At 33.0% G+C, this 487,587-nt stretch overlaps 23 protein-coding genes, 4 long non-coding RNA genes, 1 other non-coding gene and 1 pseudogene across 58 annotated transcripts; 16 read left to right on the top strand and 13 right to left on the bottom strand.

The window, feature by feature from the left end:
* Positions 1 to 683: 683 nt before the first annotated feature.
* LOC111425463 (probable inactive tRNA-specific adenosine deaminase-like protein 3) lies at positions 684 to 7,131 on the top strand. Its single transcript, XM_071197320.1, has 2 exons — positions 684 to 771; positions 5,987 to 7,131. Exon 2 carries the CDS (start codon positions 6,046 to 6,048, stop codon positions 7,075 to 7,077), a length of 1,032 nt encoding a protein of 343 aa, XP_071053421.1. The 5' UTR covers positions 684 to 771; positions 5,987 to 6,045; the 3' UTR covers positions 7,078 to 7,131.
* Positions 7,132 to 13,225: 6,094 nt separating this feature from the next.
* On the top strand, positions 13,226 to 13,354 carry LOC139430394 (uncharacterized). The gene has a single exon (XM_071197330.1). The coding sequence runs from the start codon at positions 13,226 to 13,228 to the stop codon at positions 13,352 to 13,354; it is 129 nt and encodes a 42-aa protein (XP_071053431.1).
* A 114-nt stretch (positions 13,355 to 13,468) lies between these two features.
* Positions 13,469 to 38,009, top strand: LOC111425490 (transcription factor CP2 like gemini). The gene is made up of 10 exons (XM_023059557.2): positions 13,469 to 13,760; positions 20,722 to 20,824; positions 20,885 to 21,129; positions 21,190 to 21,419; positions 21,472 to 21,678; positions 21,744 to 22,007; positions 26,082 to 26,137; positions 36,652 to 36,799; positions 37,091 to 37,287; positions 37,344 to 38,009. The coding sequence occupies exons 1-10, from the start codon at positions 13,469 to 13,471 to the stop codon at positions 37,630 to 37,632; spliced, it is 2,031 nt and encodes a 676-aa protein (XP_022915325.1). The 3' UTR covers positions 37,633 to 38,009.
* A 350-nt stretch (positions 38,010 to 38,359) lies between these two features.
* On the bottom strand, positions 38,360 to 57,401 carry LOC111425362 (uncharacterized). The gene is made up of 13 exons (XM_023059343.2): positions 57,278 to 57,401; positions 53,143 to 53,278; positions 51,899 to 53,088; positions 46,213 to 46,351; positions 45,506 to 45,991; positions 41,684 to 41,741; positions 40,988 to 41,597; positions 40,615 to 40,923; positions 40,422 to 40,560; positions 40,153 to 40,361; positions 39,782 to 40,102; positions 39,533 to 39,725; positions 38,360 to 39,471 (listed from the first exon to the last, which is right to left on the bottom strand). Exons 1-13 carry the CDS (start codon positions 57,399 to 57,401, stop codon positions 38,526 to 38,528), a joined length of 4,860 nt encoding a protein of 1,619 aa, XP_022915111.2. The 3' UTR covers positions 38,360 to 38,525.
* A 521-nt stretch (positions 57,402 to 57,922) lies between these two features.
* Positions 57,923 to 233,202, bottom strand: LOC111425506 (Hormone receptor 3). 14 transcript variants are annotated; one of them, XM_071197324.1, is made up of 11 exons: positions 232,830 to 233,202; positions 231,240 to 231,559; positions 72,527 to 72,754; positions 67,778 to 67,943; positions 67,158 to 67,342; positions 66,344 to 66,655; positions 65,818 to 66,090; positions 65,537 to 65,761; positions 65,320 to 65,485; positions 65,104 to 65,261; positions 57,923 to 61,495 (listed from the first exon to the last, which is right to left on the bottom strand). In XM_071197324.1, exons 2-10 carry the CDS (start codon positions 231,256 to 231,258, stop codon positions 65,156 to 65,158), a joined length of 1,680 nt encoding a protein of 559 aa, XP_071053425.1. In that variant the 5' UTR covers positions 231,259 to 231,559; positions 232,830 to 233,202; the 3' UTR covers positions 57,923 to 61,495; positions 65,104 to 65,155. The 14 variants fall into 14 exon arrangements, with proteins under 14 accessions (XP_071053425.1, XP_022915381.1, XP_022915365.1 ...); XM_023059613.2 differs by lacking the exons at positions 231,240 to 231,559; positions 232,830 to 233,202 and adding exons at positions 114,378 to 114,897; positions 119,551 to 119,927; XM_023059597.2 differs by lacking the exons at positions 231,240 to 231,559; positions 232,830 to 233,202 and adding exons at positions 78,638 to 79,059; positions 80,266 to 80,603.
* LOC111419839 (uncharacterized) lies at positions 148,054 to 148,598 on the top strand. Of its 2 annotated transcripts, XR_002707020.2 has the most exons (3): positions 148,078 to 148,220; positions 148,278 to 148,361; positions 148,461 to 148,598. It is a non-coding gene; the product is annotated as an uncharacterized lncRNA (long non-coding RNA). The 2 variants fall into 2 exon arrangements; XR_002707019.2 differs by having other exon boundaries at positions 148,054 to 148,220; positions 148,278 to 148,598.
* A 2,828-nt stretch (positions 233,203 to 236,030) lies between the features above and the next one.
* Positions 236,031 to 236,680, top strand: LOC111413065 (small ribosomal subunit protein uS5-like; annotated as a pseudogene).
* Positions 236,681 to 245,756: 9,076 nt separating this feature from the next.
* On the top strand, positions 245,757 to 266,772 carry LOC111413071 (dilute class unconventional myosin). Its single transcript, XM_023043902.2, has 12 exons — positions 245,757 to 246,054; positions 251,339 to 251,666; positions 252,646 to 252,899; positions 253,482 to 253,701; positions 253,759 to 253,997; positions 254,057 to 254,545; positions 258,813 to 261,603; positions 261,662 to 261,866; positions 261,920 to 262,065; positions 262,122 to 262,507; positions 262,565 to 262,807; positions 265,799 to 266,772. Exons 1-12 carry the CDS (start codon positions 246,028 to 246,030, stop codon positions 265,919 to 265,921), a joined length of 5,451 nt encoding a protein of 1,816 aa, XP_022899670.2. The 5' UTR covers positions 245,757 to 246,027; the 3' UTR covers positions 265,922 to 266,772.
* A 4,593-nt stretch (positions 266,773 to 271,365) lies between these two features.
* On the bottom strand, positions 271,366 to 360,437 carry LOC111429584 (bromodomain adjacent to zinc finger domain 2B toutatis). Of its 10 annotated transcripts, none has more exons than XM_023065528.2 (23): positions 360,347 to 360,437; positions 313,425 to 313,490; positions 298,140 to 298,257; positions 293,644 to 293,928; positions 288,618 to 289,230; positions 288,527 to 288,547; positions 288,013 to 288,223; positions 287,523 to 287,787; positions 287,166 to 287,468; positions 286,810 to 287,121; positions 286,635 to 286,753; positions 286,427 to 286,578; positions 286,175 to 286,373; positions 285,855 to 285,920; positions 285,665 to 285,709; positions 281,057 to 281,110; positions 279,632 to 280,530; positions 279,378 to 279,576; positions 277,790 to 279,313; positions 277,545 to 277,720; positions 277,218 to 277,485; positions 272,841 to 273,553; positions 271,366 to 272,783 (listed from the first exon to the last, which is right to left on the bottom strand). In XM_023065528.2, the coding sequence occupies exons 3-23, from the start codon at positions 298,240 to 298,242 to the stop codon at positions 272,627 to 272,629; spliced, it is 6,684 nt and encodes a 2,227-aa protein (XP_022921296.2). In that variant the 5' UTR covers positions 298,243 to 298,257; positions 313,425 to 313,490; positions 360,347 to 360,437; the 3' UTR covers positions 271,366 to 272,626. The 10 variants fall into 10 exon arrangements, with proteins under 10 accessions (XP_022921296.2, XP_022921303.2, XP_022921306.2 ...); XM_023065535.2 differs by having other exon boundaries at positions 277,278 to 277,485; XM_023065538.2 differs by having other exon boundaries at positions 288,082 to 288,223.
* Positions 294,407 to 295,677, bottom strand: LOC111429587 (uncharacterized). Its single transcript, XR_002708202.2, has 2 exons — positions 294,717 to 295,677; positions 294,407 to 294,550 (listed from the first exon to the last, which is right to left on the bottom strand). It is a non-coding gene; the product is annotated as an uncharacterized lncRNA (long non-coding RNA).
* LOC111418137 (putative nuclease HARBI1) lies at positions 306,622 to 308,009 on the top strand. The gene is made up of 5 exons (XM_071197795.1): positions 306,622 to 306,836; positions 306,897 to 307,180; positions 307,246 to 307,465; positions 307,521 to 307,679; positions 307,739 to 308,009. The coding sequence occupies exons 1-5, from the start codon at positions 306,622 to 306,624 to the stop codon at positions 307,917 to 307,919; spliced, it is 1,059 nt and encodes a 352-aa protein (XP_071053896.1). The 3' UTR covers positions 307,920 to 308,009.
* On the bottom strand, positions 307,984 to 309,361 carry LOC139430621 (nuclear apoptosis-inducing factor 1-like). Of its 3 annotated transcripts, none has more exons than XM_071197798.1 (5): positions 309,257 to 309,361; positions 308,921 to 309,081; positions 308,633 to 308,828; positions 308,218 to 308,580; positions 307,984 to 308,163 (listed from the first exon to the last, which is right to left on the bottom strand). In XM_071197798.1, the coding sequence occupies exons 2-4, from the start codon at positions 309,059 to 309,061 to the stop codon at positions 308,396 to 308,398; spliced, it is 522 nt and encodes a 173-aa protein (XP_071053899.1). In that variant the 5' UTR covers positions 309,062 to 309,081; positions 309,257 to 309,361; the 3' UTR covers positions 307,984 to 308,163; positions 308,218 to 308,395. The 3 variants fall into 3 exon arrangements, with proteins under 3 accessions (XP_071053899.1, XP_071053897.1, XP_071053898.1); XM_071197796.1 differs by having other exon boundaries at positions 307,986 to 308,163; positions 308,921 to 309,196; XM_071197797.1 differs by having other exon boundaries at positions 307,986 to 308,163; positions 308,921 to 309,151.
* A 746-nt stretch (positions 360,438 to 361,183) lies between the features above and the next one.
* LOC111429586 (WD repeat, SAM and U-box domain-containing protein 1-like) lies at positions 361,184 to 391,880 on the top strand. 2 transcript variants are annotated; one of them, XM_023065542.2, is made up of 12 exons: positions 361,184 to 361,272; positions 376,990 to 377,105; positions 380,993 to 381,223; positions 381,304 to 381,390; positions 381,448 to 381,668; positions 381,726 to 382,058; positions 382,111 to 382,360; positions 382,416 to 382,590; positions 382,682 to 382,824; positions 382,882 to 383,161; positions 383,766 to 384,053; positions 384,111 to 391,880. In XM_023065542.2, exons 2-12 carry the CDS (start codon positions 376,996 to 376,998, stop codon positions 384,624 to 384,626), a joined length of 2,634 nt encoding a protein of 877 aa, XP_022921310.2. In that variant the 5' UTR covers positions 361,184 to 361,272; positions 376,990 to 376,995; the 3' UTR covers positions 384,627 to 391,880. The 2 variants fall into 2 exon arrangements, with proteins under 2 accessions (XP_022921310.2, XP_022921311.2); XM_023065543.2 differs by lacking the exon at positions 361,184 to 361,272 and adding an exon at positions 375,929 to 376,486.
* Positions 378,828 to 380,927, top strand: LOC139430421 (uncharacterized). The gene is made up of 2 exons (XR_011640914.1): positions 378,828 to 380,361; positions 380,411 to 380,927. It is a non-coding gene; the product is annotated as an uncharacterized lncRNA (long non-coding RNA).
* LOC111413072 (uncharacterized) lies at positions 391,878 to 393,413 on the bottom strand. The gene is made up of 2 exons (XM_023043903.2): positions 392,759 to 393,413; positions 391,878 to 392,696 (listed from the first exon to the last, which is right to left on the bottom strand). The coding sequence occupies exons 1-2, from the start codon at positions 393,275 to 393,277 to the stop codon at positions 392,043 to 392,045; spliced, it is 1,173 nt and encodes a 390-aa protein (XP_022899671.2). The 5' UTR covers positions 393,278 to 393,413; the 3' UTR covers positions 391,878 to 392,042.
* Positions 393,414 to 393,611: 198 nt separating this feature from the next.
* On the bottom strand, positions 393,612 to 401,678 carry LOC111413067 (Deoxyuridine triphosphatase). The gene is made up of 4 exons (XM_023043896.2): positions 401,595 to 401,678; positions 394,055 to 394,367; positions 393,852 to 394,003; positions 393,612 to 393,793 (listed from the first exon to the last, which is right to left on the bottom strand). The coding sequence occupies exons 1-4, from the start codon at positions 401,607 to 401,609 to the stop codon at positions 393,737 to 393,739; spliced, it is 537 nt and encodes a 178-aa protein (XP_022899664.2). The 5' UTR covers positions 401,610 to 401,678; the 3' UTR covers positions 393,612 to 393,736.
* LOC111413085 (juvenile hormone esterase-like) lies at positions 398,459 to 400,359 on the top strand. The gene is made up of 4 exons (XM_023043925.2): positions 398,459 to 398,806; positions 398,866 to 399,208; positions 399,273 to 399,460; positions 399,514 to 400,359. Exons 1-4 carry the CDS (start codon positions 398,474 to 398,476, stop codon positions 400,303 to 400,305), a joined length of 1,656 nt encoding a protein of 551 aa, XP_022899693.2. The 5' UTR covers positions 398,459 to 398,473; the 3' UTR covers positions 400,306 to 400,359.
* Positions 401,679 to 401,798: 120 nt separating the features above from the next.
* LOC111413087 (Smad on X) lies at positions 401,799 to 415,185 on the bottom strand. Its single transcript, XM_023043928.2, has 7 exons — positions 415,001 to 415,185; positions 414,503 to 414,705; positions 409,553 to 409,849; positions 409,324 to 409,498; positions 409,167 to 409,261; positions 408,993 to 409,103; positions 401,799 to 408,837 (listed from the first exon to the last, which is right to left on the bottom strand). The coding sequence occupies exons 1-7, from the start codon at positions 415,183 to 415,185 to the stop codon at positions 408,569 to 408,571; spliced, it is 1,335 nt and encodes a 444-aa protein (XP_022899696.1). The 3' UTR covers positions 401,799 to 408,568.
* A 67-nt stretch (positions 415,186 to 415,252) lies between these two features.
* LOC111413086 (angiotensin-converting enzyme-like) lies at positions 415,253 to 433,020 on the top strand. 2 transcript variants are annotated; one of them, XM_071198069.1, is made up of 5 exons: positions 415,253 to 415,322; positions 430,896 to 431,746; positions 431,799 to 431,951; positions 432,007 to 432,307; positions 432,371 to 433,020. In XM_071198069.1, exons 2-5 carry the CDS (start codon positions 430,962 to 430,964, stop codon positions 432,950 to 432,952), a joined length of 1,821 nt encoding a protein of 606 aa, XP_071054170.1. In that variant the 5' UTR covers positions 415,253 to 415,322; positions 430,896 to 430,961; the 3' UTR covers positions 432,953 to 433,020. The 2 variants fall into 2 exon arrangements, with proteins under 2 accessions (XP_071054170.1, XP_022899695.2); XM_023043927.2 differs by lacking the exon at positions 415,253 to 415,322 and adding an exon at positions 426,069 to 426,534.
* Positions 421,187 to 422,497, top strand: LOC111413089 (receptor-interacting serine/threonine-protein kinase 4-like). Its single transcript, XM_023043931.2, has 3 exons — positions 421,187 to 421,219; positions 421,281 to 421,408; positions 421,474 to 422,497. Exons 1-3 carry the CDS (start codon positions 421,187 to 421,189, stop codon positions 422,495 to 422,497), a joined length of 1,185 nt encoding a protein of 394 aa, XP_022899699.2.
* On the top strand, positions 424,164 to 426,002 carry LOC111413064 (ankyrin repeat domain-containing protein 7-like). Its single transcript, XM_023043892.2, has 3 exons — positions 424,164 to 424,613; positions 424,674 to 424,804; positions 424,855 to 426,002. Exons 1-3 carry the CDS (start codon positions 424,599 to 424,601, stop codon positions 425,972 to 425,974), a joined length of 1,266 nt encoding a protein of 421 aa, XP_022899660.2. The 5' UTR covers positions 424,164 to 424,598; the 3' UTR covers positions 425,975 to 426,002.
* A 1,846-nt stretch (positions 433,021 to 434,866) lies between the features above and the next one.
* Positions 434,867 to 442,731, bottom strand: LOC111413081 (uncharacterized). The gene is made up of 14 exons (XM_023043919.2): positions 442,500 to 442,731; positions 442,419 to 442,442; positions 442,184 to 442,344; positions 441,957 to 442,121; positions 437,884 to 438,747; positions 437,652 to 437,821; positions 437,464 to 437,599; positions 436,995 to 437,409; positions 436,820 to 436,937; positions 436,664 to 436,762; positions 436,524 to 436,611; positions 435,767 to 435,978; positions 435,438 to 435,709; positions 434,867 to 435,376 (listed from the first exon to the last, which is right to left on the bottom strand). The coding sequence occupies exons 2-14, from the start codon at positions 442,430 to 442,432 to the stop codon at positions 435,175 to 435,177; spliced, it is 2,916 nt and encodes a 971-aa protein (XP_022899687.2). The 5' UTR covers positions 442,433 to 442,442; positions 442,500 to 442,731; the 3' UTR covers positions 434,867 to 435,174.
* A 54-nt stretch (positions 442,732 to 442,785) lies between these two features.
* On the bottom strand, positions 442,786 to 445,416 carry LOC111413082 (uncharacterized). The gene is made up of 8 exons (XM_071197712.1): positions 445,274 to 445,416; positions 445,054 to 445,214; positions 444,836 to 445,000; positions 443,921 to 444,784; positions 443,688 to 443,857; positions 443,500 to 443,635; positions 443,060 to 443,447; positions 442,786 to 443,006 (listed from the first exon to the last, which is right to left on the bottom strand). Exons 1-8 carry the CDS (start codon positions 445,285 to 445,287, stop codon positions 442,925 to 442,927), a joined length of 1,980 nt encoding a protein of 659 aa, XP_071053813.1. The 5' UTR covers positions 445,288 to 445,416; the 3' UTR covers positions 442,786 to 442,924.
* Positions 445,417 to 448,089: 2,673 nt separating this feature from the next.
* Positions 448,090 to 462,090, bottom strand: LOC111429588 (uncharacterized). 2 transcript variants are annotated; one of them, XM_023065544.2, is made up of 8 exons: positions 461,799 to 462,090; positions 455,621 to 456,191; positions 454,455 to 454,624; positions 454,334 to 454,396; positions 453,950 to 454,275; positions 453,676 to 453,891; positions 449,901 to 450,053; positions 448,090 to 449,828 (listed from the first exon to the last, which is right to left on the bottom strand). In XM_023065544.2, the coding sequence occupies exons 2-8, from the start codon at positions 456,156 to 456,158 to the stop codon at positions 448,178 to 448,180; spliced, it is 3,117 nt and encodes a 1,038-aa protein (XP_022921312.1). In that variant the 5' UTR covers positions 456,159 to 456,191; positions 461,799 to 462,090; the 3' UTR covers positions 448,090 to 448,177. The 2 variants fall into 2 exon arrangements, with proteins under 2 accessions (XP_022921312.1, XP_022921313.1); XM_023065545.2 differs by lacking the exons at positions 455,621 to 456,191; positions 461,799 to 462,090 and adding an exon at positions 454,697 to 454,850.
* TRNAT-CGU (transfer RNA threonine (anticodon CGU)) lies at positions 456,653 to 456,724 on the top strand. Its single transcript has one exon. It is a non-coding gene; the product is annotated as a tRNA-Thr (tRNA).
* A 6,311-nt stretch (positions 462,091 to 468,401) lies between the features above and the next one.
* LOC111413079 (sanpodo) lies at positions 468,402 to 470,158 on the top strand. The gene is made up of 2 exons (XM_023043917.2): positions 468,402 to 469,652; positions 469,713 to 470,158. The coding sequence occupies exons 1-2, from the start codon at positions 468,491 to 468,493 to the stop codon at positions 469,943 to 469,945; spliced, it is 1,395 nt and encodes a 464-aa protein (XP_022899685.1). The 5' UTR covers positions 468,402 to 468,490; the 3' UTR covers positions 469,946 to 470,158.
* Positions 470,159 to 470,208: 50 nt separating this feature from the next.
* Positions 470,209 to 477,869, bottom strand: LOC139430517 (uncharacterized). Its single transcript, XR_011640941.1, has 3 exons — positions 477,691 to 477,869; positions 471,384 to 474,479; positions 470,209 to 471,258 (listed from the first exon to the last, which is right to left on the bottom strand). It is a non-coding gene; the product is annotated as an uncharacterized lncRNA (long non-coding RNA).
* Positions 472,201 to 477,555, top strand: LOC111413074 (uncharacterized). Of its 2 annotated transcripts, none has more exons than XM_023043906.2 (2): positions 472,201 to 472,294; positions 476,597 to 477,555. In XM_023043906.2, the coding sequence occupies exon 2, from the start codon at positions 476,626 to 476,628 to the stop codon at positions 477,463 to 477,465; it is 840 nt and encodes a 279-aa protein (XP_022899674.2). In that variant the 5' UTR covers positions 472,201 to 472,294; positions 476,597 to 476,625; the 3' UTR covers positions 477,466 to 477,555. The 2 variants fall into 2 exon arrangements, with proteins under 2 accessions (XP_022899674.2, XP_022899673.2); XM_023043905.2 differs by lacking the exon at positions 472,201 to 472,294 and adding an exon at positions 475,502 to 475,641 and having other exon boundaries at positions 476,597 to 477,554.
* Positions 477,870 to 483,278: 5,409 nt separating the features above from the next.
* On the bottom strand, positions 483,279 to 485,182 carry LOC111413066 (Cyclin-dependent kinase 4). 2 transcript variants are annotated; one of them, XM_023043895.2, is made up of 5 exons: positions 484,968 to 485,182; positions 484,538 to 484,605; positions 484,016 to 484,485; positions 483,660 to 483,959; positions 483,279 to 483,604 (listed from the first exon to the last, which is right to left on the bottom strand). In XM_023043895.2, the coding sequence occupies exons 2-5, from the start codon at positions 484,590 to 484,592 to the stop codon at positions 483,527 to 483,529; spliced, it is 903 nt and encodes a 300-aa protein (XP_022899663.1). In that variant the 5' UTR covers positions 484,593 to 484,605; positions 484,968 to 485,182; the 3' UTR covers positions 483,279 to 483,526. The 2 variants fall into 2 exon arrangements, with proteins under 2 accessions (XP_022899663.1, XP_022899662.1); XM_023043894.2 differs by having other exon boundaries at positions 484,538 to 484,633; positions 484,968 to 485,180.
* Between the last annotated feature and the right edge of the window lie 2,405 nt (positions 485,183 to 487,587).

Genomic DNA, 487,587 nt, shown 5'->3' with positions numbered 1-487,587 from the left:
GGTAAAATAGCATTTAGTAAGTATAAAACATATAGAACTTGAGACAGATGCAACGACAAGATACGTGGCAAATGTTATCATTGATAATAAGTCAGTCATAAAAAGTATTTTGAGACATTCAATAAAAGCATGATTTTACTCTTTGTATCAGTTGCTACTCCCTACATGGTAAAAGCAGACCATACCATGCACTGCTTTCAGGTACTTGTCTTGCACACGGAGTTCATGGTGGTTGTAAGCAAATTGGTATGTCCTAACTAACGTCTATTGCCAATGTGAAGAGAGTATTTTTAAAAGCATCATCAAGAGTTGCAATTGTTTTGCAAATGTTAAGGCAAAGAAACATAATACAAATATAAAAATGTATATTTATATAAAGCAAACCTACTGTTGGACACTGTTGTTAAATTTAAATAGTCATTCATGTGACCAATAGATGACGCCACTGTGATAAATGAAATTTCAATTTTGCATGGTGATTTTAAAGTTGCCTATACACAAGGGTGTTACTAAATTGTAAAAGATCGAAATTAGTAGGATAGTTAGTGTAAATTGTAGAGGTCAGCACAATCGTCGCTAGTATTTGACAACAGTTATCAATAAGATCACACTGTGATCTCGCGTACCAAAACCAAACTAAACACACTTGTTTATTCAACTTGAACTCTTGCCATGTGCCCTTCGAAATGATGACCTCGAGAGCGACGACATCGAAGGAGTGATAGTAAATCAACAAATCGCGCGCCCTAACCTATATTATCGCCATATTAGGTAAGAACTTATTTTTAAATCTCACTTTCGCCCTCCAAATCGATCATCAGATTTTTAGTATCGCTTTTGTTTTTCATTGTGTATGAAAGTTGTCTACATTGAATATAATAATGACTTAAGTAAGTAAAATTAGTAAAGTAATAATGAGAGTAATGTAAGAATATGTATACATTTTCGTTGAAAGTTCTTAACGGAGTGATTAATTAAAAAATGTATGAGCCAATTGGCAAGATCACGCCGAAACACTTAACCATTTGTTGTTTAACAACCAATAATTAAGGACGTAAAGATCTTATAGGGATTTGACTCTTTTGATGAGGTCAACAGTTTTGATTATGGTTCGAGGACGTTTCCATTAACATTTTTGCTTGCCCTGCACACACAACATACGCGCGAAATGAGACCGCGTGAATGTACTATATTTATATACCAGACAATTTTGCGGAGCTTAACTTCTTTTCTACGTCATGTAAGGTTAGTGACGTCTTTTTTGCGAATTTCTTGCCAAAAAGAAGGTACCAAGATACTACCACCAAAAAATAGATTTTCTCAGAAATAACATTTCCAGCAAAGAAACGAAAACAAAACAAATTTATTTTTCTTACTGGATTTACTTAATAGAGACGCAGCATGTTTTTTTTTTTTAGTTTTGCTTATACAAAAACTGGTTCTTGTGTGTTAAAAAGTTGTTTTATAATTATCTGGTTGTAGTCATAAACACTTTATGTATTGTACTATTTATTTTTTAATGTTATGTTATGTAATAAATATTTTACTCACTATATCTACTGTTTTCAACCATGTCATAGAGATACTCCACACCAAAATAGTTCTTAAGAGGTTACATACATGGGTTTCGAAAGTGAAAAGACATTTTCTCTATTTTTAGTATGGCTCGTGATTTAATGAAAGATTTAAAAAATTGAAGTATGAATTTACATGCAAAAAAAAATAGCTTCATTAAGTTGCAAGTGCTTTAGTTTTTGCAGATTCCAAACTTGCGCGCGGCAGAATTATGTCTCGCGACACAGAATTGTCAATTCCAGTTCTATAAAGCAAAGAAACTGATGCAACAGAAATGTCCTGAGCATCCTGTTTGTCTTGCCTGAGACGAATTTTTACTTCTCTAATTCCAGTCTCACCAGTCATCTCAGCTATGGACATCTTTTCGCGCATACTCGTGACTATTTGTTAAGTTTTGTATCCATTTCGTTCAAATTAATTAATTTAGTTGAAACCCTTCCATTGAAAGTACAAGCCTTCATTGTTAATGGTACTGTAAATGTGAAGCAAGTTTGGGTAATGATATTTGTATACGTTTAGATGTGTTTTATTTCAATGGCTAATTTTGGTTTCAATATGGTATTTTGCCTCATGTGCAACTGCATTACTGTGTGTGACGGACAACTAATTGGCCATTTACTATCGGCACAATGGCAGTTGCAGATTTTCAAACATTTCGAAACAATTTAAAATTTTCAACTTATTCAAGGATTCTTGAAATAACTATGCATATTTAAATCTTAACCAAGTGTCATCGGCCACAATTCTTTCTCTATTTCTCTTCAATAACTTGTTCTATGAAAAGAATAAGTTCAGACACCTCTCATCAAAATTGTTGTTGTGGTTACTTAAACGTTTAAATTATCATCTTTATACATGAAGATTCCTTTTATATATGTACAGTATGTTCAAAAAGTTGCATATCTACGCAAATTAATGAATAGAATATATTAATGTTCAAGCAGCCTGACCATACCGCATTGACCTTATAAATCCGTTGGAAATAATAATTCGTTTATGCACAACCTCAGTAATTACTGAGCACGATACCTGATCAATAATAGTACCTATATAAACAAACAGTCCATTTGCATACATTCCGTATATTAATTATGCCATTTGTTTACGAGCTTAAAATCGTCGCTGAAATAAAGAATAAGCTGTTTTAGAGAATAAACTTTCAAATATCCTTTGACTTTCGACAACTATATCTGCCCAAACACTATTAATTAATGAGGAAATTAATGATATCGTGGTTTGGAATTATCGCTTCATTGGTAAATAAAATAGTAGCAACCACGTTTGTATCTTCTGCTGCTATTATTGGGCACGTTCACTAACGCACCAATTCTTTCCCAGGTTGATTGACATTTCTCAAGTAAACTAACCTTATCTAACATTCTTTCTGGCGATGAGTGACATTTCAAAAGAAAACTGACCTTACCCAACATTCTCTCTGGAGTTGATTGACATTTCTAAGCAAAACTAATCTATATGTCCAGGGGTAACCAGTTCCAAAGGTAACCATAAGACCAGTAATAATACTAGTCCAGAATCATAATCACATGTTATACAACTGCATGTTCTCGTTGATAGTCTAATTTTCTTAAAAGTCCAATTCTGCTTCAGGAGTCGATACTGATTTAGATCGTCCGTCAACATTCCTACTTATACTAAATGAATCTTAAAAATATTATCTTAGATATTTATGCATTGCTAATAATTTGTCGAGCGGAAATCCATGATTCGGAAATTCTTCGGAATACAGACGAAGTGCGTCATAAACGTTGATATCGTCATTGCCATACTTGAAATGCATTTTGTTTGGTAAAAGTACAATTTATACATTTTCGTGTTATAAATCTTGAGGATGACACTTTAACATGAAGGGAAATAATTTGAAACAATTAGATAAGAAATGTGGCAACCAATGCCGTCTACAGCTAGGCCTAGAACATATTTGCAGCCATACGCTATTTATTTTGCAAATCGCAAATGTAGTCAGAAGGACTTTTATCTTGCTTATCTACTACTACTACTGCCTTGTCATCAATGGTATGATAGCGATCCTAGTGAATCATAGGCTGTTATAGAAATCGCTATACTATTGTTGGTTTCTTTTTCAGTTATTCTCCTCTATATCACTTTGGGTCTTCCACTTGTCCTGGTCCCAAGCAGGGTTTCATTCTAGGACTCTATAACCAGGCTCATTTATATCTCTCCTCAACGCGTGTCCAATCGATCCGTACTTTTGCCGTTTTATATCAACGTTTACACTAGATGCTCAGTCATTTCCTACAACTAGTGGCCACAATATTTGTAGTATGTACCACAGACGGTGATGAATACCTATAGGTTGATTTTTATGTATTCATAAACGACACGAGCCAGATTACGCATCCAGCTGTAGAGCTTTTTTGGATAGCTATATTTTCAGTAAACGAGCAAAAGGTCCTCTAAGTAGTGTAGCGCCACTATCAGCTGAAACGATACTTCCAAGATAGGTGAATTACAACACGCGCTCTGTGGATGTATGTACCGTAGATCAGTAAGTCAATATTGTTAAGGCGGAATTTGCGTAGCACTGCCGCACAAACATTGTTTAGTATGTCCAAACTTGTGCGCGGCAGAATTGTGTATTGCTATCGCCGCATGTTGTTGCAGCGCAATGTGTGGACACACCCTTAGAATAATTTAGGCGAATTTCGTTCGTTTTATCTGTATTTATTTTAAAATTCATAGTTGCAACCACTTTCTCGAGGTCGCGAACATTATTTTGCATGTCTTCGTTTTACATGAGATAGTAATGCATAATGCTTGCGGTCATTAGCGTAATCCAAATTTTCATGACGTAATCAAGGACCACTATAAATAGCAATGGCGATACTCCACAGTTACTTCATGTTACTAAGATACATTGTTAGGAATCCTATAGTGGTTAGGGTACGCTCAATTTCTAAGGAGGCCAAGGCTCGCTTCGGGCTGTAGAGCCATAGATAGATAAATAGATACTCCACAGTTAGTCTTTATTGGATGACATAACATGCCAGCATGCGAGAATGTACATTTAAATTGATAAGTTGTATAATTTTTTCTGGTACGCCATAGCTAGCCAGAATTTTGTGATCTATTTTATCGAAGGCTTTTTCATAATCAATAAACAGCACATATAACGGCGATTTAAACTCTGATCATTGTTCTATTTTGATTCGGAGTATGTTTATCTGATTTATTCTTGATTTCCAGAGTACGAAATTTGTCTGTTCTTTTCTTAATTGCTCATACAGAAGCTCCATCAATCTATTCAGAATCACCCTCGTGGATATCGTTGCCACATAAATTCTCACTTCTGAATGTAATTGTATGATTGTACCAAAACTTCACAAACATATCCAGAACTATGGTTGGTATGTTCCTACATGATAAATGTAACCTTATCACATGGATGGTTACCCTTAAAATCAACTACAATAGTCTGTAAATGGCTCTCTAAATGGTTTAGCAATACTAATCTCAAAGGTTGGCAGCGTTTACTACAAAATTCAGGGAGAAATAAGGTGTAAGTTCTCACTACAACAATATTAGATCATCATAATGGTTATGCCATCTCCAATGAGTAGTTTATTCTTGCACTGTCTTCGGTCCACCATCTACAACAATGTACAATATTACTTTTTAGGATATAACACCTAGACATATTTTAAACCATTTTCAATGTACTTAGTAAATTTAACCTAGTTTACGTTCGAACGAGTGTCTTGCATTCTTTAACATCCAACGTTGTGTGATTGTAAAATTTTGAGTCTAATAAATTGCTTTTATAAATCCTACAACCTCCAATGAATCCACAAAATCTTGTAATGCGATAAAAGGCGATTATGATGATTCAGCATAAGCCTACATAATATGTACTCTTTGATTAAGTGTTCTTTTATAGTTTCTTGTTTCATAGATATTACATTTCACTACAGTCAAGAAACATGTTTAGCATCTGGACATAAATGTGTTTATAACGAACTTGCATGTATTTATAAAGATTAAATTATTTTTTTTTATAAAATTCCTTTAATAAATCTGTCATTACGATAAATTTTATTATACACATTCTTCTCTAATCCACCTCTGATGTTAATTGTGGTTGACGTTGAGGTACTCGTTTTTAATAGACGCTAATCGTATAGGCCTTTGTTTAACCGAATACATTAAATGCGGCTCAACATTTATCGCCGGTCAAACGTCTAAAAATTTGTTTGTTTAACACTTAGATAAACGTCTATAATTACGATAATAAAGGAAAATTGTATCTACTTTATGTCGGCATGAAAAGGTCTTCGGAACTACGGTGTTAAATTTTGTTAACGAAAACTAAATACTAATTTTATTACGATTTTTTTGGAAGAAATTTGAATCTATATTCATGTCTTGAATTCAGGTACGTATGAAGAAAGAAATAAAGGTTGGGGGAAAATTGGAAAATTTAGGAGAGAAGAGATGATCGAATCTAAACGAAGAAAATTGGAGGAGAGTAAACATGGTTTCTATCCAATCCTTCCGGATGAACTTTGCGAAGAAACTCCGTTGGTGGAGGTGTACATCGATGAAATTGCAGATCCAAAAAACATTTCTCGGGTTATTGTAGAGTTAAATTCGATTTTACCGATTGAAGAATTGTCTCATTTAAAAAGGGTAAAATTTCCGTTCATTCTGTTATTTCCAAAAAACCTTTGTGATAAAGATGATGTACACAGCTATCTTAAAAACAAGAAATTTGATACAAATTATTTAAAAAACGATGTTAAAATTATAAATGTAGCTAAAATTCCGCCAAAAATTAGAAAACAATATGATGATGCGCAAAAACTCTGGCCTTGTAACTTTCATAGCAATAAATACCTTGAAAAATTAACACAAAACACATTATTTAACGACCAAGAAATAAACCAGTACAAAATTTTAATGAAAATGGCTATTGATATTGCTAATCAACAAGATCAAATCAACCCTATTGGAGTTGTGGTTTTTGACCCAAAAATACAATCAGTTGTTGCAATTGGTTACAAAACCGAATTAAGCCCTATGGCTCACCCTGTAATGACAGCAATTGATAACGTTGCAATTACTCAAAACGGTGGGGCGTGGAATCAAGAAAAATCAATAATTGATGAAAATGTATCAAATAGTCTTAATCAAAATGGTATTCCAGAAAATTATTTAAAAATTCTTAAAGATAAATATCCCCACGCAAAATTTGGGGCTACTAATTATAGAAATAAAGACGAATTAGATAATCCTGAAGATGGTCCATATCTCTGCACCGGATATTATGTATTTGTGACCCATGAACCTTGTATTATGTGCTCAATGGCATTGATTCATAGTAGGGCTAAAAGAGTATTTTTTGGAGTTAAATCTTCAAATGGCGGATTAGAAAGTTTATGTAAAGTACATACTGTTAAAGATTTGAATCATCATTACGAAGTTTGGGGAGGATTATTGGAAGAAGACTGTGGAAAATTAAAATAGATTTTGTCCATTTTATTTTTTTAATACTTATTTTAATAAAATGTTTATAATATATATTATTTGTTTATTTTACTTTCTATTTTACATAAAAATATTTATGTTTATAGTTTTAGAATCTTAATTTAAAATCTTGTTCTTCGATAAAGTATAAAAACGTGGGCAGAAACGTATATGTACGTGGAACGATTTTCGTTGGAGAAAATAAGAATGCGTTCACACTCAATAAGCTGTTGACCTTTCACGGTTCGATGATGAGTTTGTTTACGCCACGCTTGACAGATGTAAAAAGAAAATTACAAATTTTTATCAAAATGTAATTTTACTTATTCATTTCTTTATTGGTAAATAAATTAGAATAAAAACTTCAATGACGAAATTAATGAATATTCCCAATCAGAACACGTCACTCTGAATGCATAAAGTAAACAAACAGCTTTCGTTCATTTACATACTGGTTCTTTTAATGGTGCGACCGCTGAATATGCGCTGGTGCTTTCCAGGAAAACACAACCATTTATGCGGGGAAATTACTTAATAGGTTCTAATGAGCGTGGGTCTCCAGAATCAATTATGCGGACGGCAACTCTTGTTATTTACAAGCAACGCATTCTGGAATTGGAGGGAAACGTCCGAGTGATGGCGATGAGGACAAATTATGGAGCATAGACCCAATTGCTCTAAATTTGAATTGTCCCCGGTGAAATGGTCACAAGGTCCTTATTAAGATGGTGTCTGGCTAAATTTCTCATTGAGATCAACACAAAATTAATTAATCCTGAATAAAATGAAGAAAAAATTCCATGTCGTCAAGTGAAAAGCGTTTATTCTCTAAAATAACAAAATTTTAATATCCATAGAGACTTTAAATTAGCCTGTACAAACTTCCCATTCCGCACTAAATTTGCACCTCACATTGTTGCTCACTTGGTAATAAAACGACGGACGTCATCCACTCGTAATCCTAAATTACGATAAGATCCGCATCTCCTCAACAATCTCGTTATTATATTCCACAATCCCGGGAAAGAGTAGACGTTCCGGAATTGCAGTTTACGAAAGTATAATTTTCATGATAATTTATATAGTTTAATAGTTCGGCATCATGGCTATAATATGTTGTGTTCGTGTGAAGTATAAAATGAAATCAAGGTAATTTCGTTAATACTATTAGTTTTAAGTAAATAGCTAACCGTCATAATAATCGATGAGTAGTTAGCGTCACCAACCAAAAATCTTTAGTAAACATTCAGCGATAAACGACTGAAGTTTTGCAAACATTTTAAAATTTTCGTTAAGATAGGCGTTTATTACTGATTAAGTAGTTGTTTTGTGTTCTAACCTTTAACACTTTATCGTTTTATATTCTAACATGATGACTTACAAAGATATAAAAAGAAGTTAAAGAAAATAATCCAATCACAATAGTAGAAAAAACTTTAATTTATACAGGCTACGAACATTTTCAATTTTGAAGAGTTTTGTATTAAAAATCATATGAATTAAATGATGTTTAACAATTTTACTTACCCAACACACTTATTGAAGTGTATAAACAACTACAGGAGATCATCGAACTGCGAGTACTCTTGAATATATCAAGATTGAAAGGTTGTGGCGCTGAGCCAACAGCAAAATTTAACACACAAAATCTATATGGTGTAACAAAATAAACTACTGTTACCCAGATTCCTTTGATTCCACATTTCAACTGGTAATCTTTTGCCCACAAAATTTAACTTTTTGTAGAATCCATACAGTAATACAGGTTTACTTAAATATCATTCCAATTTTATTATTAATAGAAAATTGAGTAGATTTTAATTTCTTAGTCAGCAGAATAATTCTATGGGCACTATATTTTTATGGTACCTTAAAGATATATTAACGTTTTCTTTCTTTAAGATAATTAGCGATCAACGCTTTCGTCTAGTATTTTGGAGTTCGTGCCAGAACTCTTTATAGTCTCGAAACTTGTTTTACTGATCAACTTCTTATTACCTTCCTTATTTCTGCTGTTGTAGTCTGGGTGATTTCTCGTTCTATATTGTCAATACTATGGTTGTTCTTCGAAAGTAAATGTTCTGGTTCTCCTCAGCGGGATCTATGTTGTCATTCCAACTATTGCTCTTTAAGTCTGTGTTGATAGCGTCACTTTTATCGCAACCCGATTGTATTTGATTTTGTGGGTGGGATCGGTAATCCGGTTACTTATCTTCAAAGACAAGAAAGATTTTCAAATTTTTAAAGAACATCTCGTTAGTAGCATATCTAATTCTGTCTGTGATATCTATTGACATAATGGAACCCATTGTCCTGGCGAGATCTTCAGTGCAGGCATGTCATGAGACGATCTTCAGTGAACACATTTAGTGCAAGTAATGAGTCCCAAAGAAGAACCAAAATATATCATCACAATCATGATTTCAAAATTATTAGATTGGTACATATTTGTGAAAGACAACCCAAATAAGTCATACCATTCCTGGTATATACGCTTAGTATATACCAGGAACATTATACGCTTAGTACATAAACACCTGCTTGAGCTACATATATGAATACGAGGGTGCAGCAGTAGCAAGGTTAATTACGTTAAGAATCTTTATCAAATTCGGTTCTACTTCAACATCAAAAGCCACTAACAATAAAGCGCTGTCAGAATCTTTACAGAGGACTGCTATATAGCTAAGTCATTTGCTCAAAATAAAACTATCGGTATCAAACAAATCAATACGATCGAATCGCATGCTCACGATTCAGCATCTATTTATATTTACGACCTAATTATCGTGGAAATGATTAAGAACCGAGATTAACAAAGTGTTTGTAATATTAGCGGGGCAAAGTAGGACACACTATATAACTCATAAATTACAGAATTTGGCGAGAGGTATCAAAATATAAGAAGTGTTTGAGGTTTCGACTCAACCAACGTTAACTTCGCCGGAAAGCAACCAAATCCTTTGTACATTTACTACCCTGAGCGACATTGATACGGATATTGTGCGGTATACAAGAAATGGAAAATGGGATCTGCTATGGTTAATATGCTATAGGCACGATAAATAATTTCGCGGTGAGGATCGTGCTGCTATAAGAATACAAATTCGATTTGGAACATGTCCCATGAAATCTTAAAGAGTCCAGAATCAATCTCCAGAAAGGATGAAGCTACCGACACAAACGCCAACAAGCAAAGCTACTAAGTACCTAGCGGTCCCTAAAAAGGGGGAGGAACTCATGATTATTTTAATACTCATCCACGAGTTCCGAAATCATTCAAATTTATACTTGAGGTTTTGGAACTTAAGTTCTCCTAAAATAGTTTGTTATTTAAAAATTCGCGGCAATAGGTGGTGATCCATCTTATGTAATTGTTCAATTATGGCAAGTATTATAAACTACACTTGTTACAAGTCCTAGCATCATTTACTCATAAACTGAATTGGCTTTCTAAATTTATTGGAAGTTGGAGTGATATGAAAGGATGGAGTACAAACTATTTTTATGACTTCTGGAACTTATTATGTATGAATTATCTTTCAAGTATATACTTGAGTTATATAAAATTAATTTGGATCAGGATCGGTTTATTTCGGCGCGATGAAAGGACACTCTGCGCATGCAGTACGTGTATTCCGAACTCAGAGGCGATGTGAGAGTGATGGCTGGTATAGGTTTTGCTAAGTATTGTCGGCGGAAGTTTGTTGATTACAAACTTTTGACACTGCATTGCCTGTATATACTCACTTGCGTGATGCACGTTGGGAAAAATCTGCCTTCTTACTTAAAAAGTAATGACTGTCACAATTACAATACCCGTAATAAGAATGATCTTATTAGAAATTACAACCGAACGGCTAGGGCGAGAGATGGACTAAATTATTATGGTGTTACATTTTTAACTGCTTTACATTCAAACATTACCAACACTATCTTTTAGACGCACGGTTATAGAATTCTTGACGGCCGATGCCTTTTATAACTTAGACGAATTCTTTAATGCTGATTTTAGTTCTAATGGCCAGACTGTTACATAGACCATTATCGATCGTTCACCTACCAGCAAGTATTCTTGTCCAGTATTTTTCTTTTTTTTGTATTTTTTTTAGTACTTGTGTATACTTTTTTGTACAGAAATATTGTATCCTTTTATGACATGTGAAAATACTTAATGTTTGAAAACCAGGAATAAATTATTATTATTATTCAAAAACATGGAATTGATAAATCAATTGTATGTCAAGACAAAATATATACTACTACTATAATATACACCCCATATTAAGTTCTGATGCAGCTCTATTATTATCGCCTGTATTATAGTTTGTGAAATATTAAGTTGGTGAATGATTTGAAAATGTCAGAAGTGAAGTATTGGTCACACCAATACATTTTGCATTTTCTGCAATACATAGCATTGGCTGCTGTATGAACAACACCATGTAAAGTTATCATGATGAAAAGTGACCACATATAATAAATAAAGGGTAACCTCTTTATTACCTAGTCTTCAGGTAACATGTTTTCATACATATCCAATCCAAACTATTCACAACTTCTCTTGTAGAATCTTATGAATCATGATCGAATGATTTCCGTTTTGAATGTTGATGGCATCAAGTCGTAAATCTTTAGTATTAATGCGATACTATTAACGAACAGAAACGTGGGTGTACCAGCTTGGTAAGATTTATAGTCAACAACTCTGGAAGTACTTTCTTTCTTAAATATCCACATTGTACAGTTAGTATGATTCTTCTATTCAGTCCTTCAACTATCGCTAACGTTCCAAAATTAGTAAATTTGCAACACAATTAGTCCCTGAAAATCCCAGTCCTTTAAAATATCATAAAGTAAATTTTAAATAAATTTAAACAACTTCATGGTGAATTGCGAAGCAATAAAAAGCTATAACATTTTTTCACTAAATGTTACGAAAACCGTCGTATTTAAAACATTACTCATATTTTTCAAAGTAGTGTAAATGCTGGTTTGAGAAGTTTTGTAAAAATTACACCAGAGTTATTAATACTGAAATAATTATCAATCAATGTTTACTTAAATGATAATGATGCCGCAACCCTGATGGCACACATTTTTGAACAATTGCAAGACATGAAAAACAACTAATATGTAAATTATTCGACCACCACAAAGATATTTAAAACGGTTTTTGAATATACACCGAATGATAATTAAATGTCTCCATACACGTTGTCATGTTCATTATAAAACACTAATCAATTAATAATCGCAATAAAACAACTGATATTTTAAAATGTTGTTGCTAATTGTGTTTTTCCAAATTACATTATGATAAGTGATAACATATTGTTTATGAAAATATCCTTTAAAATTAACTTTTTAATTAAGAAAGTGTTAAGCAAATTTTATGACCTCTAAATAATTAAATTAGTAGATACATGTTTTGAATGATGATCTTATAGTAGCAATTGTTATTTTTTAGATTCTGATGCATCCGTTCCTGCGTACAACAGAAGAAAATTTGTGGTCGAACAAGGCGCACAGTTGGAAAGTAGACGGTTTGCCGCGAAGGTCCGGCTTCAGGATTCACAAACGCGAAAAGAAGAGGGGACGAAGTTGGGTGAACTAGCAGCAGTTAACGGAGGAGGCGACGCGACGAATCGCGGAAAACGCCTGTCGTGTGTGTTTGTGTCTCTCGCGGAGGCCTTAATTGAAGGGAATTATCGCCAGTGCAGCACCGACACGAACGTCCAATCGACTCAACAGTCAGGATTTCGGACCGAACGTGATAAGACGGCTTTCGAGATAAAGGCCGCGATTCGCTTATATCGCCAGTACGCGTTCCAAACCAGTATGTGTTTGTTGTTGGGCACAAAGATCTTCTCCGTGGACACTTGATATCCACCCATCTCTATTAACGGTTGGTCGGTTGGTAAACAAGATACAACCCCAAACAAAAGCAATAGAATAGGTAGAGTGGCGAATATAAAACAACGTAACGAGAAGATTTCGCCAAGACGGCACTGCAAAGAAACGACAAAATCAGAAGACATTGGTTGGGTGTGCAGAAGACGGCTTCCGAAAAGGGGTCTGGACGGTGGTGACCAACATCAACGACGAACAGAAGGAAAACGCGTTAACACCTTTATCACGCGATTAAATGGATAGCGAATGCCACAATTTGCACATCAAGATGATGCACGTCGATAATAACTTGCTACAAAATCATCGTCAACGGGAAACGACAGGGATCAAAAAACTCTACAATTCGTTTTTCGTGATGTTCTAATGAATGCGACCATAGTTTCGGTCCCACAGTAGATAGTCGCTTCTTCGGATTTTTTTTTTGTAGATCTTAGAACGGGCCGAGCCCAAGCGCGCCGGTTCGGTTTGTTGTGGTATTATGGATTTCCAAATTTACGAGAACGCCGAGATCATCGTAGAGGACGGCGTCGAGAAGAACAATTGGAATTTGGCCATAGACGTTAACATGGAAAACGAGGAATACTTTAACTGGACCAACGGGCTTAAGATCGACGAAAGTCAGTTCGGTGGCGGAAAAAACTCGCGCAAGCGCAAACCTGAACACACGGTACCGGAAACGACCAAGATCAAGGCCACAGCTGTTAAAGTTTTAAAAACTGCAGATTCCAACAATCATCAAAATTCCAGTAGGAAAGTGGATTCCCAAAGTGGTAAGTAAATGCGTGATTAATAAACATTTTATGAATTGTTTAACGAAATTTTGTTTTAATATCATCGTACACCCATTTTATTCAAAATGTACTAGTTTCGCCAAGAATGAAACACCAATAAAAGTATAGAGAGTAAACATCGACGACGACCCGTTGATACTTTACCCTTGCGCATGTCGGTTATCGTTTGTTTGCAAACGAGCAAATATTGGTCAAGTCAGATTATTACATACATATCGTCGTAATAATGAGTCGTATCAATACTCGAATAATGTCTTCTAGACTACACATTTGTGACATCACTTTCAAATGGATATTCATTTCAATATTTATTAGAATTTTTATTCTTAGAATTCCGATATTAATCAAACTCGAATGTAATTTAAAATTGTAATAATTTTCGAACGATTCTATGAAGAATAATAATATTTAGAAGAATCTAGATACGCACTATAGAAAACATAATTCGTTTTCAAAATATTTTCCATAATTCTAACTTAAACTTAATAATATTTATTTTAAAACTACTTTGTTCTGTTTCCTTATCTTTAATTAGCAATCTTTTGATGTGTACATACAATATTTTAGTGTTTAACAATGGCGTTAAATTTTGAGATATGAAAAAATTTCACCACGTCGAAAAGCTGTTTAGATTCTATCTATATATTTCTGTTTTATAATTAGATCTATTTATCTCTGGGGAATTTGATAAATCTATGCCAGTTCCCGTTTAACGGTAAATTATCTGGACGTAATAAATATATCAAGATGGTCTTCATTTTCGAGGCTTAATGAAAACGAATTAAATGGAATTTTCCGTTAGAAGGTTTTGTTAACCAATCACGTGCTCTTTTTTTTTAAGTACTTAAACCTATCGATACCACAAAAACGTTCGTAATAAAGTATTCAAATTACATTCACGTTGTAATATAAAAACGATTTTTATTACTATTAACGAGATTAATAACGTGAGGTTTATAAAATTCAGATTGGTAGTTGATGTGACATAGATAATCGATTAGATAAGCGCATTGCAACTTTAATATAACAACAAAAAGTTATTTAAAACATGTATGATCTACTTTATATCTTTCTACGTAACCAATTTATCATGATTATGATTGAAGATACGTCCCATTTGATATAAACGAACAATAAATCTCGATTTACAAAAAAAAAATTCCTGAAAGCCTCCGTGTTGTCTACGCACGTTCATTCTATTATTAAATTTTAATAACTGGATGCTTATCGACTCATTGGTTTTAAAAAGAAAACTGGAGTGGCTTCCATCAAAAATAACTCTCCGACTTTTTACGCAAGACCGTCGGTCCGCTTCTAGATATAGATCGCGATGTACATAAGGCCACATATCTTCCAGTTTTATACATATTTAAGCGAACTGATAGATCGTCGATAATCTCGTTTCATTTAACGAGCTCTCATTTGACGTCAGAACATTAGAGACATTTCGACGGGAATAGAACTTTCGAAACACCGTTTTTAAAAACATACTTATTTTGTTGTAAAACAGTTAGGAACCTTATCTTAAACTTGTTATCTCGACACTTTGCACACGATACTTGTTGTAAATAACTAAATTTTCGTTAAAAATGCAATAAAGCAACTCAGATTTTTTTACTTAAATTTTGTGTTCCGTAATAAGTAGTTTTTTTTTATAAAATTATTTCAAAAAAATTTTGTAAGCTATCTATTTTTAGTGAATAATTTTTATCAAAGTGTCTTTTACACTTTATTACTGTCCGTGCCAAAAGTCAAGGACCCCACTTTAGAGAACGATATCTTCGCAACCGCTAGATGAAAAATTATTGCGGTAAAGTTTGTTGTAATCACTAAACATTTCCAGGTAACATATCTAAATTTGAACATTTTCGGCACTGCGGTTTTCTTTTTATCGCGAGCTAAATGAAAAAGTACGGGGGGAGAGGGGTTCCGGCCAATCGGAAAAGATGGTGTGTTCTAGATAATACGTCGCGCCTTTATCTTACTTACATAAAGAAATAAAGGCGCGACGTTCTCTCTGGAACTCGCACCAGCACCATCTTTTCCGAAAACCGTAGAGCCGAAAAGGTTCAAATTCAGATATGGTGGAAATATTTAGTGATTACATCAAACTTTACCGCAATTTTTTTCGTCTAGCGGTTGTGAAGACATCGATCTCCTTAATTCGCCTTAACTTTTGGCATGGATAGTAGAAATCTGAAGTGGGCAAAATTTTATAACACGCAATTATGCACTTTTTTGCATTCCATAAAATGATGATTAGATAGTAACAAAATCACTTTAAATAATTGTGAATGTAAAATCGTGTAAGATCTCTGAAAATTATGTACAAAGGTTAATCACAAATTACTCAATCAGTCACAACAGATATCTCGACTATTGTTGGAGATATCACAAAATGTTATAGAAGGAAAGTTGCTCCATACTTAACATTCTATTATTTACCATATTCAAAAAAGCAAGTGCCCAATTTTGTTACGTATAATAAAACTATTAAAAAATAAAGCTATAATGACATATCACATTATTTATAATATGCTCAGAATCTCGAGCGTTTCTATTAACAACATGGAAATCTACGAATTCATCTAATTTTCATATTTTTCTCAATATTTATACATCTGAGAGCAAAAGTGAAGATTTCGAAGACGTCGTCTGCTTTAAATATTGTTCATGATACTTGGGGCCGAAATTATTTCTTCCATAAAGAAGTTTCTTTTAGAACATTCTTCTAAATTTTTAAAAGCTTTCTTTCACTTTTACTATCAGATGCATAAATATTCAGAAAAGTACGAAAATATGAAAATTAAATGAATGCGTTGTTTTCAATGCTCTTAATAGTAACGCTTTTGACTCGGAGCATGTTACAACTAATGTGGTATATCATTGTAACTAAATTATTGTATAGCTTCATAATTGGACACATTCCATGTAAAAATTTGAGTTTATCCGCTGTATCTAACACATTTCATGTTCACATTGCGTGGCATTCGATTGCACGACATGCTGCATGGTGCTTGGATGTGTTTACATGTCCATTTTTGCGCGTGGCAAAATTATGTCCTGCGAACGCCATGTGTTGCTGCCACGCAATGTGTGAACACACCATTAGAATATGGAAAATAATAGAATATTAAACGTGGGGGAACTTTCCTTCTATAACATTTTGTCATATCTCCAACAGTAACAAAGGCATCTGCTGTGACAGTTGGACAGTTTGATGATTGGACACGTTTCATTTAAAAATTTAAATTTATCTGCTGTATCTAACACATTTGATGCTCAATTGTTTCTTAGAATATGGCAGATAATAGAATATTAAACGTGGGGCAATTTTCCTTCTATAACATTTTGTCATATCTCCAACAATAATCAAGATTTCTGCTGTGACAGCTGAAATCAAACACACTGTATAAAAAATGATAATACTGTGATTTCCAAACTCTATGTCATAAGCAAACCATTTTTTTTGTTATCATAGTTGACATCGCCGGTAAACCAAAAACTTTAACATAAAGACACATATTACACTTACGACATTTAATGTAGTCTATCCAGTTAAACGAAATCTCTTGCTCCCTTTTAATTCAAATGTTGGAATATAGTCAACATTATCATAACCAGCATAATCTGAAGGGCGTTTACATTTAAATTATAGTATTTTCTTTCCTGGTCACGCGACTGCTAAGACAAGTCAAGAAAAATTGGCTTTTCATTGCCATTTAGTAGTCGTCGTAAAAAGTAGTCGTATTCTACATACATATAGGAGTTAAGTATTGCACACACACATATCTAGCAGATGAGCACTTAGTTCTAAGTGCTGTGTGCATAGTATATTTTCTCACTATCGCTTGACAAGGAATCGTACTATACAGGTCGATAGAGATAAAATCACAGATTTCATATTTATTCGTATCTTGTCCTTTTAAACATTGGATACAAACTTTTATTCAGTGCAACAACTTTTATCAAGTGATGACTACTTTGACGAACTACTTTTGAAAGTAGCTGATGTTCTGGGTTGGGTTAGTTGGGTTATTTTAATTTATTCCTCTAAAACGCTATTCAAAAATCAAGAACGTCCAAAAATATATTTGTATATTTCCGTTTATCTAAGAAAAATACTTAAAGCAACACAAGTCATGTTAAGTGTCGTTTATACCATAATAAGATTGTACTAATACGTTAAGTAATAGATTTGGGCAAGACTGGAATCCCGTTCCGTCCCCTTTTTAATTGTATTTGGCAACGTTGGTTTGTACTACTTTAGAAGCACATGTCGAGTAAAAGATATTGGAGAGGAAGTGATAAAGCTAACACTTTGGGAATGAATAGATATCAATCTTACATTTTTTTTACAGAACCCATAATCCTGTGCAGAAAGATTCTTAAAAAGATTATTCAAAATGAAGTGTTTTTCAACTTGGGCAACAAGTTTCAGTTTGAGTTCCCAGTGCCACTAAAAAGATATTGTGTGACCAAGTCTATTTGCAATTGATTGCAAGACTTTTGCAAGACTACCAAATATCCATTTTGAATTTTTATCTTTGTGGTTGAATATTTTAAAAGAAGTGTTAGCTGTTTTTGATATAGTAGTATGAGTGTCATTAAAATTTATGAAATGAGATTGTACTAATTTGCTAAAATCACATCATCCTACAGTACAACGTTTTTTGAGTGCTTAAATCAGGTTCTGATACCTTATCCGAACTGACTTAATCCAAAGTAATATTTTTTACAAATAAATGAAAAAAATTCCTAATTTTACCTGAAATTTCCCCACCTAACTATTATTAACTATCGAGAATTCTCTTTACAACAAATGTAACGTTCAGAACCAGATTTATTCTGTTAGGCATTTTTTTGTGCCTTTCAAGAGATGCAATGTGATTGTCGTAGCGTCTCGGTTCACAATCGACCTCGACTTCATTGTCTCGACTGGTGGGTAAAGAACATCGCGATCTTGTCATATAACAAACTGATGTAGATAAAGGCAGCGATAATATATTTGTGTTTGTCATGAAAGATCGTAGCCGATGTTGCTACATTTGAGATTTATAATGATGCAAAACAGTTCAAGTTATTTCTTGTATTAGCAAAGCATTACCGACCAGAAATATTGTTGAACGTATCATGTTCAAATTCTATAATGTCCCTTGAATCTTACTATGAAATTGCGATTGGTTTAGCAAAATTTTGTAGAATCCCTACGAAAATCTCTGCATCTATTCTTTTATCCACGTGGAGGTGGATATGCTTAACAGTAGCTTTCGTCTATAAGTAATCGATTTTCTCATCCGCAGCACGGCGTCGAACATACATTTTCTCCCCAGATCTTATCCTATTGAACTTCGGTTTGTCAAACACCATTTTCACTTAAATTGACCTGTATTAATAACTTATTTGTGAAAGTTAACTCAGCTCATTAATTCTACTTCTCTTCTCTAATGCAACAATTTATTTCGAGAAATTCTTCCCATGAGTCCTGTTTTATTTAATCTGCGTTGAATGGTCCTGACACTCATTGTGAAATTCAGATAGTGACTCATCGCGATGTTATTTTGACGGCAGTTTATCGTAGATTGGCTTCTAATTTTGCCATTGTTAATACTTATCAATTTGCATTTTTAGTTAAGTTCTTAATTGGCAAGCAGTCGTGTGTTGAGGAGTAATGATTGAAAATTAAAGTCTAAAAAACGATGTCTAAAATCAAAGTCACCAATCATTCTTATGTATTTTTCCTACTAATTTTAAAGAATTTACTCCGTTACTTTTGGAAGACCCTCTATGTTGGTAATGAGTCAATAGTTACGCTCAACATTATCTTTCATAGATTCGAGTACCAACCCTAATTTTATCCGATCGATTCGTTTTGATAATAACCGTTATGGAAACATTGTGCTGAATATCATAAGTGACTATAAAAAATTTTATATAAATACTGAATTTAGTAATTACCTTTTATTTCACTTAGTATAAAATAACACAACTGTTTTTTCAAAATGTATTTTCCAGGCACAACAAATCTAATGCAAAGATTCGTTTTACTTTATTGTTGAGTCATTGAATTTCCAAGAAATTTCTTGTCGAATTCGTTATATCAATAAGAGTTTCAAAGTTCAAAAACAATCTATTCATCGATTGAAATACCATAAGAAAAAAAAGGAGTATTTTTTTCTTCATTAACTACTAACAAGTTGTGTTTCTAAGAAACGTAATAAAAGTTCCTTTCATTAAAACCTAGAATAAATTACCACACGTTAATCTTTCACTAATCCGCGTACAAACACAATCACATTCAAGGATAAAATGCGCAGTATCGATATGACTAACAAAACATATCAATATTCTGAATATTTCTTCTATATAATTGCATGTGGGAATTGTTTACGGTCTGACAAAAAAATACAACAACAAAGATTTTAAAGCTTGTGTTATCACAAAAAATGAGAAACATCATCTGCTCGAGAAATACAAAGAGATGCGTTGAGTTGTATAATTTACAATCGGCCGATAAGTTAAACTGACATCGCATGACGTCAATTGCTAACGACATGACCTATTGTGTTAAATGGTTCTCTAGACAAAAAGATAGGCGACAATTGCGATTGTTGAAGGCTATATGTGATGTGTATGAGTTGAGTTTTGACTTCTCAAACAACTCAAAATATAATCATATTTACTGCAATGTTATTATTATCGCGTAATAAAAATATTAAAAAACAGAAATAATATTGTTGATTTGACAAGAGGCAAAAACCCCGATTATTTATCAACACGCTCTCAATATGCGGATGCAAGGTCAAATGTTGTAGTTCATTTTGATAATGTGTCACTAGAAATGTGAACCAATAATCACCAATAGTAACCATCTGGCCTCTAATCAGAATCATATTTCTCGTTAATATCTAATTTCGCTAATTTCTTTTCAATTTTTTAGGACCTTCAAGAATGCCTCAGTGGCAAGTAGACGATATTACGGATCTTAACGCCGATATTGAAGGCTTAGGTTCAGAATTATCCAATACTTCGTATAATATGAGGTAAAAGAAAATTGTTTCCCAACTGGTTAACTAAAGAAATTAAAGATGTATTTGTTTCAGCGATTCTATTTTGTCCATATCGGGATTAACAGTTTTCAAACAAGAAGCTCCGTCGCCACCAATTTCCAACGATGTCAATACAATTCATATTACCCGACAAAATAATACAGTTCCAGTCACGACTCAAGGAACAGTAATCACAAGTGGAAACTCAATAAGTGATAGCAATGCTATAATTAATACAACGTTGCACCAATTATTGGGTCAAGCCGGTTATAATACAGGACTTCAGACGTCCATCGAAAGTAAGCCTGGCTAAATCAACAAATTATTATAAGCTAAATAAAATAAATCTTGAATTATAGATAGTCTGATTCCCTCTTCACCTACTTTATCGCAAGACGGTTTTGGTGTTGTTTCAAGTGCTTCAACAATTGGAGAAGATTGCAGATTTCAATATGTTCTAGCAGCTGCTACAAGTATTGCAACAAAAGTTAATGAGGACACTTTAACTTATTTGAATCAAGGACAAAGCTACGAGATTAAATTGAAAAAACTTGGTGATTTATCAACATATCGCGGAAAATTGTTGAAGGTACAAAAAATATTAATTAACCTTGCTGAGCTAATTCTCGTTAATTTTGCAGTCTGTCATAAAAATATGTTTCCACGAACGCCGTTTGCAATACATGGAAAAAGAGCAAATGAAATTATGGCAAAATGCACGCCCAGGTGATAAAATCTTAGAAGTGGACATTCCTCTTTCATACGGATTATGCAATATCGTTCAAACCGGGTTAAACACTGTACATTTTAATTGGGATCCAACCAAAGAAGTTGGAGTTTACATAAAAGTAAAAAAATTAAAAAAAAAATAATCGCGACATAAAAAATTATATTTTCTCTTGTATTTCTTTAGGTTAATTGTATCAGTACTGAATTCACAGCTAAGAAACACGGCGGAGAAAAAGGAGTTCCATTTCGAATTCAAGTTGAAACTTATCAGGGAGCCGAGGGAAGCGAAACTCCAAAACGTCTTCATGCGGCCGTTTGTCAGATAAAAGTCTTCAAATTGAAGGGTGCTGATCGGAAACACAAACAAGATAGGGACAAAATAATGAAAAGACCAGCTGCAGAACAAGAAAAGTTTCAACCAAGCTATGAATGCACAGTTTTAACAGATGTAGGTAGAACTTAAAAAGATAATTCAATAATAAATTAGAAAAAGTTTTCATATAGGATAGAATTTAAATAAATGTAAATACAATAATTGTGTTAAAAGGAAGATGGTGAAGCAGCTCCATGTGGTATTATAATATTATATAACATTGTTATAACAATTAACACATTGTAATACCTTATGATTTAGATATCATTCTATTTTCGACCTAACATTAATATATAGATATAAGGATTTTATATATAGGATGATTTGCAGTGTGTTCAACAAATTCTAAGCGATGCAGGACTTCTAGAAATCAGTTATATAAGACTTTTTTTTATTTATAAACCATAACATGCAGTAGCGCTGTCCTGGTCCAAATTCAGATAGATAGTCTAATTAGATATAGCTAGTAACATATAGTCTACTCAACTATCCATGCCAAAAGTCATAAAGTATGCACCTGATTAAGAACACATCAAGCTAACACCTGTTCAAAATTCAAATTTTTTTGTTAGATAGTTTTTGCGAAAAAAAAAATCAAAACCTCATCAATTTTTTTCATATAACGGTTTTCGATATATCGACCTTTAAACTGACGGGAATTGACTTTTCAAGTTATACTGAGAAATACTTATCTCGAGATTATCTTGCGACTGTTGAACCAGCCCTTAATCAACTTTTACTTAATCATCAATGCGCCTGGTACATAACTCTTTATTAGCTGGATCACATATAATGATGTGATCCAGGTAATTAAGACTTATGCACGCTCTGTTTTGAACGCCATTTAAAAATTATATTTATCTTCATTGCAGAAGGCAATTCTGGGCGAGTGAAAAGTTTTTTTGTCATATCATTCAAAGAACAAATTTCAAATTATAATCAGTTTAGAACAAGTCATATAGTTGTGGCACACAACTACAACATCAAATATTTAGATTACTATACATTAAAATAAATGTTCTTTGTTTAATTTTGGCAAAAATGTCAATATTTGACAGTTTACGCCTGGTAATGTCAGTATGTACAATTTCTTAAGGGGTAAACCTTAACCTGCTTCAAGACAAGCGCCATCCATCCTGATGTGCAGTTCTGTCTTTCCAATTTCGTACCTCCGAAAATTTCTCCCCTGTCCATCCTTGTAGCGATGTCGAGGTCAATCTTGGTATCGTCTCCCTGTTATGTTAGAGTCGAAGCGTACAATGTTTTGTCTCTGTAGGATACCTTCAATCTTCGCGTTCCTTTGTATTCGCCATTCCCTTCGCTCATATATTGGTCCGAATATATATATACCTGATTAATTTTCTGTCAAAAACCAGCCTAATGATTAGAGTATTATATATCCTAATTTTGATTATTCTGGAGATGATTCTATTGGCATCAAGTATTCTCCTTTGTATATCGGAGTCAATGTCACGATGTCATGTCTATTTCGTCCTTGTTGTTTTGGTGACAGGTTTAAATATCTGTTTTTAACCCTCGCCCGGCGAAGGCAGGGTCATTGTGACCCGGGATTTCAGCGCAATCTTACCAGAAATTTTACGTGTGTCGGTTGAACGGTATCAGGTAAAAAATAATGAGCACGTCAGTTCATGCCAATTTAATTCCTTATGAAATGTGATCATTTATTTTTGCATTTTTTTCAATTTCATTGTTTCTGTAATGATTAAATAAAATCTTCGTCTACATTGTAAACTGATGACTTTTAGTGCCTTTTTTGTGAGTACACGTAGTAACTATTCAAACGACGAACGTGTTCACCAACGCTGCGGCGGCGTCGCGGCGTCTTTTTTTATCTGGCGCCGGGGGTTTTGCACATATGCATGGCGCGGAACTGGGTATCATGACTCATTACCTAATTCGAGTTTTATTTGTATATTTGAGTCAGAAAGCGAGTGAACCGATAGAGGTGTAGTGCATTTTACTTCAACTGCGTAAAAACATGGAAAACACTACGAATTTTAGTGATTTTGCCAGAGATGAAGAAGACGATGAGTTTTCAGAGGAAGAATCATGTAGCACAATGAGCGATGTGGAACCGGAAATGCAAGATAGTGAAGCGGATATATTTACTGCGTCGGAATCAGATGAAGAAGATAATGATAACCGAAGTGAAACGATTTGTAATCGTACATGGAAATATATTGCTCCGAAATCTGTTGAATGCCCACAGAGTGTTCATCAAAGTGGCTCTTTGACAAATAAAAGTCGAAATGTAAAATCTATAGAAGAATGTTTCAAATTATTCATGGACGATAGTATCATTGCAAACATTGTTACACACACCAATCAAAGAGCCAATGCACATTACGCTACTGACTTTCACTCTTGGAAAGAAGTAGATTCCATAGAAATATATGCAGTTCTAGGTCTTCTACTACTCATCGGAAGATTTAGAGAATCTCGTGAAAGCAGGAACGACTTATGGCGAAAAGACAATGTATTATCAAGGCAGATGTATACCGTGGTTATGGCACGTGACAGATTCAAAGATATTCTGAGGTTCATAAGATTTGACAATACGGAAACCCGGGAAGATAGAAAAAAAGTGGATAAATTAGCACCTATACGGGAAGTATCAGATATGTTTGCGGCAAATTGTCGGGAATCTTACGAGGCATCAAATACAGGTACAGTAGATGAACAACTAGTTACATACCGGGGACGGTGTCCCTTCAAAGTTTATATGCCGTCAAAACCAGGGAAATATGGTATAAAAATATGGACACTTTGCGATGCCAAAACATATTACTGTTGCAATTTCGACATTTATCTGGGTAAGATCGGACAAATTCCTGAAAAGGATCAAGGCCAACGCGTTGTCAAACAACTAACTGATTTTTGGAAGAATTCTAATCGTGTTATAACCACAGATAATTTTTTTACGAGCATAATATTAGCGGAATATTTATTAGATAATGGTTGCTTTCTTGTGGGCACAATTCGCAAAAATAGAAAAGATCTTCCAAAATCTATTGTTGGCACTTATCATAGAGAACAATATTCATCGCAATTTCTGTTCACAAATAAGTTGACTTTAGTCTCATATGTACCTAAGATACGAAAATGTGTTGTTTTACTTTCAAGTATACATCATGAATTCAGTATATCTAATTCCGAAAATAATTTCAAACCTGAAATTATAAAGTACTACAATTCGACAAAAAGTGGTGTAGACACACTAGATAAATTACTAAGAGAATACACATGTCGTCGATCCACAAGACGCTGGCCCATGTCTCTCTTTCAAAATTTTATAGATATTGCAGCTTATAATGCATTGGTTATTTGGATAACCAAAAACCCTGAATGGGAGTCAAAAAGTTCTATGAAAAATAAACGAAAAATATTTCTTGAGATTTTAGCAAAAGAGTTAGTTACAGAATATATTGAGCGACGGGCACAACGATTCGAAAACAACGCAACAGGGTTACATAAACACATAGCACAAGCATTTGAAGCGTACGGTAGACCAATAAGAAGAAAGAATCAGACTCCACAAACATCTTCAAAACGATCACGTTGTCATGTTTGTGTGGGAAACGACAATAAATATAGTAAAAAATGTGAACAATGTAATAATTTTATATGTCATAATCATACAGTACCTACTAAAATTCTATGTATAGATTGTTCTTCAACATAAATAAACTAGTTTATAATATTTTGTATTAGTACATTTTTTATTTTCCCTTCTTAACAAAATATTATTTTGATGTGGGTCTAATTGACCCGGTATTCGACTCGCGCGTCGCTATCAAGGCATCCGTCATCCGAGGGTTAAGTACTACATACTGGTCTCATCTCTATTTTCAAAAATGAATCCTTTAAATTTGTCGAATTACAATTAAACATTACTTATTAATTACATTTACTTATTTTTTGAGTATGCTCTATATACTCAAAAAATAGACATTATCTTGGAAAGCTGCTCAGATTGAAGGATTCATGCCTCTTGTGGCATTAGGTCTTTATCAGTTGAGAGACACGGGCTGGTTAACAACGTCCAGCTAAAGAAAGATTAAAAAAAATAGTGAATGTCACAAATGAGAATTGTCTAAATATTTAAAATATGATTATGAATTGTTTCAGATATCCTGTGAATCACTCAATTCGTTTTCACCAGTTACATCATACACAAACGAATGGTAAGTACAATATCACTTATATCAATCACATATTTCTCACGTATTTCTTATAAGACTAGAACAATGTTAAGCATATTTTCAAATATCTTTCCGCCACATCGCATTTTGATTACTACACTCTGCGGCATAAAAAGCGCATCACCTAAAATGATGACCAGTTTCAAACTGCAATAACTTTTGAACGTATTACTTGATTTGAATAAGATTTGTTTTTATTTGAAAGATCTACCCTTTGCCAATATTTCTGTAGGTGCCTTCCCTATTTTGGTGCTCTTCAATTTCAACAATGGTGAATAACGCTAATGCGAGTTTTCTTCCTACACTTTGAAGCGTGCTGTGAGGTGCACCGACAAAAGAAATTAATTTTAAAGATCAGGAGCTTGTAGTTTCATTTGTTTTGATCACTTTTGTTTTTTATTCAAGTTTCTATTGTTAACACCAAAGTTACAAGCTCTAAAAGATAACGCAGCTTGTTCGGCAACGCCATCAGAAATTAAAGCAAGTCAAGGATGTCGATGAAATTTAATTAAACTGTGAATCAAGTAAACAAATAAAATGTTAATAATAATGATAATGTTAATCTTTCGAGGTATACTTCAAAACAGGTTTTCTTGCTGCTCTTCTTCTAGCTCTATTCGGAGATCATCTAGCGTTTGTATAGCGGCACCACAGGCTCTATCTTGTCTCCCTAGCATATCGCACATGTGTTCTATGGGGTTTAAATCAGGGTTACGTGCAGGCCATTCCATTCTGCTGATATGCAAATCATCCAGGTATTGGGACACTATACAGACTGTATGGGAGCATGCATAACGCTCTCCTGCTCTTCTTCAAACTCTCACTCCACCATCTGGAGAGTACAAGCCGAACCTCGATTCGTCTGGGAACAGTACGTTTCGCCACTCTGCATTGTCTCGATGATCTTAACCTCGCTTCTTCAAATCTCCTTCTTACTGTGCGTTTACTCACGTTCACCCGACGCACTTGCTCCAGACGATTTCTTATCTCAACTGCTGTGGTATGTCGATTTCGTAACACGATCGTTACAATATATCGATCATTTTCTTGTCTAGCAACAGTCAATGATGTTAACGACACTAAACGTCACTGAAATATTTTGAAGCTGCGTTATGCTTTAGAGCTTGTACCTTTGGTGTTAACAACAATAAACTTGAACAAAAAACATAAGTGATTAGAACAGACGAAACTACAAGCTCTTTATGTTTAAAATTAATTTCTGTTGTCGAAGCATCCCACAGCAAACTTCAAATTGTAGGAAGAAAACATGCATTAGCGTTATTCATCATTGCTGAAATTGAAGAGCGCCAAAATGGGGAAGACACCTACAAAAATATTGACAAAGGATAGATCTTTCAAATAAAAACAAACCTTATTCAAATCGAACAATACGTTCAAAAGTTATTGCAGTTTGAAATTGGTCATTATTTTAGGTGATGCGTTTTTTATGCCGCTGAGTGTATTTTGTGAGCATCCGTTGTATATTCCAACTACAAGCTCTCAAGTAACATTGTCTGCTAATAAAGTTCAATTTGTTATAGCCAACAGAAATTCAAAAGAACTGATTGAATTCTTAACAAAGAATTTTTATGTTATTGAAAATAAATTATGTAATGGTATCATTTTGTACGTATAGACAGTGTAAACTTTGTAATTTTTATTTTTTATATTGTATTTAGGATACGGCTAAAAAGGCTATATGTACATTACAGTATAGTACAATAAGTTGCGTTTTTTAGCATTCCATAAATTTCGAGTTTCAAGTTTTAGCATTTTTTGCAGCTCGCAGAACTATTATTAAAAGAATTTTTCCAAAAATGTTGAGCCTCATATCCTTCACTTACAAATCAACAACTCGTTTAGATGCACCACAGAAAATCTCATCATACCAATATTAACGAAAAGTTGGTTGTTGACATCCGCGGACCTAGTGGCGATTTCTCCAATACAGAACTAAATCTTTACTTATTTGCAGTCTGATCTGTATCACTTACAACAACTTGTGCTTAAATATGAATAATATTATTTCATCAAGGTTCATAAATAAAACGAGTATGAGGATATACAATATGAAGCTCACAGCCATATTATACCCTAATTCCATTCAATTCTGATACATTGTTTAAACCATAGTTTTTTACTTTGAATTTTTGATTGATCACAAATTTTTTAAACAAAATTGTAATCTTCAATCCGCAAAAAAATCCCCTTAAATTTTCAAGAAGATATTTTGGGAAGGCTTGTCCTAAGTATTGGAAGTAATCACTTCTTGCAACCGCTTTAGTGAAATGTGATTTTTACAACTTGATTTTTATCCAGCCAAGTTCAATTCTATTTCCAATCTCTACAATTTGTTCAAGAATGGTTTTTATAGTTCATATTTTCCAGCAAAAGTTTGAGATTTTCATAAACTTCCTTAATATGTACTGGGACTACAGGTGTTTAGCCAAATAAATTTTCATTGTGTAGAAGCACTCCTTCGAATGTAATCTACGTTTTGATGAGCCTTCATAAACCCTACATTGATTTGGATCATAACTGACAACCTGCACCAAATCTCTCCCTCGTAATTTAATAATGATAGATGCAACTAAAGCCCGACAAGTTATGCTAGTAACTACTCTGGTCTTGAGTTGATGATTTCCAATGGCAGTTATAATTTATTTATTTTTTTTTTCTTAAGTCCACGCAAAAGATATAGCTTACTAGAAATTCACTTCTGAATTGATGGGCGTGATTTGCAAAAGAACTTGTACTAAAAATAAAAATGTAAAAATTATTTGGAACAGCAAAAATTACAAAAACATTAATACTCAATTTGCATGGAATAGTTATTGATTTGTGTTTATTTATGAAATGAAGGAAGTCATTAGATCTTTCAATTTATTTTAAGTAGTCGTTTAAACAAAGTCATTCACCCCAAAGAGTTTAGCACATTTTAAAAACTGCTATGAATGTGGGTTGCTGGTAAAATTGGCACTGCGGGCTGCAACATTCATTAGACTCATTTATTACAAACGCAATTGTCCTACATACTTTTAATGAAGATGTTGTAAAGAGCAGATTTTGAATCAACAACGCGTTATTAAAAGAAATATGCAACCAGATTTACAATACTGATTTTACAAACCACTTAACACGTCGCTTATATAACTTATTCAAATGAATCATCCCATATCTCTTTTAATCAAATCTTATATTATACAAACTATAGATAATACTTGTATTTATCAGCGTTATCTTTTCTTTTTATAAACATCCTTAGAGTCAATTCATACCCTTTACTAGAGTTATCTTTATGCATAGTAAAAAAATCAAAAAGTTGGCGAATTAAAAAAGAATTTATGAATACAAACTATCAACGCCTACTGGTTAATTGAACCGGTTCGAGCCGGTACATCCCTGCACATTGTCACGAATCATGGGCGGCCTTTAAGCCCATTTAAAATAAATAAAACGGTTTCTATTAATACACCAAACAGAGAAAAGAAACGAAAACGACCGTTTCGTCACGCGAACACGTAATAAAAAACACCGAAACGTTTAGCAAACATTAGAACCAGATTAACGGGTAATCTCCATCCTTCTATGGCTTTAAAGTTTCGTGTCCGAATGACGTTGTACACTTGGGCGGCTGCACCTGGACTATGCGGTTAAAACCGAATCTTGTCAGTTCGCGTTCGCATTTTATTATGTTGGAATTGATAGTTAATCCTGTTCATATGACCATTTCATTTCCTAAATTGGATTTAATACAGTAAACAATTTTTTGATTTGTGTTTTATTTGAACTAAAGATAAAAATTATAAAATTTCTGATTCATTTTTTTTGATGTTTATATAAAGCAATAACATAATGATGTAATTAAATTAGTTTCTATATGAATACTGATCGGTTGCATTTTTGTTATCGTCCCCCCCAGTCGTTCTCGTTATCGCTTTTAAAGTATTTTTCCACGATGTTGCATACAGAGTTAAAGAATATAAACGGAGTTAAATATAGTACATAAACTGGAATTGCGAGCAAAGTTTTTTTTTGGTCAATCGTTGAATCCGGACAAATCAAGTTAATACCTGCCAAAACGCAACACTGAACCGCGAATTATCGCATGTTATTGTTGAACGGTCACGGGACCCCGTGGTATTTTTCTACTGAACTTGAGAGCGTCACTTCGCATAAATATGTCTTCTGCAATCTGCAATGAAAGACTACTCGGAAAAGTTTTTTTAATTATCTCGATAACAATCTGCGATAACAGTTCCAGTTTACACTGCATTTAGTATTGAGTAATAAAAGTTTTTTTTTAAGAAATTATTTTGGGTTCGCAAATATTTAACGAAGTGTTAACGCAAAATTGTTACTAAATTCCTTTGTGAGTAAAGAATTTATTTAGAAACATAATTGACGCTAATTTGGTTGTTGCAAATAACTTTTTTTGTTAAAATTAACGTTAGTTTCCTTATCATTGCCGAAATCTATGAAATTACCAGATTATACTAGATATAAAACAACCACAAATTCAATACAAATTATGACATCGAAATCTAAAAATAAAAATTTAAACAATAAAATCTTTTTTAACCTGAATTAAAAAGGTTCTCTATCTGTATTCTATCTGGTATAGTCCAGACTATTGTGGGAGGTTCAAATGTCAAAAAAGCGAAATCGCTTTATTAATTTAGAATTAATTTGGTACAATTGGCAGTAACAATTACCGACGCATAGACACTATTACTACCGATTAATGTTTATTAGGTGGGCTAGATTTGGAAATTGTGTCTAATGAATCTTAATTAAGTGTTTTGGCGACGTTCTTTCATCAGTAGTAATAACTGCACAAACTCTAAACTGGTCGTTTGTATAATTTCTGGCACGAAATCTGCCTGGGTTAACTGGATAATAGCGGTTGAGATTGCGCGAAAATAGATGCGTTTCGAATGAATTACTATTCGTACTTTCTAGGAACGTTGACATACTTTCAAATCAACGTCAATATCAAATAAGCGAAAAATGATTGTTGAAAAAAAATTGATGAAAATGAATTGAATTGTTTAATGTAAAGTGGTGATTAATCTAATGGATCTGTGGAGTAATGTAATAAATATAAATTCAAGGTGATTGGTTATTTACGGATACTGTTGCGCAATTGAGACACAAGCAAAAAATAATTATTGTTAATAATAGATAATTGCCGTGTCCTCTAATCTTGGTATGAAATGCACTGCAATCCAAACCTGACCAGATCGGACCAAATCCGGAACAACGAACGTATCGAAACGAATCGAAACCAGTCCCCGCCGAACTTCTCACGATAACCAAACCACATGACTTTGCCAATTTGACAACAGCGTAAAGGGGACATAATAAACAAAAACTCAAGTTTGCTAAAAATAGATAGTGTTGCGCATCAAAATAGCGAGCGGAAAGGAAAGCGCAAATGTTTTGCTGCGAATACAAAGCGTGCCGAGTTCGCCGTCGCCGCTCCATACTCGATTCCCTCTACCGAATTGAACTGCCCGTTCCTGGCCGAACCGGTTTAATCCGGTCACGTTCCGTTCGTGTATCGCCGGAGCAGCCGCTACTTTTTAAAGTGTATTCCCCGCGCCATAGGTTGCAGTGCAGTGCGTTTTCGCCTTGCGCCAGGTTATGTTCTCGTCGGTGTGCCCCTGCGGCGTTTACTTTTGCGTGTATAAGCAACGGTTGAGGTGAAATGATTCGCGACTATTAAATTAAGACGTGCGATTGTGTGCGTAGTATATAAATCGCAAAACGTTTGTGTTTCGAAATAGTTTTTCTTTTTATTTGGAAGTTACCAGTCTGACTCATTGAATAAGTGGTTCTAGTTTTTCATATGGTGTTTTTTAAATTACCGCGCGGAAGCAAGGCTCGTCATCGTCAGGAATGGTGCACGGAAAAGTTCTGCAAGCCGCAGCCGACAGCAGCTCCCGTAAAATTGATGAGAAGGTCTCTAAGCACACCTTCTTGCCGGTCTTCGTACTACTTCTCCTCTACATCAGATGACAAAAGTGTAATAAGCGGTAGCGCGCAGGCAGTAAAGAGAAAATCCAGCTTGGAGAAAATCTACTTCTGTCACGGCAGGAACTGCATGGCCCTTATCTGAAACGTACACTGAAACTGGACCTCGAAGTTCAAGACACCCTCCTTACGGGATGTTCCTACTGATCCATACTATGACCATCACCGAGTGCGAGTATGTTCTGCAGGCGCAATTTATACATACGCTAAGCAGAAATCTCGCAAGGGTCGAGGATGCACAATTGGTCGGTCGAAGACTCAGCCTTCGTCTACACCCCAATCTTAGACAGAACCGGCAGAAGGCCAACTTGTGTAGGCTTCACGCTCCCACCGTGAAAGCAATTATGAAGAGGAACTCAGCTCACATCAAACATCACGTCAGAGCGATACATATGTATGTGTTATCAGGTGATTTAAGTTTTAAATGCCTTTGTATGAAAATGAATATGAAAGTGTAGAAGCTATTTAACATACTTGAAGTTTCCATGATTTACTATTCTGCAAAACGTGATAAATTTGCTTTATTAATGAAGTGGAAACAATTCTTATTTGTTTTAAATTTATGTTGATTCATTAACAAATTGGAGAATGTTTGAATAAAAACCATAAAAGTGCATCTAATTGTTCGAAAACCGACACCAACTGAAGAATTACTATATTATTACCTATACATATAGATTCAAATTATTTTATTTTGGTTAATAACCAACAAAGCTGGATTTTAATACTGGATATTAAACGTCTACTTAATTATTTGTTAAACTTTATTAATACAAAACAACAAATTCAAGATTTTTATTTCTTATATAATTTCTCCGGAATCATTTAAATTCAAATCGTGACTGCCCGTGTTTGTTTGACGCAATATTATAATTATGAACAACAAATCAATCAAGTCCAATCTAATATCGTGATTGACAAACAATGTGAGCATCTTCATACTCTTCATCTAAATTTGTAAACTTCTTTTATATTTCAACCATTAGAAAGAAAGCTAAAAATGTATACTCTTAAAATGTAACGTTTACGAATTTTTAGACATTTTCCTATCCGCTTCGATACATTGTCTTTAGTTCTTAATTCTTAGAATACTGTTTAAGTACATCGGGTGACCTGGCTCGTCGGAAATACCTTCGGAAAGAGGTCTAAAAGGTTCCGACATTTCTTCGCCTTTGTCAATTTGATAATAAAATAACGCATAAAAAACAAGAGTTCGTGGAACTGCTTATGTCGGCATTTTCAGAATATCGCTTTCAGAGACTTAATTGGTTGAATTGTTTTAAAATGTAACAGGTAACTAAATTTGCATAAAAACTGCTTGGCAATAAATTCTGATTAATTCCATCGTTTTACATTAAGGCAAAGTGTTTAAACTAAGTCATTAAATCATTAATACTCTAAGTGTGGCGGAAAAAGTCGAAATGATTTTTATTTATGGAGAAAGTGGCAGAAAAGTTGCTGATAGTATAGCTTTGTATCGAGAACGTTTTCCTGATCGAAATACACCTTCGAGAAGTACCTTTTACAGAGTTGTGATTGATTTCACTAACACTGGAAATATAGATAGTTTATAATCAGCAAGCATCAAAACTGACACTATTATCTAAGAAAAGTTTCTTACGTAGTAACTAGGAACAGGCTCTTAGTTGTTCTTCTTTTTTCAAATGCATCTGGATTCAATGATTCACAAAACTTGTATATATATTATACATATGCTATACATTTATCTTGCTCAGTAGTGTTGTTGTTGCCTTTTGTTATACTCTTATAGTTTCTTATACTCTTTTATCGCCTATCGTCTCAAATTAATATGAAATTACAATAAAAAAGACAATCACAATTTTGAAAACTACAAACGTTACCAATGCAACTCAAGTGTACCAACTGAATTTACGGTGAAGTGAAATATTTTTTCTATTTTGTAAATATAAAAATGGTGTACCATTTAATGGTTAAATCGACGGCTAAAAAAGATTTGTTTCTTAATGTCGATTCATAAATTAGTGCTTGTAGAGCCACTTGATAATAAATTAGGCACTTCGTGTCAAAATTGTTCAGTACTTATTATGAAAAAAAAAAACACTATGACAGGTATTTCTGGCACTGATTTTGAAAACGCACATTTTAAGCAAAATGTGTTTATGTTTAGAGTTTCGAGTGTATTTGACAATACTTTGATGGAATCATCGATTCCTTAACCATATATCTAACTGATTTTCTGTACATATTGACGCTTCCATCATTTTTTGCTTTATCAAGCTTAATCTTACTTTCCTTTGATGTCCTTGTCGCTGCGCGCTTTGCAAACCTAATGGTTTACATTTCCTCTGTTTCAATTTCCAATATTTGTATTCTTTGGAAAATACATGCACCGATATTTGCAGCAATTTTGACTAAAAGGCCAGGGTGCATTTCTTTTGGTACTATTTTCCAGATGATGTGATTAATAGTCAGAACTAGTGGTGGAACGGATATCCGGCTGGATACCGGATAGTTACCAAATATCCGGCTTGGCCGAATATTAAAAACATATTACTTACAACTAGTTCTCCACCATTCACAGGAATTAGTATCTCTTTTAGGTGTTGGACACGGCAGATAATAATCAAGTTCAACCCCAATAGCACTTTTTTTCATTGAATACAAATTTATTTATGTCAGGTTTGTCATTAGCAACCTCATTGTAACAATCCAAATACGATATATAAAATCTCTTGTTACAATTTCGTCTAGTTTTCTTCTCTTCGCTTATAATTCATCATCACATTCATTATTAACAGAACTGTCGCTGTTATCACTTTCGATTATTAATTGAAGTATCCTCTTTTTAATGCAACAAGCCGTTTTGAAAAATAACTTTTAGTTCTTGAGAAATAAATTTTTGAAATGATCGACAATTTTTTCTAATTTAGCAATTTTTGCCGATTAAGTCTTAAAAATTCGTATAAAATCCAGTTCTTGGAATATGAGCATGAAAATTTTCCAAAGTGTTAATAAGAGTGTCCTCTTTCCAATGAACCAACACGTTTTGAAAAATAACTTTTAGTTTTTGAGAAAACAATATTTGAAGTTTTGATAAAATTTTTGATGTTGCAAGTTTCATCGATAATTTTCAAAATTCGCTGTAAAATTAATTTCTTGAAGGATCCTTGTGGAAATATCACCAATTATTAGTTAAAGTATCCTCTTTTTAATGCAAAGAACCGTTTTGAAAAATCACTTTCAGTTCTTGAGAAATACATTTTTGAAATGATCGACAATTTTTTCGAATTTTGCAATTTTCGCCGATTCAGTTTTAAAAATTCGTATAAAATCAAGTTCTTGGAATATGAGTATGAAAATTTCCCAACGTGTTGATAAAAGGGTCTTCTTTCCAATGAACCAACCCGTTTTGAAAAATAGCTTTTAGTTTTTGAGAAAACAATATTTGAAGTTTTGATAAAATTTTCGATGTTGTAATTTTCATCGATAACTTTCAAAATTCGCTATAAAATTTATGTCTTGAAGGATCCTTGTGGAAATATCACCAATTATTAATTAAAGTATCCCCTTTTTAGAGTTACTTCGTGAGTTCAGTATCAAACAAGTTCATTTTGTATCTTGGATCCAAATAAATTGACATATCTTATCAGCTTTCTTATTAATTTCATTTTTATTCAAATATCGCAATAATGTGGCAATGTAGGGTATCACTTCAGAACTTATAATCATAATGGCCGGATAGATACGCCGGATAACCGGATATCCAGCCGAAGGGGATGCCGAATATCCGGTATTCGGCTTTTCGCAAAATCACTATCCGTTCAATTTCTTTTCGACACAAAGTCGTCAGTTACAAAACGTTATAACTTCCTCATTACTGCAAATTTAATTATGAAATGTTCAGGATAGATAACCAAATGATGGTACATTTGAATAGGATAGTACTTAACTGGTTCCGATCGATATGCTTAACGCTCACCAAACTTCTTAACCTCACTTCACCACCTCTTGCTAAATTTATCCCATAGATAAATCCAGTTCTTAGCCAATGGGAGAGCTTATTAAAAGCGTTGTAACTATAGTACTTAACTATCCCCTAGATAGTTTATTAGGAAATTGGTAAAAGTGGGCCTAAGAGAGTCAGAAATTAAAAAAAAATCATACTTTTTATTAGTTTAGAAATAACAAAACTTTAGATGAGCCACATGTTCGCGAGCCATTGTTTGATTATCGTTGCAACAGAAAACGCTATGAAGTATTTTAATTAATTCTAAAAATAACAAAACACGTAGTACCTATAGCAGGAAAAAAATAAACTTCATATATGTATGAATACAGCGCAGTTTTTATAAATACAAATCATTTTTTCTACATTCTTTTTTTATCTATTAACCGGAACTAACATTTAATTTGATTTTGTTTACGATCGTTTAATAATTATTCATAGCTTATTATTATTATCTTTTAAACAATTACAGTTCACCACCGGCAAAACCATATATTCTACCAATTGAGAATTCTCCCAAGAACGAAATAATCGCACCGCCATCGCCACCGTCTCCGAAAGTAACCAACAACGTCATAAACGATCCTTCGCCACCGCCTGTTCCTGTTGTTGACGACAGCGTAAGTTTCTCTTTTAATACATTTTTTTTACATAAAGAATTTACACGTGTCCCAAAGCAAAAATGAAAATAAACTTATAAATAATGAATGAACCTTCGTCGTTGGTACGAACCGGTCGATTTACCATTATACAATGTTACTACTTGATTGAAATTTATGTTTTATTTACGATTTCTAATAAAAAGATGGTTGTATAGGTTGTTAAAGTTTAAGTGTTTATTTTTTGATTTTTAATATAATTTGACTTTGTCTTCATTTAGAAAAGGTGATAAGATAAAATACTTTTTCTAGAAATCTTCTGATTTTCTACTCGACGTATCCACACCAGAACAAACATTACGTTGGTTAACAACAAATCGTTTCGATAAGTACATCAACATCTTCTCCAGTTTTTCCGGTGCTGATATGTTGCGTATGTCTCGTGAAGATCTAATTCAAATATGCGGACAAGCTGATGGAATCCGTTTGTACAACGCACTTCATGTCAAGTAAATAAAAGATGTATTAATTATGTTTGTTACTACAAATAAAATTATTTTTTTAGGGCTATAGCACCAAAATTAACTATTTACGTCTCTCTCGAACACACAAAAATATTCAATGCCGTTTTCTTATCAAACTATAGCAGTAACGAGCTTATTCAAAAACTTGCGGGGATGCTTGGAGTTGGTGCCGATAAGATACGTAACGTTTACGTACAAGGACCTCAGGCGATTCATATTTTATTGAGCAATGACGTTATTAGTCGCTTCAAAGAGGAATCGATGTTCAATTTGGACGTGTTACAAGAAAATGAAAGCTATGTGATTCTATTGAAACCAGCGAGTAAATAAAAATGTTAAACTTTGAACTTACAAAAGAATAATTAAGTTATTCTAAGGGTGCAACGTCGTGGCATTACATCAAAGATAAAAAGTACAAATCATCGATTTTTTTAGTTGTTAGTGTAATTTGAAGGGACCATTTTTGGGGATTGTTGTGTTTTGAACTATTTTTTAGACGAATATAGTGAAGTTTAATAATAAAAATAAGTGGCCTTGAGACATGCCTTGGAACAAAGACATTTTTTTTAGACTTCAAGGTTATAATATTTAAGATAAATTTAATTTTAGATTTAAAATGATTTATGTATCCATTTAAAGGTGCTACACATTAACAATTAATTAATTTTTGTATATGTATTAATATTCAATGAATTTAATCAAAACTATTTGTAATTTCTTTTATTAAGTATTCATAAATTTATAAATTTGTTGGGTCAATTATTTTTTAGAATATGAATTAATTTTTAACTAATATTTGAATTTTTTGTAGTTTTAAGAGCTAACACACTCCTAATTAACCGCTATCTAAGCTAACAAATGTTTTCGCAATCATATCTTGTATTAATAGTTATTTGTATTAAGATTTATATTTTGTTATATGTTTTTGTTGCAATTTAAGTGCCATGGCAAAAAAATCGATGGATTATTTCCGCATCATGTATTCACTCTTAGAAAAAATGATTACTTATCGTGTATGGTTTGTTGAATAGGTTTTAACGCAAATAAAGCATGTATAAAAGCTAAAAAACAAGCGTTTAATTAACGTATAAAATAATATTTGTAAGCATCAACATGATAAAATTTAATCTTCTTATAAATAGATTAGATGTAGAGGTAATTGAAACGTTCCTATCTTGGTAATACTGCTTATATTAGATGTTGTAATAATGTTATCTTAATGATTATCTAATAGAACCGAATTGATTATCTGGAAATTTCCATTTTCGTGCATCTGTTTTACTTGTTTTCATTATGTAACTTCTTCGATAAACCGGTAAATTCTCAGTTATTTTCCTATCATTCGATGTGCTATTTTTAGGTGACAATAACTTTTCATGGTTATCTCCAATTATTTCACCACCTTTGCTGTGTTCCAAAATATCAGTAAAATTCGAAGGTAATGGAATTTGAACGTGAAGAACATCGTCAACTTTATTTGAATCATTCGTAATTTGATATTTCACGTTTTCCAAATCATTCGTTTTGATCACATCAATCAAATTTTTGATCGCTTCGAATTTCGGTTCTAACTTACTTTCCCTAGCTTCTTTCATCCGTCCCAAAGAAAAATTATTATCAATCGAAATTGTAGCGTTAGGCGGTCCTTCTTTATGTAAATAAGAAACGGGCCAATGTCTGGCTTGTCCGAATCCTCCTGGTTTTGGTGGATCCAAAAATAAGTCGTTAAAATGATTTTCGTACTCGTTCAAACTTGGTTTGTGTTCTGGTTCTAGTGGTGTTGCGTTAGGACGATCTGGTCTAAATCCTACCCTATAAGGAGGTCTTAAATCTGATAGTAAAGGTTTTCCTGATGTTTGCCATGGTCTTGGTTCTCTATGCGATGGGGGCAAATACGATCTCTTTGGTTCTTCTAAGAAAAGTGTTGGGGTTGGGACATGCGGATCTATTATAGAAGTCGTTGGTGGTATGTGGTAAATTGTTGTTGAGATAGTTGGCGGTTTTGTATCGTGATCTAATAAAATTGGAGTTGATGGAAAATCTTTTGGTGGGAGATATGTTGTGGGGGGTTTTGATGGAAGAGGAGTTCGAACGTGTAAAGGTGGTAAATAAGGGTAATATTTATCATTACATTTTCTCCATTGCGTAAAAGAAGGTCCTACGTAACACCTAAAATTTTAAAAAATAATTTCAAATAATGTATAAAAATGAATGATATTAAATAAGCTACCATTGGTAAGCATATCCTTCTGAGTAACCACATTGATGACCTGGCCTACAACAATAATCCCAAGAACTTGGACTGCCACCTTCTAATTCGCAGAACCAAAATCCCAGTGCGCTTTCTTTGCATAAAGTTCCTCTTTTACATGGCCAACCACCAACGCTATAAATTCTCCAGGTGATTCCTCCTAATGATATCTCTAAAAATGGTAAAGATATAGTTAATTTATAAGAAATTGAAGTATCGTGTTTATACCATTTCGATCTTTACCACTTTGCTCATAATACTCCGAAAATTGACATTGAGGATTTGACGTATCCCAAGAAAACAACCAAAAATCTCTATCTTTCTCAAAATCAACGGTTTCTAAAAGATCTCTTTGAACTATATCGGATAAGAGACAATTCAGCCCATTTTGAAGTGCTGAACTATAACTAAAAGACATGCAACAAAACGAAGTTTCCATTCGAAATTTCGTGCATTCCGCTCGGCATTCTTCTTCGGTAGGTACTCGAAGTGCTTTTCGAACGGCAGAAGGAAGTAACTTTGCCGACCACCCATAACCAATATAACAAACTAAAATTTTATATACTTAATTTATTGTTTTTAAAATTTGATTTGATTACGTTTATCCGATTCAGAAACAACACTGGGTTGAGTAAACAAAGATTGATCATTAACGTGGTCCAGTTCACAACCATATCCATAACTCGCTCGTTCGTAAAGTACAAAACCGGGGTCTGAAATCAAATCTCTGTGAGGATTTAATTCTCTAAATGGAACATCTGATAATTGGCAGTTTTCGCTTATTCCACCTATAACAGCAGAACCATAACTAGAAAAAAAAATCATAACAACAATATTATTTATTATTAATTATAAGTCTGATACTAACCGATAACTAAAAGATCTACATAAAAACCTTTCTGATTTTAAACATTCCAATTGGCAATCTAAAAAGGATTTTACAAATAATGAATCTCTAACGCAGGTGTCGTCCAATCTTTGCCCACTTCGAACATGAAGAAAACATTCTAAAATTAAAATTGTTACATTTAAATATGTAGTTAAATTTAAACAAAAATTACCATTTGATATTTTATTAAGAGGTACTGATCCGGAGCATCTATCTTTATTATGCATGGTGTAAATATCGAAATTTCTATCTTGTTCTAAGTCGGTGTAATAATCTAACTCCTTATAATTACGATCGCTGAGGTAACAATTATTTGGTGGAATTCCAGAACCGACGATATATCGAAAAGCATACGATGTACAAATGAAGTCGGTTTCATGAAAACAAGCCTCCTCGCAATCATATATTGATGAAACGGTTAAAATTTTTTTAACAATTTTTTTGTAGAGGCGGTAACCTGTTGCCGATCTTAATGAGCATTCTATAACAATATTAAGAAATCAATGTTTAAAAATTGTTTATGAATACTGTTTTAGTCATGTTACCATTTGTATGGGATGGGTATTCATAATGTTTAACTGTTGGCAGAACCGGAGGTAAATAATCATTTGTTGGAGATTTAGGTGGAAGATAACCACTTCCAGAAACTCCGTTATTACCAAATCTTCCATTACTGAAACCACCACTTCCCAATGTTCCACTTCCATAACCACCACTTCTATAATTTCCCCCACCATATTCACTCCAATGTTTTTTATTTCCATCGAAAGGTATCGGTAAATAATTAGTGGGTACCGGATGTTGTTTATCATCGATACCGTAATGAACAACCGCGGGATGTGGTTTACCTCGACCATAACTATTATAATCGTAACCAGACTCGCCACGACCATCGTATTTATTGTGGTATTTATTAATATCTAACGTATTTGGTGGTGGAAGGTACGATTTATAATCATTATCAATGTGAGGGTGTGTGTATGTGTGGTGTTTATCTCCGTTTGGATATGGGTCTAAAATATTAATTAATATCTTTTTGATGATCAAATTAATTTCTTTATGTGTAATGAGATGAGATAATACTACGATTTTTAAAGATGATTTACTAGTCCAGTTAATATGTGCCAAAATATGTGTTTTATTGTATATGTTAGGCTATTAACACACAAAAAGTTTTGCAGATAAAAGATGTTTCAAATATCAATAAAGCTAAACTCTAGAAGGTATACTTACAAGCTCACGTAGATTAGGGAGCCTAAAGATAACTCTAAGCAATGAGGTAAATGAAAAATGCAATTACTGCAAAGGTAAGATTTAATGTTTAAACTAATACTTTAGAAAAAACTCTCATAGTGGAACGCAAAAAATTTCTAGACATTGGCGTCATTTAAACGTCCAAAACACATAGTTTACTGACTCTACAAAAAAGATGAAAAGAAAGAAAGCTCGACTGGTTGTAAGGAGAGTACTGCTACACAGTGAGTTGCCAGAAACGAATTCAAACAGCCCATAATAACGTGAACGTGAGTTACCTACTCAGAGGGAAGACAAATTAGATGGGGAAATGGCAAAAACATCACCAGGACAAAGAGTTGAAAGAAAACCACTATTTATGAAAAACTTAAGTCATTACTGTAATTGAAGAAAAAAAACTGAATCACTTTTGAAGGCGCTAGACATTTAATTTCATTCACATCTCAATGCAAACTGCATGCAGAAGTATGCAGGACACCATTGACCATAATGATAAAAACATAGAGGAAGTCACTGCAGAAGAAATCAAAGCGACAATTAAAACGATAAAAAATCACAAAGGACCAGGAAAAAATGGATGCTAAAAATCAATCCGAATATGTAATCGAAGAATTACTGCCATGACTAAAGCAGTTTATAAAACCGTGTATTAGCCGAAACGTTGGATAAATGCAGAAATCATGATAATTTTATTTACAATGCCTCAAGCTACATATTAACAAGCCTTTTACATTTATAAGCAAAAATACTTAACGAAACCATTGACATAAGTAGAAAGGAATCCCGGTCATTCAATATAGGAAATGTAGATATTCTTGGGGAATCGACCAAAGAAAGGGAAATTAAAACAACGTTGTTTATATTCTTATTCTTGTAACCAAACTTTCGGAATAACTTATTCCTTCCTAAGGGTAAAAAAATGGAAACGTAAAAAGCCAAGTACATAAAGGAACACAAAGCCAAATCTTTTATTAATCTTTACAGAAGATTAAAAGTTTCAATAAATTAAAGGAAATTGAGCTCTGAGCAGCAATTCAGATTCAGAAGTAAACACTTAACCACACAATAATTAATAAGAATCACAAGGTATAGCATCCTGGTCTGATGATACTTGATGAATGATACAATACTAAATGACTTGTAGGAACAGACACACTACTATATGAGAAGATGTAGCATAAAACTCAATGAATAAACACAGATGCAATACGACGAACTCTATAAAATTAAAATTTATTCTGAAACGAAACAGAATTGAAAGAAATCGTAAAATATTTTAGCTTTATACTAGACGAAAAACAAAGACTTCAAGAAATACTGAAATGAGACAAGGAAAAAAGGACACAGTTGTTGGAAACAGTCTATCCAATACCAACACCAACAAGAGAAGCAAAGTAAGTCCAAGGAACATAATAAAACTTAAACAGAGATCAGACAAAAATATTTATTGAAAAATTCTTAAATAAAATAACAAGGTTGGCCATAGAAGTCCAACACAAACGAACGACTAAAAAGAATATCTTAATCAAAATCTTAAACCGATTAATATCAAAAGTTATTAAAGAGATGTTTAAAAAAATTATCACCCCGAAAAACAAAGCAATAGAAAGAACCACAACAATAAACTCCCGAAAATGTGTTGAACCGATACAATAGTGACGTAAAGCGACAGCTTGAAGAAGCTTACAAAAAAGTGTGCAAAAGAAACAATATTAAAGATTCCATGCTCGAATCGCAAAAAATCAAATGATCACATCTTGGGACCAACCAATCAGAATTTAGTCGAAAGCCTATAACCATATTAACTCGTCCAACCATTCGAGTGTGCAATACGAACACATTGCATCAAAGTATAAAAGCAACTCGATGTTAAAAAGTCTTGATGCCTTGGTCATATGTAGTGGCTAATAACATATAGGCATGACTCATGTGACAAGAAGCTTGAAGAACCTTACAAGAAAGCATGAAAAAGATCTGGTGACCACCCAATCAGAATTCAGCTGAAATTTTTTAATCAAATTAAATCGCACAACTATTAAATTATATAAGGCTTACTTTATTATACACTGCATAAGAGTTCTAATAGAATGTTTGCCATGGTAACAACGTATAAAGCAACTCGATGTAAAGAAGTATTGATGTGGCTATGTGTAATAGCTAGTAAAAAAGCATAGCTCTTGTGACAAATATCAATGACGTTTGAAGAAGCAAAAAAAAACGGAAACAAAAACGCCAAACGATATGAAGGGTTTAATGACCTAAGATTCCTACATCGAAGTTTTATCAAAAAAAGATTTATCATGGTAGCAACAAATAAAGCAACTGGATAAAAATGTCTTGTCCACCTGGAGTAGCTAATAAGATGCATACAAGATTCTTAATTAGTGGCATAAACATTACAAATTAAAAATGTATGTTAGGCTACCCATCTGAGTACGAAATCTTTCACGGCCGGTGTTAATTAAACTAAAACTAGAATTGACACTAGCACTATCACTAGAACTAACACTAGAACTAGAAACTTTCGGGTTAAGCAGTGTGTCTTTTGACGTTTGAAAAAAAGAAAAAAAAATGTGTTTAACGTTTCGGATGCCATGTTGCAACTTTCTTCAGAAACAAGTTCGAAGTGACGAAATCGGTTAAAGTTTGACATCAAGTACATGAAAAGGTAATAAATAGTCAATTAACACTGCCTTTCTGCTCGCTGAAACAACGTCTGGATCACTGCCCTCTTCTGTTGTGGGTGGTGATGGGATGAAGAATGCAGGTACATGTTGCTATCTGCAAATGACACATGCAGACTTCATCTCTAAAGTGATGAGGGATATTCAGCGAGCGACTAAATCAAGCAAACAGAGGGAAGACTCGGTAAGTACTACACCAGCTGATTTTATCTGCCTTTCTTATGTTTCAGGTGTGAGGAAGCAGATTATGAGGTGCCTGAAGAAGAATGATATCGTGGTACGATACGGTACGGTCAGCAAAATATAGAATGCTCTTCCGACTGCTAAAGATAAACTAACCCCATTAAAGGGAGCGGGAGTCTATCGGCTATCATGCAGTTGCGGGAAGTATTACGTTTAGTTATTACATCGAGTGGTGCATCAAGGAACATGAGAAAGATGTCCGACGGAAAAAATCCAACAGTCGGCAGTCGGAGATCATTGTCACAATGGAGGACACACCATAGAGTTTGACAAAACCAAAGTGCTAGCAAGAACCGGACATTATTTTCAGAAAATGACAAGAAAGTTGATAAAGACTCATCCACATGGGAATATCATGAATACAGAAGATGGCTGGGAAGTCAGCAGATTATGGAAGACTTCTCCTATCGGTTTTGACAAAAACAACTTAGTTGACAATTAGAAATAATTAATTGGTGTTAATTGGTTGCAACATGGCATCCGAAACGTCAAACACTTTCTTAAAAAACGCACGGCTTAATTCGAATGTTTCTAGGTGTAGTGCTAGTGTTAGTTCTAGTTTAGGTTTAATTAGACTACCCATCACTTGAAAAAAAAATCTGGAGGAATAAATTAAATACTATAACATAGCATTTTGTCCGTATTAAATTTGTTTTGTTATAAATAATTTATAAATTGACTGGACTATATTGGTTTATGCATATTTTATTTTTATTGAAGCGTCTAATATGATTGATTAAATGAAAATGATGAATTAAAAGTAAGTGAACGTGTAAGGAACATAAATTAAATAATAAAGCAATAAAACCACCAGTGTATTAAAATCCACCTTTATTGTGCGACAAGTACAAAAATTAGCAAGAAGTACAATAACTAAAAAACTACTTTTTCTTGAGGAACGGAGGGCAATATCGGTACTCACCACTACGTCTATTATAAGGTGGAAAATCTCCTCCTTCTCCGCCCGATGGCAACCTGAATACAAAACCTGGTCTTGGAGGTTCTCGTGGATAACTATCGTATCGATGTGTTCCTTTATTTCCTCCACCATAAGATCCGTGGCCATAAGATCCTTGTCCATAAGATTGTTGACCATAAGATCCTTGTCCATAAGTTCCGTGTCCATAAGTTCCATGTCCATAAGATCCTTGATCAAATTGAATCCCACCAGATGGAGGTAGCTGAGGATAACTTTGTGGAGGTTTATATGGTTGTATATCACGATCTTTGCATCTCTGGTAACTATTTCTGTCTTTTTCATAATAATCATAATTCGGATTTGTTATTATGTCTTTGTGTGGGTCCAAAAGGACGAAAGGTAAGTCTATAAGCTCGCAGTCTCCTCTACCACGTCCGGAAGAATCCAACCTAAACGTACAATCAAAAATAAATAGATCAGCAACCATAGAAATAACTGCATTCGAAATAATAATAAACGACCTTAAAATCGTTATGGTAAAAATGGGGTTACCTTGGCACAATTATCTTGTGCAAGGTCTGTGACAAATGGTCTTGTGTGCATTTGGTGACTGTGGATGAATGTATATGTGAAAATAATTGGTTTGAATAGTATTTGATGGTGTTCTTACCTATAATTGAAACCTTCGCAAATAAATTTTTTCTCTTCTGTACATTCTTGGTGACAATCTTCTACTCTTTCACAGGATACTATTTTACGGACGAAAGCTCTGGATATTCTTTTGCCAGCTAGAGCTCTTTTAAAACACACTATAAGAAAATTTGGATATAAGAAATTTACAATGGAAATAAATTTATGTGATTTCAAAGTTATCATCATCAACAGACACTTCATTGTGATGTTGCATAAACATCCTTGTTACAGCTTAAATCTTGTTAATCAAAACAAACATTTCGTATTTATTTATTTCGTGTATTATGAAATAATATAATTTGAATATCCTTTAGGAAGGTTACGGCTTATCCTTTCTCATAACCAAACTCAAGACAAATAAAGTTCGCACTTAAAGTGTTTTATCAAGCATCTAAGGTCGTAAACTTGGCTTCGCTATTGTTTTCAAATGGTTGGGCAATTATAAATTAAATTTCAAGTGAGTAATGATAAAAATTGACGTAACCGGCTTAAAAAAGTTATGCAATTTCGATATTATTAATTAATATTAAGTTGTAATTAAATTAATACCTTTTGCATCTTCAACAATAATGACTCTGGTAGCAGAACACAACGGCAGTGGAAGAATGAACACCAAAAATATCACACAAACCCAACAAACGGTTTTCATAGTCGCAAAATAATCACGATTTTTTGTCATCGTTAAAATAATTTAACTAAATTAATTAATTAACTTAAAAAAGCATCGTCGTTCACTGAAACGTTTAAATCAAACGATCACGTATTCTGAGGCTGAAATACTGACGGATATTTCGTATTGAGATCCGATCCGGCTACTACTTTGACCGTGATAAACAAGAGGTAATTGCTAATTAACATACAAGAAGAGCCGTTGCGAAAGCTCGCAAAATTTCCTAACCCCCCGACGACGTCCTTGTCACGTAACAAACACCTCGCTCGCTTTATCAGATCGTTTTATACAAAAGAATAAGCTTTTCTGTACGTCACCAACCGAGTTCGAGCTACAACTAACATGGAAAAGAAGGATTGGGCGCGAATATATGCATTTTTTTGTCAAGGATAACGATGCGAATGATTCCTTTTCCCCTTCCTCATTTTAAATGAGAATCTAATCGGGGGAAAAACATAGATGGGATGAAGAATCTTTTTTACACACCCGAAATAACCCAGTTTTTAATTTGTGGGAATCAATTGAATACATGTTCCGATCGTGTCGAAATAGGGTCATCAATCATCAAATGATTCAATAGGTCCTAAATCCATTACAAAAAAAACTCGGTGCGTTCAATGCGTAACTATTATATTCAATTGTGAACTTGTTCCATTTGTTTTCAAGAGTTATTGTGGTCGAAACGCGTGTAATTTGTAATTCTGACGTTATATAACCACTTCGAGGAGGAAGGTAGATTATCTTTACCGAGAATCTATATTATCCTGTCTTCTATCATCACTTATAATAGCCGGAATTAAATTCAAGCGATGTTTAATGCAACCTTGTTTTCAAGTAGCCGATGATTTTTTAATTTTAATCAGTTTATGAAAAAGCAAAAAACTTCTTTGTATGAATGGGTGGTTAAACAGGAAATCGCAATTATTTGTGTTTACGAATCTCCGTTATGAATCGGTCATCTCAAAACCGATTTATGCCGCATTTTTCATAGAGTAATGATAGAAGATTGGCGGAAGCAAAAAAGTTGGTTCTTTTTGTGAAGGCGAGTCATACCGCCATAGTAATTGGTCAATTCTAGTCGTGTTAAAGACGACCTTCAAGGATTTTACCGCTTTTTAGTAAGTTCAGTGGGCGTAACTTTATTTAAACAATTATTACTAACTTATTTTTTTTCATGTTATACATAATACTTTATTAACTTCATTTATTGCATTTTTAATACATATCTTGGTTATTCTTTTAACATTATTGTTCGGTGCTGTGATATATTAGAAAATATGCTTAAAAATAAATTTGTCCATTATTGTATCTTATTACATTATTATTAAAACATTGTGTAAAAAAGCATGCCTATTATATCTCAATAGTATTTAAAGCATCTTTTTGACAGCTGTCAGTAATGTGTTTCAAAATGTACTGAATTATCGAATCATTTCTGTTTCATCAGACTTTGTGATTATCGTTCATCTTTAATTCGTTATTGAGTAACAATGGGTACTAGAAAGCAATAGAGAAAAAGATTTTAAAAAGAAAGAAAAGTTGTTATCAAATTTATCACACTTAAGTCTTTTGTAAAACACTCAAATATTTATACCGAACACTAGTGATGGAAGGGATAGTGATTTTGCGGAAAGCCCATATACCGAATATTCGGCATCCCCTTCGACCGGATATCCGATTATCCGGCATATCTATCCGGCCGTTATGGTTATAATTTTTGGTGGATTTCTGAAGTGATACTCTATATTGTCACATTATTGCGATATTTGAATAAAAATGAAATTAATAAGAAAGCTGATAAGATATGTTAACTTATTTGGATCCAAGGTACAAAATGAACTTTTTTGATGCTGATTTAACTACCAAAGCAACTCTAAAAAGAGGATACTTTAATAAATAATTGGCGATATTTCCACAAAGATCCTTCAAAAAATAAATTTTATAGCGAATTTTGAAAGTTATCGATGAAAATTGTAACATCGAAAATTTTATCAAAACTTCAAATATTGTTTTCTCAAAAACTAAAAGTTATTTTTCAAAACGGGTTGGTTCATTGGAAAGAAGACACTCTTATTAACACTTTCGGAAATTTTCATATTCATATTCCAAGAAATCGATTTTATACGAATTTTTAAACTTAATCAGCGAAAATTGCAAAATTAAAAAAAATTGTCGATCATTTCAAAAATTTATTTCTCAAAAACTAAAAGCGATTTTTCAAAACGGCTTGTTGTATTGAAAAGAAGATACTTTAATTAATAATTGGTGATATTTCCATAAGGATCCTTCAAGAAATTAATTTTACAGCGAATTTTGAAAGTTATCGATAAAAATTGTAACATCGAAAATTTTACCAACACTTCAAATATTGTTTTCTCAAAAACTAAAAGTTACTTTTCAAAACGTGTTGGTTCATTGGAAAGAGGACACTTTTATTAACATTTTAGGAAATTTTCATATTCATATTCTAAGAAATGGATTTTATACGAATTTTTAAAACTTAATCGGCGAAAATTGCAAAATTCGAAAAAATTGTCGATCATTTCAAAAATTTATTTCTCAAAAACTAAAACCGATTTTTCAAAACGGCTTGTTGCATTAAAAAGAGGATACTTTCATTAATAATTGGTGATATTTCCACAAGGATCCTTCAAGAAATTAAATTTATAGCGAATTTTGCAAGTTATCGATGAAAACTGCACCTTCGAAAATTTTATCAAAACTTCAAATATTGTTTTCTCAAAAACTAATAGTAACTTTTCAAAACGTGTTGGTTCATTGGAAAGAGGACACTTTTATTAACATTTTGGGACATTTTCATACTCATATTCCAAGAACTGGATTTTACACGAATTTTTAAAACTTAATCGGCGAAAATTGCAAAATTCGAAAAAATTGTCGATCATTTCAAAAATTTATTTCTCAAAAACTAAAACCGATTTTTCAAAACGGCTTGTTGCATTAAAAAGAGGATACTTTCATTAATAATTGGTGATATTTCCACAAGGATCCTTCAAGAAATGAATTTTATAGCGAATTTTGCAAGTTATCGATGAAAATTGCACCTTCGAAAATTTTATCAAAACGTCAAATATTGTTTTCTCAAAAACTAATAGTAACTTTTCAAAAGCTGTTGGTTCATTGGAAAGAGGACACTTTTATTAACATTTTGGGACATTTTCATATTCATATTCCAAGAACTGGATTTTATACGAATTTTTAAAACTTAATCGGCGAAAATTGCAAAATTCGAAAAAATTTTCGATCATTTCAAAAATGTATTTCTCAAGAACTGAAAAAGATTTTTCAAAATGGCTTTTTGCATTAAGCAGAGAATATTTTAATTAATAATCAAAAGTGATAACAGCGACAGTTCTGTTAGTAATGAATGTGATGATGAATTACAAGCGAAGAGAAGAAAACTAAACGAAACTACAACAAGAGATTTTATATTTATATCGTATTGGGATTGTTGCAATGAGGTTGCTAATGACAAACCTGATATAAATAAAGTTGTATTCAATGAAAAAAGTCCTATTTGGGTTGAACTTGATGATTATCTGCAGTGTCCAAAACCTAAAGGAGATACTTATTCCTGTGAATGGTCGAGTACTAAGTAATTGGTAAAATGCTGGATAGTTACCGAATACCATCATGATGTCATCTATTCGCAATTTTTGAAAGATTTGAATCAGAGAAGCGAAATAACATTGTTGTCCACGATCTCATTGCCATACTGAAGTCTATTAAATCAAATCTTATGCAATCTGTAAACATCCAAAGTGAAACGCTTTCCCACTGGAGATCTAAAGCTACCTTTTCTGACCTTCTTGAAGATCAGAGAGTAATTTGGGAAAGATGTGCTGGACACACAATCTGTCTTTGTTATAAAGGCCAACCTTACTACCTGCTTTACTTGTTTTTCTACCTACTTTACAAGCCGATATCTTCGCTGTCTTTACAGATAGCGGAATATTAAATACACCACAAGAAAGCCTGATGAACCACCGGTTATCCTATCAATATATATGATATATGATATCAACAGCGGATAAAAATCAAGAACATCGCCGTGTATCAAATACACCTCAAAATGATCAAATTTCAATGCCTGTAGAGCAGAAAATTTTCTATATTATTAATATTGCTTTAGTTTTTTGTTCCCACCAAATAAAAAAGTTTTATTAAAAGAGATCAATCTAACGATTCTCTGTTTAGGGTGCAGCTTTAATGCAAATTTTAGTTTTACACATTAAATTTTAAAATAATTCAACGAAGTATGGTGGTATTTCAAAACTTGAATTGGATTCAATCAGTTAACCTAATCCATTTGATCCAAACCCTTCTTCAATCTGAATCAATTATTTTTAACCTAAAATTAATTAAACTAGAATATCTAAATGAGTATTCATTTCAATTCAAACCCTTTTCTATAGCATTCATAGTAAAAATATTTTAACTGCGCCTTTTTGTTCCATTCTGCTGCGTAATGATGAAGCGAGACTTGGATAGGGTTGAATAATACTTCTTTATGTAATTAAAATCAAATAAAAATAAAGTTTTATATCTATTTCTTAAAGCTTTCAGATTTAATTATAAAACTTTAAGAAATGCTTTAAACTCTTAATAGCGAAAATTAAAATTAAGGAAATGTTGTTTTAAATGAGTAATACCTAATAAATCAATTTCAATAGAAGATTCCAATGGATGGTCATTGTTGTTACTGTGCACAGCCTTCAGTGACCTCAATTAAAACGATCAGATTCCGGTGAATTTGCATGCTGCGTGATGTAACCGAGTGAATAATTTACTAAAGCTACCGTTCATGCAGCGTTCGACCGCTAATTACACTTTGTATTGGCTATAAAAAGTGTGAGTTAACCTCGAGTAGTGATTCATCAAACATAAAAAGTCATCAATCATCATAAAAAAGTCTAAATATTTAGATAAGAATCCAACGAAATTCGTTTAAATAAAAATATTGAAATCTTACCGTCTCGAATTTCGGTTACATACGATGCGATAAGTTTTCCAAGTGGACGATATTCTTCATCCAGAGATGGCTTTTGATGCGGATATTTCGGACTGTAAACATATCCCAGTGAATTTCCTCCACTACCATACGGTTTGTATTCCCCGTTGTTTAATTCATATAAACCACCCAAAAACCCAAAGTTTGGTCGTTTTGGATTTGATTCATAATCCATTGCATGTTCCATTACTGGTCTAACACTGGAAAAGTATGGCCTTTCTTTATCACTATTGTGATAATTATTCTGATCGTTAAACATTTGTTGGGGTTTGCTAAATTCATATCCCGAATCTAAGTTTTGAAAGTGATTTTGAGATCCCGTCGGATAATTTGGATTGTCCGGATCGTGGAAATTTGACTCAAAATTTGAACCACTATTAAGATTCGGAAAATCGTTTATTGGGGAATTATCGTATCCATCGTTTTGAATAGGTTTTGGACGATTAAAATTATTGTAAGGTTTGTTTAATTGATTTGGCCTATATGGAAGTTTATTTTTATTGTAATCATAAGAATTCGGGGTGTAATCGTAAAGATTATCTAATCCAAATGGTTTAAGTGGTTTTGGTTTATTTTCGGGAGCGTTACTGTATCCATATCCCCTCGGAGGCCCATTCGATCCAATATAATCATAAGGAACTCTATTTTTTGCTTCTTCTTTCTTTTTGTTATCTAATACTTCCGGTTTATCGTATTGATTATAAGATACCGCTCCAATGTATCTATCGAAATTAGCTTCATCATCGTAATTACCAACATCATCTTGTTTTCTGTTACTTTTTCTATTTTCTAATATCCCTAATCTATGTTCTAATTCCCCATAATCATGTTGTTTTTTATACGATTCTGGTCGACGTTTTGGTTTATAATCGGCATTAAAAGGAAGTGGAACATTAGGTGACGATTTTAATGTTGAAGATGAAGGTAAATATGAATTTTCGGTGTTTTCGCCACTATGAAGTTTGACTGTTGTGTGATCCGGTTCAGTTTGAATGGCATCTACTTCCGGTTGGAAAACAAATTTACAATCAACTTTTCTAACGTATAAATCATAATCTGTTTCGATGGTTGTTCCTTCAAGATTTTTGGTGGGAGTTTGTTTTATTTCCGTAGAGCTAATCTCGCATGTTGAGTTACCTTTAACACCAACGCTAAAATAAAAGGACAAATATTAACAATTAAAAATAAGAAATACAGTAACTTACCCATAACTAAATGATTTACATTTCTCTCCATCGTTTGTGCATTCCATTTGGCATTCCATAAATGTTTTTGAATGAGCTTTTCTAGATACATTTTTTTCGTTAATTTTTTGTCCAATTGCGATTCTTTCATAACAATCTATAACAGTATAAACATTTTTTAAATGTTTTTGGAATGTTTTAATACTGACTTATTGTTATTCAATATGTATAAATGTACAATATAATAATGAATACAATGTAATGATTCTCTTATTTTAAATTTTGGGATAACAACAAACCACAATTATTTATAAAGCTTGAATCACAGATTGGCATGGTTTTTTTTAACTCTGTTTTATTGGCAAAGGATCAATGAAAATATGTCAACAATTTGCAAAACAATTGCTTATGGTTTATGCAATGCTCGCCCTTCTTTAGCAGAAAAAGTTTAAGAAGTCACACCAAGCAGAAGTCGTCCTTCACGTCATGAAGCCTCATCTGTGCATTAACTGTTTCAATAAAAAACATCGTTATGGTCAGGAGTTAAATCTTGCCTACCATCTTGCCTAGCATCAGAATTTCATTTACTATAGGAATATTTTTTGAACCAATACTTTATTGCAAGCTACATTATTTCAGAATTTCATTTACTATAGGAACATTTTTTGAACCAATACTTTATTACAAGCTACATTATTTTATTTATTTGTTATTGAAATTACGATAATAAACACTGATTTGTTTTTGTTTTCATTTACCATTTACTTGCTGTTAAATTTGTGCACAAGAAACTGGCGTTACGCAGCACTCCTACGAAGCCGGTTTATAACTCTACATGGTCAAAATTATTAGATACTGAATATCTGGCGTGTAAGATGCGAATAACTGATTCAGTCATATTGACTGAGATCGCAGTGAACTTGTTAATCAATACTACCAGCAGAATATATGGAAGAATACTGGGAAACAGAACTGAAGACGAGTAGCTGCAGGTCAGAGAGATCCACTGGCCATTGAAAGTCTATTTAGATCAACTGAAATCACACAAAAGAAAATAGCATATAACCAGGAAGTGCATTTTGTATTTGTGGATCTAAAAGATAAATATGGCAGTTTTCCTCTAATAAATTTCTAGGAAACTGTATACCATATTATGATAACTGCTGAAGCACTAAAAGCAATAGAATAGCTGGTTACAGTAACAAAAAGGTCTGAATCAAGATTGTTGTGAAGCACCAACAGTGTCTAAAATTTATTTAGAAACGACATTGCTAAGTTGGAAAAGAAAATGTTAAACAATGGGCATGCCATGGATAGTACACCAAAACCTTGGCATTTGCTGACGATCACATTGTGATTGCTCAGGATATTGATAATGTTGAAAATAAAGAAGAAGTTCGTTCTTCTTCAATGGCGCTACAACTCAAATCGGGGTCCTTGGCCTCCTCGATGCTTAGCCCCGACTGTTCCGGTGTCCCGCCACATTCTTCCAGCTTTTCATCCCGAGAATCTCCTAAGCGTTTCTGGTCACGTTGCTTCCTCGTCTTGCTCTTGGCCTAACAACAATACCTCTTCCTCCTGGTTTTCTCAGAAATTTCTCTCTTTCGGCACATGCGTTTTTCAGTGTAGCCGCATTAATTCTATGCGTAGTGTGAGGGGAAGCTCATGTATTACTCCAGTGTCACTTTTTGGGCCACAATTTTTTTTGAGAATCTGCCCTTCTTTCGGTTCGCTTACGTAGCATACCACTATACGGATAAGAGTTTCATGTATGCGGAGTTTGATGACTCTGTGGATGTTTCGGCATCTCATGATAGGTAACAGGAAGTAAAGAGTGTCTCAATAACAATACCCGATTTAATTTAACAATAAAACGCATAGTTTTTGAGCGAGTGGTGATATTTTTACTGCATTATAAAGCAGACATGTTCCGATTAAGTATGGAATAACATATCCGGCAAATGGCTCTCATGGCTCTGAACACAGACCCCTCTTTTCATGAAATTTTCGATGACGTTTCTACAGAGTTGTTCTACCTTACCGATGACGCGTTAAGTTGGATTGGTTTGGGAATTTTAAGGCTGCCACTTGCAAAGAAATGGGGCTAAATGTGCTAATTAATAATAATAATAATAAGTTTATTGCCACATAGTTAATACAAGAGAAAAATAATATATATGTATACATAAATGAATAAGTAATGCATGTTGACAAAAGGTCAGTTTATCGCCAAAGGCGATGTCTTCCAAAAGACCCAACCAGCAACGTATGTAAAAAAAAATCAATATGGCTATATAAATAATTCAACATTTAAGCAAAAAGAAGAAAAAGAGCAAAGAGGAAAAACAACACAACGAGTACAGTTAATTATTTCAAAGTTGTAGTCTTCAATCGTTATATTCTGCCCAATACGATATCTCCTTCTCTTACTTTGAATCAGAAGTTTAGTTTTTAGCCCAACCTCCCTCCCAGCGGTGTTGAGGCAGTGATCTACCAAGGATGTTAAGGTCATCTGCATATCTCACCATTTAGACGGACTAAGTCATCAAGGTTGCGTTTAGTTCGACTTTGACTCTTCTCATAACAGACTCGAGTGACATGTTGAAGAGTGTGGGTGCTACTCCATCTCATTATTTCAGTAATGAAGGTACTTTAATTTCACTTGAGAGTTCCATTTCTATTTTTACTCGGCATGTGCTGTGTAACATTGTGCATTTGCCTCACTAATTTGGATGGTATATCCAGATCGAGGTTTATAGTTTAGAGTTTGTTTTTGTGTACGCTGTTAGTGTCAAACTTGCAGAACTTTTCTTAGAGTTGACTATGAGAAAGTTTTTATCGGTTGTTGATCTACCTGGTCTGAAGCCAGCTTGATATTTGCCTATGATGTTTTGTCTCTGAAAATTGTCGTGAGTACTTTCCAAGCTGTTTCCGTTTTTATATGCCGGTACGCCATTCGTCAGAGATCTCTTCTGTTTTCCATATCTCTCCACTATCCATGTATGTAGAGTGGTTATAATTTGTTTTCCCCATATTTTTGGAGCCCCGACAGTATTTTGTCTATGTTTAGACAACTTTAGTTTTAAGATTTTTGTTGCTTTTAGCATGTTCTGAATGGATGGCGAGTTGTTACTTAGTTCATCTTCGTGTGCTTCTTGATTTAACTTATATTGAGCCTGCGGTGTATTCGTGGAAAGGAAATCTCCTGTTTTTCTATTAGCCGGTCTCCATCTTCAGATTCTAGAGATTCGTTCCACGAATAACGAAAATCGTACAACAAAATTCAGGGGAATTTTAAATAGATGTTGTGTTGCAACAGGATGGAGCATCGCCACATTATACGGCTATGGGAAGAAGGTATCTTAATACGCAAGTAAATGGAGGATGGATAGATCCCTAGATTTTGTTTTGGACATATTTAAAGTCTAAAGTCTACTTGAAACCGCTGGAGAACATCGAGGAATTGAACACAAAAATTATCGAGGTTTGCAGAAACATCGATTCCAAGGTTCTACCTCGTGTGAGGAAGGAACTATCAGTCTTTATGCTAAAATATTTTTGCATAAATATCTTGAGCCATTTCCCAATTAGATGGAGAGAGGGTTACTTTTGACACGGATTGTATATGGTATCATTAAACCTTTTTGGGACTAATAATAATAACCGAAAACACCTAAAAAAACTAAAACGCAATATAATAAAACCATATTAGACATGCTAAGACGATTTATTATGACGGTAAAAGAGTCTGATGAAGATGATTATGTTTAGCAAAAAAAATCTTTGGATATAAAAACGGATTAATAAAAGGTGAGATAAAAAAAGTAACTAAAACGGTTCTTAAATTGATCGACCTCATTTGAATTCGTTCTTAAATATTCGCCAGTCGTAAATTTTAACCTAGAAATACAAAATTTCGAGGTCAAGGATTCGGTTATTCAACTGACGAAAAAAATTTAATTCAATGGATTCTAAAAAAATTTAATACGGTACCCTTTTCTTAATAGTAATTTTTTGATAATCATTCTTGCTCAATATTCCCAAATAACAGAACTTTTTTTGTATCCCAAAGCCATAAGAAACTTAATTCTATTGTATTCTTGAGAAAATTAAAATTAAACTATGAAAGCTATAAACAATACTGACTAAAACTTACCACTTTTCACGATTGTAAGACGACTGTCGATGTTAATACATTCACCAACGTGCAAGAAGTATCCAAACACGACCATTAAACCCAAACCAACTTTATTCAACTTCTTCATCCTTTCGGTTCGCATGGAATAAATTAACCGGCGAATTGAGAAAGAAATTTTTTTCTTTTTGTTTGTTGAAGAAGATTCTTCGTTAGAGGAGACAATTGTTTCGTAAATATCCAAGTTTCGTTTCACTAAACGAGTTAAGTACGCGAATTAAAGAAATGATGGAATGGTTCTTTGGACCGCATCTCCTTAAAGTCTTTGTACTTTTGGCGACCTCAACGTGGAAATGATTATGTAGAGTTCAAAAACACTTAAAAAACACACCAAGAGGCAATTAAGACAATTTAATGGCGAAGCGCAAATGCTTTTATAATGGAAGTCTTGCGAAAAATATAAAATACACTGAGTGCTGCTGCTCGAGGAACTGGTACTTATACCGAAAGAGAGGTAGTGAACCGGTCTTCAACGGCTGCTTCATGGCCCGAGGACGTGGTTTTTCTCGGTCAAATTGACCGGAAGTTCTTTGTTGAAGAATGTACTAATTTTGTTTTGGGATTAGGGATTGTAAAAGTGAATAATAATAAATAAAAGGCGAAAAATAACTTGGAATATACTATGTATTTAGATTTTTATCAAATTACCAAAAACAATTTTTAATAGTACCTATCGTAATAATGTAGTAATAAAATCTAAGCTTACAAAATAGCTATGAATATATTTATAAATCGAGGTCTTTTCAAAAAACCATTTCTCGCGTGTGGTAGTCGCAAAGAGTTCGCAGAAGAAGTTGAAGGGGTTTTGTTGTAATTTTCTTTTTGTTTTATTTTTTTTTTTTGGGTGAATGAAAGAGTGAGAAGGATGCTTTTTTGATTAGGTGGATGAATGGATAGGGCCGAAATAAATAAAATAAATAAAATTACAAAAAAATATATAATTTCTACCGGTGCTGAAGACAGAATTATTATATTTGTTAATATTTTTATTTATCGCTAAAAAGAAGTCGCGAAGTGTTGCCGTCCACTTACAAATATAAGACCTTAACGAAGTTACAAGTACCCAAAAAAAAGTTACAGTTAAACGTTAACATTACATAATAACAGTAAAATTAATTAATTAATAATAGAGACGAGCACAGATCTCCGAGGACAAACAAAAATATTTACAAATATGTCGCGCACATGTTAAACCAACAAAAATAAAATATATAAACAATTAGTAGCAACATCTAAAAATCTATTCAATAAATTCACCAGTAGTAGTAGTACATGTAAAAGGGGAAACTCACGATTTCTAATAAATTAATTAATTAATTACGTAATAATGTACAGATTTGTTGTATGTAGTCTCTCCAAGGTACGTTTGTATTCATCAAAAAACAGCTTTATATGCCTTAATAATATTTTTTTCTTTTATATAATAATTAACAAATAGCTTTTTACCATTTACCCTTGCCTTACCCACATTTACATTGACGGCTATTTACAATATACTTTTATTTTGATAACTTATTGTTCACTTCTTCTTCCGCTTTTCTTACTCAATTTAAGTCTAGCTACAATTTTTCCTTTTTAATAATAATTAGAAATTAAAATTTCGAAGCAAATATAACTTTCGTTCGATTGAAATAACTTTTCAAATTTTTCAAGCGAACAAAATCGCTTCAAAAGAAATTTTAATATCAGCTTTTTCAAAAGAAATATTTCCTAATTCCTAATTTCCTAATGCAGTTAGAATTCGCTAATTTATTTAAAATTTTTCTATCAATATAATTTTATTTTGATTTATTTAGAAAATTGAAAAAAAATTGACTTTTTTAATTACCTAAACATGCTCTCAATCAACTGGAAATAATGTGACAAGACGAAAATTGTTACGAAAGCGTTTGAAAAAGTGTTCAAGCTTTTCAAAAAGTTACCATAACCCAGCGTGATAATCGTAATAAGTAAATCGTGTATATAACACAGCCACGTATGTATGCCATAAGTGTACATCGAAAAATATGTCCTTCTAACATGTCGTGTTAAATACAGATTAACATAGCCCTCGTTCAAAAACTATTAAAAAAAACACTGCAGAACGAACGAAAACCACCGAAATTGAACAACCCAAAAAAATAATTAATAAAAGAAAAATATATCGTCACACAATAATAATTATAATATACACGGTACTATACAACAAAAAAGAAAGTCATCAATATTTGTGATGTAACGATTTATAAATATTTATAATATATATTTATCTTTACAAATAAAAAACGGAAATCTATACATTTGCTCGTCGGTGGTTTTCGTACGTTAAGAAAACATAAACTAACTTAAAAGTAGTAAAACAATTTATTTTTTAGCACGATATCGAGAAAAATGTATCGAGGAAATATCTGATAATTTTATTTGAATAGAGACAAAGAAAAGGGCAAAATTGTGTTGTTGTTTGTTGTCACCGGCAGTTTTGTTGTTTCATTTTGAGTAGTACAACATCTCAAAAGCGCGGTTGTTCGTTCTAAAATCGTTTATTTAATTTCCATTCTTTTAAACTAACGGGATTCTCTAGATCAAAGGATTGGCGCGCTCACAAATGAACAATATATAAGAAATTACGAATATAATTGCACTTCACCACGAAAATACCACATTACACATAGAAAACACATTTTAATTCTAATAGGCACTTATACTTGGTTTATACTAATTTATTTGAGAATTTTCCAATGATTCATTCAAGTCTTATTATCATTTTTTTTCTTGTTTAGTGAATAGGTGAGGGCTACGCTACAATACACACTAAAAGTGAACCGCATCTTCTCGTTTAATCACGGTACTATTCAAAATAAAACAAACCTATTTATGCGTTTTCTTTCTTTTTTAATGAGATAATCTATTTCATAAATATTCTAATAACTCTATGTCAATATACTTTTATACATTATATTTTTTTTATCTCTTTATATTTATAATTATTTATAAAACCATGTGTCACCAAAAGGTAGGAGGAGAAAAGAGTAACTTAAAAGAAGAATTAAGGGATTTTTTTTTAATTCGACTGTTATAAAAATTAGTGCAGCACGTCTCGTCGTAAGTTTTTAAGCAAAAAACAGTCTTCTAAATCGTATTGTTTTATCATTTTTTCTTTCCCATATCAGCTATTCATAGAATCTAAGAACCTAAAAATTCTATCGATTACTATTTTAATGTTTCTCGCTTACGTATATTATTATATAATATAGTTTGTTATTCTAGAATTCTATTTTATTATATAATCGTCTAAATGCTTAATAAGTCACACTAGTTTTTATAACAGCTCGTTCGACAGCATACCCCATTTTATCACAGATAAACGTTTCATATAAATACCATTTTCGGCTTATTTCGCCATGAACTTGTTTATTATTTTACAGAATTGTTAAATACAAAAAATAGACAAAGAAAAAAAATTAAAGAATCATCTGTTGATCAACTGGGAGATGCTGCATAATAATCGTATGTATGTATATATTTTATGTATATATAATATAGTGTATAACTTCTTATAATCCTTACTTGTAAATAGCATGTTTCTTCATTTTTTACATTACGTCTGGCAGATTACGGTACATACGTAATAAATATCCATATACATTTATGCTTTCCGTTTTTTATTGTTTACACAAAAAACCGCAAACGCGGTACTTGCACGTACACATACGTTTCTCCGATTTATATTTTTTTTTTATAAAAGCACCACAAACAACGCATCCGTCCGCGGAAGCGCACCTCATATATATAGTAATATACATACTCTTCGCATAATATATATATTTCGATAAATAACAAACAACAAACAAGTAGTTGTACTTTGAAATCAGGGCCTGGCTCTATCGCGAACCCGCCTTTGCGGTTTTTCACCAAACAACAAATTTATAATGAATCAATAAAAAGAGATCTGCGGTTCTGTTCCAGTTCTTTTCCTTTCATTTTAGTCGTACCTATTTTGTCGAAATCGAAATCGATCGGTTATAATTTATTTCCCGTTTTATACAATTGTTTTATAGCGTTTTAAATAAATCGTTTTTTTTTGTTTAATATTTCTCTAATTCACAACAATATATCTTTCTTTTAACGGATTATTCTTTTTTTTTAATTTGTATATAATAATTTATGCAATTAAGGCCGATGCATTCAGTTTCAAGGAATCTAAAACAAAACAAATATTAATTTTGAAACTTTAACATTAAAAGTATTACCAAAAAAGACGTTAAAGAAATATCTAAAGCCCATATCTTGGTTCTTATTAACATAAACTTTAGAAAAATGTCGAGAATGTTAGATTTTGATATATATCTTGTTGTTGGTGATTTCGTGTTGCTATTATCTTGCTCAACATAATAAAAAATTCGAGAATGGAATAAGATTTTCATGTCTCAAATTTGAAGATTTGAAAAATCATCTTCAAAATATTAAATACTAAGTAAATTTGCCTTAAATTGCTTTTTATTTCATGATGATATCACAATTAGTTTTTGAGATACACTTTTTTAATCTGTTCTTAAAGTTTACAATAACCAAACATGCAACCAAGTTGGGTTAAAAAAATCATAATAACGATGTTTATGATAACATTATATCAAATTTGCTTTAAAATGGTCTTTATTTCATAACGATATCTCCATTCGTTCTTGAGATACGATTTTTTTAAATTTACATTTCATATCTACAACAAGCAAACATGCAGAGTTGGGTTTAAAAAATCATAACAACGATGATTATGGTAAATAAGAAATTATTTATGGCACATTAAATCTTCATCAAATTTGCTTTAAAATGTTCTTTATTTCATGATGATATCTCTATTCGTTCTTGAGATACGATTTCTTAAAGTTTCTATTTCAAATCAACAACAATCAAAAATGTATAGTTGGGTTTAAAAAATTATAATATCGATGATTATGGAAAATAAGAAATTGTTTATGGCACATTAAATCCGCATCAAATTTGCTTTAAAATGTTCTTTATTTCATAACAATATCTCAATTCGTTCTTGAGATACGATTTTTTAAAATTTATATTTCTTATTTGAACAATCAAAACTGCAGAGTTGGGTTTAAAAAAATCATAACAACGATGTTTATGCAAAATAAGCAATTATTTATGGCAAGTTGAATCTTCATCAAATTTGCTTTAAAATGTTCTTTATTTCATGACGATATCTTCATTCGTTCTTGAGATACAATTTTTATACATTTATATTTCATATCTATAACCATCAAACATGCAGACTTGGGTTTAAAAAAACATAACAACGATGATTATGGGAAATAAGAAATTATTTATGGCACACTGAATCTTCATCAAATTTGCTTTAAAATGTTCTTTAGTTCATGATGATATCTCCATTCGTTCTTGAGATACGCTTTTTTAAAATTTATATTTCTTATTTGAACAATTAAACATGCAGACTTGGGTTTAAAAAAACATAACAACGATGATTATGGGAAATAAGAAATTATTTATGGCACACTGAATCTTCATCAAATTTGCTTTAAAATGTTCTTTAGTTCATGATGATATCTCCATTCGTTCTTGAGATACGCTTTTTTAAAATTTATATTTCTTATTTGAACAATTAAACATGCAGAGTTGGGTTTAAAATACTATAACAACGATGATCATGGAAAATAAGAAATTATTTATGGCACGCTAAATCTGCATTAAATTTGCTTTAAAATGATCTCTATTTCATGATGATATCTCAATTCGTTCTTGAGATACGATTTTTTAAAGTATCTATTTCAAATCAACAACAATCAAAAATGCATAGTTAGATTTAAAAAATCATAACAACGATGATTATGGGAAATAAGAAATTATTTATGGCACATTGAATCTTCAGCGAATTTGCCTTAAAATGTTCTTTATTTCATGATGATATCTCCAGTTGTTCTTGAGATGCGATTTTTTAAAGTATCTATTTCAAATCAACAACAATCAAAAATGCATAGTTAGATTTAAAAAATCATAACAACGATAATTATAGGAAATAAGAAATTATTTATAGCACATTAAATCTTCATCAAATTTGCTTTAAATTGCTGCTTATTTCATGATGATATCTCTATTGGTTCTCAAGATACGATTTTTTTAAATTTATATTTTATAACAATCAAACATGCAGAGTTGCTTTTAAAAAATTACAACAACGATATTTATAAACAATAAGAAAATATTTATGGCATATTAAATAATTAAATGCCATATTATTTAAAAATGATTAAATGACTATGTTTTGGGTTGGAACACAAAAAAAATCGAAAAACAAAAAGAAGGTTGCTTTTAACGTTATAAAAATTCATATCTTTTTTAAAACTCGTGTTGAAAACACGAAATTTTAAGGAGCTATACTAAAAAGGGTGCACATTCCAATAAAAAATATGATACTGCTTCGAATAACTGACATGATAGTGTTCCGGGTGCGCAAAACGAAAAGCAGGGAAAAACAAAAAGGGAATTTTTGTTAATGTTATAAAATTCATATCTTTTTTAAAACTCGTGTTGGAAATACGAAATTTTTAGGAGCTATACTAAAAAGGGTGCACATTCCAATAAAAAAATACGGTACTGCCGAAAAAGGTGACATAAAAATGTTTTGGGTGGTCAAAAGGAAAAGTACTGAAAAACCACAAAAAAGTTGTCATTAACGTTTAAAAATTCATATCTTTTTTAAAACTCGTGTTGAAAACACCAAATTTTTAGGAGTTGTACTAAAAAGGGTGCACATTGCAATAAAAAATACGATACTACTTCAAAAGTTGAAATAAAAATGATTTGGGTGGTCAAAAAAAAAAAGAACCGAAAAACTAAAAGACAGTTGGCGTTAACAATAAAAAAATTCATATCTTTTTTAAAACTGGTGTTGAAAACACAAAATTTTTACGAGTTATACTAAAAACTGTATATGTTTTAGTAAAAATACGATACTGCTTCTAAAATGAAAAAGTTCTTAATGATCAAAACAAATTATCGAAAAACGAGAAAAATGGAATTGTTTGGAATCATGAAATTTTCAATTATTATATTAAAAAGAATGCAGATTTTAATAAACAATTTGGAATTGTTTCTAGAATCGAAATAAAAAAACTCGGAATGATTAAAATTTAAACTAAAACCAATTTGTATATTTGTTTTATTAAAGTACTACAAATACTTTAGAGTGTTTATTTAATTTAAAAATGTTGCGTATTAATAAACTTTTTTTATCTGAAATTTTGAATACCATTTGTTATTTGTGCAGAAATACTACAAGACAAATGTTTTAGTGAATAGTTCCAGTCATCATTTCGGGTTGTATTATTTCTTCCAACATTGATATAATCAGAGATTATCATCAAATGACTTCTGTTGGGTTTTTAGAATCTACATGAATATCTTTTTCTTTGCGAAATAAAACACAGATGTTTCATAGATTAATTAATGCTTAAGAATGAAGTGAAAATAACACATGATCAATAAATATTCCTGAAATAGAACATTTATAAATTTTTTTTGACCCTCATTATATTTCTTAGGTGATCCATAGAGGTAATACAAATTGCTGAAAAACGACTTGGTCTACAATAACAATAAAAATTAGAAAATAGAAATCGAAAAATTCTTCTAAATTTTATTATAACCCCAAACATAAGTTGTATACCAAAATCCAGCATTATCAGAATTTCTCCTAGTTTTTGCTATAATTTTAACTATTATTACAAAATTAAAAACATTTTTAAGATTAATTTTTCTTATTAAAAGAAATTCAAACTTACCGTGGCTACCCAAGGCTGCAATTTGTAAATTGATATCGCACTTGGTATTTCCTCAACTCTCCCCGCTAAAGAGTTCTTTGTGTAACGCCGGAAACTCCAAATGCGGCGCGGACCTCCTTAATTTCCCCAAAGCATCCATATGAAGCATATTTAGTTCTCTAAAAATATAAGAAAATAAAGTTACAATACAAAATTAAAAATGGTCAAAAAACATACCTTAAAGAGGGTATTTTTGATAAAAGAGCATCACACACAGTTACATCGCCCTTTAATGGAGAATGATTCCTATCGAGTTCATGTTTGAGAGCCCTCGTCACCGCCTGCCTCAGCTTCGTGATGCCATCGTCATCACATTTCAGACCCAGCCGATCTGAAAAGACGTCTATGACGGCGTCACATCGCATATGACGATTAAATATTCTTAACAACTTACCCGTCGACAACAGCACGTAAGCTGAATACAGCGCCAATTCGGACTCCGTTAACTTTAATTCAGCTATGCTCCTCGCCATTTCGAATACACAGCTTACCAGTTTCATTTCGGCCGTATCTGACGTGAAAAATGCTTCTTGTGGGAGCATGGTGTCTCCGTATAAAACACAATTTTGCGATAAATCTATACACCTTGCCATTCTTATTATCGCTAATTCAAAGCTACCTGTACACATAAAAATTGTTATTAAAAAGTTTTACGAAACGTATTCCAAAATTTACCCGTTTTAAGAAGGACAATTTGATCATCCTGCGGTAGTTTCATAAATCCAGGTATCATTTTGGCGAATTCGATGATTTGTTGAATAACGGCCGTAAGTTTTTGGGCGCAATCCAGCCATAGTTCTTCGTGGGCCATGTTTTTGTAATAAAGTAACCGTGTCAGATCTTGTGGTTTTCTGAACATCTCGTGGATCGTTTCGAGAGAATAAAGACACGTCCTCGTGTATGCATCGCCGACAGTCTTCGCCAAAAGTTCTGATATCTGATTAGGATCTGTTGTTAAAAAATAATAATAAATAAATAACCATCATTATTATTAAACGATTGTTTCGATTATTGTTGCAAATCAAATCAAATTAAAACCAAAAAATGCAAAGCGACATAAAATAGAGGAACAGATTGTAGATGAAAGCGTGAAAATAAAATTTAAAATTAGACAGATAATAAAGCGAAACAAAATTTGAGTGTAATTCAAGAAAAAAAGCGTTGTCGTTGCCTGCATCGGTCGAACATCTCTTGGACTTACTCGGCAACGATGTTTGCTCGCCTTCGTCGACGGTTCGCTGTTGTTGCGAACTCGTTGGCTGCCTTATGTTAGTCTGTTGTACGGTGGGTGAGTTAACAAAGGTAGTACTATCTACATAACTAGGTACTAAGGCGTCCACTGCACCTTCTTGTTTAACGGAAACCGTCGCGGCACCGCCACCGCTTAAGCTCGTATTGGATGAAATCTGAGCGACACGTTTGAAGCTGCGACTATCGGATATTGAAAGTGATTGTTTACCGCTTCCGCCGCCACCACCACCGGCGCCTCCACCAGTTGAACTAGTGGCACTCCCTATACCATAAAGCCACCCATTAGACTCTCATTTAAACACTCCACCAAAAATACTTCTTTTCTAAGATCACTACTTTGAGTCAAAAAAAATTATCCCATATATACAATTTTTAATTTTTAAAAAACACTACTAAGTAAAAATGATCATAGAAAAAATATATTTCTTACAACTCTGTTATGTTAACACAATATTTTCTTTAAACTTCTTATTCCATGTTCTTTTTATCATCCCTTACTTACCAATTCAAACCTTCAAATAATGTTTCTCCAATTAGCATCGTTGATAACATTGTGCTTTTCTCAACTAAAGTGCAAATTGTGTTACCCATTTACAATGGATTAAGTAGTATTCTAAATTTATGATCTAAATTAAGCGAAAGTTCGGACAAGAACACTCCTCAGCCCAAGTGTTATGGTGTGAATAGCTGACGCATTAGCAGATGTCCAAATATCCAAGAAAATAAGGGGCTCTAAAGAAACCCAAAATGAAAAATGATCTTACCAGTGGGTTCAACGTTGGCCAGCAGGTTACCACTATCGTTAAAAGCATCGAAGGCCGGCCTGGGGTCATAGTGTTGAGTGGTGCTATCTACGCAATTCGTCGATATTGCCGGGTAATCCATTGTGGTCTGAGGTACTTGGTTCCCAGGATAATAAGTGTACGTGCTTACGTCATCATAAGGATATCTAAAAAAAAAAATAAAATAAAATCAATATTTAATAAATTTTCAAAAATACTCTTTTTGCTATCATAATGAAGAAGTTGGAAACGATTAACTTCTTCTGTTTTCGATGGAAGACTGAACCCAAGTGCAGTGACCGTGCAATGACTTCCCCAAAACGGATTATTTTGGTCAGGTGTGACATGCGCCGCTCGATGCACTTTTAAGGCGAACGGTACGTGATCACCGAAAATATTTTTGGTCAGAGTCACACCAACGAATTTTTTATTTGGGTGTTGTCTTACGCGATTCATCCGATATTTAACATATTTTTTTTGAGTCTATACATAGAAATCAAAGGAGACTTCAACGATCGATTAAGCGACTAACTTTAATTTAAGTAAATTTATTGAAGAGATTATACCTATACGTTGTTAAGAAATGATTAGAAAAGACTAACCCGTTGTAACCTTGATGTAATTGATCGCTGCTGGTCGGTGTCGGTGGTTCGAAAACGGAACTGTCAGGTGCAGAGTCGTTTTGTGCCCTTAACTGAGCTCGATGGTATCTCACTTCATCTTCGACCTTCTCTCGCTGCTTCTTCGACATACGCCCGAATTTGACGGCTGAAAACATTATTTTAATTAAAATAAATAATTTATAAATATCAAATAAACCGTAATTATGAAAATTAAGATTGGTTGAAACTATTTAATTTTAAGGTCATTAAAGATTATCTTCGATCTGTCGAATCTCCGGTATTCCTTGATTAATAAACATAATTCTGTGGCATTTAGATTTGAAATTATAAGTTTTTCAAGTACTTTCTAGATGAGGATAGTATCTACATCAATACTAAATAGTCAATTAACACTAGATATCGTGACTGTATTACGAAATGTGTTAAAAGCCGTTGTTTCTTTAAAAGGTCATTAACTTTATCGCGCTAAAATTACTTATGTAGAAAACTTAATTTATATAATTATTGAGAATAAAAAATTTGTAAAAAGTTACAAGAAGTCTAAAAAACTTATTTACTAAAGTATATTGTTTTGACAACTTTGTGGGATAATTGAGAGACTAGTTTAAAAAAAATAAATATAGAAAATTTCTTTTAAAGCGTGTGTATACTTCAAAGAAAGTTTATGTTATATACGCTACGTTACTACATGTTTCAACACATTGTGGCATCTCAAAAAAACATATTAAAACGAAATTATGAAAACAAAAACATGTGAAAATTATATTATTAATTATCCTACGATAATTAAGGAATTTCAACATATTAATCTCATTTTATCAAGTTTTTATAATCTGACTTCTATAAAAAAATCATAATATGGTGAAATATCTAGAAAAATTCATCGAAAATCATAAAATGACTAATCAATTAACAAAGAACCAACAAATTTTTTCTGACTACTACGAAATTATGGTTTTCAGACTAAACTATACTTAACAACAAGACCCAGAAACTCAGAAGAGAAATTCAAGGGCGCAGCCCTTAAAGAAAGTCTGCTCGGTAGTCTTGCTAGATGTCAGAAGCCTTCGACAAATATTAACACGAAGGTTTATTATAAAACAAACTAAATGCATCTAAAGCAATACGTAGAGATATTAACATCATACATCTCGGACAACCTCTTCAGAGTTAATCAAGATGATGAATACGCGGACTTAAAAACCTACCATGCCTGTGGAGATCAGGAGTTATCCAGTGAAACTGCAAACAGCCAGCAATGGAATAGTCGACTAGACCAAAAAATAGAGGATAAAGTTAAACCAGCTGAAATTCGTTCATACTAATTGTACAACTAAACTGCAAAACAATCCACTGCCTCTAGATATAAATAGCACTATTGTGCCATATGGAATAATGCCAAGTACCTAGGCATGACTCTGGATACCAAACTTAGGTGGAAAGAGCATGTAAAGGAGAAAAGAGCGAATACAGACAGCTCTATTGGTTGATTGGAAGGAACTCCCAAACATTCAATCTTCAGCAAACTACTAATTTACAATCAGATCCTGAAACTAATATGTTACTAAGGTATTCAACTCTGGGGCTGGGCTAGTAACTCGAACATCAAGTGTATTTAAACATTCCAAAATAAACTATTACGAAATATAGTTAAGGAAGAATTCAAATAACACATATTTGGATGTAGGCAGCAAACATCACATAGCTTTGGAAGCATCATTGTAGAAGACAATAGGACTTTTAGCCTAGCTGGTTTATCTCATTCAATCTAATATATGCTGAATGTTCTTCTCATCGCATTTTCATATTATGTATTTCCTTGTTACTGATCATAATTAAATTCTTAACTACAAAAAATTCGCAAGAACTTCGTGAAAAATCATTACCTTGCTTCAAGTTAGTTCACTCTAAAATTCTCTCTAAAAAGCATATACGCCTAGTACAAGATACATTAGTCTTTTTGTAGGAATAAGGTAAAATGTTTTGGTGAAAGTAAAGCAAAAATTTTCAGGAAATACATGTTGGCAACTTCAAATAGAAGCACGGTAAAAGTCTCTGAAATCTTACTGCTTTGCTTCTACATAATTTAGGATAGCTCTGGAAAATTGTGATTCTTTTTGATTCCTGCTTCTCAGAATATGTACCTACTCATGATATATCAAACATCTGGTACCCAGCATCGAGAAAACTTTACGGTAATTTTGGTATGATGTTATACTAGTATCACCATACATTTTGGTACGTACACCAAGTATTTATCCTTCTTCTGATACAAATAATGTACAAACTTCTGGTAAAATAGAAACAATTAAAAACGTATCATAGAAAAATCGCTGAAACGGGTCTAAAGATTTAAATTTTTTGCAATTATTGGAATAGATTTTAAATTTTTCTGTCATTTTTAAACTAGTTATAACGTCATCACTATTTTTTTCAAATAGAATTTATTTTTCTAAATTTGGTAAAAAATTGCCTAAAATAGCCATTTCATGATTTTCCATTAATTTGAGGTAGAAAAATAGCAGTAGCCATGCGTAACCATGGCAACCAGTTATTATAGATATTTTATTAAGACAATGATTAATTTTTGATATCTGAAACAATTGGTTGCCATAGTTACGTATAGCTACTGCTATTTTTTTATCTCAATTGAATGGAAAATCATGAAACTTTAAGATAATTTTTCTCGAAAACTTAATTTAAATATTGAGTGTACTACATTCAGAAAAAAGTTCTCTTTCATATTCCGTAATAGAAATGGAGCATTGCTATTTGAAAAAAAATATCGATGACGTCATTACTCGTTTAAGAATGGCGGAAAATCTTAAAATCTATACCAAATAATTGTAAAAAATTTAAATAAAATTTAGACCAGTCTCAGCGATTTTTCCATAAACTGTTCTTAACTGTTTTAACGAATTTATGCGTTACTTTTGGGAAACCTGCATATAAGTAGCCTCTTGAAAATGCATGATAGACTTCCCATAAACACATACAAAAGTGTCTTATTATCACCTTGCTTTTAATCTACTTAAGATAGCTCTGGCATTGCAACTAAAATGTTGATAATATTATAAGAGCAACTTTGCAGCAACTTAGTAACTTCTAATAAGTTACTATTCTGAATCAATCAAGTTTAAGCTTTCACAATATTATCATAATCGGGTATCATTAATCCGGTACTCATTAATTAATCTCTTCTAATTCACTCGAATAAATATTTCGGATTGATTAGTTTCATAATACCATGCACATACTTTTATAATTACTGCCTCTAATTAGTCCCATACAACAGATTCGTAATCCACCATATGTATCTTTGCTTTCAATATATTCGACTTGTATGTAATATTTGATCACTTTATGTAGTCATAATTTAAAAATGTTAAACAAAGCACACTAAGTGATTTATCAGAAATTTATAAAACATTGGAATTGAGTGCTTGGATAAGCTTGGGACGCTTCTCATCCGAATCTTAAACATTGGTTCCATGTTGAATTCATATAAGTTGAAATTTTAAGTTACCTTCTAAGTTACAATGCAGTTAGAATGCCAATATCTCTGTATTCAAGTTTTAATTATTAAATAGTAGTTTTGAAACATATCTCAACTATCGATATGGATATCCTGTATCAGATTTGTGCCGTTTTAGAATCTGCAAAAGATTATCTATGGTTCTGAATAACGTTTTAGTCTAAATATTATTTCATTTTCTAAACAGTGTGCATCCAAATTACTATCTTTATCTGTTTGTATAATGTTTTCCAGTCTATTGATCTGAGCATTACGTAGATAATATTACAAATACAAAACAATGTGCACACTATTCAGATGTAATAAATGAACAAAGTATGTCTATCCATGTTGGTAATTTATTAACCAAAAAAAATATTTTCAAAATTTCAAAAAAATCTGATTTTTATGTATTAGTCCCCTCTAGAGAAGCACACATCTATTACAGTAAAATTATGTATTCATTCCATAGTTACTGAACTTGTTCCATAGTTACAATGTCATTTTCATAATAAAGAGGTCATTTTACTTTGTGGTCATAAAGAGCCATATTTGGACCCAAAGCAATACAATTAGGAAATGTTTCAGTTCATAACATTCGCATTTTAGACAATTTCATAAAATAATAATAATAAAATTGGAACTACATCAAATAAAAATTGTTTCCAAGAAAAATTACACATACTAAAACAATTTAACCAAATTTATGTTTCTTTCATTCTTATTTTAAGATTTTTTTCGAGAATACATCTACAAGAGTGCCAATATACATACATACAAGACATTTGCAAGTCATTTATGTTCCTTGAAAGCGTTGGTCCGTAAATAATGTACGTGTGGCAACGTCGCTTTCAGCGCCAACTTACTTCCGTCATGCAACACGCGGCAAAAACAGCTGAAACGATTGCGATTTGCACTCCGTGCGCAGTCTTGTGTTTGTGTTAGTGGGTGCGAACGTGTTTGCGCCGGTAGCCGAAGCCGCTACAAAGTTTGCAGGAAACGAGACAGGATCGTTTTGTCCTTGTCTTTCGAACTGTGCGCTCGGCCGGTCGCTGTGACGTAATCTTTATCAAACGGTTGAATAGCCTCGATTTAGTGCGATATTGTTTCTAGCGGCCGGCAGTTGTTCGTCCGCTCCAACAAACAATTGAAATTTTACGCATTCTTATAATATTTTAAATTCATTTCTTTTTTAGAAAAGGGTTTAAACTTACCATCTCTACTCATGCCGAGCCGTAAGCATTTTTGAAGACGGCAGTACTGACATCTGTTCCTGTTTACTCGGTCTACGACACAGTTCTTATTTCTAGGACACTGGTAGTTGACCACTGAACTTTGAGATCTTCTGAAGAACCCTTTGCATCCCTCACACGTAATTACACCGTAGTGGACCCCGCTGCTTTTGTCGCCGCATACCTTGCATGGTATTATCTCGATTTGTGCTAAAAACAAAAAATATCATTGAAATAAATTCAAACAGTCTTTACAACCTTGCATACAGTAAAACTTAATCATCAATAATTGACAAAGATAAATTATTTAGGCAAAAAGAGTAACAAAATTTAAATTACATATCTTGGAATCTTTAATAAAACATCTCTGTACATATATATCTTACGAAAACGATAAATATTAAACAGGCGATTCATAACGTCATCGATTACGCTTTAAATAATGTGTACAAAGATAAAAATCTCGCAAGATTAAAGTTTCGCGATAAATATATACGATTATAGCTTGGAAATTAGAAATTAAAACTAAAAAAAAATAAAATAAACATATTTGCCGCGAATTATATGTTAACTACTTTCCCTGACGGTCACAGCATTCAAATGACCAGGAAACTCGATTTCGTTATCGTTCATTGTATTGACACCTTCATTATTTACAAATTAGTCACTATCGTAACAAAGGAAACGCGCCGTGTTTTGTTTAATGAACCCGCCTTCCAAGACGTCGAGAATGATGATGTCAATTCGGTGCGTTTTCCAAAGAAAATGACGATGAGTTACCGTTATATCCGGTTTAAATCCGCATTTCAACAAATGAAGTCAATCAAAATCGTGAGAAAAAATACCTGTGCAAATAAAGTTTGTAACGTTCAAACAAGACGTAGTATTATTAAAAAAATGCGCGTTGGTTTATCAAAAGGAGTTATCTTGTTAGAAGAGTTGATACAACAACAAGTGCTTGAAAAACATGAAAAAAAAGGACAGAAAATGTGTTTACAAAAAAGGTATAACGCGTTTCATATCGTGGTAAAAAACAGTAGTGGATATTTTATTGGTTAAAATGTAGTATTAAATATTAAACATAAAGTTTTCCTTTATTTATCTTTAATGCTTCATGTTTTTCAGTTTTATTTTAATATCTCGGAAAGAAAATATAATATTTATTATGAAATTTATATCCTTATAATCCTTTAATGACAATATAGATTGCAACAAGCTGACTTATAACAATTTATAAACATGCTATGAAACAGAGTGCTATTTTTTGTATAATATTATATCATATACATAGGCCAGTCATACCATGAATACTATTTGATTAGATTCAAACATTTAAATACACTAAAAAGCATCAGGACCAATTATGAAATAGGGCATTATAGAGTATTGAAATGAAAGCAATCTAGAGAAATTGATAATATTTTGTATAATCTAACCCCGATTTATTAATTATATAAGCTGATTCGTTGTAATTTTAAAAATATAGAAAATCATTAATATAAACATTTAAGATTAAGTGTGATAAACAATTGGAACAACCTTTCGCTTAATCGGGACAGTCAACATCTGTTAAAACAAAGTTTTCGTCCCACAAAATGAGCTTAATGCTATTCTTACGTCCGTTCAATCTCAGTTAACTCTGGAACCCAAACCTACGTAAAATACAGAATACACTTAAGTTACACAATAAATCTGAATCAATAAACACGCTTTAAGTGTATTTGATTCCTCGACGAATACTTTAAAACTCCACTTAAAAGAAACTATTTTTTATTAGCGTAAAACATCATAAGCAAAAAAATAGTAAAAATATTTTGAACTCGTATTTTCTGTAACTCAACTGTCAGAGCTGACAAACGAATACAGGTAAATATAGGCACGGTAGCTTTATAAATCAATACAGTTTTCCAGCAATAACACATAAACAACTACTTTTTAGAGATTTTTGTGAAATTACAAAACATATTTTTATTGTAAGTTATTTGTTGTTTTTTCACTGTCAAATTAGTCACAGTACTATTAATGTTTTATCACTTACAAATTGGATTTTTCTTATCAGATTTGCAATTAAGAACTTATTGGGAAATTCGAAATACCTAATAACTTCTAACTGAGTACATATTTCAGTACTGAAATACTGAGTACTGAAATACTGAGTAATGAAATATTAAATTGATATTATACGGAAAATACGAAAATTATACAGAGTTTTCCTCTGAGTGTGTTATTTTCGATAAAATAGTTGTAGTTAGTAATGAACTTTATTGCCTTGAGCTTTTAGCTACTCCTTCGGCGAATATTCATTACAGGGTTTATATCTAGAGTGGCAAGTCTGTAATTAGACTGATGAAGAAGATGCTGATGATAATGATCATTCTAAAACTGAAAATCATCAAATTAGATAAAGTGTACGAAGCAGAAAGTGAATTGGAATATAACTCTGATTCAAGCGAAGAAAGTAATGAAAATTCTGGTGATCCTATGTTACAGGGTAATGTAACTAAAAGTAGAAAAAGAAAACAAGTTAGTTAAAATCTTTTCTAGACCAATAGGACAACCCCTTATACATATAGCAGTATATAAGATAACTAACACAAATATGACTATATAAACCATTACGCTTGGTATACCTGATTTAGTCGAAACAAGCTAATCATACAAATGTGAGGAAACTCTGGGTAAAAGATGGCGCGATGATACAGGTTTCAAGAGTAACAATGAGTTACAAACGATTTCTATTTTGTTAACATGCCTTCGATTAGATCATAGATCAACGAGAATGAACGAAAAACTACCGAAAAGCGGGTTGCAAATACATCGTACTTGATGGATTTTTGAAAAATTATAAGAGTAATTATAGGTGGAGTGAGTTTTGCTCTGCCATTTAACGTTTATTGGATACCTATAGGCAACGAAGTATAGGATGAAATTATTTGCCTTTTTGGATGTAAAAACGCTTTTTACTGAATATGCAGAAGATTACTGTGACGTAAGTAACTCGCCTTCACAGACTAGTTCATCACTAAAAATGGTCCAAGAGATCTCTATCAATAATTGGTATAATTATTACACCAATACATAAATACGACAATACAAACTTCCTGGAGACAATATAGTAGATGAGGCTTCCTTGAAGAAACGTGAAAAATGTGTAACATGTGGTCATGCAAAGAGCATAAGCACAATAATAAGACGTCTTGTAAGTGAAACCTCCAAAAACTATTTAGTATCAATTACCAAAGACCAGGACAAAACTTTTTACATTAATATTGAATTAACATTAACTGATTTTTTAACGAAATTATGTCGCAATTACCACCTTTACAGCAATTACAACAAATATATTCATAATATGAAATTATATTGGACTAAGTGATCAAGATCTGAGCAATTTGTGTCATAAATTAGAGAATAATGAATGAAAATATTTTGCAATTTAATGAAATTTTCTGTAAAACTGCGTTGTGATGTTTCAAAACGAGGATTTCCTATTTTGATCCTCCTTGTATAATGTATGGACTGTAAGTCTTTCAAGTATCCGAAGATCACTAGTTTCACTATATATAAGTAACCAGTTAATTGACCAACCCAATTCTCAGTCCATATTCTGTGACTATCACACTTTAATTAGACTTTATGCGTTGCTTTTCTGTGTCTGGCCTGTAACCCGGTAATTCCCCTTACATTTCCTGCTTATCTTTGCTATAACACGTCAATCCGCGATTAAAACTCATTTAAAGTTAAGGCTACTCATCTTAGTTAATTTTACAAGTAGTTTTATATTATCTATTGACATCAAAATTCGAGACAATTCTATTTAGATCTCCCTCAGTTCGCTTTCTGAAGAAGCACGACTTTCTGCTTCGCTTCTATTCCAATTTTTTTTTAATTGAGACCTGTAATTTTTCTTTGTTCATTAATCATAATTTTCATAATTTGTTCTTTGTTTTCATTAAGTAACAAATTCTCACTTCTTTAGAGTTGTGTCTCACATTTGGGTTATATAATAGTAAAGAAAACTAAAACCTCAGGTTGAGTAATCTATAAGAATAAATAGTACGGGCAGTGAAATAGAAGAATCATCGATCACGATAAGGTAACTAAACAATAAAAACATTATCTCATCTTACAGGTATCATTTTCACTATTGATGATGGATGCATTATCTCCTGGCACTTACGTTGTTATTGAGAAATTTAGTCATTCTGGCAGATGACAGCAAAAACTCAAGCTTGCGAATTTTCCTCAAGTTCTGCTTTTGCTAAACACCGATCGATCAGAGTAAGTAGAAGATTCTTCCTGAAATCACACGAGGTGACTATTCACAGATATTTTACTACCATTAAAAAAAATGAATAGGTCTTAGTAGCAATGAACACTTTAGTGGTACAGAAAGAAAACAATGTGGTGAATTTGCTAAAGCTCGTAACTGTAAAAAAATTTTTGGAAAAGAGTTAATGTAAAATAAAACGCGAAGCAAACCATTAACAAGCACTTAGCCATGAGTACGCAATTCGACTTTAAGGTTGGTTTTCAAGTATCGGTGAGGAAATTGCCTGATAAAAGAAAGGAACTACAAATATTGCAAAAAATTGAATAAATAAGCATTGTTCCAAAATTTTAGAAAACTTATTGGTATTTTTCAAACATTAATGTTTACTGAAAAAACTTTGAAGAAATATAATTATTAATCTACTTAGTAATTATTATAACAAATCATAGATTTCTTCCTACATCTTTCATATCTGCTACTATCTCGCCCACAAACATTATTCTTTAATTTTATATTTTTCTGCTTAACTTCTTTCTTAATATCCTCGTTTACAGCACAATGCTTTCAGAATTGTCTCCTTACCGGTTATTATACAAAATTGGATTGATTTCTTGATTATCTCTCATCTTATCATCAACCCAACAACACACCAAACAATCTGTCAATATGTTACATACTTATATTCTTCGTAGAGAAATAGGCACTAGAACATACATAACTACAGATAAATAAATAGAAAGTTACGCCCGTATCGGTTCAGGTAATAAATTTCATTCGGGAATCGTGCAGTTAATTCCCACTCCCAGTAGGTGCATCGATTTTATGACATCACGTCGACGTCCTCAGCCAACGTACAAGCGAATCGTGATTGAATTTTACGTTATCTATACAGAGATGTCCAACAACGCGATTGCCTCCGCAGACAAAATGACACCGCTACCCATCTGACGCCTTTCAGCGCACCCGCGTTCGTTGTTGCCGACGAATCGTTCTTTCGGCAGCATAAAGGTTCAGTTTGCTATTTCAATCGACCCGATATTATCTAAAATCGTAGAAACAATGAATCCTCCCGTGTTAATTCCGAATAGATTTCAATAAATTTCAATCTAAATAGAATTTGCTTTTGTACTATATAACTTAAATATACACCATTTTATTAGATGTAAAGTTAGTATTTAAAACATATAGGTAAGTACTGTTTATCCAAATGTCATAAAAAGATATCTTTACAGCTACAACTGCTCTTCGCATTAACCATTATCATCATGACATCATCATTTTGTGATGTGTTTAACGTTTTTGTTGTTTCTGAAAATATTTTACTTAGAAAAATGTGTAAGTAAGAATGACATCACATTTAATTACTTACTTTTATTACATTCTCTTTTAAATGACTTCATTCAAATTTAAATCAAAATTAATATTTCTTCAATGGTATAATGTAACCAAGTATTTGGTCTGCACGTGTAGGTCCTCCTACGGTTAAGTTTGAGGTTCTACGACCTTTCGCTATCTGTATAGATAGATAGGCTTAGGCGAGTGCGTGCGTAAAAAAAAGAAAAACCCGCGGCGACGACGCACAAAGAATTCGGTGTACGAATCGTCGCTAACGGAGCTACGGCCCACGGAATTTTAATCAGTCAAAATGTTGACAAGGTCGACGAACCCTCGTGTAATTAATTCTGGCACCCGTAAAGTGGTTTCCCATACAGCTCTTTGTCGAATATTATCAACAAATTCCTATCTCTTCTTGAATAAGTAAATCGATTTAAAAAAAAAATAAATTTAGGCATGGACAAATTTTTACACTTTACACAAACCTCGAATGGAATTAGCAGCTTTTTTATCGTCATCCGAGATGGTACCGGTTTGATGTTGTTGGTGCTGTTGTTGCGGTTGCTGTTGTTGTTGCTGCTGCTGCGAAGGTCCAGGTGTGTGAGAAGCGGACGAGGTCGAAGAGACCCTTGTCCCATGCACCAAAACCTCCCTGGCACCTTCTATATTCCAGTTTTCACTACCGGTATAGCACGGGTCCATTATACACACATGTTCTTTCAAAATCCGTGGTGCCAGCTAATCGTAGCATGGCAAAAAAAATAAAAAACTTTTCTTCTAAAGGTTTAATCAGGTTCACTCTACCCTTTCTTTTTTATTATTGTACCTTAAACGTGTTACACACGATTCACGCCACTATATTATAGCAAGTCTTTTTTAGTATTGATAGCAAGGACACTGAAATGACCTGAAACATCTGAAAAAACGATCGGCGGAAAGAAGGACAAAAATCGAACTTTTATTCTTCCGGACGCGCGTTGTATCCACGCGGCGATAAACGGCTGGTCGTACTGTTGCGAACGCGTTTGAGACCGTGGTCTCTGTGTATTTTTTGAAAGTTCAACGACCCTGCGCTCGCGTATGTCAATAAAAGGCATCGCCATTTGTGGACACGTATACAACCCATAAAATTTTGATTCAAATTATTACATTAAACAATTATTTGAGTTGTTTCTCCAATATCGAGTACTAATTAAAATTAGTACTCGACGTTGTTGCGTAATATTTAAGACTATAGTGTGTGTTATCAGCTGTGATGTTAATGATACCTATAAATAACTTTTATGATAATGTCTAAAGTGTTCATTCATTCAAATTTATCTAGTTTTTAAGAAAATTTTTGACTTGAAAATAAGAAGACTATCAACAAACATGCGTTTATTTGTCTTGTAATAGTGCTCTATGAGTAGGTTAAAAGTGAGAAAAAAGAAAAATTCCAACTCCGAGCTATTTATATGACATATCAGTACACGTGGAGCGGCACATAGCCGGCTTTTGTTTATAGGGATCGCAGTAATCCGCAAGCGTTTGGAGGAGCGGCTGAAGCCATTGAACCCGAGGTTGTTCACCGCCAAATATGGTTGAACCACAAGCGCTACTGCTGGCTCGTCGTTGTCGTACCAACAGTTAAACGCAGAACAGAACTCGGGATCGAATCATAATAATAATAATAATAATGATGACAATAATAAGTACTAATAAGAGGAGGGAAAAATGCGAGCAGAGGACGAGGTCGTCTCCCGTTCGTTTCGTTAATTATTAATATACGGCGGAAAAGTAACGCGCCAACGCGGTATTATTTTTAACCGGAGTGAATGACCGATTATGTATACGCGATAGCGGTGAACAATAATAAAGATTGTCGTTATCGGTTTTGGAGAGGACTTTCCACACAGATTTCGCACGAAAAAAAAAAATTTAAACCGAAATGATTTTATGTAAAAGAACGTTTTAGCAGCATTTAAATAGAAAATGAAATCACCGACAAAGAATGTCGCAATCGCAATCATCGCAATCACCGCAATAATCGCCGCCACCGCCACGCGAATACCTACACATCACATTATTTCAGTGTCCGGGTGACGCTCATTTCTAATTGGTAAAGAACTGTTACTTGCGCTTCCTTCAATGCATGCACTTTTCTAAACGTTTTATATAGATACTCAGTCCCGGCACTTCAACGCGGCCACCGTTTCACGACGATCGAGCGCAGACCGCGCGCCCGATCGTCCAACGAAATTAATTGGCAGAAAAAAAAAGGGGGAAAATGAGAAGAAACGACGTGCCGATCCCGGAAAAACTGATGAGCACCGTGCGCGCACTTCCACCGCGTTCGGCGTCCCGACCCTTTTTATTTCGGTTTTGTTTCTTTTATTACGAAAGCGAGCAAAGGAGAAGAAGAAGAACGGACGGAACGGTCGCGTAGCGCCGCGTCCGAGTCCGCGCCGACATCTTCCGTCCTCGTCGTCGTCGGAGGTGATGGCCCAGTGACGTACGTCCCCACTTCGATACTCGCGCGCGTTCAGCTTCGGGTTCAACGACCGTCCGCTGACGCTGATTCCGACGAGCTGATGAGCGCAGCTCGCACTCAACGGTCGCGATCCGACCGGATCAACACGAACTATTGCCAGCCTCTATACGAAAATTTATATACGATATTAACTATTAATTTAATTACCGTATTTTCTCGAATGTAATCCGCACCTTTTTTACAAATTTTATGTGCTCTAAAATCAAATGCGGATTATAATCGGGTGCGGATTAGATTCGCAGTCGTATAGTTGCAATTTGGAAAATAGTAAAATAAAATCACATTATAATAATAACACTTTGTTGGGTTGGGTTGGGTTGGGTTAGAACGATATTTACATTTTTATGTATCATGTTCTTCCCATATTACGTCATCTTCGGATCAATACAGATCAATTCGGATTGTACAAAACTTCTTAAATGATGTTATAATATTGTTTTCAGGGATCGTTTTCCATGTCGCCTACACTCACTGAACAAGTTCAGAAGCTCCTTTAATTGCTCCCGGTTTTGTTAATTCTCGAGTTTGTTAATATTCATATACATACACAAGTTGTAGTATGGATGTTATTCCACCAGGTATTATTATTATGACAAGAAGTCTAAACCAAGGGCAATCAGTCTATGATTAATTAATATCCTTATTTAATAATCCTCCTGGTCTAAGACTCCATACTTGTGTTAATCATTCCATCATCAGCTTTTCCATTATCCATCCTTTTTGTTGTGCCTTAACTAGGACATCGTTCAGGAAGTCTTTCAGATTTCACAATGATTTTTTTCTCAATATTAATAATGACAGCAATTTTTCCCTATCACTTGTTACTGCGCATCAATGTTATGCGCAATTTTTCGCAACCACTCGTTTATAAAGAAATTTCCCACACACCTCTTCTTTTCAGTGTGTAATTGGGTGGCAATCCAGATATACTACCATTTCGTTGACATTTACAGTTTGAGACAAATTGAAATTTTCTTAAAAATCATTAGGAGCTTTTGGGAAATTGTAGTTCTGCGCCTCAACGATAACACCATTCGGCGCATAAATCCCACAATCCAACCTTTGCTAGTATTAAAAGTTTTTTAGTCCCTCCTTTCGTTTTTCTTGAGAGAACTAGAAAACTGCCTGGTCAATTTCATGAAATCGTCTCTTCTTTGGCCCGGTAAATTTTTTGCACGATGCCTCACAGTCTGCAATAGCTACCTTGTCTTTCCGCAACAGCCGCAATGTTACTCTCATTAACAGCAAAAATTGTACCAGCTTTTCAATTTCTTTAACGCTAACTTAATAACATTTCTTTAAACTTTGCTGTATAGAAGAACCTTTTAGATTTTTGCTACTTTTTTTTTATAATTACGCTATTATATGTATAATTAAGCACACACCACATTCGAGCTACTACGAGGGCAGTATATGAACGGAATTCGTGCTAGGCATTACTATTTATTTTTAAAATTATATTTATTTTCCAATTTTTTCTGGCTTGATAAATTTAAAGCCTAGTCTAATAAAAACTCGTCGTAAGCAAGGTTTCTTTAGGTGCATCAGCGTCAGTCAACAGAAAAAATATATATTTATGGTTAACAACAAACATCGCATCGTTTTGGTGTTGTCGAATTGCTCAAAGAAAGATGCGGATTACATTCGCAAACTAAATTTTTTTACCACCATTTTTAAAATCGGGGTGCGGATTAGATTCGAGTGCGGATAAGATTCGAGAAAATACGGTATATGTTTTAGACACTAAACATATAGGGTGTTTTGCACTTTATGTCTAGAGCTTTACAATATTTTTCATTAATCAGAGTAACTAAATTATGATCCAGACTTATTTTATAGCATTTTATTATCTGCCCGGATTTTTTGAGCTACAACTACCATTTAATATCACATCTACTCATATAAAACACTTATACATAATGTTTCTGTTAAAACTTTTTTATTGTGTCGCAACGTTTCGTTTAAGACAAATACCTAATATGTGGAAGATTGCAGAGGTAATTATGATATCTAAGCCGAAAAAATCACCATATGATGTGGCTTCATACAGACCAATCTTGTTGCTTCCAGTAATCTCAAAACTCTTTAAAAAGCTTAAACCATTAATAGAACAAAACCAACTTATTCCTGAGTATCAATTCGGATTTAGAGAAACACAGTACAATTATCAAGTACACAGAATATCTGATCTGATAGAACAAATTCTCGAAGGCAAAAAAATTGCTCTGCTATGTTTGTTGATGTAGCCTAAGCATTCGAAAAAATATGGCATAAAGCTGGTGTTCGACAAGGTAATGTATTTGGGCCAATTCTGTACCTGGTATACATAATAATAATAATAATACTTTATTCCTCCATTTTACCAAAAAACTGTAGAGTGCGTCAATTTAACAATAATTACATTGTGATATAATACAAATTGAATTCAAACATTAAATTAGAAAAATTAAAATTAATTGTAGATTTTGATACTCTGGTACAGAGCCGTCTTCTAAAATCTTAATAAGGTGCGTTTTTGGTGACACCAAATAACAGTTCGCCTTCCTCCGAGTGTCTCGAGGATGTGATATCATGTCATATTTTTTGAAAAATTGAAAGTCATTCTTCCTAACTAATACGGGACGTTCCAGAATATAAATTCCATACAAGGTAGGTATTTTATAGTCTTTAAAGTAACTTCTAGTATTTTTTAGACCAAAGATTGCTCTTACACACCTCTTCTGTAGTATGAAAATTCTATCTATACCAACATCACGGCCCCAAAAGACAACTCCATATCTTAGTAAGGAATGAATATATGCATAATAGGCATTTAATGCTGCCTCAATTCCAGGTGATCTGGAAATAACCCGAATGGCATATGAGAAATGACTGATCTTGCCAGCAAGGGAATCAATATGATTGGTCCAAGACAGAAACGAAATCTTTTCAACACTGGCTATCTCAGTATCCCGATACCTCGCCTTGATCTGGTCAGAGCATAAGTGATAATTAACAATTTTCGTTTTTTTTATACTTAACTTTATGTCGTGCGCTTCAAACCAATACGCAAGTTTATTCAGAACATATAAACGATCTGCCATGATGGCTGTTGGTGATAATATTCAAGAGGCCACAAAACAAACTGCAAAATGGTGTCCATATGTTGTCCACATGGACGAGAAAATAGAAAATTAAAATTAATGAAGGCAAGTCCGTTCATGTTAACTTTACAAACAAAAAATTAGTTGATTTATCACCAATCACAGTTAATAATAACATCATTCCATATGCAGACTCAACAAAATATCTCGGTATACACCTAGATAAATAACTTATCCGGGGGATACATACATATAAAGAAAAAACTGAAGGAACTGTGCCAAAAAATGCCATATTGAAGTTCGGTAGTCTTCTAAAAACCAATAGGCGACCAGAAGTTTAGTCACTTTAGTTTTTAAGAATTTAATATAGATAAACCAATGGTTGGTCAATGATGACTCAATGATAATTTTAGAGTTATTCACAAAAAGATACAACCTCGTTTTAGAAATAGTGTCATTAATAGTAGGGACCCATGAAAACAAATCCTAAGTAAAGCAATTTGCCAAATTATTATTCAACGGATAGTAAAATCTGGATTTTCTTAAGTCTAATTATGTTAAGTCATCGGTAATCGGAATTTTTTCTAAAAACGCAGCATCAATAGTACATTAATTTGCCCACCATAGTACGGCAAAATTTTCGGGATCGACATCATTTTTACACTAATATTTGTGATTAAAATTATGCCACGATTTACAGAAACAACCTGTATATAGGGTGTCCCGTATCATCCGCATCAGAGCATTCATGGTTGAAGGATGCATTATTCTGAAGCGATTTTTCTAATAAAATTTTTTCGAAAATAAACATTTCGAAATAACCGCACGGGAACTGTTTAAAATTCTGCGCTTTTGTCCAATACTGACGATTTTGATTCACGAAAAAAGTTTATTTCTCTTTGCGTGTCGAATCTATTGGTAAGTACACGTGAGAAACGTGTTTTAAACGGCGCGGCAGTCAGGCCGAGGATTGGGCCGATTACCTGGATCTGATTTACGATTTGCCATTGGACGTCAAAAAAAAATTCCCGTGCGGTTATTATAAACATTTCGAAAAAAATTTATTAGAAAAATCGTATGTATAAAATTATACAATCGTATAATGCTCTGATGCGGAAGATACGGGACATGGTGTATGTACACAAAACATATTTCTACTTTTTTCGTTTTTAGACAAATTTATAGAGTTGCCACTGTAGACACAATATGTGTCTTCTTAATAGTAAACATTTATACATGATAAGGTTAAGTCGAGGTTTGTTTTAAATTTGTTTAGATATCACCTGCAAAAATGAATAGTGATAATTTCAGGAAACAATGTAGTACAGTTGCCCTACGCATCTTAAACAAAACAAACCCAACCCGTGGAATGAGATTTTTTAAAATATATATAATCTATTCCTTCTGCAACATGCTTGAAGTACAAACTTCGATTTCACTTCTGACTTCAAAAATCTTGGTATAAATCACTATGTGTAGAATAATGAATCAACTTGAAAACATAATATTATTCTGAATAGAAAATAAGTTTCCTTTCTGGTCAAATAAGATGATATAAATTGTAGAAAGCAGTTTCTTTTTGGCAATAAACACAACCCAACATTACCATTAACTCTGCTACCTTAGACACAATGCATGGGCATGCATATTATTATTATTGCTGCTGGGATGAGGGGAGCGGCCCTTCTCGTCACCGCGACCTATAACATCTATTGTAACTTAAGCCCTCCAAAGGTTTAGGGCAAATGTAAGTTCTTGATGAACCTTGACGAACTTTACCGAAAATTTTATGTAGACGGCCTCTGGCGACGCATTCACACAGTATTAGCACTTCAACTTTGAATCTGAAATTAGCTTTTTAACAACAAAAGATGGCCGTTTACAACAACCTTTAAAAGTCTCTATCAAACTGAGTATTATCTCACATCATACAATCTTGTGGCTCACTTCACGATTGGTTCTTCTTTTAAGTACATATTATAAATACGTGCAATACTGATGTATTGAGAATAATCTAAAATAAACTATGATACTATTTTCTGGACTTTAAATGTTGTATTAGCTTTGATAACTCCTCCCTTACACTTTCGACAGTCTATAACTGCAGTAAAGCAAGTAACTTTTCTTATAATTCAATATTTCAATATCCCTTATTATTCAATTTTGTTTGATTAGTAACGTAATGTCAAATGTAGAGTAACCGAACAGTTCGTTTATGTTTATAAGATGCAAAACTTTTGCGTTTATATACATCCTAAAGAAATGTGATCAGATCATTGAATCATCCTTGCTTCCCTATCTAAACCTATCTAATCTCGTCATATGCATATATTGCTGGAAAGCATTTTTATTCATTGTTATTTCAATGCAAACTAATAAGCAGTGAACCAAACAAGTTTAAGCTTATTTTTTATGTGATGGAATCATCACGTTGAGCATTACTCGCAAACAAGGAATCTTTTTATAGCTACCAATAAATTAATACCACTACAAGTTTTAAATTACTCCTTATCGGTATATTTTTTAATGTATTCAGTTTTTTACTTGTTTAATATAAAGTAATGTATTATGCACATTATTTAGATTAAATTTATATATTATATTCTATTGGTTATGTTATTGGAAATTCATCAATTCATTACTCTTCACTGCTTCCATCTCATGATTATTTCTTGCAGTAGCTTTTAGTTTGGTGAAATATCTTACGACTTATACTGCAAGGTACTTTATTACTTCAGATTGCCATCCCTCTTTATTATTAATAGGCATGCTTTGTAATTCTCGTGCTCTTAGTAGCGTAAACATGATTTTACCAGCGATATATGACATCAAAATCATTTTCTAATGGCGTAATTGCGTTATTGTTGCGAAGATATTGTTTTGGTTAATTATGGTAGTTTCAAACAAGGAGAGCACTTCAGAAATAATTGACATTGATACATATCTGCTTTAATACCTTTAATTCCCGAAACATTAATATTTAGTGCATCTTGGAATGTTCGATTTTCAAGAGACGGGAAGAACTCTAAGGAGTTTTCATTTTACTTTCAATTAGTTACATTAATTACTAATATTTATTAATTATTGCTTTATTATTGCTTAAAACTGTTTCTATTGTTAAGTGGTTTTTACCATGGGAGAGGCAGAAATTGTATAGTATGTTTCTTACTTTGAGCGTTTTGAAACACCCATTAAAAATGCATTCTGATATGACCACTTATAAAGTAAACACTGTAAGCATATAATTTGGTATAACGTAATCTCAAACGTTCTATTATAACCTGAAAAAGTTTCACGTTTTTAACTCTAACCATTTTGGATATGAAATTGACGATGAAACGCCATTTATAAAATAAGTCACTTAATTCGGCGATTTTTAAAATTTTATGTTAATAAATTGGTAACGCTCTAGCCTTATAATTTGGTGTAACTTAACCTCAAACGTTCCTTTCTATCCTCAAAAAATATCATTCCTTAATTCCTAACCGTTTTGGAGGAAACAATTTTTTAATTCAACCTTATTTTCAACAAAATTTAAACGAATTTTAAAAGTATAATATATATTAAATGAATCGATACCCATCGAAGCTTGAAATTTGGTGTAACCTAACCTCAAACGATCTTTTATAACCTCAAAAACTTTAATTTCTTAAATCGTAACCGTTTTGGAGAAAACAATTTTCATATTTAATCTCATTTTCAACAAAGATAAATTTTCAATTAAAAAATATGTTGTATTATTATTTTATAAAATGAACGTTGAACAAATGAAATAAAACAATACATTTATAAAAAATATTTCCAAATAAAATATATGTTTAATATAATTTAAAACTCTCGTACTAGACACGGGGATTTGGTTTAGCAACTATTGAGAGGACCAAAATGAAATAAAATATTTCTGCAATGCATGACATAATTGTTTCAAAGCGTTTAATTAGTTGCAAATTATTTAAAATTTTAGCAACGACATGAATCAATAACATAGGATCGAAAATATCGTTTTGTGGTGGTAATATATTTCAACAGATGGCGTTAGATGCGATGAAGTTAGGTAAATAATTAGTTCAATTTGAATAAAAGATTTTTGAGAAATTATTACGAAAGTTATACTTAACAAGTATGATTTCGAAATTGAATTATCCTATAACCCGGTCAAAAGAATCAATAACACAAACTTACAAAAGATTTTCTTTTCAATATAAATAGTAATTTTTTTTCAGAGAATTTATATTTTCACTCAAATATTATTACAAAACTTATTATTGGTCAATCAAAGTTAATAAAGCCCATAAATAATCCATTTTATTTCTTTTGTCGTAATAAATTAAAACAATGAACTATAAATAAACTAATTCATACATGTACTTAAGTAAAGGTAAACATAGATTGTAACAAGAAATTTTGTAGTATCCATTGCCAATTTATAGAATTATGGATGGATACCAATTCACGACAATATTTTTTCGCAGAATAAAGTTGGAACAAACTTCGACGAAAAATTGGGCCACTGAAATTGTGATGTGATTTGTATAAATTACCAATTTTGATCATGACACTTGGGTTGTTATGCACTGCTGTTCTTACATATTAAGACGCACTTTATGTACATTTTTATTTTATTGGGACATTGTTAGAAAAAAAATTAATGAAGCAAATTAATCGACCATAAACAATCCCGAATACCGCTGACATTTCGAGACCAACCAACACATCATCGTCTAATTGCCCATGTACGAACCGAACCGAATCGAAACGGAGTTAAACACGTAACCACCATTTAACGCATACAGAGCGTATACAACTATATATTAGATATATATAGTAGATAGGTATAGACCCTGCGCCGCCGTCGCTGTCGAGCTATTTCGATGCTATGGTATACAACCGGTTACGCAACCAGAAACACAATAAACAAGCAACCTCTCTATATTAATAAATGAAACACTGGCGTAGCAAACGACAGCTAGTCCGATCAATCGTGTTATCGATCACGCGGGCACGCGCTTTTTACGGGCTGTGTCGAGTCGCTCCGTGCTCCGTGTTGGCATCGTCGAGCGTCGCGACGCCAAGCGCCTAGCGTCCAGTCATCGGCCGACGCAGTCAATGACCGAACGCACAACTCGGTCTCAGTGACCCACTTACGCGAACATATGGGAGTTCGGTAACCTTCGAGCAGCCTCGTGCCACAGCACGAAGCGTCCCGACGCGACGCGTCGTCATCAAGAATATTGTTTACAAGAATCTGACTGAAATTTGTACATATGACTATTTTTAGATTGTTATTAACAAAATAATATCTATTAATTGGACCGCGTTATACAGGTTGTTCATTTCAAAACTTTCCACCTCAATTTCTGTAAATCCGGAAGTTTAAAAAGAAAATCGCTGAAATAGGTAAAGAATTTAAACCAAGGGGGACAACTTTTTATGCAAAAATTAACTCACTCACTTCAACCCTCCGCCGCCAGAAACCAACCCCTTAAAAATCTTAAATGGAAAGGGGTGTCAAGTGATACCTCATTGTAAAGGTCTTTTAAGGTACTACATGTTAGTATTTATTTTTTTTAAATTGATCGATTCGTTTTCGAAATCTTTGTTTTGTATTTCCCGCTTTAATTAATATTATAAACTTTAATCACCTTCTTAAAAGCAAGAATAAGTAATCTTTTATTATTAATTTATAAAATTAAATTACCATGTTCGTTTTTACAACGACCATTAAACCTTTACTATTTCGGAGCAATCCGAAATCTTTGATATTTAGGTTATTTTGACAATGATATACCTACGTTGGCTAGCTTGCCTGGCGTCTGTCAGAGATATTTAGAAAAAATGATTTCTGTTTCATTTTTCTTTTCTTTTAGGTTTATTTGGTTATTACTTAAACAACTTCTAACTGCTTGAAACGTTCTATTTTATTTTCAGTTATTTAATTATGTACAAAAACTTTTTGCAGAGAAATAATTGTTCAAAGTGTTGTCCGTTATTAGCTAAACAATGGTACAACCGTTGTTCAAAACTACGGCGCACATTTTCAAAAACTTCCCTTTGAATTCCACGGCAAGTTGCAGTAATTCTCTGACGAAGTTCTTCTAAATTTTGAGGTTGAGGGGTAAAATACAACAGACTTTAAATGACCCCATAAAAAAAAGTCTAATGGCGTCAAATCTGGTGATCTGGCTGGCCATTCTATAGGACCTCTTCGTCCTATCCATCTGTTTGGAAACGTATTATCTAACCACTGTCGTACTGGGAGAACATAGTGAGGAGGAGCTCCGTCTTGTTGAAAATGTAATTCATTCTCATCAAGTAAGGCATTTTGTTCTCTATCCAACTGATTCTCGAGAGCTTCCGTAATTAGTGGATTGATAGTATTTTCTAACATATCCAAGTACACTTCGCCGTTTAAATTTCCATCGATAAACACTGGACCAATCACTTGGTCTCCCAAAATGCCGGCCCATACATTAACTTTTTCAGGATATTGTGTATGCCCTTCTACAGTCAGATGAGGGTTTTCATTACTCCAATATCTGCAGTTATGTTTATTTACAAATCCATTTAAAGAAAAAGTGCATTCATCACTAAAGCAGATATTTTTCACAAAAACGTTGTTATTATTAATAATAGTGGTCACTTCTTCACAAAACTGTATTCTCCTGTCAAAATCGTCTTCAGTTAGCTCTTGATGTATTTTCAATTTATAAGGATGGAATTTGTGAAGTTTTACAACTTTATGAACAGAACCCAAGGATATACCAGTTGCACGAGATACCTGACGCAATGAAGTATTGGGGTTGATACCGAAATGACCCAACACTTCCAGTTGAGCGGTTTCATTCAAAACTCTCGACTCATTATGTTTTATGTTGGCAACGGACCCAGTCTGAGTGAATTTCTTCATGATCTGGATGCCTTTCATTAAAAACTGCGACAGTTCGTCGAGCACATTCATTTTGGGATCCATACATTAATACAATTTCAATCCTTTCCTGCAAACTGTAAACCATTATTGCTGTTTTATTTAAATAACTTTGTTAAGTGGATAACACAAAGTTGTTTAAGTAATAACCAAATAAACTTATGTTTAGAATTGCACTTTTATTTTATTCTTTTCTCGCACTGTGAGCCTGCCTATAACTCGCTTATAGAAAGAGAAAAATTTCGTCTCTTTTTTTCCTTTTTTTCGCCATTCGAGTCAAGAGTAATTTTCATACAGGTTTAATGTAAAATACTTTCAATAAAATTTTGTTTAATTCATAATTATACGTGTTTAATTTTCTTAAATATTTCCGATTGCTCCGAAATAATAAAGGTTCGTTGTAAAAACGAACATGGTAATTTAATTTTATAAATTAATAACAAAAGATTACTTATTCTTGCTTTAAAGAAGGTGATTAAAGTTTTTAATATTAATTAAAACGGGAAATACAAAACAAAGATTTTCGCAAAAATTTCGAAAACGAATCGATCTATTTAAAAAAAATAAATACTAGCATGTAGTACCTTAAAAGACCTTTAAAATGAGGTATCACTTGACACCCCTTTCCATTTAAGATTTTTAAGGGGTTGGTTTCTGGCGGCGGGGGGTTGAAGTGAGTGTGTCAATTTTTGCATAAGAAGTTGTCCCCCTTGGTTTTATTCTTTACCTATTTCAGCGATTTTCTTTTTAAACTTCCGGATTTACAGAAATTGAGGTGGAAAGTTTTGAAATGAACACCCTGTATATCACTTGACTAAGCGACATTTTATCGTTTTTAGAGATTTTCATGCTGTCTGATAGGTAAAGGTGTAATTTATTAGGAGGGCGCGTTTTTTTAAAAATTGTTTAAAATTGCTACAAATTTTAATAAACATAACAAATCAGGATAATTTTACGGCGGATTTCTAGGAAACGGTTAATATCAAAAACTACCCCTAACAGTAACTCATCACTACAAGTAGTGATGCATGTAAAAACTTTGTACAAAGCAGTAATGTGGGGAGTTGTCGTTACCGCAAAGAAGTGCTACATGCACATTGATGTCAAACAGCAAGCACATTTAATTATTGCAAACAGAAGTCTGCAGGGGTTTCCCATTTGTCGGAGTTTTCTGCAATATACCCACACTTCCACCAAGCGTATCGAAATATATTCTTAAATCTCGGAGATGAAAACTGCTTGTGTATTAAAGACTGTATTGTGAGGATGTTGTTCTGTAAATACAAATTTACATCACAATTATACAGCATAGCAATGACAAAAAATTGTGTTAAAAAATTCTTCCAAGGCCTAAAAGCATAAACGTCTGGCCGCTGAATAAATCCAGTGTTACAGCGGGAATCATAAAAATTTGGATGTTTTTATTGCCTTTATCAATATTGCTAAATTCTTTTTTCATTCAGTCCAAGAATCTAACAAAAGAACAGCTTTCCAAGGTGTTTGGTAAAAAAAACGTGTTTGAACCAATTAATGGCAAGATCGCATGTTAATTTGACTGATTTTGTTACAAATACGGCAATATTGCCTGCTTTATACAAAGTTTTTACATGCATCACTACTTGTAGTGATGAGTTACTGTTAGGGGTAGTTTTTGATATTAACCGTTTCCTAGAAATCCGCCATAAAATTATCCTGATTTGTTATATTTATAAAAATTTATCGCAATTTTAAACAATTTTAAAAAAATGCGGCCTTCATTTTGAATTCCCGAAATCGGATATCAGATTTGTCATCAATGACCCCAAAAACCCGTAATGACATGATTTCGTAACAACCATAAAAATAATTCATAAAATAATCGCACTTATCTTAAATCAGAAAGGGTGGTTTCTGCCCTTAAAACAGCGATCGGGCAGAAATGACAATATACTTGTCGAATATTTTTCCATACACTACTTGTACGCCAAGTTTGAAGAAAATTGCCGTATGACACTTCCCTACTGTTACTTGTAAGTCTCGTATCTAAGTCGGTTCTTAAACGTATGATGCAAAATGGACTTGAAATTGTATAACGCGATTGGCGCTTAGCTCTATCCTTTAAAACAAATAGTATTTTAGGTCTTTCGGTATTCTGCATATCAGATTTGTCATCAGTGACCCCAAAAACCCGTAATGACATGATTTCGCAACAACCGTAAAAATAATTCATAAAATAATCGCACTTATCTTAAATCAGAAAGGGTGGTTTCTGCCCTTAAAACAGCGATCGGGCAGAAATGACAATATACTTGTCGAATATTTTTCCATACACTACTTGTACGCCAAGTTTCAAGAAAATCGACGTATGACACTTCCCTACTGTTACTTGTAAGTCTCGTATCTAAGTCGGTTCTTAAACGTATGATGCAAAATGGACTTAAAACTGTATAACGCGATTGGCGCTTAGCTCTATCCTTTAAAACAAATAGTATTTTAGGTCTTTCGGTATTCTGCATTTTTTTAACAAGGGAAGTGTCGTAAGTGTCCCTCGCTGATTTTGTTGCAATTTGATACAGCAATAGTATGGCCAAAAATAAGGTTTACATATTTTTTTATACGTGCTAATAAAGCTCCTGGGGCGAGTTATAAGGGTTGGAAAATAAAAAGGGTTGGTAACTGTAAACTGATATTCATTTTCAAAGAGGTTTCCACTGATATATCATACATCTTGGGGTAAACTACCCTTAGTTTTTTGGAATATTTTAAAAATTACCGTGTCGATTTTGGCGATATTAAGTATCCTTACAGTACGTTTAAAAATATTAATTACGTGTTTTTTTCTTATTTGCCTCTGACCATTCCCTGCAATGTTATGGGGCATGATAGATAACCCCTTTCCTTGAGAATAATGTGATAAACTGTTACAGTTTTGAACTATGTTTTGAAGAAAACCATAAATTAGTTGCAAATTAAGATTTATGCAGAAAAATAAACCCTATACGACATGACATTTAGGGGTGGCTGGGGTTAACTACTCTAACCACCCCAAAAATTAATTTTTTTTATGAAAATTGTTTGTCGATTTTGATGTAATTTACCACGATGATCTTTTTATCGGTTGTATAATGTTCAAAGTAGATAACATATTCGTCTTGGCACCAGAGTCTTGTTAACTGACTTCTGCTCATATGAAAAATTGGCTACAAAATGCCTATTTCCCAAACACCCGACCCAAATCATTACTATTACTGGATTGTTGGAGTGGCCACTGCCTTGAAATTATTAGTGAAGTAACTCCATCGGATGTTAAGTTTAAACATTTGTCTATACCTGCAGGGACAACAGGTCAAATTCAACTCCTGGATGTATTTGTTTTTAAAATATGGAAAAATTTCATTAGAAGATTTTCGGATCAAGTTATTCTCTACCAATACGATGTCAATATGCATCAGCGAGATAATATTTTAAAATTGTAATCCCTAACGCATAACCAGTTGTCTTCCCCACGATTTATTAATGTTTTTAAATACGCGTGGTTTTACATCTGGATATATAGACGCGAGACCAGAATAGTTTGAAAATTCCGTGGCGGTTTGCTTTTCCAATGAAAAACCTACGTGGAGATATAGCTGTTATATGCATGGTGTAAACAATCGTTGTGTTTAAAAAATTTTTTTATGATTATCATTATTGCCAACAATACATTGAATAAGAAAAAGTAAAAAAAAAAGAAATTAAATTAATAATGTAGAATACAATTTGTGGCAGTCAACCATTCTTTTGTCAGTTACTTTTCAATTCGTTATTAATAAATATTTATATAATTACAACTAATTTATGGTTTTCTTCAAAATATTGTTCAAAAGTGTAACAGTTTATCACATTATTTTTAAGCAAAGGGGTTATCTGTCATACATCATAACATTTAAACGTACTATAAGGATACTTAATATCGCTAAAATCGACACGGTAGTTTTTAAAATATTCCAAAAAACTAGAGGTAGTTTACCCCCTGAAGCCCTCAGATATATGTGTGATATATCAGTGAAAAGCTCTTTGAAAATGAATTTTGTCTTCAGGCTATAACTAACACTATCCTTAGCGTCTCTTAAGACGGTTAAACCTGAATGTTCTTTTCTCGAATTTTTAATTGGTTTACGACGGCGGCGTGTTTGTATCCGTTTAATTTCATTGTCAATGGTTTGATACTTTTGTTGTCCTCGATTGTTTTCTCTATTAGATTTTCTGTGCTTTTCCTGATGCTTTCGTGTATGCCTCTTCGAATATTTTTAATTAATTCCCTATATTCTTTTGTTCCTCTTTTCTTGCTACTTTTTGCCTTTTCGTTAGGTTGACGATTTGCACATTTTTCCGGATTCTATCTTTTGTTATCTTGGTGTTTATTTGTTACAGGGTGTCACTTTCTCGTACTCTGTAGTACCATAGGTTCACTTCCAGTTCTTTTTGATATTAATTTATTCGTTGTTTAGGTTGGACGATGTCGCGCTTTCTTTAATTGTATTACCTTCCCCGGTTATTTTTGTATATTGATCCTTAGCTTTGCTTGTACCATTCTATAAGAAACTACAGTACCTGTGGTAAATTGGTTTATGACTGAGACATCCGTTACTATTTGCCTATGTATAGATATTACAAAAACTATCTGTTTTTCTCTCTGCCATTTGGAGCTCTTCACATCCATTGCGTTGCGAGATGCTTTAACATCGCATATAAAATTAGAACTCAATAATACAGGCAATAATTACAGCAGTCTTTAGCATTTGTTCAGAGTATCTAAAACAGCAATTTCAAATTTTCAACGACACAAAGTTTTCTATGTTCGATTAGCTCAGCGCTGTTTTCATTATAATAGTGGCGGTAGAGTAGAGTGGAAAGCTGTGGTGGGGGGGCGGCAAGTGGTATACCACTCTACTCTACTACAACCAACTGCTCTACTCTACCACTTACGTTTTCATTAGGCGAGTTCACAAGATAGGTAGTACTTACTGCCGTACGTCTTCAGACTCGAAACTTAACTCGAAACTTTCTAGTTCTAGGTCTAGTGTTAGTTCATTTTGATGACTCTTTTTTAATAACTACTTTTAATCGTGGCATTTTTATTTACAATGATGTTTGTTACCACGATATTGATTCATGAATGAAATTTGGACTCAGCATACAAAGAGGACCTCAAAAGTTTCAAAAACATCATATAAAAATTAGTACATTTTTTGTGACACTTTTTTGGGAATAATATGTTAATCTATGTTACCTTGACGTTTCAGTGACAACATAGGCTGCATGGCATGTTATCATAAAGATTCAAAAAGACATTTTGCGTGTTAGCCGTATGCAACCTTGGCTATGCTTGGAGTGGTGAATCTATGATTAAGCTGTGATCGCTTGGATGTATTAAAAGGTTTCGATGTCGGCTAAACTCAGAACCGTATACATATATAGGATTTTGCTTGATAAACCCGAGGTTGCTCGCAGTAGAGATCGATCCAAAACTGATTAGCACATACTAAAGAGATATACAGAAGATTGATGATGATAAATAATTTATATAGTATATGTTATTAACCAAGTTGGAATTGATATAGAGCGTCTCTTAAAACGGCTAAATCCGAACCTTTCTAGTGCTAGTGTTAGCTGTAGTTAGAAAATTTTTAATATTTCCGCGTTTTAATCGGTGTTTTACTGCAATTTAATAATTTTGATGGCTTTTTTTAATAATTATTTTTAATCGTGGCATTTTTATCTACAATGATATATGTGAGTACGGTATTGATTATTTTTATTTAAAAGCCGTACATTTACATATTCAGAGTTACTTCTTTCAAAAGCCTTCCCCATTGTTCTTCGTATCTGCGCAATTATTAAAAAAAGTTGAAGTCACCGAGATATTTTTTATATCTTGTTATGAGCGGGGACTTATCTCATAAATATGCATGCGATTTATTATGCCGAGTTAAAAAAATCTGTTTTAACTTGAAAAATCTGAACAAAATTTGGAATTTAGGACACCTTGGTTTTCTTTAGATAAAATCTAGAATAAATTGTTGTAACTTCAAAGGCACGTATTGCTGTTGTATTATGTATAAATTAAAAATAATGCAAAAGTGCGGCGTATTAGAAGTGTTCTTGGAAATGATCCGATTGATGCGCTATTACGTGCCTACAAACAAAAAGCTTCGTAGCACGCGTTCCATTTATAAACGCGGGCACACACACAATTACATACAAAAGCTGATCCCATAGAACCAGCCGAGGTTAAATGCGTTGTTGACGTAATACCAAGGTACAGGTACCCCCTTTGTTTTCGACCATTTGTAGCTCGCCGAATTTCGCAAGCACCTCCGCCGCACACATGCACGAAAACAAATTTTTAAAAGTTGCACGCTTTCAATTTGTCAACCGGTATGATATATGCGTTAGCGCGGGTCCAGGGACGATGGTTGCGCAACCAGAATTTACCTTTCGAATGTCGGAGTAAATTTGTGACGGAGGCGAATATATTTGAAAGTAACCAATAATAATTTTAGCCATTTTCGGAATACTTGTTGTTGTTATTGTACCAAATTGGTGCCGATTCAAATAGATTTTCTAGTTATATCCGGCAATTAATAGTGCCGCTTTCGTAACAAAACAACACCAAGAAATCTTTCAATACTTATTTGTTATCTCGGATAATTACGTTCATCGACACAACAATCTGCTTATTGTTCGTGAAGTACAAACAACCCGCCGATTCTAGAAAATCAGGTTGAAGAGGATGCGTGGTGATGATGGTTTAAGAATTATTTTGGATTCCCCGTAAGTAAAGTGACTCAGCGCTAAGTAGGTCAAAATATTGCCTCAGTTCCTGCGTTCGAATTAATTTCACATAATACGACGTAAATCTATTTATTCCTAGTATAAGCTATCTGGAACTCTGACTTGAAAAGTTATGGTCCATCATAAAACTGTTATAATAACTGACGCGAACTACTAATTGTTTTTTCTTCACATTAATTGCCTCCATGTTTGGTTCGATAGAAAGGTTTCTTTCAAACGTTGCACCGTTACCATTTCTTTACTGTTCTTCATTTTTTTAATCACTACGTTATTTAGAAATTGTTAATTAAGAAAAATATACCGCAATTAGTTTACTCATTATTAACAACACAAGACAATATGTTATATTTTGATTAATAGTATTACATTGTCAAACCGTGAAATATGTAAAATGAATCAGCTTGTTTTGAGTATTAATTAAACAAATTAATCAATAAATTTGATCCACAAATCTAAAAGTAAATATTAATCTTGTTTTTTTAATTAAATTTGAATAATACGATTCATGATAGTCTTTAACCTAAGTAATAATTTAACTCAAAATCTATACACAACTTGTTTATAACAAATCTATATAAGAAATATTATCACCTCAATAATTATTTAATGTTCCTCTATCACATTGGTTTTTCGGTAAACTTTGAACGTGCGTAATGAACGTTAACCGCATATTCAAGATAAGCGACTACAGAAGCTGCTTCTATCTAAGCCGACCACAACGTTTCAGGGAAACAAGTTGCTCTACTTTCAGGACCACACACAATTTTCGAAAAAAAAAACATGATAAAGCGATGGGGGCAATAAGTTTCACGTAGAAGAAGCGTGATCACTTATAATATTAATTTTAAATCAAAATGATATATTTTTTTTATTCAATACCTTTATTATAAGTCACGCACCTTTTTCAATGAGTATTCTTTGCAAAGTTATTACGAAAGACACGCAACGCAAAACGTTGTGCTTGGGTTTCGTATGGGCATTGACGAGAAAGTACGTAGCGGTGGAAATGGCAGGCTCAGGCAGCTGCTTATAAAATCCGCTTCGGGCGTGCAATATTTTGCAAACGAAAAACTACGTCATTATGATTCGTCGCGTTTAGTAGGTCAATTTGCCTTGACTACGGGACTAGAAATAAGAAGTAATATCGTGGTGCACGTGACGTAATTTATTATTTCACCTCTTTTCTCCACTTCTTTCACGTATAGCGGATTTGCCTCGTTTGTGTGAAAACTGCACAAAGATAATGGGTAGAATGCACCGCTATGAGCGCCATCTGAAACCCGTTATCAAAACGTCGCGGTGCGGTGTGTGACATAACACCATTGTAACGTCGAGGATGAGAAGTCGGTCAGTCCGTTTTGCCTACTGTACGCGAAGAAATGCGGGCAAACGAGCACGGAATTTACCTAATTAGGCGAAAGAATTAACTATCTGTAATTAAATTTGCGTAATTGCACCTTCTAACTGAACTTCAAGCCAATGTGTACGGAATGCGTGCTCAAAATCGTAATTATTGCTTTATCGTAACGAACCTACCACAAAACTATTCACGAAACTTTGATAGATTGTTACAATAAAATCTAATTTAGTCCTCCTTATAATTCCAACCGTCAAAAGCTGGATACCCCAAGTGTTACATAACTATGAAGGAAACGACTGTAATTAACGACGTTGAACCAAACGGTTGTTAGTTGGCAATTTTCTTCGTAGGAGGCTGTGTGCCGCCTAAGGCGAATTCACACATGAGCGAATGCGCGACGTTTAAAGAAAGTTTTTTCTTAAGCGATATTACTATTTAAATTGTTTAATTTAAAAAATAAACAAATTTACAACATTTTGAGGTGATTGATTAGATTTAGGAATAACTTTCAGTACCAAACAATGTCAAAATTTTGTAATAATTCAACTTAGTTGAATTGGGGTGATTTTTATATACGAAAACTTTTTTTAATTACTGTATTTAAGGAGTGTTTTATGTGCATGTTTAATATTCAAGATGTCCAAAATCATGGTTCATTTCTTTAAGTCTTCCTCCTGCTGCTGTTGAAATATTACACAATATGTTTTCATTGTTTTGAGAACAAATACCAGAACATTTAATGTTATAAATTCTACAATTCACTTTTCAGATTTATTTTTCGATTCAAAACCCTTCGATAAAACGACATTTTATACAACAAACTTCGCTTTACAACAAGATTCGAAGCTGTTTTGGTGGGAAGCGTTTTTAAGATGTTTTCGAAGAGGGCTTTATATAATAGTATAGGGAAAGATAAATCTAAGTGATTTTCCTTTATGTTTTGAAATTGTACCGTGTTGAAGAATGAAGAGTTGATTGAAAATAATTTAACGTTGCTGCATAAATAATTCAGATAAATCGAAGATGGAGCAGTTCACAATAAAGCAAAAGCTGGTCGGATTACACGCTTCCCCAATGAAGTAAAATAAGTAAACACCATGCGGGTTTACACTATACAAGTTATGTTACTATAGAAGCTGTATTAATCCCTTCCCCACTCAAATCCTATATAGGTCGATCTATTTATTGTTAGCACAAATACTTAAAATGAAGTTTGTCATCATTTTTAGTTTTACTCGATAATTGGCAACTTATCAGTTATTTTTTTATTGCACCTTTTATGAGCTTTAAAAGGTTTTATGAGCAAGGTGATGGGGTGGGTCAACGGTGTATAATAATACGTTAAAATCGATTTAGTTAGGTTTCCAACCACGCCAACTACTACCAAGCGCTTTGAAGGTTAGGTTTAAACTTAATGTGCTGCCTATTAATGGGCACAATCATTCAATCTTTAAGGACGGCATAGAAAACCCATGATACAGTGGAAGATTTATGGTAAAAGAGGCAGGTCAACGGTGAGATACATACACCAAGTTAAGGAACTAGGCTTTCTGACTATGTGCTCCTAAAACATCACCTCTTTCACATTGGACAAGCTGAGGATCAAACTTGTCGAGTTTGCAGACTGCTGAACATATACTGTGTGAATGCGCCGCTAGAGGAACAATATTTTCGGTAAAGTTCGCTTGACACCTTGGAGCAATAGTAAGGTTCATCAAGGACTTACATTTGCCCTCAGCCTTTGGAGGGCTTAAGTTACTAATCAATACGCCACTAAAGCTTGAATCCTGACTCAAAATAATACACTGACTCTTATCGCTCTTAGGCATTTGGAAAATATACAGGTAATTCATACCCTCAACAAGAGATCTCATCTAAATTAACACAATTCTCAAAAATCATCGGCATCCGCCGTGCGTAATTTATACGATAAAATCACCATATACAATTTTATTAACATATATTATTTATCAGGTTATTTTACTTCTGTGCATGATGATCTCTTTTGCAAATGACCACTATCATTTCTGTTCGAAGCGAAATATTAGTTTGAATCAAAATATAAGATCTGCCCAAAATACTTTGCTACACGTCTTATGATTTGCTTCATAACTCTTTCCCTACACTTACAACTTTTTGTTCTGAATTTCAATATGATTTTGTTTCCGCCCATCAAATATTCTTTCTGAATATATTTTGCTTCTGCGCATGATGGTCTCTTCTGCAAATGATTATGCTATCAATTTGGCTTCTTATATTTCGCTTATTTGTTTAATGAGTTGCTTCTGTCTCGGATAATTTGCTTCCGCCCATAATAGTTTCTTCTATACGTGCAAATAATATTATTACTATAAGTACGTAGGCTTTCACGGCCGATATTCATTAAACTAAAACTAGAACTAACACTAGCACTATCACAAGAACTAACACTAGACCTAGAACTAGAATCTTTCCTAACTAGAAGTTAGGACTTCGAACTTGTTTCTGAAGAAGGTTGCAACATGGCATCCGAAACGTCAAAAATTTTTTCAAAAAACGCACGGCTTAACCCGAAAGATTCTAGTTTTAGGTCTAGTGTTAGTTCTTGTGATAGTTCTATTGTTAGTTTTAGTTTTAGTTTAAACATTATTACTACCTAAAAAATGTCCTTCTGAGAACGTTATTTTAATTCTGCTTAAATATTTTGTTTCTACAAATGGCATTTTCTGTTGACATAGGATACTTTGCTATACGTTTGATGATTTGCGTCACATGATTTTATTTCCACCCATCAATCTTCCTTCTGAGCATGATATTTCGTTTCTGCACAAGTATTTTGATGTTGTTAATGAATTGTTTATTTATTTATTTATTTGTTAACCATGTCTGTAGCATAACAACTATAACAAACTTATCATTAGATTCTAAAATTGTGGTAACGCCACATATATCATCATTTTTGCCCCTAAGTATTTCATTTCTTTGTCGGATGATTTGGTTCTATCCAGGATGAATTGTTTCTCTTCATAAATGTGTGATTCTGATCATGAATTTTGAGTTCTGTCTAAAATATTTTGCTTCTACGAATAATATTTTATGTCTACTCTATATTTCCTTTCTCTATATTTTTTTAGGCACATAATAAGTTGATCAGCAACTACAAATGATATTGTTTCCGCACATTTTCCTTCTGAGGATGTGAGTCCTTCTACAAATAACCATAATATTGCTTCTGCTCCTTTAATTTATCTTCTTTTTCTGATGATTTGCTTCTGACCATAATACTTTGTTTCTGCTAACAAAAATTTCTTCTCTACCTTCATAATGTTATTATTCTAAGCATGACAATTTGTGCGTGTCTAAGAGAATTTGCAACTTTATGTACTTCGTATATGCCAAAAAGTAGAAATTGAACTGGCACCTATAAATACTTCTCTATGAAAGCATGTTTTTGAGGTTCACGTCAAAATTGAACATCTATGGAGCTAAATCTATGTATTCAGTGATTATAGGAGTCACTATAATGTAAAACTACGGATCTGTTATTTAATGAAGGTAATTTCTTCTTGTTGCCCTACAGTTCTTAATTCTAGTCTAAGATATTTTGGATTTATTCTATTTATATTTTTTATTTAAAAGCACAAAAGAAGGCGAACATATTCTTTGAATCCTAGTCTTTCCACAAAGGGTAGCAATGGTTCCGAAAAATTAAGTCTGCAAAAATCTGCAAGGCTTCTATGGCTCTATCAGTTAGGAAGAGACTCGCAAGTTAACTATGCTAACTGCAAGAATATATTTCTTCCTGTCGTAAAAGTAGCACGACTTCAAATCAACATGCATGCATCTTTTAAAAATATCCTCTCGTACTGCACCAAGCAAAAGCGCAGCACAACAACCTCAATAGACAAATTAAAATACTCGATTGAAGAGAATGATGGCTCCAAATACAAAGCGTTTTATACCAAAAAACATAATTAAACATAAAAGTAACCCTAAAATAAAAAAATATGCCAAATATTAACTATAAAGAAAAAAGATTAAACAAGATGTTGTTAATGAAATCTAAGTTATAGTATTAATGATAATGACTTAAAACATTGTAACGATCAAAAAGTGTATAAAATTACTGATGGTAATATGTGTAAATGAATAGGTAGGTACATATATAAATATTATTTTCTTAGAAAAACTTTTAAGAGTATGTCAAGCTTTATATTTAATTATAGTAATTTGTGGTAAAAGGGGAAGAATTATGTGTAGATTAAAATAAGTTAACAAACCATAACGATTACGCGAAATAAGACAAGTAATGAAACGGTGTATGTACTTACATAAAATTTCACATAAATTTATCTACATAGATTAATTGTTGACGTTAATACGACTTAACATTGCTTTTACTTCAACGACATGAACAAAAAGTGAAAAAAAAAACAAAGTGGAAATAATTTGACAGATTACAAAAGAATCTACAAAGATAAGCCATCTAAAAAGTAAGCTTGTAACAAAGTCACACGATACTATCAACATTGTTTTCGACATTAACAATCTAATGGTTAACGGTTAAGAGAGGAAAGCCATTTTTCCGAGGTCTAGAGACTTGAAACAAACCGAGCGAGAAGAAAAGAAATCGTTTATTTGACCTCACGGGTCTGTTCCTCTTACCTAACTTCCCATTTTAATGTTTTTATTATTTTTGTCGCAAAACTCGCTTTGACTAAACCAAAATAGAATTAATTATAATAATCAACAAACCAACAGCTGTGTTGTTTTTTATTTATTCATTTCTGTATCGCCGTTCGTGTTGAAACTAAATAACCATGCTTTTCCCAATGGATTTATTCTATATGGTACCTATTTCATTACAGCGGCATCGCTATCTGCAAATTGAATTCAAAACGGTTCGGTTCAATTTTGCGATTCGATTCGAATAGACAGAAGGTAATAGATTAGAGAGCGAATTACGTGGTAACGAATTTGTACCTGTCGTATAAATCAAGATATATCGGAAAATATTGTACGGTCGCGATCTTAAAACTTTGATGGAAACTCTTCAATTAAAGGGGCGAATGTAAACGGGATCTGATAAGGGCTGTCCCGAACGTGTACAGTGTGTTTTGATTGAGTCAAGCCCATTTATCAATTTGAGCGAGGTTACGTAATAAAAACCGGCGGCGGCGGCGGCTGCTGCTGCTGTCCGATGATTAGGTTGCTTTTGACGAAGGCAACTTTCACTTTTTTTAACGTTTAAATTCACGGCGTGAAACGCAACTCCCCACCCATTTTTTCCATTTCGAATTGTTCGGCGTCGACCCGCAATTATTTAATTTCGGATACCGGGAGTGGATAATTATCCATTTAAAAGCTACAATTACAACGATATATTACGTAATGTTTGGATTAAGTGATTTATTACCCTTAATACAATTAATTTTTTATAGTATTTTACTTTCTCTTTATATCATCTTATATGTTTCATGGTCTACGTGTAATAGATTTTAAATTACTATGGAAGTGCAAATTTGTATTTTTGATATGTAGGTATAAAATGCATTTATTTAGTATGTATCGAGTACAATGATTTATAACTTTAAGATTAATAAGACATTGAACGTTTTAAATGGGGATACATTGTCTCATTAAATTACACGTCTTGAGCGAGAGATGGCAGATAGATAAATCCACATCGAACGACGCAGAAAATTTACATAGAATTGTCGTCCGTTACCTAAAGGTCAATATAGGTAACAATACTATGGTCTTGTTCTGAATTACAATTAGACAGAGCCCGGGTAAGAAACTCGAAAGATTAACACCCCAGTTTATATAATAGTAGGTAATGTTTGCTTAAGATATATCTCCGGTGGCAATCCGACACAACCCATAACTATGTATCAGAACACCTCCGATAAGATTCCAAACAAACAATTAAGAGAACCATGTTTGTTTTCGACTTCAAATTAAAATAAATATAACCTACATTTTACCCCGTTTTGTGCGCGCGGACGGCGCCTTCCATTGTTTGCCTTGCAATTAGATAAGTTGTTGCGCAACCGGCGCATTGTTTGAGCACCTAGAAAGCTTTTCAAAAGCCAATTTCGACTCGACAGAATTATTTTCCATCGCTTCGATGAAATTGAAATTTATGATTAACACAGTCAGGAATTTTGATTGACTCATCTAAGTGTAGAAAATGTTTGATGGTAAATAATCCAATAATTATTTTTTCAGTTGAAATTATAAATTCTATATACTTACAGTAGTTATCTTAAATATCATTTATCTTTGTAGTAGCAATGAAAGTTGACACGTTTCTTTAGATATCAATTTATTTTAATGTCGTTTTCGATTACATTAATGTCAAATGTTACCAATGAATGCAACCATAAAATACGTTTCAAAAAATGTCAAGTTTTATAGATATAGGTTTGTACAACCAATTAATTAAAATTGTTTATGTTACGCAATTGGAAGTGTAGGTGTATGTAGAATTAAGCTATATAAAGTTAATATCTTCACTTTCTAACAAACAAAATGAAAGTTGATAAAATAAGAATAACTTGAAAAGAAAACTGGTTCTTTAGTGGTTTCGCCAAGTACTGATCATGAATAATAAGTTTCAAGAAACAAAAACATAGTCAAGTACAATCAAGCGAATTAAGCAGTGAAATGAACATCCAATAAATTAGACAGTGTTTTAAATCGACTTTATCACAGAAAATGACAGGAAGTTTAGACATGGCGAGAACATTTTGATGTACTTAAGCTCAGAAACATAGAGATAAGGAATTGGAAAAGCATTAAGCAGGTGAATCTTCGAAGAAGCACATCAACTTATTGAGACAGAACTTAGATTTATGACATCTATGTTGAGTGCTACAAATCAAAAAGTATGTAAGGACATGAGCAGAAGTATAACACATAATACAGCAAGATCAAAGATGCGTGCGGATACTAAATCATTTGCTATGGTCGAATAAAATGACTCTGAAAACAAAAATGACAATCTATAGGATAATCGTGGTACCTATATTGACATAAGGGGCAGAGTGTTGCCAGTTATCGAACAGAAATAAGAAGAGGAGTCAAAGAATAGTAATGGAACGCGGAGGTCAGAAGATGCATAAATAGAGTCTACACTAAAGCGGAGATAATAGAGATCAGAGAACTTGTATGGTATGGACACGTCATGTAAATGAGAGAAGGTAATGTTGAGAAGGTCATAAAAGCACGAAACTATATTTCAAAACAAAGAAGGAAACGAGGGACTGTTTCTGAATTGAATGAACGACAAAGCCATTTGATAGGAAGTATGACAAAAGAATAAAAGATGGCTATCGAAACACGGTATGCGAATATACTGCTGTGAGGAGACATTGTAAGAATATACTTGTACCTAACGTTAATATTAGGTCTTCTTCTCAGTCGGAATCTTGTATTCGAGAATCGTGTGTTCGTAAGTTGCTCCCCAGAGCGTTTCCCCATTCATCCCTATTGTCAGTCATCTTGATAAGGTCTGCGTATCTTGTAGGGACTCTTCCAAGCGACCTTTTGCCAACAACTATGCCCTCTAAGTCTTTCCAGGCCGTTTCTTCGCACATGTCCAAAAGTTTTTGCAAGTTTTCAGCTACTGCGTCTCGCAATCTACTTATTTGGGCGAAATACCCAAAAATACTATTTAGAAGTATCTTGAACAGTGCACGACGACTCTGTGGTAAAAGTGAAAAACTATCACATAAATGTTTCTGTATAATGACATTCAATATGTGACTGTGTTGCAAGATTTAAACGTTTAAGGTAATCAGGTATCTGAGACGTATAAAGTGAAATTAAGACGGGTACCAATATACTCAGTAACATAGCAGTCTTAATGGATAAAGTGGTAGAGTATTCGTTATCTATCATATACATTCTCCGTCCTAAATTTGGCTGAGGTCGTTTGATGCCGAGGCGCTGCCATTGTATGTCAACCAATTTTGGAATAATATAGTATGAATTGTAGCGCCTTGGTAGCCTTAACTTAATTAGACGAAATCATACAGTCTTATGATTTCTTATTAATGGTCTTATTAATGGTTTAGCAATGTGTTAATCAGAGACAATTCCAACAATTTAAGACTTTTTCTAATTAAGATCTACAAGGCTCTACAATTAATATCATATTAGTCCAAACCTGGAAAACATATTATAACACCTAGGCACAAGCAACCTAGGTTAAATTTAGGCCAGAGAATCTACAATTTTACTAATTATTGTGGAAATATATGTTACAACTAATTAATCCGAGGTCACTTGCGACCGAAGTCTACAATTAATACGATATCAACCTCAAACTGGTTACGGGTTACGGAAACTCGGCTAAATTTATAGCATAGAATTTATGACATCGTCTGATTAAGCCGCCGTTATTTGCGGCAGAAGTTCTACAATTAATATTATAGCAACCCCAAAACGATCAACACATTATAGTGTCTTGGCCACAAGCGACTTAAACTCAAGCTAAGATAAAGGGTCTATGACTTCGCTTAATTATTGTGGAAAAGTATGATTTGGCTCTACAATTAATTCATCAATCTTAAACTGGATAACACATTAAAGAGCATCGGTTACACGTGACCTTGGCTAAACTTAGGCCGGAGAATCTATGACTTTGCCTGATTAAGCTTTGGTCGCTGATTGTCAATGCCCTGTAATTAATCACATATGCACCCAAACGTGGTTAACACATAATGTAAATGATTGAGGTTGTTTGCGTATCTTGGAGGGGATCTTCCAAGCGACCTTTTGCCAGCTACTATGCCCTCTAAGTCTTTCCAGGCCGTTTCTTCGCACAACATGTACAAACATTTTTGCAATGTTTTCAGCCACTGCGTCTTGTAATCTATTTTTTTTGGGCGAAATACTCAAAAATAACAGTTTTAATGGATAAAGTGGTAGAGTATTCGTTATCTATCATATACATTCTCCGTCCTAAATTTGGCTGAGGTCGTTTGATGCCGAGGCGCTGCCAGTGTATGTCAACCAATTTTGGAATAATATAGTATGAATTGTAGCGCCTTGGTAGCAAATGACCTTAACTTAATTAGACAAAATCATACAGTCTTCGTTTAGCAATGGTCGCTTGGGACCGTGGTGTGCCAACATATATTACCCAATTCAATATCGGTGTGGTTTTAATTGCAACGACTTGGCCCCAGGTGATTTGGCTTATTCAGACAAAATTCCAAATTCTTTGTATGGAGGCGCAGCTGGATGTGTTAATCAGAAAATTAAGCTCTACAAGGCTCTACAATTAATATCATATTAGTCCAAACCTGGAAAACACATTATAGCACCTAGGCACAAACAATCTCGGCTAAATTTAGGCCAGATTTTAGGCTCTATAATTTTACTAATTATTGTAGAAATGTATGTTACAGCCAATTAATCCGAGTTCACTTGAGACCGAAGTCTACAATTAATACGATATCAAACTTAAAATTGGACAACACATTACAGATCATCAGCTAAAAGTGTCCTAAGTTAATCTTAGGACGAAGAGTCTCTGACTTTGTTTGATTATTGTGGAAATGTATGATTTCGTCTGATTAACTTGAGGTTGCTTGCGGGTATGTTGCTACAGGTTACGGCAACTCGGCTAAACTTATGGCATAGATATTTATGACATCGTCTGATTAAGCCGCCGTTATTTGCGGCTGAAGTTCTACAATTACCCAAACGTGGTTAACACATAATGTAAATGATTGAGGTTGTTTGAATATATTTTAGTAATTTAGTTAATAGATTTCAATCATGTTAATTCAATTTAGTAGGACAGTGTTTAGTATTCATTACAAAATATATAGGTCTTTGTCAAAATGTATAAAAATTGGCATATAATTGATCAGAAGAAATATTTTATTTTGATAAACTTTGGTTTATTATTGGTTTATAAACTTCTTGTACTAATATTGGTATTAATACATATTATATAATATATACATGCTACACAAATTTATAATTCTCCAAGATTTTGAAAGAACAGACAAGATATTGATGGAACACAAGTCGTTAAATCCTATCCACATGAGCAAATGTATTGGAGTATATCAAACCTTAGTTAATTTGTCCACGATGTACATAAGATGTTGATGAGTTTCTCCAATGTTTTGTAATAATTAAAATGAGATAGTTGCTACGTTCTTTTATACGTAGCTAAATCTTTATCATGCAAATCTACCATAAATATTAAAGTAACCGTAGTCATGGAGCAAATAACTTAGGAATAAAATGAGATTCAACAAGCACAAGAAATAATGCCGCAAGTAATCGACTTTATGACGGATATCATTAATGCAGAATATGTTTTGTAATGGCAAATGGTTACCGGCAAGAGAATTCGCATTAATTCTACTAAAGCTTCGACACATACGCAATCAGATTGTAATCCGATATGTCCACAAGAAAATTATTCTGCCCTGCACAGCTAACAATAACAATGTTGTATAATCATGTAATCAAGTTCAATTTCATCTAGAAGCATCATTAATTTATTGTGAAAATAATACTAAAATCCATGAAATTTATATCACCTACCTTCTAATGGAATATAAAAAATTCAAAATAACTTACATGATAGAACATTAATTAATAGACTGATAATCAGCTCCTAATTCGGAAATAACGTATTTGTGATTGCAAAATGAGGTAGAGTAAAAATAATACAAACATGATTTGCTTGTTAATTTTTCAAAACTAAAAAAATCATTGACATAAAAACGTCTACTTAAATAAACCACACTCTCGTGACCATATGTTATTTTTCGATCTTACATCTTTCTTTCTTAGTTTAAAAAAAATTTGGCAAGCAACAATTTCATGAATTATCTTTGGCAAAAATCACTTCGTAGCAAAATTCAATTTTATCATTAAAATACCAAAAAAATGCTATTTATTTATTTAGTTATTACATAAACAAATACCAAAAATAATTAATGTTTCATAGATTATACGATAATGGTCTGTCACATCATCATTATCATCGCCGGCGATCACTTTCGAAACGTGGCTTGGTCTTTTTAGAATCGAAGTTGCTACGAAAAACGCGTTGAACCGTATTGAAGGTGAACCCGTCGAGGCGCTTTACCGCAGCCACGAGCTCCGGCAGAATACCTGCAATTAAACACTCTGCAATTACGCTAAAATGTATCTCCGTATAGACCGCGGTGAATCGTACGTTTGCGGGACTCGGTGTCCTTGGTTTATGTCTTTCAACTTCTGGCCTAGTTTCAGCGAGCCTCGGCTCCGTAGCACGGTACACCGTCTACAGCGAACGGCACGTTTTTCCACTTGGACTTCGCATGCCGCTTCGTTCAAACGATGACGACGTCGCCCGTTAATACACTACGCTACACACTATTGTGACATAAGATCGCCGCGTATGCCGCTGAAAGAGGCTTTGACTTATACAATAAGCGACGTGCACCGCCTATTGGCTGTTTATGGCAAAAAAACGCAGCAAAGAAAAAAAAAACAAGAAGAAGAAGAGAGAAAAAACACAAGATGTACGTTCTCGTCTTTTTAAACAAAAGCCTGAAACGAAAGCGCGTTCAGATTTCCCAGAAATCCCCTGATGCCACACGAGGGGCGTTTTAATTCGCTGATGTTTTCGCTTTCTAAAAGTGACTGGGTTTTCCCTACGGGTGCTGAAACTGTTTCGTATTCTGTATGTGTTTTCTTTTATACATTAAACGAAGGACCGAGTTTATTTCTTGGAATTAAGTAGTGGTTTCTAAATTGGAATGAGGTTAATAAGGTCTTAAACTAATTATTAAATTGTCATCACGTCAAAATTAACGATTTTTAGTTGAATGAAATTTCGCGATAAATCATAATGATATAAACAAAATTAATTTTTTTAGTTTCTTTTTGCTGGATAACTTTCTAATTTACAAGCAAAAATTATATAACACATTTTTAAGCATTAAATATAAACATAAAATGATTGATGTTAATACAGTAAAATATCGATATAACGGATTTAAATATAAATCATAGATAGAATGCAACTCGGGTCTAGTGTTAGTTCCACTTAAGTTCAATGAAAATATGTAACAATATAACGCAGAATAACGATTAAAAATAGAACTAACATTAGACCTAGAACTCGAAAAATTCGCGAAACTTTCTAGTTCTAGGTCTAGTGTTAGTTCTAATTTTAGTTTAATGAAAGATATATAACAATCTAACGCTGAAGAACAACTAAAACTAGAACTAACACTATCATTAGAACTAACACTAGACCTAGAACTCGAAAAATTCTCGAAACTTTCTAGTTCTAGGTCTAGTGTTAGTTCTAGTTTTAGTTTAATGAAAGATATATAATAATCTAACGCTGAAGAACAACTAAAACTAGAACTAACACTATCATTAGAACTAAAGCTAGACCTAGAACTCGAAAAATTCTCGAAACTTTCTAGTTCTAGGTCTAGTGTTAGTTCTAGTTTTAGTTTAATGAAAGATATATAACAATCTAACGCTGAAGAACAACTAAAACTAGAACTAACACTATCATTAGAACTAACACTAGACCTAGAACTAGAAACATTCGGGTTTAGCCGTCTTAAGAGATGCACGGCTAACCCGAAACTTTCTAGTTCTAGGTCTAATGTTAGTTCTAGTTTTAGTTTAATGAAAAATATACAACAATCTAACGCTGAATAACAGCTAAAACCAGAATTAACACTAGCATTAGATCTAATATTAGACCTAAAACTAGAAACACTCGGGTTTAGCCGTCTTAAGAGACAAACGGCTAAACCCGACTGTTTCTAGTTCTAGGTCTAGTGTTAGTTTTAGTTTTAAATGCTATTCAGCGCTATATTGTTGTGAATTTTTATTGAACTAAGAGTAGAACTAACACTAAACCTAGAACTAGAAATATTCGAGTTTAGCCGTCTTGAGAGACGTACGGCTAAACCTGAATGTTTCTAGTTCTAGGTCTAGTGTCAGTTCTAGTGCTAGTATTAGTTCTGGTTTTAGTTGTTATCCAGAGTTAGGTTATTAAATATTTTTATTGAAGTAAAACTAGAACTAACACTAGATCTAGAACTAGAAACATTTGGGGTTAATCATCTTAAGAGACGCACGGCTAAACCCGAAACTTTCTAGGTCTAGTGTTAGTTCTAGTTTTGGTTTAATGAAAGATATATAAAAATCTAACGCTGAATAACAACTAAAACTAGAACTAACACTATCATTAGAACTAACACTAGACCTAGAAATAGAAACATTCGGTAAATAAAATTCTTGAATGACGATGAAAGTTTTTTTATTAAATTAGTTCGGTGCTACATGTTTCGACAATGAGTTGTCTTCATCGGACACGACGTCAGATTGGAAGAACATTTGGTTGAGTTGAAAGAAATGGTTGATGGTTTTTTCGTTTTGGCCGGACTTTTCTTTCAACTCAACCAAATATTCTTCCAATCTGACGTCGTGCCCGATGAAGACAACTCATTGTCGAAACATGTAGCACCGAACTAATTTAATAAAAAAACGTTCGTCCTCATTCAAGAATTTTATTTATTTTTCTACGATGAATTTGGAGTCAATCCTAGCCAAAAAGAGAAACATTCGCGTTTAGCCGTCTTAAGATACCAACGGCTAATCCCGACTGTTTCTAGTTCTAGGTCTAGTGTTAGTTTTAGTTTTAAATGCTATTCAGCGCTATATTGTATTTTTATTGAAAACAACCTAGAAACACTAAACCTAGAACTAGAAATATTCGAGTTTAGCCGTCTTGAGGGACGTACGGCTAAACCTAAATGTTACTAGTTCTAGTTCCAGGTCTAGTGTCAGTTCTAGTGCTAGTGTTAGCTCTTCTTTTAGTTGTTATTTAGAGTTAAGTTATTGTATATTATTATTGAACTAAAACTAGAACTAACACTAGATCTACAACTAGAAACATTTGGGTTAAGTCGGCTAGAAATGCACGACTAAACCCGAATGTGTCTAGTTCTAGTGCTAGTGTTTATACATGACGTCACAAACGTCGTGTTCGTTGGTATAAATATAAAGCCAAGTAGGCTGAACGCAACGGTGTGGAAACTGTCCGAATTTGTGTTAAAGTGCAAATTAAAATTTTTGGCTATAACGAACACTCCCTTCCCCGTATTAATCCGTTATATCGAGGTTTTATTGTAATATGTTTTGAAGTTAGGAACTAAATTATTAACAAATAGAAATACCAAACAACTAAAATATTTATAGCTCATGTCCTGGACATCCTAGACATCTATTAAATTGATTGGAGTGTATGAAATTGTGATACATGAAACAGTTATAAAATTATTGTGGGTATCCATTGGTACCGGTTTCGACTTTTAAGTCATCATCAGCTAAAATTTCAAAATTTGAAGAAAATGTTAAGTTTGAAAATATTATTTTATTCATTTAATGAATCATATAATAATAATAAACTGCCTTTATTTCCAGAGTAAAGAGAACAAACAATAATAATAGTAACTATAGTTACTATAATGCAAAATAAAGATAATCAAAAAAGAAAAAAAAATAATATTTAAAAAGAAAAATAACTTAAATACAAAACAGGTGGAAATCCTAAGGCGAAGTTCAGAATGCGACCATAATATGGCCCGCTTCTGCTCTTCCACTTAACCTTAAAAATAATTGCACTTTTATTCAATCGTAGTACATGCCTACTCCTAAAAACTAAAACTATTAATTGATTCTGCATTATAATCTTCATTTCACTTATAATCTATCTTATATATGAGCTAATAAAATAAAAAATAATATAATGAAATAAACAAAAACAAATTATTCCACTTGTATTAAAATTAGATTGATCCACCACAAAGCAAACAAGAAGTCACTGTCGCTCAAATAAATGCCTAAACAATAACGTATATGTATATATATGTGTTATTTCTATATTTTCAAACTTAACATTTTCTTTTAATTTTGACATTTTGGCTGATGATGGCTTAAAAGTCGAAACCGGTACCAATAAACTTTAAAATACAAGCAAGTAAGAAGTTGTATATAAAATAATTTCCTTTATATAACCTTTATATAGCTATAAAATTGGTTTGAATAAGTTCTTTTACTAATTGAAAGGAACCGTTTAAGATTTGATGTATTTAATTGAAACTGAATTGTTCGATTTTTGTGTCGATGCCGTTAGTTTTCCATATCAGCGCTTCAGTTGTTTACAAAAAGGAAATACAACTTTGAATCGCGCGCATGCAAACAAAACAAAGCGCGTCGCAGTGTGTAGAAGTGTCGAAAGTGTTATGTGCACACCGTGTTTTTTCCATAATTTGTTCCCCTTATCGTCGTACTGCAAGTTTATTGAACTGGCAACATGTAGGTCAAAAAGATAATGTACAATAACGACGGGTATCTTTACACGAAACTACATAAAACGCACGCGCTCGCTCTCGAACACACCGATTTTCCAACAATTTTTCCATGTTTCATAATATTTTTAATTGTCTTTATTAAAAATTTAAACAGTTTTTATTTTTACCTTTTATAGATCCGCTAGATGTGTGTGGTTGTTGCGTTTGGGTTTGAGTCTGATGCACCTGGTCCAATTTCTGGTTCACATTGCTCCACATATCATACATTTTGAATTGTCAGTTCACTCTGTACACCTTTTTTTCTTCCACACGAGCTTCTCGTACGAAATATTATTATTATTTAACACAGACAGATTCACACGGTAACTGTTAAGAACACACAACGGGAAAAACGTTCTTCTTTCGGCGTTGTTCGATGATCACAACAGTGTATAAGTACACGGTTACGATTTTAGTTTAATAGTAATATAATAAAACAAAAGGAGCGAAACGCGTGACCGACAAAGTTACGTCACACAATTACCCAAAAACGGCAGTCTTGTCTTGGAGAGTATATCCATAGTTCTCGGTATTCTTATCTATCCTTGTTCTTTGTACGTTTTACACAGTAGACTTTCCATCTCTTCATACTAGCTTCGGGAAGTTCGTTTCACTTCGGCCATATTTCGATTGATGTTATTTCTATACCTAATTTTATTAACATATTTTTAGGTGATTTTTTTTGTAAGTGGATATGAATAGAATTTGAAAAGAATGCAACTTTCTACAAAAGTAAAAACACTGTAAACGAATAATACATTTACCGCAATATACATTACGAAATCTATTCATAACCGATATGTCGTGGTTTTGTTTGTAGAATTGCGGCTAATTTATCATAACATGATACGCGATCCGAGGAATTGATATAGTATGCGTCCAATGCACCCGATGTTTATATTTCTAATAATCCGGAAGTAAAAAAAATAGCATCAAAACAACCGCGAAAAACACCGCGCGCTCGCGCTTAAAACAACCGTTAATGTCGACGAGAATTTTGCGATCACGTTCTGGCTACTAAAGTAATCGCTAACGCATAACACTTCAACCTACCTCAAGCGACCTTACATTATGCTGTGTTTATTTATTCTCTTGATATATACACGATCCGCACGCGAATTTCTAACGTTCGAAAATCTGCAATAACTCTTCACATGTAATATAAATAATTTACTTTAAGATCCAAACTGTTAGATGTGTCATAAGCACAACATTACTTTCTAATTTAAAAATATTTTAACATCTAACTTAATGGAGGAAAAAAAAATCAACGTTTATACGATGTCAAATAACAAATAAAAAGAACCATATAACTGGATACTTAACATTCGTTGGACGCGTACACACCTTGCGAGAAAATACCAGAGAAAAATCGCCTTGGTGTAATAGGTTTATGAAGGTTGCCAAGGTGCAATGACATTATGACTCGCTCGGAAAAACATCTAATGCTGTGCGTGTAAAAGGCTACGATAGAATTTCTATTAATATACTCAATTATAAGTTAAAAGGTTCTAAGTGAGACCCAAATAACTAAGTAATTTGTAACATCAAAAAAGCTCATCATATCATATCAGATTATATCTATCATCAACATCATCATCACATAGAGAAAGCGATTGGTACTTAAAAATTCATCAACACTCCTTTATGTTTTATATACAGTAAAACCTCGATATAACGGACTAATACGAAGTAAGAGAGTGTTCGTTATAAGACGGCTAAACCCAAATGTTTCTAGTTCTAGGTCCAGTGTTAGTTCTAATTTTAGTTCAATGAAAAATAAACAACAATTTAACACTGAATAACAATTAAAACTAGAACTAACATTAGGACTAGAACTAACACTAGACCGTGAACTAGAAACGTTCAGGCTTAGCCCTCTCAAGAGACGCACGGCTAATCCTGAATGTTTCTAGTTCTAGTTCTAGTGTTAGTTCTTCTTTCAGTTCAATAAAAATATACAACAATTAAAACTAGAACTAACACTGGACCTAGAAGCAGAGACATTTGGGTTTAGCCGAGAGTCTTTTAAGACGGCTAAACCCGAATGTTTCTAGTTCTAGGTCTAGTGTTAGTTCTAGATTTAATTCAATGAAAAATGTGCAACAATCTAACGCTGAATACCAACTAAGACTATAATTAATACTAGCACTAGAACTAACACTAGACGTAGAACTGGGGATATTTGGGTTTAGCCGAGCGTCTCTTAAGACGGCTAAACCCGAATGTTTCTAGTTCTAGGTCTATTGTAGGTTCTAGTTTTAGTTCAATGAAAATTTGTGTCAATCTAACGCTGAATAATAATTAAAACTAGAACTAACATTACCACTAGAACTAACACTAGACTAGAACTAGAAACATTCAGGTTTAGCCGTCTTAAAAGACGCACGGCTAACCCTGAATCTTTCTAGTTCTAGATCTTACTACTTATAGTTCAATAAAAATATAACATAATTTAACGTTGTATAACAATTAAAACTAGAACTAATACTAGACCTAGAACTAGAAACATCGGCTAAAGCCGAAACTTTAATTCTAGGTCTAGTGTTAGTTCTAGTTTTAGTTTAATAAAAAATATGCAACTCTAGCACTGAATAGCAACTAAAACTAGAACCAACACTTGCATTAAAATTAACACTAGACCTAGAACTCGCCTAGAACTAGAAATATTCGGGTTTAGCCGTCTTAAGAGACGAGCGTCTAGTGTTACTTCTACTTTTAATTCAATGAAAATATACAACAATCTAACACTAAATAATCCAGCGAGGTTTTACTGTAGTGTAATGTTTTATTAACATTCCTCAAAAGCTTTTAGTACTCGAAACTGGTTGTATTAAAACATTAACATTACCAAGCACAAAGTTTTTAATACCTTATAACTCACTTAACAACATAAAATTGTAATTGTAATTATAAAAACACGCCTAAGAATAAAGTTAATTTTCTCCTCAAAAAATGTAGTACTTTATTGTTTTTAGATTGAAATAGGGATTTCTTTTTAAGGGTTACGTAACGGGTTTATAACTGTATATTCCCTTTAAAGACGACACCGGGACTCATTCACAGATAACGTGAAGCTTCTCTTAACTTTAATCGACCTCGAAGAGCTTTCCGTGACCCACACCCTTTACTTATTACTACACAGATTATACAGATAAACGCGATACGACGTAGATATTAATCTAAACGTTGATGGATATCTTAATGTTAAACTTGAGGAGATTTATCAGTGTTGATGTAAACAGTTTGGAATTGAAAATAAGCGCCTACGGGAATCGACGGTGTTCGTTGATTCGTGGTTGAAATTGTGGGTGGAAATTTTAATTACCGACGACGGCGTATCTACGCGTTGGCGACTTCCTCTGCAATTTTCTCTTTCACGCGTTTTGTACCTGGGGCGTTGGGAGACGGCGACAAAAAGCTCTAGTGGTGGCGGTACGGCGGGGGCGGACGGGAGCGGAAAAAACGCGCCACGAGTAGAGAGAGAGAAGGGCGCTATTTGAGGATGCATACAACGCCGCCAGTGGTAGAGTGGTGAATCAATACTATGCAGTTTAAAGACGATAGGACGGAACGAAGCGCATCCTGAAAGCTCTCGAGAGCTTCCCTACTCTTTCGCAGTAGTTCTCAACCGACCGGGGGTTTTCTTTTAACGAAAAAAAAAATCTAAAACTTTTCAACTTTTTCCCGAAATAACATCACAAAGCTCGTTTTAGTCAAATAAAACCGCTAACATTTCGTTTTAGTTTATTCAATATCAACCTAACACCTTTAAATAGGAACTTTTAGTTTCAATGGGGGCCAAAACTAAACTAAAACGTCTTCATTAAACACGACAATAAGATCTCTCTTTCTATTCTGAATGAATTGAATTCGAAATCTTTTTGTTGTAGCTTTTTTAAAATTTTTTTTTTTGGTTTTTCTATTGAGAACCTCAGCATGAAAAAGCTCCTCCGATCTTTACGTAAGCGACCAGAGTACCGAGGCTGATATTAATATCTGCGAACCAGCGGTCTTATCATCATCGTCCTGCTGACGCCCTCACGTTTATTAGAATACTTTGCCTTGGTAGGAGAGAGGGCAAACTAGAGAGACGAAAAGGATGCCATGAGGACGGCGGAGGAGAGAGCTTTAAAGCTCTTCGGTCGGCCACGTCGGATCGATCTGTCCTCTTTAGGTTTTTCACTATCGCCCGACTTTTAATTGAGTGAGAATAAAACGGTTTGGGGTGGATCACGTTTTAAAATAATAATAAAAATAATCTTAAAATGTTTCATTGGTATTTAATTGATTAAAACGACACACATTATTTTTTAAACTCTTTTTCCTTTGAAATGTTAAATTTCTGCTTACTTCGCTATGTATTGTATAAGCATACGAAAAAATTTAGCACTCAGCGTTAATTGACTAATTGCGCGATTAATGTTGATCCTTTCGTTTTTGTTGTTCGAGTGAAGTAATCAACGATAATGCGTAGAGTTTATATATTTAAATTTTCTTATGACATCATCGGAGTCTTAATGAGAAAGAGTTATCCAGAAAAAGAATTATATTGAAATGTTTGTTAGGTATCTTTTAAACAATTATTCTTCAACGTTGATTGTATTGCGCGCGTAATCCTTTCATTTTTTTTTGTTATTTTTTTTACAACGTTTGCAATAATCAAAGATAATAAAAGAATGGTTATGTTATAATTGCGGATATTACTCGGATTATATGATAACTTTTTTTGTTAATCATTTTGTCATTTGGATTGAATGAAACTAAGATTAGAAATTGAATCAAAGTTTCCGGCGTAATCTAAAAATTGCCGGACCTATTTTTAAACAATAATAATATTCATAAAAACTTCGTTCCAAGTCCAAAAATAATCAATTATTAAAATTGTTTTCTCAATTTATTCATGTTTGTTTTTAATTTTTTTTCATTGATTAATTTATATCAAAAAAAATGTGATGAAACGAGTCCTATTTGATTAACTGTACAGTTTTTCGTGTCGATTGAGTTTACGATCTATAAATAACAGATTCAACCCGTAATCTGTCATGTAGATATTTTCTATACCGGCGAAATTGCGCAGAAACAACAACAACGTGAGCTGGAATTATATCACACTCTTTGCGTAACAGCTCACAGGACGCGGCGAGCTTTCTCTTTAATAAATTAGCCGCAATACTACGTTTGCAGCGTTACAAGAATGTAAGCTGCTTAAAAAAATAAATAAAACCAACGAAAAATTATTATGGAAAAAAATTAACAGGTTTATATAAAACTTGTTAATTAGATAAGCGTTGCTCGCACCTTTCCAAGAAGAACAATTTAATAATCCTCTGATTTTGTTTTAATTTAATCCTTTAGCACTGAAAGCACACTAATGCAATAAATCCTTGGAGAACACACTTAGAAGAAATTCTCCTGATCCAAGAGCACGCACTTTAAACGAAACTTTTTTGGTAAATCCATTGAGTCTGTTTATCTACCCCGAAATTAAATTAATTTATTTTTTTAAAACACTTTTATAAGGAAAAATAATGCGAGTCAAATTTGAAGAATTTTTTAAACTCTCACTTTTAGGGGTAACTTATAATGTACGGGGTAAATTGCGGCAACGCCGGGTGATAAACAGAGAGCGCGGAGCTTTCGGGTTGTGCTCTCTCGGTCAGCTCTTCGTGAGAACTAAGCCCGACCACCATTGCATTGTAGAAAGTAGGCGCGAAGTTTCGTGCGCCCACGGTAGAGGCGCTGCGCTCGTATAAGTAACAGGACTTTTACACATGTAGTACTACTATATTCCACGGTATATTATACCGTACGTTATGGAATAGGCTCGATTACAATGTGCTTATTCCATCAGTTATAATTGTACTAATTGTAAGACTAAACAACTTTATATAACTTTATAAAATATGTTTCGTAATAATGAGTACTTTACTCCTAGAGGAGCTTTCTTATGAAAAATACTCACCTTAATAACTTAAAACCAATGATAGATTAAAATATTTTTATCCAACTTTAATAATTTATGCACAACTTTACGAAGAGCATATTTATTAGAGAACATGATTTCTCAATTACCTTATTATGTTTCAAACAAAAGTACAGTTGTTCGCCCGCAGAACATTAACAGTTTACGAACAATAACTGCTGTTAGATTTCTACATTATAGTTTATGAAAAAGTTTTGCTAATTAATGAGTATCAATAATATGTTATGAATAAAACTCCGATTTGGTCTCTGAACTTGCAAAAAATCTAGTCCGTTAGTCGTGCTATCAAGAAAATTGACTAACGCATTTCAAAACTGAAAAAAGCTTCGGAGTTAAAGTCAACAAAAACATTGATATAATTTCGATTTCCACACAATTAAAAGTTTTGCCCAGAAATTTTTCCTGGTTGATGAAATGATTGGATAACTAATATTATTGTTGAGTTAATTAATTAACCGAATGAAGAGTGATGGTCACATCTTTTAACTCGTTCGGCAAACTTATATGCGAATAGACACTTCTGTTCAGAAACCAGTTTATACCAGTTTGAACGATAAAACAGTCCACTTTACTAATAAACATTATAAATAAATATATGGTAACTTAGATTTTATTTTGCACACCCACTTTTTTTCAGGAACTGGTTTTAGACATACGCCTTGAAGATATGTCCTGACAAATAAGACCTTTACTTAGGATCTTACAATATTTGCATTGAGCTAAAATTCCTTTAGAGTAAAAAGGATAAATTTCCGGTGGTGACATAATAGACATTTGTTCAAGACGAGAGATATCATGAATTAAAATAACTGATCAATATTTGCAGTTGTTCACCCGCAGAACATTAACAGTTTACGAACAATGACCTCGGTAAATTTTCTACACGATCTTATAGTTTATGACAAATTTTTGTTAAAACTCCGATTTGATCTCTGAACTTGCAAAAAATCTAGTCTGTTAGTCATGCTATTAAGAAAATTGACTAACGCATTTCAAAACTGAAAAAAGGTTCATGGTTAAAGTCAGCAATCTTAATTGTGTGGAATCCGTTCTTCCACACAATTAAGATTTTTGCCCAGAAAATGTTTTTGGTTGATGAAATGATTTCAATGATAACTAATATTATTGCTGAGTTAATTAATTAACTAAATGAAGAGTTATGCTGTGGCTTAACACTGGCTGGAGTTACACCAGCATAATCTACTTTTCATAATTTTTGATCAATGATAGAAAGTAGTTTAAGAAACATAACGAATTCAGGTTGGTATTGTATTAAAAAGAGTTCTTTCAAATCTCAAGTAGTTTGTAGTTGTGTTCTAATCTTAGACCCATTACGAGTGCTGTAAAGGTAAGTCCACACCAAAGAAACACAGGGGAACATTTTGTTCCTGATTGCCGTAAACTGTTTAGGAAACAGAAACAATAACAAATTTATCGTAAACATTCTATCCACACCAAGAAAACTCATTTTAGTCGCTCATCACCGTATTGCTGCAACAAAAGGTTGAGGTTGGGACCAACCCAACCCAAGGGACTTGTTTTATACTGGTGGGGTATCGAAAGTCATATTAATCATCTTGAATCAGTACTAATTGATTGCTTAAAGCCAATTTTCGGCCAGAAATTTAGTTGAGGTTGGTATTCCAAAAAAAGGAGGAGTTCAATAATTGCGTCATTAGGAACTCCGCAAGACAGTCACTATTAGACTTGATTCCTCAACACTTAAAAACTGATTTTTCTTTGTAACGGGGCTAGATATATACATTGTTTAATTTGCGTTGACTATATCAACTGTATCTAGAGCAGCTTACGTAAACTTCGTCTTGCCAAAGATATTGGTTCTACAAACTGAGATTGCACGTTTAATTGGTGCGTGTAGTCGAAAATTCGGTATACATTGCATTGTAAATTGCGGTATATTTTGAAGCAAAAAAAAAGTATGAAGCATACAACACGTATTTAATTTGCTCTTAGTTTACCATAGAATTTCATGTTCTCAATTAGACTTCCAATTACATATTGAAATCCTAGTGTTAAATCCCTTATACATATTTCTACAATTATTAATTGTAGAAATATGACATATTTGGCAACTACGTCTACATCTAAGCAGTGATGCTTAGATAGCTTCTTGGAAATTTGGTACGAAAACTAAAAATTTGGTGACCACATTTTATATCAATTTGAATGATAAAATCTACTAAGTCCACTTTACTAACTAACATTATAAATAAATATATAGTAACTTGATTTATGTTGTTGTGGTCGATTCGAGATTTCATCCATAGTGGTGATCTCTGAGTCAAGAGGCTAGATTTTGGCGAAACATCTGCCCCTTTCTGAAGGGAACCAACAGAAAGAACGGATGAAATCTCGGATCGACCACAACAACATATACACTTCTCCATCCATGAAGCACTACGCATTACCATAACTTTGTTTATTTTACACACCAACTTTTTTTCTGAAACTGGATTTAGACATACCCCTTGAAGATATGTCCTGGCAAATATGAAGTACAATGTTTGTATTAAGCCAAAATTCTCTTAGGGTAAAAAGGATAAATTTAAATTAAAAACCGATTAATATTTACTATTGTGACATCAACTTTAGTCTTTAGAAGATTTGAAGCTAGTCTATTAAGTTTACTGACTTCGTTCTGAGTCAGATATTAACGTCTTGTTAATAAGGTGATATTAGTAAGGTAAATTTGTGGGATTCAAGAAAATATGCAACCAGAAGTAAATGTTGTTTTATTAGAGCCTGGTCAATCATGCCATAATCCACTAGATAAACACAAAAATAACTTTTTTATTGCATAACTAATTGTTTTAATGTCAGATTTTTATTAATAGCTGATTATTAAATAAATGTGACGTAATCCGTTATACAATTCTAATCTATCACTAGTGTTGTTACTCTTAGTTGGTGTCTTCGCATAAAACATATCCCGACTGTAATGACTGTTCTTATCATTGTTGCTAAAGTGATATCATGATGGGATAAGTTTACTTTCGTAACCACACAAGAAGTCGCCATCTATTTTTACTACTTCACAGAAACTTGTAATCATTGCGCAGACAATAAAATTTATGTTGCAACAAAAGAAGTATTTGCTATATATTTCAACTAGTTTAGTTATTCCATTGATAAATTTTATCGAAATTACAGCTAATTTGCATAAATCTGAAAAATCATCTTACTTAATAATTTGCCAAGAAATACCAGCCACTTGCAATGAATAACATTTTCATGTTTTGTACTTACCAAATTTTTATTTTCTAACCTAAATTAGTTTACTGAGCAGAAGTAGGTTTCGCTTGTACCTGTACATTACATATACTGTACAACTTCAACCCGCATTGGTCATTATATTTTCAGTTCTGTCTAGGTAATCAATGATAATCAGCTACCAACCTGGATAATTTTTATGATTCAAGTTTCCAAATCCGTCACTCATGGGTATTGACATAGACATAGGTGTATTGCGATGCATTCTTAGTCAGACAGTTTGTTGATGTCGGTTCCGGCAAACATAATGAAGTAGGTGACGATGACGATATTGATGAAGTGATTTTAGCTGGAGTAGATTTAGAGTTTAATAGTCCATTATTTTCGTTTAACACAGAATATTTAATTGTTTCTAAACTACAAGTGATAGTATACTGATTCAAGTGGATTTTCTTGAAGTTCCTTTCGTTTTAATAACTTGCTTTCTTTCTGAATGCAACCTTATTTTATTACACAGCAAGTTTTATTAAGGAAAGCGAAGGAAATTATTTATTAAGGAAATTAAATTTTTTGAAAGAATACAATTCAAGTGCTAAACTTACGGTTAATAAATGCTGATTTATATATGATATTATTTCAGCTTGACTAGTTTCGGCTCATATCAAGCCATCCTCAGGATCATTCAACTAGTTTAGTTAAAAATATAGTGGGGCCAAGAAGATTTAACAAAGATTTAAATAAACGCAGTTGTTGAAAATAAATTTAAAGAGAAGAAGTTAATGAACAGCGACACTACCTCTTTATCGTGAGGAAACGAGATGTTAGTAAATAAGGATTTAACATCCAGTGAAACCGAGACATAACCTTGAAGTAAAGTGAAACTTCTCATCTTCTTTACAAAGGTGAAAATGTCTTTGGTGTTCACCAAAAACTTGAAAACTAATAAGTTGGGGATCCAACAAAAGAGTAGACCTTAAAGGGCAACCTGTTTTATGAACTTTATCGCTGTTCTCTTTAAATTTATGACAATCAGCGTTTGTTTTATTTATTCTAGGCAACTGAAGCTGACCCTTACCATAAAAACTTTAGTGGTTTTAACAGCTTTGTTCAGTAAATATTGAATAGCATCTTTACGACTTTACTTACTCATAAAACTTGAAATGATATTTTTTGCAAAAATATCTTCTCATATTCTGTTCATCTTTAATTATATCTCAGAAAGTAATTGTGATATCATGATGATTTAAAAATCAATACACCAAAAACATTTTCTTCATTCCTATAAATCCAGGCGATAAGATTTTTAATTCAACTTTGCGGTAGTTGAGGTTGCGTTGATAAAAACGCAATTTAGAACTTCATATCTCAAGAACTAATTGTGGTATCATTATAAAATAATAACCGTTGAAAAAGTTATTTCGTATTTCCACAAATTTAAGTATTATGGTTTGTTTGTTTAGCCACATATAATAAGTTATGTTTTAAATAACGACCTTAAAAAATAATGTAATTGAGATATCAAGATAATTGAAAAACCATTTTATAGTAAATTTAATCCAGTTTCAATACACCGAAAATATTTTCTTCATTCCTATAAACTCAGGTGATAAGATTTTTAATTCAACTCTGCGGTTGTTGAGGTTAAATTGATAAAAAATGTAATTTAGAACATCCTATCTCAAGAACGAATTGAGATATCATTATGAAATAAAAACCGTTTTAAAGCAAATTTAATTAGTATTTGATGCAATCAAAATTATTTTTGCTTTTCCACAAATTTAGATATTGTGGCTTCTTTTAATGCATCTCTGCATATCGACTTATTGATATTACGTAATTGAGTAAAATCAAGATGGTGTAAAAACCATTTTATAGCAAATTTTATCCAGTTTCAACTAACAACAGTTTTTTTTGTTCCTATAAAGTGTGATGATATGATTTTTTTAATTTAACTCTGTGGTTAGTAGTGAGGTAAAGTTGATAAAAATGTAATTTAAAATATCGTATCTGAGCTATAAATTGAGATATAATCATAAAATAAAAACCGTTTTAAAGAAAAATTTAATTAATCTTAGATGTGTAGAAAATCATTTCGTTGTTTCTACAAATTTCGGTACTGATTTTGAATCAGATATTCAACATATATAACAAACTGGGGGACAATATTTTCGAACAACCGATTTCAACACTAGTTAGTCATCAGGAGCAACTAAAAAATATTAAAGTCTTAAGTATTAAATATTATTGTGTTTTATAAAACGGATTTGTAAAGCTTTCTTGTATTAATATTCGATTAAAGATGTATATTGATTGGATCATGAAACCATAAAAAATATTCCAACTCAGACTCACAAATTTAAAAGAAGAAAACCAGTACAATGCAGTAAATTCTTTTTTGTTTAGCCAAAGAAAAAAAAAGAGAAAAAAATCATTACGTAACGCGATATACTGTCTTGAAGTTGAACGATGCGGCGGTGGCGTCGGCGACGACGAGGAGCTCTTAAACGGAGGATGTTTCTTAAAGAGGGAAGGGGAGTTATGTAATACGAGTGCCATTGTCTTCCACAGCTCGATGCTCGATCCTTGCGCAGTTATGCAAGGAATGGTCTTTTTGTTAGTCGTTTGGGAAAGAAAACGCAACTGGATGATATCTTGTCAGTCACTTTTAAATGATGGAGCCGTCGTTTCATTGATAAACGAGGCTTTTTCCGTTAAGATACTCGCTTAGAAATTTAATGCATTCCTATTTAGGTAGATGTATCTTAAGGTTGCTAAGGTATACAGCATTTTAAATAAGAAAAATTGATACATAAAATATCTTATTGTCTTTTATCGTTTCTTTGATACATTCTTATGTACTTGAGAAACAAGTTGGTGTACTACAAATGATGTATAAAAAGTCTGTTAACATCACGTCGTTTCTTTTGTACCAAGTAAGAAACGTGAAGAAAGTTGAAATTCGTTCTGTACTACAGCTCTAATTGTATTTTTTGGTCGATTGTGTTGAAGTAGTCTCATTTTAGTAAAATTTATCATTTAGTAAGTTTAGATACAAAGTTTTGCAGAGTATTATACAAGTATTTAATGTCTTTTAAATAAAGCTACCTACATATAGCCAGTAGCCATAGCAGCTATAGCACATTAGGTTGTATAACGTACGAGCACATAAATCTCAAGATACGGCAAGCCTCCATTGTTCCATGAATCATTGCCTTCGCGGCTACTTGATCACTGTCACAAATATGCACAGTATAGTTTGTCGGATAAGGTTGCGCACGTTTAGATCAAATAAGACCCCGGGTTTTATTCCATATTTACGACAAGTCTTATCAAAAAAAAATCACCAACCTTTTTAATTCAATCTCAACAACGATAAATTTTACTTCACCTAACTTGCAAGTTCATCTTTCCTCTCCTTCTGTTTCAAGTTTAACTTGACGACCTTAGTCCGTTCTTGGAACATTGACGTCTTCGTCCCACAAATCCACTTTAGTGCCCCAATAAAACTTTTCTTGTGTACCCGCTACCAGTGAGTGGTGGTGGTGCAAACAAAGCCACTCGCAATTTCACGCCCTTGCCAGGGGGTATGGTTACTAGGTAGGTGAGTCTTTTACTTTTTGTGCAAAACGGAATCGACAAATTTACCGAAACGATTCGGACGTGTGCGGCTAGAGAGAAGTTTTTGTTTCCGTTATAATACGCATGTCTCAATTTGCAAACGTCGTGCGAGCGGAAAGAATCTTTTGTCTTTGGGTCGCGTGTCCAAGAAGCATTGCGAATGTCGCTGCAGGTAAAGTACCTTTTGACACGACGCGATTGATATGCTTCTGAACGTATTTTGACTTCTGCTTACAAGATTCTTTGTTAAAGTATTAACGAAAGATTTTGTTATAAATCCGTTTTTGATGTAATTTTACTGAATTTCTATACAAACTAAGTTTTGGTTTAAAATAAATAATTTAAATAACAATTTCCTTTATGTTATAACTTATATAAATTTTTCTACACTTTACGTTATCTTTTCATCGGGAATAAAGATTAATTCTTGAAACGAAAGTCATTCAACGAGAATACTGTTATAAGCCCGTTACGTAATACGGCGAACTTAACGCGTTTAATTCGTCACGTTATCGAGATATGTACATTTTAATTGGGTTTGGTTAATAATACACTTTGCCTTGGGGTGTAAAAGGAAATTTGAGGAATATAATATTATTTAATGGGAGAAAGTCCTACGTAATTATTTAGATCTATGTAAATTTATCTTGTATACTAAATATAGAGATAAACTTTTTTAGATAAAATAAAACTATTTAATTTTTTCTTCAATTAAACACTACATAATCAATTTAGAATATATATTTTTTAGGCGGTGAATTAAAAAAGCTTTCGAACAAGACATTAGCCTAATACTCAGGTTACCGTCCTCGCTCTTCGGTTTAATGACCTGCAGAGATACTTCAATTCGTAGGAACCGTTTCGCTTCCGAAGTCGCTATAGCACAAAAAAAATACTGTTACGTTTTAATTGCCGGTCAGGAACCGCACACGCGCTGACGCCGAGCTTTTTAAATGTCCGCCGCCACTAGTACCGTAGAGCTTTCGTCATTCAACCCATTGTTCCCGCTTCGAAAGCTCAGTTACAAAGACTACCTCTATTTAATCGCTAATTGCCACCGGTCAGCAAATGGTTAGCGCATTTAACTCCCGGTATTCTTCGGTTTGTAAGTGTTTATATTGATGGCGTTACGCCTAACGATTTTACACGATTGCGTCGTTAAGTCTTATTTCGTTTTATGTATATCCAAGTTTAATTGATACTTTACGTTATCAATTACGCTAATTACGACGTGAACATTTTTTATGTTTGAATCGTTTCAAGCCATACGCCGATTTGTTGTAATATCAAAATTTTAATTTAAATTGAATACGCACATGTTGTGCTTCTTATATTTGATACCCGAACAACTTTAATTAATCGAGTTACGAGTACACGGGAATAATTTGAAACACAATAAACTCAATTTGCAATTCGGAATTTCAATTAGTCTTCCTATTGATATAAACAATAAAAAAAAACATAATGGTATGGTAAATTTAATAAAATTAGTTAAATTAAAGGAAATTTTTTAATTATCAATAAATATGGCACTAAATGAAAATGTTTTATCATGTTAAATATCATTCTTATACGTAATTATGAAAAAATCTTGTTGGTGTCTAAGATAGAAAGTTAAGGGACAGGCAAATTAATATAAACAACAATGATTTTTAACAACACTCTTAGTATATGATGGAATGTTGTTGTATAAAAACTCTTGGTGTTGTTGAATGACAACGAATAGACACGTTTCATAAAATAAATCTTCATTTATTGGTAAATTTAGAAGAGAAAATTCTAATTTATTTAAGGATAAATCAGCTCTCGGAGCACTTACTGCTAATAAATTCAATTTTAGACTAACTTGGGTACGCCATCAAAACCTAGCGAAACCGCCAAACAATAATAAAGTTACGTTAACATGAGTACCGACTTAATTAGGAATTTATTTAGTGACTTTGTGTACTCGATCGTATACTAAAACAAAAGTTAAATTAAAAAAAAAAATAGGAAAATATATAAACACAAAAGCTATAACCTAAATAATGAATACTAAAATATTGGATTAAAGAACAAAAGGACGTGGAAATGTTGTTAATATTAACAAAGCTAAAGGAATAAAGAGATTGAATGCCGAAACAAAATTTGTGTTATATTCAGACTACTTTCTAGTCATCTCCGAGGTATAACGAAGAGCGAAGTGTGGTTGCACTCCAAGCGTAAAGATTCACTGCCCAAAATTTTGTTAAAAAGTATTTAAGTAAGTGTAAGTTATTATTTCTGCCATTTGCTATTTCTGTAGAAAACTAGTAATTCTTCATTTTCTGTAAATTTAGAGTTGGGATAGTACTTCTGATCAATTCAATTTGAACTGCACCGTATCCTTCATCATCTATAGTAGCAATTATGGAAAGAAAATTATTTCTGCTTGTCTTAAATCTGTAGAAAATCAAATATTTTTGATTTCCTGTAAATTTAGAGCTTTTCATCGTCTATAGTAACAATTAAGGAAAGAAAATTTTATCTGTCATGTCTTACTTCTGTAGAAAACCAGAAATTCTTGATACTCAGGAAAGTTACAGCTGAACAGCATTTCTGATCACTTTAATTTGAAGTGTACAGTACTCCTTACCATCTATAGTAGCAAATATGCAAAGATAATTATTTCTGTCATGTCTTACTTGTGTGAAAAACCAGAAATTCTTGATTTTCATCAAATTTATAGATGAAAAGTATTTCTGATCAATTTAATTTAAAGTGTAAAGTATTCCTAGTCATCTATACTAGCAAATATGGAAAGAAAATTGTTTCTTTCATACCTTACTTCTGTAGAAAATCAGAAATTCTTGATTTTCAGTAAATTTACAGCTGGACAGTAGTTTTGATGAATTTAAGTTGAAATGTAAAGTATTCCTTATCATCTATAGTAACAAATATGGAACGAAAATTGTTTATGTCATGTCTTACTTCTATTGAAAATCAAACATTCTTGATTTTCTGTAAATTTAGAGCTGAATAGTATTTCTGATCAATTTAATTTGAAGTACACAGTATTCCTCATCATCTATCTAATATCGTACATAATCTACACATAATCTAATCGTATTAGCAAATATGAAAAGAAAATTATTTCTGTCATTTTTAGAAAAGACCATCTTTATTCCTAGTATATTTACCGCTCCTTTTGCTAGGTTTCTTACTTTTTTAGCCTTACTTGTACTTACGTGTTTGTAAATGACACGACCAATTATGTAATTATTCTTTTCATATATACGCTTTTGTCTATGTCCAATTGCCTAACGTTTTCAATACTAATTCAGCGTAGTAAGCAACCCTTCTGTCTAGAAACAGAAGCCGTGAAACTTCTATTTACTTCGTTTCAGCTGCAGATTAAAAATCTTCTTGCTTGGATTTCACCATCGTTTCCGTGACATTATATATTATATGATAGGAGGAATTGTTTCATTCTCCTTATGCTGAAAATTATTTCTCATATTTCCTTAGAAACTCCTATTCTTCAGAAACGAAGTTTAGCAGGTCAATAGATTTATTGGTGCCACTGTATAACTGCTAAAGAACATAAGAAGGAAGCCAGAACCCAAAACACCATTGAGAAGGACACTCAACAAAACAAAACTTTATGCGGCACTGAACCATGTCTAAGAATTTTATTTTTAGAGTGAGAACGTTCTAAATTTTTAAGGAAAAATGTAAACTTAATATTTGACATTTTAATCTATTATTCTGTCCAAAAACTAGTGTCTGAAGATGACTACTACCCGAAACTAGTAAGACTCAAGTTTATTATCTAATGAAACACCAGTTTAAAAGTACAAAAAACATTTTATATGATTTCTCCTAAATATTAAAAAACTGGTGGAATGGATTTCGAATATAATTCTTTACATATCTAAGAAGTCTGTATTATATGTTGTGTTATATGTATTTACGTTCGATATTACAGTGGAAGAGATTAGATAGTTAAGTTATTAGTTAGTTTAGATAGTTAATCGACGTACTAAATCCACGAAAAACGACAGGAATAGACAGCGTTCAAAATAAGGCACTGAGGATGAAATTGTAAAATAATTTTTCTTAAGCGTCTTACATTATTGTAAGCAAAACTTATGTGATAGAAAAAATCAATGTTATATGATATTATATGCTATATAAATACCTACATAATTCGGAAATTGTAATTTTTTTGATAACATAAATTTATTGATTGTTAACTTGATAATGTTAAAGCTGATAGTTTTGATTCTAACCCATCTTTTTCGAATTCGTTTCTTTGAAATGTAACTTATAAATTGTTTTTTGTATTTAGTTATACTTAATAGGTAATTCGAGTAACACAATTATTTTAAGAAACTCCATCTATGTGACTTAAATATTTTCATAATACTTTTATATCATCTTTTTCATAATTTTATTATCTTCAACAACAACGGGTGTAGTTCTTTTATATTGACATCACTTACATTAGATACGCACTGCAGGCAATGGTCTTTGACATCGATAAAAAATCCACAAATGGTAGGAAATGTTCAATTGACTTGTAAATGAATCATTAAAAATGTTTAAGTAATTTTTGAAATTATTAAATTAAAATTTAAAAATCACGAATACAATTAAAAACACTTACAAATTCTAAGAAGAAATTGGAATTTCGTTGAATATTGGTATTTACACAGACATTAGTCCAATTATAAACGAATATTGCTTTTTGCAATAATCCTAATAAAACAACTACAATCAAAATTAAAAGAGGTACTGGAACAATTAATCAATTTAGCTATATAAAATCAGTACAATTAGAAAGTTGATTTGGCGTGTAATTCATAAAATTCCTTTAAAAGTATCATATTATTAGTTTACCACAAAATTTTCAATTAATTTATTAATTAAAATTGCAATTATTTTATTTTTGAGAGTTTCGTTTTTAAAATAGGCAGCTTTTTAAGAGCGAAATCAGCATAAAATATCAACAGATTTAAAACGCCTACTTACAAACTGCTTTTCTTTTGTGGTGGTTTTAAAAAGCTTCTGAGTATATGCTATCAAGACTATAACGTATTACAAATATAAAAACATTATTCCCTATAAAGTTTAAGATGCTACTCGAAACAATCACAAGAATTTGAGTAAAAACTATTTGTTGCAAAGATGATGGATACGTGCAGAATATAAATAAAGAGTTGTTGATGGGATAACAAACAGTAGTTAGAGATATTCATAGTATTGATCTTTATGATGCAGACATCTTTGATAACAGGATCTTATTACACTTGTATTTTTACCAACATACACATTTTTATAAAAAAATAAGTTTTTATGGTGTATTTTAACCAATTTATCGACTAACCTCATTTTTTATAGACGTCTATGATTCATATGATTCCTTATCGGTAACAAGGACTTTTATTGATAGCTTCAACCTCAAAGAATATAACATTTTTTTGATACAAATCAAAAAGTATAACCAACGTTTTCATTCAAACGTTCTATTCAATTTTATGATTTTAAAATTTATTTCTTTTATTTTATTTCTTTTTTAAGCTCGATGACATAAAAGCAGTAGTTCGAACTGATGGATAGATGTTCGATTGGGTTGGTAAAGCACGTTTAAATTGTATATTACCATTAACCCAGTCGGGCTTGGCCGTTGTCGGGCCAAGAAATTAGCGAACGAAATCGACGTGCTAACATAAATTGCTATTATTTACGGTAATGTGCCTGGACCGTGATTGTTTACGGTTCAGTTTATCAGCACACAGCGTACACACGCTAAATGACAAGAAGGGAATTAAAATGACTAATGCCTAGTCGAGCAAATAGAAATCGACGGGAAGTTTTGGGCCCCGCGGTCGTTGCAAGAATCAGCTTTTCGCTCAATACGTGTACGACTAAATTGCGTAACTAGACGGCGTCGTCGGCTTGCCTTCTTATATGGTGTTAATTTTACGGTCTTAATTTAGCGGGGACTGGAGCTATCTCGGTCGTTACCTAATAGTACGACCAATTTATCAACTGTTAACTACAAGACGAGCACGAATTCGATTCCATTTAATACATTTTTCACCATACCGGATACGGTTAACAGTTATTTCAACGGTATCACATCCAAATTTTATTTTTATTATAAAAAAATACTTAATAATATAAAGTCGTAAATCCTGGCAGGAAACATATTAAACCATGTTAAATCATTTCAAACTATTTTTACCACATCAAATCTGCAAAAATCAATTTAAAACTTTTAGACTCGTTTTTGAACCGACCGATGTCTGCAAACAGTAGGAGGGATAGGCATTAGATCCGGTGAGAGTCTTATAAGAATCTTCAAAAAAAGAATGATCAATAAAATAGAGGAAACCATCTGGTGCAGATAACTGTAAATTGGGGAGGCCAAAATCTACCTGTCGAGGCGTGTTTACAATCTGTCGTTCTTTTTTACGCTACATCTAACAAGACTCGAAGAGATTTTAGGTTCTATACATACTCTATCCCTTTGATTAATAACTCTTTAGGTGGTTTTAGGGGTAACCGGAGCGCAAAACCCCTTTAGGCTAAGTGTTTGGTAAACCTGGCGTCGTAAAACTTTATAACTGTGCGGTGAAGGACTGCGTGGAGGCATTTCACCGGAAGGTATATTCTCTCTCCTATTGTTACTTACCAGGCATCCACAACTATCTATGGTTTTATTGCTCACCTCGCCTTACAATCTGTCATCTTTTGGGTGGGATTGTTATAAAGCGGTGCCACCGTTTTATGATGATGAATTCGTCATAAATATTTTCTTCTTGTTCTCATTGTTTGTTTGTGGATAGTTTGGTTGCTACTAACTTTAGTTTATAAAGTTTTAGTTACAAAAAAAAAAGATTTATTTGTTTACTTGTATATTGTAAACTAATAATTTTTTTACTTAAGATGTTTCTCTATTCCATGTTCAAAGATAATCTCGGCGTATTCCCGAATTTTAATTGTTAGTCAGCGCTAAGTTGTTGTATGTTTTTGTTGAACTAAAAGTAGAACTAACACTAGACCTATAACTAAAAACATTCCGATTTAGCCATCTTAAAAGACGTACAGTTAAACCCGAATGTGTCTCGTTCTAGATCTAGTGTTAGTTTTAATGTTAGAGTTAGTTCTAGTCTTAGTTGGTATTCAACATTAGATTGTTGTATATTTTTCATTGAAGTAAAACTATAACTAACACTAGACCTAGAACTAGAAACATTTGGGTTTAGCCGTCTTACGAGCCGTTGTTAGTTCTAATGCTAGTAAAAATAATAATAATAATAATATTCCTTTATTACCCAACAGGCATAGCCCAAAAAAGGATAACAATATATATTACATAATGTAATAATACAATAATATGTATCTGTATGTGAGAAAAAAAAAAATTACAAAAAATTCAAGAAATTAACAATTGACCGAATTATAAAGAAATAAAAATAAAAACTAAATAAGTGAATTTACATGTATAAGTGAATTTACATGCAGGTGATCACTGATTGTCTGGAATCCTGTTGCCTACTTTACAGAGAGTGTATGTTGGCGACCGTCTCATAATGTTTGTCCTAGCATAAGGAATGACGAATACGCAGCTATATCTTGAGTTACTCCTTGGAACAACAAACCCTAGTCGCTCAAGAATGAAAGGGCAATCGATGTTATATTCGCTAAGCCTTTGTAGAAACCTTTCATAAAACGCGTTTCTTCTGTCCATCAAGGAAATCATATTGTGTCGTGCAAGCAAATCATTTTGTGGTATACCTCGCTCAGGGTAAATTCCATCAGATTTGTAAGAAAGAAATTTTAAGAATCTACGATGGACTCGATCAAGGCTTAAGAACTCACATGCATATAAGAAACTCCAAATCAGGCAAGCGTATTCTAACTTACTCAGAACGTAAGCACAATACAAGGTCTTTAATAAGCTGACACTTGTGAAATATTTAGACATACGCATCACAAAACCTAGGGACCTAAAGGCCTCCGAACACACATTATTGATATGTTTTTTAAAATTATCGATGAGACTTCGGCATAGATCTTGATATCATCAGCATATCCCAACATCCGACAATCAATTTTTAGAAGTAAGTCATTTATGAAAAGAATAAATAATAGCGGGCCCAAATTTGATCCCTGTGGAACCCCTGAGGTAAGAGTGAACTCATTAGAAAAATATCCATTGTAAGCAACATAACATTTTCTATGTTGCAAATAAGAGGCCAGAAGTTGAATTGCTGAAGGAACAAATCCGAAAGAGCTCAATTTATACAAGAGAATTCTATGGTCAATCAGATCAAAGGCTTTGGATAGATCAGTGTATACAACATCCACCTGCCCACGTCTATCCAAGGTGCTACAGATAAACTCGGAAATCGTAGCCAAGTTGGTAACTGTAGAGCGACCGGAAACAAAACCATGCTGGGAAGCTGACACAAAGGGGCACGTGCTGGTGTACATAAAAGAATATAATAACTTTTCAAATAGTTTAGCAAAATTGGAAATTATCGAAATTGGTCTATAGTTTGAGAGGGACGTACGATCATCCTTTTTATAAACAGGCACAATTCTTGATCGTTTCCATCTTTCAGGAAATTCACAGGATGTAATGGACAAGTTAATAATAAATTTAAGAGGGCAAGCAAATATATAACGGTAATCTCTGACCATAAAACTTGGCAACAAATCATCTCCAGCAGTATGCTTATTAGAAAACGTTGCCATTAATTTAATTAGCTCCTCTTCTGTAGTGGGATGAAAAGAGTATGGCAACGGATTGAAATTAGATTCAGTGAAACTTCGGTCAGTAGATACAGTGTGAACAGCAGAAAACATGTCAGCAAAAGCATTTACAATATCTTGAGGATCAGCAAGAACATTGCTCTCACTATCAATCAGATTACATGGTATTCTTGTGTTAATTCTACACTTAACCGCAAAATTATATACCACTTATATGTTTCGATTTATTATAATTAAAGTCAAAATTATGATGCATTTTGAAAATCATATTAAGAATAGAATACATAAACAGAATTATTTCGATAATAACAATAAGTTTGATTTAAATGAATTGTAGGAAATAAACGAAAACTGAAAATAATCAAAATCATGTAAAATGATCATTATTGTTACGAACACAAAGAACTTCTTTTGAACCATATTTAGGTTATCAGTAACTAGTGTTACCACCTCTGGCTGTTATTGTAGCCAGAGTTGGCTGTTAGAGATATGATGGTTTCTTGAGGGATATCTTCCCATACGCGAATAAGACTTTATGTCCCAAAGATGCTCGATTGGGTTCAGCTCTGGACTACAGCTCTGGCTGGCCACTCGAGGACTTGAATATTAACATAATTTAAATATTCAGTAACAATATGTGCCGCACGAGGCCTCGCATTATCCTGCATAAGAATGAACCCATCGCCAATGTAAGGTGCAAAAGGTGTCACAAAAGGTTCTAAAATGTCTGTTATGTATCGTTCAGAATTCAGACGTCCAACATCAACGATATAAAGTTCCGTGCGAGCTGTTAAAGATATTCCACCCCATACCATCACTGAACCGCTTCCGTATAATGTGGTTTCTCGAATGTTACATGTGGAATATCTTTCATTTGGCCTTCTGCACACTCTTGGACGATGATCATAACTTACAAAGCAAAACCGTTACTCATCCGTAAATAACACCTGCTCCCAATGATGGATTTCCCAATCCAAGTGCCTTGTTGCAAAAGCCAATCTGTTTCTTCGGTGGTTTGCAGATAATCTTGGACCAGTAGCTGCTGCCCGAGGTCATAAATTTTGAGTACGAAGTCTTCTTCTTATGGTATCTTGAGTAACAACAGTGCCATGAACCTCGCTTAGTTGGTTTCTACAAATCTCTGCAGAACCCTACCGACCGCTGTATGAGCCACGCCAAAACTTCTACCAAGTTCGCGATTTTTTAGTCCTTCATTGGACAAAGTTACAATTTGAACACATTCATCACGATTTAAATTTCGTCTAGCACTCTCCATTATGTATTGCACGAATGGCAGTTATCTTATCAATTGGTAAAACAATTAAAAAACAATGCCTACTTTTATTTTAGAAGTGAAGCATATTTACTTAAAAAATAAGCCCCTCATGAAAAGATGCTATGATTTCAAAATTAAATAAAGAAGACGAACAAATCCTATACAAAAGGCGTAATAACGAACAAATTATTATAACTTATATTAATGAATCGGAAATATATAATATTTCTCGAAATAAAACCAAAAGTCAGCAGAGTGATGCGTTAATTTGGCGGTTAAGTGTAGATTTTGTTGTTATTCAGCGTTAGATTGTTGTATATTTTTCATTAAAGTAAACCTAGAACTGACACTAGACCTAGAACAAGAAAGTTTCTAGTGTTAGTTGTAGTTTTAATTGTTATTCAGCGCTAGGTTATTGTATATTTTTGTTGAACTAAAACTAGAACTAACACTAGACCTAGAACTAGAAACATTTGGGTTTAGCCGTCTTAAGAGATGTACGGCTAAACCCGAATGTTTCTAGTTCTAGGTCTAGTGTTAATTCTAGTTGTTATCAACGTTAGATTGTAATATATTTTGCATTAAACTAAAACTAGAACCAACACTAGACGTACAACTAGAATGTTTCGGGTTTAGTCGTGCTTCGTCAGACGTTCGCCCGTAAAGTGCAAATTAAAAATTTGTCATATAACGAACTTTTAGCTAGAATTGAGACTTCCTTCCCTGTATTAGTCCATTATATCGAGGTTTTACTGTATTATGTCTTTGTAACCCATAATAATGTTACTGTATTACTAAATATGGACATGATATTTAAACTTCTTTTATGTATTCATTTTATTAGTCATTCTAATTTAAATTTATAATTCTAGTTGTTGATGGTTTTATTTAACATCACTTAGGTTATGATTTATCTAAATAAGGATAATTTATTTGTAGAAAAAAAAACGATTCTTATTGAAACATAGTTTTCGATGTTGTTTAAATACGAAATAAAATTTCATTGCAATTCCAAGAGGATCGTTTCGATAATGATCGAATTGTGCAATGGAATCGTCAAGTGAATCGTTCGTCGACTTATAGTATCAACGCGACAGCAATAATTGGCGAACTGGGCCAAGATCATACCACGTATTGCAGCAATCAATCGGTCGTTGGCACTAAATTTCGACAGTTGTTGTTTTCCCACAGCATTTTCTCGAATACCCCGAATGGTACTACGCAATAATACCTTCCGTGCAAAATATATCCTTCCACTTTTTATTATCCTTAGGGTTTTCGTACCTTCACTTCACTTGATAGTGAATTATCATCAGAATGAAATATCTTTTATGTCCAAACAAATTTATTCGTTGCCTTTCACTTCAACTTTGCTATCCGCAAGGTACTTATCGATAGCCGTCGATAAAGAGGAGAAACACCGAAACTGTCAGCCGTACGACAGTGCAGATAAGAAGTATGGCGTATAAGTACAGACCGTTTACGGGATAACCGTTGCGGTACACACACATCTTCACATGGTTTCTGCATGAATTATTAACGAATTTCACCGGACAACGTTGTCTCCATACGGCAATAACAGTTAACGGAAATCTGATGTACACTCAAATATAAACACAAATATTCACACGTATATGTACACAAGTTGTACCGTAACATTAATTCATTCATATGTATGTATGACAAATGTATGCGAAAATTTAAACTTACTAAAACCTACTAACAAATACTTATCTATAATGATTATTCATTAATCTTTGTATAAAGTCTAAATAAAAGAGAATGGAATAGTGTCAGTGAACCTTCTTCTTAATTGGGCAAATTTAAACTTATTAAAATTTATGTTCTTGTTTAAATTTTCTTTGTTCCTCACAGGATATAGTCGTGTTTCAGGTATAGAACGTGCTTACACCGTTAATAATGCCAATATGACGACTTGGTTTAACTGTAAGTGTAGCCACTGTAACGTTCCCACATCTGTTATTCAGTAAATTCAAAAAAGACCATTAGAAGATTTGTATAAAAAAAGATAAAGCAAGTAAAAGATTAAAAACTTAGTAACGGTACCACTTAAATTGCTTTGCCTATTGTTAGGTTATTCCAATGGAATTAAATCACTTAGTTATACGAAAACTTTACGTAATTCACGGAGAAACCATACATACGACATCAATAATTTATCTTCTGACGAGTAGTATTTCAACCGTTCACTCCTGATCGACTTATTGATAATAAATGCCAGGTGCGGATTAAAATTATCTGATGATGCCTTCTATAAATCAAGTTTTATAAAAATCTAAAAGTATAAATAGCAACGAATTTGTCGATTAAGACAATTTGATACAAATTAGATAGTATGCCAAGGCCCAACGTCCAAATGGATACCTTGCACCGCGCCGGATTGTCTATTATTAATTTGCTCACTTTAATAAGATCATATAAGAGCTCAATCACACATATCGGTGACAGAACACGGCGGATTTGGCGCACCTTTCCACTCCAAATTCAAATTAATATACTGGTTTCAGTTGGTGGAACCTAACAGTTCAAACTTAATCTTATAGCGAAACTTAACAGCGGAGAATGTAAATTGTTTTTCATAATCGTAGTATATAGTTGTTTTGTTTTAAACACGACGGAATTTCGTAGATTTTGGTTTGATAAAAAGTTTTGCAAGCTTAATTTCAACTTTCTGATTAATAATAAGTGATGTAATAAAAAAAATCCTTTCAAATAGTATACAATAAAAGTTTTTTGATGTGGTTATTTTTGTACTATTACAAAATTCATTTCAGTTTCATGCCTTACTTTAAAATGATTCTTTATACGCTAAACCATTAGTTCAAATAGTTTCTTAGAAAATATTTATGAACAAAGAATAGCACAAATACATATTCTATAACATCATCAACGGATTTTATAATAACAAACAAAGCAATTCTCCTCTCACAATCTAGTATTTGTGATGGGCGAAAGGCTCTGACACCAGGTAACTTAGGAACTGATCACAATCTAATTTTATGCAAAATAACAATAAAACAACCTACCAAGATTAAGAATATGCCAATACACGGAAACTCTAACAGACCAAGTTAGCTGACGAGGTTGGGATAGAAAGCTGCTGACAAATTTAATGCTGCATACAACAAGCTGCTTATGTAGCTATAGGAAAACGTATTATTAACATGAATGCCACAAGCATGGCTTGGGGGAGTCACCACACAATATGGAGGAGTCATTCGTAATGCAAATCTACAAACTAGACAAAAAAGAAAGGTTTGTAAAAAGTTGCCGAAATAATTCATAGACATGGCTCCATTTGAAGAAGCTTCCAGCCTTGACAACTCCATGTTACCATAAGAGTAACTTGATATGGTATGACCATACGTAGATTCTCAATATGATAAGCTAGAAAATGTAATCACTTATGAAGAAAGATAACCACAGTTAAATAACTTCTGTATAATTTTTAGTAATAAACTTATTTTCTCTACTTTTTATTTAGCAAGACATTCAAATTTTGTTCGCAATTTAAAATTAAAATGACATGTATGCTATATTTAAAACATTCGGAAATTGTTAGAGTTTTAATCAGGAAAGCATGATATTGATTTTTTTTCCAAATCAATTCGGAAATAACTGCACTAGAAATGATCGAGATCAGCTTGTATCCAAATAGCTCGAAAAATGGGTTCCTAAAAAAAGGTGCTACCATTTTGATCACTCGAACAAGCCGATTTAATCTGATTCGACATTAATCTGATTCGAATCGGAGCAAATTGGAAATGTGATCTTCGACGAAACGCTGAAAACACTCAAACACGCAAATGCAGATCGATCAATAAATTTGGTAACAACGATATCCAGCAGAATAGTGGATGTTAAAAAAACTCTTACTGTAAAGCTTACTATTAAAATGATCTATAAAAAATAACATATAAAATAAATATAATCACAATATAGTGTATTGGTCATCATTTTAAAACAGGTTATTATTTTAAGAAAAACCCATCACGTTAGTATCGAGGAAGTAGCTTTGCTGCGTCGAGGTTCAGAATTTAATATTTTTAACTCTAGCAGTTTGTGTTAAGTCTTGCGCAAACCAAATATCAAACAGAAAAAAAAAAAGAATTTAGACAAACAAGCATGGTAACGGCAGCGTGATGATTTGACCCTGGATGTCAGTTGCAAGTTATAAATTTGGTATTTATCGGCTGAATTACCGGGAAAATGTACCGCCAAATTTTACAACAAAGTTTGCTTCAAAGTACTAAAAATCTCGGCAGTTCCTATTTGGAACTGTCCTTAATAGCACCATCTGCACAGTTAGCTGATATGAAACCAATTAAAAATATGTAGGCAATACTGAGTACAAGATTAAGGTATCCAACAAAGGAGATTTAAAAAAGGAGTTCCTCGGGGAATGACAGAAACTTTATAAGTGTGGTATATCTGAATTTAATTTGTAAAATTGTAAATAATTACATTTTAAATACTTTTGCTTTGAACTTACAGCTCTCAGCATTATACTAAAAGGCAGACAACAAAATATTCTGCTTGCAGTGTTTATGACGAAGTCAAACTAAAAGTAATGTGCAAAAGTCAATGTTCTAGACTGAACTAATTAAGTCAATACGACCTTTAGCTTTGTCTATTTTTCGCCACTACGATGATTTTAGTGAACATCGTGCTTTTCTTGCTCATGAATAGTTTCTGCATAAGAAGTCGTACATGCAAACTATGTTCTCGTCTCATATTTCTTAGTGTTTCAGGTACAACATGTATGTCAGTCAGCTATCACTTTATGATACCTAATTAAATTGTATAGTTGTTATAAATACGATATTAGACGATCTAGAGCAGTGTTTCCCAACGTGGGGCCCACGCCACACAGGGGGGAAATTTGATTGTTAAGGGGGCCAATTCGAAAATGGACTCGACACGAGTTTAACCCTTTTGCTCCGGGCCATTTAAATGTAATGCTAGATTTCGGTGCCAAATTTAACGAAAAAAGTTGGTAAGTATTTGATTTTATTTTTATTTATTTTAATTTTAGAAGCATAATTTTCCAGAAAATTTTGTCAAATGGAAAAAATATATTATTTTGCGGTGGCAGCGTAGTAAATGTGTTATATACATTTAAATAAATATGCATTTTTAGTATACGTATACACATACTTTAATTTTAGTTTTTAATTGATCTTATATTTATTTCTTATAGCCCATAGTAAAATGAGTGGTGCAAGCAAGAAAAAAACTCGTCAATATTCGGAGGAATATTAAAAATTTTGTTCATACCCACTGTCCACGATGAGTGGATTCCTCTTTGTCTTTTATGCCAGCAATGCTTGACCAACGAATCAATGAAACGAGGTCGTCTTGAGGCGCATTTGAAGGCGAAACATTGTGCTCATATTAGTTCAGATTTGAATTACTTTAAAACTTTAAAAATTTTGAAAAGAGAACAACATTCAAGTCTCTATTTACTGCTCATACATCAACTAATAATCGTGTTCTTGAGGCTAGTTATCAAATTTCTTTACTCATCTCATTTCTTTACAAAGATGTAAAAGCTATGCCACTCAGTAACAATACTGTTAGCAGAAGAATAGACGAAATGAGTGAAGGTATTGAAAAACAACTTGTGGAAAAGCTGAAAACAAGAAATTTCTCAGTGCAAATGGATGAATCAACTTTGAGAGACAGTGAGGCAGTAAATTATTGATAACTTACATAAGATATAGTGATAAAGGGCATTTTGCTGAAGATATGTTGTTCTGTAAGAGATTAGAAAGCACCACTACCTCCTAAGATCTATATAATAAGCTAAAAAACTATTTAGATGTCAATGATATACCAATGAAAAATATAACATCTTGTGCTGTAGATGGTGCTCCTAATATTATGGGCAAGAAAAATTGCTGATGGTGCCAGAAATTGATTCTTGTGCATTGTGTTATTCATAGGGAAAACTTGGTAGCTAAAGACATCTCGCCTGTTCGAAATAAAGTACTACATTCAGCAATAAAGTGTGTTAATGCTATTAAAGCTAATGCCAAATGTGAGCGTCTCTTTAAGCTATTTTGTGAAGAACAAAATGAAGACCATGTGAGACTTTCACTTCATACTGAAGTAAAATGGCTATCTAAAGGGAACTGCTAGAAAAGATTTATGGAACTGTTTGATACTCTTAGTGATTTTTTAAGCGACAATCCTGAAATGAAGTATCTGTTTTGTTGATTCAAAAGCAAAGATATTTGGTGTCATTACCCAAATTGAGTTATATCAGAAACATATTAACAACCAAATCTTTGAACAGTTTCATTGGTTCCAAAAATGTGAAGTAACTGATACATGAAGCTTTACTTGTTATTGTCAGTTATCTGAATATTCTATAGGCTGATTTAAAAGAAAGATTTTCTGATTTAAAACAAATTGATTTTCCAACATGGATGATGCAGCCAATGTTAGTGGATTTGTCTGATATATCAAATATGCAGTATCAAGAAGAACTTGCAGATTTGCAAAATGATGAGTCAGCTAAACCTTTATTTAATATAAAAGAAGCGATGGCATGGCTTTGTGAGGAAACAGAAATCAAATGCCCAAATTCAACCAAATATGCAAGAAAACTATTGGTGTCGTTTCCATCTTCATATTTAGCTGGATGTGGATTTAGTGCTGTAAATGATTTACTGGTAAAAGAAAGAAATCGGCTGGATATAACACAACGTGGAGACTTGAAACTAAAGCTAACCAAATTAGAACCTAATATAAAATCTCTGTGCAGCAAGCATCAAGCGCAAGGATCTCACTAAATTAAAATAATAAATTAATATAGAAAAATCTTTTTTAAAATTATTTGGAATTTAAATTTCAGTTTTTCATTATATGTTTTGAAAATTTACTTACTGTGTTTCGTTAACAATTTCCTAGTTATTTCTTCCTAAAACCTATCATTTAAATTTCTTAAGTGAACAATTCAATTTTTTAATATTAAAAATTATGTATGTTACATTGGGTCTTACCCCTGAAAGACTGTACTGGCTCTATGTGACTGTGGTTAGACCTATGATCACATACGGAGCAGCGGCCTGGTATAGGAAAGTCCGACAGACTTCAGTTATCAGTAAACTTTCACGAATTCAACGAGCAGCTGGATTGGCAATCTCTGGTGCGATAGGCACAACGCCAACTCTAGCAATGGAGGTTCTGCTTGGCCTATCTCCTCTGCATTTGCATATAGAGAAAGTGGCTAGAACAATCATTTACAGATTTAAGCAATATGCTCAAAACTGTTCCGACATGTCCTACCAATGGGCTGCGGAAGACATTATAAGCACTGATATTGTGCTATCAATGCCGTCAGATTTGGCGGTATCACTATCAGTGATTAATGCTCGATACCAGATTGTACTGCCTGAGCGGCAGTCCTGGGTCGAAAATGAAAATTCTCTGGTTCGGGCAGACATTTGCTTGTACACAGATGGGTCAAAAACGCCTGAAGGGGTAGGAGCAGGAGTATACTGCCAGACACCTCGAATTAAGCAAGCCTACAGCCTGGGTACGTACTGTACTGTATTCCAGGCAGAAGTATTTGCTATTGACATGGGTGCTAAAATCCTTCTTGAAAGAGGGGTGAAGAACATGACAGTACGAATTTTCTCAGACAGTCAAGCCGCTCTCCAGGCGCAGCAAGCCGTGAAAACGGTATCGGCTCTGGTTAATGATTGTAAGAGAACATTAAACACACTGAGTTGTGATAACAGAGTCTCTCTGATCTGGGTCCCGGGTCACTCTGGGGTTGCTGGCAATGAAGCGGCAGATAAGCTAGCACGACATGGCAGCGCTGAAGCGTTTGTGAGGCCGGAACCAGCAGTTGGTGTATCATTTGCGATGGCCAAATATAGGATTGGACTGTGGGCTGAAGAGAGACTTCGCCTACTGTGGACCAGTTCTCCTGGAATGAGACATGCTAAGGTGTTTATTAACATCGCCACTGTCAAACCCGGGAATATTTTAGGACTTGCCCGTAGTAGACATACCTCAACTTGTTGGGCTTAGCCGACGATGTTGAATGCTGACTATGTGCGGAGGAAGCAGAGACGGTTGAGCATGTTTTATGCCACTGCCCTGCCGTTAACCGTATCAGATTCTCGATTTTTGGGTCGCAGTTTATCTCCTCAAAAGATCTGAATGACCTTTCGCCAAGCAAGGTATTAATGTTCGTTAAGAGCATTGGACTGCACGGTGAAATTTGATAACGATATCTATCGGGGTACAATAGATCCTTAGGGTCGCGGTGCAAGGTTGGTTGGTCCGCCTACCCGATATGTATTCTATGTAATGTAATGTAATGTAGGAGGGGTATAAGAATTTTAGAACGGCTAAGGTTGGGAAACGCTGATCTAGAGCTAAATGTTGAAAAACTTCTGCATACAGTGAAATTCTCCTAACTCGAATCACTATGGGAGCGGAAGAAAACTTCGAGTTATGGGAAATTCGAATTAGAGAAATATATTTAAACACATTTGAAGCCTAGTCAAACGCTTGAGCTTACGAAAATTAGTTCGAGTTAGGGGAATTTCACTGTATATTGAAACTTTTTTGATCCCCTGTATCTATAATGGAGCTTTTGAATCTACTGTATTTTAATGTTTAAATGTGTAGAATTATTTACTGAATACAATGAGAACATACAATTTAACTTTGGCAATATAATAACTAAGTTACAGATTTTTGAAAAATTTTCCCCAAAATGTTGGAAATGTTGTACGGATTCCTCGTGACATCCTTTGCGACAGCTTCTGAATCAATAACTCGATGTAACATTAGAAAGCTAACTCACAGATTTTCATCAAGTTAACCGTTATTCTCTAAAATGCTTCATCTAGGAGAAGTACCGTTCCAAAGTGGGGAGTTTCTATATAGAAAAACTATAAAATCCTCGATTTAAAATATGAATATCACTTTTGGTATTAATAATAGTTCTTGAGAAAACTTTTATTTTGCTTAGACCCATAAAGCTAAAACGGTATTTTCCTTTGAATGATTTTACCATAACCAATATTCAAGTTTATTCTACAGCGGTTAATTTGTATTGTATTTTAATATTGCGTAACATAATTTATTCCTAACTTTGTGCGGGTTACATAGAGGCAGGAAATTATATTTTAAAGTGCCTAATAATTCCAGAAAATATTCCATTCTATTGCCAAATTTTACAAAAATATTTAATTTTAAGATCAAATCTTCAACTTTCTTTGTGTATGTTGGTAGTACAAGACGAAATGTATGAGACGAAGACAATTTGGAGAAAGCTAAGTCGTCGCGACGACGTCAGGACTGACGACGACGCCAGCGGGTAGTATGAAGGCGTCTCGATAGGCGCCGACACAGTCGCCATGACGACGCCATGTTTTCGCCAGTGACGTAACGGTTACGTCAATAATCGACCGGGTATACACTACACAAGGAATCTCCGATGTACATATTATTTACTTACGTAATGCAACCGCTACGAGGCGCTGGAGGCCGCGTATCATGAGCCCGCATGCCCCGTTGCACCCGCCAGGCGGTATTCATTAATATGTATGATGCGCGATTACGTTGCTAGGATACCCTGAGAGAAACAGTTGCCGGTCGCGATGTTTACAAACAACAGCGAAGACGAGACATTGCGCCTCGCAGCGGAAAGCTCGGAAACTACGACTTAACCAAATAATGACAGTTATTCTAATAACTTTGATATTTGATGCTAAACGATCGTAGTAATAAAACAAAATGTACATTATTATATTTATATAATCACGAGAAAGGTTATTGGCTTTTCTGTTGTTTATTTGCGAGTAGAAGGATTGAATAAAAAATTATGATTACGAAACAACAATCAAATTTGTGTTCAATTACGCCACACCGCAGCGGCGTAAACCACTTAAAGCAATTTTTTGCAAATACTTACGTCCAGCCTCCACTTACTGACGACATAAAAATACTTAAAAGCCCCATCTCGATGATCATTCCGACAAGCAATTAATAATTAATAACATTTAATTGGCGAAATTACACGATTTTGGGTTGCAAATTTTATTATTAGCGTTCCCAAAATAAAAACGATGTGAAATTGATTTACTCAATAAGTAATAAATTTCGCAGATTGCAATTCGAGATAGTTCTGCGTAAATGTTAATACGTGTATTAATTTATTGTGGGTAGTGTTAAAGGCGTAATTATACTTTCCGTCCGATTGCGAATGGCAGGAAACGAAATTTTACCAACCGCCAATTACCAGTTCAAATCTAAAATTATCTTGTATTTATCCCTTTATTCTGTTCTCGTGTGGTTAACTTTATACACAAAATTTCCTTATAAATCACCGAGAAGCATTTACGAGCTTTTTGCGCTCGAAGCCCCGTTACTCTCGCGTGCTTCCACGAAGCACGTTTTTAATATTGTCCTTAAAAAGCGCCTTTTAACGGTTATGTCCTGTGAAATATTCAAAAAGAAAGGAGCTCCGAGTGCTAAATAAATTTCCACAAGACCACACTCGTAACTCTTGACGCAGTGAATCGATTGTTCTTTTAATAAAGCTTGCGACTCAATGGGTAAGCTTTCATCTTCAAAACTCAAAGCTTTACACTAGCGTCGTCACGTCGTTTCGAAGATTTGTGGGGTGGCGCAGTAGCGACCAAGACGACGTTGGACGCAATTAAGGAGTGACGCCAACGTTTCGAACTTCAACGTTGTTTATCTCTGCCAGTGTATACTAGCCCTGGGCGGAGAAAATAAATTGCCGAGCAAATGCGATCTATTTTGGTTGGTTATGTGGAAAACGCACTACAATAGATCTTACAAAAAGAGAGAGATGGATATGCATAATGTGTTTTCTACTCTAAAACCATACAATAACAGTTTCAAATTTATTGTTATTAATTTTTTACCTTGGTAATTTATTAATATTGGTTTGAAACGACTTGATCTCGACGTCGTATAGAAAATAAATATGTCAAGTTTGAAATGTTTTTGTGATGGGTTGTGCAAGTTCTAATCAAAGGGAAGTTGTTTTTATTGTGATCGTATGGATATTCTTATTTCTGGATACGGCGATGTATTTATGTACAACTATCAAGGTAACATTTTAAACTCTTTTAGTAAATTAAGAATATTTTTCAGTTTTTTTCACTCTACTGGAAAGATCGACGTGCATTCACAAAGGGGTGGTGTATAAAAATTTTAGCGGACTTCAAGCTCGTGCAGGTGATTTTTATAATGATGCGTGTACAGGAAATTTTTTGCAAAAACTTCAAAAGACATTTTATATAAAATAAATGTTTAAAATAAAAAAAAAATTTTCAGGTGTAGATTACTTCGAACACTATATAAATACTTGAAAACTTTGAAATTGGACAAGAATACTGTTTTATGTCTTAAATGTTATCGTATAAGGTAATTAGAAGGGATCTGTACATATAAATACATCGTATTATAATCTAATTTAATAATTGAATTTTTTAACTAAAAATTACCTAAGGAGCTTTCGAAAATTAATATAGGGTACCAAAATAATATACCATCGCTTCTGGTTTAGGCATTTTTGACGTCTAAATTTCAAGATAGAAACTCCAAATTCGATTTGTATTAAGCTATCCTACTTGGCTGGTACGTTATTGCTGGTCGGAACTGTCAATCGTACTCTTGAGGCTAGTTATCAAATTTCATTATTCATCGCTAAATCGGGGAAAAATCATACCATAGGGGAGAATGTAATCAAACCCTTGATGTCAGCATTTCTCAAAACGGTTATGGAAAATGATGATAAAGATGATAAAGCTATGCCACTAAAAAACAATACTGTTAGTAGAAAAATAGACGAAATGAGTGAAAATATTGAAATGCAACTTATTGAAAAGCTGAAAACAAGAACATTGTCCCCGGAAATAGATTAATCAAGTTTGAAAGATAGTGAGGCCGTAGTTTTGACTTATGCAAGATATATTGATAAAGGTGATTTTGATGAAAAAATGTTGTTTGCTGTGATTTTGCTGAATATAACATCTTGTGCTGCAGATGGTGCTCCTAATATAATGGGGAAGAAAAATAGTTGTCTAAAATTGATGAGAGATGAAAATCCAGAAATGCTTGTAGTTTCGTCTGGTTTTAATTGAATATTAAATTCAGTTATAAAGTGTATCAACGCTGTTAAATCTGAAAGTACCTCTTCAAGTTATTTTGTAAAGAATAAAACGAAGACTATGTGAGACTTATACTTCACACTGAAGTAAGATGGCTGTCGAAGAGATGTATGGAACTGTTTGATACCCTCAGTGAATTTTTAAGCGAAAAAACCTGATATGAAAGAAAAATCTGTTAACGGATCTTTGAAACATGAGATGTTTTAACTTGCTTGAGCTAAATAACATTATGATATTCAGAAAAACAGATCTTTCTTTCATTACAACATAGATAAACATTGCACGCGGTACATTTTGAGTAGGGTCTACCTTTGGCAGAACAATTTTCACAATTTCCTCTTTCTTTTGAACTTGCGCTACGACATTTTCGTGGACGCAGTAAATTTGAATATTTATTTATCAGACCTGTAGCTACAGAACGACGAAAATCTGATAGAATATTGAGAAAAAACTAACATTTTCGCATCTCTTATCAATCTAAGTGTCAAAAAAGATGCTAATTCAAAAATTCCTGGAAGCCGAGTTTATTGAAATTAAAAAATGAAACTTATTTTAAATTGAAGCCTAAAGTTTTCTGTTTAAATCGATGTATAATAATCGTTGGGTTGAGTATTGAGTTAAAACTAACATTTTTGTGTAACCTAAAAATGTTAAAAAAGATGCTAATTTAAAAATTCCTGGATGCCGTATTTATTGAAATTAAGGAATGAGACTTATTCTAAATTAAAGCTCAATGCTTTCTCTTTAAAATGATGTATAATAATGGTTATGTTGGATCAGAAAAATGTGTAGAAAAAAAATGTTGAAATTAAACTTACATTTTGGTATAACCTAAAAACGTCAAAAAAGATGCTAATTTAAAAATTCCTGGAAGCTGTGTTTATTGAAATTAAGGAATGAAATTTATTCTAAATTAAAGTTCAAAGCTTTCTCTTTAAAATGATGTATAATAATTGTTGGGTTCGATTGGAAAAATATTGAGAAAAAAAATGTTGAAATAAAACTTTCATTTTGGTATAAGCTAAAAGTGTCAAAAACGATGCTAATTTAAAAATTCCTGAAAGCCGTATTTATTGAAATTAAGGGATAAAACTTATTCTAAATTAAAGCTCAAAGCTTTCTCTTTAAAATGATGTATAATAATTGTTGGGTTGGATTGAAAAAATATTGAGAAAAGAAATGTTGAAACAAAACTTACATTTTCGTATAACCTAAAATTGTCAAAATATATGCTAATTTAAAAATTGCTGGAAGCCGTATTTATTGAAATTAAGGAATGGAACTTATTCTAAATTAAAGCTCAAAGCTTTCTCTTTAAAATGATGTATAATAATTGTTGGGTTGGATTGGGAAAATATTAAGAAAAAAAATGTTGAAGCAAAACTTACATTTTCGTATAACCTCAAATTGTCAAAATATATGCTAATTTAAAAATTCCTGGAAGCTGTATTTATTGAAATTAATGAATGAAACTTATTTTAAATTAAAGCTCAAAGCTTTTTTTTTTAATGATGTATAATAATTGTTGGGTTGGATTGAAAAATATTGAGAACAGAAATGTTGAAATAAAGCTTACATTTTCGTATAACCTAAAAGTGTCAAAAATGATGCTAATCTAAATATTCCTAGCAGCTGTGTTTATTGAAATTAAGGAATGAAACTTATTGTAAATTAAAGCTCAAGGCATTCTCGTTAAAATAATGTATAATAATTGTTGGGTTGGATTGCAAAAATATTGAGAAAAGAAATGTTGAAGTAAAACTTACATTTTCGTATAACCTAAAAGTGTCAAAAAAGATGCTAATCTAAATATTCCTAGCAGCTGTGTTTATTGAAATTAAGGAATGAAACTTATTGTAAATTAAAGCTCAAGGCATTCTCTTTAAAATGATGTATAATAATTGTTGGGTTGGATTGGAAAAATATTGAGAAAAGAAATGTTGAAACAAAAGTTACATTTTCGTATAACTTAAAAGTGTTAAAAAAGTTGCTAATTTAAAAATTGCTGGAAGCTGTGTTTATTGAAATTAAGGAATGAAACTTGTTCTAAATTAAAGCTCAAAGCTTTCTCTTTAAAATGATGAATAATAATTGTTGGGTTGGATCGGGAAAAAATTAAGAAAAAAAATGTTGAAACAAAACTTACATTTTCGTATAACTTAAAAGTGTCAAAAAAGTTGCTAATTTAAAAATTGCTGGAAGCTGTGTTTATTGAAATTAAGGAATGAAACTTGTTCTAAATTAAAGCTCAAAGCTTTCTCTTTAAAATGATGTATAATAATTGTTGGGTTGGATTGGAAAAATATTGAGAAAAGAAACGTTGAAATAAAACTTACATTTTCGTATAACCTAAAAGTGCCAAAAAAGATGCTAGTTTGAAAATTCCTGGAAGCCGTGTTTATTGAAATTAAGGAATGAGACTTATTTTAAATTAAAGCTCAATGCTTTCTTTTTAAAATGATTTAAAATGAGTGTTTAAAACTACCGGTACTTTAAAGTACCGTCGGGACAAAAAGGGTTAAATAATGAACTCAAGGAACAAATAAAACTCTTGTGAATGCAAAGGATCATAACCAATTGGAATTATACCCAAAATCCTTACCCAAAAACTTAAATATAAACAGCTCAACGCATTTCAACACTTAACCAAACAAACAAAATAATACAATAAAAAACCCTAAACTCGTTGGCTCGATACATTTCATACTAGACTAAATAAACGAAATAATACCAATAAATCTAATATAAATGAATAATACAATATAAAATCTTATAAATGTTATTGTCCATCATCTGAAAATTTTATCGGCGGATTTAAAACAAATGCATTTTCCAACCTGGATGGAACCTTGGTAGATTTCTCTAGCATTTCAAATATGCAGCATCAAGAAGAACTCGCAGAAATGCAGAATGATGAGTCAATTAAAACTTTTTTTTAATATAAAAGGAGCGAAAAGGAAAGCATGGCTTTGTGAAGAAACCGAAATTAAACAGCCAAATGCAACTAAATGCACAAGAGAACTATTGTTGCCGTTTACATCTTCATATTTAGTTGAATACGGAGTTAGTGCCATAAACAATTTGTTGCTAAAAAACAGAAATTGGTTGGATATAACAAAGTGGGGAGACTTGAGACTAATTCAATTTTTGAATGGTACGTAAAACTAACATTAGACCTAATACAAGATTTCTAACTAAAATTAGAAGAAGAATTAACAAATCATGATTGATTATTTTCAACAATTTTAAGTAATTATACTAATTATAAGGAAATATATGTAATTAACTTATCGAAAACCTTAATTATAGAAATTAAATAATACGAAAGTTTCTGTAACACCATCACTTTCCACACAAAAAAAATTACACGCTAAAAGCATCCGCTAAAAATCCATTAAGGCTATTAGTAATGACGATGACGGGCCTAATTGATCCAGCGAAGATGTTGATTTTTACGTGACTACTTTTAACGTTTGCATTTGCAAGAATCGAGAAAGAGGAAGGACAAAACTCTTCTGATAAATAAAATGATGCGTGTAGTGAACGTCTTCAATTCTTGCATCATCGACAAGGGGCGCATTAACATTCAACGTGCTCTGATACTTTCATTGCGTTCAAAACCAACCGCGGCTGACGACGGCTTTTATCGCAATCGTCAACGGTGTTGTCGATTTCAGACCGTTTCATAAGATATTCATATCCCGATCGACGTCAATTCTAAGAATAGATTAAATAACCGTAATAAGCCACTCGACCATCAATAATTAGAGTGATTATAATAACGATTTCGGAAAGACTTCCTTTTAAGGTGATCAATGTTGTCATCATTAACAAAGAAGGAGTAAAAGAGGATGGCTAAAATCCCACAGTTAAAAAGAATCGATTTGAGAAGCGATTCGTCACGATAAATCGCGGATCTTTATTTGCAAAACGGTTCCCAGAGTTGGAAGAACCATTCCAATTAGCGCAATGTGCGCGATCATTTTTTTTCCTTGGCGTTTAATTAAGCGGCGAATGTGTTGTGCGGGTATTGAGCAAGAGTGAATCGATTTTTAGAGTGGCAATTTTGGTGGCCCGCACATTAGGAAGCTGTTGGACGGTGAAAGTTGTTGAAAATAATGAGCAGCCGAAATCTAGTTTCTTGCGCAAGCTTATCGGGGCTTATTTACGAGCCCGCAGGTATTTATTTGCATCCTTCAGGCACGTGAGTGTGTGTATATGTGCAAGTAAGAGAGAGAGTGTGTGTAGAGAAATCGACGCACACGTGGCTGTCGATGACGCGTGTTTTACGAATGGAAAGAACTAAACCCGCCTATTGCGAATTTTTCTTTCTTGCTCGTTTTGACAAGAGACCCCATGAAGTGATTGTCCGCGCGCGAATTGAAATATTGGGCAATAAGACCTTGGCGCGGTGCTTTGAACGTTGGCCGTGTTGGATCGACGCCATATGTTCACGACGGAAGATTTTCTTTGAAATCGAAAGCACGGTTTATTTATTTATTTACCATTCCCCGTTCATTTTATCATCGCCGCGGCTGTGATTAATTAGGTAGTGAAGATTTTTTCCGGCGGCACAACGAACGAAAGAACGAACGCGATTTCTTAACACCGACTTGGAAGGAAACAATAGACAATGCGAGGGAGGTCTCAGAAGTTCTCATATCGATAAATCTGGTTCTACGCCGAACGTCGATTAGCCTTATCCCTGCGAAGAATGAGTTTTAAAAGAGAGAAGACTTGGATGTTTCGTCACTACCGATCCACGAGGTTCTACCTGTAAACTATCATTACCGGTTGGAACAATCTGCGGTGTGACGAAACCGCAAACAGCGTCGACGTTACAAAACCCCTCCCGTGGATAAGTAAATAATTACATAGCTAACAATTATATTAACTCGAGGATGACAACAATTCCGCACTTTTCCCATCGAAACCTTGTCAACCAACATTATTTTATTTTCGTAAAATATGTATTTATTTCTAAACCTAATCGTACGATTACAATTATAACCGCAACTATGCGAATTAATCAGTATTAAAAAATACCTTAAAGTTCATTCATTTAGCGGAACATTATCGATTCTCACCACCAAATACCAAATACCCCATAGAATTAATTAAACTCTCTGAGACGTTTGATTTCCTTGACGTGAATTGGAGTTTAAAGGTCAAGAGTTGACCTAAGATTCATTTCCGAAGATAATTACATTCACTGAATTATTGCCATAATATTTGATAAGACACTAATTCTCTAATCAAAAAATTAAGTATTAATAATAAGAAAACGCTTTAAAAAACTTCTTTCCTGTTTTATTTTATAAATTTCCTCGGTACCGGTTTCGGCCTTTACATTAGATCATCATCAGCCGAATCTTTCGTACGACTCAGAGTGGTTAAGCGTGTTATCTTTAATTAAAGTTTAAATAATAGTTTCTTATATATGTTTAAAGAAGCTCGATATGTTGTTAATTTATGTTAAATATTGAAAAATGTAAAGGTCGAAACAGGTACCGAGGAAATTTATAAAATAAAGCAGGAAAGAAGTTTTTTAAAGCCTTTTCTTATTATTAATACCTCATTTAAACCTGCAACATGGATTCTATCAAAAAAACAAAAATTGAGATTAGATACAATACATGTTACTCTAAATATTAGTAGAGAGTAGTGGTGGAACGGATATCCGGCAACTATCCGGTATCCGGCCTATCCGGCCGGATCCGAATATTTACCAAATATCCGGATATATAAAATCTCTTGTTGCAGTTTCGTCTAGTTTTCTTCTCTTCCCTTGTAATTCATTATCACATTCATTACTAATAAAACTGTCGCTGTTATCACCTTCAATTATTACTTAAAGTATCCTCTTTTTAATGCAAAAAGCCGTTTTGAAAAATCACTTTTAGTTCTTGAGAAATAAATTTTTGAAATAATCGACAATTTTTCGAATTTTGCAATTTTCACTGATTAAATTTTAAAAATTCGTATCAAATCCATATCTTGGAATATGAGTATAAAAATTTCCCAAACTGTTAATAAAAGTGTCGTCTTTCCAATGAACCAACATGTTTTGAAAAATAACTTTTAGTTTTTGAGAAAACAATATTTGAAGTTTTGATTAAATTTTCAATGTTGCAATTTTCATCGATTGCTATAACATTAATTTCTTGAGGGATCCTTGTGGAAATACCACCAATTATTAATTATATTATCCTCTTTTTAATGCAAAAAGCCGTTTTAAAAAATCACTTTTAGTTCTGGAGAAACACATTTTTGAAATAATCGACATGTTTTTCGAATTTTGCAATTTTAGCTGATTAAATTTTAAAAATTCGTATAAAATTGATTTCTTGGAATATGAGTATGAAAATTTCGCAAAATGTTAATAAAAGTGTCGTCTTTCCAATGAACCAAGACGTTTTGAAAAATAACTTTTAGTTTTCGAGAAAACAATATTTGAAGTTTTGATAAAATTTTCGATGTTGCAATTTTGATCGATAACTTTCAAAATTCGCTATAAAATTAATTTCTTGAAGGATCCAAGGATCAAGTAGTTTATTATTTATCGTGCTTATAAGGTGTAAATTGATTTGAGAAAAAACGCGTTAAAGTTTCAAGTCGTAAAAACAAATTTCTTTCAATTAAAAATAACTTGTTGGCTAGTCTGCAATACCCGGACCATATAACAGACCTTCAGCTTCTTCCTAAAATTCACTTTCGATCGCCAACTTGTCTTTTTGTGCTTTTTGGCTTGCCTCCCAATAATTATATTTATTTTATTAATTATTTCCAAAATGCTACTGTTTCTTCATTAAATAAACTAGCCGCAATATATGTACTAATTTCCACTATTTTTAAGCCAGAATTTAGGTGCTTTGGAGCCAATCGCCAAATAATGGAGTTGAAACTTTCATTGGCATTTTGAGTGTGGCCCCCCAAACATCTTATTAATAAATTTTCTTGGGATAAATCTTCATAAATTGAATATGTGTTTCTGAACATCTGGATACAATGGCGCTGGATGCTTCATCAAGGAATCCGACCCATTTGATTTAGCTTTTTGCACCAGCTCTCGGATCCTGACGGACAGTATTGGTGATTTGGATGTTCATCTGTAGAGCACATGTGATAATAACTAGCCATTATCACTTTTTTTCATGTCCTCTGCACTGTTGATATTTTTATGGATAGCAAGATCGTAGTATGTCGCAAGTTTTCTGATTAGAGCATCTGTCAATTTTCCTTTTCCGCCAAGTTTGTATGTTTTTTTTAATGTTTCGTAGTCGGGAGCCCATCCTCTTTTCAACATGTCCAATACATTAATTTTTAATTACTGGAAAATCGTCGCCAAATAGATTTTGTTCTAAAATTGCTTTGAACGTTTTGGAATCTCCGTCCCCTATATAATTGCCGTATTTTACACCAAACTTTTCTTCGGATCTGAAAAACATCTCTGCAATTGCATCGACTTCCATTTTACCGGCGGACCCTTCGTAAGTTTTCATGCAATTTTCTTTGTGTTCTTCATACCAATCAATATATTCTTTGCGTTCTTCTATATTACTCAATCCGTCGCATATATCCATAAAATTGTAAACTAAAATTGCCTCCCAATGCCCAGCAGATGCATAACAAAAACAATTCTACGATTTACTTCATAACCAGTTTGAATTAACGGTCCCGGATTTATGTCTCTTCGGCCATAACGACAAAGCAAAACGAGCTTGAACCCAAGACATCTCATTCCATCCACCTCAAATTGTATGGTATCTTTATATTTGCAACAAATACCAACATTAGCCAAACCACTGAACACGGTAAAAAAACTCTATCAAACGATAGGAATGTTGACTATTCGGTACAATATGTTCAGTTCTTCCAGTGGACAGTTTTTTTGCACTTGCAGTCTATCCTGCAACTTCTTATTCTTCTTTTTTAGTACGCTGATTCCCATGAAAATGGCGTTTTCGCGCCCTAGACGCATTACTACATTTCGGATACAAAAACATTTTGAATATTAAGAGTTATATCTCACATTCAAGACTAAAGAAACTCAAATTTGGTGTTTTGAATTTATACTATCAGTATAATATCCGATTTAGTGGGAGGGATGAACATAAAAGCAATAATAGATTTTTCCCAGCGATAATTATTGCCAGTACGGGAAAATATGCTGTTTTAACGGAAGTACTTAGAATTTCGCTTTAAAATTTTGCTATCACATTCTTAAGATGTTCAGGCAAATTTTTATGGAAAAAAAAATTTGAGTTTTTTGACGGTTCTAAATGAATTTCCCCCCTTAATTAAAGTATCCTCATTTTAGAGTTGCTTCGTTAGTTAAATCAGCATCAAAAAAGTTTATTTTGTATCTTGGATCCAAATAAGTTGACATATCTTATCAACATTCTTATTAATTTCATTTAATCATAATGGCCGGATAGATATGCCGGATAACCGGATATCCGGCCGGAAGGGATGCCGAATATCCGGTTTCTGGCTTTTCGCAAAATCACTTTACGTTCCATCACTAGTAGAGAGGTAACTTTTGTATCCTTGATCATGTCTGTTTCCAATTCCCATAAAAAATAAAAACATTAAATCGTTTTATAAAATCTCAATCGTAAATTGTTGTATTTTTTTATATGACAAAATCAAATGAAAACATATCTGCGACATACAAATGTCAAAATAAACGTTCCCAATTGCCACTACATCAAATAAGACGAACGGTTATACCGATCAATTCATAAAATGAACGGATAGGTAAGCGGCAGGCGTATTTACTATGACCGACCCACTGCCGTATATGGACACTTGCCGTGTACTTTACGCAAACTGTACAAGAGTAATGATTTAACTCGGGGACGTATAGGCAAATAAACACGCCGCGGGTGCACGCGTTGATTGATTAAAACGGTCATTTAATAATCAGGATCTTAATAGCTGTCCACGTTATGATTTATATGTTCGTGGTTATCACGAGACTAATCTAAAGAAAACCCTAATTACAGCTTATTTTTTATTTATATTTCATACTAATATTATAATCTTGATTTTTTTCAAGCACTCAACTCGTTCAGGTTCAAAAAATTTTGAAGAATTTTGCAGACAAAAGTGAAATAGTATATTATAATATATTATTATTATTATTATAATTACTGCGAGCCACTCTCGTCACCGCGACCTATAAGATCTGTTATAACTTAAACCCTCCAAAAGTTTAGGGCAAATATAGGTCCTTGATGAACCTTAGTATTGCTCTAAGGTCTTGTTCCTTTATGTCGGGAGGTGTCAGGCGTATTTTACCGAAAATGTTGTGTTTTAGTTTTTTAATGCCTATACCTACTTCGGATTCAAGTGTCTTTGAAGCATCGGTGTGGTTTGAAGCATGAGATAGCTGACCATAACAAAGACATCTTGTATCTATTTCGAAATTTACACCTTCGTATTCATTGTGATCATACTATCAATCGATATTGGTGACTAAATTTGGTCAATTGATAATTATTGTGTTTCATTAAATTGTTTTTGTGTTTTAATCGAAATTCTTGCATATTAATCGAATCGGGCATTTCGACATCCTCTACGTTGCTAGTTCTCTAGTTATAAGCGATTTAATCTAAATTAATTCGTTCTTACTTTCGGGCATTCATGCGTGTATAAACAACAAGCCTAATTATTTTGAGGGCTATAGAAGGTTAACATGAAAGAATTAAGACCGGGCATTCGATGGAAGAAACTATGGCGAATCTACGGTTTCCGAATTATGACTACTTTAATAAAGTCGCTTTTTGCATTATTTTGGCGTTTTAGCGAAATTCAAAAGAGATCTCTATTATCGATTGGAAAACAATTAAGCTTGTGAACGAGGTATTGTTCATCGAAATCGGTTGAAAGGTTCTCTTATTATCATCAAAATACTATGCAGGTAAAACCCTATCCAATAGGGCGCTGGAATTGAGGGCTAACTTCGCGTAGGTTTTTTTACAATCCAAAAATTTATAATGCAGATTCGAACTCCATGTTGTGATGCCATCGATTTTTTGCGAACCAAATAACAAATATCCAAAATTATACCTCCTAAACTGTGTTATTATATGGGATAGATAACGTGGGTGTTGGTAACAATGTTTTTCAATCCAACCAAATGAAGTGATATTCATAAAAACATATTATGTGTTATTAAAGTGATCTTCCACCTAATAATTAGTTACGATAAAACAACGTATCTTGGTTAGACGATATAAAATGATGAGAATGGCCGCAACTACAAGTTATAAAGAATCCCTGAATAGTGTAAAAAAACAAATCTAAAATAGAATTCTTGTTGATATACAGGATGAGTTAATATTGATGTCGTAATCCGTGGATTTGTTGAATACTATCATGCCAAATGTGAAGCCGTTTTCAGACAAACTTATTAAATGTAAAATTTAGCTACTAGCCAGACCAAAAATTATAGTTGCCATGGATTTACTTGACTTTAAAGTATATAAGCTTCATACTAATTTATAGCATAATGCATAAACCGGATGTAGAACTTTATTTGAAACAATAATAAATGTTTATTACTCAGTTTAGCTAAAAATATTTGTTGTTTAACTACGATCGAATCTAATAATGATTATTGTTCATAAACTCTATATATTATAGGTAGAGTTAAATAGGATTTTGTATGAAACAACGCGATATTATAAAGTATACTAAAATAACAAAAAGGAAAAAATTTATTGGATCATTGTCTTGATAGACGTATAATTAAAAGATGTAATTGAAACATTAACTAATAAACATTACTAATAATGAACAGCCAATTATTAATTAAACGGTATTGTGATTGGTTTTAATATCATTTGCAACCACACATTTAAATATTGAGTTAGAACTTAGAACTCACTTTGTTATTAAATGTGTCAAATTTGAAATGGTTTCGATTTTAACCACGTACGTTGGTAATAATTATTTTTGGTTATAAATCCTTAATAGAAATCATATATCATCTTATTCCAACAACATTTTTTCCTAACACTTCTATTTTGCAAGTTACAACAAGAATTATTATCCAAAAACGTTAATTTAGAGATTTGACGATTTTACTGGTTATGACTAAAAATTCCAAATTCTTGGAACGAAATCGTTCATGGATTATACCTTTGCGATGTATTACGAACAATTTTTATTAATATCATTCGCATCGACAACATTTAAATTTTGAGTTAGAAGTCACTTTGTTATTAAATGTGTCAAATTTGAAACGAGTTCGATTTTAATCCTGCTACGTTAATTATTTTTTGTTATAAACCCTTAATAGAAATGATATATCATCTTATTCCAACAAATTTCATCCACAACATTTTTTTCTACCACTTCTACTTTGCAAGTTACAACAAGAATTGTTATCCAAAAACGTCCATTTCGTGATTTGATGGTTGTACTGGCTATTACTAAAAATTCGATATACTTGAAACGAAATCGTTCATGGATTATGACTTTGCGATATATTACGAACAATTTTTATTAATATCATTCGCATCCACAACATTTAAATTTTGAGTTAGAAGTCACTTTGTTATTAAATGTGTCAAATTTGAAACGAGTTCGATTTTAATCCTGCTACGTTAATTATTTTTTGGTATAAACCCTTAATAGAAATGATATATCATCTTATTCCAACAAATTTCATCCACAACATTTTTTTCTACCACTTCTACTTTGCAAGTTACAACAAGAATTGTTATCCAAAAACGTCCATTTCGAGATTTGATGGTTGTACTGGCTATTACTAAAAATTCGATATATTTGAATCGAAATCGTTCATGGATTATGACTTTGCGTTGTATTACAAACAATTTTTATTAATATCATTCGCATCCACAACATTTAAATTTTGAGTTAGAAGTCACTTTGTTATTAAATGTGTCAAATTTGAACCGATTTCGATTTTAATCCTGCTACGTTAATTATTTTTGGTTATAAACCCTTAACAGAAATGATATCTCATCTTATTCCAACAATTTTCATCCACAACATTTTTTCCTACCATTTCTACTTTGCAAGTTACAACAAGAATTGTTATCCAAAAACGTCAATTTAGAGATTTGATGATTTTACTGGTTATGACTAAAAATTCGAAATTCTTGGAACGAAATCGTTCATGGATTATGCCTTTGCGATGTATTACGAACAATTTTTATTAATATCATTCGCATCCACAACATTAAAATTTTGAGTTAGAACCCACTTTGTTATTAAATGTGTCAAATTTGAAACGATTTCGATTTTAATCCTGCTACATTAATTATTTTTGGTTATAAACCCTTAATAGAAATGATATATCATCTTATTCCAACAAATTTCATCCACAACATTTTATCCTACCACTTCTACTTTGCAAGTTACAACAAGAATTGTTATCCAAAAACGTCCACTTCGAGATTTGATGGTTGTACTGGCTATTACTAAAAATTCGAAATTCTTGGAACGAAATCGTTCATGGATTATGCCTTTGCGATGTATTACGAACAATTTTTATTAATATCATTCGCATCCACAACATTTAAATTTTGAGTTAGAACCCACTTTCTTATTAAATGTGTCAAATTTGAAACGATTTCGATTTTAATCCTGCTACGTTAATTATATTTGGTTATAAACCCTTAATAGAAATGATATATCATCTTATTCCAACAAATTTCATCCACAACATTTTTTCCTAACAATTCTACTTTGCAAGTTACAACAAGAATTGTTATCCAAAAACGTCAATTTAGAGATTTGATGATTTTACTGGTTATGACTAAAAATTCGAAATTCTTGGAACGAAATCGTTCATGGATTATGCCTTTGCGATGTATTACGAACAATTTTTATTAATATCATTCGCATCCACAACATTTATATTTTGAGTTAGAAGCCACTTTGTTATTAAATGTGTCAAATTTGAAACGATTTCGATTTTAACCCTTAAGAGACGCACGGCTAAACCCGAATGTTTCTAGTTCTATGCCTAGTGTTAGTTTTAGTGCTAGTGTTAGCTCTACTCTGCTATTTTTAAGAAGTACTTAAAAAATCGTTATGAAACTTATTTCAATATACTTTTTTATTGTATATTTTGATTCCTTTCGAATGAGATGAATCAAGCAGAGCGCATCATCGAAAGATCCTTACGTCGTCTGTTGTTATTGTTATTGAAACTTTTACCAGAACAATGGCCGGTAACCTTTCAAAGAAACGTTACCGATCCGCACGGGAAGGATCAGATACCGCAAAGGTCCTGCACCGCAGGACCATTGCACCGATAAAAATGGCCGTAATAAGGCGTAATTTGCCGGTATCTGCTTGTAAAATCTGTTGGTTGGCATTCTTCTTCTTCTACTGCGGCCGTGCACTAGTCGATGATCCGTATGGCGTTAACGGTACCCGAAGAGGTACCGCTCAGCTGTATATTTATGTTCTACGTGTCATTGCTGTATACAGTTTTTCACGAAACATTCGCGACCATTCGTTTGGTTGTAATGTGAGGACGCGTGTGTTATCTTGTCCTTTATGTCGTTGTCGAACGTTATCTAGACTTTATAACTTTATTCAAGTGTCATTTGAATTTTCAGAAGCCATTATTACAAACAGGTTTCCCCATAAATCCACTGCACATTTCATTACAACAACAATAAAGCATACCCACTTACATATGTATCATTCTTAAGATTTGGGTTAATTGATAAAATTAAAATTTAAAAACGCACAATCAAGATATGGTTAAAACGAATAAATGTTACAGGTGACAGAAACGAGCGTATTTTAAAACGTGAAATGAACTGAATCGTTAAAAATTTTATTGTGAATTTATATCAGTTCAAAAATGTCCTGTAAATACACCGGCCATCACGTCAACAAATTCAACCGGGTTTTTATCGTTTAAAATGGAAGTTTATGCAAAACGGACGCGATCAACGGCGAGCACAACACAAAAAAATATATGACAGGAACGGTTATCTCTATATTCGCAATACTAAATGTCGAACCATATCGTTATTTTTTCGAACGAAAATTATTTTACATATCTAAAACGATTCAATCAAAACCAAAACAAATGGAATTTCTATTCGAAACGGTTTTTGTGATATTCAAAGCTTGGCATATAATATACGTGTCAAGAATTAAGAGATAAACCGGCTTGCGCAACAACAATCCGAAATTAATAAACGCTGCGTCGGCGAAATGAAACTTTCTCAAATTGTCCGCTTTCACGTAAGTCATGTTGGTTCAAGAAAACAAGAAAAAAAAATGTCATAATAAGAACGCGGCAAAGCGAATACGGCCCAGCCCGGTTGTGTTTATTTAGGCATGATCGAAGTTTTCAGATTTGTATCGGCGATTAAAGTGTGGTGAACATTTGCATGAAAAGCAGCGGTCGTTTTATTAAGTGCTCCGAGTTTTAGGCGACCGGTTGGCATTAAACCGACCGGCGATAATTATGTAGCGGCTTTTGTATGACACAAAATTAATGCCAACGTGCGCTTGGGGCAAACACCATTGTCACCCAGTGACTGTAATTTCAGTCTCTTGATTAACTCTATGCTATGTATAAGGTGTTAATAACCTAACTGACACTTAGCGGTAAATACTTATTGTAAATTTACCAATTGTTGATTGATGATTAACGCAATTGTAAATTTATTGCGTACTATACACGTTCAATTAAACGACCTATTATATGAATGGTCACTAAAAGTATTTCCTAAGTTTCTACAATTTCCTTGAATCGTTGTCTTTAAACTTTCAAATAAGAACAAGAAGTATGTACCAATGTGTTACTACGAATTAAACATCACATCTAAGATATTTTTGGATGAAATGGTAAATACGAGTATATAACTTTACAACTTGAACCATCAGTAGACGTTGTTTGTATTTGTACCATATCGAAAGGGAAGTGTTTACATTAGAGTTTATAACTGATACTATACAGTATGGTGGCTTAACATCTTGGAAGCAACTAATAATAGCCAAGTTTGTATCGCGAAAGCTTGTGTTAATATTATTAGCTAAGTGTTTAGTTTTTACTACAGGATTGAATAATGTTCTAAATCACTGTTAAAGCTGTATATGTTGCTATTATTTTCATTACGTTAATACACTCCAGCTGATGACGTGGATATTAGACAGGGTTTGTTAAAACTCCCGGGACGGAGCTATAAGTTTTGAACGAGTGAAGAAAAAAATTTGAAAATTTGGGCATCACTAACCAATCATAAAAGCTACATTCTTAGATAGTTTAGAACTTCCATGCAATGTGGAGTTTTTTTAGGGAATGACCACCCCTACATTTTTAAGTAGTAACCCCTGTCGAGTTATAGCTTATTTACTTTAAAGGTAATGAAAAGAGAAACACAACCCCATAAACCAAAACCCGATATCTTAATTCTTTCAAGAATTATGAGGGGTTGACTACCAAATGGGAAAAAAATATTATCATGTTTTTTTACACATTTATTACAATTTTTGTAACAAATGCTCAAATTGTCGACCTTCTTCGCTCTCGCATTGGCCCAAACTCTCATAGATGGAATTTTTAACTATCAGGAGCATATTCCTAGTGATATTGGTGGTTCTTCAAGTATGCGATTTTCCAATCATTTATTGTTTCTAGTTTTGTTGCAAACACTCTACTTTTCAGAAATCCCCAAAAGAAAAAATCGAGTGGTGTTAGATCGGGAGATCGTGGTGACCACTCAATTTCACCTCTACTACCAATCCAACGGTTTGGAAATGTACGGCTTAAAAAGTCTCAGACTGCACGACTAAAATGTGGAGGACCACCATCTTGTTGGAACCACTTATTGTCAATACCATTAGGGCATACGACACGTACACTTGGAACCACTTGATTTTCTAACAGTTACAGATATCTGTCTCCGTCCAAATTTCTATTAATAAAAAATGGACCAATTACATTCTCTCCCATAATACCAGCCCATACATTAATTTTCTGCGGTCTCTGAGTATGACCTTCTCTTATTAAACGTGCATTTTCGTCACTCCAATAACGACAATTGCACCTGTAACCTTACCATTCAAGTAGAAAGTAGCCTCATCAGAGAAAACAACGTTCAAAAGAAAATTTCTGTCAACATCACATTTTTCACGCACTATTTCACTAAATTTCAACCTTCTTTCGAAGTCACCTTCGTTCAAGTCCCATTTTCCCATTTGGTAGTCAACCCCTCATAATTCTTGAAAGAATTAAGATATCGTGTGTTGGTTTATGGGGTTGTATTTCTTTTTTCATTACCTTTAAAATAAGGTAAAACTCGACAGGGGTTGCTATTTAAAAATGTAGGGGTGGTCATCCCCTAAAAAAACTCCACATTGCATGGAAGTTCTAAACTATCTAAGAACGTAGTTTTTATGACCCTTTAGTGATCCCCAAATGTTAAATTTTTTTTCTTCACTCGTTCAAAACATATATTAACATATCCCGAAATACAAAGATCCGAATTTATAAGACCATTATAATAACGATTTTGGTATATGGTTCCGAAGGGTGGACCCTAACAAAAAAGGTGAATCTATGCTAGCGACATTTGAAAGAAAGGTACTGCGTCGATAATACGGGGCTATCTGTGAACAAGTAGTATGGAGAAATAGGTACAACTTTGAACTTCATAATGCCTATAGATCAGCTGGAAACAGATATATGAGGAACAGTTATAAAGGTGGGCAGATTGAGATGGGGTGGTTATATTTGGACAAACGTTAATACCACTCAGAGTTCGAAAAAGTGGTGAGGCAGTGGAGTCTTTCCTTAAACCAAATCAAGAATAGAGTTTTCAGCAAGTTTTCAATTGTGAAAAAATTCTGCTTTTCGATGCAGATTTCAATGAGAACCTATAGAAATTGTAATGGTTACAAACCCATGAAAGATAAACTAACCAGACTTACATTGTGCAAGTACTAGCAGCGACTCGAATATCAAACCAATATTCGCTTACTACTTCTAGAACCTTATAGCTTTTAAGTCAATTTAAATAAAACAAAATTTTCCTCTTTCTTGCTTGTTCCTTTTGACCTTCAGTCATTTTTCGTATCTTTTGTCAAATGTAAACGCGTGTTTTGTTTTATATTATTTTGGATTTTGTTTAAGTGTATTTTAACTTTTGGTTTTGAATTTGATATTCTATTATATTTGTTCAATTATTAAAGTAAGAAATTTTCAAGTTTGGATAAAAAAGATGAAGTTTACTTTGGATGATGTGTTGGATTTAATGATTAATATATTTTTTCAACTAAACTGACAATTCTACTGAAGATGAGGATTGTTTCCTCGAAATCGATTTAGAAGTATAATAAAATATTCCATTTATTTCAGTCTAAATTCTACTTGCCTAGGCAAATAGCATATGGCTAAAACATTTTCAAATAGCTCTTTAAACCAACTCAACCCAACCCCAGGAATGCTTTATTTCTTTAAGAGAGGCTTGCACTTCACAGTCACTGTTTTCTGGGCAAGGGATGTCAAAATGCCAGTGCCAGCCTTCGAAATTTCAGTGCACGACAAAAAGATGTACTAGTAGATGCCATTCCAGCAACAATTATCAAAACAAGTAAATTTTTGTATTTAGTATTTAAGTCTTCAAGAAATAAATCGTTTATTTGTATTTTTATTAAACTTAATAAAAGTATATGAAATTGTTATGCATTTTTTGAAGATGATACGCAAATAATTTGAAAAGAATATAAGAAAAGTAGGTTGATAATGATTGCATTGTTGTATCGAAAAAATGGTACTTGCCTAAAACAAGCTTAGACAGATACTATTTGTCTTGTCCAATGGTATTTGCCTAGACATTTAATGATAAAACTGTAACGACTTACTGTTTGCCTAGGCAGACAGTATCTGACTAGGAAAAAGCTATCTACCTGAAATAACCATTTGCCTGCGACATATGCATTCTTCGGCAGCTTCTTTAGACAAGGGGCCAATTAGTACGAACATTCCGAAATATTGTTAGCTCATGCACTAAAATTTTGTAATTATAGGTGTCATTATATGCGCTAAAGTTTTCTACATCAATTTTATGCCCCCACAAAATTTTTTCCAGCGCATTGTTTATACGATGAACTAAACCACGATTCATGCTTGTTATAGAAAATGATATGTCTGAATCTATATCATATGAATCTATAATAGCCATCCTTTCTTAAAAATTATCTTGTATTTATAGTTTCTAGATTGAATAATGTTTCTATTTTGTCTTTGCTATTGCAATTTTTAATGGTAGCTTGTACGACAATGTTATATGTTGTAGCCTACAACAATGACAGTCCAAATGTGTGTATGTTTTTTCATAATAAATTCCTTGTTGTTTTAAATCATTAAACTGGTTTGCTGAAGCTTTGCAAATATAACGCTTTAACGACTATTTTGTATGTTTTATACAATATTGAATGATGAGTGTTTCATGTAAAGTTGGTTTCAAGTCCTCTTAAATTTTTTCTTCTGTATAATTCCTTCTTGAGTATGATTTGTAATATATCTTATCTAATAGGCCTTCAAACACGAAGTGAATATTTCGTAAGATTTTACCAAATTACTTTATTATTGATGACTGAAAGATATTGCCGACATTATTAATAAAAATTGTTCGTAATGCATCGCAAAGCCATAATCCATAAACGATTTCGTTCCAAGTATTTCGAATTTTTGGTAATAACCCATAAAATCATCAAATCTCTAAATAGACGTTTTTGGATAACAATTCTTGTTGTAACTTGCAAAGTAGAAGTGGTAGGAAAAAATGTTGTGGATTAAAATTGTTTGGAATAAAATGATATATCATTTCTATTAAGAATTTATAACTTAATAATAATTATTGCCAACGTAGTGGGGTTAGAATCGAAATCATTTCAAATTTGATACATTTAATAACAAAGTGGGTTCCCACTCAAAATTTAAGTGTTGTGAATGCGAATGATATTAATAAAAATTAAGTAAAGGCATAATCCATAAACGATTAGGTTCCAAGTATTTCGAAACTCTAGTAAAATCATCGAATCTCTAAATTGATGTTTTTTACAACAGTTCTTGTTGTAACTTGAAAAGTAAAAGTGGTAGGAAAAAATGTTGTGTATGAAAATTGTTTGGAAGTAGATGATATATCATTTCTATTAAGAGGTTTTAACTCAATAATAACTACTACCAACGTAGTGGGATTAAAGTCAGTCTAACTCAAAAATCTAAACTCGAATCTTTCTAGTTCTAGCTCTAATGTTAGTTGTAACTGAAACACTCGAGTTAAGCCGTCTTAACAGACAAACGGCTAAATCCGAATATTTCTAGTTCTAATGCTAGCACTGATCTCAGAGAAAACTTGAAACGTATGAAATGGACTTAGTGACTCCATAAAATTAATCTGAAATAAAAAAAAATGATTTAATGAAAACAGGAAAGTTAATCTTGATTATGTGGTTATCAAATTTTTAATTGAAAGTTTGATATCGTTGATATTAGAAAATATTATTTCACCCTAGTTTGGCATATATGTAGCTCATTTCCTGTATAATGGAAAAAGAAAATGTAAATAGCTCGTATGCACTCCTATGCAACGGTTTGTTTTCTTACCACACCGCTATTTGTTTGCACGACGTCCGTCGTAGGTATTTATAATTCCGTGCTCCGGACCGTTCTACTCTTCGTGGTATGTAAATACACAACCGCTATCGTACGCGTGTGCAAGCTCGAGCATGTGCGTAACACGGCACGAAGCCAGCAAACACACGGTCCGCCTCTTCTAATCGAATATAGGTCAGTAACTAAATTTAAAATCACTTTTACCTGGGTTAACTACCTCCCGCTAATTATAAATATACTACTTACTCTCGACCAACAACGCGACGTGGAATCATCAACATCTTAATAATACCCTTAATCAACCTAATAATATTTCTTTATACTAAACTTAACATCACAAAATCTATATATCACGCAGCCGTATTTTCCAGAAGGGTGGCAAATTCCTACTTTCTTATTCGGGGTGATTTAATGACGTTGGAGATTCTCCAAGTGCGTTGTCTGTGACAAATCACTTGAGAGTTCTTTCGCGACTTAATGAGGGCCAGAAATTGTCCGTTAACATTCTGCAATCAGCATACCGTACGTGACGTCGAAGAGTATGAAAAAAAATGCAGTAAATCATATGCGAACACGCGCGCACTAGTTACCTCGTTAGCTGTGTTACCAAAAGATATTTCAACTCCTACGAAAACAGCGTGAGAATTGCGTCCATCAATTTCCGATACATATCGAACTCGCCGCACCCTAAAGAAAGCCATAAATTGACGCGGATTTAGGCGTGGATATACCGGAAAAATAAATACGCTTTTATAGCATTTAATTTATAATGAAAAACAAGCAAATTTAAATCAAATTTACTTTAATAAACACAAATCTCGACGTTAACAAATTATTTTGTTAATTGATTTTAAAATCATTAATATATCATCCTGTTTAAACACCTAATATGCGTATTAAATACCAAACAAAATGTCAGTTTTTACTATTGGAATTTATATAACGGCTGTGTATACGACCGATTTACCGTTACCTGTGAGTTACGCGAGTTGTGAAACATTTGATATTGCCGTTAGATAGTTTAAACTTTTTCGACACATCGAAATTGATGATCTTCGGTTCGATTATGTGTAAGTAATGCTTGAGAAGTTTAAAATGTTTACGTCAATTTTTTGAACTAGACTAAAAAAGTAATAATCAATAAAAGTCATCGTCAAATTATAATTAATTGCGTACCGTTTTAATGAAATGCTAATAAACAGCCGATAAATTGGTTACGTCTGTAAAAAATAAACGATTCGGAATGTACGCGCTACAATCGAGACGAAGAATTTATTTCTGCCGGTTCTGTCGTTTTCTGTCGTTCGGTGGTTTGTTTTCCAATAACGAGGCAGACCGCTTCCGTCGTCCTTAACTTTGCAAATGTTTCTCTCGTCTAGAGGAGGCGATTTATTTGGCACGAACTTCGATAAAGATAGAGGTTCGTTCGGGGCACACGCGTACGTTGGAACATACTTAAGTGAATTGCCTACTACATATGTATGTATATCAGCAGATTGATCTCTTCGTTTTAGTGTACCCTAGCGATCGTATGACTAAGAATGTTCAATAAATTAAAATAAGGAATTTTAGTACCGTTTTCTACCAAATAAAGATAATTAAATTATTATGTTAAAGCTTTCTTCCTTAGTTGGAATTAGTTTTAGGCGATTTAGTCAAAATTAGAAGTTACTGACTTAATCAGAAACCTTGCCTTTCAATATGTCCTTAGTGTTTAAACATGAGATGCGATTTGAGAAGTTGTTGAGAAGTGGTGTTAAGAAAGTTTGATGATGGCTATGGATTTTCATGTGGTTAGTCGTTTGTCGATTGCATTTTAGGAGGATTAATTTTCATTAATTTTAACACTTTCATTAATCTGGCTAAAATTGGATTAATTCAAGCAACAAAGATAGACGTTTATTACTTGTTGGCATTGATCCGACAAGGGGTTTTTCCAAATTGAAGGAAAAATACCTTTTTTAACTTGTTCGGTTTTTCCAAGTAATAAGAAACTGTTTCCAATAGATTCAAGCTATTTTGACACACACTTCTTTTTGGCACTTTTGCCCTAATTTGATCCATTCTTTCATAAATATAACTGATTCTTCAAGGAGTTGCTGGTTAGACTTCATAAAATCCCAAAGAAAAAAATGCAACTGTGCTAAATGCAACCGGAACGGGAAATTACACTATCAGGATATGACACATGCAGTAGTTGGATTGTGGCACTATTTTGTTGAAACCAGGTGTCGTTAAAATCCATATCATAAGAACGGATTGAGTGTCTAAGATTACTAATAAGTCTACTGTTAATTATTTTTGATAAAGTTAAATCACTATTCCAACTATATTTTGTACAAAAGATTGCGTACTGTAGCTATCGGAATAAATATGATGGAAAGATGAAATAGTGTCTAACCTCAAACAATCGATACGTTCGTGTTTAATTAAATACGAATCAAATCAAATTTGGCTTCTGAAATCGCTGCAAAAACGAAGAAACTAATAAAGCCCGAAAACGTTAAAAGGATATTAAGATCGAACGGGTCTCATGTAAGAACGCCAAGGCATAAACCGTTAATCTATAAAATTAACGTTGCAAAATGTTATTACGTAAATTTTTGCCATAAACTATAAAAAAAAGGTAATGATTTTTAAAAACAAGTCATCTTTAGCGAAGAAATTAAACTTAATGTATGTAATAATAATAACACTTACTTAGGAGTTAAAACAGAAAAATATAGTAAGTACTGTAAACCATGGTGTAACATTATTTAATGTATTATGGATAAAATATCGACATTTTACATGATAGTTTGCTGCGGAAAAATAGCTGGATCTTCAAGCACAAGAATACCTCTATAGTGTAGCGAAACAACTTGAGCATCCACCCTAATCACTGGATCATCCAATTAACCAAATTATATTTGCGAAAATTTGATTCTATCCATGCCTACTACAGAAATAAGACATACAGAGAGAGGGGGTTCCGTCCAATCGAAAAAGATGGTGCTGGTGTGCTTTCCAGACTGAACGTCGCGCCTATATTTTACCCACATAAAGAAATAAAGGCACGACGTTCAGTCTGGAAAACACACCAGCACCATCATTTTCGATTGGACGGAACCTCGCATGGCATATTTCTGTTGCTTTTTAATTTATAATTCGTTTAAATCGCTCTAAAAGAATTAGAGAGACATAACTTTGAAAAAGTGATAACGAAATCAGTTTTTTTTGTATATTGTACCACTTTTAATTTATATTGTCCTTGAAATTCAGATTATAGGGGTTGTACATCCTAACCTTTCAATCTATTCTCTCTTAAATCATGAGAATGAAAAAGTATTGTTTTCAACGTTAATTATATTGTACAAATCAAGAAATGGAAGGTGCAATATTGTGGTATTTAGAAGAATAATAATAAATGCACTTTATATCATAAGAAAATCTCACTCCCACTGGTGTGTTACTCCACATTTCTTAGTCTGGCGTCAAATAGAAAATCATGAACTAATTTCTGCTCCTCTAGATTTGCTTTAGATGAAAAAGAGTATTGATATCGGATGGATAAACCAGATAGAGGGAAATGTCTGTCTTGGTATCAAAGACATTAGATTGTCTAATCTAATGTAGATGCATAGAAAAATCGCACATATTAGATATGTGGTATAGTAAAAGATCGCGTGGAAGTTTGTTTATTCAATTTATCGATATTTTGACCATAACATATTTGTTGTAAGTTTTGAACAAGATTCTTCTTCTTTCTCCTTCTTACCACATCATAGGTGGTAATAATAATTAAGACCATGCATTATACTTTTCTTAATCCTGAGGACGACGATATTAGTATTAAATACACCCAGATTTTATGAATTGTTAAAGCATCTCCACATGAATGATGGGCCAAAATATTTTACTTATTAAAATATTTCCTTGGTTAAGTATCTTACAGATATTTTGATTGACACTAATCAGGTTTTTCCAAATTGAAGGAAAAATACCTTTTTTAACTAATTCGTTCTTTCCATGTAATTAGAATACGTCACCAATCAATTTAAGCTATTTTGACACACACCAGCAACTTTTTCTATTTTTTGGTACTTTTAAGCAACATCAAAATCATTTTTTCTTCTTAGTTAAGTATCTTATTGTTAGGGATCTTTTTGGTCGATTAAAGCTATTTTCATTGACACCAATCAGTTTTTTCATTCAGCTCCTTTAATTTTTTTAACTTATTTGTTCTTACAAAGTAATTATAAGATGTTTCCAATTAATTAAAAGTATTTTGACACAGTAGGTTTTTCTATTTTTTATGCTTTCAAGCAACATCAAAATCATTTTATCTAAATTCATTTTTCTTGGTTAAGTATCTTAGAGATATTTTTAATGAGTTAGAGCTATTTTGATTGACACCAATCAGCTTTATATACTCTGACAGAGAAATTACAAAAACTGATAACGAATATTTATCGCTAAAATCAAGAGTGGTGTTAAATGTGTTAAGTTGTATTTCGAGTTCTGACAGTTAACCCTGTAACTTAAGTAAGAACATTTTGAAAACCCGTATTAAGGAAGACCAACTTCAAATTTGACTCAAATTCTGATATAATGTTTGCAAAATTGAATGATAACAAATATTTACATGGAACTGAATATGCAAAACATTACCCTTATCTTAGGTTGTCGAAAAACTGAAAATGCGGAATATATGTATATGGAAACTTTAGAGAGGACTGAATGAAACTGATGAAACTACCTTCACTCAGCAACTTTACCTCTTTTTAATTAATTTTCGGTTTTTTTCTGAATTAATAATTATGCAATCACTCTTTGATTTAAAGGCAAAAAATGTTTCAATGATTACATGAGTACATATTGCTGCGATGTTGAGTCCCGTGTATCTTGATTTATTGTTTGTATAAGTTCAGTTATTTAACCTTTACAAGATTATTTCCATATTTGGGCGTGAATGCAATTCAAATATCTTTTCGTGGAAATAACAACAGTAACATCCACACTTTATTGATGTTAAACGCGAATATCACAATTTTTTCATTTCACAGAAGCAGAACCTAATTAGTATTAGAATACATTAGAACATCTTATACTTTTTACAATTATAATATAGATGGGATACCGTTTGGATTAAATGTGTAATAAATTACTATTAAACTAATTGCTACATAGCGCAGTTAACAGTTATCAAGGGCAAAACATTACATCTCTTCATTCCATTTAGGTGTTCCTCAGTTTTTTATTTATCATCAATAACATTGTGTAGTCTTAGAATTAGTAACATTTATTAACTCCGAATTCGCTCAACATCGATTAAATTTCCCTTTCTTATTAAATTAGATATTGGAGTGAGTTGAGAAAACAATTACGATCGCTGTAAAAAATTAAAAAACGATTAGTTCTCTTTTAGCTTTTTTCGTTTGAGGTTATTTCGGAATTTTTTAATCGAGTGTGAAGTAACATTTTTAAATTGGTTACGATTAAAGATAGTTAACGCGCTCGAACGTAAATTTCGCAAACGTAGTCGGTGCAATGACACCGGGACCACTAAAAATAAACCGAGAAATCCCTTTTTATTATACCCACCATAAACATCAAAGGCTATGAATACGTTATCGTCGCGAGAAGCCAAGAAACTGCACTGCGATACAGCTATAACTAACCAGCACCTGTAATAAACCTATTTTCCCGGATCTACTCACCATCAAATCTCTATTAATACGTTGATTTTGTAAATTCTCGAAATTCACCTTGTTCGTCAATTACAAGATTCCTAAACCTAAATTGTTTACGAATTTATTTAACGAGAGTCTTAATGATTTTTGACGGGTTAATGTGGTTGGACACCACAACGGTTCTCATAAATGTCAAGCAGTCAGAGAAGATTGCAATGCAGAAAAGAACAGCACGCGTTCCGAGCAGTGCTATTTCGGTGTAAACGCATTATCCGGAATATGGGACACGTCCAAAGGAATAGAAAAATAATTTAATTTACTGCGTACGCTGGCCGTTGCGGCGAAATGTCTTGGGGCCGCGGTTATTATCGGCCGCGCGTTTATTAGTTAGTTGCTCGATGTATCTGACAAAAAAGTACGTTTTAATTGGCGAAAAACCGGACTCGCCTGCGACCCAGTTATTCTCAGTTGAATTTAAATAAATAAATGAGTGTAAATAAGCAAAATGAGCGTTATATATCAATTACCACGAGAGTCAAGAGATTATTATGGCGTAACCGCTCATTAGTAATTTCGTCAAATGAAGGTGATATTAAACCGTTTACCTTTGATCCTTGAGAATTGCCTGCTATTTTGTAAATGGCGATCACGTTGATTTATCCCTTTAATTTGTCTCTCAACTAAATATACTCGACATAGATTCTCATATCGTAATAATATTAATTTGATTAAATTAAAATTTCGCAAGATAGATATTAAAAAAGCTTTATAATCAATATTTATTTTAGTATAGAGTTAGACGAAATCTATATAGATTAGGTATAATATAGGAAAATGAAAGAAAAATCCATAAACCGAATGTCCTGCTATGTCCTATTGTCAGAGCCATAATTTCTCCTACGTATCAGTTAGTAAAACACCTTGCCAAGAATCTGTCTCCTTTTGCAGGTAAAATGGAATCAATCAGGAGTATGAAGTGATCCCCAGGATAACCTGGTAAGTTTCGACATGGAATCTCTATTCACCAGAGTACCAGTCAAAGATGACGTGGATGCTCTTCGCCAGAAACTCATCCCTGAGGGCTTGCTGGAGTTTGTTCCAGGATTAGTACATATTTAGGATCACCTTTGTCACCTGTCATCGCCAATTATTACATGGAGATGTTTGAAGAGGAAGTGTTAAGGAAGAGACCGAAGGTATGGCTTCGTTGCGTGGATGACACTTTTGTGATTTGGCAACACGGAAAAGTGCGACTCCAGGAATTTTTAGACCACCTAAACTCACAACACTCCATGATTAAATTTACCATGGAAACGGAAGCTGCAAAACAGTTGCCATTTCTGGCTGTTTTGATTATTAGGAAGACTGATGAAGACATGGAAATAAATAAGAAGTCCAGATAAACCAGAAGTCCCGCTACGTCCTATTGTCTGTGCCATAATTTCTCCTACATATCAGCTAGCTAAACACTTTGCCAAGATTCCTGTCTTCTTTTATAAGTAAAACAGAATCTTATGTTAGAGATTCTACACATTTTGTGGACTTAATCAAGAGTATGAAAATAGATTCCCAGAATATCCTAGTAAGTTTCGACATGGAATCTCTATTCACCAGAGTACCAGTCAAAGATGCCGTGGATCGTATTCGCCAGAAACAATCTGAGGGCTTGCTGGAGTTTGTCCCAGTATTAGATTGATTAAATTTATCATGGAAACGGAAGCTGTAAACAGTTGCTATTCCTGGATGTTTTGGTCACTAGGAAGACAAATGGAGACATGGAACTGGGAGTGTATCGGAAGAAGACACATTAGAACAGGTACCTGCAGGTTTTATCATATCACCACCCACAATAGAAGAGATCCGTGATTTAAGTTTTATTCCAGCGAGCAGAAAGGATATTTTTTTTTAATTAACAGCGTCAACTAGTTCAACATTAAATGTCCAATTCGCTATCTACTAAGTCTTCTTCTATAAATATGTCTTGTGGAAGTTTCCGTTTTAGTCGACTATGGATTCCAATATCTCCCAATTGCTGCACTTGGACACTTTTGGAGGTCTTGTAAGTATTTTTTGGTTGTTTTAGTAATATGTTCTGTTATCGTCTCGACTCATAATTCTCCATGTATCTGCGAGTTTCTCACAAACCATGGGGCATCTACAGACATTCTTAGAATTTTATTTTGTAGCACTTGAATTTTTTTAACATTACATTTAGCTGTTGATCTCCAAACTGGGTATGCATAAGTTATTACAAGTCTTATTAATGATTTGTATAGTAGCATTGCACATTCCATTTTCAGTTTCGATTTTCTGTTGATGATGGGATAAAGTTCTTTCAGTCTTGCATATGCTTCGTTTGATTATTTATTAATATAGGACTTCCATGTAAGTCTTTGGTCCAAATATACTCCCAGATATTTGATAGCGCTATCTTTCAGATTCCAGTTTAAAGAATGATCTTCTTATATCTTCTCTATTTAATATCTGTCATGTAAACAGATATTAATATCTGTCATGTAAACAGATATTAAATAGCAGTGGTGAGGTGATGCTGTCTTGAGGAACTCCAGCCTTGATAGGTTTTGATTCGGATTTATAAGCATTAACTCTGACGTAAAATGTTCTATCATCCAGAAATGAGAAAATTAAGGCTTTGAGGTATTCAGGTATATTAGTTTTAAGGATCTTATATTTTAAACCATATAGCCATACTGAATACTCAAAGGCTTTTGTTATGTCTAGAAAAGCAGCTATTGTATACTGTTTATTTTCATATCGTCTTGTGAATTGAAGTACTGTTGAGTAACCAATTTTAAACCCGTATTGAATATTAGGTATGATTGTGATTTTGGATCGTAAACGTTCAAAAAAAAATTTAAGTTAATTTTCGATTTCACGTTTATTTTTTCCTAAACATTAATATTTTAGCTTCTTTTCAGGTGTTAGGAAAGTATCCCAGATTCACGCAGATATTAAAAATGGAGCTTAATATATTTAAAGTCTGATTAGGTAGATTTTTAATCACTAAATTCGGGATAAAGTCGTGATCTGGAGCTTTTTTGGTAGGTAGTCTATTGGTAAGCATACGAAGTTCTTCAGCGGTGGTATGATCAATACTGGCTTTATTAACAGGAAAATTAGCTTCTATATACTGCGAGTGAATATTTTTCAAGATAGTTTGAAAAACCTACGGCTTTATCGGGATCTGTGCTAAAACTATCTTGATGGATTAATGTTGGAATTGGTTCCCTTTTTTTGATTACTCTTTTAGTTGTTTTCCACATTCCTGTATCAGAAAGGATATGTGACAAAGAGAACTTAAAGAAAGATTCCTACAAGATGTACTCCAGAAGAATGGCTATACCATGAGGCATATTGAAGTCTCGGTAAGTACTACACAACTAGTTTTTTCTGCCTTCCTTATGTTTCAGGTGTGACGGAGCGGATTACGAGCTGCTTGAAAAAGAATGATATCGTGGTACAATACGGTACGGTCTGCAAAATACAGAATTATCTGTAGACAAACTAAACCCATTAAAGGGAGCGGGAGTCTATTATGCAATTGCAGAATGTATTACGTTGGCCAAACTGGACATAATATCGAGTGCCGCATCAAGGAACATGAGAGGGATGTCCGAGTAAATAAAATCCAACAGTCTGCAGTTGCAGAGCATTGCCATAAAGGGACACACTATAGAGTTAGACAAAATCAAAGTACAAACAAGAATCAGATATTATTTCCAAAGAATGACAAGAGAGGCGATAGATTTATTGACATGGTAATAACATGAATAGAGAAGACGGCTGGGAACTTAGCCCCACATGGATTCTAGGTCTAGTGTTAGTTCTATTACTAGTGTTTTTTCTAATTCTAGTTTAGTAGACAGACGCCTTGAAACTCTTCGTACTTATACATAGATATTAATAAATTATGTATATGGCATGTCAGACGGAACAAAACCTATATTAGCATTAAAAAGACTTAATTATAATGTTTCAAAACATAAATAGGTATAAGATGTTTCACCCGCAATCTTCTTAAATTTACAGCCAATTGAGTGAGTCTCATTATCTTAATTACGCCAGTCTGGTTCAGTGCAATAACTGCAAATGTAATTTCGTTCAGTCTCGGTACTTTATGCTTAGCGCGTAGATCTGAATTATCACCAATTTGCCTTAATTCACTCAAACTTTATTATTGTACAGACGTAAAATGTATAATCCGACGACCGTCGTAGCCCTCGGTGATGACTCCTCTATTCAGACAGAAAGTCGGCGACAATTTCGTTGATTGTACGAGAAAGACGGAGGTGGAGGACGAGGTGCGGTAATGCTTGTAGGCGTGTCGTAATAAATTCCCAAGCTTAACGGAGAAAATTTAAGAGAGAAAACAAACGTGCATATGGCCAACAAAAGAGTACATCTTATTGAAAAGTTTATTCGTCTCCGTGAGTCGACCATTTATATTGAGAAAAAAAATCGAATAAATTACGCCCTACGTGCCCTTTACGTAACACTCAATTTTCGCAGCACTCCGGGGCGTTAATCATAATATTTACCGTTTTTTATTCCCTTTCGAGAACGGGATACAAAAGAACACCATATGTCGTCTTGGTGCCGTTTTCGAAAGTCCAATTTAGGAAACTCTTACCTCCTCCTCATTCGTGCTATACACGTATGCAAGTAACATGCACGATTTCGTAACAAGTGTTTGTTGCCGATGGATGGAATACAATCGTTCCTTACCTGCAAAAGAAAAGAACACGTATTATTGGCAAAGCGGATGAGCATAGTACCATTGTTATGTTTTTTTTTTATTTCGCTACGCTTTACACATCCACATCACAACGCATGTTGAGATATAGACGTAATTATAAAATAAAATTCATGCAAAAATAAGAAGAAATCTCATACAAAATAATATGATATAAAAAATTATTTTAATTAATTAATTTCTAATTATAAATTTAATTTTAATTCATCTTAAACGGTTAAGCAAGTTAGTTAAGATATTGAATCCGCTTTCACCGTAAATAATTTTAAACCTCACGGGCACGTTTCTTCCTAACGACCTTCTGACAGTCTCGAGGTATAAGAAACGTGTTGTTTCATACGGACAAGAAGATAAATTACATATCATCGAGATATATTGCTTAATTTGCTACATGTAAAAACCTCGCCTCGATTACACATTATATAACGGTTTTATTAGGAGATTTTACATTACAACAACTTTTTGATTTAATGCTAACGATGCAACAAAAAAAAGATGAGTTCTTTTTATAATTAGTACACCTTAATAAATGATTATTGCTAATAAATTAAAATTCGAATTAGTCTTTCTTATTTCGTAATAAATTAGGTTTAACTAAGTCAGAATTTTCGTCGAGTTGTTTAAAGTTTAATGTATTACATCGTTTAACAAATTACACATTTTTTTATTTCACACTTCTTTTAAGGTGTGTTGTAATATATTCTAATCATATGAGATATTTAATACACAAATATATGATATCAATCAAATCGTATAACTTTACTACATTTTTTTTCATATTTGTGATATTGGTGGAAGTCTATATAATAATCATGATAAAAATTTGGATTGAAAATTTTGATCAAACTTTATCCAAAAGTTTCAGTCGTATTCTAAGACTTTAAGACTCTAAGCAGTTTTTGGACATCACTTTGGAAAGTAAACTTTGGACATATAAGCAATGTCTAAATAGGCTTACAAGAGCTGACCTTTATTCAACAAGTGCTTTTATACCTAAACACAATGTCTTTCCTTGTCTTGTTGATGTGAGCTTTTCAGTGTAAGCCTTAAACTTGTCCCTAAAGAGTTCGCCAACTTAGCAAGTGTCTCTACTCCATTACGAAGTAATTCATTACTTGTTGTATGTACTTTATCACTACATCAACGAAATTAAAAGTAGACCGTTTTACATTTTAGAGATGTGGCAATTATGTAAATGAACCTCTGTGCCTTATATACGGCAGAGTTCTCTTTGATACTTAATTGATTTTTTAAACTCACCTCTGCATCTTTATTTATTGTTCAAAAGTAGAAACTTAGAATGTCGTATCTCATGAATAAGTTGAGATATCGTAATGAAATAAACATTTTAAACAAAATTTAATGGAGATTTCGTGTGCCATAAATAATTTTTTATTTTCTATAAATACCGTTGTTATGATTTTTTAAACTCTCCTCTGCATCATCCTTGTTTATAGTTTAAGAAATTTAAAAAGCCATATCTAAGAACAAATTATTATATTATGATGAAATAAAAGCATTTTAAAGAAAATTTAATAGAGATTTAGTGCGCCATAAATAATTTCTTATTTTCAATAAACATCGCTGTTATGGTTCTCGAAACTCAACTCTGCGTCCTTATTGAATGTCCAACAGTAGTAACTTAGAACGCTGTATCTTAAGAACAAATTGAGATATCATGATGAAATAACAAACATTTTAAAGAAAATTTAATGGAGATTTAGTGTGCCATAAATAGTTTCTTATTGTCAATAAATATTGCTATTATGATTTTCTAAACTCAACTCTGCATCCTATTGAATGCCCAAAAGTCGAAAACTAGAAAACCGTATCTTAAGAACAAATTGAGATATCATGATGAAATAACAAACATTTTAAAGAAAATTTAAAGGAGATTTAGTGCGCCATAAATAATTTTTCATTCCCAATAAACATCGTTGTTATGATTTTCTAAACTCAACTCTGCATCCTTATTGAATGTCCAAAAGTGGAAATTTAGAAAGCTGTATCTTAAGAACAAATTGAGATATCATGATGAAATAACAAGCATTTTAAAGAAAATTTAATGGAGATTTAGTGTGACATAAATAGTTTCTTATTTTCAATAAATATAGCTGTTACGATTTTCTAAACTCAATTCTGCATCCTATCGAATGTCCAAAAATGGAAATTTAGAAAGCAGTAGCTTAAGAACAAATTGAGATATAATGATGAAATAACAAGCATTTTGAAGAAAATTTAATGGAGATTTAGTGTGCCATAAATAATTTTTCATTTCCAATAAACATCGTTGTTATGATTTTCTAAACTCAACTCTGCATCCTTATTGAATGTCCAAAAGTGGAAATTTAGAAAGGCGTATCTTAAGAACAAATTGAGATATCATGATGAAATAACAAGCATTTTAACGAAAATTTAATGGAGATTTAGTGTGCCATAAATAGTTTCTTATTTTCAATAAATATTGCTGTTATGATTTTCTAAACTCAATTCTGCATCCTATCGAATGTCCAAAAGTGGAAATTTAGAAAGCAGTAGCTTAAGAACAAATTGAGATATCATGATGAAATAACAAGCATTTTGAAGAAAATTTAATGGAGATTTAGTGTGCCATAAATAGTTACTTATTTTCTGTAAACATGGATGTTCTGATTTTTTAAACCCGGCTCTGCATCATTATTTATTGTTGAAAAGTATAAATTTAGAATATTCTATCTCAAGAACGAATTGAGATATCATGATGAAATAACAAACATTTTAAAGAAAATTTAATTGAGATTTAGTGTGCCATAAATAGTTTCTTATTTTCAATAAATATTGTTGATATGATTTTTTAACCCAGCTCTGCATCTTTATTTTTTGTTCAAAAGTATAAATTTAGAATGTCGTATCTCAAGAACGAATTGAGATATCATGATGAAATGACAAACATTTTAAAGAAAATTTAATGGGAATTTAGTGTGCCATAAATAGTTTCTTATTTTCTATAAACATGGATGTTATGATTTTTTTAAACCCAGCTCTGCATCTTTATTTATTGTTCAAAAGTATAAATTTAGAATATCCTCAAGAACGAATTGAGATATCATTATGAAATAACAAACATTTTAAAGAAAATTTAATTGAGATTTTGTGTGCCATAAATAGTTTTTGTATTTTCTATAAACAGAGATGTTATGATTTTTTAAATCCATTTCTGCATCTTTATCTGTTGTTCAAAAGTATAAATTTGTAATGTCGTATCTCAAGAACGAATTGAGATATCATGATGAAATGACAAACATTTTAAAGAAAATTTATTGGGGATTTAGTGTGCCATAAATTTAGAATATCCTCAAGAACGAATTGAGATATCTTGATGAAATAAAAAACATTTTAAAGGAAATTTAATGGAAATTTGGGATATTATAAATAACTTCTTATTTTGTATAAATATGGTTGTTATGACTTTTTAAACTCACCTCTGCATCATCCTTATTTATAGTTTAACAGTAGAAATTTAGAAAGTCGTATCTCAAGAACGAATTGAGATACCATGATAAAATAACAAACACTTTATAGAAAATTTAATGAAGATTTAGTGTACTTTGAATAAATTCTTAGCTTTAATAAATATGGTTGTTTAGATTTTTTAAATCCAACCGTGTACTAAATTGTGAATTTAAGTTTAAAGAAATTTTAAAGCAAATTTAATGAATTTTAAAGATAACCTACTAAAATTTACTTATTCAAATTGTTTATATAAGCTTATTTCCTAGCTTGTATTAAAATTAGAGAAATTAAATTTGAAATGTTTATGAGAATTCTCTAACAATTTTAATGGTGTAAAACGAAAACAATGAAACAGTTCTAGTTTTGAATCTTTATAAATATCAAAATTCGAAACTGTTGAACTTCAAGATCTTTTAGCAATTAACTAATATAATACTAGATGAATCACAAAGGAGCAGCTTTGAATATACATAAAATAGAGATGGTTTTAAATATTGGTTTTAACATCTGTTTTGTTTAAAATATATTTGATTAGGCAATAACAAACATTTAATTAATAATATTTATCCGCATATACTATTAACGGATTAATTGTTTCCTATGCAAAAATTTCATTGTTAATTGTTACCAAGTAAAATGTTAATTTGCCGATTAATATCGAATAATAATAATAAAAATGTTTAAGTAAATAATAAAATGAAACAAATCAATTCATTGCAACTAATTCGTCTTGATTATTTCGGATTACTTTATCCCCCTCAGTTACATTATAAACCATTAAGGATAATTACACCGAAACAAAACGATTTGCAATTTTGTTCCGGAACACCGAACGTAAAAATTTTAACGATGTCCGTTATTTTTTCCTCACATAAGTTCATCAGACGAATATAAAATGCAATTGTGACAAAAATAGATCGTCTACCGAAAACTTGCTGCGTTGGCGAGCGAGGAAAGCAAAATCGAAACTTTATCCAAATTTCATAATGCAAGTAAGCAAAAAATTAAGTCAATAAAATTAAAATAAAATAATAATGACTTTTAAATTTTATTCTTATAATAAAGTTATGCGTCAATGAGTTTGTGTGATGGCAAGAATAAGTTAAGCTAAGAAAAGCTTTGAAACGTTCTTCGCGCCACCACGTGGTGAGTAGTTGAACAGTCGGTGAGTCCCACGACCTTTCAAGGAAGTTTATTGACCTGCGTGACGTACGCGGAAACTGACGTCATCGCGTCGGTCGTCGTCGGCGGCGTCGGTCGGTGTGTGCGTGCTTCGGCTGTCGTCGTCGTCGTTTGAATGGTCCGTGATATAACACGAACGAGAGTGGAGACGACTTGCGTATTCCGATAAATTGTTCACCGATAGATGGCGGATAAATAAATAAATACATACAGTTGCTCACAAAATTGAGTATACATACAGGACAATAGAAGATTGAGTGTTCCATTACCTTCCTCCACAGTGTTTAGCTAATTAGTAGTGGAGGCGTTGTTTACAAATTCGACTGCGTTGCCAATTATTTTCGTAGTGTCCATAACCAACATAAACATTTTCAGTTTTGCGATAACGCTTTCAAATAAATCTTGACATTTCACAGAGAAATATCTTTCAAAAAACCATTGACGCCAAAAGGAAATAGATGAAGAAGTGCAACGAATAATGAATGGCGAAGAGAGTGATCTAGAACCGTTTGAAGATATTGACAGTGACTAGGAGGCAATTGTATCAATATATGATTGATTTCAGTCGCTATCTGGCTGAACTATCGATGAGAGAGAAATTGAATAGTAATACTTACGTTGCAATATTTGCCAAAATATAAATAATATCCATAAGATTTCTGACAACGACGAAGAATCTGAATCTGACAACACGAAACGAAATTTTGTTCCTACTGCCCAAGTAGGAAAAGACGTATGACCACCAACATACTGAAAAACATGCTATTGCTAGTGAGCAGAAAGGCAATATTTGTACAATGTGTAATACATACATAATAGAAACTTCTCTTAAAACTATCTTATTATAGGAAATGTAGATATTTTTGGGATTCGACCAATTCAAGGGAATTCAAACAAAAGTTATTCTTTTAACTAAAATTCCTTAAGATAAACTGGGTAACGAAGCTTTGCGTTATTATGTATTTGGCTTTTTGTGCTTTCATTTTTTTCCCTGAAGAAGGAATAAATTTTATTAAGAAAATTTGGTTATAAGAAAAAGGACAACTTTTTTTTTTAATTCCCTTGCACTGGTCGATTCCCAAAAATATATATTCGATATCCAAATAACTAGATTTTGTCATATTTCCCTCAATAAACTCCATAGTTCCAACGCCGCTATCTCTCATTGATTCCCACAGTATTACTGAACCACCCCAACGATTAACTGTTCCGTTCAAACAAACTTTGAACTATATTTTGACATTACTGCAGCATATCTGAGTCAGTTTAAAATTAATTTTCATAATTTCGAGAATTATTGCTTGACAATGGTCACATTACGAAGAGCAATAACTTTAGAAATAAGAAAACTTGTGGTGTAGCTATATTTTGAAGGTAAATCCTTTAGAGATACTGGTAATATTATTGGAAGAGCTCATTCCAGGGTACAAAAGATCGGAGATAAGTGGAGATATGAAGAAACATTGAAGAACTTCACTGGCAGAGGCAGAAACCATGTAATAATAATAATAATAAATGCCTTTATTGGTGACCCTTAATGTATTACAGAATAAATCAAATTAAATTACCCAAAATAAACTAATCCAAAAACTACATCACATTCAAAATTAAATCGTTCAAATTTAAAACTATTCAAAACTAAACTAAACTATATAAGTTACAATAAGGGCCCAAATGGTGCGATATCAGGCGCGGTACCTGGTTTTCGTATCGAACCACGAGAAAAACAAAAATAAAAATAAAAAGAAATATATATATATAATAATAAAATATAATATAATAATAATAAACTATTGCGTGAGAAGTAAACGCTGCCTGTAACGCCGCCGAAATGATGATACACTTAATTTTTTAAATACTGATGGAATGTCATTATATACCTGCTGAACCGTATAGGAAAATGATCGCGTATATAGAGTTAACCTATGTTCCGGTATAACAAGAAGTGATTTCCTCCTAATGTTCACATTATGAACGTCCGTGCGATGCCTAATTCTGCTGTGCAAATAAGGTGGCCTTCCGCTGCAGAGCAGTTTGTGTATTAAACAAGCCGTATGTAGTCGCCTCCTGTTAGCCATGTTCAACCAGTTAGCCATAGACAAGGTATGTGAGATCCTATCGTATATGTGAGTTTACGAAAGCTCATCAACAAGCCTCAAAGCTTTTGGGAAAGTGTAATGTTCGCTGATGAGACTAAAGTTAATCTTTGGGGTTCAGACGGGAGGTAAATAGTCTGGAGGAAACCAAATTCATACAAAGGTGCTCAAAAACAAGAATTTGGTGTGAACAGCTAAACATGGGGGTGGTTCTGTAATGGTGTGGAAATCAATGGCAGCCAGCGGTTCGAACGCCTATGGAGTTTATGTCAAAGCTCTCAAAAACTCAACCTTCCGACTGTGTTCTGGTTCCAGCAAGATAATGATCCTAAACATACCTCATACCTTGTGGAGGAATGGTTATTACACAATACTTCAAAACAACTAAAAACACTACCACGGTCTCCGCATATGAATTTTATTGAACATTTATGGGGAGAAGTTAAGTTTCAGTTAAAAAATAGCAAGTGCCGAAACAAAAGCGAATTGAACTACACCAAAAAGTTAGTGGATTCTATGGCACGGCGAATACCAACCTAAGTTTAGGTTTATCACTTTTGCTTAACTGTATACTCAATTTTATTTCGTCAATTTCGAGTCATTTCTTATTATTGTTAATATTGTGATTATCTTATTTGGAAAACTGAATTGTTTTGTATTCAATTTAGTTAATAAGATTGTTGTTAATATATATACATCACAAACTTTAAAATAAATTAATAATTATTTGATATATTCATATCTTCCATTCCCTGTATACTGAGTTTTGTGAGCAACTGTAAGTAAACAAAAAAGAATTATGTAAAATGTAAAAATTAAAAAGAAAATTTTAAATTCAGTATGTAAATATAATTAATGAAATGTCAAATTACATTTTTTGAAACCATTCGAAACAAATTGAGGCATTAATTTGAAAAACAACACATGTCCAATAAAAATTTTGAGAAAATGCATAAAGATATCTGAAAATCGAATAAAAACATAGTTCTTGTTTTGGCTTGGGCAGACATAAGAAAAGAACCAGATTTCGTGGTAAAAGTTCTTTAAGATAAACATCATGGAAGTGACTTCATTTTGACCACGTTTGGCCATTCCCTCCCAATATGTGCAAATATTAACATCATTGCTTCCGATTTCGTGTGTTCCAAACACATAATGCCTAATAAGTTGTCTACTATCAAATACTTACTTGGTTCTTAAATTAGGTAGCGGAAGATTTTGCATAAAATCGAAAGCAATGGCCGTTATTTTAGGATCACTTTGAAATTTCGCTTTATGCTTTCGTTTTATATCGTAGAAAACTTTTGCTTTAGTCTGATGGAGATGTCACTATTAAACAAGCTGACAGACTTTTCGGACAACTAATGTTTTTACACTATTTGATGTTTGGAATGTGTGTATATAGTACTATGTAAATCTGCATAAGGTAGATTTTTGGTTAAAATGAATATATGTTATTTTTCAAACAAAAGCCTCAATTAAGACAGAGTGCTCACCACAAATAAATCTAAAACAGATTGTAAAAGTTACATCTACTTTTTACATTCGACGATCTTTGCGGATAAGAACAACCTGATCTTTCATTGAACTATAGAATGCCTTGTATCTAAATATTAGTGCAATTGATAAATTTATAATTATTTTAGCTCATTTCTGCATAACCAGTTATGACGTGTTAACTTTATAAACACCAAATTTGAAAAAAATTGTATGTTGAAAACAAATTGGGATATCAAGATAATTTAACATGAATTCAATTTTTAACTCAACTCTTTGGTTATTATAGAAAGACAATTAAAAAAAATATCTTTCAAGAACAAATTGCGATATCACCATGAAATAAAAAACATTTTAAAGTAAGTCTAATTTACTTCTGCATATTTAAGAGTATTTTATCATCAATTTGTGTCTTCTGCAACACTTGTATATTACAAATAGTTAAATACGTTTTATTGCACCTAATAATCAAAAGTTCAGTTAAATCTACTATAAACAGAAATGAGACCAAAAAACAAATTTCTTCAAATTAATACCTAATATACCTAATGGAAATTAATTTCCTCAAAAAACGAGATGGCTGGAACTTATTGAAAAGTATGGGATATCATTATTATACACTCACTGCTTGTAGAAAATAGTAGTAATTGAAACAGAAGCCTACAGTATATGTACCCATGCGAATCTGTGCATTTTCCTTGGCAAGCGTTGCTTTGCAGGTTTCCTGATTATTTGCATCCCTTTGATGACGGTGTTGCTGATAGGCAAATGTGCTTTTATAACCTTGACCCAGTATACGTATAGGCGAATACTTTTTATATAAACCAAGTGAGTTTAATTTCTTTATAAGCAGCAAATCAAGTGAGTGTGATTCTACAATATGTATAAACAATTTTTTATCCCACCGTAACGTCTTATGTAAAAGCTAAAAGTATATGTTTGCTTTGTCCTTTATTGCGCCATTTTTATTTATATAAACAAATTGTGAACGTTGTCTTTGTCTTCGTAGTCGTTCAGTATAAATTTATACACAACTCCAGTCACCATGGTCAGAACATACAGCTTTATCCCATATTTGTGAATCTTGTTTTTGATGTAGATACTTTCTGACAGAAGTCTCCCTCGCCATAACACCAGCGATTAATCTAACGAAAACTCTCTCACGATAATATATATCTGGTGCATTCTTTTGTTGAATTTTGTGATTGAATTTTAAATAATAGATCGAACGATTGGTTTTTCTCAAATTCAGGATTTTTAGAGAAATGTAGCGCATGTAGAATAAGGTAGAAATGATTACTCTTTATCCTTTTAGTAATAGCATAATGGTGAACTATATCCGTTATATCTTGCCATAAAGTGATTCTGGATTTAATTGAGATTCTTTTGAAATATACAGCACCAATTGCCTTATGGTTGGTTTCTTCCACAATTCTGACATCAGTCAGAAAATGACAAATATATCCCAAAGAAAGTTTTTTTTTTGGAAAGTAAGCAGATTAATATGTTACAATATCTACTACATTACCCTATCGGGTTACTTTGTTAAATAACATTTGCTTTGTTCACATCATTTCCTCATCATTCACATTTTGTGGTTGTCCTGTTTCTACATCCTGACCCTCTGCCTGATTTATTTGGAAATCATAATTGCAAACGCGAATTGCAATATTATATTATTTGACGGAGCATCTCACAAAAGTCTCCCAAATAAAAGCGAATTTATTGTAAAGTGAAGGTTTTTCTATTGAAACATAGGGAAATAGAAGAATCGATGGTTCAAGTAAAAATACAAAATTTCAAACAATTCCTTTGCCAAGTCTGCCTTAAGATACTGTTATTTAAATTTCGGGGTACTTCAAATAGCGATGAGGGCACAAATAAGTACTGAGCATGCTGGTAAACATGAAAAACACCAAATTTATTGAAAATTGTAGGTTTTTATAATAAGGCATTTAGAAGAATCGGTGCTGTGAAGTAAAAATATAACATGAATAAAATTCTAATTAGAATGTTTTCCAGTCACGCAACGTTAACTTTATAAGCTGATTCATAAGTTTGCGACAATTGCGTTTTCATTTTTAGAAGAGGGTCACATTATTAACTCCACCCTCTACTCTCTAATTATCTAATTATTATTGCTACTATATAATTATATAGGCTTTTAATTCTTTAAGGATGGTTGATTTAAATGCTGCTTGGTGTTCTGTATCAAATGTCATGTTGTAAGACACTAAAAAGTTTCAACATCTATAAAGGCGTGAATAAATTCAAATTCTTCCCTAAAATAGGTAGATATAAATCTTAAAGAGATTCGTACCAACTAGAATTTGTAATTATAAGTAACGAAGACATTATGAGAAAGTACTTGTTGATTCTAAATAAGGCAAAGTAGTAATTAATTTACAAGGAGAGGTCGATACAGTCAAAAATGTATGAAGATAAAATAAATTCTAAAAATAGTCTGTCATAGTAGTCAATACTAAGACATCTTCATGGCTAACGGTGGTGAGGAAATATGAATCAGCGTGTTCAGTGCCTTACTATCATAAACAGTTATCTTTTGGCGCGGACCAACAACACTATAAATACGCTGTTGTATTACATCTCAATACATGTTAATGATACCTTATACTACAGAAACGAGATCATTCTGGTCTTCAACATTGGAGTTGAAGAGGGTTGTTTTTTGTTAATAATATTTGGCCTATTTAGTTCAATAAGTGAATTGATCTAATTTGAAAGATAATAAGAGACAATGAAAGATTCTAACTGCATAAAAAAGTTGATACATTATTAATGTAAATATTCACGAAGTAAAGCACCGGCCGTAAGCGCCTTAACTACGATTTTCTTCCTCGCCTCGTTAAAGATAATGTCGACCTTGATGCATAAAAAACAATTTTATTGTATTTACATTGCAAATAAATAATATTTAATTTAATACTTCTAAAATGGAATATACAAACTTTCACAAGTTCTTGTATTGTTCTTGTCGTTATTTGGTATTTAGCACGCTCTTCGACACCATTAGTCACCGATCGGTGACTTAACGGCTCCGTCGACATCCTGTTTGTATCCCTATTGCACTGCACGGCCAAATACGTATCCTCTCGAACAGCAGAAACCGCGTCCTGGTAATTGGAATTATCCTGCGGCAATTCCTGCCGACGGCCCCGGAATTTGTGTGCGAACAATGAGCGAACAAGACTCTTGCGGCACCAATTAACCTCTGAGTCTTCTTCCATTTTAGGGAATTGCCAACTGTCGGACAGAAAATAGTACCCGATGGCGAAGTGTTACAATAGCACCGCTAAATTGGTGATAACAGAAAGAGTTCGTCGAGTTGTGATAAATAGTTATTACCAACCAAGAGAGTCAACAAAATAAGAAAAGTTACCATATTGTTGTTTTTTTAAACATTGGTATTTGGTTTTTACGCAATAATTTCCACTTTAATTATACATTGACTTCGTCGATTAAAGTATTGCAAAAAGAAGCAAAATGAATGTAGTTAAAGAAACAGAAGAAAAAGAACCTTTAAGAGATGTTTAAAGGAGGATCTTCAACGATAAGAGGCCAGAGCGGCAAACGGGTTAACGGTACTCCAGAGGACTTCCACGTGGAAGGGGCCATGAAGCGAGCCGTTTGCGACTTGAACGGCGTGCGTAATGAGCGCGCCAGCCAGACAAGAAGCGAAGTAAAAGAAGAGGAAGACGATGAAGAAGAAGGCACGACGGCCCGAATAACGGTCTTCAAGCTCGCCGCGAGTAACTGTACAACCGCTGCTCCCTGGTAACCTAGTGCCAAAGCAACTGAGTACCGCTACTCGAGAACTCGATGCCTTCTTCACATCGCTGTTTAACACGGACCGATCCAGCCGCTTCCCATACGCCTCAAGAACATCCGGATGTTCCAAACACGGTCAACACTCGGTGATTCATAACATTTCTACACGGTCTTTAATGAACAATCTTTAAAGATAGAAACATGGTTTTTTTTTCTACATTTTATTATTATTTTGGTCGTATTAGTCGAGATTTTTTAATTTCTTTTGAATTAGAAACATGTAAGAAATGACATTTTGTTAAAAAATGTTTCTAGTTTTATCCATTTCTGTTCTAAGATGTAAATAAATTATTTCATTTCATTTCTAGTCTCATTATTTCTTAAATGGAAATAAAAATATACGCATAAGTATCCGCAAAGCTTACTACTCCAAACTGCTATGCAGATGTGGATGTTGCCAGAAACGTTGGATCGTTGCCCGTTTACTCCTCAAAGAGCATTAAATTTTTATACGAAATAACTATACTCGTGTATAATATTGATTAATTATACTTTAACGAGCACAAAAATAGGATTATTTTGAATTACTAAAATTCCTCAAATCTTAAACTTATCTATTCCCGTACAAAATCAAAAAATCACTTGATTACAGTTTATGAAACTTTTAATTACAATTCTAAAAACAGCATCAAAGAAATTATTTACTCAGTCACATGGTTAATTAAACTTGGTTAACTACTAACTAATGTAATACCAAAACCATAAAAATGGAATCGGAGTCTCCTCACGTAGATTTATAAATTTTAGAGCAAGAATTCTACACTGGGATCATCCTTCACAATATACTAAGATACCCTTTAAAACTTCCAGGTCAAATATAACGAGAACTAGTTGATATATTTCAGTTCTGAAAAGAAGTAGTTAGAGAACGTAAACAACTCCTAAGTATCAACATCTCTGAAATCATTTATTTTTATCTAATAACAAGATTCTTTGTATTTTCAACAGAAACTTTAGAATATTAAGTAAGGGTTCAGAGATATGGTAAGAGAAGTCGTAGTTACTATTACAGATTAGTTTTTGAGTTCACATAATATCATATTTAGAGAAAATATGCTTTGCTTGAGAAGTTATTGACTAATATATCCAGAACTATGGACAATATGAACTATATTATGAAGACAAAACAACAAACTATTTAATTAAGAGCTTTATTTTAGATTAACAAACTAAGTTAATCTGAAGATGGAGTGACAAATCAGATATACAAAAAGACAAAATATTATCATATAGAAAATCTAAATTATTGGGGAAGAATAATACGGAAACATCGAGAAAGGGGGCAGATTCATATTCAAGTAGAAAGAACGGTATAGCGAATTGAAAATTTAAGCTAATGTCCTATATTAGTAGAAAAGAGGGAAAGAAATAATTGCTTCATACCGAGTATAAAGATTTACAAAGATTGACACAGACAAGCTAACAAGAACCAGATTGCTATCTCAATCCATTCCTGATAGAACACGGTTTTTTCTACACGGTCTCTTCAAAATAGGAAGGTGAGACACAGCAGATTGTTTCGTTGATAAATTGATACTCCCGAAAATACAGTAACAATATGTGAGAAATTTTAACGCGAAAGACCAAAATGCAAGATGATCTATGGGCCGTCATAAAGTAAGAACAAAATATGGCCATAATGCTAAAGAGCGTAGAGAAATGGGACAACGAAGTGAATATAAAAACAAGAACCCCTCTCCTCTATATTAAAAATTTATACAAAGTATTCATTTTTTATAATTACCCACGTGATAATGTCCCGTAGTGCTTAATTCTGAGGTCTTTACTCTATCTGCACTTTTTTAATGATTTTCCATTCTATATTGGTAGCAGTGCTAACTGCCACCTTTATGCTGACGACGCCACTCTGTTAATTAAGGGTCGGAACATCGATGATGTCCTTGAATTGTCACACAACGTTCTGAATAGGACACGCGAGTCGATTGTAGCCAATAAATTTTCGCTAAATGATTTAAAAACAGTTAAAACGACATTTAAACTCAGAAATTCGAATATTTTGAACTGCAGTCACACAAGGTTCTTAGGGGTGTATATTACACCACCTAATTTAAAATTTGATGATCATGCTACCATAATAGGGGGAAAGATAAACCGTAGTATTTTTGCATTGAGATGCCTGATGAGTACAGTTTCGCTAGATGTAGCCAAGTTGGCGTATCACGCGTTGGTCCATTCCATAGTAACCTATTGCATTTTGGTATAGGGTAATAACTCTTCTGGCGCACATATTTTCAAACGGCAACGACGTGCTATTCGTGTCCTGGGCAATGAGACTTGCTGGGATGTTTGCAAATTTTTATTCAAAAAGTTCAGTATTCTTACAATTCCTTGTGACTCTATACTTTATGCGAACAGCAAAAAGTCGGCGTACCAACCAACTGAGGTGCATGGATACGGGACTAGGTGTAGGCACAACTTGAGGCCAAAATGCTGTCGTTTGAATATGTCACAACGGGGACCGGAATTCAAATCCCAGCAGTTGTTCAATCGATTGCCTCTTAACACCCGATGATTATCAAATGTAGCTCTGAATAAAACGCCTTAAGCCTTTTCAATTTGCAATGCTCCTTTTATTTTTTGTAATGACTGACGAGTGCAAGAGAATTGTTTATTCTTAGAAACACAATATAGTATTATTATTATAAGTAACTTTTTTCCTATTTTAATGATAAGGAAAAGGGTTTTCAAAACTACGTTTGAAAGTATGATAACCCGAAGTAATGCACGATAAGAAAATGTGCAAGGATTATAGACGAATTCACTGTCAAGTAATCCCGTGTATCTGCACGTAGATTTCTTAATCACATCTACTAAAAACTACTAAAAAACGAGTTAGGTTGGGTTGGGTTGAGTTGCGTTGGATTGCATTGGAACTTTTGCCCGAAAAATTAATGCCGTCTACACCATAAGTACTATAGTGCAATATTACAATGAGGCTCATGATCAAACCCTTTGAGACAAACTATTCCAGAGGTTCAACCGAAATCAGTTCTAAATGTTAATTGAATTTCTGAAATGTCAAAATTGTCTAAATACCTGTCTGAAAACACCTCCTCCACTACTTTGAGTAGAACCCAAAATAAAACAAATTAGATTATTGAACACTGATAATCTTTTTTTAGCTTTGTTTTGGTAAAAGTAAGATCCTATTACAATTCCGTTAATTATCTCATTTCAAATTTTGATCTCAATTTGTATTTTGAGACTCTATATTCATCGTAGTATAACCATTTGACTAAAACTATATCGTGTCATAATTTTCATGTTCTTAGATACCGCCATATACGAGTTCCTAGTAGTTCTAAAACTCCCTGATCTATAAAATGTCACAGATACATAGATGAGATATGATATCGTAGATTAAAGTCTATTTTAAACGTTTCAGTGTAGAACTAAAAAAAATTGCAACTGCAATCATTAAGCATTAAGCGAAACCGTTACACATTTTCGGTGGTTGACTACATCATCGTAGGATGATCGTGAAGAGGGTACAGCGTGGAAGAGGAGTTGGTGAAACACGTTAATGGGACTACAAGGCTTTTTCTTCGAGATGGTCAATTAGATAACCACACAATTAGGGCTAATTCTAGCCTTTGTCTCTAAAGTATGATCTCAGTCATTACCGAAATGAAGGTAAGGCCAAGAGATCTGATGAATTCTGCTTGAACCTGTTTCCTCTTTTACTAACTCAGAATCTTGAGGTTAGTCCTTATCATCTCTTGTATGAAGTCGGGAAATTGTACATCATATTCTGTGACATGACTTGGTTTATATAGATTCCGACTCTAATTTTTAAATGTTGCATTTGAACCAAAAAACATTTTCTCTGTGACTTTACAGGATGTTGATACAAGAAGATACATCAAAAGTAATAGTAGTACTCTATCATTTCTTTCAAATTCAAATCCTGTAACTTGTCTTATGCAAGAGTCATAGTGAACGATGGAACACAAGCGATGTAAAACAATTTATGCACTTGAGGAAAGAATTGAAGAAAATAGCGAAATTAACAGAAATGATCATTAAGAAAATATTTTGTTGAGTATGATTACAGGTGAAAGAAGTATAAGAGTTAGGCTGAGGCCTATTCCTAAATCTAAAGCCAATTTAAAATCAAAATTCCTCCACTAAATTTCACAGCCACTATTTGCTATTGCTTATTGAGCAAACATCAGTGCTAAATCTTTCGACACCCACAATCTGTGGATAGTTGTATAAAAGTAGTAACAGAAGTTAATAAAATTTGACGTTAGACTTGGCTTCAGAGATGACTTCATCCGAGTCATCAATCACAGTGTTTTGAGACCAAAGCAAACTTTCAAGTTTAACAGTTCTGCCTATTGTAATAATCCATCTGATTTGAATCAAATGAAAAACAGTTTAAAAAATATATTGTATCTCTAACTTGGGCTAAATTTATAACCCAACCTAAAGAAATCTTTATTGTCAAATTTGAACCATAACACTCAATTTATTATTTATTAACATTCTATTTTTATGCGAACATTTACAAAATTATCTAAGAAACATTATTATAGTTGGTAACAAAAGATTTTGTTTATAGAATAAATTAAAATCACTTTAAATCAAATTAATTTTTTGGGGTTAACCAGGTTCTAATAATACTAATTACAAATACAACAATATCCCATAAACGAGATTATCATTTTTAACATCTCCAATCTACAATAAATTTTCCACAAAAGGTAAAAGGTTTAAAAGATACTAAAACACACATTGTGGCACCTTTTAAGAAAATACGTGTAGTTAAATACGGTAATTCACGTTATATTCAAAGAGCAAATGTTCTCGCGTTACACCGACATTTTAGAAACGTGCAATTTAGTTAAAGATTAACGCGAGATTACGCGAAACGTAGACGACCGCTCGAAATTAGCAATTAGCCGCAATTTGTTTGCTTTTATGATCATCGTGGTCGTTATTTAGTTATCATACACTGTGACGTATCGTTAATATTTCCTACATTAATTAGCATTGTATCTAAATGTCTACATAAAATAGTAATAAAAACAAATAACTCTTTTTAATAGACTTAACGCAAAAAGTGCGTTAGTTAAAACGTGTTGTTGACTTATTTATTTTTTAGTAATTTTCTTTTGAGTTTCTAGAAAAGAACTGTTTTATTAACAGTTTAAAAATAAAAAAAAAAGTGCGTAAATGTAATAATTAACATAAATATACGGTAACAGTTATTTCGTTGACAGTCTAAATTTTTGTGTACATATTTACGCGCAGAAGCTTTCGTTATGATATTTGCGCAGAACGAATTTAACCCACTTTTAAGATACGTTAAACTAACCCTAATTATAAAATACATATGCTTACGAATTATCTATTAGGAAGAATAAAAAAATTAAATGAGAAACGTGTCTCCTCTAATCAAGAAAAGTCTTTTATTTTATTAACTTGCTTTCCGCATTTTATCATTTTTTTTTTGGTCGTTAGGACCAAAATGTGTGCCTTTGGGTTCATAATCCGACATTCTCATTAGAATAATTAAAAAGGATTAGTTTTTTTTCAACGTGTTGATTAAATTATACCTACTTTTAATTATTATGTTGAAATTAAAATGTTAATTTATCGGGAAATATGAAGTTGTTAAAAATACCAATTACAGTAAAAATTCGATATCACGGACTAATACGGGGAATGGAGTCTCTGTTATAGCCAAAAGTTCGTTATATAAAAAATATTAATGCACACCGTTGCGTTCAGTTTACCTGGCTTTATATTTATACCAAGGACGGTAGAATAGAGGATTCCTACATCTCGGTAACAAGTAGAAGTATAGCTAGAAGGACCGTTTGTGACGTCACGCATAGATAAGCAACTGCTTTTTCACTATTTGAATTCGCAAATGCTTAATTTGTGCAATTCGTGTTTTGTAATAATGTTAGTTTGAGACTTAAGAAATAATAAAGCATAAAGATCTTGTGTTAGTGTTGGTTCCACTCTTAGTTCAATAAAAATATATAAGAATCTAACGCTGAATAACAATTAAAACTAGAACTAACACTAGACCTAGAACTGGAAAGTTTCGTTTTAGTCTGAAGACGCACCGCTAAACCCGAAACTTTCTAGTTCTAGGTCTAGTGTTAGTTCTAGTTTTAGTTCAATGAAAAATATACAACAATCTAGTGCTGAATAACAACTGAAACTAGAACTAACACTAGCATTAGAACTAACACTAGACCTAGAACTAGAAACATTCGGGTTTAGCCGTCTTAAGAGACGTAGGGCTAAATCCGAATGTTTCTAGTTCTAGGTCTTGTGTTAGTTCTGCTTTTCGTTCAATAAAAATATGCGCTGAATAACAATTAAAACTAGAAGGTTCCGTATACATCGTATAGACACGGGGAATTCCCCGAGTTTATCTATAAACGTGAAATAGAGCAACTTGAGGTTTAACCTGAGTTGATAATATTAATAGTATGACTTAAAAATATGTTGTTCGTTATATCTGAAGTCAGTTTTAATGGGGCCCGTTATATAGAGGTTTTACTATGTTAAAAATTTTTACGATTTTGCTTTAACTATTTTAGTGCTAGAAATCTTGTCTAAAATTTCAAGATACGTATAGACATGTAAAATTTATAGCATAGTTTTATTTTAGTACCTCCTGTTTCGCTCCTTCTACCTCTTATCTATGATAATTCCTTGATAACCAAGCTTTTCCATTAAAATGTCATTTGCTTATCTAACCCCTCCGAATTTATACGTTACGTAAAAGATTTAAGACTTTTAAATGCAACTACAACATGCTTCAATTTGAAAATCAATAACAAAATAAAAAAACATTCACAACATCGATAGTAGTAGAATGTTGTATACCTAACCTTTACCTGTCATGACGGTATTCGACGGTGATGGTGGAGCTTGTGTTGAAGCTGTGGTCGTTGGAGTGACATTTTCGACTCTTGTTTCGGACGTGGATGTCTCCTCGTCCACCTCTTGGAGATCCACGGTTGCAACTTCCTGTCCAGCCAGTTTGAGATGATTTATAAGAACGGCGGTCACAAAAAGAGTTTTCAGTCTTTTTAGTTGGTTTTAACCTTAGTATTTCGTAAACGTCACGAAAAAACAAGAGGTTGTAATAGAAGAAGGCTCGTGGTGCATTGACATCAAACTTTTACGTTTACTTAAAAAATTTACGTTTAAAGAAATTCACGATAAAACGCGACCTCCGATCGTTTGGTTTCGGGTGGTGTTGGTGTGTCGAAAACGTTTCGGCTATTGAGACATCTTCAGTCAAGGTTCAGTCTAATACAGTCTTCTAAAATTGTCTTAAATTTTTTTTTGTTGTCGTAAAATATTGCTTAGGCAATCTAAGAATTGTGACTAATCTTTAATATTTAATTATTTGTTTAGTTTAATTTCCTAGATTTCTAAAATTATGTATAAGTTATTAAGAAATTTTTTTGCTAAAAAGTGTTGTTTTTTTATTAAATATGTATAATGATGTATATGTTATGTATAATAATAATAAGAAGGCCTCTATAAGTATTAATTAAAAATTACTAATTTATAATTAATTTTTAAAGTATTTACATACAAACTCGAAAACGGAGACTTTTCTTTTATTTTTTGAACTGTATGGTGATTCTCAACGACAAAACCCTCAACAACACCCCTTTTAGACTATTTGCAAAAATTCTAACAATCGATAAATCGGCATTTATGCTCTTTTTTCTCTGTTTTGTACATCACATTTACTCGGAACACATAGGACTGGATCTTCTCTTTTACGGGGGTAGTTTTCAGCGATGATCTTCCCTCTATTTTCTTTCACACCTCCTCTCCTTTAATCCTCTCCTCTTATTGAACTTTAGCAATCGATCGCGCGGCGGCTAACCCCAACTAATTCTCACCGAAAATAACACTTCTATTTAACACGGACCGACGTTTATTTACAGTTTTTTTAGTTCTTTCAGCGAGCTATTACCGCGGAATCTCGGGATTGTTTCAGTTTTCTGTACGCAACCCATCAAAGTCTGTGTTTGGTCGCCTATGATTCAATACAACGACGAACGCTGCATTAAAGCCCGTTTTACAACCACCCAGTATCCTGAAATCTTTCCTAAAGCTCTCTACTACTGAGACATTTCTGAAAGTATTTATAAAAAATTTCAAATATTTCTCAATAAATCGTAACTTTGGTTTCATTCTGATAAAGCTTCTTTTAAAAATCATGTTTTGATATCTGTTTAACATAAGTTGTTTGGTCCGATTTTATTTTAAAATTAAATTTGATATGAAGAAAAATTATGCGCATTTTTATGTAATTTTGGTTTGATGCCTATTTTAATTCAATTTTTTTAAAGCAAATATAATCAATTGTTATACAAAATGTGATTCAGATTTTTTAGGTGGTTGTAACTTGTTCTTTCAAGGAGACGCAAGCGCAACAGCAGGAAGGACATCACGGGCAGGATCCCCGAGCTTTCGATCCATATAACATAGCGTTTACCTGTGGATTCAATAAGGGAGTTATTGGGTCGTAACCCAGATGGAGCTTTCATTCACAGGCGCATTTTCAGGTTTCTTTCAACATTGGGCGGGTTGGTGGCGAACGTTCGGATGCGTGCGCCGCCGTTGAAAAGCATCATCTGAAAGCTGGCGCCGATTTCAGCGATTTAAATGCACCCCTAAATGTAGGTCAATTGCTACGATGACGAGAGTGACGTCGGCGCCTGAAAATCTTATTGAGTCTTTTTTTGGACGATTTTTTTTGTAAGTTACGATCAAAATTATTACGTAAGTACTATATAATTAGATTTTATTCATTTAGGTTTAATCATTCTTGCTGGGAGTAGATTTTAAATATTTATGACGATTTTTTCTAAACACGATAGAAACAGAACTTAACGGTTATTGTAGAACGTTGTTAAACGTTTAAAGTTGTTAAACGTTTAATCGTGTATTTGTTAAACAAAAATTAATCGAGAGGCGAAATTTGCACCTACGTGCCGAGCTTTCTAGCACGTGATAACGGTTCTAATGGCATTGGTGTGACTTTGGCCGTTCTGCTTGATTACACAATAACAGTATCTATTCGAAAAGTTTAAATGCAATAAATCAATGGAATCCTATAATTTAATTCATTGTTTGGATAACATTGATATTGTTCATTGAATTTGAACTTAATTGTTCTTCTCTGAAATCATTTATATTTTTAAAAAATTTGATTTTTATCTTTAAATAATTGATAAATGTTACAATCATAAATTTAAAGCAACACATAAATGGTTTTGAATAATTCCAGCAGATTTGAATAATCGTTTTATTGTCTTATTTTAAGAAGCCCAACCCAACCCGTCTCTCTGTTTCAGCCCTCTTGATATGTCAAACAGCTGATTGTCATTCTCTACATCTCTTTTATTTTGGCATAGATCTGTTTGAGATAAATATTGATAAAACATCTAGAATCATTTAACTATAAACACAGGTTTTTATATGAATTTGAATTTTATCAATAAAAACAATTCATTATCAATCTCGTGCCTCAATATCTTCTGTCTGTATGTATGCTATACATCTTATACAATACAACTATTGCTCTGTATTCTGGAATTACGCATCTCTATTATGGAAAGTCCCTCATTGCTGCTTCAAATACTGCTCCAAATTCTTGAAACATTCAATCATAGACTTGGATTTTGAATTAACATTGAATTCTCTCACCAATTTTAGAGTGTAATGAGTTCTTTTCATTCAAAAGCTTAACTTGTATAATTGTATATGATTAGAGCAACGCAATGCTTAGAATTAAATGAGTTTTCTAGGACAATAACTCAAAACAACACTTAAGAAGCACGATAAAATAACATAATTTGTTTAAATTTACTTCTATCTTGTTAAATACTATTACATCATAACTTTTTTACAACTTACAAGCAATAAATTTAATTTTACTAGTATATGTCACAGATTTCCCTTAGATTTTACGAGTGCTGATTGCATAATTAAATTTATTAATTTATTAGTTTGTAAAATCAATGAATCCTCAATTTTTATCTTACAAGCGTTGTTTGTTGTTTGTCTTATAAAAACAATATAAGAAAGCGTTAAAAGCAAGAATAATAAGATAGATAATAATATATTTACTTCATCGAGTGAAAACGACAAATGTGTACTTCGAAAATTATGCTAAAAGCGTATAAATTTTTAATTTGGATCAAATCCATCGAATAGTTTAGAATAAAATCACAAACAATCCTATTGTAATGCTGTGTGAAGCTCCAAACGTCAATTGTGTTAAAATCGGACTAATATATGTATAAAATAAGTCTTCGATATGTCCTGCAGTAAGATGGAGGATTTCTTAGTTGCTACTTATTTTTGAAGCTCTGAATCAACAAACTTTGGTTGTAAATGAACAAGGAACAACATATAAAAAGGACTTCAATTTGTAGCATCTGATTTCAGATTAGCAGTTAGGTTACAGGATTACAGATCAAATCGAGAAACTCTAGAAAACAAGCTATACTGCTCAGCGACTTTCCTTGTTGTAGCTCATGCTTTTGATACGATATGGCACCAAGAATTACTTTATAAGCAATACCTCCAACTCTTGGAATCCCACCCAACTGTACGATTTCTTAGAGTGCGACGTGAATGGAATATTTAAATTTTAAACTCATTAGTAAAGGTGTTCCACAAAGTAGCGTTTTGGGACCATCTTTGTTTATTTCCTTTGCATAGGTGATTTTCCCATACGCGAGGAAACCATGGCAACATTCGTGGATGATAGTTGCTACTGGATTAGCAGTACAGAAAGCAAGTAGTAATGTATAGTTGACAGAAAAATGGAAAATCAAACTTAATGAGATTGATTTGTAGTCTTCCCACGTGAATGTCACGTATTGTAAAATAGAGGAAACGCCTATAGTGCACATAAATGGTGTTGTATATGCTAAGATTGTAAAATATCTAAGCATAATTTTGGACACAAGCCTAAATGGAAGGAACGTGTGAACAAAAACGCGAAGAATACGACAACTGTATTGGGAAAAGTAATTAATTGTTTAGAACCAGACCCTTAAACCGATTTGCAGATGATCGTGACGCTCCGTGGTACGTGCGAAATGCGAATCTTCATAAAAACTTAACAATTCCTTTCATTAAAGAAGAAATTAACCGAGTCGCCGGGAAGCACGAGGACTATCTTCGTTCCAACAGCTACTTGACAATACTAACCTTTACCGACGACTTAGGAGGAGAAAAGCTGTTGAATTGGTGCTGTGAGTGCGATTAAACAGAGCGTGTAAAATTTTGCTTGTCAGTGCACAAACCATTGCAATTTTAAACTACCATAAGAAAAAATATTCCATAAAAAGATTGATAAACTGGCAATAAGATTAACTTATCAAGGAAAGGAGCTCTTCTTGGGAGTTCTTTAAATCCCAACAGTTCTGAAAGAAGCTTTAACCTTCCCCGAATTTTTTCGAAACAAGTGAGGTATTACCGATAAAATTCAAGTACTTCACCGTTATAGGAGAGCAAACAACGAGTCGGATAAATGGTGTCTGTGCAAACCTAGAAAATTTAATATTTACGTTTTAAGAAAAATGGGAAATATTGAAAACATACTTCCAAAGTGGTGAGTCTTGAACACAAACTGTAAGAAATTAATTTTTTGTAAGAAAACTGGACAAAACAACCCGTTCATGTTCTCGATCAATGTGCTCAGACGAAAACATTGCTGCCATTGCCCAGAGTGTGCCTGAAAATCGATCAACATCAACTCGTTATCGTTCTCAGAAACTGAGAACCTGAACGTTTTTCACACTTCTCTGAGGAAAATTTTGAATGAATCCGATGCGTTTTCGGTTCCCCCAATGAGGAGATCGTTTGGCCGAAGATGAGCATTTTTAGATGACCTAGAACATTGACATAAATGGTAGTAATAAAGTGGAACCATTCTTGGATCTTTTGAGCAGCATCAATAAAGCAACCCAGAATGGAATTAAGTTACCATCAACTCATAATCTTACTTGGTGACATTTCAAAGAATGAGATATCATTCCATAACACAGGAACTCTTGCTTAGTCATATTAGGTCATACCTTATGCATTTTATGCTCTTTAAAAGAGAAGTGCCTTGATTCAAATTTTCAGAGGATAAGAAACTTAATAGTCAGAGTTCTCTTTGTTTAGCCGTAATTCAAGCAATTTTTTCCCTTAAATTAAACATAAAATGTTATAAAAATCAATGCCTATAATGAGAAATTTTCCTGATAAACTTTCCTATTGTCTGATTAGAAGATGACAAAAACAGTAAATAAAGTTAAATCTAATTCGAAAATATACAAGAAAAATATCGCAAAATTTGTTAATTTTTGAAAGACTTACGAAATAACTTAGAAAACCAAGAATGTATGTATACGTTGGTGTAAAGACTGTAAATTGTTCGATTTCGTTGTTAAGCTAACTTCGAACCGTGCCCATGGGAGTTTTATCCCAAGCAAAAGTCATGAATAAAAACCACCACATTTCAAACAACGCGACAACTAGTTTGAACGCATTATGGAATATGTACATACAAGGACAATAACAGTTGGAACTGGGCCACGCAGCTGCCGCCAATAGACAATGAGGCTTTTTTCTCTACAGTTACGATTACGGGCTTTGTACGAAATTGATTATAATGCATAAAATACAGGTGTCCTAGAACCGAATCCTACCAATCAATGCATTTGGGTACAATTGTTCAATAGATGTTCGTAAATTCTAAATTTAATTTTAAATTTATAATTTCTTCTATTGCAAGTTAAAGTTTTGCTCATAAATATGTTGGTCATGAAGTAAGTCCAAATCAAGAATGCGATAAATAACTAACTGTAAATGAAATAGTGGGACATAAATCGTTAAACCGTGCGTCGCAAAGCAATCAACTGAAGAACTAAGCAAAACGGAACGAATTAGTCGTTATCATCATGTTGTATATTTTATTGAAAACTTTATTATTTTTCCTTCTTTTCTTTCCTTCATCTTCGCTCTATTGTCCAACGTTAGACGTCAGCGAATTTCAATCGTTGCACACGCGTGCTAGTGTAACCGTCTGTGTAAAAGTGTGTCGAAGAACTGTACACGCGTAATTTATGTACACGTACTTACGTCTTGGGGCGTTTATCAAGCAGCTGGCCTCCGAGAGAGTGCATCAAATGAATTTCCAAAACAATCAACAAAAAATAGTTCAACCACAAAATATGTAAACAAAATTCCTTTAATTAACAAATAAGAAAAGAAAACATGGAATTTATTATAAACGATGTGTTAGCTGTTAACTAAAGAAAAAGGTGCAATAATAATTAATTAATATTCTTAATGCTAACTTTATAAAGGTCGTAAAGGGTCAAGAAGTTCTTCTAACTGTCGTTTACAAAGTGAGCATCTTCACATCTAAAATTACGTGTTCAAAATGGTTATTAATCGCTGTGTTATCTAGCGATCATCACGAGATCCAAACTCTACGTATAAATAAACGTCCCGTATCCGTACCTATGACCTTTCCGGTCAGGCCTTTCGAACTTGGACGCCATATCGAAAATGTTGAGATCGTCCATGATAGCAGGACCGCAACCGATGCTGCATAACAAATATCCAAACACGGAAAGGCTTTGACTGAAATGGTGATTGAAGAAGAAAGCCTCGATGATGCAAACGGCTGCGTCGAGTCGATTACGTAATATATAAAGAAGGCGCGAGCAGCTTATCATAATGTAAACAGTCGGCATAATGTGACTAACAGGATTACGACAACGATTCGTAAAATATCGTAGTGTTTTTGTTGATGTTATTGCTTAAAAATAAATTCTTGGTGGGAAATTAAGTATTAAAAAAGTGATAAAAGATGATTTATGGTAATTATTTACAGAGATATCTATTCAAAAATGTCGTGTTGAGTAAATTTGAGAAAAAAAGATTAATATGAAGATGAATGACTTAAAACCTTTGTCTGTTTAAATGTTTCTAAAGAAGATTGGAATGTGTCCTCGCTCGTACAATCTATATCACAGAAAAATCATTCTAGTCGTTTGATATTGAGTTTCTTGGTTCCAGTGAAAGAACGAGGCGAATAAGATCTAAGTGTCAATGATCTGATGTCAAAAACCTCGAAGGTATCTGAAAACGATGACTAGTCAAAATTGAATTTTTGCAAGCCGCCAGTGTCAAACAGATAGCGTACATTGAAGACAAAAAAACAAGGAAAAATTGTTACATTCTTATGAAGTCCCGTTAACAATGATATATATATATATATATATATATATATATATATATATAAGTATGTACCGCAACTATTAAAACGTTCCTGTCTCACCTTTATACTTTGTGTGCAGTACCAGTACAAGATTTTTATTACATAGATGTGACATAAAATTTAATCAAGATCATTTATTGATCGAGTGGCAAGTCCTAAGTACAGATAATGCACAAAAGATAAAAATTCCCTTAACATATAAGGACTTATATGGCAAATTATCTTAAGTCTGAATATGGTAGTCAGCATGACAGAAACACGCAAGATTTTTTCAAAATTCCTCAGTTTCCGCTTCTATAACAGTCGTTAATGAAACTTTTATTAGACAAGTTGATTCAACAACTTTTAATAATAATAATAATAATAGTTTTATTTCTTAAACATACAAAACATGGTACATTCAATTCGTCAATAAAAAGAGAAAAAACAGAAAAGAAATACATGAAATCAACTTCAAGTTCCTCTTCCTCTCCCTCTGCTAGGTAATACCCTGCATCTTACTTTCATAGTATTCTTGAATTGAATAAATTTCATTTTCTATTAGGTGTTTCTTCACTTCTGCTTTAAATTTCTTCTCGTCTAATTGTTTTATTCTTGATGGTAAAGCATTATATAGTTTTATTGAAATATATTTGAAAGTATTTTGTGACTTCTGTACTCTGTGTAAGGGTATCAGTAAATTATTTCCATGTCGTGTACTGTAGTTGTGAGAGTCTATATTTCTTTCCAATGTTTCTCTTTACGCATGAACATATTGTAGACAAGAAAAAACAAAACAGGATGGTATTGTCTGTATCCTCAATTCCCTAAAATAACCTGTGCAACTTTCTCTATAACCTAATTTTTTAAGTATTCTAATTGCTTTTTTTTGCAATTTAAAAATCTCAACCTCTTCACTAGATGCGCCCCAGGTAAGTATGCCATATATCGCCATACTATGAAAGTACGCAAAATATACATTCCTTATTTCTTCCTCCGGTAAACTTTTTGTTAACATTCTTAAACAATACAGTGCCGTTGCCAATTTTCCTTTCAATTTTTTTATGTGGTCCCTCCATGATAGAGTTTCCGATAGTGTAACTCCTAGAAACATTGTAGTTTTATCTCTAACTTCCTGGTTTTATTTTGTGAAGAAGGTAAGTACGTGTGTTTTTTCTCTGTTCAGTTGTAGATTATTTACTTCGAACCAATTTTTTGCTTCATTTAATGTTATATTTGTTTTTTCTTTTACGTCTTCTAAGTCTTTAGAACTATTTATGAATGAGGTGTCATCAGCATACAAACACATTGAGTCTGCCTTTATATTTTTTGGTAAATCGTTCAAATATAACAGGAATAAAACTGGTCCGAGCACAGAGCCCTGTGCCCCTTTAATTCAGCGAGATGAAAAACACCTATAGTTCATTTTTTTTCTATAATACCTGTCAATTTGTTGTAAAGTTGGCAAAATTAACAGGGAGTTTTGTTTTATCATGTTTTGAAGTAAATATGTCACATTGACGTTTGAGCTTTCGTTATTCAAAAAGAAAAGGTGCAGTAAAAGCATTGTGGGGTGTTTATTTGCCATTTATTTACCTAGAAAAGGTATTTTATTCTATTAATTACTTTGTAGCACGTTTTTACAACAAATATGTACTTCGTTAAAATCGTATTTATCTAAAAATTTATTAGTATTTTAACCTCAACTATTTAGTTACTGAAAATGTTACTAAAAATCAGGAAAACAACATAAATTTTATAAGGGTCCTAGATAATACCAACAGAAACTCTCAATAATTTACATTGACAAGTATTATAGAAAAAAAACGAACTATAGATGCCAAATTTCGAGAGAGACTAATAACAGCCTCATGTTATTCTTTTTCAATAAACTTTTTGTTTGTTTTCGTCAAAATTGAATAATTTGTTCATATATTGACCAACAATCTAAAAGTGAGAACAAAAGATTTGGTAGAGCTAATGCTGAAACCAACATATTTGGGACATCCTAGACACAACAGTAAACATTAAGGTATTTTCCTCATATAGAAGTTTAAAATTCTTGGACTGAATGAAAGTTCCTTTACGATTATTGCTAAAATTCCAAGTGAAAATTAAACAAAGAACATTTATGGAAAAGTGAGAAACCAGACTCGCAAATCTGCAAACATATCTTCGATAATCAGTATTTCGAAATATTTCATCTTTATCTTTTTATTTTAAATTCTGTAACACATTCCATAACTTCAGCAAATGTATTACCCAGTTGATATGATGGTTAAGAATATACAGTCAAATCTTTAAATAATATGTAATCTATGGGGAAATTTTCTCACATTTCTTAATCTAAATCTGACAAAAAAAATAAAACGCGGATTTTTTTTAATATCAGGATTTTAAACATTTCATTAACGTAATTGACTGTAACCTAATGATACCCTAGGGATAGGGGAGTTTCACCTAGGGTTTAGACGCAAGCTCGCCGCACTTTCGATGTTCCCAGCCCTGAGAAATGACATGAGTCATTAACTGGATTGAACATGGTTTCCGTAAATTTTTTCGCCTCACACGTGATTTTAAGCTAAAATAAGGTATTTCTATTTTTTGACCAATTTCTATAAAGTAATTTAAACTACTTTTCTATCGTTATTTTGTTAACGATACATTAACTGATTTTGATTTTACATTTAGATGTAATGATGATCTTTATTGATGAAAATCATTGACGAAATAAATTTCTCGTTTCCTTTGATGTTCTATCTGTGCTCTACATAAGCAATCTGCCACCTCTATTTCCAATTATACTAAAGCAATATTATGTTGCTTCCTTTCAACTTTCTTCAATACAAAATCCACCTATTAATTAAAGCAAGATCAAGAATATAGTAAATTCGTACCATATCTTTATACGGAATTGCGTCCATTATTTGTAGATTTAGCCAAATTTTTCATAGAAGATAACATAAAGGGCAAGAAAAATTTGACAAATTTGATTGGTTTTAGACTAATTTAAATGTTTTTGTTTTTTTTAACATATTATTACCTTAGTGATTAAATATGAATTTCATACTTGATATGTGTTTGATAGTTGTGAGATAGTCGCAGTATCTGAGGCAAGTTTATTATACGTTTCTGAAAAATATTAGTTTGGTACATTTTCTGGCATCATTCAAGGATATTTTGTAGATTTTGTCCTGGATAACAATGAGTTAATTGATTAGTGATTTCAACTTGCGTGACTTCATCTTCGAAATATGAAATGCCTGCAAAACACATTTCATATACCACAGTTCAGTCTCTGGACCTATTTCATTTACTGACGACGTTGATTCCAAGATTTTGACAACTTCTACAAATCTTCACATATCTTCTGTCGATCTTCTTGTACGTAACATTTCATTCTACAATTTGTACAAGCTTTGCTTCATAATTATGCATCTATAATACATTACAAGCTGTAATTGTAAATCTTTCATCGTTTTAGGTTTTACAACAGCTCCTTATCAAACAAATGAATCTCTCTTTTTGTATTTGAAATTATATTTACCTTTGTAATTATCATTAATGGAGTTTGTATCAACGTCAGAATCATTTGCAAAAGACTTCTAGTCGGAATCTTTTACCCAGATTGCTCCTTATCATGCTTTGCCTTTGAATGAATTGAAACTGTCAAAAGTGGAGAGATGAATTTACAATTTTAAGATAATTTGGGCAATAATTTTGGATCATTTGAGTGTATAATATCTGACTATTAATTCCATAGCCAAACATTTTCAGAATCACAAAACTCAATACTATTTCAATTAGATCCTTGAGACACTTAAACTGCAAATCAGTGTAAAGAATGATAGAACCGTAAATTTTTTAATAGGCCATTTTTAGTAGTACGTTTCTCTTAAACAGAAAATCAATACATCAATATGTACAGTTGGAACATTTATAACATTATTTGATTTTATTATCACCTTGGATTGATCAGCATTAGATCAAGGCTCGTTTGATTACATCATGTACATCAACAACACCCATACGAGTCGTATCACGACGTATATCAAGCGATGATGTCATCATTTGATATACGTGGTTCAATATCAATTGTTCAGCTTTTACAGAAACCAATTCACCACGCTTGATGTCATTCCATGATTTTAATGCATTCAATGCCGTTCCCTCTTCTCTGCCCTTGCGTCACATCCACTTGTAAATATGTATACATATTGCTGATTGCAACAAAAGTAGTTACCAATTTTATCTTATTAACCCTGATTTATTATTATTTTACCTCAAATAAAACAGTGTTTCCAAATCCTCTTAATAGATAAGGAAGAGAGAGATAAAATCATCTTCATGTTCATTGGCCATTAGAACCCGCTTAAGGTTTTAACGTAATTTTTTGAGTTTTTAATATAACGAACATGTTGTGTTTTAAAGCCATAACAACATCTTAAGCCAATTATTGATTACTGTTCAAAAATGAATTTATGTAGTAGACATTTTTAATTTAACATGGTCCCACACCAAGCTGGTGAGGATATTAGCGCTATATTTACTGTCGATTATATATACAATTATGACCTAATAAGATTAATATTTTATTGAATAACACATTAATGTTTTTCGTTTAATTAATTAATACCACGTTAACTTGATTGTTCTTTTAAAACAGTGTAAAATCCATTTTAGATTCATAGTGATACTAATTCACAGTTAATCCTTGATTAACATCGGGTTAAACGTTGATTATCACTCGAATTAGAATGCTTTATGATGATCATTATTTGGTTAAATTTGGTATAAATTTTCGATAAAAGTTTCGTTAAATCTATTTATTGCGTTTCTAATCCCTGGTTAACCTTCGATTAATGTCAAGCTTAACGTTGATTATCTTGCGATTTAGATTTTATAAGATACATCTGTACTCAACATCATGTTTGCGGCATGATTATGATAATTACTTGATTTGAGATCGATTAACTTTATTAAAAATTAAACTAAACATTAATATTATGTGTTTTTAAATAAGGCTCGAGAAAATAACATAAATTTTGAAGTCGGTACACGCATTTACCATTTTACAAAGATAAGATCGGTTACAGAAAGTCGTATAAAATCGTTTACGTAAGCTAGCTTTATGAAATTTTCATGAACTCTCAAACACTTAATCAACTTTTCAACGAAATATAGCGTTTTCGAGAATAGCTTAGTTTTATTAAAGTTATAAATTTTCTTCGAGTGAGTTTAATTATCGATTAAAAAGTTTCTTTGAAAAGGTATACAAAATCACCTTTACGGATGTATTTTATTTTTTTTTGTGTGAATGATATAAATTGACGAAAAGTTAATGTATCTAATATACATGAGAAAGGAAGATAAAATAGGGCACGATCGGGTTAGCGTAAGAAAGGAAAAGTGAGCTGAGCACGAAACGAGATCACAAAATTGAAAACAAGGGCACGTTGTTTCACTTTCCTCAGCTGACTCGGTTATTAGGGACGACCACTTCCGAGGGGAAAGCGAACCGACTATGCGGACGAGAGAGCTTTTGTCCTGAAAGTGGACTAAATTTCGGTGTCGCTCGTCAAGGTCATTTTTAACACATACATATTAATCTAATTCTCCAAAATTCTTTTTTAAATCCGAACGTGCGCGAGAAAGAACCGTTCACATTTTTTGTACAACTTAAAAAATCTCAAATTACAAAATTTTTTTATGTGAAATTCTTCCTCCCTCACAGCTATTCACATTATTCCAGGCACGGTGCAGTTTTCCACAGATGTCTTGCATCTCGTATATCGCATTTACAGTTAGGTCATGACCCTTGAACCACCTGGACGTTTCGATCGACCTTCCTCCGTCTCCCACTTCTTCTCGTTCTCTCCATGAGATCTTACGTTCAACGTTCGATCGTCGATAATCAATTTGATAGCAGCCCAGGCGGTAAATGAAGCGAATCCCGTAGATTGAAAGCCATTTGTCATGTTTACAGAGAGTCCACGTTTTACATCGCAAAGCTTTTACGATTTCTAAACGCGGGGGCCGACGATTTTGATTGCTTCTTCGGGCTATCTACTATTTTGGAAGGTTGAAGAACTCTATGTAAATGAGGTGTATGAAAAATCGTTCCGTGACATCGTACAAATTGTCAACCGGAGCTCGCTAAATCCTGGACAAAGGGAATTTATGAATGTGGGCGTTTCGACATAACTCGCCTCAGAGGGGTACCGGAGGTAAAGATGAAAGATACAAGAACATGATGTAATCGTTTTACCATCGCCTTTGGTGAACAATACAACAAAATTTGTTTAGTATAACAAAATTAATCGATACAAAGAGGTGAATGTACCCCGTACAAGTTCGCGTGAACGTTAATAATGCTTAAATAACTTAGCGATATAATGGCAATAGTAAACGCGAATATGGTTCGATGTTATGTTGAAAAACTATAATCTTATAAGGTGTTTATTTAAGCAAACATTGTTTGCGAGAGAAAATATAACCAATAAAAATTTATTGATGCAACAATAACGGTTGATATGACATATTCGTCATATCAATTTTATTGTAACGTAGACTTAAAGACCGGCTTATGCAAACTAATTTCCTCTATACTTCGCTCGGAATTGCCCGATCACAATAGAATCGATAACTGCAAACAACAACTTGGGCTTAAACCATGATTAAAAGACTATTACGTCGTGAATAGAGGATCCTAATCTGTGTAACGTGGTGTCTAAAGTATTCAATTTCTTTTTAAAGGCGGATGCTTTGTGGATGTTAGTAATAATCTCGTCGAAGCATCGAATATCGTTGGATCATATTACAAACACACCTTCTATGTATAGATCCGAACAAAAACCTATTCTTTAAGTTTTTTTTTTTTCGTGCAGATTATTTTTTATATAGATTTCTTTGTAATCATTTTTCACAGCGATATTTATGCAAAAGTAGGATTCGATATTTTAGTGTTTTCCTCATCCATCAGTTAAGTAAACTCATTCGAGTCAATTGTGACATATCCTAATGAATATCGTAGTGATTTACATTCCTAATTTGGCACATTACAAATTCAACCCTATTTTGATTATTACGATTTAATCAGTCCGCTTTATGAAATATTAGTCGATCGTTAAATTTATTACGACTGAAATGAGCCATCCGAAACAACAGTAATAATCGCAAATCACTCTATTAGCATAGTTTTGATCGTGGCTTCTATTTCCACGGAATAATAGAAAACCATTCCGTTCTTTATCCAAATTTCATTTATGACGTATATCAATTCTGAACAATGTAATAAGTCTTCGACTTGAAACGGTCAACTTCCTCAATTATTGGAGTTTGAAAACGCCTGTACTTCCGGAGTTTGAAAATCGAAGCGTTTCTGTGTCAATTGGGAGGAAATAGTTTTTCAAATCCGTTAAGGAAACGTTCGGGTTGGATAACTATAACTTTTCATACGTTCTTGTATGCTTAAAATTAGAATCAATCAACCGAAATAATAAGATTTATTTTGAATTAAACCATAATTTGACCACAGACTGTTGGTTATATAAGCACTAAAATTATACCGAGATTATATGCAATGCAAATTTTAAGCGACTACTTTATATGGTACAACCTCGATATCACCAAATTAATCTTATTTTGTCGTTCTCTTATCGTTAATTGATTGATTTAACAGTAAATAATACGTCGAGTATTTTGAATAAATCCATAATCAGTTAAATTATTAGAAAGAATTCTGTTGAGTATCACTAGAAACTCAATGGTGAGTAAAGCATTAGCATTTTCTGCTAGAATTCATCAGCAAGGGCAATGGTCGAAATATTTCGGTGAAATTGTATCAGGTCGCGATAGTTCCATCTCTTGTCCAAATCAATAATGATCGGAGGCTTGCCGACACCTGCCGAGACCCAAGCAAGATTTATTATTTTACCATTTACGAATTTTGACTCGAATTCGAGAAATCTGGCAATAAATGATGTACGTCAGAATATCTGCTGCTGCAGCTGAAATAATGTAAAAAAATAAATTCGGTAGTTTTACAAGAATGTCAGATTGCAATTTCGAGTATTTGTTGAATTAAGTTTTACCGTTTATCAAATAGAACCATAAGAAAACACTGAATTACGAAAAGCAACGATTACCAATATCACGGTGTTCTTTAGCCTCAGGAAACAACTATGCTTGCATATTTTATTTAAAGTTTTACTGCAAATGATTGTGTTGAGACTGAACGATGTGATTATATAAAATTTTAAAACATAAAATGAAGTTGAAGAAAATGTTAACTCCAAATTGGATTGAAGTCGATAAAGTTAATATCGTAATTAACAGTTTCGAAAGGTTCACGAATCATTTACTCGGTATAATAAAAATGTTAAAACCGAAGAACCTAAGAAATACACAAACTCAGTATAATAAATAATATTGAAGAAAAATACAAAAAGGGCTATAACTAGAAATTTCAAGAGTTATAAAACGTTATCATGTGTATGAAACAATAATGTTTCCATTCATCAAAAAATAAGTAATTCTAATAATCACGAAGTTAACTTGATACAGTATCTTCAATTATATGAAAGTAGAGCTTTGTAAAGCTTGAGTAAATATTAATGAGCAGAGTTTTTTAAAAGCAGATTCTTCTTCATATTTTCTTAACTGTGGAAATTGTTGGAAAGATAGAATATTCAATAATTAGATTGAATATATAATGAAGAGGTGACATAAAGGCAGATCTGCAATCATTGATTAAATGTAAATGACATTTAAAGTTGATGGGTACTTACATGGCCAACATCCAAATCAGGCTTAGTACAATGAACATCAAACATCTCAGAAGCAAGTGTTATGTTATCATTGTTGTAGATACTGGCAAAGCGGCAACGAAACTTATCAACAATTCCAGGTACATTATCCACATTACTTTCAATACTATGAACATATGGAAAATGGAACCTTGCTTCATACAAATTTTGCAGATTTGCTTTGAAAAAAACATCTGCTACAATAATAACCATGTTGGTGAGATATTGTCAAGATGACATAATGCATTCTGTCTATGGCATTAGATATACAATTTACTTGACCAAGATTATTGAAGCTAAAGAAAATGACTTGAAGTTTGAAAGCTTTACAAAAAAAAAAATAGTCGAAAATTCTTTCCACAGGAGACACAATATTACACAATACAGTACAACAGTTAATTTGATGCTCAGTCTTTGATTAAATCAGAGTAGATTACGTGTAATGATAAGAAAAAAGTTTTCTTCGTCTCCTTCTTCATACACATTTGGCTACAAGTAACAGAAAATAGATATAAACTTTATTCATAATCAGTGCTTGGTAGAGCCTTTATGCTTTCCACAAGTCCTTGTATGTAATAGAAGACACGACTGTTCTTTCACCGATATTAAACGGTTGTTGCAACCCTTAGCTCGGTGATCCAATTCGTTCCAGAAATTCTCTAAGTGGTTCACGTTTGAGCTGTGAGCTGTGGGTTTGTTACCCAACCAATCGATGATGGACCTCGCTACATGAGGTTTCTAGCTTCTTAGCTAGCGTTGTTGTCGGCTCCATTCCGTAAAACTTCTATAATGTATTGTCATCTAAAATTGTGCAGTAAGCATTGGTGTTGAGCTTACTAGGAAATGAGAGCAAGGTTCCAATCCATACCAAGAGAAACATCTAACACCATAATCACCACCTCCACCGAAGTATCTTGTTGGCACAATGCATTCGACACGAGTCTCCAGGTTGCCCCCAGACCGATACCCTGCCATCCGAACGGTAGAGGATAGACTTTGATTCATCGCTCCATAGAACCTGTTTCCACTAATCTATGGTCCACTGTTAACGCGTTTTACACTTCTTAATAACATAAGGCACTGTCGATTTTGGATAATTCAACTCGCTAAATATGCTCTTTAAGGATCCACCATTTCTGTAACTCAACGATTACACCTTTCTCGAAATCAAATAACTCTGCATTGCGTGTTAAACGATAACCGGCGGAGAACGTGATGGACATCTGGACCGCAGATGTTTAAATAGCGGTATCATTACACTCGTTCTCCATTCTTTCGGTATCTGTGGTCATCGTATTATTTTGTTTATGAGCGTTATTAACTCTTCAATTAGTTTAATCCCTCCGTACCTTAGTAATTCATTCTGTACTCCATCTTTACCAACTGATTTTTTATTTTTAATGTTTTAAGTACACACAAGTGTACTTGTACTTTCGTTGTTACTATTTTCAGTGTTTCGGACATTTGGGTATTAAGTTTCCTTTCTGCAAACTGTAAAAGTTATGATCTCTTCCTTTTAAGAACTTTGGCTTGCTTTCTAGGAGCTAAGAAACATGGGTGTACCGATACATGACATGGATATGTAGAAAGAATTTGATGAAGGATTGGTAAACAATGTAGAGGGAATTGATAATAATTATACTTAGTTTTGCGTAATGTTGGTAGTAGAGATCTCATAAATAATCTATTCATATCCTTTTCGTATCTTCGTTCCAGAAAAGGAAAATATCGAGAACATACAAATTTAAAAAGCATAAAAACTTAATTATAACATATTTGCCAAAGAATGTTGTTTTAAGCAGAAATAGCAGAAATTACCAAAATTGAAAACTCCGTTTAATGCTTTGCTGATTACGAGTCTTTATATTGTAACATAACAAACCATTTACTCAGAACAAAGGAATTAAATCATTAATTGAAAATTTTCTTTGAATTCTCAGATTTTGCCATTAAACCATTTGGCATTAAACAAGATGTTTTTCATTATTTTAATTTCGATCTAAATTAAACAGCTATAGATACATAATCTGCAATTATTTTCTCTAGTATTTTCAATATAATTTATTAACCCTACTGTGCTTTACCTATTTGAAATAAATCATATTCATCGTTCCGCTGTATGAAAACGGTCGCCGCAGGAACGGTACATTTAGTCCGCTCAGCTTTTAAGGCTAAAGCACAATGGGTCGTACTAACATATGGCCGCAATATATTACACTTAATCCTACATTATCCAGCGGGCATCCAATTTTTGGTAAAGCGAATGTGTGATTTCGCAGAACATATGTTCTTCTTACAACTAGAGGGAGCGTCTGTATGAAAACGTGTTATTATCCTATTAGATATTTGCAACATTCAGTATAAAAGATTATATATAGCAGTTATACTTCATTACAAGGTATTGATAGTTATTAATACGTGTGAGTAATTTGTAAAAAAATAAAAATTTGCGTAAAGTTGTGAAACCTCTATGTGACGAGCAACGAGTGATGTTTGTTTTGTGGAAAAGCGTGAAATTACTGGAATGGTCAGTGGAAACATGGGCCCGGTTCATTAGCGATTCGGCAAGGGACATAGGTGGTGCTGAAACGTGCGTGTCGACCAGTTATTTCGACTGTGCCCGGTCACTGACCCGTTGTAATACCTGCTGGGGTTTTGACATCAACTTCGTATACAACAGAGGAGACCCTACCCTACCACGAACCAGAAGAAAAATTGTTGGCACACGCACCTTCCAAAAATCGATGACCTAACACATTTAAGAACCACACATGAAAAATTACTCACATTTGATTACGATCGTTTAATTAAATTTCATTTCGAAGAAAACGTTCTCATCAAAGAATTGTTGAAGTGGTAAGATTCGTATGGAGAGGTGAGAGGATAAAGAGAAATAAAAAAATCTGAGAGGACGAAAGGAATGGCACGATCCTGCGGTCGAAAACGGGTACTCATTACGGGGCCTCGCAAGGTGCACAAAGGGCAGTTGATGACTGGCCCGTGCAACGGGACGAAAAAATTAAATAGCTATTATTGCAGGTTCCCCGGAAATTCCACCATGAGAAAGGAGATTCGGCGCGACTTAATGGGATGAGAGATCAACGTTGTTTATTTTCTTTTCATTTAATTAAACCTTGACGGCTCGCAGTCCATTCGATGCGACCAAATCGGTCGTTATTACATCCTCGTTTGGTAACATGCTGTTTTATACGCTTCTTTCAATACTCGATATTACACCATTAAACATTGTGTTCATAATTGATTATTAATTCCTATTTTTAACAAAATTTAAGCTTAAATTAAAGATAAACGATAAAAGATATATTTTAATAAAGAGTAGGATTCATTATAATTAATTAAATTGATTTATAAAAAAGTTAATGTTAATTAGCAGAAGCTTGTACCTTTCAAATCGATACAATTAATCGTGAACACACACTCGAACGCGTCTCACGTGTGCAAAAGAGCCTTCTCAATGAATAATTAATCGGATCTCATAACTCATTCGTTCGCATAATCAGGACCGCCAAGAGACGGTTATTATGGAATCTCTCCCTCTCTCGAGGCCCGAATTGATTTTTAGTATATCAATTACGACCTCGTCCGGACATTCAATTAGCATCAAACGGCAATTTGTTGTTCGTTCAAGCTTGATACATAAAAAAAGGCGCGGCAAGACAGGACAAGATAAGGGCAAAGGCAATAAATTGCTTCTTCTTCGTCTCCTGCTTCCTTTGCCGAACTCGCGTCTTCAATATGGCGGAACGAGATCGCCGAAAAACTTCTTCTTCGTCTTCTTCGGGCACCAGAGGTCATTGAACGGAGGTCGTGCCAAAAGGCCATAATTAATTCGATATCGCGGGCGCGCTCCCGCTTAATAAAGAAACGAACGTGTTTACACCTGACAGTATTCGCGAATTAAATAAAAAAAAAATTTTTGGCGATAAGGAAAGTGTATTTGAAATTAATCTATGTATTATATCTAGAGAAATACATTTTTACACCTTAAAGATTTTACTATTTCGTTGCTATTATATACTTTCTACTGGTTTATAATAAATAATTTCGTTTTACATGTTTCGACCATATAGTCATCTTCAGAAGCGTCGCCATCTTGTTAAAATTGATGTTCATATAAATTATAAATATGTTGCAAAATCACCATGTGAAACACATCGAAATAATATCTATACGTTTAATATTTGTATTTTGATGTTACATTCGAGATAACTATTTTAAATTCAATGTATATTAAAACGTATTGTGTTCTTCTGTGTGGTTTGCGGTGTACCACAGCCATAATCAGCTTCTGGTCATTGCACGTTAAGGCTTGGCTTACGTCAATTAAATTTGATTCTTCTATTGGAATTGTAGATGCCGCTATGTGGTGACATTATCATTGATTATATCGTATGTGTATTAATTCTTTATAATCAGTGATGGGCCTTTACGCGTAGATTTTAATTGTCTACATTTATACGTAGAAAATTTGTATAAAATTAGTAAAATACCATTTACGTAGAAAATGATGCAGACTTATTGTGTCGAATTTGAATACGTTATGTGTTTATGTCGTCATGCTGTTGCAGAGTCTTAGAATTAAGCTAGTACTTAAGTTATGAAGTGAGTGTAGAGAGTAAAATACATAATATTCGATATGGTAGGACGTAAAAGAAGTAAAGTCTTAGAGGAATTAGATTTTATGGTAATCAAGGATAGCAGGCATAAATATTTCGCGAAGTGTGGAACTTGTAGTAAATTGTTAACAAATATATCAGTCGCTCGATTAAAATCGCACTTACAAGGGAAGTGTCACAACTGTGTCTCACCGATTTCGATGCAATTTGGTACAGTCATAGAATGGGCCAAAATAAGGTTCGTACATTTTTTTATACGTGCGGTAAAAGCCCCTGGGGCGAGTTATAGGGGTTGAAAGTTTGGAGAAAAAGTACGTTTTCACTTATATTTTAAAAATGAAAAGTGCTATCAAAATTTGGTAAATTGTAACTGATATTCATTTTAAAAGAGCTTTCTTTTGATGTATCACACATATACCAGAGGGTTAAGAAGGGCGAACTACCCCTATTTTTTTGGAATTATTTAAAAACCACCCTATCGATTTTGGCGGCATTAAGTATACTTCCAGCACGTTCAAAAATATTAGTTAAGGGTTTTTTCCCATTCGCTCTAGATCATCCCCAGCGAAGTTACGGGGGTTAACATGTAACCACTTTTCGTAAGAATGATGTGATAAAATTGTCAGGTATTTTGAAAATACTTTAACAAAACCGTAAATTAGTCGCACAATAAAATGTTTAATGTAAAATAAGGCATAATACACCATTTAGGGGTGGTTGGGGTTAACCACCCCCTTAAAAATTAATTCTATCCCGGGCATTACTTGTTGATTACGGCGAAATTTGGTACTGTGTTTGTTTTATATAGTTTATTAGTTTATTTTTATTCTACATAATGTTGCCAAAAATACACCTACCAAAAAAATTTTGGCACAATATTTGTTTTTTTAGTGCCGCTTGCTAAAGGTCATTTCTCAAAATAGTTTTTTCTAGTATAAAAGAACGTGTGCCCAGTGGGTAGATTTTAGTTTCAGAGCAACTGACAGAAGCAATGGTTACAATAAACCCAATAAACGTTTTAAATTTGCTAATGACAGTTTTTACTGTTATGAATATTCCCCAGACTCCTGTAAATGAAGCAGAAGTTAGTTTAAAAGAAAATATACAGCGTATTTTAATGGAAAGTATGGAAGACTACAATATGCAAATTGAAGACGAAACTGTATTAATTTTCGATTCATCCAATGGCATCAATGACGGTCAGCAAATTATTGAAGACCAGGATACAACTGACAGGTTTGTAGAAGATACTGATGCTCATTGTCCATTGAAGGATGACATCGACTACGAGTACAAATTAGAGGCGGTAAATTACTGGACAAGTGGGAAGAAAGGTTATTTGAAACTAGAAACCGTAAAAAACAAATACCGAAAAGTAACGTCAAAGACCCAATTGCACAGATGGTCTAAATATATTGAAGAAAGAGGGACATACAAAGAAAAATTAGCAGAAATTACCGAATTTGTAATTAATCAAGCGAGAGCCGCCGTAGATAATAAATTGCCACTACATGATATTGATATACGCAGATGGGCTATACAAGCTAGAAATGAAAAGAATTTATCTCCTCAACTGTTCAAAGCATCTCATAGCTGGGTGCAACGTTTTAAGAAAGCAAATCGGTTAGTAAGCCGAAAAATAACAAAATTTCTATCCCAAAAACAAATTGGAAATGTTGATCGAGTAAAAACTTTAGCAAAAGATTTCGTTAAAGAGGCAAAGCTACAAATCCAAATATATGGACCTGAAAACACCTACAATTCGGATCAGAGCGGTTTTAACTTGGAATTCCATTCGGGAAGAACATTAAGCGATTTAGGAGTTAAAACCGTAGAAAGTGTGGTCCAGTCGGTGTCATCTACAACGCACAGTTACACAATTCAACCCGTAATATCTGCTGATGGGAAACTTCTTTCTCCACTTTTTATTGTTTTAAAAGAACCCTCTGGCAGCTTTGGACCGAGGGTAGCAAATACAATGTTTAAAGCAGACAATATATACGTTTTGGCATCAAAATCTGGAAAGTTAACTTCAGAACACATGAAAAATTGGCTCCAAAATGTATATTTTCCAAATACTGGTTCTAAATCATTATTATTATTAGATTCTTGGAGTGGCCATTGTCCTGAAGTTATTAGTGAAATAACTCCATCAGGTACTAATTTTAAACATTTATCTATACCTGCAGGGACAACAGGTCAAATACAGCCCCTAGATGTATTTGGTTTCAGAATATGGAAAAATTTTATTAGAAGATTCTCTGATCAGATTATTCTTTACCAGTATGATGTCAATTTACATCAGAGGGATAACATATTAAAATTGCAATCGTTGACGCATAACCAGTTGGCTTCCCCTCGGTTTATAAATGTTTTTAAATACGCATGGTTTGCAAGTGGCTATATAGAGGAGAGACCAGACCATTTTGAAAATCCCGTGGAAGTTTGCTTTTCGAGTGAGAAGCCAACGTGTGATATCTGTGGGGATATAGCGGTCATAACATGTGCATGGTGTAAAAAATCCTTATGTTTAAAACATTTTTTCCACGACTTTCATTTTTGCCAACACTACGTAGAATAAAAATAAATTTAATATTGAAAATTAATATAATACATAAAAAACGTCAATTAGTAATGTAGAATAAACTTCTTTGGTATATTGAACTATTTTTTTTGTCAGTTGCTTTTTAACTCATAAATAAATAAAATATCTTATTTATCTAGTAGTTTTATATTTATTATTTAAAGAAAATGAGGGTAGTTTACCTCGTGGAACATCGATAGATAGATTTTTAAAAAACAATACCACAGTTACGATGGCAGTTTTCATCTTCGAGGTATAAACAAAAAACTACCCCTAATTTGTAACCCTTATAACCATTTTCAAAAATTTTTACTTCAAATATAAAACAAACACAGTACCAAATTTCGCCGTAATCGACAAATAACGCCCGGGATAGAATTAATTTTTAAGGGGGTGGATAACCCCAACAACCCCTATATGGTGTATTATGCCTTATTTTACACTAAACATTTTATTGTGCGACTAATTTACGGTTTTGTTTAAAGTATTTTCAAAATACCTGACAATTTTATCACATCATTCTTACGAAAAGTGCTTACATGTTAACCCCCGTAACTTCGCTGGGGTTGATCTAGGGCGAATGGGAAAAAACCCTTAACTAATATTTTTGAACGCACTAGAAGTATACTTAATGCCGCCAAAATCGATAGGGTGGTTTTTAAATAATTCCAAAAAAATAGGGGTAGTTCGCCCTTTTTAACCCTCTGCTATATGTGTGACACATCAAAAGAAAGCTCTTTTAAAATGAATATCAGTTACAATTTACCAAATTTTGATAGCACTTTTCGTTTTCAAAATATAAGTGAAAACGTACTTTTTCTCCAAACTTTCAACCCCTATAACTCGCCCCAGGGGCTTTTACCGCACGTATAAAAAAATGTGCGAACCTTATTTTGGCCCATTCTATGACTGTACCAAATTGCATCGAAATCGGTGAGACACAGTTGTGACACTTCCCTTGTTAGTATCTTACTGGAAGTAAGTAGACTTTCCTAAGTATATACTGAGTTTAGCTGTTTCAATTTCCAATGCTATTGTGGTTACTTTTTTTAGAAATGTGTGCAAGCAGCACACTCGAAAATCAACCATCGCTGGAACGTTTACAACAGATTCTGTCAACAATTCGGATTCTGCAAATTTAACTAACATGTTTGATTATGAAGTCAGTAATTCGATAATGCAGAAAATAATGACTGTCAGATGTTAGAATTCTTAGTTGCGGATGATGGACAACTAAATTTAGTTAGTGAAGTTCCCAATTCTAACGAAAGCGTGCATAGCAGTATTTCATTACCAAATATTACCTCATGTAGTGAAGAAACTGCTATTTCTTTACATAAAAATCCAACTTCCTTAGCTACCACGATTGCAATTACTCCAAAATATTTCAAGAATACTGTACATATAAGAAAAACTAAAGATAATGCAGATATTACGAATTTTGTTGACACTCTGGATACTCATGAAGAAATAGAATTAAATAATTGTTTGGCAAAGTTTATTTTTGGTTGCAATTTGTCATTTAGCGTTGTTGAGTTGCTTATATTCTCCCTTCTAGAACAACTTTAGCTACAACTTTGCTGGACAATATTTACAAACAGAGCATAACTGAAGCTTCTAAGTTTGTTACAAGTGAAAAACTGTTGTTTGTGTGTTGTATACTTCTAATGGTAACAACGGAAATAGTTATTTCTGCCATCAAATTAGCCAAAGAAACTTTCAATGCGGAAGTATATGTATCATTGTATCAGATAATGCCTCTGTAATGGTATAACATGTTGTCTGGCACAGCACTTGCAGCAGTTATACAGCTAACTTACTTGCAAAAAGTGTACTGAATAAAATTCTAACAAATAACGTTACAAGCATTTTACGGTAGTTCAAAAATGTTGACCTGGAAAGAAAAATTATTGAAAAAGGTGGTCATAGGATGAAATTACCTTGTGATACTCGTTGGTATTCCTATAGGGATGCTTATGTTTCATTTTTAAAAAGCTCTCCTATATGAAACTGTTGCTGCTGATGTAAAAGGAAAAACTTTAAAGTCTCTATCAAATCTCACGACTTGTTCTTACATGTCGTGTGCGCAGCATGCTACACTATACAACAAAGAGTTCATAGAAAACGTTAGAAGCTATATACAATTACTAGATCCCATCAGCAAATTAATTAACACTTGCCAAAGTGCATCGTGTTCTATTGCGGATTCCGCTAAAGCAGCGTTTCTTAAACTTTTTGATGAGTGGAACCCTTTTTAATGACCACATTTATCGTGGAACCCCTGTTATCATTCAATAATTAGAGTTATTTTAAATAATATTTATTTGCTTCAAAAAGTACTGTCAAAATTAATACAAAAGTTATTAAAATAACGTTTAATGGGAAGAGTGCCGCTGCTTTTTATTACCGCAGATATACTTAATATTAGGCTTTATGGATGAAAGTTCGTCAAGTTTGTTGCGACATTTATTTTTTGTCGACACATAAGCTGAGAATCCCATTTCACACATATATGTAGTAGCAAATGGTAAAAGTGCCAATACGCCCTTTTACGACAATTGAGGATATTCATTTTTCAAACTGCACCAAAATTGCACTAACGGCATTGATTTAAATTTTTCTTGCAACGATGAATGAGATGTCATTTCAATCAAAGTTTCATATTTTTTTGACGACATGGTTGAAGGTCGTGTATTGATAATGAATGGATTTTTAATCCACAGTTCTTGTTGATATTTAATCTGTCATTCGGAAAATATTCATTAAAAGCTTCACTCAAACCTTTCAGGTGTTGAAGAACTTCTTCAATAAATATGTGCCCTATTTCAACGTTTTCCTTTTCCAAAAAGTCTTTTATCTAGAAGTTCTAAGTTCTAAGATCTAGAACTAGAAACATTCGGGTTTAGCCGTCTTAACAGACGTACGGCTAAACCCCAATGTTTCTAGATATTAAATAGATGATATTAATAGTATGACTTAAAACTATTTGGCCGTTATATCTGAAGTCCGTTATATCGACATTTTATTGTAGTATGTATATAAAAAAAGATATCTTTTCTTTTTGCAAATTGTATGATTTGTTAATTGGGGAAATAAATTAAGGAACGTTTGTTTTGGCGTGTTTAGAAACCGTACTAAAAAAAAAGTAGTTCCCCACCCAAATGCCATTGACCCCACGTGGATATCTACCTCCGCAATGCCCCAAAATGCAAAAGTGCCGCGCACAGATCTTATCAAACCAAATATATCAACGCCGCACTAACGCTACACGTATACGAAATTAAAAAAAAACATGACAGGCATAAGGAGAGTGAAAAATATCTACAAGTCTGAGCGATTGATACAAATCTACCCCAAACATTTAATAATAAATACAAAATTTCACCAACAATGCATAGTTTTCCGTGTTTCCCATCGCAATAAATACCGATTAATCCACGCTTATCGAAGCTGTCTATAATGTACTTATGTACGTCCCACGTCCAAATTCCCATCTCATTAAATCGACTATCGTACCGTTAGACGCGCACGTCGCCATTATATTCAAGTAACATAATACAAAACGCAAGAGTATACGTTTAATTGTCGATAAAGTACCCTTTCAAGAAGTTTTCACGTGTCGTCCGTTCAAAGCTCGTAATAACTTACACGACCTGTCAACAGTCAATACTAAGTCTGCACTATACGATTCCCTTATCACACTTACTTAAATTTACAAGTCATTTAAATTCATTACATATTGTTACTTCCCAAGAATTTAACTGTTAATTACCACATTAAATAAGAATTACTTTAATTTTAAACATAAAAGGAACAAGATGAGCATGTAACAGTTACTGGAATGTTTCAAAAAATGATCCTTACTACATTTACATAATAACCATGTACGAGCCGAACGTTGTTTTAATGTGTCAAGTAAAACGACCTCTTATTACCGTGATTCTCTCCAGAACTCGGTGATTACCACGGTCGGAGTTTCGTTGTTCGTAACTTTAAAAATAACGTCGACGTATAAAGTAATAGCCGGCGGGCCGTTTGAATAAACAGGCGAAGAAGACGAAGACTTTACGGTCGATTGAGCGCAATGAAACTTACACGCAGCGAAAAACTTTTTATTGCTTGGCGCGCGATCGATGAGTAACTGTTAAAATTAATCCTTTGTACGTATTATCCGTGTACACAAAGCTGATTGTCGCGTCTCTTAATAAAAGCTCGCGCCCAAACGAGCGAGTATCGCTCAGGGCGATTTTATAAGGAGCGGCTAAACCAAGAAATCTTAAACCGGTACTTCTGCGCGGAGAAGAAACGTGTTAGTCCGGGTATGTGTTACTTAAATAAAACATTGCGAAACTGTCCCAGCGACTCTGAAACCAGTAATTATTTCGGATTAACGGTTAATATGGTAACCTCAATTAGCTGTGATTTAAGTAGTTGATAAAAAAAATTATAAATTGATAAACAGAATTTTTTTTATTAAGTAATAACGTCCTCACAAAATCATTCATTGGAATGTTTCAAACATTTTCCTGGCATCTCTGGCTTAGATGAATCGGTGAAGTTTGAGTGTTTTGGAATTTAGAATTGAGAAAGTTTAAGAAAAGAATTTAAAAGCTACCAGATGGAATTGCTCTAGGTGGCAGAAATGGTTTGAAGCTGACTGTGATCAAACAATTGCAAAACTACTTTATCCTGGTAATAAGAAAAATACAGATTTTGTAGAAAAGATGAGAACTGCCATATAAGCTTTGTACTTCCATCTTATATAAAACCATCTGAAAGATGAATACTGCTATTATTATATACTGCTATTTATCATGGTTACTTGTAGTACTTTTTCTTACTTGTAACAGCTTGGCTCTTTACAGACTGTTTCAAGTTCAAAACTTTTAAACCTTACTTTACTATTGCCTATAAATCGCGTATCATAAATTAACCATAACAATTTGTTATGAGTCACATTTGTGTAAGAGCATCTTCTTTATAATTAGCCATAAAGAAGCAATTATAATTACAATTATGATAGCTACAGAATAAAGAGTAAAATCAAGAGTTTTATTAAGGATTTACTTATTGCAAAGGAAAAGCTAACGAAACAATATCCTCGTTAACTTGAAATAAATTGTAATTATTTTATAGATGTAACTTTGACTAAGATAACACGCCGTGAAAATAATACTACAGCAACATTTACTAGATCATACATTTTGGACGATATGTATATAAGAATAGTTTGTATTTGTGTCTTTTGGATGCTAGGCCGAAGAAGATAAGATTGAAAAGAAGTCGGAGGGTAATCATAAATTTATCAGATTAGAAAATCACCACCTATATACTTTATTATTAAAATTTTGATTAAAAAGGTGGATCAAGTCCAGATCCTAAGGGATTCTATGATACCCAAAACCAGATTCCCAAAACCAATTATACTCTTATTATAAGCAAAGTTAGTGCATGTATAATTCATCTAATTAGTTCTGGCCCATACGAAAAAACACAAGGTACGTCGCTAAAAAATCTAACGGAAAAACATTATACTGCAACACATAAAATAGAAATATTAAATCTTGAGTGTAACTGCTGAAATTGTGCAATATGACGTCTTTCAGTCAAGACAATTGTCGTAACTAGAGGTGTTATAAACTAATATTTTTGGAGAACAGGTATAATATGTTTCTGTTCCTAAAAAGTGATAGTTCCTAATACCTGTTCCAACTGTTCCTCTGTTCCTACTGATATAGTGTTAATCCACAAAATGTCAAAATTGAACTACTTTTCTTAATAAAATCTACTATAACGTAAGTACTAAAACTGAGGGAGAAAGACGTTATGAATAAAAGCTATTCCTAATACATCAAAAAATCATAAACCATAATTATTTCATATTTATCTATCACCAGATTCTAGTGATAAAGTATGAATCACAAAATGTGAAAATTGGACGATTTTTCTTAATAAAATTTACTATAACGTAAGTACTAAAACTGATGGAGAAAGACGTTATGAATAATAAATATTTCTAATACATCAATAAATCATAATCCAGAGTTATTTCATATTTATCCATTACGAGATTATGATGATATAGCATAAATCACAAAATGTCAAAATTGGACGATTTTCTTTAATAAAATCAACTATAACGTAAGTACTAAAAATGATGGAGAAAGACGTTATGAATAATAAATATTCCTAATACATCAATAAATCATAATCCAGAGTTATTTCATATTTATCTATTACCAGATTGTGATGATATAGCACAACTCCCAAACATGTTTAATTTGGAAGATTTTTCTTAATAAAATCTATTATAATGTAAGTACTAAAACTGACGGAGAAAGACGTTATGAATAAAAAATATTCCTAATGCATCAATAAATAATAATCCAAAGTTATTTCATATTTATCTATTATCAGTTTCTAGTGATGTAGCATAAATCACAAAATGTCAAAATTGGACGATGTTTCTTAATAAAATCTACTATAATGTGAGTAGGTACTAAAACTGATGGAGAATACGTTATGAATAAAAAATATTCCTAATGCATCATTGCATTACGTACAAGTATCGGTTAACATGTCTAGTTGCAACATTATTGGTATATACACATTCATCTTCTTCTTCTTTCTCTTCTGATAGGACGATGTCACATTTTTTCTACTTCAATTGGGCCAATATTTCTCGCGATATCCTGTTGACATGGTCTCTTCATTCCCATCGTTTGGATTGCTATCTCACCACATCCTAAACTTTGCATTAATCTCTAAATGTTCTGAGTGTCTACATTTCGGCCGATCTTATTATTTGTTTTGTTTTACTGTACCTACTCGTGTCTTTGCAGTATAAGTAAGTACAGGTATTTCACAGCGTTTATATATTCCGACTTTTAGTCGATTATCCAGATAATAGGTTTGCTTTGTTTGTTTGTTTTTTAATTAATTTATAAGATTAATCACTAGAAGAGTCTACGCGTAGATAGTGGAACTTTATAATTTGATGGATATATACTTCAACACATTCTTTTCTGCAACATGACGCAGCTTTTGAAGACATAGAAACAAATAGTAAAAGACACGCAATTATTTGGCTCAGATGATTTGATTGAAATACTGAAAAACTACGGAAAGAGCTTAAATGTAATGATTTTAGTCATACAAAGGTTTTTCAGAGTTTATAACTAATAGAAAAGTAAATACTAACACTAGCAAGGAACATGATATTAAAAGACATGGCTTTTTTAATCAACGGGGAGTTTATTTGCAATATCGTTTCAAAAATTGTCAGGTTAAGAGGACTTGATTTACTTTCCGTCTGCCCTATTCAAGTATTCTGCCTATTCTCTTCAAAATGTTAAAGAAGATACGCAATCGGGTTTGAAACGGAGTTTGGTTGTGAGTTTGAATCACATTCTGAAAGCGATAGATAATATGAACTTGTCTTTACTACGTTTGCTAGATTATTCGAAAACTTTAACTTTTTAGACTTTTGTTGTATGTATTCATGTTTTCAATGGAGATGTTTTCACAAATCTTTCCATGTCATTTCGTTTATTTAGCCTCATTGGTATGCTGATGATTTATAGATTTATCTGTACTTCATTGAAACTGATTTCGATTAGGTGTGCAACAAAACCCATGTTGTTAAAATTTAAGATGAGTTTTATTAAGAATTCTCTAACTTCGCCTAAACACACGAATTCTCTACATATTTTCTTCCTTATCAAGTAATCTAAAAGTGAAGTATAATTTTTTCTAAACTTGGTGTTGAAGCAGCTAACCAAAAAATGTTATAAACATATAAAGGTGTCGTGGTAGTACTAATAAACTGCAATAAATAATAATTATTATTAATCATATCAGTCCTATTGAAGTAACTGTAGCGAGAAATGCTTATATCAAGCGTCTCTTTTCGCAATCTGTTTACTGAAGCACAAAGTGAAAATCTTAGACCTCCCAGAATTAACATGGATTAAATTTGTAGATTATATTTGGTGATAAAGAGAAACAATACTAGAAAATGTTCCTATTAATTACAAGTTTAGATGTCAAATTAAACCACGAAGTCGATTTATTATTACTAATTCATCAGTATTACAATTAATCAAACAAAGTTGTTATTTCGGAATCGATATAGAAATGTAATAAATAAAACATAAAATCGATACAGTAGTAAATTTGGTATTCCTCCTCTTATTGTGTCCTTACAACTGTATAAACCAACATGGAATTATAAATACTTAACGTAATCGATAAATAATAATAATTGTTATTTCTCAAGAACGGATAATAACAATGGATTTATTATTAACAGTATAATAACATCTTAATAACAGTGTTAACTAACGGGATTAAAATAATGATAATAAAGCAGTAATGAATTAATTAAGTAATAATTATAACCGTAGAAAACATTTTTATAAAAGTGGCGATAAACGTTTTGATAAAAATAGTGAGATATAGGTTTAAAAGAGTAAAGATAGCAATAATAATAAGTGTACGTCGGCGACGTTTAAAGTCGTATTCATCCTGTCCATATTACAGTAATAGAGCTATCATACCCATCAACAGATTCCAAAGCTATTCAACCGTTAAATTATATATGTATATACATTAATAGGAGGATAATTAGGAAAAAACGTCACATTGCCGCGGAAGAGGAAGCCATTGAAGAGACAATAAGTGCAGAGAACTCCATACGGTGATGTATACTTAATTTTAATTTAATACCAATAGCCCTAAACGGATGGCTGTCGTTAACCACATGATCTGAGTATTTATAGAAACGGTTCGTCGCGCTTCGCTTATTCATTAAGAACCTCAGTGGGCACCGGGGGAGACGAAGAATTCGTATTTAATCGACTGTGGAGATTCCGGGAAAAATCTGAGCAAAATAGAGCCGAGACGAATCGAGAAAAAGATGCGAGGTGAATCGCTTTGTCCACAGCCGAGGGGACACTGGGATGAGACACGATTACCTAATCTTTGTCTCAATAAAATTATTTAATAATTGAACGTTCTGTTGACTCAGCGAGAATACGCGCGATATACGAGCTAGGACAATTATTTTTACTATCGTATGCAGGTTTTTGACCCTCACTCGTCGGTTACTCAAGTAGACAAAAGTTGACGATATTGCGGAAGATAGCGAAAGGTTAAAATACTGCAAATGTTAGCTATTTTATGAAAACATTTTTTTTGTTCAGCAGATATTTATTGTGAGGGTGAATATCATTTAAATAAATTTGTTTTATAATTAGTTTTTATAATAAATTTTAGCAAAACTTTAACATTCAAGATATACTTTAAGTAAGTATTCGATTCATAATCAATTTTAAGTACTTTAGACCAATGAAAGTGTTATTAAGTTATACTTGAAGAGGACACATTAGAGACATCTTAGATCGAGTTTTATATGATATTTAAGATAAAAAAGATATCTTACCTCTTATAGTACTGGGCATCGTAGCATCTCCTCGTACGTGTATAATAATGAGTTTATTGCTTCTAAATAGCACAGTATTCCAGCAGAACACACACCAACCGCGATATCTTCACCGTGTTACGTAATGTTAAAGTGCCTTCACCCCCGAAGTTAAAATAAAAATAAAATAATAAATATAAAACCGAATTTTTGATTGTTCTTTTGTTGTCTTGAGGTTGTCAATCGCGTTTCGGTGGTTTCTTCTTGTAAAAGGTTGGTAGATTGTTGGCCCGGTGCATGGTAGTCGCCGTCAGAGTACTGGCCCCATGGCCACTGAGCTCCTGCAATTGGGGAAAAGAAGAAGTTAAGAAGAGTTCTTTTTCAGTCCGCACCTTCCCGGTCATGAGGAGAGCAAGAAGCATCGAGTAAGGTGCATTGACACCGTGGAAGGACCGTGGAGAGCTCGAACGGCGATGAATCGAGATTCGCGGTTATTTTTACGATCGTCCGCCGAAACCCGACACCAGGACCACGTCGTCGCTTTTCAGAAATTGTTTTCACTAAACGCCGTCGCCGCCATACGATTAAAGAAATCTCGATGTGACCATATGGATGGCACCAAAAATACAAAAGTATTTAAAGAAAAGAAATTGCAAATGTTAAATCAAAAAGATGGAACTGAATTTCAAGCTTTTTGCAAAAATTATAACATGATTATTAACAAAAATTACAAGATATAAAGAAGTAAATGGTAAGTTTATGTAGTCATGGGCGGCCGGGCCTATGAAATCGAGCGCAAGGACATTGAACTTGAACTTAGAGGCAAGCAACCGGCGGCAACGGCGTGCTTACGAAAGTTCGCGCAAGGACCGTCGCGATTGGGAAAGTGGCCGTGCGCGCTTTCGGAACCCTGTGAAAAGCTCTACACTTCGTTCGGTCCGACTGGTGTTGCCTTGCTGTTGCCGGTCGACGACCGAACGAACGCAAACCTATACGAGGACTTTTCGGGTGTCCAAAACCTCGCGAGAACTTATTTCATTCGATCGATACGGGGGCCGTTTTAATTAGGCCTCGAATTCTACACGAATAAAGAACCGTTTCTTTTCGTACGATCGATAACTAGTTTTAGAAATACTTGTAAGAAATTAATTATGAAAATAATTCTTTGTTCAAAAGGAAATCGATGAGCTAAATTATTAAAAAATGTTATGAAATTCCTAACCATGTAAAATAAGCAAAAAAATCATTTTAAGAAACTCTATTGGTATTCTTTAAACTTTTACACAACTATAATGATAAAACAATTTCTAAAAACAAAAAAGATTACATCACCATTTCCTACATTTAATGAAATTTTCTTTAAAGGTTATTATTAGTCTAATAATGTTTAATGATCTTGAACAAAGTAATCATGTTCGTGCCCAATTTCTTTCATGATGACATAATTTCATGAAAATCTTTCTATTCGCCGAAAGTTGCGAAGATTCAAATACCAACTAAAACTAATCGTAAGTAATTTGATGGCACAAGAAGATCTTATAATAATAAAAGCTCTAATAACAAAACTAAATCTAATCAAGGATAAATTAAGAAGAAAGGTGAATTACTTACCACAAAATATGCAAGATATCCCAAAATAAAAGTAATAAACGATTTGTTCTTCACGTTCACGCCAAATAATTAATAAACACGGATAAAATATCACAAGGATTAATGACCGTTCAAAATCCAGTAGCACACAAGTCACCAAAGCACGTCACGGATGTTCTTTGAGGCACAATACCGAAACCAAACGTCTTTACAGCATTAAAAAATTTTAATGTCTCTTAGGTCCTGTAAGACCTCTTAGGGGGATGATCAAAATATGTGGGGTGCAGGAAAGACGACGGTCTTACGTCCAATGTTTCCAAAACGCACCTGTTGTGGAGCGGTGCGCTGGCAGAGACTGAACGGACCAGGTGAGGAGTTACCAGAGGTCACTGACACACCGCCGTGTAACGGAACGCCGGTTAGCGGTACAAGAGCAGTTAACTTACAGGATCGTGTGTATGCGCCAACGTCACTACGTCTCATCGGAGGAGTCTCCTTCGGACCGCGAGAACTGGCGGACGCCAAAGGAAGACAGAAGAAAAGAAGAGAGAACACGACGATATAAGACGAGATTCAGGATGAAGATGATGAAGAAGTGGTTTTGGTGGCGGGAAGAGCCAGAAATTATCCTGCTGGGTTTGGAAAACATAAATGTTTTCATCTTAAGCATCTATTGAATGAAACAAAATAAGCGTAAATTTAAAGTTCAAAGTTCAGAATTTGTTTATTTATAATGTTTATGTATTAAGTCTGAGCTTCATCTTCAATCTAAATCCTCTAATAGGTACTTAGGTAAAGGTTACTTACACTTATGCAACATTTAATAAAAGAAAAAAGTTTCTATCAACTAATCAACTATCAACAACAAAATGCACCATTTTCGAGATACGTTGAAATATAATAAAAGTTTTTCCTACGCAGTTTGTTTATAAAAAGACATATAAAGACATTTAATCTGAGATATACAGGCTGTCTCATAATATATGCGCAGTACTTCAGGATGTGAAATTTGAAAAAAAGGTTCTATCAACTTACCCTCTAAAATGCACCATTTTGGAGATACAAGGTGTTGACATTTAATAAAAAAAATCGTTTTTTGCGAATATACCCGGAACCGTTTATCGTACAGAAAACAGCTTTTGTAAGCATTTTCTACTCATAATAAGCTTTGTGCAAAAAAAATTTTTTTAAAGTCATAATTGTGGAAGATTTTGAAGGAGTAGTGGTTGTTTTTCTCCCCAACTTCTACGCCACTGAAAAAAGTACGGTTTTGAGACGCCCATTTGAACCGTTAATGTTTTCTACACAAAAAAAGGTACAAAAGGTCATGAGCTCTAAAGTGACCGTTTTTCAGAAAAATCAACTTTTATGTTGAAAAGATGGTCAATTTTTTGAAATAAAAATTTTATTTTACTAAAACGTTAGAACAGGTAACAAAAGCAAATGAATATAAAACCTTTAAAACTACCAAAAGTATCTTTTAAAGTTCAAAATTTGCGCACAAATTTTGACGCCAACATGGGATCATCTCCATAATGATGAAAGAAAACCTAACTAAAAACTAACACTGTTGGTGTATCTAGCGCTCTAATAACAGTGAATAGTATTCTGGTTGCAATATCTCGTCTTTCCAAGCAGATCGTAGTCTTTTCCAGCAGTGGTACTTTTTGAAAAGGATATTTCCAGGGAGTTATTAGTTTTTTGGAAGCAGTATCTCCCCTTACCAAGTAGATAGTAGTCCTTTCCAGCAGTATTTAGTGTTCTGGAAGCGGTAAGTAATCTATGGGAAACAGTATCTACTTCTTTTAAGCAGTTAGAAGTATTTTGCCAGCAGTATCTAGCATTCTAGATGCAGTAGGTAACGTTTGGAAACAGTATCTCTTTTTTCCAAGCAAGTTATTAGTCTTTTGCCAGCAGTATCTAGGCTTTTCCAAGCAGATCGTAGTCTTTTCCAGCAGTATCTATCATTCTAGAATCCGTAGGTAGTCTTTTGGAAAGGATATCTCCTATTTCCAGGTAGTTATTAGTCTTTTGGAAGCAGTATCTTTTATGTGATCTTTTTTTATCGTTTGTAGATTTTCTATTGAAAAGTAGAACCTCTTTAAGTTTATCATAGTTTATTTATATTCAGTTTATTTTTGTTTTCATTAACAGTTTTTTGTTGCGTTTTCCTATTTTGAGAGGTTTTAAAAGTGTGTCATGTTTTTCCGCTATTGCGAAATCTTAAGACTATCTATGTTCTTTTATCAGTTGGTTATTTAAAGAGTTAATGATGTTACAATCGCCAAGAAGAAATGAAATAACCTGCGAAGTGTGTTATATTTGAAGAAAACTGGCTGGGATAAATATTTGCTCACCCTTTTACTTTACATGCTGATTTTAATACTAATCTTGCTCTTTCCATAGTTTTTTGGAATTTAATTTTTAATGAATATTAATCAGGTGCAATATTTTTGTTGCTGAGCTGTTTTGTTCAATCTTTTGATTACGAAGAGAGTCTTTTCAAGGAAATCCAACAATCTACTAAAAGCATGGATTGATTGCTTGTGGTTTATTTATCGATTTATTTATTAATTGATAATAATTAAATATATTAATTGATTTATATGTAGCTCGTCTTTATGAAAACCTTTTTTGGGCGTCTTGAGCAAAGTGATGATGTTTTGTGTATATTCGTTTCAGGAACATATAAACACATTGCAGATCTGTGGGATGTCTTCAAGTCAGTGATCTTACTGTGAATTCAAAAAATGTTATTGGGTTGTTCTGGGACTTAAGTACTTATATACATTCATTTTAAGGATAAAGGATTTCAACATGATACAGAAATTTATTCGGCTCCTATTACAAAACCTTAGATGGCTGAAACTTCTATGGTGCGTTTAGTTTATTGGGCAATTCGCTTAGAGCAATATGATTTCCGAATTATTCATCGCAAGAGAAAGGATCACATTGTTCCAGATGTCTTTCTCGTGCAGGGCCACCGTGAACGAGAAAGTTGTTGCTATTCAAATGGGATTAGTTGGAGACAGGTCGTGGAATAAGATACCGAATTCTTTGAAGAAAGAATGCCTTCTAAAACGATTACCTCTTGTAATTTGCGTAATATTAATACCGTAATAAAATTTTAATAATGATTTTACGAAGATGAATTAGGTGCAGTTATGAAATTAATATCTTTTGATGGGAAAGCTAATTGTTTTAATGAAAAATTATTAACCTTATTGGACTCCTGTGACCAAGTTAGGTCGTTTAGTGAGGGATAGTAAGATCCACTTATTAGAAGCAATCTACCTGTAGTGGCAACCAATCAAAAGAATATAAAATTATTGATTTCTTCATTGGTACCGACTTAAAAGACGACGTATTAAAAATTATGCCGGTTCAGAAATAAACCCGCGCTAGTTAACGGACACGATTCAAGGCATTCACAGCTATCGGTGATGGAAAAGGTCACATTGGGTTGGGGTCAAGAGTAGCAAGAAAGTTGCTACAGCTATTCGTGGGGCGATTATCCTGGCAAAATTTTCAGTTGTCCCTGTAAGGTTAGGTTACTGAAGAAACAAGATTGATAATGTCCCATATAATACCCTGTAAAGTAACAGGATAATGCGGTTCAGTTATCGTGAGGTTGATTCCTGCACCACGCGATACTGGAATCGTTTCAGCCTCCACTCCCAATTAATTACTGCAAATGGCAGGAATTGAAGATTATTACACCTCGGCAAGAGGAAGCACGGGGACATTGGGTAACTTTGCCAAAGCTACATTTACACAATTTTTGGAATGATATGACAAAACCTCCGTATCAGGAGTGTGCAGATTATGAGCATAAAAATAATAGAACATTGTCCACTCAACATCTAACATGAGCCGTTTGAGAAGAAGATGAGTTTAAACAATTGACATGAGCTGAAAGGTCCAACAAATCGCTAATAAAAATGCTCGCTACATGTAGAATAATATTTTTACACGTACTTAAAATTAAACTTCTAGGTAAAATAAATAGGCAGACCTTTGCTGCCTGCTTTGAAAACGAATGTATAAGAATTTCTCTTGATACTGAGTAAAAAATGTTACTGTATTTTTATGGTATCGTTTGCATTTTGATCTGCTCCTTCATGACTTCCAATGCGAGAAAATCTCATGGCAGGGCCAAATACTCAAAAAAAAATTACAAATGGTGCATCTTTTAATTATCTTTTGTGTAGTGTATGATGCATATTTTTAATCAACATTATCAACTTAACCTTTTCTTCTATTGTACTCATTATATCTGGTTTGTTAGTGTTGTCAACAATTTTACTTGTGTCGTGAGTGCAAGAAAGTAGAACAATAAACATGTTTTGACCTTTATGTGTCAAAAATCGCGAAGGAATCTGTTTTTGTTGTGCTTTCATTTCCCCAATTTATGTTAACTCATTTTTGAGTCAATCCAGAGGATGATAATAACTACTGTAATAATTATTAACTCAAAGTTACACGTGTAAAATGTTTTGTTTAATGTTTAGTGCATATAGTTTTATATCATATTTAGCCGGTTTCTGTGACATACACTGCACAAATCTATATCTGTCTAGGAATAAGTAAAACATCTCATCGTTACTCACTAACTCTCCTAAAGAGTAAGTAGTAATAAAATTATTCACAAAATCCCAATTTAGTACCCAATTTTTGAGGGTGAAGGCAATTTTGTCCACTATACATTTTTTTTTCTCAAAAACTCTCTGACAAAAAAATTTCAATTTTGAACAAGTGGTAGCTTGATGTGTTCTTAATGATATTCCATATAGTTTCCTGGAAAATCGCGGTTTAGTAGGTTGCGGTTACGTCGAAAACGGCTGGGTGGATTTCAACGCGGTTTTAACCAAAATATGTCAATTAATTGAGTTTTGCGGATCCCCTTATGAGCTTTTCAAAGAAATGTCTCTCTAATTTTTTTAGAGAGATTTAAACAAATTATAAATTAAAAAGAAACAGGAATAAGCCATGTTGGGAAATGTTGGTTCCGTCCAATCGAAAAAGATGGTGCTGGTGTGTATTCCAGACTGGACGTCGCACCTTTATTTCTTTATATAAGCAAAATAAAGGCGCGACGTCCTATCTGGAACACGCAAAAGCCGGATTGGAGAGAACCGTCGACCTCTAAAGAGAGGGACCTAGACTTTTGACACGGATACTAGCTAATTATGTACATAACTTCTTCATCCTTGCCAATAAAAATAATAATCATCTTTTTCATCTTCAACAAGAATATGATCGCTTATAATCGCAGTACATACCAAGGTAACACTTCTGGGATCGGCAAGAATGACATTTCGTAATGTTTTTGAGTTCTGATTAATTTTCTGGTTTTTCTCTATTTCTAGTTCATGACATTGATCAATAACATTATAGCCAACACCACTCGGGTATTAAGGCCCCAACGGGACCTCCGTAGAAATGTTTGTCGAAAATATGTTGACAACGTACGGAAATTGCGATTGTTATTCTAAACTTCAAATCATTGTGAAATTTTGTCCTATTCTGCGTTTTATAGAACAATGCGTTGTCTATAATTGTTGATTTACTTGTTGATCTACTGTAGCTAACTGTTAATAAGAATACAACAGATATTATTTATACCTTTCTTTAGTACATATGAGCACAAAAAACTTTTATTAAATAGTTCAATCATAAGTAGTAAGAGGCAAGTTTTATAATTCAATATTTAATAAGGATATAATTCTAAGTTACTGAAAAATAATAACAAATCACGATGAATTAATTTCTAAGTAAATCTGTTTGCTCAATCTGTTTGTTAAGCATTTTATCAACTCATTCTTGAATTGAAAGTTATCATCATAAAATGAAGTTATCGACATAAATGAAAATAGTCCAATCATCATAAATACCTCAATCTTAACTCGTCGAATTGTTACGTTTTATAGCATACGAATGCGAGCGATTAGCACGGATGGTGTCCGTTATGTTGTTAATGGCTCGCAATGAACTCTAATAAGACAATGGGGAGTGTATTTACTCGTATTTATCCAATATAAATAAAGCGCAACGGGTAATAATGACCGTAAAGTTCTGCGTGGATGTGAATTAGTATAAATTTAAAGGTGTGGTTGTTCAGAAATTGTGTCGATTTAATTTTTTTAATTTTTTGTATTGTATACAACTTAATTTAAGTGCGAAATTATTAAGTATTCAGTACAGGCGTGGTTTATTTTGCGTACCAACGTCGATTTGTAAACTGTATGAAAGGCGCTTGCGCCTCAAGAACGGTTTCGTAATTTGTTGTCACGACGTCCGACTTCTTACGTCTCGTCGTCGTGACCGTGGGGCAACATTTTAACAGTATATCGAATAAATCTTTAACGTCGTAATTGGATTGATTACTATTAATTGCGTGATCCGTTAAATTTTATTTTTATAGCTATAAGAAATATAAAATTTAAAATCTTTTAAAAATAAAATAATATTGATTATGATTCATTGATATACAAAAGTAAGATTTTATTCGTATTTATAATCCGATAAGTTAAAAATATATTTTCTTATCCATTTAATATCCTCTTTACAAGAAAATATTGTATCCTCTCGGGCTGTAATCATCGAAATAAGTAACAGAAACGTGCACAAGGGTCAGGTAAGGGCATCACGGTCACCGTACTCCTTCGAGGTCCAAAGAAACATCGATGCCGGCAAAGAAGCTTCTCGACTGTCCATCCATCTCAGTATAAAATCTCGAAAAAAGAAGTTATCGTTACCGATTTTTGCTTCTTGTCTCGACGTCGTCGTCTCCAGTCGTGGGAAACAAACCTTCTCGAAGACTGTCAAACGTCTGCATTTTCGTAACGACCCGGAGGTCTCACGAATTTGATGGTTACTGTTTCCGTGTGCATCCTAAAGATAAGTACGCGATAACACCCAGTCAATGTTTCAAGTGAAATTGGTCGAGATACACAACAAAAACATAAAAAATACATCATGTATGTTATACTGGAGGGAATAAACGGGACATAACTAAATGTAACGCTATATTTTCCGGTCACGTATGACGACGATAAAAATTACGCCGGAATACGAAAGTAGGTGGAAAATGAAACTCACAATTTGGATGCGTTTTTATTTTGTCGAGTTTAGGCAATACTTACAGAGTGAGTCATTGCACCTACGCAAGTTATGAAAGTATTTTATTCTGGTTTTTTATCTCAATAATATTATTATAGAATTTTAAATAAGATTCGGCTGAATGAGCTACCGTCAGCTATTTCAGGATTGATAAATATTCATTGAGATTAATTCACTTTCAAACTTACGAAGAATATTTCTTTACATATATTTTTTGCACAAAATTGTTTCATAATCAATTTTCCGTTACAGAAAATTTTATGGAATGCGCCTTTCTTTTAACATTTTTAGACACCTTTTGCATGTCCAATAAGTAATAATTAACTAAGCAGCTTACATTCATCATTCTCGTACTTTAAATAAAGCACAACTTCCAGTTATATGGCTTGATTCAAATTTTATATTTATGCTTATACACACAGGCAAATACACTGCTGCAGATGACACATAGGTAACAAGATGGTTAACTAATATAATGGGGGATTAACCGCAAATTGCGCCATCTTTAGAGTTTCTCCGCAACTGAATTGTTTTTTTACGCCACCAGAGATGGCACTATAATTGAAGAACAGTTATTCAATTAATATAAATCTTAGGTGTAGCTTAAAAATTAATTTCCTTTTCTTTTTTACGGACAATAAACTGCAATTTTTGTATTTTATATGAACATAATATCGATTTATTGAATAAAAAAAATAACATGTAGAATTTAAATATAAGGAGCAGTTATGCTTATAATTAATTTAATAACTGATTAGAGAAGGATATCATTCCAACAAGCTTTGAACTGAGATAAACCGATTCTACATCGCAATGAAAGCAACTTTCTGTCAAAAAAGATTATATAGACTTATTAACACTTATTTTTGCGTTAAAATGGCGTTTATTGATTGTTAACTTTATTTTTCTAGAAATTTTTGATATCCTTGTAAAAAAGATTTATTGCATGTTTAGATTTTTTTTGCAATGGGAGGAGCATTGATTTGAATGAATTTATATGTTTCAGGAGTAGGGCGAATCTAAGTCGTTGATGAACCTTAGTCAGTAGCTCCATAGCTCCAAGGTTTTGAAAATTTTGTCTTTTAGGCGACCTCTGGCGATGCTTTCATACAGAATATGTTCAACGGTCTCTGACTAGTCGTTGCAAAGTCGACAAGTTTGAGTCTCAGCTTGTCCAATGTTGAAGAGGTGGTATTTTAGAGGCATATGGTCCGCCAGGAAATCTGAGAGCGACCTTAGGTCCCTTTTGTTGAGGCATAAAATCTCTTAAGTTTTATTTTGCGACGGCGTTATCATACTCTTCGCCTGTTTGTGCCCTGGAAGTTTTTTCCAGCACAAAGCTACTTTTGAGTCCTCCCATGTATTAATTACCTGGCTTTTCTGTAGTACACAGCCGTAGCCGGGTTGGGGTCCAATAAACGGGTTCCCAACTGCCTCTTTGACCAGCTTGTCTGCTAGTTATCAATATCTGTTGGGCTTGTTCCATGTCATCTGACTTTGCTCATACCGAAAATGTTTATGTCTTTATGTTCATTGTCTCCACCTCTTTGATAAGATTGTGAGCCTTTACTGCTTTAATCAAGAATTCCATGTTAGCTGCTCGCTTTCCATGTTTTGATTTTCCACTTTTGAGTGGTGGTTATCTTTCGTAGAGAGATTTTTAGTCGATCCTTAGATCGAGTCCGTAGTAGTCCTTAGACTACTACGGACTTGGGAACAAAATATGTCTTCGTCTTCTCATTTTTACTTTTTTGGAAAATTCAAAATGAATCTTTAATGCAGTGTATCTCCTTGCCTTCTGCATCCATATGCCGTTGAACATGTCTAATTCTTCTACTTTTTGAGATGTCATCTTAAGGACAAATTAGTGTCCTGAGTATTTAAGTTCCCCACTACTAACCGTATCTGGTAGGCATTCCGCTATCCGCAACTTAGGGAAGAGGCGCCCGCTAGGGAATCTGGAAACCCCAATATCTGACAACCATAAAATGAAGTTCCAGTTTTTCTTTTCATTGTCTTTGCAGATTTTTTATTACATACAGAAGCCATACAGAAGAAGAAAGATTTATGTTGTAGGCAGTTCAGTTGAAAAGCAGGCACGTACTTTCCGGTTTCGTATTATTTTGTCATATTAGATTATATAATGCACGGTTGTATAATTTTATATGGCGCTTGGATGTATAAAATGGTAGCCACGGTTGGTGGACATAGTTGCATAAATTTATAGTTTTCCCATACTTTTAGACATTTTGAACTCATTTCCAAACTAGTCTAAAGCTGATTTTTGAAATGTATGTGCCTTTCTATTTCAAACTTATTTAACTTTATCAAATTGAAAAATAATTTCGAATATCTCCAAAATATACTGCTATTTTTCGCATGAAATCGCAAAAATCTTGGGTTACTCTTACAACTGTGGCAACAATATGGATTGATACTGACAAATGTCCACCACGTACTTCTTATCTTTACAATACAATTCGGTGACAACCATTGACAACATGATTTGATAAGTTTAATACATGTTAGTCAATGTAAAATTAAAAAAGCTGTAATGTCATAGTTGTCATAAATTTGTATTTCAACTTAAAATTTTGATTTGTTTAAAATTATTGTGTCTTATCAATGTATAGCAATGCAGAATTAGCTGATATGCATTTTATGTATGGTCGTGCGAATGGAGATCCATTTGAAGCACGTCGACTTTACGCGCAAGCTTATCCAAATCGACGACTTCCTTTTGCACGATTATTTCAGGAAATCCACCAACATTTACGAGACAAAGGAAATTTTGAAAATTTTGGGAATGGATCTGGAAGACCTTGGACTGTTTAAACAATGGAAATTGAAGAATATTGTTTAATTGATATTTGAAAATGATGAATAATCTGCGCCATTTACTGTATATGAAAGGTAAATTTAATAACAATGACATTTTTTCTCAGATAATGTTAAGAAACCAACATATTATAAAGATTAGATTAATAAAATATACAACACATTTTCCTATACTTAAATTTATTACAACAAAGAGTAGTACAATTTTGAACAATTGTGTCATGAATGAATACCTACTTCATTCTTTTTACATTTCAAGTCCACAAAGCTCCCAATCGACACGACAAGTCGCTTTGTAGTCGACAAAAGTCAACAACCCCAAAACGAAAATTCGTCATTGTATTATACTCAACTCACCTCAAGTCGACACGTTAACGATTAAAACGTCACGTGGAGTAAAAGCACCGCGTAAAAAAAAGTCTCATCGATTAGTCTTACGTCACCTACGCGTATAAGTTCCCTCGGAGAGTTCATTTGCCTCTGTCTCACTCGAGAATTTAATCTGGGTAATGAATCGATCGGAAAACAATTAGTCGTATATTGGAAAAGCTTGTTCTATCGCCTAGTTGAACTGATTGATTCGTCTCCTACAGGAAACTACCTCCACCTTAATTTATAATGCAAATACAATATGTTAACGCAATTAAATTGGTGTAATTTATTTACACACTCCTATTCGTAACTAATTCATTGCAAAACTGAATTTAAAAATGTATATTATTATTAATCAATATTTTTGATATAGAACTGGTGTAAAAGCTTTGGTGGCAGAAGTGACATTCATGTGATATGTGGCGTGAACTTTTTGACATAACAACAAGAAAGTTTTTAGGGCAGATTCCAACTGTTAAGGTAAGATTTAAGTCAATAACGGTAATTTTAACCAATTGAAAACCACGTGAACTATATTTTAATTGCATCAAGTGACAACATAGAATGCAATTAGGAATAAATAGAACTTGTTTTAGGATTTATTTAAATTCCTCGTATTATTTCTGTCGAGAACTACTTCATAAAGTTAATAACTCAATGAATATTCCAACTATGCAAAACAGTTTCTTGAATATCAGAGTGATTTATTAGTATAAAAGAAATGTATCAACCAAAATCTTACGATTTATAACATGTTTTAAAACACACATAATTTGAAAATTTGAATTTAAATACGATTTACTTAACCTTTCAATTAATATTTCAAAATATGATTAACTTAGAAAAAAACTTGGTTTAAAACTGTTTAATGTACTATTAAAATTGGCCAAGAATCATCAGAAAATTCAGTTTTATAATGGAAAATAAAAAAATTTCGAGAAGCCTAAAACGGAAGGTATATGATAGCTGCATATTGTCAGTGACTACATATGGACTTTAAACTTTGGCCTTGACAAGAAAAACTGCAGAACAACTTAGTATAACCCAAAGAGCGATGGAACGAGCAATTCAACAATATTCGAAATAGCGATAATCGCAGAAGAACACGAGATGACAGATGTGATGATTTGAGTAGCGAGGCTTCCGTGGCATTGAGTCGGGATGTGGCAAAAGAAAACACTGACAAATGTACACAAAGACCTTTTGAAGACCACGAGAAACTAGAAGAGGTGTAGGAAGATCGCAAAAGAGGAGGATCGAAAGAATGGATTAGAATACAACAGAAATAAATGGAGACATTTGAAAGAGGCCTATATCCAGTAGTGGATGAATGCACGCTGAGGAAGAAGAAGAAACCAATCTTACTACCAGTGATTATTAAAAAACACTATGAGCAAGGTAGCAGAAAATTACAAATATTTGTAGATTACTTGGACTAATGATTGACGTATTAACTTGAATAAAAAGAAATCTGATCATATCAACATTACTAACAAACAGAACCAATGTAATATAAATCATCTCCAACTTGGCCACATATACCTGCTCATTTACAAGCAGATACAGAACCCGTTTGCACGCATGGTATTCAACTTTAGAATTGTGCCAATAAAATCAAGATATAACTGGTACTGCCACAACTCCGATCATCTCTCTTTGACAATTCTAATCTAGTAAGAAAACCCAAAAGAATGAAATGTTTAGTATTGGTTCAGCAAAAGTATGTCACCATTCATATCCAAACCATAAATAATTAAACAGCTTTTGTACACAACATTTAAAAATTTTTGCAATTAAAACCTAACAAAGAATTATTTTTCTTTAACATTAAATTGACATGTCTTTGCATACCCTCAAGAATTCCATTCACAACACGTATCCAAATAGCTCACGGTTACAACTCGGTAAATTCGCAAAGATAAATTCGTTTTAACGACCGAACCTGGTACCTTTTAAAGCACACCTAAACTTTACGCACTACGTAGTAGTTCGTTTCACCACTTCTCTCCATTTTCGGTACCAATTATTGCAACCGAACTACCACTTAAACAAGACAGGGTACAACAGGAATCGAGTAGAAATGCACAAACGTACCGACAAATATGAAGTAGCCGGTTTTGCTTGTTCGTGGCTTTAACGAGAACTCAACATGAAGATATTACCATCAAGTCTAATCCCAAAACGGCCGGTTTAAACGCCGCTTAAGGGCATGCAAGCACCTAGGGAGCTTTATCTAAAAGGTTTAGATGGAATTTTAAATGGGTGTTCTAGTGGAATGTTTTAAACTACCGATTCAAATCAATTAGAGTTAATTATAAGTGTTTGGATTTGAAATAAATATTGATAAATAAAAATAGATAAGGAGAGCTTTAAATAAATTAAATGACTAGATAATTTTGGAAAATTCGTGTTAAAATCAGAAGCGACATCTATGAAGCGAAAGCAACTATAATTATTATTTCAACGTTTAATGACTTGAAGTGTAGGGATTCTTTTTCGTGTAATGAAATTTTTGCTTTTCAATATGAGATGGTTGAACTTTCCAAAAAATCTTTATTTTCGCACATGCTTTTCTAAACTACCTGCGCCAACCGGATCATTATTTGGCGCACAGTATAACTTTATAACTCCGGCAGGTAAAACCTCTGCTGAACTCACGTGGAGATACATTTAAAAGTCCGTTTCTTAAAATAAAATTGTAGTGTTCTCCTACACAACATTTGATAAGATATCAGAACGAATAATAATAAACGAGTCTGTACGATGTTGCGTTTAAAAAAATTTATTATTTTCTGAAGAATGTGTGTCGCGTAATAATCGTTTTTTTTGTTTTTGCAACGTTTCGTTTTTGTTTTTGGGTATTTAAAAAGTTTTCAAACAAGGAAAAATGACTACTTTGGAATTATATGTGAAGGTAAATTCATTTTAATTTTAAATTTATTTTAGAACTGTTTAAATAACTTTTTTATTTTTAAATTCAATTATTTGTTTTTTAAAGAATCAACTTTATCGTAATATTATTATAAATTTTCTCAAAACTAATTTAAAAGTATATGTAAGTTAATGTTTTATCTTCATTGTTACTCCATATGTTTGTATTGATAAAACGATAAAGATATAATTGTTTTCTCTACCAAAACCAATTTTGAATTATATGTAATCACTTTGATTTATAACAGTTGACGCGTTTCATATTTCTATTAATATTTCCTTACGGTTTTACTAAACAATGTCTATAATTAATTTTAAGTATGCAATGAATAGCGTAAAGTTTCCTTATCAACATGTCAAAACTGATAACAGATGTACTTGAGATTATTTAGGTGAATCATTAATGATACTAATTATTTGTAAAATAAACTTAATCTTTTTACATCATAAACTTTTTATCTCAAATGTACAGAAATTTAAAAGCAATTATACTACCAAAAGAAATTAAAAACGTTAAAAAAGTATCAGTAAAAGGTCTAGTGTTAGTTCTAATGCTAATGCTAAATTGTTATATATTTTTATTGAACTAAAAGTACTAGTGTTCTAAGTCTAAAGATAGTTCTAGCTTTATTTTAATGAAAAATATATAACAACCTAACGCTGAATAACAATCAATACTAGAACTAACACTACCATTAGAACTAAGACTAGACTTGTTTCTAGTTGTAGGTCTAGTGTTAGTTCTAGTTTTAGTTATTAGTGATTTATTAAATTAAATCAGAGTAAATTTACGTAGAAAAGAAATTAATTTACATGAATGATTCCGGTTTACCAATGAAACAATAAGAACATTAAAGGGTTATTAAACGGTAAACGGCAAAAATGTTTACTATTTCCTTTTAGAAAATTACTCGTCTGGAAAATTGGTATTCACCACCGAATAACGGTGTCCGCAATCACTTGATTCATCGCAAAACCAACGAAAACCGGCGATCGTTGAAGTGAAACAGGTTTTCTGTACAAATGCACGTGTAGTGAATCTTGGGAAGAAGGAGAAGAAAGAGAAGAAGGGGGCCAACCGCCGTTTTCATTTCCCATTATTTACCTATTCTATTTACATGGTTACTTGAAGACCTACAAGGCATTACCGGATATTAACCTTTTAGAAACAAACACTGCTAATCGTTTTCACAAAATTCTTCAAAAGTATGAATTAATCTACATCATGTTGTGTTATGGTACTTTAATTTTGGATTAAAAATCGTTTCGTAATCCTTATAAAGAAATGAGACACGACCATTTCAAAATTAATATCCATTTAAGCCAAATTCACATCAATAGGTACTACATTTTCACGTAAGACGTATTAAAATTGTGACTCACTGATTTCAATGCGATTAGGAATAGTGACTCAAAGTGTATTTTGTTACGATAAAACCTCTTGGTGGAATATTATAAGGGTTGAATAATGGATAAAAAGTACATTGTGCAACACTGACATCGATATGACGTAAACGTAAACTAATATTTACTTTTAAAGAGTTTTGTGTGCATGTGTCACACATGGGCCAGAGGGTTCCGTGAGAAATCTACCCTAATTTAAAAGGTACCCTATCGGTTTTTGCAGGCTTATGGAGAAAAGAGGGACAAGACGTGGTTGATGACGTGGACCTTTTTGGGAAGATTTATAACATAATTATGTAACTAGAAAAAACATCATTTTATGTCTTTTCCATTTTGCATAATCTTCTTTATTTGAAATACCGATACCGTACTCCACAAATTTCTTCCTGTTAAGTAATGCCAACAGAAAATAACAAGATGTCGAAAAGGGCATTATTTTTGTACATGATCTTCTGTCATATTGGTAGTTATGACTTAGGAATCGTCATTGGTTACTAGAAGATGATAATATTTATTGAAAGTTAGCTTCTTGGGGCTGCTGCACTTTTGGAAACCTTTGCCAATTCTATACATTCTTGATTGAAAACTACGAGATTTTGGGAACGAGACGAATGGATAATACTCAAGGAGAGGCTTCGACGGCGTTGCCAAAACGTGTCTGGATGTGATAGGACAATCAAGGCTACGTGGTAAATCGTTGCCAAAAAGTTAGACTGGCAGAGGGAGATAAACTTGTTCCTTTAGGTATTACTATCGCAATTACGATAAGATTTAATTAAGGATAATCGAGGCTACTCCTTCTTATGGCAATACAGTCTTGGTCTCCAGCCCCCTCTGATTACTGCTGTGATTACCGATGCTTTTCACCACATGCACACCTTCAGCAACCCGCGCACATAATCCGACACTTTATCTTCCCAGTCTTTTCCCCGCAAGCGTTGAGAGTTCGCTTGTCCTGCCTATTACAGCTTTTGAAGTCTGATGAACTTCACGGGAAGACCTTTTCCAAGGAGTTGACACAATTCGGTGTTATATCTGATCCTCCATGTATTGATAATGCAAAGTACGCTCTACTAGCAAGGGTAATTCTTCTAAAAATTCCTTTGTTTTCCGTTCCATCCAAGCGCAGTTAAATCCCCAAGTATACAAATTGCTCAACCTGTCCGATGCGATCGTTTACTGCAATGTACCGGCTTCCTTTTGTCTGTGTTAATATCTTTGTTTTTGTGTATTGTTTTCCAATCCGACCCTTATGGCATGTTTCTTCGTTTCGGAGTACACTTGCGGAGCTGACTACTTTTGCCTCTTGATGGTCACCAGATGAGCGTCAATCCTTCCCCAGTTTTAGTCCTCTTGATATGTTAAAAGTCTCAGCCCATTGGTTTTGTATTCGTACAATTGCCGTTGTATCTTGTATTGTCTGATATTGATATAGTCTAAACCCTGTCTGATATTTATCAATAATCCCTTCAATTAGAGGATTGAGACGTTTGTTGATAATTACATATTATAGTTATGTTAATATTTTGTGGGCTGTGCAGAGAAGAGTTATCTCCCATGATAATTTGTTTAAGGAAAGTTTATAACGAATTCTAATTCATGCACATTGCTTTCTCTGTACGATGTCTGCCTGTAAACTGTACCTCTTTTCCTGCTGCCAAAACCTGCGTCAGACACAGCGGAAACACAAAATGGGATGAAAGAAGAAGCTAGAATGTGCCATCTTTTGATCGAGTATGTTTCATGAATGTAAAAGATAAACTGCCAAGTATAGAAAGAGCAGATTAGGTGGAACAAACTTCTATAGCTTCTGCAAAGAAAAACGAACAACAATCAGCATAGTTATAAACCAATTTTTCTTGCTATCTGATGTATCGAACGCTTTCAATTCTACAGGGCTTCCCAAACTCACGGGACGGAGCTATAAACTTTGAACGTGTCTAGAAAAAAATTTGAAAATTTGGGGACCACTAAAGAGTTATAAAAACTACATGTCGTTGATGAAAAAAATATTTGAAGACGTGCCGAGCTTCATCGTAAGATCTTGTTCTATCCCCAAAGCCACGAATCATTAAAAGAGTGCTTCTTTCTTTTTTGGTCAGTTTTTACGCCATTTTTGTAGTTAAAAAAGTAAAATTTAGAAAACAAGTTTGTTGAAAACAGTCGAAAGAAAACCTCATAATTCTTGAAAGAATTAAGATATCGGGTTTTGGTTTATGGGGTTGTGTTTCTTTTTAATTTTTTTATAAGGTAAAACGACAGAGGTTGCTATTTAAAAATGTAGGGGTGGTCATCCCCTAAAAAAACTCCACATTGCATGGAAGTTCTAGTTATCCCCAAATTTTAAAATTTTTTTCTTTACTCGTTCAAAAGTTATAGCTCCGTCTCGGGAGTTTTGGGAAGTCCTGTATATAAGATTGGTTGTATTTATCAAATGTATTGCAACTGATGACTGAATCGTTTACTGTATTATTCGTAATTCATCTAATATTGCAGCTTTAGCTCTAAGCAACTAAGTGTCTTTTTCTAGGCAGCTTTTTTCACAATTTTTTGAGTTATTTTAGATTAAACATGCTATAATGTTTATTTATATTCGTACTTTAGTTCGATCTATTAGAAGATGTCGTTTATTGCGTTCCTCTCGTATTAGCTTTATGTTTATAGTACTATTGATTAAGTGATTACACACCACAGCAATATTATTTATGTGTATCATCCTTTTATATTACGTTTTTTTTTATTGGCGACACATGTCTTATTGTTATTACATAATTATTCCAACAAACTTACGATTGGTAGTGCTGGAACCTTCCTTATTAGTAAAGGATTGTTTTTATTTTCGTAAAGATTTTAATAAATATTACAATTACAGCTACGAAGCTTCTAGATAGGTGTAAGGTTGTCAAAGTTACTTAGATAAAAAGTTAAGTCCTGATATTATAAGCAAGGTTTTAGAAGAAATGCAGTAGTATTGTTCATCATCTCATCAAGCCTCCTTCATTTTATATTTTTACACCATTTCGTCGGGGCTATATCCATTATTATGGTGTTTGCAATTATTGTGTATTCAATTATCAAATTTCTTATATATTACTAATAGTGGAATTATTTCTTATTTAACGAAAGCTAGTTTCTAAAAAATTGCACATAACCTTTATATGTATATTCAAGATTGAAATGTGCTTATCCTGTTTGATATCTATATTTTATGCCTATCATTGTTATTACGAAATACTAAATAACGGTATTGATTTCAGTACCAACAAGGAGAAAGTAGGACTTTCATACCCACTTGAAAGTAACCAGCTAGTTATAAGAAGTACCCTGATTAAATTAATTAGAAACAAACTGCAATGACCCGATTTTTTTATCATAAATTAGTCTCAATATGTCGTGGATTAAATCGGGAGACAACATAATTCATGTTTAAAACTGTGTTTTTGCATAAGTGAATACTACACTACTCTAGTTAAGGGTGACTACTTATATGGTGTCAAATAAACTGAAAGCTTGTAGTATGCATTACACGCACGACATAACTTGATGCCCATCCCACATATACTGCGCACTTCGGGTATATTTGATCGAAAGAGTAGTTAAGGAGTAAATAAATTCTATAATAAGTATTGTCAAGTTTAATTTATTTGAAATTTTAATTACGATAAATATCCTCAACCACTTCTTAAATAAAACCATGTGTTTTATATAATTATAACCTTCACGCTCATCTTATTTTTCCATTATATCTATCAAATGATTCGTGACGATAAAAACCAGCTGCAACAACATATTTGTATTAGTTTCAGAAAAACAGAAATTAACAATTATTTTTTTGATATTAATTTTTATTTTCTTTTTATTAGGGTGCAAGAGTATGGATAGCACATCAGGAGCTAGTATGGGAAGGTGCAGAACTGCTAGAAAATTACACTCCAGATAAGACAGCCCTCCGAGTGCAGACAGAAGGCGGCGAGGTGAAGACGCTCGCCGTGAAATCGGAGGCCAATTTACCCTTCCTCAGGAATCCTCCGATTCTGATCGGAGAGAACGACCTCACCTCGTTGTCGTACCTCCATGAGCCGGCTGTCCTTTATAACCTCCAGGTCAGGTTTTGTCAGCAAAAAGACATTTACACCTATTGTGGAATTGTCCTGGTCGCTATCAATCCTTATGATGATCTTCCAATATACGGTGAGTTTATTCGAAAATTTTGAGGTGAAGAATGAAAAGAATGGATCGTGTTGTAAATTGGTGGTTTCGTTGAAAATAGGTCATTCAGTTACATCGCCCCCGTATTGATTTAACTAAACTATGAAATTTAGATTGTATTTGAACTGCATAGCGGTGAATTTAAATTTTTTAGATTTTCTTTCTTAACACAATTGTACTTTATTAAGAAACTTATATTTATTTACCATTGATTTTTATCACAAAGAATTAAAATACCATCAACTAGTAAACTTTTTATAAAAGGTTTAAAAAAAAAGAGTTCGATTTTCTAAGAGTATTTTAAGTAGGTAATTTACTTTCGAGTTTGAAGGCGACCAACCCAATTCCCTGAAAGTAAAGTTCACATCAACTCCGCTCAGCTGATCTCACGATTGTGCAAGTGAATGTCTTGTCTTTCTACTATCTGGCCTCTAGGTCCTATGAGAGAATATGTCAGACGATTGAACCCAACAACTTTCTACCCTTTTTTCTTCGCGGTCTCGTTGTCGTTCTTTTGTGAGAAACTCGATTAGAAATAAAGACTTTATCCGCCAAGACAGGAAATGAATTAGAAAAGTACTCAAAAAAATTCTTTTTCTTTATAAAATTAGTAAATTAAAATGGTATCAAAAGAATGAAAGAGGTTTACTTCCCAAAGAGTACCGTAACGGTGTATAATGTTAAGGTCAAAATGTTGATTCGTGGAAACGAAAACAGTTTCGAGTACAAAGAACTCGCGCTGCTATCGACGACGAATTTTAACAAAAACTCGTCATCCTGATACAGTTACAAATTTTAATAAACAGAGCATTGACCAATAACCTGTAAAGATTTACTCGAAAACCAAAAAGTTGTGTTGATTACGTAACTTAAAATGAAACACTTTCTCTTTCACCAAACCCATTATAAATGTTATCGAAGGTATGCATTTAACTCTTTCCCCCTTTCCCTTTGTTGGTAGGCACGGATACCATACAGGCATATCGAGGTCAAGCTATGGGCGACCTCGATCCGCACATCTTCGCCGTCGCCGAAGAAGCTTATACCAAACTGGAAAGAGAACAAATGGACCAAAGTATCATCGTCTCGGGCGAAAGTGGTGCTGGCAAAACGGTCTCGGCAAAATACGCTATGAGATATTTTGCTACAGTGGGCGGAAGCGCCACAGAAACGCAAATTGAAAAGAAGGTTCTTGCAAGTAGTCCAATTATGGAGGTAAAATAATAACGTGTAATTAATTAATTAATACTAATTAATAAAATAGGTGTGTCCAAATTGAAAGAGATGGCACTTTGATTATGCGAAATAGCAAAATTGCATAATATTTATGACTAGCAAAACAAATAGTAAATCAGTTATCCTAAATTTTAATTATTTTAGGGATAGTAAGTTTTTATTGTTGCAATTTGTTAAATTCAGGTTAATCCTAAGGATGGAACATACTTTGTAAAGCAGTAGTCCTAAAAATGAAACGTGAGGAGCATAAAGAGGATTACACTTTCATGTGAGTCCGTCATTGGCGAGCAAATAAGCGGATTTTTTCTATTGTTGAAAAGCCGCCTAAAACAAGGAGATGAATTCACGATCTCCTATTACTGGATTAGTTACACAATTAGTTATGCAAATTCCAGAGAAGTATCATAAATGATAATTTCTACATTAACTGGTTATCCTAAAATATAAACAAAGACAATTTTATAATGCAAAATTCTTTTACTTGCCTCTTTCAGTCTAGACACAAACAATAATACTAAAACATTACAAATGATAAACATACAACTGAAACATTTTTTTAAGGCTATAGGTAATGCTAAAACTACTAGAAATGATAACAGTTCGAGATTTGGTAAGTTTATCGAACTTCAATTCAATAAACAATTCCACATTAGCGGAGCTTCAATGCGGACTTATTTGTTGGAGAAGTCTCGTGTAGTCTTCCAAGCTCCAGACGAGCGAAATTATCACATATTTTATCAATTATGTGCCGCAAGAAAAGAATTACCATATTTAAATTTAGGTAAAATAAAATATCACTTTTTTTACTTATCATTAACATTGTGATAAAATTTTTTAGCTGAACCAAACCACTTTTACTATTTAAATCAAGGTCAAAGTCCAATAATTAACGGCGTAAACGATTTTAAAGAGTACAATGAAACAACGAACGCTTTAAACTTGTTGGGATTTTCAAAAGAAGAACAAAAGGAAATGTTTAAAATTCTTGCGGCCGTTTTGCATTTAGGTAATATCAAATTTACCGAAACGATTATTGAACAAGAAAACGAACAGAGTCAGGAAGGTTGTTGTATTCACGTGTGTAAATTTGAAAACAATAGTTTTTTATGAAAAAAAGTAACCATTAAAATTTGCAGGATATGGATAAACATTTGCAAAAATTTTCGGATCTTCTTGAAATCGAATCCGAAGAAATGTTAATCTGGTTATGCACGAAAAAAATCGTATCCATGCGAGATATCATCATGAAACCGATGACCACAGAACAAGCGATGATTGCTCGAGATGCTTTGGCTAAACATATTTACGCGCAACTTTTCGATTGGGTCGTCGTGACAATTAATAAAGTCTTAGAATCCGATATTCCCCGACACAAATTCATTGGGGTTTTGGATATTTACGGATTCGAAACGTTCGAAATTAATTCTTTCGAACAGTTTTGTATCAACTATGCTAACGAAAAACTTCAGCAACAATTTAATTTACACGTTTTTAAATTGGAACAAGAAGAGTATATTAAGGAGGGAATTGAATGGAAAATGATTGATTATTATGATAATCAACCGTGTATAGATTTAATTGAAACGAAATTAGGAATATTAGATTTATTGGATGAAGAATGTAGAGTAAGTAAAATATTATACCTACATTTTGTGTTTCACTATAAGTTCAGGTTTTCAAGATTATTGGGGTAGACTATTTTAGCAATTTTCTTTCTGATTGACATTATAGCTTATCTTTGCAAACATTAGATGAATAAAATTGTGCGACACAAAACAATGATTATGTTAAGTTAGTAAAAGTATATTAATACAAATTGTAGGATTTTATCAAACGCCATTATTAATTAACTTCAAGTAAGGTTAACATATCGATTTGAATAAAATCATGTTGTTATTCGATTTACAATGTTTAATAATTCGTTGATGGCAGTAACACTTAAATCATTCATGGCATTGATGAGAATTAATATTTCAAAATTTATGTAATCAAATTCCTTATTATTTAAGCTTTCTTTTAAGATATCACCTAAGGTAATATCTCAATTTCTCCAAAAGATATATAAAGTTAAGTTTAAAGCTGTTTTGATGAATTATGTCATTTTTGAGTAACCCCATTTGATAGATATCGAAAAATTCGAACGTAACGAGTCATATCGTGTTGAAATTCTTATTAAATGAGCTTTCTTTTAAGATATCACCCATTGACATATCTAGATTTTTTCAAGAGTTATCAAAAAAATTGTATCAATCAAGATTTTCCTTATTTTAAGCTAAAACGAAAAACGTGATAAGAAACTATCTATGCAGTAGATTAAAGCGAAACATATCACATTCGAATCGTTATTAATTAAGCTTCAATTTATGATATAAAGCATAAAAATATCTCAATCTGTTGAGATGATATAAAATAAAATATGATTTTCCCCTTAAATATTTGAAGCTGTACCACATAATTCGATAACAACCGTTTTATACATAGTATTAAAATTAGCTATATTACATCTAATTTCTTATTATTTAAGCTTTCTTTTAAGATATCACCTACGGTAATATCTCACTTCCTCCAAAAGATATATAAAGTTAAGTTTAAAGGTGTTTTGATGAATTATGTCATTTTTGAGTGAGTAACCCGATTTGATAGATATCGAAAAATTCGAACCTAACGAATCATATCGCGTTGAAATTCTTATTAAATGAGCTTTCTTTTAAGATACCACCCATTGACATATCTAGATTTTTCAAGACTTATCAAAAAAATTGTATCAATTAAGATTTTCCTTATTTTAAGCTATAACAAAAAACGTGATAAGAAACTATCTATACGGTAGATTAAAGCGAAACATATCACATTCGAATCATTATTAATTAAGCTTCAATTTATGATATTAAGCATAAAAATATCTCAATCTGTTGAGATGATATAAAATAAAATTTGATTTTCCTCTTAAATATTTAAAGCTGTACCAAATAACTCGATAACAACCGTTTTAAACATAGTATTAGAATGAGCTATATCACATCTAATTCCTTATTATTTAAGCTTTCTTTTAAGATATCACCTGCGGTAATATCTCAATTCCTTCAAAAGATATATAAAGTTAAGTTTAAAGATGTTTTGATCAATTATGTCATTTTTCAGTAACCCGATTTGATAGATATCGAAAAATTCGAACGTAACGAGTCATATCGCGTTGAAATTCTTATTAAATGAGCTTTCTTTTAAGATATCACCCATTGTCATATCTAGATTTTTTCAAGAGTTATCAAAAAAATTGTATCAATTAAGATTTTCCTTATTTTAAGCTATAACAAAAAACGTGATAAGAAACTATCTATACGGTAGATTAAAGCGAAACATATCACATTCGAATCATTAATAATTAAGCTTCAATTTATGATATTAAGCATAAAAATATCTCAATCTGTTGAGATGATATAAAATAAAATTTGATTTTCCCCTTAAATATGTGAAGCTGTACCACATAACTCGATAACAACCGTTTTATACATAGTATTAAAATGAGCTATATCACATTTAATTCCTTAATATTTAAGCTTTCATTTAAGATATCACCTACGGTAATATCTCAATTCCTCCAAAAGATAAATAAAGTTAAGTTTAAAGATGTTTTGATCAATTATGTCATTTTTCAGTAACCTGATTTGATAGATATCGAAAAATTCGAACGTAACGAGTCATATCGCGTTGAAATTCTTATTAAATGAGCTTTCTTTTAAGATATCACCCATTGTCATATCTAGATTTTTTCAAGAGTTATCAAAAAAATTGTATCAATTAAGATTTTCCTTATTTTAAGCTATAACAAAAAACGTGATAAGAAACTATCTATACGGTAGATTAAAGCGAAACATATCACATTCGAATCATTAATAATTAAGCTTCAATTTATGATATTAAACATAAAAATATCTCAATCTGTTGAGATGATATAAAATAAAATTTGATTTTCCCCTTAAATATTTAAAGCTGTACCAAATAACTCGATAACAACCGTTTTAAACATAGTATTAGAATGAGCTATATCACATCTAATTCCTTATTATTTAAGCTTTCTTTTAAGATATCACCTGCGGTAATATCTCAATTCCTTCAAAAGATATATAAAGTTAAGTTTAAAGCTGTTTTGATGAATTATGTCGTTTTTGAGTAACCCGATTTGATAGATATCGAAAAATTTGAACGTAACGAGTCATATCGCGTTAAAATTCTTAATAAATGAGCTTTCTTTTAAGATATCACCCATTGACATATCTAGATTTTTTTAAGAGTTATCAAAAAAATTGTATCAATTAAGATTTTCCTGGTTTTAAGCTAAAACGAAAAACGTGATAAAAAACGATCTATGCGGTAGATTAAAGCGAAACATATCATATCACATTCGAATCGTTATTAATTAAGCTTCAATTTATGATATAAAGCATAAAAATATCTCAATCTGTTGAGATGATATAAAATAAAATTTGATTTTCCCCTTAAATATTTGAAGCTGTACCAAATAACTCGATAACAACCGTTTTATACATCTTATTAAAATGAGCTATATCACATTTAATTCCTTATTATTTAAGCTTTCTTTTAAGATATCACCTGCGGTAATATCTCAATTCCTTCAAAAGATATATAAAGTTAAGTTTAAAGCTGTTTTGATGAATTATGTCATTTTTGAGTAACCCGATTTGATAGGTATCGAAAAATTCGAACGTAACGAGTCATATCGCGTTAAAATTCTTATTAAATGAGCTTTCTTTTAAGATATCACCTATTGACATATCTAGATTTTTTCAAGAGTTATCAAGAAAATTGTATCAATTAAGATTTTCCTTATTTTAAGCTAAAACGAAAAACGTGATAAGAAACGATCTATGCGGTAGATTAAAGCGAAACATATCACATTCGAATAGTTATTAATTAAGCTTCAATTTAAGAGATAAAGCATAAAAATATCTCAATCTGTTGAGATGATATAAAATAAAATTTGATTTTCCCCTTAAATATTTGAAGCTGTACCAAATAACTCGATAACAACTGTTTTATACATAGTATTAAAATGAGCTATATCACATTTAATTCCTTATTATTTAAGCTTTCTTTTAAGATATCACCTAAGGTAATATCTCAATTCCTCCAAAAGATGTATAAAGTTAAGTTTAAAGATGTTTTGATCAATTATGTCATTTTTGAGTAACCCGATTTGATAGATATCGAAAAATTCGAACGTAACGAGTCATATCGCGTTTAAATTCTTATTAAATGAGCTTTCTTTCAAGGTATCACCCATTGACATATCTAGATTTTTTCAAGAGTTATCAAAAAAATTGTATCAATTAAGATATTCCTTATTTTAAGCTAAAACGAAAAACGTTATAAGAAACTATCTATGCGGTAGATTAAAGCGAAACATATCACATTTGAATCGTTATTAATTAAGCTTCAATTTTTGATATAAAGCATAAAAATATCTCAATCTATTGAGATGATATAAAATAAAATTTGATTTGCCCCTTAAATATTTGAAGCTGTACCAAATAACTCGATAACAACCGTTTTAAACATAGTATTAGAGTGAGCTATATCACATCTAATTCCTTATTATTTAAGCTTTCTTTTAAGATATCACCTGCGGTAATATTTCAATTCCTTCAAAAGATATATAAAGTTAAGTTTAATGCTGTTTTGATGAATTATGTCATTTTTGAGTAACCCGATTTGATAGATATCAAAAAATTTGAACGTAACGAGTCATATTGCGTTAATATTCTTAATAAATGAGCTTTCTTTCAAGGTATCACTCATTGACATATCTAGATTTTTTCAAGAGTTATCAAAATAATTGTATCAATTAAGATTTTTGTAATACATTTGTTTTAGATGCCAAAAGGTTCAGATCGTTCTTGGACAGAAAAACTTTATTCAAAATGTTTAAAATATTCTCATTTTGGAAAGGCTCGTTTTGGTACATCAGCATTTATAATAAATCATTTTGCTGATAGAGTACAGTACGAGAGTAATGGCTTCTTAGAAAAAAATCGGGATACTGTGATGGAAGAACATATATCGGTGCTCAAAGATAGTAAAAATGCTTTAGTAAGAAAATTATTTAATGAAGTGAAAATAAAACCGAGCGGAGCGGCTAAATTAAAAGTTGTTTCTGCAAAACCGCAACAAGTTATCCAAAAGAGTCACAAGAAATCTGTTGGTTCGCAATTTCGTGATTCCTTAAATTTATTAATGAGTACTTTAAACGCTACAACACCGCACTATGTAAGATGTATAAAACCAAACGATACAAAAACCCCATTCGAATATAATCCTCAAAGAGCTGTTCAGCAATTAAGAGCTTGTGGTGTGCTAGAAACTATTAGGTTATCGGCAGCCGGATTTCCAAGTCGTTGGTCGTACATCGACTTCTTTTATAGATACAGGGTACTATGTAAATTTAAAGACATTAATAGAAATAATATGCAGAAAACTTGTTGTAATATCTTAGAACAGCACATTAAAGACAAAGAAAAATTCCGTTTTGGAAAAACTAAAATATTTTTTAGAGCAGGCCAAGTGGCCTATTTAGAAAAATTACGATCTGATAAATTAATGAAATGTTGTATTATCATGCAAAGTACGGTTAGGGCGTATTTATGTAGGAAGAAATATCTTGCAATGAAAAAAGCTATTCATGGATTGCAACGTTATGCTAGAGGTTATCTCGCTCGAAGACATGCTCAAGAATTACGTAGAAATAGAGCGGCTACTGTTATTCAAAAACACATTCGCCGTTGGCTCAAACAAACTAAATACCAGAAGATTAAAAAGACAATCGAAGGAATTCAAAGATACGGAAGAGGATATTTGGCAAGGCTGCACTTCAAACGGCTCAAATACAATGCAAAAGCAACAATTATTCAAAAATACGTTCGTGGGTGGTTGGCCAGAAGGTGGTATGCAGAACAAATTCGAAAAATTGTTATTTGCCAATCGGCAATTCGACGCTATTTGGCAAGACGCCTCTACAAGAAGATGAAAATAGAAGCAAGATCCATCGAACATGTTAAAACATTAAATAAAGGCCTTGAAAATAAGATTATCAGTTTACAACAAAAAGTTGATGAATTAAATAAAAACAATTCCGAGTTGAGGAAAAAAGAAACCGAAGTGGTTGACTTAAAATCGAAATTAACTTCGTATAGATCCCTCGAAACGGAAATTAAAAACCTCAATAATCTCCTTATGGAAAGAGATAGGAAAATAATGGAATTAGAAGAAACGCTAAAAGTTGAAAGGGATGAAAAAATGGATATATTAAACGAACAGGAAAAATACAAATCCGATATGGATGAACAAAACAACCGATGGAATGAGGAAATGAATAAAGTTCGCGCTGAATTGGACGAAATGAACGAAATTGTTAAACGTTATGAAAAAGAAGAAACAGCGAAAGAAAAAATAGAACACGAAAAACTATTAATCCTTAACGAACAAGATAACGATCGTCATGCCTATCAAAAATTATTGCAAGAATACCACGGTTTAGAACAACATTGCGAAGATCTTCAACGACAATTAAGCGAACAAAATCGCCAAGGAAGACATATGCGAAACACCAGCGATGTTAGTTCTATATCACAAGTCGACGAAAGTTTACCAATAAGCGAATTACCAGACGATAATAATTCAATTCAAAGTTATGGATCATTAAAAACATCAAGCGGCATAAACTCAGGCGAAACCACATCCAACGGAACAACCGACTCTAATCTCGAAAACGGCACTACATTAGACATCTCGTTAGTATTAAAACTACAACACAAACTTTCAGAAGTTGAACGTGAAAAATCACGCCTCCAAAAACGATTAGATGATCTCGATATGTCACCTCGTGTCGAAAAGGCTGAAAACGCTGTCAGAGATTCGATAAAAATATCCGAATTGGAATTAATGAATTCAAACCTAAAAACGGCTTTATACGAATTGCAAACAAGCATTTCGGAAGGTAACGGCGAGAAAAAAATGCAAGAACAAAACCAATCGCTTCACGAAGAATTAGAAAGGAGAAGCGAAGAAATCGTTCAATTAAAATCCGTTTTGGCCGATCAAACGAGTAATATGAAATCAATTGTTAGCACAAAAACAAGAATGGGCGAGTACATAAACGAAGATGGCGAACTTGCGTTGGCATACGAAACTCAGAAGACAATAAATAAACAATTAGAGTTAGAATTGCAAGATGAACAAGCGAAAAATAGGGCGCACGAAAGGGAGTATAAGGTTGAAATTGAAAAGTTAAGGGAGGATAACGAAAGGCAACAAAGATTATTATCGGAACATCTAACTACCCCGCAAACTAAGAGCGAAGCTTACATGCAACACGAAGTTTCTAGATTAACTAAAGAAAATTTAGAACTCCAAGATAAGTACGATCAAACTGCCGAAACAATAAGAAAACAAAAGAAGCAGTTGAAGATGTTGATTAGAAAGTTAAAAGAAAGTGGAATTGATTTGGATGAAACGATTACAACAGATGTAAATAAGAATGATGATATATTTTATAGCGCAAAACATTCAAGAGCTTTACCTACGCTTAGAAAGAAAGAAAGGGATTATTTGGGGATGTTTTCTTATAAATCTGCTGATGAATCTATCATGATACGTCACTTAGTTGTTGGTTAGTAAATTAAATCAAAACATATTTCAAAAATTTTAAAATCTTAATTACTTTTTAGATTTAAATCCAAGAACAGCAGTGACATTACTTCCAGGATTACCAGCGTATATAGTTTTTATGTGTGTCCGCCACACTGATTTTATTAATGATGAAGATAAAGTCCAATCTCTTCTATCCAATTTCATGAATTCCATTAAAAAAGTTGTGAGGAAACGCAAAGAAGACTTGGAAACTGTTTCGCTTTGGCTTTCAAATACTTTAGTGTATGTTTAAAAGTAGTTTCATTAGATTTGATAAAAATTTTATTTTTTTACAGATTATTACATTGTATGAAACAATTTAGTGGAGATGTAGGTTTTCAAAAATTCAATACTCCCAAACAAAACGAGCAGTGTTTGCGTAATTTTGATTTATCCGAGTATAGGCAGGTTTATTCAGATTTGGCGGTTTGGATTTATCAAGGTAACATAAAATAATTTAATTTAACAGTTATCATTAAAAAAATGAATTTATTTCAGCAACTGTGAGAGTGTTGGAAGAGAAAATTCAACCGCTAATTGTACCAGCGATTTTGGAACACGAAGAAATTCGTGGGATGAGCGGTACTAAGCCATCCGGATTCAGCAGAAGAACCAGTAGTTTTAACTTGGAAAGTCCCGCGGGAAGTCAAAAGCCAACAACCGCTTTATTGCAAGAATTATCTAATCAACATAAAGTCTTAACATTTTACGGGGTCGACAATGAGGTCATATCGCAGATTTTCAAACAAATTTTCTATTTTATTTGCGCATCCAGCTTAAATAATTTATTACTCCGCAAAGAACTTTGCCACTGGTCTAAAGGATACAACATTAGACATAATTTATCTTATTTTGAATTATGGACTAAGGAGAAAAATATGGATGTAAGTTAAATTATTTATAATTAATTATTTTTGTAATTTTTTTTTCAATTTTTTTAGGAGCAAGCTATAAAAAGTACTCTTCAACCAATTGTTCAAGCATCACATTTATTACAAGCTCGAAAAACTGATGACGACGTCGCAAGCGTTTGTGAAATGTGTAGCACGTTAACAAAATCGCAAATTTGTAAAATATTGACCTTGTATACTCCTGTGGATGAATTTGAACAAAGAGTTCCGAAATCGTTTATCGCTAAAGTGCAAGAAAAACTATTGGAACGAGGCGATAATCAAGAACAAGATGTAAGTACACTATGCTGTTAAACTGTTAAAAAAATCTAGCTATCCACACCATTGCGTTCAGTCTATGTGGCTTTATGTTTATACTAAGGACGGTAGAATCTAAAAGAATTGCTATATTTTGGGAACAGGTGCACAGTTGAAGGACCGTTCGTGACGTCAGCGCTAGAAAGTTTCGGATTTAGTCGTGCGTCTGAAGACACTTTCGTCGATTGCGAACTAAACCCGAATGTCTTCTTTTTTGGACCTCTTTTCTTTTCTTATTGTTTCAGCAATTTGATCGTACTTAACCTGAAGTTCCAAATTTTCTTTAGTTAATCTAAAAACTCTCTTAGTTTGCTGAGTAGTTAGATGTTCCGATAAAAATTTTTGTTGCCTTTCGTTATCCTCCCTTAACTTTTCGATTACCACCTTACACTCCCTTTCATGCGCCCTATTTTTCGCTTGTTCATCTTGCAATTCCAACTCTAATTGTTTATTTATTGTCTTCTGAGTTTCGTATGCCAAAGGAAGTTCGCCATCTTCGTTTATACAGTGTGTCCCCGGATTGTGTCCCTGTAAGGTATAATTGACGATAAATTTTTGAATTCAAATTCCATCTTTTGCAATTAAAGTCTGGTTGTCATAAAATGAAATATAACCAACTTTTATGTCAAATGTCCTCAAAGTACCAAAGTTAACGCAAGAAGTTTGTTAACCGTTGCAGGTAAAGTGGTCTTTCTGAGCAATGTACAACAAAAGTTGATTAAGATAAAATGTTTGTTATGTTAAATTATAGCGATATACCGAATTTTATTAATTTAGGATATAAAAGCAAACTGCAGATTTTTAAATCATAAGATTAACAAAATATTTTCGATCTAAACTAAATTAACATAAAAGCTTATTCAATGATACTAAACTGATGATACACCAACACTAGCACATAATTCAGCCCTTTTCCGGCATTGTTTATAACTTTTTCTAATATGGTCCAACGGAATTTCTCTAATAAGTTTCAATTTTTTGTTTTAAACGGTCTAAACTGTTATTAAAATTTTCAGTTTACATTTTTGGTTTTACATAACCCCAAAAATAATAATCCATAATAGATAAATCCGGACTTCTTGGCGGCCATGGTTACGGGCCATATCTACCAATCCATTTTTTTCCAAATAACGTATTTAACAACTTTCTAATTAAAATGATCGAATGTGGGCCGCAACCTTGTTGAAAATATAATTTATTGCGTTTTTCTAAATCCACGCCGTGAAGATAATTAAATAAACAATTTTCTAGTATTTACTGGCGTTTACAAGCTATGCGATAATGTGGATTAGTCTTTGACTAACCACTCCATTAGTGGTGAACCATGCTTCGTCCGAAAATATTATGTTTTTTAAAAAAGTTCTGCCTTTCAAAATTTTGTACCCAAGCCACAAACAATAATCTACTTTTGTTTTGCTTCATCACCTAATTCGATAGTGGGTTGATAGTGTTGAACTGCCCTTTTTCTTAACGACACCTCACCGTAATCCATTGCGTTCGTTACTGCAACAATCGACCCCGCATCATGTTCATCTAAAAGCTTTTTTCCTTCCTTTTATTTTCCACATAACCCGTTTCCGAAAATTTTTTAACAACTCTCTTAATTGTTTTTTTTATCTACTAAAAATCCAAATTTTTCCTCAAATTACCTTAAGACTGCATTGTAACTAATGTTCCCCAATCCATAGCACTGCACTATAAATATTTTATGTTGTGATGTAAAACTCAGATCATTTGTTTTTATTGTAAAACGGAATATTAGAAAAAAGTTTTCAAGAAAAAGCTCATTTTTTCTTTTATATGCTAAATTAATAAAATTCGGCATATCGCTATAATTTAACATAACAAACATTTTATCTTAATGGATTTAGACTTAAATCCATTAAGATAAAATTAACTTAGACGAAATTAGATAGATTAACTTAAACGGTTAACAAACTTCTTGCGTTAACTTTGGTACTTTGAGGATATTTGACGTAAAACTTGGTTATATTTCGTTTTATGACATCCAGACTTTAATTGCTAAAGATGGAATTTGAATTCAAAAATTTATCGTCAATTATACCTTACGGGGACACAATCCGGGGACACACTGTATACGCGCGCCCATTCTTGTTTTCGTGCTAACAATTGATTTCATATTGTTTCGATCGATGGGCCAAAACGGATTTTAAACAATTTCTTTGCTTCTCCTTTTTAATTCTTCGTGAAGCGATTTTATTTAAAAACTTTATTTAAATCAAAGCACAACAAAAGTGCAATGGAGATACATTATCAAAAATAAATGTAATTCTATACCTTGTATAAACTTCAAAATGTAGTACTTACTCTTTGATAGGTGCTATAGACGTGTAATTACGTCTGTGATGCACCAATAATTATAATATAATAAAGAAAACAAAAATTGAATGACATGAATACAAGATTACAAAAGCAGTGAAGTTTCCGGGGCCGCTGGAATTAGAGAAGTATGTATGGATGAAAAGATCTTTATTTATTTCAATATAATCGCTGAAAAAAAAAAATGTTGAAACTACTGGAATCTCTTATAGATTTGGGAATAATGTTATAAAATTTTGCACCTATGCAGGTGCAATACTTAGAAGGAGGTTGTACGATTACCAGATTTGTTACTAGTTCTATGAGGGTGTTGTATAGATTTTTGTGACTGACTCTATCATCAAAATGATTTATTATAAATACTGATGTACCAAAACGAGCGTTTCCAAAATGAGAATATTTTAATCATTTTGAATAAAGTTTTTCATAAACATGTCGTCGAGCGAGATATCCTCATTTAGAGCTAGTTCTAGTTTTAATTCACTAAAAATATACAACAATCCAGCGCTGAATAACAATTAAAACTAGAACTATCATCTATAACTATCTATTGATATATTAAACACTACTATATTTTACTATATTTATCATGTACAAATTATTCTTAATGTTTTATTTCTGTTTTAGAATTTATTAATGGATGTCAAACATTCCTTTTGCGTTAAGTTTCCATTTAATCCTTCATCAATTTGTCTTGAAGATATAGATGTTCCCGAAATACTGAAGTTGCCTATGTTAGAGAAAGTATAAATTTTACGCACTGTTCGATACCGGATATAGATTTATTTATTGAAAGATGATGATTGTATATGTATATAGAGAGATGTTGAAGATTCAAGAAGTATTTATAAAATAGTTAGATTTGCTTATTTTTAATATGATATACACACGGATGTTATAGAAAATTAATAAGACTCAAAAGTAATTATTATATGGCATTTAAATATAGTACGTCTTCAAAAAAAAACTAATAGATAATGTTAAAGTAAGTAATTTAATCTGAATTGAATTGTATATAAGTTAAGTATTATGATTGATATTTAAAAAAATTGTTTAAAATTTTAAATAAAATTTACCCCTTTAGGTGCCATTAATTCGTAGTTCCTTTACACATTTCGATTTATAGCTTGATTTGTAATTTCATAAAATAGCCTAATGTGCAAAAGGAAGGTGCGAAAACTGTGATAACGTATATCAATGTCTGTTCTGGCAATAAAAGTGATGTGTACAAAGATTTTGATTGGGGTGTACTCAATTGTAACGAAATTATATATATTAAAAAATTATCCTACACGGTTACAAATGTGTACAGACATTCAGGCTATTTAGCCTTTCTATTGTGAGACCTGTATTCAATATTAAAAATTGTTGGTAAATATGGATAATCTAAAAAATTACGTTTTGTTTAACGTTAAAACTGTAATATTATTTTTCTAAATTAGTTTTTTAATTTAAAAAAAACTATCTTACATTGTTTGTCAATATGAAATAATCCTTGATTTTACATTTTAAATATGGAAACGTTGTTTCTACATGTAGTTAAAATCCAATAAATTGTAATGATTTATTTCACTTCAAATATAAGCACATAGAAAGATTAACCGTATGCGTTTTAGTTCCATGGTGATTATTTTTACTTCTAAAAAAATTTAAAAATTTTTGCGATCAAAAAACTCCATCTAACGTATTTTTACTTCCTCCCCAAATTCATTTCCGATGGTACTGCGATAGAACAAGATCTTATAATGAAGATCTAGATTAGGGTTACAGAAATACGATTTGCTGTTTAGTTTTTATTAATGTTAGAGCTGAAAAATCTGTTTCGTAATAAATAGAAGAAAAAGGAATAGGTTTGATCCAAAATTTCTCCTACGTTAAGAGATGGAAGTGATCTTTTGTAGTGGATAAATGGCATCATATTCTGGATCATGTAAATTTTTCTGATTTAGCAACTTTGTGTAAAAGCCAATTATCAGATGGCATACCTGAACATTTAGAAACCGAGTATATGAAATGCAAAACTTTTATTGAAAATAAGATGCATAATTTGCATACCTTTTGACAACAACAGAAGTAAAGCAAAAGAAATTTTAGAAATAGTTCACACTTATTTGAATGGTCCTCATACCACCACGGGATTTAATGGTGAAAAATATTTTGTGATATTTATTGATGATTATAGTAAGATGGCTAAGGTGTATACCATTAAATCAAAAGATCAGGTTTATAATTGCTTTGTAGAATACATAAATGAAATAGAAAATCTGACTGGTAAAACTATAAAAAAACTAAGATGCGATAATGGAAAAGAATATTTAAATTCATATATTAATCATGTAACTAGAGAGAAAGGTATTACTATAAATACCTGTCCACTTCATGTACAAGAATTAAATGGTACAGCAGAAAGATATAATAGATCAATTATGGACATGTCTAGATGTTTATTAAAAAAAGCAAAAATAGATCGAAAATTTTGACCAGAGGTAGTATGCGAAGCTGCATATCTTAAGAATAGAACATTAGCAAATGCTATAGAAAAGAAAACGCCTTACGAAATAATTTTTGGAAGAAAGTCTACTATTAAATATTTACGTCTATATGGATGTAGAATTTTTGTTCGGAGAGTAGAATAGTTAAGAAGGTCTAAATGGGATAAAAAGGGTGATTTGGGAATTTTGCTGGGTTATACTGAAGATGGGTATAAAGTTTTAGTAAATAACAGAATCATTGTAGCTAGACATGTTGATGTTGTGGAGGAGAATGTTAAATGCATAGGTTTAGATACAAACAGAATTGACAATAAAATTGAAACTGATTCTTCTAGTGTTGAGATTGAAACTGATTCTGAAATACAAGATGAGAGTAGAGAAATTAAATAAAACAGTATAAAAGCGTAACTAATAACTACCTTTTTTATATTGACTACTTGAGCACACCTAATGTTTTATAAATGTATATAATCTAACACTTGTAAAAGACTAAATACTGTTTGCCCAGATCTCGAGTATCACGACCACCAGAACTTTGTGAAATCTCGTGAGACCAAGCCTACCTTGCTTGCTATCTTAATCTCCCTAAGTATTGTTCATGATACTTAGGTTGCCCTAAGTACTGTTCATGATACTTGGGGCGGCCGACGTTTTCGAAGTTGGCTGAGATTATTTCTTATATCACGAACAATACTTGGGGTGACCGACGTCTTCGAAATTCGCCAAGATTTTTTTATTTAAGAAAGTGTGAACATATATTAGCCAAATTCCTACCAACAGTATTTAGTCTTTTGCAAGCAGTATGGTTTTGGTGTTTGTGATACTTGGGTTGGGTTTGTAAAGCCGTGTGTCCACTACCAAGTTTTCTTGCGGTAGTTGCTTCCAGAAGCGACTTCCAGAAGTTTTTGTCGTGTAAACACGTATTAGAAGTCGACTTCCAGAAGTCACGGCTTGCAGAAGTTACTTGCAGCAATTATGTGGAAACACGTGTTTGTTGCTTGCTGGAAGTAACTTGAACGACTTGCTGTGAACTACAAGTGTTTTGAAGACTTGCAGAAGAAGTCGGGTATACGTGAGTAAACGGTGTTTTTTTTTGAGTTCTTTTCAAAATTTATAAAAATGGACAAAAATAAATTCGTTTGGAGTGAAAAAACACATTTGGTAATTGAAAAACAAGAAAGTTATCCTGAATTATGGGACACGTCCTCAAAAGACTATAAGAATAAAATTAAAAAACAAAATGCTTTAAAGGCAATAGCCAATGATATAGACGCACCCGAAGAAGAGGTCAAAAGGAAATTGTACAACCTCCGAACGCAGTTTGGTCAAGAAGTAAACAAAGAAAAGAAAAAAAAAGTGGCCAAAGTGCTGATGATGTTATGTTAGCAAGTGGGAGTTTTATAATGACATGAAATACATGACGTCATCTCATGTACCCAAAGAAACTGAGGATAATTTGGTAAGAATAAGAAAATACGGATATATAATCGTTTTTCTTGTTTTTTTTCTTACCTGTTGCCAAAAATCGAAGAGTAACTAAAAGCTGGTCTTTGGGAGGTATAGCCAATCTCATTTTAGTATCCTGCTTTTGAATACTTGTTTGAATTAAAGATAAAATGTATTCAAAATCATCATTTGACATTTTCAGGAAATTTTTCAGTTGCATGGAGTCTTCGGTCCGCAATTCTTCAAGTAATGTATTTTGGAAACTTAAATCATCGCGCCGCAGCACCCAATTTTTCACCCAAACACTTCTTTTTGTTTTTTTTTTTAATTTGCTTCTTTTTAATTAAATATGCTGCGATGGCAGCTGCCAATCTTATTTTGCCACAAGACATTTTTATACTGTCATTCGTAAAAAAAGCAAACTACTGCAAGCTGTACTCACATTGTGTGGAAACACGTCTGCAATTTCTTGCAGCAAGTTCGTTGTGATAACTTCTACAAACTACTTCTGGAAGCAGACTTCCGTAAGTTTCGGTTTGAGTGGAAACACTTCAGCAAATACTTGCAGAAGTTCTTCCGCAAGTGACTTGCTCGCAAGTATTACATCGAAGCCAAGATTATTTCTTCCTCCTGTTTCAAGCAAGGTAAGCTTGGGTTCACGGAATTTCACACAGTCTGGAATTTTACTGGCCAAAGTCTGTAGTGTCTAGCAAGTCTGTCAGCAGTGTTTATACTTTTGCAAACAATATGGTCTTAGTGATACTCGGGTTGTGTTTCTGATACTTCGAAACCGAATTCAAAGACGTCTGCCGCCATAAGTATTGTTCGTGATAGTTGGGACAGCCGACGTCTTCGAAGTCGGCCGAGATTACTTCTGTTTTTTTATTTTTTAACAGATTTAAAAAGAAAACTTGGAAAATTTTACGTACTTGTGTACAGTACGAAATCACCTATTTAACACAGGGATTCACATAGACAATTGCTCTGCGTGATGATGAAAATCTTGATCTAGATCAAGCTTGCATCACTTATACAGAGTGTCCCGTATCTTCCGCATCAGAGCATTATACGGTTGAACGATGCATTATTTTGAAGCGATTTTTCTAATAAATTTTTTTCGAAATGTTTATAAAACCGAACTGAACTGTTTAAAGTTATCCGCTATTGTTCAATAGCGGAAGACTTTGATTCACCGAAAAAGTTTATTTCTCTTTCCGTGTCGAACCTATTGGTGAGTACACGTGGGTAACGAGTTATCATCGGCGTAGCGGACAGGCCGAGGGTGGCACCGATTACCTGAGTCTGATTTACAATCTGCTATTGGTGAGTTTTTAACAGTTCCCGTGCGGTTATTATAAACATTTCGAAAAAAATTTATTAGAAAAATCGCTTGCTGCAAAATAATGTATCCTTCAATCGTACAATGCTCTGAGATACAGGACACGCTGTATACTAAATACCCTCTCAAAGGTATAGGAATGGTCCTCATTGAATACGTAAAAATCGTACTGAAAGACCACAAAGGATAAATGTATGATTTAGAAATTTAACAGCTGATATATATGAAATGCTATTTAGAAATGAAGTAGTACTTGCACAGAAACCTGTTGGAGTTAGATTGAATCAGATATGGTTTCAACAAGAGATGAAATTAAGTTCATTTTGTTTATAAATGTTCAACGTTATTTAGATGAAGTATTTCCTGGATAATAGATTGGTAAATGTAGTATTGAGTTGTCTCCTCGTTCACCAGATCGCAATCGTAAATTCTCCTTCTATTGGGGATACTTTTAAAGTTGAGTTAAAAGACTAATCACTAATTACTAGACTAACTAATTACTAATAAGTAATTAATTATCGATTAATCACGATTAATGTTAGGAGAATCAAGCAGGAATGTATCAATTAACAACAGAACACATTTTGAACACTTAATTAAGTAGGCAGTACATATTTCCGCAAAGTAGTTGTTTAAATAAGTACATTATAAGTTAGTTGAACTGTATCCAAAGTACAAAGATAATTTCGATTTCAATAAAGCGTTGCATTTAAAAAATAAAAAATAACTGATAGCCAAGGACAGTAGAATCTAAAGATAGATTCTACTGTCCTTGACTGATAGCATAAAAAAAAATACAAATCCCTAATTTTGTATAATTTTTGCTACTCATTTACGAGTTTGTCGGACTTTGTATCTCATCCCTTGTAAAATATATTTTTTTGTCAAAATTGGTAGGTATAAAAAGAAAAACACAGTGACATTTATAATTAAATATAATTATTATAAATATCTTACACTCGAAATACACATCTAGGTTCTAAATTCATTTTTCGCAAATATCTTTAGTCCTTGCAACAAAACTATATTCTACAAACACATTTAGTAGTTCGTATATATCTTTTGTGTAATCACAAAAATCCAAAAAATGGGCAGAATTGAGAGGTGACAGAGAGATAGATAGAGAGAAGAGGAGGAAAAGAGGACGACAAATGAGTCATTTTAAGATCTCGTTTTGATCTACTACAATCTCTAAATATTGAGCGTGGTTCTCATATTTTTTTCTTCTTTTTTTTGTTTGTTATAAAGAGTTTTTATCTTACAATTTATACAATATAATTATCAACAACATGTTTCCTCATCATGATAGAATATTACAAAATGCAAAAATCAGCAAGCACGGAATGATTATGTACAATTAATTTGTTCATTTTGTTTTTATCAGTACCGTCAGTGAAAACATTTTATTTATTTTTTTATTTTTCATTATATTTAATTTCAATCTTAAAAATTAATTTTATTAGAGAACGCGTATTCTCCCTCACACATATTCAAAACGTGGTCGTCATCGTAGAATCAGCAACACTGGGGGTGCCAAAAATAAATACTAAATAGAAAAATCTCATTAAAAACTAGCAATTAAAAAAAAACGTACGAAAACGACTTTTTTGTTCATTACAAAAAAAGACTACATACCAAATAAATAACATTTAAATAAGGTGTAAAAAATACAATACAAATCGTGAGAGGTTACAACTAAGACTAAAAAGTTTTCTTTTCTTTTCAAATTTAATACAAATCGGCAAAAATGTCCTTATAAAAAATTCAATATTAAATCACAACATTTTGAACTACACAACACGTATTTTTATCATCGTGTTCTTCTCATTTTTCTTCATGTAATTAATAATGTTATCTCGTTTTGTTTCGATGAATGTATACAAGTAATTACAAATTATGGACAGTAACAAGCTTTAAATCGGTATACCTTTTTTTGTATAAATGTTTTTCTTCAGTTTTTTTTATATATATCACACACTTGAAAATACCTGTATTGTTATTAATTATTTTGTCATATACATTAATCTACCGTTTTTATCTTTTAAATAGTCAAAAAAAACGGGTAAAATTCACTAATAAAATAACCGAACCAATTTTAATTTCTTTTTTTTTAACTTAAACCGCATTGTTCGTCACTTTCACTCTCCGATGATACGGTCTCTTGGGGTAAAGTATTCCTCAACTATGAGAGTTACAAAGCTCATTCCAACGCGCTTCGAAAAACTGACGCATGCAATGTCCCGCTTTTCCCACTGGACTATCATCTTCATTAAACGTCTCACAGTTGTTAAAAATTTGTCTTACATCCATACAAAATTCATCTCTTGATTTATAACTATATATATAACAAATATTATTACATATTAAAATATTAAGCTAATTTAAAACTTACTATAAATCTTGTAATCTCTTCTTAATTGTTGACAAATCCATGGGACATTTAATAATTTTCTTATAAGTAGGGAATTGTTTTGTATTAACTGGAAGTAAAAATGGCCACGCATCATCGTGACACTCCAAATCTTCCAATATCGCCTTACACGGTGCTAGTTCCTTCAATAATTTTTTAGTAAACTTGTCTTTTTTTACATTTTGTGTCGTCGACGGCGACCCAGTATTCGTTAAACTCGAATTAGACACATCACTTTGATTGCAAGGTATCGGTAAATTATTGTCCTCGTTCGTCGTAACAGAGCTATGCGAAGGCGCAGGACTTGGAGGATGCTGCAAATCAGAACTTTCGCTTTCTCTAGCAACTTTGTTTCGTTTCATCGTTTTCTTTTGGGGTTTCTTTGAAATGCAATTTATGCAGTACCATTTACCTCGCGGTACTTTGTATAGTATTGGTTGGATGCAATCAGTGTGATAAGCACGAGGACAAATTTCGCATAAAATTAATCGGGTTCCAGTTGAAGATTGCTTTTTACCACACACTATACAATTTCTTTCCCCGGTTGCTTTATTCATGCATTCGTGGCAGTACCAATCACCGTCGGGGATGTTCTCCATTTTAGGCTTGAAACAATAGGTATGATAACCTTTATCACAACTATCGCAAAGAAGGAGTTTATCTTCGTTGTCGCCACTATTACAAAACTGACAATTCTGTAAATTTAATAAGAAAAAAATTATGATTAGGGAATTTTTCGAAAAATAATTTTAATCTAATTATTAAACGTTATTTAAGTACTATTTATAATTAATCGTTAGTGTGATAATGTGCGAGTGTTTTAGATTTTAATGGAAGTTAGACATTTACTAGGTAACTATTCTATATTAGTTATCTAATGATTCTTCTAGATTTTAGGTGATTATAAATTCGATCTAGAAAAATCTTGATGTAATAAAATTGTGCAATAATTAAACAAGCGCAACATCAGTAGCGTTCAGCCAGGAAGATTATTAAAATTAGTGCACAATAAGGACAGCTTAAGGTATAAAAGTAGAAAACAGTTAACTGACTTTTCTTACAACTATTATAATGCAGAATCATATTGTTAATTAATTCATATTTTGAAATGCATCAAAAATTCATTTTCTGGAATGAGTTATCTTTTTATAGATTCCAAAATATCTATGTTGTTGAGAATTCTTTTAATTTCTTTTGTACCCTTGCCTGGTTAGAAATTCACAGTACGTTCCTAAATTGCTGTATGTTAAGCAAATGTACGTTAAACGAACAGAAAACGTCCATAAGAACACATGCATTTAATTTACATGGTTACTTTGGACTATTACTTTCCAGTAGAGATTGATAATAACTTGGATAACTTGGCCTTGAAAATAATATTACTTCTGGATAACGCATCCTATAACGTTAATATAAAAATAATCTTTTTTTCTATTTACTAAACTCCATTTATGTAAAAGTATAGAAAACTACTATAAAGAATAAACGACTATAAAGAATGTGTGGAATGAATTGGCCCTAATTTGCTGGAGGTAAACAAGCAAATGTAGAAGATCAAAATGAAATCGTGGGCTAAATTGTAGAAATGGAAATATTAAATGAAGTGAAGAAAATTGAAGAATCTATAGAAAACTTTGACCAAAACATGGAACACCCTACGTTCACTACAGCAGTTCTGTTAGACATTAACAAAAGGAAATATTTTAATACTTCAGTGCTTCAGCACCATATAGCTAGATATCTTGCATGTATTTAATGCCAACTTGAAAACAGATGTGATAGTTCAAGTAATGTATAATGATGAAAATAAACGGGATAGTGTCCTTATCGATGCATCAAGTGAACATAAGAAAAGTAAAGCAGAATCTATCAAGTAATACAAGATTTTAACAACAATGTGGTCAAAAATTCCGAGAGTTATGCAAGAAAACGTAATCAATAATAGATTTTCCAGGTCAGTAAGGAAACGCTTCAAAGTGGTCAATTTTACGAATTTGAAACCAACCCACTTTGAAAAATACCTTTTAGTTTTTGAGAAAACAATCTTTGAAGTTTTGAAAAAATTTTCGATGTTGCAATTTTCATCGATAATTTTCAAAATTCGTTATAAAACTAATTTCTTGAAGGATCCTTGTGGAAATATCACCAATTATTAATTAAAGTATCATCCTCTTTATAATACAAAAAGTCGTTTTGAAAAATCACTTTTAGTTCTTGAGAAATAAATTTTTGAAATGATCGACAATTTTTTCGAATTTTGCAATTTTCACCGATTAAGTTTTAAAAAGTCGTATAAAATGCAGTTCTTGGAATATGAGTATGAAAAATTCCAAAAGTGTTAATAAAAGTGTCTTCTTTCCAATGAACCAACCCACTTTAAAAAAATCCTTTTAGTTTATGAGAAAACAATATTTGTAGTTTTGATAAAATTTTCGATATTGCAATTTTCATCGATAACTTTCAAAATTCGCTATAACATTAATTTCTTGAAGGATCGTTGTGGAAATATCACCAATTATTAATTAAAGTATCCTCTTTTTAATGCCAAAAGCCGTTTTGAAAAATCACTTTTAGTTCTTGAGAAATAAATTTTTGAAATAATCGACAATTTTTTCGAATTTTGCAATTTTAGCCGATTAAATTTTAATAATTCGTATAAAATCGATTTTTTAGAATATGACTATGCAAATTTCCCAATATGTTAATAAAAGTATCCTCTTTCCAATGAACCAACCCACTTTGAAAAATACCTTTTAGTTTTTGAGAAAACAATATTTAAAGTATTGAAATATGAGTATGAAATATCGCCAATTATTAATTAAAGTATCCTCTTTTTAGAGTTGCTTCGTTAGTTAAATCAGTATCAAAAAAGTTCATTTTGTATCTTGGATCCAAATAAGTTGATATATCTTATCAGCTTTAAACAGAACTCTACAATTTGGACAGAAGAAATATTCACAGACGATTGCAACGGAGATTATTCCAAGATCTATACTTGTAAATTATTTTTCCTCTAACCCAACCCATCCCACAAGACGCTTAGGAGAGCGAAGGCGACTCCTCATGTTGTATATATTATTAAATAACAAAAATGCCATGTATAACTATAGAGCTGGTCTGGTAAATAAAATAAAATAAAAAACGTGCAGTTTGAAACGAGTTAAACAAATGAAGTATTACATAAGTGATTAAAACTATGAGAAACACTCAAACCGCGTAACCGGAAGTCGTCCTTTATCTGAATCTATCCATCATTTTTTACACGGCATTTTACATAAGATAAATGCATGAAAATTTGTATGAGCCTTTATAATCATGAAAATATATAGATATTAAAGATTAGTCAAATTGCGTAACCGGAAGTGGTCACATTTATTCATTTAGGAAGTTCATATTCAAACCTGCTTTGAGATTGAGTGCAAGAAAAACGTTCTAGTCGATTCATTTGGAGTATTTCATGAATTTTTATGGTTAGTATAGCTACCGCTACATTTTCTTTATTTCCTTCGCCTGTTTTAGTTTCTAAATGGATACGAAGAAGAGATTGTACTTCTCTTGATAAGGAAGATCTCTTAAGAGTTGGTAAATGTTGAATTGTACTAATTAACGGGTCTGAGGTTACTAATAATATATGTAAAAGATCTTCATTGCACTTAATTCTATAGATTTTTCGGGTGTGGTTTTTCCAATATGTTCTATATTCTTTGTGTCTAGCCTCAAGAACGTCTTCTGATAAATGGCCATTTGGATACAGCTTTACATATAATTTTGTAACATTAGTTACTTTTGACAGCAGATAAGAACACAACTAAAATACTGGAACACATCAACTTTAAAATTAGTGGACAGCGTCAATGAGATAAAATTAGAACATTATTGACTTTGATATTTTTAACTGGAAGGAAGCAAATCCAATGACAAAGACGTGAAGTTTCTTTTTTTGGCAGTGATCATTTATATAGATTTTATAGTTCTATGCCCAAAGATAAATTTGATGACTGGAACACTCTATAGGAATGAATTGAAGATGAAAGCAAGCTAGCTGCTATTTCCTAAAATCATATATTCAACACCAAATTTGCATTAGTATTGCACCTAAGTCTCTTAACCTATGCTGTTGAGTGTACCCACTATTAAATCGTCTATTAAATGCATTAAAAATTAAAGTGTTATGGATCAGCAATTTTATTTAAATTTGACATAAAAAGTAACTAAAATCATTAAGAACCGTTTCAGTTGATTTCGATTGTTTAAAAATTTAAGACAAAAAAAAATTTTTTAGAAAAGTCAGTTATCATGCAAATTAATAAGGTTAAATTAAAATTATAAAAGAAGAACGGAAAAAGCACAAGCACCCACACTCAGCTTGCTGTTATATTTGCGAGCTCTCTGTTTATTAAAGACATGAGGTAGGCTCACAGCTTTCATAATACTCTTATCCCAAGCGATGGACGCCTCGAGGGAATACAAGCACATCGCGAGTTGCGCTGACGTTTGTGACCGAATGATCGCCTCTCGCCATACAACCAAACCTTTCGGAACCTCGTCAAAAGGCAACGGTGGCTGAACCGGGGCTGGATTCCCGGCCGCCTCCTGGGCGATTGCTGCCAAATTCGGATCCCCGCTACTGGAATAATTACATTTCAATGCAAATACAACGATCATCATCAAAAAATAAATTTTTACCTGGCTCCTAATGGAGGTTTCAAATACCTTCGTTCTATAGCCGCTTCTAGCGATCGTAATCGTTCTTTTGCCACATACACTATGTCATCAGGAGTATCGTTTTCTTCGCGACTTGGCGGTCTCCATCCTTTTACTTGCATACTTGCATTTGCTACTTTATCTTCTAAAGCTTCTACCTAAAAAGATCAACAAAAAGACATCCAGTTAAATAAAATATAAATACGTTTAATTGTATAAAATCTTACTTGTTCAAGAAGAAACAAATCAACTCTATTAGCTACAAGTTCACTCCATGCATGTAATCGATCAGGAGCGGGTGTATTCAAATCTTCCAACATTTCAACAGGTTCACAATCAGCAGGAGTTAATTCAGTACTTTCTTTTTGACCTTCTTCAATGTGAAGTTTTGAAGGATCTTCATACATCATTTGCATAATTGTTAAAACACTCCTCTTTAATTCCCTCTCCCTTGCTCCGCGTACATGAAGGTTATCCAAAACTTGTTTGAGTTGTTCAACTTCTAAAACTCTCCACCAACCGAATCTTTTGTCTTTAGGTATGGTGGCTCTTTCGCAAGCTTTTGGTAGTCCATGGACTTTTATGTATTCCAATTGAGCGCTTTCTTCGGCTGTCATTTGTAACGGAGCTGGACTGTCGCAGTTTGATGAGATGTAAGTGGAAGAACAACTTGGAGGTGGAAAAACGGGGATTTTTAATTCTGTGAGATTATCTCTGGTACAAGCTCCAACTCCATTATCCCAACGATTTCCAGCTGTAAGATTTATACCTTTACAACTTTGACCGTCTTTAGGTAAGATGCTAAACCATTTTTTATCGTGTTCTCTGTCTTCATCAGGTTCGGTTTTAATTTCAGTCTTTATATCGGTTTTCAGTTCATTTAAAATCTCATTTTTTAAGTCTTCTTTAGCTTCCGGTTTTACATCACCTTTGAGATCTTCCTCGGTTTTGTTCTCCCTTTCCATACATTCGCCTAGTTTTTCGAAAAGATTAAACTTCTTCGTGATTTGTTCGATTTCTGGCTCAGATTTTACCTCCACTTTAATACTGTTCTCGGTAATATGATTTATCTCATTTACGTTAGTTACAATTGGATCAGTTACATTTATGATTGTTTGATTTATTTGTTCTGGTTGAGATTCCATTTTTTGTTCCTTCTCCTTATCTAAACTTTGAACAATTCTATCAACACTCTTTCTTAACTCCTCTAAATTATGATTTGTACAATCGGTTATTTCTCCATTTTCTATCACTTCTAACCGGTTTGTAACTTTGCGATGCTCGTTATCGTTATCATCGATGATTTTTTCTTGTACCATCTTGTTTTCTTTATCCTCCAAACTATCCTTTTCTTGTTCTTTTACCTCATCTTTTATGGTCTCTTTAGTTTCGTTATTGTTACCAACAATGTTACTAACTTCTTTGTCGACTTCTTTGTCGTTGATTGGTTCAACTTGAAATAAAATTTTGTTTACGTCGTCCAAACTTTTAACATCTTGGGATGCCTTAATTTCGTCTTCTTTTTCAACTTCTTCCAAAAACTCAGGTTCTGCAGATTCCATTCCTTCTACAAACACTCCACCAGCTTTGGGAAGGGACCAATATCTTCTCCAATATCGATCTTGACCAAAACAAGTTGCTCTTAATTGATGTGCAGACGAATTTAATGATTGAAGTTGAACCTCTGAGGCTTTTTGTATTTTTTCTATTTTTTTACCTAGTTCTTCGCCAGACAACTTATTATCTTCTTCCTGCAGAAAAAGTAGTATTTAATTTTTTTTTTAATACAAACCAACCATATTTTTGTTAACTTACTTCTTCTGGTTGCGTGATAACACTTTCATTTTCACTCATTTCATTTTCTTCATCTTCGTGATCCATTATGATTGGGTCTTCTTTGTGTGTTGTGGCTGGAGAATCAATTGGTCCTTCAACTGATTCTCCATCAATTTTGAGATGGACTGCTTTTTCAACTGCTTCTGTTCTAACTTTGCGGCTATGCAACATTCGTAATCTAAAAAGAATCAAATAAGAACAAAACCTAAGTACATAAAATAAATATTTCGTACTTTCTAATTTTTGCGTCCAATAACCATTTTTCTTTTTTGCACTGAGCGACGGTTTCTAAAGAACCTTCGATTTGTCGAATAACGGCTTTATTTTGTAATAACTCGTTACAAAGGAACGCTAATATAGCTGCTTTATGAGTCGGAGATAGCGAAAGAAACGGCTTATCTTTAAGTAAATCGGACATTTTCCAAGTAGGATTTTCGTGTAATAATTCGTAATAAGTCGCGTTTTTTCCAGCTTGTGTTTGTTGCATTTCGCATTCGTTTTGATGATGGTCGGCAACTCTTTTTTCGCGATCCCTTTCAAAATGGACGCCCGTTAAAGATTTAACTTCTCCAGTAGCATTCGCATACAGATATATTCTTAAAATTTCCGAGATATTCGCGTGGGTGATGTCGGCTTGTCGTAAACTTTGCCCAAGAATTGTCGTGTGTCTGGCTGGATTTGGAATTCCAGGATCTTCAATCGCACACACTATCAAATGTGTCATAACGGATAATAATTCCTCTTCCGCTTCATTACTCGCATCGTTGTATAAAAGTGCTTGTTGTAAAGAATCTAAAGTCGGTAAACTTTCCATATCGAAACCTAAAGTTTCGCCGAAATTATGCAAAAATTCAAAAACCATTAAAACATCTGCAAAAGCTTTTCCAGGTAATTTTAACCCTGGTATTCTTGTGAATTCTGGTAATGGTTTTTGATCGAGTTCTAAATCTTCGCAAGGTTTCCTAAGCTCAGTTAATATCTCCATTTCGATTCGTCTTTGTTCCAATTTTTTTTCTTTGTTCGCTTGCTTTTCAGCTAAAATTTGTTGTTTTTTACGTTCGCGTTCTTCTAATTTTCGCCGACTTTCTAACGCTTTCACTAATGCTAGATGTTGCCTTCTTCTTTCCCTCTCCTAATGAAAAAAAAAATAATAAAAATGATTTATTTTAATTTTTAAACTTAAGCATATTTAAATTATATTTTTGCCATGCTGTCACCAAAGAATAAATATAATGTTAGTTAGTAAAGCGATGCTTTTTTAAAAATTGTTGTTAATCGACTTATTTCAGGTTTGTTAGCCCCTTATTGTTACTAAATGTACTTAATAGAATGTTTTGAAAAATAAATAAGTACATTTAATAATAATAGTATATTTTAAAAACATCAGTAAAAAAATCGTTTTAGTTTAGATTAATTATAAAAGTGCAAGACATAATAATAATTTCCTATTGGCCAATTTTGAAACCTAAACAGTACCAAAATATAAAATAAGTAAAACACCAGAACAATAAAACGGAAAGCGTAGCTGCGACAGAAAGAAAGTAGGTGAAACAGAGAAAAAAATTAAATAAGAAAAATATAGTAGAAATGCAAATAATGTAGTAAGATGAATATATATGATAGACGTTTTGACAAATATTTTATGTCAAGAGCCATACCAATTCGACAGTGTAGAGCATTTCTCGCTGTTTACTGATCTCCTGTATGTACATCTATGGGAGAAAAACAGCGTAACAATATTTACACAAGCCACAAAATTAAAACAAAATAATAATAATAAAAACGGTAAACATGGCTAGAGACACATTTAACGCTAATTCGTGAAAATATGAGTATGAATCAAACTAATAAAACATACGCATATACACTAAAGGTCACACACAAAGTAAGTACTATTCAATCCAACAACATGTCAGTTTTTTTAAATTTTATTTATTTAAATCAAAGTACCAAAAGTTTTCAAACATTTTCAATACATACATATATGTTTTAACAGTTTCAAAAGATTCATATCAAAAACATTTTTATTGTAATCATTTCAAGGTTACATTATCATATTTGGAATTTAACAAAATTTAAGATTAAAAAGTTAACACGATATTTATATTTGTAACTTGACTTTTATATTCTCATAGCTTAAAATATCCACTATTTTTATTGTTCTTTGGAATACCTTTGTTTACCTTTTGAAAATCTTTTGTGGACTACCCAAAGTTACGCAACTGTTTGGAATCAACTAGAGAGTGTTGTTAAATAGGTTGGAAAAAAATTCTTGGAATGCTTAAGTTTCATATATAGCAACGAATCTCAAATTAGAGATCGCCAATTCTTAAGCGCGGATCACACTAGGCTGCTTGCCAGCCGCGAGTTGTAGAAACAGCTACTGCCAACTGTTAGGTAAACTTAGATGCAAGAGACAACGTATTGAGACGGTTTATTAGTTGCCCTCTCTGTCCTGATGGAGGAGATGATTAGTAGAACATGGATGAAATATGGGAATAAATTATATGGGTGAAATCCCAAACAGATACTAGTGAGATTTGTGATTATTGCGGAGCATGATGATTTTATCAAGTTTCAAATTTTATCAAGACTTCAAACGATTATATCCTGTTGCAGGATGACAAAAAGTCATGGAAAAATTAGCAACTTATCAGTTCAGAGAATTAGAATGTTCCTGAAGTTGAATGAAAATGAATCGTTAACTGGTATTTTAGAATTGTGAAGAAATTCGTCCTTAAATGTAATGATTGTAGATGCTGTAAGGGTATTGCAGCATCTACAATCATCATATTATCAATCAGCTTGGTGTGAGCATAAAATTCGGCTAGTGAAATTGGACATGTTCTATTTTGATAGCCTCCTGGTGACTAGCTGCCATCAGCGAGTAGCGCAGTCTGACCACTCAAGCAGCGGATGAGCGGCGAGTAAACCAGCACGTGCCACGTGGTCCTTTGTTTATGTTTCGATGTCTATTTTGTTAATATTATCTTTAATTACTAATTCAGTTGGCAGTGACCCACCCTTAACAACTGCTTAATTAATTATTTACGTGAACTCACAGACAAGATGGTTGCTGAAAACAGCAGCTGGGCTGGGGAAATAGAAAGAAGAATACTGGAAATCCGCAGAAATATAAAGTACCGGACGCGAACTCAAAAACTGGTAAACAGCACAGACGTCTTCGAAAAGAAGATCCTGAGGAGGATTGAGAGAACTTTTTCAGGCTGGTTAGTCAGGCTGAATTCTTCATTTATTGTAGTGGCTGCTATTTTGACCGGTAGGTTTCTGGATTGGAGGCTAGTGTGTAAGTTATGGTTACCCAATACCTTCATGTATTATTCATGTGAGGGCATATATGCGATGCATGTTTCGGGGTGGTATATGGCTCAATACTGGAAGCCATTCCATTAGAGTAGATTTGAAAACCCTTCATCATTCACGATCAATTTCATCGTGTTATTGAGTTGAGCATCGATTCTGTGGACATGAGGACTGTTAAGCCACACTATGACTCACAGTATTCAATGGTTGAGAAGACGGGCTCAATGCTCTTGAGCATAGGGTGGAGGCCAATGCACCCCATGTTGTCCCACAAAGCTTTTTCCTTGTTTTTACTTTCTCCGCTGTTTTGGTTCTGGTTTTTTGAAAGACAGCGTTCTATCAAGTGTATCGCCTAGGTATTTCTATGTTTTCGCTAATTGTATTCTAAGCTTTCTGGCACCGAGTTTATTATTTAGCTGGAAACATGTTACCTCAGTTTTGCTGGCGTTTGGTTGAAAGCGCCATTTCCAGAAGTACCTTCCCAGATTCTCTAGACGATATAACCAGGAACTATACATCTACTACAAGGAGCCAATGCCCTCCGAATGCATCAATATCCAGAGATTGGGCTGCGCAGGTCATGTAGCCAGGATAAAGAAGGGAAGAACACCGAAGCAACTGCTTAATAGGAGAGTGTAAGGAGTAAGACCTAGGGGAAGGCCGAGACCAAAACGGGAGGACAAGATGGACAGGGACGCCAGGGATATACTTTATTTCAGAAACTGGAGGAAAGTCGTGGATAGAGAGGTTTCGAGACAAAAATTGAGAGAGGCCAAGAACCGCTAAGGGTTTGTGGAGCCATTGAAAAAGAAGAAGTCATTATACGAACCTATACTTTGTAGATTGTCCACCAGCTCACGGATTAATCATGCCATTATGCACAGGTGCCTATATGATAATATGATATGGCTGGAGTTGTTTCTGTTAGTGCTGCGTAACAGTAAACACGCATAGTCAGTAATTTCTTTGAAGATGACATACAACAAAACAGATTTTTAATTATTGTTGACGAACAAGTTGGAGTAAAAAAGTGAGAAGCACCAATTCGACGTCTACAAATCACTGCAGATCAACGGAAAGCAATACAGGCGTATTGATTGAAGCAGCTAATTGTGCATAACCCCAGTGATATACAACATGGGCACTAAATCAAACCAACAGGCATTATATTGGAGTATGCGAAACCATTAATGAGATGTGGAAACATGTGAAGCGAACTTTTGGAATGAAGAGTGTCACAGTTCTTTAAATATTCATATAGCGCGTCAATCAGAATATGGTATCAGAAGGATGATTTTGACATCATGGTTCTTGTTAAATAGACTAATGTTAAATTTGAAATCGATGAAGCACGTTTTCAGGCACGTTATAAATAATGGCAGTGTAAAATTTAACTCATCAGAGTCCAAACCATCTACACTTAAACTAAAATGTGGAACTTGGGAATTCTCTTCAATGGAATGTGTTTGGAAACTATATTTTTTCTAACGACTTAGATGCAGGAGACAAAGTATTAAGACGGCTTATTAGTTCCCCTCTCTGTCCTGCGTGCAAACAAAACGTTAAAACTCATCTTAGTCTAAAGAACCAAGAAACTAAGGTATCTCAGAGATGACTAGTAGAACATGGATGAAATATGGGAATAAATTAAATGGGTGAAATCCCAAACAGATACTAATGAGATTTATGATTATTGCGGAGCATGATGATTTTATCAAGTTTCACATTTTATCAAGACTTCAAACGATTATATTCTGTTGTAGGATGACTAAAAGTGATGGAAAAGTTAGCAAGTCACCTACAATACAGTAAGTAACCTCGCCTAACTGGGCTCGTCGCACAATATTAAAGTTAACTTATCAGTTCAAAGAATTAGAATGTTCCTGAAATTTATCCTTGGATGTAATTATTGTAGGTATCGTCAGGGTATTGCTGAAGAGAGAGAGATTGCTGAGAATCGTTTTCATACCAACATGTCGCCTTTTTATAGTCTAGATTAAAAGAAAATATATTGTTATGTAACAAAGGACGTAATTCCATTAGTTAAACTAATTCACTACTGTTGCTTTAGACCGTTTTTCCGATGGCATATCCAAAATGAGGCAACCAGTTGCTTGCCTTTAGACAATAAATTACAGGATGCATGCGACCAAGTAATCGCGCAGTCAACCGTAAACATAGGCATAATGACTATTAATTGAGAGGAATTCGTTTCAGTTTTTTCACTTTGCAATAAAATAAATCCCCACATATCGTCACTATAACTTATTCAGTGCTTAAGTAAAGATGGTTGTGGATAAACCAGTTTATTGTGTAAAATGCGGAAAATAATCTGTTTTAATATTACTTGTTGAATTAGTGTTACATACATTTCTGCTTATTTAATTTTTTCATGCTCTATGTACAAAAACTTTTGGTACTGAGCTGCTTCCAAGCTCAGCTTGTTTTAACATCATGATGTGCAAACATGTTATTACATTCTATACATGTATTTCTGGGACTGCTTGCATAATTTTAACCTCATCTACATTTGTTAAACATATTACCTGTATTATTTTTTTAACTGAATAGAAATGTTTCGGATACTTTTCAAGTGGACACACTTTTTTATCATTAAATCAAGCTTATTTTGATGACTTGATGACTGAGTTAAAAATTGTCTAAAACGCGTATACAGTTTCAAAAAATGTACTATTTAGTTTCTAAGATATGAATCAAACTCGAAACGTTTAAAACATTTTGTACATAACAAAAACTCATTAATATTAGACAAACAAGATCTATACGTTCTCTAATATGATGATTTATGTGTATTAAATAATTATTAATACGTGAACAAGAAAATATGATGATTAATCTTTTTATACAAAATGAATTTGAAAGCGTGATTTTTCCTTTTCTCTACGTTAGTTTTAGAAAATACAATTTTTATTTGAACATACCTGTTCTTTAAGGATAGCGTTTTGTTGTCTTTTCAATTCTCTCTCCTGCAACAAAATTGAAATGACGTTTCGTATAAAGTAAACTAAAAAAGTTGATACAATAATTTACTTTAATATCAAAAAAAATTTTAAATTATTTTTAATTCATGCCCCATAAATTAAAATAATATAAAATAAATATTTGTATTACCTGTTGTTTTCGTTGTTGCTCTTCCTGCTTATGCTTTTCAATCTCCTCTTGTCGCTTACGCTTTGCCTGTCATGCAACACAACAGCTCATAACAGTAACATAAAACAACGAAATCGCTTTCAAGTCATTTTTTTTTTTTTAATTCGTTTTTGTAAAGTTTTTTTTATTATCAATTAAACATCTTTTAGTAGAAATTTAAGCATGCTCGAATTTTATATAAAATTTTATAGTTTTTATCAACATGCATTTTCCACAAAAAATACGAAAAAAACATAATTATTTTAGTTCAAATTGTTTGTAATATTAAAGTTTTAATTTACCTCGAGTAGTTGTTGGGATTTCGCCTCTCGATCTCGCCGAGCTGCTTCTTGTCTTTCAGACTTCTCTATTTCTCTTTGAATTCGAGCTTGCTCTCTGTCTAATCTTGCAGCTGCCCGGGCGGCTTGTTGTCTTCTTGCCACTTCTATTCGTTGTTCCACTGGAAGGCTCGTTCTCATTGTAGATTTGATTTCGTCCAATCTAAAAATATAAAGATGATTTAGACGGCTATATTTTGAATTAAATTGAATTACCTTCGTAAAACTTCGTCTTCAGACAATCTTAAAACATCAGCTTCACTAACATGTTCTGAAGACATAGGCTGGATGTAGTCACCAATTATCACACGACTACTAAAGGTAAAATTTTCTTTGCTTAGGTCTAAGCTCTTCTGATAATCCAAGTACTAATAAATATTCAATGATAAAGTTTGTTGATGATTATTATTATAAAAATGTTTACCTGTGATACATCAGACATTTGTTTAAATTTATTATTTGAATCAGGGGCAATATATGTGACGTCGCCTTTAACGCAACCGCTTTTTGAGACGCCTCTTATCACCGTCTCTCTTTTCCATCCTTAAAAAATAAAGAAATCAAAAAATTATAAATAAAAATTTGGAGGAGTGAATTACCTCGTTCAAGCGGTAGCCTTAAGGCTCTTTCATCATAATGTTTCTGCTTTTTAGCGATAGTTTCGATTTCCATCTCCGAATCAGTCTGATTAGAATCTGTAAGGTTATCAGAATCTGTTGAAGCATCAACTGTGCTCGAGTCACTTAATGTACCCCTGAATTTTTCCTGCAAAAATTTATTTAATGTTTTTTCGTCACCACCCGATTCCGCTATGTACTGTGCGGCTAAAATATTCGATTTCAACAGTGACATTTGTTGTGTCATGGGAGCATTTGGGTCCAGTATTGGCATAGGTTTTATACCTAAAAAGTCTTTATGCAACGAAAGATTACAATCTGTCGCAATTAATAGTTACCCAATGCTCTACTTTGGGCTAGTAGAGACGCCACTGTATTTTTCTTGGGTTTACTAACGCCTCGACCCAAATTCCTTGGCCTTCCATCTTTGTGATTCGAAGGCATTGGAAGTTCCGTTCCTCTATTGGAAAGATTCGGCGATGTATTCGACGAAGAACAACTATCCAAAAAATCGTTTCGACTAGGAGGTCTTGAAGCCTCAACTGCCGAGAAAAGTTGACTTAGACATGAAGCGGACGAGCTCGAAGGTACAGACGGTGATTGAATTACTTTTCTAGGTTTTGGACCAGGTTTTCTTCGAGCTATACGTAAAAATAATAATTTATTTCTTCTCAAAACAAAAAAGACCAACTTACATATTCTATCTATTCCTATATTAGCCGACATATTACTTAAAGAATTTAGCGATGAACTAGTGTGATTCGATGGTGTCGAAGTAGATGGCTTCAATGATAAATTTAAAGGTCCTTCGGGGGTTGACTCAACACTGGTGTTATTGGTAGTTGCACTGCTAAACGGGGTTGAAGTCGTAATTCCTGAAGGACTACCATTGGCCGTCGGTAATTTTATCACCTCCACTCTGTCGTTGGGTGAACTAGGCGAGACCATCTCAGAATGATCCTGCATAGTTACATTGATATAAAAACAATTTAACAAATCGAAAATCAACAAGAAAACACGTTTTGTCACATGTGGGGAGATATCTGAGAGAAATTTTTAATGTTAAGATAAGATAAGCTCGTGTTTCTTTTTAATATGAACACTTTGATATGATTGTTGATGGCAAGATAAAAACTAACGTAATAAAGATTAAGCAAAATCGCAATTTCAGGAAATGCAACGTACCATCTTTGGTCTCTTATTTGTTCTTTCTATTAGCATTCCTGTGCTTGATAGGCTTGGATGGAGACTCACCGACGGTGGATCCAAAGAGATAGTCTTCTTTCTGCCTCTGTTTGTTGTTCCTGGTATTTTTGGGCCCACTATGGACGATGTGTATTTTATTATTTCAGTGTCAGGAGGTAGACGCACTCCTCCAAGGATAGAGTTTGGATCACTGGAAAAAAAGATCACGATTATTTCATATTTCATGATTATTACAAAAAATCCTTAAACATCTTAATTATAGTTCTTAAAGAACTGTAATTACACTCGTTAAACTTGATGTCTTGTTTTTATTACTAACAAAGTAATAAAGGTTTAAGAGCGCAAATACGTTAAAGATAACAACAACGGCAAGGATAATAAAAATAATCAGAAATTAGGTGTATAGAACTTAAAATGAAGTGGTTTAGAAGATTTATGTTGAAAATTTAAACATAAATAAATAAGTGTAAAAATCCAGTGTTAATTAACTTACCCGTTTCCCTCAAGAGCCGCGCTGCTTGCAAAAATTTACATACATATAATATAAGGTAAAACGAAAAGAGGCTTAAAAAAAAAAATTTTACCTAAGAATACTTGCTGGTATACTTGGAAGAGCACTACTACTAGTACTCGGAGGTGGAGTAGGAGCATTCGCCATAACTTTATCATTACTGGCCATACTAAGTGGATTTGTAAAAATGCTAGAAGACGGTGATGGCGAGTTCTTCGGTTTTTCCAAAGGACTTTTCCCATACCCATCTATCTTAGTTTTCTTTTCCCCGTTTGAAGCAGAGCTCGTCGTGGATGTTGCGCTCACGGTACTTGCAACAAGGCTAGCTGGCAACTTCATGGAGGAAGAGTATTTCTGGGAGGAGGTCGTTGAGGACAAAGAACCCTTGCTGTTCGGCATGGGGGAACTGGACTTTCGGTTCACATCCGGTTTATTCGAAACCGAATTCGACAACTTCTCCTTCGAGGAAACTGAGGATCCTCCCTGCTGGAGTTTTGGCAGTGACGACGATGAAGAACTTTTCGAGTTCTTCGACGATTTGTGATGGGAACCCAGGGAAGGCAGACCGAGAGCTGCGTATGGATCTGATAGATTACCTAAACCGGGAAAGCTTAGACCAGAAGCTTGAAGACGAGCGAGGTAGTCTTGAGCGGCCAAATGGGATGCCATTGACCACCAAGCAGCACCTAAAACAAAAATAGATTCATAAAGAAACTTCATAAAGATAAAACAATTTAAAATTTTTTTTAAAGATATAAAGTTCTAGTTGTTTGTCCCGTGACCTGGATTCATTCATAAAAATGCGCGGCGCCTCGAAGTGAGGTTAGGTATGTGTGTCCGGATGATCCGGATCCGGAAAGGAAAACATTACCATCGTGACGGTTGACAACAGGTGCCGCACCGTTCCCGGGGATCACTAGTAAATTATCTCGCGCACTATGTATCGGGGGCCTCGGTAATTAGGCGCAAATTACACAATTCCGAAACGATTTCAGGACCGCGCTTCAGCTGAGAGAGAGTCTTTGTGCGGTGGTTGTTGCTAAAACTGGGGGGAGAGAAGTAGATCAATAAATGAATTACATTTAGCGTGCACGTTTACGTGTGCGGGCGGGATGGTGGGACACGGGCGTCGCGCGTCGGGACGCTCAGAATACGGGATCTCGCTCTATCGTTTTTCAACGTCCATCGCGGCGTCCACCCACCTGAGCTGAACGAACATGATCCTATGACAACGACGACCACGACGACGCCGTGCGACGGACGATACCACTTTTATGTTTTGGAGGGAAACGAAGTTCTTTCAAAATAACATCTTACACAATAACTTTATTTTAAAATGTCTATGTAATTTATGACTTTCAGCGATGAAGTTTACATCTTACAGATATTAACTAATTTTGCAAGTACGTAATTAGCTAAATTCACTAACAATGAAAGATATGTCAGCTTTATGCCCCCCCCGTTGGTGATCCATTGTCTCCATATAACTTTAATAAAACACCTCACACCCAAGTTATGGTAATATAGACATTTATGTGAATAACCAACACTAAAATTTATACTTGATTAGAGCTTTAATAGAGCTTTGCCTTCTCATCCTATATTTTGTATCTTATCGTTGTATACTTTTTTCATCATGCATCCTAATAATAGTGAAAATGTGTAACAAACTTTAACGATGGCATCCCTTCGGACTTAATTTTTTCACGTAAAATACGCCTAAAGCTATGTAGGTTATTTACAAACTGGGCACACTTAATCCGATCTGCGGTTTGTACTCACAAGATACGCGAGTTGCGATACTTATTTCTCCGTGGTGTTGAAAATAAAAAGTTATACCGGAGCTAGCGAGGAGAAACATGGAAATGTGAGCATTCCAAACATTTCGCAGCCAGATACAGTCTTGTTGGGATTTACAACATAAATTTTTAATAAGCTCAATATAAACAGAGTTCGAAATAATGCTTATAAAATTTAGGATGCGCTCAATACATGTGTTATACATTTTTATGGCCTCATCGTGATTATATGAATGACTTTTTTGGAACAATACGCGTAAATGTACTTCTCTTACAATAGCTTGATCAAGTTAATTCATCAGGAAGTTATATCTCAGAATGTATAATATTTTGAAGCAAATAATTGAGTTATGTCAAATTAGGTTTATGAGTGCCGGATAGGAAATTTGAGTAAAACGAGAACTCCGATTGACAATGGTAGATAGAAAGATTATAAAACAGTAAGGGATGTGGTGCAATACTCAAAGAAATGAACTGATTCTTCCATTTTTAATACAATAATCCTTGACAAAAATAAGACGCTTACGATAGGTTTTGAGTTGAAATGAGCTTGCTTCTTGATGTCCGTAAAAAAAGAAGTGAGAAAGAGAGACAAGAAATGACGAAAACACGTCTAGAAGATTGTTTTAAAATCTTAAATTATATTGCAATATCACGGATATAAAGAAAGAGGTCATTGAAAAATGTTGAGGTATTTACTATTTACGCAAAAGAAGCCTTCCAGACATATTTAAAAAGTTACGGTATTTTTAGTTCATAAAATGGTCATAAATACCATAAACCTGCGATTTCGTCCACAGGGATGATGTCATTAAGAGCGCATGTGGCCTGAAATAAAATTTGTCCTATGGAGAGGGTTCCATATATGGAACAACCTCTCGTGTACTTACATATCAAGTTCAAAAATGGAAATTTTGACTTCAAAGACGCTCCTCGTTTTGGTCGCCCAGTTGAGTTCAATGAAGAGTGATTAAACTAACTTTTCCACGAAAATTCGACCAGAGGACTGGCAAAGAAAATTCCACACTCTCTCGGGGAGAAATTGCCAACCACAGATAATATCAGGAATGCACCTCTGGAACTGTCCTAGCCTTTGGTAAATCCTTAGGCTGGTTGATGTGACTAGAATGTGTAATGGAAGGATGCAAGGGGCCGAATGGGGCCTAAGTGTGATGTACGTTTTGCACGCACTCCCAAATCCATACATATAGAGAAACATCTTCACTCGATGAGAAAAATACTAAAAAAATCATAAAGCCATAATCTCCGTTAGCTTGCTTACTTATCACCGCTTAACTCATGGACACAAGCAACGAATTTTTTATCGAATTGTTATCAGTGATGAAATGGGTTGCTCCGATAAACAATCGAACCACGCGCGAAACAAGATCTTTATCCGTGCAAAATGGTGATGTAAACAATAAGGGAGAATACATCTTTTATGGTTCTACAGTCCAAGTCGAGATTGTTCGAGGCTACACTCTTCAACCCGAAGGCCCAGAATAGCATTTTCTTAGCTTTCCCACAGATCTCTTTTCTTGTAGTCGTATAATCACTATTCTTTTTGGAAGTCTTCCTTCCTCCATTTTCACCTCATGCCCGGCTCACCTCATCCTTTGTCATCTTTGAAAAGCTGATATATCATGCTGTTGTACCTCATCCTCCACACGGTTTGATCACTCCCAAGATTCTACACTGTTCTCTCGAAGAAATCAACCTTGATCTCTCCGACAGGACACATGTTTCGCTACCATATCGTCACCTGAGAATTATTTTCAACCAAGTCCTTTACGTCCATAAAGCAATAATTTGGATTTAAACGTTAGCAGATCATTTTTCTTTCATGGTTGTGACCACAGAATAACCAGAAATGACACTAACACCTCGTTTTGTGACCTCGATTTAAAATCTGCCATCTTATCGCGAGTTACCAAAAGCACAGAATAACCAGAAGTGATCCTGGCGGTATTCCGGTATTCCAGTGTCACTTCTGGTTATTCTGTGGTTGTGACTAAATTCATGTTAAGATTAGTGGTATTAAGTCCTATACCACGTGGTTGTATGCTCTGTTATCATTGATACAATATAATTGCACATACATAGTAAGATTGTGTTTTGGACATCAGGTGACAATATGTCTAACGATTGGGATAATGTGAAATTTGGTCCATTCGCTTGTATTATTCTTTTATTTATTTTTATATCTTCTGTTCCATCCTTGCATAACGACCCACAAACATGAGAACGGTTTAGCCTTTCCAATGCCATCCTCCATGACAACGTTTTGTGTTTGCGTGGACTTGAGTGTCCTTATTTGTGTTAATACTAATGTATTTGTATTGTATTGTGTTTATCTCCAATCCTATCCCCGATCCGTGTCCTTTATAACATGCATCTTCTGCTCTTTCTTTCATACGTTGCATTGTTTTGTTGATCAGAAAATTGTCTTTGCCGATGTCCATTTATTAGTTTATTCTTTACATACTTACTTCAATATTTCCCTTTATAGTTGTTGTGTAGGATGTATGTCTATGTTATGTGCCTAGACTTTGTAAACAACGTTTTATAGACGCACGACATAACTCGAAAATTGGTAGTTGGATTTCTAATAATACTGATTGATAACGAGATACGAAGTTGTCCGATTTTAAATTAGGGTTTTATTATTAGATTTTGATTATTCCGCTTCCACGCATTCGAAAAGTCTCCTTTCGTAATCTAATTATTGTAAAATAATCAGTATGGGTGGTATACCATCAGCACTTGGACCCTTCCTTGGAACCTCAATAACATCTAATTCCCCAACTTATATGTATAATGAATTAACCATTTCCTCCCTAGCAACACGGCGAACAGGAAAATAATTGGCAAAAATTAACAGATATAATCGCCGTGTAATTTTATTGTGCACAAACTACCATTTATGCAGAAGCAATTTTTTTCAAATTTATAAGCGTCTATCAATTATTTTTTTTGAAACTGCAGACTTTTTGTTTAGAGCATTATTAAGTGGTGAAGTAGGTACTTTTAGTTTGTTATTATACTAGCATTCTAGTATTGTTAAGTATTAAAAAAAAATCGTTTGTCTTAAAAACGAAACGCGTCGAAGTTTCCTTTTTGAACAACACCGATTTCAGTTACTGTTTTCATGAGATTCTGAAAGGTGAGACTGGTGAATATTTATTATATCTCCCGTTTGGAATCAGATTTACACATACGTCCTTGTTGGTACTAGTAACCTGTCAACGTCACGGACTTAAAATTTGCATAAATAAAAATTTTATTGAAATTTATACTTACTTGCTGCTGGTATACCGAGACTGGCTGCTTGACTTGCCGCCACCGAGAGCGTGTTCGTGTAGGCATTGTTGTAAGCGGCGGCAGCGGCGGCCGCCGTCGCCGGGCTCGATGATGTAGGCGGCGGAAAAGCGGGCACTCCACGACCTGGCGTCGGTGGTAACATCCCGAAGGGCATCGCAGGATGTGGAAGGCCGTATGGGGCACTGCCGCCGGCTGCAGCAGCGGTACTTGCTGCGAACAAACTAGCTGCGTTTGCTGAATTTGCGTCACCTCGTGGCCAATAAGCTGAAAAGAAACAAGAATTAATAATTGAGCTGGGTAAATAATTTTCAAAAAAACAAATTCTTTTTGATTGCAATTAACTATTCCACTTGATTATAGGTTAGATGTTAATTATGGTCTGAGACTTGAGTGTGAAACCGCCCACACCCTACCTAACTCAATAACAAACCTCAGATTATAAACAAATTAAAATGGATTGAAGATTTTTGAAAAAATTATTCAAAATATTCAAATAACTCACAGCAACGACGTTAGTAATGCAAGAAAATTATACTTAATCGAAGAAATATTTATTTGAAACATTCATGAATAATATTCTATTTTGCAATACATTTTAAAATATTAATACAGCTTTTATCAGTTTTTTTTAAATCCCTATTTTCTACAAAATTTACATGATTACAATCATTTTCAATATTCAGCCGTGAATCAGCGTCACAAAGTTAAGAAAGGGTTAGAAATACATTAAAATAAAAAAACATTTTAGTGTAAAATTCATATATTAAAAAGAAATAAATAATGAAATCTAAAATACTTCTCCTTCGATGGTACTTTTTCGGTGGAGAAAATACTTCATTGTCCTTAAATTCCTTTAAAATCTTGTATACAGTTCGTTCACTGACTTCTGTAAAAGCATTAAAAGTATTATAATAATTTATCCCAATATGAATAATTTGTAGCCGTATATGATGAAATAAACTTGGCGCCTCAGGCGATTTACTCGGAAGCGCTTAGATTTTCGGCTTCCAAGTAAAACCCTTGGTGCATAAAGTAATTAAAATATACATTACCTGCTACGTTCATAGTGAATTGCACACTATTCACAGTTGAGGCAAAAGGATGTTCTTTTTTATGAGCTTTAAAAATCCTCATAATTCTTTCCTTATCCAATACACTTAATTTGGAACGTTTCTTTATAGGAGTAGCCATAATAAATACATTGCAGCTGTCTTTATAAAGACAAATAATAATCTCAAAATATGAACTGCGTTCGACAAAGGAACAAAAGTTATGAATGTCTTTCCCAATGCGTTCGCGCCTTTTATTTACATTTCTAACCCGAACGAAGGTCGCACCCATTCGGGCATGTTTACCGATTTAGACCAATCCCATGCAAGAGTTTCATGCTACGAGATGTTTACCTACCTGCCACAATGATTTATTACTGCACACATTCGTGACTTCAAATACAAATAGTGCGGTTGGCCGTAAGAGATTTGGAATGCTTCTAGTCAAAACAGGTGATAAAATGCTTTTAGAACTAATGTTGCTTAAATTCCATAAATGTTAAACGGTATGGTTGCTTGATAGAGAAGTGCAACCTTTTGGTCAACATATAATCCAAAAGATAATATAAGAGGCCAACGTTTTGAGGAACATCAAATGTTAAGAATTTGAAACCTATGTTAGTTGTTGCAAATGGTGAATTATTCGTTGTTGTTTCTGTTATTAACCCACTAATAGTGTATTGTGGATGCAGATTAGCAAATCTTAAAAGCGATAGCCAAAAAATGAGAGGTACTTTCAAACACATAATGCTAAATGTTTATGCTGCAAATACGAAAATCCAAAATGGATAAAAATAAAGTGAAGGACTTTTGGTTACCAATGTTCTATGGGAAAAACCAAGTCAATTTGTTAAGAATTTCAAGGCGCAAATAACTTTAACATTACGTAAAATGTTTATTATAGTTTTAGATGCTTAAATTCGATTATGAAGCGCATTCATAGTTTCAAATCATTCATCTTTTATAGTACAACATAATTAGATTAAATAGTTTTTTTCTTATTATGATTTATTAAAACTTTTCAGACAATTTTTTAATCGCTAGGAGTTAAACTGAAAACCAAAACACCGTTACTTTACTTAAAATGTTAACCAAAGCTAATCTGATGTATATTTTTTAATTAAATCTATGTGAAACAAAAAAAACACTTCGAAGAACTTTCTTTCAAGTCTATTTTTAAAGTTAAAGTTTTGCTGAAACACTTTCTTTTCTTACTGTTCACTGACAATTTTTCAATCGCCAGGAGTTAAACTGAAAACCAAAAAACCGTTACTTTTGTTAACACGTAAACCGAAGCTAAACTGATGTAGATTTTTTAATTAAACCCATATGAAACAAAAAAAAGTACTTCGAGGAACTTTCTTTCAAGTCTATTTTGAAAGTTAAAGTTTTGGTGAAACAAATCAGGACCAACTTAATAGAAGCCGAAGTAGCCAAGCATATAAAGTAATTAAAATCTTGTATTACTAAAACCAGTAAGATTCCAATATCAGAAAAGCTCATTTTAATTGATCAATGCACAAAATTAGCATAAAATTCGAATATTTCATGTCAAAAACATAAATGTATGAAACTTTACGTAGATTTGCTGACAAAATTCTAAATGCAACTGATGATCGTTCTACTTCAGTTATTGTATTATCTGCAGTTTATAAGTATGAATGTTAAAATCAAAATGGAGAATTCTTTTTTAATCTTCTTTTTATCACAAGTTTGAAAAGAACCAGATCATAAGGTCTTATGCTAAGAAAACGTCAGAACAATGTATGGGGGATCTTTCTAGCTATCATTGTTTTTGTAAAACATAAACCCAGTGATATATGATTACTAAATGTCAAGATTGTTTACAGCTACAGGCATCTATTACACATAATTATGTTTCTGATTACAATGGTGGTAAAGGGAAATTATGTAATTCTTAACATCATATCTTATGTAATACTGTTAATCATGTGTATTGTTGAGAGAAGAAAATGTTTCACATCCATGTAGGAATTAAGACTTGAAACCTCTTCAAAACCAAGTTATTATCAATCATGCAATTCGGAACCATAAAACCATAATCAGGAGTTTGTTTATTAGATAAAAGTAGAACCTTATTTAAAACATCACATAACCGCTTAAATGAAAATGGGCTTAATTGCTCAATATGATTTTAAAAACGAAATTATCGTCATCTTGCACCAGATTTAACAGAGCATGGGAGTAAGTTAACCTCACTTGACAGTTAGCAGACAGCAATTGGTGAACGGTTTGAACTTTATACGAAAACATCTTAAAGTCTTTCACCAAAATTGGACGCAACGAACGTCTACTGATTGCTAAGTTTGTGGACTCTCTCGGACGTCCTCGGTCACAGCAGCAATATTCTCGTCCAAACGAGCATTACGGGACCGGCCACATCTTGCGAGATCTGTAGTGGGCCCAGTTTAGATGAGACGCTTAAAAACGCTTAACTGCCCGCGCACATGGCATAAGAAAACTACTACAAAATTCACGCTACGTTAAAGCAACAAACCGGAAATTGGTGAAATAAGCAGTAACAATAATTCAGGTGTGTATAAATTCTTGTCAACAAATTCTCTATTTGTGGACAACATAAATGTCAAAGTACAATGCTATTTGACATCATTTCTAAAAATTATGACACATTCATAATACGACATTAATTTTGTCACGCCTAGTATAGTTTATAAAAGTAAAACTTGTCTTCTATTTTTTAATATTTATACAAACAAGACGGCAAAAGAAATTAAAATGGAGGCTACTAAAGCCAGTCAACTTCTTTAGGGCTTTTCCTGCCTTCTAATTTGATTAAGCCATAAAAGAGGTTAAAGGACTAAAATCGAATTTTCATTAGCTTATTTTGCCTTTTTTTCTATAGAAGTTTAAGCTTGGAAAAGTGTATGCCAAAGTTTTTCCAAAGGAACAAAATCTTCTTAATTAGTGTTTTCACATTCTCCCATTAACGTTCACTGCTACCACTTATACTTAGAGTTAACGCAATCTATTAGCTTAAAAAAAGTAACCACAGCTACAATTATCTTATAGTAAGTGCTTTCTTAAAAACAATTTTCGAGATAATTAACTAGTACATTGGATTCATCTTCAATTAATTAAAAGGTTTTTGATTCTTAAAGAAAAAAGGTCATCTACTTTGCAACTTGAAATAGAAGTGGTGATTAAACCATAAACTTCTTCGTCAGAAGTTTCCTGATTATTAAAGTTTGTAGATTGCGGCCTATAATTTTATTCTCACCTCCTATTTTGAGATATAGGTTAAAATATCTAATATTGGACGTTTGACTGCACTCCTAGTATATAGAGTAATGACCACTACAAGTTTAGATTTAGAAAATCATATAAATTGTTTACCTTTATTGTTAACTTTATGGTTTTTACGAATTATGAAACATCTTAACTTACCGAAGAGACTAGCTGCGTCAAGCAAGGCCGTTGGATCTGTAGGATTGGAGAGCTTGCTGGAGCCTGTACCACCTTCGCTGCTCTTTCCATTTTCTTTGTCCATTGCAACTCCACCGCTCTACAAAAAAATATATATCAAACACTAAATTAATTAAATCGCACTTAACGTAATTTCCAAAATGATTTAACGTTAAAAATTATCTTCTTAAAGTAGCATTAAATCATGATGATAAGCTTTTAAAACGAAGTATGTAGTTAACGTTTATTAAACGAGAAATTAGTTTTACTGGCCGCGCAATAGATGGCGCTCATAGCCGGAAAAGCGTTTTAAAAGCTCTCACTGCACATTCTTTTTTTATTTCAAATTTATTAATCTTATCAAAAAACTTTAAGATATCCTTTAGTTAAAAGAAATCCAAATGAAGTAAATCTTAATTTAGTAGAATGTTCGTTCATCACGTTAACTTGGCTTGTTAAATAGATGCCCGTTTGTCCTAATCATTAGAGAGAAATGCTTTGTGTAAACGCTACACTTAGTAAAAAACGAACACTTAGCGTAAGAACGTTAAAAGCGACGAACGCAACAGTTCGTTGACTCATCTATATCTTTCTCTGTCTCATCGTCTATTTCCCCAAACAAGAATTCACCGCGAACGTAGAGAAGACTTCCCGTAGAGACTTTCACTTTGCATCTCTTACGGCACGTTAGGGAATGAAGAACAAAGGCGCATAATTTTGCTTCGGTGCGTATGTGCAAGAGGCGGAATAGAAAATAAGAAATGCTAACTTGGTGTAAACAATCCAATACCAATGATGTATATAATCAGTCTCATATTGTTGCTATTTTTAATAAACCTATAAACTTAGTCATTAACAATTTTCGACAGCTTTTTATGCCATTATTCGCGCCACATTGGACAGTTTTTACATTTATTACGACTCGGCCCGTACAAACACAAATCCGAAACGACACGATTTGTATCTGCACCAATATACAACAGGACAATAAAATCGAATTAATTGTATGTCTCTCAAAGTAAAATAAATTCACAAATTTATTTAACATTTCAAAGACCGATCAATAAATAACTGTTACAATTCCAAATTCCAAACAACAGTTTAAAGCAGATAATTAAAAAAAAATGGATGGGATTCGTTGTAACAATGGTTATCGGTTAATACAGTAAATATAAACAATAACATGAATTTGGTAAATTTATATAAAAAAGATTTTTTTATTTTTATGTATTTAATAATAAAGGTTGCACAATACTTTTTCTTTCTCACATCATTATTTTTGATTAAATTAGGAGTAAATTGTATTTTTGTTAAAAACGTCTATATTAAAAGATATTTTATTATCTCAATATAAAAACTTTATGGAAGAATGTTGATAAGGAAGTTACGAATTTCTACAAGGCGTATTCAACCACGCAGCATATATTTTACAATTTATGTGACACATGACCATACCTTTTAAACGATAGACAAGTCTGTGGAAAGCATTCTGTACTTTCTGCGTACGACATTCCGAAGCCGTGTCTAAAAAAGTCGCATCGCAGAAATGAAGGAGAGCCCAGCACACATTGCAAACTTTACGAGAATGATGCAACGTTATTATAATTTTTTAGAATCTGTCAGTCGGATCTTGTACTAAATCCAAGAAAACCTAAGATTCAACTTATCAAGGTGTTGTTATTAATTCAAATTCAGGTTAATGACTTTGAAAACCGAAGTCCCCCAATTTTTAATGAGTCATAACTTCCATTGAACTTTGCAAGTCTGCTGTATTGTTACAACGATGCCAAGAGAAAGTGAAATCAATCTTCTGTGTTTCCACAAAATACTGCAGGTTTTTGGATGTTGTCGTATATTTGCTCTTATGAAAAGAGCATGGAAAGTCTTAGAAATATAGAGAAAACTATTTTTCCTACTCAGCTAAATTAACTTGCAGGAAGCCCATTCAAAATTCACTACACCATTGATGGTTTTATAGGCTCTGGTATTTAGCCATGAAGAAGTCTGTGTTAAAAGGTATGGTTGTTTCAGAAAAACCAGCTAGACAAATCGAAGAGAATTGCAATTGCGCCTTATAATGCCGATTAAATGGGAATGTAGGTGAAATTGTTCCTTTGCATGTGCAGAAATAGGAAAGAAATGTTTAATACATTACCATCTAAGCAATCTTCAGATGAAAAGGCAGCTTTAAAATATTCTAAGATAAAGAGATGTAAAGTCCAAGGAAGTTGCGGTGAAGTGCTTGCAACAAATGAAGAATTAAAATGGTTAACGGAGGAACACCGTATTTTGTTTCAGTATTTGTAACTACATTTCAGATTGTATTTGTATTGCACTCAAATTTGCAAATTTGTACGAAACTTGCTGTATTGGAACATAAGGACTAATCTTCGTAAGAATAATGTACTATAAAGTACATTATCCAAAGAGGAAAATGGAAGGAGGAAATCTACGGAATTTGGAGATTCAGAATCAGAAGCAGTTCTGTAGTACAACAAAAACATATCTGGTGTCAATCATCAAGATACAGAGAGGAGTTATATATATTGCAAAAAAGTTATTAATTTATCACTCTACTAGGTTTATAACATCATTCAAAGTGGCAGCGAATGTGTTGAAAGAAGAAGAGGAGGCCAGGCAGAGTGGCTAAAAAACATGCAGGCTTGGACAAAAATTGAAGAAAAAGAATACTGAACTTAGTCAATTTGGACTACGACCCACGTGTTTGGGTAAAGAAAAGAAAGCGATGATGCTTACGTATGGAGAGGTTTATTAATTAATTTTTCTCCAATCTAATTGTGTAAGAAAAACTTACACAATTACCACTTTTGAAACTGTCAGTCTAATATTAGTATAAATAGAAAAATTTGTTAACGGAATTACCAAACAGTCTTCCAGCACGAAGGATGAACACCTTTTCCTAAACAATACAGGATAGCAACACAAGCACATTCCTATAGAGGTACCTTGAGATTTCATTTTAAGTAAATAGCTTACACATCTTCATACCTAGTTATAAATAGCTCTAAAATTCATAATGATTGTTATAGAAACCGGGTATTAATTCTGTCGACACCATATGCTTGAAGAAAATGCTCACTTATCTCTCTACATTGCATAAGTGCGTATGCAAAGTATTTGTTTACTTGAAAATGATGAGAGAAAAGATCTTGGTTGATAAATAACATCTACAAGTTTATCGTCTAACTAGGTCAAAAAGCTATTAATCTGTTGGCTTAATTAAATTCAAATCAAAATTTAGTTAGTAATCAACATTTTATGTTGATTTTTGTTTACATTTACAAAATGGTTAGCAAAACTCCCTAAAGGACCAAAAATCTAAAAATTGGTCAATTGTTGATGCTTACAGAACCTAACAACAGGGTAAAATTATACTGCTTTTCATACAAATAGTTTCATTGAATTCCCATTCACCAATTTGTTCTTCATCATCACTAAATTTTATTAATGGTAGGAATTTGAGTTTGAATCTGTTGATCGAGTATCCACTCAATCCTCAAAGTATGATTCATTATTTTGAAAGAATCATAAAATCAATCAATAAAGCTTCCTATAATTCTAACCTAATCAATTTAATAGCTCACACTTACACTATTTATGACCATCTTACGACCAGGCAGCATTCTTTATCGCAATCGAAGTGGTTCGATTTCAATTCATTTTTAAATATGCAAAATAAAACCTCCTAAATTATCTGTACATCACTATAAATACACATCCAACAAAAAAAAAGATTAATATCATCTTTAACCTTACGCAATTACCTTCTAGACTTCTAGAGATTATTAACCGAATAAATTATTAAGAAGTTGCAAAGAACGGCCCTGAGAATAATAATACATTATTCATGAATTTGTATACATTATAGTACTATTTTTGAAATTACGCATAGTCCCCATTCCGCTTGTAATCGAACCGCTACATCACACTCTAAAAATATAAACAGAAACTAAAATAGATGGCAATCCCTGAAAGTACGTAAAGTATTTTCGTACACTTTATAACTTAATTTAAATAAAAAACAATGATACAAATTCAGTCAGTTTATTATAATATTAGAAGAAATTTGCGTTATTAAAATTGAGGCATTTGCGATGATGAACTTTATCCTACTCGAAAGTTTCCGAAATTCTTGAAGTCTTAAAAAGTCGCGTGGGGTCAAATACATCGCGTGAGGAGTATGTATCAAGTACGCGTATTATCGTGGTTTGGAGTTATTTTAAATATAGACAAAGCACCTCCCACCTACACCAAGTTAGGCATGCGCAAGATACATATTGCCTACAAGCAAGATCCACTTGTGTTCACTTGACTAATTAAGTGTTAAACAGAGAACAGCGACAACACATAAATACTGGGAATACGCATCAAAATTTTACAAACAACATTTTATTGTGTTATGCTTGTGTTGATTTGTGCTGCAAATACGATTTGTGTTGAAATATTCGCGTTTTTTGAAAAATTATTCTTCTCAAACACAAAATTGCAATTGATTTTAATTTGCAAAAAGTTAAAAGAGTTGTAACTGAAAATGAGGATAAGGTTATGTTGTGAACTTATGATATTGGATCGAGATATTCAGGAATAATTAATGTGGTTAGGTTGAGACATTCCTATTTTGAAATAATTTAGTTCGAAATAATAACATTATGTAAAACAATCACATTTTGATGTTCTGAATGTTGATTGATTAGATTGCTTATGAGGTTAGATTGAGATATTCTTGGATTGAAAATGAGGTTAGCTTGAAAATTTCTTACATTTTTTCGAAATTTTATATAGGTACCTCAGTTGTGAATAATATTAGGGAAGATTCTCCTATGACTTCTTAATCCGATAGTTTAAGAAGAGACATCTCTAAAACTCATAATATGCAACCTGATCTCCTCATGATCTGTATTCATGTCTTTAAAGGGGGAGATACAATTACGTGCAAAAATAAGTGCGTTTTCAAGATTTTTATTAAGATGCAATTAATTTCAAACATTTTGTTCATTTACTACTGTTTACTCATGTTTTATATTATAAAAATGTATAGTCACAATTTCCAAAATTTTTCAGAATGGCCTGCAAATAGCAATCGTCTTAGGGAAGGTTACGGCGCGACTTGTTTCACTTTGGACATTCTAGAATTTCGTTTAATAACCTTCCGTTTCTTCATAAAATGAACTTTCCATCGCCAGCTGTTCTTTCCGTGCTTTCCAAGCTTCTGTGGACAGCGATTTACAAGGTCGGTGTTGCCAAATGATTCGGTGTTCATCCATTTTATCGGCTTATATTTTGGCTTGCTTGCCCATAACAAAATTTGCAACCAACTAGCAAATTATCTTGAGATAGATCTTCATAAACTGCCAGTACATGTTTTTGTACATCTGGAATGATGTGATAGAGGATGCTTCAATAAATGATCCAAACCAGTAGATTTAGCCTTTTGCCAAGGACTGTAGAATCTAACAGGACTGCTACATCCATTGTATTTTTGTAGTCCACTAGGGATTGGTTTTCCGCACTCTACGTCACACTATTTGCCACGCCTGGTAACTGTCTGCGTTTTTAGAGGTTATATGATAGACATTAATACGTCTAAAAACATAAAACTTCAAAAATAATATGAATACGTCTAGGATATAACCTATAAAAATACACAGCAAACGCATAGACCATAACAACAGCTGGGCGTGGAAAATGGTGTGACGTAGTTTGCGGGCAGGTTGTCAGAACAATGGATGTAGCAGTCCTGTTAGATTCTACTGTCCTTGGCCTTTTGCCACTCGTACCAACTCTCAGTTCCAGCGGATAGTACTGATGATTTAGATGTTCATGTCGCTTTTTTCATATTTTCTGTACGGACTATTTCTGCAAATAGCCAAGGCATAATATGTAGTCAGTTTTCTTATTAGTGCATCTGTCAATTTTTGTTTCCCTCCAAGCTTGTGTATTTTTCTTATGTTTCAGATCATAACCATATTGCCTAAGATATTCTAGGAATATTTTAAGGGACCCTTTTTAATGAATTAGCGCAGTTAGCTCATCATACTGATTAAAAACATTTTTATTTTGACCTCCACACTCATTACTTATAATACAAACAGCTAAAAATCACTATGTTTCCGAATTATGACTTGTATATTTTCAGTTTGCAATGTGTATATGTGGTATATTTATAGGCTTTTTATAGTTCTTCAATTCATTAAATCGCTATCACTCAAAACACGTTCCTGAGCAATTCTCCTTCTTCATTTTTATATATTTCTGAGTCTCTACTAGAAGAAATTCGCAAGCTCTTCGTCGTAGCTCAATTTGAACTGGATTTGTTTTCATTCAAAAGAAGAACACACGGGTTTCGCAGTGAAACCATGTCAACAAACCGTAACATATGTAAGACAAGTTGAACATGCTCTATGCTGTCCTCTCTTTTCACTAAAGTAATACATTTAGCTAAAGAAGTGGAGCAAAATCGTAAGAGACATGGATAAAAAATGATCTTACTTTTATTCAGAAAAAGTTGAATTGGAAAGAATAAGGGTGTTCCAAATAGAATCTGAAGTAGCCAATATCAGAAGTTATGAAGATCTGTAACTATTTTAAAAAAGTGTGGGCAATTTTTATTTACTTCGAGATCAACAAGAAACCGTCAAATCTATTGTAATAAAAGTTTTATTAAGTATTGTATAATAAATATAATTTTAAAAACAAATAGTAATGTCTAACACGGATTCAATACATACATTGCTCTTGTAGTAGGTCGAACCTATTGTATGCATAATTATTGAAAAGATTCTCCTTTCAGAGTTGGCGTTAAAAGAAGGAAAAGCTGGTACAATTTTTGACGTTAATGAGAGTAACGTTCGGCTGTGGCGCAAACACAAGACAGCTATTGCAGACAGTGAGGCATCGTACAAAAAATTTACTGGGTCAAAGAAGAGATGATTTCATGAAAGTGACGAGGCAGTTTTCCGGTTCTTTCAAGAAAGATGAAAAGAGGGACTAAATATAAGTTACTATTTAGTTCGTAAGGAAACGATAAAAACAGGAAATTCATTGAATATTGGACAAAAAAATTTTAATGCTAGCAAAAATTGGACGCAGAACTATAATTTGCTAAAAGCTCCTAAAAATGATTTTCAAGAAAATTTCAATTTGTCTCAAACTGCGAATACCGACGAAATAGCAATATATCTAGATATGCCTCCCGATTACACACTAGAGAGAAATTTCTTTAGGAACGAGTGGTTGGGAAAAATTGCAAGTAAAAGTGAATCTGGTGATGGGGAAACATTGCCGCCGTTGTTAATATGGAGAAGAAACACCATTCCGAAATCCAAAGACTTCCCGAAAGACTACAAGTATTTTATTTTACTATTTCCAAATTTCAACTACACGACTGCGACCTAATCTGATCTAATCCGCATCCGATTATAATATGCATTTGATTTTAGAGCATATAAGATTTCTAAAAAAGGTGCGGATTAGATTCGAGAAAATACGGTATTGTAACTAAATAAATTATTGTTTATATGTAACTACAAAATACGATTAATTTCTTCAAAACACTCGAAACAAACTGGAACAGTATCATCACAAATAAATATAAGCACCTTTTACATGAAAATTTGGTTGGACGATTCTTTACACCATTGTTACTCTTACATTCGAGGATGTTTGCGGTTGGTGTTCTTACATCAAGCTTTAGAATCTCTTGTATTCTGAATTTGATTGGTTTTGGACTTGATTGGAATACGTTGTTCCATACGTTAGCAAAGACAGTCTTTTACTAGAGCAAGAGATAAATTTTGGAAAAATTCTCTTCGACGAAATTGCGGCTGTATTTAGCAAGATAACATTGGCCACCTTGGCGTATTCCTTGCACAATTATAAGCAGCACATTATCATGTCATGCTTACCAGCATCTTCATACATTTTCTCATCATGGTTCAAACCTGATAATAATAGAACATTCTTATTTCTTTTAGGCCCACTTTTACCACCTCTTGATAAATTTATCCGATAGATAATTACCATGGTTACAGCTGGTTTGAGTGTTCTCATTGGCTAAGGTCCATTACTACCATGTTTTAGTTAAATTTATCTTATAGATAAACCCATCTACTAGCCAATCAGAGCGCGTGAAGTAGCCGTATCCATAGTAATAATCTCATAGATAGCTTAACCAGAAGATGGTAGTAACGAGCCTAAGGCCCGTTACTACCACTCATAGTTAAAGTTATAGTTAGCGTTATCTAAAAGATAACGTAAAAATCGGTTACTATCACTGTATTTATCTTATAGTTAACCTTAGCTCAGAGATAACTTTTGCTTTAACCATAACCAGTGGATTCGGTCCGGGTTAAGTTGGTATCTAATAGATAAACGAGGAAACCTAACCTCACAAACAGAATACGCGGAGTGTTGTAACGGTACACGTGTTCAGTGATATTAAAAAATGGCTAATTTTATGGATGTTGGAGATGAAGAAATGATTTTCGAGGAAATAAACGAGTTATTTCCTATAAGAAGCGAACGAATAATACGAAGACGATTAAACCATCTCAATAGACATTCAGATGGGGAATTTGTGAAAAGATTCCGTCTTTCCAAGGAGACTTTTTATTTTCTTCTCCACGAAATAGAGGAAGTAATTAAACCGCCATCCATGACGTAAGTAATTTAATAAAATTGTTATAATTTAATGTGCCAACATTTACATCAATATTTTAGCAATAACGCTGTACCTCCTGCAAATCGATTGTTGCTGACGTTAAGGTTTTATGCAACAGGCAACATGTTGTTGGCCATTGCAGATTTTGCTGGAGTGAGTGTACAATTGGCATCTACGGTAGTGCACGACGTCAGCTGTGCCATTGCCAATTTAAGGCCAAGGTATTGTAAAATGCCGGAGGGTGAAGAAATAATTACTGCCCAAAGGGAATTTTATGATATTGCACGATTTCCGTGTGTGATTGGTGCAATTGATTGTACCCATGTCCGTATTCAATCCCCAGGTATGTCAATATTAACTTTTGATTTTTATTGTAAGTAAATAACGTCAACATGATTAATATTGTAGGCGGAGAATTTGCAGAAAATTTTAGAAACCGAAAAGGTTATTTTTCCATTAATGTGCAAACTGTGTCGGATGCCAATATGCGTATTTTAGATATTGTAGCCAGGTGGCCAGGATCAACGCATGATCAAACAATTTTTAATAATAGTTGCCTTAAACACCGTTTAGAAATTGGCCAGTTTCGAAACGGACTTTTATTAGGAGATGGTGGATACCAAAACAAGTAATAAAATATAAAATGTTGTAATACATGTTTTTGTTTATTTATATTGCTGTAGGAATTATTTGTTGGTACCGATAGACCAACCACAGCGGGAAGCGGAAAGACTCTACAATGAGTCTCAAATTAGAACAAGAAATGTTGTTGAACGCCAATATGGCACATGGAAAAGAAGGTTCCAAGTGCTGCGGTTGGAACTAAGAATTTCAATTGAAAGGTATTCCATTTCCTTATACTGAAATAATCAGTCATGTATATTACTCTCATTATTTATAGAGTGCAGCCTCTAATTGTCGCTACAGCGGTAATACACAACATGTGTATTAATATGAAAGACGATCTACCACCCAATGAGGAGGAGATTGAAGAATGGGATAATCATCTTCCGGCAGAACGGGGCAACGAAGACAGAACACGTAGGAACGAAATTATTGATTATTTTGCAAATTTACAATAAAATAATTTGTTTTAAGAAACGAATATTTATTATTATTTTTTAAAAATAAAGAATATTATCTAATAAACAATAAAAAATCTTTATAATAAGCCAGCCTCTTTCTTTTTTAATAATATTTGAAGATCCAAGAGCTCCATTTTTTTGGCATGTTCTTCTTTAGCTTGTTTTATTAGCAATTCAGTTAATTCCACACGTTTTTCAGTAAGCTTGTTGAATTCACTGTGAACTTTTTGATTGGCTGTTTCTATTAATAATAATAAAGTATTAACATGATTTAACACATAATTGAATAAATTACTTGGTTTAGAAGCTGAATTCAAAACTTTTGCTTTCCTCTTTTTTAAATTTTGAGGCGTCCAAGAGGACCAATTTTCTTTATTTTCTACATGTGGTGGTGGCGTATCCGCTGTCTCTTCTACACCAGCGATTGGAATGACATCAGTTGCGCTCCATTCAATCACACATTCTGCTTCCGACTAACGTGTTCTGGCATCTACTGATGTAGAAGCCAATACAACGTTCCTAGTAGGTGAGAGGCCTGATGTAGAAGTTGTTGCTTCTACATCAGTAACCGCCAACCCAGTTAATAAGGAATCAGAATGTGTGATTACATCTGAATCGTATGTTGATGGCATTCCAACAACCGATAATAGTATGAGGCCTAAAGCATAAACATTTTTACCTACTTTAACATCATTCGAATGTAAATTTACCTTTCACTTTTTCCTCAATAGGGGTTAAGGAGACATCTTCTACAGGACCCCCACCGGTCTTCAATGCATTCATGCGTATCTTAGAATTCTTTTTCCTCACTTCTTTTTTAATCTGATCATATTTTCCTTTGACACTTTTTACATCCCGGTCAATACCTGTAGTGGCTGTCATAGCCCGAGCTATTTCACTCCATGTCTAAAATAACCACAAAACATTTTTTTTATATAACGCAATACAGCGGATATAGAAGCATTATTCCATATTACTAAATAAAATGATGTACGTACTTGATGCTTTTCCTGCCAGTGAACGGCGTCACTTTTTTTATTTTCTACTATGTTTTTTTTTTCTATAATTAAATCAATTAGTAGTTCCATTTCTTGTTTGGAATAATTTGCGTTACGTTTCTTTTTATTGTCATTTTCCATTTTGAATAAAATAATAATCGCTGAAACACGTATTTATGACGACGTTTGACGTTAGAACCGTTAGAATGAGCGGAAATGAGTTAAAATAAACTAGAAATGTCAAAATATTAGGTCTTTTGACTGTATGGTTGCCAACTTAAAAATTCACCCGAAATAAAATCACTAGATTCTATAGATATCTTAAAGATTTCCTACCTGTGAGATAACTTGAGGTGGTAGGACCGCCGACTCCGTAAACTATTAGTTTAGCGGTATCTTATAGCTAGCTTATCTAATAGATGCCAACGGTTTGGTAGTAACGGGCCTAAGAGAACCAATTTATCTATCGGTTAACTTTATCAACAGGTGGTAAAAGTGGGCCTTAGAAATATAGGAAACTAAAGTAACGTTTTTATGAAAACCGTACATGGCAGAACCAAATTCCACAAGTAATTTGCGTTTGTTCTTTCTGACGGTCCCCAAATAGCTCAAGTTAAATTTGGTTGTTATAGTGTTAATTAGAGCTTCTGATAATAATATTATAATAATAATAATATACCTTTATTTACGTTAAGAAAACAAAAATACAGAGACACAATAGAAAAATCAAAGATAGGCGTAAATAAAGTGCGAAAGAAAGAAAAAATTAACCCCGGCAATATGCCATAAAAAAAAAACCGTGTACATGAACAGAGACATAGCAACTGGCGCAAGCCGGAGTAGCCACCAAAACTGCAGAGCCAGTTTGTGTGTGGCGTTCTCTAGTTAATCTTCATCGATCCATTTATAAAACTTACTTAAAAAAAAACTTTACACAAAACTCTCTGTACCTAATAGAGTTGGTTTACTAACAGAACAAGAAAAAAGAAAACAAAAAAAAACAAGAAAACTAATTAGAAACAAAAAATATATATATATTATAACCACTAATCTCAACTATTTAATAGTAGTATTTGTTAAACCATAATATGAAAAATGTCCTCAATTTGTGGTTCAGTGAGCTATCTAGCCCACATTTTCGCTGTCCGTTTCAAATTAATGTTTTGCTGATTCAAATTCTTTGATGTTAGAAATTCAATAAACTCATTGTATAGCCTAGCCAAATAAAAAGTAAAGTGTTTTTGTGCTATTGATTTATTTGTTCGAATTGCAATGGCAAGCCCGTGAGATGCAGTTCGCATACAATAACAATGGGATGGGAATGTTAAATCCCTTTGAGTGTTAACTGCCTTAATCACGACTGTCGTGACATACAACTGTTTTACTGTCATCAAACCAGATTCTTCAAACAACAGTACAGAAGGATAGATACGAGGTTTATGTAACATTACTTTCATAACAAGTTTTTGGGCTGTAATTACTTTTTGTAGGTGATGACCAGCGGACGAACCCCACGCAAGAATACCATACTGTAAGATAGGTTGAACAATTCCATAGTAAAATGTTTTAAGTGTTTTCAAATCACATACATCTCGCAGTCTTTTGAAGATGTAAACACTACGGCGAATCTTATCAACGATTTTTCCCACGTGAGCATCCAGAGATGTGAACCAAATATTCGTAGTCACATTTCTATTTGAATTTTTTGGTGGCTTACATAACCTTACTACTACAGCATGAGAAGAATAATTACATAAGCACAGACCTTTGGGTGAATGCCTACGTACACTTGTAAGTTGCAAGCGAAGTATGTCTTTGCATCAGCCAAAGCAAATATCTTAATTCCATATTTATTTGGCTTGGTTGGAATGTATTGCTGAAATGAACATCGTTCCCTAAATCTTTCTAATTTTTCGTCGACTGTAACATATTCAAATGGTGCAAAAGATATTTATATTTTATTTTATATTTTGTAGTATACATAGTAGATATGCTAGAGCTAACTATCGATTGATTCTCTTTCATTCCGCATCTCTAATCGAAATAATTCCATTCCTGTTCCATTTCTTCTTCCTTCTTATATGCAAGCTTGTTTTTCTTCGTCTCTTTGCTTGGTTTCAGTCTATTGCGAGGTTCTCACTCCATCGTTTACAGGGTCTTCCGATACTCCTACGTCGCATTGGTGGTTTGATCCTCGTGATCTTTACTATTCTGTCGTGGATTATGCACTTGATGTGTTCATTCCATACACTATTTCTTTGTCCAGTCACTAATGTTATCGATTTTACACATTCTTCTGATTTCCTCACTCCTTTCTCGGTACATAATTGTCCTGCCAACTACTTTGCCATCTCTGTTGTCTCCAGTATATGTTTTGTTATTGAGGTTTCTGGACTAGTTTCTGCGGTATGATTACTGTTTTATAGATCTGGATTTAACTTGGATTCCTTCGATATGTTTATTGCTCCATATGGTACTGTTAGAACAGTATTTTACTTGTGCTCCATAAATCTGCAACGTGTAACCGATTGGATTTCACTCTACCCAAATAAAGAAGTCCAACTTCGTATCAATTTTTCTACTGTAGTTCTTTTCTGTGTTTTTGAATATATTTATTGGTGCAAGCTATTATATTTATGTTGAAAAAATACTTCCAAATTTCTAAATAATTCTTAATACTTTTTAGGCAAAGCTTTTGGTCCTGGCAAATATTATTATGTTCTCGGTATGCGTTCTTACATTTTAACGTGGATCGTTTTGCCATTTTGTAGCATCTTTTCCAATAAAATATGGTCCTGCTGTTGGTTCTTGTTCTCTATCCTATTCACTAAAAGAATTTTCCGGATTCTCTTCGCCAGCAAGATTTTCCGATACTTCGTCGATTTTTTCCTCTTCCATCTCTCGCAAACACACGTCCATAAGTTGGCTTAATCGTTGTTGTTCTTTTTCATATGTAGCCATTGTGATTACAGTGGACAGACTTTTCGTGATTCAAAATACAGAGCAAAAAATGGTAGAAAAAATTTTGCTTGAACATCGGAAATAGAATTTAAGTCAGGTATATAGAGAAATAAACGTTTACCAGGAAGGGTTTTATTGTTATGCAATAAAATATTTTGGGCAGAACTGATTTTTAACGATATCCCATAATCCAAAATTGATATTAGTGAAAATTTAAACTCATAAAATTTTTTTGATAATTGGAAACAATTTTACTTTAAAAATCAATCTTTAAAAACTGTTTAGACCAAAATAATTTGAAATCATATCATCAAATCATATCATTCGTTGTGGGACGTTTTACAGAAGTTTGGTTCCAGCGTTATACTTAACATTATTAAAGGAAATATTGATGCGTTGTTGTAGCAATGTATGAATTGTATGAATGGACCTCGAGTGTCATCATGATGGAGCACCCCCACAAAGAATAATCACCTAAATCTTCAGAGCTCACACCCTTACATCTTTTGATACCTTTATTTAGTTAAAAATGAATTTTCTTTTAGGATTTCCTGCATCCACACCGTACTATAAACATAACATACGTGAGGTTATGATTATAGATGATATTTATTGCCTTATAAGATTATGACCATATAGTAACTCAAAATTTGTATATATAACAATTGTAGCAAAACAAAAAGTTTTATAAATAATTATATAAATGTTAATAATTCAGTTTCTCATTATAACTATTGTGAAACCCATCAAATAATTAATACCTCCATATTTGATATAAAAGCAGAATTAAACCGGTTCACCAACTGAATATTTGTATAACCAACTTGCCCAGCAGGCAAAAGCGAGCAAAACCAGTAAACAGGCAAGCGGGGAACAGCAAGCAAATTGATCACCGAAAATTAACTAAACTCATTCCAACAACCAACGTGCTGGATTCAGTTGGTATTAGACCGGTTCGTATTCTCGTACCTGAACGCAATTTGTACGGATTTGCGTTATCGCGTGACGTAATGGAACGGCAAACGAAAGGGGAACGGTACTTACCGGGAATTAGACCGTGGGGGTCGAAAGGGGCCCGAGGGGTCGAATTATGTCCACGAAAAACTGTTCGCCGATCGTGCAGCCATCGGATTTTTACCGTTTTCTAATCGAATGACAAATTTACACGGCCGAAACTGTCTAATCATTCGCAATCTGTCAAATGTGGAAAGAGATTGATGCTGATTGTTTTGAATTTATTTATTTTTACGGAAAGCTTTGACGTATAAAAGTTTTGAAGAAGTTAGTAAGCCGTGCATAACAATGTCGGGTTTATTGTTGGATGAAATTTAAATTGTAAGTGTCAGTGTGATTCAAAAATTGTAATTTCTTATTTTATTCAAAAAATACCAAATACTATTCTTGGGTTATTTCGGCGAATTAGGCATTTTTTCTTGGTCACACACTAATCACAAAATGGGTAGACCGAGACGGTTCTATGTACCGCGCCGCTGCGTAACTAAATTGACAAATCTCCGAAGAATGTTCTGGAGTGCTTACTCACCTGATGTTAATGAGGCCTCCGCTCAGCGATCCAAAATGCGATATTCAGCCCATGATGCAACATGACCTGTAACAATAAACCATTTAAATACTCGAAATATCCAAAATAACTGATTACAGGTACAAATTCCAAAAAGACCATAAGTTAAAACATGATTTGAAACAAAATTTAATTCCCAAAATTCAAATAGAATCGCACAACCAACATCAAAGTGCTATTATAGTTTCCAACACTATTAGATTTCCCCAAAAAACCCAAATAACAACGCGATTCGCATCGACAACATGATCTGGAAACATTGTAATTTGTTTCAATCCTGCGAGTTTCGGATGCAAATCAAGGTCACAGGGTTATGTCGATCTCGACAAACTTGAACTTGACCTGCACGCTGGCCGTGACCTTCGACCTACATCTTGCTGCCCCTGGGTCGAGTCGCCTCACCTACGAGTTAACTGGAAGGGGTAAATTCCTCGATACCTAATTAGCATACACCCAGTTAGTGAACTAAAAAGGATTACCTAATTAAAACTTGGATATTTGTACGAAAACTTGATAAACGTTCGTTAAAGTTTCAAATTACTTGATATCTACCATTTAATCTGCACACGTATATCTACAACTGTGTGCGACAAGGAAATTTAATAGAATCGTGAGATCTCGAGAACATTATTGGACGCCATCGATCACCGCAAAATAGGCTGCGGCACTCGTTGCGACGCGAGAAACGGTCGGGAGTTAATATTAAATGATGACCCGTATTTCTTGGAAGCAGTAAAGTGTCTATTTTATGCGGGAATTCGCCGGTGCTGGTGCCACATAGCGACCACGTTAATGGACTTATAAACAAACGCCCGAGAGCGGTGCGGCGGGTTCCAATTCGAAAACACGATAGATCTTTAAAAATTTGTGCCCCACTGCCAAGTGTTGGAATAGTTTTAAAGGCATGAAAACCGAATGAGTCATAAGACTCTCCTACTCTCGACATAATGTGCTTATCTACTTTCAATCTAGGAATTCCTAGAGACGTTATAACGGAAATCGTGAATTATCACAACACTATAAAATTATGTGATTAATATTTATGGAATTTGAGTTAAAGGTGTTAAATTATGTAAAACAATAAGATGGGCTATTAGGTAAATGATTATGGATTGAATTCATTTATATAAAATGATTTATTAAAGATTTAACATCTTGAATTGCCAAACATATTCTTTTTTTTGGCTTTGGTTTTTGGAGAAAATAACAGCCTGTATACACACTTCTGCACCTTCTGTTCGATATTTGTTCCGATAAAACATAGTGTGATACACAAATTTCAGTTAGGTAATGAAACGCAACAACAAGATTACACTTAAGCCGTCTTACGATGTTCTAAGCACTTCCACCCAAGCAAATCCCCATTAGAGTTTCTCATACAAACACAAACCTCAGGATGTTTGGTGATAAAGCACAGCTTGAGATGGATTATTTCTCCACAGATAACACCCCCACATAAAAAGATTCGTGTGGAGTTACAAAATATAACATTCAAATCTCTAATAATATAAAAGTTGATTTTGAACGTCACTTTGATTTGGTTATAAATTTTTACTTTTGTCAAATTGACATTGATAAGATTCAATGTCTGTTTGATGGATTCTGCTGTCAATTTTGAATTTATGGATATTTTGCTAAAAATTATGTAGCACGGTGGTTGTATTCTAAATTGTGCTAAATCCATTCTATAAATTATTTTCAAATTACTTAAATTGCTGCAAAGTAAAAAAAAATACCAGGCGATCTGAGACAGTGTCGGGTGCTAAAGCAGAAATAGAAGTTTAAAAAAAATGTCCAACTATTTTCGACAGAATAGCTACCAAACTAAGTATGAATAGATCTTTAGTCTGGAGTATATATAGATAGAGTAAGTCCTTAGAATAAGTTGGGAATAAACCTGAAAAAAATCAAGGACAAATATTACTACAGACAATTTTTTTATCGATTAGCTGAAGAACTCGCAAAAAATTTAACATTATTTGGGACTGTTCGTAAAAATAGAAAGGATTTGCCAAAAATATAACTTGAAATAAAAAATCGATGTAACTAAAAAAGACCTAATTGGGTTGGAAATTTCTGCCAAAAGTTGAAGGAAAATGTTCTTATAGGAAATAGGTACGTTACTTATCCAACCGGAAATAAATCGAAGACCATCAAATATTGAAAAAGACAGAAAGGGAATACCAAAAAGTGTAAATATTCAAATAGAAAGTACAGGAAGAAAAATAACTTATCAATGTCCCAAACCGTCAGCAACCCAAAAGCGGGGACAATGTCATCAATGTCGAGGAAGTGACATAAACCATTTTATAAAATGTGATTCCTGTACTAAATTTGTGTGTACTGTACATACATAGTACAAAAACAATAAATGTAATTTGTACACGGTGCAAACAAGATGGAGATGCAGAATAATGAGAAGAATGTTTATGATATGATTAAGAATATTTGAGTTCCTTTTTATACGTTTTATTCATGTTATGGCTTAATATTGTATATCTAATATTTGGTTTTAATGCTTTAAAAAAACCTAAGATCTAGTTCACCATGCATGGTCTAAACTGACTATTTTAGTGGTACAAGGGTTAATAATAAATGTAGCTTTTAGTTCTTGTATGTTTAAGATTCTCCGCATGTTGCAGTTGTCACAAATAATTTCGTGTGCCAAATCACAATTTTCTGGTGCATTAATCATACAGTTACTGTTATCATACTGTTAATAATGTATATGATTTGCGGGCATGTATAGAAAATACCTACGAGACTATTCGCTAAAGTCTAGGGATACATAAAGGCTAACTGTTTTCCATCAACGTCTACGAAGTTACTTTACTTCACAAAATTCTATTATTACATAATAACGCTTTGGTATATAACGAGCGAGAAAGACCCAAAAAGTCTTATTTACTTCATTTCCCAACTTTTGAAAGATATGAACTGAAGATTTTCAAGATATAACTAAAATTATTAACTCGACAGCCACTTACGTCGTTTAGGGTTAACACTAGATAAAACTCATTCTTCAAGTGCCTATTTGTAGATTGCTCTTCACAAAACACGATTATCGTAGTGAACACATGTTATGTGTGAAAAAGTAGGGGACCACGAAACAGAAATATCTGCAGGTGTTTGATACCAAACAACTTTCATGAGTTTATAGTTTAGCAGGATTACCAACACAAGCAACGGAAGTTGTACTTAGTTTATCCTTTGCACATTAAAAAGTGACCAGCACAACCATTTATAGACAGGCAATACGTACCTTCGTATCTTCAGATTTTATGCAATTATAGGCAGTTATAGCTTCCGGATTTTATTGTTATTTGTCGAGGTAAAATGATATATAGCAGTAGTTTGCGAAGTAGCTGAGCGGAATAAATAGTTGCTAAGTTATCCTATATCTCAGAATTCAAAAATTAAGCTCTACCATATAAAGACAACACAATATCAGTGACATACAGCCCCAGAGCCGGCGCGAAGCAATTTCAACGAGTTGCGTAGAACCTGTTCAGTTTAAATAGCCCAGCAATTCCACATCTTATAATGAAGCAAAACTACTTTAGTCGATATTACAAGTAAAAAGTCTTAAGGGTTAAAACTAGGTAGTCAAACATGAGAAACTAGGAATAACTGTATTCTTAATTTTACAGCGCATGAAAGATAAAAGAATATATCAGAGCTTTAATCTAAATATTAACAAAGAACGGAGAAGAATTTATTTATCACTTCATAATGAGGATACAACAATATGAATCTTTGAGGAAATTGCTGTTTGGTTTGAATATGAGAAATATACGAATGCTGTTACAAAACTTGCCGTTTTGCTATTACAAATATTAAGAAAATACAATTTCGGAATCTCAAAAAGGACCACCTCTTATTTTTCCGATTTTGCACAAATGTTTTGGAAGATGCCTCTGGAATCATACATTTTGACGACACTACATTACTTGCTAGAAATAAAGATCTAAATGTTGTGGCTAATTTAAAAAACATCCGTTTTGCATTTGAGGTGCTTTATCTCCCAGCAGAGTTGTTCTTATACACAGATTTTTAAGAAACTGTTAAATTTTTTGTTAGATATTCAGGTTTAATTAAGTTTCTTGAAATGAATTCGGTTTTATTTAACTTTCTTTAGTGGATTTTAAATTTCCGATAAAACTTCGTGTTGAGGTGAAGTTCTTTAACCATTAATTAACAATTGAAGCTTAGTTGAAGTTTATACTAAATTTTGAGGGTTGGTTAGGTTCAATGAAGTATTGGGTTTTGTTCAAATTAAAAATTAATGTTCTGATAATGATGATTTGCAAAAGTTACTTTAATTAACATTAAATAAACTTTTGTTATTGTTGAAAATTAAGTTTTGATTTAAGTATTTTGCTTGAACGAAAGAACTGCGTTTTGTTTCACTAAAGATCCTTATCGAAATAAGGAACAATTCAGGTTTCAGATTTAAGGAGTTCCGATTAGGGGGTTGTTTTAGAGAACGATCATATGGAAAATAACTTTAGTTCGTGGCGAACTGCTCAAAGAAAGTGTATATATCAAATTAGCACTTTATTTTACTTTAGTATGGGATCGTAAAAGTCTTGGAATGAAGCATATTGATAAAAGAAAGTGATATTCTTATGATAATAAGATTTGTGAATCTAAAAAGGAATCTTTTTACTTTGTTTACTTTATTTTCGTTCTTCAAACCGCGCTTGACGAGACATCTATGAACCAAAATGTTTGACGTCAAATCGTATTATTTAAGAGGTCATATCACGGACGTTGCGAGTTTAATAACCCCCTTTTCTTTTGTTGTGCTTAGACCCGCGCTCTTTTTTAAACCGGTACCGGAAAATCTTAATCCGTCCCTTTACAATATGGCTACATGGGTGCGTAGTGCAACCTGTACATTTGTTACTACTTATAAGACTTGCTTATAGTCTGTATTGTGTTTGTACCACTACCTAATATTGGTTGCCTTCGTTAGCCTAAATTTGGTTTTGCAATGAACTACCAAAACTTTTTGAACATATTCACCGGTATTGGTGTGAATAACGCACACATGTGCCAAGAATGTTTTCGATAATGCAAAATACCTGGAGAATTAGTCGGAACGAAATTCGATTTGAATTGATTAACATACAAATATTTAATAAAATAAATTCGAAAAATTGTATTACAACTGGTTTATTTTAAGTTTAAGTTCAACCTGACATGTTTCAGTCTTTTAAATGACCATCATCGGAGGTATCGTAAAAAGGACATATGAGGTATAACATATAACAAAATAGAGTAACTGCTAGCAGATATGTGTGGAAAATGTCTTTGTGGATAGTATCAGGATAACCGGAAACCACGCTATAGTTGAAGTAACTGCTAGCAGATATGTTTGGAAAGTGTCTTTGTGGATAGTATCAGGATAACCGGGAACCACGCTATAGTTGAAGGTAAGCGTGGTTCCCGGTTATCCTGATACTGTCCACAAAGACATTTTCCACACATATCTGCTAGCAGTTACTCTATTTTGTTATATGTTATTCCTCATATGTCCTTTTTACGATACCTCCGATGATGGTCATTTAAAAGACTGAAACATGTCAGGTTGAACTTAAACTTAAAACAAACCAGTTGTAATACAATTTTTCGAATTTATTTAATTACCGCACTGGTTAAAGAATGGATCTACTTATTCAACAAATATTTAGTAACTCATTAATTGTAATTCTACTAGTACTGACATGACAATACCATTACATCTAACACGAACTTAACCCAATCTAGATGGATAACAAAATTTTTAGGGATCAAATTTAGGTTCTTCATCACAAAAAGTGGGGCAAATAACAAGTCAATGTTTCCCATTCATTATAATACATGGTGATGTGAACAGTATCTTGATGATAGTAGATAAGCCTGCAGGAAGAGGAGGCTTTAAAGCTGATAAGATGTTAGATTTTGCTAACACAATTCATTGATCATTGAACTTGATCTAATTAAATCTAGTTCATCTAAACAACATGTAAAGCAGCAAACAACGCTAAGTAAAATTGTGGGTTAACAATGCATTTATGTCAAAAAAAACGTCCTAAATACATTTTATAAGTATTGCCTCCATGAAGGTGATTTGTATTGTATTAGGTTGCTATGCTAAAGTTTCTATTAAGCTCTCAGTCATGATACTGTAGTTGAAGTTAAAAAAGTTATTTTTATATTAACTTTGCTACATGCAAAGAGAATAATCTTAAGTTGAACGAGCTTTATGTATGTTAGTGAACCTACAACAATGCGAAACGGCTAAACAGGTATTTGTTCTGAGTACAGATCCACTATATAACTCAAATGGAATTCCAGGTTGGATTCCAATAAACGATTAGACTTGCTTCACATATCAAGACAGTAATAGAACGTCTACTGCCAATTGTTTACCCCCACCTGATATTTGAAAGACTCCGTTAGATCAGTAAAAGACGCAATAAAACACCGAGTATCCACCAAGTTATATCCTTCAATATCCTTATTCCTTATTAGTAGCGACGGAACACACAATAATATAACAAACGCACCTTGAATTATCACTTTTTCACATATAATTTATTATGTAGGTGTTAATCCGTTCACTTTCGACGTGCGATTCAAAAGTAAGAGAAGGTTATGAGCACATCGACACGCGCTTATTGTCACGTGGTTATCGGCGTCGACTTTTTCGTCGATTTTGCGATAGTCTTTGGCTTCTCGAACTGCCGCACGAAAGACGCGTTAAGGCGAAACTAACCTCTCGCGTCGGTTTGACCGAGAGAGAGTAGTCGAGGAGACGAACGGTCGGTCGGTCGGCCGAGAGATCGAACAACAAAGCAAGAAGGAGCATATTTACCTGAATCGACCGGTTCAAGTCCGTGTAACGCGGCATTTTTCCAGCCCGTGCATTAACCGCGGCCGTTAAAAATTCACCAGTAGAGCGGCGTCACTTGGTCTTCGTTCTTTTTGCGTTGTTCGACCGGCGATTTCGACCGGGTTTAAATTCACGCGGCCGGCGGCGGACGCACGGGACGTCGGAGGGGAGCACTCCGGGGGCCGAGAGAGACTCTGCCATCGGAGGCCGGACTGTCAGCGAGTGGCCATTTCATTTGTACGTTGTTCGTTCGTCCAGTTAGTCTCTCTCTTTCTCCCTGCCCACGGTTTTCCAACGAGCCAACAACGTCGTTGTCGGCGACCAACACTGGATGGAGATCCTTTTTGTACAAATAATTAAATCGTGCCGCCAAGTTTCGCGTCCGGTATGTGCACGGAGTCTTTTAATTAGCGAGGGGAAAATGACGTCCATACCTTCAATTTATCCGCAACAATCGTGCTCTGCATTCAAGAAAAACCAACTGCGTAGGCGGTTTCATACAGATATATTATAGTTCCATAACTTAACATTTACACTTTTATCTGTCCCAATGATCGCATGTCTAAACAATTAGTGGTGATAACATTTTTGAAATAGATAGTCAAATCAATTTATTTCATTATTTATACAAGTTGAATCTATTCTAAAAAGATCACCTGCTCGGCTATGTAAAATCTCTTTGTGTAACCTACACATATGTACAGTAAGCCGTAGGCTAGTGAAAGAAAGGAAATAAAACATTGAGAAGTGCTGGGCGGGATTCAAACCAGGTAGACTCACCATTGACCAGCTGTTTTAGCTTGAGGAATAAGATGAAAAGAGAACGAAATTATTGCAAATTCTGCAAATATCAAAATTTCTTTATTTGAAATTTGTGGCATGATTCACCGATATTTCCAACATTACTAGTTCTTTTTTCTTCCTTCTTGGTTGAGCAATTGCACACACGCACATCGTATGTATATCAACCTAACGGAAGCGATACTTCTAGCAAGAATTTTAGCCTCGACGGTTATAGTACAGAGTTGCTATTAGTTCCGCTTGCTCTAAAATCGATCCTCCTGTAATCCTTACAAGTTGTCTTCAACCTCCTGCCGGCAAATCCCTATTAGCGGATCGGATTCGTCCTTGTCCCCACAACGACTTCTCTCCATATTACCTGCCCAGGTCCCTCTTCTATACGTGTTTTACCTGTTCTCGACAGCGAAATGACTGATACATATATTTCTTTGGGCTCGGCTGGTTCTGCAACGCTCGATTGCGAGCCGACGAACCGCTAAATATCGAAGGACGCATCTATAGAAGACGAAAATTATGTCCATGTCAAATTTTATGTGTGATGTATTATCGGAAATCGGGTTGGTTTATTACTGTAATTTTAAAGTAATATTTTAAACAAAATTTATACCTGTAATGGCACATTTATGTACATAACATTAATTAATAATTGATGTATTAATTTTATCCCCAACGTTATTTCAACAATATTGAGCAACTTTATATTATAACGATTTTTTATTGCATATGAAAGCAAACTAGCATAAAAATTTTAATAATAATTCAGTAAGATGCCAGAGGTTACACAGCTAGTCCCTAAATCAACCGTTTATCTTGATGAAATCGTTGACGGCCAGCCCACGTCTACTTTGTATGCAAATCTGATTCATAATGGGAAAAGGGGCTGGAAAAGCACTTTCCCTTCACTATAACGTTTGTTTTTTTAAAAGAAAGAATAGTCCAACATGGATGGAATTTGAACGACCAACGTTCGCGAATCGTAGAGTCGTTGTTTAACTTGTCCGCAAATGTCGCATTCCTCCGTGGGGGGAAGCGCCGCTCAATACAACGTTGTAAACACGATTATGGACTGTAAAACACAGACGAAGAACAAAGCGAATAGGAAGTACTCGGCCCGACATAGGGACGTGTTACTACGCAATCTTCCCCACAGTGAACGACCTATATCGATTTGTAGTTACATTGTAGGAGCTACTCGCTATACACAAAATACTGAAACTGTAATAGAGCACACAATCAAAATCGAGTTTTTTTAGATATTTGAGTCAGTTTTAATTGCTGCCGAAAAATTCGGGTTAGTTCATATGCGACAACTAATCGATAGAATACCCCTCGGGATTGGTCACTGTTGCTTTTACGATCGGCTGAATTATCCGTAATTGATATAACTTCCTCTCACCCCTCGTTCGAAAACCTCAAACCCCCATCGCGCGAACTCCGTCGGGACAACAACGACTTTTTATGATTGCGTGACTGCGACTTAATGCGAATCGATCGATTGTAGGCGGGGAAATGAAAGGGCGAATTGTAGATTTACTGCGATAGTAATTTTCCGGAATGCCTTAAAGGGCAAAATGGAACGAGTACCTGATATACTGAGAGAAACGACTACGTACTTTGCTCGACGCCTAATTAATAGTTCGCCTTAGTTATTAAACTCTCGTGCATTTTGCACGACCGGATGATAATGTATTAATGGTGAGTCTTTGATGGGTATTTAAAGTAATAAATGTTTTAGTTTGAATTCCATAACTTCAAGCTATGTTTTAACCTAAATACATTGAATTTGGTTACAAATTGAATAAATTAGAATGATTTATTAATAATTTTGGGGATAACACATTTTTATTGAAACCAAAAACAAGAAGAGAACTTAAAAAATATATTTAAGGTATTTAAAGTTACATGCACGCATCAATTTTCTGCTCTATGCTTTTATATTCACTTTCATTAATGTTAAATTATTCTTGGGAAAACATACAGGAGGAAAACTATCGAGATGTATAATCGGAAATAAAATAAAAAGTTTAATTATGTGTTACTTAGAAAACACTCAAAGGAGCTTTAGCATTTCCTAAGGATATGTGATAATTTGTAGCAACGCTCAAGAAGAAAAGTAGAAAAAAGAAAGTGTCGGCAAACTTATGAATAACATTTACATCTTTTTATACAGTGACTGAATTTGAATACCGTTTTGGTGGAGTGATGAGGAATTTGAATACTGTGTAACCATAAAAAATGAATCAAAGTTTACGGTTGTCACTGACTATAATTGAATGCAAACTAGAATTAATTAAACTTAAATACGACTTGTAGTTTCAAAAAGTGTTAATATCTATAAAACCTATATGCCAACCCATACTACTTGAATAGAAAAAGTTCAAAATGGCAATATATGAAAAAAAAGCCCAAAAATGGTGTTTATGTTTTCAGCTACTTCGGGAATTGGATTGTTTATGATTTTATGCTGTATGCTGGAAATAATACATTTTCAATAGCAGAGTTTCGTTAAAAAGAGAATGCTATCTATTATCTGGAAACCAACTGAGTTAACTGAGAAGAAATGCCAAATGACTGGCAGAGAATACTAATTGAGTAGAAATGATTACCACTGGTAGAGAATACCAGATCTGCTAGATGACCAGATACCAGATGACTTAACTGGTTATTTGGCAAAGAATAGCAATTGGCTGGTAGAGAATTCCACAACTACCATAGAATACTTGATGATTTTTGAGCACTCCATATGATTGTCAGAGAAAATATGAAATAATAAATAAATCTCAATAGATATTGAGATCGATTGCCTGTGGTTTACACAAGTTCATTCGAAGATTGGAGGAAATACATCATTATTGGATCGCTTTCCTTAATGTAATCCCTTGTAAGACACTGGGGTTGCTGTTGAATAACATGCTCAATGACAGGTTCTTCCGTATTATTTTGGGACAAACGTAGAGCCAAACAAAAATATTAAATAACGGACTAACCAGGAAATCTTCCGCAAATTCTGTTCAGTCTCTATATTGTCGACATGCCGGATAATAATATCATAAAATTTGCATATGCAGATGATTTGGCTCTGGCTGTGAGCCGTAACACCTTGGAGAGACGGAGGGATTTCTGAACAACGATGATGATGATGGGCGAGTATTATAGAAAATGGAGATTGATATCTAATCCAAACAAAACAGAGTGCACATGCTTCCACTTCAATAACAAAGAGGCGACAGGTTAACTAGACATTCGGTTTGTGGGCATGCTGTGGCGCACAACCCAACTTCAAAGTACGTTGGTGTGACCTTGAACAGAATCCTCAAATACTTGAAAAAACAATAGCTAAAGTGCGCATACGAAACAATATTGTTCAGCCCTGCCAATACTGCCAAGTACTGCTCAGCCGTCTGGTCATTTGACATGAATATGCCAAACTACTCCACCATACGAACAATTACTGGCTGTATAAAAACTGCTCCCATGTACTGCCTTCCTGCGCTCCTTGATCCGAGAATACCGAAAAATATTGGATAATAGCCTCGAAGTGAGCCGACACTTGAACATATCTAGCACGCCAGTTGGTCTTGACTTGCCCCTCCGCATCTGAAAAACCGCTAATAGGATTCGAAAAAGGTAAAGCCTATACAGCGACTCACTCCATAATCTATATGTGTTACATTTATGTCTAACCATGTGTAATCGATAAAAAAATAAATTGATTTGCAGCTTGGTTCTTCTCCAATATACTCTTCAATATCTGACTATGTGAAGTTTCCTTCTCAATTCGGCTTTTACGTCCCATTCAGCAATTTTATCAAATTCCAAGTTTGTGTCGCCGTAAATACACTTTTAAATTCATGTCTTTTCACGCTTTAGTGTAGTGAGTTCTCGCAAAATTGCATTCACCAAGATTTTTTTGTAATCAGTCTATCATTTGGATCACATTCTGAGTGATGTTTCAGATGTGATGGAGTGGATAGCGAGGTGCCTGAAAAAGAATGATGTCGTGGTACGATACGGTATGATCAGCAAAATACAGGATGCTCTTCCGATAGCTAAAGACAAACGAACCTCATTAACGGAAGCGAGAGTCTATCGGCTATCATGCAGTTGCGGGAGGTATTACGTTGGCCAAACTGGACGTAACATCGAGTGCTATATCAAGGAACATGAGAGCGATGTCCGACTGAATTAAACATTAACCGATTTCGACACAATCATAAAATTATTTCATCAGCAGTAGTGAGGTATCTAAGCAAAAAAGAAGCTTCGCCATATTGTAAAGTTCAAAGGTTAAGATGAATTGTAGTATGTGACTACATTAAGTTTATGCGAGAGTGGACAAAAGAGGCTCATCACCCAAAGTAGGAAACCTCGTAACATTAACTTTTCCTATATTTAACTCTGTGTAACTCCACTATAGTTTATTAAATCATGAGAGTTTCTAATGTTTTATAACGACGAAAAACCTTCCATCACCAAATCAAATTTAATATATATTTTGTTATTTAATTTTTAATCTAATTTCGACTTCGCTAGTGTGGCCTACCAATTGTGGCAAAAAATATATAAAATATGTTTTTCTATGAAATAAGAATATTTCAGTACAATTATTGAAGTAGGTAGTATAAATAAACAAAATATGATGCATAAATCAAGTTATAATATTGGTATACAAATCACACTCACAACTTTAAATATGAATGTTCGTAATAACACGAAAACGCGAAATGATTTTCCTTTGTTTTTCAAATTTAGCCGACAGACATAACAGTATCCACTGGATAGCATCGGTGGCATACACTGGATACATCCGGACGCATCTCTGTTTACTGGTTCTCGTGTAGCGTTGAAGGTTCTTGTAATTTGATGACCCAGAGCCAATTCAATTGAATTGCGGGTAAATTTATATTTGACCACTTTGGGCATACTGCTTTGTGTTATAATAATAATCTCAATAATCTCGTTTGCAAGATTTTTTCCATATTTTTTTCTTTGATCAGTGAACTTATATTGTGAGTTATGTTCTATACAATAAATATGTATTACGTATCCATGTCCTCAACTTCTCCATCATATGCTTTGAGGAAAGAATTTTTCACAAGATTTTTACTTGCAATATATGTACACTAATGTCATGATCAAAGAGTTATATTGCAAACTTTTATCAAAAACTCTTAGGACCAGTATTAAGCACTCTCAAAGGATTTCGTTGGCCAAAATAGTTACCGAAATAGAATTTGTATTGGGGGAGGTAAGCCATACACTAAGACTGTTCTATTTGTTTTTACTAGAAAAGTTAATAAAACATCTATAAGAGTTACCCCAAATTTAGACTCTGTTTATAGACTTTCTATCTAAACAGGTGGCAATTGAAGAAAATGTCAAAACAATAGGAGCATCGGTTGCACAAAAAATTTATTGTATGCCGTTTACAAAATACATGGAGATTCAAACACTGTGTATCTTATTCTAGTTACTTATTCTGGTCTAAAAGTGCATGCAGATAAATTTAACCGTGTAATGACCATCATGGGAAATTCTGGTAAAAACCTATTTCTTTAAATGTTTTCTTTTGAATAGTATGTAAAGATTACACAACAGTACGTTACTGAGGCGATTATACTTTATCAAACTATTTTTGAAAACGTGGTACTAGAAAGTGCCCTCAGCAAACAATCAACCAACAGTGTAGGTATATGTGCACTAGAAATGTACTTCGTTTTGGAGAAATTTTTATTTATTGCACAAATATTTCTTCTCCGGAATCCTAGAACTGGCAGGATCGTAGATCTTAAGACTCTAGTACAGAGCCGTCTTCTGAATCTTAGTAAGGTGCGTTTTTGGTAGCACCAGATAGCAGTTCACCTTCTCGCGTGTGTCTCGAGGATGTGATGTTTCATATTTTTTGAAAAATTCAAAGTAATTCTAACCAATATGGCACATTAAAGAATATAAATTCCATACAAGGTAGGTATTTTATAGTCTTTAAAGTAACTTCTACAGCTATTTTTTAGACCAAATATTGCTCTTCTGTAGTATGAAGATTCTATCTATACCCACACCACGGCCCCAAAAGACAACTCCATATCTTAGCAAGGAATGAACATATGCATAATAGGCATTTAATGCTGCTTCAATGCCAGCTGATCTGGAAATAATCCGAATAGCATATGAGAAATGACTGATCTTGCCAGCAAGGAAATCAATATGATTGGTCCAAGACAGTTCAGGATCCATTTTCCAACCCAGAAATGAAATCTCTTCAACACTGGCAACCTCAGTATCCCGATAATTGAACGAATTGATCTGGATGAATTGATGGATGAATCTGGTCAGAGCATAAGTGATAGTTAATAATTTTCGTTTTTTTTTGTACTTAATTTTATGTTGTGCGCTTCAAACCAATCCGCAAGTTTATTCAAATCCATAGTAAGTGATTTCATAATCAGTGCTACACCTCGCCACGGTCGTTGTGTCATCCGCAAATATGGTAAGTCATTCACATATAGGAGGAACAATAGAGGACCCAATATGGAACCCTGAGCTACTCCCAGCTTGACTTCCCTCCAAGCTGATTTTATTTCTGTTCCCTGTGGGCAACTACACATTGTAACCTCCCTGATAGATAGGATTTCATTCATGACAAGCTAACACCTCTAAAGCCAAGTCTCTCCAACTTGGTCAAAAGAATCGAATGATGTACACTATCAAAGGCTTTTGTAAGATGCTGTTGTGGCCTGTTTTCCATGTAATCCCAAGATAATATTTACCAACAGTTGAAACATCGCAAGTTCGGTGGATCTTGCATTTTGAAAACCTCTTCTTTCCTGTCTGTTGTGTACAAGGTTCTCGTAAATTTTTACAAGATTCGATATGAGCGCTATTGGATGATAGTTATCATTACAGGACTTGTCTCCTTTTTTATAGATTGGGATTATTACTGTATTTTTCAACTCAGTCAGTGAAGGATGTGTTTATTAAATGCGTTAGCGGTTTAACCACGTACCTTGTAGAATGCTTTAGCACGCTCGTAGATATTTCATCTTCACCCGTTGCCGTTGTGTTATTTAAATTATTTATTATTTGTAGGACTTCAATTTCGTCCGTTAAGTATAATGAAAAAGTGGGGCCCACAGACGGTTGAATATTTAGGTGGTGACCAACATTGTTATCAATATTTTGACAAATCTTTATAAAATAGTCATTTATTTCCGTCAGAATATTTAAGAATTGCTCATTTGTAGCTTCAAAATTTGCTGGCTTTATACCACTTGTGGTAGCTTTACCTTAAAGGCGGTTTATTAGTTGCCAAGACGATTAGAATTAATAATGTAATCTGCATTCAACTGTTTTTAGTAGTTTCAATTTCATTCTTTAATAATTTACAAAAATTGTCGTACGTTTCTTTATCAATTTTTATATTCTTGTGGCTTTTGTACATTTGTCTTTTTATTGTTGATGGTGTTCTTATTTTTTGAGTAATCCACTTATTTTGCTTTCCACTAACATTTATCTTTTTTTACATTCACACTTTGATGAATTATGGAATTAAGTTTGTCAACAAATAAATTGTGATATTTCGTGACTTCATTCCAATCTGTCACTTCCAGATGTTGACTTATTAAATCATTTATTGCACTATGAATTTCTATGATTACTCTTTGAGTGTTATGATCCGATAAGTTTGAGAATGAATAGTGTCACTTCCACATGGAAGAACACTAGTAAAAATATTATCTATCAGTGTACTGGTCGTTTTAGTAACTCTAGTAGGATCATTTACGGTGGCCTCAAAATTGTGTGCTTTGAATATATCTAACATCTGTTTAGACTCTTTGCTGGTTTTGTTCAAATTAATGTTAAAATCTCCACTGACTAAGATTTTGTAGGTCATTTGTACCTCATCCAAAATAGACTCCAGTGACTGAAAGAATAGATCCAACTCCGTTCTAGATTTGTTCCAAGGAGAATAAATGTTAATCAGTATAATTTTCATTTTGCCCAATATTACAGCACTACACTCTATAATTGACTCGAATAATTGACTCGATTGTTCTGAATATAGAACAATCGTTACAATTAATTGTTAAAGAATACTTAAACGTTAAAAGAACTTACTACTTACCACAAAGTCATAGTAGTAAAGAAGTTTTAATACTATAAAAAAAGTTTGTACTTGTATTTTAATAGCCACTGAAAAAGTGAAGAGAGAGTTTTACCCAAAGCGAATTAAAATAAACTCATTACATTCAACTTTCTCTATTAAAAAATTTAACATCAAAGATTATGGTGCTTCAATTTGCCATATAGAATAAAAAAGAGTACATTGATATTAAATTCATCAAAATAAAAGAGATGACATAAAAATAACCAAAGGTAAATTTTATTTTCTTCCACTTTTTTAACCATAAAAAATCTTTGTCGTCTCTGACGCACGTATATAGACAAAGGGTAGTTTTTGCCCCACCTATCCAGGGTGGGGGTCGCTATGATTTATGAATTGCGCGCTGCCGGGTACAATGGCACATCTTCAATTTCGGGACGAGCGTGCAAAAAATGGCGGCAGCGCTGAGCGTCGCGACGTACGCCCCCTCACTCCCCTCCACCTCGTAACGCTGTAGTCGAAGCATCGTTTCTTTGTGTTCCCCGGGAACTGGAACGGGATGAACCAGGATGGGCATAAAAGTCGCCGCGGACGGCTTAGGAGTAATAACTGCGCTCGGCGATGCTAAATAGGGTAAATAAAAAGCCGAGGGAGGAATAACGAACCGTGTGCTGCTGCTGGCTACTGGTTTTCTTTCTAGAAACGAGCTTCTCCTTTTTTAAGAGAACGCGAATGGAGCGGCCACGAGTAATTGCACCGTTAAAAGGAACAGGTGCAATAGGAAAAGATATAAAATTGAATTTTAAAGCAATAAGATTAAAAAAGATTAGGCAAACAATTTTTTTGAAAAGTCTTTTAATTAATTGCCGTAAATAATATATACCAGAACATTTTTAATGATTCTAAAATTCTTTTGTATGTAGTCGAAATATAACCGAGGTGGATTAGAAAATGATGGCCGTAGGTTACAACCGACGCCACCAACGTCGATGTCGGATCCATTTCCAGTAGTTGGAAAACTGCGGTGTATAGATGGAAAATCAATATAGGACGGTCCAGAATGGTGGGAGATCAGACTTGCGGAGAAACATCGAGGCTTGCGAGGACATGTCGCGTTATTTATTGTCCTGTACTGGATTCAAGTTTGCATAACCAACAAAACGACCGCGTTAGAGCGACCAATTCGATTCTAAATAAAAATGGTTACCGATTTTCCATAATACAAAAGGTATTAAATGATTAACAATGTTTATTTACATTCGCCGAGGTGGTATATTTTAGAATTACTTTCGCTTGCATTGCTAAACTGTAGTTATTTTCGTACTTTCGGTTCAGTGCCAAATCCTACCACCCTAAACTATTTATAAATATAGATGAGTAAACGTACAATCGTATTGACGGAATTACAGTTGTAACATATTATAAGTGGTTAGTCATTTCCATCATTAGTTTCTTTGAAGTATCTTTTATTTCAGATAAATTTATTTTTATTTATACTTATTAAGCATATGACTCTTTCATAAAAATTGAGCCGCTTTTTTTATTTTCTATTTTAGACTTTGCATAAAGCGAAATTTAACAAACTTGGGAGGATCTTCCTCACTTTGTTTATCGAATGGATCGTTCAAAGAGACCAGAAGTGTTAGAAGAGCAGAGCTGGTCATAAATCTTATTATCCAGTCAGATCCTATGTGCTGGATAAATCAATGTAAACACGTAGGTCTATACAAATAAATATCATCTTCGATATTAAAGTCTAATTTGAAAAATACTGGGGAAGATCAGCGTTCGAGTTAACACAATCCTAAAAATGAGTTCTATCGCTCCGAACCAAGACTTACAAGGCTATGTATCAATCAACATACTTGTGACACTACAGTATAAATTATAATCAGCCATAAATAAAGTTATAATCAGTTCAAGGAATTCATTCATTCGTAACTCAATAAAATCTCAAACAGCAAACTCTTAACAGATCAAAAGATAGCCAAGAATAAAGTGCCACTTAGATATGTGCTACAAGGTATCATGTTGATATTTCCATGGTGATATAGAATGATAAGAAAGGTGTTTGCTTAGGTTCAACGTATGTAGAAGTAAAATCATTCAAAAAACTACAAGAAACATGTGCATTAAAAATTACTAGAAATAAGAAGCCTAAATTGTAATTTTTTTTTAAATTTAGCTGAAGTGAACCTAAATTTTAAAACATCATTTTTACCTTATTTCTAGGTGAAAATAATTGGGTTATATCTTATATTAAAGCTAAAAGTTTTCTTTTTAAGATGATATATCGCCCATTCGATTTTCTTAAAAACGCTTGGAGATATAGCTTAAAAATTGAAGGTCTACATTTTAAAATTTTTTGTAAATTTAGATAAAGTGAACCTGAATTAAAAAAAATCATTCTTACCTTATTTCTAGGTGGAAACAATTGGGTTATATCTCCTATTAAAGCTAAAAGTTTCCTTTTTAAGATGATATATCACCCATTCGGTTTTATGAAAAACACTTGGAGATATAGCTTAAAGTTTGAAGCTTAAATTTTGACATTTTTAATAAATTTATATAAAGTAAACGTAAATTTTAAAACATTAATTTGACCGCAATTCCAGGTATAAACAAATGTCTCGTATCTTAAATAAAAGTTAAAAGCTTCCTTTTTAAGACGATATATCACCCATTCGATTTTATTAAAAACGCTTGAAGATATAGCTTAAAAATTGGACGCGTAAATTAAAATTTTTTTATAAATTTTGATAAAGTGAACCTAAGTTTTAAAAAATCATGCTAACCTTATTTCTAGGTGGAAACAATTGGGTTATATCTTGTATTAAAGCTAAAAGTTTCCTTTTTAAGATGATATATCACCCATGCGGTTTTATGAAAAACACTTGGAGATATAGCTTAAAGTTTGAAGCCTAAATTTTGACATTTTTAATAACTTTATATAAAAAAACGTAAATTTTAAAACATTAATCTGACCGCAATTCCAGGTATAAACAAATGTCTCATATCTTAAATAAAAGCTAAAAGCTTCCTTTTTAAGACGATATATCACCCATTCGATTTTATTAAAAACGCTTGAAGATATAGCTTAAAAATTGGACGCGTAAATTAAAATTTTTTTATAAATTTTGATAAAGTGAACCTAAGTTTTAAAAAATCATGCTAACCTTATTTCTAGGCGGAAACAATTGAGTTATATCTTACCTATATTAAAGCTAAAACTTTCCTTTTTAAGATGATATATCGATATATCACCCATTCGGTTTTATGAAAAACACTTGGAGATATAGCTTAAAGTTTGAAGCCTAAATTTTGACATTTTTAATAAATTTGTATAAAGTAAACGTAAATTTTAAAACATTAATCTGACCGCAATTCCAGGTATAAACAAATGTCTCATATCTTAAATAAAAGCAAAAAGCTTCCTTTTTAAGATGATATATCACCCATTCGATTTTATTAAAAATGCTTGAAGATATAGCTTAATAATTGGACACCTAAATTTAAAATTCTTTATAAATTTAGATAAGGTGAACCTAAATTTTAAAAAATCATGCTTACCTTATTTCTAGGTAAAAACAATTGGGTTATATCTTATATTAAAGCTAAAAGTTTCCTTTTTAACATGCTATATCACACATTCGATTTTATTAAAAACGCTTGGAGATATAACATTTTTAATAAATTTATTGATATAGTATTATTGGTGAGTAATGACGAATTCATGGTAAAGCAATTCTATAACTTCCTGATGTTCATGCTGAAGTAACAGAAAGGTTATGCCTGCCACGACCAGGCCAAACGAGATCTCAAATTCGATTGAATGTCGACGCCAGACTGCACAACTCGATGAATTATAGAATTCTATAGACCTTGGAAATATGTAAGAGGCTCTGTTTTAAATGTTTTATATCGCCAGTTTCAACGATATAGTAACTTTTTCAATGCTTCAGAAATAGTTTGGGTTAGTTCGACATGTCTAGATTAAACTACAAGCGCAAGTCCATGTTTTTTGATAAATATTCCAACTTACACTTCTATTCATACAAGCACGTTATACTAGAATATCAGTCATGTTGCTAATGGAAATCAAGGATTTGCAACCTACAAACTGTTGCACCCAGAACCAGTATAGTAGGGTTGGGCTGGGTTGGGTTGGCTCATTGTGGTCAAATGCAAAATTATCGTACTTGAAATTTGTATGAAGGATCGATAAGCTGTAAATCTGCTTGAAGCTACTGGTTAGTGCGAATAATTTTTTGTAGGATCTAGATGTAAGTCAAGGTGGAGTCCGGACAAGCTGCCAATTTAAAACCATACAACAATGTTGGAATGCTCTATTCACACCAGACATCAAAATTGTTGCCAATCATACTAATATAGAAAGAACAGAGATTTACACTAAAATAATAAAGCAGGTATCCTTTTACTAGATGAACCTTTGACATTCTAACATTGTTGTGACATCTACACTATCAGAAACTTTTGCATCAGCAATATGTTAGAAAGAATCAAGCGATAGTTTTATTATCGAATCCAATATTATGCAAAACCTATGAAAATGAACAGTAACATCTTTTTTCTCCTACATTCTTTACATTTATAGAATTTGTTTGGAATAAAAGCGATGTTCGTGATGGCGTTGAATTGAATCGAAAAGCCCTGTTTCTACGGTACCTCTCTTTACGGCTAGGAGCATATGAGAGGGACGAAGAACGGAAAACTAAACGTTCTCCTCTCCGGAGAGTCCGATGTTCTCTTGTAAAATCGTCGGAGAGGAGATTCAAAGCGGCGCGATGGAGTGATGTCATCTACCTGGAGCTCAGCACCGCCCGCGCTTCCCGTCCCTCCAACTACATCCGCACACATACGTGTTCTTCTATTTAACACACTGCCGTAGTCGAATACAGAGAAGGACTCGGTGCAAAAATTTTACTTCCTTCCTTTCTGATTTTCCGGTGGTTCTAAAGCGAATTCTAGGATATAATGAAGTCGTTTTAGTTGCGAAATTATAAACCAATTTATATTTTTATATGTATTAAGTATTATTTACATAAAATGTAAAAGTAAACTTTTTGTTCAATTTATCTTTCATTAGTATTTTTGTAACACTGATTTAATTCTCATATGAAGAGAATGGTGAAGTTCGTTGTATCTATCTTCAGCTGTGTGAAATGAACGCGTCGGATTCCTATTTCAAACAACTTCCTGGAAGAGCAGATGTCGGACTCTGCTGGATTATCTCAATCTGGCCCCAAGAGAGAATGTCTATAAATAGTAAACGCGACTGAATCCCTCCCCCGAAGAAGTAATTATTCGTTATTTTTACAACTTTATTTCGGTTGGAATTTCGTCGTTGTAAAACTTAAAACAATAGCGTCTAGATATGGAACGGAGAGGAAGGTGGTACAGTTTGAAGCCTTTCTCTTAGTTAGTTGGTTTGTTTGTTACGGGATCCGTTTAAAGCGACGTTATTATTCCTCATTAACACTTAATTGCCAACGGAGGAAGTCCAACAGGGCACTTTCTTATTTCCTGCTTGGGTTTCTTCATACTGCTGCACGGTTGACGTGCGTCAACCAGCCGCTAAACAAACGAGTTTGAATGGGTTTATTATTAGGAAGGCGCGTTTATTTTTAGCGGCGCTTTCGCTTCACGAGCTTTATTGTTTATTGCTCGTGCAGGAGACGTTGGCTGCGTTGTGATAACTTCATGAGTAAAGTCTAGCAGATGGTGTATATTGTATATGATATGTGGTTCGGTTGGGGGTACCGATTTGGTGGGTGTTATAAAAAAAATATTAATGATATTAAATAACTTTCTATTAAATGATGTTAAACAATATAAAATGTTACCGAAAGATTGGATTATAAACTGTAAATAATTGGTTTATTTTCTGCCCACATACCCATTCAACAATTAGTTGAGTAAACATTTAGCGAACCGCGTTGTTGTAGGAAAATTGCGAGGTAGGAACGGTTAGAACAAACATTTCCCGTTGGTGGCATTGATTGAGATTTCGGATTTCATTAGGTGAGGTAATAAAGCGGTAACGCCAATGGGAATGGGTCCCATTTTTACGAGCAATCCATTTTAGGTTACGCACCGGTGGCGTCAACGCGAAATCGGCAACTAATTGAACACAAAAAAACTCGAATTGGATTTTCCATTAGTTTTCACCGTGCTACCATCCATTCTCTACCAATTCGCTAGTTTAGATTCTGTTCGATTTAAAACACAACGTTTACGACGCATGTTTGGTTAAAGTTTCTCCACACCCACACACTTTTGTACAGTCGTCCTAGTAAAACACACATAAGGCAGCAGCAATTACTCTCTTACAGTATACTTAATTGGTGCCCCGCTTTCACTGAAAAGACGACTTGAATGTTATCGTGTGCAGTATAGTAGGTAACTCGTTTGAAATGAATTTATTTTTTTAAATAACAATTACTTTTTGTATTATTCTTTGAGATATACGTGACATGTACTAGTACTTACGTAAAATACAATTAGAACTAATTATCTTGTCAATCGAATTAATTCTCATCGTTAAAGCTAAATCATCATTTCCTTTCATTTTGTTTCATTGACATATATTCTTCGTGTTTTCAAAGATAATGTTAGTTTATAACTTTTATTGTAACTTGATAGCTGGCTCATACGATTTTGTATGTAGTATGAGGTGGTCCCCCCATAGTATGATCCACATCTTTCCACCAAGCATTATTGACCAAGATCACTCAAATAATTCCTTGCCGGCTATTCCAAAACCTTTATCTCCCTTCTTATTACATTTAATTTGTATATCTATTGTATGGCAAGACATGTGAGTACGATTTCAATTAACAGGATCCAAGGTTTTTGCAAGAAGGAGAAATAAAAGATTGCTTCGCTAACTTGTGAGTCGATGATTTGCTGTTTCTGTTCAGGCAACACATATAAAATGAAAAGCTCATGTATGGCATAAAATTGTATATGCATACGGAACGTGAAGTTGATTATAAAACTAGCAATGAACATGCAGGAACATGCAGCTGGCACAGTACTACATTTGATGGAGGAGAAACTGGATGTAGATACTCTATCTACAGGAACAATAACATTAGATCGAAAGGACTTACCAGCGGAAATGATATCACTTAAGATAGCAAGGGGAAACCTTGTCATTATATTCTGATCACGTTTTGTTACGACTGTGGCAGAAAAGCAGACATATCTCCGATATTTTTACAGAATTCGGCAATGATTAATTGATGCCCAGTTTTGATAATCTGGATTTTCAGTTTTCAAAAAATGTTTTAGATGGTATCAAAAACTAAAAATACATAAAATTGTATTAAATTGCTATTACTCATAGCCTATTCTTAAATAACAATTTATTCTTAATGATACGTTACTATACTATTGTTATAATGTTATATTTATATATTGTCAATATGTCAATCTATTTGACATTTTAAAATAACATTCATAAATCACGCGTCAAAATTGATGTACTCGAAATTCTTGTTTCATAATCTAAATATTCAGTGTCATCCCAAATCGATTTCTTTCAAAAAACGCCTATTAAGATGTCCCAATAAATTTTGAAATGTTGAAACAATGTCTTCACAAGCTGTGGTTGGACTCGCGCTCGCGGGAGCAAGTACTGCTGCCGCCATACTGCTGTTAAAATATTTGAAGAGGTCGACAGATGCATCATTACCGCTTGACCAGGACGAGTTGGAGGGTTTGAAAGAAGACGTGATGAACCTGCGACTAGAACTCGAGTACTTGCGCATGGAGAACGAGAAAATCAAAAAGAATCTCTGCTTCAGGGCATTTTAAATGCACGTGTTCGTAGAATGTGTTTAAGCGGTCTCAGATGTTTAAGTATCGTTAAAATAGCTTATTGGTCAAGATTTAACTAATAATTTTGTCAAGGTTTCTTTGGTTATACCTAATAAAAATTATTCTTTTTTAAGGAACTTTATTTGCATTAATTATTAAAATAATTATTGTGATAGACTATCCAGAATAGAGCTACTTAAATCAGTATAGTAGGATTTGCTTGGGTTAGGTTGGCTCATTGTGGTCAGTGGGGTCAAAGGCAAATTATCGTACTTGAAATTTGTATGAAGGATCGATAAGCTGTAACCATGCTTGAAGCTATTGGTTAGTGCGAATGATTGTTCGCAGGATCTAGGTCAATGTGATGAATAATTTTGTTAATAAGGTTTCTTTAGTTATCCCAAATAAAAATTATTGTTTCTTAAGGAATCTATTTGCATTAATTATTAAAATAATTGTTGTGATAGACTATCCAGAATAGAGCTACTTAAATCAGTATAGTAGGATTTGCTTGGGTTAGGTTGGCTCATTGTGGTCAGTGGGGTCAAAGGCAAATTATCGTACTTGAAATTTGTATGAAAGATCGATAAGCTGTAACTATGCTTAAAGCTATTGGTTAGTGCGAATAATTTTTCGCAGAATCTAGATCTAGGTCAATGTGAAGAATAATATTGTCAAGAAGGTTTCTTTTAACAAAAATTTTTCTTTTTTAAGGAAGTTTATTTGCATTAATTATTAAAATAATTGTTGTGATACTTTATCACAACTTAATAGTATAGATATGTCATAAAGCTTCATAATAAACTTGTGAAGTGAGTGTTTTTCTTCGGTTGTTGGATGATACATCATGGATGGATGGTTCACTTTTCGAGTACAACAGTCAGCGTTCTTCTCTCAGCCCACACAAAAATGACTCGACACCGCCGCTATAGAGAGAGGATAGATAGCTTTACGTCGCGTTAACCTTTTGCTCCTTTCCCACCCTTTCCAAACGACCAGAATGCGTACACGAGAGAGAGAACGAAACTTTATGGGCACCATAATTGCACAGGCCGAAGTCTAACCGACTGAATTCGGAATTAAACGTACGTTTTACGACGTGTCTTGTGTCTTTTCTAAGACCAATTACACCAGTTATTTTTTTACGACTAAATGTCGACTTTTTTTTATACTCTAATAATCGTTTTCTAATATGTACATTATTTCCATTTGTTTTACAATGCTAATTGATTAAGGTGTTAAAAAGCGGATCGGCAGCGTTTAAATTATAACGGTAAGCGACAGTTGCAATTCAAATAGACATTCCAAACGAATTTTTGGTATTCCTCAATGCGTACATAGGTGTTGGAATTGGAATATAGATAAGCACGGTGTACACGAAGCAATGTCGAGAATTGCATATAAATTCCTTCCGGTTATTGAATTTAATGGTAATATTTGTACATTTTAATGAAATTTTGATATTACGAGATTGGTTATAATTTAATTTGTGTCTATAAATACTCATATAGTGAATAGAGTGCCCACACCGATGAACATACAACATCTACAACATATGCGATTGATAATCGCTAAAATTCATTTAATCTATTCTGTGTAAACGGTCATAAATCTGCTCTTTCTTAATATCTAATCTTGTGTACACACTTTTAGAATTTAATATTTTCTTTGATGTTATTATGAGCTATGATGTTTTCATAATTGATTAAAATAGTTACACACTTGAAGCACTTTATAAAAAAAAATTTCTGTTTAATCCCCAACGACGTTACACATAACATGTTACGTTTTGTTGTATAGCACAAAACATAACATAACCAGCATTCTTTGTTTCTAATAAATTCGAGGGCCTTTTCATGGACATAAAGATTGTGCAATATTTTATTGTTGTTCATAACGCATTGTATCAACATCTGTAAGTATGTGTTACGCAATAAGATTTAGACGTACTTCAATTCTTTTCTTTTAGAGTCGTAGAATATCTGCGATGAATTAAGTTGGAAGCAGAATCGAGGTCTTTGGAGTAAACAGATTCCTGCGCACGATGTTTATTGATATCGAATTGATCTCCGTCAGTCAATCCAAATAAAATAGTACCATCTCTATTTTTTATTTAATCTTTGCGATTTATTTGATAGACGTCACGAAGAAGACACAGAAAACGATTACACTATAAACTTATTGTACACAGTTATTCATCTGGGAATTACTCGGAAAGAAGTTAAAATCCGGCTTTCTTATCAGTTGAAGAGGAAAGATTGTCCATGGAGAAACAAGTCAGAGAAAGAAACATTAAAAAAATGACTCGATTCTAAGGCATTATCTAAGCTTATTGTTAATGAACAGTTGAGTCACAGAGCGAGAAAATTAGTAATAAAGTCCGAGATTTTTATAGAACATTACACAACAAAGATGTCTTTGTGTTACAGGTTTATTCATAAATGCAGGTGTGATTCAAAATGTCATCTATTTGCTGTTAGACTATAAGCAATAATTAAGCAATGGTTAAATATTAGAGATTTTTAACAATCGTAACAGATTTTTTTTGAAATATTCTCTAGATCATAGAGAATCTGGAGCGAGATTCTCGTTAATGTCATAGATCCCAAACTATCTTTGAAACTTAGTTGACTGATATTTGGTGGCATTTGAAGTTTCGTGGTAATTTCTGATATCAGCATAATATCATTGATTCCCTGATATCCTAATTATCAGTGAGTAAGGAGCACGAACAACAATTTCGTGTCAAAAATTTAGTACGCTGAGCACCGGAGAAAGTTCACGTGAATCACCATTGAGGTTCAGATGAACTTCAAAAAGAAGCTTCTTTTAATCTCTTCTGATGTACTACCTTGGATTTCCAATTTGGCCATTAATTGTACGTCATTTTAATGTCTGCAATCAAGCAAATGAAGCTATTTGTGTGATCGAACGATCGCCAGGAATGGTCGTTTCAAGTAAATATTCAAAGGATTGGTTACACTGAATATTACTGAAATTTAAGCTTCAATTTTAGCTCATTTAGCGAATTTAGGAACTGTTAAAGTGTACTAATGAATAGTACACTTTTTTCAGGATACATATTGAGAAACATCATGTAACTTGTAATCAATGTTTTAATCTGGTTTTTTGTCCGAGGCATTGTACTGTAATTGCACTGATAAGAATGACCAACGATATAAAATATGCTAACGTGTAACTTTCCTTGCATTACTTTCATCAATTTTATCTTCCATATGTTGTACATCGTAGTTACAATCTTAGCGTTCTTGATCACTGGAGCGGTCCAAGCTGTATGGGTTAAAACTGATCGTTACAAAACGCAAGTTAATTTTCAAATGAGTTTAAAAATGTGGTTGTGGTGATGGATTCTTTCTCATTTTCTTCAACATAACCTCATGTGTATGTTCAGTTCTTAACTTATTGAATAAAATTATCAGACATACTCGATAATGCGAAGTGTTCCAATATACATAGTTGATATGATGTTGAATGTTTGGAATCTGCATGGGATTCTGGTGGATAAATGTTACTCCAATGTATCTGTATCCTGATTGTTAATGACAAACGAGATCTGAACTCTTCATCATTCCTCATCCCTTGAAAGGGGTTAAAATCTTCTTTTGGAAATGCATTCCAGTCAATGCGTTAACGCTGCATAGAAAATAATCCGTTAGAGACGAACATCACTTTTACAAAAGACTAATGGTTAGTTGTAGACACCCTTCCCAATTTCCTAAAACCTGTCACAACTCTGTTTTTAATAAGCCAACAGCTATGACTTTATTTGGATCGATATTGAACACATATTACTTTATCACATCTTGGATTGTTATATGATATGAAACTAAATTTGTACTTACCATGTGCAAACAGACTATTCAAGTTTTAGAACACAAAAGGAAAGAGACTTCTTTTACTACCGTAAAGACAAATATCCTCCTATTACAAATATGTTTGTTCATAAAACGCTGATGATGATTGAAATAACATGTTAGAGAATATAGGAGTGAGTGACCATTCAGCATATGCCTGGACAAGACACATGTGAGAGATGCTACCATAGTTACTAGAGGCACGATAATAAATTCTGACGCCAGAACTCTGCTGTAGATGGTACGAACTTATACAGCACTGATAAGTTCAGCCAACATATATGACTTACAAATAAATGAACAAAAAACAAAGATAATGCCATTAACTACCTTGATGCGTATCATGATCTCGGAAAGAATCTTGCAATCCGCGTGATCTCGAAGAATAACACTAGCGCAGCAGTGAGAAGACTGGTCGCGTTAGGCAACAAGTACCATAATACCAAGGTCTATAGAACATAAGGTTACCCAATACCGATTCTCCTCCTCTGAGAGGCAAGGTGGGTCAGTGACGTAGCTGGTTCTATGAACAACACAACACGATGCGAGGTATAAATATTTTATATAGACTGTACCACAGTATAGGCACGTATAGGCTATCTTTTATTCTGACTGTATCGAACCAGTGACGTCAATTTGCGGGGTAATAATCGATACTACAGAGGCATAGGGAATGAGGTAACCTTATGTTCTATAAACCTTGCCATAATACAGAAAATTCTTCATACGATTTTCAAAACGACGTGTAAGAACGAAATATGGCAAAGCAGATACAACTTTGAGTTATACCAACAGTCAAGAAAACAGGAGGGACCAGATGCCATGACTATGCACCAGATACATTGTGGCGAGAAGATTGTACCAAACCACAAGAATAGCAAAAACAAGGAAGGTGTGATGACGAGATAACAGAGGATGCTACTAAGGTTAGATTTAGAGGAAACTTTGGGAGGCACACATGATTGTACGTACCTTCTTAAATCATGTAGATACAGTAAGTTATTCACTTTAAATCTGCATCAAGTCTGCATTAAGAGCCAATAGCCAAGAGTATAATGCCAATGTTATCCTATATAACATTTTCATTACATTTCTATCAAATAAAGCTTACATCAAGTTGTCATCACGTCTACACCGACTTATAGAGAAAAAATGATGAACTTGCCAATAAATCGATTTCCTATACTAGTCCAGAGAATGTGAGGAACGACACACTATTGTGAAATCGGTCTAATACTAAACTGTAAATGCAGATTGATAGAATTTAATTCTCTTTGTATAAAAAGCAATTCGGCAGAATGAAACACAAGGGGCTGCCCATTGAAGTATCAAACATGCATTTCTAGAACTTCTCTAGGAACGAAAACAATGAGAAGTTAAATAAAAGCTTAACGATCCTAAGAGATTTCATTGTAAGGATACTTAAGTACCAATCAGCTGTCAGCCTTTTAGTAACCAGATCCAATTAGGCACATTAGTGAAAACTGAGATAATATCAAAGGAAAGTAAACCGTAATAGATGTTGATGAATCGATTATCATTATAACCGGAAGCTTATATTGAAGGAGGTCGTTTTAAATCGGCCTTTAATATTTGATTAATATCCCAATATTTTCCGCATCAATCATTATGTAAAGAAGTTTAGATTATTTTGTAACAAAGTAAATTAAAGTCGCGAAAACATATTGTTTAAGCAAATATTATTTGAAAACATGGTTAATTTTTATACTAAGTACACTGATTATCAGAAAACTATTGATTTTCAAAGCTGTTGGTCATCTCTTTGACCACTTACAATAATTAAATGTCGTCATCTATTTGACGAAGCATAACCTTTACGTATACAAAATATGCATGACCTTCCTAAGTTAAATTGTTTCAACGCCACCAGCTGGGTCATTTGGAAGATATTGACGATAAAGTGACATATCTTTATTACGTATCTTCGGTGTGAGTTAAATTACTCTATTAAATTTCGTTCAAACAAAGAACCTATTTCTTTAATCGTTACATATTATTTTGGTATATATCATTAATAAAAACATGCCAATTAATTTACTTTAAAAATAGTTAATATCATTATAATAGATTCGCTGCATAGCAAATATAAAAACATTGAATTGAACTGTCGGTTCAAATTTCCAAGTATCGATTACGATGCGATCGCAATACAATGAGTCATAAAACAGCTCATGCCCCATTGTTCTTACAAGCATATTTGTACTGATCTCGTCGTCGTCGTTCCGTTCAGTCCCCACTTTATTTATAGACTCTACAGATTAACCTAATAGCGAATATACTTATCAATTACCCTTGAAACTCAACCTACCTAAAGAAAAAGGAAAGAAATAATACAAAAAAAAATGTTATAGTTAACGCGGCGACACGCTTGGTTCTTTTTTTGTTGAGAACTTATTAGGTAACGGCGTTACTACTGCATAAAACGTTTTATCGCGAGTAATTGACCTAACGTAACCGGTATTTATAATGAAAACACTACGTCATCGTTTTTATCGAAAACATTTAGTATTTGACGGACATAAATAAAACGTAATTATTACGCGGACGCGTTTAGATTTATCTCGAGTTTTATCGTTTGGACGTTGTTAACCACATCGACCGGTGGTGACTCATCTAAATTTATTTATAATTTGTCATTTATAAAATATTGAATAAAACTGAAAACATTTGCTGTGTGCCAAAGACACGTTTCTTCGTAACGGTAAATTATAACATTAATAACACATTAAATGAAGATATTAAAATAATACTCTTAATTATCTTTTTGTAATTCGCGACGGTAATAAAATCTATTACAGTACTCAAATGAGTGCTGTAATGAGACTCCTTACAGCATCCAATGCTGTAATGAGATTTTAGTAACATTTTATGGAACCAGATCAAGTTGGTGACATTGGGTCATTTTCTGAAATTTCTTTAATCTTCTTCTCTTTGCACCGCGCTTTAAGTTTAGAGTAGTGTTGTTCATACCTTTCGTGGGACTTCTCTGGAAGTAAAGTTTTAATAGAACTCGGAGCAATTTCTCTTATTTCGGGAGGTGTACATGAAAGATTTTTTCAGCTGAATACATTTTGTGTTCTACTATAATTCGTGCATTTCAAGCGTGTCTTACGAAACCAGTTTTTTAATATACTCAATTACTTAATAGAAAAGTTCTAAAAATAATTGTTCAAAACAATTTTTTCCAATATATCTTAGCTTTTCTGGAAACTATTTGATATTGAAGTTGTTCGTGAGAAGAGGGAATTATTTAACATCAAAGCAAAGAGAGGGACAAAAAGGAAGGCGAGGCAAAATGAAACCTGAAGGCTTTGTCCTGGGAAACAGGGTAAGTTCGTGCGTACACCGACGCGATCGGAGCGGGCTTTAGCCCCCTTTTCCCTCAACTAAAAAGGACCCGGGGGCCCCGCTTCTAAACAGTCCTACATTCACCTCGATCGATAACGACCGATTCCGTTAATGCTTACGAGAAAACAAGCCGGAGAGAGAGAGAAGAGAGAGAAACCCGGATAAAACCCCGACGTGCTCGTGCTCGTTTCAGCTCATTTCGGTTCGGAGAAACCTCACCCCATTCGTATCGTCCCGTTTTTGAACTCGAGAAATTGCTCTGACTATTGTCGTTTCTTACTCGCCCAGATTAAATTTAGATTTAATTTACTCTGATGTAGTAATTGATGTTAATTATGGGGCATTCAAATAGTACTTTTTAAATAAACCAGTAATTTGGAAATTTCCTTATTGAGATAGTTTTAATTTTTTTTTAAGTTAAAAATAAAAGCGTATATAGTTTTTAAAGGTGAAATCTCGTCAATTCTCACGATTAGTAAGGTTCATAACGATGGCTAAACCAGAATGTTTCTATTTAGTTCTAGGTCTAGTCTTAGTTCTACTTTTAGTTCAATAAAAATATACTACATTCTAACAACTAAGTTTAGAGCTAACACTAGCACTAGAACTAACACTAGACCTAGAACGTCAAGACGCACGGCTAAACTCGAAACTTTCTAATTTTAGTTCCATGAAATATATACAACAATCTAATGCCGAAAACCAGCTAAAACTAACACAAGTATTAGAACTAACGCTAGGCCTAGAACTAGAAACATTCAGGTTTAGTCGTCTGAAGAGACGTACTGTACAGGGTGGGCCAAATTGGACACTTTTAAGGGGAAACTCCTCTTTCTATAAGAGATAGAGGAAAAATGATATTACTGATTCAGGCTCGATTTTTATAAAAAACTTAATGGCGAAAACCGCATATCGATATCTCTTACGGTTTCAGAGATACAGGTGTTTTTCAAAAAAGTGCATTTTCGAAAAGTCGTCTAAATCTTCCTTTCCGTGAAAACATTTCCAAAGCAATTTTTTAGGAAGAATTCGATGGAATAAGTTAGCTTTCCCTCAAAGCAATATTTTAGCAGTGCTTGACATGAAAATGTTTTTTTTAAATGGAACATCCTATATATTTTTGCACACTTGATATTTCGTTCAAGTCTTCTTCAAAATATATAACTTTAAAACTTATATGTGCAGATTTTGAAAAAGTAGGTTTTGGAAATAAAAGAAAAACGAGATTATATTTATAAGTAGTATCAAGATAGTTGGTTACAATGAATTAAAACAAACTCATAAACGAAAAAGCAGATTAAATTAATAAAACTTATCTTACTATAAAACAAGAATAAATATATGGCAACAAATAACATCAAAAGTAAACCCCTGTTCTATAGAATATGTTCAAAATGTCCCCAAAATGGTTTCTGTTATACACAGTCGACATCTTTTTTTAGCCCTTTTTGTCGAGTTGATAAGCTCAATGGGCCTAAGTGTTGCAAGAGCGTTCACAACTGCGGCTTCTAAGTGCTGTCGGGAATTTATTGGCTGTTTATAGATAACATCTTTCAATCTTCCCCAAAGGAAAAATCCATAGGTGTTAGGTCCGGTGACCAAGCCGCCCAGCGAGTAGAACCTTGATTACCTACCCAACAATCACCAAAAGCTGCGGTCAAAAAATTGGTGACAATGCAGCATTGTGAGGCGGTGCACCATCATGTTGAAACAATACATTTCGCAGGTGCGCTAGAGGTAAATCGTCAACAACAAGTTCGATTTGTTACCTAAATATGTTTAAATATTTTATTTGTGCTGTGCACCAGCACTACTCATATACGCTTCATCTGCCTAATACAATTTGAAGAAAAATTGCGTGCTTCGTCACATTTTCTCAAGAGCCATTGGCAAAAATACATGCGCCGTTCAAGATCTCCTGGTCTGAGGTAATGGATTTTACTAGTTCTGTATGGCTTAAATCTGAATTTTTTCAAAATCCGTCTAGCTTTGGTTCTTGGAATTCCTGTGGTTACACTCAATTGCCGCGTTGATATCTGTGGATCATTTTCCATTGCCCCTAAAACTACCACTTCTACTAATTCCCCGTCTTCATTCGGTATATAAGTTTTTGATCTTTTCTTTTCGAACTGGCCGCTAGTTTGTAGATTATATCACAATCTTCTAAAAATATCATTAAAAGGTTGCCGCCTCTCTGCATATCGTTCATGATATAAATTTCCTGCAGTCTTTGCATTCTCCCCAGATTGTATAAAACATACTATCATGTCCCATTATTAATTTATATGACATTATTTTGAAAGTTGATGACAACTAAGTAATACTCTAACGATAAGCACTAACACTTACAACTTGAATCAAAATTTTTATGTCAATAACCACTAAAATATTGCTTTGAGGAAAAGCTAACTTATTCCATCGAATTCTACATAAAAAGTTGCTTTGGAAATGTTTTCACAGAAAGGAACATTTATCAAAACACCCTGTATCTCTGAAACCGTAAGAGATCTCGATATGCGGTTTTCGCCATTAATTTCCCCTATCTCTTATCGAAAGAGGAGTTTCCATTTAAAAGTGTCCAATTTGGCTCACCCTGTACAGCTAAACTCGAATGCACACCATGATTCTAGTTCTAGGTCTTGTGTTAGTTCTAGTGACAGTGCTAGTGTAAAACTACAGCTAACAATAGACCTAGAACTAGAAAGATTGACAAGACGGGTTTAGCCGTGTTGAAAGACGTGCGGCTAAATCCGAATGTTTCCAGTTCTTGGTCTAGTGTTTGTTCTAGTGTTGCACTATCACTAGAACTAACACAAGACCTAACACTAGAATCATTCGGGTTTAGCCGTCTTGAGAGACGTGCGGCAAAATCCGAATATTTCTAGTTCTAGGTCTAGTGTTAGTTCTAGTTTTATACTAGACCTAGTACTAGAAATATTACTAGAACTAACACAAGACCTAGAACTAAAATCATTCGGGTTTAACCGTCTTGAGAGACGATACTCGAATAACACTAGCACTAGAACTAATACTAGAAAACAACGACCTCTCGACTTCCTGGAAAAATGATGCGTGATAAGTCCACCTACACTGATCCTGAAAAAATAGTTAATGCTTTTGCAGATCAATTCTCTGGAGTATATTCTGGTGTCTCTGCTTATAACATGGTTGATGTACACTCTAGGTATCCTCCAGTATTTGTTACCGATGTCACCGAAGAAGAGGTTCTTCATTTCCTAAAAAGGTTACCTAATAAATTTACTGCTGGTGATGATGATCTTCCTGCATTTTTCATTCGTGATTGCTGTGCAGTTTTTGCAGTTCCGCTTCATTTAATAATTAACCTATCCTTAAGCACTTGCTCGTTTCCTAAACTTTGGAAGCGCTCACGCATTGTTCCTGTATTCAAGCATGGCGAACGTACCAACATTACTGATTATCGACCAATATCGTTATTGTCCAATTTCGCTAAGGTATTTGAACAGATTATTTACAAGATGATTTATCCACAGGTTCAGTCATTTGTGTCACCATATCAGCATGGGTTTATCAAGCGTCGTTCGACCATTACCAACCTCGCGGTGGTTACTGAGGTAATTTGTGAATCTTTGGATAGGGGCGGTCAGGTAGATGTGGTATACACTGATTTTTCTAAAGCATTCGACATGATTCATCATGACGTCCTCTTGTATAAACTTAGTGCTTTTGGCTTATCTCCTAAGTTTATGAAACTATTTGCCTCTTACCTATCGGGTCGTATAAATTATGTGTACTACAACGGTTATGCGTCTATGGAGTTTACGGCTAGGTCTGGTGTTCCTCAGTGCTCAAATCTAGGCCCCCTACTATTTGTTATCTTCTTGAATGACCTTCTAGACAAATTTTCATCAAGCGTACTAGCTTATGCGGATGATCTGAAACTATTCCGACCTATTTTTGCGGACCGTGATGTTGTCAGTCTTCAGTCGGATTTGGACGTCTTGGTGGAATGGTGTAACCGTTATCAGCTAAAGATTAATGCCAATAAGTGCGGTGCAGTTAGTTTTACACGCAAGCTGTCTCCTCTTCCATCTTCTTATTATATAGAAGGTGTTCTTCTTGAGAAATTATCTACAATCAAGGATCTGGGAGTAACTTTTGACCGCAAATTGTCTTTTGTACCTCACATCGAAAATATTGCATCTTCTGCTGCGAGGATGCTTGGTTTCGTTTTGCGCACCTCGCGTGCTTTTTCTGATATCGGTGTGTACAAGACCCTATTTTCGACCTTTGTATTGTCCAAATTGGAATATGGCTCTGTAATTTGGTCGCCACATTATGTGTGTCATAGACTTATATTGGAGAGCATTCAGAGGAGATTTCTCAAATATTTGTCTCTACGCCTGGACGGATCATACCCGGATCGTGGAATGGATTACGCATCCCTGCTGCGGCGTCACAGTTTTTCTGCACTAGACGTAAGAAGAGATGACCAGTGCATCAAGTTTTTGCAAAAGTTAGTGCAAGGTGAATTGGATTGTGGTTGGTTGTTGTCGCGGATCATTTTCGCGGTGCCTACGCGTGCAACACGTAGTACAAATCAGTTTTATTTGAGGAATTGCAGATCCAATGTTTTAGCCAACACCCCGGTGCAGAGGATGTGTAAACTAACTAACAATCAATAATAGTGTAAGAGTGTTTATGTGTATTATATTTGTTTTATGGCATGTGTTATTTCTTATTTTCTTTTTCTTGTAATATTGTCCTGTAATTGATCTTTGTTGGGCAATAAAGTGAATTATTATTATTATTAATACTAGACCTAAAACTAGAAACCTTCAGGTCAATTCGGTTCAGGAAAATCTCACCCCATTCGTATCGCCCCATTTTGAACTGGAGAAATTGTGCTGACAATTATCATTTTATACTTGTCGAGATTAAATTTAGATTTAATTTACTCCGATGTAGTAATTGATGTTAATTATAGATCATTCAAATGATACTTTTGAAATAAACCATTGATTTAGAGATATCCTTATTGGGACAGGTTAAAAGTTTTTTTTTTTTAAGTTAAATATAAAAGTGTATCTAGTTTTTAAAGGTGAAGATCTCGTCAATTGTCACGATTAGTAGTTAATTATCGCCGGAAACATGTAGATAATTTTTTGCTTGACTGTCCGGCGAGAATCGTTTTCAGAAACCACCGGACCGCGATCCATAAGTGGTCAGTGTTGGGGGAACTGGTTTAACCGTAAACCAGTTTCGCCAACCTTTTTAACGACGTGGCGGTCACCGTTTGATGGATAAAATCGAGAACTTTATCACACTCGTTCGTACTAAACTTTAATAACAATAACTACCGGTAAATTAACGTCAAACGGAAACAACTCAATGAGAAGTCACAATATTTATCGAACTTACAAAAAAATTTATAATAATCACAAATATAATAGTTAGTCAGCTGGTCATGTGAAAACCGACTTTACATACTCGTTTTAAACCGTTGTATAATTTTTCGTTCACCCAATTAGTGAAAACAGATGTACGCAACAGCTGCATGCTCTTTAATTTTATTCGTTTTCCGGAAACATATAAGTGTACCAAATTGGCATTACCCCTCTTATTAAATACAAAAAAAGCATACCTATAGAAGTGTTTTTATGATTGTTTCTGTATAAAAAAGATGTTTTTTAGATGATTTTGAAAAGAAAGTTCTGGTTACTTAAAGTGTCGTTCCACTTGAAAGTTAGACTCAAGTCAATTACTCCTTTTTGATTTTTCTAAATGTTATCATCAACTTTCTTCGAACCACGCCATCACTAGTAATAAGGTCTGCTTGGTTTAATCCATAACATTTACACATCGTAAGACCAGCCGAGATGACCAACTATAGATCAAGTAATATGATGAAGTATACTGAAGATACTATAAGCGCTCATGTTGGTATGGTTAATTAAAAAACAGAATTTTCATGTTATAAGCAGTACACATAAGTAGGGACGGTTAACTTGCAGAAATATTTTACTAAGCAAATTGATGGTCTGCAAATTTGTATCAGAAAATTAGACAACAAATGGGCTGGCTCACAGGTCATACTTGTAATGTTGGCAATAAAGTGGCAGTTGAACTAGCATATACAAGGAGCGCATAAAGCACATATGGGACTAAAACAACGAAGCCAGACATAAGACATGCAATGATGTTATTATCATCTCTACAGTCAAAATAAAGAGTAAGAAGAAGAAAAATAAAGAATAAAGATTTCCTGATAAACCATACGTCCCTAAACTACCATCTCTTCAACATTAGACAAGCTGAGGATCAAACTTGTCGATTTTGCAATGATAAGCCAGAGACTACTGAATATATTCTGTGTGATTGCGTCGTTAGAGGTCACCTAAGACACAAAATTTTCGGAAAGGTTTGCCTAACACCTACTGACAGAAAGGAACAAGACTTTGAGCAATACACAAGGAACAAGAGAAGAAGCAATACTAAGGTTCGTCAAAGAACTAAGACATAGGTCGCGATGAAGAGATGAGCCGTTCGCCTCAGCTCGGCAGCAACAAAAAAATGTATTTCTGTTTTGAAGAACAAACCAAGTGCTCGGATCTGTCAAAAAATTAGGTTAACAATAAGAAAATTTGTGTGTTTTGGCAGAATCGATTTCAGAACAGGCAAATTCCAAATCATACAAATACTTACCTTTATTGATTGGGTATTTTCCACAGTTTTTCTCATTTTGGTGTTTGAGAAAGTATTGGGCAACATGCTATCATATAAGCGGATGTGTTCAGACAGCGAACAGTCAGGTTGCTTAGGCAGGAATGTCATGGAAAATGCACTTGATCAAACAACGTGATCAACAAACCACTGTATGGTGCGGATTTTTGGTAGGCGATGCTATAACTGCCAAGTTTTGGCAAATTTCACGTATCTCAGTATTTTACATCCAGATTCAACACTAACCACCTAACTCAAACCCAACTTACCCATATCCAAGAGTGTCGTTTGGAACTTATACTTATAGAAGACAGTTATTATTTTACTTTACAGAGCAGTTATTACTGAAGTACTAAGGAGTTCTTGGAGCACGTATGTGCTAAATATAAAAAAAAAAGAATACAACAAAGCATTATTTCCTATGCCCCTATAATTCCATTTTATGAACATCATTATTAATGCATATTATTAATATAATTTGAAATAACGATAGTACTTATAAGATTAAATTCGTTATCCAATAACTCATCTTGATATCAATTTTTCTTCATCAACTTCTTCTTCATTAATACCAGAGAAATATGTTAAGTAAGAATTGCTATGTGCAGAACTAATTCTAAGAATTCCGAATCGCATTTTATAACGCGGTTTACTAAACGACTTAGTAGGATTTGGATCAGCTGCATATATTTTTTGATATAACCCGCGATAAAATCGGATTTCTCGTTTCTTAATCCCTTTATGGTCAAATCCCTTTCGAATCTTCATAAATACAGCACTGACAGTTCATTAAGACATTCCATTCCACTCTCCCGGCGACATTTATACCTGACCACCACTCGTTAAAACAAACTTGAGACCAGAAATAACATCTATAAATTATTCTCCTTCTACAATACACATTCTTTTTTATCATTGATTTAAGTATACAAATTCTTTTACAAGTTTTATTACATTCTCAGAAACGCAATTTTAATATTATTGTTATAAAATGTTACGAAACAAGACGCTAACAATGAGTAAAAAGGGCATCAAATGTAATGTTGTGTGAGATGGAGACGGATGAATATAATAACTGACATTTATGGCTGTTCATACAGATAACGGTTTACCTGTAATAGTGAATTATGTACACGCTATCTGTAAAATCCGAATCTACCCTTATATCTCCGAAACGATTGGAAATAAGGAAATATGTTTCAGACAAACCAATTTCGTTGCTCCGATCTGGAGGAACTGTAATATACAAGAATTTTGTATATCAATGTACTGAAGCTATGTATAAGTTAAAGTTATCTAAAAAAATAGTCTCGGTATAAAAAAATATAACATCTTGTATTTATATACCGATTCGACGAATTTTTATTGATATAGAAAAAGGTCGATTATTTGTTAGAGCTTATTGGGGTCTTAGACTAGATAAGATATTATGAATGATATATTCCGACCTTTAGATTGAGTAATAATCTCGAAGAAAATCTTTTTTGATAATAATATTAAATAATACATAACAGATTATTTGCGAATTTGAATGCAATCAGTATTTGAATTAAGTGTGTTAAATTTGAACAAGAATATATGCAATTTAACAATGCAAAAATAAATGTTAAAACTTATAATTAATTTTTCATTCCAATTAATTTCGGTTTCTATAAACCCCTTTATTATCAGTACCAGTTAGTACTTGAAATTGTAATCGAAAATAAGAGTTTAATAACCATGATTACAGTTAGAGTGTTGGCGATATCGACCCGTTACGGGCGAACTTGGAAGCGAGACACAAAGCTGGTTAAATTTGTGATAAAATTAACTTTATCCTGAAATTCTCATTTCCAACTTTTGTTTGTAATACTTTTATTTTATTCATTCCATATGTTTAGTGTTATTAAAGCGTTTTATCGTCATATATATTACATTTTAAATATGTGATAATTATACACAAACATTACACATAATTACGGTGTGAAATAAGAGTCATTTTTGCCTATTAGATAAAAATGCAAGGAAACACCGTGCGTGGTTTCCTGGAAATGCTTTCAAAAGTATACCACAATCTATGAGTACATTGTTGTGTACATTATTTATATTTCTAACCGTTTAGTTAGTCTTTTTAGCTAGAATTCTGTCACACTGTGCAGTGTAATAAATAAACAGGAAAATTTTCCTTATTTAATTTAGTTATTAAATAGAGATAGTGAATAACAAATAAATCAGGTATACTTCTCTATGAAAGAGCCAAAAATCACAAATTTGGAAGTTTATCAAACTTACAGTGTATCGTCGAATTGTCTCATCATAAGTAATTTTGAAATGTATGATTTAGAAAAGGTCACTTCCAACCGACCGCCGCAAGCGATCTCAGCTCCATATTCTGGTTAAAGTGTTCCTTGCCGCCAAATACTCAATCAATAGATCATAGAGTTTGTATCATTCGAATCTTTCTCTTCATCACTAATTGCAATTTACTCAAAAATTTAATCGTATTGAGTTATTTCACATCAATTTCATCATCGGTACCACTAAAACCGGTTTTAACTTCTTAACACTTCTATCACATCACATTTAACGAGCCACTTTGGATACGGCATGAACTAGAATATTAAATTTAGAGTCAACCCTAAAAATAAAAAAACATACTAACTTCGTAATGTTGTTATGGAGACCACATGGTGACTAAAACTTCAGAAAGATAGCGTGCCTGTGAATCACTTTACCACGTTTGAGGGTAGAATAGGAGGTTGTAGAATCTAACTGATGCTGAACTTTGTATTTTTTGTAAAACGATCATTATTATTACAACTGTTCAGGAGAACCAGAAGAAGAAGAACCATATCGTCACAAATTACTCCGTTTTTTTGAGATGAGGAAAAAATGTCGTCGAGAAACGGGTTACAGGAATTTTTAAGCTTCCTTTGTAGTTACAACAGCTTATTTTTTTTAACATTATTAGAACAGCTGCAACCAGATGTCTCTAAAACTAACTGTGCGAATCGTGTACTGCCAATCTGTATGGAGAATTCTTGTCATACCGGAAGTTACTTAGACTAAAACACGAGTAAAGTAGTATAAACTAAATCATTAACTGGAAAGACATAGAAAATATTTCTGATTTTCAATCGAAGATTATCATACAGGGAATTTGCTCAGAAAAGTTGTTTAGATTCAGCCGAAATTGTATTGAGCTACAACCGTCTTCCATCAGTTAATATTGATTAAAATCAATGCATCACAGCAAAGGTTTTTTTGATGCGACCACTAAACATAGCTTCTTGCAAAAATATATAATGCTCTTTGATCCTGAAAAGCCAGAAAATTGTTGTAAAACATATTGATGATTGTTAAAATATTTCACTTATGAAAGTTTACGCGAACTTAAAGTTTTATTCAAGTAGTCCATTGAAAATTTAATGAAAAATGATACCTTTATGTGTAAAGTTGTAAACATAGTAAAACAGCAATTCGTCGAAGAAATCCAGTATTTAAAACAGTATATGAGGACTAACGATATTCGTATATTCATTCAATCTGATTAAAGACAAAGATTTATATATCGAAAATAAAACTTGCTGATATTTAAGGATAAGGTTAGGGTACCTGTTCTTTTCAAACAGTTTATTATGTTAACAGATAAGGCCATATAAATAATTTTACTCTCTTTACTTACCTTGACTGAGGTATCTAGTTTGTTTTTTGATAGGAAATAGTCTTCATTGAAATTCAGACATGGTTAGACCTATTATCATATGTATCATGGACAGATCTGTTGACTATTGTGTGCTTATCAAACGAAATAGATCACGCGATGGAGGACTGTCAATATATATTAGTAAAGGTTGTCTTTCATGTTATCTCAACTGATACTGGTGTGCAACTGCTCTGAATTTCGATTAGAAGTGAATGTTATAATTTAAGTGTAAGAGTTATGTATCCTCCGAAGTGTAATTATAATTTTTTAATTATAAAGTGTATATCTTATTTCTGAATTTCCACCACTATTTCTTTTAATGGATGAACATACGGCATAGATAACCGAGAGTTACTGGTTTCATAATTAACTTACATTGCTGGATAAAGGAGCTTCACTAAAAATGATGAAATATAGCAAGGTAAATGGGATAGCTTTCAAATTCAAAATGTACAGTTAATAAAATTAAAGTATTAGTGGTTTCGGGTCGAAAGAGACGTACAGTGTTATTTCACGGTGTGCTGGTCATGTGACTCTTTGAAATGAGGGCTGCTCCTAAACAATGCATAGATAGGTTTGGTGAGGGCATAATGAAACCGTACATATGCAGCTGCTAATGTAACAAGTTTTGAGATTATGGTACTGCAATGTGTATAAACGATTCTAGTCTAAAGCAGAGAAAAAAGAAAGAAAGAGCAAGTCCTTGATAATAAAAGTATCATCAAACCAAAGCTGACGTCGCACTAATCACGAGAATGAAAAGATGAGGAAATATTCCTCAATCTTATGTAATAATGTGCACCTGATTCAACAACAACTTTTGCTCTATTTTAATAACAACGGAAGTCATTAAATTAAAACCAAAAGTACTTATTATTTAGAAGTGTATTTTCAAGATATTTTTATTATGATGCAATTAATATAAAACATTTCGTTCACACGCTTCTGTTTACTGATGCCTCCCTAAAAATATATATTTACAATCACCAAATCTTTCCAAAATGGATCGTCATGGAAATCGTCTTGGGAAGCAAAGCGAAACAAGCTTTGGATATCATATTATTTGTAAGAGTGGTTAGAATTACTTGCCAATATATTTAAATTGTTCTTAACATTCATATCTTCTATATGAACCTAAGAAATTTGAAAATATTAATATTAACTGTTTCAATTTCCAAGGTCTTATGGGTTAATCTGCAATTCCAGAGCAATACAATAAAGCTTCTATTTCTTTATAAAATGGAAAGCTCTACCATGGCCAACTTTTCTTTCCGTGCTTTCCGAGCTTCTACGGACAGAGAATTATTGCGTCAGTTATGTCGAATATGCCGCAATTAAAGCAGGCAATTTTCAAGCTGTAATGTAAGTGCTTTGGGATCAAGCGCCAAACCATCGAGTTCAAGCTTTCATTAACATTCTGAGTATAATAATAATACCTTCCTGATTACCATATTACGACTACGGGAAGTAGGACTTTTCAAGGGAGAGGAAACCGGAGGAAGTGCAGCGCTCTGGAGGGAGGCGTTGATAAACACACCTCTATTGGAATGCAGCACGGACTACATACCGGCTAAATTCATATTTTCAAGGAAATACCTCACCCATTATGGTTCCACAGAAGTAGATGGAAATAACACCGTTAAAACCTACACTGATGGTTCTTGTAGATGGACTGGTGTAGGAGCGGGAGTCTTTTCTAATGATTTACTGTTGACTATATTGTCAGCTTCAATTTAAGTGGTAAAACCTTTACAATCTTTACCGACAGTAACCGTTTACCGACAATCTGATTTATCTCTAAGCAGGGATAAATTTACCTTTGCGCTGATTATGAATTGTCACTTGGTGCTTGAGGAGGCGGAAACACTAAACAGTATCACACTGCGGTGGATTAAGGGACATTCGACTCACTCGGGAAATAAGCACGCCTTTATTTACTTCACTTATTTAAACACTAAAACTTGTCCACATTCACCACCGTTAGTTTATCTATATTAAATTTTTAAAAACTAAAGACTAATCTTCTAGTCACCCATTGGTTATCACGTGTCACAATTTAGATTGCACTACCGTACCTTACTCACTATTCACCACTGTCACTCTCTAGATAAGTTCAAATGGCTTAGTCCTTTTTAATCTTCTTTGGTGTTTTTCATTTTCAAAAAGATGAGACACACTCGGATTAATGTGGTTATTAATTCTAGATTCATGCTTTTGTGCAAAGTTTGAACAATGATATATTTGCTCCTAACATACCATGGGGCATTTACAATGGTTCTCAAGACTTTATTTTGCAATCTTTGAATGCTTTCAATATGGCATTTTTTGGAAAACACCACAGTTGTATCCCGAAGAAAATGCTTGTATATTAGTATTTTATTGTGTATGGATAGCTTTGATTGTCTTCCAATTAACCAGCTATATGCTTGTTTCTTATTCGCAGTTCTTTCAGTTTTTTCTTTATATGTACTCACCAGGTGAGTTTTTTATATAGATGTATACTGAGATATTTTGTTGAGTCCGCATATGGGATGATGTTATTATTGATTGTAATTGATAGCACAAATCAACTAATTTTTTGTTTGGAAAATTAATATAAACGTACTTGCCTTTATTAATTTTAATTTTCCATTTTCTCGTCCAACTAGACAACATATCAACACCCTTTTGCAATTTGTTTGTGACCTCTACTTACAATATTATCACCCATACCATTGTCTTCTGGTAAGTCATTTGTGTATAACAGGTACAGAATTGTACCTTGCGGAACACCAGCTTTTATCTCGTTTAAATCAGTAAATTCGTTTTCATATTTAACTGAAAATAATCGGTCTGTTATATAAGATTCTAGGACATCTATATACTGTTTTAGCAATAATTTACTAATTTTACATATTAGGCCTTTATGCCATACTTTATCGAATGCTTGGTTAAATATAGCAGAGAAAATTTTTCTTCCTTCGAGACTTTTTTCTATGAGATCAGATATTCTGTGTAAATGATCAATATTGTACCATGTATTTCTCTATATCAGAATTGATACTCCGGAATAAGTTGGTTTTGTTCTATTAATGGATTACTGGGAACAACGAGATTCTTTGGCTTAGATATTATAATGCTTTCTGCAATCTTCCACATATTAGGTACGTGTCGTAAACAAAACGTTGCGTTTATTAAATATGTTTATTTTATGATATCTTTTCTGATGAGGTTTTTTAAGATTTCTTCTGTAATCAAGTTAAAACCAGGTGCTTTCTTTGAATTTAGATTCTTCTTAATTTCTTTAGCAACTTCATTTGGCGTCATATGTTGTATACGTTCATTAGGATTAATATGCGTTCTGAATGTAATTTTATGAACGTATAGCTCCAAACATTTGATTAGCAAGTTATCTCAGATAGATCTTCATAAATTGCCAATACATGGTTTTATACAGTTAGATGGAGTGGTAGAAGATACTTCACTAAATGATCTGCTCCGGTAAATTTAACGAGGAATGCACTCCAGGAAAAGCGGCTATTACATCGAAATATATAATATATATTACAATTTCTCTTTAATATTTTACTATCACATTTACTTACCCAAATATATTTTCACCCTAAAACGATCTTGAGATACACAAAAACTCTAAACTGCGTTTTGGAATATTGCAACCACTAACTTAAGGTTTACTTTTACACCGGAAGTACTTACAATTTCGATTTAATATTTTACTCTTACATTTATTTACCAAATATATATACCCCAAAAAATGATCTAGGGTTGCACAAGAACTCAAAATTGCGGTATATTGAATGCACTAACTTAAAGTTTTGACTTTGGGAAGCGTGGAATAATACGAGAAAGTATAAACCACTCTAGTTAATTTGAAGTATAATAATGTTGATGAATGCCTGTTTCAGTTGGTCACAACATTATTTCCTATTTGAGTGTAGATGAATCTATGGCAAAATCCTGAAGATACTTATCATTGAAACATAATACTTGTATCTTAGGGAATTGTACGATGGAATTCTACGACTGGTTATGTATATAATTTCAACAAGAAAGATCTTGTATGCAATAAAGAATATACACTCGGAGAACGTGTAGTAAAGAAGCTTCTTCAATTTATCCCGCCTAATGCAGACTTATTCGTATGCTTGTTAGAATTTTTACTTCCGTCCAGAGAATATATAACTTAGCATTCGCCTCTGTTGGTATTTGCATAAGAACATGAGATTAGGAAATTGTTGCTATTTCATCAGGTGTCACTGCCTAATCATGTCATTTGATCATATCCTATAGATAATAAAAAGTAAAATAATTCAACAATATAATCACATATTATGAGATATATCTCATACATATAAAAGTATGCAGTAATTCATTTATATCAAATAATATCCAGAGAATTAAAGTTAACAACTTTTAATCGACACTTTTTAATTGTAATAAAAATCAAATATGTTTGATAAACTATAATATCTTAAGTTTCAAAATATTTAGTTTATTAAATTCCATTATTATCAATTCAGAAACTAGATATGTAAATAAAAATAAATTTTAAAAGAAACATTAATAAAAGTAAAAGAAAAAAAAGTACGTAAACTTATTTTTAGATTTCTTTATCACACATTAGTCATGTAGAGATTTTATTATCTTCAAATGTACAAAATATTGCTTAATTAGTTCCACTTGTATTATTGACATTATGTGCGATCAAATCGAACGTATTTATCAATTTACAACCCGTTTCATAATATTTTCATAAAAGTAATTGAACTTAGAAACGAAATTAACAATCTAAATGTTAATACACGTCACCTGTTATTTAAAAAATTTATTACAAACCATTAATTATTGCTTAATAAGTTGTGTATTAAAAATTGTATTTACGATGGAATTAATACATGAAATAACACAAGATAATTTAAACTGTCATAATTAGTAAATTGTAATTAAACAATATAAATAAAACTTATTTTGAACGGGCTTAAATTTAATTCGAAAAGATTAATTCGCTTAACGTGATTGCGGTCAGCGTACACGCCAAAACTAAAAGTCAAAAATCAACAGGTTGCAGCGAAAAACGAGAGGGAAATTGTTAAACAAATACGAAGAGGGGGCCCCATAACGCGTAGCGTCGACTACTACAACTATAGTAGTACACCACGTATATGGGCGCCCCAATAAAGAAAATCGATCGAAAACGCCGCTAGAACTGCCGCTTAACGACCAACCAACCGACAATTTAAAAGAGTCATATTCAGATAGATTTTTTTTGGACGACTATGAAGAAAATAAAGTGTGTAAAGTGCTAAAGTAAACGACTCGTCGTGGGAGAGACGATTCGACGCTATTAATAGGCAGAGAAAAACAGGAAATATGCACGAATACCTTCTTCTTATACGAAAATCGAAGCGATAAACAAAAGAGAAGCCAATAATTTGAGATCATTTGTTTTAGCGTAAACAAATGAGTATCAAGTTATGACTAATAAAACAAAACAATATTTGTATATTGAATAGGTAGAAGTCGATTTTATGGTATAATTTATAAAGAAAGCGAGAGTTTTTTTTGTTTTATTCTTTTTTCTTGTATGATTAAAACATGAATGAGTAATTATAATGAATAGTAACTTACGTGTGGTTGTTGAATGTTGGGTAATTCCAAAGTAGTACGAACGAAGACACTCTCATCACAACAGAAAAAAAAACGCAACACACGGTAAACTGGTATATAATAGATATTTGGATAAAGATATTATTATTTGGTGTAAACGTGGTTGAGTTTGACGCGTCGTAGTCGCGTGGTGCACGTGTACGGTTAGCGGTTTGATTATTTCGCGTTTTTCCGGTAATTTTTTTCGCGAATTTCTCCGTAGAGAATTTTCGTTTGAGGCGGCGGGCGCTTTACCGACACAAGATGGCCGGACCTAGGCTTGGTGTCAGTCCGATTGCTTGCCAACCCCCCTCCCGCCGTGCACGGAACCCCCCCGAAACGGTCCGCGGCAACGGCGGCGGGCAGAGAGGCTCCCATTCTCGCTGATCTGCCCCTCTCCGTCGCGCAACGTACATACACATCGTCCGCGTCGCCGTCGTCGTCGTCGTCGTCGTCGCCGCCGTTGTTGCCGGCGTCGCTCGTCCGTCGTTCGTTTCGTACGCGAACGTGCGGTTACATCGCAGTTAGATGCACACTGGAAAAATATCTCTCGTGCGCCGCACTCTCTACATCCGATCGACAATCGCGACTCGCGGATTTTTTTTCCTTTTTTTATTCCATTTTCGTTATTCGTTTTCGTTATTTCGCTCTATAGAGAGCGGCGGCGGCGGCGGCGCATGCTAACATAAAAAAAAACAAAACAAAGGAAAAAAAACAAAACACAACAAAACAAAACAATCGTCCAACTGACTAAAAAGTCGTTTATCTTTTGTTTATTGCAAACTTAAACAAACGTTTTTTTTTAATTTCATCGCAGTCATCAGTTTCTAAAAGGGATATCGTGGATTCATCTACAGATAATTATTAACAAAAAAGAAAAGAAAACCTAAGAAGATCCAGTAAATGTAGTAAGTGTTTGTATAGTTATTAATACTTTAATTTTTCTTCACTTTGTTTTTATCTCCTATCTATTTATTTAGTGGCGCCTCGTATATTTTACGTAAAATACTAAACTATAAATAAGGACATTGACAAATACGAATCGGGGAATTAATTTGCGTTCGTTATGGAGGGGGAAAATACAGAGCCGTATTCTGATGAAATTGGGGTCGTTTCATGCGATCTCTATTTTTAGCTACTTATCGACGAAACAATTACTGAAACTCACGAAAGTTATCCATATTCACCAAAATAGTTAATTGAATTAAAATTTCTCTTAATATACTTTTTAATGTTGTTTTATTTTAATTGTACTGCCTTTAGAGCGTACATTTGGAGAGCATTAAACTCAAGCCTAAAAGCAACAGAAACAGAAAAAGAACTTCTAATCATACAGCAGATCGCAATGAAAAATGATTTTCCGCAACATAGAATACATAAACTGATAAACAAAATACAACACAAAACCAATTTATATAATATCACTACTCTAACCAATGACACAAAAGTGAACGATACAACATATAGATCAATATCGTTTCCTGGAAAAATTTCCCACAAAATTAAAAACGTATTTAAACAATACGATATATGTTTATCTTTTAAAACAAAAAATACTCTAAGAAATATTCTAATAAATAACAAAGACCAAACAAATCATTTGCAGAAAAGCGGTATATATCAATTAGATTGTAACACTTGCGGAGCAATCTATATAGGAGAGACAGGAAGAGATCTTAGTCAACGGATTCGAGAACACAAAACAAAAGAGAACTCAAATTTTGGAAGACACCTAATGTTCCAAAACCATGATTTCGACGAAGACAAAAATAGTAAAATTTTACACCGACTAGATAAGGGAAATTTTATGGAGATTATGGAATTATATGAAATAAATAAGTTCATACATAAACACCCAAACAAAACGATCTTAAACGACCAAATAACACCTCAATATACACCCCTATATCTATGTTTAAAGGACCCTTATCTTACAAACGAGAAATTCAAAAACCAAAATTGATGATAGTTGAGTTCGTTTGTGTGAAATGTGATTTTTTTTTTTTTTTTACATTGAATTAATATTGTATTATTATCAAGGTCAACCTCTCAAAGTTCTGTTTATCAATTTTAACATAACCTCGCTATAACTCCAACCCTCCAACCGCACTGTATTATAACACGTGAAAATACAGATAATACCCAAAAAATATTCATGTTGGAGAATTTTTTAATTTATGTGTACCGTTTCTGACGTAAGTTTATTTATATTATTGTATTCTATTTAATTTTAATTTAATTGTACGTTATGTAGACGTCTTCTGAGGACGACCAAGTGGTCGAAATCGATTAGGACAATTAAAATAAAACAACATCAAAAAGTATATTAAGAGAAATTTTAATTCAATTACTGAAACGACTCTCTTTTGTAGTGAACTTATATCAACGCGTTTCTGTAATAAATTTAATTAATATTTGCAACTCATTTTAGCTTTTTGTTGTGTCCATTTGAGTATAGCAGGAGTCAAGCAGCTAATCATAATTCATAATATACAGCTCTAAGTATTATTCGTGATGCTTGTGGCAGCCGACGTCATCGAAGTCGGTCGAGATTAATTGTTTCGAGTATCACAAACCCAACCCAAGTATCACAAATACCAACACCATACCAAATCCCGTGAGACCTACAGTGACGGACAAAAATATACTTACCGTATTATACAAAACTTCTTAAATGATGTTATAATATTGTTTTCAGGGATCGTTTTCCATGTCGCCTACACTCACTGAACAAGTTCAGAAGCTCCTTTAATTGCTCCCGGTTTTGTTAATTCTCGAGTTTGTTAATATACATATACATACACAGGTTGTAGTATGGATGTTATTCCACCAGGTATTATTATTGTGACAAGAAGTCTACACCAAGGGCAATCATCTATGATTAATTAATATCCTTATTTAATAATCTTCCTGGTTTACGACTCCATACTTGTCTTAATCATTCCATCATCAGCTTTTCAATTATCCATCCTTTTTGTTGTGCCCTAACTAGGACGTCATTCGGGAAGTCTTTCAGGTTTCAGAATGGTTTTTTTCTCAATAGTAGCAAAGTCAGCAATTTTTCCCTATCACTTGTTACTGCTAGCATCAATGTGATGCGCAATTTTTCGCAACCTTTCGTTTATAAAGAAATTTCCCACACACCTCTTCTTTCCAGTGTGTAATTGGGTGGCATATCCAGATATACTACCGTTTTGTTGACATTTACAGTTTGAGACAAATTGAAATTTTCTTGAGAATCATTAGGAGCTTTTGGGAAATTGTAGTTCTGCGCCTCAACGATAACACCATTCGGCGCATAAATCCTACAGTCCAACCTTAACTAGTATTAAAAATTTTTTAGTCCCTTCTTTCGTTTTTCTTGAGAGAACTAGAAAACTGCCTCGTCAATTTCATGAAATCGTCTCTTCTTTGGCCCGGTAAATTTTTTGCACAATGCCTCACAGTCTGCAATAGCTACCTGGTCTTTCAACGGTATTTATTTTCAACGGCAAATTTCCTGGATATATACCCGGAGGTATTTACCCAAGATGGGTATTTAGAGGTATTTATAAAATTTAATTCAGATTGAGTTGATGGCAGTTTTGCAAGCACTTCAAGAAAGCAGAGTCGATTATTGATATACCAAACTTATTTATAACATCTACAAGAATGCTTCAATGACGGTAAAATTGCATGAAAGTACTGAAGAGAGTAGAAGTAGTAAAGTACTGATTGTGAGTAAAACAAGGCGATACACTGTTGAACCCAAATTGTTCATCACAGTTCTCAGAGTGCATTTAAACAATTGGATTCGACCGAAAAATGCATAAACAGTGATTGCAAATGCTTAAGTAATTTGCGCTACGCGGACGATATAGTTCTTATATCGGATAGCCTTGGAGAGATTAAACTAATGCTGAACGACTTAAAGAAATACTTAAAGACTTAAATTGATCGATCCTGGGTCTAACTCTGAGGGACTACATACGAAATTAAGACCTATGAAGAAGAACTGGCGTAAATGATATTATTAACATTGTGGCAAAGCTTAAGTGGAACTGGGCAAATGGACAAAATGGTTGCTTGATTGGAGACCGCGAGCGAACAGGCGAAATAGACGTCAAAAGAATGACTAACAATTGGATTCAGACAGCACAGAATAGAATCGAATGGAACAGAATAGGGAAGGTCTATGTCCAACAATGGACGCAGAGGGCTGCTTGATGATAATAATCATAATAACTTGATCTAATCTAAATTACGACAGATTCATCTAATGATAATACGTCTTTAATTGTTGACAATTCCTCATCATCTTCCTCTTCATTTTTTTTGAAATCTTATATATTTTTACTGATATCACTTTTATACCCACTGTTTAGGTATTTACCCTGGGCCGGGGTAAATACCCGGATAAATATCCATTTTAGAAATACCTAGCCGTCAGGTATTTACCCAGCGCCCATCACTGCATACAATGCACTTGAGTTAAAGAAATCAAGTAGGAGTTGCATAAAGTAGCTGGCATTACATTTTCTTTTTTCTTAATTCAGTAGGGATTATGGATCTATTTATTAGTATTTATTTAGGTTGTGTTTTGTCACTGTGCTGCAAAATGTCATCGCAAAATTACAATGAGACTGACTCTAGCAAAGTTTGTACAAGCCGGCCAAAGAAAAGATATTATCTCCATATTAAAAAAAGTTAAGTTGTATTAAAAAAGTTAATTTAGAAATAGTTCTACGCTATAATGGATATTTCAGCAGGACACCCCGAGGAAAACCGCTGATTTCAGAAAAGAATTGCCGTCGTCGACAACAATTTGCTCAATCTCATGTCGACAAGGGAATGGATTGCTGGTCCAGAGTTTTGTTTACTGACGAATCGAAGTACAACCATTTTGGAAGTGATTTTCGGGCAAAAATTGCCGAAAAAAAAGCCATCTGTGGAAAATTTGGCCGTCGAGGATCGCTGGATATTCCAGCAAAGCAATGACCTCTCAAGTATACTGCAAACCTTATCAAACATTGGTTGCTATATTATGCACCCAGGTAGTTGAATACACCTCCTCAGCGTCCCGTTTTAAATCCAATCGAGCATGTTTTGGAGCTTTTGGAACGTAAGATCCGGCAGCGCAAAATCATAGATGCGAAAACAGTGAAATCTGCGTTAGTCGAATCTTGCTTTGAAATAACAGCAGAAGAGACAACAAACTTAGTTGCTTCAATGCCACGACCGACACCTGCGTGGTGTTATAGAAGCTCATGGAGGCCTAACGAAATATTGAGTTTTAAAAACTGTCGTTACATGGACCTAATAATTTATTTTTAGTTAAAAACTACTGTGTATATAAACTTTTAACCTATTAATTTTTGTATTATTTGTTGAACTTGTAATATGTAGCTGTTGAACAATTTGTGTTTTCTTCTTTTTTGTGAATTAGTAAATATCTCTAATCGCACTGTAATACTAATTTTCTGTTATCTTATTACGTTGTACAAAAACCTCATAATTCAATGCTGTATGTAGACTTTTATCCGCCACTGATGCTTACCTTGCTTGAAATGGGTGGAAAAAATAATTTCTTTCGATTTCGAAGATGTCTTTGAAGTCGGCCGCCATAAGTATTGTTCGTAATACTTGGGGCAAGAACCGTCTTCGAAGTCGGACGAAATTAATTCTTTCGAGTATCACAAACACCAAGACCATAAAGCTTGCAAAAGACTAAATACTGCTGATAGAGAACTTTGGCCAGTATAATTCCAGACTTTTTATAATATCATAATTCATAACATTTTTGTCATTGGCGTTATGGTATAATATTACGTTAAGTTGAATCACGGTTGTATAACATTTAGTTCATTAAATATAGAAATTCATTTTAGTGCTTTTTGTTGTATCCATTTGAGTGACATAAGACTCAAACAGCTAATCGATTTCCAACAGACCAAGAGTTTGACATTATCTATCAATAGTTTTAAAAACTTGTAGTTCTCAAATGGTGTACTATTTGGTGTAGAACCCAACACACTCCATTGCAACGTTTAATTGCACTTGATATTTGCTTCCCTAAAACGATTAAGTCTAAACACTAGATCCATTTTGGTTCTTTTCTACAGGAGAATTAATGAAATTAAATTAATTATTAGTAAATTTGAAAGTAAGAAGCAGATTTATCGCAATCCGTAATCGCAATAAAGAAGGTACATTTTATGACCTAAATACCACAAAGAATGTCGTTAAGCAGATTCAATATGGTTCAAGCAAACGGAATTCTGAGGATATCATACAGCCGACGCATACAGGACTGGACCGAGCTAATAAGAGAGAAAACCCCAGGAATGACACATTATTGCTTCTCATCTGTCAAATTTGCAAAATTTTATGATTAGTTTGATCTATTGATTACAGTATTATGGATGAAGTTGGTTTATTAAATTATTAAATCGCAATACCAACAAAGTGTAAAAATTTATAGGTTAAACCTTTCAAAAACTTATCATAGTTAAGGAAGATACTGCTAACGACACAATCAGTATACTTAAGTCAAGTTACCATATCATTAATGTTACCGTTTTTTCTTGATGCATTGTGTACCCTGCAACCTGTAATTTTTGGTGTAGGAGTTGCAACATTTGCGGAGGATGCAGCAAATTCGTCAGTTCCTTCCCCATAATGTCCCAAATAATCACGGAAAATCTAGGTGATTACGGAAACATATTGACATTATCCTCTGCAAACAGTTCTTTGCCATATACATTGATCCTCAAATTGCTTCTCGAAACACTTACACGAAATGAGCAAATAGGCAAAACAAATTAAAGCAAATTGCATAAAATATACGCATCATTTAAATTTTGGAAGAAAAATTAATTTAACGTGTAAATTAAATAATCTTAATAATTTTATTAAATTTCCCACAAAAACATTTATATAAATTCTTATATCAAAAGAAATAATTTAGGCCAACTTTGAAGATGTAGACGTTATAAGTATTGTTCTGGGGTAGCAGTCGTTTTCGAAGTCGGCCGAGATTAATCCTTTCGAGTATCACAAACCCAACCCAAATATCACAAACACTAAGACCATACGTCTTGCAAAAGACTAAATACTGCTGATAGAGGACTTTGGCTAGTATAATTCCAGACTTGTCGTGCTGTTTAATGTTTGGTCAGATCTCGAGTATTACGACCACTAGAACTTTGTGAAATAATCTCGGCCGATTTAATAATCCGACCAGTATTATTCGTGATACTTGGGCCGAGATTATTTCTTATATCAAAAGATACATTGGCCAGAACAGACACATTGCTTCTTTGCGTCTCCAAAAGCACTTATACAGAATGAGCAAAGAGGTAAAACGTTGGCGAATTGAAGTCAATTGCTCAAAATCTGCGCATCATTTAAATTGGGAAAAACATGTCTGTGCTAAAACGCACATTGATAGAACTTTTCTATAGAGGAATGTATTGGTTTATAGAAAGAAATTCATACCTTACATCTTAAAATATTTAAGAGAGTGGCAGTAAAAATCATATACTAAAAGTAACTAATACACTGATCTATGAGGACTTGGAATTACGATCATCATTGGAATTTCGAGTGATTGCAATGAATTTCAATGAATTTCTGTCATTGAGTCATTTGCAGTACATGTGACAGATAGGAATGTAAGCCGATAGCAGTTCTCATTCTGCAGTTAATAGGATACTGGAGGATCTCTCGTTTGTTGTCATAATAGAAGCCCTTCATCTCATTTGTCCTTTTTCTCCTCCAACTTCTATGCCTAATAGCAGTATATGATGGTGAATTGGTTCCAGCTAAGACTAAAAATAACGTTCTCGCAAAGCAACCATATAATCATATTAATCCACTCAATACAGTACAGAATTGAACAAAATCTCGCAAAACATACACCTCATAAAATTGTTGGAAAATGCGAAAAAAACTTTCAGATAAGTAATAATCACTTGTGCCATATAAATGAAAATTTAAACAATTGCTTGTTACTTTTTTATAGTAGTTCTTATGTAGATGTAGGTCTTGAATTTCTTGAACAGAATATTGACTTGGAATGTTTGGCGCGTGGGATGCCTAACATCAATAAATCGCGATTATAACATAAATATACTTGTACACCACTGTCCAGTAGACGTAGATGGCCTATGGCTATATTTTATCGATTGTTAAATATAAATTGCGCAAATTTATTTATAATATATGACGCCTGTAAGGATATAACAGAAATTGTATAATCAGAATTCATGAAAACGCATTTTAGCTAGTTTTTACACCTCATTTACAAAAACGTGTAAGATAATTCGCACAATAAGCTAAAAATAAAATGAACCATTTGCGAAATCGTTAGTGTAGAAACTACAGATAATACACCGCATGTAAAAATAAAAAAATTGGAGAAGATAAATGCGTTAGTAATTAACGGGTTACTATATGAGACAACAACAAATATTACTGCCTCTATTTACTGTCTAAATAATGATTAATATTTCTGGCACACACAGAAGCATTGGAATTAACCAGTCCTTCAAAGATTAGTGTTCTTGTGTACGCTAAAGGGAAATGTCATGGGTGTGCAAATAAGAATGTGGTGCGCATGTACAAGAGGAACATTTCATACGCATGTTCAAATAGAAAACATCATGTACATACGAAGGGGGAAATTCTAAGTGAATACGGATAAGGATATTATTATTAGGTCGTCAAAAAAGTAATGCAATTGATCGTTATAAAAAAAACTTATATTCTCAAAGTATTATGTTTTTAAATCACGCAATATACTTATTGCACGGTTTTTATTTTCGTTTTTACCTTTATATTATAACTTTTAACTTAATTAGATAACTCTTTATTGATTACAACAATTTCAGTATTGCTTTAGGTCAAAACTTACATTAGATTGATTTTATTGCCTTATAAAAAGAAGTAAAACTGTTTTACTCAACAAACTTTAGTTGGTTAAATCTGCAACGTTCAGAAAATCAACCCTTATTGAGGTACTATAGCTTCATAGACACGAAGAGGTAAGATCAATTAAATTACATCCGCTGTTGGGCCACACGAATCGAACGGATCGTTGTGCAGCGTGAGCTCTCGAAGCCGCCTCTCCCTCGATCCCCCTTGATATACCCTGGTACCCTTGCCCTGGTAGCTCAAACAACTGTCGTGTATTAAACCCGCTCTATACCATTCGCGATATTACGGACGTAAAATGGAACCGTCTCGCAGTCGATATTCGTGGGTCCTCTCCTCGGTGCTTCGAAGCGAGGAAGTCCCTTTTCGCCCTTCTCTCCTCTCGTGCCAACTCTTTCCATCGTTTCTCTCGAAGTAGAGAGAAAACTGCATTAAAGCGAACGGTTTTATTGTTATTAGGGAGTTAAAGGGTAAACAAAAAAAGTAAAGCTGAAATGTTAAATGTTTATTCGATTTTTACTTTAATATATGAAGACAATTTTTTATGAGATACGGTCCTGGATAAACTCTGGATGAACGGGTTCCTATATATAAAGACTATTTATACAACAATGAGGTGAATGAATAATGGATGTATTCGATACAACTACATTTATCGATGAAAAACTTTTAATTAATATTACGCAATCGACTTATAATTGAAACAGTAATATCATAAATATCGGTTAGTAGTAATTAGTAACATTTTTAACGCTGGCGCGGTTAATATCAGTGACATTCATTAACATGAGAAGCTAATTAGGGTTTTTGATTATTTATCATTCCGCAGAGTTCGTTAAACCTACTTACTATATTACTAGTTGTTAATTAGCAGGTAACGATTTCATTGAATAATAAGCACAAACAAACAGTCGTTCAATAATGAGAACCATTAGTGTTGGATAAATTTGTGATGTAGGAGGAATAAATTACAATATGGTGAAGATCCCCAATAGTTAATCATTGTTTTAATAACAAAATAATTTTATATATTGATTTTTTTTCGTTAAATTCACCTTGCGTTACAAAAGAGTATGTTTTAATCGTGGTATCCTGCCATTGTAACAATTACATATAGTTTCCGTTGCTTCCACCTGGCTTCCTGTTATAGTTAATTTTAGAATACGTAATACAAAAAGAGTTTTTGAAGAATAAACTTAAAGTGTATACTAGGTTTACGTGACATTACAAAGTTCTAGTTAATCACTTAAGATCGTTGATAAGTTTGATACGTGAGATATTAGCGTCATGAACGCTAATATAAGTCGAGATCATAAATGACATCAATTATTAAAAAAAGCAATAACTAAATAACAAGCACGCAAACATAACGATCCTTTTAAAGCCAATTATACATCCAATCTTGAACGTATCATTTCTACCATCAAATAACACTTTTATGCAAACTAAAAATATGTTGACAAAAAGACCGTTCCGTATTTTCGAAGTTCTATTTACGATTCCTCGAACGAATTTCCCACCAATTACCGTTGGCGGCGGACCGTTTCGGATCGATAGAATGTCCGTCGGACGCAAAGTCAAAAAAGCGAGGGGCTCCGCCTACGGTCGCCCCTCACCGTGTAAACGAAAAACGAAATGAATGCGCGCCAGCCCGACCAGGAGGCCGGGGCTAAATATGAACGTGAGACAACGAAAGCAAAACGGAATACCGCATCCCATGTTGTATACCTATATCCCTTCAGATCAATAGACGGAGGCGATGCCCAACACCACCGTCACTGCCTCCATAAAACGCGTGTGTGCGTTTTTGGTGTAGATACGTGCGCCACATACGACGACCAGGACATGAAACGTCCCAAGAGATAAAACGACCCGACTGCATTGTTTTATTGAAACTGGATGAGAATAAATGGATGGAGTCCAATGGATTCTATTGAATTCTATCTACAGGGTGTATCAAATGTAGTGTGTAAAAAGTTGAAAATCTCATTTAGAATGAAATAAAAACTTATCTACACTTTTTCGTATCCCATAAAAAGTAGCATACCTTATCCTTTCAGTAAAAGATATAGTCAACAGTTATGTTTTAGCGATGTTAGTCGTTTTCGGATATCTCGAGCTGTTTCAGCATCATCAGTCATATGGGTCACCTGTTTGATTAAAAGTGGTATTACACAGTAGAGGTGGAGTTCGACAGCTGCAGTAGATTTATTGTCTATTTTCAATTTTTCATTTTTCATGATAACCTGGATACTGAGGACAATTATGATTGGGGAAAACAAAGATAACATTCACATAATAGTTGATGGGAACGAGTTCAACTTGGTATTGGATTTTCTCCACTATCTAGAAGTGATGATAGACGGAAGTAGAGAACAATGATCAAAATGTACACCTTCATTAAATCAGTAGGACTACTACTAACATTCGGATGCAAAACGTAACCTTGACTAAAAAGTAGTAAGAGGTAACCAAGACGTTTAAAATGGGAAACATTCTTATTAGAGAGGAAGTCGAGATACGATCAATATTAAAATTTATTGAGGAGAGACAGTTATCTTGATGGGGTTTCTTGCAAAGAAGTTCCCACCAAGTCTTGAGAAGAAAAAGCACAGGTAAAACGAGTTTAAAAGCATCTTCATCTCACGAACTACCACAATAAAAATTAAATAATACAAAATTAAAGATATATCTAACTTTGGCAATATTTAATAACCACAATTTCCATGAAAAAATATTGCTCTTTAATCTATAGAAACAGTGTTTACTATCTCATAAACTGGAACTACTCACTATGATGCTACACCCAAGATCTGTATTCGACTGTCGTCTACTCCACACTGAAGTCATCCTCTGCAAATTAGAGTAATCAATTAGATACTATAATATACTGCAAACTTCTGCTTTTAATCGCTTTGCAAACTATATCTAACTTCTGGACTCATCTTTCGAATACTGGAGGAATTGTACATTAAAGTCAGCCACTGGATACTAGAATAATAGTAGACACTAGAATCTACTACTAGATTTAGCTTGTAATCACTTTGGAAACTATGCCTAACTTCTGGAATCACCTACTGAATCAACCAGAATCAACCAGAATCAACAGCTGTATACCGAATTATCTACTAGATACTAAAACCAACAACTACAACACCGCTCAAAAGTGTTTTATATTTTTGTTGTATTTGTGTAACTTTTTTCCAAACAAAAATTTTTACAAACAAAATAATTTATCAAAATAACGCAAAATGACAAATTCAATAGTCGTGCAAAATACCAGATATTTCTAAAAACTTTGAACTCTGGTGTTCAGTAATAATTTTATGTGAACACAAACTTAATACTTAGTGGGATATCATTTGCTGTCGATGACAACCTTGCATCTACGAAGCATGGAATCGATCAAAGAGTCTATGGTTGCCTGATCGATCTTCGCCCACTCCGCCTGCAACTGCCGGACCTTTTCATCGGTGGATGTGGCCCAGTTGGCGACGTCCCTGGAACGATGTTTAGGGTCGTTGTTTTGTTGGAACACCCAACCCCGACCCATGTTTTGCGTGCTCAAGGAAGCATATCATTCTCTAGAATACCCATTATGTCCGGAATGCGGACGAGGGGAACCATCCCGATGACTCTGAAGCACCCCCACACCATGATCCTGCCATCGTCGTGCTTCATGGTGGGCAATTGGTACTTGGATCGAATCGGGTGCAGAGGGGCGCCGTATCCACGATATCCCATCTATTCCGAACATCAGGAACTTGCTTTCCCAGATGTCCTACACCCACTGCTGTCGGGTAGAGTTGAAGTGATCCTTTACCCACTCTACGCGTGCCTTCCTATTCTTGGTTTACACAAACGGTTTCTTCACCGGTCGCCCAATGAGTCCAGGAGCATTCAAACTTCTCTTGATCGTCGCTACAGATGGCTGGCAGTACCCAGCGTCCTATAATTCACGACGTTTTTGTCCAAACACTCCCTGAGTTCAGCAGTTCTTAAGAACTCTGAATACAGCAGACTGACCAAAACTGCGCTGCTAGCTGCGTCTGTGTCATCTTCTGACGACAGCCTTCTGCAATAGTCTTCTGCATCGCTTCAGACAAATCACGAATGTTCTTTCGTTTTCCCATGTGTTTACACACATCGGAAAATGGATTTTTGCAAAAAAAAAAATTGATTTTTCACCTCTAATTTTGTTATTCTTGCGACCATAAAGGAGCTTTAGTTGAGAAATATTGTGTAAAAAAATGAGTTTGGTGTAACCACAAAAAAGTGATGCCAAATTTTTTAAAATATGGTGCTCTTTTGAGCGATACTATGGATCCAAGTTCTAATCACTATGGATACTTAATCTAACTTCTGGACACTGGAACCAATCATTACGGACATAGTACCAAACAATGTGTTACTACAATCATCCGCTGTACAGTGGAATCAAAAATTGATACGTAGTGAACTCAGTATCTATAACATTTAATCACTACAAACCATGTTAAATCTCTGAAATGAATTGATAATGCAATTCAGATAGATACTGAACTTAGATATAGGTAGATACTGAAAGCAATTACTGTATCTTGGATCTAATCACAATTGATAGTGTAATCTAACAAATTGATGCTGGAATCATCCACCGAATGCTAGAATCAACAACTGATACTAATATATTTAGTATTAATAGCTTCTATATGTTAAAAGCAATGTTAAATCTCCAATTTTAATCAATCACTCAATTCTGGAAAGAACCACTGGATGTTGGATTTAATTACGACGGGTACTGTATCTGACTTCTCGATACTGGAACCAATGACTATGGAATAATCCGCAGGAATCAATGATTAAGTATTGGAATTATCTAGTAGATATTTGGATCGTCTACGGGATACTACAATCAGCAACTGAGTACTGGATCTAAATGAACTCTTTCATCCGAAGTTGCTTGCCCAATTAGCCCACTTTTCAGCGGTTAATTTGGTTTAAAAAAATGTCAATTAACAACAATACGTATACAGTTATTTCATGTCCTACACTGATGTTATTCAAATCGAAGCTGTTGGATTTCGTTTCATTACCATACCCAATTAGCCAAATTGTTTTTTTTAACATTCATAAGCTAAGGACATAATAATTATCAAATCATGATCCATACGACAAACAGCGAGATGTATCTAAGATGTGTACCTATTTATCAAGTAATTAGGTGTGGAAAGATAGTTCAAAAGTTCTGCATTCGAACCGTTTTTGTATATATTAACATATCATTTCAAAGTCTAGGCACGAAACTTTTGGGTTAATTGTTTAATTATTACTATTTATGTTCGACCCAGCTACATTCATAGTTTTCTCATACGAAATAAATGTTTTGTACTTCTCTATCTTAATTATTCAATCAAAACTCTCATATTTATGTGAATTGCTTTGTTGGGTTTTGTTCCATCTTATACCTTTTTATAAATCAATAAAATTTTGACTGAAAGTACAAATTTTTTATTCAATATCACTAGATCACCCGGTATAGCTATGTTATGTATAACATGACAGAAAAGATGTAATAATTCATCAACTGAGGAAGATATAAATACTCTTTTGGTTAAAACAGAATTTTATCGACATTACTCGACGTGTACTCATTCTTTTTTTATTTTTTCGTTAATCCAATGATTCTTCAATATTGTATTAGTCCTCAACCGGGTCGTAATGGCTGGAGCACTTGACGTTGATTAATGGCGTTTAATCCTTTCGGCGGTTGAGGGAGAGAGACCAGATCAATTTTAAAGGTTTTTACACAGCCCAGCTGAGCTCTTCCCATCGATCCGTGAAACCGACCCGTGGGGGGGTGGCTTGTTGGCGAAGCCCCACATTTAGTTGACCGGCAAATTTATGGCTACGCAATATTCCGAAACCGAGCGTGTGTATGTAGGTCGAATTATCAGGTCGTGTCAGGTGTGCACCCGCCTTAAATTATTACCGTTATTACTCATGAATTAATACATACCCCGCCTGAAAAAAAACTTTTAGAATCAATAATAATAATAAATCAGTGAGTTTTTTTCGATGTTTGTAAATACTATTAATAGATTGACGTGAACAAGTTATGCTCTATTTTTTCTATTTGCATGTTTGCTTGCTGTTTTTTTAATGGTAATATACGTTTAATTGTCAGGGTAAAACAACAGTTTTATGTTGGCGTAAAAGTAATTACACATTTAAAGTTAACCGCATAATTATCTTCGTGCATCGTTGTGTTGAAGTCGTAAAGCAGCAGTTTCCAAGACACAAAAAACTATTTGGCGTCAATTAATACATTCTTGAGATAAAAAGTTAACAAAAAAATGTATAAATAAATATGTAGTAATAATTCTTTGATTATATATAATATGGATTGAGCTAACTGAATATATCTATTAACAAAAATGTTGCTCAAGGTGAATAGACGCAGATGGAAAGCGATAATGTGAAAGTGTAACAAAGATAGATATATTATATGTCAGTACGCTTCTATATCTATCTCACTTCTATCAGTACACCCATTATATGGCAGTACGCTTCTATGTCTATCTCAGTTCGATCACCTTGCGCAAGCTATCTCTCTCGTTGGCTCAATCCATATTATATATAATCAAAGTAATAATTATAAATTTTTATCTAGGAGAAAAAAAATTAATCAATAAACGTTTATACCTCTCTTTTCTAACTTTTGACGCAGTCGTCACCACATCACCTGGTAAATAATCCATACCATGTAGAAACTTTATGCAGTTAAACATACAAAATTAATGGCCATCTCATCGTTGAACTCCTTGTTCAATGTGTTTTACTAAATTATGAACCACGTCAGAACGTGCTAACTAAATCGATACACTGTTAGAACAGGTGTTTTTCTACCAAACAACATTTCTTTTCATAAATCACTTAGATAATAAATTTAATTTTTTCATTAAAAAATCACTTAGCTGCTCATTATTATAAAAAAATCAGTTTCAAAACTGTAATTAACATAAAGCAGACAATATCAATTTCAATAATGACGTCACTAAATCGATTATTTTAAAAAGATCGTGTTAACAAAGTGGAACGTCGTCGTTCGACGTGTTTGCAGCGAGTTTCAGTTAGTTTCAGTCGTCATAGTCACAAGAGTGTGCGTTTTATATTGAGTTCAGTAATCAGGACTAATTGAGTTTTCAAATACAACTGTGTTTATTAACGGTAATTATTATTTTTTTCTACACTACTTTTTTATTTTTTAACTTTAAATTGTATATCAATAGATTGATGTTAAACAAATAGAACAACTAAGCGATAACAACCAAGGACAGTAGAATCTAACTACTAGATTCTACTGTCTTTGGATAACAACACATTATGTTGTATCTTTGTTGATAATAATCTTAATAAAATAATAACAAAAATGATAATGACTATATATGACGATAATAAATAAAATAATGACTTACATTATTATTTCTTGAATTATTTATATTTTTGAAAATAATATGTTAGGTCATTAAATGTTTTAGTGAGGATAATTTATGCATGATAAAAATGTTATATCTCCTTTTATCTCAACGTGAGTAATAAATCAAGTTGATAATGGTTATCATTTTTGAAAGTGCGAATTATTCATTAAAAAATCTCGTGGCAAGTTAATAAAAAAAGTTATTGATTTGTTACTGTAAAATGTCTTTAAATTATTGTTTTTCTTTTTTCAGTTGATAATGTCATCGTCATGTGACAATGTCAAAATTTTGCAACGTTTTCAAGCCCATACCAGTGATATAACAAGTTGCGACTTTGCTCCCAACTTTACCTTAGTGACAGGGTCAAGGTAAGATGTAATCTAAAATTAATTAGATCTTTCTAAAAGTGGTCTAAATTTAGATATGTATGTACAATATTATTAATTCTCGAGTTATCTGGGTTTATTATGCTTTTTGGAAAGTGTGCATCCATTTAATCTTTTGTAATATAAAAACAATGTCAAAAATAATCTAGAATAAGAGATCTCCTACTGTTTAATATATAATAGATGACATAATTAGACAAATAAAAACACAAAAATTGGTAATAAAGAGATGCCAGTGCTAGCAGCGAAGAATGAGGACGACTTGCAGAGATTATTGTAACAGCTTAATACAACTGCGAAGAGATTTAGCATCAGCAGTAATTGCTCAGGAACCAATTAGGTGCAAATTGGAAATCGACAATCAAATTACAGCAGGGTTATTAAATGATACATTATTATTTGGAGAAATAAGTACATAAGAAGAGATACATGCAAAACTTAGAGATGTTTGGAAACAAGCGAAATAAATATAACTGGGAGAACGCTTTGTATGCGGTAAGTAATGTTGAAAACGGGAGTGGAACGAGCATATACATAAATAAAATGTTTTGACAACAAATAGTGATGATAGCCTGACATAAGTCACTGGTAGGAAGAAGGAGTATTGGACGCCCATGAAAAAAATGGAATGACTACTTGTTGGTCGTTTTAAAGTTTTCCAATATCTCAAAATGACAATCCTTGAGGTAATTATGTCGGGAAGAGAAAAACGTTTCAAGGACTCAATTACCCATCAACATTTCATCTTTAAGTTACTCATTCTCGCTTTTTAGGCCTTGAAGGGGTTTATTCATTCTATACTTTGACACTTTATTTCCGGGTTATACTCAAGTAGGTATACAAGACTCGTCTCCGGTAACGGCACGTTCCAGGAAATAAAGATCATTCACCACTGATTTCATAATGTCAACACAGTTGTCTCTTCTCTGATTTGCTCTTGCGAAAAAATGTTTGAAAAAGTTATGCAAACAACTTTTTCTCAGTCTAAACTCATTAATGATGTAATAAATACAAGTATAAAATAAAATAAGTGACCTGACAAAAAGAGCAAATGTCTCAAAATCTTAAATCAATCTTAAATGTAAAAGAATGTTGTCTCACTTAAACCATGAGAGCTCTACGATTAATCCGCAATCACCAAACGTTTGATTTCTAAACGTTTGATCGTTATTTGTAAAACAATCTGAGCAGCTAGTACGTTAAAGCTAGTGTCCAGTGCGCGCCATTCTCAGTATAGACTGAGAAATTAAAAAGTGGTAAACTTCAATTCTTAATTACTGTTTGCTTTGAAGCTAAGATATCTTTGGAATCTAATCAAAATTTGAGGATTCCAGATGAAACTGTGGATACTCGAAAGTATTCTAAAGAGAGGCAAAATAAAAAAGTCTTATTCCATTAATATTTATGAAATGCGTGTGATAGTCAAGTCTGAATCTCTTGTATCCATACCACCGAGGACGTAAGTGTCATATACACTGAATAAAGATGTTTCGCTGTAACAGTGTGCAGTCCAAAGGCGAGGATATAGGACTAAATAATCTGATGTCACCAGCATTTATAAGTACTTCAAGAAATGAAAATATTTTAATACTGAAAAGCTATCGTTTGAGATACCGGAAGGCGCAATAGAATCAATTTGAAACAGTTCCAGTAAATCGCTCTTGACCGAACGATCAATTTGTAAATAACTTCTTAGAGTTTTTTGCTAAACAATAGTAGCAACGACATAGTTGTGCAATTAGATATGTTTTCATGAGCTGTAGGTTACAATAGCTTGCTTCCAAACATATGTTTCATAATCCTTAAATTGTTTCGGTTTGACTCTATATTCAAGATGTAATATTTACGTGGTAATATTTATAATTTTGTTGATATTGTTATGTTTTGATTTTTACATTATGATCATAGTATTCTTTGTAAATGTTTCGGGGTGTGCATAATAGCTCTTAAATTTCTTCCAAGCAAAATTAATTCATTAAGTGCTTTGTTAATGTATTCTAAGGGTGTATTACGAAACTCAAGTAACCACAAATAAGGATCATTATTGGAATATTCTGCTTTGTTCAACAAGTTTTTCCTTGTTTGAACATGTCTTTCTGCCATACCGTTAGATCTAGTATAATGATTGAATTTATGACACTTACTACACTTTCGCCCAAAAGCAGGCCATTTCTTCGCTGGATGCTTGTTTTCATAACTTTTGCAAGCGCTTTGTTTCATTTCTCCCCTTTTGAAACCTTTTATCACTTCTCTTTCTTTCTTTATTTTGCACACCATACTTTCCTCGTCTAGTTTCTTGGATTGCACTTCTGCTAGTTCTGATGCTTTGCAAATTCTAATAATAGCGAATAACTTTATTATTCCTGAGTCCATATACTGTTCTCTCTAATTAATCCATCTTTCAAGTTTTCGAAATTACAGTCTTTGCTTAATTTCTTTTGTGATGAAACTACCAAAGCTTTCACCTTCTCTGTGTACTCTAGAATTGAATATGTGTCTATTTACCGTTTCATTAGCCTTTGGTGTGAAGTATTTCTCCAACTACATTAAAACTTTTCCAATCTTTTCTCTTTTCTTCATTGACTTCTAATGTACCATAAATTTCTTGGACTTCTTCTCCAATCGTGTGTAGGAGTATAGCAACTTTTCTTTGCCTCGTTGTAATACTTTATATATCGTATCGTATCGTATCGTACTTTCATCGATTCCAGACGTTGACATGTGTACAATACACTTTTTCGTTTTTCCATCTTCTGAAGTTACCAGCAATATCTTCTAACAAAAGTAACTTACAAAACTTCTTATAACTATGTCTGAACTGTATTGTTAACATAACCTTAACTAATGACAGTCATCGTTCTTCTGTCTCTTACTACTAGATGGCGTAACCATATATGACATCCGTCAAATTGTTTTCTAAATTTAAGCTAAGGCTATGATTTGGGAGAAAGGCTCAAAATCCATGCCAAGACACACCCAGACCATAATTCTTTTCTTATTCATATTATAACTTCTGTCAGACAAATAGATGGTTCTACTATATGTATCAATGAAGTATCAATGAAAGAGACAGGCAAACAACGAGCAACCCAACCCAACTCCAGCATTAGTGGCAACCACAACGATACAATGGCATGAACATCTTCATGGCATGAAATGTGTTATTTGGGCTGCCGTATTCGCACACGTCATAAGTAAAAAGAAAACCTTGGCAGAATGTTTGTTAGCAATCAGACAAGTATGCGGTAGACGGATAACGACATGTTCGTAATTTAGATCGTTTTTAGATTAATATAGGGTGCGGCAAAAATAACTCCCATATTTCAAAAGATTGATACAAAAAACCCAAATGTAGACATAATGGTTTCCTTTATTCCTTCTAGTAACGATGTTTGAAAACTTCTGCTTGCGAAAATACTTAGCGTAAGGGGATGGCTCAACATGGGAACATCCCTTGCAAAATTTCGATCGGATTACGTGTTGTATGGATCATAGCTATATCCAGATGGAACTAGTAGTCTTCTACGTTATATTCTTTCTTGTATTAAGGCATATTTCCGTACTGAAAGCGATGGAGAGTGCTGTAGGGAAGTCCTGACTTTAGCGACGTTGTTTTGCCAATTTTGTAACGTTCGAGTGGGTTCCTCTTCAATGCTGATCTTACTCTTTCAGCTGAAATAATAATCGTTTTTCGGTCTGGAAACTTTTATTACAACGTAAACTAACCTACATTTGAATTGCCCTCTGTACAGCCTTGTTTGCTGGTATTAATTAAACATTTTACATTTTGTAATCTCGGAGAAATATGTTACATGTTGATTTTGTTTTACTTTTAATCATTTCATTTTAAATTTAAATTTTATTTTAAGCGATAAGACAGTAAAAATATGGGAATGGTTACCGGGATCAGGCTACAAAGAAAAAATTTTCTCGCCATTACGCGGTCACAAGTACGGCGTAACATGTGTCAAAGTTTCACCACAAGGGTCGATGCTGGCAACGGCTTCAATAGACGGTTCGGCTGTCCTTTGGAACTTACATTCCGGCACCAAAATATATACCATGGTCCAGATGAACGGCGATCCGATTCGAGTTTGTAGGTAAATAGAAGCTCTCCCTTAAAAATTGTAGTTTTTGAAATTGATGGGATTTTATTTTTTTTTCACCTCTTTTTATACAGGTTTGCTCCTGACAGTTCCATTTTGGCCACTGCGGGTGATAACGGTGCCATTTGCTTTTGGGATTTAATACATCGCAGTTTAATCCGGTAAATAAATTTAAAAAAATCAAAATCGTCAAAAAAATTTTTTTTATTAATTTTTAGAACTGTTTTTCAACATGAAGGAACCACGCAAGGATTGGCGTTTACTTCAGACTCTCAATGGCTTATTAGCGGGTGTAGTTTAGAAATTTTGAATGTTTGGTCCATGCAGGATATCGGTGACACAACTAAAGACGATGTTTGTAATCCTGTAGCGTCTCAAGATAATGCGCATGATTTAGGTATTTTATGTATCGATGTTTCACCGCACATAGAACACGAAGGTATATTTATTTTTTTTAAATAATTTTGTTAATTTGCATTATTTCCCCCCATTTTAGAATCCAACCCCTTTATAAAACACTACACTTTAGCATCTAGTGGAAATAGCGATAGAATCAACACGTGGCGAATAACGACATGTTCTTCAGCAAAATTTAAATCTGACACGAACGTTTCTGTTACAATTGAAAAATTAAACGAGCTAATTGGTCATTCCTCCGCAGTGACTTTTGTAAAATACAACCATACAGGGGCCTTATTAGCATCGTCAAGTCTTGATAAAGTGATTAAGATATGGAACTCAGCAGGAACATGTTTGCGCGCCCTTCAAGGTCACACCCGATACATTAACTGTGTTTGCTTCTCGAGGGATTCAAGGTTAATCGCTTCAGGTAATCAAACAAATTTAAAAATAAAAAGTTTTTACTTTCAAATTTTTTTTAGGTTCTAATGATAAAAACATCAATGTTTGGGATACCGAAGGACAATTTAACATCAATTCGGAGTTGGTGAAGAGTTATACTCATTTGATACCCTTCATTCAAAACGGCGTTCAAGAAAGTCAAGTTATTAGAAACGATGAAGAAATTAGGGAAAGTAGCGTTATGTTATTGGAGAAATTTAGTGATTTAGCTGAAGCTGCCATTAATTCTTGTTGTTTTTATGGCAATGATTTACTTGCCATAGGTTCAAGGTAACTGCTTAAAATAATGTTGATTTGACGTATTAATTTTTTTTCTTTAATTTAGTGATAAAATTATTAGAATATTTAAAGTAACCACTGGGGATGGTTTTTTAGAAGAAGTTGAATATTCCCCAATGGAAGGTCATTCCTACTCAGTCAATTACGTGGAGTTTTCACAAGATGGTACTCAATTAGCTTCTGCTTCTTTAGATGGATCGGCTTCAATTTGGAATTCCCAGGTGATATATGAAAGAGTAGAGGTCGACAAATTTAAACAAATTTTTGTCAACCTTATTCGTTAGTTTTATTCTATTTTTGAAATATTATTAGACGGGTGAAATTTTGAATACAATCCCTGATAACACTTTGGGAGTAAGAATATCCAGGTTTTCACCTGATGGAAGTAGATTATTAACAGCTGGAGATGATGAAAAAGCTACCATTTGGAATTGTGGAAATATGGAGAAAGTTGGGTATGACATTATTTAACTCATCTAATAACTTATGGAAACATAAAAATTTATTCTTAGAGAATTAGAAGGTCACTTAGATGCTGTTACTGCAGCTTGTTATTCCCCTGACGGAAAAATTATAGCTACAGCTTCTAGTAATGGAGATTTTCGATTATGGAATGGAACGGTTAATATTTACGTTCAAGATGACGCCCACGACTTGGGGATACAATCGTGCGATTTTTCACCTAATTACGAACCTTTATCAAATGGATTTTCAAACGATGCTAAAAATTATCTTTTGGGAACGTGTGGAAATGATAGTTTGGTGAAATTGTGGAGTATATCAATGAAACTTGTAAAAAAATTAAATTTTAATACAGTAAAACCTCGGTATAACGGAATTCGGATACTTCTTCTTCTTCTCCTCAACCTTATGCCTGATGGCGTCGGATAAATCTTTTTCCTATTCCTCTCCTTCCGGTTCCTGGCTAATTCCTTTATATCTGCTAGAGTCTTCCCTCTCTTCTTCCTAATTTCTGCTATTCTTTCCTTCCACTTCTTCCTAGGTCTTCCCCTCTTGTTCTTATCGTCTTAATTCGGATACAACAGACAAAATATTCTTAACACGTTGACTGCCATGTGGCTGGACGTATGTGCCAAATTGCTTTAGACGCCGCGTGGTACAGATGTTGTACCTCTGGCAGTTTTTGACAAAATATGGTACTGGTCCAGGAAACCCAAAATTTAAATAGGGTATAGAACTAGACCCAGAACCATTCGGGTTTAGCCATACGTCTCTCAAGAAGGCTGAAGAAAACCCAAATGTTTCTAGTTCTATGTGCAAATTAAAAATTTTTCAAATAACAGACTTTTGGTTATAACGAACTCTCCTTTCTCCGCATTAATTCGTTATATCGAGGTTTTACAGTAATGATGTAATTAATAATCTCTTCTTTTAGAATGTTAATGTTGCTTATTTGAAAGAATTGAAAGTAAAATGTTGGAAAACTCTGCAAGGACACGGTGGAAGTGTAATTTACGTTAGATTTGCAACTACCGGTGAAATTTTATGTTCAACAGCAACAGATAGACAAGCTAGAATTTGGGCAGTCTATTCCGGCGAATGTTTGCACGTTTTAGATCACGATTCAATAGTTACAACATGTTCTTTTAACGAAAATTGTTCAATGTTAGCAGTTGGTTGTCTTGATAAAACTTTATGGCTGTGGAAATTACCTCAACAACTGGTACAATTTTCCTCATCAATATCCTAAAACACCATCAACCTCACTTTGTTTTTATAGGTATTCCAAACTGCTGTTGCAAATAAAATAAAAATCCGTACAAAATCCGTTGTTGATTGGACTACTTCAGACATTTTAAAATGGTTGGAAGATCTAGGTCTTCAAGACCTCAAAGATTACATTGTTAACACCACTTTAGACGGCCAAAAACTACTAACAGTTCCAGAAGAAGACGTTTGTGTCGCTTTGGATCTAAAAGGAGACCAAGCGGCACGATTAATAAGAGAAATTAAATGGCTAAAACAAATGGATTTAGAAGATCCAAGTATATGGAATAAATCCAACGCTCCCATTGAATTTTTATGTCCAATTACTCACGAAGTAATGCGCGAACCTGTTAAAATTTCTGACGGATTTACATACGAAAAACGAGCCATCACAGAATGGTTTATGGCGGGAAAATTCACCAGTCCCATGACAAATGCTGTTTTAACAAACACCGATTATTCGTTAAATATCGAATTAAGAAATTCGATTTATTCGTATTTATGCGATAGTCATGAAAATGAAGAATAAAAATTTATTGAAATATTAGTAATAAAGTAGAGCATTCCTTTTTAATTCAGGAATTATATTATATTATAGCGTTTTGATTGAAAGTTGGGTTTTTCAATCGAAGATTACTCTTTTTTGCCATTATGTTATGTGGTTAAAAAAAGCGATATAATGGTTTAAATGTTTTTAGTGCCCTTGCACTTTATGTGTTAAAGTAAATGATTGAATTTTAAACGTCTATATTGGAGTAATATGAGTAAAATGTTTTGTGAATTGCTTTAATCTATTAACAAGTCTGTCTGCGTTGTAACAAGGAGATATAAAGATAAATCCCGGTATAATCTGGGATTAAAGTAAATTTTAATAAACAGACGTTTAACACTAATCGGTTTATTTTTACACATTAGTCGTATACAGAGTGGCCCAAATTCAAGTTATGCCACAAATTTCGATCTCATTTTTGAAAATGTCTCCCAAAACCTGAAAGTTTCGTAAAGGTTATTGTTTATTGTAGGTGTAACATTGTGATTTAGATATTATTATGAAGCCTTAACTAAAACAATATTTAATAAAGTATATACAAAATTTGCACAGCAATCGAATTTGAACCACTCAGTATATAACACAATAGTATTATATATTTATAACACGTTTTATTCATTTATGAGAATTGTTAGTACCTTGGGACATTGACTTGTAGAAAACGTATAAGTAGGTAATCTTTTCTACAGCTTATGTTAATGTAATCACTCTCCATTAGATATATTTTATATCATTAGGAAGCACAAATGCTACTTGTTTATGGTATTCAGATATATTAGAGACATTAATCTAAGTAATATAACTTAATTTCTTTCCAGGATCCATTTTATGCCGCCTATGTTGTACCAGATGAATTATTTATTTTTGTTCTTGGGGTTTTCTGGTGTGTTCAAACTCGGCATCTGCCACAATATATATATTTTTTCTGATATATATGCAACAAGCATATATATCAGATCGAAATTAATAACTGAGAAACACGTTGAATACCAATTAACCCAAAGGTAATTCTAATTCTAAATTTGAAATAAAAGGAGCTACGCCCTTTAGAATTAACACGGCATATATTAATTACTTTAAATGTCCCAAGGTACAAACCATACAGTACTTCTCCATACAATTATCATATACAAGGTGATTAACCATTAACAAGTTGCGTGCGGTCAATAACGTGGTTAATTCCGCTGACCGTCTCCCGCCCTCGCCAATTAAGACGTTCGTGTGATACATGTCTTCTGGTCTCCATTAATGGTTAAAGTAAAAGTAGTATGCCAAATGACAATTTAGTACTTTGAATACAGTGGGAAATGAAAACATATAATTTTTAAAATAGCTTAATACCATGGTGCTATGAATTCGCATACGAATGGAAAACGCGTCCGACGGCTTATCTCTGCGATATCTTATGGTATACATTGCGTTATGTGTTGCATTGCTGCCTTGTACTATTAACGGAAACTCAAAATCTAAAATTTTTAAATTAATGGTTTACAGCGTATTTGCTAGTTCAGATTAGCACGTTACAGAGGTTCGATAATAAAACTTTTCTAAAAGTATTGGGTTGCATTGCTGTCTTGTGCTGTTCAGTGGGAATCAAAAACCTGAAAATGCAAAATTATCAGTTTCAAAAGTATTAGCAACGCAGATTTAAACGAAATAACCGATTGGCATTGAAATTTTTGGGTAGCTGTGGGTTGCGTTCCTTGCGATTTCGTACTGATTTGCGAAAAATCTGAAACAGAAAAAATTATTGAATTAACATATAATTATTCGAAAGTATAGCAACTTGAACTCGCCAAAATTCTTAGTATTTAGAAAATGTTCTTATTGTTTAAAGATGCGTATTGATATACAGGATGGTTCAGTTTTTAATCGGGAAACTTTACTAGAATGATTAAAAATTGAACCACCCTGTATACATTGTGTGTTTTCATAGATCAATTATGCAATGCACCAACTTCGACGTTAAAAATAACGATTTCTCACTTAAATATTTCATTATTCTTATCTCTTTGCGAACCAGCTATCTATGAAACGAACTTCTATTTACATTACTGGCACTAAATAAACGAAATGCAGTGTAGAACCTCAAAATTTAATATAGTAATAATCTAGAAATTGATCGAAATTTATATATCAATACAAAATATTAAGGAGTTGAAAGAAGTCGAGAAATGTTGAAATGATACGTTCCGTTGATATCAAATACTTTAATTTCCCTATGCTTTTCGCGGGTAATTGTATCTATGTGTACGAATTTTAAACCTCTTTCCTAGAACAGTAGACAAAATAACCTTATAACTCAGTTTTTTCTCGAAACAGTAAGGTCACCTAAATCAAACAATCTACCTAGAATGGCTGAATAGAGATTAGTCGAGAACTATTCGTTATTATGACATTCTAGGAAAGGTAAACTAATAAGTCATAACATAATTACAATTCAAAATAATGTTTTGCGTAATATATCTGCACCAGTATGTCTTTGTTTCAGTTGTATAATTAGCTTTCTTCCAACAAGCGTTTCAAATTGATTGGAAACTCTTCATTTTAGTTTAATGGCCGATTGTAATAACGTGTTTGTTAATTATATCTTTAATTTAATTAACATATAAACAATTAGTTTTACGTTGTGGAATATCTTGAAAACGGTTCATTTTACATATTGAATCTATGGACAAAAGTAATTCTTGGAAGACTATTTAAGAACGTTCAACAAAAGAAATGCAGGCACATCGGGTGACCTGGGTCGTCAGAAATACATTTGGAAAGATGTCTAAAGAGGTTTCGGCCTTTCTCCATTTTACAAGTGATAATAGAGTAAGGCACAAAAAACAAGAGTTCTTGGAACTGCTTATGTCAGCATTTCCAGAATATCAAACACCATACTAACCAGGTTTTAAAGACTTCATTGGATGAATTGTTTTAAAATGTAGCAGGTAAAACTAAATTAGCATAAAAGCTAATAGCATACAATTCTGTATTCATAAGTGTAATAAGTGTGGCAGAAAAAGTCAAAATGATTTTTATTTACGGAGAAAGTGAAATTAAAAGTAGTAATTAAGTAGTAAAATTATTGTCACTTATACCAAGGACCACTTATACATTATTTTCAACAGACAGAATGTAATATATTCTGTCTTTTTTTGTTTTTTCTTTTTTGTTTGTCTCTCATTTGTAAATCAGTAATATTATAGAAGTATTAAAATACAATTTAAGAAAAAACTTTTATAATTTAATAATCAAAACGTGATAAAAATACAATGAAATGGCAGAATAATAAATCCCTTTTTTTAATTACTAAATTATTTGAAGGAAATGCAGCAACAATTACTAAACATTGCTCAACAAGTAGGTATTAATTTAATTAATATTTAGAAGTTGTTCAAAATGCCGCCCATTTTCTCTTCCACAAGCATTAATGCGCTGTATAAAAGATCTTGAGGTATCTCTTAACATGCCCATCTTATTTTCTCTAAAGTCGTAAATTATATGGAAAAATAATTGCATATTTCATTACTTACATATTTTTAAATCTCATAAAGTACCAAGTTGCATTAAAATCTGGTATATGGCAGTAAAATTATTTTACATTATAAAATATTAATCAAATAATAAAACGAAGAACAAAAAAGACTGACAAAAATAGGCAGAATGTAATATTAACACGTTGACTGCCGCAATAGTCACTAAAAATCTATCCATTCTGACCGGAACAATTTTAAAATTAAATAATAAGAATCAACTGGTGCTTCTCGTGGCTGTTGTGGAAATTTTGCCGTGCATCAAGTTACGCTTCTCATGGCAGTCAACGTGTTAAGTACAATAACGCATATTTTATTACACATTATTCTTTAAATTCTAAATATCAGGAAAACTACTAAAGACAGATATGTGACATACTTATCATTTATTAAAGGTAACTTGATGGGCAATTCAACTAGCACACAATATACAGTATGTTCTATTTAAAAAACTTATGAAACTTTGACTATGAAGCTTTATGAACACGCTGTATAGCGTATCTAATATCTTTGGATACTATCATTTATCTACTGGCTTTGACTATTATGTAACATAATTTCAAGGCAAAATTGGAAAAAATACATCGTTTTTAAAAGATCCTGCAATGGACACATTTTGGAAAAATAACTGGATATCTTAAAAACTATGAACGCTATGAGTTAGTAACATATACGGCTGTATAAACAAATTTATATTCTATTCATAATATGATAAAATATACAGGATGTTCCATTTATAAAAATCTACATACTCTTCGTTACGCCTAAATGGAACTCCCTGTATAAGTGAAAATAATTTTACTTAATAGAAAGTGGTGAGTCAAACAACTTTTGTAGAAAACAGTTTTTTCTTTCTTAAACGATTTAGCAACTATCGTCCGCCAGGATACTAATAACTCACCCCCTGTATAATATTTATTTGCTGCCAAGCAGCTTTTATGCTACTTTAGTTTTACTTGGTATACCTATTTTAAAACAAATCAACCAATAAAGCGTTTGAAAGCGATATTCTGGAAATGCTGACTTAAGTAGTTCCACGAACTCTTGTTTTTTTATGCTTTATTCTATTATATGTATTAAAAGATTGGAACCTTTTAGACCTCTATCCCAAGGTATTTCCGACGCCCCGATGTACCTTTTCTGTATTTTTGTTGTCTTTGTTGAGGTTCTGAATTTACTTTAGTCCATAGATTCAGATTTTGGAATCAAAAATATAGCGTGACACTTAAAAAATTGTTCGCCACCTTCATATTACCCTCAAAATAAGATCAAGATCAAAAATGTTATCGTCATATGGTTTCCCCCTTCATCCAGAACATTTTTTATTTGGATAATTTTAGAGCAGCCACAAAGTAGTATGTAGAAATTCTGATAATAATCTACACTGTGACCCATTTGAAAGCGGAGCACCCTCGTAAAATTTGTATTTATTATCCGATTTCGACAATTTTTTTTTTAATTGTAGACCATAAAAAACTGTACCTTCGGACAAAGAGTCATGTTTTTCTTAGAAAAGCCAAGGCCTACTATTTCACTTTTTAGGTGCTAAAAATGAAGAAATCATATTAGGAAATTTTTTAGAAAAAATCTAAGTTCTTGGATTACACCAAGATTCATCAAAAATGGTTAGAAATTAAAACCGTTGCAGATAATTGAAAAATATCATTTTTTATAAATTTATTTGATTTGATCTAGTAAACCATGACAAAAAGTTAATAAAACACAGACAATAATACAAAAACTATTTATCTACGACTGCTTGGATAAGTCATCATTACCGCACTCATTTGAGGTGATTTGAGTTACATAATGAAGTTCATTACCGCACTGGTTTCATTACGTAACGCATTTTTAGCCTAATTAGAACAGACTTAATTTATTGAAACGAGCAACAATACAAAAGAAAAAGTGCTATCTACTTACAGAGAAGCAATACTATTTATTATAAACATTAATTGTTATGTTTTTACATTTCTAAACACTTATTCCAGATGAGTAAACATGTTGTTGAAACTGACAATTTAAAATTGTCAACAATCATTTCAAAATATTTTTATAAATGTCATATAGACTTTTCTAAAGAAATTGATTTTTTAGTAATTTTTAGCAGTCGTAGATAAAATGCTGTATATCACACGTGGGCTAGAGCATAATTACAGTACTCGTGTGATTACAGGACTCGGTCTACGACCTCGTCGTGCAATTCTCCACACTAGTACTGTAATTATGTTTCTAGCCCTCTTGTAATATAAATAACTATTATATTTGTTACAGATGAAATAAATTGATAAAAAATTATATTTTTCAATTATCTGAACGGTGTTAATTTGTAACCATTTTTGATGAAATTTGATATATGCCCATTTCAAACGGCGCTTAATGCAGTGGTGTACGCAGATTTTTTGTAAAAAATTTCCTAATATGATTTCTTTATTTTTTACACCTAAAAAGTGAAATGGTTTTTTGCTTGGTTTTTTCAAAAAAAATGTGACTCTTTGACCTAAGGTACAGTTTCTTACGCTCTACAATTAAAAAAAAATTGTCATAATCGGGTAATAAATAGTTTCTTTGTAATTCGCGGCGGTAATGAAAGCTCTAACAGTACTCAAACGGGTGCTGTAATGAGACTCCTTACAGCATCCGATGCTGTAATGAGATTTTAGTAACATTTTATGGAACCAGTTCAAGTTGGTGACATTAATTTTTCTAGTTGTCAATGTTACAATTTTTGTCTATGGATGTTTAAACACGTTCTTAGCATCGAATACAAAGTCCACAATGATGAGGACATTGAACATTGAGCAATTTCTCTTATTTTGGGAGGTGTATATGAAAAATTTTTTTTTTCAGGTGAATACATTTTGTGTGTTGACAGTTTCTAATTGTCAATTAAAATTTCTATTTTCAAGTGTTACGATGTTACCAACTGCTACATACCTATTTCCCTACATTGACAAAATTTATTTTATTTTTCTTAAAAAAAAGGATAAAAATGCGAATTACAAAAAATAGCATAAAAACACGTTTCATAAGACTTAAAGCACTCATTCATTAAAAAACTCGTGGTTTCGCCACTCGTTTTTCAACTTGAATTCCTGCATTTCAAACGTCTTACGAAACTTGTTTTTTAATATACTATTACGAGGGTGCTCCGCTTACAAATGGGTCACACTGTATATGTAGCCCGATTTTAATTCGGTTTAAAAAAAAACTCCAAGAAAAGACATAGTGAAGAGGGCGAAAGATCAATATTCAAGAAAATAAGATTTCCCATAACTGTAACATATATTTTTTATTACAACAAAGCCTTACTCTTTCATATGATTTGATATTTAACACACTGTGTTCATTTGGCATATTACTTTTTAATCACCTTGTATTATAAGATCAAGCAAAATTTAATTTTCATTCCTTATAACTTTATCAATTTAGAAATAATCAATACATTTAATTAACAATTTTGTAGAATTAAGCCACAAATTGTGACCAAATTTATCAATTGTTGAACGTATTTAAATTTTATGTTTAAATGTTACATATTTTCCAATTACTTTTTATTTAGACATAGTTTAATATCGTTAAGACTGTCGTACACAATGAGTGCCTTTTAAAACATAAAATGTTTTACACAATTTAATTGTTGTTAATAAATTATACAAAAAAAAAAATTGTATCTTGGATTTTATGGACCAAATAAAAACAATACAAATTATTTGGAATAGTTTTTTTTATATTGTATTCTTAAACATTACAAAATGACACCAATACTTAAAGATAATAATAACAGCAAACGTTAATCATTTTTAAGTTGATAGTATCCAAAAATAAACGAAGTCATCAATGTAATTAAAATTAAAAAAAATTATTATCATCCTTATTTAGACCCTTGCTTCATTCGTCTTTGCGATCTCTTTTGAGATGGATTTTTACCGCCAAACTTTCCTTCCTTCCTCATCGCTTGTAACTTCATATTTTTCGCTTTTATCTCTTTTTTGGCATCTTCGCCCTTCTTTTTTCCACCTTGCGTGTATTGAACGTTTATTTTCCTACCGTTAATAAACGTGTTATGAAGACCTAAAGCTTTTTGATAAGAATCTTCATTCTTAACCTCTACATATGCAAATCCTTTAGGTTTCTTTGTTTTTGGATCTGTAACTATGCGGATATCATGAATTTCGCCAACTTTCTCAAAATGATCCATCAATTGCTGTTTTTCTATATCGTAAGGTAGATTTCCTACAAAAACGACATAACGAGATTTTCCTTTTTGTTGAGACTTATTATTTGGAGAAGTTTGTTTTGTCGGTGTTGGTTTTTCCTCCTCATCATCCTCTTCCTCACTTTCATCATCTTCATCATCCTCTTCATCGTCATCATCTTCTTCAGAGTCTTCACCTTCTAAAGATAGGAATTCTTGGGAAGTGTTTGCAGTGGAATCTTCCATATCAGAATCTTCTTCTTCTTCAGCATCATTTTCATCAGATTCTTCTTTAGTTACTGCAGCTTTTTTAGATTTTTGTGACGCATTCTGTTTGAAATTAAATAATACAAATTAATTTTAGCAAATTGATCATGGTTTTAATTACTTACTTTAGTTTTTTGATTCTTTCCTTTTGGGGAAACCTTCTTTCCGGTTGGTGTTTCTACTGGAATCCCGCATAATCTTAAAATACCTTCCAACTTTCTTAACTTCCTCCTAGCATTGTTAGTTATCGTATCCCTCGATTTAATTGCTTCTATCTTATTTTTAACAGACTGAATACGATCTGCGTCACCTTTTTGCATCTCGCCAATAATTTTACCAAGAGAATGTCGACTCATTTGCCTTTTTTGTTTATTCCTTAATCGTTTACGTTGCGCGCTATTCATTACCTTCCCTCCATTTTCTTCCGCACCCTCTTTTTTACCATCTAAATTTGCGGTACCACCGAATGCAAGCTTCTTTTTCTTTCCATCGGCATCCCCATTTTCTTTCGGGGCTTTCCTTTTCATCATCTTTTTCTTGTCGTTTTGCGCAGCAACTGATTCTGTTGGACTCTTTTGACCTTTCATCTGATTTTTCTTACCTTCACCGCCAAATTTACGTTTTCTGTCTACTTTATTCTGCATATTTAACGCGTGGTTAACTATTTTCAAAAACTATGAATCAAAAACGTGGTTTTATAACCGCACGTGTTCGGGATGTATGAAACGTGCTGATAGCGTGTTCGAAAAGAAGTTGAAAAGGAGGTTAGTTTGCGGAAGTGTCATGGAGGGGGAGCGATAATACCAACATAAATTTAGCAAATATCTAAAATAAATCGATTTTTATAAACATTCACACAAAATAATGTTAAAATGAACATAAAAAGATCCAAATTGTTTAGTTATTCGTAATAAATGAGATTTTATCCATAAATCAATTTAAAACATCCTTTTAATAATAACATAAAAAATAACTAAATTGACCTTGAGAAATACTTTATTGAGAAAACTTAAAAATACATATAAATAACGACTTTAATCATCTTAAACGATTGAAATACTTGTGTAACTATGGCAATACATATTTTAATAAACGAAAAATCATTAATTAGTCCCCGTTGATCCGAAGCCACCTTCACCTCGAACGGTATCTTGAAGTTCCTAAACAAACAAAATCAAAAAATGTCAGTTATTGATTATTGAGGTTATGTTAACTTACATTCACGTCAACTTCAATGAGTTCGGGGTACAAAATCTTCTCGCAAATAAGTTGGGCAATCCTATCCCCTTTCTTTACTTCAAACGTCATGTTAGAATGATTAAATAGGACCACTTTTAAAACCCCGCGGTAATCTTCATCGATCACACCAGCTAAAATAAACCAAGTTTTAAAGAATATTTTAGTTTTAATTTAGGTATTACCTCCAACATCGATGAAATTCTTGGCAGCTAAGCCCGATCGGGGGGCAATTCTGCCGTAACACCCGGTGGGTAATTCAATTTTTAATCCCAAATCAACAATTTCCTTTCCATGCGGTTGAATAACGTAATCTGCGGCGCTTCTTAAATCGTATCCTGCCGCTTTGAGGGAACCTTTTGTAGGGGCGTAGGCTTCAGGGATGACTTTGGTGAATTTTAAGATGCTTTTTCCAACGTTACCACCCGTCATTTTGGAGTTATTACTTGCAGAAAGCTTATCGAAAAGATGGTTGGTGTAGAACTGGCCGGTTTCGCGCTAAAATGAGGTTTTATATAAAATTAGGTTACCCGCCAATTTTAACGGAAATGCTTTTAGCGGGAATATAGGTTATAAAATAGTTGTCCAAAACAACGATTTTAATTAAAAAATCTTTTATCTTTGATATAAATCTTATATATATCTTATCTATATGTTATTGTAAATAATATTAATGTGGTAGCCCAAAAAAATGGGTTAGAACAAAAAGAGAAGAAAATATCAAGAGCAAATATGAGAAATAACGAGTGAGAAGAAGAAAAACTAATCATCATAAGTCAAACAAGCCACTCTGGAGGAATAAGGAGAGTAGGATACAACTTTTACAGTTAGGAGAGCTGGTTGTAATTGGTGGTCATCTGTTTTTGTAATAATAATAATATATATCTTTATTGCCCAACAAAGTACCAATTACAGGACAATATTATATTATACAGAAATACAAACTTACATTAACACAAGAATCAATTCACACTAAGCGAAAACATTGTAATCATCTTTCAGGTTTACAAGTCTGCACATTCTCTGTAGTGGAGCGCTAGGCCTGCACGTTGGTTCTACCATTCTTCAAATAGAAGACACAGCTGTTCGAGTGTCAAGGGAAGAAAAATGGTGACGCACCAAAGATTGGTAGTCAGTGCCACGAACAGGATAAGCTCCATCCACGCGAAAGGAAGACGACCAATCTTTATTGAATTCTCTCCAATAGAAGACGATGCGAGATATAATGCGGTGACCATATAACAGAACCATACTCCAGTCTCGGCAGAACAAGCACCCGAAAAAGCGATATGTATTCTGCAGAATCCGGGAATAAACGTGAATTACACAGCACAAAGCCAAGCACTCTCGCAGCACAAGAAGCGACATCCTCTATGTGCGGTATAAACGATAGTCTGCTATCAAAACATCAAAAGTTACTCCCAGATCTTTGGCAGAAGACAACTTAAGCAGGGAGATTCTACATATACAGTAAGATAAAGGGATAGGAGTAGTTCTACGAGTAAAAGTGGTAGCATTACACTTCTCCACATTAATCCTGAGCTGATTACGATCGCACCATTTCACCAAGATATCAAGATCCGACTGCATCGAATGTATTGTTTGGTCTTCATATCTACTTGTATGTCATTATGAATATTGTTAAATTAATAAATAATGTACTACTAATAATAATATGGGAGTTGACTTCTGATCAATACTAAAATGGTGCACCGGATTATATGCTTCTGATAGGTGCGAAATCGCCGAATCTTAAAAAGCGCATCAGTTTGAACCTTGTGTTCCAGAATCTTTACTGTTATAAACAGTAATAAAATTCTTAAAATGAATTTATTTGGTAATAAGTATCTTCTTATTCTTTGCTTTTGCAGAAAGTATTTCTCAATACGATTTATTTAGGAGATCGGACATCTGCACGATAGTGCAGAATTACTTAACGTCAAGTCTATATTTTACGATGCTCCTGGTCTTTCCTGATATGCCGGTTCCATTAGGCCAGTAAACACTATCATAGTTCTATGTCAGCGATTCCCAATAAGGGGTGCTTGGGCCCCTAGGGGTCCAGTGCCACAATACTGAAATTGAAAAATTAAATACGTTTTTCAATAAAAATAAAGTCGATTAGCGAAATGTGTTGGTGTAAGCACAGACGGTGCCAAAGCTATATCCGGAAGAATAACAGGTCTGTAGGCGAGAATAAAGCAAGTATCTTCATCTGCAGAGTGGTACCATTGTGGTATACATGGAGAAGCGTTGGTTACAAAAGAATTCCTGCAGAATTAAAAGCGGTCTTACATGAGTGTATGATAATAACAAATTTTATTAAAAGTAGAGCGCTGAATACGCGGCATGAAATAGGATGCACCACTAATGCATACAAATGTAAGGTGGCTTGCGAAGGGAAAATCACTGGTTCGACTGGGGAATTACATAAACAAGTCAATGTATTCTTAATGGAAGAGCAACGTTTCCAATCCCATCGCTCTGATAAATTTTAGCCAGAAAGTTTAAATAATCCTACATTTCTTATCAAACTGGCGTACTTCTCTGACATCATTTTTTCATTTACAATATTACAACATTTAAAATTACAAGGTACAAATGTAAATTGTTTCCAGGTAGAAGACAAGATTGAAGCAACTATTTTGAAACTGGAATTATGGGAGAATCGATTCAAAAGCAGAAATGTGGAATCATTTCAAAACTTGTCGACATTTTTAAACATGTTTGAAGATACTCTTCCAAATGGGGAAGCACAACTAATCAGGTGTCATTTGGCAAATCTAAGAAGCGCATTCAGAGAATATTTTCCACTTCCTGACAAAAGTAAGGCATGGATTCGCAATCCGTTTATTATCAAAGATTATATGGATATGGAGGTCAAGGAAGATTTTATTGACTTAGTTATGGAGAGCTTCAAATGGCTTTCAAAGAAAAAAAACCTGTCTAATTTCTGGGCTTACGTTTTCAATGAATCGCTAAATTTAGCAAACAAAGCTTTGCAAATTTTAATACTCTTTCCAACCACATATCGTTGTGAACAATATTTTTCGTCGTTAGGTCAAGTAAAAAGTAAATCAAGAAACAGATTAATTAATTTGGATGCCAAATTACGCATTAAACTGTCGAAAAATATACAACCAAACTTTACGAAACCTGTAAAAGAAATGCGAGTTCACCGATCGCTCTAAATTATTATAATGCGTAATTAATATTTACTTTAATAAATTATTATTTTATCTACGACTGCTTGGATAAGTCATCATTACCACACTCATTTGAGTTACGTAATGAAGTTCATTACCGCACTGGTTTCATTACGTAACGCATTTTTAGCCCAATCAGAACAGACTTAATTTATTGAAACGAGCAACAATACAAAAGAAAAAGTGCTACCTATTTAAAGAGAAAGAATACTATTTACTATAAACATTAATTGTTATGTTTTTACATTTCGAAACACTTAGTCCAGATGAGTAAACATGTTATTGAAACTGACATTAAGTCAAAATTGTCAACAATCACTTCAACATATTTTTATAAATGTCAAACTAGACTATTTTAAAGAAATTGATTTTTAAGTAATTTTTAGCAGTCGTAGATAAAATGTTGTATATCACACATGGGCTAGAGCATAATTACAGTACTCGTGTGATTAAACGACTCGGTCTACGACCTCGTCGTGCAATTCTCCACACTCGTACAGTAAATATATGTATTTCTAGCCCACTTGTAATATAAATAACTATTATTTTTGTACCTTCCGATAATAGTTCAAATATAAAACAAAATATATCCTGTATGTATATAACGAATGGTTTATTAATTTGTCCAGGGGTTTAATTTTTTTATTTAGTATAGGGGTCTATGGCCAATCGATGTTCTATGTCATAGATCTATTATCAAATATTTGTATTATAAAATTTAACGAGAAAATATTGCAGAAAATATGTCGTCGATTTACACTACGCAATATATTTGATCATATTATTATACAAAATGGATAAACGACATTTTTTGGCTTTTGGTACCTGTTTGAGTTCAATAATTGCAATATGTTTATTGTTGAAAAAGCAACGTAAAGAGAAGGAAAAAGAGTGACATTTTTACATTAATTTCGAGCATAAGACGCACCTTGTGATAAAACCGTTGATGGTTATGTGAATAGATTGAAAATTAATAATAAAAATGAAAGATTGTTTTGTTACAACGTTTTATTTATTCATTCTTACTCTACGATTACATATACTAGACTAATCTTTTAAAAGTTAATATTATTCGAATTAAACATAAACTAATTTGCATGGTCAATATTTTATCGTATGTCCTCAATTCTTCCGAATTGCACGCATCGATATTACGTCAATTTCGCAATCTTGTATTCCATTACAACCTGAGTTTTATTAGTTACAATTAAAATGGTATTGAAGCAACTCTCTTTGCGTCACAAAGAAAAAAAATAACGACATAATAATTAAAAAACAAATTTATACATCATCAACCTTTCCAGATAAAAGAACTCTTTATTAAAATTTATGATTACGGTTGTTTATGTGTTTGTATATAAATGCATCTCAAAAGAAAAATAACGAAACATCAACAGAATGTTGAACCTTAGAGTTATAATTTTAGTTTTTTCCTTAACCGTTTCGGAAAATTTTGCAAAATACGCCGTTTTAAGAATCAACGATGGATTAATAAAAGGTTCGACTTTAACGGATATCGATGGGAAATTTTTTTTTAGTTTTCAATCAATTCCTTTTGCTAAACCACCAATTGGAAAATTAAGATTTAAGGATCCGAAACCTGTTGAAAAGTGGAATGGAATTTTGGATGCAACAAAAGAAGCGCCCATTTGTTTTCAGAAAATACTTCTGTTAAATGAAGATTTTTATGGCCAAGAAGATTGTTTATATTTAAATGTTTACACGCCAAACGTAAGTAGACTTATTAAAAATAAATTGTATAAAAATAAAAATCTGTTGATTCCATCCAGTTAAGACCAAAATCTCTTTTACCTGTTCTCGTATTTATTCACGGAGGCTCTTTCATCGAAGGATCTGGAAGTTATAGTTCTTACGGACCAGAATTTATTGTTTCAAAAAATGTGATCCTCGTAACATTAAATTATCGCCTTGGAATGCTTGGATTCACTAGCTTTAATAATCCGAAAGTTGATGTTCCCGGAAATGCTGGTCTCAAAGATCAAACTGCGGCTCTTCGATGGATTCAAGCTAATATTCGGTATTTTGGTGGAAATCCAAATTTGGTAACAATTTCGGGAGAAAGTGCCGGAAGTGTCAGCGTACATCTCCATGTTTTATCACCTCTATCGAATGGTAAATACATTTTCTCATTGCTAAATTCAAATTAGAAACTAGTTTAACTTAATTTAATTGATAGGTTTGTTTAAACGAGGTATTATGCAGAGTTCTTCTGCATTGGCAGCATGGTGTAACGGAGAGATTAATAACGGAGTTTCATCTGCAAAATTTCTCGGGTTTGAAGGTAACGATCAACTGAGCATGTTGGAATATTTACAAAATGCTGATTTAGACCAATTAAAAGCTGCTTCTGAAAATACAACGTTTGTAAGTTTTAATTTAATTATTTAAGTTAATCACTAAACTTCTAATATTCGTAGTTGGTGAAAATTAATACTCCAGCAAGATTTAGTCCAGTTGTTGAATATAAATCAAAAAAAGCCTTTTTAACCGACGACCCCAGCAATATTTTAAGAAGAGGCAATTTTAATCGTGACGTAGAATTAATGATGGGAATGACAAACAGTGAAGGGATGGTTTTGGACGCTGTATTGATTTTATTGAATGGATTGTTTGAACCCTGGCCAACAAACGATTTTATACCGCATTATTTTAACGCAACTTCGAATGAAAAAATCGAAATTGAAAAAAAATTAGACGACTACTACAACACTCACGATTCTAATCCTGACAATCACATCGCTTTACAAACCGATTCTTATTTTACCTTCCCAATCTACGAAGCACTTTTCGCACACTTAAATTACAACCAAGACATATTCCTTTATTTGTTCGCGTCCACGTCGGAATTAAATACTCTCAAAAATAGTAACAATATAACAAGAAATTATAACGGTGCTTGTCACACTGATGATTTGTGGTATTTTTACACTCATTTAGAAACTCCACCTTCCGCGTTTGCAAATGGTTCCATTGAAAATATGGCAATTCGGAATTCTGTGAGCTTGTTAACGAATTTTGTTAAATTTGGAAAACCAACGTTACCAGGAGATCCAGTTCAATGGGAGAAAGTTCGAAAACGATCTATAAAGTATTTGAAAATTGATTTAAATCAGAATTATGTGGGGGAGATGTTTTTTGAGGAAAGAATGGATTTTTGGTGCAAGTTACATGAGGAATATAATCTACAACATTTTTGTCCTTTAATGTAAATTTATTTTGTTTTAAAATTTTTTTTAAATAAATTTGGTATTTGGAAGCATGAACTATGTTTTCCGCCTTGTTATAAATGTTGCACCATAAAACTTTTGTATTTCTTGCATTGATTTCTTTGGACTTCAATCATATTCGTTGGTGTTTGCTCAGCTTTTGGTTTATAATAATTCCTTTCAACTCTAGGAACAGGCACATTAGAAATTGGAGACCTGTTGCATCTACTACCTATGTTATAAGTCTAATTCCGTCTTGGTGTTAGTAATAAAGATGATAAGTTGTTATTATTCTTGGATAAGTATGATTACAATGTTGTCTATTTTTCATTAAAGGTAATAAATCTACACATTCCTATTCAACTTGATTCCTAAGACATCTCATCATATTTTACACATTGCCATCGGAGTTCATCTTCTATTAATACAAATACAAGAAATCTCTTTCTAGATTTGTCGCGGGCTTGTGATAGAGTATCTAGCAAGGTAAGATTAGATCATAATGCCTAGTAGGTAGTAACAGATGATGAATAAGATATTTGATGATGTTCCAATCATAAGAGTGTCCTTCAGGGTTTCATCTTGAATATCTTCCTATTTGAATAACATTCAGACTATTTGGGTAATAATATGAAGATTTTGCTGTATGCAGATGTGATCACTGCGAATAAGTTGTAACTTCAGCGTATGAATTGGCTGTGTTTCAATAAAGACAAGACTGTACTGTTATGTTTGGTCTTGGACGAGGCTGTAAAAACACTCTGATAGATTGTAGGTTTAACAGTTAACACTCCTGGTTTGAGATTCGAGTATCATACTGATATTGGCAAAAAGATTTCCAGAAACATTTTCCTATGCCATAGACTTCTTAAAGCTGTGGTTGCAGAAACGGCTAAAACATTTGTTCCCATTCGCTCAATAATTAATTTTGTACTCCACTCCCCAGAATTTTCAGATAAAACAGTACAAGTACTAGAAGCTGAGCATCCAAGCATTTTCAGAGAAAACCTGTATTTTTTTTTTTTTGGAAGCTGAGTACTAAGCTAAAAAAGAAAGGTTAAGAGAGGTTGAGAGGACAATCCTATTCAACTTGATTCCTAAGACATCTCATTATATTTTACATATTGCCACTGGAATTCATCTTCTATTAATACAAATACAAGAATTGACTACAGAATGGCATCGCGGACCATAAATGATGAATCAGTCTTATTCAAACTAGCCACAGATTGTAATGATATTGGATATTCAAGTGTAAAAAGGAATATAATAAAATTATAAATAAATCTTACCTCAGAGTTGTTCATTCCTGTATTGTTATACACTTCTATATAGAAATAGACACCATCTTCACCAATTCCAGGTAAAAATCTGTGGACATCTGCAGAAAGCTATGAACTTGATGAACTCATGAGATATATAAAAGTTTTATAACAGTGAATTCAGAGGATTTTTAGGAGTTAAGATAAGTGTATGTGTTATTATAAATCACCTCATTTGTACTTATTAACGACTATATATTTAAAAAAAAGAGATACATGAATTTGGTAATGCAAAACTGTATCTATACAGTCGAAGGAGACATCTACAGAATGGCTCCAAATAGTCGAATGATTAATCTCTTTTCGCGCAATGTTATACAACTATTTGTAGTTACTCTGTATAATAAAAATTAGCTGTGATATCAAAATCCGATCGCGTTTTCGCATCTTATTTTATAAAAGAAACGAAGTACAAGAAGACAGAATCTACTGGATTGATTAAAAACTTAATATTAAAACAAAAATTACAATTATAAATATATACAGTATACAATTATTTGGTATAAAATACGATGGTAAAGACACAAAAACGCAACTGAATTAAAGATTGTTTAAAGTCCAATTTTTCCAAATTCTTTAAGAATTTTTTAGTCACTAATTTCTGAGCAACATCAAATAAGATAATTAATAAGTTGAAAACACTTGGAAATAGTGGACTTTAAGCTTAAATAGGGCAAACAACAAAAAGTAATATAATGAATAGAAATCGATGATTGAGGCCGATTCTACAAATCTATAGCTACCAAAAAATAACTTGAAACGCTGATTTTTTTCTACACTACCATATAATAAAGTGTATTTCTTTTTGGTTTTTTAAAAATGTATTATTCAAATAAGCAACTTGTTAAATTATTTTCGCAACGATAAATTTGTTGTTACTGTCGCAAAAAACTTTTAATTCAATAACTTTTATCTGCACGCAATCAATCTTACTCCTATAAAATCGATTAAATTTATAAAATTATTACGATTAAAAAGAAATGTCGAATAATTAAATTTACATGTCGTTTTTTTATATCACCAAATAAGTTTTGATTATTATTTTTTATCATCACTATACACTATAAACATTTTGATAGAAACGACCTGCTCTATTTTTACATACTAATAATCCTGTTTTGTTCAAAGTTTTAATTTTGTTTCTTAAAATCTCAAAATATTTATAATTAATTATCCTTTTCATATGGCGTGATGTGATCAATATAAGCTTATTAAATTTTGACGGTTACTTTTACGAATTTATTAAAAGTAAAGTAAAATATTTATTTTCAACATTTAAAAATATTTTAGAATTAAAATGATGCAAAAATTACAATGTCCTTATATATGAGTAATTATGGACTTAATGTTTAGGTACAAAATATCAGTAATAATGCCCATATGAATGTAGCAGTAATATAGAATACGTCCGAATTCAAAATCAACATTAAACGATTTTTCATAATAATAACTATGTAAATATGTATGTATAAAAAGCTTCATAAACATCAAAATGTCAAGATAATACTCCCAAAAGTAAAAAATTTGTAATATAATTGCACTTTGTATACCAAATACAACCCAATAAATGGTAATTCATCTTCGATATTAAGTTTTGAAATAATTTTATTTTCAATTTTCCAAATTCACAGCCAATTAGATTAAAAAAAAATAGCACAATTTTTAATTTTACATAATCTTTAATATAAACCTGATTTTTACTAATTTTTGTAAAAAAAAAAAACAAGTTGTTGTACTTGTTATACTGTGCTTATAATTATCCAATACCATTTCATAAAAACGGTAAAAGACACACAAAAAGGATTTTGTTCTCAATAAGTATAACTTTTCCAAAATATACGTTACAAAAAACTCTTACACTCTTTTTTTTTAGATTTTTCAAATCTTTTTATCACATCTCTTTCTATTTTAAAGGTTCATAACCTTTACGTTTCGATTTAAATTCACCTTCCTTTGCAACACTAACAACGTCTATGCTACGAAATTTTATAATGATTGAAAAATAAAAATTATATATATGAGGGTTTTATCATCATTAAAAAGCTTTAAAATTAATTAACCCTTGAGTCTACAATTGTATAGTTAGTTGTGTCAAAATGAAAATGCTACAATAATGTAACAAATTTACCTATAAAAGAAAAACTTATTTGGGCGTATGCGTAATGGCTCGATGATTTTCATGAAGTTGAATAAAGTTGAAATAAGATAAACCTGAAATTTTGTGGCACAATAACTATTGAGTTACGGTTTACTTATACTTTTAATAAGTATAAAAAGCTCTGTATTAGAAATAGTTTCACCAAACGCAGTGGATCATACACAAACAAGATCAAGATTATGAAAATCCATTATGGAAGGAATATGATCTTACAACAATTATACCTAGTTATCAGTTATTAACTAGTGTGGAGGAAGATCACTTTAGGGATTGCCATAAAGTGACAGATATTTGTATAACTGTTTTGGGGTCATTTTCATCAGGCTTTACATATTAAATTAATCAAACGAATAAGCGTTTTAAAAGGGTAAACTTTTCAATATAAGAGCAGCATAGCAAAAAGTGCTTCGAACTTACCAATTAACTAATTAAGTAATGACTCAAATTTATTAAAAGTATCTTAACAAAGGTGAAAGATATTATAAAAGCTTAATAGGATGCATTACAAATAATTCAAAGATATTAGAATATTAGAAAAAGTTGATTGATGTGTGTCGAAATGACTCAAATTTATTAAAAGCATCTTTAAGATACTTAACAAGATTTTTAAAAGTGTTTCCATGATACCAGGAAATAGAAAAAGTTGATTGGTGTGTATCAAAATGATTCAAACCGCTTAAAAATATTTTCAAGATAATGAACAAACCCAAAAGAAGTTATAAAAGTGAATGGGAATGTTTTCCAGAAAATTCAAAGATATTTGAATAATAGAAAAAGTTGATTGGTGTGTGTCGAAATGACTCAAATCGCTTAAAAATACTTTTAAGATAATGAACAAACCCAAAAAAAGGGTACAAAAGTTAATGCGAATGTTTTCCAGGAAATTCAAAGATATTAAAATGAAGGAAAAGTTTATTGGTGTGCATCACAATTTTGCCGAAGGAGGATTGAAGCTTTTGAAATGATATGTTACCGAAGAATGTAGCGCTCTAAAAGGGCAAACCTTTCAATGTAAAAGCAGCATAGGTAGAAGTGCTTCGAACTATGAACTTTTTCACAAATGTTTATGATAGATATTGTTGGAAGGATACACTAATACCGAGCAAATGTAAAAACAATATGAAACAACACAAGTAAAAATACTAAACATGTCGATCTATGTCAAAGGAAAAGTAATGTTTCGTATTCTTGAAAATGTTCACAATATCTTAGTATATCAAATGATAAGCATTCTTAGAAAAACAATTCGGTCCTAACGAAACAAAATTATAAAACTTTGAAAATAAAAACGGGAGAGAAGAGAATTTATCTGCACAAAATCAAATACCAACTATCTTACAAATGGATGGATCCATGGAAATCAAATTCAAGTCAACTTACTGAACGAAATCACGCATTTAAACTGGTAGAGTAGAAATGCTGCTTAAGACTTTTGTATTGTGTAATGCACAAAAAGAGAAGAACGTCTGAAACTACTTCAATGTCAAAAAGATGATTCAAATGCTGAAACAGAGCGCTTTGTGAAATTAATTTTACAAATAGCTTACATTTGGCACTTCTTGTAACATGTCCTTTCCTGTAACCACTAATTTAATTGCATGTTGGAACACCGTAATACTTTATAAATATTATTTTTGCATGATTTCGTAGTAACAAAAATCTCTTTAATAACAAAAAGTGCAAACAATCTTTTGAATAACAACGACTCTTACACAGGTTAAACGGATTTAACTTTTTCTATGAAAGTACATACATGCCCATACACGCTTGACTCATTACGAAATTCTAATATATTTGATTCTTAGCGTGCTATGACCTTTAAACACCTTATAAATATACATATATGACTTTTTACTACTTTGTCATTAATTTTGGATTAATTGTATGCTTTGAATTTAAACGTTGAAATATGTTAGGTTGGAAAAGAGTACGCAGATAAGAAGCTCACATTGTTTTAGGAATATTTAAACCAGTCTTCACTTATGCCATGAAAAAATAACTTATAAAATACTACAAGAATATACATAGATACAAAGGCGTAAGAGGCAAAGGCTACAAATTGTACGTGGATTTGTGACAAATCAATTTGATCATAAGATGTCAGTATCAAAATGTTAATATCTTGAATGCATGTAGCTTTTTTTTAAATGATCTTAATCCATATACAGTGTGCAGCAAAATTATGGAATAAATTCAATAAAATGCTTAAGCCTTGTTTTCGTAAGGACACAACATGTCGGCCGACTTGTCGGTTATAACGTAAACGAAATGCATTTCTTGTCGGGACAATAAAATGACATGTCGGTGTCGGATACAAAAATCAACCGCACATGTCGGGTCACCGTTCATTTGTCCCTACGTAAACAGTCGTTAATTTGTGTTGTGATCATATATTATGTTGGGAATCCATGTTGCAAGTCATTTCAATAAAAAAAAAAGGTTTACTTCCTGCCAACACCACGAAAGCTGACACTACTTGTTCGACTTGATCGTCTGCCATCTTGATGCTAACTGCAGAGTTCGATTTTCAGATCGTTTCCACGACATGTCGGTTGCCGACAAGTAACTACGTAAACACACGTTAATTTTGACAACTTGTCGCCCAACAAACATGTCGGCCGGATTTGTCCTTACGAAAACGTACCTTTATAAGCATTATTTTGCAAAAACGGCGAAACAAGTCATAACTTGAAAACAAATGACTATCGGGAAGTGAATATAGGTTCAAAATGTGTGTTTTGAAAAATCAAAATAGACTTGTTTCGCCGTTTTTGCAAAATAATGTTTATAAGTATTTAAAAAATTTTCTATTTAATAGAGATTTTTTAGTTGATCGTCCAATATTCTTACATTGATTAATTAACATTTAATGTTTCCGTTGTGTTAAGTTAAGCTTCGTAAAACCGAGCAATTTCAATGTATAATGTGTTATGTATTTGTTTTGGCAAAAATGCTATTTTAGGTAGTTCTTTGCATTGGAAGAAAACTGAGCAAAATTGCCGCCACCTAATTCATCAATTGATTTGTTTAACACATTAACTGTACAAATAATTCTTCAGATGAATATATTCCTGAGTCTGAAGGCTCAAATTCTTTAAATTAAATTATCTTTCAGCTAAAAAAAAAAATCGAAAATTGAATTTTTTACACTATATACATTAATAAATTATCGAGGACATAAAAATGCTATTTGCAATTATATATTTTTAGATTCCCTTTCAAACGCTGTAAAGATGTGCGAGCTAGCAAGGCTTCGAGCTCCAGACACATTAATCAAAGTCTTAATGTAGTAACATCTTCTGAAGATACTATAGAAGCTGTAATCTCCAGATATTACATTCTAGATGAAATTGAAAGTGAAAATGAAGAACATAACTCAGAAGAAAATTATGGTTTGGTCGGCAGTTACAGGAAGCTTTTAAAAAAAATTAATTTGTTGGTTCATCCCGTTGAATATCAAAAGCTACAAATCATGGCTTGCCAATCCGACAAACACTATTGCCAAACTTTCGTTTCTATAGATGGAAAGATATAAATGCCCCCAAAAAAGTTACCACCTGTTAAGTAGTTCTAAGGTGGCAAGATAAGCGTGAAGTTATTTGTCTTAATATAAAACAAAGCAAATTACTCATTGATCTTTTAGATCAACTGAAAGCTTATTCATCTCCACTTAAAAAGGGAAAGCATTCAAGAGACAGGTTGTGGAAGCCTTGTTAAGTGGTAGTGAAAATCCAGCAAAATCAATGAAAAGGAGCAATATATGTTGGAAGAAATACAATTAAAAGATTGTAGCAGATGAGTCAACAGATGCAAGAATAAAGATAGCAAAACTGGAATAGAACAACTCAAAATATTATCTTCCGCAGTCATTAATTAAAATGTTGTTTAAAAAAGTTTATACACAGGGATATGAGAGAGAAAAATACGCATACAAACAAAACATGTATAAGCACGAAAATGTCGCGTCTTTCACATTTTTGGTGTGTTTTAGAGTCATTTTAAATGAAGAATTATCATGGGAGCCACTAACTATAACTATGTACTCAAAGGGTTAAATAATGTTATCATTGAAAATTAGTGTTTTTATATTAAAAATGACTAAAAATATTCGTGATATTTTGCTAGGTTTAATTGAAAAAAGGGGAAAAGTGTTTTACTTCTAAATGTCAGGTAAAAAACACTATAAAAATTTATATGTCTATGTTATTATTATCGTTTAATTGTTATTATTACTTTATTATTATTTTTTTTTGTCAATACTTGTATTATGAGATCAAGTTGTACAAAAATAGGTAGCTATGTTTTATTATTTTTTAATGTATCCTTTTTCGTCCTGTATAAATATATATTAAACAGACTACAGATGTGCTTTTTACCCAACAAGTTTTTATTTCTTTTTAAAAAACCTTATATTTATATTCATATCAATATAATAATATACTTTTCATATATATCCATATGTGTATAACAAAATTATAACGAAATTTAAGTTAATAAAAACAAATGCATGACATTTTTAAGTTAAAAAGATTAAAATTAAACAAAAAAATGTTTTTGTTGTTTGAGGTAATTCCTATCTCTTATATTTTCTTATAACATACTGGTAAAAATTCTTTAAAAATTTCTTTCTTTCATTTTCTCCATCTATAAAAATCGATCGAACTCAAAGATAAGCATCAAAATAAAACGCCCACCCAATAAAATAGGGGGCCAATGCAACGAAACAAACCATAAATAATAACATACAAATAACGTTAGCTTTTTTTCTTTTGAAGAAAAAAATCATCTATGACATTGAGGAGCAGGGTAATCTAGGTGAACCCATTTGGGTTAAAACGCGGTCGAGCCACTGTAATGGACCGTTTAGGTGAAGTTCGATCCAACAGGGCGTTGACGTTACCGTTTGTCGTCGATATTCAGCACCCCAACCTTTTACAAAAGACATACGAATCGTACACATTCTGGTTAGTTGGTAGACAGCTTCAAATCCTTGACTGACTGATTGTGAAAGAAGAGAAGCGAATTCTTGGTTGTTGAATATTTTGAGGTTACAACCTATTCATAAACAAAATAAATACTTTGAATGTTTTTTAAATGAAAATGACCTATTAAACATTTAAAGCATTTTTTGATGTATGCATAAATTGCAGTAAAAAATGCACATTTTTGCATAAAACTGTTTATATCTCCTTATTGGTATGTTTTCTTACCTGGTGGGATTTTACAAACTGTAGCCGGATGCCAGCCATACCGTTGGTTGCAATTTGGAGATTGAACAAAGATGCTGGAATCACTAAGACATTCCGCAAATACTTCTCCACCTAAAAACCAATATTAGTAAGAAGTTATAAAATGAATTTATAGTGGGAATTAATAAAATTTACCTATGTAATATAAACGTACTCCTTTTCCAATATGTCTCCTGGTTTGTTCTACTACAGTATTCCTGTTAACATTTGATAACAACCCCAAACAAAACCTAAATATGAAAAAAATAATTTTAAATTTTTTGCTAAAATAGTATCATAACATGTTTATTACCTTTCAGAGTTACTAGGATCAGTAAAACCATCAACAGTTATCGATGGTTGACTTGCATGGAACGTTTCTCCAACCCGAGTATTCAATTCATAATAACTGATACTACACCAAAAAGCCGGCTCACAATATAGTACCGGTTGAGCATCGACCGGGGGACTAGGAGTTAATCTCAAACCTAAAAATAAAATTTAAATTTATTTTATTATATTTTCCACCATCATTTACTTACTCATGTTATCGTTAGGATCAATTGGATCACCGTCTTCCGACATATAACCTGGCGGCGGTGTTTCAGTGGGTGGAGCCGCATTATGCGGGGATTCAAGCCCCGAAGGAACATTCGCGCATAAACTGACATCCATATAAGTAGGCGTATGTTGCATATGGAGTCCCAGCGGATTGGTTGTATTGTGTGGAAACGAAGTGTTTTCCGGTACTGAAGTATTTACGTCATCGAGAGAATGGGAAAAAATATTGTTTTCGTCGTTGATTAGATTATGTCTTGGAACAAGTATTGCTGGTAATGCTATTAAATCGAAATTGATAAAAAGAAACGTAATCAGTCAATGTTTTTTGTGAGTCATTAAGGTAGATACAAAAGTTTACAAATTTATACATAAATGGTGAAATATCTCACAACATTACAGTCATATCTTCAATAGAAGGTGGTGTAGGTTGTCTGTGTAATTCACACCTGATTTTTAAATATGATACCAAAAAGTTAGATAACCAGTATATTTTCTTTGTAATGTTTACTGTAATAGATACTTCTTTTTAATTAATTCTGCACAAATATGTATTACTGTAATTACAGATATAATTTTAAAATACATAAACATAAAAAACTTCTAATAGTCTTAATTAAAAAATATATAAGGGAAGAAATATAAAACAAGCACCATCTTTTATCATACAGCACAAATCCTTGTACATGAATCATTTAATTTAATTTTTGAAATTATATTGGTCTCTAATAACAAATTGGTAATCCTAAAACTTCAATTTTTATGAAAGCTGATATAACTTTAAATTTAGCCAAATCTCTATTTCAACCCATTTTATCTTTTATATCTATATATATATATTATAAATATATAATATATTGACTGAAGGTTTATGAATGAATGTCCTTGCTGATTTATTTTTGGAACATACAAAAAACCAACATTATAAATAATATTAATCTGTTAGGTAATACATATGCAAATGGATTCGCTATATTGATGACATATTTTGGTATTATTTCTTTAAATGAATATCATAAAAGTAAACGCTTCAAGGATATAATAAGAAGGGCAATAAACTGGAAACCCATTTTGCACAATCAAAATTTGTATAAGAATTGAAACCTTCATAAAACAATACTGGTGTCTACTTCCCAAGAATGAATCATTGATTACATTATCAGAAAGATAAGATCAGTAAAATGATTTCTAGACTAGCTATTTCTAATTAACTATACACCGAAACTATTTAATGTACTGAAGATGATAACACCACTTAGAACTTAAGATTATTAAATCATTAAATCTAAACATATATTGTATAAATTGTATCCTATTGAATCAATTTCCAATTAGCACAGCTTTTGATCTTTTAATATAAATAAGTCATGTTGAAGTATCTTATTCCCACTCATACTATGTTATCATTACTATGTTAAAAAGCGTTGGACGCAATAAACCTCTCTACCACAAAACGGTCACAATCGTAATTTCCTTTCATGTCTTGTTATATTCTTCCTTTACTGCTTGCCCACTCTTCGTTCCATTAGCTTTCCCAAATGATGTTTCTTGGAATATTATCAAACAGTTTCTTCAGATCATTAAAAACTGCATTGACACTGAATTCGTTTCTTTTTCCCAAATTCACACTGCAGTCTTCAAATCGCGTATCTCTTTCTTTCAGCTTCTTTTCAAAGATATTTTATCTTTAACACATTTTGTCAATTGATAATTTTGTCAGATTTGCAATGAGCATGCCAATAACTGTTACATGAACTTGTAACTTATATTAATTTCTGTATTTACATAAAGTTACAACCTTTATTTTAAGATGTTTTCAGGCTCTTACAACATTGTTTCTCTTATACAAAAGAGCTAATAAGGTACTAATTATACATTGCTATTTATGGAACATCTTGGGTGCCTTTTACAGAAGTAGTTAATGTTAACATAACTCAATATTTGTGATTCTTCCTTATTTATTTCGCTTTTTTAGATATGGTAAGGTATTTCCATCCAAATTTTACCATAGATATTTTCTTCCTGATTTAAATTCATTTCCAAATCCTGCTTGTAATGGTTTTCACTTCCATTTTATATTCACAATCTCTTCAAAGTATTCTTCCTATCTATCAATCATCAGCTTCCTCACTTTATATTTTGACATTCCTATCTCTTATTTGATTCTCCTATTAATGATTTTCTTACTTCAAATTATTAAAACTTTTATAAAATAGTTTTTGGTTTCTGTAATAGTCTGCTTCTAGTTTCTTAACAACTTTCTATTAAGGTTTTTACTTCATCCTGTTGTACCAATTATTTCACTATTTTTCTTTTATCATTATAATTTTTAATATTCCACCCAGATGTTCTCCTTCACCCAGATTTATCTCACTATTTCTACATTCCATCATCATCTTTGATCTATGTTTAAATCTAACAAGCTTTTATTATTCTACATGTTTATCTCTCTATCCTTCCAATAGAATAATGGATGACATTCCCCATTCTATATTATGATGATAGCCATTTGCTATTATTTCATCTTTCAGTATATAAATCTTTATTCTTTTCTTCCCATCTTTTATTTACAATTTTCTTTGTGATTTCAATTGAGCATGTAATGATATGAATATATTTCATTTCATCAACACTTAGTCAATTACAATATTTCTGATCTACTTCTAGTTTTTCTTGTATGTTTAAGAAATTCTTCATGTATCAAAAATGTTTTCCAAATTCATAATGTTGTCCAGTAAGTAATCTTCCTCAAGCTATTTCTTTTCACTTCCTTTCTTATAGCCCCTCTTCCATATACATATCCATCCTTTCTCAAAATTTCTCTATTATTTCCTTGAGTTGCTAGTTTTTAATTGCTTGCTCTTTGTATTGCTACAACCTGCCATTTTTTAAATTATCATTTCTTGCTCATTCGTCATTATTATAACCGCTAGTTTTTATAAATAAAAATTTTATTATACCCATTTCTCTTATTCAGCTTGTATTTCTAAATCACTATATCCATCATTAATTTTTTGTATCCATTTCCTACCATTTTCTCTCTCTTATGAATCATTCAACTCCATTAAAAACTTGTTTAGTTTAATCTTACGCCCTGTTTTTATCTTTACTCAGTCAAATTCTGCTTTGGGGTTACACTATTAGTGTCTGCTTTTCTTGATATTTCTTCATCAGCATCTTCATCTTCAAATCGCGTATCTATCTCTTTCAGTCCCTTTTCAAGTATATTTTGTCTTTAACACATTTTGTCATTTGATAATTCTGTCAGATTCGCAATGAGCATGCCAATAACTGTTACATGAACTTGTAACTTATATTAATTTCTGTATTTACATACAGTTACTACCTTTATTAATTATATTAAGGTGTTTTTAGGTTCTTACAACATTGTTCCTCATATGCATAGGAGCTAATAAGATACTATGATACATTCATAGAACATAGATCTTTTCTCCCTGTTCCAAATCCTGCTTGTAATGGTTTTCATTCCCATTTCACTCCAATTATCAGCTTCCTAGCTTAATATTTTAACATTCCTATCTCTTACTAATGTTTTTCTTACTTCAAATTATTAAATCTTTTATAAAATAGTTTTTGGTTTCTGTAATAGTTTGCTTTGTCGTGTTGTATCAATTATGTCACTATTTTTCTTTTGTATTGTTTGTAGATATTTACCATGTTGTTATTTAACATTTAAATATGTTAACCCAACCCATTTCTCCTTCAACCAGACTTATCTCACTACATCTACTTCTAATTTTTCATGTATATTTAAGAAACTCTTCATGTATGAAAAATGTTTTTCAAATTAATAATGTTGTCCAGTAAGTAAACAATCTTCCTCAAGCTATTTCTTTTCACTTCCTTTCTTATAGCCCCTCTTCCACATACATATCCATCCTTTCTTAAAATTTCTCTGTTATTTCCTTGAGTTGCAATTGTATTTCTAAATCACTCTATTCATCATTAATTTTTTGTATTCTTTTCCTATCATTACACTGACAGAAAGACAATCATTAATATAAATTTCATCATTTAATTCCATTAGAAACTTGTTTAGTTTAATATTTGCGTCTGCTTTTCTTGTCATTTCTTCATCAGCATCTCCATCTTCAAATTGCGTATCTATCTCCTTCAGCCTCTTTTCAAGTATATTTTGTCTTTAACACATTTTGTCAATCGATAATTCTGTCAGATTTGCAATGAGCATGCCAATAACAGTTACATGAACTTGTAAGTTATATTAATTTCTGTATTTACATAAAGTTACAACATTTATTAGTTATTTTAAGATGTTTTCAGGCTCTTACAACACATTTTCTTATACACACTTCTTGCTTTTTTCTTGGTTTTCCAGATGAAGTCAAATCATTTTCAATTTTTTTCAGGCGAAGAATTCATTCAGGAAGAATTGTTATCCACCCATAATTATAATTAAATCTAAACAACAAACATGGAAACAAAATATTTATTAAATAAAGAACTTGGTATCTATTTCCAAAAAGTAGGTATATAAAACATTAAATATCAAGGAAGTCTCAAAGCCCTAAATTGTTAATTGTGTCTTTTACTAGAAAGTAAAATAGTAAATAGTTCTCTCAGCACCTCTCAATGTTTTTCTTATGAAACCTCTTATGCTTTTTAATTGTATAAACTTATAAGATAAATCTTTTTAATGAATTTAACAGTATTGATTCTGGTAGAAGTTCAAAAAATAGGTGATATCAATGCTTGTATCTAAATCTATTGAAACTGTTCTTCACTTCAATTGATAAATCCACAAGAATAAAAATACAGTTTAATTCCTTCAAATTACCCAAGTAATGTTGTACAAAAAACAGGGGTTTCACTGCAATTAATTCTGAGATACAAAATGTATTAAGTTTGGTAAATTTGATTCATTACATTAATTTAAACACAATCTATATATTTACCTGGACTTTCAATTCTTGTATAATGATAAGGATTAATGCAGACTTCGTCCTTTTTTAAAGTATAAGCAAATTCGCAATGCTCAACGGCGCGTAATTCGTGATGAGATTGAAGCTCTGGCCAACGCCACAACCGGCAATAAATAACGTGAGGTAGTCCCTTTTTATGTGGTATATTTGATCCAATATCAGCAGCTGGTTTAACCCTACGAAATATTAAATTAAAAAGTTAAATCATTAAAACATAACCTCAAAGTTTGTATCTACATGGAAAGTCAGTAAAAGGATTTTAAAAGGAGCTGTAAATATTGATAATTTTGTTGATAAGAGTGGATTGAAGGTCCAGCTCATGGAGTAGACACGTAGGGTAGGTCACAAACGAGACGAGAGGGGGGTGGGCGAACAACAAAATCTATAATTAGATCTAAAAGATTGTTGACCGTCTCGTAATATAAATAATAAATAACAATAAATTCGAAATCGTTTATCTTGTTGATTTACCTGGGTATTGTAACGCACTTTGTGTTATGATTTTGCGACGAAACGGCGCGTTCTAACTCTTCCAATGCGGTGGTTTTCTTTAATTTTTTCACTAAACTTTTGACGGCCTTTTCACACCATTTGTCATCAGCCTCGGGGCTCTTCTTCCACCCAAGCAAACGTTTGACAACTGGCGGCGTGAACATTCCTCGACTCGAAACTGAAAGCAGCTCACATCACAGCATACAAGAGGAATCACCGTGAATTCCACTGGTTTTTTTTCTCACTAGAAGACCCAAACACGTGCTTTTTTAGTAAGCTCACTTTCGAACGTTCGCCTCGCGTAAGTACAGATCTTACGTAAAGTTATTGCTTTCTCACTGCCATATTGCACTTTAACAAGAGGTCGTTTGTTATTTTTGCGGGGCGACTCTATCTGCGACGCGACGTCCCCCGGTCTTGTTATTTTTGCACGTTCGTTTAGGTGCGGGAACGCGTACGGCGTAGATTGACACTCACGCATGCGTGCCCCGAAAAACATAGACGTTTTCTTACTCTTCGCCTCGCACTGCCTCGGACTCGGATTCGGTCGATTTTTACTGATTTTACTCTCCCCCTTTTTCATGATTGTTATCAATTATTATTGTATCAGATAATCGAACTAAATAAAAATCTGCTGATACCAGTTTTATGATTATTATTATCTTTATAATGGAGACATGGGGAATTATTTCCGTATAGATACTAAATGTTATTTTGAAAATGATAAAATTATTTATGTTTATAGGCGGGAAAAAATTAATGTGAATTGATTGAATTTTGGCAAAAGAAGAAGAAAATCTGTTTCTCTTAGGAATAACTTCTCTTAATCAGAAATCTTGCTTCTCGACTATATACACTCTTCTTCTTTTCCAGCTTCTGGACTTCTTGGCTGGATTGGACTAGATGGAACTGTATCCTTAGTAATTACTCAATCCGCCGAACTACTTCTCTGAATCCATCTCTAGTCTTGGAAACTCTTTACCAGACTCTAAGTCTTGATCGAATTCCCACTTAAAACTCACTGCTAACTCTCAGCTTCTTCCTCCAAACATCCCCACTGAAATGCTCTCTTGGAACTCTAACTCTTCATATCTACCACGAACTGCGAACTCTTAGGACACCCTGCCGGACTCCAGTGTTGGAACTCCTTCACTCTTCTCCAAATTGCAACTTACTGTCTGCTCTCTTCTCCCATCTGAGATTTTGACCGATCGATTCGAATTATAGTTGTTTTTGCTGTGAAGTAAAAGACAAAATTATTTGCTTGATTTGTAACACTACAGTCGGTGTCCTAAAATTATATAATACAAAACGTCGTTATACAGGCTGTCCCGAAACTCAACGTAACTACTTACTAGACATGAAAGTTTTTTCTCATTTTTTCCAGAACAGGTATGGGTTGGCCTCTCACCCGGTGCCCGCTTGACGTTGAGTTTCGGGACAGCCCTGTATAAATGATTGTCATACAACTAAGTTTGGCCAGTATACGGGCATGATTAGAAACAAATACTCAAAACCATTTGTTGAATGTGAATTTATAAAAAAGTTTTCAAAATATATCCTTGTCCCGGAACACTGTCTTTGAAAGAGTTACTGAGTTGTTGCCAATATAAGTGATTAGATAAAATGAAAATCAGACTCGCTGTTTTTCTTCGTGCTGTTGATAGAAATATCAACATTTATGAAGAATTACTGGAATTAATAGCATGATACAACAATTGGGGAGGATATTTTGAATGCTGTTTATGGAATTCTGCAAAAGTACAATTTAGATTTGTCAAAACTGTGCAACAGACGAAGCTCCGTCCATGACTGGAATAAATAATGGCTTAATTAAAATATTACAAAGATCAGAATAACGGGCACCAAGAAGTTTTATGCTCAAAAGTTTTCTGTGTTTTTACGTATTGTGTTTTACGTTTTGTGTTCTATGATTCTCGATCGGTTTTGAAAACTTAAAGAAGAAATACGCTTTTGCATAGAAGTGAAAGGACAAAATGTCAGCTTATTATCCGACGTAGCTTGTTTACAAGATCTTCCATTTATGGTAGATATCACAAAACACTTGTCAGACTTAAATACGAAATTGCAAGGACCACGTGAAGTTATAACAGATATGCGTGATCATGTGAAAGCTTCAAGTGTAAGATGATGCTGTGAAAAAAACAGTTAGCAGTGGATAATCTGTCACATCCTTTGTTATTCCTATGTATGATATAGGTTGTGTTACAGAGCTCACAAACTATAAGCTTATCTCTCTGAGAGCAAATGTTTGAAAAAGTTTAAAAAATCAGTTAGAAAAACTTTTTAACTTCCTGCAACATTATATCCAGTTGTCAGTACGGTTTTCGTCAAGGAAGGTGGTTTGATGATGTTTTTGCTGTATTCATCAAGAAAGTGGGTGATTAGATGCATCTATTCCCATTGTAGGAATATTTTTGGATTTGGCGAAGGCATTTGATACTGTGGCTCATAATATACTGATTGCCAAATTGAATTGGCAATCTGGTGTATATTAACTAATTCATACATTTATGGGCGAACAATTGTTACATTATGACACGGTTCTTCTGGTTTGCAGAGTTTCGTGGTATGATGCTGCTACTACTGCTACTAGACATATGTCTTTTATTAAGTACATTATGTCCTTAAATTCCATAAAATCCTACTTTTTGACGTTCCAAACTTACAATTACCCACTATATCTCGAATGAGATTCGTATTTACAATAGAGATTGCTTAATCAGTGGTCATAATTGTTCTTCTACTTGGAATTCATAGTGGATGCCAACTTTAAATGAAGTTTTCATATTGAGTTGAAAATTTGCTGTTTTTCTTCGTGCTGTTTATAGAGATATCAACGTTTATGAAGAGTTACTGGAATTAGTAACATGATACAACAACTGGGAAGGATATTTTGAATGCTGTTTATGGAATTCTGCAAAAGTACAATTTAGATTTGTCAAAACTGTGCAACAGACGAAGCTCTGTCCATGACTGGAATAAATAATGGCTTAATTAAAATATTACAGACAAAGATCAGAAAAACGGGCAGTGACAAACCAGATTTTCATCATGTTCATTGTATAATCTACAAAGAAGTTTTATGCTCAAAAGTTTTCTGTGTTTTTACGTGATTTAGAAAGTGAGTGTACAGGTTTACTTTATTATGCAGAATTGCGATAGCTTTCATGTTCTATGATTCTCGATCGGTTTTAAAAACTTAAAGAACAGAAATACGCTCTTGCATAGAAGTGAAACGACAAAATGTCAGCTTATTATCCGACGTACCTTTTTTACAAGATCTTTCATTTATGGTAGATATCACAAAACACGTGTTCGACTTAAATACGAAATTGCAAGAACCACGTCAAATTATAACATATATGCATGATCATGTGAAAGCTTTCAAGTGTAAGATGATGCTGTGAAAAAACAGTTAGCAGTGGATAATTTGTCACATCCTTTGTTATTCCTATGTATGATACAGGTTGTGTTACAGAGCTCACAAACTATAAGCTTATCTCTCTGTCAGCAAATGTTTGAAAAAGTTTAAAAAATCAGTTAGAAAAACTTTTTAACTTCCTGCAACATTATATCCAGTTGTCAGTACGGTTTTCGTCAAAGAAGGGGGTTTGATGATGTTTCTGCTGTATTCATCAAGAAAGTGAGTGATTAGATGCATCTATTCCCATTATAGAAATATTTTTGAATTTGGCGAAGGCATTTGATACTGTGGCTCATAATATACTGATTGCCAAATTGAATTGGGAATCTGGTGTATATTAACTAATTCATACATTTATGGGCGAACAATTGTTACATTATGACACAGTTCTTCTGGTTTGCAGAGTTTCGTGGTATGATGCTGCTACTACTGCTACTAGACATACGTCTTTTATTAAGTACATTATGTCCTTAAATTTCATAAAATCCTACTTTTTGACGTTCCAAAGTTACAATTATCCTCTATATCTCGAATGAGATTCGTATTTACAATAGAGATTGCTTAATCAGTGGTCATAATTGTTCTTGCTATGGTTTTATAAAAAGGGCGGACAGAACCAGGTACTTGGGATTCATAGTGGATGTCAACTTTAAATGGAGTTTTCATATTGAGTTGAAAATTTGCTGTTTTCCTTCGTGCTGTTGATAGAGATATCAACGTTTATGAAGAATTAATGGAATTAGTAGCATGATACAACAACTGGGAAGGATATTTTGAATGCTGCTTATGGAATTCTGCAAAAGTACAATTTAGATTTGTCAAAACTGTGCAACAGACGAAGCTCCGTCCATGACTGGAATAAATAATGGCTTAATTAAAATATTACAAAGATCAGAAAAACGGGCAGTGACAAACCAGATTTTCATCATGTTCATTGTATAATCCATCAAGAAGTTTTATTCTCATAAGTTTTCTGTGTTTTTACGTGATTTAGAAAGTGAGTGCACATGTTTCCTTTATTATGCAGAAGTGCGATAGCTTTTGTGTTCTATGATTTTCGATCGGTTTTGAAAACTTAAAGAAGAAACACGCTCTTTCATGGAAGTGAAAGGATGTCAGCTTATTATCCAACGTACTTTTTTTTACAAGATCTTTCATTTATGGTAGATATCAAAAAACACTTGTCGGACCTAAATACGAAATTGCAAAGACCACGTCAAGTTATAACAGATATGCATGATCATGTGAAAGCTTTCAAGTGTAAGATGATGCTGTGAAAAAAACAGTTAGCAGTAGACTTGTTTCCGACTTGTAAGGCGTATCAGGAAAGTACAAGTGTCCTAATATCACACAAAATGTATGCAGAGAAAATTGGAAGCCTTTTGACAGAATTTGAAAAGCGTTTTCAGGATTTTAAGTCCCAAGAAAACAATTTTCTTTATTTACTGCTCTTTTCACTATCGATATTGATAAAGTTCCTCTTCACTTGTAGATGGAAGTGATTGAGATTCAGTGTCAGACTCATTTAAGATAAAAATTTGATAGTGTGGGTGCATTCGAATTTTATAAGTACTTGCCTGTTCAATACCAAGAAATGAGAAAATTTATTTGTAAAATCCTGTCAATGTTTGGAAGTACCTATAAGTGTAGTCTACGGACTACATGCTTTTGGCCCACCAGTGACTTTGAGTTTGAACGCTCTTAACCTAAACAATTGTTTCCATTAGCCGAACTAAACTCGGACCACTGAAAACGTTCCGTACTAAACTAAAGTCGAGGAGAAATCATACAGAGAATCCTTCTCAAAATAATGATACGAAGATCGAAAGACAAAAACAAAAAAATCGTCTACTTAACGGGTTAGATCTTGTTGACCTGTACCTATCTTTCAGAACACCTCTTTCTCAGGCGTCCCATTGATCGTCTTTCTCTTGGTTCATATTGCAGTGCTAATTTTGGTATTCTGTCATACTGCATTTTCTGCACGTGGTCCATCTATTACTCTTTGTATTCTTTGATTCTATCGTTAACTGCAAAAATTTCCAGTTTCTCTCTAATATCTTCGTTTCTGATATGATCCAATCTGTTACAGCCCTTGGTCGGTCTTAGAAACTTCATTAGGATTCTATCTTCTTTAGGTCTTTGAATCAATTTTGAGTGGGAATTAGGCTAAGAGTCAAAATTCGTCGGAGAGTTCCAAGAGCATAGATGGATACAGAGAAGTAGTTTGGTATAATGAGTAGTTTCTAAGGTGCCAGTTCCATCTAGTCCAGTGCAATCAAAGGAAGTCCAGAAACCAGAAAAGACGAAGAAGAATAGGGTCGAGAAGTGAGATTTCCGGTTCCTAAGAAGAAGTTGCAAAATGAAATTTGAGACAACATTAAAATTGTTATTATTGCCTGTCAACACTGACATTATTTGACATACATTTAATTGTCAATAATGACATTGACAATATTTATGAATTTATTAACAACATAAAATCATTAAGGGTCAATTTCTTGATGTGTATATTTTTACAAAAAATTATCGTTTTGGGGCGATAACTTCAACATTTGTTTTCTGATAATAGAGGGCTATTACAAATTTTTGAAAATGATCGGAACTTATGTTATGGTATGTTTAATTAATAATGTTTAATCTTACAACATAAAATTAAAGGTTTTGACTGATTCAGAAGATAGTTTGAATTTCCCAAACGACGGAAAATTTTGAAAATGACCAATGAAAGTGATCAGGATGAGCTTAGAGTAAAAAAAAGCACTACCTTAAAAGAAAACATTCTTATTAATTTATTTTCTTATTGCGTAGAGATTATTTAAAGCCATTTGTTTAGATGACATCGATAAGGTAAAACAGCATATCAACAAGAACCGCAGCATAGTGAATTTGGATCCTGATGGTATTACTTGCATGCATATAGCTACAAATTATGGGAGGTTAGGAAAAAATTTTTTTAAATTTCTTTTATGAATTTATTTTATTTAACTCTTTTTATTCTTAGTTTGCAATCATTGGAATATATACTTTCTCTAAATCAAGCTCAAATTAATTTCAAAGACCCGTTGGGAGAGACGCCGTTACATTTAGCTGCCAGACAAAATATAAAGATAGCTCAATTGCTAATCAGAAAAGGGGCTGATGTTAATGCTCAAAATGTTTTAAAATCCACACCTTTACATAACGCTGTTATACATAAAAATATAGAATTCGCTCGGTTACTGCTGGAGAATGGGGCTAGAATTGATGCAAAGGATATCCATGGCAAAACGGCGTTACATAAGGCTGTAGCAAAAAAGAATGTAAACTTTGTACAGATGCTTTTACGTTACAATGCTTCCGTTAATATCCTCGATAATTTAAAATGCAATCCTTTGCATGTTTCCATTAGTCATAAAAACGATGAAATAGCAACGATTTTAATCGACTACGTCGATGAGTTCGATCGTACAAAAGACTCTATCAACTTGTTAATGTCTGCCATTTCTCAAAACATGCCAATCGCTTTAAAGATCCTCAATAAAATACAAAGAGCAGAATGGGAAAACATATTGGAATTGGAATTTATTGTTAAACCAATCTACTCTTGTTACATGTGCACAAATAATAGCTTAAAGTGGGTTCAGATTCTTTTGGCTAAACGCATTCCAATTAAATTAATGGATATTCAATATTTTTACGCCATTAAAAATTTTTGTGAGGAAATTGAAGCTATTTTGGCATCCGATGTGTATGTTATTTACGACAACAACTGTGGAGAATTTGTACAACGATTAATATTCAATTGTTGTAACAATGCAAAAGTTTGCGATCCATATGAAAAAGATAAATTAAAACGTTATTTTGCTGAAAGAAAATGTGTTCCTAGTTTAATGCAAATTGTTCGGGATTATTGTCGAAAAATTATTTTCGATAACGATCGGAAAAATAATTTTAAAGCGCACCATATTATTATGGAAATGGATGTAATTAAAATAATTAAAGATATTTTGTTACTAAAAAGACCCATATATTTGTACTGTGATTAAATACATAATAAAAAATATGTACATAGTTGAAGCTATCTATAATTTTTTTAATATTTTTTTATTTGCCTAAAACAAGATTAGACAGATACTATTTGTCTTGTCCAATAGTATTTGCCTAGACATTTAATGATAAAACTGTAACGAATTACTGTTTGCCTAGGCAGACAGTATCTGACTAGGAAAAAGCTATCTACCTGAAATAACCATTTGCCTGCGACACATACAAGTTGAGTATTCATCTATGAACAGAGAATTGGGTGTGCTCTATTTCTTGGAAGCAAACGTATGTCGTGGTAGGATTATTCTCAAGATGCTGCAATCTGCAATAGCTGTTTTTCTTAATACCACGAAGGTTTTTGAGGTCGACTTGCATACAAAGTACGTATTGGATCGATATATCCTGTTTCCGATTTAATGGCTTATAGTTCATGGTAATAGAAACAAGTCAGGCTTATAAACGCGTAGTCTAATTAAGCTCATTTCTGAAATGATTAATTATTAATATTTACTAAAATCTACTTTATCTTCTTTGGGATCCCCCATATTCTTCGTGCTATTCTCGCCGGTATTCTGCGTATTCAATCAAATCCTCCATCGTTTGCAGTACCAGTTCAAAGTGCCCATTCACTTCTGGCTTGCACTGCCGCGAAACTTCTTTTCAGTCCGGCCACTATCTCTGTATCATTTGCAAATTGAAAGACATCGTAGCTGGAATATCGTGTACTAATATATTATATAGCAGAAGGTAAAGTGCTAGAAATATCTATCATTTAGAAAAGAAGCCGTCATTTTGATTAGGTTGGCTCCCAGATTTTCCTCGATCATCTTTCAAGGTTCGCTCCAAAATTCGCTGTCTGCTTCTCTACGTTCCTTGAATTCAATTGATTCTTCGGGGGCAGTTCTTTCCTTTTTGTTTCTTCGTGCAGTCACTGCAAGAGAATTATTTCAGTAATCTTCGACAATCTGGTCAGGAGATTGATAGGTTTCTTGTTCCCGGACTGTTATACATCGGTGCTTTGCTTTAGTTTGCTGGCTTTGGCTGTAGCGGAAAAGTACCTTCATCGTGTGCAAGTGGTTCAGAAATCAATACTATGGATCTCATTATTTATGTCAAGCAGGTTTGCCAATGAAGCTCTGTTCGCGGAATTAAAAGCTCTAACAATTAAACACTTATATGTGAGGTACTGCTATCTGTAGATTTATCAGTCAAATCATCTTTATTCCATCAGATCTAATATATTGCAAAAATCAAATGTTCCTGTGGGTAGGAAGGCTATAGGACAAGCTAATTTTTTTTAGGGTTCCTCCAAAGGTATTTTTGTAACTAGTAAAGGATTTCATTTACGGTATTGTTCAGTGCTGTGTTCACTTTCTTCTGAATATAATAAGTTGTGATTCTAAATTACCCTCAAAAGTTCCGCTTTTTCCTGATAGTTAATTTGTCGGACTTTCTAGTGGCTTTTTTGGTTCTGGCTTCCTTTTTATGTTCTTCGGGAGCTTCCATAGGGATTGATTTAGGTCTTCTCCTCAAGCATTTTCTTAATTGTCTTCTGCAGCTGATTGTATACTTTGTTGTGTCGTAGATCCATCGTTTGACTTCATTTCTTTTTGTATTATTTTGCTTCTTTATTAATTTCGTCTCTTCCATAGATAAACGCAATTTGTTAATGGTCACTGAAAGGCAATCTGAACACAGTTAATTCTTCGTTTCAGCTTTCATTACCTTTATCCCTTTTGTAATGAATATGTCGTAATGAATATAAGTATGGCACATCTCCTGGTTCCATGAAAAATTCAAAGCAATGAAGAAATATCGAGCAATAAGGATAAGTAAATCCGGAATCAGAACTTTTCTAAAGTCAGAAAACAACGTGTTAGTGATAGATACCTCATGGTATAACAGACAAGCAAGAAAATATCTTTTATCTACAACACGTAAAGCTGAAATGATGTAGTGGTTGCGATACAAAATCAAAATTGTATAATATTAGATCTTTTCATTAAAAGTAATTGTTATATTACATTATCAGTTATCGTATCCCTATTTTTTTAGATAAGATACGTCCATTGAATAATTCACAATGTAGTTTCAACTTTTGAAATGGATGAACTCAACGTAAAAAACATCGACCTTCTAAATAGCCATTCTTATTAACCCTCCCTTTTTATTACATAGGTATTATTTAAAGCTATTCGTGAAGATGACGTCAACATTATTAAAAAATATCTCAAGATTGACCACAACAAGGTGAATTTGGTCGATCAATTTGGTTGCAGTTGTGTGCATATAGCTGCTAAATACGAAAGGTTAGAAATGAAATACTTTACTTTTCTATTATTTTTTAAAAAATTTTTAGTTTAGAATCATTGAAATATTTGTTGACTTTGAAAGAAACCGAAATTAATATTAAAAACAAGCTTGGGGAAACGCCGTTATTATATGCCCTTAAACATAATGATTCTGTTGAAATTATAGTTACTTTAATAAATAATAAATGTGATGTAACTTTAAGTGATAATAACCAAAATACTGCGTTGCATTTAGCCGCTTCGAAAAACATAAAAATTGGGCGATTATTAATCGAAAAGGGGGTGGATATCAACATGGAAGGTTTATATAAATCAACACCTTTACATTGTGCTGTGTTAGCTGGAAATGTTGAATTCGGTCGATTACTAATTGAAAATGGAGCTAACATCGATGCTAAAGATATTGATGGAAAAACGGCGCTGCACAAAGCCGTCTGGCAACAAAACGTCGAATTCGTGAAGATGCTTTTATATTACAATGCTTCCGTAAACATAACCGATAAATTCAAAAATAAACCCTTTAACATTGCTGTTAGTGTTAATAACAACGAAATAGCCACAATTTTAATTGATTACATTGAAGTATTTGGGGATGCAAAAGAATCCATGAAATTATTGGTATCTGCTATTTCTAAAAATATGCACATAGCGTTTAATATTGCCAACAAAATACAAATAGGAAATATCGAAAACGAGGATTTAATTATTTTTAAACCAATTTACTCTTGTTTTATGCGCACCAATGATAGTTTAAAATGGGTTCGAATACTATTGAGTAAACAAATTCCCATTAAATTATCTGATATTCAATGTTTTTATGATTTTAAAGGTTTTTGTGTGGAAATCGAACTTATTTTAGCATCAGATGTGTATGTTATTTTTGATAACTATTGCGGAGAATTTGTTCAGCGATTAGTGTTTAATTGTTATATAAATCAAAATGAATCTGATCAAAACGAAAAAAATAAATTGAGAAATTATTTTGTCGAAAGAAAATGTGTGCCTAGTTTAATGCAAATTGCTCGAGATTATTGCCGAAAAATTATTTTTGATAATCAGCGCAAAAATAATTTTAAACCTCATCATATTATCATGGAAATGGATGTACCTAAAATAGTTAAAGATGTTTTATTATTAAAACGACCGATATATTTATTCTGTAAATGAGAAATAATAAAAATAATCTGTACCACAATTTACAATTTTTACAAATTTTAACGCATTGTTAAAACTTAAAGCAGTGAAACTCTTCTTTTACTCCTCCAACTGCTTGGAAAAGTTTCACTTCTTCACGTTCGTTTAGCAGTTCATTCATCATTGCTGGTTAAAAAACGAAGACACGCGCATCGGTTTATAATCTTTCGTTAACGCGTTAAAAAAGTGCGGAGTTTGGTCTTCAACGTTTCAATTTTCGAAAACGATGTGACACTGTCACGGTCTGTCCGCGACTTCTAACTGTTCTCGAGGGACAATTTGTCACGCCAGCGACAAGACGACCAAACAAAATAGCACTCCCCCGAATGTCGTCGCAACCTCGTGCCTACTTCACCTCATCCGCGATTTCCTTATATTGTCATTCATAACATGTAGTTCGAAGTTTAAAGTTGTCTTCAGACTTTGATCATTTCAAAAGCCACAAATTGAAGATGACGTATGTTGTGGTTGTGATTGGTGTATTTTGTGGGTTTATACCGGTTTATGGATTGTCAGATGGAAGAATTGTTCAGGTAAAATATTTTAGCCAAGTAATGCCAAAATTATGTTGTAAGATGTTTATGAATTTAGAAAGTGTTTTTAAACGGAAATTTTGATTATGATCTTTTTGGATGTAGTATGCAATTAAGATTTAGAAATTTTTGATTGCAACAAGTTATATTTCAAAAACTTAAACTATTATAAAACTTGATGAACTTAATTGATGCGATAAGGTTCGTTTAAGTTACATTTTAGTTACTTAATATCCCATGAAATTTGGTAGAATATTGTTTTATAATAGATCCTAAAGTGTAACTGTACCAATATACATTATAGTGGACACTGTAAAATCGCTTATACACATCTCTCTTTTCCGCAACGTTCCGCCTGCTAAATTTAGGCCGTCACGCATCTTCGTATTGTTCCTATTTAAAAGGCGTAACATGAATGACCGATTCGGAATAATCGACATGTTCAGAACATTCTCAATAAATCAAACCATAACAAAGGAGATCACATTATCTTTTTAAGATCCAATGATTACCATAATAGACTTAATTAATTTATTTCGTTTTTGACAAATCAATTAAAGATTTTAAAATTATTATGAGTTGGTGTTCTTGATTTTTGAATGATTTTTCATTAATCTTGTGTTATTATTCTTAAATTCTGTTAGATTTTGTCCCAGAAGTTTCTCTCCCCAGAAGAAAGCCAAAAACAAATAGATCGTTGATGACAAAAACTGACCAGATGCTTGATGATGTTAAAATCAACAATCTGAATTTAGCTTGACTCAGCAGATGATACCACTAACTTAATGCCACATAGCCAGAAGATCGTTTGTGATGTTGAAAAATAATTCTTGCTCATAACATTAACTCATTACAATTGAAGTTGGAAACCTTAATTGTAATCCGAAATTAAAGCAATCCGAAAATATGTTGTCCAAATATCTGCAGATCAAAATGTTATTGAAAGTCATGACGAGTAACCATTAAATAACTAAAAAAAAGTGATTTAAAATTTTTCAAAACTGAAATCAAATCTAAACTGAAAATGACACCTCAGAAAGTAGACGAGGAATCACCATAGGAGTTTTGTTAAAAACTGTTATTGTTACAAATCTAGATTGTTGACTTTTGGAACCCCGTCAAAAATGAGGTAACAATTCTAGTTTCATAGATCACACAATCTAAGATAGACAATTCTGGGAGAATTAAAATTCTTGGGTTGATAAAAAAGTTGTGTCAGTCATCTCTATATTTTTAATTTGTTTAAAATTTTTATTGTCCTTCTGTGAGTCCAAAAATTCTATCGCAGGAGAGATATATTTTATAGATATAAACTAAAATAATCATAAGATTTGTGTAGGCATAAGTATTATTACTTAAGATTCGGAATTAAATACATATTGGATAAGCTTATATTAAATTAGTTTAAGTTATAGACACTCGATACTCGTATCAGAATGCAGTGAAAAAACAATATCTCTAGTTTTAGTAGGGAAAGTAGAATAAATAGAGAGCGTGGAACAGTTAACTGAGATAATAGTAAAGAGAGACCATAAGAAATAAACAAAGCTTAGGAAAAAATGAGTAGAAGCATGGTGACTAACACTCCAAAAGGGAAGGAAGAAGATAAATGAGGTAGTGGAGAAAAGGTAAAGTGCTAGAGACTCAATATAGGGAAGCTAAGTTTAGATATAAAGTTATGTATACAGTAATGAGAAGGAAAAGGAAGGATAAACGACAACTGAATTAATTGTCAACGGTATATTAGGTTACATTTGCTATCTACATAATAGGCCTGTTTTAACGTTACATATTACACATTAAATGTATGCGCTGAAAAGACCAGAACTGTTCGGAACTACAGAACTCTTGAATCAAAATAGGCCCAATATGTATGCGCAGAAAGGTTCAGAACTGTTTGAATCTACAGAACTCTTGAACTAAAACAGACCTAATGTAAAATATAAGCAGGAGTTGTGACAGAAATTCTCAGAACGAAATTAGAGCAAACAGTGATTACACCAAATTGAAAATCAGGTTTTAAAAGAGGGACTATAGACAACATATTTGAAGGTTGATGTTGAACATAGAAAAACGAAAATTATGATATGTATTTTGCAATCCCCGAAAACTCCCTGCCAATTTGACCACATTCTTACGCCAGATTTTTTTCTACAAAGAAGATTGGGCCGATTTTGATGAATATCTAGCTGAGAGATGGTATGAATTGGAAAAGAATATTGAGTAGGGGAAGAGAGGTGAGATTGTGACAGACGTAGGTAAAGAGGGAAAAGCAAATGAGAGATACAAAGGAACAGTATTGTGGTGATAATTAATAAAGGCAACAATAAAGGATTTATGTAGATACAATATGTTGTCCTTTACTATAATAGGTTTGTATTCAACGTACTTGAAACATAAGGACAAGCAAGTCTCTGTATGCTATATGGAATTACGATCGCAGATCTTTGTAAAATCTTGAATTACCTGGCAACAGTTCCATAGGAAAAAATTATTTAATAAAAACCAGAACACTCTGATTAGACATAAATCTTCTCTGTTGTAGTTTCCGGGCATAGATATCATGACGGCTTACTCATGGATTGTGTGAATCCATGTGAACCCATTACTAGAGCAAGTTACTTAATCTTGGTGATAAAGTTAGAGAAATTTCAAGGAATTAGACATGATGGTCTAGAGCTATCAAAAGTTCAGATTACTCAGACTAGCTGAGCGTCATTTTCCAAGTAATTTTCTGCGTAGAATCATAATCCCAGCTTAGAATTGGACTATCACGTCAGGATTTTGAGATATCTGAAGTTATGTAGAGGAAAAAATAGCTTTTACGCACAATATTTTATTGCTCTATTCTATCTACTATATCATTCAGTACTATTGTAATGATCAACTTATTTATGATGCCAGATTCCTCGAGAGAGGAGAAAAAGGCTTTTTTGGATTTTATATATAACTACGTTTATTTAATAATACTTATAAATAACATTTTCGTGTTAACGCATCGACGACTTATTCTATTCTCTTTCTACATGTTAATAAACCTATTTAACCTACTTACTAATATTGCTGACTTATCTAAAATACTAAGGTAAATGTACTCGACTCCAACACGTATTGCCATTTAATTTTTCAATAATAAAATGAATAACAACTCATGTGTCCAGTACACTATCCTTGTTCTTCAAAATGCGCTTGATTTGAAATTGAACAGTCCTGTACTATTCCTGACGTAGTGATCCAATTCTGAGCTCGGATTCTGATTCCACGCAGAAAATTACTTCGGAAATGATCGTCAGCCATCCAACAACAATCAACATCCCTTGTTTGCAGATTTGTGTTATCAGTCTAAGTAGTAACAAGATTCTTCTTGCGCGTCGTCATTGTTTTTTCGCAGTGTATCTAATAATGGCTAGTAAGAAATCTAATGTGTGTAATAATAAATAGTTCATGCAGTGAAAAAGAAGTTGTACTGGCCGCATTTTTAGTAGAAGATGAAAATAAAAAGCAAAAAGAGAGAAACATGAGGGTCCTTACCATAAATCAAAAAGGAAAATTTCATCACAACTTTTCTGCACTGGACGTGATACACTGGTCATCTCTTGACCAGTGTATCAAGTTTTTACAGAAGTTAGTGCAAGGTGAATTGAATTTGTGGTTGTTGTCGGGGTCACTTTTCGGGGTGTAGGAGTGATAGATAGTAGATTGCTTATAGTACAACCTGTTATAACGTACGCTGCTATAACGTATATCGGATGTAACGTTCGAGTATGTTCTTAAAATTCGTTTGTTGTTGCTATATACCGCACAAGTGTGCAAAATTTAGGGAAATTCCCGAAATCTCCGATCTTTGTTTGCTAGGCTCGTATCAGTTTTGTTCTTTGCTGATACAATTTAATCCTGCTTTATTAAAAGTAAAAGAAATTTAAATGTATCAAAGAGTGGTCCATATTTAACTACGATAGCTGTAGAGTTTAGAAAATTCCTGGATGGGTAAGATTTCCAATGAACAGTAAATTTAGTTGTTTTGTATCTGAGTGAGAAAGCTGATAACCATAATTTAATACTTAAGTTTATGTGATGATCATCATACAAAAAAACATTGAATCGCCAAATAAACATGGCGTAACTTAATGGTTTTAAAATAACCTTCCAAGAAATTATTTTATTTCAAATACTTCAACATTGTCCTTGAAAGCAATAACTAAATGATATAAAATTTGAATAATTTTAAATCCCAGGATGCTCTCTATAAAAAGCTAATTACACTTACCAACTTATATAACTCCTAGCCGTTATTTTTATAGTAATTTTTATAATAACAGCGATTATCACGGTCGTAAACATAATGATTATTGTCTCTCTAGGGCACCAACAACAATTTAGGTGAAGCTCTACAATTTTTACGAGAATATGATCTGGAAGCTTCGAATATGTGCTTTAGAGTAACTTTAGCCCAATGGAATTACGCCACAAACATGACTGATATTAATAAGCGAAAAATGGTAGATGAACAAACGTTAAGGGCAAAATTTGATAAAGTTTCTTGGAAGAGGGCAGTTGCGTTTGATTGGCCCCATCTTCCAGATCCGATGGCTCGAAGACAAATAAAATTTTTAGTTACGAAAGGAAGGGCGAGTTTATCCGATGAAAAATACAACGAAATTTATCATTTGATTTCCGAAATGAAAGATATTTACAATCACGTTAGGGTTTGCCCTTATAACAATTACGATTCGACTTTTTGCGATTTAACTCTCGAACCAGATGTGAAGAGATTGATGGCGCATTCAAGAAATCCCGTTGAGTTGTTGCATATTTGGAAAGAGTGGCACGATCGATCCGGACCGCAAATGAAAAATAAGTTCATGAGATACGTCCAATTGGCGAATCAAGCTGCTAGAATGGACGGATTTTTAGATGCAGGAGAACACATGAGGTTTATTTATGAAGATGATGACTTTGAATATGAAATAATGGATACATGGAATAAAATCCAACCGTTGTATAAAGAATTATTTACTTATGTACGAAGAAAATTATATGTTAGGTATGGTGGTCAAGCTATTAGAGAAGATGGACCGATTCCTGCCCATCTTTTAGGAAATATTTGGGGACAAGAGTGGAGTAATATTCAGGATATCGTATTACCTTATTCACAGGAGAAAGTTTTGGATGTTACAGATGAAATGTTGCGACAAGGTTTCACACCTTTAAGGTACTTTTAAACTTAGGAAAATGTTGAGATTTAGTGGACCATGATTTTTTAGAATGTTTCAAATGGCAGAAGAATTTTATACTTCTCTTGGACTTCGTCCTGTTTCAAATGAATTTTGGGCGAAATCTATGAAGGAGAGACCTAATAATAGAAAAGTCCAATGTACAGCAAGTGCTTGGGATTTTTGTAATCGAATCGATTTCAGGTTATATTAGCAACTATATTTTATTAAATGATTAAATAATAGTTTTGCGTTTTAGAATAAAGCAATGTACTGAAGTAAACATGGAGGATTTAATAAAGATCCATCACGAAATGGCACATATACAATATTACATGGAATATTCTGAACAACCTTTCATTTATAGAGAAGGAGCGAACCCAGGATTTCACGAAGGAATTGCTAACGCTATGCAATTATCGGTTTCTAATCCATCTCATTTACACAGGGTTGGTCTTTTTAATAATAACACAGACACTTATGAATTAAACATGAATTTTTTGATGTTGATGGCTTTAAAAAAAGTTGCTTTCGCACCTTATGCACTCCTGGTCGATCAGGTAATTCATTTTATTTTATTAGTTTGTGTCTAATCGTATAATTTTGTATTATTTTTTTAATAGTGGAGATATAGCATATTTAAAAATGGTGTAAAATCAATGAATACAAATTGGTGGGAACTTCGTTTACTTTACCAAGGTATAATCCCACCAATACCAAGAACCGAAACTCATTTAGATCCAATCAGTAAGCGCCACATCGTTGCTGATGTTCCATACATCCAATATTACGTCGCTTTATTGTTGGAATTTCAAATTCATGATGCTCTATGCTCGGCTACTGGTCATACCGGACAATTACACACTTGCGATATCTATAGATCAAGAGAAGCTGGGAGAATTTTGAGTCAAGCTTTGCGAGTTGGTAAAGCTCGACATTGGAAAGATATTATTAGAATGTTGACGCGAGGACAAACGGACCAATTATCGCCGGATGCGATGTTGAAATATTTTCAACCGCTTCTGTTGTGGTTGAAAGTACAAAATCGAGATGAAACTGTGATTGGTTGGAATGCAAAAATCGAAGATACGGCGTTGTTTCAGCCTTTATTTTCAACTGCAAATGGATGTAAAGATGGAAATAAATTGAAATTTGGATATTCGTTACTAATAATGTTGATTGTTTGTATAGGTTTTGTTATATAGATATATTATTTAACATAGAAAAATTATTATGTAATTCTAAAACTTAATAATAAAGTAAACTGTTTTAATTTAAAGAAGATTAATTTAAGAAAAAAATTTGTTTCTTTCTTATTTGTAGTGATTTTTAAAGTACACATTTTTAATGTTTAATATTTGCAAATGTTGCTTGAATCTCTGCGGGATGATGTGCTAGCGAAAAAATGGTAGCTACAACGGTGTCCAGTATAGCTTAGATTTTCGCAGAAAGGTTCCCAGAACTGTATGTGAGAAGCACTTAAAGTCAAAAAAACACCAAGAAATGAAGAAGAGGAATTATGCCTCATGTGATTGGAAACCATGCCTCATCACTATAATTCCATTGCATGCATTGAATCTTAACCACCATTTTTTGAACGAAGGTGATGACCAGCTTTAGTTGACATAGATGCGATTGAGAATAATGTGTAATTTAAAACAGTTTCATGAGACATTATCATTTTTCGTATTTATGCAGAAAACTGATTTTATTCAATCATGTAATTCACTCTGATCAGCACTCCTAAAATCCTAAAATTGCATAATTCTAAACAATTAATACTTTTGGATATTAAAAAGTTGTTTCAAAAAGAGGGTGTGTTGGAATCGATGGGCATGCATCTAGGGCTGTAATGTTTTGTAACTATTATTTTCAAAATTTTTTTGCTTCTTCTCTTTCTAGATCGTTGGGTTTGTTGTTCCTGATAGGCTTTATCAGATCTGTTATCAAGCCTTTGAAGTATCTTCTGAGAAGCTGGAGATTATTTTCAGCAGTCAGTTATCTACAAATGTGGTTGAGCAAAAACTCTTATACTGTCTTCCCCAACTCGGAATGTCCTGAACCCTGCATTGGTCTCCCGATGTTTGAGTTCTCAATTCTGACGCATCTGATCTTCCCGGAGATTGTCCTCAGGATCTTCATTTCATATACTCTTAACTTTGTGTGTTCGCGTGCATCAATGCCGTAAGTCATTTTTGGACGAATAATGTTCGACCAAACAGTGTCTCGTAGGCTGCCTTTTTTGGTCTTTTACGAGACCGGGAGTGCTTGAGATGTGCTCAATCAAGTAGGAAAGTTCTTTAATTTGTACGACAGGACTGTTGGTGACTAACAACTTACATCTTGTTGGCTACCTTGCTGGCATCGTGCTTTTATCGTCTCCCAATCACACTTTATTAAATGCTTTGGGCAACTTTATTGATGTGTTTAGAACGGTTGTGTTGGGTTGGGTTGAGTGAAGTTGGGTTAGGTTGGGCTGGGTTGGGTAATTATCTAGACAAGTTTTTTCGTCTTTTTTAAATATAAGGACTGTTGTGCTATTATACCATTTTATTGATATTTACGACTGCCATAGCACCCTATTAAATAGCTGGATTAATTATTCTGTTAGTTGTTGTTCATCTATATTTGAGCAATTCATTACGTATGGTGTCCGTTGCGGAAGATATCTTATTGTTCAGTTTTTCAAAGTTTTTCTTTGACTTCTTCTATTTGGATAATCGTTCTTATTCTTACAGGTTCACTAACGTTTCTTGCCTCTTCGTTGAAGTGGAATATCTTGCTCCTTATTATTAGCATGGCAGAGCTTAAGATGATGCAAGATCTTCTATGTACTGGCAAACAAATTAAATATTGCCTCAATCATAAATTATCGTACCATTCACCTCCACCGAAGTTCAAAGTGGTGGAAACAGGCTTATTATTTGTAGAATGCCGTTTAGTTTCCACAACGCAGCTGTCTGAAACAGCACATTGATCCTGTTGTTGGGGTTTATGAGGAAAAGAAAGTTTTTATTTAAATAGACGATATTGGAAATTACTGCAACGTTGCAAGAATATAAAGGCAACGCTGAAGAAGGAGTCCAAAAAATATGAATAAGATAAACTTCTTCTGCCTCTAAAATTGTTAAAGACTTTTATTGGATTTTAAGCATGATATCTTGTGTACACAATTTATCCAACAATATAGCATGAATTACACTCTCATTACTGAATAGTTCCAAAAAAAGAAGAACGTTTCTGATTATATATTTATTTTGAGATTATAAAATTAATTTGTTTTAATATTTGTTTTCTATCTACATAATTTCCGAGTAACTTACAATTATAACTTATAGTATTTTGGATTTAATAATTCACAACGTAATAAATAATAAAATAATCGTTATAGAATAAATTATTATAAATAAAATATAAAAAAAAATTATTAAACGTTTATATACGTATTTTCTAATATATAAGCGACTACTTTGTGAGAGAACTGATATTGAGCAATATTTTGAACCATATTCATTCTTTCTTGCCTCAAGTTATAAAGAATTGAATAAAGATCTAATTTAGAACTATCTTCAGCCATTTTTATAGCTATATCACATAGAATTAACGACCCCGTTCGTCCAACACCAGCACTTAAATCAACAAATAAAATTTAGTTTAATTAAAATATGTAAATTTTGCCATGATATTTACCTGCAATGGACGACAATTCGCCCACCATTCTCTTCAAAATCGTTCATTAAATTTAATACTTTTTTTACGCCTTCCAACGATTCTGCCGTTTTGTAATCCAACCATCCTTCATAATGAATTTGGGTTAATATTCTTTCCTCGTTACTAAATGTAACTTTTAAATGCCTTATAGTTAGGTCTTCTTGAATTAAGTTCGAATTTGTACATGTTATTTTAAATGCGCAACAATCGAAAGTCTTATCATCGTCTGGCCAATATTTATGACATTTTATCTTAAAGTTAAGATTTAAAGTTTATTACAAATTAGAAAATATTTGTGATAAATATACTTTATCATCTTCTAAAACTTTAGTTAACATAACTACACATGAAACATTCTCTTGCCAAATCATTCTCCAAAAGTCATGTACAGTAGTTGCCATTGGTCCTTGGGTAGCTATGTATAAAGGTTTCCCTCGATATCCTGTTATATAATTTGCATTTATGTAACTATCGTGGACGTTCTGGTATGTTGAATCCAATACGACTCTTGTTGAATCATCTGAAAAATATGTAATCAGTGAGTATAGTGAGTAATGTTACTTTCAAGCAAAATAAAAATCTAAACTGGCTTCAAATTATCATCCAAGATATCGATGATTTTCAGAAAATGTACGAGAGAATATTAGAAAAGTGAGAGATATTAGAAGAAAAGAGAGATATGTAACTGCGCTATTTTGTTATATTATGTATTATAGCCCCTCGGCCGCAAGCGGCCTTGGCTTATTCTATACAAAACAGGTACACAAAATCTAAGGACCATAAGGATTTTGCTGGAGAAAAAGTTCTGGAGCAACTCATATTCTCAAGCGACCACGGCTTAACTACATGATTTAATCTTTTTGATTAACTTAGCCGAGCCACTGCGGTACGTGTAGCGTCACTTTGTATTGGTGTAGGGTATATTGTAGCGTCTCGGCCGCAAGCGGCCTTGGCTATTTCTACTCTCAATATAGCTACACAAAATCTAAGAACCATAAGGATTGTTCTGGTTGTAAATTTTGTTACATAAACACATACATTAAAATAAATTTATAATATACTTACAAGCGATGATATTTTTATATCTATTTTTATGTATATGCTCTTTCATACAACCAATCGTATGTTCTAACGGTTTTAAGTTATCTATCGTCTAAAAATCAATAAAAAAATTAAAATGTATAAAATAAAAAAATGTTTGTTACCAGAAATTGGATTAATATATTTTCTGATCCATCTTTTACATAACTCCCAAAATCTTTCACATCTATCAAACAACTAAATTCCGAGTTATTATCTTCGCTCTAAAATTAATCAAAAATTAAAAACTACATTGCAGTATATCATTTTTTATTTTTTACCATTTCCAATGCTGTATTTTCACTTCTATTTGAACCCATAATTCCACCCAACAATGTATAAGCTCTTGAAAAATACATCCACGATGAACGAGATGATGTTGAATTCTTTTTAATTTTACTAAACAATAAAATATTTAAAAAAATCAATGATAATCGCCAATATTTTTAATCTTACAAGTAAATTACTGCAACGAGAAAAATTAATAAAATAGTAACAGGTCCAACAAGCCATAAAAATAGATATGAACGGCGGATTTTATCGTAATTAATTTTATTTAATCCCAGAATTTCACAAATTGGATTCGAAGCTGAGGTGTTTTTTCTTATATCAGATAAAAAGCAGATTTCTTCGCCTTCAATAAATTCCTCGTAATTTAATGTAATGATGGAACACTTCAACGCTTTCTCTAGTTCTTGTTTCGACACGATTTTTTTACAAGAATTATTTTTTGGAAGCCATAAAGCATCTGATGTGTTTTCAAATGAAGATATAAAAACAATTGTGGCGTTAACAGGAGAAATTGAGGGATGTTTTATTGATTTGCACGATATTTGATCAGATTTATCAGAAATTGTTTTAATTATTCTCACTGGAAAAAAATGAAAAATTAAATTTTATTACATTAAAACCGAAAAGTATTTACCATTTCTTGTACAATCTGTTATGTCGCCAATAAAAGCTGGGTTATTCGAGTCGACTTTATCCAGTATAATTTTTAAATCCATTTGGACATCTTTTTTTAAAATTGTTTCCAATTTGATTTGTTCCCAAGATTTTTGCTAAAATAAAATTCGGTAATTGCAAATAAAGTAAAGTAATAATAAAATTTACTTTTGAATATGTTGTAGTAATTAAGACATTTTTATTACTATCTATTATTTCGAAGGATAAAGCACATTTCGTACAGTAAACGAAAATACCAACGCAAATTCTTTGTCCTTTTATTCCTTTTGCAAATGGTATAGATGAAACGTTACTTTTTTGGGCGACAAAAACTCCATCTACAAATTAATACATTTTTTATTAGCTTTTTTCTTTAATGTTTATTAGGAATTTATCTTACAAACATGTTTTTTCCAGTATGCGATATGTCTGCTTTGTACAGCAATATAAAGTACAGAATTATCTGTTATTGTCCCAGTTTTCACTGTGCTAGAACTTTCAGTGTCAAATAATACAAAATGTGAAGTGTTGCTTTGGAAGTTAAAGTGCTTCCAGTGTGATATGGGACCATTACGTATTGATATTTCAATGCCCTTTTCGTAGTCCTGTTTACACAGCCGTACAAAAGTATTATAATTATTACCGTCATCGTTAGGGTTCGTAGGATGTACAATAGAAAAATGAAAAGATGAGTTCAATTTATCATGAATTTTTTTAAATCCACCACTATTAAAGTCTTCATTACGCACTCTCCATTTTCCTGGAGCATTACTTGGACTAGCTACGAAAATATGTTTAACACTTATTTTGTAATTATCAATCATCTTTGTTTGGATTAGTACGGTGTTGTTTGTGTTATATTTTATAACGTAGTCATTTTTTAATTCCTCCAACAATAATAAAGTCCATTTAGACGTTGATAAAAAGATTGTATGTTTTTTTGTATGGGGTTCCTTTTCCATTTCTGGATGTTTACTACAACTTTCATTTCTGTTTCCAAAAACACCCTCCACGTATGACTTTTCTAATTCTTTTTTTTTACATATTCGTGCAATGCTTTTGGACTCATTTTTGCTTTTCGTTACCCAACCACCGATAACAAACCAATAACAATTAGAATTTAATGGATCCATACCATCGCAAAGATAAATGTGCGCATCTTTTTCTATTTTAAGTTCTAGTTTTAATTGTAATGGCCGATTTACATCCGTAACGTTATAAACATTAACAAAATTTATTCTTCCTGATTCAATTATATTAAAATCTAAAAAAACAACTTTCTTTTATATAATGAGCTTCAAAACAAATGTGTTAACCAAAAGAAGTATAGAGAAAATGATTTTAATGTGAAATCCAAAATTTTTTCAAGCAATTTCAGTCTGTGCTCTAGCGCGGAGCAAAAAAAGCGAAAAAAGGCAATCGTTCTAGTCTTTAAAGTATCTTCGGATTTCACAGAGTTTATTTGAAGATTCTTCATTTATAAGTTCATCCTTAACCATCATTGGTTCCCTTCCCAGTTCTTCCCCAAATCACCCTTCAATATCTTGCTCTGTGGAGGTTACTTCTCATTTTTATGGCATCTGTTTCAACTTTGCAATAAGGAATTTGGCCGCTATATCCCATTTAGCATCTACTTACACAATTCGAAAAAAAAAGGAAAGATATGTAAGAATTCGGAACAAATTGGATGTCAAAATGCAGAACAATTGAAGAATGACATGGGGAAATGTTCACAATGAACTTGTAATCTGATTGGTAAGGAGTACAGAAAAAAGTTTGGAAGATGATTCAAAATCAGAAAAGAAATGTGAATTTATACGTTTAGATTGGCAACAAGCAAATCAAGCAAATCGAGAGGACCAGACATACATACACACAATCACCAGATATACATACATATGTATACGGCCAAAACCAAATTAACTCATTAACGCCAAAATCAATACTGACTATAAAAATTTGTGTTATTGTGAATTATTACTTTATTTTTGTGAAAAAGGGGGACAATGGGTAGTTTAAGTATAAAACTGAGCAAAGCACTTGCAATGTGTTTGTGTGCACAATTCACATCTCCAATTATAATTAGAGTGACAAAGTACACACTGTAATTGGTTTTACCAAGCGTTCAGTATTGTGACCGTTGTTTTTCGATACTCCGCTTTAACTATTCTGGATGAAGGCCGAGGTTGTTGAGATGTAGTAGGTTTTAGATACGTTTCTGCAAAGTGCCGCCTGAATGACAATTATTCTATTGGGATCTATTATTTTGATTTTGCATTGTAAAACGTGTAGCCACAAAGCATTGCTTAATCCAAACAGTAAACTTTTTCTAAACTTTTTTCATTCTAAATTAAACCACAGAATTGGAATATGAGGATGTCTACAGATAAACCCAAAACATTAGTGATGTCTAAGGAGCCTCAAAAATGTAGGCTGGAAATAAAAGGGAAAGACATCGAACAGGTGATGACCTTCAACTATCTGGTAGTTGAAATTTCAAACAATTGCAACTTATACAAAGAGGTAAACATTTTGGAGAAACAAGTATATTTAAGTACTTGCAAGGAATACTTCGGTCAGTGCTTACTTACGGAACAAAATAGAGAGGAAGAGTAAATATAACCCAAAGTACGGGGAGATTGTAACAGAGGGGCTACCGAAGTACCGAAGGAATGAGCAGATGTGGTAACAAAGAGAGGGTCAATAGATATTGGACGGAGCATGAGGAGAAAGGTGTAGACTGTTTTTAAACCATTTGTTGGTAGAGTGTGATGAGTTGAGGGAGGAGATGATGGACTGGTGGCAGGTGCTGGGGGAGAAGACGGAGGGAGGAGACGTAAGGCCTCACAGGGAGGAACAGATATCAGAGCAGATACGCAGAAAACAAAGCAGAAACTTAGAACAGTAGAAATGAAATCCCTCAGATCGATCCTAGGGCTTTCTGTACCAAATCAAATAGGTTATTGGCAAGATAGGAAGCGCTAATGGAGTCAACATGCAGAGAAAATGACGAAAGACAAGAAACCACCAAGAAGTAGGAGCAATCGTAGAAATCATTATCCGTTGAATAACTGGAAAAATTCTAAACGTCGATCAACTACCTTCATATTAAAGTGCACATACAGCCGATAGTTTAGTTGATCGCCTTTAAAGTCTTTAGGAATTTTGATATATAGCGGTTGGCATCTTTACATTTCCAAATTCAGATTGGTTACATCTTTGAATCACCTGTATTTGGGTTGGAAATTAGAATACTTTATACTACTTCAAACTTTTTTAATTGTCGGTAGCAACCTTGGAGTCATTAGTAATTAATGATATGTAAAGGTTTATAGAAATGGTAGAAGTACGTCCGTCGTTATACAGGGTGTTTTAAAACAACGTTTAAATATTTATAGGGCTAGTGTTACAGTAGAAAACAAGTCGAAAAGTGTTAATCAACATGGGTCCGAAAATCAACCGTTTTTGCGATACAGGATGTTCAAATTTTTTGGGACTCTACGTTTTTTCTTTTAAACTGTAACTACTACAGGTTTGATAATTGGCAAATCGATACAATATGAAACTGTCTCTTTTTGAGAGTAGTATGATGTTTCCATTGCTTCCAGTTAGTATAAGTTATTCCATTACGAAACGTTATGCCATTAGTTTGGCCAAAATTTGGCCATTACAAGAAGTAGGCTTTACCTTACGTACAATCTGCTAAGATACATTAATTTGACGTTTCGTTCAAATTACGAAATAACCAAACTCCAGTCATTTGATTTTGCGAAACCTGAAGTGAAATCGTTTGCAATGGTCTTGTATTCAAATGCTGAACTGAGCGATACGGTGTTTATGTACGGCATATATATTTATAAAAAATTTAAATTAGGATGCCAATGTAAATGCGAAGAGAAAGTTTTGGCAAGAAATTTGTATAGAAATATAGCCAAAAGTGGTTGTAGATCTATGATTTTAGTGTAATAAACCAACCAGTTAAATTATCGAGTTAGTACACAGATACAATGCTGAAAATAGTTGCTGAAAAAGGCCACTCAAAACCTGTTAATTCATCAAACCTAAACTTGTGTCGACCAAGGGCAAAGAGGGCAAGGGCTCTCCTTTTGAGCCTCAACTTACAACAGAAGTCCTTGCCTGGTACACCGACACTTCAAAGACAGCTGGATCGGGAGTAGGAATGGACATTAGTGGACCAAATAGACTCGATATCAAATATTTGCACAATTACAAAACGTTTTCTTTATATACTTCGTATATGCAAAGAAGGAAAAAAAATATATCAGAAAGCATACACACAAAAAAATGATGTCATTGCTTATAATGACGTATCGCATATTTATTACTTTTAAAAATAAGAGCAAGATGAAAAAAAAATTCTTTGTTATAATAAAAGTATCGATTTGAAATAAAATTTTCTACAATACAACATTTTCTTTTGACTTCTTTCAAATTAAAAAAAAAAGACATTACCTTCCCATCTTCTATCCGTAATAACAGGAAGATTATAATTATCTGATTTATCGTACTTCCAAGCACTTTTACTATCAAGAACATCTTTGCAAGCTTCGTTAGTTGAAATATCACAGAAAAAATTTGTATTTGTTAATTTAATCAAATCAATTTGATGTTTAAAACCTAAATAAATGTATTAATTGTATAGCTATAAATTAATTAATGTAATTTATAAAGCTTCTTACTTTGTACTGGTTTATTATTATTGAATAATCCAACGGCTGTACTTTCTTTTTCCTCAGAAATCACACAATAAACTGAAGTGCCATCACGTAACAAATTAAGTTTTAACGGATCATGTTGAGTCTTGGTTAAAAAAAATAGGGCGTGTAAAATAAAAATTACTCTGTATAAAAATAAAGTCAATTACTATCATCTTTTTCATTCCTTATTAATTTTTATACTTTTTTAGAAACTTACCTAAAATCGAACATCGCTGTTTCACTGTAATTAACATTCTAAATTAAAACGATTTTAATTTCCGGGAAGATATTTTGTTACCTAAATTAGTAACCAACACAAACCTACGTCGATATATTAATGCAAACATCTCGACTTTCAACATCGAACATTTATTTTCACGATTTGTTATCAGTAAGTAAATATTTATTTTCATAATAGAAGGTGACAAAATAATTTAAAGCCTCTTTTTTAAGATTTAAATCGATATGTTCATAAACACGGTTGTTTCTATAAAACAGATGATAAAATGGTTTTTCGCAAATCCCACAACTTCCGATGATTCATATTCTCGTACTGATTGTACTGATTGAGGAGTAACCGAAGCAGCAATAATTTATTTATTAAAAATAAAAGCAATACATATTCTTTAAAAGATTATTAATATTTTTAATTGTACTTAAAAGTGTAATTTCTTAATATTTATAATTTATGGTTTAAATCACCTTTTACATATCGACACTTCCTCATCTGTTGTGATGTAACATAGGACACATGTATATCCATGACGATGACATCGAATGAGAAGTTTGAATATGTTGTTTTAAACTAATAAAAAATAATATAAAAAAATTAAATCTATAAAAAGTTCTTAAACTTACAAATAAAAAAACGATCCTATACAACCCAATAAAATAATAATTGGTAAAATAAACCATAAAAACGAACTATAATTACTTCTTGGTTCATTTATTAAGACTTCACAAACTGAGTTACTTTTCTTTCTAAAAGACAAAAAGCAAATTTCTTCGCCTTGAATAAATCTACCGTAATTTTCCGTGGTGATAAAACATTTTAATAAATCCTCTAATTCCTTTTTTGATACGATTCCTTCACAACAATTATTTTTTGAAAGCCATAAAGCGTCTAATGTATTTTCAAATGAAGATGTAACAACAATTTTGCTCTTAACAGAGGAAATTGAGGGATGATTTATTGATTTGCACGATACTTGATCAGATTTTTCAGAAATTGCTTTAATTATTCTTACTGGAAAAAATGGAAACTAAAATTTTATAAATTAAGCTTAGAAAATATTTACCACTTCCTGTACAATCCGTTATGTCGCCAATAAAAGCTGGATTATGCAAGTCGACTTTATCAAGTATAATTTTTAAATCCATTTGGACATCTTTTTCTAAAATTGTTTCCAATTTAATTTGTTCCCAAGATTTTTGCTAAAATAAAATTCGGTAATTGCAAATAAAGGTAAATAAAAATAAAATTTACTTTTGAATATGTTGTGGCAATTAAGACATTTTTATCACTATCAATTATTTCGAAGGATAAAGCACATTTGGTACAGTAAACAAAAATTGCAACGCAAACTCTTTGTCCTTTTATTCCTTTTGCAAATGGGATAGATGAAACGTTACTTTTTTGGGCGACAAAAATTCCATCTACAAATTAATAAATTTTTTTATTACCTTTTTTCTTTAATGTTTATTAGGAATTTATCTTACAAACGTGTTTTTTCCAGTATGCGATATGTCTACTTTGTACAGCAATATAAAGTACAGAATTATCTGTTATTGTCCCAGTTTTCACTGTGCTAGAACTTTCAGTGTCAAATAATACAAAATGTGAAGTGTTGCTTTGGAAGTTAAAGTGCTTCCAGTGTGATATGGGACCATTACGTATTGATATTTTGGTACCCTTTTTGCAGTCGTGATTACACAGCCGTATAAAAGTATTATAATTATTGTCGTGATTGTTAGGGTTAATAGGATGTATAATAGAAAAATTAAACGATGAGGTTAATTTATCATGAATTTTTTGAAATCCACCAGTAAGAAATTGTTTATTACGCACTCTCCATTTTCCTGGAGCAATACTTGGACTAGCCACGAAAATGTGTTTAACATTTATTTTGTAATTATCAATACTTTTTGTTTGGATTAGTACTGTGTTGTTTGTGTTATATTTTATAACGTAGGCATTTTTTAATTCCTCCAACAATAATGAAGTCCATTTAGACGTTGATAAAAAGATTGTATGATTTTTTGTATGAGGTTCCTTTTCCACCTTCGGATTTTTACTACAACTTTTACGGTCATCTCCAAAAACACCCTCCACGTATGACTTTTCTAATTCTGTTTTTTTACATATTCGTGCAATGCTTTTAGATTCATTTTTGTATCTTGTTACCCAACCACCGATAACAAACCAATAACAATCAGAATTTAATGGATTCATACCACCGCAAAGATAAATATGCGCATCTTTTTCTATTTTAACTTCTAGTTTTAATTGTAATGGTTGATTTACTTCCGTAACGTTATAAACATTAACAAAATTTATTCTTCCAGACTCGAGTATGTCGAAGTCTAAAAAAAACAAAACCTACCACCGAAAATTTTAATTGAAATTATTTTTACCTTCCCATCTCTTATCCGTAACAATTGGAAGATCATAATTATCCGATATGTCATATTTCCAACCACCCTTGTTATCAAGGATATTTTTGCATTCTTTATTAATCGAAATATCACAAATCAAATTATTCCCAATTAATTTATTGAAATGAATTTGATATTTATAATCTAGACAAATAAATAACCTTCGAAATAAACTCATTATTGACAAAACAACTTACTCTTTATCGGATTATCATTTTCAAATAATCCAACAGCAGTATTTTCTTTTTCCTGAGAAATTACACAATAAACTGAAGACTTTTCAGTTAACAAATTAAGTTGTAAAGATTTACGCTCGCTTTGAATTAAAGTTAATGTGGTACATAGAATCAAAATCGCTCTGTATAAAAAAGAAAATAATGAGGCTTACTATTTTTTTTGCATTTTAAAGGGTATTACCTAAAAATGAACATCACTGCTTATAACTGTTCACTTTCACAAACTTTAGTTGCAATTATGAAAATGGTATTATTATTCTATTTCTACAATTTTATCGCTGGATAATATTTTACTTTGTGTCATGTAAGTAAACTTTGCCTAAAACGTAAACACAAATGTTAATTGTACAAATAGGTTTTATAAAATTCGTTCAAAATATCGATTTATATTCATTTTTATATGTATTATAATCAAGTTTAAAGCAAGATGACGAATCAAGTAGATGCTAAGGATAATGAATCTTGTCACGTAGAATATTCAAGTATGCGAATACAATCAGCTAAAAGGTCTAAATGGATTCTTCCAACATCAAGACATTCATAAATATACAAGGAGACAGACAACACAAAAATTAAAAAGTATTTATGATTAAGTAATTACAAAATAAAAAATTATCCTGAGAGTCCTTGATGTAATAGTTGAGAGAGGCGCTTCGTATGGTAGCGACTACTAACTTAACCTCTTTAGATCCCAGCCTAACTGGTGCTAGATATGATAAATTGGGCATCAAAAACGGATTCAGGGTTATGGAAAATATATATTTATATTTTTTTCAACGATAAACTTAATAATCTAAGATATTTTTACTAGTATCTCCTAACTTCTTTCTATCCTGTCGGTAGAGTATCCATTCATTAACTAATAACAAATCCAAAGTGCAAAATTGTTTTACAGTCCACTTTCTAGTTTTGCTGTTGACTCAGTAGTAACTAATCATACGATCAATAAGATGTATACCACCCATACAGTCATTGTGTTGTTTGATAATATTAAGCCTGGGGATAGAAATGTATTTCTGATCTTTCTTTCATCATCACATTCGTCACAATACCTACTTAGAAGAAAGAAAAAGCAGGGAAAGTTGGAGAATACGCAACAACATGAGATAAGAATAAGATATAATCTCAGCAATAATAACCTAACTTGGAATCAATATTTCAACAAATTTGCTATTAGGAGACTAAAAGAAGCTTCAAAATACAGAAAACAATAAAACAAATATAGAAATAAAACTGAAAACTTCAGGGTGACCATAATACTCTTCGACGTTTTGTATGCCATATTACACCTTCAGAAACTACTTCAAATGTGACAAAATCGGTGAAAAGTTGACAATATATACTCTAGTAACTAATTATATTATTAATGAATTAACTAATTACTCCTTACTAATTGTCGCGTTGGGTAATCCTTCATCGAGTTCAGTAAATTCTTCCACGTTCCATATTGATGTTATTCTTATGACGATAAGTTTCTTTTTTGCTTCTCTAGTCATGCTCTGGTGGTAGTAGTTCCTCCTGGCAAGAATCTTCGTTTTATCAAAGTATACTTTCTGGTATCATTCCTTGTGGCAATGTTGACTACTCTATATTGGATTTCTCATACTTGCACGACAGCCTGTACACACCTTGTAAGTTGTTCATTGCTAGTCCTAGTCACTGACACATCGAGGAATGATGGGTGGTTGTCCTCTTCTATCGCCATTGTAAATTTTATCATTGAATGTTGACTGTTTACATGACTTAAAAATCGTCAAGGCTTTATTTGCCGTGTTACTAGATAACAAAGGTATCATCGACATATTGCAGCCATATATTTGGTTTCTAAGAATTGGCCTTTAAGGCCGCTTCTTCAAATAGCTCTATATAGAAGTTGGTAATGACTGTCGATCCGATGGCTTAAGCTGAAATATAACTCGGTAATCCCTCTGGTATGAGTTTTTAACGTAAACCTTCCACGATATCTTTTACCGGTACTTTGGTACGCAATTTTGTGGTTTTGTTGTTTTTAACACTCTATCATTATCATCTGCGAATGTGCATTGTGAGATATCAATTATGTATAAATGTCTTTTTGATCAATTCATTCATTAAAGTTATAAATAGTAGTGGACTCCCGTGTCTTACTCCATCCATAGTAACAAATTCTTCGAATACCATACTTTTACTTATTACTCTGCATTAATTAGAGCATTTAGTTGCTCTGATTAATTTGGGGTCCACTTTTTTTTATTTAAATCTTGCCATAGTTCCGCTCTTGGTACTATCAAAGACCTGTTCTATATCTAAAAATGCTATATAGAGTATATAGTATAGGTACTGTTCTGTTTCATGCCAAAATTCTATTAATGATTTCTTTTATTGCAAATATATAATATATAATATTTCTTTTTTGGCACTCGTTCATCATTTCATACTTTATTGCATATGTTTGAAAGTAGTAGAGATCTACTACTTAGTAGATACTAATTTTTGTGTTATTTCAGGAAACATTAAAACATCTACGATCTTTATAGAACCACCATAAGTTATCAGCGAGGAGCAACATCTAGAAAATTTGACATTAGTAGTCCTTTCCTGAAGACGATTCCAACCAGGATTTTTATATGATTTTTATTATAAACTGAGGCTATACAAAATGCAAAACCTCTTACTTGCCTTCCCAATGATTCTTAACACTTGAATCTGCAAATAATTCTGTTATAGACTTCTGGAAAAGAGGGCGACGTAATTACTACCACATGCATCAACAACTATCAAAACGGACAACGAAACCCTATTTATTTTAAAAGTTGAGTAGCAAAAGTTAATAAGATAAGATATACTAAGGTTTGATGAAATAACCATCATAACGATTAATTCATAAAAACAAAAAAAATCATTTTTGACATTTAACACGATTTATTTCCTGCAAAACAATCGATATAAAATTATTACTCTATGAATTATTTTTTTACATAACTCGTTTTCATTATTTTCGGACAGTTACAAGAATAAATCTATTTGCCACATTATTACATAATATAAATATTATATTTTATCGTTCATAGTCCAACAAAAAAAAATTAACAAAAACACCTAAGCACTATACATTTACAGACATGTGTGAAACGGTTTCGGCATTTTCCGGTTTTCTATCTTGCTTTTCAGATCCGCTCTGCCATCCACTATCCATCGTTCCATCGCTGTGACATGCTTGCGTTTGGACTTCTTCATCGCCGCTATTCGCTTCGCTGTATAACAAACCAACCGGATTTCCACCCAAATTTTGTATTAACGTTGAAATATTTGTGCCGATATTCCTCCTTGGCGATTGATTTAAATTTAAATTTAATGATTTCGGGGGAATATTTTTCGGACTAAAATTTCCTTGATTAAAATTATTTTTTCCTGAAAAATAATTTTGTCCGAAATTGTTCAACCCGGAAATGGTGTTGGTTAAATTACTACTTTCGTTATAATTATGTCTAAACTGTTGTTGAGATGAGTTTTCTTGAATCACTTCGTATTGTGCATCAGGTGCTAAAAATTCATCATTATTTTGAAAATTTTTACGTTTATCTTGATTTTTTTCACCACCAGGAAAGTAATTTCTGCAACATTCAACATTAGGAAATGTTGGCGTTAAAGGTGATAACCCAACATCTGTTGTTTCAGTCATCGGTGTTTGTACACTACTACATAAACTATTTTGAGATAAATCTTTTGGTAAACCACAAGATTCACCAATTTCCGGCATTGTTAATTCATCTGTGTCTGGTAAAGGAAATGGTAATCGACTTCTCGTTGACATTTGTCGTTTTCCCAAACGATGAGCAAGATAATCTTCAGCGTCTTCGCTATTTGGTACATTATTATCAAAACTTTGTTCTTTCTCAGGTGATTTATGCGAGCATTGCAAAGAAATTAATCTAGGTTTTAAATTATCTAAAGCTTCATCATACAATGAAGAATCTTGTCCGTCATTTCTTACAGAAATATTACAGCAACTGCTCACATCAGCAAAATAAACCTCAGATTCAGTTGGCTCAGTTTTTTGAGGACTTTCTTGTTTTTGAAAAGCAGCGTTTTCAACACCTTGTAATCTAGGCAAGAATCTTGGTTGTGCTTCGCCAGAATTTCCACCTTCTTGAAGGTTAGGCTCATGATATTTATGTTCCTCCTCATGTTTTGATTCTTCTGGGAAACTTTGCACATTTTGCACTCCAAAAACATTTTTAACATTCGTCCTAGAATTTGTTACTTGAGCTTTAACAGAAGACATATCAACCCTCTTCTTCATTTTTCTTACCGGAAGTGTATGAGAAACTCGATCACAACTTGAAGTGTCAGTGCTTTCACTGTTATCATTTGGTTGATGATGTCCTTCAGCTTCCGTTGTGTTCTCATAGTTATCTTTACTTGGATATTGTCTGCTTCTTCTAAATTGAAAATCCTGATTTGTTCGAAATTGGTTTTCTTCGTTCATTTGGCAATGATTTTCATGTGCGTGATTGTGATGATGAACGTGATGATATCTTTGAGGAGATTGCATGGGAAGTCGCGCCGGGGAATTTGGATTTGAGTATGGTGGAGGTGGACCCCAAACATAAACACCTCCAACTGGACGATTATCTAATACGCTATATGATCCGGTTGATGAGATGGGAAGCGTTGAGTCACCTCCGGATCGGTTACTAAAACCATATTGACTATCTGCGCTGCTGATACCTCCTTGGTACGTCAAGGAATTGTCTCTGAAAAAAATTGGTTTTAATTAGTTATTAATTAATTTATTAAGACTACTAACTTTTATTGATGGTGTATACCTTTGTGATTCTTGGTTGGATGAATTTCCTCGATTCCATGGTAGTTTTCGCCAATTCCATCCGGTTCTTTCACGAGTTTCAGTAGCTGGATTGGTAGCTTCTTCTCCTGGATTTGGGGAGTAAAAATTTCCTACACGACCTGGTGTCCAAAATCTAAAAAAATACAATCACACAAAAATATAATCATTTATTATGCTTTAGCGTAAACAAGTTGATAAATAAAACTGACACTCCAACATCGAGAAAGTAGTGTTAAATATGTATTTTCAAATCCAGAGAATGTAAACACACCCAACTAATAAAACGAAATAATAACTGACGTGGAAAGAGTTAGAAAGGTTTATCAGTTGGGACACGAAGTCCTGTCGTTGATGGATGAACAATCAAATTGATATAACATTATGTATGCTGTTCCAATTCGAAAAACAGCAAAAAAATCAATATGAACTTCTCGGTGTCAAAAACAAAATATCTAACAATAGCAAAGGAACCACGCCGTTGTCAATTGGCAGCGTACAAGAAGCTGCCAGAACAGGTGATGAGTTTAGACAAAATATGGGGTCTAGAAAGATCCACAACTTGGCAATTTTGAAAGTATTCAGAGCTGAACTAGTGGCTAACGTAGACGAATGACTATTAGCCAAAATTACTCGAAATCGCTGTTACAACGGAAATTAATGTTATACAATTTAGTGCGTACCGAGAAGCTATGCCTGACAAGGAAGATTACATCCTCCAGAAATCTTTTAAACCAATTACTCTCTGCTTTTATTTATTGAAATTGTTAGATATGTCAAAAGATGCCACTACAGGCGCTCATGTCTACAATCTGGTCCATTAAAGCCTAATCAATATGCTAACACTCACTGGGATTTAATGGTGGTTTTAATAAAACTACCATCTCTAGAACTGATGAATCTTTATTAGAGCATAATATTCCATCTGATCTTTGTAGCTATATTGAGAGCGCTTTAAGGAAAGAAATAAATTAAATAAAAAACTGGTGAAGCTACCATTCAAGGGGCAATTACTAAACTTATTCGCAACCGAGAATACTATCTCCAGTTTTATGGAATCTCATCTTGCATAAAGCTCCTAACCGGTAGAAAATTGTTGGCCATGAAGATGACCAAAATTTAACAAGTTGCAGATGGCACTAAATCAAATTGAAATTATTTTCTTTTTATACAAAAATGTAACATGAGCAGTCCTATATTACTGATGATCGCCAAAACTCTACTTAAACTGTATACAGAGGTTATGTAGATACTAAGATTGAGAAATGATGGAGAAATTCGTATAGAAAACAGTGTAAATAAGAGTTGATCTTGCGTCGGTTAGAGCCAGTGCCGGGGAGCTGTCAGAAAATGTTGGGTTGATCCCCAAAGATATGGAAATAATTATATGGGGTTATACAGCGATAGGGCAATGACAAAAAGACCGAACAGGATGATGGGCCAGCTTTGGGGATGGGGGGATAAAACTTTTGGGAGGGATGTTGGAAAGAGAAAGGTTATGTTTGAAGACTTGGTGAGGAGCGCAATGATGTACGGCGCAGAAGTATGGGGATGGAAAGAACAAAGGATTTGCTGGAGGATATACAAACAAGGTATAGGAGATGGGTATTAGGGTTGGCGACTGAGACTTCAGGGTATATAGTGGAGAAAGAGGTTAAGGTGATTGGAATAAAGGTGGAAGCTGGGAGAAGAGCACTGAAGTACCAAGAATGTATAGAAGGAAGACCACATTGCAGGATCCTGGGAGAGTGCTGGAGGGAAATCAAGGAGAAGAGGGTGATATATGGTCAAAAAGATAGGGAAGGATATTATAGGAGACTGGGATCAACAACAAAAGAGTGGAAAGAGGTGAAATTTGAAGAGAACTGAGGAATAGAGACATACAGAGGCAGGAGAGAAGGTCACAGATACGGGAAGTGAGATATAATGAAATGTATGGGGAGATAGTGACAGAAGAACTGCCAAAGTATCTATTGATGGAAGGGGTCGCGCAGGAGAAAAGATTGGTGGCCAGATTCCGTTGTGACAATGAGGAGAGAGCGAACAGGTACTGGGTTGACGATGTGGAAAAGTGGCGTAGGTTGTGTGGAGAGGATAGGGAGATGCTGGAACATATGTTGAGAGGGTATAGCGATGGACAGGAGGCAGATTTTGGGAGAGAGCAAGGGGTGTATGAGGTAGGTAACTGGGGCAAGGAGCAGAGGGTGTGGAGGTAGTGGAAGAGGGTAGAGAGTTTAGTGTGAACGACATTTCCAATATCCACCATGTTTATAGATAGACCACTAGAGATCATCATTCGTACATATTTAGGGGATGGACACTGATGGTTCACCCAGATGGAAAGGTACTGGGACTATAATCCTGTCTCATGACCGTCTTATTCGACTTTCTGAATACTTGTGCCATCGTAAAACACGTGAAAATAACAGCTATTAAACTTATATCCGATGTTATGGATAATTCCAACGTTTTGGAGAGGCTCCTTTTACTGCTATTGATAAATAAGCAGTTGCCATATGGCAGTAGAAGATGTCCCAAGCACAATCAAGGACATTAGCTTAATTTCTTGGGTAATAATCATACTCATAGAGTAGACAAAGGAGATGTCCACAGAGCACCTTGTGCATAGACCCTGAAATCATCACACCTATAGCTACTCTTCTCGAGTCGATTAAGCGGAAAAGGTACAAAACGTTTTTGAACTGGTGGGATACATCTACGCGTTATCAGATAATTGTTAAAATAGCTTTTAGCATTAACAGCTAAGTCATTTGCAGGAGGTGGTAAATTTGTCCTTCATATACTTATAGATATGCTTGTAAGACATTGTAAGATAAACAAAAAAATTTTTATCACATGAAGCTTGTTAATTATTTCTTTATTGAGCCTGCGAGCAAGAGAACAAGATGGTAAAACCGAGGTCGCTTGCAGCTGAGATAATAACATTATGACTAATTTCAGGTTGCTATGATATTAATCACTGCGCCTAAATATATGTAGATATGGTGAAGTTGTAGATCTTTTGATTGATTAAATCGAGGTCGCTTAAGGGCGAGGCTCAGTGATTAATATCATATCAACCTAAAACTGGTTATCATATTGCAGCGCATCCTCGGCTTTATCAAATACGGATGTAGATCTTTTAATTGAGCTGAGGTCGCTTACAGCCGAGGCTCAATGATTAATATTATATCAACCTTAATCCAGTCATCATATTGCACCGGCTCTGCCGCAAGCAGCTTCGACATAGTCAATCGAAAGATTTACAAATAGTAATATTCTTAGTAATATACTAATATTCTTCCAAAATCAACCTATACAACCCACCTCAACATAAACAACATACTGATAAGCCAGAAGTAATCAAAAATTGATGTAATCGAAATTTCAGTGAAACAAGAAGAAAATATTTTTAGATTATTTATTTTGGAAATTATTTTTGGAAGCCAAATTGAGTGTGGTGAAAATATTTAATCTCTATCTCCAATAGTGTAAAGAAAATAACCAAACTTGTTGACTTAAAACCAAACACCTTGAAAATAATTTTCGGTCTGACAATAAGATGTAAATGATACAGAGTGATAGTGTAATCAAAAAGTGTACAACTTGGTTCTATCTATTTTTATATGACATCAAACTAATATCATTTATTTGAAATACTAGTAAGATTAAAAAATGTATTGAAATGTTCACATAGAACTTATCCCGTGGTTTAATAATAGAGCGGTTGTAAATCTATAACACAATAGAAAACGTACCTGTCCGTTGAATGGTGACTATCCCATGGATATATATGGTGTCCTGTAGGTATTGAGGGATACCTGCATTCTTCACAACAACTACAATAAGTCGCTGGAGGCATCGGGGGTCCACGCATTGATCCATGTGTACTAGAAGGTGCAGCACTGTGTTGTTGGTAAAAAGATCGACAACGTAACTCCAATTGTTCCCAATACATCTTTTTCCTTTCATGACTAAAAAAGAATTCAACATTCTTCAATTCAGCGTGATATAGGGAAAAATCGTAATTACCTCAATAATTGATAAACCAACATACAAGAAAATATACAAACTAAAATCCCACTAACTGATAATCCAAACATTGCACGTAAACATGAATATAAAGCACCATGAATAACTTCGCAATCTGGAGTTGAATCGAAAACAAATCGTACTCCTTCGTCGGTTGTTGCGTGTGCTTCAATGACTACTGAGTAACAAGTACATGTCCTTGTCTTTTGAGTGTATACACATTCTTTGAGTGCTTGTAGTCGATTCATATGGATTACTGTTGTTGTGATTGTTACCAAAACGCATGTTAATGCACAAACTAAGCAGCATAAGCCACATACTTTAATCTGAAAGAGATGGATTGATGATGAATGGGTTTTTGAACGTTTTTTTTTGGCAACTTACCAAATAACTGTATCTATTTTTTCGTCGTGCTAAACTCATTACACATAATCCAGTTAAAATTAACTGCAAAAGTAAGATTTAGTAAAAATAAAATTTTTGATGTAATAATTAGATTTTTTACCATAGTGGCAGGCACGAATGTTGGTATGGTTTCAAAATATCCTAATGTTGAAGTGTATGATCTTAAAAGGAAGTAAACTGCTAAGAATAAGGCTCCTAATATAGTTGCCATTCCACCGCAAATGCAACACCAAAACACATATTTTCTAATTCCACCACTACCAGGAGTTGCTTAAAAAAATATCAAAAAAATAGTTAATTTTAAATTATTTTTTAAGAATAGTTTCTTATTAATTAACCAACCAGGATTAATATGTGGAGGTATTGGTTGAACTGAATGTGGTGGTACATGATACTGTACAACTTGCATCACAGGATACCCATGCATTTTAAATTTAAAAAAAAAATCACGAAATTATTGCACTAATTTTAGTTTCTAAAAATTTTCACGAAATAATTAATTTTCAGTTCCAACTTTTATACATTTCATCCCCTCAAAGGACAAAACCATTCTAATAGCACCTGCACTTTGCATTGTGTACACACATCGTGCAGCAAAAAAAACCTCTTCACAACATAGCGGGATGTGATCTCGGAGTCAACTGAGATTTTGCAGAGACGAGAGAGGTAGATTCCCACCCCTATTTTAGAGGGGGTGGGATTAAGGCGGTTTTCTCGACCCATATCATCTACCGCTAAAATAACGTTTCGGCTACTTAAAAATATTTCGTTTTTAAGAAGTTATTTTAAGCGATTCCGAGTCGATGACGTTTTAATAATTTATCACGGTGAAAAAAAGATTTGTTTGGAAAAAATTTACGTTACGGCACTGAGAAATCTCGTTTTCCTACACAGCCATTTCTCTCTGATAGTCAATATTTCTATCCCCCACCCTTACAAAGACCAACCCTTAGGATATAACACGATGACGGCCAACAACCCATCCCTGTTCAATTAATATTAACAAGTTATAATTGGAAGGCAAGCGCTATGATTAATTAAAACTTGATATAGGAGAGTAGTTGGGGTGGTTTGTGGTGATTACTTTTTAGAATCTTATTAAGGTTTCAATTTCATCTGCACTGGGTTAATCGAGAGGATTTATTAAATTTTTATAATGGAAAATGTGTTATGATGCTTAACTTTCATTAAAATATCAAAGAATAATAGCATCAACTTAATTTAATCCTCTTTAAAGTCATGTGTTGGTAATTTCACTTCACTTACTATCTCTTGGTGATGTCCTAGATGTTAAAGTTCCCCCACCATCTAATCTAGGTCTTGGTGGTGGCCTCGGTGGTAAAGCAGGCGGCAACGGAGACACTTCAATCCTGTCATCAGCTTCAATTTTCCTTCCGACAACGCCACCTCCTTGATTATTACTTTCAACGACGACATTTTCCACGCCCTCCACATTATCCTGCAGATGACAAGTGCACTTTGGCTGTGGTTGTTGCTGTTGCTGTTGTACGTTGATTTTCGGTGCGTGCCCCGATTTTGGGGAGGCGTGAACGTGCACGTGAACAGCTTGACTGATGGGAGGATGAATATGGCTGGTGGCTGGGGGTGGAACGTGGGTCATGAGGACGTTATGATGATGATGGGTGCAGTGGGTGTGAGAAGTTTCCGTTTTCGTTTCGGTCGAGCTTTTATCGGTGGTACACGGGCAAGAATGAGCGTGCGAGAGAAGAGCATGATCGCTCGATTCGCTGACTTGATAGGCATGGTCTGAGGATTTTTGTATATCCGGAGTTGGAGACGACATGGTTCAGTTTCGTTTACATCGTTTCTTACGCATCTGAAAGTACATGATTGAAAAAAGAAATTGTTAGAATTGAGTTGATGCCAGTTACAACTAATTAAATTAAGCAGCTTGAGTAGAATGGGATGGGACGGTGAAATTACCATCATTAATTGAGATAACTACAACATATCTTAATACACAATAAGTAACATCATGCTCACTGATAAAGCAAGTCATAAAGCTAAACAATTCAATAAAATTCGTCTAATAAATAAAAATTTATCCAACATTTTGATTGGCTGAAGCTGATATGTTAACACAGTGTTAAGTTAACTTACAGCTAACTGAACTATGTAAAGCAGGGATTTATGACCGCCTTAATTGCTTAATTCATTAGATCTTCAAGATCACCTTATATACAACGCGGTATATGTCATTATCTTTGACTGAAATTTAACAAGTTTGTCTTTTTTTAATAAAGTTGATTTTTATAATTGGAAAAAATTATAATATCGGCCTCTTTAGCTCAGTGGTAGAGCACTGGTCTCGTAAACCAGGGGTCGTGAGTTCAAACCTCACAGGAGGCAGACATTAATTTTTGCACATTTGGAATACTTCAAAACATAGTACCCTCAACATCTTAAAATATCGTTTAGTTTCAATTTGAGGTTTTCATTTTTTAATTAAAACCTTAAATGGTGTGAATGTTTTGACACATTTAATAATTCTCTTTTAATTTTGATTTTTTGCAATCATACTTTACGTTTTAAAAGCTCATTCAGGACAGCATCTTCGAAACAGCCCGGTTTACAGTATTCGGAAGAATGTGTAAAGATCACGGTCACAGAATTGCCAAATTACTTAGAAAAGTTGTTCTTGTAGAGAAGTTGGTGATCATTGATGAGGATCAAACAGCTTCCATTTCGTGTACGTCATCACCTGAGGTAATATACGCCAAATATAATGAGTTGGTCAAGTCGATTTCTATCTGTAGTGATAAAATAATGGGCTTTGAAACTTTGAGTTTGTTACCACAGAGAATGTAAGGCTTAGAACTGTGGTCGGTGACCTAACTTCGCGGGTCTGGAGCATCTGGAATAATACTCCAGATTAAACAATTTCTGAAAAGAGAGGTGAAGATCTTTGTTCCACATTATCAAAGACATTTATGCAACACACCATCTTCCGTCACGTCCACCTGCTGAGAATGAGGACACAAAAACGTTGTAGTTAAATTCTATTACTGAAAGGTTTTTGAAAGGTATGGCAGTATATGGAATACTCACATGGGGTGCATCAAGAGAGTCCGAAGAGATTTTTAAAATGCAAAAAGAAGCAATAATGATTTTGAAGCAGCTAGTATACAAGGAAAGCTGTAGAGGACACATTAAGAGTATAAACATTTTAACAATACCATCATGTTTTATTCTCGCTTACCTCCAGTATGTACAGAAAGAAAAAGAAACATTGGTGAGAAATAAAGACTCGCACAATAATTATGACACGCGTTTTGGAGATAATTTATTATCACCTTTCACACAGTGCAGAAATAAAGCATGTTTATATACATTTCAATAAAGTTATATGTATAATGATTTACCATTGAGGTTAAGGAAACTGGAAGGAAAAATTTTCAAGTGAAATGAATGTTGATAGAAATGAACTTTATTCACTTGATTCTATCCAAAAATGCAAAATTACAGATAAAAATTAAACGTATTCTGAAATGTTTATAAAGAAAGAAGTGGTTTTAAAGAAAAATGTTTCAAATACAAGTTTCTTTATTAATCATGGCGCATTTTTTGGCGATTATTGCTTGTTTGTATTGTTTTTTGTTTCGTTGCTATGGCAACCAACATTGTTATTTTAAATGGGATGCATATGTTTTTTTTGCGCATTTTAATAGAGGATAAATCCCTGTACGCAATGAACATATCAAATCATATGGTTGTATAAGAAAAAAATCGAGAAAAAATGCGTTCTGTGAAAATATTAAATCAGCAAATTACAATCAAAGTAGCTGTCGAAATAACGCCGTTGACAGCTTTAAATGTCAAAAAATTGACAGTTTAAACAAATATGGCGCAATTAAGCGAACGACAAAGAATCCAAATATTAATAATGTGAAGTTTCAAAATGAAGTTTCTTTAACACCGGAAGTGTTAAAAACCTTCCAAAAAGTTAATGACCAAAGACAGCTACCAATGACCATACATTATTAATTATTCATAATTGTTGAAACTGTAATTTTTTTGACATTTAAAGCTGGGTATCAATGGCGTTATTTCGGTGCGTACTTTAATTGTAATTAGCTGATTTAATACTTTCAAAAAACACATTTTTTCTTATACAACCATTTAATTTGATATGTACATCGCATAGAGGGACTTATCCTCTATCAAAGTATGCAAAAAAAATATATGCTTCCCATTTAAATAACAATGTTGGTTGCCATAGCAACGAAACAAAAAACAACGCAAACAAGCAAATATCGCCAAAAAATGTGCCATGATTAATAAAGAAACTTGTATTTGAAACATTTTTCTTTAAAACCACAAATGGCGAAGTTATTGGCTATATTCCAGACATTTGACACACCCTGTATATATTTTTTTCTTCCCTTACGTATTAAATATACCATGTTTTTGTGTATTTTAGAAATAAAGATTGTTATATTGTTGAAGTCAACTGAAGCGACTTGTAATAAGGGTTACAAATACGTGTGGTTGAACAATTACATCATTCAAGTACGTCGTGATGATCAATCGAGAGCTGTGGTAATCAAATCAGAAGGTGATTTGTTAAAACTTTAACTTTTGGATCGTTGACATGGTCCTGCTGTTCTAATTTGATGTCCTGCAAAGTCATTTTGTCAATGTTGTATCAGTAACCTTGTCACAGGTAATTCAAAAATACACTTCATACTCGTTTTTACGGAGCTTTACATCTTATTTTGCTTCTTAGAATCTCCAACAATTCTAAACGATTAAAACTAAAATTTCTTAAGATACCCAAGAATCTATTTTGCCACACTTGAGTCAATAGTTTTGAAAAAGGCAATTATATTTTTCATGTTCTTTAAGACTACAGCTGCTAGTTTTCATTGAAAACAGCACCAGTCCTGTTATAGTTACCTTGATTTGAAAACTGTATATGTTTTGAAATGGCATTAGTCTACTGATGACTGGAAAAATGACTTGAACATATAAACCACAGTGGTAAAACTGTGAAGGCAAGAAATATTACCTAATTGCAAGTAAGTTGATAAGCTCATTAATCATTAATCTAGTTAAACTTGTGGTGATGTGTCTAATACATTTGAATTGGTGTTACAATGAACCATGTTTTCATTGTTGAATTTAGTGAAAAGTTTGATCTGTTTGTCAAACTTAATGCTGGTGATTTCTTTCCATATGCAAGGAAGTGTTTTAGCAAGTTCAATAACACAGACAAAATATCAAATTTTAAAAACATTTGATGGTTTTGAAATAAGAACAGAACAAGACCATTTTGTTTAAAGACTGCCGAATAAAAAGATGTTCATCATAGCAGACCAATCCATAATGTTATCTACAGTGTTTAGTGTGAGTAAAAGTGAAAGGGAGTGTACAACAAAAGTGCACAAGAACTCGGACTTTTACAGACTACATCATAGCGAATTTTACGTCGGGACTTGGGCCTGCAGTCATATAAGATTCAAGTAACCCAGCAGCTGAGTTAATGACCTTAGAAAACGCCTTTTGTTGGCTAAGTGGGGTTCGGAGCGTTTGGAAAAGGACCCCAATTAGCTGAAAAAACATCTTTTATGTTAACAAGCAAAATTTCCGTTTATGGGACAACGCTAAGATTTCACTTTCCAAGAAGTTATCGAATTGGCTATTAAAATCGTCATTGACTCAATTATGAGATGCGTGGTCTCAATAGCAAACATTGTCAAACTGTGTTGGCCTCATATCGTTCTATATTTGAGGCCTTTAGTCAATTATTGCAATGAGACTGGTTACTACAACTTCTTTCCTAGGGATCGGAATAGGTACTGTAGAAATTACTAAATGCATTTGTGGAAAGAAATAATCTGGTTCCAACGATACAGGCAGGCTCATAATTTAGCTGACATTTTGCCAAGTAACATACACTGTTTTTTAGATTGATAAGTATTTTGCAACTTCTTTCCAAGGTAGCAGAATAGGTACTATGAGAACTAAATGCATTTATGGAAAGAAATAATCTAGTTCCAACGACACAGGCAGGCTCATAATATAGATGACATTACGGCCTGTATACTATGATATATTCGAGAAGTAAATCTGAGAATATCAATAATAATATGTTTTATAAACCCAAGTATGCAGATGTATAAGAAAGTTAATTATATTTATACATATATTCCTCTATGTCTAAATTACTTCTCAAGTTACTTTTTATATGCACTAATTGCTTTGCAATATATCATTCCAACTTCACAGAAAAGGCTGTAACGATTTAGCATCGACAAATTCATCATCGATTTGCTCGATGTGACGGACTTCTTTGGTTCTTCTGGAGTCTTTTAAATTTTCTAGTTATTAAGATCTGCATATCTTATATGTTATAATCTGTATATATTTCACAACTTTATATTTTCAAATAATTCACGTCGTCATCAACTAAATTGTTAATAAATCGTGGAATACTTCGAAGATACTTAGAAATCAAAATGGCTACAAAAAAAAATAACAGAATAAAGTATTATAACAGTGGTTGGTTAACATGATGGGATTATCAATTAAAAAAAGAGAATGCTATTTCAACAACATATTTAATCATATTAAACCTTGATTAACGTTCATAAAACCACACTTAAGTATTTTTTATATTTTTTTTTATGGTAATAAGAAGGATTTATTATTATAATTGTTGAGGTCATATAAGCGTAGGTAACAATGTTCATCTTTTCACATTTTATCTGCGTGGGAAGACACCGGTAACTTAACCAAAAGTAATTTTACCTGAACAATATTCTCGAAAATGTGGGATTTAATGGAATTTAGTGGTATTGTAGTCTTTTTAAAAACCTACCATGTCTTATAAAGCATTAAACCCCATAAAGAATTTACTAAACTACAACAAAAAAGTTACTGAACTACCTGATTTACGCAATATTTCTTTCTCATCTATTTATATCTATTTTATCCTCATCTTAACAAAAAAAAATCTTTTGTATTTCTACCCTATATTCCATTCTTTTATATTTCTTTTTGAAATCGCTAAAAGATCTGTTAGCAATAATAGGGCGTTGACTCTCATATAATACATTCTTGGTGCAAACTTGAACTACAGAAAAGTTGAGCCAAAGAGGAAGAACACGTTCTCGGTATTCTCTAATTCTTCTCTAATTATGGTTTTAATTACTTAATTGGAGCGTTTCCTGGATGGAGTAATAAGTGTGCATTTTAATTTCCCCACATCTATCTTCGTACATAATATTAAATTAAAATTATTAACATCATCATATCATAATTAAAAATTTTAATTTTTCAATTTAATCACTTCCAAGACCGCGTAATTTTAGTAAGATTCCGGTGCAAAACTCGTTTTCAACTTTAAAAGCGACCATCGCGTGTGTACTTCTTCAACGATACTTTTTAGAAGATAATTGTTATATAAAAAAAATAAACTTACTTTTAATTTAAAAAAAGATATGTATAACTTTTAAAATTTGAAGATTTCTTGAAAAAGAAATTTGGTATCCATTGAATGTGAAAGAACATGAATAAGGGTGGGCACTAAAATACACAGCTTGTTTTAAAGTTATCACAATACTTGTTTGAATCACAATGTAATTTTATTTTTAAATTCACGATTTTTTGAACTTTTAACTTTTGTGGGATTATAAATATAGTTGAAATGAAAGTTTTGCAAACCACAAAGTATCTTAAGGCGTAAGATGCTGTACAAGAACCGAACGGAACTCAAGGTTCGTTTGGTATTGGAATGTTGGACGCCCCACCACAAAGCTTGATGTGTCGGTTTAAGACCATACTATACCATTTTGCTTCCTTCGGTTGGCTTCAGTTAAACGTCCAGTTCTTGTATTTTAACAGTATCCACTTAAAATCAATAGAAATAAAAAGTTTTTATAAAAATAATGTTACAAAATTATTTATAAATATTAATAAAAGGTTTAAATTAAATTTTTTCACGAGTATATTAATACTTATTAAAAAATTAAAATGGTCTCTTAAGTACGGTTCTGGTTATTAAGTTTAAGTTCTCCCACTCCTTGTATTATAGCAGGTTAACATTTTTTTTGAGTTCTGCTTATTACAGGGCCATGTTGGTCCGGGTCACATAATAAATTATCGATGCGAGAAGAACCAATTACAGCATGTCAAAAAATCTTTCAAAAACTTTGCAAATTTATTATATAAATACTTTAGCGGATTTAACAGTAAATAATAAAAAAATATTGTGGAATTTGTTCACTTTCACCAATATTTTTACTTTTTCTTTATTTTGTGTCATCATTAAAATAAAAGGGAAAAAACCTTGGAGAGTTTCTTTCTTCATATACCGTTGAAATCTTTTATTGGTTGGGTTGCCTATATTTATTAACATAATATAATAATAATCTAACTATATTTTCTTTTTATATTTGAATTATACTTATTAAACTCACTTTTGTTATATTAATTAATCATTTGGACGTATTATTAAAATCTTGTGTTAATTAGGTTGCATATATTAATTTTTAATAAGCTGCATTATTAGTTACTTAACCATAATTAGTCTTGGATTATGTGATTTTTATGCAATTTAAGAATTGGATCTTGTTTTATATAGGCGTTTACTTAACACAATTAGAGCAAGTCTCAGGTGATATAAACGAGATTTCTGACGATTAATATCGAACTAAAGGTAAGCATGTTGGGTTGCAGCAATAGTTACTCGCAGCTTATGATATACTCGACTCGTCGAAGCTTTTAAAGCTAGTAAAATTAATGTAAACTACATGTCAAAAAAATTGCGTCTGTTTGAGTCCTGTTTATGCACTGTCTAATTCTACGAGTTATGCTCTGATCAATGGTATTTTGTGGAATCTCATCCCAGGCTTGCTGTAGATGACAGCGAAGTTTCTGCAAGGTGATAGCTGCTGGTGGTAAACGCCTTAGATATCATATCCCACACATGCTCGATCAGGTTTAAATCCGGAAAGCGAGCAGTCTTCTTTCAGCAGTCTTCTTTCTTCGTGTAGGAAGTTCTGACAGATGTGTCATTTTGTCTTTAAGACTCATTTGTGTAAGGCGACGATGTTCACGTTCGTTAGTCGCTCGAGGACGTCTGCTGTCAGGACGCCGATGTTGGTTATGTTGTTCAGACCACGCAGTTTATACTCGAAGCACTGTTGAAGGGTTTCGATTCAATCTTCAACCAATTTCGCGAAACGGAATACCTCGTGCTGGCCAACAATCCGCGGTCTTCTACCTATTCTAGGCATGGTTAACAAGCGAAGAAACAACTTTCACTCACCAAATGATATTTACTTTGTGATGCTGTTTTTAACTGTTTGTTACAGATTGTCTGTTTTACAGCAAAAAACCATATAAAAACTTCTATTCAAACTTCAATTCTTTGTGTATCGATATGATGATTTTATCCATTTCCAGTTGTTTTGTCACAGAATAACCAGAAATGACATTGACGTCGATTCGTTTGATGTTTGCGGCATCTGGTTTTATTACTTTGGTTTAAAATCCACCATCTTATCGCGAGGAACCATAGGTGCAACTTAAACAGAGCAAACTTAATTTACCTCCAATAGCAGTAATACCAAGGGCGTCGCCAGAGATTGTCTGTTACAGATTGTCTGTTTTACAGCAAAAAACCATATAAAAACTTCTATTCAAACTTCAATTATTTGTGTATCTATATGATGATTTTATCCATTTTATGCATCCAGTTGTTTTGTCACAGAATAACCAGAAATGACACTGACGTCGATTCGTTTGATCTTGGCGGCATCTGGTTTTATTACTTTGGTTTAAAATCCACCATCTTATCGCGAGGAACCATAGGTGCAACTTAAACAGAGCAAACTTAATTTACCTCCAATAGTAGTAATACCAAGGGCGTCGCCAGAGAGGAGTACAGTCGCCAGAATATACATCTCGAGTACTGAACAACTATCGATTGGGATGCGATATTTTGATCTAAGGAAGATCAAGAAGTATTTTTCGGATTCGTCAAGCTTGATGCTTTGGATGCGAAATGTATTGCAAAAGCAATACATGAGTTTTTGGCAGAAGAAGATCTTGATCCAGACTAATGTGTTGGTTTAGAATTTGACGGTTGTGCAACGATATCCGGGAAAGAAGGTGGTGTGCAAGCAATCCTACACAGAATATATAAAAAAAACTTTGTTCTTTCACTGCTCAAATTAACACAAATTAAATCTAGTCATTATTGATCTAAATAGTCTGTCTGAAATCCCGAACACCGAAGGTACCATCAAAGATATTATTACATTTCTTCAAGAATCAGTTTTGAGACGCAACTTGATACCAAATATTTCCAGGCTTTTCCTATTATAATGGTGGCCTTAGAAACCTTGTCACGGGAAGAAAATAAGAATAAATAATGCGACTAGAAAAATGCGTATCAGCTCCATGCAGCAGCTTCTAGAGTTTCGTTTATTCTCAGCTTTATTTTGATAGCCAAATACTCGGCTATGATGGAACCTGTGGTAAACGTGCTCCAATCCGTAGCTTTAGATGCAGTTAAAGTATCCCAGCACATTTTAGAAAATCGCCGTAACGGTCCAGAAAACGTCACAGATGAAATTATTAGGGACGCTACTATTGTTGGGAGACAACAACATCAGAACAACCATCCCACAGCAAGTCCCTCAGAATTCCCTGCCTCGATTATTATTTCTCTTGAAGTTCGCTTTTCTGATCATCGTCTTTTTCCTTTTCTAAATTACAGCCGGCTCAAATGTCAGACATGCCCCTTGAAGATCTCGTACAAGCTGGTGAAGTCTCTTCCCAATTTTAAAATTTATCAAATATGAACAACGAAATCGAACTATGACAAAAACTATGGAAAGATAAACCTGACTCAAAAGAACTAAGTGTTGTGGATGTCATAAAAGATACCGACATTTTTTTCCCTGAAACGAGAAAAGCCTTTATAATTTTGGTTAATTTACCCTGCACGACATATACTGTTAAACAATCTTTTCGCAGCTTGAGAAGAATAAAAACCTGGCTTAGAAGCACTATGTCAGAATGTCGTCTCAATGGTCTTCCCATGATGAGTGTGTTTAGAAACCATATTTTTCAGAACTTTGAGGATTTTAAGAACCCAATTCATCCTTTTGTTGATTGATTAGCAACACTCGATTTTATCTGCTATTCTTAGATACTGTAAGTCAATTGTAATGGAGTACCCAATTGTTTGAAGAAGTTTGATGATATACAAGAAATTAACGGAAACCTTTACTTTAAAAGTTAAAAAAAAAAGTTGTTACCAACATTTTCACTTCATATTAAGGTTACCAATTCAAACAGTAAAATGTTAAGTAGCTTCAGCACAGAGGCTTTACGTAATTTCAACAGAAATTGTGTTCAGATTTAATCAGTTACTCTCGATTATGAAATAACATAGTTTTTCAAAATAACATTTTTCTGCGAAAATACTTAGACTACTGTACATATAATAATAATTATCATTATCTCTGATTGCCTAAAACTGAGATATTGTCTTGCTTTCGAATCTGTGGTGTTTCCCTAAATCCATTCCGCGTTATCATTATAATCTCTGCCGCGGCAGTAAGACAGATCGGTTTCTCCTCTAGAATCTTCTTTCAGTTGATATCTTGTGGTAAATTAATTGTCAGCAATATCGCCACCACACAGGTTCATGATAATATTTAAACAGAAAATACTATTACTCTTTAAGAACTAATTTTGAATTTCTTATATGTCTTATATGCGCTGTCATCACGGAATGTTCTTCTGCGTTGTGCAGGTTAGTTTCCATTAATCGCTTGTCACTATGTCTGTGTAAGCATCATACCCATACAGTAGCACCGAGTGAATCACTTACATCAGCAGTTTGCAACTGGAGTCAATCCCTTCTGGAACACCATCTTTATAGAACTTACAAAGATGACTTTGCTACCCATCACTACACCCAGATATTTTACCCTTCTTGTGGTGATCTCAGTTTCAGCTTTTTAGTTTCAGTTATTTGTTCGTCGATAACGTCAAGCTGTGTTCAACAATCCATGTTAACATAGTCCTCACGATTCCATTTATTTTAATGCACAGCCCATTGAAATCACTCGATGGCAGTTGTAAATGATGTTTGCGTAAAGCTTCCCAGCAACATCCAACATATATAAGTGGCAATAAGTCGACAGAGTTAGTGGAGTTGTCTTTTCCAGTTTTTGTGAAATATCGCTTAGATAAACGTTGTACACACCAAGGAAGAGGTTGGGTATAATTTTTAATATCAGTTTCAAGGCCTCAACGTGGGCTACTCTGTTGCGCCAAGTAAACTTAAGGTTCTTCATTGAATTTGCAGCAGCAAGGAGCTCTTCTTAAGAGAAAGAGTTTCCTTTATCACGTCCTATCAGATCTAGTTCTACAGAGGTAGAGGTTTTTCATAACTATTTTATAACCCAGTTCTCTACGACCGGTTTGCCATTTTTTTTTCAGAATTTCAACTATCTCTGGTCTCCGATGTATCTCCACTAACACATCGAAATCCTGTTGCTTCTCGGTGTTTTTTTTTCGTCACACACTAGTGTACCAAAATTTAGCCCCAATTTCCATCATGTTGCTTTGCCAATGGACCAGCCTTGTCATTTCCAATAACGATAGCGGAAGTTTCTTCGTTTAGTATAGCGGCGTTTCACCAAGTATTGGGATCAGCTCTAGGTGTTCAGTAATTGTGTAGTTGATATAATAGTGGTCGCTTCCGGCATATGTCTTCAGTATCATCCAGCTTTGAACTCGTCTCATCATGTTTTCTGATACCAATGCTAGTCGGGAATGCTTTCTGTGTAACATAGCCTCCAGAAAATTGCTGATTTTTCTATATTGATGAGAATTAGCTCTGTTCTAGCGAGTCAGTCCAATCCATCCGTCACTCGATAGCGTTAAGTAGATCACAGCTTCATGAAAAACTAAATGCATTACATGGAGTCAAGATATGAAAACAACTTAAAATAACTATACAAACAAATATATAAAACCTGAAAATTTTCCAATATTATTTGTCAAAAGTACTTTTGATTACTGAAATCGTTTCAAACCCAATTTTTCTCAAATTATTTCATCGCTTAATGTATCATTGATGTCTTTTGTTAATTGTGTTGCCTACAGTTTAATAATTGGAAAACAAGCATATATAAAAACGCTCTATTATTTGGTATTTCTAATTATTTTCGGTACACACTTTTATTTATATATTTCAACAATATCTTTTAATAAAAAAAAGTAAAAAACTACAAATTTACTTCCTCTCGTTTTATTTATTTAGTTAACATTCACGAAAGACGAAAAGACCAAAAGAGCAGCTGCAACCGTTGGGCACGTGCTACCGGTATAACGTTTCGATAAGGGAGAAACATGCGTTGTCCACGTGTGCGTGAAACACAAAGAATACCTTTCTAACCGAAAATCAAAATGTCATGCAACCGTAAAATTTTTGTTTAATCCGAAAACCGTTTTTATAAATCATTGAAAGCTTATTGCTAATGATATTAAGAGTTAATATATCAAGTTAAAACTAAAATATCATACTTAAGTATGAAAGGTGGAAATTTCAAGATAATTTATTCCCTTTGGGAAAGCTCTTTATGCTTTTTAATGTTGATTATTTTCTCCCCTGACAGAGTAACTACCATTAACACCAACAATGTTTGGTGCATGCTTTGTGTATTGTATTGTTCGTCCACTTAAAATGCAAAAGGGGAATGATTCCTGATTACCAATGCATCAAAGAATCCAAAGGCGTTCTTTTTTAAACCCAAAAGTATCTACATTAACCATTTTTCTTTAAATCTAAGAACTTTCTAATCTTTTTCTTCAATTCTTGTGTATTATTTCTATCCCGCAGAAATATTTTTAAACAAAATTATCATTTATATCAAAAAATCTCCCTCCACAAAGTCACACACACACGATACGTCTATGTAATCTACCCCATGTGGAGTGTGGAACGACTAAACACATGCAGCTGCCGTTTCAACCGTTACGAAACCGTAGAGTACAGTCAGTTTAACAACGTCTCTTCGACGGTAAACTTAGAATAAAAACTCTATACGAATTAAAATCCAGAAAAATTAGAAAAATCATTAAAAGAAAATGTCTCAAAACCAAAGAAATTATTATTCCAACCCGGCGTTTTGTCAACAAAGTGAATATTTTCAACAACAACGATGTAAAAGTCCACAAAGAACAATTCGACAATCACCAGTTGGTGCCCAAACGAAAATGAGAGTCCTCGATACTTCCGTTAATACAATACAAGATGATTTTATCGACGGTTATGAAGAACAAGAATTTTACGAAGAAATGTTGGTTGATGGTAACGGATTAGTAACAGAAAAAAAAGTGGTTGTTGTGTCTTCACCACAAGAAAAGTACCATCAAAAACATAGGTATGAGTACATCGACGACGGATTAGATGAAAAAAAGAAAAGGTATGAATACATTCCAATGAGAAGACAAGAAAAGCTTAAACGCGAAGATATTGGAAGATATGCTTTAGTCCCAGTTGATGAAATACAAAATAAAAATCGTTATACAGTGATAACTGAAGAGGATATTAAAAAAAGTGATCGATACGAGTATATTGAAGAAAGACCACCGCCTTATCAACAACAAAGTAGTGTTAATCTGCGAGTTTTGTCACCACATACACAACGAAGAGGTAATCCAGTTGCAACTCAAAAGCTACATGAATTATTATCAACGCCTAGGAAAACAATTAATTCTCAACAAATACTTAATATAAATCCACAAACCCCTCATAAAGCAATAACCTCACAGAATTTAAATCGAAAAAATATTTCTCCAAATCGAGAAAATGTATTTATCACGCCTCCAAAACCAGAAAAAATTAATAGAAATGCACCAAGAGCTCAACAAAAATTAAATTATTCCATTGGAAATAAATTAAATCAACAGCCTTTGGATAAAAGACATAATACAGCAATTGTAGCTCCTATGTGTTCCAGCCCAATTCAATCAGTTTACAGTGAAACAACATTTTCACAAAAATCGGAATCTTGGATGAATTTGAGTCATAAAGCACCTGTTAGAAACACTTTGGCAGTTGCTGCTTTTATGATGCTTTTATGTGGTGGTGTTAATTTTGGATTATGTCTTTACATGATTTCAATTATGGGACGATTATATTATTTAGATTTTGGAATTGTGGCGGGATTTGCTTGTTTTATACTTGGATTGATGGGATTTCGAACAAGGAATTGTTACTGGTTACCAAATAGAAATTATATTTCAGGTAATATTTTTGTTATACCTTACTATTTATTTAATGAATTAATTATTTTTGATATTCTAGGGTACATTGTCCTAAGTTTATTCAGTTTATTAACATGCAGTGGTTTACTCATACTTTTATTCATGCAACCGAAACAAGGGACGCCCCTCGCAGACATGACTTCCGGTGCGGTTTGTTGCGTTTCCGTTTTAACACTTTTGCTGGCGACTGTAGGTCTCATTTCAAGTTATTGCTGTCGAGTGCCGCCACCGGATAACAGAGTCCAGCACTGCGTCCAAGGATTTACTGTTTAAAATGTTAGATAACTTCTTAAATTTTGATTAAAAGTCCAATTTTTTCTCTTATTAACCGATCCAAAGTTATTTTATAATAGTCATAATTTATTTCGATTGTAAATATTAAAAAATAAAATAAATATTTGTAAATAATAGACTGAAAAAATAAGTATTTTGTAGATCTGTAAGAAATTAATTTATAAGTTTTTTTTATTAATAAAGGATTATATTTAAAAACTCGTGGATGTTTTATTTGCAAATATTAAAAAAAATATTCTAAATTAAACTTTATATACAGGCTGTTTATTAAACATGTGGCAAAAATGCAATTCCTTTAATAATTTTTGAAAAACCGGTTTGCATCGAAGATACAGGATGAACAAAAATTTCAACCACATTTTATTACTAAAAATTACAAATATAAGCTTCCTAATCTACAATAACTGTTGATAATGACCACTTCCAGCTAAGATGCAAGAATCCAATCTTCATTGTCTGCCGAACCATTTCTAAAACACCAGGATCGTTTTATTGAATTACAGCCAGCAGATATATGATTTCGCAAGTCTTTCACATTTTCTACTGGAGTAGTCTAAACTGAAGATTTAAGATGCCCCCATATAAAAAAATCCAGGTAGTTTAAGTCCGGGATCGAGCAGGCCACAAATCCAGCGATCTCTATATGTTACTGTCAAAAACTCACGAGCAACTCTACTAAAATGCGCTGGTACACCATCGTGCACAAACCACATTGAATTTTGTTGTTACCAGTTGTACATCCTCTAGAAACTGATGTAACGTTTCTTCCAAAAATTTGTAATACACTTCGCCGGTAAGTTTTCTTGGTAGAAATACTGGTCCAACTAGCATTGGCATTGGCTTTGCATGCATTTTGAAAATTTAATTACATCTGGTTTATAACTTGTTGTTTTAAGTTTCAAGCACGACTCTACATTTTTATTTGTTAGCTGACTTCTAACTTTACTTTTTATTATATTCATGCAAGAGAATGTTTACTCGTACGAATATGTCGCCCCGAAGATCTTCAGCACTCCATATGCCAAGTTCTTCATCTCACTGTAGCATTCTGGAAGACTATTCCAAGTTCCATGCGCCGAATATGAGGGCCTCAACTCGCAAAATTTCTTTTATAGCTGTTCACTTGTGCCGCGCGATGTCCATGGTTTTCTGGACTTCCAACTTGCTTTTAAGTTCTGTGAACTTTCTACTACACAAGTCTTTGGTTTTCAAATCTAACAATTGCATTTGAAGCGTCAATTCCAAACGTCTCAATTTTGATCTCAATTTGCCCAAGAGCCATTGACAGAATGCTAAAAAAGAAAATCAGCAGGTAGAAGTGCTTGAATGGTATAGGTACAACAAATAAATTTTAAGAATTTTCTAAAAAGTCCATTACTTATATTCAAAGTATTTGCAATTATTCGAGTAGAAATACCTGGTTCTTCCTCTATTATGTTCAACACATTCTCTTCCAGTTCTACCGTTCTGACTGTCATTGGCCTATTTCTCCACGTCGTTTCAATGAGCTTGTTTCATGAAGACGTTGATGAACACTTCAGGAATATTACAGTGGGGAAATCGGTCAATGTATATCGACCTAGCTTTCAATGAGTTACCATCAACAAGCCCATAAATAAAATGCATGTTAGTCATTTTGGAGTTTGTATAGCGATTCATGACAGAGGACTTTATTAACTATTGTTGATAACTATTGTAATAATAAAAAAAATATCGATTGAGAGATGTATTCAATTAAAATAACTAAATGTTAATAATAAATAAACTGTATTAAATAAACTTGTCAATAGACTTAGTAATCGGAATATTGTTAAAAGATACTTTAATTTCGGCTACATTAGTAACTTTAAAAATTTTAAAAATGGTTCTGCTGAAAATTTTGTTTTGCCCTACATTTTTTCAACAAAGCAGATTTTCAAAAATCGTTGAAGGGCAAAGTATTCTTAGTATAGCCCAAAGACAAAGAACCCTTGAATTTTTGCCGCATTATTAAGACATTATTAAAAAAGAGGTTTCATATACATAGGTATTTTAACAAGAAGAATGTACTAACTTCAAAATATTGAAAACTTTTTACCTTAGATCATTGATTTAAAAACCAAATAGAATTTGAAAGATCAATTTTTAAGATCGCTGGAAATTATGTCTAAAAACTTTCAAGAAAACAATTTAAATCATTAAAAAAGGAAATTAGAAAATTCAGCAACATGTTTCCATGGGGAAGTTGTATAATAAGCTTGTTTCCTACAACCCTGTCAAACCTGTGTTACACAACAAATAACTGTTGATAGCTGCCTCCACAAGCGTTGGATAAAACTCCATAATAAGGTATTATTTTCCCTATTTAATGCTAAAAGTAACTGCACGTTTACTGGTAACCTCCCTCTTGAAAAATTCTAGTCCACGTAGTTTTAATATAGTAACCAACTTCAAGAATATGTAATATTACCGCAGTATTGGTAGTCCACATGACATCTGTAACACAACTTTCTCTATACTATTTAATATAACAGTGGCGATATCCTGAAAAGTGTCGAGAGTATTGACGCAAATGATTTTCTCCTCGTAGAACTAGATGGTTGTCTAGAATTTGAAAAAAATACCTAGGAGAAGATATAGCTCTTCGGTTGTGCCTAGATGTAGAGAATTTTTCACAGCAATATAAAAAGCGTAGCAGATAGTGAAGAAGTTGGTCTCTATAAAACGTTTAATCAAGCTATACTGTAAGGTTCCATAAAAATGAAGTACACCTCTTTGACAGTATCCCCTGGTATTAGCCCTTTTAAAAGTAATATTGCCAGCCACTAAATTAACGATTTTCTATTTAGGCATTCTTTTGTATTCTTATCAAATCGCCTTCAATATTTATGAAAATTTCCAAACCGAACTGTTTAGAGCTCTCGGCTTCCTGACAAAGCTGATTCAGAGAGTGAACAGCTGTGGGTGTAAACCTGGAAAGACCCTCTATGTGAAGTAATAATCCTTCCAATCTTCATTATAATGGTGCTTGGGCGCACACAGTTAACTTGTGGATTTGATAATTCAACATATCTTACTTGTAATCTAAACTGTAATATTTCGTTATTTATTCTGAGCAATATTCCCTGTGATTCCCCAATGTTAGAGCTAATGATCTGGGCAATCAAAGCGCTTCTAACTAATAATAATATAATGGTGCTAATCCTCGAAGCCAATTTAACGAACCCTCTAATTTATACTCTTCACAGATTTACTTTTGACGCTGCAGTTGATATATGGTTGGTATTTCGATGAGTGATGATAAAACATTCCAAACCTAAAAGGTAAACAAATCATTAGCTATCTATGTAGCAACCTTCTTTAGTAAGTAAATGTATCATTGCGGATCTAAAGAAGCGTAAAGCTTTGTCAGATAAGAAAGCTCACTACCAGAGATGACGATTCTTCACAAAATCTCCCACTAATTCTTATTTTAAACTCAAATACTTTGTTATTATAGCAATGCCAATCTAGGACTAATTTATGAGATTTTTTTAGTCTGTCACAGATTGCTTATTAGAGATGTATTACCTTAAAGGAGATAGTCATTGAATATTCTTCAACATCACATCTTCTTGGACCGAGCTAACTTTGTATCGCAGAATCACCTAGATAACACTGAAAGCTAACCCAAGAAGTGATTTGCCTATGATGACAAAAAAAATTAAATCAGAAACCTTAATCAAAATTACTTTGAAAATGAAGTCTAAAAATGATTTGGCCGTTATTCTCAAAAATCTCATAAATTTGAGTACGTATTAAAATAACAGCAATTACAACAAGTGCAAATAAGTTCCTTAAAGTACTCCAGTGTACAAGCTCAAGTCCGTGTATTTAGTATTTAAAAATCCAAGGTTTTTGGATTAGTGCTATAGCTTTTGAATTGTGTATAACTTAATTAATAATAATTAACGTAAGGTTGGTTCTGAACCTTGAATAATTAAATCAGGATTACTGCTGAAGATGAAATCAAAATTGATTTTGCCGTTCTGTTATCCTCAAAAATCCCATAAATTTGCTCCTTAAATCACTCCAGTGTACAAGCTCAAGTCCGTGTACTTAGTTTTTAAAAATCTAAGGTTTTTTCGTTAGTACTGTAGCTTTTGTCGTTATGCTCTGCTTTGATGTAAGTTGCACTGAATCCAAACTCAACTCCTACCCAACTCTTAAGAGAAGCGACGTTGCCACTTTGTTGGGTTTTTTTCTTAAAGAATGGCGGAATTTAAATCGTAGTAAAAAGGTGCGATCAACATCAAAGGAACTGACATCAGTGTCCTTTCTGGTTATTCTATGTCTAGGTGGACGAGAATAATTTCGTGAAACCACCTAAGTGTCCGTTCTTTCGGTTTTTCCTGCACAGCTACCATGTATCTCTCAGTCTGTTCATACTTACAGCATTGAAGGGCATGCGGATTTTTTCTTCATTCTTGTTTAGCCATTCATTGTGTCTTTTTGCAGTGTCGAAACGATACATATTTATATAATTGGCGTTATTCTGTAGCAATAATCTCCATTGAAGGTATTTCTTAAAATCTGGTCTAGAAATATCAGTGAGACGAAGGTCGAATCATTTTCTAAATATATAACTAATCACGAAAGAAACACAGGAACATAATTAAGATGTAAACCGATTATTTTCTAATTGACCGGAACTAAAGTCGGTATTAAGATGTTTAGATTAAGTTACTTTTCTGATGTGTTAATAAGGTTGAAAATGTTAAATAATTAACTCAACCTTATTTTTGCGATTTATATGTCAAATTAAAACTAATAAATGGAAATAAAGAAATTTTGACGAAAAAAATTTGAAAGTTACATAAGCAAAGAATGATTTGCATATAAAACATTTTCTGACGTCATTTTCAAGACATACGTTTTTGGCATTGTAAGCAAAGATAAGAAATTAAAATGGCTCATGTGTTATCGAACTAAAATGGAAACTACATATTTGGACAGCTTTTCTTATGACTCTTAAGTTTTTCGTAGAAAGAAATAAAAGATAATTGTAAACTTTTGAAGACGGTTGATGTCGGTTATCAAGTTAAAAGATGTTGTTTTCTTTAGGAAGTACGGTTCGTTGGTCGTTGACCATTCAAACGGGCATAGGAATGTTCCACTTGAGAGAAACGATCCAGTGAACGTCTGCTGCGAGCAGGTTTTCTGTTAAAAAAACTCATTTCCTCCGGTAACTAAGAACTACACATAAAAAAGTTCTTTACTGTCAAATGTAATAAGTTATGTAATTTTCACTTTTAATTTTAATTAAAATTATATAACAGGAAAGATATATTTTTAGGCGTTTTAGGATTTCTTTAAACCATAGTACAAATATATTAATAGCTTTTAAGAATTTTTTTAGTTAATACTCAAATTTATTTAGTTTTAATTTGGGGTATAAAACCTTCTTTAATTCTTAAAAATAAAATTGTAACAATCTTTTATTATATTTATGGTTATTACTCCCCACTATCCTTTTTAAAACCGACCTTTGAGTATTATTGCAATAGGTAGGAGCAATGCGGTAGTTTACACGTTTTGCTTCTCTCGAACCATTCAAAGCTCTTTCGCTCTTTAACTTTTAAAACAACATAATCGTAACAGAAAAATTATTAAAGTGTATTTATTTTTGTGATCTACTCACTATCTGAGTTAATATCGTAAGTATTATTATAATGTTTGATTTTTTTATAAAGAATTAAATTTAAATAATTAGAAATAGGAACAATATTTAAAAAGAAAACTTGATTTACATCTTTCTGTATGAAAATGAAAAGTAAAAAATTATAAACTCTCGCTTTTGGTTATTATCATTATAATTTCTTGTAGAAAGTTAATTTTAAAATGCGTTTGAACTTAATCCACCTGAATAAGAACTTTTTTAGTCGGTGAGAATGAGACACTTGATGCAGATTCTAATTATAAAGAAGGGAAAGTTTAATGAATCTTTAAAATCAACTTACTAATTTCAACTGAAATAAAAAAATAATAGAAGCGTTATTTTGATGCAAGTTTTACTCAAAGCTTATTCTTAAGAATTCAACAAGAATCCCGATACTTATTAATTGCATTAAATTATCTTTATTTACTTACATGAAGTGTGTTTGGATATCGAATACCACTTGAAATTGAGTACTTATTACTTAGATTACTTCTATTTAAGATTAAATATAACAGTTTATGCAAAACATTGCAAAAATACTCTCAAAATTTATTTTTAAGAAACCCATTTTTGTGAAAATCAATAAATTCTGTCACTTTAATTTTTAATTTTAAAAATAAAAATCAAAACATTTCTTAATTGTGCTAAATTATTTTTATTTGCTTACATGAAGCGTGTTAGATATCAAATACCACTTGAAATTGAGTACTTATGACTTAAATTACTTTTACCTAAGATTAAAGATAACAAATTATGCAAAAAAAAATCGATTTTTCTTTCAACACGATGTAAACAATTAAAATCATTATGAAATCTGTTAAGTCACCTCAATATTGCACCAATTATGCGTTTAATTGAATTTGATGAAAAGAAAGCGTAACGTAATCGAGAAGAAAAAATCTATTGTTACTAAATTTGTTTGTAACTTTTTATTTTCCTTGTTATTGTTTTAGATGTGAATTTTCTTCGACGCAAGTTTTGTATGGTGTCAATAATAATGGAAAATATTTTTAAAGTTCGCGTAAAAACCCATCCGGATCCAAGAGGACAATATCCTTCAGAAAGAAGATATTCAGCTTCAACAGTTTTAGGATTAACATGTTTTCATCTTTTCTTCGCAACGTTATCATCGATTTTTGCAGTTTTAGAAATTTATAATTACTTAAATTTTAATCAAAATCAATTTATGGATGAATCATCGCAAGAAACCGATAGTAATCCGTATAAAACATTGAACGAACATAATATTTGTTATTCGTTAACGTCGTTTATTTTAACAGTCGGTGGAATTTCGTGTGGAATCAGTGGATTACTCGCTTGGAAAAAATGGTACATTGATGCCAACGTAAAATGGTTCTTCTTATCGTCGTGTTTATCAATTTTTACATCATTAATCACTTTAGTTTTTAATACGTTAAGCATTGTTATACATTTCGAAGTCCAAATAACAAAAGGATTCAGTAATACTCTTGGAATTCATCGTGTTGCTGTTCAAATTGTTATAACGTCGATTTTTGAATTTATATGTTCGATTATTTCGGCTACTTTAGGATATTCGGGAATGAACGCAACCTATCCCGACGATATCGTTGTGAGACGAGGAGGAGGGGGACAAGTTGAGATTAACACAATTTTTAAAGGAAATAAAAAATTAAAAATCTCACCGCCGGATATTCTTAATCATTTTCACGTGGGGAAATATTTTCCTAAGAAAAACAGTGCCAATTTACCTAGGATTGAAAGTTGTGCGGAATACAGGGAGAGGGTTGACAAATTTTTAACGTCGTCAAATGAAAATGTTTTGGACGAGAAAAAATTATGAGATCTTTTCAAAAATTTATACGCCAAAGAGTTATTATGTTTTAGTTTTTAAAATAAAAATTGGTGAAAACTAAAAAATAAATTGTTTAAAATTATTTCTTTGAAGATGCACGGGTAAACCCGAAACTTTCTAGTTCTAGATCTAGTGTTATTAATTATTAACCCTAGTTTTAGCTTTTTTTTCAGCGCTAGATTGCTGTTTGAGTACAGTAAAGAATTTCCTCACCTGGTTTCTTAAGTTGAGTGGTTTTCGTTTAAATTCTTCAGACGTTTCTTCAACATAATCTTTATATACTCATGCAAGTTGTGCTGCATCGCCCAAAAATGAGTTCAATTCTGCAATTTCGAACATATTTACAACCAGTTAAAGCACCTATAAACTAAGTATAAGTGCAAGGTTATATCTCTCAAATTTGTAACAATACAGATCGTCTTTTAAAAAACGTCGGAATAAATAAGATATGGTATCTTATTTATTATTCGGTATATTTGATATTTTGCTTATCAATATGGCTCCAATGTTATGATTATTTTGCAAATATCCTCACAAACCACTACTTAGTAAACAGTAGAAGATAAAATAAATTGACGGTGAGCAAAATATGAATTAGCTTCTGAACACTCCAATGTTCGTCTTTGTAACATTTGTAAGAATATTTTTTATAGTTCGTTTTATCTCTATTTAGTTTACAAATGCACGAATGTAAATTGTGCGCAATGAAGTGTAACTTTTTTCGCCAGAGATAAATATTGTAAATATTGGATAAATTCAATTGAATTCAATGATAACATTACAAAATTTTCTTTCTTGAATTCATTATATAAAAAAATGAAATAAAAATTCAACAGTAAGTTCACCGATGGCCTGAATGTGGATAATGTTCCAACATTATCCCAAAGAATCTTTACTAACAGTATTTTTCACGAATTTCATATATAATTAGGGTGTTTAATTTGAATTACTACTTTCTGCGTTATTACCTTCGATACATTCAAACATTAAAGAAGTTGAAGAAACTTCCAATAAGGATTCAAAATCAACAGACTACAGGTAATAATTTTAGGACAATGGCCATTTCAAGAATTCAACAACACTAATTAACGTATTCTGAAGTTAGCTTGTTAGTTCCAGATTTTGATGCCAAAAGGAATATATTATCTGCTTAGAAGAGCTCTTCATTAACCGAGAAAGAAATTTTCCATCCGTACATATAATGGGTTGAATTAAGAAGCTATGTGTTATAGATGACATCAACTGGACCACACTTTCCACAGTCTTATTTTCTAAATGGCTTAAAGTTTTTCATAACTCCTATGTCACCAGATTTTCTTTTTGTAACTTATAATACCAATGATATCAACACTAACCAAGCTGATCCATTGCGTCTATGTGTTGTAGATGACATTAACTGGACCATACTTTCCACAGTTTTACCGCATAAATGGCTTACAGTTTTTCATAACTCCTATGGTGCCAGATTTTTTTTTGTGACTTGTGATATCAATGAGGTCAACACTAATCAAGCTGCTCTGTAGTGTTTATACTTCACTTAGTCCTATTGTTGTCAATAATTATCTGTGCTTTATTTGTTCATGTTTAAATTTTTTAAATTCATCCTTATTACATTACACATAGTTGATAGCAATGGCTTTATCTTAGCAACAAAATTTTGAAGAATAAATGCGTGATGACCAATTCTTGATAGAGTTCTAATTTATTTTTTTATATTGTACCAAGCAGTGTAGGATTTCATTTTCCAATTCTCTAAGTAGATGATAGGGTATCATAAAAAGTTGTCAATTGTCACATTTCTCCCTGATCCTTCCTACCCCTTTATCATATCCAAGACAACTCGGTGTCCCTGGTTGCGTTCACACAAATCTTCTATTTTCCCGAAGTATATTTGTTCATTATAAACATACAAAGTTTTATTGCCATAGGTTGTCTAAATCTTTATCCCATATCTTCCTAGTTTAAAAAGAATATACTGTTTAATGGAACACCTTCCACGGAATATATAAGTAAGGAAACTATACGTTGACAGTTATATTTACATTTGCGCATTCATCTTGTAGTATGGACTTAACTTAGACGTAACTCAAAAAAAAATCTCTTTCTTCCTCTTAATAGAGATTTCCCCTGTTCTATCGCCTATTTCTGTTCGTTCTGTTCATGTGATGTCGATGTCCAGGCGTCAGTCCATCGTTAGGAGAGTCTTTTATTATGCGGCTTCTCTACTTCCAATCACGTAGTCTTTGTCGTGTTCACCGCACGAAATCTTATATCTCCGATATATCTAGGATATCCACCCAGATATCCTTACGGTTTTATTCGGTTGTTTACTCGTTTATAATATTTTTATTGCTATAGATAATTAATGTACATGACTTGTTTTATAGTCTTGTTTATTGTGAGCTTACAACATATGGGATTCATATTTCCATGTTATAGTGGTTAGCCGTCTGGGGGAATTTGTGAAGGAGTCGCTGCAGATTTTCTTTACTGTCAGCGTTAAGTACTGTGTCATCTGCGTAGCATAGTATCTTTGTCTTTTCAAATTGTAATATATATCCTCCTTTTGCTTCTTTAACATTCTCAATGATTTTGTCAAAATAAGGATTTTGTTCAAATAAGGATTTAGGCTATCTCCTTGGCCGACACCTGATGCAACCTGGATTTACTCTGTTAACTCATCATCCAATTTAATTTTGTTTATACTTGTTACTATACATGCTTAATATTAACGTTATTCATTTAGAACTGAATCATTTTGTTTTAGGATTTTAATCAGAGCTTTTAATTTTACGTTGTCGAAGTGATTCATCAAATTCTCTGGACTTTTCAATTATCTGGCATAAAATAGAGATTGTGTCTACAGTGGAGCTGTTGGTTTTGAAACCCTGTTGTTGTTCTGATATTTGAATTATATTATCCACCATCCATTAGGATCACCCATCAGCACGAGTTGATGATGGATACACCTCATTCGTATTCACGTATCCCATGCTGTCTATGTTGTCTTTAAGCTTTTTGTGTATTAATAAACCGACACCCAATTGTGCTCTTGCGATCATCGGTCTTCCGCTATAGATCAACACATAGTTGCTTTATTTTGTGAATCCGCTTCCTTTCCTGATTGTCTCTGATATAGAGCAGATATCTCTTCGGTGCCTATACAATTATGTAAAATAAAATAATTTAATACTTTTTCTGGTCACTATCTATTTAATGTCTTACCAATTTCGGCTTACGCCATCATCACAGACGTTATAATTATGTACCTGAGAGCTAAAGGGACATAGGTAAGTCCAAAATGACTTAATCATAGAATAGCCAAAACTGTTCTTCAAATAATAATAAATTGAAATAATTAATAATTCTCATGCTCTTACCTCACAAATAAAGCTCGGAAATATCGGTATTTTTTAATATTAATTGTCTGTAAATAATCATTAATAGCATATTTTTATCAAAAATCTTTATTTTTACAAAATTATTGGACTTACTACATTTTGGCTCTAAAGAATTCTTGAAAATGATGTTTTAAAAAACAAAGTACCTAATGTTTCTCGTCGAATTTGGAGTCAAACAACGCTAGATAATTTAAACTGTTCTCCTTCATTACTCTTTTTTCTTGATATGAATGGTGCTCTTAATGATGAGTAAAATGTACTAAAATTTTTAAAATCTTCTAGACCCATAGAGAATATATCAAATGGGGGTTGTTTACAATTACGAACAAAATTAATCCAATCATTGCAAGTAAAAATTGTAAATGGTTTACTTTTCTTTTTTGCACGTTCAATAACGCTATGCTGCCAATCTTCCATATGAGTATGGCCTTGTAATAAAAATTTATGATTTATAACCTGAATGCTGGGAAATACTTGCATTGAATACATGTATATTACAATCATCATCATATTACAGTTTTGTCCAGCACAGTTATCAATCCAAAGTGTTAATGTTTCAATTTTTTGATTACTTGGGATTTCTATAAGTAGCCATTTAAAAAAACAGCCTAAGCTTAAAAAACAACCAAAGCTGTAAAAGTAGCCTTTTACAGCTTTGGTTTCATCCCACATCATACACCAAGTGTTTTTAGTACAAGGAGAACGAACATAAAAGCTCTCCGAATTTGTGAAAAAGGGAGTAGGAAGGCACTTTTGAAGATCGGCCATTACCACTTGTAAATTTTCATTACTTTCTAAAGCACATTTCTTGTCTTCATTTTTCATTTGATATCTATTATTTTGTAAATTGTAATGTAAATTTTGCTCTTTAGAAATGGCTTGTTTTTGTTCTGCGCTAAGATCAGCCTTAAGCTTTATTAAAATAATCACACATATCACATGTGTCGTTGTTTGGTAAATGGAACAACAAATTAAACATTTCGTTGACGATTTTTCTAAAAAGCTATTTCTTAGCTGGTTCTTCACAATATAACCCATACATTTTTGAAATATTTAAGCCATCTCCAAAATACTTCTTAGCAGACCTTTCTCGAGAATAATGACTTTCATATGTAGGGTAGCTGTCAATGTGTTTAGCGCTTTTTCAATAACTTCATTAGAAATTTTATTGATAGGTACTTTTGTACCTCTTTGATCAGGCACTGACATATTACATGTAGACTTCTTTTTTGGAGCATTATAAAAAAAATTTTCGCTGATCGATAAAGTGTCTATAAAAAATAATTTATAGACTCTGATGTTTTTGCTTGCAATGAAGAAATTATATAGATTTTGTTATGTACGCACTATTGTAGATAGAGGGTCTCTTGGTCTACGTCGTTTTATATCTTTATTAAACACGCAAGAATTAAATAACTGCCTCCCAGAACTTGCTCTCCCAAGAAATATTTTTTTCCAAAAATCATTATGAATCTGCTGGCGTTGATTTTCAGATATTAACGAACGGCACTTATAAGTAAAGGTCGAACCACGTGGACTTTTTATTTTTTATTTAGTACGAGTTTGTTTTTAGTAGACAAATATAACTCACCTCGTTGTCTCCTAACTTTTCGTATATTTTTCTTCCAATTATCTTCATACCTCATTCGTTTTTTACACTTTAATTTAGGTTTTGTGGTTAAATCACTTTCTATATCTCAGTCAGATGAGGAATATGACACTAATTTGACAAACTTTGCTTCATCATTAGTTTCCATGATTATCAGAGTAAAATGATTAGAAGACAGAAATAAATTTTTGACTATATGTCAATAACTTTTCAATTATTTTTCAAAGCACACTACACACACAATTTTGATGTCTAGATTAATTTTGGACTATTTTGCACTAAAAACTGATTAGTTTAGTATTATGTACCAAAATACATTCATTTTGATGAGTTTTGCATGTAAATACAAGGAGGAAACCAAGCTTCATACTTCAACGCCTCCAACATCCAAAACAGCAAGATTGAACATGGTCAAAGATCACATATATGTTTTTTCAATGGTGAGGGAATCGCCCACAAAGTTTTTGCCTCAAATCCAATTTTTTAATCAACACTTTCACTTCCAGAGAGGTTCTGGAAAGGCTTTCAAGAACAATAACATGTGTGAAAACATGTTTCTATGATTCTTATAACATGTGTCTTTGTGATTGTTTTCTCTTCCCAATTTGAGTTTCAATACTGTTATGAAGATTGTAAGAATCAACTCCAGCGCTGTGTATCTCTCAAAGAAGTTACTTTGAAGGAGATAATATTGAACTGTAATTTTATTCGACCGTTTTTGTAAACAATTTAAATTCCATGAACATTTAAATTAGAAATTTTAGTGGATGAAATTAGTTAAAACAACAATATGTGTCAAATCATCTATTTTTAATCAGATTACACATTACAAAAAATAAACTGGGAGGAGCAGAAAAAAAACTAATTATCCACACATTAAAGATAAACTAAATTAAATTACAAACTAAATGTTTTGTACTCTTAAATTTAAATAATATAAACTAAGAAATAACTATCTAATCTAATAAGAAATTTATATTTGAGCACCTTTCACAAATGTTATTTATAACCAAAACAATGTTTTCATGATCACTTTTAATTATTGATTCAAAAAATATGGGTGATGTAAAGCGTCTGAAGCTGTGATTCTTTTCAATGGATTGAACGCCAACATTTTCTGAACATAAAATTATAATAAATAAAACTTTCAATTTAATAATTTATGTATTTACCGTTATTAAATCAAAACCTTCTTCACATAAACTTGAAACAACTTCACGCAAATTTATCGTTTTGTTGTTTCCAAATGAGCTGAATTGGAATGAAACTTTTTCTTCTGGCCAATCATCCCTTTCGGGAGTTCCCAACACTTTAAAGATTTCTTTTAATTGTTGAACTTCAGCAGATCCACAAAATAGAGGTTTTAAAATGTAAAGTTCAGCTATAATACAACCAACAGACCAAATATCTACAGGGGTTGCATATTTTAAGCCTAAAAGTACTTCTGGAGCTCGATACCATAATGTAACAACCTAAAAATTATAATAAAATGATTTTTAATGATTACTTTAATCTTAAAATTATTTACAACTGCAGTTAAAATCATGTCACAATCATAAGTTTTTGCTAATCCAAAATCAGCTAATTTAATAGTTCCTGTTTTTGTAACAAGTAAATTTTGTGGTTTTAAATCGCGATGAACAATTCTTTGTGAGTGTAAGAAATCAACTCCATTTAAAATATCTCTGGAGATCTCTCTTTTTCGATTTTTATCAAGCCCAGTTTCTTTGAATTTCTCCAAATATGAAGCTAGATCTTCTTCCATATGTTCAAAAACTATGTACATGTTTAATTCTCGATCAATTCGCCTTCCATGACAAATATCTAAGATTTGTATAACATTTGGGTGGCCATAATTACTTAAATGTTTTAATAAAGCAATTTCTCGCATTGTATTTGATGGTATTCCTTCTTCTTTTAATGTTATGCGGACACGTTTAAGTGCCACAAAAGTATTTGTTGATTTATTTCTGCCCTTATAAACTGTTCCATATGCTCCTAAAAGAATATTGTTGTTAAAGAAATGAGTTAATAAATTAAATATTCTTACCAGATCCTATAACATTCATCTCTTCATATTTATGGTGTATTCCAATTTCATCCATTTCTTCCTGTTTTCTTTTCATTTACACAAAAATTTCGATAACTAAGCATTAAAAAAACAAATAAAAAATGCATGCATAAAAGTTCGATTTTTATTGCTAAAAAAAATGTCATTGAACTGGGATTTAAAAATTAAATGTCCAATCACGATTCATTGATTGATTTTTTTTTTGTTTCTAATTCAATTCTATTTAGTTTCAATAATAAAACAAAAAAATGAAACAAAAATTAAACAAAAATCTAGAAACAAATGCGAACCGAAACAAAAATAACTTTAGTAAAAATTGAAAAAACGTTATCCTTTTTTTTTGATATTCTTATACCTAAGTAACAGAAACACGCGGATTGTTAATTTTTTTTAATGTTTAAAAATATACCTTTTTTCGGATAAATTTTTTTTATTGAAGATGGTTGTTGACGAAACGTGGTCGTTGAAGTTGTTTTTATGATGAATTGTTGAAAAATTAACAAAAAGAGTTGGCAAAAATGTTAACGGACACAGAACCTGCGTACCTCGTTCGGATGAATTTACTACCAACCGTCATTTACCCAACAACAGATGGTTTTCAGGACCGTATCAAGCTTAAAATCAATGAATTTTTTGTAAAAAACAAATTTTCCAACAAAAATAACCTTTTTTAAACAATCACAACTTAAAAACATAATTAAAACTCAAAAATCAAGTTTTATTTCGCACAATTTTGTAAATAATTTATGAAATTATTTAAATTTTATCATTTCAGATTAATTTCGAGCTCTTAACAACAAGATAAAATTAATATTTTACTTCCCGGAATAACTAATTATAACTTTAATAAACTTATTAATTAATGAATTAAAAAAGATTATTTAAATCCTGCGTTTAAATTTAAATTTGACCTATTTTTGACTGAAGGTAAACATTGAAAACAAAGTGAGTATTGTTAGTGACATTGAAGGTTAAAGAAAGTTTACCAAAAAAAAATTATAAGAAACCTTGATTTGAAGATGAAGGTCATTTCTGTAATCGTTTCTTGTATATTTAATTAATAATATGATATATATAATCAAAAAAATCACTCAAATTTTTATTTTTTTTAAATAAAACATAAAAACACGTTGAGTTTTTATAAATATTATTCATTTTAAATTGAAATAGAACCAATATAAGTGTAGGTTTTGTAAAAACAAATCAATTTTGGGTTAAAAAAAGAGAAATGATTTTTTTGATATAGTAACAAATTAACATTATAATAAAATAATTTATGGTTGTATTCAAAAAAATGGGTTATACAGATGGATATAAAAATAAAGTTGTTTTTATTTGTCCTTTAATTTAATAAAAGAAATAAATTTTTTTGTTTCCATTTAACAATAAGCGCGAATAACAAAATGGAGGAGAATTAAGATAGCAACTAACTTAACAAACAGAGAACTGCTCCAGATATTTTTACTATCCTACCATAAAAGGTAATCAAAGATAAAGTTAAGCAAACGTTTTCTAGATGGCACAATATGTACAATAGAAATTTTATTAAGGAAGGTTGCTAAACGAAATTTCAGACTTTTTCATTTTGAAAATTTTAAATAAACCATAAAAAAAATTATAAATCTTTCTAACCTTTACATGCAAAACTTACCAAATTTATAATATTGCTAAAGATACGTTCTTACTCGTGTAATCTAGTCAAAAAGAAACCGTCATGGTCGCTCAAATTTAAACCTAAAATTAACCCGAAAAAGATCCTAAAAAATTCGTTCATATTTGAGTACTAAATAAGTAGCAGTAAGGTAGTAAGGTAAACATCAAAAGCTCAAAAGTAGCAAGAACTGATAAAGATAGATCCAGCTATATTGCTTATCTGATATAATTTAAACAAAAGTAATCACAAAGTCAAGTTGTGGACTTGACCTAATTTCTTTATAAAAAAATGTAAACTTTCTGATAATGCAATAATGATCTTTTTAAGAGAATTAGTTCCTCATTTTCTCGCTGGGTAGCATTAACTTCTTTTAACTTGACGAAGTATGAACGAAGAAGCTATCGTCTTCTTCCACCGTTTGCCATTCCATGTATTGTAACCAGTTAAAGATTAAACTAAAATTAGAACTAAAACTAAAACTAACACTAGAAACTTTCGGATTTTGCGGTGCGTCTTTTAATAAAAGGTTTGACGTTTCGGATGCCATGTTGTTCTTCAGAAACTGGTTCGAAGTTAAAGATTGTGCTTTTTTTCTGTTGTGCTTTCATGAGTTGCTTTCTAGAGCAGTCTTACATTCATCCCTGTTCTCAGCCATCTTGAATGTGCACGCCAGACATTAACCCATGATATTTGTGATGACACGTGTCCAAAAAATTTTGCAATCTTTTTTCGGTTTAAGTTATTGTAGTATTGATTCGTTAGTTCTCCTCTGTGTCCACGGAATTCTTAACATTCTGCGCCAGCACATAGATAAAGTATTTTATTGTTAACTAACTAAAGTCTACAATTTCCAATATACCATAACATAAATGTAATATTCAATATACAATATCTACAATACAAAATAAACCACTTATCTTCCATTATCAACCCCCTCGTCCCAACCTTCTCCCTCATCCATCCTTTGCCTTCCCCCCTCTTCAAAAATCTGTCTCCGGTTCCTTTCACAGCCTACACCACCTCTCTGCATCGTCCGTCCAGTGTCTGTACGCTCTTTCCTCATTGCCACAACGAAATCTGGCCACCATCGTCTGCTCTTCTTCATTCCCCTCCTACACCAAGTATTTTGGAAACCCTTCTGTCATTATATCCCCATATCTTTCCTTGTACTCTCCTTAGCGGCGATTTTCCCTCTTGTTTCTGGACGTCCGTATCCTTGTCGTCTGCAAAAATCTCCATTAGTTGGGCATTAATTTTCTTTTTGTGTGTTGTTTTTAATGACCACCACTCCGTAAAGAAAGATAGCGAAGACCAGGCTTCTTACCAGCCTCATGTTCGTTGTCAAAGAGATTGCATGACTTCTCTATATGTTTGT

This window comes from Onthophagus taurus, chromosome 7 (assembly GCF_036711975.1).
Source record: "Onthophagus taurus isolate NC chromosome 7, IU_Otau_3.0, whole genome shotgun sequence".
Taxonomy (NCBI): domain Eukaryota; kingdom Metazoa; phylum Arthropoda; class Insecta; order Coleoptera; family Scarabaeidae; genus Onthophagus; species Onthophagus taurus.
The sequence above is the reverse complement of the archived record's forward strand: the minus strand, read 5'-3'. Positions and strand labels throughout refer to the sequence as shown.

Coding starts and splice junctions, on each gene's coding strand:
- LOC111413064 (XM_023043892.2), top strand. Junction 424,805..424,854: donor ATAGCTGCTAAATACGAAAG/GTTAGAAATGAA, acceptor AAAAATTTTTAG/TTTAGAATCATTGAAATATT.
- LOC111413066 (XM_023043894.2), bottom strand. CDS start 484,613: ATGAAAAGAAAACAGGAAGAAATGGATGAAATTGGAATACACCATAAA. Junction 483,960..484,015: donor ACATGATTTTAACTGCAGTT/GTAAATAATTTT, acceptor TATAATTTTTAG/GTTGTTACATTATGGTATCG. Junction 483,605..483,659: donor AAGGTTTTGATTTAATAACG/GTAAATACATAA, acceptor TTTTATGTTCAG/AAAATGTTGGCGTTCAATCC.
- LOC111429588 (XM_023065544.2), bottom strand. CDS start 456,158: ATGTCGTCTCCAACTCCGGATATACAAAAATCCTCAGACCATGCCTAT. Junction 454,625..455,620: donor TAGGACATCACCAAGAGATA/GTAAGTGAAGTG, acceptor TATTTTTTTAAG/CAACTCCTGGTAGTGGTGGA. Junction 454,397..454,454: donor CATTCGTGCCTGCCACTATG/GTAAAAAATCTA, acceptor TTACTTTTGCAG/TTAATTTTAACTGGATTATG.
- LOC139430621 (XM_071197798.1), bottom strand. CDS start 309,061: ATGGAAAATGACAATAAAAAGAAACGTAACGCAAATTATTCCAAACAA. Junction 308,829..308,920: donor ACTGGCAGGAAAAGCATCAA/GTACGTACATCA, acceptor TGGTTATTTTAG/ACATGGAGTGAAATAGCTCG. Junction 308,581..308,632: donor TATTGAGGAAAAAGTGAAAG/GTAAATTTACAT, acceptor TTTATGCTTTAG/GCCTCATACTATTATCGGTT.
- LOC111418137 (XM_071197795.1), top strand. CDS start 306,622: ATGGCTAATTTTATGGATGTTGGAGATGAAGAAATGATTTTCGAGGAA. Junction 306,837..306,896: donor ATTAAACCGCCATCCATGAC/GTAAGTAATTTA, acceptor TCAATATTTTAG/CAATAACGCTGTACCTCCTG. Junction 307,181..307,245: donor TGTCCGTATTCAATCCCCAG/GTATGTCAATAT, acceptor TTAATATTGTAG/GCGGAGAATTTGCAGAAAAT.
- LOC111425362 (XM_023059343.2), bottom strand. CDS start 57,401: ATGCGAACCGAAAGGATGAAGAAGTTGAATAAAGTTGGTTTGGGTTTA. Junction 53,089..53,142: donor TGTAAATCATTTAGTTATGG/GTAAGTTACTGT, acceptor CTTTTATTTTAG/CGTTGGTGTTAAAGGTAACT. Junction 39,472..39,532: donor GAAGGATATGCTTACCAATG/GTAGCTTATTTA, acceptor TTAAAATTTTAG/GTGTTACGTAGGACCTTCTT.
- LOC111413086 (XM_023043927.2), top strand. CDS start 426,454: ATGACGTATGTTGTGGTTGTGATTGGTGTATTTTGTGGGTTTATACCG. Junction 431,747..431,798: donor CAAGGTTTCACACCTTTAAG/GTACTTTTAAAC, acceptor ATGATTTTTTAG/AATGTTTCAAATGGCAGAAG. Junction 432,308..432,370: donor ATGCACTCCTGGTCGATCAG/GTAATTCATTTT, acceptor TTTTTTTAATAG/TGGAGATATAGCATATTTAA.
- LOC111413074 (XM_023043906.2), top strand. CDS start 476,626: ATGGTGTCAATAATAATGGAAAATATTTTTAAAGTTCGCGTAAAAACC.
- LOC111413079 (XM_023043917.2), top strand. CDS start 468,491: ATGTCTCAAAACCAAAGAAATTATTATTCCAACCCGGCGTTTTGTCAA. Junction 469,653..469,712: donor AAATAGAAATTATATTTCAG/GTAATATTTTTG, acceptor TTGATATTCTAG/GGTACATTGTCCTAAGTTTA.
- LOC111413087 (XM_023043928.2), bottom strand. CDS start 415,185: ATGTTCACGCCGCCAGTTGTCAAACGTTTGCTTGGGTGGAAGAAGAGC. Junction 409,104..409,166: donor AGTACGTTTATATTACATAG/GTAAATTTTATT, acceptor ATTGGTTTTTAG/GTGGAGAAGTATTTGCGGAA. Junction 408,838..408,992: donor AGTTTGTAAAATCCCACCAG/GTAAGAAAACAT, acceptor GTTTATGAATAG/GTTGTAACCTCAAAATATTC.
- LOC111413081 (XM_023043919.2), bottom strand. Junction 438,748..441,956: donor TACGGATAGAAGATGGGAAG/GTAATGTCTTTT, acceptor TTGTTTTTTTAG/ATTTTAATATAATTGAATCA. Junction 435,710..435,766: donor AAGTTTTAGAAGATGATAAA/GTATATTTATCA, acceptor CTTAACTTTAAG/ATAAAATGTCATAAATATTG.
- LOC111413089 (XM_023043931.2), top strand. CDS start 421,187: ATGACCAATGAAAGTGATCAGGATGAGCTTAGA. Junction 421,220..421,280: donor GTGATCAGGATGAGCTTAGA/GTAAAAAAAAGC, acceptor CTTATTGCGTAG/AGATTATTTAAAGCCATTTG. Junction 421,409..421,473: donor ATAGCTACAAATTATGGGAG/GTTAGGAAAAAA, acceptor TTTTATTCTTAG/TTTGCAATCATTGGAATATA.
- LOC111425463 (XM_071197320.1), top strand. CDS start 6,046: ATGATCGAATCTAAACGAAGAAAATTGGAGGAGAGTAAACATGGTTTC.
- LOC111425490 (XM_023059557.2), top strand. CDS start 13,469: ATGGATTTCCAAATTTACGAGAACGCCGAGATCATCGTAGAGGACGGC. Junction 13,761..20,721: donor GAAAGTGGATTCCCAAAGTG/GTAAGTAAATGC, acceptor TCAATTTTTTAG/GACCTTCAAGAATGCCTCAG. Junction 21,679..21,743: donor AAGTTGGAGTTTACATAAAA/GTAAAAAAATTA, acceptor GTATTTCTTTAG/GTTAATTGTATCAGTACTGA.
- LOC111413072 (XM_023043903.2), bottom strand. CDS start 393,277: ATGCAGAATAAAGTAGACAGAAAACGTAAATTTGGCGGTGAAGGTAAG. Junction 392,697..392,758: donor GAAAGAATCAAAAAACTAAA/GTAAGTAATTAA, acceptor AATTTCAAACAG/AATGCGTCACAAAAATCTAA.
- LOC111429586 (XM_023065542.2), top strand. CDS start 376,996: ATGTCATCGTCATGTGACAATGTCAAAATTTTGCAACGTTTTCAAGCC. Junction 381,669..381,725: donor ACCGCACATAGAACACGAAG/GTATATTTATTT, acceptor CCCCCATTTTAG/AATCCAACCCCTTTATAAAA. Junction 382,825..382,881: donor GGAAATATGGAGAAAGTTGG/GTATGACATTAT, acceptor ATTTATTCTTAG/AGAATTAGAAGGTCACTTAG.
- LOC111413071 (XM_023043902.2), top strand. CDS start 246,028: ATGACTACTTTGGAATTATATGTGAAG. Junction 254,546..258,812: donor TATTGGATGAAGAATGTAGA/GTAAGTAAAATA, acceptor CATTTGTTTTAG/ATGCCAAAAGGTTCAGATCG. Junction 262,508..262,564: donor CTAAGGAGAAAAATATGGAT/GTAAGTTAAATT, acceptor CAATTTTTTTAG/GAGCAAGCTATAAAAAGTAC.
- LOC111413082 (XM_071197712.1), bottom strand. Junction 444,785..444,835: donor TACGGATAAGAGATGGGAAG/GTAAAAATAATT, acceptor TGTTTTTTTTAG/ACTTCGACATACTCGAGTCT. Junction 443,448..443,499: donor AACGGATTGTACAGGAAGTG/GTAAATATTTTC, acceptor CATTTTTTCCAG/TAAGAATAATTAAAGCAATT.
- LOC111425506 (XM_023059597.2), bottom strand. CDS start 78,854: ATGGACCCGTGCTATACCGGTAGTGAAAACTGGAATATAGAAGGTGCC. Junction 67,343..67,777: donor TTACATCAAGGTTACAACGG/GTTAGTCTTTTC, acceptor TTTTTTTTTTAG/ATATCCTTATGATGACGTAA. Junction 65,262..65,319: donor TCAAAAATACCCTCTTTAAG/GTATGTTTTTTG, acceptor TTATATTTTTAG/AGAACTAAATATGCTTCATA.
- LOC139430394 (XM_071197330.1), top strand. CDS start 13,226: ATGGATAGCGAATGCCACAATTTGCACATCAAGATGATGCACGTCGAT.
- LOC111413067 (XM_023043896.2), bottom strand. Junction 394,004..394,054: donor GAATTTCATCGATGTTGGAG/GTAATACCTAAA, acceptor GGTTTATTTTAG/CTGGTGTGATCGATGAAGAT. Junction 393,794..393,851: donor TCATTGAAGTTGACGTGAAT/GTAAGTTAACAT, acceptor TTGTTTGTTTAG/GAACTTCAAGATACCGTTCG.
- LOC111429584 (XM_023065528.2), bottom strand. CDS start 298,242: ATGGACAAAGAAAATGGAAAGAGCAGCGAAGGTGGTACAGGCTCCAGC. Junction 277,486..277,544: donor AAACCTCCATTAGGAGCCAG/GTAAAAATTTAT, acceptor TAATTATTCCAG/TAGCGGGGATCCGAATTTGG. Junction 272,784..272,840: donor AAGAGATTACAAGATTTATA/GTAAGTTTTAAA, acceptor TTATATATATAG/TTATAAATCAAGAGATGAAT.
- LOC111413085 (XM_023043925.2), top strand. CDS start 398,474: ATGTTGAACCTTAGAGTTATAATTTTAGTTTTTTCCTTAACCGTTTCG. Junction 398,807..398,865: donor TAAATGTTTACACGCCAAAC/GTAAGTAGACTT, acceptor GATTCCATCCAG/TTAAGACCAAAATCTCTTTT. Junction 399,461..399,513: donor CTTCTGAAAATACAACGTTT/GTAAGTTTTAAT, acceptor TAATATTCGTAG/TTGGTGAAAATTAATACTCC.